This window comes from Doryrhamphus excisus, chromosome 19 (assembly GCF_030265055.1).
Source record: "Doryrhamphus excisus isolate RoL2022-K1 chromosome 19, RoL_Dexc_1.0, whole genome shotgun sequence".
NCBI classification, from domain to species: domain Eukaryota; kingdom Metazoa; phylum Chordata; class Actinopteri; order Syngnathiformes; family Syngnathidae; genus Doryrhamphus; species Doryrhamphus excisus.
This window is the reverse complement of record NC_080484.1, coordinates 15,005,278-15,577,038: the sequence shown is the minus strand read 5'-3', so window position 1 is coordinate 15,577,038 and position 571,761 is coordinate 15,005,278. Positions and strand designations below refer to the sequence as shown.

The following is a 571,761-nucleotide window of genomic DNA, read 5'->3' as shown; positions in this document are numbered from 1 at the left end:
TTTCGACTACTCTTGCTAACGTAGAAGATAAATGTACACAAATATCTTTCGACTACTCTTGCTAGTAACAGATCTTGCTAACATAGAAGATAAACGTACATAAATATCTTTCGACTACTCTTGCTAGTAACAGATCTCGCTAACATAGAAGATAAACGTACATAAATATCTTTCGACTACTCTTGCTAGTAACACATCTTGCTAACGTAGAAGATAAATGTACATAAATATCTTTCGACTACTCTTGCTAGTAACAGATCTTGCTAACGTAGACGATAAATGTACATAAATATCTTTCGACTACTCTTGCTAGTAACAAATCTTGCTAACATAGAAGATAAATGTACATAAATATCTTTCGACTACTCTTGCTAGTAACAGATCTTGCTAACGTAGAAGATAAACGTACATAAATATCTTTCGTCTACTCTTGCTAGCAACAGATCTTGCTAACGTAGAAGATAAACGTACATAAATATCTTTCGACTACTCTTGCTAGTAACAGATCTTGCTAACATAGAAGATAAACGTACATAAATATCTTTCGACTACTCTTGCTAGTAACACATCTTGCTAACGTAGAAGATAAATGTACATAAATATCTTTCGACTACTCTTGCTAGTAACAGATCTTGCTAACATAGAAGATAAATGTACATAAATATCTTTCGGCTACTCTTGCTTGTAACACATCTTGCTAACATAGAAGATAAATGTACATAAATATCTTTCGAATACTCTTGCTAGTAACAGATCTTGCTAACATAGAAGATAAACGTACATAAATATCTTTCGAATACTCTTGCTAGTAACACATCTTGCTAACATAGAAGATAAACATACATAAATATCTTTCGACTACTCTTGCTAGTAACACATCTTGCTAACGTAGAAGATAAATGTACATAAATATCTTTCGACTACTCTTGCTAGTAACAGATCTCGCTAACATAGAAAATAAACATACATAAATATCTTTCGACTACTCTTGCTAGTAACACATCTTGCTAACGTAGAAGATAAATGTACATAAATATCTTTCGACTACTCTTGCTAGTAACAGATCTTGCTAACATAGAAGATAAACGTACATAAATATCTTTCGACTACTCTTGCTAGTAACAGGTCTTGCTAACATAGAAGATAAATGTACATAAATATCTTTCGACTACTCTTGCTAGTAACAGATCTCGCTAACATAGAAGATAAATGTACATAAATATCTGTGTAAATTTAAATGCAAACTCTGTTTACATTTGTTGTTTATTCTGGTCCCCTCTGGAGCCATGGGTTGCTGACCCCTGAACTAACCTTTCATCTCTCTCGCTTGTTTGCTTTACTGTTCCGTGAAAACGTACACAATTCCGGCCTTTTCAAGTCCTTCCTCATGGACTTGATACCACCTCTGACCCACCCCTACTAGATGAACCCGCCCCAAAACATCCTCCCCCACTTTGTAAAGAAGCAGGCTTCGCAACACATCTTAAAATCCCCCCCAACTCTGAAGATGCGACATTCTGAAGAGCATCTGTACGTACTTGGCAGCGGTGCACTGGACCCATCGGAGCAGGGCCTTCTTGGCATTACCCTGAAACTTGACCACTTTTCTCTTCATGGGAGGACTTCCTGTTTCGGAGCTCTCCACCGAAGAGTTGCTGTTGGACAAGGCTTGGAGGGCTGGAAGGTTGCTGGTCAGCTCCTCAATCTGAGTGGAGAAGACACCGTCCACAGATGGTTCAATGCAAAGGCGAGTCCACTAACATTACCTGGAAATAGAGGATGATGGTCCATATCAGCCCGAGAACGATAGACGGTCGGCCATCTGCAATGTCGGTGGCATGAATGTTCACCAGTTTGATCTGAAACAAAAGCAGACATATTATAGACGCCATATTTGATGAATATTTGCCCAAACGAACGATTGTCACATGGTTGAAAACAACCTCGGTTTCGGTATTTACTGCCAAGTTCGGTGACAACAACAAGATGCTAATGGGCGGCACAAATTAGCCGCCCTTATGGGGGTGTCATATAAACTTAATGTCTCAAAATCGGAACTAACCCTTTAACGGCAGGCGTGCTTTATTCCCATCACAAATTAATTTGTGTAACATTATAATAAACACATAATATACACTTTTTCCGAAACCTAATAATACAAAAATGGCCGGGTAAACCGGACTTTACGGCAATTAAAATATTTTTCTCATAAGATCACAATCTTGTCTCAATATTTTGACTTTAGTCTTGTAGAATTACTATTATTTATGACTATTATTTCTTCAATGTTTACCGTTTATATATATATTAAATATCGAGGGTCAGGCAAAATGATCTGTCACATTCATTCATTTTCTACCGCTTTATCCTCACGAGGGTCGCGGGGGGTGCTGGAGCCTATCCCAGCTGTCTTGGGGCGAGAGGCGGGGTACACCCTGGACTGGTGGCCAGCCAATCACAGGGCACATATAGACAAACAACCATTCACACTCACATTCATACCTATGGACAATTTGGAGTGGCTAATTAACCTAGCATGTTTTTGGAATGTGGGAGGAAACCGGAGTACCCGGAGAAAAAAACATACATAAGTCGCACTGGAGTATAAATCGCACAAGGCCAAAAATGCATAATTAGGTAGAAAAAAACATACATAAGTCGCACTGGAATATAAGTCGCACAAGGCCAAAAATGTATAATTAGGTAGAAAAAAACATACATAAGTCGCACTGGAGTACAAGTCGCATTTTTTACGAGTTTATTTACCGTATTTTCTGGACTATAAGTCGCTCCCAAGTATAAGTTGCACAAGGCCAAAAATGCATAATTAGGTATAAAAAAACATACATAAGTCGCACTGGAATATAAGTCGCACAAGGCCAAAAATGTATAATTAGGTAGAAAAAAACATACATAAGTCACACTGGAGTATAAGTCGCATTTTTTGTGGGTTTATTTACCGTATTTTCTGGACTATAAGTCGCTCCGGAGTATAAGTCGCACAAGGCCAAAAATGCACTATTAGGTAGAAAAAAACATACATAAGTCGCACTGGAGTATAAGTCGCATTTTTTGCGGGTCTATTTACCGTATTTTCTGGACTATAAGTCGCTCCAGAGTATAAGTTGCACAAGGCCAAAAATGCATAATTAGGTATAAAAAAAACATACATAAGTCGCACTGGAATATAAGTCGCACAAGGCCAAAAATGTATAATTAGGTAGAAAAAAACATACATAAGTCACACTGGAGTATAAGTCGCATTTTTTGTGGGTTTATTTACCGTATTTTCTGGACTATAAGTCGCTCCGGAGTATAAGTCGCACAAGGCCAAAAATGCACTATTAGGTAGAAAAAAACATACATAAGTCGCACTGGAGTATAAGTCGCATTTTTTGCGGGTCTATTTACCGTATTTTCTGGACTATAAGTCGCTCCAGAGTATAAGTTGCACAAGGCCAAAAATGCATAATTAGGTATAAAAAAAACATACATAAGTCGCACTGGAATATAAGTCGCACAAGGCCAAAAATGTATAATTAGGTAGAAAAAAAACATACATAAGTCGCACTGGAGTATAAGTCGCATTTTTTGCGGGTTTATTTACTGTATTTTCTGGACTATAAGTTGCTCCGGAGTACAAGTCACACAAGGCAAAAATGCATAATTAGGTAGAAAAAAACATACATAAGTCGCACTGGAGTGTAAGTGGCATTTTTTGCGGGTAATTTATTTTCCAAACTACTTGACCAAAACAGACATTACGCCATCTTGGAAGGCAAGTTGTAACAATAATAAAAGAATAGAGAACAGGCTGAATAGGTGTAAGATATGCTAACACAATGCTTATTCAGCTACACAAAAAATAAACATGAACACAAAAGGTGTCCACTTTTTTCATGTATAAGTCGCTCTGGAGTATAAGTCACAGGAACAGCCAACCTATGAAAAAAAGGTGGCACTTATAGTCCGGAAAATACGGTACGTGTCTCTTTTTTGCCGCTTCTCAAATAGTTTCATCTTTCAGCAAAACTATTTCTGGATCAATAGAATGCTTACCTTCCTGCCCTCGAGGAATTTGAGCGCAGTGCCGATGTTGGAGACCCAGTGGATCCTCTTGATCTGGCGGCCTTGCTCTGAAGGCTATGCACAGGACACTGTTCATTAAACCACTGTGTTACTCTGCAAAAGGGCCTTTTGAACAATGTGTTTCTGTAACATGAGCACCTAACCCAGGGGTCGGCAACCTTTCCTATCAAAAGAGACATTTTACCCGCTTGCTGACTAAAGGATAAATAAATAAAGGATAATAAAGGATAATACTCTTGCTAGTAACAGATCTTGCTAACGTAGAAGATAAATGTACATAAATATCTTTCGACTACTCTTGCTAGCAACAGATCTTGCTAACGTGGAAGATAAACGTACATAAATATCTTTCGACTACTCTTGCTAGTAACAGATCTTGCTAACATAGAAGATAAACGTACATAAATATCTTTCGGGTACTCTTGCTAGTAACAGATCTCGCTAACGTAGAAGATAAACGTACATGAATATCTTTCGACTACTCTTGCTAGTAACAGATCTTGCTAACATAGAAGATAAATGTACATAAATATCTTTCGACTACTCTTGCTAGTAACAGATCTCGCTAACGTAGAAGATAAATGTACATAAATATCTTTCGACTACTCTTGCTAGTAACAGATCTTGCTAACGTAGAAGATAAATGTACATAAATATCTTTCGACTACTCTTGCTAGTAACAGAGCTCGCTAACGTAGACGATAAATGTACATAAATATCTTTCGACTACTCTTGCTAGTAACAGATCTTGCTAACGTAGAAGATAAATGTACACAAATATCTTTCGACTACTCTTGCTAGTAACATATCTTGCTAACGTAGAGGATAAATGTACATAAATATCTATTGACTACTCTTGCTAGCAACAGATCTTGCTAACGTAGAAGATAAATGTACATAAATATCTATCGACTACTCTTGCTAGTAACAGATCTTGCTAACATAGACGATAAATGTACATAAATATCTTTCGACTACTCTTGCTAGCAACAGATCTCGCTAACGTAGAAGATAAATGTACATAAATATCTTTCGACTACTCTTGCTAGCAACAGATCTTGCTAACGTAGAACATAAACGTACATAAATATCTTTCGACTACTCTTGCTAGTAACAGATCTTGCTAACGTAGAAGATAAACGTACATAAATATCTTTCGACTACTCTTGCTAGTAACATATCTTGCTAACATAGAAGATAAACGTACATAAATATCTTTCGACTACTCTTGCTAGCAACAGATCTTGCTAACATAGAAGATAAATGTACATAAATATCTGTGTAAATTCAAATGCAAACTCTGTTTACATTTGTTGTTTATTCCGACCCCCTCTGGAGCCGTGGGTTGCTGACCCCCTGACCTAACCTTTCATCTCTCTCGCTTGTTTGCTTTACTGTTCCGTGAAAACGTACACAATTCCGGCTTTTTCAAGTCCTTCCTCATGGACGTGATACCACCTCTGACCCACCCCTACTAGATGAACCCGCCCCAACACATCCTCCCCCACTTTGTAAAGAAGCAGGCTTCGCAACACATCTTAAAATGCCCAAAACCCGTTTTAGCGAATAGGATAATAGCATGATATTGATGTTCAAATGCGAGTGTAATGTTGGCACTTTAGCTATGCTAGTGTTGCTAACGTTTGCGTATGATACAGTATGATATAGCACCTTGAAAGTGTAAAAGAAAGCAGAGAGTCGACTTACGAGCCTTTGACCCGACAACACTTCCAACAGCGCCAGGAGCTTCACCCCATCTTTAATGTCCTCAAAAAGGTCGTTGACCTCAAGCGGTGGTTTATGCTGCAACACAAGACAACAAAGATGAGCGACGGCGGCGAGCAGACTTCCTTTTACGTCCTTTTTTCCCGAATGTTGGACTGGAGCGGGGAATTGATGTGTGAAAGGACATTGGTATGCTAAGCTGTCGCCGGCCTGCGGGCCCCAAACCAAATGGTGCTCGGGATAAACAGCCTCGTTAGCAACCAGCGCCCTGGCTTCCCTACAGCTGAAAAGATGGTGTCCTTTTCTCGATGATGGCCCGGCGCCCAGGTCCTGAGGTGACTTGGCTATGGTTCTCTTTTCTCCTTCACATACTGTCATCGTTCACAGCACAGACCAGACTCCTTAGAACCACACAGGCTGCTTATAATTATTCAGTCGTGCTGAGTTTTAAAGCGTCGGTTTTACTTGACGTGTACAGTGAAGCGTTTGTCCCCTTCGTTATTTCTTATTTTGATTGTTGTAAATATTTCATATCATCAAACAAATGTAAATATTCTCCTTCAGCAGAATTCAGTCCTTCATTTATCACAGCAGCCAAACAGCCCCAGACCGTCACACTACCACCACCATATTTTACTGTTGCTATGATCTTCTTTTTCTGAAAATGCCATATGTAATGGGACACAAACATTTCCCAAAAGGTCTTGGGCAGGGGTCTCAAACTCAATTTACTTGGGGGCCACTGGAGCTCGGGTCTGGGTGAGACTGGGCCGCATCAGGTTTTTAAAAAAAAATACAAAAAAACCGCATTTATTAAAAACAAAAAAATTAAAAAAAACTTCGCTTTGGTTCCAATTTTCTATACGAAAAGCTCTGATAAAACGTTCCACTTTTCTCAAATATCTTAATTTTTATTTTTCTACACAAAATAAGATGAAAAATAAATAAACAAATCAATAATAAAGAAAATCAATCAGTAATAAATAAATATAATAATAATAATAAAACGGCAAATAATAAAAACTTAAGAAACCACATATAGTTGGCGGGTAGACAAATTATTTTTTCCAGATTAAAATGAACAAAGCATTATTAGAGCCCTGTAGACATGACAAAACACGACTATAGTCACATTTATACTCTTTTTATTTACAACATATTGCGCAACTGCAGGCTCTTGAGACACATGCTAACTCGCAAACTAGAGAGCTAGCGACCTAAACGGTAGCCTTCAAGTTATTTCCTTTCAACTTAAATAGCCCAAAACTTACCACTTCCACACGGATAGGGAGGATAACTATTAACGGTTATTTAACCTTTAACATGAACATTAATCAAACGTAATAATTTTTTCTGGGTACATGCACTAACATTAAACTTTCATATCAAGGCGGGGGCCTCAAACTAGTGTCCTGCGGGCCACATTTGGCCCGCGGGCCGCGTGTTTGAGACCCCTGTTCTAAGTGAAGTATTTCTATAATGCCTCATATTGACTCACTAGCAAGATCTCATAGACTGGTCATATATTTTTTATCTCATTTCATATTATCTGAAAACTGTATTTGTATATAACTCTGGGTAAAATTGTTGATTTGTTCATACTTGGGTTGTTTATATTGTTTATTTTTTTTAAATTTTGTGTATTTTGTACTACTTAACTGATTCTGTACTCTTGCTGCTGTGCAATGCAAATTTACCCAACTGAGGGACGAATAAAGGCATATTTTATTTTATCTTATAAACAAAATAAAGTTGTGATTTCTGGGAAACGAGGTTAGAGAAAAGTTGGAATTTTTATGGGAAAAAGGCAAAATATTACAGGCATAAAGTTATACTATTACAAGAAGAAAACTTTTATAATGGGAAAAACCTTTGGACAGCCCCTGGTTCAGGTTTCTATAGAATTCTATAGAATTTAACATTGTGTTTTGATGCAGATGAGTTGGACATATTTGTAATATTGCTTATTTGTTATTGCTGCATGGATATTGTGCCGTTTGCTATGACAAAACACATCACCCTTCATCTGCAGTGCTGCAAATATAAAGCTCTTCTCGCACCGTGCAGCGTACTTCCAGTACTGCTATTGGTATGCACACGGCGTCGGAGCGGAGCCTGGCGATGAATAACAATGCGGTGACATTCTTCTTTTTTTTTTTTTTTTTAAATTATGTTTAGAAAGTCCTTTAATCTTCGAGATTAGCTTGAATAAACATACATTTCATTCCATAAAATGGGACATGCTTGTTTATTTTTCAAAGACTTACTCTGTCTTTAAAAACTCTAAACTTGAGGTTTATTGTTGATGTTCTTGTTAAAAAAGTGGAAGGACCTTCTCCTTTGTTTTGAAATTTCCATCACCAGTGACTGTGAAGTACGCAGCCAGAACCTTCTTCCTGAGTTTCTTCACTGTGAAGGTATTTGCTCAATTTTGTTAGCTAAAGATAAAAGCAAAAACACATAGTCTCACAAATACAAAGGATATAGAGGACTAACGTGACAACTGACAGTTAAGGTGGAAAAGTGTATAAAAGACCGGGCAGGGAAAGGAAGGGTGCTTTTTTTTTGCAGCTGCGCTGTAATAAGACCCGCTTACTTGTAGGCATACAGGGACTCCAGATAAGCCCGGACGTCTGTATTAGGTATTGTTGTCAGGAATAAATAAATAATCTGGTTCTCATTCTGTGATTTGGTTCTTTGAGATTCCCTTATCCCAGGGGTGGGCAAACTACGGCCCGGGGGCCACATCCGGCCCGCCAAGTGTTTGAATATGGCCCGCCTGTTGTTTCCAAAATATTTCATTGAAACTCAACGTACAACCTGGCATCATGGCTTGAGCCAACCTTTTGATGGTCGAAGTAGCTGTTTGATCAATTTCATTATTTGATGTGGTCTGATGTTTACAAAATGCTCCTGAAAAAAGGGACACAAGCACATAATAATAATAATTAAAATAATAATAATAATAATAATAATTTCATTCATTCATTTTCATGCTTTTCCTCGCGAGGGTCGCTGGGGTGCTGAGACTATCCCAGCTTCTTGGGGCGAGAGGCGGGGTACACCTGGACTGGTCGTAATAATAATAATAATAATAATAAAAATAAATTTATAACGCACTTTACATCAAATAAATGATCTCAAAGTGCACATATAGCAGACTACATGACACTTTTACGTGTAAAATATGTGTAAAAATATTCGTGTACAAATGGACTGTCACGTGTAAATTAGTATATAGTCTGCCCCCACCCCCCCCATCAATTTTATTAAATCAATGCGTAAATCAAAAAGTTTGCCCACCCCTGCCTTATCCTCACATTTATACTCTTTTTTATTTACAACATATTGCGCAACTGCAGGCTCTTGAGACACATGCTAACTCGCAAACTAGAGAGCTAGCGACCTAAACGGTAGCCTTCAAGTTATTTCCTTTCAACTTAAATAGCCAAAAACGTACCACTTCCACACGGATAGGGAGGATAACTATTAACAGTTATTTAACCTTTAACATGAATATTAATCAAAGGTAATACTTTTTTCTGGGTACATGATACCATACAGCATCCATATCAAACTTGCGCGGGCCGCACTAACATTAAACTTTCATATCAAGGCGGGGGGCCTCAAACTAGTGTCCTGCGGGCCGCGTGTTTGAGACCCCTGTTCTATTACAAGAAGAAAACTTTTATAATGGGAAAACGTCATGCATGCTGCACTCGTGCACCGTTTTTCTACGCTTAAAAAAGCAAACATACGGCATACAGCAGCCTGTGGGGAAATGTTCTCTCCCCGGTGTTGTCCATCTGCATCACCATACACACACACACACACACACACACACACACACACACACACACACACGTGTTCTGTGATGTCAGCACTGTGCTGTAACACACTCCTCCAACTAACTCGGGGATGCTACAACGTTCGGTCACGCCACGACCTTTACTCCACTGCATGATGTGGTTATTTACAGCTAGCGCTTCGGCGTTATTAGCAGCAATGATAGCGTGACAAAGCTCGGGGATGCGGAGGCCGTAAAAAAAAACGTTTCCCAGTAGCCTTTGCAGCCAACAAGTAGGAGGCCCTGCCGTGTGTAGCTTCTTAACGGTGATGCTTACCTTTGCTAAGTGAGAATTGATCCATTTGGTGAATGTTCTCTTCTGCACCGCCTCTTGCTCATCTGTAAAAAAAAAAAGAACGGATGGCGTGAATACACTCATGCCGGGCAAAGGCAAAGGCAAAGGCGCTGGGAAAATACAGTACAATGTGCTCAGTATCCATGGCCAATTCAAATGTGGTATACCTCAGGGGTCCATGCTGTGACCAAAACTGTTCTAATTAATGACATCGGTGAAGAGACACAAGATATACAGCTAATATTATTTGCAGATATTGAGATAGTACAGCTTTTTGTTCTGCAGAAAACGGTTTAAATAGATTATTCTTAAACTTAAGTAAAACTAAAATAATGTCATTTGCTAACAGCAGAAAGGATACCAAAGCAAAAATACAAGTCAATACATTGAAAGCATTCATGAAAATACATTTTGGGGCATAGATGAAAAAATGAGCCATCTATTTTCTATGCCGCTTATCCTACGAGGGTCTCGCGGGTGCTGGGGTCTATCCCAGCTGTCTTGGGGCGAGAGGCGAGGTACACCCTGGACTGGTGGCCAGCCAATCACAGGGCACATATAGACAAACAACCATTCACACTCACATTCATACCTATGGACAATTTGAAGTCACTAATTAACCTAGCATGTTTTTGGAATGTGGGAGGAAACCGGAGTACCCGGAGAAAACCCACACATGCACGGGGAGAACATGCAAACTCCACACAGAGATGGGTGGAATTGAACCCTGGTCTCCTAGCTGTGAGGTCTGCGCGCTAACCACTCAACCACTCAACCACCGTGCCGCCCTAGGAAGAAGCAAAGCTTATTAAATCCTACCCCTCCATCTGGTACTTTTACAATCAGTAACTGTTACATTTGTTCACTTCCTGCTTTCATAATATATATTTTTTTTGTTTTTGTTTTTATCACGTACCGAAGTAGGAGGTGATATGAGCATCCAATGACATAATGGGTACCATAGTAAGTGTCAAGGTGCTGGAGCCTATCCCAGCTGTCTTTGGGCAACACCACGCCAGCCAATCACAGGGCACATATAGACAAACAACCATTCACACTCACATTCATACCTATGGACAATTTGGAGTCGCTAATTAACCTAGCATGTTTTTGGAATGGGAGAGGCATTGACATGCAAACTCAATGGTGGGGATTGAACTCGGGGTCTCCTAGCTGCGAGGTCTGTGTGCTAACCACTCGTACACCGTGCAGCCCGGTGTATATTATTTTAATGAATAAAGGTTCTAAAAGGTTAGTGCGCAGACCTCACAGCTAGGAGACCAGGGTTCAATTCCACCCTCGGCCATCTCTGTGTGGAGTTTGCATGTTCTCCCCGTGCATGCGTGGGTTTTCTCCGGGTACTCCGGTTTCCTCCCACATTCCAAAAACATGCTAGGTTAATTAGCGACTCCAAATTGTCCATAGGTATGAATGTGAGTGTGAATGGTTGTTTGTCTATATGTGCCTTGTGATTGGCTGGCCACCAGTCCAGGGTGTACCCCGCCTCTCGCCCCCAAGACAGCTGGGATAGGCTCCAGCACCCCCGCGACCCTCATGAGGAAAAAGCAGTACAAAAATGAATGAATGAATGAATGAAGGTTCTGAGTGAAAAAATACAGGAAGCACATTTATTTTGGTGCACAGTCGTAAACAGACATTCCCGACACACGCGGAACACAGGAACAAAATTCCGTTGGAATTAAGTCTTATCGTTTCTCTTCTGTATCTAATCGTTTTTTTGTTTTTTTTTTTATCATACCTTAATATCCGTGTACGGTATCTCGTGTTACGACAAAGACATTTGAATCCCTAACGGACACGTCAATCACCTGGAATTTCACCATATCAGGAATACTGTACGTGCTCCGTGATGGTATTTCCATTTCCCTTTTTACGTGACCGTAAGCGTAGCATGACGCAGCTTTACAGCATTTCCACACTGGAGGACAAACTCCTCATCCATCCATGCATCCATCCATCCTACATACACAATGTAAGCGTTGCAGCACCCCCCCCCTGCAGCGGACAGCAGTCTGTGTGCTTTTTATGATGACTGAAAAAAAGAAAAAAAAAAAAAGGTCATGCAAGGGGATTAGTAGAAAGGATGCATCCCACGTTTTTTTTTTTTTGGGGTCCAGCCTCCTTTGTGGTCTATTAATATATCCAGGCATCATGCATTATGCAGCATCTATGACAAAACCACTGAATCCTCCACCAGTGTGCATGCATCCATCCATCCATCCATCCATCCATCCAAACACATGATACAGATACAGCAGTCACGTGTCCACACCAGTAACAACATACAGCCAAGGGCTCCACTGCTGATGCCCGCTGGAGCGTACAAGCACAGGGACAGATGCGGCGTCCTTATTACACGTCTAATTATAACGGCGCTCGCCCTACTTACCTCGCAGATACTGGAAAAAGCCCGTGACCAGATTCAGCGAGGTCTTCCTGGCAGAGACGTCCTTGTACTGAGCCATCCTACGCGCCGCTCTCCGGCTCGCTCATGACAGGCGGCGGTGTTCATGTGTCAGAGTGACATCCGCGGTGACACCGAAGCTTGATTCCGAGCAGGAAAAGAGTCGCCAGAGGCTGGGATGTAAAGGTCCCGCACACACACACACACACACACTCGCACTCGAGTGCTAAGAGCTAGCCGAGCATCTGATTTACAAGCTCATCCTTCCCTCTTCTCTCCCTCTTCCCGTGGCGTTCTCATGCAGAGGAGCCATGGATGCGGATGCAACTCAGCCTCCGCTGCACAGCCTGGCCTGGCCGAGTGGTGAGCATCAACACCGGCTAAGGCGGGGCTTACGGGGGCCAATCGACGGGCAACATGTATGTCACGTGACGCGGTTCACCCACAGGCTTCCTAAGATTTTCATTTAATCCTCCATGAGACTGACACATGAAACACATGAATGTAGCCAAAAAAAAAAGCCTTTATATATTTATATATTTCATTTGTTTATGAATGGAACTATTCATTTCTCAGAAAATGTGAATAGAAATACTATTATATTATCAATTATTTAGTAATTGAATTGAAAAATTTGTATATTTACTTTCATTGATAGTTTTCCAGAGGCCTTTTAAAACATACAGTATGTATATGTGTACGGTAAATATGAATTTGATGATGGAAAAAGGCCGTTATGAATGACAACATATTTAATTTAAATATGTGTATAAATTAAATATGTTGTCATTCATAATGGCCTTTCATTAAAAATATATGAATATGGATATAAATTCAGATACATTTATAAAATAGGTGTTTACGTGAAATATTATACATATATATAATATATTCATAATTTCTTTTTTTCGTTTTTTCATTTTGAACATGGCATCTAAAGACTTAAATTTCTGTCTCTAATAATATTATATATATATCAATATCAATCATACCCTAACCCTATATATATGTATATATATATATATAAATATTATACATATGTATAATATATTCATAATTTTTGTTTTTATTTTTTCATTTTTAACATGGCATCTAAAGACTTAAATTTCTGTCTCTAATAATATTTTTAATATATATATATATATCAATCATACCCTAACCCTATATATATATATAAATATTATACATATATATAATATATTCATAATTTTTTTTCAATTTTTTCATTTTTAACATGGCATCTAAAGACTTAAATTTCTGTTTCTAATAATATTTTATATATATGTATATATATATATATATATATATATAATACCCTAACCCTATATATATATATAAATATAAAAAAATATATAATATATAAAAAATATTGAAAAATGAAAAAAAATTATGAATATATTATATATATGTATAATATTTCACGTAAACGCATATTTTATAAATGTATCTGAATTTCCATATTCATATATTTTTCATGAATTCTGTTAAAAAATAAGTATTTAAGTATTTTGATTGTGACATTGACTCTACATATTGTTGATCATTTTTCATTTCTACACAAATGTATTGACTGAATGAACTGAAATTGACCACAAATGAAAAGAGCTCATCTTAATGTAACAAAGTGTTGAATAATTCATTCACACCCAGGCTGGTCCACCACCTGCTCCACTCTAAACGTAAAACCCACTGAGACGCCGACTTAGACACGCCCCCCCCCCCATCAGTCCACTGCAGGACAAGACACACAATCGCGACAGGGTACATCATAGCACTTTTTTCTCTTCTTTCAAGGCCTTTCAAAGCTTTTCTACTATAAATAGATCACAGCTGCTGGTGATTCTATTATTACTATTATTACAGCTCTATACACACAAAGCTGGGGCAACTGGCCCAGAAAAAAATATATAAATCTCATTAGATTGGTCGAAAATGCAATTTTATAGCCATGATGATGCAAGGAAAAAATGCCAGAATTTACCACTAAAATTCAAAAAATATTGCAATGTTACTGATATTATGAGAATAAAGAGAAAATACTTCAAGAAAGTCACAATAATAAAATAATAGTAATATTTATTTTGATTTTTCCTTTCAACTTAAATAGCCAAAAACTTACCACTTCCACACGGATAGGGAGGATAACTATTAACAGTTATTTAACCTTTAACATGAACATGAATCAAACGTAATAATTTTTTCCGGGTACATGATACCATACAGCATCCATATCAAACTTGCGCGGGCCGCACTAACGTTAAACTTTCATATCAAGGCGGGGGGACTCAAACTAGTGTCCTGCGGGCCACATTTGACCCCTGATGTATATAATATGTGTTAATTACGCTAAAAAAAATTAACGTAATTAATGTAATAAATTACTGCCATTAAAACGCTATTTTTGACAGCCCTACTAAATACTGATGTCAGTTTTTTGTCGGGGTGCCCAAATGTATGCACCTATTATGTATTTAACAGGAAGTTAATGTTTATGTTGTCCAAGCCCTTTTAAATTGAATTCTATATTTAAAAAATTAATAATAAAATTAAAAAAATTATAATAAAATTAATAATGAAAAAATTATTAAATAAATTAATAATAAAAATTTCTATATTTAAAAATATTTTGACTACCTTGACTTGTGACTTCAAGTAAGTCAATAGATAATACCAGTAAATAACCACAAGTGTCAGAACATAATATGGCAATGATATATTTATGTAGCCACTTTGACACCCCTGCACAAATAATGTCACCCATACTGTATGTTAAAACGCCGAGTAAGACTCACACTACAAAGCACAATAATAAAAATTTTGTGAGGTGAACATCACAAGTGATGGAAAACGGGAGCCGTCCATACTTTGCATCGATGGCTCCCGTCTTGATTGATTGATTGATTGATGGAAGGCGATTGATGGAATCAACCAAGACCTAAGTGGCAATTAAAAGACAACACGGCGCTTAAAGTGAGAGTAAATGGACTACTTAAGGTGATCTCAGTACACATGATACCTTCGGACACTCACCGCTCCATTACGTCGTTAAGTCAAGAGCGTCGTCCACTTTGGGTTCGATGGCCCAGCAACCAATCAGGCATTACAACATCTCAAAGACGAAGGGATCAAATCCAGCACGTGTTGCTGACACCACCGTGCAGTGGGATACATGGTGCTGGTCCACAGCATCCAACGTATATATTTATATGTTTCAATACTAATATATTATGATTTATTTAGTAACTGAATTGAAATATTTGTATATTTACTTTCATCAATACTCTCCAGAGGCCTTTAAAAACATACAGTATGTATATATGTACTCTATATATGAATTTGATGATGCAAAAAGGTTATTATGATTGACATTACTCATCTATAATTACAATAAATAAACGCTGCAATACAAAATACTATGACGTATTTAATTTATACACTAGCAAAATAACTATTAAAAATATATACATGTTATATAATTGGAGAGAGAAATTTTATTCTTTAGATGCCATGTTAAAAATTCATATATATATATAATATTTCACTGTAAATGCATATTTTATAAATGTAAACAAAAGACAAGAAATGTTTGTACTGATTGAAAATGTTTCAGTATCAGAAAAAAGAACATGTGTTTCTACTTCCTCCAACAGGAAGTGACATTGCACTTTCACTTTCTGGATGGTCGGCTTCATGACAGGAAATTGCCGAGGTTGCTGGAGCCTATCCCAGCTGTCTATAGCTTGTATGCTATGTTATGTAAGTATCATATGAAATGTGACACATTTGGAAAGACACATTCATTCATTTTCTACTGCTTATCCTCACAAGGGTTGTGAGGGGTGCTGGAGCCTATCCCAGCTGTCTATAGCTTTTATGCTATGCTATGCTATGTAAGTATCATATGAAATCTGACACATTTGGAAAGATATATTTATTAATTTTCCACCGCTTATCCTCACGAGGGTCGTGGGATTGCTGGAGCCTATCCCAGTTGTCTATAGCTTTTATCCTATGTTATGCAAGTATCATATGAAATCTGACACACATTTGGAAAGACACATTCATTCATTTTCTACCGCTTATCCTCATAAGGGTCATGGGGGGTGCTGGAGCCTATCCCAGCTGTCTATAGCTTTTATGCTATGTTATGTAAGTATCATATGAAATGTGACACACATTTGGAAAGACACATTCATTCATTTTCTACCACTTATCCTCACGAGGGTCGCGGGATTGCTGGAGCCTATCCCAGCTGTCTATAGCTTTTATGCTATGTTATGTAAGTATCATATGAAATCTGACACATTTGGAAAGACACATTCATTCATTTTCCATCGCTTATCCTCACGAGGGTTGTGAGGGATGCTGGAGCCTATCCCAGCTGTCTATAGCTTTTATGCTATGTTATGTAAGTATCATATGAAATGTGACACACATTTGGAAAGACACATTCATTCATTTTCCACCGCTTATCCTCACGAGGGTCGCGGGGGGTGCTGGAGCCTATCCCAGCTGTCTTTAGGCAAGAGGCGGGGTACACCCTGGACTGGTGGCCAGCCAATCACATATAGACAAACAACCATTCACACTCACATTCATACCTATGGACAATTTGGAGTGGCATGCACAGGAAATGCAGTAAAGCAGGAACCCGGGCAGTGACCGCATCACAACAACCACAAGCAAGTGTTTCAGAACGGTCACTATGGTGACAAGCTGTCACATGCAAAGGCCCATAAGCACATTTCCAATGAGTCGCTAGCTGTGAAATGAAATGAAACGATCGTTCGGCGACTTTCCCCGAACGAATGATGAGTCATTTTGTGCCATGATTATATACTTTAAACACATCATCCTTGAGCTCATATATCAATAACTTTACAATAACTTTATGTTGGGAGAGTTTTTTTCTAGAGGGCTTCGCAGTCGAAATAGCCGTGTCCCAATGACGTGCATTGTTAGCCAGCTTATATTAACTATTTTTCTGCCGTTTTAATGCACAAAGAAGTGAAAGAATGAGTTCTTGTTTCACATAAAGACTGGAAATTATGGGCTAAATTTTGGGGGTAGTATAACACATTTTTTTTTAAGTTGTACAACCGTGTGAAATTACAGTACATTTTCTCAGTTTTTTAGGAATAAAGAAAAATGTATAAAATTACAAAAAATTTTAATTGAAAAAAAAGCAACATTTTTAAGAGAATTTAATGTACCAGTGCATCATTTTCATTGGCCGGCTATTTTATTATAGTATTATTTGAGCCCAGGATTTTTGCAGTTTTTTTATGAATACAGAAAAACGTACAAAATTACTACAAAGCAACATTTTTAAGAGAATTTAATGTACCAGTGCATCATTTTCATTGGAGTACTATTTTATTATAGTATTATTTGAGCCCAGGATTTTTGCAGTTTTTTTATGAATACAGAAAAACGTACAAAATTACTATAAGGCAACATTTTTAAGATAATTTAATGTACCAGTGCATCATTTTCATTGGAGTACTACTTTATTATAGTATTATTTGAGCCGAGGATTTTTGCAGTTTTTTTATGAATACAGAAAAACTTACAAAATTACTATAAGACAACATTTTTAAGAGAATTTAATGTACCAGTGCATAATTTTCATTGGAGTACTATTTTATTATAGTATTATTTGAGACCAGGATTTTAGGGGTTAAGGTTAGGGTTAGGGTAAGCAAATATGATACTTAGTTTTGTAAGATATTGTGGAATTTTATGAACTTTCTGTCCAAAATAAGCATTATGAAGAATTTAAGCACCCATAGGAACCTGCTAACATATCATATTCTGCTGCAGGGGCATTACATCCTGTGTGTGTTTTAGCTTCCTGTCCTCCAACTTGCAACTGGCTCACAGCCCAGTCACTGAATCAGCACCGCAACCCGACGCAGCAGCAGCAGCAGCACAAAGAATACACACCACACAAACTGATATAAATCAACAATAACAATAAAAATAACAAGATGGCCACTCACCTTGCAGTTTTTGCATCACATTAGCGATGTCTCTGCATCCCAGACCGGGTCGCCTTGGCGACGCCATGTCACTCAGGTGTGGAAGTGGACGTGTGTGACAAGTGAGAAGAGTGGGACATCCCCCTCTGTGTCTCCTCCGGGTGTTGCTGTAAAGTCGCGACGGCGGCAGTGGCGGCGGGTGATGCTCAAGTTACATCAGCAGTCTCAGCGTCCAATAGCATCGCCTGCAGCACATTAGTATAATTAATATTCCGAGCCAGCATGGACATCGTAATCACTTCTCTATTCGTTGTGGAGTCACAAAACTTTGAATTGTTATGTTTTGCTTAAGGCGGCCATGTTTTCCAACCAATCTTGGAATATTACACGGAAAAAAAAAACACCATTTCAATAGTAGAGTTGAAAGCTTCAAGAAAAAATACTTTTTTTTAAAAAAAGCTGTAATTTATGATATTACAAGTGCTAAATGTATTACTTTATTCTCGATTATTTTGAAACTCTGTCATTGCCTGAGACAGCTATTAAAATGGGGGACTTATGTGACCTTTAGCCTTGGGAAAAGGTAATATTATAACTTTTTTCTCGTAAATTTAAGACTCAAAATGGGCAATTTTTTTTGTCCAATGTGGTGCAAATACCAGAAAACAAACAAAACAACAACAAAAATTGTACATTTTGGAAAATTAGATTAGGGAAAGAGTTAGATTGTCCAAAGAATAAACTTTTAAAAAATTGGGGAGTTGTATTATGATAAAAATATTTACAATAAGAAAGTTTAAATAGTTGGAAAAACAAAACAACAACAGCAGCAGCAGGAATTGAGGGAAAAAGAGCTGTAATTCAGAGTAAAAATAGTCCAAATATAGAGAAAAAATATTAAATTTTACTGGAATAAATTTAAAATAATGTCATTTTAGTAGTTGGGGAGTTGTATTATGAGAAAAATATTTACAAGAAGAAAGTTTAAATAGTTGGAAAAACAAAACAACAGCAACAACAGCAGGAATTGGGGGGAAAAGAGCTGTAATTCAGAATAAAAATAGTCCAAATATAGAGAAAAAAGATTCAATTTTACTGGAATAAATTTAAAATAATGTCATTTTAGTAGCATAGATTATAAATATTGGATATTTCAATAATAATAATAAAGTTAAACTATGTTCCACAACATGACTGTACATTTATTAGTGAGGAAGCACTGCTAGCTTAAACCTCATTAGCATTCATTCAAAAAAGGAAGTTGAAAAGTAAGTTGTTGTACTTTGTAGTTGAGTGACACAAACGACAACTAAGCACAAGTCGACAACGATTAGACTCACCCAAAAAAAAAAAACGCTCCAAAGGGAAGCGATAATAAATGTTTTCACGTCTTCTTTTGCTGACCGATGAGAAGAGCAGAGCAGAGCGTGGCGACGTCACTCCGGAAGTAAAGTGTGTTGTCCGGTTGCCATCGCAACGGGGCTAAAAAAATGGCGGCCGTGGACCGCGGAGGCGGAAGAGGAGGAGGTGTAAAGAATGAGTAATGATGTGGTTCTCGTGCTCTTCGTTTACGCTTCAACAAAAAGAGTATTCATTGTTGGGAAATCACTAAGGAATTCGACGTGTTTTTAATTCTGTTGGAGCGATAAAGTAAGAAATGCTGCCCTCTTGTGGCAAAAGCAACATTAAGAGAATTTAATGTACCAGTGCATCATTTTCATTGGTCTACTATTGTATTATTATAGTATCATTTGAGCCCAGGATTTTTGCAGTTTTTTTTATGAATACAGAAAAACGTACAAAATTACTATAAGGCAACATTTTTAAGATAATTTAATGTACCAGTGCATCATTTTCATTGGACTACTATTTATTATTATAGTATTATTTGAGCCCAGGATTTTTGCAGTTTTTTTATGAATACAGAAAAACTTACAAAATTAATATAAAGCAACATTTTTAAGATAATTTAATGTACCAGTGCATCATTTTCATTGGTCTACTATTGTATTATTATAGTATCATTTGAGCCCAGGATTTTTGCAGTTTTTTTTATGAATACAGAAAAACGTACAAAATTACTATAAGGCAACATTTTTAAGATAATTTAATGTACCAGTGCATCATTTTCATTGGACTACTATTTATTATTATAGTATTATTTGAGCCCAGGATTTTTGCAGTTTTTTTATGAATACAGAAAAACTTACAAAATTAATATAAAGCAACATTTTTAAGATAATTTAATGTACCAGTGCATCATTTTCATTGGAGTACTATTTTATTATAGTATTATTTGAGTCCAGGATTTTTGCAGTTTTTTATGAATACAGAAAAACGTGCAAAATTACTATAAGGCAACATTTTTAAGAGAATTTAATGTACCAGTGCATCATTTTCATTGGAGTACTATTTTATTATAGTATTATTTGAGACCAGGATTTTTGCAGTTTTTTTATGAATACAGAAAAATTTACAAAATTACTATAAAGCAACATTTTTAAGAGAATTTAATGTACCAGTGCATCATTTTCATTGGACTACTATTTTATTAAATATCTGTAAATTTATAAATCATCATATTATGACTTTTAATGACTATTATTCATGACTCCTTGTTGCCTTCTAGTAATTTTGTACGTTTTTCTGTATTCATAAAAAAACTGCAAAAATCCTGGACTCAAATAATACTATAATAAAATAGTAGTCCAATGAAAATGATGCACTGGTACATTAAATTCTCTTAAAAATGTTGCCTTATAGTAATTTTGTACGTTTTTCTCTATTCATAAAAAAACTGCAAAAATCCTGGGCTCAAATAATACTATATTATATAATAATATAATATAATAATAATACAATACATAAAAAAACTGCAAAAATCCTGGGCTCAAATAATACTATATTATAGAATAATATAATATAATAATAATACAGTATTATTTGAGCCCAGGATTTTTGCAGTTTTTTATGAATACAGAAAAACTTACAAAATTAATATAAGGCAACATTTTTAAGGGAATTTAATGTACCAGTGCATCATTTTTATTGGAGTACTATTTTATTATAGTATTATTTGAGCCCAGGATTTTTGCAGTTTTTTTATGAATACAGAAAAACGTACAAAATTACTATAAGGCAACAAGGAGTTATAATAGTCATTAAAAGTCATAATATGATGATTTATAAATTTACAGAGACTATCTAAGAAGAAAGTGACAGCCAAAAGTACATAGAGAGTACATGAGACGCAGTTTTTTTTTTCTTGAAATACATATAACTTCTTAAAAGATGTACTTTACTAACCCTAAGTAGCAAAGTTCCTTCCTTACATTTTTCAATATGCGGCCCTCGCTTGAAAACAACAGATTTGCTGCCCTCTTGTGGCAAAGGTGGGAAACGTGTTTGTACTTTGTCGCCATCTGCTGGACGTTCACTTCAAAACCATTGCAGGAGTTGATGAAAAGATGGATATGATCATTAAAATCTTTATTTGCGTAAAGTGACACCGCGAGAGTGTCCGAAAAGGGACGTGAAATGGTGATTTAAATCAAATACACGTTGAGTGTGTGCTCACACTTGCTGCTGTGAGTGGAAATATCAACAAATATTGCGCCAAAAGTAGTATCGATGTGGAGGAAATGATGGCCCCTGGGGGGACAAAATGGCTGTTATGTGCCACACAGATAATCTATGTACTTGCTAATTTTAAAGCCATAGAGTATTGTTATATCGAAACCATATAACAGGAAGCAGGAAGCCATTTTTTTTTTTGTAATTGCTTGCTTATTTTCATCTACCAACGAATAAAAGCCAGCACGTTTTCATGTCGTTTATTAAAAGAAATGTCCAAACAAGTGTGAATGCTACAAGCCATAAAGAGCAATCGGGTTCTCTGTCATATAAAAACTACATTTAAACGCAAAAAAAAAAAAAAAATCCTTTCACTCACCACCCGAATGAATGAAGAGTGAATTGTATATCTTTAAAATAAAACATAAGCAAAAAGAACGATTGAAATGTGTTCTAAGTACTAATCCACGATTTATGGGATTTATGGGATTTATGAATCTGGTGAGGATAAGCGGGTACAGAAAATGACTCAGAATTAACAAGTTACTCCACTTTTTTTTTTTTTTTTTTTTAATTCCTGAATCAAGGGTGTGAAAAGTGCAGGCGTGCAAACGTTTTGCACAAGACGACGCGCTGACGGAATGAGGCCAGCTCGTACTGGTGTGGAGACTTCAGTGGAGAAGATCCCATGGAGGACGTTCTCTCCTGGCTCTTTGTGTTTCTCTTAGCAAAGCTTTTGTCCACACACAAAATTATTTTGTTCTTTCATTTTTTTTTTTTTTTTTTACATCAAATTATGCTGAAAATGTCAATTGTGTGGAAAAAAAGTGTTTTGAAATTTGGCTTATTAAAAAGCAATGTTTAAAAATTGACTTGTTTTAAAATTCAGCATATAAAAATTCAGTGCAAAAAAAATGAATCACGTAGTCACATGACACCGTTCTCGCAAGAACTGGAAGTATGTTTTGAAGCACCAAATCTTACACGGAATATTTGTATTACTGAATTACTCAATACATTCATTTTTAGTGACTGCTTTTATTAGTAACTCTAACTTTAGTTTGCTTCAAAATTGTTCTTACAAATAATTTGTTTGTGCTGAACTTATTTTACACTGAATTTTCAGAAAGTAAATTTTAATGAACTGATTTTTTAATGAATGAAATGTATGAAAATGTTTTCATTTTAACAAGCTGAATTTGAAAACAAAGAAAATTTCCCCACAATAAATATGCGCAATAATTATTTTACGCTGAATTTATATGCTTTTAAATAACATTTTTATAATTTTTAAAAAAAAACTTAATTCTGTTATGGAGTTTTTTTCCAGTGAATATTTCTGCACTGAATTTGTTTTACACTAATTTTTTAATGAACTGAATTTCTTATAAAAAGCAAAAACAAAATCTTACACTGAATTTATTTTTTCAATGTATTTGCATTTTTTTTTTACACTGAATGTTTATGAAGTGAATTAGATATACATGTCAAAAAATATGTTTTTTTTTCCCTGAACCAAATCTTAAAACACTGGATTTTAGCACACATTTTGTTTGATGTAAAAAAAAATAAAAATGGAGTTGTTAGTTAAAAAAAGAAGCAAATGACGTAATAGTCGTAGTGCTTTCATTTTTTTTATTAGTAACTGTAACTTTAATTTTTTTAAAGCTGAATTTTGCTTAGAAATTGTTCTTACAAATAATTTGCTTGTGCTGAACTTATTTTACACTGAATTTTCAGAAAGTAAATTTTAATGAACTGATTTTTTTAATGAATGAAATGTATGAAAATGTTTTCATTTTAACAAGCTGAATTTGAAAAAAAATTCCCCTTATTTTATGCTGAATTTATATGACTTTAAATAACATTTTTATACATTAAAAAAGAAAAAACTTAATTCTGTTATGGATTTTTTTTCCAGTGAATATTTCTGCACTGAATTTGTTTTACACTAAATTTTTAATTAACTGAATTTCTTATAAAGGGCATTGTTTACAAACAAAATTGTATACTGAATTTATTTTTTCAATTTATTTGCTTTTTTTTTTTTACACTGAATGTTTATGAAGTGAATTAGATATACATGTCTATATAAATATGTTATTTTTTCCTGAACCAAATCTTAAAACACTGGATTTTAGCAGACATTTTGTTTGATGTAAAAAAAAAGAAATAGAAATGGAATTGTTTGTTAAAAAAAAAAAAGCAAATGACGTAACATAGTCGTAGTGCTTTTATTTTTTTTATTAGTAACTCTAACTTTAATTTTTTTGAAGCTGAATTTTGCTTCAAAATTGTTCTTACAAATAATTTGTTTGTGCTGAACTTATTTTACACTGAATTTTCAGAAAGTACATTTTAATGAACTGATTTTTTTAATGAATGAAATTTATGAAAATGTTTTCATCTCGACAAGCTGAATTTGAAAAAAAAATATTCCCCACAATAAATGTGCGCAACAATTATTTTACGCTGAATTTTTCTTTAAATTACATTTTTATAAAAACTTAATTCTGTTATGATTTTTTTTCCAGTGAATATTTCTGCACTGAATTTGTTTTACACTAAATTTTTAATGAACTGAATTTCTTATAAAGGGCATTGTTTATAAACAAAATCTTACACTGAATTTATTTTTTCAATTTATTTGCATTTCTTTTACACTGAATGTTTATGAAGTGAATTAGATATACATGTCTATATAAATATGTTATTTTTTCCTGAATCAAATCTTAAAACTTATTAGTAACTCTAACTTTAATTTTTTTTCAAGCTGAATTTTGCTTAGAAATTGTTCTTACAAATAATTTGTTTGTGCTGAACTTATTTTACACTGAATTTTCATAAGTACATTTTAATGAACTGATTTTTTTAATGAATGAAATTTATCAAAATGTTTTCATTTTAAAAAGCTGAATTTGAAAAAAAAAATCCCCACATTTGCGCAATAATTATTTTACGCTGAATTTATATGACTTTAAATAACATTTTTATAAAAAAAATGTAAACTTAATTGTTATGATTTTTTTTTCCAGTGAATATTTCTGCACTGAATTTGTTTATAAACAAAATCTGAATTTATTTGCATTTTTTTTACACTGAATGTTTATGAAGTGAATTAGATATACATATCGATATAAATATGTTATTTTTTTCCTGAACCAAATCTTAAAACACTGGATTTTAGTACGCATTTTGTTTGATGTAAAAAAAAAAAAAGAAATAGAAATGGAGTTGTTAAAAAAAGAAGCAAATGACATAACAGAGTCATAGTGCTCCGTCAATAAACAAGCTTTGATGATTCAACACAAAAAAAAAAGGAAGAAAAAAAAAAAAGGCATTCCAAGATTCCGAGCTCCATGAGCGGGTTGGTTCATTTGGAGTGAATACGGTTCCAAAGCGGAGTCGTCTTTATGCGTTTAAATGAACCCGGTGTTGGGTTTTCGGGGGCCATAATGATATATTTATGAAGTCCAGCATGAACGTGTTCCGGTACCAAAGCCTCGTTATTCCAGTGTTTGTGGAGATGGACTTCAAGATAGATTCTAGAAAGAAAAGATGCATAGCAAACAAAACACTGCAAACTCCACCAGTCCAGTTTGTTTCCACCATTTTGGTGTTTTTTTTTTTTCCTGGTGCTGCCAGAGCGCCGCCAGTGTGTGGAGCGAGGGAGGACGAAGGAGGAAGAGGAGGAGCATGGTGGTCTACCTTGGAGGAGGGGGGCCGGAAAGGCAAAAAACCAAAAGCCTCGCTTAGTAAACAATTCCCCCCACCGGTCGAGGAGCACGGGGTCATGTGACGGCGCCACCCTTATGTGTCGTCCTCCTCCTCGTCGTCGTCGTCGTCCTCCTTGTCCTGGCGGCTGAGCGCCACCCTCTTCCTGAGGGCGTCGCCCGACGCCAAGTGCCCTTGGGGCTCCGGGTTTCCCTCGGGGGAGCCCCTATGCCGCCGTCGTTGCGTCCTCCATACGTCGTCGTCGTATTCTTCCTCCTCCTCTTCATCGTCGTCGTCGTCATCCTCCTCCTCGCCATCGGCTTCGTGCTCCTCCTCCTCCTCCTGCTGCTGCTGCTGGATCAGCCTGGCTTGCTCCAGCGTTTGCTTCTCTGCAGATTGCGGGACAAGAATGAGGGGCTAACGGGGGCGACGTCGGGCTGCCGAGTCATGCGTCTTTCGACGGATGTCCGTCCAATGGTCCACCGGGGGTGTCCAAAGTGCAGCCGGGGGTCTTTTGCAACACGCGGCTGTTTTTTTTTTTTTTATTGGTCCGCAGCGTATTATAGAAACATAATTTCACAAGAAAATTGAAGCAGTAAAAATGGAAAAATCGGCAATAATTTTACTAGAATAAAGTCAAATTATTAAAGGAAAAATTTTGAATTTTTGGAAAATTAAGTTGGGGGAAATGTTATACTACTATGGCAATAAAGTATAGAATATTCATGAGAAAAAAGTTGTAATATTTGTTTATATATTTTAAATAGAAATAGACAAAAATGCAGAAGTTAAAATAATAATACAAAAATTGTAAATAAAAAAAATATAGTAAATAATAAATAAAATAGCAGAACATTTTACAACAATAAAGTCAAACTATTAAGAGGGGAAAAAAAGCTGTATTCCAACAAAGAATACACGGGGAGAACATGCAAACTCCACACAGAGATGGCTTGGGTGGAATTGAACCCTGGTCTCCTAGCTGTGAGGTCTGCACGCTAACCACTCGACCGCAGTGCAGCCCGCAATAATAAATGATTTAATAAATTATCAAATAATAAATGAGAAGGAAAAGTGAATTTGTTGTAATTTCATTTAGCAAAAAGCAGCTTTAGGTTTACATGAATAAAGTCAAAATATTAAGAGGAAAAAGTCATAATCGAATGAAATAATAAACTCAAAATATTACACGGTGGATATAACAAAAATAATAGGATGGAGAATATAATGGAAATATTCAGAAAAAATATAGATTTCTATTTTACAAAAACAAAATCGTTGGAAAGTCAAAATAGTAAGAGGAAAAAAAACTGGAAAAAATTTTACAAGAATACATTTTTTATATTATGAGAAAAAAAGGTCATAGATGAAGCCTATAGATGAAATATTAATTTTTTTAAGGACATAATACTATGAGAAACAAAAGCAATAAAAATTGCAATTGGAGGAAAACGTGAATAATAATGAGATAATATTATGAGAAGGGCTGCACGGTGGTCAAGTGGTTTGTGCGCAGACCTCACAGCTAGGAGACCAGGGTTCAATTCCACCCTCGGAATCATCTCTGTGTGGAGTTCCACATGTTCTCCCCGTGCATGCGTGGGTTTTCTCCGGGTACTCCGGTTTCCTCCCACATTCCAAAAACATGCTAGGTTAATTAGCCACTCCAAATTGTCCATAGGTATGAATGTGAGTGTGAATGGTTGTTTGTCTATATGTGCCCTGTGATTGGCTTTGGACACCCCCGTACTGACACACACAGAGCTGGAATTTTGGGGGGGCTCATCATGTTTCTTCCTTCCATTGTACTTTTTCTGTTTTACTGATCCTTTACTTCCAGGCTGTAAAACTTTGATGAAAAAAAATCAAACTCACTCTGGTAGTAGTCAGGAGAGGAGAATCGTCTCGAGGGGAAGACAAAGTCGGCGATGAACACCAGCAGCTGAAAAAGACAAGGATGATAACTATTTTTTTCCATAGGTTGCTTGGTCCATGTGACTCTGTGTCTGTAAGTAATGTGCCATTTCAGACAGCAGTGCTGTTTCATTCAGACTCTAACCATAGCCAGCTTCTCCCTTACCAGTCCGAGAGCGAGGCCGGAAAACAGCGTAGCCAGGCCGAAGATGACGTACGAGCCCCACACGGGAATCCCCAAGTGTTCCGTCATGTAGTTATGGCAACGCTGGAAAACAAACATTAGCAGCAGCCGCAATATAAGTGCGATGATGACTTGATTCTGCTAATATCGTATCGTTTTCCCCAACTTCTTTTTCCAAAATGAGCAAATTTAGTCTTTGTTTTGTCGAAATGACATGTTTCTTTACCTAGTATGGTCATATCACCTCGTACTTTGGTATGTGACAAAAAAATATTTTAATTTAAAATAAAATAAAAAACTTGAACTATATTAGGAAAGCAGGAAGTGAACAAATGTAAGTTACTGATTGTAAAAGTACCAGATGGAGGGGTAGGATTTAATAAGCTTTGCTTCTTCCTACTCCTTTTGGACATGTGGAACTGGGAACTGATTATGGGATGCATTCAATTGTAATCTGATGCATGTTCAAATGAAATTAAACCATTATACCATAATAATATTATGACTTTATTCTGGTAAGATGAATATTCCTTCGCCAATATCCTCCCAAACCTACTTCGTTTGGTTGAATTTTTTTTTTTAATTTCTGAAATATTTCAACTGTTCTAAAAATGACTTTTTTTCATTTAATATTTTGACTTTATACGCCAAATATTCAAATTCCCCCAAACCAATTCTGAAATACGCGCAACTTTATTCTTTTTATTTGTTTCTCATAATACTACGACTTTTGAATTTTTTTTCCCGTAATATTTAAACTTTGTGCTTCTTTTCCTCTTTTCGTATTCTCTTAAAATAATTAATTTTACCCAAGCAAAATGATCAACTTCATTTTTTTTTGGTTTAGTTTCTCATATTACGACTTTAGAAAATAACAATTTTTTAACATTTCAACTTTATGCTTCCTCAGAAAATTCTAACTTAAATCCATAAAAAAGACAATTTTTTTCTCGTAAAATTCTGACTTTATTCTCCTAATATAACTTTTTCCCAACCTAATTTTCCAAAGGGTTTTTTTTCTCTCATCATAATACCACTTTAGGATATAACATCTTTTTACTTAGTAATATTTAGACTTTATTCTAACAAAATTCTGCCTTTTTTCCACAAAGATTATGATTTTTTTTTCTGGTAATATTATGACTTTATTCTCCCAATACTTTGACTCAATTCTCAAAATTACTGCTGTTTTTTTCCCCCATTTCGTCTGTGGTTTACTTGTTTAAATTGTGATGGAAGCGTGAATAAAGTCTCCTCTTTTCTGACCTACTGCACGGGAGTACAGTACAGGAGGGAGTGGAAATAAAAGTATCGTTTACCTCTTGTAAGTTGATCTTTCTGTCATTATAAGGTATTATTGTAGTATTTTCTTCAAGTACTGTGGCTTTGTGCAAGTGAGAGTACCACAAGAAGGTCTTACTTACCCTTATGAACATGGAGAGCTTGAAGAGAGCGGACATTGAGTTCATTCTGCAGAAAAAAAACAAACAAATAAACAATCAGAAACTAATTTAAGAAGTTTTCTTCACCGGCGACATCAAACACGACAAAGGCGGTCTGAAGTTATTTTTGCGCTGTGATAACGGTCGCTTCCTGTCGTCACGGCAACTCACAGAAAAGACGACGGCCCGAACCAGGAGGAGACCGGCTCCACCGCTTTCCATTTTTGAGCGTCGATGTAGCTGAGGAAGTCGTCTTTGGTGCGAGCGCCCTGGTACTTGCGGAAGATGCCGTCTTTGCAGCTGGAACACACAAAAAAAAAAATGGGATAATTTATCCAAAATGACGGAACAACGAAAGAACTAAGACACAGAGAAGCAATATTATTTCTGAACATGATTCAGCATTTCCCGCAGGACTGCGATCTATTTGTGGAGGCTTCATCATCATGTCCCACTGGTTATGCAAATGAGACGATGACATCACCCCAAATACCAAACACCTCAAATACCTCAAAGTCCTGTGGGAAACTCTGTGCTGTAGTCAATATTTACAATGGCAGTGCAGATAATGAAAACCAAACAGGAAGTGGAAACAACTTACTGGTAAATTGTCGGAAGTGACGTAATGATGAATCTCCCGCTAAGACCTTTGAGAGAGAAACAGTTATTATATTTTTTTAAATAGTACTTGAAGCCAATGTAGTACTTTTAAGTGCGCTAAATGCAATATATTAAGTTCTAAGTGACGTATTTCTATAACGCTTCATATTAACTCACTAGCAAGATCTCATAGTGTATATGATGGATCTGCGCGATCGATCGAGATGGATCCATCGTTAGCGCACAAATCGATCGATTTCTGCGCTCACGATCGATGGTATATTACTGCGCTAGGAATGGATGTGTGTAGTTTGTTTAGATGCCAACAGATGGCAGCGTTGAGCGTTGTTACTTACAAGAATCAACAAGAAGTCGATGCATGCAAATTTCAAATCTTTGATTAATAACCGTAATTTCCGGACTATAGAGCGCACCTGATTATAAGCCTCACCCGCTACATTTTTAGAGGAAAACCGATTTTGTACACATGTATATAAGACGCATGTGCCCACATTAAAACATGTAAACATATTTACAAAGAAAGACGGTACACAGAGAGAGTTTTTAAAGTTTTAATAATATAACTTAACAATAATAATAATAATATGGGCGGCACGGTGGTCTAGGGGTTAGCGCACAGACCTCACAGCTAGGAGACCAGGGTTCAATTCCACCCTCGGGCATCTCTGTGTGGAGTTTGCATGTTCTCCCCGTGCATGCGTGGGTTTTCTCCGGGTACTCCGGTTTCCTCCCACATTCCAAAAACATGCTAGGTTAATTAGCCACTCCAAATTGTCCATATAGGTATGAATGTGAGTGTGAATGGTTGTTTGTCTATATGTGCCCTGTGATTGGCTGGCGACCAGTCTAGGGTGTACCCCGCCTTACGCCCCAAGACAGCTGGGATAGGCTCCAGCACCCCCCGCGACTCTCGTGAGGAAAAAGCGGTAGAAAATGAATGAATGAATAATAATAATAATAATAATATATGCTTTTATTACCTCTGGAAGCTTTTTTTCCGTCTTTTTACATTGCTCCAGTTCTTCCCGCTGCCGTTTCCAGCGTCTCACCATCGATATGTTTATGCCAAGTTTACGTGCAGCAGCTTTATTCCTTCTTTATCGGACAGCTCGATTGCTTTCAGCTAGAAAAGCTGCGTCATATGCCTTTCTTTTTGCATTTTCCATGATGAGGGGTATGTTCACGTTAATTTAATTTACGCACAAGACAAGAAGTTGCGGTCTTCCTCGACGCATATATATTCCACCGGTCTTAATCTTAACCTTTTCTACTCGAGAGCCCCTGGCGACCATTAGAAAAATTACAAAAGTCCGGAATTTACGGTATATGCATCGTGAGCGCACGATGTGAGTGCGTTAATGATGGATCCATCTCGGGCGCAGCGCTATCGATCGATCGTGCAGATCCATTGTTTCATTTCATATTGTCTGCAAACTGTATTTGTATATAACTCTGGGTAAAATTGTTGATTTGCTTATATTGTTTATTTTTTTTATACTGTGTATTTTGTACTGCTTAACTGTTTCTTGTAATACTACAAATTTCCCCACTGAGGGACGAATAAAGGCATAACTTATATTAAAACCGAGTGTAGTGACCAATACCTGGTTGCTCCGTCACGTCCACCTTGGCTATGTTGACCCCCATGTCCTCCCCCCAGTCCGCAAACTCCTTCCAGACGGGCTGTAGCTGTTGGCAGGCAGGACACCAGGGTGCGTAGCTGCGGGGTGCAAAGTGTGACCGGGTGAATACACCAACGCGTATTTTAAACAAGTGCTAAACTCAACTAAACAAAGTTGAAATGACAACTACTGTGCTAGGATAGTTAGCTAGTGTTAGCTAGCTACCTAGCTAGCTAGTACACAACTCTGGCTATAGCCCAAATGTCGCTTTCATGCCATGACGAGTGTTTTAATGTTATGGTACCAAAACGAGTAAATAAAATGGTTAACAAGCGTGTTTTAATTTAAGAATTGAGAACATTCGAGTTCCATGTTAGACGATATAAATATTAGCCATGTGGCTCGCGGCTTAGCTAGCTAGCTAGCAAAAGGCTACATTACAATTCAATCATCCATTCTCCGGTCAGGATATCCTCCCAGTTGCCGTCGGTTACTTCCCGGAGGCTGTCCCGCTTGGCCGACACCGGCACCGCTGTGAGGCACACGGCCAAAAGTAAACAACACAGCAACGGGCGATGTTTTGGTCGCTGACAGGAGTGGAACATGGTGGCGCCCTGCTCTGTTTGCTAGCTAGCGAGAGAGCAAACCGCGACATGTACTACAGTCATGCTGCGTTCGGGGAAATCCGTCATCTTACTAAAAACGCTCAGTCGCCGGTCAAGGCGAGGTGAGATCACAACAACAAAATACGTTATTAGTCTCGAAGGACACATTGCTAGTTTGATAAATCCGTAAGTACTATCGAACAAATTTGTTGTCCAGCAACCTTATCGTCAAACAATTGTCCTGTTGTCCTTGAACGCACCGTTGCCGTACAGTACAATAGAGTACAGTACTCATTCTTAATACGTCTTTTTTCAAGCAAATATGTTTTACACATTCCCTCAAATTTCACAATACATTTAAATCATCTAAAAGGCATCTAAAAGGAGAAAAAACGTTTTCCAAACAGCTCGTTTATTTTTATATTTATGTTGTTTATCTCACCAGCAGGTGGTGACATTGATTTTAAATACATTTAAAATTTCTATATAGCTAATACAAATAATAAAAATAGGACTCACTTATTATTATTAAGTCGTATTTATTGAGCTTTTCTTATATATATTATATTTAATATTATTATATTATAATTATGAAGTATAATTTATGAATTATATTTATATTATTCTATTATAAATTATAATTATTTTTAAATAAATACTAAATAACTTATATTATTATCTATTAATTGCATTTTTTTATTTAGTTTTTTTAAATTAATCGTTTATTTTTATATTTCTGTTGTGTATCTTACCAGCAGGTGGTGACATTGAGCTTAATATTTGTTGCAATAAGATTTTTCTAATTAATCATTTTTATTTTTCCATGGTAGAATTGTGTAACACCATGAAAAAAAAACATTATGTGCACATTATTGCAGCTTACTGTACTGCGTATGTACTATATATATATATATATATATATATATATATATAGTAAGCATACTTTTTTCCCCATCTGATTTTTGGTTGGATGCAGACGCAAGGTCACCTTAAAGACATCCAACGTTTGTGCATCCTGGTGTGAACCCATTGTGTTTATGTATTCTGCTCCATCTGTACCCTTCCAGGTGACCCCAACAATGCATTTTAATGTTTGTCAGCGACACAGCCTTGAAGTAAGACCCACAACAGAGTACCTTTTGTGGTGGTTGACACTTCTAAACGCACAATCTGCTCCCAAACTCATGAAAATAACAATAGTGAGAAGAAGTGTCTACATTTCACATTCAGAGGCCCTGATTAGTTCATTATTTTTAAATAAATACCAATATTTTGTATGATTTTAAATACATTTTATTTTCTATATAGCTAATACAAATAATAAAATATTAAGTCATATTTATTGAGCTTTTCTTATATATATTATAATATATATTATATATTATAATATTATTATTATCTTATATTTTATTATTATTATTGTACTATTATAATTTATGAATTACATTTATATAAATACCAATATTTTGTATGATTTATCATTGTTTGTTTGATTTTAAATACATGTTATTTTCTATATAGCTAATACAAATAATAAAAATAGGACTTATTTTTATTATTATTAAGTCATATTTATTGAGCTTTTCTTATATATATATATTATATTATAATATTTTTTTTATAAATATTATATATTATATATTATTTTATTATTATTTTATTATTATATATTATGAATTATATTTATATAATTATTTTTAAATAAATAATAAATTAAATTTCATTTTTATATAGTTTTTTAAATTAATAATTAATAAAAATGTATAAATAAATACAAATGTGTTATTAGTAATATGTTTCCAAATAAAGCTTTAAAAATTATTATTCACATGAATTTCATTTATTAACACTTTAGTATGAAAGTACTATATTTGTCATATGTATACAAGCCACATATATAATTGTATTGTATGTAATATTGCTGATTAGTGTACTATGTAAAAGGATACACTATAAGCACGTATTATATAATGATTATATACAGTATGTAGTTTAAATCCTTTTACTTGGACACATTTGAATAATAAGCGTTGTGTTAAAAATGAGTCTAGTTTTCTATTATTAACTATGTTTTGCTGCTGTATTGAAAAAGTATATGTGGAGTTAGTGGGTGTGTGTACCAAGCGGGTGCAGATAGAAGAGGAAGTGTTTTTTTTTTTTTTCGGATGCTGTGCTAGTAAATCGCCTCATGTTTTCCTCCCTGTTGATTTGGACCTGGCAGCATTGTAAGCATAAAAGCGGCTGAAACGAGAAGCAAAATAACATTGAAGCCTTTGGGAGTATTATTCTAATGGTGTTGGTGCAAAGGAGGCAGAATGCTGGCTGAAGAGCACTCTTTGCCAATGTGTGGGCAGCATGGAGGGAGAGAGAGAGAGAGAGAGAGAGAGAGAGAGAGAGAGAGAGAGAGAGAGAGAGAGAGAGAGAGAGAGAGAGAGAGAGAGACATGTGATCAGGGAAAGGATTCCACGTGCACGAGAAAACCATCCAGCTCTGCTCTGCAGGGAATGTGTGCTGCAATTAATAGCGTAATGATTTTTTTTTTATTATCCCAACCGGGCTACGGTGCTGTGGCGTTGCTCCTGATGCTGATGCACAGGGCCTCGCTTGACGAGCCACCTGAGGAATGAAGCGCACAATTCAAATGTCCATAAGCTGAAATGAACATTTCCTCAAGATGATGGCCATCAGCTTTTATCTGCTCAGCTGAAGAGGGTACTAGGCTTTAATTGGGACCTATTGTTATGGTGGTATGTTGTCAAAGATCCTCTACAGGACGGGAGCGCAATTGTGGTCTGATGGGAAAATGTGAATCAAAGATCCTCTATGCGATAGGTCCGCTCTGCTGTTTTTAATGACCTACTGCCAAAATGCTAGCAATGCCTAGCATACTAATACAGGGGAATGCTAGCATAGCGAATGCTAGCAATGCCTAGCATGCTAATACAGGAGAATGCTAGCATATGCTAGCAATGCTTCTGTTTTTAAGCAGCTACTGCAAAAATACCAATCAAAGATCCTCTATGTGACAGGAGCACTCTGTGGTTTTTAAAGGTTCTACTGCAAAAATACCAATCAAAGATCCTTTATGTGACAGGAGCGCTTTGCTGTTTTTAAGGACCTACAACAAAACTACTAGTCAAAGATCCTTTATATAACAGGAGTGCTCTGCTGTTTTTAAGCTACTACTGCCAAAATGCGAGTCAAAGATCCTCTATGTGATGTGAGCGCTCTGCTCTTCTTCATAACCTACTACAAAGATGCTAGTCAGAGATCCTCTATATGACGAGAACACTGTTTTTAAGGTTTAAAGGTGTACTGCCAAAACGTGAGTCAAAGATCCTCTATATGACAGGAGCGTTCTGCTGTTTTTAAGGACCGAAAACAAAATCGCTACTCAAAGATCCTCTATATGACAGGAGTGCTCTGCTGTTTTCAAGGACCTTGAACAAAATCGCTACTCAAAGATCCTCTATATGACAGGAGTGCTCTGCTGTTTTTAAGCTACTACTGCCAAAATGTGAGTCAAAGATCCTCTATATGACAGGAGTGCTCTGCTGTTTTTAAGGACCTTGAACAAAATCGCTACACAAAGATCCTCTATATGACAGGAGTGCTCTGCTGTTTTTAAGCTACTACTGCCAAAATGTGAGTCAAAGATCCTCTATATGACAGGAGTGCTCTGCTGTTTTTAAGGACCTAGAACAAAATCGCTACTCAAAGATCCTCTATATGACAGGAGTGCGCTGCTGTTTTCAAGGACCTTGAACAAAATCGCTACTCAAAGATCCTCTATATGACAGGAGTGCTCTGCTGTTTTTAAAGACCGAGAACAAAATCACTACTCAAAGATCCTCTATATGACAGGAGTGCTTTGCTGTTTTTAAGCTACTTCTTCCAAAATGCAAGTCAAAGATCCTCTATGTGACAGGAGCACTCTGTGGTTTTTAAGGTTCTACTGCAAAAATACCAATCAAAGATCCTCTATGTGACAGGAGCGCTCTGCTGTTTTTAAGGATCTAGAACCAAATCGCTACTCAAAGATCCTCAATATGACAGGAGTGCTCTGCTGTTTTTAAGCTCCTACTGCCAAAATGCGAATCAAAGATCCTCTATGTGATGTGAGCGCTCTGCTCTTCTTCATAACCTACTACAAAGATGCTAGTCAGAGATCCTCTATATGACGAGAACACTGTTTTTAAGGTTTAAAGGTGTACTGCCAAAACGTGAGTCAAAGATCCTCTATATGACAGGAGCGCTCTGCTGTTTTTAAGGACCGAGAACAAAATCGCTACTCAAAGATCCTCAATATGACAGGAGTGCTCTGCTGTTCTTAAGCTACTACTGCCAAAATGCGAATCAAAGATCCTCTATGTGATGTGAGCGCTCTGCTCTTCTTCATAACCTACTGCAAAGATGCTAGTCAGAGATCCTTTATATGATGCGAACACTTCTGTTGTTAAGGTTTAATGGTGTACTGCCAAAATGTGAGTCAAAGATCCTCTATATGACAGGAGTACTCTGCTGTTTTTAAGGACCTTGAACAAAATCACTACTCAAAGATCCTCAATATGACAGGAGTGCTCTGCTGTTTTTAAGGACCTAGAACAAAATCACTACTCAAAGATCCTCTATATGACAGGAGTGCTCTGCTGTTTTTAAGGACCTAGAACAAAATCACTACTCAAAGATCCTCTATATGACAGGAGTGCTCTGCTGTTTTTAAGGACCGAGAACAAAATCACTACTCAAAGATCCTCTATATGACAGGAGTGCTTTGCTGTTTTTAAGCTACTTCTTCCAAAATGCGAGTCAAAGATCCTCTATGTGACAGGAGCACTCTGTGGTTTTTAAGGTTCTACTGCAAAAATACCAATCAAAGATCCTCTATGTGACAGGAGCGCTCTGCTGTTTTTAAGGATCTAGTACAAAATCGCTACTCAAAGATCCTCTATATGACAGGAGTGCTCTGCTGTTTTTAAGGACCGAGAACAAAATCACTACTCAAAGATCCTCTATATGACAGGAGTGCTTTGCTGTTTTTAAGCTACTTCTGCCAAAATGCGAGTCAAAGATCCTCTATGTGACAGGAGCACTCTGTGGTTTTTAAGGTTTTACTGCAAAAATACCAATCAAAGATCCTCTATGTGACAGGAGCACTCTGCTGTTTTTAAGGATCTAGAACCAAATCGCTACTCAAAGATCCTCAATATGACAGGAGTGCTCTGCTGTTTTTAAGCTCCTACTGCCAAAATGCGAATCAAAGATCCTCTATGTGATGTGAGCGCTCTGCTCTTCTTCATAACCTACAACAAAGATGCTAGTCAGAGATCCTCTATATGACGAGAACACTGTTTTTAAGGTTTAAAGGTGTACTGCCAAAACGTGAGTCAAAGATCCTCTATACAACAGGAAAGCCCTGCTGTTTGGAAGCTGCTCCTGCTAAAACACGCCCCGAGCCCCCAGTGAGCATCCAGCAGGGACCTTCCATGGTGGAGTCAGCTCTTATTACTGCAGGCTTTGTGAGAGGAGAGAAGGAGCACAATGAAAGATTGTCTTACAGTCAGCATTGCTGCAGAGTATTCCCCGGAGGAGCAGGGAAAGGGAAGGGTTTTTTTCCCAAGTGAAAGTTTGTATAGTGAATTGGATATATATATATATATACGTATATATTCCCTAGAAATCTCCTCCTCGTGTAACAGTGACAAGCAACCCCCAGCCCTCCCCGCAGGCGTACACGGGAGGACAATGAGGTCGGCTAGGTGACAAGCGACTGCTGATTGGTTGGCGCCCCACCCCACCTTAAACAGCATCTCGGGCCTTCAATTGTCAATCTGAATCTTTGTACTGCAGTGGACAAATGTTGACAAACATTGCTAGCATTCGCTATGCTAGCATTCCCCTGTATTATTATGCAAGGCATTGCTAGCATTCACTATGCTAGCATTCCACTGTATTAGTATGCTAAGCATTGCGAGCATTCACTATGCTAGCATTCCCCTGTATTCGTATGCTAGGCATTGCTAGTATTCACTATGCTAGCATCCCCCTGTATTAGTATGCTTGGTATTGGTAGTATTCACTATGCTAGCATTCCCCACTATTCTAGCATTCCCCTGTATTAGTATGCTAGGCATTGCTAGTATTCACTATGCTAGCATTCCCCTGTATTAGTATGCTAGGCATTGCTAGTATTCACTATGCTAGCATTCCCACTATGCTAGCATTCCCCTGTATTAGTATGCTAGGCATTGCTAGCATTCGCTATGCTAGCATCCCCTGTATTAATATGCTAGGCATTGCTAGCATTCGCTATGCTAGCATTCCCCTGTATTAGTATGCTAGGCATTGCTAGTATTCACTATGCTAGCATTCCCCTGTATTCGTATGCTAGGCATTGCTAGTATTCACTATGCTAGCATTCCCCACTATGCTAGCATTCGCCTGTATTAGTATGCTAGGCATTGCTAGTATTCACTATGCTAGCATTCCCCTGTATTCATATGCTAGGCATTGCTAGTATTCACTATGCTAGCATTCCCCACTATGCTAGCATTCGCCTGTATTAGTATGCTAGGCATTGCTAGTATTCACTATGCTAGCATTCCCCACGATGCTAGCATTCCCCTGTATTAGTATGCTAGGCATTGCTAGTATTCACTATGCTAGCATTCCCCTGTATTAGTATGCTAGGCACTGCTAGCATTCACTATGCTAGCATTCCCTTGTATTAGTATGCTAGGCATTGCTAGTATTCACTATGCTAGCATTCCCCTGTATTAGTATGCCAGGCATTGCTAGCATTCACTATGCTAGCATTCCCCTGTATTGGTATGCTAGAGTGGCTGTACTATGCTAGCATTCCCCTTTATTAGTATGCTAGGCATTGTTAGCATTCGCTATGCTAGCATTCCCCTGTATTAGTATGCTAGGCATTGCTAACATTCGCTATGCTAGCATTCCCCTGTATTAGTATGCTAGGCATTGCTACTATTCGCTATGCTAGCATTCCCCTGTATTCGTATGCTAGGCATTGCTAGCATTCACTATGCTAGCATTCACTATGCTAGCCTTTTCTGGTGTTATGATATCAGAAGAAACATTATCTACAGCTTGCTAACATCAACAACAACCAAAAACGAGCTGTTAACGTTTGGGAGTCGTCGAGTCATCTATCATCTGATAGCAGCTATCAGCTAGCGGGCGCTAAAGACGCGATGTTGTCCTGGCAAGTGTCAGCAGATAGCGTGCAGTGTGTATGTGTATATGTGTGTGTCATCCGCACAGGCTGTACTTTAGCACAGCAGTAACCATGGCGACAGTCACCCTGGTCAGTCTCATCAACAGCAAATAAGCTAAATGAGAAAAAAAATAGGAATTGGAGCCGCTTAGCGTTGGCTGGGTGACTCAAGACGGACAAGACGGCCTGCATGCTCCTTGTTTCCTTGTTTCCTTGTGTCCTCCTTGGCCTACCCTACCATGGTTCCTTGTTACCTTGGTTCATCACTCATTTCCTCATTTCCTCACCTCACAGGCGCTGCCACCATCTTGTTCTTTTTTTTAGTGCTACGTTTGTGCTGGTTTGTGCAGTTTAAATGAACGTTTGTGCTACTTTTTCAAACAAAGGTCACCCAGCCCCCCCAACATGCTGGAAATTGAATCAAAGTAGTCAAATTGTTTAGTGCTACGTTTGTGCTGTTTTGTGCAGTTAAAATAAATGTTTGTGCTGCTTTCATTTTTGAGTTATTGCAGTTTATTACATAGGTCAAACAAAGGTCACCCAGCCCCCCCCCCCAACATGCTCGGAATGAAACCAAAATAGTCTCATTTTTTTTAGTGCTATGTTTGTGCTGTTTTTTTGCGGTTAAAATGAACGTTTGTGCTACTTTTGATTTTGAGTTATTATAGAGTTATTACGTAGGTCAAACTAAGGTCACCCAGCCCCCAACATGCTGGGAATTGAACCAAAATAGCCTAATTTTTTAGTGTTTCATTTGTGTTGTTTTTTGCCGTTTAAATGAACGTTTGTGCTGCTTTCATTTTTGAGTTATTAAAGTTTATTGCATAGGTCAAACAAAGGTCACCCAGCCCCCCAACATGCTGGGAATTGAATCAAAGTAGTCAATTTTTTTAGTGCTATGTTTGTGCTGTTTAGTGCAGTTTAAATGAACGTTTGTACTACTTTTGTTTTTGAGTTATTACAGAGTTATTACATAGGTCAAACAAAGGTCACCCAGCCCCCCAACATGCTGGGAATTGAACCAAAATAATCACATTTTTTGTGCTATGTTTGTGCTGTTTTGTGCAGTTAAAATAAATGTTTGTGCTGCTTTCATTTTTGAGTTATTGCAGTTTATTACATAGGTCAAACAAAGGTCACCCAGCCCCCCCAACATGCTGGAAATTGAACCAAAATAGTCAAATTTTTTTGTGCTATGTTTGTGCTGTATTGTGCAGTTTAAATGAACGTTTGTGCTACTTTTGTTTTTGAGTTATTATAGACTTATTACATAGGTCGAACAAAGGTCACCCAGCCCCCCAACATGCTGGGAATTGAATCAAAGTAGTCCATTTTTTTAGTGCTATGTTTGTGCTGTTTTGTGCAGTTTAAATTAACGTTTGTGCTACTTTTGTTTTTGAGTTATTACATAGGTCAAACAAAGGTCACCCAGCCCCCCCAACATGCTGGAAATTGAATCAAAGTAGTCAATTTTTTTAGTGCTATGTTTGTGCTGTTTTGTCAAATTAAAATGAACGTTTGTGCTGCTTTAATTTTTGAGTTATTGCAGTTTATTACATAGGTCAAACAAAGGTCACCCAGCCCCCAACATGCTGGGAATTGAACCAAAATAGTCAAATTTTTTTGTGCTACGTTTGTACTGGTTTGTGCACTTTAAATGAACGTTTGTGCTACTTTCGTTTTTGAGTTATTAAAGTTTATTACATAGGTCAAACAAAGGTCACCCAGCCCCCAACATGCTGGGAATTGAACCAAAATAGTCAAATTTTTTTGTGCTACGTTTGTGCAGTTTAAATGAACGTTTGTGCTACTTTTGTTTTTGAGTTATTATAGAGTTATTACAGAGCTTATCCAGTTTTGAGTGAGGTGGGGGGCCAACTTCACGCCACCATTGGTCCATCACTCATTTCCTTGTTTCCTCACCTCACAGGTGCTGTCATCACCTTGTTCTGTCGCACAATTCCTCCCTTCCTTGTTTCCTTGTGTCCTGGTTGCCCTGACCTGCCGCTTGTCTCCACGTTTCCTCCCCACCCTAGTCCATGGCTCTAGTCCACTCCCGGTTCCCTTCTGCTGGTTGAAGTGGGAGCTGTAAAGTGGAGCAGCGCTAATGGGGGGAAGCTCGGGACCCAAAACGGGGGTATTTTTAGTTTGAGGTGCGCTGATAACTGGCAACCATTACAATTTATCACCCAATAAAATGGCAATATTTGGATGTTTTTTGTGGGGTATAAACAAAATGCATGACAGATGGGGGCGGGCGGACGGGGGAGGGTTTGGGAATCAGCGTGGTCCTCACTCGGATTACAGCGGAGAACAATGTCATCATGCTGCAGGCGTCAGCAAGCAAGCTCGGGTCCAAAAATAGAGTGCGGCCCTCTTTGGAACATTTGGTGTGAAGCGTCGCTGATCCAGTGGAGTGTTTTTTTTGGACCATCAAACCGCCGGTCCTTGTTTGTTTGACGCAAATATTTGACAGCTCAGAGCGCAGGTTTGAGTCCCCAGGCTTTGGAAATATCCAGTAAAGCCATGCTCATGGGAATAGGAAGTGGATTTCAGTGGTTTTTCGTGGTCATCATTGATTCCGATATTCCCGATTTTATTCCGATATAATAATATTATGACTTTATTCCAATAATATTATGACTTTATTTCAATAATGTTATGACTTTATTCCAATAATGTTATGACTTTATTCCAATAATATTATGACTTTGTTCCTTTAATATGATGACTTTATTCTCATAATATTATGACTTTATTCACTAAATATTATGATGTTATTTCCATAATATTATGACTTTATTCACTAAATATTATGACTTTATTCATTTGAAATTACGACTTTAATTCCATAATATTATGACTTTATTCCCTTAATATTTATTAAGACATTATTCCAATAATATTATGACTTTATTTCAATAATATTATGACTTTATTCCTTTAATATTATGACTTTATTTTCATAATATTATGACTCTATTCACTAAATATTATGACTTTATTCTCATAATATTATGACTTTATTCCTTTAATATTATGACATTATTCCAATAATATTATGACTTTATTTCAATAATATTATGACTTTATTCCTTTAATATTATGACTTTTTTTCCTTTAATATTATTACTTTATTCTCATAATATTATGACTTTATTCACAAAATATTATGACTTTATTTCCATAATATTATGACTTTATTCCTTTAATATTATGACTTTATTCATTTGAAATTACGACTTTAATTCCATAACATTATGACTTCATTCATTTCATATGATGACTTTATTCCTTTAATATTATGACATTATTCCAATAATATTATGACTTTATTCCTTTAATATTATGACTTTATTCATTTAAAATTACGACTTTAATTCCATAATATTATGACTCTTTTCATTTAATATTACGACTTTATTCCTTTAATATTATGACATTATTCCAATAATATTATGACTTTATTCCAATAATATTATGACTTTATTCCAATTTTGCTCCAAGAAGATGGATGGAAGTCTTGTTGAAAATGGGGTGACTAAATGTCCTGTTTTCCCAGGACATTAGAAAGTGATGTATAATGTAATGAGTTGTCATTTTTTTTATTAGACTGCAGAAAATGTTATAATGTTATGAGGAAAAATATTACAAGAAGAAAGTTGAAATATTTCGAAAATTACATTAAAAAACACCATAAATTAAAAAAACATATTTAATTTTACAAGAATAAAGTCAAATTGTTAAGAGAAAAGTGTTGTATTGTAACCAAAAAAACAAAATTTTATGAGAAAAAATCTAATGTTATGATAAAAATAATGTCATTTTAGTTGAGGAAATGTATTTAAATTTTTTTTTTAAATTATTATAATTTAATTTTATTAATATTATATATATTTTTTTAATTATGAGGAACAAACAAAACGTCATTTCTCGGCACTATTGAAGGAAACATGAAGATTGTGTTTGTTGTCATTTCTACAGCCGAAGCTCATTAAAGAAGACACACTTTCCATCCCTCCAATCCTCGACGAGAATCCCCCGCTGGTCCAATAGCAGCCCGGCCAGAGCCCCTCCTGCTCTCCTATTGGTGGAGACTCAGCCCGGGCTGTCTCGGTCCGCCTCGTCCTCCTCCACCGCCTGGTTGAGATTAAGCTGCTGTGTTTGCAGACGGACGTGTCAGTGTTAGCGCTAACGCTCGGCACCTGCTGCGGGTCCGAGGTTCTGTTGCCGGTTCTGCTCTTCGCCACCCCCCCTTAGGAAATCATGGACGAGATGGAGGAAGAGCTGAAGTGTCCGGTGTGTGGCTCCTTCTACCGGGAGCCCATTATCCTGCCCTGCTCGCACAACATTTGCCTGGCTTGCGCTCGGAACATCCTGGTCCAAACCCCCGACGCCGAATCCCCTCAGAGCAGCCGAGCCTCCGGGTCGGGCATATCCGATTACGACTATTTGGATTTGGATAAAATGAGCTTGTACAGCGAGGCGGACAGCGGATACGGCTCCTACGGGGGCTTCGTCAGCGCCCCCACCACACCGTGCCAGAAGTCTCCCAACGGGGTGCGGGTGTTCCCCCCGGCAGTCCCCCAGCCCGCTTCCCAGCACCACTTACTCCCGCAGCCCGCCTGCCTGGCCCCCATCCCCCGCAACGCGTGCCTCACATGCCCGCAGTGCCACCGCAGCCTCATCCTGGACGAGCGAGGGCTCCGCGGCTTCCCCAAGAACCGCGTCCTGGAAGGGGTGGTGGACCGCTACCAGCAGAGCAAAGCGGCCGCCTTGAAGTGTCAGCTGTGCGAGAAGAGCCCCAGGGAGGCCACCGCCATGTGCGAGCAGTGCGACGTCTTCTACTGCGAGCCCTGCCGCCTGCGTTGCCACCCGCCCCGGGGACCCCTGGCCAAGCATCGGCTGGTTCCCCCGGCGCAGGGCCGCATCAGCCGCCGCGCCAGCCCGAGGAAGATCTCTACGTGCACGGAGCATGAGCTGGAGAACCTGAGCATGTACTGCGTGCAGTGCAAGACGCCGGTGTGCTACCAGTGCCTGGAGGAGGGCAAGCACGGCACGCATGAGGTCAAGGCTCTGGGGGCTATGTGGAAACTACACAAGGTGGGTGAACCCCCCGACACACAGCACGAGCGCACGAGTGCTTCGATAAAATAGCGGTACATCTGCGACATTCTGACCCTGTCACGTCAAAAATATTTCGTAAAACCATCATTTTTATACTATCACTTGTTTCAGTGTCTCAGTAGATGGTGCATGTGTGCTTAATGTTGTGACCAATGAGCGCATGAGTGCTGCATCTGCAACATTCTGACCCTATCATGTCAAAAATATTTCGTAAAACCATCATTTTTATGCTATCACTTGTTTCAGTGTCTCAGTAGATGGTGCATGTGTGCTTAATGTTGTGACCAATGAGCGCATGAGTGCTGCATCTGCAACATTCTGACCCAGTCACGTCAGAAATATTTAGTAAAACCATCATTTTTATACTATCACTTGTTTCAGTGTCTCAGTAGATGGTGTATGTGTGCTTAATGTTGTGACCAATGAGCGCACGAGTGCTGCATCTGCAACTTTCTGGCCCTATTGTGTCGTTTCATGACCACAAAATGTGTTGTAAAAGCAGAAGTTTTCATGCTAGCACTTGTTTTGGTGTCACAATAGATGGTGCATGTGTACCTAGTGTTGTGACCGCTAAGCGCACGAGTGCCTCAGTCCTGTAGTGGCATAAAACTGTGGTACATCTGCGACATTCTGACCCTGTCACGTCAGAAATATTTAGTAAAACCATCATTTTTATACTATCACTTGTTTCAGTGTCTCAGTAGATGGTGCATGTGTGCTTAATGTTGTGACCAATGAGCGCACGAGTGCTGCATCTGCAACTTTCTTTCCCTATCGTGTCGTTTCATGACCACAAAATGTGTTGTAAAAGCAAAAGTTTTCATGCTAGCAGTTGTTTTGGTGTCACAATAGATGGTGCATGTGTGCCTAGTGTTGTGACCGCTAAGCGTACGAGTGCTTCAGTCCTGTAGTGGCATAAAACTGTGTTGCATCTGCAACATTCTGACCCAGTCACGTCAAAAGTATTTAGTAAAACCATCATTTTATACTATCACTTGTTTCAGTGTCTCAGTAGATGGTGCATGTGTGCTTAATGTTGTGACCAATGAGCGCACGAGTGCTGCATCTGCAACTTTCTTTCCCTATCGTGTCGTTTCATGACCACAAAATGTGTTGTAAAAGCAAAAGTTTTCATGCTAGCAGTTGTTTTGGTGTCACAATAGATGGTGCATGTGTACAATTAGTGTTGTGACCGCTAAGCGTACGAGTGCTTCAGTCCTGTAGTGGCATAAAACTGTGTTGCATCTGCAACATTCTGACCCTGTCACGTCAAAAATATTTAGTAAAACCATCATTTTTTTATACTATCACTTGTTTCAGTGTCTCAGTAGATGGTGCATGTGTGCTTAATGTTGTGACCAATGAGCACACGAGTGCTGCATCTGCAACTTTCTGGCCCTATTGTGTCGTTTCATGACCAGAAAATGTGTTGTAAAAGCAAAAGTTTTCATGCTAGCAGTTGTTTTGGTGTCGCAGTAGATGGTGCATGTGTACCCAGTGTTGTGACCGCTAAGCGCACGAGTGCCTAAGTCCTATAGTGGTGTAAAACAGTGTTGCATCTGCAATATTCTGGCCCTCTTATGTCATATCATGGCCAAAATCAAATTTTTCATACTAGCATTTGTTTTGGAGTCTCAGTAGATGGTCCATGAGTACCTAATGTTGTGACCGGTGAGCGCACGAGTGCTTTGTCGTGCAGTGGCATAAAATAGTGCTCCATCTACAATATTCTAGCCCTGTCATGTTGTTCCATGACTAAAATAATGTTGGAAAAGTAAACATTTTTATACTAACACATATTTTGGTGTCTTAATAGATGGTCCATGAGTACCTAATGATGTGACCGGTGAGCGCACGAGTGCTTTGTCGTGCAGTGGCATAAAATAGTACTCCATTTACAACATTCTAGCCCTGTCACGTTGTTCCATGACCAAAATAATGTTGGAAAAGCAGAAATTTTTATACTAGTACATATTTTGGTATCTTAATAGATGGTCCATGAGTACCTAATGATGTGACCGGTGAGCGCACGAGTGCTTTGACGTGCAGTGGCATAAAATAGTGCGTTGTTCCATGACCAAAATAATGTTGGAAAAGCAGAAATTTGGATACTAGCACATATTTTGGTGTCTTGATAGACGGTCCGTGAGTATCTAATGTTGTGACCGGTGAGCGCACGAGTGCTTTGTCGTGCAGTGGCATAAAATAGTGCGTTGTTCCATGACCAAAATAATGTTGGAAAAGTAAACATTTTTATACTAACATATATTTTGGTGTCTTAATAGATGGTCCATGAGTACGTAATGTTGTGACCGGTGAGCGCACGAGTGCTTTGACGTGCAGTGGCATAAAATAGTGCGTTGTTCCATGACCAAAATAATGTTGGAAAAGTAAACATTTTGATACTAGGACATATTTTGGTGTCTTAATAGATGGTCCGTGAGTACCTAATGGTGTGGCTGGTGAGCGCACGAGTGCTTTGTCGTGCAGTGGCATCAAATAGTGCTCCATCTACAACATTCTAGCCCTGTTACATTGTTCTATGACTAAAATAATGTTGTTAAAGCAGACATTTTTATACTGGCACATATTTTGGTGTCTTAATAGATGGTCCATGAGTACCTAATGTTGTGACTGGTGAGCGCACGAGTGCTTTGACGTGCAGTGGCATAAAATAGTGCGTTGTTCCATGACCAAAATAATGTTGGAAAAGTAAACATTTTGATACTAGGACATATTTTGGTGTCTTAATAGATGGTCGATGAGTACGTAATGGTGTGGCTGGTGAGCGCACGAGTGCTTTGTCGTGCAGTGGCATAAAATAGTGCTCCATCTACAACATTCTAGCCCTGTTACATTGTTCTATGACTAAAATAATGTTGTAAAAGCAGACATTTTTATACTAGTACATATTTTGGTATCTTAATAGATGGTCCGTGAGCGCGCACGAGTGCCTGCAGTTTAACACAGCACATAAACGCTTGAGTAGACCAAGATGCTATTTGTAGGTAGTGGTGGGCAGCCTCCTCCTTCACACTCCAGCTTGACTTTAGAGGGACGTACATCTACATCATCGTGCACAAGGCTGCACGAGCGTTCCAATTTGCCGTCACGTCAGCGTACATGAAAGCCAGGTCGTTCCCAGCAGCCTCAGGAGGCGGCACCTGCTGGTCGGTGAAGCCGAGGCTCTGCGGATGGCCGACGGTTAGGAGCTGACGCCGTTGGGCATCGGGCTTCAGATCTCGTGGTGCTGGATCGCGCCGCTGATTTTTTTTTCTCAAGGCTCCTCTGTCTCTTTAAAGTGTGATGGCGACTGAAGCCATGTCCAGGCAAAGACGGGTACATTATGTTTTTTTTTTTTACTTCCTATGTTTCTTTGTATTTTGGCCTGTCTGTGTGTAAACTGCTTGAGTATTTCATGCTACAGTATATATGTGTGTATTTATATGGTGCCATGTATTTATCACCCACCTTTTATTGTTCATTTTAGTATTATATTTTGGAGAATAGTATACACTAGTAGTTTTTACTATAGGAAGTACTGTAGATGTGGATATACTTTGGAAAGTATACAGCTTGTACAGGAGTATACATTTCTTGTCAACACACAACCAATATCTGGTAACACAAGTATGGCGCTGCTCGCGTGCATGCATGAATGCTGCCAGGAGCTGAGGTTCCTGCGGGGCAACATGAATTCCAACACAAGTGAGTCACAAGACCATTGTGTCGTGCTAGCAGCCAACATGGCGGTTGTAGTGTGCATGAGTGCTTCCTGGAGTGGCGGTTCATTTAGTGGCAAAATGAATTCCAACACAAGTGAGTCGCAAGATTATTATGTCTTGCCCACAGTAAAGCATGACGGTGCAAGCGTGCATGAGTGCTGCTGGGAGTGGCGGTTTAATGAGGGGAAACATGAATTCCAACGCAAGTGAGTCACAAGACCATTGTGTCTTGCTAGCAGCCAACATGGCGGTTGTAGTGTGCATGAGTGCGCCCTGCAGTGGCGGTTCATTTAGTGGCAAAATGAATTCCAACACTGTCAAGTATGGGCGTGGTAGCGTGCATGAGTGCTGTCGGGAGTTGTCGGTCAAACATGAATTCCAACACAAGTGAGTTGCAAGATTGTTGTGTTTTGCCGACTGTCAAGTATGGGGGTGGTAGCGTGCATGAGTGCTGCCGGGAGTTGTGGTTCAAACCTGAATTCCAACACAAGTGAGTTGCAAGATCGTTGTGTTCTGCCGACTGTCAAGTATGGGAGTGGTAGCGTGCATGAGTGCTGTCGGGAGTTGTCGGTCAAACATGAATTCCAACACAAGTGAGTTGCAAGATTGTTGTGTTTTGCCGACTGTCAAGTATGGGGGTGGTAGCGTGCATGAGTGCTGCCGGGAGTTGTGGTTCAAACTTGAATTCCAACACAAGTGAGTTGCAAGATCGTTGTGTTCTGCCGACTGTCAAGTATGGGGGTGGTAGCGTGCATGAGTGCTGCCAGGAGTCGTGAGTCATTAAGGGGAAACAAGAATTCCAACACAAGTGAGTTGCAAGATTGTTGTGTTCTGCTGACTGTCAAGTATGGGGGTGGTAGCGTGCATGAGTGCTGCCGGGAGTTGTGAGTCAAACATGAATTCCAGCACAAGTGAGTTACAAGATTGTTGTGTTCTGCCGACCGTCAAGTATGGGAGTGGTAGTGTGCATGAGTGCTGCCAGGAGTTGTGGTTCAAACTTGAATTCCAACACAAGTGAGTTGCACTGATGCATCATTGGACTCCCCAAGATCCTTTATAAGAACCACGACTATCCATCAAATAGTCCGGGGTGTACCCCACTTCTTGCCCAGTGACCGCTGGGATAGGCTCCAGCATCCCCTCGACTCTAGTGAGGATAAGCGGCATAGAAAATGCATGGATGGATGTTTATCCATCTTGCGATTTTCATCCCGGCTTTGTTCAACTTCTTCTCTCTGCAACATCAGCGTCCAAATGAACGGGGGTTGCATGGTCGCCATGGCAACAGCAGCAACCCTCAATGTTTGGCAGACACGTTGGACACTTATTTTCATTAGGAACACTGGCGCATCAGACGCTGTCAGTTTCATTTCACACCCGTGCCACCGTCATCCAGGACATCCAGGACATCCAGGATAATAAACACCTTGTTCCATCCATGCCTCCAAAGTGGGAAAAAATCTTAGCGTTCGATTCTTTGCCCATCTGGTGTTTGTCATCTTTACTGTCCAACTTTGCAAACACTTTTTTTTTTTTTTGGGTGAAGAAGTGTCAGTGCTGCTGGTCTCCACGGCAACCACAATAATCCCGTTCCTCGTCGCACTCCTTCCCTTTTTAGTATTCCCCTCGACTCGCTCGGGTCTGTTGAAAAACCAGCTCGTATCTTTTTTCTGCACGGCGCCATGTAAACGCCGGTAACGGTTGGACCCGCACTGTTTGACAAGTGCAACACAACAGCAGCTCATTTTAAAGCGCATCCAGAGCTGACCAATCGTGATACCGCAAATGCAGATGCTGCCATCTTGTGGAGTTCATAAAATAGTCTTTGTCGAGCCTTATGGGTCAGTGAAACTTGGGTCAGTGTTTGTTCAGTACCCGTAAGTCTTTTTAACTTGAGTCTTTGTCAAGTAACCGTGGCGATCACCCATGAGTCAGTGAAATTTGATTCTTTGTGGATCATTCGTGAGTCAGTGAAACTCGATTCTTTGTGAATCACCTGTGAGTCAGTGAAACTCGATTCTTTGTGAATCACCTGTGAGTCAGTGAAACTCGATTCCTTGTCGATGATCCGTGAGTCAGTGAATCTCGATTCCTTGGCAATCACCCGTGAGTCAGTGAAACTCGATTCCTTGGCAATCACCCGTGAGTCAGTGAAACTCGATTCCTTGGCAATCACCCGTGAGTCAGTGAAACTCGATTCCTTGGCAATCACCCGTGAGTCAGTGAAACTCGATTCCTTGTCGATCACCCGTGAGTCAGTGAAACTACATTTTTTTTATCGAGTCTTGAAACTCAAATCTTTTTTGAGCACCCGTGAATCAGTGAAGCTTACGAAGTGAACAAGTGAATCAGTTTGTTCTGTGATGCAACTGGGGTCTTTGTCGAGTACCCGTGAGTCTGTTAAACTGGAGGCTTTGTCGAGTAACCATGACTCAGTGAAACTCAAGTTTTTGTTGATGCACCCGTGAGTCAGTGAAACTCGATTCCTTGTCGATCACTCATGAGTCAGTGAATCTCGATTCCTTGGTGATCACCCGTGAGTCAGTGAAACTCGATTCCTTGTCGATCACCCGTGAGTCAGTGAAACTCGATTTCTTGTCGATCACCCGTGAGTCAGTGAAACTCGATTCCTTGTCGATCACCCATAAGTCAGTGAAACTCGATTCTTTGTCGATCACCTGTGAGTCAGTGAATCTCGATTCCTTGTCGATCACCCGTGAGTCAGTGAATGTCGATTCCTTGGCAATCACCCATGAGTCGGTGAAACTCGATTTCTTGTCGATGACCCGTGAGTCAGTGAATCTCGATTCCTTGGCAATCACCCATGAGTCGGTGAAACTCGATTTCTTGTCGATGACCCGTGAGTCAGTGAATCTCGTTTCCTTGACAATGACCCGTGAGTCAGTGAATCTCGTTTCCTTGACAATGACCCATGAGTCAGTGAATCTCGATTCCTTGTCGATGACCCATGAGTCAGTGAATCTCCATTCCTTGGCAATCACCCATGAGTCAGTGAAACTCGATTCCTTGTCGATCACCCGTGAGTCAGTGAAACTCGATTCCTTGTCGATCACCCGTGAGTCAGTGAAACCCGATTCCTTGTCGATCACCCGTGAGTCAGTGAAACTCGATTCCTTGTCGATCACCCGTGAGTCAGTGAATCTCGATTCCCTGTTGATTACCCGTGAGTCAGTGAAACTTGGAGTCTATGTTGAGCCCACGTGAATCGGTGAAACTCGATGCTTTGTCAAGCATCTACAAGTTGTGAAACTCAAGTTTTTGTCAAGCACCCATGAATCTGCAAAGCTTATGGGCTGAGCAAGAGAATCGTTTGTTTTGTCGAGTCGTTGATGGTACCCGTTACCCGATGGTACCCGAAAATGATTTGTTTTGTCAAGCCTGTGAAGCAGCTCGGGCCGGAAGGGGAAAGGAGAGTTTTTTGGATCTTCTGCTTTTTCCCAAGTAACATTTGCATAATTACTCAAACGTTCCACATCCCCCGCAGTGATTTGCTGTTGTAAATGTTGTAAACCACGCACCCGCCGACTATAGGAGACATTGCTGTTAATGGAACCGAGGCGCTAATAGGAACTCGTATGTTCTTGTTCCGCCCACAAAAACATGGAAGACTGTCTCATGAAAAATGTACACAAGATGCCCTGAAATCCAGTCCCTCCGGCCCCCAGTTTTAAACCCAAAGCAGAGCCGTTATTTATCCCCCCCAATTAGTCGACGCCCTCGCCTGATAAATCGGACAGCGCTGAGAATAGATCACGTGTGTCCCATTTCCTTTGGTGCTGTCCCGTGTGGACGGCAAATAAGGACAGCTCATTATGATGATGATGATGATGATGATTATTATGATTATTTGGATGATGATGATGATGATTATTATTATTATGATTATTTTATGATGATTATTATTTTTATTAGGATTATTTTATGATGATGATTATTATTATTATGATTAGGATGCTGATTATTATGATGATGATGATGCTTATTATGATTTATTATGATGATTATTATTTTATGATGATTATTATTATGATTCTGATGATGATTATTTCATGATGATGATGATTATTATTATTATGATTATTTTATGATGATGATTATTGTTATTATTATTTTATGATGATGATTATTATTATTATGATTATTTTATGATGATTATTGTTATTATTTTATGATGATGATGATTATTATGATTATTTTATGATTATTGTTGTTATTATTATTTTATGATGATGATTATTATTATGATTATTTTATGATTATGATGATTCTGATTCTGATTATTATTTTATGATGATGATTATTATGATTATTTTATGATTATGATGATTATGATTCTGATTATTATTATGATTATTTTATGATGATTATTATTATTATGGTTATTTTATGATGATGATGATTATGATTATTTTATAATGCTGATTATTATGATTATTTTATGATGATTATTATTATGATTATTTTATGATGATGATGATGATGATGATTATGGTTATTTTATGATGATGATGATGATGATTATGATTATTTTATGATGATTATGATTATGATTATTTTATGATGATGATGATGATTATGATTATTTTATGATGATAATTATTATTATTATGGTTATTTTATGATGATGATGAATATTATAATTATTATGATGATTATGATTATTATTAAGATTATGATAATTTTATGATGATGATGATGATTATTATTATGATTATGATGATGATGATGATGATGATTAAGATTATGATAATTTTATGATGATGATGATGATGATGATTATTATGATTATGATTATGATGATGATGATGATGATGATTAAGATTATGATAATTTTATGATGATGATGATTATTATTATGTCCATAATCAGAATTTCACTGCTTTTTGGTGTCAATAAGAGCGTCCTGTGCATTATTGATGATGCAAGTGATGAATAATGTATCATCAAACTGTTAGACACAAGCTTTTAGAAAAGCTGTGTTTCTAATATGGACAAATGAGAGCTTTATGGTCGTGTGTGTGTGTGAGTGTGTGTGTGTGTGTGTGTGTGTGTGTGAGAGTGTGTGTGAGTGTGTGTGTGTGTGTGCAAGCCAATCATGACTGCCCGGAATGGAGGCGACGATGCAGTAAAAGTCACTTTACTTTGGCCTTTCTTTGAAAGAGCTTAGCCACGTCATTCCGTGTCCTGTGTGGGATTTCCACCTTCCTCGCTAGTGGTTTCATCCAAAATGTGTTCTGTTGACGCTGAATAGCGTGGGGAGAATTATTCATGCGCTACGTGTTTTTCCGACTGGGCTTCATTACTCCGATGATTAGTGCTTCCAAAATGAAATGCCGCACGCTCCACATATTATTAACAAAATAGTTTCTTTAGTTATGGACTTAAACATACGTTTTATGAGTTGAGTATGAGCAATACGTTAGCTAGCGTTGTTATCATACACAAGACAAGAATAACTACGAATCAGGTAGTTGAGTACTCAAAAAGAGTCGTTCATCCCTGTGAGTCTGGAAAACTCGAGTCTTTGTTAAACTTCCGGACTGATCAAGTCAATTGTTTGTTTTGTTAAACGAGTCTGTGAAAGTTGAGTCACAATCCTGTGTCGAGCACCCGTGAGTCGGTGAAACTCCATCCTGTGTCGAGCACCCGTGAGTCGGTAAAACTCCATCCTGTGTCGAACACCCGTGAGTCAGTGAAACTCCATCTTGTGTCGAGCACCCGTGAGTCGGTGACACTCCATCCTGTGTCGAACACCCGTGAGTCAGTGAAACTCCATCCTGTGTCGAACACCCGTGAGTCAGTGAAAATCCATCCAGTGTCGAGCACCTGTGAGTCGGTAAAACTCCATCCTGTGTCGAGCACCCATGAGTCAGTGAAACTCCATCCTGTGTTGAGTACCCGTGAGTCGGTGAAACTCCATCTTTTGTTGAACACCCGTGAGTCAGTGAAACTCCATCCTGTGTCGAGCACCCGTGAGTCGGTGAAACTCCATCCTGTGTCGAGCACCCGTGAGTCGGTGAAACTCTATCCTTTGTCGAGTACCCGTGAGTCAGTGAAACTCCATCCTGTGTCGAGCACCCGTGAGCCGGTGAAACTCTATCCTTTGTTGAGTACCCGTGAGTCAGTGAAACTCCATCCTGTGTCGAGCACCCGTGAGTCGGTGAAACTCCATCTTTTGTCGAATACCCGTGAGTCGGGGAAACTCCATCCTGTGTCCAACACCCGTGAGTCAGTAAAACTCCATCCTGTGTCGAGCACCCGTGAGTCGGTGAAACTCCATCTTTTGTCGAACACCCGTGAGTCGGTGAAACTCCATCTTTTGTCGAACACCCGTGTGTTGGTGAAACTCCATCCTGTGTCGAACACCCGTGAGTCGGTGAAACTCCATCTTTTGTCGAATATCCGTGAGTCGGTGAAACTCCATCCTGTGTCGAGCACCCGTGAGTCGGTAAAACTCCATCCTGTGTCGAACACCCGTGAGTCAGTGAAACTCCATCTTGTGTCGAGCACCCGTGAGTCGGTGACACTCCATCCTTTGTCGAGTACCCGTGAGTCGGTGAAACTCCATCTTGTGTCGAGCACCCGTGAGTCAGTGAAACTTGTAGGCGGAGCAAGTGAATTGTTTGTTTTGTTGAGTCTGTCAGCAATGCTAGCATAGCCATGTGATGCTACGGTGCTAGGATCACGGTTTGAAATCATGCTAGGTTAGCCTCTTGGCTAACAAAAATACAACGCGTACAAAGTCGACTGAGTCTTTGCTCAGCTGTCGCCCTCGACGCCACGGCCTGTGGAATGCTGGCGGCAGCTGCCGCGCGGTTCCCAAACATCGGGTGTCGAAGGTGAATCCCTCGCGGACGCAATGTAGTCGAGGCTGACATGGCCTTGGTGGGGGGGGGGGGGTTCCGCTGTATCCTCTCATAGTGGAGATGCACACAGAAAGCAACAATACGATACAATGTGGTGCTTGCCGTGTTCAGTGAAGCATGGGAGGTTCCCACGGGGTCGTGGACCCCGCCCCCGAAACCCCCACTACCCTTTTCCCCTACAAACGATCCAAACAGGAACTTTTGCGTGGGATTTCCTGTCCCATGCTGATTTCTTGTCCTTTGACAATCAAATAAAACAGCTCTACTTCTTAAGAACATAATTTAGTTTCCATGGGAGAGAAGGACACTTCAAGGACTTTTAAAAAATAAAGCGTGTGTAATAAAAAATTAAATATGTACATTAAATGTACATGAATATTTGATAATTATTTTTTTTTATTTTGTATGAAATAAGAAGTCAAAGTGCCAAGCAGAAATTTGAGTGTCCAACTATTGTAAAATTAATTTTAAATGGGGTTTGTTAGCAAACAAAAATGAAGTGCAAATATTCTGTCCGAAATTGACAGAAAAGATTGACTATTTTATATATTTTCATTATTTTTTTACTTAATATAATGTAATAATTTTCAAGAATAATAAACTACACGAAATAAATGTAATAATTATTTAATGAAAACAAATTAAAACTTTTTTTAGAATTATTTGTACTTAATATTAACATAATAAATGTAATAATTTAATAAAATTTAATTTAATAATATGTATTGAATTTAATTTAATAAAAATCAATATTAAATTCTATTTATTTTTTATTAATTCTTAATTAATATAATGTAATAATTATCAAGAATAATAAAATACAAGAAATAAATGTAATAATTATTTAATGAAAACAAATTAAAACTTTTTTTAGAATTATTTGTACTTCATATTAAAATATAATAAATGTAATAATTTAATAAAATTGAATTTAATAATATGTATTTAATTTAATTTAATAATGATGCATTTTAAAGAATAAAAAAGACATTATTTAATAATAATAATAATAATAATAATAATAATAATAATGACAAATATATTTTAAAATCATGTAAAAAAAAATTAAATATGGCTTTTTAAAAATTATACAATGCATAAAAAATGCATTGTTTCCAGGCTTTCAGGCCACATGAAGTGATACGGCGGGCCACATCCGGCCCCCAGGCCTTGGGTTTGCTCCCAGCGCTGTAGGAAATCATGATCATTGGATTGATCTGTTCCAGGGTCAAACTGTCCTGTGAAGCCCTGCACAAAAATATCTAGTCAACTCATTCTTAACTTGGTTGAAAGGACTTAGCGCTCTGCTCAACGAGCAGCGGGTCCCACACCCCAAAAGAGTGGAAGCATTGCATCAGCTCTATGGTTGTCATCACACTTGCACATGAGACATGGTACGTGAGACCATTTTGTCGGCCCAACTTGTGTGCGTTCCATGATGTTTAGCTGCAATGCTAATGCTAATGCTAATGCTAACCCTTCCCGTTTCCTTCAGGGTCAGCTGTCTCAGGCGCTCAACGGACTCTCGGACCGAGCCACCGAGGCCAAAGAGTTCCTGGTCCAGCTCCGAAACACGGTGCAGCACATCCAGGTAGGAGTTCTCGGCCCCCGCCGCCGCCGCTACAGGTCAACATAACGGTACTGACATTAGCCTGGGTTGGGCAGGAGAACGGCGTGGAGTTCGAGGCGTGTCTGGTGGCGCAGTGCGACGCCCTCATCGACGCCCTGAACCGCCGCAAGGCTCAGCTGCTGGCTCGCGTCAACAAGGAGCACGAACACAAGCTCAAGGTGAGTAGGAACGGGATGCTAGCGTTCGATGCCAGCTCGTCAAGGGCACGAGTGGTGCCGACACTGTGGGGGGGGGGGGCTGCGGTTCGGTTGTGAAGAAGTACGCAAAGTTTTGTTTTTTTTTAAACTGCATTTCCGCTTTGTGACATCGGTGAAATGCTACTAAAAAAATTTTCCCCAAAAATACAAATATATACTAAAATGAGTCAAACGCTTTTTTAAAGATGTATAATTTTCCTAATATTTAAATCTTCTCTGTTTACATTTTTTTTCTTTGTAATATTACGACTTTATTCTCGTAATATTAGAACTTAGAACCCAGCCTAATTTTCTAAAAAATACTACTGCATTTTCATAATATTGGGACTTTAAAAGAATATTATTTTCTGTAATATTTCCACATTATGCTAATAAAATTAAGAAAAAATTTGGTGTTTATTACAACTTTTATTTTATTTTGACTTTATTCAAGTAAAATTACGAAAAATTCCCATTTCAGCTGCTTTTAATAATATTGTCTTATTTTCTAACAATTTCAATATCATTTTCCTCATGTCAATTTTTTTGTCATAATTATGACTTCATCCCCAGAATATTTTTACTTTAATCTCCGGAGATTATGATTTTTTTCTCTTAATATTTTGACTTTATTTTTGTAAATTTTTTGCTGTTTTTTTGTATTTCTGCTGTTGTTTTTTAAAAAAATATTTTAAAAATAAAAATCTTTCTTGTAATTTTTTTCTCGTAATATTTTACCTTTATTACCATAATTTAAAATCAGTTTCCCCAACCTAATTTTTCAAACATTCCAACTTTATTTGTTGTTTTGTTTTTCAAACTCTAAGCTAGTAAAAAAATGTTTTTATTCACAATATTTTTTTTTCTTGTTGGAATATAAGATTTTTCTTGTGAAATTATTTTCAAAATATTTTTTCAATATTTTGTATTATACATTTTTTCTAACATATTTTTTTCTTTTTGTTATATTAAAATTAAAAATTAATTTATAATAAATTAACATATTTATTTGTTTACTTATTTAGTTTAATATTTCAAATTCAGGCTAATAAAATTACGGTATTTTTCCTAATTTCTTTGTTCTTTTATACTTTTAGAATATGCCGCACATTAATAAACTTTGGAATGAGTGCTGCCAGCACTGGGGAGCTGCGGCTCATTTAGAGGAAACATGGTTTTTATGACAATCAACTGTAATGTCGCCAGTGGATAGCGTGCATGGCAGTATAGAATATAGATGTAGCATTGTGGTGGCAGTGTCATGGTCTGGGGGCGCACGAGTGCTGCTAACACTGGGGAGGGTGCCGTGGTTCACTTAGGGGAAAGGTAAGTTTCAACACTTAACTTGACATTGTGAAGCAGAAACCTCCGCAGGTCCAGCCAACAGGTGAACCGTAGCTCCCCATAGCACTCGTGCGTAGTCAGTCTTCACAAGTCGTACGCTGACTACTCTTTCATTTCGACAGCGTGGTCCCCTCACCAGATAGAATAAGATCCGCCGGTGATGGATTTTTGCGGCGATTTCACACACATGCGCGCGAGTGACGTTTGTCAGATGATGGAGCGAGCGACACGTTGGAGGGACGGATGCTGCGTGGCGGCCAATTTCACGCTCCGGCGCTGGCTGGAATGGATGTTTCACACATGGAGGAGATCTGTGTGGCAACATGTGAGCACGCTCACACAGTCACACAAATCAATAGACAGTAAAGCCTGCTGCGATACTAAATACTACATTACCAATACTACATTACCAGTACTACATTACCAATACTACATTACCAATACTACATTACCAATACTACATTACCATGGAAAGGAAATGAAATAAGCATTTGAAAACATATCAACTATAATAAAATAAGATACGGGTACATACATACACACGGGTACATACAAACAAGTACATACATACGGGTTCATACATATGGGTACATACATACATACAGGTACATACATACGGTTACATACAAGTACATACATACGGGTACATACATACAGGTACATACATACGGTTACATACGGGTACATACAAGTACATACATACGGGTACATACCTACGGGCACATACAGGTACATACATACAGTTACATACATACGGGTACATCCAGGTACATACATACGGGCACATACAGGTACATACATACGGGTGCATACATACCAGTACATACACACGGGTACATACAAACAAGTACATACACACGGGTACAAACAAACAAGTACATACACACGGGTACATACATACAGGTACATACATACGGGTACATACGGGTACATACATACAGGTACATACATACGGGTACATACAGGTACATACATACAGGTACATACATACGGGTACATACAGGTACATACATACAGGTACATACATACGGGTACATACAGGTACATACATACAAGTACATACATACAGGTACATACATACGGGTACATACATACAAGTACATACATACGGGTACATACATACAAGTACATACATACGGGTACATACATACGGGTACATATGTACATACGGGTACATACAGGCAGATGTCTGAAGAGTTTTGGGTGCTATCCGGGTGTAAAGCTGCAAGGTATTGGTCACGCAGGGCTGCAGGGCTGCAGGGTATTGGTCCTGCAGGGCTGCAGGGCTGCAGGGCTGCAGGTCAGGTGACTGCGGCTCCACAAGCTGGCTGGGCTAAAAGTGTCGCAGTGTCCTGATAGCGTCGACACCACAAGACACTCATTTGTCTTCTTACACTGTTGCCAAAGGGCCTTCCTGAAATATGACATATTCTTTATTACATAAGAACAATAACCTTCAATGATGATATGAAATATTAGCATTTATGGAGGCTCCGGCATAGAAAATGCATGGATGGCTTTCAGGATCATTGGAATGCTGAGTCAGTTATATGAAATCGTATTCTCCTTCCATAATAATAATAATAATTATTATAAGATATAGTTATGAAATGTAACTATGTAAAGCACAAGACGTACGTAGCTTTCCTGTGGGCGGTTGGGGCCATCCTGGCGGCGCCCGTGGGGACAATGCATTCCATCACCGTGACAACGGCACTGGCCACGGCCAGATGACGGACTTTCTTTCTGCCTCAGAAACGGCAGCTCTCGTCGGCGTCAGCAGCTCTAAACGCTCGCCTGGGGGGTTGGGGGGAGGGGGCTCTGGGGGGGTTGATAACATCGGCACACGGTAGATTGTAAGGTTAACTGTGCGTCTTTTTTTTACAGAGGAACACTGCACTCATCCTCCATCTGCCGTCAACGTACGGGAGACAAGGCATCCATGGGGTGGGGTGGGGGGGGGTATTTGAGGCCACATTTGAGATACCCCCCCCCCCTCCCCCGCCTGGAGGAATTTGTTGATTTTGCAGCCTCAAAAAGACAATCCAGGGTTTGTTATTGGTTTCTGTTAGTAACATGTGAAAAATACATTTATTGAATAAATAATAAATAAATACAGGTACATACATACGGACACATACATACGGGTACATACATACGGGTACATACATACGGGTACATACATACGGGTACATACATACGGGTACATACATACGGGTACATACATACAAGTACATACATACGGGTACATACATACGGGCACATACATACAGGTACATACATACAGGTACATACATACATACGGGTATATACATACAGGTACATACTTACGGGTACATACAGCTACATACATACAGCTACATACATACGGGTACATACAGGTACATACACACGGGTACATACAGGTACATATGGGTACATACATACAGGTACATACATACGGGTACATACATACGGGTACATACAGGTACATACATAGAAGTACATACATACAGGTACATACAAGTACATACATACAGCTACATACATACGGGTACATACAGGTACATACACACGGGTACATACAAGTACATAGATATGGGTACATACATACGGGTACATACAAGTACATAGATATGGGTACATACATACAGGTACATACGTACATATGGGTACATACTTACAGGTACATACAAGTACATACATACGGGTACATACATACGGGTACATACAGGTACATACATAGATATGGGTACATACATACAGGTACATACGTACATATGGGTACATACAGGTACATACATACGGGTACATACATACGGGTACATACAAGTACATACATGTGGGTACATACATACGGGTACATACAGGTACATACATACGGGTACATACATACGGGTACATACATACATACGGGTACATACAGGTACATACTTACGGGTACATACAGGTACATACATACATACGGGTACATACATATGTGTACATACAGGTACATACATATGGGTACATACATACAGGTACATACATACATACGGGTACATACATACATACGGGTACATACGGGTACATACATACGTGTACGTACATACATACAGGTACATATGTATTTTATTTAATAAATAATAATAATAAATAAATGAATTGAAATACTGTCATTACTTTAGCCTTCCTGTTCCTGCCAACTCTCCCTCTCCTTTCCATGCGTAGTGTGGCAGTGCCTATTGAGCATGATTGGTGCATGCTTGTGTTTTAGTGAGTGGGTGTCACGCTACGCCGCCTGCGTTCATTCTTTCTCTGCGGAGAGGATTTTCCTTCCACCTCTCGGCCTGCTGGCGCAGCAGCGGCGAGGTTACTGTTACCTAGCAACCCTCTCTGCTCCGTTTCTGCTCTTTCTTATTTGCAAGCTGGGAGGACGTCGTCGTTGATGGGCAGGCGGGTGGGCGGGATTGGCGGGCGGGTTGGATGTGGCTGTGAGGACATGTCAAGTATCTAAGCTAAAAATATTCCAAATCCACCTTCCGTCCTGTAAATTGTTCGATGCCACGGGACCGACGGCCCTGCTCGTCCCGCGTCTGTCACTTGCATCCCACGCGTTCAATAAAAACACTTCAGGTCTCATCTTCCTGTCGCCGCAGGTGGTCCGGGATCAGATCTCCCACTGCACGGTGAAGCTGCGTCAGACCACGGGCCTCATGGAGTACTGCTTGGAGGTCATCAAGGAGAACGACCCCAGCGGGTTCCTCCAGGTCAGACACGCTTTCTCAACCTTTCAGGTCTCATCCCTTACTACTGAGGACCAGTATGGACGGACCACACCTGTCCAGTCACATACACGATATGAGAGCTGAAGTTCTTCCCCGGGACCTGCAGTCCTCCAAAACTGCTTACATCACATCAACAATGTTGTCAGTGTCTCATAAGACCAGAAAAAGACACCACTAGATTTGAAAAACTAAATCTTGAGGGATCAAAATACTTTTGTTGGGTCTCTGGTTCCAGTTGGCCATGTAGACTTAGAGGTGAAAACAACATCAAAACCTGCTTTTCTTGGTTGGGGTGCATTTAGAGGTGAAAACAAAATGAAAACGAGAGCTGGTTTTCTCTCTCTCTCTCTCTCTCTCTCTCTCTCTCTCTCTCTCTCTCTCTCTCTCTCTATATATATATATATAAATAAACTCTCATTTTCATGTTGTGTTCACCTCTAAATGCAGTCTACCTTGCATTTAGAGGTGAAAACAAAATGAAAACGAGAGCTGGTTTTCTCTCTCTCTCTTGCTCTCTCTCTCTCTCTCTCTCTGTCTATATATATATATATATATATATATATATATATATATATATATATATATATATATAAAACGCTCTCTCATTTTCATGTTGTGTTCACCTCTAAATGCAGTCTGCCTTGCATTTAGAGGTGAAAACAACATGAAAACTAGAGTTGGTTTCCTCTCTCTCTCCCTCTCTCACTCTCTCTCTCTCTATATATATAGCCTTCTCCTTTTCATGTTGTTTTCACCTCTAAATGCAAGGTAGACTGCATTTAGAGGTGAAAACAAAATGAAAACTAGAGTTGGTTTCCTCTCTCTCTTATATAGCGCTCTCCTTTTCATGTTGTGTTCACCTCTAAAAAAGCATTGAGCGGGCTGCATTTAGAGGTGAAAACAACATAAAAATAAGAGCGCTTATTATCTCTGCTTGGCCCATGGTTTTCTTGAGTGGACTTGTCTGCATTTAGAGGTGAAAATAATATAAAAAGCATTGAGTGGGCTGCATTTAGAGGTGAAAACAACATAAAAATGAGAGTGCCCATTTTCTCTGCTTGGCGCATGATTTCCTTGAATGGACTTCTCTGCATTTAGAGGTGAAAACAACACAAAAACATTGAGTGGGCTGCATTTAGAGGTGAAAACAACATGAAAATGAGAGTGCCCGTTTTCTCTGCTTGGCCCATGATTTCCTTGAGTGGACTTCTCTGCATTTAGAGGTGAAAACAACACAAAAAGCATTGAGTGGGCTGTATTTAGAGGTGAAAACAACATAAAAACGAGAGTGATCGTTTTCTCTGCTTGGCGCTTGATTTTCTTTGAGTAGACTTCTGTGCATTTAGAGGTGAAAACAACATGAAAAACAGAGAAAACCATCCCTCTTGTCGTGCAGGCGTATCTAATGAAGCATCGGGTATGTTTGATTGCACTCATCAGATCTCGGACGCTCTGATTCGGAGAGTTCTGATGACAGAGAGCCAATGGGGAAAAGGGACGCTGACCCCCAGGATGACTAGCGACTTTGACCTGACGCTGGACAGCGCCCCCCTGCTGCAGACCATCCACCAGCTGGACTTTGTGCAAATGAAAGGTACCGGCGTTCCTAATGAAGTGTGCGGACGTGCGTTGAAAAGTAACTCCTCCTCCTCAGTGCCGGCCGCCCCCATGCTCCAGCTGGAAGAATGCTGCACTGAGAACAACAGCGCCACGTTGTCATGGAAACAGCCGCCGCTCTCCACCATCGCCGTGGACGGATACATCCTGGAGCTGGACGATGGAGACGGGGGACCGTTCAGGGTAGGTCATGTGCTGCACTTCCTGTGGGAAGATGGCGTCTGGGATGATCTGGGATCATCGTGTCTTCGTGTAATGCGTCCACTTAAGCCCCTCCCTCTTGTCGTCCCCGCCGAGACGCGTCTTTGTGAATACGTGCTGAACAAGGATGACCTTCACACAAGGATGTAGTATTCATTCATTGCTGGAGCCTATCCCAGCTGTCTTGGGGCGAGAGGCGGGGTACACCCTGGACTGGTGGCCAGCCAATCACAGGGCACATATAGACAAACAACCATTCACACTCACATTCATACCTATGGACAATTTGGAGTCGCTAATTAGCCTAGCATGTTTTTTTGGAATGTGGGAGGAAATCGGAATACCCGGAGAAAACCCATGCATGCACGGGGAGAACATACAAACCCCACATGGCCGAGTGTGGAATCAAACTCAGGTCTTCTAGCTGTGTGGCCTACGCGCTAACCACTTAACCTCCGTGCAGCCCTGACATAAATAAATCAATTCATTCATTTTCTACCGCTTATCCTCACGAGGGTCGCGGTGGGTGCTGGAGCCTATCCCAGGCGGGGTACACCCTGGACTGGTGGCCAGCCAATCACAGGGCACATATACACAAACAACCATTCACACTCACATTCATACCTATGGACAATTTGGAGTCGCTAATTAGCCTAGCATGTTTTTTTGGAATGTGGGAGGAAATCGGAGTACCCGGAGAAAACCCACGCATGCATGGGGAGAACATGCAAACTCCACACAAAGATGGCCGACGGTGGAATTGAACCCTGGTCTCCTAGCTGTGAGGTCTGCGTGCTAACCACATGACCACCATGCATAAATAGTGTGTAATATAATAATTGTCATAGTTTGGCTGGTCCTCTACTTGCATGTCCAAGCATATGTATCATTTAACAGCCTTTGGCGACATCTAGTGGCCGTAGTAATTAATTGCGTTGAGAATGATACATAACAGTATCCAATGATGCTGCCTTGGAGACTGCGTGTCTGTAAGTAATGTGCAACTTTACACATGGCGTTGTTACACGTTTCCTTTCCCTCGTCCGCACGCTGACTCACCGGGGACTCGCCAACGCTACGCCGCGGCCGGTCGAATCCGTATTTATACTCCAGCGTGGGCCGACTCGCCCACGCTTCCTGTTTTATCCCCTTTTATCCATCACCGAATCTCCAAACGGGACTCTAATTTTGGGATGAGAAAAAAAAAACAAAAAAACGTCACACTTACTTACGCACTATGTGTGTGTGTGTGTGTTTCCCACACAGGAAGTGTACGTGGGTGCGGAGACCATCTGCACAGTGGACGGCCTCCACTACAACAGCACGTACAAGTCCAGAGTGAAGGCCTTCAACGGGAGCGGGGTGGGCCAGTACAGCAAGACTCTGATCATGCAGACGTCTGAGGGTGCGTTCAATGACCGCTTGCAATTTTAAAGGTCCCCCCGTATGTGAGCTGACCTAAATCATGTTATTGGACATATATATAGTATATATATACCGGGATTTGGACTTTTAGTAAGTTGTACTGACATAAAAGTATTTAGCATTGTAGCATTTGTGTTTGTTTTTATTTTTACGCATACAGATTTACGATATTTTTGCATAATAGGGGACCTTTAATTTTAATTTTTTAACGTAATAGTGCACAGGCTCCATGCGCTTGCTTGCCTATGTAGATGAATGTTGACGGGGAAGCTCACCAGTGGATCAGCCTGAAAACAACAACAACAACAACAACAACAACAACAACAAAAAAGCTCCAAATTGTCCCTTGACCTTTTCCAAGTGTCTCCCGTAGGTTTTGTTTTCTTCTGCCACTGAGTTATAAAGCAGCTCCCTCCTCTCCCTATCACCGCTTCCTCCTCTTCCACCCCCCCCCCCCTCTGCTTCATTTCACCTTCCAGCTGGACTCCCCCCCTGCGATATGCAATCTATAGGCTCAGGTAGGGATTGCTTTCATTGCTGACTTGCGTTGCCTTTTTTGTTTCCTACTTCCTTCCTGTCATGGCTTTGACGCTGTGTGGGCTGCACTGGACTTCATGTGATATGAATTAGTTCCTTATTAGGAAGAATTGTTCACGTTTGTTAAGAAAGGCCATAAAAGCAAAAGTCCAGTGGAGCCCATTTGGAGAGCTGAGTACTTTGTAACAAATTAATATTTGTTTTTATTCTGCTTATATATGACATATTGTATTTATTTTACTATTAATGATAGCTGGTGAATGATGAATGTGAGTGTGAATGGTTGTTTGTCTATATGCGCCCTGTGATTGGCTGGCCACCAGTCCAGGGTGTACCCCGCCTCTCGCCCCAAGACAGCTGGGATAGGCTCCAGCACCCCCGCAACCCTCGTGAGGATAAGCGGTAGAAAACAAATGAATGATTATGAGCTAGTATTAGCCTGCTTATTGGCTTGCTTATTAGCCTGATTTTGCTCTATTATATAAAATTTGTCAGATTTTTTGTGTGTAAAAAAAATAAAAAATCAATAAAAAATATAAAATTATTTAGGGGCTTAAGAACATTTTAAAATAGGCCTAATGACGCCACTAGCTCTTAGAAGTAAAAAAAACAAAAAAAACATGCTAGGTTAATTAGCCACTCCAAATTGTCCATAGGTATGAATGAATGAGTGTGAATGGTTGTTTGTCTATATGTGCCCTGTGATTGGCTGGCCACCAGTCCAGCGTGTACCCCACCTCTCGCTCGAAGACAGCTGGGATAGGCTCCAGCACCCACCGCGACAACCCGTGAGGATAGGCGGTAGAAAATGAATGAATGATTATTAGCTAGTATTAGCCTGCTTTTGACCTATTATATAAAAAAAATTTGGGGAAAAAAATAATAATAATAAAAAAATTAAAAATCTATAAAAAAATATCAAATTATTTAGGGGGCTTAAGAACATTTTAAAATAGGCCTAATGACGCCACTGGCTCTTAGAAGTCAAAAAAAAAAAAACATGCTAGATTAATTGGTGACTCCAAATTGTCCATAGGTATGAATGTGAGTGTGAATGGTTGTTTGTCTATATCTGCCCTGTGATTGGCTGGCCACCAGTTCAGGGTGTACCCCGCCTCTTGCCTGAAGACAGCTGGGATAGGCTCCAGCACCCCTGCGACCCTGAATGAATGAATATTTGTTAGTATTTTATTCCTACATTAACTATGGTCCATCCCCCCCCCAGTAGCGTGGTTCACCTTTGACCCCGCCTCGGCCCACCCGGACATCATCTTCTCCAACGACAACCTGACCGTGACGTGCAACAGCTACGACGACCGCGTGGCCATGGGCAACACGGCCTTTTCCCGCGGCGTGCACTACTGGGAAATGACGCTGGACCGCTACGACAACCACCCAGACCCCGCCTTCGGGGTGGCGCGGGCCGACGTGCTGAAGGACGTGATGCTGGGCAAGGACGACAAGGCCTGGGCCATGTACGTGGACAACAACCGATCCTGGTTCATGCACAACAACTCGCACACCAACAGGTAATTCCTACACATCCATATTTATTTAGTGGAACATTTGTACATACATCCTTACATAGAGGCTGTACATACATACATTTTACTGATGTAAATTCCTACATAGATACTGCATTCTCACATATGTACAATCATGCATACATACATGCATACTTTCCTACATACATAATACGCATACATTCTTACATGCATTCTTATGTCAACCTTAGTCAACCTTACTTACATTCATACATTCTTACATAAATTCATACATTGTTATATTACTTACATTCATACATATAGTATACATTGCCTACATACAGTATATTCTTACATGCATTCTTATTAGTCAACATTACTTACATTCATACATTCTTACATAAATTCATACATTGTTATATTACTTACATTCATACATACATACATTGCCTACATACAGTATATTCTTACATACATAGATTATTATATACATACATTAGTACCTGCATACAGTACATTTTGACATACGTGCATTCTTACATATATTTATAAGTATATATATATATATATATATATATATATATATATGTATATATGTAATTCTTACATATATACATTGCCTACATGCATACTGTACATACATACATGCATTCTTTTGTTGCATTCTATTGTTGCATACATACATTCTTACATATACTTATACTGTAGATACAGAACATTCTTACTTACATACATAGTACATCCATGCACACATGCATTCTTACATACATACATTGCCTACATACAGTATATTCTTACATACATACATTATTACTTATATACACACATTAGTACCTGCATACAGTACATTTACATACATGCATTCTTACATATATTTATAAGTAAATTCTTACATATATACATTGCCTACATGCATACTGTACATACATACATACATACATACATTCTTTTGTTACATTCTATTGTTGCATACATACATTCTTACATATACTTATACTGTAGATACAGAGCATTCTTACTTACATACATAGTACATCCATGCACACATGCATTCTTACATACATACATACATTGTTATGTTACATACATACATACATTGCCTACATACAGTATATTCTTACATACATACATATTTACTTATATACATACATTAGTACCTACATACAGTACATTTTGACATACGTGCATTCTTACATATATTTATAAGTAAATTCTTAGATATACGTATACATTGCCTACATGCATACTGCACATACATACGTACATGCATTCTTTTGTTGCATTCTATTGTTGCATACATACATTCTTACCTATACTGTAAATACAGAACATTCACTTACATACATAGTACATCCATGCACACATGCATTCTTACATACATACTTACATATGGTGTTTTGTATAACTGGAAGTATTTTCCCACTTTTTTGTTTTTAGTTTTTTGGCCAATTAAGATTGAGCTATCTGAATTCTGCCTAGCAACACGTGTTTGTCGGGTGTGTGACATCGGCAAATATTTCAGCTCCTTGGTCGGTTTTGTGATCGGTACAGAACGGACGGCGGCATCAGCAAAGGCTCGACCATCGGCGTGCTGCTCGACTTCACGCGTGGGATCATCATCTTCCTCATCAACGACGAGCAGCAAGGTCCCGTGGCCTTTGAAGGCTTGGAGGGCCTCTACTACCCCGCCATCAGCCTCAACCGAAATGTCCAGGTAGGCGGACATTAAATCACAAAGCTATGATGTAATATGTGCATTTCTCTAAATGCTCCCATTTCGAGCTTCCTACTTCGTTTTGATACATGAAATATGAAATATGTATATGACGTTTTCCCTCTGGGCTGCTTTCACAAGCTCTGGCACTGAGGATTAAATATTTTAAGAAAACACCCCCAAGACTTTTACATTTTCAATCGGGGGGGGGTTCACCTCCAAGAGATTTGAAGGCTTTGAAATCATTTGTACTTTCAAGTACTTTATTTATTATTATTTTTATTATATTTCAAAGTGTTCTAAATTTGAGAAAAAGTTGGGAGTAATGTTGAATAAAGTGAATTATTTCTAAATTATTAATAATATTATAAATCTTGACCTTATGAAAGACTCAAATGATGACATTATGAAAATAAATTACCAATATTATTTTTTTTTAAATACGGTTATAATCCTACAAGGAAAATGTTATGTTACCAAAATAAAGTTATAAAATTATATGAAGATAATTTTTTTCTGAGTTCACGTAACTGATTAGATTAAATTGTTCTGAAAATTTCAACAAATTTCAACAAAAACAATCCCAAGCAAAATTCAAAATTCTGTTAGTCAGAAATTCAGTTCATAAAAAATCACTTTCAAAAAGTTCAGTGTAAAAAAAAAAAATTAATGAAAAATAAATAAATTATTCTGAAATTCAGTTTAGAAAAAAATCACTTTATAAAAAAAATCAGTGTAAAAAAAATTCAGTGAAAAAAAAATAATTTATAGAAAATTCCCAAGCAAAATTGGTGTATTTTAAAATACTGTGATTTAATATTCATAGTTATTTTTAATTCTATTAACCAGAAATTAACAGTGTAAAAAAAATTTCAGTGCAAAAAAAATTAATTGAAAGATAATTTCCAAGTAAAATAAGTGTGTTTTAAAATTCATTAAATGTGCTTTAAAATAAATCCATTATCCTGAAATTCAGTTTAGAAAAATTCACTTTATAAAAAAATTCTGTGTAAAAAAAATTTCAGTGTAAAAAAAATTCCAGTGAAAAAAAAAATAATTTATAGAAAATTCCCAAGCAAAATTGGTGTATTTTAAAATACTGTGATTTAATATTCATAGTTTTTTTTTAATTCTATTAACCAGAAATTAACAGTCTAAAAAAAATTTCAGTGCAAAAAAAAAAAATTAATTTCCAAGTAAAATAAGTGTATTTTAAAATTCATTAAATGTGCTTTAAAATAAATCCATTATCCTGAAATTCAGTTTAGAAAAATTCACTTTATTAAAAAAAATCAGTGTAAAAAAAAATTTCAGTGGAAAAAAAATTCCAGTGGAAAAAAAATTCCAGTGGAAAAAAAAATAATTTATAGAAAATTCCCAAACAAAATGTGTGTGTTTTAAAAATGGAGTTTGTTAATATCCAATGCTTTAGAATGGGCTTCAAAACGTGCCGGGCGGTATGGCAGCCATGTTTGGTAGCCAACCTCCTCAGTCCTCACCCGTGTATTATGTGTATTATATTCCTCACCCTTGTGTTTTATTGTATCTGTGCAGGTCACACTGCACACCGGCCTCCCCATCCCAGACTTCTACACCCCTGGGGAGGTGGAGCCAAACGGTGCCATGTGCTAGAAGGCGCATACGACGCAGCTAGCCTCCTCTTAGCGCCACCTTATGGACGCCCGCCTTTCCTTCGCCTGCCTTGGACGCATGAAGCATCAACACAGGGCTCCAAGCAACACAACATACAAGACGTAGGGAGGTCATTACTATTGATATACATCATAAGATTGTTATTATTATGATCAATATTGATGTTGAAATTATTCAGAATAGGTATTATTATTATTATTATTATTATTATGTGGTGCAGTGTGTGAAGAGGCAAGCACAACAAGGTACTGTATGAGATGAAATAGCGTATATTTCTATAGGTGTATATTTCTACTTGATCATACTTGCGTCGCTGCTGTGAGCTTTTTGTGGTTTTGCGGGGGGGGGGGGGTAAAGCACATGTAATGGAAGCATTTACATTTTACTGTTTGTACATTTTTGTAATCTTGAAAAGGGCGTATTCTAGCTGCATATTGTCTAACGTACGGTTACAGCTATACTGCAGATGCGTTACGACGCGGGTTGCGTGGGACACCATCTCATGGCAGGCGTGCCGATTGGCGTACATGCATTCTTACATACATTTGACATACTTACACAGATACTGTACACATACATTCTTATGTACATTTTGCATACATACATCTAACCATATTCTTTCTTACATACATTCTTTCTTACATGCATGCATCCTTATATGGATGCTGTACATATACATACATTTTACATACATACATACATTCATAAGTTGGGCTCACACTGATGCTTCCGGCGGCCGCAACGGATTCAGTGTGAACTTACATACATTCTTACGTATGTACAATCATACATACATGCATACATTCTTACACACGCCTATTGGTGTACATGCATTCTTACATACATTTTACATACATGCATACTTACACAGATACTGTACACATAAATTCTTATGTACATTTTGCATACATACATAACCATATACTTTCTTACATACATTCTTTCTTACATGCATGCATCCTTACATGGATGTTGAACTTACATACATTCTTACGTATGTACAATCATACATACATGCTTACATTCCTACACACATACACCATATGCATACATTCTTACATATACTTTACACACATTCTTACTTAAATGCTGTACATACATGCATTTTACATACTTACACAGATACTGTACACATACATTCTTATGTACATTTTGCATACATACATAACCATATTCTTTCTTACATACATTCTTTCTTACATGCATGCATCCTTACATGGATGCTGTACATATACATACATTTTACATACATACATACATTCATAGGTTGGGCTCACACTTGCTTACGGCGGCCGCAACAGATTCAGTGTGAACTTACATACATTCTTACACATGTACAATCACACCTACATGCTTACATTCTTACATACATACACCATATGCATACATTCTTACATATACTTTACATACATTCTTACTTACATGCTGTACATACATACATTTTACATACTTACACAGATACTGTACACATACATTCTTATGTACATTTTGCATACATACATAACCATATTCTTTCTTACATACATTCTTTCTTACATGCATGTATCCTTACATGGATGCTGTACATATACATACATTTTACATACATACATACATACATTCATAGGTTGGGCTCACACTTGTTTACGGCGGCCGCAACAGATTCAGTGTGAACTTACATACATTCTTACGTATGTACAATCATACATACATGCTTACATTCTTACACACATACACCATATGCATACATTCTTACATATACTTCACATACATTCTTACTTAGATGCTGTACATACATACATTTTACATATGTACATTCTTATATGTACAATAATACGTGCTGTACATGCATTCATTTTTACATACGCATGCATACATTCTTACATGCATTTTTATTAGTACATCTTACTTACATTCACACATGCATTTATTCTTTATACATCTTTCACACATTCATAAAAACATTCCTACATGCATACAGTCTTACATACATTTTACGTACATACATCCTTACATAAGGCTGTACATACATACGTACATTTCACATATGTAAATTCCTACATAGATACTGCATTCTTACATATGTACAATCATACATACATACATACATGCATACTTTCCTACATACACAATACGCATACATTCTTACATGCATTCTTATTGGTCAACCTTACTTACATTCATACATGAATTCATACATTGTTATATTACTTACATTCATACATACATACATTACCTACATACAGTATATTCTTACATACATACATTATTACTTATATACATACATTAGTACCTGCATACAGTACATTTTTACATACATGCATTCTTACATATATACATTGCCTACATGCATACTGTACATACATACATACATTCTTTTGTTGCATACATACATTCTTACATACACTTACACTGTAGATACAGAACATTCTTACTTACATACATAGTACATCCATGCACACGTGCATTCTTACATACATACTTACATATGGTGCTAGCCTGTGTTTCTCCAGCCATGGTTCCTCACGCCGCCGCTGTTCGAAACCCACCTGGTAGACGCCACAAGAGTCCACTGAGCCATCCGTGACGCGTGACGTCACCTGCTGCTACTTCTGTGTATCATGTGGACATATGACAGTAAGTAAATGACACCAATGAGTCATCAAGGGTAGAAGGTGTGTTGTCAAGACAACAGCATCACTCTGACGCGAGCAGAATGGCTTTCAGTGATTGTCGTCCATTTTACTCTTGGACGTTTGAATTTTGTGGACAGAAATCAGCTCATCGGTCTGAACGTGAACATAATGGACGAGTAGATGATGGCGATCATTTGTTAGTCGCAGCTTCTATCAATTATTGTTTTAGTGCGCAGTCGCTGGGCGACATTGGCTCTTATATATATCTACTGTAAATGTACATAATCATATTATACACAGTGTGCGTGTGTGTGTGTGTGGAATAGTATCTGTTGATATTATTCCCAATGAAATAGAACATGATTTATCTTCTAAGTTAAGTAAACACGATGATTATATGTCTCCTCTACTGCCAGGTGACTGCCAGATTATTATTGTTTATCATTATTATTATTATTATTATGATCCTTTGAGACTAATATGAGCCTGTGTTTTCTTGTAAATGTGAAAATTCAATAAACAAGTGTCCACCAACGACTTCCAATACCTCAGACTTCAATTAAAAAAAAAGGTTGAAATATGTGCATTATATTCATAATAATTGATAACTTAATAATAAGTGGCAACTTGGAACACTCGGAAATTAACATTTGTGGCCTTGGAGTACATTTCAAACATTGTGTATTTCAAAATCAGTATTACAACATTAAAATATACATATTAATATGCTATATAAAGTTTGTTTAAAAAAGTATAATAATAATAATACTCACAATAATTGTATAGGAAATCATTTATCACGTTTCCATTTGTGTTAGCATTAGCTGTCCACAAACATAAACAGTTGCTTGTGGGGAGGAAGCGTAAAAGACTACATGTGGGAGGGCTGTAAGCTGATTGGCTGCGCGTTGATTTGCTGAAAGCTGATTGGCTGAACGATGCACAGGACCACAAGTGACATTACTGTAATAACAATAGAACTTGTCGATTGTAGTCATGCGTTGGCGCCATTCCAGTGATACAATCATTGATCACGTGACTTTATCGACAGCCGGATGTAGAGTTATTCCTTAAAGAGACAGTGACAGCAGCGGAGGAGGAGCCTAAATCGCTCGAAAGAAAAGCACCTCCTCACTTCTGAAGCGCCACTAAAAGTTTCCAGTGGCATCACCGACCCAGTCCCTTGGCCCCGGACCTGACCCAGACTTTCATCAGCATGGCCACCCCGCTGAGCGACCAGGAGAAGCGCAAGCAGATCAGCATCAGGGGCATCGTGGGTGTGGAGAACGTGGCCGAGCTGAAGAAAGGTTTCAACCGTCACCTGCACTTCACCTTGGTCAAAGACCGGAACATCGCCACCCCCAGGGACTACTACTTCGCCCTGGCCCACACCGTCAGGGACCACCTGGTGGGGAGGTGGATCAGAACCCAGCAGTTCTACTACGAAGCAGACCCCAAGGTAACACTCTTTATCTAAAAATAAACAAGAAATTGACATTGGTGTTTATGTTTTTGGAATCTACAAGAAACACGAACTGGAAACTTTGTTCCGTGTACATGCTAATAAAAAAAACATAATTAAAAACATAATTTAAGAATGTTATTAGCAGCTTAAAGTTGGTGTAGCAACACTGAAAACTACAATCATAATAATAAACAATTATTTTACTGTCCCGCCTGTGAATGTTGTGGTTTTCAGTGTGTTTTCCACCTTTGCAGAGAGTCTACTACTTGTCTCTGGAGTTCTACATGGGCCGCACCCTTCAGAACACCATGATCAACCTGGGCCTGCAGAACGCCTGCGATGAAGCCATCTACCAGGTCAGCCTGGGAGCCATCATGAAGGGGGGGCTTTCCTCCATCTTTCCTCCATATCATGTCTTGTGTTTCCTCAGCTGGGTTTGGACATGGAGGAGCTGGAGGAGATGGAGGAGGACGCGGGCCTGGGCAATGGAGGCCTGGGCAGACTTGCAGGTAGAGGACTTGATGAAATACTTGACTTTGTGCCCGACCTGTGAGGTTTTTTTTTTAGGGCGGGAGACGAGCTGCAAGAGCGCATGTTGCAACATTTGCTCAACCTCCTCAACCCTACACTTGCACAACCCCTACTTACTAGCTAGTAGCTACTTATACACACACGCATGACCCCTACTTACTAGCTAGTACCTACTTATACACGCACAACCCCTACTTACGAGCTAGTAGCTACTTATACACACACGCATGACCCCTACTTACTAGCTAGTAGCTACTTATACACGCATGACCCCTACTTACTAGCTAGTACCTACTTGTACACGCATGACCCCTACTTACTAGCTAGTACCTACTTGTACATGCATGACCCCTACTTACTAGCTAGTACCTACTTGTACACGCGCAACACTTACTTACTAGCTAGTACGTACTTATACACGCGCAACCCTTACTTACTAGCTAGTAGCTACTTATACACACATGACCCCTACTTACTAGTTAGTACCTACTTATACACGCACAACCCCTACTTACTAGCTAGTAGCTACTTGTACACACGCAACACTTACTTACTAGCTAGTACCTACTTATACATGCGCAGCACTTACTTACTAGCTAGTACCTACTTGTACACGCGCAACACTTACTTACTAGCTAGTATCTACTTGTACACGTGCAACACTTACTTACTAGCTAGTACCTACTTATACACGCACAACACTTACTTACTAGCTAGTAGCTACTTATACACGCGCAACACTTACTTACTAGCTAGTTTCTACTTGTACACGCGCAACACTTACTTACTAGCTAGTAGCTACTTATACACGCACAACACTTACTAGCTAGTACCTACTTATACACGTACAACACTTACTAGCTAGTACCGACTTATACACGCACAACACTTACTTACTAGCTAGTAGCTACTTATACACGCGCAACACTTACTTACTAGCCAGTACTTACTTATACACGCGCAACCCTTACTTACTAGCTAGTACCTACTTATACACGCACAGCACTTACTTACTAGCTAGTACCTACTTATACACGCACAACATTTACTTACTAGCTAGTACCTACTTATACACGCACAACACTTACTTACTAGCTAGTACCTACTTATACACGCGCAACACTTACTTACTAGCTAGTAGCTACTTATACACGTGCAACACTTACTTACTAGCTAGTAGCTACTTACACACACGCAACACTTACTTACTAGCTAGTATCTACTTACACACGCAACACTTACTTACTAGCTAGTAAGTCTGCGACCCTGAATGAGGCTACCGGGAAATTAGCCAGGTGACTGGAAAGTTTGCAAGGCAGACATTAGCATGTTAGCCTGGTTATCATGACGTTAGCCAGGCTAACGGGAAATAAGCCAGACAACTGGGAAGTTTGGCAGGCAGACTACCACGAAGGTTGCAAAGTTAGCCACGGTACCAGGAAGTTATCATGGCTACCTGGAAGTTTGACTGTGCAACAGGAAGTGTTAGCCAGACTGCCAGGAAGTTAGCAAGTTACACCGTTTAACAAGTTGTTTACCAGGAAGATTGGAAGTTAGCCTGGCAACCAGGAAGTTTGACAAATGTCCAGAAAGTTAATTCGACGACCAAGACGTTTTCCAGGCAGACGACCAGGAAGTTAGTCAGAATTACTAGGAAGTTAGCCGCTTCCAGGAAGTTTGCCAAGGTGAAAGAAAGTCAACGAGTTAGACAAGTTACCAGGAAGTTTGCCAGGCTGACAAGCAGCAAGTGTGTGACATTTAAGGACGTTAACTTGTGACTTAAAACATTAAAGCTGTCAATGACGGCCACAGTTTGACCCTGGAACAGACCATATGCATGTTTTGTGATGGGAAAGTCTTTGATATGTGTATAAAGTGAGTTCTTCTGCACACAGCATGTTTCCTGGACTCCATGGCTACTTTGGGACTGGCGGCGTACGGTTACGGCATCCGCTACGAGTACGGCATCTTCAACCAGAAAATTAGGGACGGCTGGCAGGTAGAGCGCCTGCGGACTTGCAACACTTTGCGGAGTTCACAGTGCCGCTCTTATCTTCATTCATGGTGGCTTTGAGGATCCTCGGCAGCCGGTCAATGTAGACTGGGTGAACATTAACGTCAACACAGCTAGCATAGCGCGGCAACACAAAAACACACACAGTCATGCTAGCACTGATAACAGAGCACAAAGTCGAGGCTTTTGCACTTTGGAAAATCTTTGAACTTTCACCCTCCCTCGCAAACATGCCCCTCTCTCACACACACACACACACACACACACTGGACACTACATTAGGTACACCTGACGCTGCATCACCGTCCTCGTTCTCTTGGCGGCAGGTAGAGGAGGCAGATGATTGGCTGCGCCATGGTAACCCCTGGGAGAAGGCCCGCCCCGAGTACATGCTGCCCGTTCACTTCTATGGACGAGTGGAGCAGACCGCACACGGGAGCAAGTGGGTGGACACGCAGGTATTCACGCCACAAAGTCCCACGAAGCATTCACTCCTGGCAAATACAGGATCTTTGACTGGCACTTTTGCAGGAGGGCTTTTAAAAAGAGCAGCAAACTCCTGTCGTATAGATGATCTTTCAATATTGGGTTTGTAGTAGGTTCTTTAAAAATAGCATAGCACTCTTGTCATATAGAGGATCTTTGACTGGTGTTACTGCAGTAGGGCTTTAGAGCTCTCTCGTCACATATAGGATCTTTGACTGGCAATTTTGCAGTAGGGCTTTAAAAACAGCAGAGCGCTCCTGTCATATAGAAGATCTTTGACTAGTGTTTTGGCTTAAGGGCTATAAAAACAGCAGTGTGCTCCTGTCATATAGACAATCTTTGACTGATGCATTTGTAGTACGTTCTCCAAAAAAATGGAGCATTCCGTTATAGAGACAATCTTTGGCTGGTGCACTTGTAGGTTCTTATAAACAGCAGAGCACCCCTGTCATATAGAGGATCTTTGACTAGTGTTTCGGCTTTAAGGCTGTTAAAACAGCAGAGTGTTCCTGTCATATAAACAATCTTTGACTGGTGCATTTGCAATAGGTTCTCCAAAAAATGGAGCATTTCATTATAGAGACAATCTTTGGCTGGTGCACTTGTAGGTTCTCACAAACAGCAGAGCGATCCTGTTATTATAGAGGATCTTTGACGGGCGCCGTTGTCGTAGGTTCTTAAAAACAGCAGAGCGCTCCTGTTATTATAGACGATCTTTGACTGTCGCAGTTGTATTAGGTTCTTATAAACAGCAGAGCGCTCCTGTGATATAGAGGATCTCTGACTAGTGTTTTGGCTTTAGGGCTATAAAAACAGCAGTGTGCTCCTGTTATAGACAATCTTTGACTGGTGCACTTGTAGTAGGTTCTCAAAAACAGCAGAGCGCTCCTGTTATTATAGAGGATCTTTGACTGTCGCAGTTGTATTAGGTTCTTAAAAACAGCAGAGCGCTCTTGTCATATAGAGGATCTTTGACTAGTGTTTTGGCTTTAGGGCTATAAAAACAGCAGTGCGCTCCTGTCATATAGAAGATCTTTGACTGGTGTTTTGGCTTTAGGGCTATAAAAGCAGCAGAGTGCTCCTGTTATTATAGAGGATCTTTGACTGTCACAGTTGTATTAGGTTGTTAAAAACAGCAGAGCGCTCCTGTCATATAGAAGATCTTTGACTGGTGTTTTGGCTTTAGGGCTATAAAAACAGCAGTGTGCTCCTGTTATATAGACAATCTTTGACTGGTGCACTTGTAGTAGGTTCTCAAAAACAGCAGAGCGCTCCTGTTATTATAGAGGATCTTTGACTGGTGCATTTGCCGTAAGTTCTCCACATAAATGGAGCATTCCAGTTGTAGAGACAATCTTTAAAAACAGCAGAACCTTTCTGTCATATAATAGATCTTTGAGTGGCGTTGTTAGAGTAAAACAGCATATAGAGGATCTTTGAGTTTGAGAGGTGCTGTAGAAGTAGTGTATTGGCATGAGCGCTGTACCTGTGCAGGTGGTCCTAGCGATGCCCTACGACACGCCCATTCCGGGCTACATGAACAACACGGTGAACACCATGAGGCTGTGGTCCGCCCGCGCCCCCAACGACTTCAACTTGAGAGACTGTGAGTGCCCCCCCCCCCCCACCCCCCTGTGTCCGTTCTGTTTCTCTGTGTAGAAAGTTTCTGTAATACACGCATTCACGCAGTTAACGTAGGAGATTACATCCAGGCCGTGCTGGACCGAAATCTGGCTGAGAACATTTCCCGCGTTCTCTACCCCAACGACAACGTAAGCCACACAGCAACACGACTCCTCCTCCTCCTTTTCACAGTTTTTTCGACATCTTCTCTCTATCCGCCGTTCAGTTCTTCGAGGGCAAAGAGCTGCGTTTGAAGCAGGAGTATTTTGTGGTAGCGGCCACGCTGCAGGACATCATCCGCCGCTTCAAGACCACCAAGAAGGGGAGCCCGGCTCGCGTGTCCTTTGAGAGCTTCCCTGAGAAAGTCAGATCTTGTTTTGGAAAACCCAAAAAAAAAGACAAGTCCACGAGGAAGCGTCCTCAGGCTGTCATGTGCCGCAGGTTGCCATCCAGTTGAACGACACCCATCCCGCCATGGCCATCCCGGAACTCATGAGGATCTTTGTGGACATCGAGAAGCTGGACTGGGATGTGGTGAGCGCAATATTTTTTAAGCTAAAACACAAAGAGCAGCTTTTCACCTTTATTCATAATCAGGTGTGCATGAGAAAGTGGAAAGCGAAGCATAGTTGCAGTACATGTTCATCACAGCAACACTTTCCTCAACATTTTCAAGCGCATGCAGAGCTACTTTGATAGTACTTCAAATCCATGTAGAGTTACATCAGGAGGTTGCCTACAGCCACAGCTGTCAATGACAGTGGAAGGTTTGTAAAGTGATAGTGAGGTATTGATTCATGTCTGTGTGCATGGTTCATTTCAGGCCTGGGACTTGACCAAGCGCACCTTCGCCTACACCAACCATACAGTTCTCCCGGAGGCGCTGGAGCGCTGGCCCGTGGAGCTGATGGAGACGCTGCTGCCCAGACACCTGCAGATCATCTACCAGATCAACCAGATCCACCTGGACGTCAGTACTTCCGCTCACAGCAAAACCACTTCAAACAGGACTCAAGAACTTTGCACAGGACCCGTACCCGGGGAACGGGTCATTTTCATGAATCTTTGTGTACTTTTGCACCGCAGAGGATCGCGTCCCTGTTCCCCAAAGACATGGACAAGCTGAGGAAGATGTCCCTGATCGAAGAGGAAGGAGGGAAGAGGGTGAATATGGCGCACCTGTGCATCGTGGGCTCCCACGCCGTCAACGGAGTCGCTGAGATACACTCCAACATCATCAAGACTGAAGTGTAAGTGGTCAATACGTCACAGCCGCCGCGCAAATGTGCCCTCTAGTGGCCGTCAACACAATGGCGTCTGCATTCCAAGCGACCCGGATAGACAACAATCTGGAACATGATTGACTTTTCATTTCATTTCATTAAATAAGCATTTAATATCCGTCCGTTTTCTATAACGCTTATCCTCACTAGGGTGGGGGTATGCTGGAGCCTATCCCAGCTGTCTTCGGGTGACACCCTGGACTGTTTTTTTTGTTGTTGTTAAATTAATTAATTAAATTTTGTTAAATTAAAATTTTTAAAAATCATTAAAATTAAGAAGAATATTAAAATGTGGGGGTGGGTGCGGGGATCGGACAATTTAAAGATGTTTTTAAAATTAAAAATTAAACCTATTTTTAATTTTGTGATTTACCTTCAAACATTGAAATATTAAAAAAATACATTTTATGATCATTTCATATTTTTTTACCAAAAATTGTTTTAAAAATCAATTTTTAAACAAAAATTCAAATGTAAAAAAATTACATATGTCAAATGATTAAAAATTGAAATTCCGTAGTAATTTCATGTTTTTGCATAATAATTTTTTTTATTAAAATCAATTAGAAAATGTACAGCATTTTAAAATAGAATTTTAAAAAGTATTAAGACAATAAGACAATTACTACCTTCAAACATTGAAAGATTCAAAAATACATTATATGATCATTTCATATTTTTTTCCATGGTTTAGTAAAAACTGGTTTTAAAATCAATTTTTAAATAAAAATTCAAATGTAATTCTAATGTTTTTGCCTAATTTTGTATTAAAATCAATTAGAAAATGTACAGCATTTTAAAATATAATTTTAATAAAAATTCTATTCATAATTCTAATATAAAATAATTATATAAAATATTTCTAATGGGACAAATAATTTAAATTATTACTTTAAAATGACATGCTAATTTAATCCTTTTAAATCCTTTTAAAATGTTTTAAAATTAATTTTTAAACAAAAATTAAAATTTCAAAAAATAAAATATTTAAAATGATTAAAAATTCAAATTCCGTAGTAATTTAATGTTTTTGCCTAATTAATTTTTGTATTAAAATCAGTTACAAAATGTACAGCATTTTAAAATAGAATTTAAAAAAGTATTAATAAAATAATGTCAACCTTAAAAATGACATGCTAATTTAATCATTTTACTGAATTAAAGGTGAGTTAAAATTTGTTGTAAAATCAATTAATTTTAATGAAAGGTATTTTATTTAATTGAGAAAAGTATGACATTCAACAGTTGGATTTTGCTAAATAAATGAAATGTTTGACTCGGAGCGTTTACACAACCGCCGTTGGTTCCTAAAAACACGCTTAGTGCAACAAAAGGAGAGAAGTGTTTCTTCACGCCAGCCCGCAGCATTTAAACATCTCCTGTTACACTCAACTGTAACTCAACTGTTCAACTGTAACATGGCCGGAAAGCTACCGTACTTCCTGTCTGGCTGCTGCTTCTTCCTGGTTGCTGGGCAGAATCGGTGCCACGTGTCGGCCAATCAAAAATTTTTATCCGTCCGTTTTCTATACCGCTTATCCTCACTAGGGTGGGGGTATGCTGGAGCCTATCCCAGCTGTCTTTGGGCGAGAGGCGGGGTACACCCTGGACTGGTGGCCAGCCAATGGCAGCAATTTTTGTTCTTAAATTAATTCATTAAATTTTGTTAAATATTAAAATGTGGGGGGGGGGGGGGGGTCGGACAATTTAAAGATGTTTTGAAAAACTATTTTAATTTTGTGATTTACCTTCAAACATTGAAAGATTAAAAAAATACATTATATGATCATTTCATATTTTTACCAAATTTTAGTAAAAATTTGTTTTAAAATAATTTTTTAAACAAAATTAAAATGTAAAAAAAATATTTTAAATTTTAGTAAAAATTTGTTTTAAAATTTAAAATTAAAGTGTAAAAAAATTAAATATTTCAAATGATTAAAAGTTCAAATTCCGTCACAATTTCATGTTTTTGCATAATAATTTTTTGTATTAAAATCAATTAGAAAATTTTAAAATAGAATTTTAAAAAGTATTAAGACAATAAGACATATATTGATACCGATTTTGTGCTCTGTATGAAATATGAATTATGGTGGTTGCTATGCAGCTTCCGTGACTTCAGTGAGCTGGAGCCGGACAAGTTCCAGAACAAGACCAACGGCATCACTCCCAGACGCTGGCTGCTGCTGTGCAACCCCGGATTGGCTGAACTCATCGCTGAGGTGGCGGCAGATGACCGGCGTGGGTCCTTCGTGGGCGGGACTGCATGACTTCCTGTCTTGTACTGTCCGCAGGTGATCGGGGAGGACTACGTCAAGGACCTCGGCCAACTGAAGCAGTTGAGCGCCTTTGTGGACGACGCCGCCTTCATCCGAGACGTCTCCAAAGTCAAACAGGTGGAGCGCCGTTGCTGCGTCTAATGATTGACATGCAGACTGACCAATGACTGGTTTACCGTTGACTGATACTACAGTTGACATGTATGCTGACCAATGACTAATGCTACGTGTATTTGGCATGTAGAGTGACCAATGACTGGTGCTGCTTGTAATTGGTGTGTAGACTGACCAATGACTGATGTGTAATCGACATGTAGACTGACCAGTGACTGGTGCTGTCTGTAATTGACATGTAGACTGACCAATGACTGGTGCTGCTTGTAATTGTTGTGTAGACTGACCAATGACTGATGTGTAATCGACATGTAGACTGACCAATGACTGGTGCTGCTTGTAATTGGTGTGTAGACTGACCAATGACTGATGTGTAATCGACATGTAGACTGACCAGTGACTGGTGCTGTCTGTAATTGACATGTAGACTGACCAATGACTGGTGCTGCTTGTAATTGTTGTGTAAACTGACCTATGACTGATGTGTAATCGACATGTAGACTGACCAATGACTGGTGCTGTCTGTAATTGACACGTAGACTGACCAATGACTGATGTGTAATCGACATGTAGACTGACCAATGACTGGTGCTGTCTGTAATTGACATGTAGACTGACCAATAACTGATGTGTAATCAACATGTAGACTGACCAATGACTGGTGCCGTCTGTAATTGACATGTAGACTGACCAATGACTGATGTGTAATCGACATGACCAATGACTGGTGCTGTATGTAATTGACATGTAGACTGACCAATGACTGATGTGTAATCGACATGTAGACTGACCGATAACTGATGTGTAATCGACATGTAGACTGACCAATGACTGGTGCTGTCTGTAATCAACATGTAGACTGACCAATGACTGTCACTTTGCGTCATACTGGACATGTAGACTAACCAATGATTGGAACTGGATGTAATTGATATGTAGACTGACCAATGACTGGTGATGCACATGATTGGCATGTAGACTGACAAATGACTGGTGTGTAGTGTACATGGACAGACTGACTGTGCTGCATATAATTGGAATGTAGACCGACCAATGACTGGTTCTGCTTGTAATTGACATGTGGGCCGACCCATGACAGGTTCTGCTTGTAATTAGCATGTGGACCGACCAATGACCGGTTCTGCTTGTAATTGGCATGTGGACCGACCAATGACTGGTTCTGCTTGTAATTGGCATGTGGACCGACCAATGACCGGTTCTGCTTGTAATTGACACGTGGACCGACCAATGACCGGTTCTGCTTGTAATTGGCATGTAGACCGACCAATGACTGGTTCTGCTTGTAATTGGCATGTGGACCGACCAATGTCAGAGAACGTCAGAGAAAAATGCTTGTTTGTGTCTGACCCCCCCTCCCCCCTCGCCCAGGACAACAAAGTGAAGTTCGCCCAGTACCTGGAGCAAGAGTACAGGGTGAAAATCAACCCGGCGTCCATGTTTGACGTCCACGTGAAGAGGATCCACGAGTACAAGCGGCAGCTGCTCAACTGCCTGCACATCATCACCATGTACAACCGTGAGCGCTAAACGCCTCTTTTCACCTTCGCGGTCTTCTCAGTGTCACCGCACCGTACACGTGACCCAAGGTCATGTCTATATTAAATATATGCATAGTCATTATTATTATTATACTTTTATAATACAAATAAATACAAGAAAAACACATAGACTTTAATGCCATAATATCAGTCAGTTTTTCAAATGACAGATACAAATAGTGCTACACTATAGACAAAATATATAACATGATCTCAATGCGTATATTTATAATAGTAGTAATATCAATTTTAAAAATAAGATAAAATTAGTTTGTGTTTGTTATTATTACTCAGTATAGTAAGTAAAAGTACCGCACCGATTCCATTGCCGTCCAATTTTAAAATACTACAGTAAAACAATATGTAGTCATTATTGTTATTATTATACTCTGTATAATAATAAATAATATAATAATAATATATAATAAAAATACCGCACCGATTCCATTGCTGTTCAATTTTAAAATACAGTAAAACAATATGTAGTCATTATTATTATTATACTCTGTATAATAATGAATAATATAATAATAATATATAATAATAAAAGTCCATTGCTGTCCAATCTTAAAATACTACAGTAAAACAATAATTATTATTATCATACTCTGCATAATACAAATAATTACAAGAAAAATGCAGACTTTAATGCCATAATGTCAATTTTTCAAATGACAGATACAAATAGTGCTACACTAAATAGTAATATCAATTTTAAAAATAAGATAAAAATTAGTTTGTGTTTATTATTACTCAGTGTAATATGAAGATAATATGCAATAAATTAAAAAAAAATACATATATAGTACATATTTTTTAATATCAATGTAATATAAAACCAAAATAACACAAGCTGTGGAAAACATTATTATTACATGGTATCATATGAAGATAATAATGGCTATAATAAATACAAAATATATAATAATATAAATACAATTTTAAATATTATTTTTAAAAATAAAAAAAAATAAAATATTTAAAAAAAAAATTTTTTTACTCAGTAACTCAAAATTAAGATCTTCATGAAAATGCACTCCGTCTTTCTCTCCAGGCATCAAAAAGAACCCGTCGGCGCCTTTCGTACCTCGAACGGTGATCATCGGAGGAAAGGTGGGCAGAGATGAGCAAGTATTATATATAAATATATATATATGTATGTATATGGTATTATATCTCTACTCTGGCCTCTGTCTCCCCCTGCAGGCCGCTCCCGGCTACCACATGGCCAAGATGATCATCAAGCTGATCACATCCGTGGCTGCTGTGGTCAACAACGACCCCGTGGTGGGAAGCAAGCTGAAGGTCATCTTCTTGGAGAACTACAGAGTCTCCCTGGCAGAGAAAGGTCTGCGGCTAACTCCACACATTTTATTTATTAATTTTTTTTATTTCAGTCGCGAGTGTTTTCTCAAAATGTCCACCCCCTCCCCCCTTCAGTGATCCCAGCCACAGATTTGTCGGAGCAGATCTCCACAGCCGGCACAGAGGCCTCGGGGACGGGTAACATGAAGTTCATGCTGAACGGCGCTCTCACCATCGGCACCATGGACGGCGCCAACGTGGAGATGGCGGAGGAGGCGGGCGAGAAGAACCTCTTCATCTTTGGCATGAGGGTGGAAGACGTGGCGGAAGTCGACAAGAAGGGGTAAGCAAGCACTTTTTGGACTGCTTGCACTTTAATGAGGTTCCATCAACAGCGCCTCTGCTGGTTGCACACCAGCGCTGCACTTGTTTTATTTTGTTTTTTTTTTCATTTTTGTGGCATAAAAAATTTAAAAATCTATAGTCATTTGACAAGAATAAAGTCAAAATAATTTTCCAAGAATAACACAAAAATAAATAATATTATTGGAATAAAGAACATTAAGAAGAAGAAAGTTTAAATTGTTTAAATAAAAAAAAAACGGCTGTAATTTTACTAGAATAAAGCCAAAATATTATGAAGAAAATATATAAATATAATAAAATAAATATTTTTTAAGTCGTATTAAATTGTGTGTGTGGGGGGGGGGGGGTAGGTTGGTGAAAAAGTTATAATATTACGCGAATAAAGCCAAAATATTTTAGGAATAAATTAGTAATTACAAGAAGCCGATTAACAAAAAGAACAACAAATAGTTGGAAAATAATTTTAACAAAGAAAAAAAACAGCTGTGATATTATGAGAAAAGTTGAAATATTATGGGAATAAATTTATTTTATTATGAGAAATAGAAAGGCACAAAAATAGCGGTAATTTCTGATCATAAAGTCAAAATATTAAGATAAAAAATGGTTTCTAACAAGAAAGAATAAACTCATTAAACAATATTGTCATTTCAGTAGCATAGGGATGAAATATGAAAGAAAAAAATGCAGAATTATTATGAAAAACAAAAGAATGTGTGTGTCATGTGTGGGTGAAAAAAACGTATATAATTACAAGAATAAAGTCAAAATATTATGGGAGTACATTCATGAAAAAAATGTAGAAGAAGAAAGATTAAATGGAAATATCAGGAAATGAATAATAATAATAAAAATAAAATAATAATAAAAAAATTAAATTAAAAAATAAAAAAGAATAGAATAAAATAAATTAAAAAAAAATACATTAAAAATATATTTAAAAAAATAATTATAATAATAGTTTGTTTATATGTGCCCTGTGATTGGCTGGCCACCTGTCCAGGGTGTACCCCGCCTCTCGCCCCAAGACAGCTGGGATAGGCTCCAGCACCCCCACCGCCCTCGTGAGGATAACTGCAACTGCGGTATTTGATTGTATATATTTTTATATTTATTTGAATATAGATATGATGCCATGGCTTACTACAAGAAGATCCCCGAGTTGAAACAAGTGATGGACCAGATCACCAGTGGTTTCTTCAGCCCCAAGAATCCCGATTTATTCAAAGACTTGACCGAGATGCTCTTCAAACACGACCGGTGGGCAAAAACACAGCAAATAAAATAAATAATAACACGAATCCTAAATTAAAACGACGTGTTGCTCTGCAGGTTCAAAGTGTTTGCAGACTTTGAAGCCTACCTGAAATGCCAGGAGAAAGTCAGCAAACTCTACCAGGTACCTCAAGTATATTTTGCCTCCGGTATATGACAATTGAATACCTTGTTTTGTTTTGTTTATTTTTTATTTTACTTTATTTTTATTTTTTTTATTTTATTTTTGCATCCGGTATATGACAATTGAATACCTTGTTTTGTTTTGTTTTGTTTATTTTTTTTTATTTTGTTTTTTATTTTATTTTATTTTACTTTATTTTACTTTACTTTATTTTTATTTTTTTTATTTTATTTTTGCATCCGGTATATGACAATTGAATACCTTGTTTTGTTTTGTTTTGTTTATTTTTTATTTTTATTTTGTTTATTTTATTTTATTTTAATTTTTTTATTTTATTTTTATTTTATTATTTTATTTTTTATTATTATTATTCATTTCCTGATATTTCCATTTAATCTTTCTTCTTCGAAATTTTCTTCTCATAATCATGAATTTATTTATTATTCTCATAATTCTCATTTTTTTTTTTTTGCAATAATACTATGAGTTTATTCTTGTTCGAAACCATCTTAATATTTAATATTAATATTTAATATTATATGTAGAGGAGCAGATACCAGCACACAAGCCTATAACGCCCCCTTGTGGCTGATTCATGATTCCGTCCCCCCCCCAGAAACCCAAAGAGTGGACCAAGATGGTAGTGAAGAACATCGCCGCCACCGGAAAGTTCTCCAGCGACAGAACCATCGCAGAGTACGCCACCGAGGTGTGGGGGGTGGAGCCCACCGACCTCAAGATCCCCCCGCCCAGCGAGCCCAGAGAGGCCATTGAGGAGACCGCCCGGGCGCTGAAGAAGATGTGATGTTGTTCCGTGTGCCCCCCCCTTCATGCTGTCGACCTCACAGCCCCGCCCATCGCAAACCAGGAAGTAACACACGTTATGTTTACGTTTTTTTTAATCAACAAAGCACGTCTACTTTTGCCTGTTACATTTTCCTTGTGCATTCCCTAAACATTCGCTCACACGGGACTCATAGGAGTCCACAAAAACAACACAATACTCAAGTACTACAGTACTACAGTAGTACTGTAGTTCTGCTTCATTTGCTTCCTGCCAGTGGTAACATTAAAGTTTCAGTGTAGCATGTTTTTTTTGTATGCATGTTTCTGTGACATACAATACAATATTATGTACACAAAGTGCAGGTCATTGTGGTGACATACGGTAAAATGTTCCATGACGATGAGGCGTGGACGTACTGTATGATCGGCACGCTAGCCAGGAAGGTTTGTCAGAAAGTCCCTGGAAGAAGAAGCAGACGTGATTCGGGTTGGCTGTGATTGGCGTGTAATGACTAGGGGTGCAACAATACGAGTATTTGTATGGAACCGTTAGATGGGGGTGGGGGGGATCACGGTTCGTGGGTGGCGTGCTCAGACTGTTGGCCGACGCTATAGCGACTCAAAGTACCTCGTCGATTCCATTGCTGTTTGTGCTAGTATATTTACAAGAAGGACGTAGTAGTTAGACTTGGTTAGAAATGGGAAAAAATTTCTGTAATATTACTAGAATAAAATTAAAATAAAATAAAAATAATAAAATAAATAAATACACATTTATAAAAATATTATGGGAATAAATTTGGCAGAAAATTTACAAGAAGAACTATGAAATAGTTGGAAAATAATAATAAAAAAACTGCACAAAATGTTACAGGAATAAAGTTGAAAAAAAGTTGAAATAGTTGAGAAACAAAGAATGGCAGAAATGGAGAAAAAAAACATTTTTTTTAACGTCAGAAATGGGAAAAACTGCTGTATTATTACTAGAATAAAAGGAATAAATTTGGAAGAAAATTTACCAGAACGTCAGAAATTGAGGAAAAAAAACGTTTTTTTTTGTTTATTTTTTAAATGTCAGAAATGGGAAAAATAGCTGTAATAGTACTAGAATAAAATCAAAATATTATAGAATAAATTTGGCAGAAAATTTACAAGAAGAACAATGAAATAGTTGGAAAATAATAATTTTAAAAAAACCAAACGGCACAAATTGGAGCAGGGGTGCAGCTGTAGTATTACGAGAATAAAGTTAAAATGTTACGGGAATAAAGTTGACAAAAAAAAGTTGAAATAGTTGAGAAACAAGGAACGGCAGAAATGGAGAAAAAAAATAGATTTTTTTTTTAATATCAGAAATGGGAAAAACTGCTGTAATATTACTAGAATAAAAGGAATAAATTTGGCAGAAAATTTTGCAGAACGGCAGAAATTGAGTTTTTTTTAAATGTCAGAAATGGGGAAAAATCGCTGTAATATTACGAGAATAAAATCAAAATATTATAGAATAAATTTGGCAGAAAATTTACAAGAAGAACAATGAAATAGTTGGAAAATAATAATTAAAAAAAACAAACAAACGGCACAAATTGGAGCAGGGGTGCAGCTGTAATATTACAAGAATAAAGTTAAAATGTTAGGGGAATAAAGTTGAAAAAAAAAAGTTGAAATAGTTGAGAAAAAGAACGGCAGAAATGGAGAAAAAAAACTGTTATTTTGTTTTTTTTTAAATGTCAGAAATGGAAAAAATATCTGTAATATTACTAGAATAAAATCTAAATATTATGGGAATAAATTTGGCAGAAAATTTACAAGAAGAACTATGAAATAGTTGGAAAATAATAAACAGTTAGTGAGAATAAGTCGAAAAAAACAATCACAATTTCCCGCGAATAAACCATGTAATACTATGAGGAAAAATAATCTTATTTTAACAGACATTTTTTTGTTTGTGTTAGCAAACCTCCACTGAGTGGTGAGTCAAAGTTTTGCTTAAAAAAAAAAAAAAAGTATATTGTCACGACTGGTGCCATTCAAAAGCCTATTAAGCAAACTGCTAATTTAACACAGCTACAAACACGGTCGGTGTGGCCGATTTAATGCCTGCATTTTTAAAAGTGTCCTAGCATATAAGTTGATATTCCAGCCCAACATGTTCCTAAAAGACATAGAGTTAAAATAACCTTTTGTTTGGTCATTTTTCCTATTTTTAGCTGATTTTATGTTACTTTTTTAATATCCACCCAAATGGCAATGTAGTTCTGAATTGGGTTTGTAACCCCATTGAGTTCAATCAAATTGTGGTGTAACAAGATTGCCAATTTCAGATGAAAAAAAAACGATCGGACCGAACTGTGAATTTTGTGTATCGTTGCGCTTCTAGCAATAACGTGTCAGACTCGTCAGACTCACCCCACGGATTTGGCCAGGTTGGGGTCCAAGTAGATGTCACAGTGGGAGAATCCACGACTCGCTTCGTAGGAGATGAATTTAGTGCGGGCGTCGTCCCGGCGGCGCGCCCTCAGGGACACCTGGTACAACTGAATGCAATGCAAGGTCACGAGGTCGCCGACGTTACGTTTGCCGGGAATAGTCCCAAAAGTTCCGCCTGTACCTTCTGACCCATGTGATACGGGACCACGTCGTCATCCTCGGAGTGCAGAATGAGCAGTGGGCAGGTGAGCGCCTTCACGCTGCGGAGAAACAGCAGTAGAACAGGAAGTGTGGGCGGTGTGGATGACTTCGACGTGTGACGTGTGTACTACGTACTTGTCATCGTTAGCAAAAAGCAGGTTATTTGCCTCCAAAGTGTCCCACAGGAAGTCCTCAAAGCCTGGAATGAAGGTGTAGAGCTGCGGGACAGGAAGACGTGAAATGAAAATTTCAATCTGAATCGAGAACATCCCTCAAATCCCAATTCAATTCCATGAAAATGAACTAGGTCCCAAACAGGAAGTAGAATTACAATTCAAATTCCAGTATAAGGAAGTACAAAGGTAGCCCAAATAGACCCCTACGGGACCCAGTCCAAAGTCTTCCCCGTGTCCACAAAGCATGTAGACTAGTGGACCCTGCCGAGGGTACGGAACTGCTCCACAATTCCCACAACCAGGAATCCTCCTGAATTTTCCTCTTTTGATCCACTCTTGGTCCGGTCCCCACCCGAGGACCCGTTTGTCATGGGTGACCCGACCCTACTGGGGACCTGAAAGCCCGCAACAACTTAGCTTCCACCAAGGAAGGAGCCATTCCGATTCAACATCCCGCTAGGTGGAGCCACATTCAATTCCCATTCCGGTTCCGGTTCACCTTACCTTACTCAGCGGATAAACGGCAACAACTTCTCCTATTCTCGTGAACGGAGCCTCGAGGATCAAGGCGTCCACACCGGACCCTGGTGTAAAACAAAAAAAACACACCAGGATATCAGAAAGTTCTTACATCCTGGGAATCCGCATCGTGAAAAATGAAAGGATGCAACTTTGCCACTCCAGGTAAACTGCGACTCAAATGACATCATGTTAGCAGTTAGCATCCATCATTTTCTATGCCGCTAATTTGGAGTGGGCAATGAAGCTAATGTGTTTTTGGAATGGGGGGAGGAAAGCGGAGTACCCGGAGAAAAAGATTAGGATAGTCTGCTTCAATATTTCAAGTCCATGCTATAGGAATGGCATTATTTTTCCTCATAACTTTTGCTCTCTTATAATATTCATATTTATCTGCTGTCTTTTTGACATATTTCATTTTCCACACATTTCAACGTTTATATTTTTTAGATTATATATATATATATTTTTTTAATTATTTTCCAACTTTTTACCTAAATTTAGTTTTTTTGTTTCTCATAATTTTATATGACTAACATTATTTTACAAGTTATATAAGTTCCTTCTCATAAAATTGCATTTCTTCATTCATTCATTCATTTTCTACCGCTTTTTCCTCACGAGGGTTTTATATTTTTTATATTATATTTTAAATTTATATTTAACTTTTTACCAACCTAAATTTCCCAAAACTTTATTTAGTTTTTGTTTCTCATAATTTTTTCAAATTATAATTTTTTATACCACTATTTATATGACTAACATTATATTACAAGTTCTATAAGTTCCTTCTCGTAAAAATTATTATTTTTTTCCTCTTAATATTTTGACCTGGTAACATTTCTGCTGTCGTTTTGTATTCAAAACATTTCAACTTTCTTGTCACCAAATTTTATTCTTGTATATTTGCTTTTATTAACATAATATTTTGATGTTATTCCCCCCCAAAATAACAATTAATTCTTTGTTTGGTTTGTTTCTCATAAGAAATAATTATTTATTTATATAATTATAATAATTATTATACATTTATTATTATTATTATTATAAATAATTACAAATAATTATTATAATAATTATTTATGTAATTATTTTTATTTATATTTTTAAAATGACTATGATTCCTCATAATATTGTGAAATAAATTTTTTTCTTTTAATATTTTAACTTTTCCGCACTGCAAATGGTCCCCGAGGCCGCACTTTGGACACCCCCCCGATCTCAACAAGAGAGCCCACCTCGTTCTTGCACCTTCACCGCGGCGTTGGTGGCAACCCTTGAAGAGAGAGAGAGAGGAGATTGGACACGTCCCAAACGTCATCTCTTACTTCATTTTGTCAAATGACTTCAAGTAGTCCGGAGGAGAAACTGACCCGGATCCCAGGGAGTGCCCCCACACGTACACCAGGGACCCCCCGCTGTGCCGCTTCACCCACTCGTACAGGTAGACGGCGTCCGTGGTCAGGCCGCTTTCGCTGGGTTCACCCGTGGAGTCCCCAAATCCTGAGGTGGAGGAAATGGCCATCTTTTTAACATTCTTAACTGGAATAGGAGCCTAAAAAGAAGCTAACCACTGCTATTGCTAAGTACGCTGACCAATACCAATAACTGTTACATTTGTTCACTTCCTGCTTTCATAATATAATATAATATGATACGATACAATATGATGATATGATATATGACATCATAACATAACATCATAACATAACATAATATGCATCAGATTACAATGAATCAGATGATATATGATATGATATATGGTATGATATATGACATCATATCATAACATAACATAATATGCATCAGATTACAATGCATCAGATGATATGATATGACATCATAACAACATCATATCATAACATAACATAACATAATAATATTATATATTATTATTATATTATTATAACAATATATATTATTATTATTACATTACTACATTACATACATTATATTATAATATATTATAATAATAAATTATATTATTATTATAATATAATGTGTTATGTTATGTTATATTATATTACATTATTATTATTATATATAATAATATATTATTATATTAATTATATATTATATATTATATTGTTTGAGGTCCTTACTCAATCCATTCCATAGTTTGATTCCACATACTATATGTATATATATATTATTTATTATTATATTACATTATTATTACTATATATAATAATATATTATTATATTAATTATATATTATATATTATACTCAATCCTTACTCAATCCATTCCATAGTTTGATTCCACATACTATATGTATATATATATTATTTATTATTATATTACATTATTATTACTATATATAATAATATATTATTATATTAATTATATATTATATATTATACTCAATCCTTACTCAATCCATTCCATAGTTTGATTCCACATACTATATGTATATATATATTATTATATTACATTATTATTACTATATATAATAATATATCCATCCATCCATTTTCCTCCGCTTATCCGGGTCCGGGTCGCGGGGGCAGCAGTCTTAGAAGGGAAGCCCAGACTTCCCGGTCCCCGGCCACCTCCTCCAGCTCCACCGGGAGGACACCAAGGCGTTCCCAGGCCAGCTGTGAGACATAGTCCCTCCAGCGTGTCCTAGGTCTGCCCCGGGGCCTTTTCCCGGCTGGGCATGCCCGGAACACCTCCCCAGGGAGGCGTCCGGGAGGCATCCGGACTAGATGCCCGAGCCACCTCAACTGACTCCTCTCGATGTGAAGGAGAAGCGGCTCTACTCTGAGCCCCTCCCGGATGGCTGAGCTCCTCACCCTATCTCTTAGGGTGAGTCCAGCTACCCTACGGAGGAAACTCATTTCAGCCGCCTGTATCCGCGATCTCATTCTTTCGGTCATGACCCAAAGCTCATGACCATAGGTGAGGGTGGGAACAAAGATCGACCGGAAAATTGAGAGCTTTGCCCTCCGGCTCAGCTCTCTTTTCACCACGACGGTCCGGTACAGCGACCGCATTACTGCCGAGGCTGCACCGATCCGTCTGTCGACCTCACGCTCCCACTTTCCCTCACTCGTGAACAAGACCCCGAGATACTTAAACTCCTCCACCTGGGGAAGGACCTCATTCCCAACCCGGAGAGAGCACTCCACCCTTTCCCGACTGAGAACCATGGCCTCTGATTTGGAGGTACTGAGTCTCATCCCAGCCGCTTCACACTCAGATGCAAACCGTCCCAGTAAACGCTGAAGGTCGCAGCCCGAAGAAGCCATAAGAACCACATCATCTGCAAATAGCAGAGATGAGATTCTAAGGCCCCCGAACTGGACTCCCTCAACACCTTGGCTGCGCCTAGAAATTCTGTCCATGAAAATTGTGAACAGAATCGGTGACAAAGGGCAGCCTTGGCGGAGACCAACGTTTACCGGAAACAGGCTCGACTTACTACTGGCAATGCGAACCAGACTCCTGCCCCGTTTGTACAAGGACCGGATAGCACGTAGTAGCGCGCCACCAATCCCGTACTCCCGGAGCACCCCCCAAAGGACGCTACGAGGGACACGGTCGAATGCCTTTTCCAGGTCTACAAAGCACATGTAGACTGGTTGGGCAAACTCCCATGCACCCTCAAGCACCCTCGTGAGGGTGTAGAGCTGGTCCAGTGTTCCACGACCAGGACGAAAACCGCATTGGACCTCTTGTATCAGAGGTTCGGCCAACGGTCGTACCCTTCTCTCCAGCACCCTGGAATAGACTTTCCCAGGGAGGCTGAGGAGTGTGATCCCCCTGTAGTTGGAACACACCCTCTGGTCACCCTTCTTGAAAAGGGGGACCACCACCCCGGTCTGCCAATCCAAAGGTACTGTTCCCGACTTCCATGCAATGTTGAAGAGACGTGTCAGCCAAGACAGTCCCTCAACATCCAGAGCCTTGAGGAATTCTGGGCGGAACTCGTCCACCCCCGGAGCTTTGCCACTGAGGAGCGTCTTAACGACCCCAGATACCTCAGCCACAGTGATGGTACTGTCCACGTATGTGTCCTCAGACTCTGCTTCCTCTATGGAAGGTATGTCAGTGGGATTGAGAAGGGCCTCAAAGTATTCCTTCCACCGTCCGACTACATCCCCAGTCGAGGTCAGCAGGCCCCCGTCTCCACTGTAAACAGTGTGGACTGGGCACTGCTTCCCTTTTCTGAGGCGCCGGATGGTTTGCCAGAACCTCTTCGAGGCCGACCGAAAGTCGTGCTCCATGGCCTCACCGAATTCCTCCCACACCCGAGTTTTTGCCTCGACCACCGCCGAAGCCGCAAACCGTTTGGCCTGACGGTACCTGTCAGCTGCTTCCGGAGTCCCACAAGCCATCAAGGCTCGATAGGACTCCTTCTTCAGCTTGACGGCAGCCCTGACCTCTGGTGTCCACCATCGGGTTCGGGGCCTGCCACCGCGACTGGCACCGACCGCCTTGCGGCCGCAGCTCCGGTCAGCTGCCTCAGCAATGGAGGCACGGAATATGGCCCATTCGGACTCAATATCCCGGTCCTCCCCCGGGATGCAGGTGAAGCTCTGCCGGAGGTGAGAGTTGAAGACTCGACGAACGGGAGACTCTGCCAGACGTTCCCAGCACACCCTCACTACTCGTTTGGGTCTACCAGGTCTGTCCAGCATTCTCCCCCGCCATCTAATCCAACTCATCACCAGGTGGTGATCAGTTGACAGCTCAGCCCCTCTCTTCACCCGTGTGTCCAGAACATGCGGACGCAGGTCTGATGATACGACTACAAAGTCGATCATAGACCTGCGGCCTAGGGTGTCCTGGTGCCAAGTGCACTTATGGACATCCCTATGTTCGAACATGGTGTTAGTTATGGACAAACTGTGGTTCGCACAGAAGTCCAATAACATCACACCGCACGGGTTCAGATCAGGGAGGCCGTTCCTCCCAATCACGCCCCTCCAGGTCACACTGTCATTGCCCACATGGGCGTTGAAGTCTCCCAGTAGAACGACGGAGTCACCAGCTGGGGTGCTCTCCAGCACCCCTCTGACGGACTCCAGGAAGGCCGGGTACTCCGAACTGCCATTTGGTGCGTACGCACAAATGACAGTCAGGACCCTTTCCCCAGCCCGAAGGCGTAGGGAAATGACCCTCTCGTTCACCGGGGCTGACTCCAACACAGAGGCACCAAGCCGGGGGGCTATTAATAAGCCCACACCAGCTCGCCGCCTCTCCCCTGCAGCAACTCCAGAGTAGAACAAGGTCCAGCCCCTCTCGAGGAGTTTGGTTCCGGAACCCAAACTGTGGGTCGAGGTGAGTCCGACTATGTCTAGTCGGAATGTCTCAACCTCTCGCACAAGTTCAGGTTCCTTCCCCACCAGCGAAGTGACATTCCATGTCCCAAGAACCAGATTTGGCCGCCGAAGACCAGGTCGCCTACGCACCCGCCCTTGACCGCCTCCCAACACACATTGCACCGGACCCTTATGCTTGCCCCCGTAGATGGTGGGTCTACGAGGGGGAGATCCCGTGTGGCTTCTTCGGGCTGGGCCCGGCCGGGCTCCACGGGTGAAGGCCCGACCACCAGGCGCTCGCCTGCGAGCCCCTCCCCCGGGCCTGGCTCCAGGGTGAGGCCCCGGTATCCCACATCCGGGCGAGGTACGCTTTCTCCTCTCGTTCTTGCTCATATGGGTCTTCTGAATCACTCTTGGTCTGACCCGTCACCTCGGACCTGTTTGCCTTGGGAGACCCTACCAGGGGCATATAGCCCCAGACAACATAGCTCCTCGGATCACTCGGGCACTCAAACCCCTCCACCACGATAAGGTGGTGATTCACGGAGAGGTAATAATATATTATTATATTAATTATATATTATATATTATACTCAATCCTTACTCAATCCATTCCATAGTTTGATTCCACATACTATATGTATATATATATTATTTATTATTATTATATTACATTATTATTATTATTATATATAATAATATATTATTATATTATATTATATATTATACTCAATCCTTACTCAATCCATTCCATAGTTTGATTCCACATACTGAAATGCTATGGCTAGCATAACGTAGTCCTAGCATAGAAGTGTTTCAAATTTACTTCTCCATTTTTAGGTAATTGGTTATCTTTAAAATTTGAATTATTATGTATTTTTATGAGTATGTGTGTCCAGTGTCTTTTTTTTAATTCCCCCTTGGGGATAAATGAAGTGTAGTAAGTGTAATTGAATTGGACGTTGAGTTGAGCGTACCTCTGTAGTCCAAAGACAGGATGTGGAAGCCTGCTCGGCTTAGAATCTGCAAATACAAACGGGGACAGTTCACCCCCACCTTCCGACAACGTGTGCGCGGCGAGCCTCAAAACAAACCTTCACCAGCTGCACACGGTGATCTTTGGCCCTGGAGACGTGACGTGAAAGACAAAAACACATAAAAGCAAGGCTCAACAGCACTCAAGCGCCCCCCCCCATCACCTAGGCTGTGCCTGTGCATACATACACCCCCCGCCCCTCGAGCCTCCATTAGGATCCATTCAAGTGCTCCATTATTCTGCCCCGCTCACCTGTTCCCCACGTTACCATGGAGATAAATCATCACAGGGCTTCCGTCTCCAAGAGCTTCCCGGTACCACTCCAGGCTTCTACCAGCGGCCTCGCCCCATTGGCTGGCAGGTAGCGTATGCCTGGCAGATGCAAATAAACTTTTTTTTTTTTTGTCGTGTTCTTGAAGTGAACAGCATAGACTGAGATGTCCTACCAAACGCCCACGGTGATGCCGTCCTCAGGATTGAGGTAGAAGTTGCATGTGTGGTTCAGTGTTTTTTCCGGGTGGCTAAAATCCACAAACAATGGAATTCTCACTGCAGATGAGAGCAACCGTGGGTTTAAACAGGTCAAAGTGCAATTAGGCATGACATTAGCATCATAGGAAATATAGCATGCAGATTAACGCCGATATTTGTCCGCTATAGTTGCCGGGTGCGTAGTTGACAGTTACACTTCTGGTCACAAATGAGAATGTGGTTAAAGAAAGCTATGCTTTGCTTTCCACTTTCTCATGCAGGCCCAATCATTATTGAAATCCACTTGTTATATACTGTGCCTGCTGCTTTTCTTTATTGTCTGAAAAACACTGCTGGAATTTTATGAGAATATAGTCAAAATATTTAAAGAAAAAAGCTGCAATTTAATAACCTTGTAATATTATTAACAATAATAACACAGATGGGGCTGCACGTAGGTCGAGTGGTAAGCGCGCAGACCTCACAGCTAGGAAATCAGGGTTCAATTCCACCCTTTGCATGTTCTCCCCGGGTTTTCTCCGGGTACGCCGGTTTCCTCCCACATTCCAAAAACATGCTAGGTTAATTAGCCACTCCAAATTATCCATAGGTATGAATGTGAGTGTGAATGGTTGTTTGTCTATATGTGCCCTGTGATTGGCTGGCCACCAGTCCAGGGTGTATCCCGCCTCTCGCCCGAAGACAGCTGGGATAGGCTCCAGCACCCCCCGTGACCCTCGTAAGGATAAGCGGTAGAAAATTTATGAATAATAATACAGATTATTATGATTACTGCAACCAGTCCAGGGTGTACCTTGCCTCTCACCCACAAAAGACAGCTGGGATAGGCTCCAGCATACCCGCGACCCTTGTGAGGATACATTGCAAATGGATGGATGGATCATTATAATTATTATTTATTGTATTTATTAATCTTGAAATATTAAAGAGCTCTTAAAAACTAGTTAGTATGAGCTAGCTAACAACGGACGTCAAGGGAAATACCTATTTTGACACTAAATCCCTCACAAAAAGACCCCTCAAAAAACACCACAGTGTTCCGTTGACATAACGGACTTGTATATTAAGCAAGCTACAGCTATATTGTTATTGTAACGGCTAACATGATATACTATATTTATCCAGCGGACTAACATGACGCCTCGCTAACCGCTAATTATGTGTCAACATAATTTCCATTTCGCTACAAAGACTCAACAAGATGCTGGTTTGCTTTTTTTATGCGGAATGTGAAATCAATGCGTCAAGGAAAGAAGTTGTGAAAAAATTACAAATAATATACAACTTTTTTTTTAAACAGCAAATATTTGACAAAATTTGCATGAAATAAACACCCGACAAATATGAGGATGTGGCATGTTTGCAGGTACTTACGCAGGTGAGCAAATATGGCGTATCCCAAAGTCCAAGGGAGCATGTAGAGCACGAGCGGTGCTGACACGTAAACAGCAATCAGAAAGAACACAGCTCCCTTCATTAGCTCCATGCTTGATTACTTTCCTTCCTGTTCCGAAATATATCCAAAGTCTGCAGCTCTGTCTTCCTGGTTCCTACCAAAAACAGCCAATAATAATAATAATAATAACAATAATAATAACAATAAATGTCAGAAAGACACCAGGGCAAACAGTTAGCAATACAAATGATATAGCAGTCAAGGGGTCATGACCTTTGCAAGGCAACAGCAAATGAAGCAACAAGAGGCTAAATTTCACAATTCTGTCTGATTGTAGTACAATAACCCCTGTATATATTGACGATAGGTGGAATTCATGTAAAAATATTTCTTTACAAAGTGACCTTTTAAAGTAAATGTGCTTCATTTTTTCGTCTGATGAAATGAAACTGAAAAATGACTTCTTTCATTGTGTCAGTGTGTGACGTCAAAATGCCCATTCGACTTGGTGAAAAGTGAATTAACATTAAAGAAAAAGCAGACAATAACATCACGATACAAAAAATAATCATTAAATGTTCAGAATACCTTCAATCTGTCCTTAATTCCACTTCATGTCCCCTCCATAGCATGGCTGCTCATTGGTGTCAAACCAAGTTTTTCCGGCATTTCCTGTATCCACGCGAGGCTGAGAGAGTATTGGGTGAAAGGTTTTGATTGACAACTGCCGTATCCAATAGCGTCAATGAACGGAGATAAAAGGGGTGGATTTTGACAACAGTTTGCGCATGACTTGGCAAGTCGCGTTCAACGTTTTATATTGTGCGCATTTTAAAACAGATAATTGTTCAATAAAGTTGTTGTTTAGAATGTCAGATTCGTCAGAATTCCGCGTTATTGTAAAATAAAGCGTTTTCTCTCAAATCAGCATTCACAACCTAAAGTCTTGGTGTTTCAATCAGATTGTAATGTAAATACGCCGATGGTCTGGTTGGCGTTTTAAGCTAACACGCTAGATAATACGATAGCCCACTGAGCCGCAAATGCACCAGTAAACGCAGCATAATCTATTATTTGTTGTTCAGTTGTTGCAAAGTTCTCAACAGCCAACGTGTGATGGGAGATTTTGTCAATTTTTGTGTCTCTCCTACGAGATTATGCTTTTTCCTACGATATTTTATAGCATCATATGCAAATGATATGCAAACTAGACCATGACCATAGGCCATCCAATAGCTACTTTTCTTACTGAAAGGTTAGCAAGAGTGGCAGCCCTTAGGTTACTTCCGTGTTTCCGTGTTTTTTTAACGCCAGCTATACAATACATCGACCCACGTGGTGCTCAAAGCACCTCCCATTTTGCCCTGCTCTGCCTCCAGCCATTCATGACCTCTCTTCCTGTCTTGTGCCCGCCTCTTCCGCCTGCAACCGCCTTTCAAACTCCGTTAGCAGGCGCGGAAGACGACGACTAAGCAGGAGGAGAGGAGGATGACACACAAAAGCAATCCGACCTGCCAACAAACACATCTTTCCTACCTAGTCGGCCCCAGAGAAACACTTTTAAAAGAAGAGTCGTCTCGACTTGGAGGACTTTAAAGGGCTTTATTTTTTCGTGACGCCGAGTGGGAGTGAAATGCGCATAAAAAGTTTGCTACATTTTTGAGTTTTTTTCATTCCAGAGTTAGCAAATTCAGGTAAGTGTTTTAGCTCATAATGTTGCTTTATTTCTTAATGCTAGCACAACAATGTCAGAATGTGAGGAGCTAGCCACGCTTTCGAATTCCTCCTCTTTTAACCACTTTTAACAAACATTTAGTATAATTTGTTTGTAACGTATTTCGAGCAAAACAATGTCACAAAATATGCAATAAAATATATACAAAATAGCACAATCAAGTCCACAATAGTCTTTGAACGAGAAGAAAAAATATAGATCTGCTTTCTTCGTCTTGTCGCTGCAAGCACTGTTCTACTAATCCATCTTCACTATCGATTGGTTTGGCCTGACAATATTTACGTTCATAAATGACTATTAAAAAGACACAAGCGAAAATAAATGCATAATTAGGGTCTATTTAGAGCGACCACAGGTAACCAAACATGTAAATTATTATTTTTAAAATTATTTTATTACAAACTTCAATTGTACAAAACAGTATAAGCAGAATTACAGGAACATAACAGTGCAATTCTACAGAACAATATCAACATAAATAATAAAAAAAGTAAATAACAAAGAAAGGAATGTGCAAGGGATATTGTTTGAAAATAATTACAACAAAATAAAAACAATAGAAAACATGTCACTTAATTGTGTCAGTTAGTCAGTTTTCCTGCTAATTGCTAATTTTATCCTGCAAACGATATGGCTCCACTGACTTCCATTATAACCATTATTTTTTTTATTTATAAAAATGTTCCCACTCACAAAAATCAGGGGTTGATTTTTTTTTATCCTTAATTGTCAGTCAGGTCAATATCTAAATCATTTTTTGTGCTGAAATATTGAATTGTTATGGATATCTACTTTGACATTATTCTAATATTTCAGGTAAATTTAAAAATATTTCCATTTGGAGATGTTACGGACTTGGAGTGAGCACAAAACTGAGGATTAACCTTCCACTTTTGACCTGCAGCAGCTGTCAGCCTCCTTAAGAGGGAGACTTGATTATCTTCCTGCATCCTCAAAATACCGATTTGGGCTTTGTGTTTGCCTCATTGTCTGATGAATGGGAAGGACTACAATAAGCCGTTGTCATGCGCCCACTAGGATGTGTTCGAGTTGTCATATGTGGCTTTGTCTGAAACGCTCCAAAGGTCTACTTTTAGGAACATTAAATCGAAAAGTGAGGGAAAAAATGCAACAAAATGCCTCATGCAACATATTGCTGAAAATATTCTTCTAAACTGCTAACAAGCCTCATGGGAGTCCAAGGGTAGGAATTCCACTACATTTATATCACATATTAATACAAGAAAAATATAGGAAATAATGAAAATGTAGTGTAAATCCAATTAATCAGTTCCAAACATCCCAAAATATTCCGATTTATTTATTTTTGGATGCTTTGTACAGGTTTTTTTAATTAAAATTTTAAGTTTGGATGTTTTTGTTGTTGCCTGGTTGTTGAACAGCGCCCCTGCTGGCTGCAGTCATGTAGTGCACATTGTTCAAGTTATTGTTTTTACATTTATTTATTTTTTACAATTTTGTCTTGAGTGACAGCTGCAAAAATAAAAGGCACATGAGTGCCTTTAATCCGTTCCAAATGACAAACCTCTAAATTTACTAAGTAGCACCCTTGTAAAATTAATAATAATAATAATACGCCTCTGTATGTTTCATGGATTGTCATGAAATGTCTGTCAAAAAGTCTCAAGAACTGTTTTTGAAAACAAACAGGAAGTCGATCGTTTCCGTTTGGATCGGCCATTGTGGGTGAAAACCAGGGCTTTTACTTTGATGGACTCTCCCTTGTGACTTTGACCAAATGAGCCCAAATTCAGATCACAGATACTAGTCACATGGGCGATGAAAAATAATGGAATATTTTAGACTTTCCCATATCATGTGGGGGGGGGAGTTTAAAAACACAATAACGTCAAATGATTAAGATGATGAGATCCATATGTTTATTATTATTTAAATTATTTGTACAAATTACTGTTTACGCAGTACATTGTTGTTCATATTTGATGTCATCTATTTATTCTCCACATTATTATTATTATTATTATTGATTATTATGCGGGAGCCAGGCAACGACATTTCATTGGCAATTTCACTACTGTGATATTGTGCAATGACAATTAAGAAAGTCTAGCTATCTAGCTATCTAGCGATCTAGCTAGCTATTTTTCTTTCTTTCTAGCTAGCTATCTAGCTATTTTTCTTTCTAGCTAGTTATCTAGCTATTTTCCTTTCTTTCTAGCTAGCTATCTAGCTATTTTTCTTTCTATCTAGCTAGCTATCTAGCTATTTTTCTTTCTATCTAGCTAGCTAGCTAGCTATCTAGCTATTTTTCTTTCTATCTATCTATCTATCTAGCTAGCTAGCTATTTTTCTTTCTTTCTATCTATCTACCTAGCTATCTATCTATCTAGCTATTTTTCTTTCTATCTATCTATCTAGCTAGCTAGCTATTTTTCTTTCTATCTATCTAGCTATCTAGCTATCTAGCTAGCTAGCTATTTTTCTTTCTATCTAGATATTTAGCTTGCTAGCTATTTTTCTTTCTATCTAGCTATTTTTCTTTCTATCTATCTAGCTATCTAGCTATCTATCTGTGTTAAGTACAACATTTCTAGTTTTTGTTTTATTTATTTCTTTTTAAAATGTCAATTGAAACATTGCCTCTTAAGGACAGCATAAGGCCACTGTTGGGAATGGAATATTTTCCCTCTGCCTTGAAATATTCCATTCTTAACGTCACGGTTAAAGGGCACCTATTATGCTCATTTTCGTCCCTTATGTATTAAGTTGTGTACTCCTATAGAGCAGCTACACTTTCTAGATCTTCCAGAATCTGCACCGACTCTTTGGATTTTGTGTATTCCAGCCACGGCACGCCCACTCCGCTGTGATTTGTCCCACTCAGCTTGTACAGCAAACAGCTTGTACCAGGAAACACCCATATAAGGACGTTCGGCTCATTGTGACATCACAGTGAACTAGTGTTAGAAAAAAAATCAACATTGTAACTACATTTATAGCTCAGGAAAGTGGAAAAAGCATCAGAGGTTTCATGATGGCCACAGTTTGACCCTGGAACAGACCTACTTCTTAGTTCCAAAAGGCCCCAGCATCCCAAATTGGGTGGCGTTTGACCTTAGGGGTTCCACTGTGCCTGTTTAAAAAGCCGTCTAAATACTTCTATTATGATAGCGGCCCTGAAATGATATTTATCTTCATCAGGGTCGCTTTCGAGGGTAAAATAGCGATAAAAAAGTCAATGTCGGTGCCATTCTTGGCTTAGTCTCCCCGTTAGCCCGACTGGCTAATCAGCAGTAATTAGATTAGCCCAAGCCTGCGCAGCAAACGAGGCTGAAAGTGGTGTGCTTGTGCATGGTTCTGTGTCTGTGTGTAGTCAAATCCGGATGTTTCCAGCCAGTCTAGTGAGTATCTTTTCACCATCCTGCCAAATCCACACGTACATTCACTCTGCGACGCTGCGTCTTTTCAGTGCCGGGTGCTCTCCTGTGGGATGGATGACGTCCAAGAGCAGGACCATTACGAGGAGCGCTTAAAGGAACTTTTCAGCAGCTTCGACGCCAGCGGTTGTGGCTCCCTGCGGCCGGAGGAGCTCGCCGACCTATGTCTGTCGCTTCACCTGGACGACGTCACACCGGCCCTGCTGGACTCGCTGCTGCACGACCGGGACCGTCTCACCGCCAGGGTACGTTAAGTCTAAGACATGACATGGCCAATGTTTACACCAATGAGGAGACGACAAAAAGCTACACAGGCTGCAATAATTTTAAGTACCGCACACTATAAGTCGCTCCGGAGTAATAGTCGCACAAGGCTAAAAATGCTTTATTAGGTAGAAAAAAACATACATAAGTCGCACTGGAGTATAAGTCGCATTTTTTGCGGGTTTATTTACCGTATTTTCTGGACTATAAGTCGCTCTGGAGTATAAGTCGAACAAGGCTAAAAATGTTTAATTAGGTAGAAAAAAAACATACATAAGTCGCATTTTTTGTGGGTTTATTTACCGTATTTTCTGGACTATAAGTCGCTCCGGAGTATAAGTCGCACAAGGCCAAAAATGCATCATTAGGTAGAAAAAAACATACATAAGTCGCACTGGAGTATAAGTCGCATTTTTTGCGGGTTTATTTACCGTATTTTCTGGACTATAAGTCGCTCTGGAGTATAAGTCGAACAAGGCTAAAAATGTTTAATTAGGTAGAAAAAAAACATACATAAGTCGCATTTTTTGTGGGTTTATTTACCGTATTTTCTGGACTATAAGTCGCTCCGGAGTATAAGTCGCACAAGGCCAAAAATGCATCATTAGGTAGAAAAAAACATACATAAGTCGCACTGGAGTATAAGTCGCATTTTTTGCGGGTTTACTTACCGTATTTTCTGGACTATAAGTCGCTCCGGAGTATAAGTCGCACAAGGCTAAAAATGCATCATTAGGTAGAAAAAAAACATACATAAGTCGCTCCGGAGTATAAGTCGCACAAGGCTAAAAATGCTTTATTAGGTAGAAAAAAACATACATAAGTCGCACTGGAGTATAAGTCGCATTTTTGCGGGTTTATTTACCGTATTTTCTGGACTATAAGTCGCTCTGGAGTAGAAGTCGCACAAAGCCAAAAATGCATCATTAGGTAGAAAAAAACATACATAAGTAGCACCGGAGTATGTTGCATTTTTTGCTGGTTTGTTTACCGTATTTTCTGGACTATAAGTCGCTCCGGAGTATAAGTCGCACAAGGCCAAAAATGAATAATTAGGTAGAAAAAAAACATACATAAGTCGCATTTTTTGCAGGTTTATTTACCGTATTTTCTGGACTATAAGTCGCTCCGGAGTATAAGTCGCACAAGGCCAAAAATGCATCATTAGGTAGAAAAAAACATACATAAGTCGCACTGGAGTATAAGTCGCATTTTTTGCGGGTTTACTTACCGTATTTTCTGGACTGTAAGTCGCTCCGGAGTATAAGTCGCACAAGGCTAAAAATGCATCATTAGGTAGAAAAAAAAACATACATAAGTCGCTCCGGAGTATAAGTCGCACAAGGCTAAAAATGCTTTATTAGGTAGAAAAAAACATACATAAGTCGCACTGGAGTATAAGTCGCATTTTTGCGGGTTTATTTACCGTATTTTCTGGACTATAAGTCGCTCTGGAGTAGAAGTCGCACAAAGCCAAAAATGCATCATTAGGTAGAAAAAAAACATACATAAGTAGCACCGGAGTATGTTGCATTTTTTGCTGGTTTGTTTACCGTATTTTCTGGACTATAAGTCGCTCCGGAGTATAAGTCGCACAAGGCCAAAAATGAATAATTAGGTAGAAAAAAAACATACATAAGTCGCATTTTTTGCAGGTTTATTTACCGTATTTTCTGGACTATAAGTCGCTCTGGAGTATAAATCGCACAAAGCCAAAAATGCATAATTAGGTAGAAAAAAAACATACATAAGTCGCACTGGAGTATAAGTCGCATTTTTGCGGGTTTATTTACCGTATTTTCTGGACTATAATTTGCACCGGAGTATAAGTTGCACAAGGCCGAAAATGCATAATTAGGTAGAAAAAAACATACATAAGTCGCACTGGAGTATAAGTCGCATTTTGGCGTGTTTTACTACGGTATGTACTCCGGTTTCCTCCCACATTCCAAAAACATGCTAGGTTAATTAGCCACTCCAAATTGTCCATAGGTATGAATGTGAGTGTGAATGGTTGTTTGTCTATATGTGCCCTGTGATTGGCTGGCAACCAGTCCAGTGTGTACTCCGCCTCTCGCCCCAAGACAGCTGGGATAGGCTCCAGCAACCTCGCGACCCTCGTGAGGATAAGCGGTAGAAAATGAATGAATTAATGTATTATTCAATTATATAAAACTTTATTTATCCCAGTTAAAACAAAACGAAAACCAGCATGCTAAAGTTGGTTTTCCATATACGCAGGTGTACAGACGTATTGACTATTGTCTAGTAGTGGGTTGCTGGAGGGGCAGTGACCCGATTGCCCACTCATGGCATCCAACAATGAAGTCAAAAAGACCCCCCCCCCCCCCCCCCCCATTTAACCAAAGCGGCAGACGCCAGCCGGACGCACAAAGAAAATCACCCCATTCACATTTAGCAGCTGTTGATTCATCAAGTGTGCCCCCCGCCCTCCGCCCTCCCCCCTTCAACATCGACCCCCCCCAGCCCCAAACAAACCCCAGACACCCAGGGAAGAATTCCTGATTGTTCTTATGGTTCAAGAGACGAGTCACATCTCCAGCTTCACCCACAGGTCGACTTTCACCAGTTCAAGGATGCTCTCATTCTGGTTTTGTCATCGGGCATGGAGGCGCCCCAAGCGGAGCAGGACCCCCCCGAACCCAGACCAGGTAACAGCTCGTTGAGACCCCCATGTTGAGACCATGACCGTTTATTTATATCTCGTTGTCCTCAGAGTCTCCCGAGATCCAGCCCAAGTTTGTGAAGGGTGGCAAACGATACGGCCGCCGCTCCACGCCCGAATTCATCCACGCCATATCAGACTCCTGCGAGGACGACACGCATGCCGACCACCGTTCACGGGGCGGGGACGCCAAGGACAGCTGTGACTCAGCCATTCCCAGGAAGCGTGAGGTGAAAGCAGCACACACACACACACACACACACACGGATGCCACCCTTATCGCCCGCCGTCCTTGCGTCTCCTGACTCGCCACTTAGCTAATCAGTTTAGCGGTGTGTCGGTATGTTTCACAGAGACTTGCATCTCCCCCGTGACTAAATGTCACTGTGGTTAAAAAATTAAAAAATTTAAAAAAGACCAGAAGATAGCTTTAGCTAGCTATTGCTATACACTGAATTTTTATGCAGTACGTATATACGGTAAGTGGTCATCAAACAGATGTAATTTGCACAAGGCCAAAAATTCATAATTAGGTAGAAAAAAAACATACATAAGTCGCATTTTTTGCGGGTTTATTTACCGTATTTTCTGGACTATAAGTAGCTCCGGAGTATAAGTCACACAAGGCCAAAAATGCATAATTAGGTAGAAAAAAAAACATACATAAGTCGCACTGGAGTATAAGTCGCATTTTTTGCAGTTTTATTTACCGTATTTTCTGGACTATAAGTCGCTCCGGAGTATAAGTCGCACAAGGCCAAAAATGCATAATTAGGTAGAAAAAAAAACATACATAAGTCGCACTGGAGTATAAGTCGCATTTTTTGCTGGTTTATTTCCCGTATTTTCTGGACTATAAGTCGCTCCGAAGTATAAGTCGCACAAGGCCAAAAACGCATAATTAGGTAGAAAAAAAACATACATAAGTCGCACTGGAGTATAAGTCGCATTTTTTGCGGGTTTATTTACCGTATTTTCTGGACTGTAAGTCGCTCCGGAGTAAAAGTCGCACAAGGCTAAAAATACATCATTAGGTAGAAAAAAACATACATAAGTCACACTGAAGTATAAGTCGCATTTTTTGCGGGTTTATTTATCGTATTTTCTGGACTATAAGTCGCTCTGGAGTATAAGTCGTACAAGGCCAAAAATACATCATTAGGTACGTGGAAAAAAACATACATAAGTAGCACTGGAGCATAAGTCGCATTTTTTGCGGGTTTTTTTTACCGTATTTTCTGGACTATAAGTCGCTCTGGAGTATAAGTCGCACAAGGCCAAAAATACATCATTAGGTAGAAAAAAACATACATAAGTCGAACTGGAGTATAAGTCGCATTTTTTGCTGGTTTATTTACCGTATTTTCTGGACTATAAGTCGCTCCAGAGTATTTTCCCGCGGTGACAAATGTGACCACAAACGGCAAACAGGTTGTTGGGAGTTTCCGGGTGTCGCTCCCGTCCTGCTGATCTTCTTGATCCTCTGGTGGATAATCCCGCTGTCGCATGAACATTTGACCCGCTGACACCTCGACAACATGGGCTTATGTCATTGGCTCAATGTCGAAGACGCCCGTCTTGGGTCTCAGTCTTCCGGCGTGCGTCAGAACTATTCTGTGACGATGCTCATATTTCATATGCACCCCCACTTTGTATTATCGATGAAAAAGCCCTTTTTCTTTGACATTTTCCAAATATTTAGACTTTCTTCTTCCATAATCTTGTGGTAATATTATGACTTTATTCCCACAATGTTGGGACCTTATTCCCATAATATTACAATATTTTCCATAAATCACAACTTCTTCTTCCATAATCTTGTGTTAATATTAGGACTTTATTCCCATAGTAATGGGACCTTATTCCCATAATATTACAATATTTTCCATAAATCACAACTTATTTTGTTTCTTCTAAAATTCTGATGTAATATTTGGACTTTATTCTTGTAAAATTATCAAATTTGAGTTATTATAAAATAAATGATGACCTCTATATTATTAATAAATTGACTTTTTTTCTCTAATATATTGATTTTTTACCAGTAAAATAACTTTTTCTAGATGCTCATTTTCCTTTAATATCAACTATTAATCTTTTATTTTTCATTTAAGCTTTTTTTGGGTAAAATTACTGCTGTCTTTTCCATTTTTGCTGATGTTTACACTCATGAAATTGCTTTTAATGTTTTTCTCTTTTTGTTTTTCCACTGTGTAATTTTCTAAAAAAATATTTTTTAATTATTATTTTTAAATATTTTTAAATAAATAACTTTATTTATTTTAAAATCCAAATTATAATTATTTTATAATTATGTTGTCGATAAATTATTATGACTGTATCATGAATATATTGACTTTATTCTTTATAACATATTGATTTTATGCTCGTTTTCTGTAAGCTAATTTTCCAAAAATGACAACTTTGTTTGTTTGTCATTATATAATATAATATAATATAATTTTTTTGGTTTTCTTAAATGATATTTTTAGAGTTTGTTGCAGGTCAATAACCCCAAAAGTCCTGCCGCTCCTCCCTTAAAAGATTAAGGAGTTGTTTTGCCAGCAGGTAGGCAATGGAGGACGATAGATTTTTTCTCCTCTTCTGGTGGGTCTGCAGCCTGGTCCCCATCATGGCTGCTTACGTATTGTATGATCCCAGCTCAGATGCCCACCACCACCACCAGCAGCACTCTTTTGGGACAATAAGCCCAAAAGGCATCTCATGGTATGGGTTGGGACTGATGTGGGGGTAACAATGATGCCTGGGCGACCAGCAGATGGGTCGTGTTTGGGAGGAGGAGGAGGAGGAGGAGGAGGAGGAGGAGGAGGATTGCTGGGCCATGACCCCTGGAACAATGAAACTAGTCCCGGATGCCTCCACACCCCGTTCGTGCTCCACATTCCCCATCTGGTCTTCATTCCTCCATCTCACAAACTACAGAAACCCTACCAGAAGAAGCCATTTTTTTTAGTCGAGCACTGCAAGTGACGTAGCATATGAATGATTAGTTCCTAAGGATGCATCTCATCAAGTGGTTCAACCGCAGGTTATTGGACCAGTGACCTCGCCGGGGGCCCATGCCATCACAAAAGACCCCCGCCCCTCCCCATCCCTTCTTGAACCCTAAGCTCATTTAAAAAATCCTTTATAAGCAGCAGCTGCAGGACGACAATTAGCCAGCTGAGTGTGGCGTATTTATTACCCCCAACTTCTCGCCTCCATCCCCGTCACATTGACGCTGCTCTTTGTATTGACGCTCACAAGATGGACGCAGGTGGGTCTAACGTTGGGGGTTCCGGTGAGGGCCATGTAGCCAAAAATGAAAGGATAGTAAAGATATGCTAAGATGTTATTCATTTTCTACTGCCTTTGGGTGGTGCTGGAGCCTATCCCAGCTGTCTTCGGGCGAGAAGTGGGGTACACCCTGGACTGGTCGGCAGCCAATCACAGGGCACATATAGACAAACAACTATTCACACTCACATTCATACCTATGGACAATTTGGAGTCGCTAATTAACCTAGCATGTTTTTTGGAATGTGGGAGGAAACCGGAGTACCCGGAGAAAAAAAACACGCATGCACGGGAACATGGAAACTCCACACAGAGATAGCCGAGGGTGGGATTGAACCCCATTTTCCTAGCTGTGAGGTCTTCGCGCTAACCGCCCTGCTAAGATGTTATATTTTAAGAAAAAAGTGCATCTTAGGGTCGCACGGTGGACCAGTGGTTAGCATGTAACCAGGAGATTACCTGCTCCGTATCGCTGTGTGGAGTTAGCATGTTGCATGTTTCCGACCACATTCCAAAAACATGCATGTTTGCTGACTTTCTCGTTTTTTTTGTGTTTATCTTTGCTAGCGTTGGAACGCTGATGAAAGAAACACAGAAGAGTATGAAGCAGAAGGTTCGTACCTTTTTTTTTTTTGTCTTCGCTACCACAACGTTTATCCCAAACTCAGCCTTTTTGTGTGTGACACAGGCCAGATGCACCTGTGGAACCCCGACGAGACCAACACCCCTCGAGCGTCCGCGCCGGCGCCCCATTCCGAGCATCTCGAAGCCAGGCTTGAAGAGGCATGCCAGGACCTGGCCATAGCGTGGGACGGATGCGCCGGTCGCGCTGATCTGCTCGCTCTGTGTGACTATCTGGGCGTGGAGGTAAAGACTGGAGGGTGGAGGGTGGATGGAGCCTTCCCAGCGCTGTTGGCAAGTAGAATTTTCATCAATGAGCTGCGTGTCTCCGCCAGATGAGTGCCGACGTGGTCCAGAGTCTCAACGGTGACAGCTGGATGAACGTTCAGGAGTTTGTCTCCACGGTTTTAATCCACAGTAAACCTGCCACCCCGTCTGCCTCCACTCCTTACAGGCAGCTTAAACGCCACCACTCCACCCAGGTGAATGGGCCATAACGTGTCTTTCTGGTTTCCATAAAAAAATTATTTTTTAAACTTGGTATAATAAAAATGTCATTATTTTTAAAGTTAAAAAATTCGATAATTTAAAAACTAAAAAGACATGTCTTGGATTAAAAAAAAAAGTTTACATTTTTACATTAAAAAAAATGAAATGCACGCAACATATTTTAAAATAAGCATTTAAAAAAATAAAATTTTACTTAGTATAATAGAAATATATATATTTTTAAGTAATATATTTAAATAAAAAATACAAATAATGTTTTTTTCTTTTTTTAAACTAAAAAATATGCATAACAATATTTAATATTACATGTCTTTGATGAGATTTTCTTTTTAGTGTTTTATAAAGAGATTTATTCAAAGTAAACAAATTTAAATATACTTACAAAATATTTTTTAAATAAGTTGACTTATATTTTAATTTTAAAGTGTTTTATTTTACTTTGTATATCATGAACACATTTTTAAAAGTAAAATTACAAATTTAAAATGCACAAAAATATTTTTTAAATAAGATTACATGTCTTTGATTTATTCAAAGTACACTAATTTAAATATACAAAAAATATTTAAAAAATAAGTTGACTTATTTTTTTGATTTTTAAAGTGGTTTTTTTCTTTGTATTTTATGAAGAAATTTTTTTTAAGTAAAATTACAAATTTAAAATGCACAAAAACATTTTTTTTAATAAGATTACATGTCTTTGATTTTTAAACATTGGTATTTTACAAATTGTTTACTTCATATAATAGAAATATATATATGTATATATATTATATGTGTGGTTGTGTGTGTTTTTATGTCAAAGTAATTAAAATATACTTAAATTTTTTAAATATAATTTATTTTTAAAAATTATTTTTAAAATTACAATATTGTAAAAAAATAATTTAAACTGTATTAAAAAACCGTAAAACAAGATGAATGATCATATGAACATTAAAATGCACTTCAGAACAACAGGAGGGCTTTTAAGCACAGCAACTTTTATTTCCCGTCAGCCCTTCGATGAGGTGGGCCGCAGGATTGCCACCCCCTCCGCCCTGATGAGCACCATCGGCACTCGACTCTTCTCCAGCCTGGACGACGGCACCGGCTTCATTCCGGTGGAGTCCGTCATGGACGCGTGGACGGAGGAGGGCGTGGAAAACGGCACAGAGATCCTGCAGGTGACCAACAAAAACCCTTCCTGTGCCGACTCATCCTGCGATACCGGAACGCTCTCTGAGACTTCCACTTTTTCAGGCCTTGAATTTCAGCCTGGACGGCAAGCTGAGCCTGTGTGATCTCGCTGCGGCGCTGGAAAATGAACTCCTGGCCACCAAGAACGGCGTCCACCACGCCGCGTTGGCCAGCTTCAAAGCGGAGATCAGGCATCTTCTGTGAGTAGTCTAAAAGAATTTAGCGGCGCTGGGACTGAATTATTGTTTGATTCTATTTTTTTTTTGTTGTCATTAGAGAGCGTGTTGACGGAGAACTGAGGGAGAAAGAGAAACTCCGATCGGATCTGGAAAAGGCAGAGAGACTTAAAAACCAACTGGCCACTGAGGTGGATGAGCATCACTCGTCAATCGAAGACACTAATAACCTCAATCTCAGGTCACATCCGGCACCCGCAGAATTCCGGCTTTCCGACATGATATGGCCGACGTTCAATAAAAAGAAAATACTCTCTGTGCTTCAGGAAGTTGGAACAGGACCACCGAGAGAAGCTGGCCGCCGTCCGCTCGGAGATGATGGAGGAGATGGACCAGATTCGCCAGCAGGCGGCCCAGCAGCGCGAGGAGCTGGAGGCCAAGATGGAGAAGATCAAGGACGACGAATCCTTCCTCAGGGACCATCTCTCCATCTCGGTGAAGGTGAGGAAAAACCTTCTTGAACTATTAAGTTGATAAGTTGAACTTATTACTTAAGTAAAACTAAAATCATGCTGAAGAAATGGTCACACTAAAAAGATGGCTTGATGATAATAGATTGTCCTTGAACTTAAGTAAAACTAAAATCATGCTGAAGAAATGGTCACACTAAAAAGATGGCTTGATGATAATAGATTGTCCTTGAACTTAAGTAAAACTAAAATCATGATGAAGAAATGGTCACACTAAAAAGATGGTTCAATGATAAGATTGTCCTTGAACTTAAGTAAAACTAAAATCATGCTGAAGAAATGGTCACACTAAAAAGATGCTTTGACAATAATAGATTGTCCTTGAACTTAAGTAAAACTAAAATCATGCTGAAGAAATGGTCACACTAAAAAGATGGTTTGATGATAATAGATTGTCCTTGAACTTAAGTAAAACTAAAATAATGATGATGAAACGGTCACACTAAAAAGATGGTTCGATGATAATAGATTGTCCTTGAGCTTAAGTAAAACTAAAATCATGCTGAAGAAAAGGTCACACTAAAAAGATGGTTTGATGATAATAGATTGTCCTTGAACTTAAGTAAAACTAAAATCATGCTGAAGAAAAGGTCACACTAAAAAGATGGTTTGATGATAATAGATTGTCCTTGAACTTAAGTAAAACTAAAATCATGCTGAAGAAATGGTCACACTAAAAAGATGGTTTGATGATAATAGATTGTCCTTGAACTTAAGTAAAACTAAAATCATGCTGAAGAAATGGTCACACTAAAAAGATGGCTTGATGATAATAGATTGTCCTTGAACTTAAGTAAAACTAAAATCATGCTGAAGAAATGGTTACACTAAAAAGATGGCTTGATGATAATAGATTGTCCTTGAACTTAAATAAAACTAAAATCATGCTGAAGAAATGGTCACACTAAAAAGATGGTTCGATGATAATAGATTGTCCTTGAACTTAAGTAAAACTAAAATCATGCTGATGAACTTAAGTAAAACTAAAATCATGCTGAAGAAATGGTCACACTAAAAAGATGGCTTGATGATAATAGATTGCCCTTGAACTTAAATAAAACTAAAATCATGCTGAAGAAATGGTCACACTAAAAAGATGGTTTGATGATAATAGATTGTCCTTGAACTTAAGTAAAACTAATGATGAAACGGTCACACTAAAAAGATGGCTTGATGATAACAGATTGTCCTTGAACTTAAGTAAAACTAAAATCATGCTGAAGAAATGGTCACACTAAAAAGATGGTTCGATGATAATAGATTGTTCTTGAACTTAAGTAAAACTAAAATCATGCTGTTTGGTAACAGCAGAAAGGACACTTACCAACAAATACAAATAGACAGTGTAGACATTGAAAGAGTGAATGAAAAAAATAATACAATAAATACAATTTTTTAAAAAATTAAATAAAATTAAAATAAATAAATAAAGAAATAATAAAAATAAAAACGTAAACTATATAATAATATATATAATAATCTATAATATATATATATATTATACAAAATACAAACTTAAACTATATTAGGAAAGCAGGAAGTGAACAAACGTAACAGTTAGTGATTGTAAAAGTACCAGATGGAGGGGTAGGATTTAATAAGCTTTGCTTCTTCCTACTCCTTTTGGACATGTGGAACTGTGAACTGATTATGGGATGCATTCAATTGTAATCTGATGCATGTTCAAATGAAATAAAACCATTACCATTACCATAAAACGAGCCGTCTTCCACTATTGTTGAATTATCTTTATTGCCATATTGAATAATGGTGACTATAGGGGTGTTATGTCATGTCTAGAGGGCTCTACTAATGTTAAAAAGCATATTTAGAAACGGTCAGGTTGAGTCTGGTACCAATTAAACGCCTTTCGGTCTTTGTGTTGCCTTTGTGTTGTCATGTGACAGGAAAACAGACGTCTGGAAGTGGAGTTGCTGGACTGCAGTGAAAAACTCCTAGAGACCGAAGGCCAGGTGGCAAAGCTGCGGGCCAGTTTGGACAGCATCATGAAGGAAAAAGTAAAAAAAACGATCCGCCATGTCTTCTGCGAGTTTTCACTCGGCAAGTTCAGGATACTGAAGATGTGTGTGTTTCCTTTTTTAGTTTGGCGATGTGGAATCGGGCAGCGGCGACTTCTTTCTCCAGGAGGAGCGCATGAAGCAGCTACGACTGAGTTACGAAGCACAGTGCAGGGTAAATGCTGCTCAATGGCATGGACACATGAGGATTACAGCTTGCTTGATGCCGCATTGGTACAGATAATTATACGACATCCATAGAAATCATTATTTTTAGCATATACAGATATCAGTGTTCACAATGCCTGTTTCAAGCGCGGCGCAAACACTCACTCGTCGCGTGTCACACGTCATCCGGAGTCCGACACAGCCCCGCCCACAAAGCATTCTTCCAAAGGCGCTACTTAGATGATCACATGGCCAGCCTGAAATCAGAATCAGAATGGTAATGGTTTAATTTCATTTGAACATGCATCAGATTACAATTGAATGCATCCCATAATCAGTTCCCAGTTCCACATGTCCAAAAGGAGTAGGAAGAAGCAAAGCTTATTAAATCCTACCCCTCCATCTGGTACTTTTACAATCACTAACTGTTACATTTGTTCACTTCCTGCTTTCCTAATATAGTTTTATTTTTTATAATTTTTTAATAAATAAAATTTTGTAAAAAATATTTTTTAAATGTATTATTATAAATTATAAAAAAATATTATTAAAAAGTATTAATTTTTTAAAAATAAACAAATGTAAAAAAATATTTTTTTAATTTTTTTGTATTTTTTGTCCCGTACCAAAGTACTCGGTGATATGAGCATCCAATGCCATAATGGGTACCATAGTAAGTGTCAATATAGTGATATATATAGCACATCATGACTGGTTCAAAACTCTTCATCCTTGTATTTAGCTAATTTATTTTATTTTTTTCATTAATTTATTTTATTTTTGCCAGGAATTGCAGGATCGTGTGGACGAGCTGCAGTCGGAGGTGCGAGACTTCAACAGCCTGGGCCCCCATGGACCCCACCAGCCCTGCCACAAGCCTCTCTCTGAGGAGCTGGAGAGCAAAAGTCCCGCCATGGAGTCTGACCCAGGTAGGACTCCTGAACGCACCTTGCAGACCCACAGCGGAAGGGGGTAGGGCGATGAGTCTGAAAACATCGAAACCATGTCAAGAAACTTTAGACTCTGTTCTTTCATCAGAAAAAAAGAGTTTGTTTTTATCCTTTTGGGGTCTTTATAAATGGGCAGTAGAACATAGGGTGGTTTTAGCGAACTCTAGTTTCCAAACAGTTTCACGGGCCTGAGTTTGACACATGTGGGGTCAGCGATTAGTGATGTCTGACTTGTGATGGGTGGCGTGTTCAGGCCTCGGCTCCGAGGAGGTTCATCCTTTCAGCGTGAGTCTGGAGGCGGAGATGATGCTGGAGCAGCAAAAGGAGCAGCATCTTCAGCAAATGGAACGGCTGAGGACGCAGCTGGAAGGCCAAGTGAGTCCTTTTCCGTCCGTTCTTGGAAATACTTGGATGATCATGATGCCCTTTGGACATGTGACATGTGACATGTTACATGTTACATGTTGGCTTGCGACCGGAACCCAAGCTTGGCTGGGCGGCTTATTGCCCCACCAACTACTGGTGATAAACATTATTATGCTGCTAAAATGGCATTATTTTACTTAATACACATAATATTTTATTATATCATTATATACTAATATGTATTATGTTATATTATACTAATATATATATACTAATATGCTATACTAATATACTAGTATTATATATTATTATTACATTATATAATATTAATAATATTATACATTTGTCATAAAAATACGCCTTTTTTTTCGCTGAATATTTTCACTTTATTCTTGTAAAATTACTGCAATTTTTTCAATTTTTGCAGCTTAGTCTTTGTGTAAAGTTATACTTTATATGTTACATGTTGGCTTGTGACCGGAACACAAGCTTGGCTGGGCGGCGTATTGCCCCACCAACTACTGGTGATAAACATTATTATGCTCCTAAAATGGCATTATTTTACTTAATACACATAATATTATATTATATCATAATATACTATATACTAATATATATTATATTATATTAAACTAATATATATATATACTAATATACTATTATTATATTACATTATATAATATTATGTCATAAAAATAAATTTTTTTTTCGCTGAATATTTTCACTTTATTTGTGTAAAATTACTGCAATTTTTTCAATTTTTGCAGCTTAGTTTTTGTGTAAAGTTATATTTTTAGAATGTCCCAATTAACTCGTTGACCGCCAGCCATTTTCAGAGAAGAAAATACTCCGTACTCCGTACTGAGTTTGGGAGGGGGGCATTTTTGCTAAACTTTCAAGACCCACAAAATATTGAGTTTGAGGACTACATAAACATCAAAACCATGTCAAGAAACTTTAGACTCTCTTCTTTCATCAGAAAGAAGAGTTTGTTTTTATCCTTTTTGGGTCTTTATAAATGGGCAGTAGAACATAGGGTGGTTTTAGCGAAAACACCTGTTTAGAACATTCATTCATTTTCGAGGGTGGCAGGGGGTGCTGGAGCCTATCCCAGCTGTCTTGGGACGAGAGGCGGGGTACACCCTGGACTGGTGGCCAGCCAATCACAGGGCACATATAGACAAACAACCATTCACACTCACATTCATACCTATGGACAATTTGGAGTTGCTAATTAACCTAGCATGTTTTTGGAATGTGGGAGGAAACCCACGCATGCACAGGGAGAACATGCAAACTCCACAAAGAGATGGCCGAGGGTGGAATTGAACGCGGGTCTCCTAGCTGTGAGGCCTGCACGCTAACCACTAACCACACCCACCACACTGACACTTCCTCCTCTTGTTCGTCCTGCAGATCAGCGAATTCAAAGCAACGCTTGAGGAACAGAGGGCAGCCCACCAGGACCAGAAGGACGTGCTGGCCCTCAAGTACCAGCAGGAGGTGCGGGCCTTGAGGGAGGAGCTGGACGGCACGCGGGAGCTCCAGAGCCAGCTCGAACAGGCGGAGCTGGAGCGGACCCGTTCAGAGCAGCAGCAGGCAGGGGAGGTGAACGCCCTGAGGCGGCAGCTGCTGGAGGCCCAGACCCACGCTGGAGAACTGGAGGAGCAGCTGAGCAACCTGCAAGGGCAACCCCTTCTTCCTGAGATGGAGGAGCTTAGAAAGCAACACGGCGGTGAGATGAAGACGCTAGAGAAGAAGAACATGGAGGTGTTGGAAAGCAGACTGAAAGAGGAGAGGAATAAACACCAGGAAGAGAAAGATGCGCTGAAGAAAAGCTGGTTAGATGGTTTTGAGAAGGAGAAGCAACTCTTGAGAGAAAGCCACGAGGTAGCGCTGAGGACCAGGCTGGAGGAGGAGCGGTCCATCTTCGAGGAGGAGCAAAGCAGAACCGTGCAGAAGCTGACGGAGGAGTGGCAAAAGGAGCGAGCTCAGCTGGACGAGCAGAACAACGAGGCCCTGCAGACGCTGCTCGAGGAGGAGATGCTGAGACTGCTCAGAGAGCAGGAGGAGAAGGAGAGCCAGTGGGAGAGCGAGCGTGCTCACCTGGTGCGGCAACAGGAGGAGGCGCTAATTAAACGTGTGGAGGAGCACGAGCGGAAACTGAAGCGGGAGCAGGAGGAGGAGCGACTGCAGTTGGAGGACGACTACGAGGGGATGCTCCAGGAGAGGCTGGACGAGGAGCGGGAGAAGCACCGGGCGGAGAAGGAGGAGATGGAGGAGAGGCTGAGAGCCTTGATGGACGTGGAGAAGGAGCGGCAGGAGGACATCCACCGCAACGCCCTGCAGGAGCTGACGCTCAAACACGCCGAGGAGAGGAGCACGCTCGGCGGCCTGCTGGACAAACTACGTGACGACATCGCTCAGGAGAGGTGAGACGGTCCCGTGGGTGTTCCTAATATTATGGCCAAATGAAAACAAATGTATGGATGCTCCTGCTACTGCTCCTTATGTTCCTCATTTTCTTGTATTATTATAAGAAACAATACAAAATACTGTACAACATTCATTTTCTACCGCTTATCGTCACGAGGGTCGCGGGCGTGCTGGAGCCTATCCCAGCTGCCTTTGGGCGAGAGGCCAGCCAATCACAGGGCACACAAGAACAAACAACTAATTGGAATAACAAGTTAGAAGAACAAAGTCAAATTACTATAGCAATAAAGTTGGAATTACAAGAAAAGTGTCAAGATATTTTAAACAAAAAACAGCAGAAAAATGAAAAATTAAGCTGTCGTTTTTAAGTAAAAATATTCAGAGTAAAAGGTCTCATTGTAACATGAATAAAATTTGCAATTTTATGAGATTAAACTCATAATATTGTGAGGGAAAAATGACATTTTGATAGAGTAGAGTTGAAATATTAAAGTTTATTTTTGCTTTTTTTTTCCATAATAAACAAAACAAATTAAGTTGCAGTTATTAATAAGGTCAAAATATGATGGGTATGATGGCATAATTACCAGAAGAAATAAAAATGCTATTGCATTTTTTTATTGAAAATTAAAATATATATATATATATTAATACAGACAAAAAAGGAAAGAATACATTTATTTTAAAATTATTTTTAATTTATTTAAAAAAAATTCAAAAATAAAGTCAAAATATGATGGGTATAATGGCATAATTACCAGAAGAAATAGTTTGAAAATTAAAGTATATATATATTAATACAGCCAAAATGGGAAGAATAAATTTATTTTTAATTTATTAAAAAAAATTCAAATTTATTATAAATGTACAAGAATAAAGTCAAAATATGATGGGTATATTGGCATAATTACCAGAAGAAATAGTTTGAAAATTAAAATATATATATATTATTACAGCCAAAAAGGGGAAGAATACATTTCTTTGTAATTTATTTTTAAATTATTTTTAATTTATTAAAAAAAATCAAATTTATTATAAATGTACAAGAATAAAGTCAAAATATGATGGGTATAATGGCATAATTACAGAAGAAATTGTTTGAAAATTAAAATATATATATATATACAGCCAAAAAGGGGAGGAGTAAATTTATTTTTTATTTATTTTAAAATTATTTTTTATTTATTTTAAAAAAATCAAATTTATTATAAATGTACAAGAATAAAGTCAAAATATTAAAATAAAAACAAAGTGGAAATAAATTATATTAAGAGGGGGAAAAAAATACTTTTAGTAGCATAGAGTTGAATTTTTTTTTGTTGTAATATTATGAAACAAAAACAATATAATTTTGGGGAAAAGTTCTAATATCGTGGGATTAATGTCCTAACAAATAAAGCAAAGGAAGTCTGGTGCTGACTGGTGGGGTTTTTGGCAGAATTCCATGTTCAGACGTGTAGTGAAGCCTGCTTTTTAAAGGAAATCTATATAATGTAATGGTGGGCGTATACAAGAGGCGGGTCTTCCAGCTGGGGGGGCGAATGAGAAGTAAACAAATGAGATCGAAGGTATATTTTCCATCCCCGGTGTCCCATTCCCGTAAGAGACTTTTAATGCGCGGTGGTCGAGTGGAGTTGAAAGTGTTTTCTGTGGCGCAGGCAGCACATGGAGGTGAGCTTCTCCCAGAAAATCAAGGAAATTGAGCGCCGTTTCTCAGGTGACCAAGAGTCCGTCGCCGAGCGCTTTCGGGCGGACGTAGAGACGCTGGAGCGGCACTACCAAATACAGCTGCAGCAGCTCTCGGAGAGCCACGCCCAGCAGAAGCTCCACTGGGAGGCGCAGATGCAGAGAGCGCTCGGGGGCGCCGAGGAGCAAAGGCTTGAGCTGGAGAGGGTACATGAGGAATTCTTGGAAGCAATGGCCAAGAAGAACCAAGCGTTGCAGCATGACATGGAGAACATCAGGAGAACGTCCCAGACCAAAGAAATGGAGATGAGTTGCCAGTTGAAAGACCTACACAACCAACTTCAGGAGAGCTTGCAGGCCAACCGTCAGCTCCTCGCTCAGTCCGACGAGGAAGCAGCCGAGGTCAAACTCTTGCTCAGCCAGACAGTGGAAGACTTCCAGCAGGAGAGGGAGGACCTTCTGAACAGCCGTTCGCAGCTGGAGACCAAATACAAGGAGATGCTTTCCATTTCTGAAAGACAGACAGCCGAGAGGATTCAACTGCTCACTGAGCGTGACGACTTGAAGCTGAGGATGGAGGAGATGGAAAAGCTCCTCAGACAGGCAGCAGATGATTTTGATGTGGACAGGAAGGAGCTACAAGAACATGTGCTCATTCTCGAGGAGAAGCTGAAAGGAATCCATGCCCAGGATGTGGAGAACAACGATATGAGAAAGGTATGGTTTGTCAGTTGTCCACGTCAAGCGATTAGAGAAGACACGGTGATGGAGATGGATGCACTGGGGGAACCTTCTGTAGTCGTCCTGGATATTGCACAGGAACCGTGTGAAGAACGAGACCCCGTGATGCTTGAAGCAAGCCAGAACCAAGTCCAGATATCTGATCTCAGCCACTCATGGACTGAGAAGGACTTGATGTGCAATGATCCGGAAGCATCTGCGATTGAGGAACCCGAAGATGGCCCTGAAGGTTGTTTAGTTACCAGAGAAGAAGACTCTGAGATGACCACCTGCAAAGCTGAGGACCCTGGGACCGATGAAGACAAGAAGAAAGCTTCCTCCTACCGAGAGTTCCAATGTGAAGACTCTGACAGAAGACTCTGTGAAGACTCTGAGGAACATGAACCCTCTCCTAGCTCGGCAAAGCCTTCACATGAAGATAAGCGGGATTCCTGGGATGACACCGAGGAACCTGTGGGCCAAGATGTCGTCTATGAACTACAAGCTTCGTATCACCAAGCCAGGGATGAGAACGTTCTCCTCCAGGAGAAGATCTCGCTACTCCAGCAGAAGACAGAACTCCTCCAGAGTCTCTTGGAGCACAACAACAAGAAGATCCTAACGGGTCACGAGTACCTGGAGGAGAACTACAGCCTCAAAGTGAAAATGTTTTTGCTGCTGGAGCACATCAAAGTGCTGGAGATGAAGGCCTTAAAAGTGAAAGAACTTCAGGCTCTCCGTGACGATTGCCTGCGTGAGAACGTCCAACTGAAGGAACAAAATGGTGAACTGAAAAAGAGGATTCAGAGCCTGGAAAGGAACACGTCTCCTGGTTTCCACGACGGACAGATGTCCCTTTTGGACGAGATCAACATGATGCGAGAGGAGAACTGTAAGCTCGCTGGGTTGTTCAGGGAGTTTGACATGAGTCCAGGTTCTCCTGGCGGATCTTGGGAGTCCTGTTCCTCAGAGGACGACATCTGTGATCTGGAGGTGAACACCACACCACCACATCTCCAAGATATCTCTGAGCTCCAAGGGAAGGACGCAGCAAATAGGTAATGTGGAGATCACCTAGGACCCGCCTCCCGTGGTTGCTGTCCTCCTTCCCTTATGTTCCTCCAGGACGGTGAAGTAGAACCGTTGTGAGTAGAACCCTTTTGCTCCCAAACCCGAACCTGTAGCTTTTTCTACTCCGAGATGGAATGTTGTCTGGGACTGTGGCAACTTGTCGTCGATGCTCGATGTCGATGTTAGCTTCGACAAAGTCGAGCAACGCGATGGTGACCTCCTACGAACTCCTACGGGTACTCGATTCACTCGGGTAACCAGTCACAGAATTGAGAATCGATGTGAATCAAGCACTCGAATCACTCGTCACAAAGACTCAGAAACTGGCACATGTTCAACAAGTTGGGAATCGGGTACTTGAGTCATATAGTACATGTGTAGAACTGTCACATGTGCAACAATCGGGCACTTGAGTCACCCGTTATGGAGCAAAGGCGCAGAAACTCCAACGAACCGGGTACTCGATTCACTCGGGTAACCAGTCACAGAGTTGAGAATCAATGATTAGAAACTCTGTGAATCGAGCACTCGAGTTACTCGTACTTGTCACAAAGACTCAGATACTAGCACATGTTCAACAAGTTGGGAATCGGGTACTTGAGTCATATAGTACATGTGTAGAACTGTCACATGTGCAACAATCGGGCACTCGAGTCACCCGTTACGGAGTAAAGGCACAGAAACTCCTACGAACCGGGTACTTGATTCACTCGGGTAACCAGTCACAGAGTTGAGAATCGATGCGTAAAAACTCTGAATCGAGCACTCGAGTTACTTGTACTTGTCACAAAGACTCAGAAACTAGCACATGCTCAACATGTTGGGAATCGGGTACTTGCGCCATATGGAGCATGTGGCGAACCGGCACATGCAACAATCGGGCACTCGAGTCACCCGTTACGGAGCAAAGGCGCAGAAACTCCTACGAACCGGGTACTTGATTCATTCGGGTAACCAGTCACAGAGTTGAGAATCGATGACTAGAAACTCTGTGAATCGAGCACTCGAATCATTCGTCACAAAGACTCAAAACTTGCACATGCTCAACAAGTTGGGAATCGGGTACTTGAGTCACATAGTACATGTGTAGAACTGTCACATGCGCAACAATCGGGCACTCGAGTCACCCGTTATGGAGCAAAGGCACAGAAACTCCTACGAACCGGGTACTCGATTCACTCGGGTAACCAGTCACAGAATTGAGAATCGATGCGTAAAAACTCTGTGAATCGAGCACTTGAATCACTTGTCACAAAGACTCAGAAACTAGCACATGTTCAACAAGTTGGGAATCGGGTACTTGAGTCACATGGAGCATGTGGCGAACCGGCACATGCAACAATCGGGCACTCGAGTCACCCGTTACGGAGCAAAGGTACAGAAACTCCTACGAACCGGGTACTCGATTCGCTCGGGTAACCAGTCACAGAGTTGAGAATCGAAGCGTAGAAACTATGTGAATCGAGCACTCGAATCACTCGTCACAAAGACTCGGAAACTTGCACATGCTCAAGTTGGGAATCGGGTACTTGCGTCACATGGAGCATGTGGCGAACCGTCACATGCAACAATCGGGCACTCGAGTCACCCGTTACGGAGCAAAGGCGCAGAAACTCCTATGAACCGGGTACTCGATTCACTCGGGTAACCGGTCACAGAATTGAGAATCGATGTGTAGAAACTCTGTGAATCGAGCACTTGAATCACTTGTCACAAAGACTCAGAAACTAGCACATGCTCAACAAGTTGGGAATCGGGTACTTGAGTCACATAGTACATGTGTAGAACTGTCACATGCGCAACAATCGGGCACTCGAGTCACCCGTTACGGAGCAAAGGCGCAGAAACTCCTACGAACCGGGTACTCGATTCACTTGGGTAACCAGTCACAGAGTTGAGAATCGATGCGTAAAAACTCTGAATCGAGCACTCGAGTTACTCGTACTTGTCACAAAGACTCAGAAACTAGCACATGCTCAACAAGTTGGGAATCGGGTACTTGAGTCACATGGAGCATGTGGCGAACCGGCACGTGCAACAATCGGGCACTCGAGTCACCCGTTACGGAGCAAAGGCGCAGAAACTCCAACAAACCGAGTACTCGATTCACTCGGGTAACCAGTCACAGAATTGAGAATCGATGCATAGAAACTCTGTGAATCGAGCACTCGAATCATTTGTCACAAAGACTCGGAAACTTGCACATGCTCAACAAGTTGGGAACCGGGTACTTGAGTCATATAGTACATGTGTAGAACTGTCACATGTGCAACAATCGGGCACTCGAGTCACCCGTTATGGAGCAAAGGCACAGAAACTCCTACGAACCGGGTACTCGATTCACTTGGGTAACCAGTCACAGAATTGAGAATCGATGCGTAGAAACTCTGTGAATCGAGCACTCGAGTTACTCGTACTCGTCACAAAGACTCAGAAACTTGCACATGTTCAACAAGTTGGGAATCGGGTACTTGAGTCACATAGTATATGTGTAGAACTGTCACATGCGCAACAATCGGGCACTCGAGTCACCCGTTACGGAGCAAAGGTGCAGAAACTCCTACGAACCGGGTACTTGATTCACTCGGGTAACCAGTCAAAGAATTGAGAATCGATGCGTAGAAACTCTGTGAATCGAGCACTCGAATCATTTGTCACAAAGACTCAGAAACTAGCACATGCTCAACAAGTTGGGAATCGGGTACTTGAGTCACTAAAGCCTCAAACGGTACATGCAAGCCAGCTGGTGGCACCAAACGACTCCTCGGCATTACAGTTGTCTTATTCGGGTCAATACAGCATCATAAAACATAAAACAACTTCCCATGAATGTGTCCCATGACTTTTGCCCATATGGTGTGTGTTTATTATGAATATTATATTTATATATTAATATTATATTTGACATGCTAATAATGTATTTCCTTTCTCCTCTTCAGAGCCACGGCCGCCAGCCTCGCTGATGAAAACGTCAGCCTCAAGCACAGGATTTCTTCGCTGGAAGAAGATGACCTGAAACAAGCTCGGGAAGATCTGACGTTAGCATCGCCCCACTTTTTTTGAATAATATCTATATTTGGGGAAAGTGATTTAGTTTTTATTAAAATGATATTTCAGGCACACGCTGGGGCAGCTCAATCGGGAGAAGGTGTCAGCTGGGCAGGCAGCGGAGGAGTTCAACAAACAGGCTAGTTTTTTAGCTGTAAAACAATACATGCACAAAACAGGAAGTTGGTGTTCCTCAAATCTTTTTGACTTCGGAAACAGATCTCCGATCTTCGCTCGCAAAGCCGGCACTTGCAGAGCGAGAACGAGACGCTAGCGGACAAGAACACCCGCAGCCTGGCGGACGTGGAGATGCTGAAGATGCAGCTGGCGCAGATGATGAAGGACAGCGAGAGGAAGGAGGTGTTGGCCGTTGAGGAGAAGAAAGAGGTACGCGGTAGTCTCGATGGCGGTGCGGTGGTCCTAGCGGCGTAGTTAACCCGTAGCGTGTCTTTGTGCTAGCTGGCATCGTGTGTGCGCTCTCTGGAGGCCGAGTTGACCAAAGCTCTGAAGGACACGGCCAGGCTGGAGGATAGGAACTCCCAGCTGGCCAAGCAGGCCTCTGAGCTCCAGGAGAAGGTGATGGCTCTTCAACACGGACTTCCTTATATGGGCGTGCCCTTATATGTCTCTGCTTAGCTCTGTTCACCGTGAAAGGAAAGATCATTTTGTTTAGTGTTCATAAAGAGGCAAGCATCAGGCAGAAGTGGTTGGAGTTACTGATTCCTGGCCATCATCTGTCTGTTTATTAAAATTGCGTCTTCAGCCAATCAGAGAACTTGAGTGGGCGGGTCTTTAGAGCGTTGGCCAAATGGAAGTACAGACACTACTTTAACCTCGTTGATGTCAAAGGTAAAATGTACATTATAATACATTGCAATAGTTACTTTTACGGGCGGCACGGCGGTCTAGTGGTTAGCGCGCAGACCTCACAGCTAGGAGACCAGGGTTCAATTCCACCCTCGGGCATCTCTGTGTGGAGTTTGCATGTTCTCCCCGTGCATGCGTGGGTTTTCTCCGGGTACTGCGGTTTCCTCCCACATTCCAAAAACATGCTAGGTTAATTAGCGACTCCAAATTGTCCATAGGTATGAATGTGAGTGTGAATGGTTGTTTGTCTATATGTGCCCTGTGATTGGCTGGCCACCAGTCCAGGGTGTACCCCGCCTGGGATAGGCTCCAGCACCCACTGCGACCCTCGTGAGGATAAGCGGTAGAAAATTGAATGAATTAATTTATTAATGTCAGGGCTGCACGGAGATTGAGTGGTTAGCTTGCAGGCCACACCGCTAGAAGACCCGGGTTTGATTCCACACTCGGCCATGTGGGGTTTGCATGTTGTCCCCGTGCATGCGTGGATTTTCTCCGGGTACTCCGATTTCCTCCCACATTCCAAAAAAACATGCTAGGCTAATTAGCGACTCCAAATTGTCCATAGGTATGAATGTGAGTGTGAATGGTTGTTTGTCTATATGTGCCCTGTGATTGGCTGACCACCAGTCCAGGGTGTACCCCGCCTCACGCCCGAAGACAGCTGGGATAGGCTCCAGCACCCCCGCGACCCTCGTGAGGAAAAGCGGTAGAAAATGAATGAATGAATGAGTTACTTTTACTGGTAACTAGTTACTTTTGTAGTGGAGTAACTCAGTTACTTTTTTTCAAGAAGTAACTAATTATCCATAGGTATGAGTGTGATTGGCTGGTCACCAGTACCCCGCCTCTCGCCCCAAGACAGCTGGGATAGGCTCCAGCATCCCCGTGACCCTCGTTAGGATAAGCGGTAGAAAATGAATGAACTATAACTAATTACTTTTTTTAAAGTAACGTGCCCATCACTGGTCCTCACTGGGTTAGATTAGGTTAATTTGCTCTGACTGTCCGGAAGTCCTCGGGAGGTCTTGGAAGTGTGATAAATCACTCCGGCCGGGGGTGTAGTAAATGCAAAAGACCGTTTAGGCAGGGCAGCAGGAAATCCATATCTAGAAGATCTAGAAAGCTTTGTGTGCTGGTTATTGCGTGTAGCTGCTCTACAGGAGTCCACATCTCAATACAATAAGTGTGGCTGATGATGTCATAGTCCAGTTGGCACGTTGGGCCAATGATGTCATCTATCGCCACTTTGTGCCTCCCCGTTTTGTGGCTTCACTTACCTTTTTTTTTACCGAAGGATATTAATGACTCATATTTACTGATATTAATGACTAAATCATGCTGTTTCTTGTTTGATACGGTCTTGTAATTGTCAAAAATGTGCATATGTCATCAGATTTTGCATATTTGTTTGCGGAAGTGAAGCATAAAAATGCCTAGATGAAGTACAATACAGATGTATTTGACTTGATGAAGAAATTGCACCATTTTAAAATGGTCATGTGACAACACGGGCCTCCAGTTTGACGTCTGTCTCGTGCCCTGCCGCCACGTAACGTTCCACGGGACCGACCTTCTTCCTCGTCTTGTTGGCAGGTAGCGGAGGCGGACTCCATCGGGAGTCATCTCGACCACCTGACGGAGGAGAGAAAGGACGCCGACAAGGAGAGGCGGATTCTTCGTAAGCAGCTGGCCAAAGCGCAGGAGAAGGTAAATCATGTTTTCCCGCTGCATCGGGGGTGTCCAAAGTGCAGCCTGGCGCCCATTAGCGACCCGTTGCACATTCTTAAAGTGAGGTTTGACACATTCATTCATTTATTCATTTTCTACCGCTTATCCTCAATTTTTAACATGATTAGAGCCCTTTAGACATGAAATAACACCCCTATAGTCACCTTTACACTCATATTAACCAATGTAGTAGACATCGTAAGAGAAAATAAGACATAGAAAACCTGTTTATCACCTTCTAAATACACTTTTTAACATGATTAGAGCCCTCTAGACATGAAATAACACCCCTATAGTCACATGTACACTCATATTAACCAATGTAGTAGACATCATAAGAGAAAATAAGACTTAGAAAACCTGTTTACCACCTTCTAAATACACTTTTTAACATGATTAGAGCCCTCTAGACATGAAATAACACCCCTATAGTCACATGTACACTCATATTAACCAATGTAGTAGACATCATAAGAGAAAATAAGACTTAGAAAACCTGTTTACCACCTTCTAAATACACTTTTTAACATGATTAGAGCCCTCTAGACATTAAATAACACCCCTATAGTCACCTTTACACTCATATTAACCAATATAGTAGACATCATAACGGAAAATAAGACATAGAAAACCTGTTTACCACCTTCTAAATACACTTTTTAACATGATTAGAGCCCTTTAGATGTGAAATAACACCCCTATAGTCACCTTTACACTCTTATTAGCCAATATAGTAGACATCGTAAGAGAAAATAAGACATAGAAAACCTGTTTACCACCTTCTAAATACTCTTTTTAACATGATTAGAGCCCTCTAGACATGAAATAACACCCCTATAGTCACCTTTGCACTCTTATTAGCCAATATAGTAGACATCGTAAGAGAAAATAAGACATAGAAAACCTGTTTACCACCTTCTAAATACACTTTTTAACATGATTAGAGCCCTCTAGACATGAAATAACACCCCTATAGTCACCTCATCACATCGACAGCCCAAAACTCAAATTTTAGCTGGTAGTGCAATACTGGGAGAACATGCTAACTCCACACAGAGGTTTGATAGAAAAAACCAAAAAAAACAGCAAAAATAGGCAAAAAGTTTATTTTGAAAATCTAAAAAGAAAAGAAATACAGTCCAAATATTAGGGCAAGAATTCAAAATGAAAAAAAAACAGCTGTAATCGCACAAGATTGAAGTCAAAATATGAAGATTTCACAGAAATCAATTAATTCGGAGCATCCCGTCTATCCCGGTCGGGGTCACAGGGCCGGCAGCCCAAGCAGGGAGGCCCAGACTGAACTAGGAGAGCTTCTACTCCCAGTTTCTCCTGTATGACGGTGCTTTTTTTTTTTTTTTTTTTTAAGAGGTGAGTCACAAACGTTAGCGACGCTAGCATAGCGTGCGAGCTAAAGCGCTAACATTACGCTCCCATTTTAATGACCACCTCATGCTCGGTTAAGCTAGTCACTGGGGAAAAGCACAACGTTTATATGTGACTGACGGGCAGCTGCCTGAGCACACGGCTGCTTTTTAAGATGTGTAGCGAAGCCTGTATTTTTTTTTTATTTTTATTTTTAATGGTGGCCATTTTCACGGAGTGGTCTCAAATGGAGGGGGGTTATGAATTGAAGTTTTGGTTTTCCTCCCCAGGTGAAGACCACAGATGAGACCCTCCAGACCCTGGGCCATGAAAGAGCTTGCTTAAAGTCGGAGCTCCGCATGGTGCAGCAGGACCGGGACGCCCTCCTCCAGGAAGTTGCGGCGTTGCACAAGAAGCTACAGAATGCCAACAATAAGGTAAAGACTTTTCCTCACTTTGGGACCCCCGCCCCAAACAGAACCGTGTTCTAGAACAGACCTTGCATGTTGTCTTTGCGCACAGGTCCGAACGGACTCTGGCGGCATCCTGTCTCACAGACAGCAGCGACACCTGTCTGTCATCAAAGCCTTGGAGCAGGAGAACGCCTCCTTGAGGCAGGAAGTGGACACCCAGAAGTTAGTGATCAAGGTAATACGGCGGTCTTTTTCTTCAAATTGTCTTCCTGTGATCTCATCGGCCCGCCGCGTTGTTCTTGTCAGGACCTCGCTGCCAGAGAGGGACTGGCACAGGTGGAGAAGCTTCGGGAGGAAAACCAGGTCCTCAAGGACCAAGTAGAGCGATTGACTGCTCAGCTGTTAGAGGTTGGTTCTGGAAAGCGGCGCCGCCATCTCGGCTTTATGATATCGTTAACTCATTCAACCTCTTCAGTAGCGGCCATTTTAGATGGTCTTGGCTCATCTTTCAAGGAACCTAGCAAAACAAGGATTAGAATCCCGTCTTTGTTTGTTTTTACCTTTTTCCGTGTTTTATTAATCAGCAGTAGAACATAGGAAAGGAAATCAGGAAATTATCAGGTCCCGACTAAAAGGGAGAAATACCATACCTACATTATAAGCATAACTTTTTTTATTTTATTTTATTTTTTGCTTTTGTATTTTCCCAAAGTATTTATTTTAGTTATTTTGACTTTATTCCATAAATATTTTGACTTTATTATAGCAGTTTTTTTGTTTTATTATGGTGTTTTTTCCCCCAATATTTTTTCTCATAATTTTGACTTTGTTCCATAAATATTTGGACTTTATTCTCAAGACTTTTTTCCTCAACCTACTTTTCCAAAAAGTTTTTTTTTCTCATATTACAACTTAAAAAAAACAAAAAAACAAGCCAATTGTCATAATATGAATTATATTAATATTAATTGTCTAATATTTGAACTTTATGCTACTAAAATGAATAATGTTTTCTTTTTTTTCAATTTTCAAAAAAAGTATTTCTTTTTGATATTTTGACTTTATTCCATAAATATTTTGGCATTATTACAGCAGTTTTTTATAATCATGTTTTTTCCCCCCAATATTTCTTATCATAATTTTGATTTTATTCCATAAATATTTTGACTTTATTCTATTTTCCATTTGGTTTTGGTGAACATTATGTAAATAATATAAATAGATAAATAAATAAATATATTATTTATATCATATTATAAATATATAATATTTCAACTCTATGCTATTACAATAAGACTTTTTTCTTTTAATATTTTGACTTTATTAAAATTACATGTTTAATTTTAATTTTTTACAGTTTTTTTCCTCCTATATATTTCTTCTCGTAATTAAAGAATAAATAAATTCCCAAAATATTTGGACTTTATTCTCAAGACTTTTTTCCTAATCCTAATTTTCCAAAAAAAAATTCCCATATTACAACCAAAAAAATAATATTAAATTGTCTTTAATATTTGAACTTTATGCTACTAAAATGAAGAATATTTCCTTTTTTTTCTCCCAAGTAAAAGGGAGAAAACCATACATTTATTTTTCATTACATTTTTTTTTGGACACATATATCAACATATATAACCCAAACAAGGGTTGTTTTACATGAAAATAATGGATATAATATCCATATAATATCTTCCTCAGAGGAGCAGTTCCAGTGGCAGATTACTATCACTGCATTACTGCCCTACATGAGAATAAATGTTATAATATTACAAGGAACGAATAGTATTTTAATAGCACAGACTTGAAATATTCAAGAAAAATGTTATTTTTAAAAAAGTTGTGTATTCTGAGAAACGACCCCCATCTCACTCTCTTCTCTTACTTCCTGTTTTGTCGTCCCCGTCAGTCGTTCCAGGCTCATTTTGCGGGACTTCTGCCCTCGTCGCCTTGCAGGATGGCGAGAAGACACGGCCCTGAGAGCGATGCGGACGACGGGCAGGTAAGATGGAGCGTTCCGCCGCATGCGTGTCCTTGCATGTTTGTCTGTTTTTCCTTCACCTGCTGTTCACTTTCACTCACTTTCACTCATTCTCACGCCGTGATGTCATACACGAGTCAGTAGCGTCCTTTCCCGGAAGGTCTGCAATGTATGTGTGGCATTGGGGTGCGGGAGGGCGGGGCTACGTGTGTCTCATTTGCATCATTGGAAAGGGATGCTTCCTCTGGGTTTCCTGTTTGTCATCCAACAAAGAACTTTCCAGCACGGGAGCCTCGCCGGAACACCGGACGACGATAGCCGGCTCTGCGGTGTCGTGTGTGTCGTGTCCATTTCACGTTCATTGTGCGTCTTTGGGTGTGTTGTCTTTTCATCCAGCGTTCTTCAGTTGGCTCAAAGGAAGCCCCCCCCCCATCTGCCATGCTCGCTCACTTGTGCACGTGTTATCCCCTGGACTCGCTTTTGTTATTGTATATGTCATCGTAGCGCAGGGGTGTCCTAACCTTTTCCCCAACAATGGCCGCTAAGTGGAAAAACTTTTAATTTTTTTCTCTTAACAGTGGCTTTATCCTCGGAAAGTTGTGTTTTTCCATTTAACCCCCCCCCCAAGAATCCCAATATTTTTTTTTAGTTATTTTGACTTTATTCCATAAATATTTACACTTTATTACAGCATTTTTTCTGTTTATTATTGTTTTTTCCCTCAATATTTCTTCTCATAATTTTGACTTTATTTCATAAATATTTGGACTTTATTTACAGCAATTTTTCCGGTTTTTTTTGTTTATTATCGTGTTTTTTTCCCCCAATATTTCTTCTCATAATTGTGACTTTATTCCATAAGTATGAAGACTTTATTACAGCAGTTTTTTTAATTGATGATTGTGTTTTTTCCAACAATATTTCTTCTCATAATTTTGACTTTATTCCATAAGTATGAAGACTTTATTACAGCAGTTTTTTTAATTGATGATTGTGTTTTTTCCAAAAATATTTCTTCCCATAAATTTGACTTTATTCCATAAATATTTAGACTTTATTACAGCAGTTTTTCCATTTTTTTCTGTTTATTATTGTGTTTTTCCCCAATATTTCTTTTCATAATTTTGACTTTATTCCATAAATATTTAGACTTTAATACAGCAGTTTTTCCATTTTTTCTGTTTATCATATTTTTTTGACAGTATTTCTTCTCATAATTGACTTTATTCCAAGACTTTATTACAGCAGTTTTTTCCTTGTTTTACTATTGTTGATCGTGTTTTTTCCCCAATATTCCTTCTCAGAATTTTGACTTTATTCCATAAATATTAAGACTTTAATACAGCAGTTTTTCCATTTTTTCTGTTTTTTCCCCCCAATATTTCTTCTCATAAATTTGACTTTATTCCATAAATATTAAGACTTTATTACAGCAGTTTTTCCATTTTTTTCTGTTTATTATCGTGTTTTTCCCCCAATATTTTTACTCAGAATTTTGACTTAATTCCATAAATATTTGGACTTTATTCTCAATACTTTTTTGCTAAACTAATTTTCCAAAAGGTTTTGGAAAACTTTATTTAATTCTCATATTACATCTTTGAATAAATAAATAACTGTCTTTTAATATTAATAATATTAATTCCGGATTTTGCTTAATATTCCCAATTTTTTCATTGTAAAATTACAGATTTTATACAGATTTTTTTTTATTTTTAATTAATTTTTTTTTTATTTTAGCTTATCCTTATCATTTGATTAACGCTTCGGACACCCTGGATGTACTAGTTGGGTAGTCAGTGCACGTGTCCAGGTCGGAAGTGGGCGTGTCGAGGCTGGGGGGGGGGTGCGGCTTAGCGCTGTGGTGAAGTGTACGCCTGCCTTCTCTCTCCAGGGGGCGCCGGCGGAGCAGCGGACCGCCAACGCAGACGGCTACCGGCGGACGGGCGGCCTTTAACGCCATCCTCGCTCACGGACAAGGACACGCGGGGCTGAAGGTGTCATTGCACGGCACCGCCGCTAGGTGGCGGCAAAACCGCGCTTGTGTTTCTTCCCAATGGGATCATCAAGGACAAGATGGCTCTTTTTTTTTAATTGAGCGTTGTTGCCGTTTTGAGGGCGGGGAATGTCGGCGTCGTGATTGTTTCGATTTAGAAGGAAAGAAGAGCACTCACTCTGAGCCTTTTCTAACCATCACTATGTCAACACTTGTTGTTTGTCTTTTTCTTTGTTGTTTAACACCGCACATTCTCCACTTGAATGCTTTTTCTCTTTATTTTTTTCAAGCTGCTGCACAACCAAAGTGGATCCCAGTGCTTACGGGGGCTGGGGGGGGGGTATTTTGCTGGCCTGGAGTGGCCATATGTCTCTCACACTTCCTGTTTATTTCAAACCTTATTTATTATTTGTTTGTTACAACCACAACTTATTATTTATCATTATTATTATTATTATTATTTATCAGTTATTATTTTTCTGTGGATTTTTATGATTTTTATACCTATTTATATATATTTTTTATTTGATAGCATTTTTTATAGAAATGTAGCTAACTTTTGTAAATGAGAAATGACTACAAAGCAAATAAAGTGTTTGTTTTGAATTTTTATTGTTTGTTTTATAGTGATTCATGTTGGGGGGAGCGGGGGGGGGCATACTCCAATGAAATAGCTTCAGTGTAACATGAACATTATTGCCAGGAAATCTTCCAGTATTCCCGCTCGTGTTTCATCCTCAGACGGAAAATTCTGTGTGCGTCTCCTGTGCAGGACGCTCGCCAACGCAGGATGGAGCGCATGGAGGAGAGGATGAAGGAGATCGAGGTGTCGCTGCGTAATGTCAAGCTTCTTCTCCGGGAGAAGGTGGCTCAGCTCAAAGAGCAGGTCAGAACAGACAAAGACGTCAAAGTGACAAAAAGGGAAAAGTCCATTTTTTGTAATTTTTTATTTTTATTTTTTACTTTCTCTTTGGACCAGGTCCACAAGAACAGCATCGCCGACGTGCTGATCCGAGACCTGTACTCTGAAAACGGCCAGTTGCTCAAAGCCCTGGAGATGTCCAAGCAGAGACGACGGAAAATGGAGGGGACCGCCCGCCTGGCCCCCAGCGACGTCAATAAAGTCTGTGTATGAGACAAAAGTTGTGATATTACGAGCAAAAAAAGGCGTACATTTTCAACCAAAGGTAATATTCCAACAATAAACTCCAATTTATGAGGGGAAAAAAGTTGCAATATTACAAAAAGTTGGAAAGTTATGAGAAAAAAAGTTGTAAATGTGGGGGGGGGAATCATTACAAGAATAAAATTGTACATTTACAAAGAAAAAATCTCCAAATTACGAGAAAAAATCATACATTTCTAAGGAGAAATTGAAAATTTCCATGAAAAATGTTGGAAAATTACAACAAATAAAAAGTTATTCTAAAAGTTATTTATGAGAAAATGTAATATTACAAAAAAATTAATTAGAAAAAGGTTACATTACGAGATGTCGTAAATTTAGGAGAACAAAGTTGTGAATTCATGAGGAAAAAATTATAAATTTTGAAGAAGTCGTAAATATCCAAGAAAAAGTTTGGTAAATTATGAGGAAAAAAATCCCCAAAAAAAGTAATATTACAAAAAAAATTCATGAGAAAAAAAATTACATTACGAGATGTCGTAAATTTAGAACAAAGTTGTGAATTTATGAGGAAAAAATTACAATATGAGAATATCGTACATTTACGGGAAGAGTTCTAATATTAGGAAAGAGCTTGTAATATAAAGTTATATTATATTTATGAGAAAAAAGTCACCAAATTACATAAAAAGTTATGAAGGAAGAAGTATGCCAGAAATTTTTTATCTCGTGAGAAAAAAAGCCATGTTATGAGAAAAGTTCTTTTTTTTTTTGAAAATCGTACATTATGAGAGAAGTCATAAATTTATGAGAAAAAGTTGTGATATTACGAGAAAAAAAGGTTGTAATATTCTGAGAAAAAACTCATAAATTTATGAGGGGAAAAAGTTGCAATATTACAAAAAAGTTGGAGAGTTATGAGTCCTAATGTGATGAGAAAAGTTGTAAATGTAGGGGGGAAATCATTCCAAAAATAAAACTCTACATTTACAAACAAATAGTCTCAATACTATGAGAAAAAAAATTATAAATTTGTAAGAAGTCGTCAATTTCCAAGAATTTTTCATAAAAAATTATGAGAGAAAAAGTTATACATTTATGAGAAAAACTTTAATATTACAAAAAAGCAAATTCACGAGAAAAAGTTACATTATGAGAGGTCGTAAATTTAGGAGAATAAAGTTGTAAATTTATGAGGGAAAAAATGATAATATGAGAATATCGCATATTTACCGGAAGTGTTGTAATACCACGAAAGAGTTTGTAATATAAAGTTGTATATTTTTATGTGAAAAAAGTCCTAAAATTACACCAAAAGTTACGGGGGAAGAAGTATGAAAAAAGAAAAAAGTCATGTTATGAGAAAAGTTGTATATTATGAGAAAAGTCATTCATTTATGAGAAAAAGTTGTAATATTACGAGAATAAAGTTGTCACATTATGAGATTATGAGGAAGTAAATATTATTTTGACACTTGTGTGACTGTTCCCGGTTTTTTTTTTTAAGTTTGTCCTTTTTGTGCGGTTAGTTCCATGCTTTTCCAACATGAAAGACCTTTTCATAACTTTATTCCAACAGCCAGAATGTTATGCGTGTGCGCGTTCCCGACGTTTGCTGCGTCGTGCCCGGGCACACGCACGTGCGCAGATCCCAGCCTCAAGTCAGTCAGTCAGTCAGTCATCGGCTCTCCTGTTTAGCGTCAGCGGGCTAGCGGGGCTAAACGCTCCTTCCTAAGCCGAACAAATGTTGTCTCTCGGCGCTGTGCGAGAAGGAGGAGAGCGGGGCGGCATGGCGGCGACGTGTTGTTGATATTGACCGCCGACACACAGCAGAGTTATGCTCTCACGAAAGAAAAGTAAAAGCGAGTCGTCGAAGCCAGCAGAGGTACACGGCAAGTACGTCAAGAAGGAGACGTCGCCGCTACTCAGAAGTAAGCAACAGGCTGCTAGCACTTAGGCTAGTTAGCATCCTAGCCTAGCCTAGCCAGCTACTCTCCATGTTGTCTTTCTCGCTTTAATACAGCTGTTTTTTCACTTTTAACAACTTAGAAACATGCTTTGCGTCGCGTTGTGTTTCACTTTCTAAAGTTTTAAGCACAGTTTATATAGTTTCGCCGCTAGCAACAAGTGGCTAGCCCTCAGCGCTAGCTTTAAAGTTGCCCCATGTTATTATTACCCTGTGATGCTAAAACCAAACAGTGAGGTCACGTGACTACTAATGCCAATACTGTAAACGACTATTTTATTATTTACCGAAATAAATAACGTCCAATATTCTGCCAGTTGTATGAGTACATAGAATGTGTTGTTATTTGGACTTAAATGCCATCATGTTTTACAATTGCATAATAATATTCTAATAATATATTTGTTGATGCAGACGGTGGACATGACCCCATCTCTAACATTTCACCTCATGTTTTTGTATAATATTGTTTTTCATGTTTTATTATTTTTTAAAGGCCATATTATATAAGAAAAATAATACTTTTAATAATAGTTTTAAAAGAAAAATGTATTTAAGATGGCCACTTAGCACTTGTAATGAATTTAATGGCTTCACTCGATCACCTTTTTCAAAAATATGTTTGTTTATGTTTACTAGAAAACTGTCAAAATCATTATGAAAAGAAAATTGAAATAGTTGGAAAATAAAAAAAACAGTGAATGGAAAATGGAAAAAGTACTGGAATTTTAAAAGAATAAAGTGAAAATATTACCAGAAAAAATCACATTTTAATGAGAAAAATTAGACTCTTTTTAAGAAAAAAAATCTTAATATTATGAGGAAAAATAATGTCATTTAGGAACATAGAGTTGAAATATTAAATAATTGTTTTTGTAATAGGAGGAGAAAAAGTAAAATGAGGATATGGACCAAAAAAAAGCACAAATGAGGGGGGAAAAAAGGCTGGAATTTTATTACGATAAAGTAAAAGTATTAAGAGACAAAATTTGTATTTTAACGAGAAAAAAGTATTAATGTTGTTTTAGGAAAATGCATGAGTCTTATTTGTGTCTTCATTCATTTTCTTTTTTTTTTTTTCTACCCTGGACTGGTGGCCAACCAATCACAGGGCACATATAGACAAACAACCATTCACACTCACATTCATACCTATGGACAATTTGGAGTGGCTAATTAACCTAGCATGTTTTTGGAATGTGGGAGGAAACCGGAGTACCCGGAGAAAACCCACACATGCACGGGGAGAACTCCACACAGAGATGGCCGAGGGTGGAATTGAACCCTGGTCTCCTAGCTGTGAGGTCTGCGAGCTAACCACTCGACCACCGTGTGTTTTTTATTTTTATTTGTATTTTTTAATTATTTTAATTTTATTTGTGTGTTTTTTATCTCTTAATATGTCAGCTTTACTTTGTAATAGGAGTGTAAGGGTGACTATAGGGGTGTTATCTCATGTCTCGAGGGCTCTAATAATATTAGCTGCCTTTAGAAGGTCAAAAACGGGTTTTTGATGATCTAACTACCAAAATATATTACATTTTTAAATAAGGATCTTTCTCTGTGGAATTGTAATAAACCAGAGATTATTATTTTTTTAAAATTTTTATTTATTTTTATTATTATATTATTTATATATTATGTATTTTTTATTTATTTTTTAAAACTGTGTTTTGGGATCTAACTTTTTGCAATGAAAATGTATTTTCTTCCAGATCTTATGCCCTCATTCATCCGCCATGGACCCACCATTCCCAGGCGCTCTGACGTCCCCCTACCGGACATGGGACCCTCTGCATACCCCACACCCCCCAGCCGTGAGCCTGTGGCGTCCCGCAACAAGAGCTTCCTCCGGCCACCCGTGCAGAGACCCCCTCACGAGGTAGCCCGCCGCGAGAGCCACCGCTTGTCGGCGCCCCCTTACCTGCCCCGCAGTTTAGGCGAGCTTCCCCACGAGTACGCCGGCTCGTTGCAATCCTTCCTGACGGATGCGAGCCCCGTGTCGGAGAACGGAGACGCCGGGCGCTATTATTACCCCTCGGAGGCGTCATACTACGACGGCCAGCAGCAGCAGCCGAGGAGACTCCCGGAGCGTTTCCCTGACGACTATCGCTACTACGAGCTCAGTGAACACAACTTCCAAAGACTCCCGCGGCAACACACCCCCCCTGCTCCGAGCAGACCCCCCTCAGGTAAACCCCATCACATCCTGATATGCATGCTAGATGCGGAAATACGATGTAAAAAGTAAAAAAAAAAAAAAAGATGTAAAATGACATTCTACACATACGCCTTCCTTCAAAATAAGAGCGCCGTTTGCCTCATGTCTGCCTAAACAAAATAAGAGTATCATAAGCCTTTGGCCGCTAATGGCCCCTGAGCCACACTTGGAACATCCCTGTATTGTTTCTTTGGGATGAAAACAAAACCTTTAAAATATTATTTTGTTTTACATCTATTTTGTTATTTTCCATTTTTTATTTTAAAAATTTAATTGTATTTTTTAATGTAATTGATACACAGCATGTAATTATTTTCTTGGTGCCGTACAACAGTAAATGACAACAGCATTAGATTGCAATATTGCAGTACTATAACAACATAATATTGTTATTGTTATGTTTATTGAGGTAATGCGGTATATCATGGCAATGCACACACGGTCCCTGGTGGTTGTGTGCTGAAATGTGACAACATTGTTCACGCAACCTCGCTTGAAGCGCATTTTTCCGACACGTACGGGCATATCAGATAATAATAATAATAATAATAATAGTAAGCTTTATGTCACGCACGTGATGTTGAGATGTTTTGCGGCCCTGTCTAAAGATAGACCCCAAGCACATAAACAAGTCTTTTCACATCCGTTCCGGATGCTCCTTAGGCGCGTCACACATAAGTCGGTGTGAAAGGAATGCAGCGCCGCTACGCAGTGTTCGACAACAACTCCAGAACATCTTCTACTCGCGTTCGCGGCTTCAATGTGCTCTTTATGCGACTCGACATGACAAACAGCTGACTGTGCAGCCTCATGCTCATGTCTTTCTAGTCTTAACGGACGTACAGTGTCCTACAAACGTTACTGTCATGGTTTCCTCAAGCATTTTTTTATTGGTAGAAAAATTCCAATATATGGTTCGCCACAGCAAACCAATCTCCTCCATCCAACCCTGTCTTCCGCATCTGTCTCTCTCACACCAACTATGTCCAACTATGTCTCACACCAACCTCATGTCCTCCTTCACTACATCCATAAAACTCCTCTTTGGTCTTCTTCTACGCCTCCTACCTGGCAGCATCCTTCTACCAATATATTCACTATCTCTCCTCTAGACATGTCACAACCATCTCAGTCGGGCCTAAAGGACTTTATCTATAACATGAAACTATAACATGTACTCCTTCCTGATCCTATCCATCCTGGTCACTCCCAATGAGAACCTCAGCATCCTCATCTCTGCTATTTCCAGTTCGGCTTCGTGTCTTTTTCTCAGTGGCACTGTCTGTAGACCAAACAACATGGCTGGTCTCAGCACAGTTTTGTATTACATTTTTATATTTTTCAACAACAAAAAAATACCTGCTTTTCTCTGAATTATGCCTTTTACAATAACTTATATATTATTACCACTTTTTCTTTACTATTTCAACTCCGTTTCTAAAATGAAATTATTTTTTCTCATGATTTTAATATTTCCTCTGTGTTTTTTTTATTTTCCATCTTTATTCTTGGGAATTTTCTTCTCATAATTCTAACTTTATTCCCATAATATTTTGACTTGATTTTTGTACCATTATAACTTTTCCCATAACTTTGTGTTTATCATCATATTAGGACTGATTAAAAAATTGTTTAATATTTTAACTCTTATGTTCCTAAAACAACATTAATACTTTTTTAAAAATAAAATAAAAATTTTGTCTCTTAATATTTTTACTTTATCGTAATAAAATTCCAGCCTTTTTTCCCCATTTGTACTCTATTTTATTTATTATTACTATTTTACTTTTTCTCCTAATATTACAGAAAAAATATTTAATATTTCAACTCTATGTTCCTAATTGACATTATTTTTCCTCATAATATTAAGATTTTTTTCTTGAAAGAGTACTTTTTCTCATTACTATGTGATATTTCCATAATATTTCCACTTTATTCTTTTGAAATTCCAGTAGTTTTTCAATTTTCTGTCCACTGTTTTTTTTTTAATTTTCCAAGTATTTCAATTTTCTTTTCATAATTATTTTGACAGTATTCTAGTAAAGTAACTTTTTCTGGGGGGCGCCATCGTTTATGACCATGAGCGTTCACGCTGGACACATTTTTCCCCCAGCAAAGGGTAGACATGATGAGGATGATGAGTAGGTTGCGGAGGAGGCGGTGCACATTTCTGTGGCGTCTGCACACATTCCACTACTCCACTCTGCCGCTGCCAGCGGCCTCTTGCTCTTGTTGCCACTTTGTCAAACGTATCAGATTTATCTGGTGTCTTGTTTCTTTCAGTCTTTTGTCTCTTTCTCTTTCTCTTTCTCCGTGTAAACGTGATGAATTTGTACTCGCACAGCAGGAGGCTTCAGATCATTCATTGTGTGAACTTATGTGATTTTGTGGACCATCACTCTTGTCTTCTAAGATGTGGCAAATGATGCTACCAGGCAAGAAAACCTCTTTCTAAATCATTTCAATGTGTAATAATAACCTATGGTAATTAATAAGCCTTAATAAGCCATACCACACTGTGATGCAGTAGGTTAGTATGCTCTCAATGGATGAGCGATAGAAGGTGGGGGTCAGGTAGATGCCGCAGGAGATGAGGACGCCAAGGAACCCTCTCAACACACTCGCCGTTGATGTATGAGATGAGTCCGACCACTGTGGTGTCGTCGGTGAACCTGACGATGAGGTTGTTGATGTTGGGCCGGACGGCAGTCGTGGGTGTAGAGACAGTACAGGATGGGGGCTCGGCACCGGTGCTCGTGGCAAAGTCCTGGCACATGTGAGTGTGAGAGGGGGTAGTGCAAGGGTGACCAATATGGTGATAATTTGATTTGCTGCCGCTAATAAAATACTTGTTTAGGAGGCACTGGTTCATCACTTTTTGGTGTTTTTTTCTTCACAAGTTGTTGAAGAATTAGACCATGTTGGCAGGGACGCCATGATAGATGTTTTCCTAGTCAAACCATCGCTGATTGGTTGATCGTGAACAAGAACGGGTTGTGGGTAAAACGCGGACTGTTGACTATGGACCGCGGTCTAAATAAGCGATTCTGATTGGTCCATTTCAAGATTTGCAAGGATTGGTTTGCAAATTACCACCGGAATTACGCAGTCCGTGTTTTACCAACACCCAACAAGAACCGCTTTTTAAAAAAAAATGGCATGCCAAAGTGCACTTGCCCGACGGGAATATCACTGATTGGATTTACTTGCCCCAATTTTGTTTTAACTTGCCCCGGGTCATCGGTACATCGTTATTGTCGAGCCCTGGAGGAGTGTGCGGGCCTGGCTAGTGAACCAGGGTTTCTGGTTTGGTAGAACCCGGATCTACAGTCACACTACTCTACTACAGTAAACCTCGGATATATCGGACTCGGATATATCGGAAATTCGCTCACAACGGACAGATAAAAAAGAACCAATTTTTCTGTAATGCATTTCCAATAAAAATTCATTGCATATATTGTATTTTTTATAACGGATTTCGCCTATTTCGGACAAAATCTCCAGTCCCGTTCCAATGCATTTCCATTAAATTTCCCTCGCATATATCGGATGGCCGCATCGTGGCGCTCCGATTCACCGAATCGTGACAGGCCGCTATACGACGTCATTTGCAGCGTTTGCAGCGTTGCCTGCGCGTCCAGGTACATTGGAAACATAGTCAAGGAAGTGCCTTTTTATAACGGATAAAATCCGATTTACGCATATACCGGATATAAATCCGATATATGCGTAAAACGGACATTTTCCGATATACGCATATAACGGATTTCGCTTATATCGGACAAAACCAGTGGGAACAATTGAATCCGATATATCCGAGGTTTACTGTTGTATCAAAAGTAAGTTTGGAGTATCATAACCCTAAATTGATTGGACTGACAAGAGCACCAAGAGAGTTCTCTTTTTGGGAGTGGAGTGGGTTTCAGTCCATCTACAGTCCAAATATAGTTACAGTTTACCATCTTTGTATCGGTCACACTTTTATAGCAAAGCCTCCATTCCTCTCCCATCCTGCCGATCACATAATGCCTCACATTCCTCATCATTCCCAACGCGATGTTTTTCAATTCTCCCAAAACCATCAGTTCTCCCCACTGGCCTCTCGCTGGCTCCCTCGAGGTCTCCTACAAAATAAAAGAGAAATGTTTTCTCTCCTCCCCAGGCATAGGTCGAATACAGGCCAAGTCCCTGGGGAACCTCTCTAGTCTCACAGCGGAGGACATGCCCCTCCCCGCCGGCTGGACCGTGGACTGGACCATCCGTGGCAGGAAGTACTACATCGACCACAACACTAACACCACGCACTGGAGCCACCCTCTGGAAAGGGAGGGGCTCCCTCCGGGCTGGGAGAAAGTGGAGTCGGCCGAGTTTGGGGTGTACTACGTGGATCACATCAACAAGCGGGCGCAGTACCGACACCCCTGCGCTCCCAGGTATTACATTTATTTATATTATTTCATTGCTTATGGGGAAGCGGATTATGGGCGGCTGTGCGGCATTGAGCCATTATGGCCACCTACGGGACTGAAGTGGAACTGCACGTTTTGTTCTAGCGTTCCTCGCTATGACCAGCCGCCGCCTCTACCGCCTCCGGTCACCTACCAGCCGCGGCCTGCTGAGAGGAACCAGCCGGTGCTGGTCCCAGCCAACCCTTACCACACTGCCGAGATCCCAGATTGGCTGCAGGTCTACGCCCGTGCCCCCCTCAAGTGAGTACCCGGAGCTGAGTATGTAGTATTCTGTAGTATTGTCCAAGGTGTGCACCACTGGATTTTGGTAGTGCATAGCAGCGTGGGAGACATGGCTTCCTCTCGCAATCATTTCCTTCGCATTGTTTGTGTGACATTACCGCCACCCACAGGACCGGAGGGGGATGGACGCCAGTTTTTGTTGTTTTTATTCACAGCAAGCAGGTTGACGCTAAGAAGCTAAAAGGGCAGCCATCACTTACTACCAGGCACTGTTGCTCGACCTTGCCATGGTTTATAAACGCAAAGATGTCCTCCGCCGCGGTCACGAATCGTCCCGTCCAAACCAGTGACAGCGCTTCTCCACCCATCCCCCCTTCATCAGGTACGACCACATCCTGAAGTGGGAGCTCTTCCAACTAGCCGACCTGGACACGTACCAGGGCATGCTGAAGTTGCTCTTCATGAAGGAGCTGGAGCACATCGTCAAGTCGTACGAGGCGTACCGCCAGGCGCTGCTCTCCGAGGCGGAGGCTCGCAAGCAGCGGCAGCAGTGGTACGCTCAGCAGCCCAACAAGAACTTCATGGGGAACATGTGACGACTCCGCCCACCACGCTGAGTTTCCCGCAGTTTTTTTGGGGGGGGGTCGCGGTCAGGCGGGATTGCCTCTTTTACCAAATCCATCTGTGTCTTGGCTCGATCCAAATATAGCAGACAGGAAGACGCATGCTGGCTTGAGGAACCCAAAACAAAGCGGAGAACATGCCACGTGCGCTTGTGGTGCTCTTATGTATGGACTTGGACTTTTCAGTCGCGAGAGACTAGGGTGGGAAAAAAAATGTGCCTTTTTACAGTCAACCAAAAGCAACATTGTTATTTAAAAAAAAAAAAAAAATCAGCTGATATTTCCTTATTTCAGACGCGTCCTTCTTCTCCTGTGAGAGAGAACATGGCGGCTTCTTCTCCTTTTGTGGCCTTTTTTTTTTTTTAAACCCATCCCCCGCTTTCAGCTTTTGCTATTCCTCTTGTAGCCTTTCTAAGACAATCTAAGACAAATATGGACCATATTTAATTGTCAACAAGGAACGCGTCTTTATTTAATTAAAGATAAGCATCGGCCCGGCGTGCCGCCAGGCTAGCTGATGATAAGCTACCGGAACCAACCTCTTTGGAAACACCTCGGAAAAAAATTCACAAACGTCTCAAAAGCCATAAGAGAATGCTGGTTGTTGCTACCAGCAGGAAGAATTAGAAATATTTTAATATATAACTATAATATCTAAACATGCATGCAGGTTCTGCTTGTGCTCGGTGGAATTTAGTAGGATTTCATACCCAAAGTTGGATGATTGGCATTGAATTGGAAATATGCATCGTCTTCCACATATGGAGGACCAAAACTGCCAAAATAGTAAATAAATAAATAAATAAAAGTGAAAATAAAAACACAAATGAAAAAAAAAATCAAAAAATTAAATACAAAAAAAGAAATATAAATGGAAATAAAAACAAAAATAAAAAAATATATACATAAATAAATAAATAAAAGCAAAAATAAATACAAAAATAAAAAACAAGATTCAAAAATAAAAAATAAATAAAAAATAAATATATAAATAGAATTACATATCAATAAATAAATAAAAGCACTCTGCTGTCATATGTATTTATTTCATGCTGCAGACAATGTCAGCTTGAAATGCAGAAGGAAAAACTATTCAAATGAGGGGGCGGTCCTAAGTGTGTCTTGGGTTGAACTGTTCGCCTATTGGTTGATCGACATGTGAGTGCGAAAATCGACTAGGTATGCCCTGCAAACAGCCACAGCAAGAGGAAGTCACCACACCACTCTCAATGGCGGTAAATATGGCTGCAATCTCCAGGGATCTCCGTTTGCTAGCAGATATTTCGCCATTATTGTCCCGGTAAATGTATACTTTTCTCCCTGTATACTTCCTCTTGGTGTGGCCGTTTGCAGGGCATACCTAGTCGATTTTCGCACTCACATGTCGATCAACCAATAGGCGAACAGTTCAACCCAAGACACACTTAGGACCGCCCCCTCATTTGAATAGTTTTTCCTTCTGCATTTCAAGCTGACATTGTCTGCAGCATGAAATAAATACATATGAGAGCAGAGTGCTTTTATTTATTTATTGATATGTAATTCTATTTATATATTTATTTTTGTATTTATTTTTGTATTTTATTTTTAATTTTTGAATCTTGTTTTTATTTTTGTATTTATTTTAGCTTTGATTTATTTATTTATGTATATATTTTTTCATTTTTGTTTTTATTTCCACTTTTATTTATTTATTTATTATTGTGGCAGTTTTGGTCCTCCATATCCACACGGAGAGCCTGTAAACACGAACATAAACAAAACAGGAAGTGAAGGGGAGGGACCAAAGGGCTCATGACACCAAAAAAACTACCCACTTCAACATTTTTTTATACTGCTCTCACATAAACAACAATGAAATGGTGATTTCGGCACGAACCCGTACTGAGAATTTTCTGAACCACCATCAACTCGGTTATGACGTCACGACCAGAAACGCTCCAAATTTTAGTGACAGTTCATGTTTAGTCATTTTAGTCACGTCTAACATTGGCACTTACACTACAATCAGCTACAGCAGATTAAACATTAGCCGCCTAGCATGTCGGAACCAACCTGGTTACGAACGGCTCCTCCAGGGAATATTAGATACGTGATTGACTCACTGCCAACTTGGCACGCTTTTCCACTTTTTCCACCGTCTTGGGCCGTATTTCGACCGGCATTGGACAAATGTCGAAGCACCTGGAGGCGAAATGTAAACAAGCTTACTCCATCTTGTGGAGTCTTCCTGCTGTAGCTGTCATCACAATGAGCAGGCCTATGGAAAATATATACCAAAGTACACAAATTGACCCCAATGGGGACCATGACAGCTGAACCGGCGTTTCTGGGCGGGAGCTTCTGGGGTATACGGCACTGCCCCTCATTTTCAATAAACAGGAAATAAGCCTTTCAAATAAATTTTCCACAGCAAATATAATAATTTTGGTGTCCTGAGCCCTTTAAAGAAATGTTTGCTTCCTCGTCATTTCGATGGCAAATCCTACTAAAGTGTCCCAGAATGGTGTTTTGAGTAGCACACGCTGCACTCCTAAGGCTTTGTGCTTTTATTTTGTGGGGGGCCGGCGCTAAGTACGCTACAAGGGTCCCATTGGAGACGGCTTCTTTACACGCTGAAGGTTGTTTGGTAATAATAAACCTCAAGTCTGCTTTCTACTCTTAAGACATTGTTCTTCTTCATGGCTTTCGGGGGCGCTGAATGGACGGTTGGCGACTGGACGGTTTGGGTTGCCTCAACTGGCAGGCTTCACCGGGTCATGCTGAAAGACTAGATAGGACAGCTAGACTAGGGCTGTCCTATCTAGTCGTAAGTATGGAATCAATTACAACTGGACTCTTCGGGGTCTTAGTTGTTTTGCCTCTCATTTAAACAGGGTTCACCAGTTCATGCTGAAAGACCAGATAGGACAGCTAGGCTAGAGCTGTCCTATCTAGTCGTAAGTATGGAATCAATTACAACTGGACTCTTCAGGTTCTTTTAGTTGTTTTTCCTCACATTTAGACTAGATAGGAAAGCTATCTAGTTGTAAGTATAGAATCAATTACAACTGGACTCTTCAGGTTCTTTTAGTTGTTTTGCCTCTCATTTAGACTAGATAGGACAGCTCTAGCCTAGCTGTCCTATCTAGTCATAAGTATAGAATCAATTAGTTGTTTTTTAATTTTAGTTGTTTTGCCTCTCATTTAAACAGGGTTCACCAGTTCATGCTGAAAGACTAGATAGGACAGCTAGAAGAGCTAGACTATAGCTGTCCTATCTAGTTGTGAATATAGAATCGATTACAACTTTCGATTACAGCTGAAAGACGAGATAGGACAGCTCTGGGTGAGCTGTCCTACCTAGTTGTACATATGGAATCAATTACAACTGGACTCTTCAGGGTCTTTTTGTTGTTTCTGTCCTCATCTAAACAGAGTTCACCAGTTTATGCGGAAAGACTAGATAGGACAGCTCTAGTCGAGCTGTCCTACCTAGTCGTAAGCATAGAATCAATTACAACTGGACTCTTCACGGTCTTTTAGTTGTTTTACCTCTCATCTAAACAGCGTTTACCAGTTCATGCTGAAAGACTAGATAGGACAGCTCTAGTTGAGCTGTCCTATCTAGTCGTAAGTATGGAATCAATTACAACTTACACTTCAGGGTCTTTTAGTTGTTTTGCCTCTCAACTAAACAGGGTTCACCAGTTCATGCTGAAAGACTAGATAGGACAGCTCTAGTCTAGCTGTCCTATCTAGACGTAAGTATAGAATCAATTACAACTGGACTCTTCGGGGTCTTTTAGTTGTTTTGCCTCTCATTTAAACAGGGTTCACCAACTCATGCTGAAAGACTAGATAGGACCGCTAGACTATAGCTGTCCTATTTAGTTGTAAGCATAGAATCAATTACAACTAGACTCTTCAGGTTATTTTAGTTGTTTTGCCTCTCATTTAAACAGGGTTCACCAGTTCATGCTGAAAGACTAGATAGGACAGCTCGGACAGCTACACTATAGCTGTCCTATCTAGTCGTAAGTATAGAATCAATTACAACTGGAGTCTTCGGGGTCTTAGTTGTTTTGCCTCCCATTTAAACAGGGTCCACCAGTTCATGCTGAAAGACTAGATAGGACAGCTCAACTAGAGCTGTCCTATCTAGTCGTAAGTATAGAATCAATTACAACTGGACTCTTCAGGGTCTTTTAGTTGTTTCTACCCTCATCTAAACAGGGTACACCAGTTCATGCTGAAAGACTAGATAGGACAGCTACACTATAGCTGTTCTACCTAGTCGTAAGTATAGAATCGATTATAACTGGACTCTTGAGGGTCTTTTAGAAGATGTTTTGCCTCGCATCAGTTCTTGGTCATAGACTAGATGAGAAAGATTTGTCTCCCATCTGAACAGGCTTAATCAATTTTTGCTCAAAGACTAGATAGGACAGCTCACTGAAAGTGGAGCTCCTGCAATTTCATTGTACTTTATGTAAAATGACAAAAGAGATTCTGATTCTCAACCAGAGCTGTCCTATCTAGTTGTATTGAATCAATGAAAGTTCAGACTCTCGTCTGAGCAGGTGTAATGAGGTGTTTCTCAAATACTAGATAGGACAGCACTGGTCCTAGGGGATGGTGCAGGATCCAAAGTCTTCTTCCCCAACTCTTCCAGTGGTAGGAAACGTCAGTCGGCATCTGCCAGCCAACGGTAGTGGTGTGAAAGGTATGAAACATGTGCCATTGGTCCTCTGGAGGATCCCATCCCCTCAGACTAGAGCTGTCCTATCTAGTCTGAAACTGATCAGGGATGAACACGGACAACAAGCCACTCGCTCGCTAGTTTATTTACATTTTCATATCGCAAACGATGGAACACAAGCCAAGATGAACCCATGAATGCTACGTCGGAACACATCAGCAGCGGCGTGGAAGCCTCTGTGGCGTCGTGATGTGGATGATGCTAAACAGCGTGGAAGACTGCAGAGCCTTTTAAATGCTTCAAACCCCCCCGGAGGTGTGATGTCGGTCATGAATGTGCAAAAAAAACGTGACGTCAACGACGAGGGACAATAACAGTCGGCTAATGAATGTGCAAAAAGTGGAGCTGGGATGTTGACAGAAATCAGGAAGGAGCATTCTTTCCCCGCCCGATTCACGTCAAGCACCGACTCCCGAGTGGCAGGGATTCCCCACAGGGGGGCAGAAGGACACAGCAATGCTTTGGAAGGGGGTGGGGGTGACAAACATGTCTGGCCTATGAAGCATGTGGCGTGGAATCACAGGAACTTATTTCTCTCCTCTCTTGAAAACATGATTTGAGATGTTAAAAGATGACACAAAAGATTCTAAACCATGGACACCATGCGGACAATGCGTCATTAAGTATATTATTTATAGCTTGGGAATCCACTCACAGACCACATTAGGTGCACATGCACATTTGAAGCCTTTACAAAGATTTTCATTGACACCGTTTAAAAGGGCTCTTACCGCGTTGCTTCATCTCTATGTTCGTCACATTTGCCCCCATTGAGTAAGATAAAGCCCCATTTCATAACAAACAAAACCACAATTATTTCCCAAACTCTGTATTGTATATAAAATGTCATATATAACCTGTGAAGTCCCTCATTCATCACGGTTAATTGGTTCCAGACCCGACTGTGATAAATGAATTACAATACAATTATCGATAAATGGAATGTTTACAGTGCATATGCATTATAACCATATTAGAGTCCTCTAGACATGGAATAACACCCCTAGAGTCACCTTTACACTTCCGTTATCCAGTATAGTAGATGTAACAGAAAATAAGATGTAAAAAAATCTGTTTGCCATCTACTAAATAGGCTGTTTAACATGACTAGAGCACTCTAGACATGAAATAACACCCCTATAGTCACCTTTAGCCTACCGTTACTCAGTATTGTAGACATAACAGAAAATAAGATGTAAAAAATCTGTTTACCATCGACTAAATAGGCTGTTTAACATGACTAGAGCCCTCTAGACATAGAATAACACCCCTATAGTCACCTTTACACTGCCGTTATCCAGTATAGTAGACATAACAGAAAATAAGACATAGAAAACCTGTTTACCATCTACTAAATAGGCTATTTAACATGACTAGAGCCCTCTTGACATGAAATAACACCCCTATAGTCACATTTACTCTCCTGTTATCCATTATAGTAGACATAACAACAGAAAACGAGACATAGAAAACCTGTTTACCGTCTACTAAATAGGCTGTTTAACATGACTAGAGACCTCTAGACATGGAATAACACCCCTATAGTCACCTTTACTCTCCTGTTACATGTTTATCATGAGAATAAAGTCCAAATATGATGACAATGAAGTCCCGGTTACCAGATGAAAGTGGAATTAGACAGGTGTGATTTTCCGAGAATTCCGAATATGTAAAAAAAAAAAAAAAAAGGTGTCATCTAGCGGGAAAGTAGCTGGAATTTTACGACAGTGACGCCAAAATTGTAGGGAGGACAAAACGTAATTTTTGTAGCATAATGTTGAAATATTTTTAATGTCGTAATATGAACAATAAAACAGACAAAAAGTTGGGGAATGAGGTTGCGGAATTTTTTTTCCGGAATTGTCATGTTCCGAGAATACTGGCCAAATAGAAGTATTGAAAAACACCCAGTGGCAATGATCTTTGCAAAGGCATCATTAAGTAACGCTACGGTGCAGGTGAACCCAACGACGGTTGACGGTTGAGCGGTGACTGTGGTTGTTTTCGTTCCGATAGACGATAAACGACGTACTTCCTCCGGAAGAAGAAGAAGAAGAAAAACGCCAATGAGGAATCGGGATCTTTTTCTCTACGCGTGTTGCTTCCAGTTCCCGCGGCGGCCCGTTCCAGGTGCCGACCGACGGCTGACGTGTGAAGATGCTCGGACGTGGCGTACGTGTACGATCCCGTCGTTTTTTTTTCGAGATGAACGAGAACGACCACGCCCGCCGCTGCGCTTGCTCAGTCCTTCTTCTTGTCGCGCTCCTCGCCGGCTTCGGCGGCCTCGGCGGTCTGATGCCTGGGGAAGGCGTGCTGGTACAGGTGCCTGTGATTGGCGGCTACGTTGTACAGCTTGTGGAGCGCCTGTAAGGGGGGGGGGGGTTCCAGGTCAGAGGTCAGAGGTCAACGATAGGATGCATTCTATGTGAGGCACGTGGCTTACCTCATTGGTGTTCCCCTGCAGATGCACAAAAGACAAACACATGGTGAGTAAACACATGCAATAAGAACTCAATAGTAAGCACTAATTTCAAGCAGACGCCTGCCATCTGGTGGCCGTCTTGTGTAACTGCATCATGCCTCTTGTTTGTCTTTAGGAGTTACATGAACCTATAAGCTGCAAAGAAGAGCCTTGGTCAGGGAGGTCTGGGAAGTACTGGAGCAGATCAGGAGTCAAGGTTCGAGAGCAGGTGCAGGTAGGACAATAATAATAATAATAATAATAATAATAATAATAATAATAATAATAATAATAATAATAATAACCTTGTTTTTAAACCTTTTAACCTAAAAAGCTACTTGTTGGGTTGCATTACATGACCTAGACTGGGCCTCGGGTGTCCAAAGTGCTGCCTGGGGGCCATTTTATTGGCCCACTGCACATACTACAATATTTATAATAATTTATAATATTTCGTTATAATATATTTATAATAATCAAAAAAAATTTTTTGCAATTTTGTAAGAATAAAGTCAAAATATTTCAACGAAAAAGTTGTCATCGAACCAGAAAAAGTCCTGTTTTTAGCAGAATGTAACATGGAAAAATCATGCAAGTTGCAATATTAAAGACAAAGACGCTATTTTTGTAAGTTGTAGTATGATGGAAAAACAAACTAAACAAAAAATTTAGCCATTTTTGTAGAATTAAAAAGGTATGTTATGAGAATAAAATGTACATGAGGAATGTTGCAAAAATTTGTGAGGAAAAAAAACAAACCCAGTAGTAATCTTACGAGAATATTGGCAAAATATGATTGCAATAAAGTCATCATGAAGAAAAACTACAAGGACAAATGTTAAAAAAAATTAAATAAAAAAATACTATGAGAAATTAAAAGCAGAAAGTTTGAATTTTGGGTAGATTAGCTTGCCGAAAAAGTAATATTATATAATTATAAAAGTATATTAATTACAATAAGTATATTATAATATAGAAGTATATAATATTATGAGAATAAAGTCCAAATATTTTGGAAATAAAGTCAGCAAGGATGGCTCAAAACGCTTGGTTTGAAAAGGCGTGGTAAAAACTGTTCCTTTGTGATGTCACAGAGGTGTGCTTCCTTATATGGGCATAGGTGTATAAGCTGTATAAACTCCATGCCTTCCCCCCAAGCTTTACTTCTGTGTTTACTCGCTAGCAATAGAGCGTAACGGAAAGCCCCATTTGTTTTCCAATTCCTAAAGACGCCCACCATCGGGCGTGAGTTTCGGTTGGTTGACATGCAGCAGGGTTAGCGCTGTTAGCGCTACCATCTCACGTTGCCCATGACGACAGACGGTAAACATTGTTGATAGCGTCTGGCAAAGGAAGACATGATGACATCCGGTGACGGATGGGATGGCGGACGGGACGAAAGCGGGACTGACCTGGTCCCACAGGGCTCCGGCCACCTGGTCGATGACGGCCCCCAGCTCCCTGTACTCGCCCGAGTAGCGGATGTAGGCCCAGGTGCAGAGCGTGATGAGCGCCAGGCCCAAGACCATGTTGCACAGGCTGGCGATGATGTCCACGCCCACAAAGCCCGTAATGCCCGCCGCCACGTACATGACAAATATGACCACGAAGAGCGTGGCCGGCGTGCGGGCGGCATGGAAAATGTTTTTGGAGTCATTGTGCTTGATGTACTGAACGAACACCTCGTCCACCTCGCCCTCCAGCTGCTGCAGGTAACGGCGGCTGAACTCCTCGCCGCCCATCTTCTTGACGCCGCGGAACACCTGCAGCGCCTCCTCGCGGATCACGGCGTGGCGGGCCTGCAGCTCGCTGGGCGCCAGGAAGGGGCGGTCGCCTCCGCACACCTGCCAGGAACGAACCCACTCTTAATAATAAAAACGCGTACAACGCGCTCCCCGGACTCGGACCCACCTCCTCCATTTTCTTGTTGTACAGATCCTTGGCGGCCGCCACGGCTGCCAGATTGTTGGCCTCGGCCGTCGCCTGATGAGAAACACCACAGCTGGTCTCGTTGTCATGACGTCACACCGTACGGATGCGGGCGTTATGTTACCTGGAGCATGGATTTGGGATGCGGGAGCTCTTCGCCCTGGTAAATCTTGATGTAGGCCTACACACAGAAGCATAAAAAACCTTTTAGTGCAGCCACTTGAGGATGGGATCAGGACAAGGATTCGGTGGTTCGGCACCTTGAAGTACTCCAGCAGGCCTCGGCAGGTGATTTTGCTCCCGTTGATCTCCTTCACGTCGATGTTGTCAGGACTGAGGAGCCACGGGACCAGAAGCTCTAAGTTGCTGGTGAACTCGGCGTCGATCTCTGCAGGAAGAACTCGTTCCGGCATTCCAGAATTCCAACAGGAAGGAAGTGGTTGAAAATGTACCTTTAATCCGTCCGTCAAAGTGCGGGTTGGTGGCCACCTTGAGACCCGGGTGAGGCATCAGGAAGCAGGAGATGTTGGTGAAGCACGAGTGGATGTGCTTGCGGACATTCTGCAGCTCCTCGTGCTGGTTCTCCGAGATCTAAAAGGAAAAAAGACACTTTTAAAGTTTCCCACGCTCCGCTTCCCACCTGAAACCGACACTATATGACCCCCGACTGACCTTCAGTCTCTTTTCCAGGAATTTCATGCCTCCTTCCTGCCCGTATGGAAACTCGTAGGGGAAACTCCAGTCTCGGATGAGGAATATCATGGACTGGGAAAGAAACGCAACCATGTCACTGTGCCCCCCCGTCCCTTTTTTTTTAACTCATCACTTAAGACAACAATGCAAAGTACCTGAAAAGGTTTGAGAAACGTCTCCTCCATCGCCAGTCGGCCGTATTCCGTGAACAGCTGAGGCAAAGTCACGTGACAAATATCTCATGGTTACATCTCTAACGTAAAGCATGTTATTCCTGCGCCACATGCCTGCATTGGACTTGCAAAGCGGCAGGGGGCAGCATACTTCCACTAGGACAAAACCGAGCTGATCGCGTGAGCCTCACTGCTGCCCTCTCAGGCTCAAAGTGGTATTACAGAAGGTGGGAAATGTCTTGGCTGTTTGTTTGTTTACATCAGCCGTGTCCAAGCAAAAGGAATGTCTATTTTTTCACGTTTTTTCTCACCAATATATTTCATCTTCTTAAATTATAACTTTTTTTTCATAACATTTTTTTCTCAGAAATATGTGATTTTTTTCCCTCTTAATATAAAATTACAGCTGTTTTCCCCCATTTTCTTTTCCAACTTTCTTTAATTTTTTCTATAACATTATGACTATTCCCATAGTCACCCCCCCAAAATGACAACTGTATTTTACTTTATTTTTATATTTCATTTTCTTAAATTATGACTATTTTTTCTGTTAATATTTTTTATATATTGTATAAAATTACAGCTGTTTTTCCCCATTTTCTATTCCAACGTTCCTTCATTTTTTTCCCATAATATTATGACTATTCCATAATGTTATCATTCCCCCCAAAAAAAATTCAACTGTATTTTACTTTATTTTTATATTTCATTTTCTTAAATTATGACTATTTTTTTCTATTAATATTTTTTATTTATTGTATAAAATTACAGCTGTTTTCCCCCATTTTCTTTTCCAACTTTCCATAACTTTTTTCCATAATATTATGACTATTCCCAAAATATTATCATCCCCCCCCCCCGAAAATTACAACTGTAGTTTATCTTTGTATTTTATCTTCTTAAATTATGACTTTTTTCTCATGAAACTGTGAATTATTTCACTTAATATTTAGATTTATTCTATAAAATTACAGCCGTTTTCCCCCATTTTTGCATTTTTTTTAATTTTCCAACTTTTCTTCCATTTTTTTCCCATAATGTAATTTTCCCCCAATAATTACAACTGTAATTTGCTTTATATTTTCCCATAATATTACAACTTTTAAAAACATCTGTGCTACTTACATTATTTTGATTATTTTGACATTATTTTTTTATTATAAAATGCTATTTTGGATATTTGTTTTTTTTTTTGTAAAACAATTCCTGTTTTCCTCTCAGAATTTTTTTCATGATATTATGACTTTATTTCCATAATATTAAATGTTTTTCCCAATCAAATTTTCCAAAAATTACACGATGTATTCACTCTGCGGATGAATCCATCAAATGAATTTTGAAAGATGTTTTGAAATTACCTGCAGGTGCTGAAGGTCATCCTCTTGGACGTTCTGTGAGATGTTGTAAACCTAAACAGGAGTAGTCGTCGTCAGCATGTGGAGAAAAGGCCCTTCGACGTACGCTACCTTTATGCTAGCTTCTGTGCACAACCTGCATGGAGCTGATCATGGTGCTGAGGGCAAAGACGGTGGCCGAGTCCCTCAGTGTGGACTGGCTGTCAAAGGTGCCTTGTGTGTCCATGAGCAACACCGCCACCTGTGTGGGTATTGAACACAAAGGTCAATGTTGTCCAAAATTTCTGGAGTCGTTTAAAATCCCAACAATAACACAGATTTGACCTTTGTTCCATCAGGTCGGTCCACCAGAAAGACCTCACTCCAGATCTGGATCCCGGTGGTCTCCCTCTCTGAGCCCCCCCTCCAGGAGAAGCCGGTCAGGGGCTCGTCCGCCAGACCGAGCCAGTCTTGGCGCGCCTGCGGGAGGTGAGATACAGTTACCGTGTTGTTTGCGTTCTCCTGACAGCAAAGTACAAGAAGATATAGTACTCACATGGTTGTACATGTAACGCAGCATGAAGTCCATCAGGAAGGACTTCCCCTTACGGAACGCTCCGGCCACGGAGATGGCCACCACCTCACGGTCCCGGACCTCCTCGGCCAGCAGGATGCGACTCAGCGCCGCCTCGTCCAGTTCGAAGGTGTGGTCGTCTTTCACTAGCAGAACCTGGATGGGCCGCGCCCGCCCGTCCGACTCCTCCTCTTCGGAACTCCAGTCGTAGACATTCTTGTCACCGAGGGACCCTGCCGTTATAGGGGGGAAACGTGTCTATTATTAGGTAGAACGCAAATATAGGACCAAAGACGGCAATCAGCAGGGTGTACAATGTATTATTCATTTATAAAGTACTACAATGTACTATTTACATTGTAGATTTATTTTATACATATATTTTCACTTAATCATGTATGTGGAATTATATCATTTATATAAATTATGATCGAGAAGACCTGGGTTCGATTCACCCCTCGGCCAATTTCCTCCCATATTCCAAAAACATGTTGGCTTCATTGGCCACAAGAAATGGTCCATATATACTATATAAATATACTATATACTATATAAATAACTAGAATTATTTATAATTAAAATAATTGTCATACGACTCAGAAATCATGATCACTCAAACAGCAAAACAAACAAACAAACAAAAACGTTCTACCAAATTGTTGTTTTGGTTTCTGCTAGTGAAGTGGACGAGCCGGCTACTTCCTGGTTCATGGAAAACGCCTGTCATTCATTAGCCAAACGGCAAAAAAAGAAAAACTCTATCAAATTGGCGTTTTTTTTAAGGTTAAACATTTTATTACAAACTTAAATTGTACAAAACAATATAAGCAGAATTACAGGAATATATAATGTTTCTGTGTTGGTGAGCTCGCTAGCTCGCTGGCTACTTCCGGTTTGTGCGACGGGACGAATCGGACTCTACCATGTGTATTCTGACCTGGGGGAAGCCTTTCCGTTTAGACCTGGGGGTAGCCTTTCCGTTTATCAGTCAAACTGGAAAAACACCCCCTTTATCATTGTTTTTGTTGTCTGTGCGAGTTTATGATACCCAGCTACTTCCTGGTTTGTGGAAGCCAACATAGGATGCTAGCATGGGACAAATACGACTCTACCATGTACATTCTGACATGGGGGAACTTTCATTTTGACAAAAGCAGAATGACAGGAACATAAAATATTTCTGTGTTGGTGAGCTCGCCAGCTACTTCCGGTTTGTGAGACGGGACGAATCGGACTCTACCGTGTGCATTCTGACTTGGGGGAAACCTTTCCGTTTATCAGTCGAACCGGAAAAACACCCCCTTATCATTGTTTTTGTTGTATGTGCTAGTTTGTGATAACCAGCTACTTCCTGGTTTGTGGAAGCCAACATAAGATGCTAGTATGGGACAAATACGACTCTACCATGTATATTCTGACATGGGGGGGACTTTCATTTATTAGTAAAGTTGCAAAAAAACACCCTTAATCAAATTTATTTTGTTGTCCGTTGTAGTTTTGTGAGATAATCGGGTACGTCCTGGTTTGAAAAAAAAACAACGTAAGACACTAGGATGGGACTAACCAGATTCCACCGTGTACATTCTGATGAGGGGGTGTTTTATTTATCTAATTGTTGTTTTTTCTTTGTGTTGGCCTGTTTCCATTCCATTTTGTGGAATGACGAGGGTAAATGACTCATTTATCGTGGTTTTTGTTTGCCTGTGCTAGTCTGGTTAGCTATAATGCTACTTCCTGGTTCCAACAGGACACTACCATTTGTATTCTGATGTGGGGGAACATCTTTATGTCACTTAAAACAACAAAAAAGAAGCAAATTAAGTCCTGTGGTCGCATTTTTAACCCAGATTTGCATCAAATGTGTGAATGTACTGTGATGTTTTGAAGCGTTTTTATCGTGCGCGCCATGATGATGGAGGTGTGCTCCGGTGGTGACCATGGAAACAAGCTCTCACACAAATCAGTCGCTTATTATTAACATAACGGAATGTTTGATTCTAGATGTTCCCCGCCATGATAATAATAATGATTTTGCAGTTTTGCAAGGCGAGCCCATCCATGACAGATGGAGGAGGAGGAGGAGGAGGGATGCAGAGGCTTCTCTCGCAAAAAAAAAGGCCTCACCCGGGCGCTGGCTGCCTTTAAGTGGGTCATACCCCCCCCCCCCCCACCCATTTTATCACTATTATTCATGAGCCAATCCTGCTTTCATAATACAATTCCACTATCACAGGTTATTATTTTCACACATGTGGATGCGGATAATGAGCTATTTATTGTGAGCTATTTACTGCTGCAAAATTACATAATTGCACGTGATCAAAAGCACATTTATCACGGACGCCTCAATGGGGGGCGATGGGGGCCTTTAACGTCGTAATTTTTTTGTCTTTAAATAAACGTCATCTGGTGATGCAGCACAAACAGTGATGGTTGAAGCTCATATCAAAGTCAATGAACCCCCCCCCCCCCCCCCCGACACCCATTATCATCATCATCAACAACAACGACACGCACACACCTTAAAATGACGTATATTGAATTAAAGATGCCGTACGTACACTCACCCCAGCTGTCCCTGTCTTTGCGGTGTTTCGCCATAACGCCCTTGCAACAACAACAACAAAAAACACCCAACAAGAATCCCTCTCTGTTTGTCCGCTAAGTGCACCACCCTAGTCGGCAGTCATGGGTGGCTGTGGGAGGGAGGATGCGCCTTCTGGGTGAAGCCTTCTTCAGCGATGCTCGCATTGCAGGAGGAGGAGGAGGAGGAGGATGATGAGGATGGTGGTGGAGGTAGAAGTGGCCACCAGGGGGCGCCGGTGTTTGCTTAGTAGATACCGAGAAAGAGTTGTTCGCTGTATATGATAGGGAAAACATACTTAAATATAAATATAAAATATAAGAAATACATATTAGAGTCTGTTTTATTGCGTTAATGCAGCCATTGCATTTATACATTCCAACCATAGGGGGCAGTGTCGACAAGGGAACGTGGAATGCATGGTAGCATTATGGACCGTCGTAAATGTAATAACATGAATAAACCAGCCACAAAATTTGAACTCCAAAAATACAAATGTCCCCTAATGTACTAGATTATAATCAGAAACTTTCTATTGATTCTAAAATTGTCTTAATATTTTTTTTCCCAGGAGTGTATTCTAATGTTTTTTACTCGTATACATTTTGACGTGGCTCCCCTGAATGCACCACCTGGATCCTGTCTGAAAGTCTGCGGAGATTACCAGCAACAGTCTGTTTGCTTTTCTTCGCTTTTTTAGCTCTTTTTAACCAACGCATGGAGTCTTTTCTAATCTCTAGTTTTTGGATCACGACGACTCTTCTCTGAATCTACCCCCTAATGAGGATGACATGTCGTAAAAAATAAGCCAGAACGCGGCTGCTTCCCCCCCGAAGAGGAGAGCCGCCTCAACTTTCCTAACGCACACTTTCATCGATAACAAAAGAGGACGCTTTTTTAACTCTCTTTTTCATATCATTCGACGCCATTGCACACTTAAACACCCGCTGGAGTGTTTAAAATGCCCGGTTTTGACGCCCAGGCTGCTTGTGTCGCAAACGGTAAGAATATCAGCCCTTGTTTGGACTACTAGCTAAGTTTGCTAGCTAGCATTAGCTCTTATGCTAACTCCCCCTCCGTTCAAAGTAATGCTTGACTTGGATGCGGCTATTTCCTGGAGGGTGCCAAGCAAGTGTTGCTAAACTCAAGCTACTTTTTAGCATATTTCCGTTAGTTAACTCAATGGGGAACGAGAACAACTTTAGCAGTTGGAGTTATCATGAAACTAATCTTATCCATCACCAGGTCATGGAGCACCTCCAGCAAGAACCTTCTGAATAAAGTCAGCATCTTCGGTCCTCGGAACCACCGAGATCTAAATGTAATAAAGGCTGATCCGGATTTACTATGGACATGTTTGCCCGGCCAAGTGGTGAGATCCAGAGGAGGAACCCTCAGCATGACTTTGAGCTCATTCAGAGGGTGGGAAGCGGAACCTATGGAGATGTTTACAAGGTACAGTAGAAGAACCAGCACCTCACATCACATCACATCACATGACCAACAAAATGTCATCTCAATACGGATTATAAATCAACTTACAGAATTCTGCTTGACCACTGACGCAATGTAAATAGAAATTATCTGTTCCAGTGTCAAACTGTGGCTAGGCCTCGGATCTCCAAAGTGCGGTTGCAGTGCATTTGTTGCCTGTGACACATTCTTAAAATGGCATTTAACAAGAAAACCAACAAAGGAAAAAAATCTGAAGTAATTTTTAGACATGCACAATATATATATTTTTTTCAAATTGATAACTTCCTGCTCCTCAAGACCAATAAGATACCGTGGCCCAGCAAGGTGCGCTGTATTTGGGCACATGCGCCGAGCAGCCACTGTCACCCCACAGAGGTTTCTGGCGGTGCTGCCATTTCAGGTTGCTGATAAGGTTTTTTTTGTGCGCTGTAGATTTTTTTTTGCCCCCCCCTCCCCCACTCATCCCGGACCAATAGGTACAAATCGCATACAGTATCGTGGATTGAAGCATCGCGATATATATCGCCAAAACGATATTTTCTTACACTCCTAATTATCAGCCACTTCTCGTAATTCCGTAGTAATTTAGCAAAAAATAAAACATGAAGAGAAAAAAGTTGCAATTTTATCGAGAATAATGTAAAATTGTTCGGAAAAATAAAGTAATTTTAGTAGCATAAAGTGGCAATATTAGACATTTTAAGTCTTAATAGAAAAAAAAACCACAAATAAAGTTGTACTTTCCCACTAGGCACCCCTCGTAATTCCGTAGTAATTTAGCAAAAATAAAAATTTTATCAAGAATAACGTAAAATTGTTCGGAAAATAACATAATTTTAGTAGCATAAAGTGTCAATATTAGAAAGACATTTTAAGTCTTTAAGTGAAAATTAGGTTGCGAGGTAAGTTACCAGAAACATTTGTATCAGCCATGTTTGTTACCACACTAGGCCCCCCTCATAATTCCGTAGTAATTTAGCAAAAATAAATATTTTATCGAGAATAACGTAAAATTTTTGGAAAAATAACGTAATTTTAGTAGCATAAATAGATAGATAGATAGACTCCCTTTATTGTCAGGCAATATTAGACATTTTAAGTCTTAATAGAAAAAAAAAAACACAAAGTTGTACTTTCCCACTAGGCACCCCTCGTAATTCTGTAGTAATTTAGCAAAAATAAAAATTTTATCAAGAATAACGTGAAATTGTTAGGAAAAAAACATAATTTTAGTAGCAAAAAGTGTCAATATTAGAAAGACATTTTAAGTCTTTAAGTGAAAATTAGGTTGCGAGGTAAGTTAGCAGAAACATTTGTATCAGCCATGTTTGTTACCACACTATGCCCACCTCGTAATTCCGTAGTAATTTAGCAAAAATAAAAATTTTATCGAGAATAACGTAAAATTTTTGGAAAAATAATGTAATTTTAGTAGCATAAAGTGGCAATATTAGACATTTTAAGTCTTAATAGAAAAAAAAAACACAAATAAAGTTATACTTTCCCACTAGGCACCCCTCGTAATTCCGTAGTAATTTAGCAAAAATAAAAATTTTATCAAGAATAACGTAAAATTGTTCGGAAAATAACATAATTTTAGTAGCAAAAAGTGTCAATATTAGAAAGACATTTTAAGTCTTTAAGTGAAAATTAGGTTGCGAGGTAAGTTACCAGAAACATTTGTATCAGCCATGTTTGTTACCACACTAGGCCCCCCTCATAATTCCGTAGTAATTTAGCAAAAATAAAAATTTTATCGAGAATAACGTAAAATTTTTGGAAAAATAATGTAATTTTAGTAGCATAAAGTGGCAATATTAGACATTTTAAGTCTTAATAGAAAAAAAAAACACAAAGTTGTACTTTCCCACTAGGCACCCCTCGTAATTCTGTAGTAATTTAGCAAAAATAAAAATTTTATCAAGAATAACGTAAAATTGTTCGGAAAATAACATAATTTTAGTAGCAAAAAGTGTCAATATTAGAAAGACATTTTAAGTCTTGAAGTGAAAATTAGGTTGCGAGGTAAGTTACCAGAAACATTTGTATCAGCCATGTTTGTTACCACACTAGGCCCCCCTCGTAATTCCGTAGTAATTTAGCAAAAATAAAAATTTTATCGAGAATAACGTAAAATTTTTAGTAGCATAAAGTGTCAATATTAGAAAGACATTTTAAGTCTTTAAGTGAAAATCAGGTTGCGAGGTAAGTTACCAGAAATTGAGGATTTGCAGTCATTTGTATATATCAGGACAAAAGCAGTGGGGAGAGGACACACCCCTGGGGGATGCCAATGCTGATAGATATGATGGATATGCTGCTCCCCAGTGACAGGTGGACCTTCTGCAAAACGTGATAACCGAAGTACTACTGTATCTATCGTATTTTTTAGATTGCCCCCCCCCCCCCCCCCACACACACACACACAACAGTTTTGCTGTCGGGAGATCGTCCTTGTTTATCCATCTGCTGCAATTTTCATTGTCGCCGCACCATTTGGCCCCCTTGTCGCTTGGCTTCGGCGGGCCCCCGTGGATTAGCGAGCATCCCGTCTTGGCCTGAATCTGGAAAACCGGCCTACTTAAACATGGATTGATCCACTCTTTGTGGCGACACGGATATACTGTACACAATGTTGATTGGCCGTCATCTGGCACAAGTGTTTCCCACGGGGGCCGCCATTATGTCATGCTTTTTAACCTTATTTAACCCTCACAGGTCTCTTTTTGCTTATGCGTCTTTTCAGCAGACAGGTGTAATCGATCACAGAGCCTCACATGTTTTGTGTTTTACAGGCTCGCAACATACAAACCGGCGAGATGACGGCGGTCAAGATCATCAAGCTGGAAGCAGGTAAGACATTTAGCCCCGTCCTGTCTCGCCCCGTCCCGTGGGCCCATGTCGGCCTTCTGTCGGAATCATCGTCGCGGCGATGCAGATTAGTGGGATTTAACAGGCTTAACGGCACCAGCGAACCGCTGGAGCTCAGCCGCATGTCGAGGGAGTCAAGTAAGAGATTTAGCTCCACACGCACGCTTTCTCTTTCATTCATACGCGCCCATGTAACAGGGGGAGGCCCCGATCCCTCCCTTTTTGTCTCTTCCATTGCCGTTGTTCACTTGTTCACAATGCATTTATTTGGTATTTTTGGCTGTTTTTTTTTTCCAAATAGTTGAACTTCCTGTTTGTAAATTTTCTTCTCATGATGACGTTATTGTCATAATATTTGGACTTTATTCTTTCAAAATTATCTAAGATTTTCTATTTCACAATCCATTTATTTGGTCTTTTTGCCTGTTTTTTAATTTTCCAAAAAGTTGAACTTCATTCATTCATTTTCTACCGCTTTTCCTCATCTTCAGGCGAGAGGCGTGGTACACCCTGGACTGGCGGCCAGCCAATCACAGGGCACATATAGACAAACAACCATTCACACTCACATTCATACCTACGGACAATTTGGAGTGGCTAATTAACCTAGCATGTTTTTGGAATGTGGGAGGAAACCGGAGTACCCGGAGAAAACCCACGCATGCACGGGGAGAACATGCAAACCGAGGGTGGAATTGAACCCTTGTCTCCTAGCTGTGAGGTCTGTGCGCTCGTCCGCCGTGCCGCCCATAGTTGAACTTCCTTTTTGTAAATTTTCTTCTCATGATGAATATTTTCATAATATTTGGACTTTATTCTTTCAAAATTATCTAAGATTTTCTATTTCACAATCCATTTATTTGGTCTTTTTGCCTGTTTTTTAATTTTCCAAATAGTTGAACTTCATTCATTCATTCATTTTCTACCGCTTTTCCTCATGAGGGTTGCGGGGGGTGCTGGAGCCTATCCCAGCTGTCTTCGGGCGAGAGGCGGGGTACACCCTGGACTGGTGGCCAGCCAATCACAGGGCACATATAGACAAACAACCATTCACACTCACATTCATACCTATGGACAATTTGGAGTGGCTAATTAACCTAGCATGTTTTTGGAATGTGGGAGGAAACCGAGGGTGGAATTGAACCCTGGTCTCTTAGCTGTGAGGTCCACGCGATAACCTCTCCAAATTGGATGAGACACATGAGCATCACACATGAGTATGAGTATTACTTCTGTCCGCTAATGCTAATGGTTTAATTTCATTTGAACATGCATCAGATTCCAATTGAATGCATCCCATAATCAGTTCCCAGTTCCACATGTCCAAAAGGAGTAGGAAGAAGCAAAGCTTATTAAATCCTACCCCTCCATCTGGTAGTTTTACAATCTGTAACTGTTACATTTGTTCACTTCCTGCTTTCCTAATAGTTTTACAATCTGTAACTGTTACATTTGTTCACTTCCTGCTTTCCTAATATAGTTTAAGTTTTTTTTTTTTTAATTTTTATTTAATTTTTTAAATTTTTATTTAATTTTTTTAATTTTTATTAAAACATTTTTAATTTTTATGTAATTTTTTTAATTTTTATTTTTTATTTTTTTTATTTTTATTTTTGTCACGTACCGAAGCACGAGGTGATATGACCTTATTAAATCCTACCCCTCCATCTGGTACTTTTACAATCAGTAACAGTTACATTTGTTCACTTCCTGCTTTCCATAATACAGTTTAAGGATTTTTTTTTGTTTTTGTTTTTTTAATAATGCACCTCGTACCGAAGTACAAGGTGATACTAATAGGAGTGTAAAGGTGATATAGGGGTGTTATTTCATGTCTCGAGGGCTCTAATATTTTTCTCATTAGACTATAACATGCACTAAAACTGTGCTCCCAATTCCACCACCCCAGCAGCTCCGCCCCGCGCCTCCTTGTTCACGCTGTCATCGAGCCCCAAGCAAAGGAGTCTTGTCAGCTGACCCGTGTTGTAGAGTCGCACCTTTTGCATCAACAGCTCCGCGCTGCGCCGCAATATCAAACTGGTTTGACCGGCAGACGCGATGTTGGCATGAGGTAAAAGACGACAAGCAGCAGGAAGGAGTGGCCGAGCCCTCCGGCTAACAAACAGCAGCAGCAGCTCTTGTGCTGATCATCTGGAGCCCGAAGCTGTCATTTTTTTTTTGTAAAACTCCGGAAACAATCAAACAAAAGCCTTTAAAAAAAAAAAAAAACCCAAAAAACATTGTTCTCGTATTAGAGGTTTTGAGACAAGAAGTGAAGCAGTCGCAGAGGAAGTGGCTTCACAAGTTTGGCGCCTCGAGAAGCGACCGCTGTGGGCAATGGGAGATGTGTTTTTTTTTGTTTTTTTTTTCGAGTCAAGTCACTTGAATTAGCTTCCCAAATGTTTGTGGCCTGCTCGGCTTGCTGTCAGCATGGACTCCAGGCCAAAAAACATGGAATTTTGCTAAGCACTGCAAGTTTGTGTGTGTGTGTGTTTTACATCTGAATAGTGACCCAATGTGCTCCACTTGTCTCGTGCAGGGGTGTCAAAAGTGTGGCCCGGTGGCCAATTTCGGCCTCCAGCACATTCTAAGAAATATAAAGTATAAAAATTCACCGATACTGATAATTCATAAGTGAAATCGGTTGATACCAAGTTTGTTCTTGCGAAATACTTTCACAAAATGAAAATGTTCAAGAGCTACTTGTGTGTAAAATTAATTTTCCTAGCTTATATCAAGGCAAACAATGCTTGTTTTACTACAACATGTACAATGCATTTATTTCTAGTCTTCCTACGTGATACGATACACTGAAAAACTCAAGGAAAAGCAGGTTTAGCCTCCTCTGCTGGGTCCCTACATCCGCATCCGCTGCCTTCTTCTGTGCCCGGAGAGGGGATCAAATATCAGTGTGCACAACGCCTGTCCGACACAACCAACATTCGCTCTGCACTGAACGTGTCTGCATGCTCCAACAAACCCCCCCCCCCGCCCTCTACAGGTCCGTGTGTAGTTGGACTTGCATGGCTTAATCTTTGAGACAAGCATATAATACTAGCAGGATCACAAAAGGGCGTGGTGCGCGGCCCAACCCGGGATGGGACCGGGCTCGCCATGGAGAGGGAGGGGGGCTCCCAGGCCATCAGGGCGTTCCCTTCATCCTGGCCCGACATCACGACCCGATGGATGATGCTCGGATGCGAGTCCTGGGGCGGCGTTCCGCAAAACGGTGCCCTCACCGGCGTGTCCCGCCTCTTGCCCGGAGTCAGCCGGGATAGGCTCCAATCGGCATAGAAGATGGATGAATTTGTTGATACTGTTTTACACCAGAAAGATGGCGGCCATGACTTTCATGGGAGCAACACTTGGGTGTGTTTCTATGCAAAGTTAAGGAGTTTAGCTAGCTTGAAGTGTAAATGACGACAATGATGATAGTTGTGTTGGCGTGAGAGACGAGGAAGAGTATGACAAGTGACATTTTGATGAGCCTGTTGGTTATTGGGTATGGTGAAGTTATGATTATTATTATTGAGCCTGATGATGTCATGATATGCAAATGAGATGAGTGAAGTCACTCAACAGGGTTGAGAGAACAAAGTCAAGTCAAAGCCTCCCTTTGCAACACTCAAATGTATTCCAAAGTAAGGAAATTGAACATTTCTGAAAAGACTTAAAAATATCCCACTTGTGTAAGACCCAGTGAGGGGAATAACGGCGTTTAAAATATTAGTTTTTTTATTATTTGACGTTATTTTACACTGTTCCGGTGTAAAGGAAAGATCATTTTGTTTAGTGTTCTTAAAGAGGCAAGCATCAGGCAGAAGTGGTTGGAGTTACTGATTCCTGGCCATCATCTCTCGACGTTACTAACGCAGTTATTTTTTTCAGTAATGGGTAATCTAACTAATTACTTTTACCGTCAGCGTAATGCCGTTACTATTTTTGACAAAATAGTCAAAATAAAAATATATCACCGACTTCCTTTGTAGCTAATCTGCAGCGCAGTGAGAGTGTTGCACAGTGGGGGTGATATAACCACATAATCAATGAGGATTGGCTAGAATTTGTAGTGGAGTAACTCAGTTACTTTTTTTGAGAAGTAACTAGTAACTGTAACTAATTACTTTTTTCAAAGTAACGTACCCAACGCTGGTAAGACCGTGAATGCATCACGGCTGAGTTCACAGGGTGAGGGAAGCCGCTGTTTGCCTTCCTGCGTTGGCTAACATGTAACTAGCGCTACACGAGGTTTTTGTCTTGCTTCTCCGAGGGGAAAAAAGGAGTACAAGCGCTGACGTGGATTTTGTTGCATTCTAACCTCGCACTAATCAATGGCAGGAGCACCTTCCTGCACAATTGGAAGCAGCTGGCTGGCTTCCTTTGCTTTTCTTTTTTGGCTGTTTTGGTATGTTGGAGAGGTGGAGACCAGGTCACACTCGCCACTCTGATGGTTCACGTTCTGGGTGATTGTCTGGAGGTTTGAGCCGGAGAGGAAATGTTCAACGTAGGCGTGTTCAAATCTTTGTCCAGCGAGGGCCGCATACTTTAAAAAAAAAAAAAAAAAAAAAAAAAAAGGTAATGTAGATATTTTGTAAATATCTCATCTTTAACAAGCCTACTACAGTAAACCTCGGATATATCGGACTCGGATATATCGGAAATTCGCTCACATCGGACAGATAAAAAAGAACCGATTTTTCTGTAATGCATTTCCAATAAAAATTCATTGCATATATCGGATTTTTTATAACGGATTTTGCCTATTTCGGACAAAATCTCCAGTCCCGTTCCAATGCATTTCCATTAAATTTCCCTCGCATATATCGGATGGCCGCATCGTGGCGCTCCGATTCGCCGAATGGTGACAGGCCGCTATACGACGTCATTTGCAGCGTTTGCAGCGTTGCCTGCGCGTCCAGGTACATTGGAAACATAGTCAAGGAAGTGCCTTTTTATAACGGATAAAATCCGATTTACGCATATACCGGATATAAATCCGATATATATAAAACGGACATTTTCCGGTATACGCATATAACGGATTTCGCTTATATCGGACAAAACCAATGGGAACAATTGAATCCGATATATCCCAGGTTTACTGTATTACTCTCAACTGTGCTGTTTTTTTTTTCGTTTTTTTTTTTTCGATTTCAAATTTTTCATAATATTTTGACTTTATAATATGTACGCTGTGATTGGAAAAACTATATATATTTTATTTTAAATCAAGAAAAAATATGAAATTATTTAGGGGGGGCTTAAGAACATTTTAAAATAGGCCTAATGACACCAAAACATGCTAGGTTAATTAGCAACTCCAAATTGTCCATAGGTATGAATGTGAGTGTGAATGGTTGTTTGTCTATATGTGCCCTGTGATTGGCTGGCGACCAGTCCAGGGTGTACCCCGCCTCTCGCCCCAAGACAGCTGGGATAGGCTCCAGCACCCCCGCGACCCTCGTGAGGAAAAAGCGGTAGAAAATGAATGAATGAATTTTTTTAATGTAAATTGAGGGACAAAAGCAGTATCAGCCACAAATATCGGGCCAAGCAAAATCAGCGATCGGGTAAAGGGTGATGGGAAAAAATCGGTATCGGCATCGACCCGAAAAAAACCCTAATCCATACACGTCTTTGGCAGTCAACGTTACTTTTTGAAAAGACTATGAACTGCGACTATGAACTGCGACTATGAACTGCGACTATGAACTGCGACTATGAACTGCGACGTGTCGAGGGACAACTGGAAGAAAAATGGCTAAAAAAATGGCGCTCTACTTTGTTTTCCGTGTGCCTCTTCTCTAACCCCAACTCTCTTTCCAGGCGATGACTTTTCCATCATCCAGCAGGAAATCTTCATGGTGAAGGAATGCATGCACCACAACATCGTGGCCTACTTTGGGAGCTACCTCTGGTAAGACTGCTGGATTCCCACTTTGCTTTTACAAGAGCCAGTGGCAGATAGTCACATGACACCTGTTATTGCGAACACCCCCCCCCCCCCCACCCACCCCACACACAGCGTCTAAAGTATGACTCGCACTCAACCACGAGGCTCCTCGCTTGGCTTGTGTTTTGTGGCGGAGAGGAAGTGGCGAGGCTGCCTCCCAACATCCAGCCGGTTTAACCTGTATTGTCTTGATGCGGTAGACACGCCGCATGACAGACTCATTGTCGCCACCGCTGCCGCCAAGCACGGCGTGACACCAGCTGTAGAAATCCTCCCCCTAAGGACTCTAAGTGGGAAAAATTATAAAATGAGAATCAGATTGTTTATTCCTGACAACAATACTTATGCAGTCCCTGTATGCCTACAAGTAAACGGGTCTTATTACAGCGCAGCTGCAAAAAAGCACCCTGTATATGTGTGTGTATAAGTATCCTTTGTATTTGTGAGACTATGTTTGTTTTTATCTTTAGCTAGCAAAATTGAGCAAATACCTACACAGCACGCGCTTCTGACCGCAGTCAGTCAACTCGACTCGTTCTAACACAGTCTTACGTGAATCCGCCCCCTTCCGTCCCCATCTGGGACACCGGGGTCTCATTGTACTTGGTAATAATTCAACTAAACGCATGAACTTCTCTGCTCTTTCCAGCCGAGAGAAGCTTTGGATATGTATGGAGTACTGCGGCGGCGGATCCCTGCAGGACATTTATCACGGTGAACATCTCATCACATTGAACTGTAAACTGTAACCCCCCCATATCCCTGCACTTGCACAATAACGTGCTTGGTGTTGCAGTGACGGGTCCCCTGTCAGAGATGCAGATCGCGTACGTCTGCCGGGAGACCCTACAGGTGAGCCAGCGTTTAGAATGGTTTAATCAACAGTTAATCACACGGTTAATCACAGTTAGTTGGTATGCTTTGCAGGGGTTGGGATACCTGCACATCAAAGGCAAGATGCACCGAGACATCAAGGTACGTCACGGGACAGATTGAGTCGGGGGGGGGGGGCACATTGTAAGAAAAGATAAGATCCTCCTAAATTTTAACACCAGCAGTACAGTCTCTTTACGCTGGTCAAAGATCCTTTATGTCACATGACCTCTGCTGGTCAAAGACCCGCTATGTATGACGGAAGCATTTAGTTATATTTAAGGACCTACTGCCAAAAACGCCAGTCAAAGATCCTCTATATGACAGAAGTCCATGCATCCATTGTCTATGCACCTTATCCTCACTAGGGTGGTGCTGGAGCCTATCCCAGCTGTCATTGGGCGAGAGGCCGGGTACACCCCGCTTATTTTTGTGCTTATTTTTCGACCCTTTGTGGACTCCTATAGAGCAGCTACACACAACAATCCCCACATAAAGCTTTCCAGATCTTCCAGAATCTGCACCTATTCCAGCTGTATTTCCTTGGATTTGTGCTTCCCGCCAAAACGATCTGTTTTAACTTATTCCACGTACGGGCCGTCTCCGGGCGCGCCCACTCTGCTGTGATCGGTCACACACACAAATCAGAGCAGAGCTTGGGGGAGGGCAGAGAGCTTCCAGCCATGCCCATATAAGGAAGTCAGCCCCTCTGTGACATCACAAAGGGCCAGTTTTAACACGCCTTTTGAGCCATCCCAAACTTTCTTTAGGACTCACTTCCCAATGCCCAAACCTCTTGATCTGAAACTTTGGCATGGTTTAACACCAGAATACGACATTCTAAAGTGCTCCTGTCATGAATAGAGGATCTTTGACACACATTTTTTCACATAAATATATATAGTTAAGAAAAGTGGAAAAAGCATCATAGGTCCCCTTTAAGGACCAATGGGCATGGATCTGCTGCAAAAATGTGTTTCAAAGATCCTCTATTCATGACAAGAGCACTTTACTATATTTATTGACCGACTGCAAAAAAAACACATGAGTCAAAGATCCTCTAAATGACAGGAGTGATTTTAGGCATCAAACTTGTCAAAGATCCAATAAATTAGACCGGATCACATTGTGGATTTTAAGGATCTACTGCTAAAATGCTGGTCAAAGATCCTCTCTATGACAGGAGCACGCTGCTGTTTTTGGGAATCTGCTTCAAAAATGTTAATGAATTGGTCCTCGGGGGCCCTTCGGAGCTGAATGCGCACCGTGGCAACGTGAAAAAAGGTCAAACATTTGCTGGCCATGACCGCTCCCCTAAGGTTCGAGCTAACCCCCTTCCACGTGAGAGGGTCAGAGATGCTCTTACGTGCAAAGCACTTCCTGTTTCCTCTCGCGTTGGCGGCAGAGCAGCGCCAGATCACCTACGTGATGAGGCTTTGACCGTGCCGGATGGTTCTAAGAACGTGTTGCGATGAAACAGGTGTTTTATTTTGAAATAACCACATGCGTGTTTGTTTGCAGGGAGCCAACATACTTCTGACAAACGACGGCGACGTGAAGTTAGGTAAGCGGCTCTCGCTCTTCCTGAAGGTTCTATTTCGTCATCACGTGACTCTTCCCCTTTTGGTGTCCTCGCTGCAGCGGACTTTGGCGTGGCGGCAAAAATAACAGCCACCATTGCCAAAAGAAAATCCTTCATCGGGACGCCTTACTGGTGAGTACGTCGCTGTCTGCCACGTTCAGCGGACCTAACATGACGTCATTCCCGGCGGTGCAGGATGGCTCCGGAAGTGGCGGCGGTGGAGAAGAACGGCGGCTACAACCAGCTGTGTGACATCTGGGCCGTGGGCATCACGTCCATCGAGTTGGCCGAGTTGCAGCCCCCCATGTTTGACCTGCACCCCATGAGGTAGGGGGCACTCACACTGCGCTACACAACCATGCCCAAGTGTGTACATAAGTGTTTACAACATGCATATATTATTATTATTTTCATAACAAACAGTCATTTCTCAAAAGCGAATATCTACAGCATCCATATACTATTGTTAAAAAAAAAAGGTCCCTTTCTTTCACCGTGATGCCCTTAATGTGATGTCATCAAGCAGTTTTGCACTTTGTTCAGTGGTCCTTGAATGCACCATAGTTGCAAAACAAAGAATAACAATATAAATATAAAAGTAACAGGTGCTCTTCAAAATAAGTGTAAATATATTCATTCATTCATTTTCTACCGCTTTTCCTCACGGGGGTCGCAGGGGGTGCTGGAGCCTATCCCAGCTGTCTTTGGGCGAGAGTGGTGGCCAGCCAATCACAGGGCACATATAGACAAACAACCATTCACACTCAAATTCATACCTATGGACAATTTGGAGTGGCTAATTAACCTAGCATGTTTTTGGAATGTGGGAGGAAACCGGAGTACCCGGAGAAAACCCACGCATACACAAGGAGAACATGCAAACTCCACACAGAGATGGCCAAGGGTGGAATCGAACTCGGGTCTCATAGCTATGAGGCCTGATGTCAAAATCAGTCCATTCAAAAATTATTAGTAAGTAAACACAAATGAGTGAATAGGTCAATTACAAAAATTAATCATCATAAAACTTGGCAGATTTTTGGTCAAAAATAGAATTTAGAATTTTTTTCATAGCTAAGTTATGAAGTCAATTTCAAAAAATGAGTAAAAGGTAAATTATAGAAGTACATTTTAAAAAGTAAGTAAATATGAGTGAATATAATAGATTAGTGAATAAAATAAATTATAAAGATATCATAATATAAGATTACTCATTAATAATAAGTAAAAAAAAATAATTAATATATATTAATAATTTAATAATAAGTAAAAAATTTTTAAATTAATTAAAAATTCAGAAATAAAAACAGCACATTTTTGGGGAAAAAATATATATGTATATATATTTTAAGAGTAAATAATGAAGTAAATAAATAAAAAAAAAGTAAATAGATCAGTGATATAAAAACAAAATGTAAATTAATAATATAAATAGTGAAAGTGTTGATTTTTCTTCAACAAATATATATTCTTCAGCTGCTCCATAATGACCGAGGAAACACAGAGCCGGAGCCTACCCCAGCTGATGTAATGTACTCGCTATTGTTTGGCATACCTGCTTAGGAAAGAATTGCCGGTGAATCGTCATTACTTAGTGTTGTATCATTTATCATCCATCATTTTCTATACCACTTATCGCGGGGGGTGCTGGAGCCTATCCCATCTGTCTTCGGGCTAGAGGCGGGGTACACCCTGGACTGGTCGCCAGCCAATCACAGGGCACATATACATTGACAAACAACTGTGTAAATATATGTACAAAAAACAATAACCTATACAGTAACAGAATGTGGAATTTCAGTAAACAAAATGTAGTATTGCACTTGTATTACACATATGTAGTATTACACATTGTAGTATTATGTTCTGTGTGTTTTTTAGGGCTTTGTTTTTGATGTCAAAAAGCAGCTTCCAGCCTCCCAAGCTAAAAGACAAAAACAAATGGTGAGTGCCGGCAAACATCAGCGTAGTCCATCTCCTGGCAACAATCCTAAGAGAGTGAAGATTCTAACCCGACACCCGCAGGTCTGCCGCCTTCCATAACTTCGTCAAAGTGTCTCTGACCAAGAACCCCAAGAAGAGACCCACAGCGGAAAAGCTCCTCTCGGTAAGTCCTTTTGTCCTGCTATAAAAGTTGGCACCCCTCCGAATATAACATGCGGTCGTCCCCGCAGCACGTGTTTGTGGCGCAGGTTGGTTTGACGAGGAGGCTCGCCGTCGACCTCCTGGACAAGATGAACAACCCAGACAACCACCAGCATTTCAGCGAGGCGGACGACGACGACCTTGAGGTAAACCTGCAATTTCCGTACAGACTCTGAAGTAGGGCCGGGTTAAACGATTATTTCTGTAATCAATTAATCTAGAAAATAGTTTTTTGATACATTGATTAATCCCTGAAAGTCCCTGATTAATCCCTGAAAACAAACCACAAACACATGCACAGGTTAATAAAAATATATATTTCTAAATGATCTGCCCATATCGATAAAGTATAATAACATTAATAATACTATTATTAATTATGCTGATGCGTCGCAGTAGTGCTTTTGTGATATGCCATGTCAATTTTGCATAGGTCACAAAGCACCGCATCATTACCTTTTGGCGGGAAGTATTCCCATACTTTGGATACTCTTGCGATCTTTTCTTCTGGCCGGATTCACTGAAACTTTCGTAAACCTTTGTGAACAAACGGGTCAAAAGAACTAGTTCGAACAAACTGACTCGACACGACTGAACGGGTCTATGCACAGGGGGAGATCCCAGGCTAGGTATGGTGTTTGTGAACGAACGGGTCAAAAGAACTAGTTCTTTTTTGCGAACGCCCATAATATACCCGTTCAGTCCGCCGGCCGTTTTGTTCATGACCGAGAGTCGGAACGAACGTGAACATGAGTGAACGGACTGACTCCCATAAAATACCCGTTCAACGGACTGACTCGACATGACTGACCGGGTCTATGCACAGGGGGAGATCACAGGCTCGGTATGGTGTTTGTGAACGAACGGGTCAAAAGAACTAGTTCTTTTTTGCGAATGCCATAAAATACCCGTTCAGTCTGACGGCTGTTTTGTTCATGACCGAGAGTCGGAACGAACGTGACCATGAGTGAACGAACTGACTCCCATAAAATGCCCGTAAAATACCCGTTCAACGAACTGACTCGACACGACTGAATGGGTCTATGCACAGGGGGAGATCACAGGCTAGGTATGGCATTCGTGAATGAACGGGTCAAAAGAAGTAGTTCTTTTTTGCGAACGCCCATAAAATACCCGTTCAGTCCGACGGCCGTTTTGTTCATGACCGACACAGCACTAGTTGGTGAGCTGTTGAGTTGGAACAAGCGTGAACGGACTGACTCGACACGACTGACCGGGTCTATGCACAGGGGGAGATCACAGGCTAGGTATGGCGTTCGTGAACAAAAGAACTAGTTATTTTTTGCGAACGCCCATAAAATACCCGTTCAGTCCGACGGCCGTTTTGTTCATGACCAACACAGCACTAGTTGGTGAGCTGTTGAGTCGGAACAAACATGAACATTAGTGAACGAACTGACTCGACACGACTGACCGGGTCTATGCACAGGTGGAGATCACAGGCTAGGTATGGCGTTCGTGAACGAACGGGTTAAAAGAACCAGTTCGCCCAAACTTTTACTAGCATAGAGTTTTACAAGTGCCTTTTCTCTGCCTTTCAGCCCGCAATCGGGGTCAGACACACCATCCGCTCCACCAACAAGCACGCCCGAGCCGAGAGGACGCGCTCCGAGATGGATTGTAAGTAGCCCAAAGCCGTCACCGAATCCTACCCCCTCCAAGTAATCCTCATCGGTGCTCTCATTGGTTGGTGTGGCCGTCGTCCCGGCTCGTTAAGTCAATCCGTCTAGGGTCACCCCGCTAATTGTACAACACAATCTGTAGTAGTTCCGTAGTCACACGCACGTCCTCTTCAACGTCTTATTTTCCACTTTGCCTCCTACCCGAAGCAAACAATGGGACAGACCGAGGAGGGCCGCGCTCCCCTCCGTGCCTCAGCGAGGCACACGGGGGCCAAGCAGGTTAGTGGCGGACTAGTGAGTGTTTTCTGTGTGTACACGACCCCCAACCCCACCCGCATCCCGTCATGCGGCGTGTTGCCGTAACGCGTAAAACCCACCTCAAAAAGTGACTGAAATGGAATGGATGACTAATCAAGTCCTATTTATCTTCTAGCTGAGACTTTTGTATCCTAAACCATAACACAACGAGGCTCATGATGTCCTGCTCTTATCCTGAGTGGTTGAGTGGTTAGACCCGAGTTCAATTCCACCCTCGGCTATCTCTGTGTGGAGTTTGCATGTTCTCCCCGTGCATGAGTGGGTTTTCTCCCACATTCCAAAAAACATGCTCGGTTAATTAGCCACTCCAAATTCTCCATAGGTATGAATGTGAGTGTGAATGGTTGTTTGTCTATATGTGCCCTGTGATTGGCTGGCCACCGGGTCGAGTGTGTACCCCGAGACAGCTGGGATAGTCTCCAGCACCCTCCAGTGACCCTCGCGATTGATTAGCGGTAGATAAATGAACGAATAAGCGCTGATGTTCTCGAGTGCCGTGTCGTTCAAACGTCGCCCATTCAGCTTTTCCTGTTGTTTTGACAGTTGACAAGTTGCAGTTTGAACCGCCGCTAAGGAAGGAAACGGAGGCCCGTTCGGAAATAGTGAGTATGGAAATTTTTTTTAAAAAATGCACAAGAGAGCGAGCGTGCAGGTGCATCACGGCACTGCTATTTTTTTTTACTCACGTGCAGGACGTGAGTAAGGACGACTTCCCGTCTCCATGGAGTCCCTTTGCAGAGGGAGGAATAACAGCCAGGTAAGCCATCAGAATGTTGTCATGTTGTCACGCCACCTGCTCTTCTTTTGTTTGGAACAAAACCACCTTGCACGTCCACAATAGTTGATGGAGGAATGGACCAAAAAAAAAATGGAGCAAAAAAAAAAAAAAGTTCTAATCACACCTCGACTCACCAATTCCAAGCATGACCTCCCTTCGCTTTTGCCGCTTGTTTGAATTGTTTTGACTTGTCCACTCGTAAGTAAGCTCCGTCTCACGTCTCCCTTTGCTTTGCTTGTCTTTTCTTTCTCCGTCCACCCTCCTCTTGTCCCCTTTTCGGCCGCCGGCCTGTCTCTCACCCTGTTCCCCCTGAAGGAGCCTCCTCAAAAGCGTTGAGGACGAATTGTTCCAACGGTAACGCTTAACACTGTTTGTTTGCACTCGTCTGCATCTCGGCTCACAAATCACAACCCCACAAATCACCCGTTAGCATGTGTGGGCCCCCCCACCCCCATTGGAAACCACTTAGTCTTTGCATGTTTAAATACCACAAATTGACACAAACACAACATCAGTAGCCCCCCCCAAGACGCTCAGGAGTGTAACCTTCCTTTCTTCCTCACTTGTTTGCTGGCTGCAGGGGACACGTCGCTCATCTCGAAGACTTGGAAGACGTCGAAATGTGCGTAAAGATCACTCGCCTGCACAAAGATGTGTGGAAAATCCTGTTTTGTTTAATGTTCACATACTGTAGAGGTGTTTTTTTAAACTATATGTCATGTACTGTAATACATCGTTATTATTGGTATTTTTAGATTTATATGTATATGTCATGTGGTTATTATTTTTGTTCTTTTGTTGTATTATGTAAGTCAAAGAGACACAACTGGTGTCAGTCCAAAAATGTGTCATTTATTTGTATTTATTTTCATATTGATTATTTGGACATCTCATTTATTTAGTCATATTTATTTATGTCATTGTTTGAAATCTTCTCATATTCCTTTGTTTTCCATTTTCTATTTCAGCTCTACACTCAAGCCAGGGTATCCTCCTCCTCGGCCCCCGAAGGTAAGAAGCACAATCACGTTGATGTTACCAGAGGTGTTCCCCAGGTTACGAACAAAGACATTAGGGTTGCAGGGCACATATAGACAAACAACCATTCACACTCACATTCATACCTATGGATGGAATTTGGAGTGGCCAATTAACCTAGCATGTTTTTGGAATGTGGGAGGAAATCGGAGTACCCGGAGAAATTTTATAATTTATTTTATTTTTTATTTTATTTTATTTTTTATTTCATGTTTTTTATTTTATTTTTTTATTAAATTAATTTTTTTTATTAAATTTCTAATGTAATTTTTAATTTAATTTTATTTTTAATTTAATTTCATTTTTAATTTAATTTTTACTTTTATTTAATTTTATTTAATTTTTAATTTTATAAAATTTTTCATTTTTTTTAATTTTTTAATTTTATTTAATTTCTTGCCTGTGTTTGAAAACACTTGGGTAGACCCACCAATTGTGATGAAACAGGCTATTAGCCACTCCAGCCATGGGTGAGCTTGTAATTTGCATGCATACAGACACTCCCTGTATGCACACTCTATAATGCTACACACACAGCCGCTTACTTACACTAAATAAACACAGTGCTAATGCGGTGAATCAGAGACGCAATGAAGCGGAAAGGGTGAACCAAGTAGGCGTCAATCTGCAAGCGTGTGCAGAAGCTCATCTCGTTAACTGATCTAAATTCCGGTTTTAACGAACTTCCGAGGGGGGGCATTCCGACACAAGTTCTACTTAAAAGATGTATGGAGCTTTCATTTGACTGTACTCCTCAGCCCCGGGTGCACAGCCCCTCCGAGGAGATGGGCCTCAACGACGAGCGCTCCCTGACGGTGCGGCGCTTCCCCAACTCGGAGAACGGCCCCAGCCAGGTGGCGGCGCGCAGGCGCAGCACGCCGGAGCACGGCCACAAGGCGGAGAGCTCGTCTCCGGATTTCCTCTCCGTCAGCGTCAGCAGCCCCGGGCTCCTCTCCCACGCCTCAGACCAGGGTAGGAGTCTAAGCTTCCTCTTTCATCCTTTCATTTTCTACGCTAATACCACATTGGCGTTGCTATTCATACTTTTACAATACTTTTTTTTGTTTATTCTTATTGTTTATTAGTTATTTGTTTATTCATGTAAAATTGCACTTTTTTTTCCTCCTTAGCCCACTTGTTTTTTCAATATTTTGACTTTTTTCTCACAAAACGACAGCTGTTTTTTTTCCATTTTTGCATTTTTTTATTTTCAAACTATTTCAACTTTGTTCTTGGATTTTTTATTCTTTCGTCTTGTAATCATGACTTTATTTTTATACCTTTAACTTTTTTCCGAACTCATTTTTCCAATGTGCCTTTTTTGTTTTTCTCGAAATATCATGACTTTTTTTTATCATGATATTTTTTCTGTTTGGTTTCATTATGATTTTTTTTCTTCTATTTATTTAGTTTATTCTTGTAATATCACATATGATGATATTTCTCATATTTAAAAAAGTTTATTCTTGGAAAATCACATAAAATGATGTATTTTCTCATATTTAAAAAAGTTTATTATTGAAAAATTACATAAAATTATATATTTTCTCATATTTAAAAAAAGTTTATTCTTGTAAAATCTCATAAAATTGTATATTTTCTCATATTTATTCTTGTAAAATTGTGCCTTTTCTTTTCTTCTTGTTAGAAATTGACTCTTTTCTCTTTCATATTCCTAAAATGACAGCTGTTTTTTTTTCAATTTTTTTCTATTTTCCCCTGCAGCCTAATTTTCCAAAAATGTATCAACTTTGTTTGGATTATTTTTCGACTTTAAGTAAGAAAAAAAATTATTCAATCTTAAATTTGTGGTGATTTTTTCCTCATAATGTGTTTTTTTCCGGAAAATTATGATGATGTTGTTACATTACAGCTTTTTTCTTTTAATATTTTGACTTCATTCTTGGAAAATTACCGCTGATTGTTCAATGATATTTGTTTGAACACCGGGAAAGTACTGTAGTGTGTTCATCTTCCTTTTCTTTTTCCGTTTTCTCGCTTTTTTTCTTGCCAAGCTCTCAGTCAGTGTGAATGCAAAGGTGAGTGATAGTTAGCGATGACTAAATATTCCCCGTATGAGGATCCACTGACGTTGATGTGTTTTGTGACGGCAGATGACGACTCCGACGGCAGCCTCAACGGCGGCAGTCCCAAGCCGGCACCCAACCGTGCGCAACGGAGGGTGAAGAAGGAATTTCCTGTACGTCGTCTCCTTTAATTTCATCCTCTTGAAATCTCAAATGAGATGTTTTGGACGTTGAAGGTGTGGAAATGCGGGTCCATTAGGCAATGTTGCCACCAGGGGGCAGCAACAAATCAGGAATTAGCAAAACGTACAAACATTAAAGCCAACTAGTGTATCTTATTTGGTATGTTTCATGTAAAACAGGGGTCTCAAACTCAATTTACTTGGGGGCCACTGGAGCTAGGGTCTGGGTTAGACTGGGCCGCATCAGGTTTTCCAAAAAAAAAAAACGCATTTATTAAAAACAAAAAAATTGAAAAACTGCTTTGTTTCCAATTTTCTACAAGAAAAGCTTTGATAAAACATTCCACTGTTCTCAAATATCTTAATTTTTATTTTTCTACACAAAATAAGATGAAAAATAAATAAACAAATCAAGAATAAAGAAAATCAATCAATCAGTAATAAATAAATAAATATAATAATAATAATAAAACGGCAAATAATAAAAACTTAAACCACATATAGTTGGTGGGTAGACAAATTATTTTTTTTCAGATTAAAATGAACAAAGCATTATTAGAGCCCTGTAGACATGAAAAACACGACTATAGTCACATTTATACTTTTTTTTATTTACAACATATTGCGCAACTGCAGGGTCTTGAGACACATGCTAACTCGCAAACTAGAGAGCTAGCGACCTAAACGGTAGCCTCCAAGTTATTTCCTTTCAACTTAAATAGCCAAAAACTTACCACTTCCACACGGATAGGGAGGATAACTATTAACAGTTATTTAACCTTTAACATGAACATTAATCAAACGTAATAATTTTTTTCTGGGTACATGATACCATACAGCATTCATATCAAACTTGCCGCGGGCCGCACTAACATTAAACTTTCATATCAAGGGGGGGCCTCAAATTGGTGTCCTGTGGGCCACATTTGGCCCGCGGGCCGCGTGTTTGAGACCCCTGATGTAAAACTTCCTTCTAATGACAAGATCATTGTTGCATCATCACGCTGTTTTTGTTTCCTTGTTAGAAGCCCGCTATCAACGGCTTGCCGCCCACACCCAAAGTGCTGGTGAGTAACGCACGATGCCTTCAGGTCTCTTCCGCCGCGCTTTGAATGCGACCCCTGAATGCCACACTGACTTGGCTTCCCTCTGTCAGATGGGGGCCTGTTTCTCCAAAGTTTTCGACGGATGCCCGCTGAAGATCAACTGCGCCACGTCCTGGATCCACCCGGACACCAAAGGTAGATTTGTTCAAAACCGCCGCTAGCCGTGCAACGTTTTGATGTTTTTTTTAAACATCTGTGATCTCCTCCTACCCAGACCAGTACCTGATCTTTGGGACAGAGGATGGCATCTATACGCTGAATCTGAACGAGCTGCATGAAGCCACAATGGAGCAGGTAAGGCTGACCTCCACCAAGGCCAACCTGTCCTCATCGCACACTCTTAGTGTATACACAAAATGACGCAAATTTGAAAGGGATTTTTCACCCATTTTGTATTGAGTAGTGGACCCCTGTAGAGCGGCTACAGCTTTCTAGATCTTCCAGAATATGCACCTATTCCAACTGGATTTCCAGTTGTGCACATCTCATATTATGAGAGAAAATGTCATTGTAGTAACAAAAGATATTATATATTAATTTTTTTTAAATATTAAAATATATTTTATATTTATATTTATATTTTTTTATATATATTTATATTATATATATATATTTTTTTTATTAAAAAAATAATAAAAAAATTATATATAAATTTATATATATATATATATATATATATTAAGTTGTAGTATTATGAAAAAATAAGAATAAAGTTGGAATTTTTGGAAAACTGAGTTGCGGAAAAAATTATATTATGAAAACATCGTCATAATATTTTGAGAATAAAATTTACAAGAAGTATGAAGTGGAAAAATTTGTAAAATAAACACAAAAGCAAAAAATGGCTGAAATCTTATGTGAACAAAGTATTACAGAAAAAATGGCATCTAACAAGAAAACAACTCCACAATAACAAATAAAGTTGGGCAAGTTATAATACAATAATTTATAAATTAATAAATAATAATAAAAAGTAAAAAAAAATAAAAAAAATTATGAGAGGAAAGCTGAAATATTTGGAAATGTAAACAGCAAAAAAATGGGGGGAAAACCTGTAGTCTTATGAGAACAAAGTAATAAAAAATATAGGAAAAAGTAGTAGGAAAAATGCTATTTTAGTTGCATAAAGTTTCAACAAAGGAAAAAAACAACATTACAACAAAGTTGTAATTTTTGGGTAAGTCTGTTGGGGGGGAAAACAAGTGATAATGTGAGAATAAATGGAAATTATTATGGGTATAAAGTCGTAATTACGAGAGGAAGGCTGAAATATTTGGTAAATTAAAGCAGCAAAAAATGGGGATAAAAAGGGCAAATCTTTCTGCAGCGGTCCAAATGTGTTTGTGGCGGGCCGCCATGACTGTAGGCAAACTGGCAAAGTAGAGCCGGTGAAGGGATGCAATGTCCGTGTAGCATGTGTAGCATGGCTGTGTTTGTTCATTTCCTGTTTCCCCTTCCAGCTGTTTCCTAGGAAGTGCACGTGGCTGTACGTTATCAACAACAACCTGATGTCTTTATCGGGTAAGTGACCGCCGCAGCCGTTGCCGCTTTGCCCGTCACCGGCCACCGTCATCACCTCCCGCTGCCGCTTTTGTCCCCGCGTTATCTGGCCTGGCGACGCCTCCGCTGAAACCCAACCCTGAAAATAGACCAGCGCTGCTTTTCTTTATTTGCTGCTCACGCCGTGACAGATTTATACGTCCTCTCCTTTGGTTAAAAAAACTAAAATCTGAATAAGGAGTGATTCTTTTAGGGCATTGGTGCCTTTTGCTCCGCGGCTTTCCCAAAGGGTGACCATAAACTTTATTTTATACATTTTTTAATTTTTACTTTTTATTATTTTATTTTATTTTAATTAAAAAATATATATATTTTACCGAAGTACAATGACATAATTGGTACCATAGTAACATAGTAATTCAGTTTAATTTTTACTTCAAAGTATATTTGTTTACCAAAGCAGTAACTGTTACATTTGTTCACTTCCTGCTTTCCTAATATAGTTTGGAAGTTTTTATTTTGTATTATATATATATATATATATATATATATATATATATATATATAAAGAAAAATAATAAAAAAAAGTTAAATTATATTAGAAAGTAATATATATATATATTACTTTCTAATATAATTTAACATTTTTTATTTTTATTATTTTTCTTTATATATATATATATATATATTATATTGTTTCCCCTTATTTAAATTAAATTAAAATAAATAAAAAAGAAAAATAATAAAAATAAAAAATGTTAAATTATATTTATTAAAATTATATATATATATATAACTTTCTAATATAATTTAACATTTTTTATTTTTATTATTTTTCTTTTTTATTTATTTTAATTTAATTTAAATAAGGGGAATTAATAAATATAATTTAACATTTTTTATTTTTATTATTTTTCTTTTTTATTTATTTTAATTTAATTTTAATTTTTTTTTGTCACGTACCGAAGTACGAGGTTGGATGACATTTTTTAGCTAATTGGTTATTGTTAGCCTTATGCATTATTTTAGCTGTTTGAAGATGAATATCAGCAAGTTGAAGTATTTGTGATTGTAGAAATAAGGAGTTAGTATGTTCTCTGGAGGCAGCATTATGAATTATCCTTACTACTGAATTAGCGTAATTAGCGTTAAAGGCATTCAAATCAATAAAACAACCAGGGTGCTCAAATGTATGCACCTGCCTACTTTAGTTCCCATAATGATTACAAGGTAACCTTCATGGGAACTAATGTAGAGCACGTAGCACAGGGGTCTCAAACTCAATTTACTTGGGGGCCACTGGAGCTAGGGTCTGGGTGAGACTGGGCCGCATCAGGTCACCCCCCCCCCCCTCCCAAAAAAAACGCATTTATTAAAAACAAAAAAAATTTAAAAACTTCGCTTTGGTTCCAATTTTCTACAAGAAAAGCTCTGATAAAACATTCCACTGTTCTCAAATATATTACTTTTTATTTTTCTGCACAAAATAAGATGAAAAATAAATAAACAAATCAAGAATAAAGAAAATCAATCAGTAATAAATAAATAAATGTAATAATAATAATAATAATAATAAAATGGCAAATAATAAAAACTTAAGAAACCACATATAGTTGGTGGGTAGACAAATGATTTTTTTCAGATTAAAATGAACAAAGCATTATTAGAGCCCTGTAGACATGACAAAACACGACTATAGTCACATTTATACTCTTTTTATTTACAACATATTGCGCAACTGCGGGGTCTTGAGACACATGCTAACTCGCAAACTAGAGAGCTAGCGACCTAAACGGTAGCCTCCAAGTTATTTCCTTTCAACTTAAATAGCCAAAAACTTACCACTTCCACACGGATAGGGAGGATAACTATTAACAGTTATTTAACCTTTAACATGAACATTAATCAAAGGTAATAATTTTTTCTGGGTACATGATACCATACAGCATCCATATCAAACTTCCACATTAAACTTTCATATCAAGGTGGGGGCCTCAAACTAGTGTCCTGCGGGCCACATTTGTAGCATTCACATGATTGTTGTTATTTGACCATGTGACCACTATTTGTCCTGTGTTTTGTCATCAAGTACGGTCTACTTACTGTTCTCTCCTCCCTCGTAAACATTCCTCTCGCCTGGCTTCGCCTGACATTCTACTAACCGGCTTCATCAGAAGGTAATCACACTTTTTACCATTCACACACACACACACACACACACACACACCGTTTGTACCACCGTGTACTTCTAACCCCACTAAGTGTCACAGCCGCCTCACGGTGGGAACCGCCTCCACTCAACCTTTGTTTTGTGTGTTTGGCAAACGGTCAGGCAAAAAATGTCCCGTCTTTTCCCCGCCGACCGATGATGTTGACGGCCGATTGTCCCGTTGTGCCGCAGGGAAAAACTTCCAGCTGTATTCCCACAACCTCATCGGGCTGTTTGAGCAGCTGAAGAAGCCCGGCCTGGCCGCCCAGTTCCAGACGCACCGCTTCCCTGACAAGATCCTTCCCAGGTGACACCAGCTCTGTGGTCACTTTGTCATGGTTTGATATTTTCCCCATACAAAAAAATGTTTTTTTAAATAACTTTATTGACAATACCAACATTCATTCAACATTTCTGCCAATTAGGATTGCTTTTTTATAAATGGAATATTTGAGTAGTTTCACCATAGAAAACCATCTTCTAAACCAGGGGTGGGCAAACTACAGCCCGGGGGCCACATCCGGCCCGCCAAGTGTTTCAATATGGCCCGCCTGTTTTTTCCAAATATTTCATTTAAACTCAACATACAACCTGGCATCGTGGCTTGATCCAACTTTTTGATGGTTGAGGTAGCTGCTTTATCAATTTCGTTATTTGATGTGGCCTGTTACAAAATGCTCCTGTAAAAAGGGACACAAGCACATAATAATAATAATAATAATGTTGTCAATAATGATAATAATACTACTATTATATTAATATTGTTGTTAATAATATTAATATAATAATGGTAGTAATATTACAAAATACTCCTGGAAAAAGGAGCACAAGCACAATAATAGTAATACAAATAATGATAATAATACTACTATTATATTAATATTGTTGTTAATAATATTAATATAATAATGGTAGTAATATTATTATTATAACAAAATAATAATAATATAATAACATTACTATAACTAATAATAATTATAATAAAAATAACAATAATAATAATAATAATAATAATACATTGAGAAACACACTTTACATCAAATAAATGATTTCAAAGTGCACATATAGCAGATTGCATGACACTTTTACATGTAAAATATGTGTAAAAATATAGGTGTAAAAATGGACTGTTACCTGTAAAATACTACATAATCCCCCCCCCCCCCCCCCCCCCCCCGTCAATTTTGTTAAATTAATGCGGCCCGCGAGTCAAAAAGTTTGCCCACCCCTGTTCTAAACATTTTTAGCGCCCTCTAGGCATGAAATAACACCCCAGGGGGTCACCTTTACAGGTCTATTATGGGCGTCAAAAGGTGTTGGCCCCCTTCCTGATTTCTTATTTGTTGCATGTTTGTTACACTTAAATGTTTCAGATCATTAAACAAACGTAAACATTAGTCGCTGACGACACAACTGAACACTAAATGCAGTTTTTAAACTTTTTATTAATTTACTGAATTTCCTGCTTGCATATACTATATATGATGAAAATAGGCAAAAATCTAAAGAACAAGAATAATATATGTGGCAAGAAAATTTCAACCTATTAATGACATTTAGTGAGCAACGTGTACTGTATAAGCAGAAGATTTTTAATATTCATGTTTTTCCCATTCAATTAGATTCAAATTTGCTTTATTGGTGTAAATATCACAACAATATTTACAAAGCACCAAGAATCGCTCCGTTTGTGGGCGTACTTGTGCGTTTTAGTTACAGATTTTATGTGTATATGGGGAAGAAATAATCAAAAGTAATAAAATTTAAAATTAAATAAAATTTAACAACAATAATAGTAATAATTATTTGATTAAAACAATTGCAATTATCACAATTATATATTGTGATTAAATATATATAATTATATATAATTTATATATATAATTATAATTATAAAATTCTAAAATAATAATAAATAATTAATAATAATTAAATAATTAAATAATAATTATAATAATTATAAAATTAAATATATAATATAAAATATTATTAAATATAATATAAATATAAAAAAATATTATAAAATTAAATAATTAAAGATTCCTTCAATGTATTCAAATGATACTCTTTGAATAATATTTTTTCCACAAAAAAAAGAAAAAAAAGAATTATCTTCTTAAAATCCTCAAAATGACATCTACACCGTCTCCCTCATTAAAAATTAATTAGAAAAGAACAAACAACAACCACAAAGATCATTATTTTGCCTCATATTACATTTGTGGGAAGTTATTACATTTACATATTTTCACTTTCCCACATATGTAATAAAATTCAATATTACGTTTGCAGGACGTTTTTGCGGGATTATTACATTAAAAGCTGCAGATTTGTATTACGTTTGCGGGTGTAACAGTTCCTTTGCCACGGTTAGGGGGGAAAGGGGGGCGGGGGTGCTTTGTCAGTTTGCCCCATTCAAGGCGTCAGCAGCTCCTTTTAGCGCAGTCTGACAGCCCGTTTTTTTTTTTTGTGTCCTCAGGAGGTTTGCCTTGACAACCAAGATCCCCGACACAAAGGGCTGCCACAAATGCTGCATCGGTGAGGCCGCCCACGCACCCCACCCAGCACACTTGGATTTATTTGCTGTCTTGTTGTGAGCGTCCCATGCAAATTGCACCATACTCATCATCATCATCATCATGATCTCTCGATAGTGAGGAACCCGTACACGGGCCACAAGTACCTATGTGGAGCGCTGCAGTCTGGCATTGTGCTCCTGCAGTGGTATGAGCCCATGCAGAGGTTCATGCTCATCAAGGTTAGTGACATCACAAACACCACCCAACAATCTTATAAAATGATATTTAAATGTTACACTTAGGGGGGAAAAAGTGGGCTAATAAATTGACAATAAAAGCATAAATACTGCGGATTTCAGAAAACAACAGATGGAATGATACAGCACTCTACAAGAAGCAATGAAGTCTGTAAAATTAAATAATAAAAAAAAATCCAAAAATTGTTACAACTATAATGATTAAAATGGTATAATAATGGTGATAATAATAACAATAATAATGATAAAGATTATCTATCTATAGATACATTAGCATCACTGGGGTCTACATGTTTGGTGACATGGTGTGTAATAGGGATAGATCGATATGGATTTTTTTTTTTTTTTTTTTTTGACGATACCGATTTTTTTCCCATCACCTTTTAGCCGATTATGGACTGCTGATTTAGCTTGGGCCGATACTGCTTTTGCTCCCTCAATTTACATGAAAAAATGACAATGATAACAAATATTTATTGAAATATAAACACTGAACACAGTAGCATTCAGCTTTCTTAAACACACTTTCAAGTAAAAAAAAGTGTTTGATTATTCAATTATTGTCTATGAAATAAAATTAAAAAAATATTTTAAATAAACATAAACAAACATATAATTAAACATTAATTAATTCATTAATTAAACATAAACAAATATACTTTTAAGTAAAAATTAAACTGAATTAAAGTTACTATGATACCCATTATGTCATTGTATGGTCATATCACCTTGTACTTGGGTACGTGATTAAAAAAAAACAAAAAACCTTAAAACTATATTAGGAAATCGTTGTTAGGAAATTAGGACATTTCTAAAATCACAAATACTTCAACTTGCTGATATAGTTCATCTTCAAACAGCTAAAATAATGCATAAGGCTAAAAATAACCAATTCCCTAAAAATGTCATCCAACCTCGTACTTCGGTATGTGACAAAAAAAATTAAAATAAAAGAAAATTAAATTAAATAAAAATAAATATAAATAAATAAATAATAAAAAACAAATAAAAATGAAAAATAATAAAAATAAAAAAACTTGAATTATACTAGAAAGTAATATAAGTAAGTAATATATATATATATATATATATATATATATATATATATATATATATATATAATACAAAATAAAAACTTCCAAACTATATTAGGAAAGCAGGAAGTGAACAAACGTAAGTTAAAAAAAAAAGTGTTTAATTATTCAAGTTATTAGTCTATGAAATAAAATAAAAATATATATTTTAATTAAACATAAACAGAACAGCACCTATTATGCAGAGTAGGACTTAGCTTTGGTAAACAAATATACTTTCAAGTAAAAATGAAACTGAATTAAAGTTACTATGGTACCCATTATGTCATTGTATGGTCATGTGACAAAATAAAAAAAAAAACTTATTAGGAAAGCAGGAAGTGAACAAATGTAACAGTGATTGTAAAAGTACCAGATGGAGGGGTAGGATTTAATAAGCTTTGCTTCTTCCTACTCCTTTTGGACATGTGGAACTGTGAACTGATTATGGGATGCATTCAATTGTAATCTGATGCATGTTCAAATGAAATTAAACCATTAGCATTACTATAAATAACTCGTGTACGTTTAATTCCGCAACGATTCGCTGATTTCAGCTTTCCTCCCACAGCACTTTGACTTCCCGCTCCCCAGCCCCCTGAAGGTGTTTGAGATGCTGGTGGTCCCCGAGCAGGAGTACCCGCTGCTATGTGTGGCCATCAGCCAGGGCGCCGAGCCCGGCCAGGTGGTCCGCTTCGAGACCATCAACCTCAACTCCTGCTCTTCCTGGTTCACCGAGATGGGAACGAGTAAGCCGGCGTGGTGGCGGGATGCGTGCGGTTTGTGGTGACTTTGAGGGTTATTTTTTTTTAATCCCACTCGATTGTGCTCGCAGGTCATCAGCAGGTAGATGCCATCCATGTCACGCAGCTGGAGAGAGACACTGTCTTGGTGTGCCTGGACCGTAAGTCACGTCCGTAAGTCTATTATGAGGTCATGTCAGACAAACTTAATTTGCTTTTTTTTTTTTTTTTCCCCGACAGAAAACTTAAAGATCGTAAACCTTCAGGGCAAATTGAAGTCCAACAAGAAGCTGGCATCTGAGCTGAGCTTTGACTTCTGCATCGGATCTGTTGGTATGATTCCACTTTGGGAAACCCAAACTGATACTTTTTATATATATTATTATTTAGGGATGCATATTTTTTTTTCCCAAACAGTATCCTATAATTTTGTCCTTCTCAAGACAGATATCGATATTTATTTCTAGCCATCCATCCATTTTCTATGCCATACCCCTGACTAGCTGTGCTACCGCTTTATCCTCACGAGGGTCACGGGAGGTGCTGGAGCCTATTCCAGCTGTCTTGGGGCGAGAGGCGGGGTACACATTTACAAATTTCCCCACTGAGGGACGAATAAAGGCATATCTTAATCTTACACCCTGGACTGGTGGCCAGCCAATCACAGGGCACATATAGACAAACAACCATTCACACTCACATTCATACCTATGGACAATTTGGAGTGGCTAATTAACCTAGCATGTTTTTTTTTGTTTGTTTTTTTTACTTCTAAGGGCCAGTTGCGTCATTAGGCCTATTTTAAAATGTTCTAATTTGATATTTTTTATTAATTTTTTTCATTGATTTTTTTTTTTACAAAAAAATGTCTAACAAATTTTATATAATAGGGCAAAAGCATACTAATAAGCCAGCCAATAAGCAGGCTAATACTAGCCTACTACTATAGTAGTAGTACTAATAATCATTCTCGACAAACAACCATTCACACTCACATTCATACCTATGGACAATTTGGAGTCGCTAATTAACCTAGCATGTTTTTTTTTTTTTTTTTTACTTCTAAGGGCCAGCTGCGTCCTTAGGCCTATTTTAAAATGTTCTAATTTGATATTTTTTATTAATTTTTTTCATTGATTTTTTTTTACTTTTTTTTTTTTTTTTACAAAAAAATGTCTAACAAATTTTATATAATAGGGCAAAAGCAGACTAATAAGCCAGCCAATAAGCAGGCTAATACTAGCCTACTACTAGTAGTAGTACTAATAATCATTCTAGACAAACAACCATTCACACTCACGTTCATACCTATGGACAATTTGGAGTCGCCAATTAACCTAGTATGTTTTTTTTTGTTTTTTTTTTACTTCTAAGGGCCAGCTGCGTCCTTAGGCCTATTTTAAAATGTTCTAATTTGATATTTTTTATAAATTTTTTTCATTGATTTTTTTTTTTACAAAAAAATGTCTAACAAATTTTATATAATAGGGCAAAAGCATACTAATAAGCCAGCCAATAAGCAGGCTAATACTAGCCTACTACTATAGTAGTAGTACTAATAATCATTCTAGACAAACAACCATTCACACTCAAATTCATACCTATGGACAATTTGGAGTCGCTAATTAACCTAGCATGTTTTTTTTTTTTTTTTTTTACTTCTAAGGGCCAGCTGCGTCCTTAGGCCTATTTTAAAATGTTCTAATTTGATATTTTTTATTAATTTTTTTCATTGATTTTTTTTTACTTTTTTTTTTTTTTTTTACAAAAAAATGTCTAACAAATTTTATATAATAGGGCAAAAGCATACTAATAAGCCAGCCAATAAGCAGGCTAATACTAGCCTACTACTATAGTAGTAGTACTAATAATCATTCTAGACAAACAACCATTCACACTCAAATTCATACCTATGGACAATTTGGAGTTGCCAATTAACCTAGCATGTTTTTTTTTTTTTTTTTTTTTTACTTCTAAGGGCCAGTTGCGTCATTAGGCCTATTCTAAAATGTTCTTGGTCAAGATGGGCCAACAAATGTCCTCTTTGTGTCCAACAGTGTGCCTGCAGGACAGCGTGCTGGCCTTCTGGAAGCACGGAATGCAGGGGAAGAGCTTCAAGTCCAACGAGGTACAAAAAAAACAAAAAAAAAAAACGAAAAACACAGACTAAGAAACCACGGATGCAACCGTATGCGCTAATACCGGACTATTCGGTCCGCAAGTCCGCCTATATCGACCACGTTTTACTTTTCTTGCTTGCACTAAAGAAACGTACTGGGAAATATTTAGCACCCTCCTAAAGAGAGATTGTTAACCAAGGGTGTCCAACATGCAGCTCAGTGGCCCTTTGTGACCCGCAGCTTCATTTTCATTGGCCCTGTTTTAAAAATAAAACTTATTTATGAGCTATTTTTTTATATATTGTTTTGGTTTTTTGGACACTTCTGCCTTACTGTACCCAAAATGAACACAACGTGGACTAAAGTGGACCAGCCTGGACCATGCTTCAGGGTCTGATCGTGTCTTTTTATTTGTCTCTACGTCACCATCGTGGAACTTGTGCTTTGAAATCACCCCTTTGAATGTTTGATCTGAAGCTATACAGTAAAATACCACGAAAAAGGTGTCCCTGAATGCATCACGCACGCGAATGCACACGGCGGTTTTGTGTTAGTGGCGTTGACATGCCGTGCGCACCAGCTGCGATGAGTGACTTAATGGAGGTAATGAACTCGTCGGTGTGAACCCGATCACTGCTTGGACGCGCTCGCACAATAAGAGTTGGAGATCACAGGGAGGTGACGCGTGCCGTTGTGATGAAAAGCGATACGGCGTTCAAGAGGCCGCCATCTGTCTCCCATAGGCTCCACTTGTGGAGTCCCGCTTGGAAGCTCTCCTGTGGATTTTTTTTTTTTTTTTTTTTTGTAAATGTCAGCCTCCATGCAAAATTGATGCTCCGTCATAAAACGCGAGCGAAGCGACGTTTTAATAATTCAACCTTAATCTCCGTATGATTCCTTGCAAAAAAAAAAAAAAAAAGCACAGGCGTACACGGGCGAGCGGTTCGTCGATGGTTTGTTCCGCTGGTCGCCTCCGTCAACACCCGAGACCTGGATCAGATCTCCCCGCCCTTTCCTCTGAAGCCAAGCGCTAACACCTTAGCAGGTGTCCCCCGCCGATCCGTCTCATATCAGTCAGCTACGCATCTAAAGACCGTGGACAGGAATCTTCCACAAGTCACCAACGCCCACTTACACTTGGACTTGTCGAGAAATTCTGTCCATAAAAGTTCTGAACAGAATCAGGGACAAAGCAACATAGACCGGGACTTAAGTGTCAATCCCTTACTACCCTTCCAAGTCCACAAAGCAGTCCCATACAAAATGGCCATATACTGTACCCTGTTGTACCCCAGTAAGGGTGTAGAGCTGGTCCCGGACCAAAACTACCATATGGTACCATACTACCATATCTTACTTATTGTGTGGAAATATGGGCTGATAACTATAAAAGCAATCTTCACTTGCTAAATGTACTGCAAAAAAAAGGTCAGTAAGGATAATTCATAATGCCGCCTACAGAGAACATACTAAACTCCTTTATTTCTAAAATCATAAATACTTCAACTTGCTGATATAGTTCATCTTCAAACAGCTAAAATAATGCATAAGGCTAAAAATAACCAATTCGCTAAAAATGTCATCCAACCTCGTACTTCGGTATGTGACAAAAAAAAATGTAAATTAAATTAAAATAAATAAAAAAACAAATAAAAATGAAAAATAATAAAAATAAAAAATGTTAAATTATATTAGAAAGTAACCACCACGGCGGTCGGCCGGTCCCGTTTCCTGTTTCCGACATCCACGCAATGTTGACAAGACGTCTCAGTCAAGGTAGTCCCACAACATCCAGTGAGTTCAGGACCAAACCCATCCAACCCCGTAGCTTGATCACCCCAGTTACCTCAGCCATTTCTGAGGCATCTAATGGTTTGCCAGAACCTCTTAAGCTAACCGTAAATTTGGTGACGCTCCCTGGCCTTACCCAACTCCTCCTAGAACTTGAGTTTTTCCCGAATGCTCATGGAGCTGAGCCTGGTATAAACAGTATGGCATCATGGGTCGACATAAACAGGTAGACTGCGTCTAGTCGGAATGTCTCCTTCCTCACCAAAGAAGCCGACATTCCACATCCCGAGAAACGGATGTAGCCGCCATGCGTGTTACTCTTGTACTGTCCTCGACAATCAACGCCGATAATGGTGAATTTTGTGTACTTTTCAAAATAAAAGCTTGTTTTGCCATTCATAGGTGACGCAGGAGATCTGTGATCCAAGCAGAGTCTTTCGCCTCCTCGGATCCGACAGGTCGGTACCGGCTTCAAGCTTTGCAGGCATATTGTTGTGTATTTGGCTGCCATGCATGCATACATGCAGCACATGTGTTGTGGATAACTTGATAGCGTAGCGAGTGAGACTAGCATCCATGTGAAAGGCGTGGCATGAACTCCCTAACCTCAAGTCAACCACGACATGAACCGCCGAGCTGTGATAGACGGCTTTTTGTTGGCATGGGCGTAACTATAGGGGTGTTATTTCATGTCTCGGGAGCTCTAATAATGATACACACCATTTATGACTTTAACCTTAGCTTTCTGGTATCATGTCTTATGTTAACGGGTGGGTTTTGACCCATGTATTAAATCAGCTATAATATACACTAAAAATAATAAGTTACCATCAAATTTGCTTCTCATGTCTTGGTTACCTTCTTAGGCTTCCTCATCCATGAAAATGTTGCTTTTAATACTTTTGGTGTGGGCATGGAGGCCTTTTTTGTCACTATACCCCTCCATTTCTATTTACAAAAATGGTCAAATGAATCTCAAAAGAATCATATTCATAAATTGAAGGTAAATTTGTTACCTGGCTATTACTGAGGGATATAGAACATATCTCTTAAATCAATTAGTTTTATTTATTTTCTCATTTTAGTATTAATCACTAAAGAAACATCTATGGTGGTGGGGTGAATTTTGACCCATATACGTATATTCATGTCAAGAAAAAGTAGAAAAACTTATTGTTTTCAGAAACTGAAATAAAAAAGCAGAACAGGTCCAGATCTTGGTTCACTCTACTTCGTGTTATTCTTTCCATGATCCAAACTGATCTTCCCATGATCCAAATTGATCTTTCCATGATCCAAATTGTTCTTTCCATGATCCAAATTGATCTTTCCATCTTTCCATGATCCAAATTGATCTTTCCATGATCCAAATTGATCTTTCCATCTTTCCATGATCCAAATTGATCTTTCCATGATCCAAATTGATCTTTCCATGATCCAAATTGATCTTTCCATGATCCAAATTGATCTTTCCGTGATCCAAATCGATCTTTCCATGATCCAAATCGATCTTTCCACGATCCAAATTGTTCTTTCCACGATCCAAATTGTTCTTTCCACGATCCAAATTGTTCTTTCCACGATCCAAATTGTAAATGTGAAATCAGCCAATCAAATGAGTGAATTCCCCTCACATGTCTGGACCTTGTTTTTCTGCTATTATACTGGAAAATGGTGAAAATGAGAATCCCCGGAAGCTTCCATGATGAGAAGAGGAGCTGGTTGTCATTGTGTTGGCTAATTGGACACTTATGATTTCAGTTTTGGCTCAAAATATTGCTTTATAGTCATATTATTATAACCGGGTCCAAACCGACCCTAACAATACAGTGGTCATAATTTCAACCGGACCATTTTAAAATGTAGTAAAAATTATTTTTTTGGTTTATTTTTTTTTTATTAGAGTTTCAGCTAAAATGAAAGGAAAGGTATACAAAACGGTGGTGAGAGCAGCCATGTTGTTGGTCTGGGGACAGTGTCAAATGTCACTGAGGAAATGACAGGAAGCAGAATTGGAGGTGCTGAGGTTCTCATTGGGAGTGACCAGGATGGATAGGATCAGGAAGGAGTACATCAGAGGGACATTACATGTTAGAGACCTTGAGACTGAGATGGTTGGGACATATCCAGAGGGAAGATAGTGAATATATTGGTAGGAGGCGTAGAAGAAGACCAAAGAGGAGGTTTACGGATGTCGTGAAGGAGGACATGAGGGTAGTTGGTGTGAGAGAGACAGAAGTAATTCTTTGAAAATGTTGACTTTATTTTGAATACTTTATTTCTGTAATATTTTGACACAATTCTTGCAATAAGCGAGTTCTTGTGTTCTGCCGTCCCCGTCCTCTCCTGCAGGGTGGTGGTCCTGGAGAGCCGTCCCACGGACAACCCCACGGCGCTGAGCAACCTCTACATCTTAGCGGGTCACGAGAACAGTTACTGATGTACAAACGTGGGCGAGAAGTCCCGCTTTGGACATTTTTTTTTTTGTTTTAACGGGAAGAACTTCCCCATCCCGGGGCCTCGAGCGAGGGTCTCGGCAGTGTTACTACGGTTGAGCCGGCCCCGCTGGTCAGAGACCGCCTTCTTATCCCAGTAGCACCCGAGAGGAGGTCAGAGCAAAGGTATTCTCGACTCACGTGCCATCGGAGCTGGTGAGTAGCTGTGATTGCTTTCTGCAAATTTTGGGAGATTTCCGCCGATGCTTGAAGCACAACAGGACCCCCCCCCCCAAATCCCTCTTCTGAGCCACGCGGGTTATTTAAAAAATATTTATGATCATGAGGTCTTCAGTATTCGGGGCTCAACTAGCTAGCGAGCAGCTTTTGGAATCTTTGTAACATAGTAGCATTCATCCTTTTTACATATTGAATATAATGTACAAATGTTTTTTCTTTCTTTCTTTCTATCTTTTACCCTCCTTTTATAGACATTTTATCATGATTTGCACCATGTAAGCACTTTTGTACATGTTTTTTTTTTTTAATTTAAAATGACAAAATGAGGGACAATGCTCGCTTCTGTTGACATCTTTTGCATTCCCTTTTGCAAAATGTTTTAAGGTTTGAATAAAAAAAAAAAAAAGAGCTGTTATTAACGAGACGCCTGACGTGTGGCTTTGATGAGCGGCGAAGCGGACGTGTGAGGATTAGTTTCCGTTAATTCCCCATTTAGATGCCACTCTAATTGGTCTCAGTGTGACAAGGTGGGGGTGGGGGGGGTTGTGAATATTCACGCGGCGTCGGGAGGTAAGTCCCGCTTTGCTACGCTTCTTCCAGACGTGGACTTTTATTACAACAATACTACTCATTTCTCGGCTGTTTCTATAGCGACCGGAACAGTGAAGCGGAGGACAGGAAGTCGGCTTTTTCTTGCCTTCACATTAAAAGATGAGTAGTGGAACGCAAGCTAAAATTATGCAAATTATGTTGGTGTTATTCATGGTCAGACATTTTCATCATAAACATGTGTCGAAATGAACTTGAATGTGTATTCAGGTTGTCTTTTATTTTGAAGGTGTAGGCGGATGTAGCAGGTTGGCCTTGTGAAGCGTGCATGTGTGTGTGTGTGTGTGTGTTAGATGTAAGAACGGGAGAGCCGAGTCTTCACATCGCATTGGAGACCGAAAGGAGGAGGAAGCCTGTGGAGTTTCACCTCAGGAGACTTCTCTTCATCGGGAATTCTCAAGTAAGCCAAAAAACCTCGAAAAAACTCTCGTCTTTTTTTTTTTTTTAAGTTTACCGCTCTGCCTGCTTGTAAATCTCTTGCAACTTGGTTCCCAGCCTGCGGCTCCCAGGACACTTGTTGAGCTTGTTGTTTTCTTGTTTTGTCTCCGTGCCCCCCCACCCCTCACCCCCAACCCCCTCTGGGGAGGCGACTTACTCTGCTTGATGTTGCCTGACTGATAGGTAGCTCCAACGATGCTTGTTTTTCTTTAACCCTTACATGCATGACTGACTGGACCCTACACTCTTCCATAAGCTAGAATCAATGCTTTTCTATGCCAATTTTGCTATTTTTGGTTAGGAATAATCACTTGTATGATACTTAGTATTATATTTAGGACCACACAAGAATTATTTCATGTTAGAAACATCTTAATTTTTCACTTTTTTTCCATCTTTGAAAAACAAAGTGACCCCGTACAACAATAGAAAATGTGAGGATCCATTGTGTGTTGCATAAAGGTAAGTTAAAAATGTGAATGGCATGATTTTTTGAGGAATACTTGGAATATGAAATGATAATTTTTTTCATTATGAAGATATTTCAAGAAAACAACCTGACCGGGTCATTTTTGACCCACTTAATGGAAGGTTGGGGTAGTAACAAAAACACAAAAAATTCTTAAAATGTATAAAAGGTCATTTAAAAATGTGAATGGCATGATATTAAAAACATGTTTTTTGAGGAATACCTGGAATATGAAATGATAAAAAAAATGTCAATTACGAAGATATTTCAAGAAAACAACCTGACCGGGTCATTTTTGACCCACTTATGGAAGGTTGGGGTAGTAACACAAAAACTAAAATTTCTTAAAATGCATAAAAGGTAAGTTAAAAATTTTGAACGCCGTGATATCAAAAATATGTTTTTTGAGGAATACCTGGAATATGAAATGATACATTTTTTCATTACGAAGATATTTCAAGAAAACAACCTGACCGGGTCATTTTTGACCCACTTATGGAAGGTTGGGGTAGTAACACAAAAACTAAAATTTCTTAAAAATTATAAAAGGTAAGTTAAAAATGTGAATGGCATGATATCAAAAGTATGTTTTTTTGAGGAATACCTGGAATAAATACTTTTATTCTTTATCTTGTCCATTTCTGATGGGGTTTTTTTGCAATTATTTCAACCTTGCTAATGTAGATTTTCTTGTTGTAAGGATTACGTTTTTTTTTTTTACTTTTTAAAAAAAAAATTACTTTAATTTTTTTTAACTTTTTTATTTTATTTTATTTTTTACTTTTCCTGAACCTAATTTTCTTTGTTGTTTCTCACGTCTCCTTTTGGACATTTGGAAATGTGGCTTGTTGTAATTTTTCCAAACATTTTTGCTTTCCTCTTGGAAATATTGTCCTTATAATTATGACTTTATATAATTTTTTTTCTCTATTCGGACTTAAAAATAACAGCATTATAAATAAGCTTATTTCTGTTATTGTGTTAGTTTGACGTTACGATTGTAAGATTTTTTTTCATTTTTGTTGCCGTTTTTTTGTATTTTAGGTTTCTTTAATTTTTTATTATTTTTTTTATGAAAAAAATGATACATTTTAGAATGTGCTTTGGGCCAAAATGTAGCGTAACACAAAGCTGCTAAGTCTATTTAATGACGGCCGTCCAATTCAGTCACTTGTCACACAGACTGCTGTTCTTAATATTTTGGCTATGATATGACGAACACCTCTGTGTCGGAACCGAGCATCGCTGTCTCTGTAATGGTTCATTTTATGGTGCAAGTCTTATTCCGGATTGAATTCCTATCGACTACAACCACGTCTCCCTTTGAGTCCTACAGACTTCCACCCCCCACCCAACCTGTCTTCGGATGCATGCGGGTCCGGTTGCAGGATGGAGAAGTATGAGAAGATCGGCAAGCTCGGCGAAGGTTCGTACGGCGTGGTCTTCAAGTGCCGGAACAGAGACACGGGCCAGATTGTGGCCATCAAGAAGTTTGTGGAGTCCGAGGACGATCCCGTGATCAGGAAGATCGCACTGAGGGAGATCAGGATGCTCAAGGTGGGGACACAACATTTTCTAGTCATGCTTTCGCATCAACATTGACGGTTCTGATCAGTGGACACAACATTAGGTACACTGCACCCAACGCAGAAAGCAAGACCTTGCTGAGGGCAGCATGCTTGTAGTTTGCGGTTCTTGGAGTGGATTTGTGTATTTGTGTGGATCTTCACAAGTCAGACATTGGCTCTGAGAAAATAGCCCCAGGCAGTCCTAGTCCAGGCGGTCCCGGGCGGTCCCAGTCCATTCAGTCCTAGACCCAGGAAGTCCCAGGCAGTCCCAGTCCCAGGCAGTCCCAGTCAGTCTCAGGCGGTCCCAGTCCCAGGCAGTCCTAGTCCATTCAGTCCTAGACCCAGGAAGTCCCAGGCAGTCCCAGTCCCAGGCAGTCCCAGTCTCAGGCAGTCCCAGTCAGTCTCAGGCGGTCCTAGTCCCAGGCGGTCCCAGTCCATTCAGTCCTAGACCCAGGCAGTCCCAGGCAGTCCCAGTCCCAGGCAGTCCCAGTCTCAGGCAGTCCCAGTCAGTCTCAGGCGGTCCCAGTCCCAGGCAGTCCTAGTCTAGGCGGTCCCAGTCCCAGACAGTCCTAGTCCATTCAGTCCCAGTCCCGGGCGGTCCCAGTCCATTCAGTCTTAGTCCCGGGCGGTCCCAGTCCATTCATTCTTAGTCCCGGGAAGTCCCAGTCTCAGGCGGTCCTAGTCCCAGGCGGTCCTAGTCCCAGGCGGTCCCAGTTCCGGGCGGTCCCAGTCCATTCAGTCCTAGACCCAGGCAGTCCCAGTCCCAGGCAGTCCCAGTCAGTCTCAGGCGGTCCCAGTCCCGGGCGGTCCCAGTCCCGGGCGGTCCCAGTCCCGGGAAGTCCCAGTCCCGGGGAAGTCCGAATCCAGGCAGTCCTAGTCTAGGCAGCCCCAGTCCCAGGCAGTCCCAGTCCCCTTTCTACGGCACCCCCAGCCAATAGAACACTTTATAAATACATTGCTGTTGTTTGTGTTGACATCAAGAAGATGAATCCACTCCCAATATTTTCAAAGTAAAGCGCATTTTCTCCATGTCAGACTTTTATTTTGAAAGCCGACCTGAGTCTTTATTTGGTGAAAGCATCAGCGATGCGCTGGTGTGCTTGTTGAACGTTTAATTAGTCATGCGGCGGCGGGAGGGAGTGGCCGCTGCCTCCCAAACGCCAGGAGCTCATAAATAGAAGAGGATGGGGGCCGGTTGCCGGGGGCGACGGCATCTTTATTGCCACCCATTAACGGCGGGATTGAGGAGCGCAAAGGCGTGGTTTGAACGTCTGGCTGTTGTGAGCTCATGTTTGCGTCTTTTGTGTTCACGCAGCAACTCAAACACGCCAACCTGGTCAATCTCATCGAGGTGTTCCGACGCAAGAGGAAGCTGCACCTCGTCTTCGAGTACTGCGACCACACGCTTCTCCACGAGCTGGACCGACACCCCCGAGGGTGGGTGGCTGGCTCGCCCCGTCACCGTAAACCTTGACCACCCAAATACGCCCCACATCAATTTCATGCTTTTTACCACACACACACAGTTCATTCATTCCTGATTTCCTGGTAAAGGGTCTTTCTTGTTGTTAGTGTTCCTGATTTCCTGGTAAAGTGTTGCACATGTTGTTAGTGTTCCTGATTTCCTGGTAAAGTGTTGCACATGTTGTTAGTGTTCCTGATTTCCTGGTAAAGTGTTGCACATGTTGTTAGTGTTCCTGATTTCCTGGTAAAGTGTTGCACATGTTGTTAGTGTTCCCGATTTCCTGGTAAAGTGTCGCTCTTGTTGTTAGTGTTCCCGATTTCCTGGTGAAAAGTGTCACTCTTGTTGTTAGTGGTCCCGATTTCCTGGTGAAAAGTGTCACTCTTGTTAGCGTTCTTGATTTCCTGGTGAAAAGTGTCTTTCTTGTTGTTAGAGTTCCTGAATTCCTGGTGAAAAGTGTCTTTCTTGTTGTCAGTGTTCCCGATTTCCTGGTGAAAAGTGTTGCTCTTGTTGTTAGTGTTCCTGATTTCCTGGTAAAGGGTCACTCTTGTTGTTGGTGTTCCAGATTTCCTGGTAAAGTGTCGCTCATGTTGTTAGTGTTCCCGATTTCCTGGTAAAGTGTCGCTCTTGTTGTTAGTTTTTCTGAATTCCTAGTGATAAGCGTCTTTCTTGTTGTTGGTGTTGCTGATTTCCTGGTGAAAAGTGATCCTCTTGTTGTTAGTGTTCCGGATTTCCTGGTGAAAAGCGTCTTTCTTGTTGTTAGTGTTCCTGATTTCCTGGTAAAAAGTGTCTTTCTTGTTAGTGTTCCTGATTTCCTGGTGAAAAGTGTCTGTCTTTTTCTTAGCGTTCCTGATTTCCTGGTAAAGTGTCGCTCTTGTTGTTAGTGTTCCCAATTTCCTGGTGAAAGGTGTCTTTCTTGTTGTTAGTGTTCCCGATTTCCTGGTGAAAGGTGTCTTTCTTGTTGTTAGTGTTCCCGATTTCCTGGTGAAAAGTGTCTTTTTTGTTGTTAGTGTTCCTTATTTTCTGGTGAAAAGTGTCTTTCTTGTTGTTAGTGTTCCCAATTTCCTGGTGAAAAGTGTCGCTCTTGTTGTTAGTGTTCCGGATTTCCTGATGAAAAGTGTCTGTCTTTCTTGTTAGCGTTCTTGATTTCCTGGTGAAAAGTGTCTTTCTTGTTGTTAGTGTTCCTGATTTCCTGGTGAAAACCGTCTTTCTTGTTGTTGGTGTTCTTGATTTCCTGGTGAAGTGTCTTTCTTGTTGTTAGTGTTCCTGATTTCCTGGTGAAAACCGTCTTGTTGTTAGTGTTCCCAATTTCCTGGTGAAAGGTGTCTTTCTTGTTGTTAGTGTTCCTGATTTCCTGGTAAAGTGTCGCTCTTGTTGTTAGTGTTCCTGATTTCCTGGTGAAAAGTGTCTTTCTTGTTAGTGTTGCTGATTTCCTGGTGAAAAGTGATGCTCTTGTTGTTAGTGTTCCGGATTTCATGGTGAAAAGTGTCGCTCTTGTTCGTGTTCCCGATTTCCTGGTAAAGTGTCGCTCTTGTTGTTAGTGTTCCTGATTTCCTGGTGAAAAGCGTCTTTCTTGTTGTTAGTGTTCCTGTATTCCTGGTGAAAAGCGTCTTTCTTGTTGTTAGTGTTCCCAATTTCCTGGTGAAAAGTGTCGCTCTTGTTAGTGTTCCTGAATTCCTGGTGAAAAGCGTCTTCCTTGACTTCCCCTGGACTGGTGGCCAGCCAATCACAGGGCACATATAGACAAACCATTCACACTCACACAGAGATGGCCGAGGGTGGGATTGAACTCGGGTCTCCTAGCTGTGAGGTCTGTGCGCTACCACCACTCGACCACCGTGCAGCCACACACACAGTCATGTAGTGTATTCAATTCATTATTTATAACATTTGCCTAAATTTTGGCTTTTCAACCAAATTATTTTACAATCTAGGCGGTGACACTGTCTGTGAGCACGCAACAATTTACTGTTTTGTTTATATTTACTTTGCTGACCAAACAGCTCAGTTAGCGTTGACTAAAATGTCCTAACATAATTTTCCTAAAATGGTGTTCATGATGATGGTATCGGTGTGTAACATTGTTCGATCCTCTCGTGACATGCAGTATGTATCGGATCGCCTCGCTCCCTTTGTCCGCCCACCCGCCCCCCTCCCTAAGGTTCTGGTCTCCCGGGAAGCTGACCCGCGCTCCGCCGGGAATGTTTACAGTGACGCTCTCCCAGCGGGCTCAGCTGGCGGGGGCGCTGTCACCGTTTCATACGCTTGCACCCGCCGCCGGTGGACAAAACCTTGTTATGAATCGCAGGTCACGTGACGGCCTGTTTCCACGGCAACCGTGAAAGATGGCCGACCCCTGAGCCAACACAGCTGCGTGTCGAGCATCGGCGATCTCCAGAGGCCGGATGAGGTCACAGGAACTCAACAAGAGCGACTTTATGCCACAGGAAACTAAAGTTGCAATATCACAGCATATCATAGCAATCTGCAGATATGATGCTAGTTGGTTCCAGTCATGAGAAAACAGGAAATGTGTTTGTTGTTCTCATTGCAAGCGTGAAAAGTGGCGCTCTTGTTCATGTTAAGTCTTGTTGCCAGTGTTCCGGATTTCCTGGTAAAAAGTCTTTCTTGTTGTTAGTGTTCCGGATTTCCTGGTGAAAAGTCTTTCTTGTTGTTAGTGTTCCCGATTTTTTGGTGAAAAGTGTCTTTCTTGTTAGTGTTCCTGATTTCCTGGTGAAAAGTGTCACTCTTGTTGTTGGTGGTCCTAATTTCCTGGTGAAAAGTGTCTTTCTTGTTGTTGGTGTTCCTGGTTTCCTGGTGAAAACCGTCTTTCTTGTTGGTGTTCCTGATTTCCTGGTGAAAATTGTCTTTATTATTGTTGATGTTCCTGATTTCCTGGTGAAAAGTGGCTTCCTTGTTGTCAGTGTTCCTGATTTCCTCGTGAAAAGTGCCTTCCTTGTTGTCAGTGTTCCTGATTTCCTGGTGAAAATTGTCACTCTTGTTGTTAGTGTTCCTGATTTCCTGGTAAAAAGTGTCGCTCTTGTTGTTAGTGTTCCTGTATTCCTGGTGAAAAGTGTCTTTCTTGTTTTTGGTGTTGTTGATTTCCTGGTGAAAAGTGTCTTTCTTGTTGTTGGAGTTGCTGATTTCCTGGTAAAGTGTCTTTCTTGTTGTTAGTGTTCCTGATTTCCTGGTGAAAAGTGTCTTTCTTGTTGTTAATGTTCCTGATTTCCTGGTGAAAAGTGTCTTTCTTTTTAGTGTTTCTGATTTCCTGGTGAAAAGTGTCTTTCTTGTTGTTAGTGTTTCTCGTTTCCTGGTGAAAAGTGTCTTTCTTGTTGTTGGAGTTGCTGATTTCCTGGTAAAGTGTCTTTCTTGTTGTTAGTGTTCCTGATTTCCTGGTGAAAAGTGTCTTTCTTGTTGTTAATGTTCCCGATTTCCTGGTGAAAAGTGTCTTTCTTTTTAGTGTTTCTGATTTCCTGGTGAAAAGTGTCTTTCTTGTTGTTAGTGTTTCTCATTTCCTGGTGAAAAGTGTCTTTCTTGTTGTTAGTGTTCCCGATTTCCTGGTGAAAAGTGTCTTTCTTGTTGTTGGTGTTCCTGGTTTCCTGGTGAAAACCGTCTTTCTTGTTGGTGTTCCTGATTTCCTGGTGAAAAGTGTCTTTCTTGTTGTTACTGTTCCTGATTTCCTAGTGAAAAGTGTCGCTGTTCATTCCCGAATATCTGGTGAAAAGCATTCCTAAGTACATGGTGGAAAGTCTCATGAAAAGTGTCATTGACATCCCTAGCGTTCCCAATTACCTGGTGAAGAATGTCGTTGTCATTGTTAGCGTTCCCGATCACATGGTTAAAATTGTAGCTGTTAGCATTTGCTATCAGATGGCGATGTGTCGTCGTTAGCATTCCTCATCACATGATGAAAAGTTTCATGCTCGTTCACGTTCTCCCCCCCCCCCGGTAAAGTGTGCCCCCATTGTTAGCATTTCCAATCACCTGGTGAAAATTGTCATTGTTAGCGTTCCCGAGCACCTGGTGAAGAGCATCACCTGGCAGACGCTCCAAGCCGTCAACTTTTGCCACAAACAAAAGGTAAGTCATGTGACTTTCTCCCTGCAGCTTTTTAACGAGCATTCCTTTTCCCCCGCGGTGCGGCAGTTAAGCGCTAGCAAACATGGCGCTGACCCCCGTTAACAGTCTGCCCTTTGCCCCCCCACCTACCCCCCCCCTTTTGGTAGTGTATCCACAGAGACGTGAAGCCAGAGAACATTCTCATCACCAAACAGCAGGTCATCAAGCTGTGCGACTTCGGCTTCGCCAGGATTCTCAGTGAGTGCGGCGACGCCACCCGCTGGATGCCGCCGTCATTACACCCGCTTCCTGTCATTGTTTGTGTCCTCAGCCGGGCCGTGCGACTGCTACACCGACTACGTGGCCACCCGCTGGTACCGGGCCCCCGAGCTGCTGGTGGGAGACACGCAGTACGGCCCCCCCGTGGACGTGTGGGCCATCGGCTGCGTCTTCGCCGAGCTCTTATCGGGAGCCCCCGTGTGGCCCGGGAAGTCTGACATGGACCAGTTGTACCTGATCCGCAAGACCCTGGGTGAGGTCACCTAGCATCGACGTGGAACGCTGTCTCTGAAAATAAGATGGCCGCCGTCCGTGTCCTCTACAGGAGACCTGATCTCTCGACACCAGCAGGTTTTCAGCAACAATCACTTCTTCCACGGCCTCTCCATCCCTGAACCTGCGGAGATGGTGCGTCACATGACAGCAACGCTTGTGGACGCAGGTGTACCTAATGTTGTGGCCACCGACTCTTCAACCCTTTTTGTTGGTCCGCCTTTAGGAACCGTTTGAGCTGAAATATCCGAATCTGTCACATCAAACCTTGAGTCTAATGAAGGTAATGATTATATTATAATATTTTTTGTATTGCTTTTTTATTTGAACCTCCTATTACCTCCTACTTCGGTACGTGATCAAAAATAAAAAATAAAAATTAAATAAAATTAAAATAAATAAAAAAAATTAAAAAATAATAAATAAATAATAAAAATACAAAACTTAAACTATATTAAAAAGTAATATATATATAATACAAAAAAAACTTAAACTATATTATGAAAGCAGGAAGTGAACAAATGTAACAGTTAGTGATTGTAAAAGTACCAGATGGAGGGGTAGGATTTAATAAGCTTTGCTTCTTCCTACTCCTTTTGGACATGTGGAACTGTGAACTGATTATGGGATGCATTCAATTGTAATCTGATGCATGTTCAAATGAAATTAAACCATATTATTACAATATACATGCATATATACTGTGTAGATATAATTATAAATATGTAAATACATATATATATATATATATACAAACATCACAATATTTATGTAGAAATTTCAATGTAAAGTCAAGATTATATATATATATATATATATATATATATATATATATATATATATGTGTGTGTGTGTGTGTGTGTGTGTGTGTGTGTGTGTGTGTGTGTGTATATATATGTGTGTGTGTGTGTGTGTGTGTGTGTGTGTGTGTATATGTGTGTGTGTGTGTATATATATATGTATATGTGTATATATATATGTATATGTGTGTGTATATGTGTATATGTATATGTATATATATGTTAGAAAATATACAAAAATCACAATATTTATGTAGATATTTCAATGTAGTCAAGATTATATCCACTCAAAATTTGCAGAATATTATTAATATATTAATAATATATTAAATATATTTTTTTAGTCTGTGCTCACATAGAAATATTTTAGTATATAAATATAAAAATAAATATATAATATATTACAGTTAATATATTAAATATTATATATTTTATATATATAACTATTTTAAATAATATATAAATATAAAAAATAAATATATACTATTTAATATAATTAATATATTAAATATATATATATATATATTAATTTTTATATTTATATAATAAAATATTTTTAATTTAATATTTATTTTAAAAATATATTATTAATATATTAATTATATATTAAGTATTATATATATTTATTTTTTATATTCATAAAAATATTTCTATATGTGAGCACAGATTATACAGTATGTGGATGGTACTGTAGTCATTCTAAAGGCCATCTGCTAACGTTCTGAATGTATGACAAATATGACCGACCCGCTGGCTTCAGGCGTGTCTGCGGATGAACCCGTCGGAGCGTCTGACGTGCGAGCAGCTGCTGCAGCATCCTTACTTCGACAGCCTGCGAGGGAAAAGCCAGGGCGGCGGCCGGGAGCAGGAGCGCCATGGCAACAGGAGGACACGCCTGCCACGCAAACACCTCCCGGCCGGGGTGAGTGGGTTACCCCATCTTCTAGTACCGTCACATACACTAAATGTACATTCCACTCGTATTCTCTGCAGTGTTTGCCTCAGCTGACTGGCAGCAGCATCTTCCCAGTGCTAGACACCAAGAAGTACTACCACAACCTGCGCAAGTTCAACTACCACCTCCCTAACATTTAGACGTGGGACTTCCATCCACACGCAGGCCAAAACACTCAGGAAAAGAAGCTGAGCTGCATGAGGGAATTATGACATCACACCGATGAATACAATAACCCATCTTTTTTTTTTTAAACGCTGCAATGAGGCGAGAATACCCATACCCCGCCATTTTGAATGCTAGTTGTACCCAATGCTCCACAATAAGTAAGGAGGGGGGAGGGCACACCGGCTGCTCGGAGCGTGTGCCCGAATACAGTACACCATCTTGGGCAACGCCAGGTGGCTCCCGCCACTCGTTACTCTGGTCCTCCCGACATCCGTAGCGGCGCACCAGCTGCTCTGAGCATGTGCCCGAATACAGTCCACCTTCTTGGGCCACGGTAGGTGGCTCCCTCCGCTCTTTATTCCGCTTCTCCTGACCTCCATAGCGGCACACCGGATGCTCGAGCTTGTGCCCGAATACAGTGCACCTTGCTGGGCCACGTTAGGTGGCTCCCTCTTTACTCTGGTTCTCCCGACCGCCATAGCGGCACACCGGCTGCTCGGAGCGTGTGCCCGACTACAGTGTACCTTGCTGGGCCACACCAGGTGGCTCCATCCGCTCTTTACTCCGCTTCTCCCGACCTCCGTAGCAGCACATCGGCTACTTGGAGCGTGTGCCCGAATACAGGGCACCTTACTGGGTCACACCAGGTGGTTCCCACCGCTTCTCCCGACCTCCGTAGCGGCACACCAGCTGCTCGGAGCATGTGCCCGAATACAGTGCACCTTGCTGGGTCACACCAGGTGGCTCCCTCCGCTCTTTATTCCGCTTCTCCCGACCTCCGTAGCGGCACACCAGCTGCTCGGAGCGTGTGCCCGAATACAGCGTACCTTACTGGGTCACACCAGGTGGCTCCCTCCGCTTCTCCCGACCTCCGTAGCAGCACACCGGCTCTTCTGAGCATGTGCCCGAATACAGTGCACCTTCTTGGGACACGTTAGGTGGCTCCCTCCGCTCTTTATTCCGCTTCTCCCAACCTCCGTAGCGGCACACTGGCTACTCGGAGCATGTGCCCGAATACAGTGCACCTTGCTGGGCCACTTTAGGTTGCTCCCTCTGCGATTTACTCCGCTTCTCCCGACCTCCGTAGCGGCACACCGGCTGCTCGGAGCGTGTGCCCGAATACAGTGCACCTTGCTGGGTCACACCAGGTGGCTCCCTCCGCTCTTTATTCCGCTTCTCCCGACCTCCGTAGCGGCACACCAGCTGCTCGGAGTGTGTGCCCGAATACAGCGTACCTTACTGGGTCACACCAGGTGGCTCCCTCCGCTTCTCCCGACCTCCGTAGCAGCACACCGGCTCCTCTGAGCATGTGCCCGAATACAGTGCACCTTCTTGGGCCACAGTAGGTGGCTCCCTCCGCTCTTTATTCCGCTTCTCCCGACCTCCGTAGCGGCACACCGGCTGCTCGGAACGTGTGCCCAAATACAGTGCACCTTGCTGGGCCACTTTAGGTTGCTCCCTCTGCGATTTACTCCGCTTCACCCGACCTCCGTAGCGGCACACCGACTGCTCGGAGCATGTGCCCGAATACAGTGCACCTTGCTGGGTCACACACCAGGTGGCGCTCTCCGTTCTTCACGTAGTTATGTTCTAATTCTAAATATTCTAAGTCAACAAATCCAAATGTGTTCCAGTCCTTATTACCTCCAGGCATGCAAAAACGATATTTCAATCTAATCGGTAAAAAGGTAGATAAATGTTATCGGTATCATATTGGTCTTGAGTAGGGGAAAGTGATATCGTACATCTCTAGTCTAGATGAGTACACACAAGGAGCGATGCCATGCTCTGCTTGTTAAAAAAAAAAATATATATATATGGAAGGGTTTTTTTTGCCAAAATTCTCCTTCTGTACCACGACGAACTCCATAGGAGTGAAAAACAGCTTGAAATATTTATTGACATGAAAGAGTAATATTGATATTCCCACATGATGGCGTTGGTGCTATGGATGTTCACAGCCATTCGTCTTACAAATGCCAAATTCATCTTTTCAAAAAATGACAAAGCCCAAATATGGAGCAAACATGATGATTGTTGATGACAAATAAAATGGCGTCAACAATATAAAGTGCAGTTTGAGTTGATAGTTTCCTTTGAAGCACTTCTTCTCAGTCCAGGTCCAGGTGTAAATCCAGACGTGGAAGCGCCGTCCTGAGCCGGTCTACTGTGGTCTCTTTGTCTTTGACACCGGGCAGGTCGCTGAGGAACAGATACTCCAGATTCCTGCGCACACAAACGCAGCACACACTACAGACAGTGCAGAGCGATGTGGAAAAATACCAAAACAGCCGAGTCGGACCTGAGTTTGTGCAGAGCGACGAGACCCTTGTCGGTGATGTTGCCGCACGACACCACCTCCATCATGAACAAGCTCTCCTGAAGGTTCTCCAGCGAGCTCATCCTCTCCAGACACGCGTCTTCCATGTACATGCACTTGTTGAATTTCATCTCCTCCACGTGTTTCAAACCGTCTGCACATCAAAGCACGTCAAGGCCCAAATATTCCGACTTACAGACTTAACGATGGCACACACCGAGATAGTCGAAGCCTCTGTACATGATGCACGACTCGGTTGCGTCGATGGACTCGATCTTGTATCTGCCCAGGGGTCCGGTGGGCAGCGCGTTGTAGTCTTGATGAAAGCGCTCAAAGCCTTGGAAGCGCACTTTGGCGCCGCATCGCAGCAACCACTCGGCCGCCGCTCGGTCCGGCCCGACGGCTTTGATTCGCTCGTAGTCCACCCTGAACACGGTGAAAACTTTTATTTCAAGTTTAGCCAGGAAAGAAATCAAACAGCAGTCTGACATATTTCCTATATTATTATTGTAAATAAATTTGTGTATGTAACTGCACATGATTTATTAATAACAAATGAAATTCCTATAACTACAAAACCCTAGTACATCGCAATTTGACAATACTAAATAATACCACAAAGCTTACACTGCCAAAGAGTGATGGAGTATTGACCGAGTTGTTCAAAACTGGTGAGTTAAAAACTGGTCTGTTTGTTCGCTAACGCCGCATGAGGTTGCCCACAAGTGAATCTGAAGCTGGCGTGGGCTCATGGGTTTTTAATTGGACTTCTCAGGTGTTGAAAACGAGCATTGAATCCTACGTCGCCGCCATATTGGATGTGGCAAGAGAGAACGGTGAAGATGCTTATGGAATTGCACCAACCGGCTTCCAGTTTGATTGTATTGTGGCTATAATAACATTATTTTACTTTGAGGGCATAATGGCGTGGCGTAATACTGTGGATTCCTGCAGTGAAACCAGCCTCCAAATGTAGAAAGGGGCTTTAGAAGCTTAGGAGCCGAACATCTCAATGAGGTCTGACTCATGAAAACCGAGTCAATAAAAAGAATCGAGTTTCCCATCACGTGCACCACACGTGCAAAGGTAAGTTCTTTACTCTTTGGCAATGCGATGTTATATCACGTTAATTACTATTGCAGTGGTGTGAAACTGCCCTCTGCCTGTCACGCAGTGTTAACTGATTCTAGTAATCAAATATGTTCGCATAAATGTCCAGTATATGTATAAAGAGAATAATGTACTTGTTAAAGACAGCGTTGAGCCATGACCAGAAGTGTCTTCGGTTCCTCTCGCTCTGCTTCAACGCAGACTGCACCGCGTTCGCAAACAGCTTCATCCTTGAAGTAAACTTTATATATTATTTCACATATTTTAAAACTTTATTATGAGTTGCACGTTTGGTAACAATTAACAAAATATGAGTGACTGTGGTTTGACCTACCCTTTTTTTAGCGAGTAGATTGTTTATCTTCCGGGAGCGGCCATTTTGACAGCGTATAACGTATGACGTCACAGAGATACGTGCTTGCCTATTGGATGCGTTAAATCTCGCGAGAGCGGAGGCAAGCGCTCGGGTTTCAGTCCGTTAGCAATGACAGAACGACGACGTCGACGACGAGGAGGAGGAGGAGTAAGAGGAGGAAACTCAACTCAGAAGGCGGAACACTGCTGCAAAAACATATTTTGTATGTTTTTTTCTTTCCACAATGATAACTCTGCTCTGAAGAGCCCTGGTAGCTATCGCCATGTTTCGGATACTGGCCAGCGCCTCTTTTAAGGCTGCTAGCTGCCAGCCCAAAGTGCTACATGACGTCGCTAGCATACATTTCCACAGGTAAGATAAGAGTTTGAGAAAGTTAACAAACTTTTACTACATTTTGTTATCAATATTTACATTTTGCACGGAAAGCAGCAGACAAGGGGCTCAACTTTTAAAACCACTCCTTGGGACCGCCAAGGACATTTAGCCCCTACAATGATTGCGTAACTTGACAGCGTTGCTTTGGTTCTGCAGGGAAAAAAGTGTCATGTGTCCCGAAAAGAGGAAAAACAGAAGATAAGAAAGAAGGAATGCATGCATGTGTTTCCCATTAGATCCTCTTGGGAATTACATGGTTATATAATTTCCAACGTGCACGTGCTTCAACTTAAACAGGAGTTTCTAAATGTACCTTTATTTTTGACGGAATATTGTCATGAGCTTATTTTCAGCTGTGATAATGTTTTTCATTGTATTATTCAAGTCAGTTAATTAAATTAATTTATTGGTGGGTTTTTTCTAATGTTGTTTTTGTATTTTGTATAATTTTTTAATTTTTTTGTATTTTGTATTAATTCTAGTTTTCCAGACTTTTCTCTGGAGGTCTCATGACAGAAGCTGATATTTCAGGCATGAACATTTGCTACTTGTTTTGATTGTGGGACTTCCTGTGGTGAACTCTGGGGCACCAGTTGTGGGCGGGCGGGGGGCACATCAGCACCACAATGGGGACACAAAAGGAAAGTTTGATTTATTCTTCATTGAAATAGGAATGAGGCGTTGTTGGAATGCTGGCGTCCCTTTTCAAAGGTCAGAGTCGCGTCCAGCAGGACGTTGAACCGCCGACCCGAACGTGTCGTCATCTGTCAACACGGCGTGTACAGTAAACCAATAAATATTGACCTCTTTCTGTCAGCGCTTCGTACGACGTGGCCGTGGTGGGCGCCGGCATCGTGGGATTGGCCACGGCCAGAGAGCTCATCCTGCGACATCCTACGCTCAGCTTCATCCTGCTGGAGAAGGAGAAAGACCTTGGTGAGGGCTGCCATTTCAGGAATTGTGTTCATTTTATGTTCGGCTTGTTGTCATTAGTTTTATTTACAGCGAGATTTGAAGCATTTTGTTGCAGCGATGGTGTAATACCACCTTGTACCTGTGGAGGTGCTCACGAGCCTCACTCCTTTGAATCTGCGACCTGTTAGCTGTGCTCCAGTGGTCGCCAGTTTAGGACCATAAGTGACCAGTTAGTATTCAGGCTAACCATTAGCTTTGCGTCATGGTATCATACCACAGTGACATTGTGGTATCATACCATTGTGGTATCATACCATTGTGGTATCTTGCCACAGTGGCATCATGTTATCATACCATCATGGTCTCATGCCACAGTGGCGTCGTGGTCTCATGTCACAGTGACGTCATGGTATCATGCCACAGTGGCGTCATGGTATCATGCCATCATGGTATCATTCCCCAGTCATCATGGTATCATACCATCATGGTATCATTCCCCAGTCATCATGGTATCATGCCATCATGGTATCATGCCCCAGTCATCATGGTATCATACCATCATGGTATGATGCCACAGTGGCATCATGGTATCATGCCATCATGGCATCATGCCACAGTGGCATCATGGTATCATGCCATCATGGTATCATTCCACAGTGACATCATGCCCCAGTGACATGATATCATACCATCATGGCATCATGCCACAGTGACATCATGATATCATAACATCATGGTATCATTCCACAGTGACATCATGCCCCAGTGACATGATATCATACCATCATGGCATCATGGCATCATGCCCCAGTGACATGATATCATACCATCATGGCATCATGCCCCAGTGACATCATGGTACCATACCATCATGGCATCATGCCACGGTGACATCATGGTATCATACCATCATGGCATCATGCCACGGTGACATCATGGTATCATACCATCATGGCATCATACCACAGTGACATCATGGTATCATACCATCATGGCATCATGCCACGGTGACATCATGGTATCATACCATCATGGCATCATGCCACGGTGACATCATGGTATCATACCGTCATGGTATCATGCCACAGTGACATTATGGTATCATACCATAGTGACATCATGTAATGACTTTATTATGGTATCATAGTTCTATGCCAACATAGCATTATGGCAAAATTGACCAGTTAGTATTGAGGCTAACCATTAGCTTTGTTACTTAAGTACTCTTTTTATGCTTTTTTTTTTTACCTTAGCCGCCCACCAGAGCGGCCACAACAGCGGCGTCATCCACAGCGGCATCTACTACACCCCGGGCTCGCTCAAGGCTCGCCTGTGCGTGCGAGGAGCGACGCTGGCCTACGAGTACTGCGACAAGAAGGGACTGCCTTACAAGAAATGTGGCAAGGTGCGTCTGAGTCGTTCGCTTCAACGACTCACTGGCTGTTGTGTGTGTGACACTGTGTGTGTACGTGAGCGCAGCTTATCGTGGCCGTGGAGCAGGAGGAAATCCCTCGCCTCCAAGCGTTATATGAGCGTGGGCAGAAAAACAACGTGCGTGACCTCAGCATCGTGGACGCCAAAGGGATTCGAGAGCGAGAGCCGTACTGCAAGGTAAGAAACTTTTTTCTTTTTCATTTTTGACCTAAGAATGATGGAATTAGCAACATCATGCCAGCATGATGATGGATGATGGACATCATGCCAGCATGATATCATCCATGGTATCATGCCAGCATGATGATGGATGATGGACATCATGCCAGCATGATATCATCCATGGTATCATGCCAGCATGATGATGGATGATGGACATCATGCCAGCATGATGATGGATGATGGACATCATGCCAGCATGATATCATCCATGGTATCATGCCAGCATGATGATGGATGATGGACATCATGCCAGCATGATGATGGATGATGGACATCATGCCAGCATGATGATGGATGATGGACATCATGCCAGCATGATATCATCCATGGTATCATGCCGTCGTACAGCATACCAGCATGGCATCATAATGGCATCATAATGGCATCATGGTATCTTGGTATGAAGGCATTATACCATCATGGCATTGTGGTATGAAGGTATCATACCATCATGGCATTGTGGTTTGAAGGCATCATATCATAATGGCATCATGGTATCATACCATTGTGGTATGAAGGCATCGTACCATAGTGGCATCATGGTATCGTGGTATGAAGGCATCGTACCATAGTGGCATCATGGTATCATACCATTGTGGCATCATGCCATAGTGGGAACGTGGCATCATGGTATCATACCATAGTGGTATCATACTATAGTGGTTTCATACCATAGTGGCATCATGGTATCATACCATAGTGGTATCATACCATAGTGGCTTAGTGGCATCATGGTATCATACCATAGTGGCATCGTGGTATCATACCACAGTGGCATCGTGGCATCATGGTATCATACCATTGTGACATTGTGGTATCATGGTATCATACCATAGTGGAATCGTGGCATCATGGTATCATACCATAGTGGTATCATACCATAGTGGAATCGTGGCATCATGGTATCATACCATAGTGGCATTGTGGTATCATGGTATCATACCATAGTGGAATCGTGGCATCATGGTATCATACCATAGTGGTATCATACCATAGTGGCATTGTGGTATCATGGTATCATACCATAGTGGAATCGTGGCATCATGGTATCATACCATAGTGGTATCATACCATAGTGGCATCATGGTATCATGCTACAGTCACATCATGTAATTGCTTTATTATAGTATCATAGTTCTATGCCAACATACCATCATGGCAAAATGGTTTCATGGTATCATACATGGTGTCATGCCATCCTCCCATTATGCCTTTATGGTATCATGACGTCATGATATGATGGTATCCTACCAGGGCATCATGGCGTTGGACTCGCCCCACACGGGCATCGTGGACTGGAGGCAGGTGGCGCTGCAGTACGGCAAAGACTTTGAGGAGGCAGGAGGCAAAGTGCTGACTGAGTATGAAGTCAACGACATCTCCATGGTGAAGGAGAGCCCAGCAGGGGGCGCAGCTGAAGGTCAGCCTCTTGGAATATTTATGGATTATTTATGGATTTATTATTCATGAACAGAACAAAAGCCTGTTTACGTTTCACTCTTGATTTTCAGGACTAAAATATCCCATCGGGATCAAAGACAAAAAGGTATATGTAAAAAGTGTATAATCATCTTCCACATCCTCGGTCTCATATCATTTGCTTTGTCGTCAGGGCAACCAGGTGCGATGCCGCTACGTCCTGACCTGCGGGGGTCTCTACTCGGACCGCCTGTCGCAGATATCCGGGTGCAGCCGGGAGCCCCGGATTGTCCCCTTCAGAGGCGACTATCTGGTCCTGAAACCTGAGAAACACTACCTGGTTAAAGGCAACATCTACCCTGTAACTTCTTCTTCTTCTTCTTCTTCTTCTGTGGTAGAAAATGAATGAATGATGTTGCTTAATTTCTCCTTTTCTGCAAAAAGTCTCTATTTGTTCTTACCCCCCCCCCCAAATGTCTTATATGTATTTCCACTTATTTGGCCTTTCCACACACAAACATGCTAGAAACCAGTGGAATGTTTATGGAAAATGTTCCTGAAATAATTTAATGGAAAATGTCCCTTGTGGAAATGTTTTCTCATATTTTCATGTTGTTTTTATTTTTATCTTATTTTATTTCTATTTTTATTTCCTCATTTTCTTTTATTTTATGAAAATTTATTTTTTGGACATTTTATCTTATTTTTGTCTTATTTCCCCCCAAAATTGGAAAACACCGGAACATTGCTGGGAAATTTAAATTGAATAAAATAGTTAATATGATAATTTTTTTTAAATTAATTTGTAATTTAAATTTTTAAATTAAATTAAAAATTAATTAATTAATTAAATATTTTTGGGGGGAAAAGGCCCTGAATATTTATTTTGTCTTATTTTCCATAAAGTTTTTTTCTTGATTTTTTTTTTTTTTTATATTCCAGAAATTTTTTGATTTTCTGGAAAGCTTTTCCTGATATATTCTATTGGGAATTTTTAGTTTCCTGGAAAATTAAGGGACATTTTCCATAAATATTACAAAATAATACAATGTAAAAAGTAAACAATATTTAAATGTTAAAATAAGATTCAATGAATGAATATTGAATACATTGATATAAATAGTGCTACACACACACACAATGATGTCTTGGTGTGTGTTTGAGGTGCCGGACCCCCGCTTCCCCTTCCTGGGCGTCCACTTCACGCCACGTATGGACGGCAGCATTTGGCTGGGCCCCAACGCCGTGCTGGCCTTCAAGCGGGAAGGCTACAAAGTCTACGACATCAACGTGCGGGACCTGGCCGACGCGCTGTCCTTCAGGTGAACCACATTCGGTACACAAGAACTGCCAACAGCTGGCTGTAATGACCAACTTCCCCCGCTAGGTGGAGCCAGTACCCGTAAATATACTCTACATTATTATTATGCATTAACTGTAGTTTTCCTTGTTGTGACGTGTCAGAGGCCTTCAGAAACTGGTGCTGAGGAACATCACGTACGGCGTTGGCGAGATGTACCGAGGCATCTTCATCGGCGCACAGGTCAAAATCCTCCAGAAGTATATTCCCGAACTATCCCGCGGCGACGTTCTCAGGTAACAAATCCATCAGACTCGTACCAGCGATCCATGTCGCTTTTAACGGCACGTCCGTTCTTGTAGGGGTCCCGCCGGCGTCCGCGCTCAGGCTCTGGACCGCGACGGTAACCTGGTGGACGACTTTGTGTTCGACGGCGGCGTGGGCGACGTGGGGAGCCGGGTGCTGCACGTGCGCAACGCTCCCTCGCCAGCCGCGACCTCCTCGCTCGCCATCGCCGAGATGATCGCCGATGAGGTGGAGAGCCGTTTCGCGCTCTGAGACTGCGAGGGCCCGGTCGCCATGGAGACGGCGTGGCAGCAACGAGCCTTCATTTGCTGATTCGGGAGGACGTCGGAGGGAATGAAGTCAAAGTTTCTCAGTATTTTTCGGGATTTCGTGGATGCGCCACAAGGGCTGCCCGAGCGGATGCCCGCTCGTCTCTATCGTTTTTAATTTTAAACGCAAGGTGACTCACTGGCAAAGTCATAAATCTACAGTAAATCTCCCGGCCTTGTTTCCACATAAGTGTTACGCAAGCGTGAAGTAGAGTCATGAAGACGGGTGTCATCTTTCAGTCACGTGACTCCAAACATATTCCGACTTTTTAAAGGAAAACTGCACTGTTTGCGGACTTTTGCCCATCATCCACAATCCGCTAATCATACATAAAACCACTAGACTGCACACTGTGAATCCCATGATGTGCGTTGGTAGCCATTTTTCAAAAGACAACCCCTTTGGTAGCGGCCATTTTAGACGACTTTGACAAAACTAACCCACAGCGTATTGTGTTGTATGGCTACGTAAACATGGCACCTAGCGAAACAAAGATTAGACTCTTCTCGTTCATCACGGTGAAAAAAAAGTCTTTCTACCTTTTTCCGTCCTTTGGTAATCAGCAATAGAACATAGGTAAGTTTCAGGAAAATATCAGTTCCCGACTAAAAAAAAAAAAAAACGACTACATACATTTCAAGCATAACACACACTTGACATGTCAGATATCTAAACAACTATAACAACATAAACAACACACAAAATGCTTGTTTTATATCCAAACTGTGTATTAACAAATAACGTTAGCTTGGGTTAATATGTACGTACCATGTTTTTTCAGAAGGCTTTGTAGGCAGAATGGGTGCGTCCCATTACGTGCATTCTTAGCCGCCTCTTTTGGACTGTTTTTATATCTTGAAGACGTGTGTTCATGTCTCACATAAGGACGGTGGATGATGGGCAAAATTGCCCCCCGAAAGTGCAGTATTCATTCAACCAATGTGACTGACAGGTGAATGTTAGTGTTTTTATACAATAAATACACTTTTTCAACTACAAGAAAGATTTTTGCTGTCTTATTTTTTTTCTTTCGGCTTTTTCCTGATTTCTGTATTAAATAATTTTACTAAATGAGCGTTTTTCTTGTGAACATGCATGTCCACAAGAGGGCGCGCGTACACTAAGTTTGGCTAACGGCTATCTTGTTAGCTAACGGGTTGTATAAGTAGACGCTGAGCCGTACGTAATGGATGCGGCAAGGATGTGCTGTAAATGAATACAAGCAAATGGAAAGAGCCTTTATGAATAAAAAATAACGAATCATTCTCAATTATACATTCCCACAGGCACTAATATGCTTAGGAAACAGTTTGGCACCAAAACTACTGTATTTAATCTTCTCAGATGGCTACGGTTATTGACACGGAAGTAAATCACATGACACAAACAACTATAAATGTCGCCACATCCAATATGGCGGTGACGTTCACGTATCACAGCAATGGGCAAACCCACTCGATGCGGCGTCTGTATTCAGTTGGCCATTTAGTTGCATGAAAAGACAGAGCACTCACACCATATCGCCAATTCCACACTTCTTCTTCTTCTTTTGGTTTAATGGCGGGTTGCAACCACGACTTAAAAAAGGTCAATACCGCCACCTACTGTACCAAAGTATACATCAATGGGAATGTGACTTATTTTATGTCTTCTTATTTTACGCAATTGTCCCCAAATGATTGCTCTAAACCAGCACGCTTGCACATGACTGCCCTCTATAGCCCACTCACAGAATAGCAGCTTCGTATAAACACAATATACCAATCGTTACATTATAATATTTTAAAAGTAATAAATGAAAGTCAAGTACAATATAGTAAATACAGGAAAACTATGAAAATTATATGGTTGATACATTGTATATTATAAGCTACAGGAAACGTGCATAAAGTTTTAATATGGACAAAATAGGCACTGGGGGAATGGGAAATTAGCTAAATTAGCTAAACTAAGAAAGGACAATGTATGTTGACGCAATGGTCGCTATGAATTTCGTGTTATATTTGTTGCTGTTTTTTTTTTCTTGTCCAATTCACTGCGACAGAGAGACAGACAGACGGAAAGACAGACAGACAGACAGACAGACAGACAGACAGCGAGAGAGCGGAGTTGGTTGGAACATCTCGGACTTCCCAAAGCAAACCAAAAACAATCCCGGGTGCGCCCCCTTCGTCTTCTCCGCTAGCAGACGTACCCCCCTCCTGTTATCTTCGCTCGCCTGTGGACTTATTGTCGTCGTGAGGGGGGGACTTTGTTGACTGGATTTAAATCACCCACCGGGAGAAGATGTCCGGGTGTGAAGTGCTCCCCGGAGAAAGTGTGCCTTGCTCGGAGCTCACAGAGGCCAGCAGCGGCTTGTAGCAAGCAGTTAGCTCCGCCAGCTAGCGTTAGCATGCTAGCGCACAGGTGTCTTCTTAACGCAGCAAATAAGCAAACGTGTAGCTCCACCTGCTAAGTAGCGGGTTTCTGTTCTCAATGAAAAGACTTTATATCGACTAAATGTGCCTGGAATAATTGTGTTCCGTAGCTAATTAGCCACTTTGTTATTAGCCATTAGCTTTCTAGTGTTTACACCTAGCCTCGTTAGCCGCCAAGCTAGCGAGCTGAGTAGTAGCTCCATGTGCTGTTCATTCCTAATGTAGCTCATTTTGCCCTCTTTATTGTACAACTCTGGGCTAGCATAGTAAAGCACCGCAGTAGCCAGCCCGGAGCTCCCCCTGCCGCGTCTGCCCTGGACTGAACCTCCCACAAAACGGAGCTAACAATCCGCCGGGGCCGATGCTGACAGTTCAGGCCGGAGCACGGCAACGCCAGGAGCCGCCACCCCCGCCGCGATGCAACCCCAGCAGATCTACGACTTTTCCAGTGACGACAACAGTCACAAGTGGAGAGGCCTTTTCGTGCAAGCTTTACGAAAGGTAAGATTTAAAAAAAAAACATCCCGTCAGACATTTTAAACTTTTTCTGCGAAATGATTTGCGTTGATGCTGGATTTAAAGAAGCGGATCATCACAACAACAACAACACAGATTTCTAGTTGTGTGAAAGCCATCGTGGTGATGGAGATCAGGGGTCCCCAACCGCCGTGACCCGGTGCCGGTGTGGTCAGTGGGTTGGGCAGAACGGAGCCACAGAACCCCCATTTTAGACCCATCCATTCATCCATTTACTGTAACAATTGTCCTTGCTAGGATAGTGAAGGAGCTGACACACATTCACACCTAGCACACTTTTTTGGGGGGACGGAGTTGACACCTGGCAACCCTCCCACTTCTTTTCCTACACCCGTATTTTCCCCATATTTCAACTTTCATAAGCAAAAAAGAACCTTCCTGGTACTGCTGGACCAATACGGCTTCCTCTCCGCTCAACAATAATAGCTAGGAAAGCTTCAAAATAAAAGCATGACAGGAAATTAACATTGCCCCGTAATAGGCAGTCAATAGTAAAATGTTTTGATAGTATATATTCTCTTTCCTGGGCTGCATGGTGGTTGAGTGGTTAGCGCGCAGACCTCACAGCTAGGAGACCCGATTCAATCCCACCCTCTATGTGTGGAGTTTGCATGTTCTCCCCGTGCATGCGTGGGTTTTCTCCGGGTACTCCGGTTTCCTCCCACATTCCAAAAACATGCTAGGTTAATTAGCCACTCCAAATTGTCCATAGGTATGAATGTGAGTGTGAATGTTTGTCTATATGTGCCCTGTGATTGGCTGGCCACCAGTCCAGGGTGTACCCCGCCTCTCGCCTGAAGACAGCTGGGATAGGCTCCAGCACCCCTCCACGACCCTCGTGAGGACAAGCAGTGGAAAATGAATGAATGAATATTTTCTTTCCTGAGCTGCACGGCGGTCGAGTGGTTAGCGCGTAGACCTCACAGCTTGGAGACCCGAGTTCAATCCCACGTTCGGACATCTCTGTGTGGAGTTTGCATGTTCTCCCCGTGCATGCGTGGGTTTTCTCCGGGTACTTCGGTTTCCTCCCACATTCCAAAAAAAACATGCTAGGTTAATTAGCGACTCCAAATTGTCCATAGGTATGAATGTGAGTGGGAATGGTTGTTTGTCTATATGTGCCCTGTGATTGGCTGGCTCGCCCGAAGACTGCTGGGATAGGCTCCAGCGCCCCCGTGACTCTTGAGGATAAGCGGTTGAAAATGAATAAATATTCTCTCTTTCTCTTTTTATTTTCCAGAACATTTTCAATTATTTTCTTTATTTTTCTCTATTTTACTTTTATTTTATTTTTACTTTATTTATTTATTAATTTTTATTTTATATTGCTTTTTTTCCCTCATTCATCCCCCCCCCCACAGCGTTTGATTGGTACCAGCGCATTTTTGGTATTCTTTTAAATTCATCATTAAGTGTATCGTCCCACGGGATACCCCGAGTTGGGACGTGGAGTGTGTGAGGTCACCGTTGTTGACCTGCCATCTCCTTGCTGCACGTTCTAGTTGCAACCCCTGATCCATGACATGTCCCAATACTTTTGCTTACCCGAATGGGTTTCTCCAGGTAACAGTTTGCACCCCCCCTTTGCTTCTCTCATTGCTCCGTGCTTGTTAGTGTGTTGTTGTGTGTGTGTGTGTGTGTGTGTGTGTGTGTGTGTGTGTGATGTAATTCTGTGTGTGTGTGTTGGTCTTTTGTCTCTGAGTTGATCTCTGCTTCCCCAGACGGTCTGCTTGTAATGGCAGATGATGTCATGACGGCATGAATCACAAACAGTGACACATGCTCGGGTATAATAACAACCCCCACCCCCCCCCTCCTCACCTCTTCTACACACACACACACACACACACACACATTACCTGTAACATGAGCCTGATACCCAGAAGAGAATAATCAATTGAATTAGAAATGTAAAGCCCGTATGAACGCTGTCCTGAATCCATGCACAACCTTGCAGTATAATATTGACCTACTTTCTCCTTCTCTTGTTTGCATCATGACCCGTTGCATGATGTCACTCTTTCTGGGGGGGTGAAACGTGTGCACTGTACATATTTAATGATATATATATCTATGCTGTAAATCACAATATGAAGGGAACTGAGCCTCAGGACTGCAGAGACTGTTGATATTTAAAAAAAAAAAATAAAGACACAGGGGCGGCACGGTAGATGAGTGTTTAGCACGCAGACCTCACAGCTAGGAGACTAGGGTTCAATTCCACCCTGGGCCATCTCTGTGTGGAGTTTGCATGCATGGGTTTTCTCCGGTTTCCTCCCACATTCCAAAAACATGCTAGGTTAATTAGCGACTCCAAATTGTCCATAGGTATGAATGTGAGTGTGAATGGTTGTTTGTCTATATGTGCCCTGTGATTGGCTGGCCACCAGTCCAGGGTGTACCCCGTCTCTCTCGCCTGAAGACAGCTGGGATAGGCTCCAGCACGCCTGCTGGATAAGGATAAGGATGAGGATAAGCGATATAGAAAATGAATGAATTGTATTGTATAATTAATATTATAAAAAATATAAAGTGTGTCCAAAAAGGGCCAGAAAAGTCGCTATGCTAGCTTGGTCGATGTATGAAGAAGAGTATGGAGAGTCTAGGGTCTGAATACTGGCCAAATAAGTTGGAAACACTGACTCCCTCCTGCTACATTTTCTTATTCTTCTGTCAGACCAGATGTGTATGAGGTGTGTTCTGGCCACCAGTCCAGGGTGTACCCCGCCTCTCGCCCGAAGACAGCTGGGATAGGCTCCAGCACGCCTGCGACCCTCGTGAGGATAAGCGATATAGAAAATGAATGAATTGTATTGTATAATTAATATTATAAAAAATATAAAGTGTGTCCAAAAAGGGCCAGAAAAGTCGCTATGCTAGCTTTGTCGTTGTATGAAGAAGAGTATGGAGGGTCTAGGCTCTGAATACTGGCCAAATTAGTCGGAAACACTGACTCCCTCCTGCTACATTTTCTTATTCTTCTGTCAGACCAGATGTATATGAGGTGTGTGCTGGCCACCAGTCCAGGGTGTACCCCGTCTCTCTCGCCTGAAGACAGCTGGGATAGGCTCCAGCACCCCCCGCGACCCTCGTGAGGAAAAAGCGGTAGAAAATGAATGAATGAATGAATTTAATCAGGCTTTTAAATCATATTTTTAAACTTTTTTTAAATCGTTTTTAGCTTTTTAGTCCTATTTTCTGGTATTAGTGTTTAGCTTTTAACTCCAGTGTTTTCTCAGGGGTCCTCGACACTGGGGGCTGTGTCGGGTCTGCTGAGGGGGTCTGTCGGAGTCAGGGGGCCAGGGGGCTGGTCCCCCCGATGGCACTCCCAGTGTGGACGGCCCCAAAGGTGGCGTTTCCTTGATCCTCAGTGCCATGCCATGTCTCCCTACTGTGTGTGATTGTGTGTGTGTGTGTGTGGGGGGGGGTGTCTAGTATGGAGGGTGGGAAGGAGGGGCTTTCTTAGTAATTGTTTTTCCTTTTAATTGTGGTAATTGTTTTTAATTCTGTAAAGCACTTTGTGTTTGTTGCATGTCTTTGCAGGAAAAGTGCGATACAAATAAAGTTGATTTGATTTGATATGGCGCTTGATGGAGGTTTTCAAGTGTGAGGGAGCCATGTTTGAACCACGATGTGTTCTGAGAAATTCATAGTACTGTGTATAAAAGTAGCACACCGTGAAACATTCATTCATTTATTCAAGTGAGTAGTTTTGAGCGCGTTTTCAGCCGCCACGCTGTCGGTCGGCGGCGTTGTTGCGCTGACACGTGTTGCACGTGGGCCTCCGTTTAAGCGAGGCCAACTATTTGCTGAACGGAGTCCAAGGGAAACCCCCGTGGTTTTGTGCCGCCATGACTCACGACTCTCGGCGTCCTGTGGAATTTGGTCAAGTGCACGCGTGCAGTCCCCGCAATCCTGATCTCACAGACTCACTCCTGCTTAGAAATATTTCAATATTGAGTATATATAAGTAAAATTTGTTCTCAATCAGAAATCACTCCACACTCTTTATTGCTCTTTATTGTTCTACCATATCTTACTTATTGTGTGGAAATATGGGATAATATAACTATAAAAGCAATCTTCACTAGTTAAATGTACTGCAAAAAAGGGCAGTAAGGATAATTCATAATGCCGCCTACAGAGAACATACTAACTCCTTATTTCTAAAATCACAAATACTTCAACTTGCTGATATAGTTCATCTTCAAACAGCTAAAATAACCTACTACTTTGGTACGTGACAAAAAATAAAATAAAACTAAAATAAATAAATAAAAATTAAAAACAAAAAAGAAATAATAAAAATAAAATTAGAAAATTATTACAAAGTAAAATATATATAAATAATATATATATAATAATATATAATACAAAATAAAAAAATACAATTAAAAAAATTTAAATAAATAAAAAATAAAAATAAATAAATAAAAATTTAAAAAAAACTTAAACTATATTAGAAAGTAATATATATATATATATATATATATATTATATTATATATAATACAAAATAAAAACTTAAACTATATTAGGAAAGCAGGAAGTGAACAAATGTAACAGTTAGTGATTTTAAAAGTTCCAGATGGAGGGGTAGGATTTAATAAGCTTTGCTTCTTCCTACTCCTTTTGGACATGTGGAACTGTGAACTGATTATGGGATGCATTCAATTGTCATCTGATGCATGTTCAAATGAAATAAAACCATTACCATTACCGTAAATGTACAGTGTGTGTATGTATACTGTACGTCTGTGTAAATATATAATCTATAATTTATCTGAGCCAAGTCGACTTGAAGCGGAGGGGACTTCCTGCACTGCGCTGGCGTCTCCACTCAGTCAGAGAGCAAGAATGCTCCACGCTAATGACGCCGGCGTTGACCTTTTTAACTCTTTGCTTGCATTCCTTCCTGCCCCCTTTTTTTTGGCTCTACTTTGCATGACTATGATGTTTTCACTTCCGAACCGATACCTTGAATGTTGGCCAATACCGATCAGGCATGGACCGGGATGAGGTTCTGACTTTATGATAAACTTTTTGAAATAGGGTGGGGTGATACGGACCTCAGGATATACACTACCGCTCAAAAGTTTGGGATCACTTGGGTATTTTTTTGGCCAGTCTGAGATCTGTTTTTTTCTTGGCGATCCGGTCATGAAGTCCAGGATCCTGAAGTCGCCGCTTTACTGTTTGATACCGACACTGGTGTTTGATGGGTGCTATTTAGTGCAGTTACCAGGTGACGACCTGTGAGGCGTCTTTAACTCCACACTGTCAGATATTTGTCTTCTTGCACAGTTGTGCAGCGTTTTTGTGTCCTTGTTAGACCCAGTTTGTTTAACAGCATGGTAAGAGATTTTAGTTTTAGTTTAGATTTTTTTTTAGATGGGTTTTCTGTTGATAGATTCACGTTTGGTGCTCATGAGCAGACATGACTGTTAGAGGCAAGTCGTCATAATTGAGGAACTTTATTTAAAAAATGTTGCATATTAAACATCAGCTGTCTGCTAACAAGTTTCTATCACAATGACGTCCGTGGCGGTGAGCGACTGTTATTAAAACCTGTCTCGTCTTGTTGCTCTGACGTCTTTGGAACGTGACCCGATCCCCGCGGGGGGAGCATCGCACCAGATGTTGATGATGACATCTGACAGATGCCCACATGACATCATCTTTGTGGTTTCCAGAAGAAGTTGCAAGTGGCACCATCAAACCTAGAATAACGTAAATTTTTCTACCGCTTTTTCCTCACGAGGGTCGTGGGGGGGTGCTGGAGCCTATTCCAGCTGTCTTGGGGCGAGAGGCGGCGTACACCCTGGACTGGTCGCCAGCCAATCACAGGGGACATATAGACAAACAACCATTCACACTCACATTCATACCTATGGACAATTTGGAGTGGCTAATTAACCTAGCATGTTTTTTATGGAATGTGGGAGGAAACCGGAGTACCCGGAGAAAACCGGGTACCACCAGGTCTCCACACAGAGATGGCCGAGGGTGGAATTGAACCCTGGTCTCCTAGCTGTGACATCTGCGCACTAACCACTTGTCCGCCGTGCCGCCCTAGAATGAATATAGTGTTAGTTATCACCCTTATATCCATTTGCTTAGACAATAGAAAGTGTTTGAATGTGGAAGGTTCCCATGACCCTGATCAAAACCCCCCCCCCCCCCCCCCCCCAGCGACCCCCAGGTGCACCCTGGAGGTGCCTGGATGCGCCAACAGCAACCCTGCAGATGCTCATCATGTTAATCCTGCAAGAATGTGTCAAGATAAGAACTCGTAAAATAATAAAAGTAATTACTCTCACATATACACACACACACATAGACAAACAATTACAGCTCATGCAACTGCCCCCCCCCTTAGAGTTGCACGACCATGTAGTAGGGACCCCCGAAAAGAGAATAAAATTTAAAAAAGTTACTCCTCGCTGCGAGTAACTTTGAATATTGTTTTCTGTCTCTTCTGTATTTCTGTATTTTAGTGTTTTTGCAAGTGTCACAGGAGTTTGAACCTGGCACAAAGTAACACTTTTATCTGTTCAGGTGCAGAAGCAGGTCCACCCGAACCTCCTGGCGAAGGAGGACGCCCTCCAGCACATCGAGGAGCTGATCCTGCAGCTGCTCAACATGCTGTGTGTGGCGCAGCCTCGCTCGGTGCAGGACGTGGAGGTAAGTAACTCGTCCGTCCGTCATCGACAAATTCACGCTCGGTGACGTGGCTAAATAACATCCTGTCTTCTCTTTGCCCCCAGGAGCGAGTCCAGAAGACCTTCCCCCACCCGATAGACAAGTGGGCCATCGCCGACGCTCAGTCGGCCATTGAGAAACGAAAGCGGAGGAATCCGTTACTTCTCCCCGTGGACAAGATACACCCGCTGCTTAAGGTTCGGAATACGCCACTCCATCGTAATCAAGCTAATCATCCTTAGCTTGTCATCTTTTGGTTTTCCCTCAGGAGGTTCTGGGCTACAGAGTGGACTACCATGTGTCTTTGTACATCGTGGCAGTTCTGGAGTACATATCGGCGGACATTTTGAAGCTGGCAGGCAACTACGTGGGCAATATTCGGCACTACGAGATCAGCCAGCAGGACATTAAAGTGTCCATGTGTGCAGACAAGGTAACACAAAAGAAACATGTTCAAACCTTGTGGACTAGTCTGGTTCAGGTCTGGAAAGGGTATACCCCGATGTGACTTGCGTGTAAGGGGGTACGGGACTCAAAACCGAATAGAAAATAGATTCAAAACCGATATATTTAGAAAACTTAACAGTTCGTTCAATGCTGCAATACTTTATTGGGACTGTCAGACCGGTGCAAAGGCTTGACGTCTTCCGATGCTGCTGTGGTCTTCCCAGGTGTTGATGGACATGTTCGACCAGGAGGAGGACATCGGTCTGATGTCGCAGTGCACCGACGAGCCCTCGTCGTCAGGCGAGCTAACGTACGACGACCTGGTGAGGCTGGAGATTGCAGAGGAGCGTCAGTACCTGCGGGAACTGGACCTCATCATCAAGGTGTTCCGCCACCACTTCCTGTCTAACTCCAAGATCTTCACGCCTCAGGTAAGAGACGCTATGCTAGCGTTAAACAGCTTAGATGGCGCTTTAAAAGGAAAACTGCAAAACTTTAAAATATTGCCAACCAACCACAATCCTTATGTGAGACATCAACGTCTTTCTTTTTTCTCTGCACACTACATATAGAATAAACTGGGCTGTATTGTAATATATATTATATATTATTATTATATATTATTATTATATTATATATTATATATATTACTTTCTAATATAGTTTAAGTTTTTATTGTAATTATTTTTTTTAATTTGTTTTTAAATTTTTATTTATTTTAATTTGTCTTAATTTAATTTTTATTTTTTTTAATTATTTTTTCTTTTGTCCCGTACCGAAAAATACTCCAGTGCGACTTATGTATGTTTTTTTCTACCTAATTATGCATTTTTGGCCTTGTGCGACTTATACTCCGGAGCGACTTATAGTCCAGAAAATACGGTAAATAAACCCGCAAAAAATGCGACTTATACTCCAGTGCGACTTATGTATGTTTTTTTCTACCTAAAGATGCATTTTTGGCCTTGTGCGACTTATACTCTGGAGCGACTTATAGTCCAGAAAATACGGTAAATAAACCCGCAAAAAATGCGACTTATACTCCAGTGCGACTTATGTATGTTTTTTCTTACTTAATTATGCATTTTTGGCCTTGTGCGACTTATACTCTGGAGCGACTTATAGTCCAGAAAATATGGTAAATAAACCCGCAAAAATTGCGACTTATGTATGTTTTTTTTTCTACCTAATTATGCATTTTTGGCCTTGTGCGACTTATACTCCGGAACGACGTAAAGTCCGGAAAATACGATAAATAAACCCGCAAAAAATGCGACTTATACTCCAGTGTGACTTATGTATGTTTTTTTCTACCTAATTATGCATTTTTGGCCTTGTGCGACTTATACTCCGGAACGTCTTATAGTCCAGAAAATACGGTAAATAAACCCGCAAGGAATGCGACTTATACTCCGGAGCGACTTATAGTCCAGAAAATACGGTAAATAAACCCGCAAAAAATGCGACTTATACTCATACATACTCATACAACTTATACATACTTATGTGTGTTTTTTTCTACCTAATTATGCATTTTTGGCCTTGTGCGACTTATACTCCGGAACGACTTAAAGTCCGGAAAATAAGATAAATAAACCCGCAAAAAATGCGACTTATACTCCAGTGTGACTTATGTATGTTTTTTTCTACCTAATTATGCATTTTGGCTTTGTGCGACTAATACTCCGGAACGACTTATAGTCCAGAAAATACAGTAAATAAACCCGCAAAAAATGCGACTTATACTCATACATACTCATACAACTTATACTTATACATACTTATGTGTGTTTTTTTCTACCTAATTATGCATTTTTGGCCTTGTGCGACTTATACTCGTAAATGTGCAAAATTCCCCCAAAATAGCCTTTTTACAAACAATCATCCACACCAGGCAGGCAATGTAGAGTCGCTAATTAACCTAACGTGCATATTTATTGGAATGTGGGTTAGGAAACCGGAGTACACCATGATGTGCAAAATTACAAAAAGGTGCTCTTTAGGGCTCAAATAACCGTCAAATTACGAAAACGTTTACGCCAAATCTGGGCTCAGCACATTAAAGGATTACGCGTGTAATCTGCTGACTGCTCGACCCTCCAGACTTCTTTCATGGTGGAAAAAAAAACAGGAGAAAATGGAAAATTGGACTCCTCTTCCAATGCGGTTGTGCATATTTAGGCTTATTGGGTCATTTGTGGCATCACTTGGGTGAAGAGGCCCTCTTGGAATGCGGCACGTGTTATGTTGAGATGGGAAACTGCGCCCGCTAAAATAACACCCATTATGTCTGCATAACTATAGATACAGTAGTCACCCGCCCCCACCCTCGCCCCCCCCCTTTTTTGCAGGGGTTACATTCCAGCATCAACAGCAAATGGGGAAAAAACACGATTAATAAAACTACGGCAGCACGGCGGACGAGTGGTTAGCGCGCAGACCTCACAGCTATGAGACTAGGGTTCAATTCCACAGGGCGGGGTACACCCTGGACTGGTCACCAGCCAATCACAGGGCACATATAGACAAACAACCATTCACACTCACATTCATACCTATGGACAATTTGGAGTGGCCAATCTAAGCTAGTTTGGGGTTGCACGGCGGATGAGTGGTTAGCACATAGTCCCCACAGCTAGGAGACCCGAGTTTAATTCCACTCTCTGTGTGGAGTTTGCATGTTCTCCCCGTGCATGCGTGGGTTTTCTCCGGGTACTCCGGTTTCCTCCCACATTCCAAAAACATGCTAGGTTAATTAGCCACTCCAAATTGTCCATAGGTATGAATGTGAGTGTGAATGGTTGTTTGTCTATATGTGCCCTGTGATTGGCTGGCCACCAGTCCAGGGTGTACCCCGCCTCTCGCCCGAAGACAGCTGGGATAGGCTCCAGCACTCCCCGTGACCCTCGTGAGGAAAAGCGGTAGAAAATGAATTTCCCCGCTCCAAAAGCTCCTGCCATCTTGACGTTAACATTCTGTTTTGGATCATCATTTGCAATAAATAAATGTCTTTGTTGTAATTAGAGATACCGTGGCCTAGCAAAGTGCACTATAGGTATTCGGACACATGCTCCGAGCAGCCGGTGTGCCGCTATGGAGGTCAGGAGAAGCAGAGCATAGAGCAGGAGATGGAACCACCTAGTGCAGGGGTGGGCAAACTTTTTGACTCGCGGGCCGCATTGATATGACAAAATTTATGGGGGGGGGGCAGACTGTTGTCATTGTATCTGTAAAATTGTCATGCAATCTGCTATTATTATTTGTTATTTTATATTTATATTTAAATATTTTAAAAATAATAAAATATTATAATAATTACAATAAAATTAAAATGATAATTATTATATTATTATGTAAAATATGCAAATATAACAATAATATTATATATAAATAATATAATAATTAGCATTAATATAATGATTATAATAATCATAATAGTTCTAATAATAATTATAATAATCTAATAATAATAATTATTATTATTATTATTATTATGTGCTTGTGTCCCTTTTTTCAGGAGCACTTTGTAAACAACAGACCATGTCAAACAACGAAATTGATAAAACCATCAAAAGGTTGGCTCAGGCCATGATGCCAGGTTGTATGTTGAGTTTAAATGAAATACTTTGGAAAGATTGGGCGGGCCGTATTCAAACACTTGGCGGGCCGGATGTGGCCCCCGGGCCGTAGTTTGCCCACCCCTGACCTAGTGTGACCCAGCAAAGTGCGCTGTATTCAGGCACACGCGCCGAGCGGCCGATGTGACAAACCATGTCAAATTGTGGGCTTGTTTGAAACAATGGGACTTTATCTTTATCATCGTTATTAAATTATGGTTATCGTATTTAAAAATGATAAATATCACTTTTTTCGAAAAAAATTGCACATTTTGTGAATGTGCTTGAATCTACTGTGAATCTTATATGACATATTGCTAGCCACAACAGTAGCTACACCAGCAAGATCCAAGATTCGATTGACCCCGTGTTGCTGTGCAGGATGTGGAAGTGATCTTCAGCAACATCCTGGACATCCACGAGCTGACTGTGAAGCTGCTGGGCCTGATCGAGGACGCCGTGGAGATGACGGCCGACGGCAGCCCGCATCCGCTGGTGGGCAGCTGCTTCGAGGACCTCGCCGAGGTGCGGCGCGTCAAATGCGCTTGTTTTTGTTTTGATTTGTTTTGATTTGTTGCGTTTGACCAATTGACTAAACCCCTCCCGTTTCGGCAAGCGTTTGAACGCTAACTTGGATATGCTTCGGAGTAGTCCGTGTACATCTTGTGAAGCAGCATTGTCTTTTGTAAGAGAAAATTAAGCTAACAGTATCACTCGTATACTATGAACATCCAGCAGCAACACAACATTTCGGCATGATGGTCTTATCATCTTTGGAAGTGTGTTTGGACTTTTTGTCATGTTGGAAAAAACTGCCATGCGACTCAGTTTCTGCTCCACAGTTCACGGTACATGTTAGACTTCATGTTACTCAACAAACCACAGCTCCCCGGTGCCGACAGCACTCGTGCACACTACCGCCACCATGCTTGACTGCTGCGATTTACACAACAATGGCCGAATGTAGACTCATTTTGAGTGGATAGTAAACCGACACTGCTGTACAAGCTCTACACTGACTACTCTAAAGTACTGTGTGTCCGTGAAAATGAATGGTGAGGTTTGTAGTACTTGTACTTGTACTTGTACTTGTGAGATACATGCGTGCTCCTGGGAATGCCATGTTGTTCAGCGCTTGTGCATGTCCGTGCGAGTGCAGGAGCAGGCGTTCGACCCCTACGAGACGCTGTCCCAGGACATCCTCAGCAGGGACTTCCACGAGCACTTCAACAACCTGATGGCCCGACCCACCGCGGGCCTCTACTTCCAGGTAAGACCGCCGCCACCGGCATTCCCATCAAAGTCCAGCAAGTAATATCTTAAAGCATGGAAAATTTCCAAGCTACAAATGGCATTAACTTTGGTAATATTATCATAACGAGATGATAGTAGCGTTGTAAATGTCTTTGTGTTGTTAACGGTTGAGTGTTAAGTTGCTGTGTGATGACTTTGTCAATTACACATCGAGATACATGGGGGAAAGATGCAATTGGGAACAATTTGATACAACCCTATACAGCGCATACGATACGATTCAATGCAGTACGGATACGGTTACATTTGTTGATCTCACAAGGGTCACGGGGGGGTGCCGGAGCCCCCTTCCCACCCCCCAAAAAAAGACAACCGAAATAGTTTAGCACGGAGGTTGAAGTCGGGTCACTTGTGTGTTTCCACAATGTTGTCTATTTGTTCCTGTCCTGCTTTGAAGCATCGTGGAATTCCTCCCGTGCACCCCCCCTTCCCCGCCCCCTCCCCCGGCATGTCCCGACTCATTCTGCGTCCTGTGTAGCGTTTATTCACCGTGGCCGCATTGTTTTATTTGGACATTCCTCACTCAGGAATAGTGTTGATGCACGGCGGGAGAGGGTGCGGCCCTTTTTGTCACACGGCACATTTTCTCAGGGCGGCCGACGGTGGACGCATGATTGACAGCATCGCTTGCTTGCTCACGTTTAACACGATTTTTTATCAACCAGGTGACTATTAACCTGTTGCATAGGTAATGGATGAGCCTTCAAGGAAAAGTCCATTTTTAGGGGGAATTTTGCCCATGATCCACAATCTTTATATGAGACACGAACACACATCCTTCTGTTTTCTGTGCATACGAAAGATAGAAAAATAGTTGAAAAAAAGACAGCAAAGAATGCACTTTTTCATTTTCATTTGCTGTTTGTTTTGTTTTTGTTTTTCTTTTGTTTTGTTTTTGTTTTTCTTTTGTTTTGTTTTTGTTTTGTTTTTGTTTTTTGTCTTTGTTTTTTGTTTTGCATTCATTAATTCATTCATGGAGCTTGTTATACAGAACACACCTCATACACATCTGGTCTGACAGAAGAATAAGAAAATGTAGCAGGAGGGAGTCAGTGTTTCCAACTTATTTGGCCAGTATTCAGACCCTAGACCCTCCATACTCTTCTTCACACAGCGACAAAGCTAGCATAGCGACTTTTCTGGCTCTTTTTGGACACACTTTATATTTTTTATAATATTAATTATACAATACAATTCATTCATTTTCTATATCGCTTATCCTCACAGGGGTCGCGGGCATGCTGGAGCCTATCCCAGCTGTCTTCGAGCGAGAGGTGGTGTACACCCTAGACTGGTGGCCAGCCAATCACAGGGCACATATAGACAAACAACCATTCACACTCACATTCATACCTATGGACAATTTGGAGTCGCTAATTAACCTAGCATGTTTATGGAATGTGGGAGGAACCCGGAGAAAACCCACGCATGCACGGGGAGAACATGCAAACTCCACACAGAGATGGCTGAGGGTGGGATTGAACTCCGTTCTCCTAGCTGTGAGGTCTGCGCGCTAACCACTCGACCGCCGTGCAGCCCGTTTTGTTTTTAAAGGGGGACCTATTATGCTCATTTTGGGCCCTTTGTATCGAGTTGTGGACTCCTATAGAGCAGCTACACATCATAACCAGCACAGAAAGCGTTCTAGCGCTTCCAGAATCTGCACCTATTCAGCTGTATTTTTTTGGATTTGATGGTTCCTGCAAAAAAACGGTCTGTTTTAATGTATTCCACCCACGGCCTGCCTCCTGGCACATTCACTCTGCTGTGATTGGTCACACTTCCGAGGGCATAGAAATACTTCCGGTTTGTGACGCTAACTATTTAGGATCTTTTAGGATCTATTTTTTGGATCCCCAATCCCATCCGGAAGTAGAGACTGGACAGTCCCAAGTTTCTCAAGAAAAGTGTTTACTTGAAGTCTCTCAATGCTAACTAGCTTTAGCATTTTAGCCTTAGCTTTTCTACAGCATCGGTAACGTCTAATGTGTTTTGCGGGACCAGTGTCTAAAAAAAGTTGGGTAGCGCTATTAGCAACCCTGCTTCCTCTATGCTATATAATGCTACCGCTATAATGCTAACCCACCAAGTAAGGCGTAGGGCTTCTGCAAGTTTGTGGGCTAGTCCAGCTGCATAGAGCACTTGGCAAGGGGTGAGTTCGAGGCCGGCGATGTGATCATGTGTCAGGCAGCGGTCCCAAGTGTGGACAACATTCGGGGATGAGAGCATAAGACGCTCCATACATCCATCCATTTTCCTCTGCTTATCTGGGTCTGGGTCGCAGTCGAGAAGCCCAGACTTCCCGGTCCCCGGCCACCTCCTCCAGTTACACTGGGAGGACACCAAGGCGTTCCCAGGCCAGCTGTGAGACATAATCCCTCCAGCGTGTCCTAGGTTTGCCCCGGGGCCTTTTCACGACTGGGCATGCCCGGAACACTGCACCAGGGAGGCGTCCGGAAGGCCACCTCAACTGACTCCTCTCGATGTGAAGGAGAAGTGGCTCTACTCTGAGCTCCTCACCCTACATGAGTACACTATGTAGCCCCTTTAGCGGAGGAGGAACTTTTGTTGTGGGCCGAGCCGCATTGGACTCCGGATGACGTTTGCCGAGTGAGCATTTGCGCCGCGATTGAAACGATGGCGTTGTGCACACTGCTATCGTATGTCCTCTCCGGGTACAAAAATGGAGTAGTCTGCATCGGCGCGTGAGCGTATTGATCCCCTGAAGCGTGTCGCATCAGGGGAAGGAGAGATTTTAAATGGATGCCATGATGGCCGCTTCTCCGGTTACTCGCTCCCTTCCTCCGTTTTTGCTTCTTGGCAGCTGTTAGAAACAGGAAAGAACATCGGAGCTGCTTTTTGATTGATTTAGTTGGGAATGACACAATCGGAATCAAACAGTCCCGCATCTTGTGAATAAACTAAGTCCATACGTGTGTAGCCAAATGAGGTTATTTAGATGTTGTACATTTTTTATAGGTTTATGTCAGGATGAAGAACTGAACGTTCGACGGCCTCTTGTGTTCTAGCTAGTAGGGTCATGTTTTTCTGTTGTTCTTTCTTTGCAGTCCGTAGCAGAAGGCTTCAAAGAAGCCGTCCAGTACATCCTTCCGCAGCTTATGATGGTGCCCGTGTACCACTGCATGCACTACTTTGAGCTCCTGCAGGTAGGAGACGTTTTCTCTGTAAACACACAAATGCTGCGACGGAGCTCAACTTTTTACCCGCCACGTCATGGTGCAGCAACTCCAGGAGCGCAGTGAAGACCAGGACGACAGGGAATGTCTCAAACAGGCCATCACGGCGCTGCTCAACCTGCAGTGCAGCGTGGAGCGTATCTATGCCAAACAGCAGCCCAGGCGAAAACCCGGGTAAGGGTTCACAAAAACTGGTAGTAGCCGCGACATGACAAAAAAAAATTGATACAGAAATATTTTGTGGCGATGGTGCACGCATCAAGGAAGACGCCAGTACATCTCGACAATCTGGATCTAAATGTGTAGGTTCATCTGACTCCCCCACAATTATAATCACAGTAATGGTAACACACTGCTGCCCCCCCACTTTTGATGACATTCCAGTCACTCGGTGACATTCCAGTAGTTCATATGGTTTTCCAAGTTATATACAGTATATTTAAAAATGCATCAGATTACAATTGAATGCATCCTATAATCAGTTCACAGTCAGTCATAATCAGTTCAAGTTTTTATTTTTTTATTTTTTAAATCCACTCAACATTTGTAGAATTCTAGTCCCGATTGGCAGAATTAGATGTATAAATATTTTTATAAATACTATAAATTATATCTACACAGTATATATGCATGTATATTGTAATAATATGGTTTAATTTCATTTGAACATGCATCAGATTACAATTGAATGCATCCCATAATCAGTTCACAGTTCCACATGTCCAAAAGGAGTAGGAAGAAGCAAAGCTTATTAAATCCTACCCCTCCATCTGGTACTTTTACAATCAGTAACTGTTATTTTGTTCACTTCCTGCTTTCCTAATATAGTTTGAGTTTTTATTTTGTATCATATTATATATATATATATATATATATATATATATATATATATATTACTTTCTAATATAGTTTAAGTTTTTATTTTTATTTTTTTATTTGTTTTTTAATGTATTTATTTATTTTTATTTTTTATTTATTAAAATTTTATTTAATTGTATTTTTTTGTGTGTGTTTCAACTGTACTTCTTCCCTGAGATCATATTTCTCCTCTCTTGTAGAGAAGTATTGGATGACATTTTTAGCTAATTGGTTGTTTTTAGCCTTATGCATTATTTTAGCTGTTTGAAGAGTTGAAGTATTTGTGATTTTAGAAATAAGGAGTTAGTATGTTCTCTTGTATTTCCATGTTTTGACTTGAAGGGCCATTAAAATGGAAAGGCATGTAATTCGTCGTTAACGGTTGAGTGTTAAGTTGCTGTGTGATGACTTGAATGTTGTTTGTGAGATGAGTTTGTGAGTGAGTCAGACTGTTGAGTAATGACCTCCTGTAATTCCCAATGGGTTGACAAGATTGTGAGTTTATTCACAGCTCTTGATTGGTTCCTGGCAAAACGCTGCCTGGCGCACGCAATAATAGTGTTGAAGAAATTACAAAAAATGACATGTTTGTGTCCCTCCTCTTCCCCGCAGGGAGCCCATGTACCGCCTGTACAGCCGGCAGGTTCGTAGCAAACAGCTCGCCATCAAGCGCATGAACGAGATCCAGAAGAGCATTGACGGCTGGGAAGGCAAGGACATCGGCCAGTGCTGCAGCGAGTTCATCCTGGAGGGCCCGCTGCTGCGAGCCGGCGCCAAGCACGAGCGGCACAACTTCCTCTTTGACGGCCTCATGATCAGCTGCAAAGCCAACCAGAGCTCCCGGCTGCCGGGCTCGGGCAGCGGCGCCGAGTACCGCCTAAAAGAGAAGTTTGTGCTCCGGAAGGTTCGCATTGTGGACCGCGAGGACTCGCCCGAGCTCCGGCACACTTTCGAACTGATCGGGAAGGACGAGAACTGCGCCGTGTTCTGCGCGCGCACCGCCGAGGAGAAGGCGGCCTGGATGGCGGCGCTGGTGACCCTCCAGTACCGTTCCACGCTGGACCGCATGTTGGATACCATGCTGCAGCACGAGGAGCGGGCGCACCCGCTGAGGCTGCCCTCGCCCGAGGTGTACCGCTTCGCCGTGCAGGACTCGGAGGAGAATATCGTGTTTGAGGACAAAGTGCAGAGCAAAACGGGGATCCCCATCATCAAGGCGGGCACGGTGGGCAAACTCATCGAGAGACTCACCTACCACATGTATGCTGGTAAGACATCATATAGCCATTCATTTTCTATGATACATATTCTCAGTGGGGTGGGGGGTATGCTGGAGCCTATCCCAGCTGACTTGGGCGAGAGGCGGGGCACACCCTGTCATGATGGTGATGACTGAGGAAGAGTAGATGTTGGGTATCATGGAGACGGGGATCTGACCATTTCTGGGCCTGGTGATGCCATAATAGATAATAATCATAATAATAATAATAATAATAATAATAATAATAATTAGACAAGTATATTTAATCCCATTCTGATTATTCTCATTTACAATATGCATTTATCTTCAACTATTAAGCTACACCCTTTTGAAATAGTCCATATATCCATATATATCGCGGGTCGCGGGGGTGCTGGAGCCTATCCCAGCTGTCTTCAGGCGAGAGGCGGGGTACACCCTGGACTGGTGGCCAGCCAATCACAGGGCACATATAGACAAACAACCATTCACACTCACATTCATACCTATGGACAATTTGGAGTGTCCAATATGAAGCTAGTTTGGGGTTGCTCGGCAGATGAGTGGTTAGCACGCAGGCCCCACAGCTTGGAGACACGAGTTCAATTCCACCATCTGCAAAAGATGATGATGATGGCCCATAATATGCAAATTAGACAAACATATTTAATCCCATTCTGATGATTATTCTCATTTACAATATGCATTTATCTTCAACTATTTTCAAGCTACACCCGTTTGAAATAGTCCATATATCCATATATATCGCTGGTGTGCTGGAGCCTATCCCAGCTGTCTTCAGGCGAGAGGCGGGGTACACCCTGGACTGGTCCCCAGCCAATCACAGGGCACATATAGACAAACAACCATTCACACTCACATTCATACCTATGGACAATTTGGAGTGGCTAATTAACCTAGCATGGAGCGACTTATGTATGTTTTTTCTACCTAATTATGCATTTTTGGCCTTGTGCGACTTATACTCCGGAGCGACTTATAGTCCGGAAAATATGGTAAATCAACCAGCAATAAATGCCACTTATACTCCAGTACGACTTATGTATGTTTTTTTTCTACCTAATTATGCATTTTTGGCCTTGTGCAACTTATAATTCAGTACGACTTATGTATTTTTTTTTTTCTACCTAATGATGTATTTTTGGCCTTGTGCGGCTTATACTCCGGAGCGACTTATAATCCAGAAAATACGGTAAATAAACCCGCAAAAAATGCGACTTATACTCCAGTGCGACTTATGTATGTTTTTTTCTACCTAATTATGCATGGACAATTTGGAGTGTCCAACGAAGCTAGTTTGGGGTTGCACGGCGGATGAGTGGTTAGCACATAGGCCCCACAGCTAGGAGACCCGAGTTCAATTCCACCCTCTGCGTGGAGTTTGCATGTTCTCCCCGTGCATGCGTGGGTTCTCGCCGGGGACTCCGGCTTCCTCCCACATTCCAAAAACATGCTAGGTTAATTGGTGACTCCAAATTGTCCATAGGTATGAATGTGAGTGTGAATGGTTGTTTGTCTATATGTGCCCTGTGATTGGCTGGCCACCAAATCCAGGGTGTACCCCGCCTCTCGCCCGAAGATAGCTGGGATAGGCTCCAGCATGCCTGCGACCCTCGTGAGGATAAACGGTATAGAAAATGAATTAATAGTAATGTATAATTAATATTATACAAATATAAAGTGTGTCCAAAAAGGGCCAGAAAAGTCGCTATGCTAGCTTTGTCGCTGTGTGAAGAAGAGTATAGAGAGTCGAGGGTCGGAATATTGGCCAAATAAGTTGGAAACACTGACTCCCTCCTGCTACATTTTCTTATTCTTCTGAGAGACCAGATGTATATGAGGTGTGTTCTGTATAACAGACATCCAATTTAAATAATTTTACAGACTTCATTGCTTCTTGTAGAGTGCTGTATCATTCCATCTGTTGTTTTCTGAAATCCGCAGTATTTGTGCTTTTTATTGTCAATTTATTAGCCCATTTATTTATTTTTATTTGACGATGAGCAGACTAGAATAGAAAGAGAACTTTTATTTTTTTTGTCTTTTCAGATCCAAACTTTGTGCGCACCTTTCTGACCACGTATCGATCCTTCTGCAAACCGCAGGAGCTACTCACGCTGCTGATTGACAGGTAGGCTCCTCCCCTCCCACAGCGGCACTATCGTAGCTACAATGTCTTACTGTTGTTGTTGTTGTTGCTTAGGATCGAGATCCCCGAGCCTGAGCCCACCGAGGAAGACCGGCAGGCCCTCTGGAACGGCGACCAGCCCATGGCGGCCGAGCTCCAGAGGTTCCGGAAGGAATACGTGCAGCCGGTGCAGCTCAGGTGGGACGGACAAAAATACAGACAATTGTAGACAGCAACAGGAAGTAAAAGGAAAATGAAAACAAAGTAATGTTTGGGGTTCAGAGTTGCGTTTTAATTTGCGTGGGTTATTTTTGTAGTTAGCAAAAATATAAATATAGTTTAGTTTTTACATGATTTGAGTCCTCCAGACATTAAATAATCACCTTTATGCTCGTTTTAAATTATACGTGTAATTAAGACATTTAATTGCCATAAGTAGGATTCAATATTAATAAATAGAATATTTTAGTAGTTGTGTAGACCTATTATTATTACTATTATTCTTTGTTGACAACACATGCTCATAAATAAGGCACAGGCTACGGGACACACAAGAGATGGCCACACCTAGCATAGCAATCCAATCCTGGGAGCTAACTAGATAGCCTCTAAATTTTCTTACTAAATAATTTTTCAAACGTAGTGGAGAAGAGGGACGGAGAAAAAAAAAAGCCACAACCTTACCACTTCCACACGGAATGGGAGGAGGAACTATGTTGTGTCGGACATGTCATGGCTGTACACATGCAGTATGAAGGTAATGGAATCTAATGTTGTGTACTAACGCCTAGTGGCCAGAATACTACATATACATACGTTGTTTTTCAATATTTTTTTTACTAATAGTCTATAGTCAACCACGAGAAGGCGGCCATTTTCAAAAAGCCATGATAGCATGAGGGAGCAATGTTGGAACGCCGTTGTCTCCTTCCCTTGAAATGTTTTTTCTATATTAATTTTTGCTGTTTTTTTAATTTTTATATATATTTCAACTATTTTCTTGTACATTTTTAATTAATATAATATTATATTAATATTATATTAATATTGTGTTATATGTCCCATATTTTTTAATTGTAAAATTTAAACTTTTACTTAAACTAAATTTCCTGTGATTGTAACTTTGGTCTTTGTTTTGTATGTTTCTCATCATTTTATGACTGTTAAAAGGAATTACATTTTTAGTCTTTAATGTTTCGTCTTCATGCTATTTTTCTCATATTTTGACTCCTTCACATCGAGAGGAGTCAGTTGAGGTGGCTCGGGCATCTAGTCCGGATGCCTGACTCCCGGACGCCTCCCTGGTGAGGTGTTCCGGGCATGCCCAGCCGGGCCGGGAAAAGGCCCCGGGGGCAGACCTAGGACACGCTGGAGGGATTATGTCTCACAGCTGGCCTGGGAACGCCTTGGTGTCCTCACGGTGGAGCTGGAGGAGGTGGCTGGGGACCGGGAAGTCTGGGTTTCCCTACTAAGACTGCTGCCCCCGCGACCCGGACCCGGATAAGCGGAGAAGGATGGATGGATATTTTGACTTAGTTATTGTCCTTTTTTCCAGTTTTTGTGGTTGTTGGTCTGCAAAGGGCCAATAAAAACAATAACTGCGTGCCGTAAATGGCCCCCGGGTCACACTTTTGGCCAGAATCAGACGAAGAAGACAGTGGAGCAGGACTTGATATGTTGGTCAACATAAAAAAATCTTCTCTTTGCCCTGCAGGGTTCTCAACGTTTTCCGCCAATGGGTGGAGCATCATTTCTACGACTTTGAAAACGACCCCGAGTTGAGAAGTCGACTGGAGGAATACATCACGAGCAAGATCCAGCTGCGAGGTCGGTCGGGTCGAACCTGAACGCCCACCTCCGACATCCCCTCAAAAGTTCACAGCCAATTTTTGGTCTCCTCGCCCCCCTTGCAGGGAAGTCCATGAGAAAATGGGTGGAGTCCATCAACAAGATCATCAAACGCAAGCTGCAGACACAGTCCAACGGCGTCAGTCACAACATCACCTTCGAGAGCCCGCCTCCGCCCATCGAGTGGCACATCTGCCGGGCCGGCCAAGTGGACTCCTTCGACCTCATGACGCTCCATCCCATTGAGATCGCACGTCAGCTGACTCTGCTGGAGTCGGAGCTCTACAGGTAGGAATTGTGTACGGAATCCTTTGGAATCCCGTGACGCCTCGTCTGCTCACCTGCAGAGCTGTGCGCCCGTCGGAGCTGGTTGGCAGCGTCTGGACCAAAGAAGACAAAGAGAAGAACTCGCCTAACTTGCTCCGAATGATCCGACACACCACCAACCTCACGTTGTGGTTTGAGAAGTCAGTGTCTTCCCATGTGGTGTGTTACACCAAACCACAACGTTTAACTGTTGTGGTGTGTGTGTGTGTGTGTGTGTGTGTTTCAGGTGTATCGTGGAGACCATGAACCTGGAGGAGCGAGTGGCGGTGTTGACACGCGTCATCGAGATTTTACAAGTTTTTCAGGAGCTCAACAACTTCAACGGCGTGCTGGAGGTGGTCAGTGCCATCAACTCTGTCCCCGTCTACAGACTGGACCACACCTTCGAGGTAAGCGGCTCACTTAACCATCTCGTATTCTAGTGGAAGTGGTTTAGTGGAAGTGTGACAGATCTTAGTAAGCCCGACTCTGTGTAGCTTTAATGCTAAGGAGCTGTGTTTGTCTCCTAGAAGCGCTATTGTAATGCTAATGGTAATGGTTTAATTTCATTTGAACATGCATCAGATTACAATTGAATGCATCCCATAATCAGTTCACAGTTCCACATGTCCAAAAGGAGTAGGAAGAAGCAAAGCTTATTAAATCCTACCCCTCCATCTGGTACTTTTACAATCACTAACTGTTACATTTGTTCACTTCCTGCTTTCTTAATATAGTTTAAGTTTTTATTTTGTATTATTTATTATATATATTATTATAAATTATATATATATTACTTTCTATTATAGTTTAAGTTTTTATTTTTATTATTTTTTGTTTTTATTTTATTTTTATTAAATAATTTTAATTAAATTTATTATTTATTATTCGGAGCGACTTATAGTCCAGAAAATACGGTAAATAAACCCGCAAAAAATCCGACTTATACTCCAGTGCGACTTATGTATGTTTTTTTCTACCTAATGATGCATTTTGGCCTTGTGCGACTTATACTCCGGAGTGACTTATAGTCCAGAAAATATGGTAAATAAACCCGCAAAAAATGCGACTTATACTCCAGTGCGACTTATGTATGTTTTTTTTCTACCTAATTATGCATTTTTGGCCTTGTGCGACTTATACTTCGGAGCGACTTATGTATGTTTTTTTCTACCTGATTATGCATTTTTGGGTTAGGGTTATACTACTTATACTCCAGTGCGACTTATGTATGCTAACCCTTCAATAAGCTAGCGTTTGAGCGCCTCTTCATTCAACAGTGGCGGAAACCGGAGAGGGAGATGAACGAGGTTCATCACATTTTAGCTAATAAACACGTTACTGTTAGCACATCATTAAAACCCACTTTTGTATAGTAGGGGACCTTTGGGTGGACTTGATTTGACAAACAATGATCGAATTTGTTTTTGTTGTTGCAGGCGATACCGGAGAGGAAGAAGAAAATCCTGGAGGACGCAGTAGAACTGAGTCAAGACCATTTCAAGAAGTACTTAGCCAAGCTAAAGTCCATAAACCCGCCCTGCGTGCCTTTCTTTGGTGCGTCTGTTACCGCGTGCTAAGCGGGCCGAAACAGCCTTCCCGTTCCGCTTCAATGGCCTCATCGTCCCCTCTTCCACAGGTATCTACCTGACCAACATCCTGAAGACGGAGGAAGGCAACCCGGACTTCCTGAAGCGCCACGGAAAAGAGCTGATCAACTTCAGCAAGAGGAGGAAAGTGGCCGAAATCACAGGCGAGATCCAGCAGTACCAGAACCAGCCCTACTGCCTTAAAGTGGAGCACGACATACGGGTGGGTACATTTTCATTCCACCGCCACATCTGGTTCGATCCCCGTGTGAGCCAAGGTCCGCGGTCGAAAGTACGAGCCGTCGAGCTAAAATCCCTGACTGTCAACTTGACGTAAACTTTTCTGGTTCAAGGTGTAAGATGTACTAAAGTACCGTATTTTCTGGACTATAAGTCGCTCCGGAGTTTAAGTCGCACAAGGCCAAAAATGCATCATTAGGTAGAAAAAAAACATACATAAGTCGCACTGGAGTATAAGTCACATTGTTTGCGGGTTTATTTACCATATTTTCTGGACTATACGTAAGTTGCTCCAGAGTATAAGTCGCACAAGGCCAAAAATGCATAATTAGGTAGAAAAAAACATACATAAGTCAGACTGGAGTATAAGTCGCACAAGGCCAAAAATGCATAATTAGGTAGAAAAAAATATACATAAGTCGCACTGGAGTATAAGTCGCATTTATTGCTGGTTTATTTACCATATTTTCTGGACTATAAGTCCCTCCGGAGTATAAGTCGCACAATGCAAAAAAAAGCATAATTAAGTAGAAAAAAAACATACATAAGTCACTCCAGGGTATAAGTCGCACAAGGCCAAAAATGCATAATTGGGTAGAAAAAAACATACATAAGTCGCTCTGGAGTATAAGTCGCAGGAACAGCCAACCTATGAAAAAAAAAAGTGACTTATAGTCCGGAAAATACGGTACATTAGCACAGCCGGACTGGGATGTCAAAATAAACGTGTTAGTGTGGATTAATCCGTAACCATGATTAATCTCATTAAAACTGTTAACACATGTGATCAATTGTATATTCCCTTCTTGAGTCTCTTTGCTCATTTTTAAAATGTAGCAGGATTCATACTGATTAAAAAGCAATGGAATTTAATTGTGATTAATCTGAATTAATACATACATGCTTACCAATGCTGTAAGATCCACACCAGTAGCATAATTGGTTCTGCATCTGTGAGACCTACATCACTTCTTTTACATTATGACGTGGTGTGGTCGAGTGGTTAGCGCGCAGACCTCACAGCTAGGAGACCAGGGTTCAATTCCACCCTAAGACAGAATGAATGAGTTTCAGCAGGAAGAGGTTCAGACGATGCGGCACCCCCTGATGGCCGATATCAACATGTACTCAACGCCCCCTTTCCTTTTTTGGGGGGGGACATCACAGAGGTTCTTCGAGAATTTGAACCCGATGGGAAGCAGGAGTGAGAAGGAGTTTGCCGACTACTTATTCAACATGTCCATGGACATCGAACCCAGGAACTGCAGACAACCGCCCCGCTTTGTACGTCTCCAAGCCGTCACCACTCTTCAACCCTTCGTGGCTCAACAAAGTTCCGCTTCTAACTTCTGATCTTCCACTCGCAGCCCAGGAAGACCGCCTACACGCTGAAATCGCCCGGCATCCGCCCCTTGCGAACGTCTACCTCCGGCACCCTGAGGGGGCACCCGGTGCCCCTGGAGAGGGAGCCGCCCCACAAGATCACCTTCCGGAGTATCGCTGAGACCGAGCCGCCCGAGACGCCGGCGTCCGCCTCCGTGCCCACCTCCCCGAACACACCCACCCCGCCGCAGTCGGCGTCATCCGACCTCAGCTCGGTCTTCACGGAGCACGACCTCAGCAGCTCCTATGGCGGTGCGTTCAGGGCCGCGTGGAATGTTTACAAAAATGACGCAAGACAAACTGACCGCTTTTGCTTTCAACTTTTGTAGGTTCCAACTCAATTTTTGCTCCGGTTCTCCTGCCGCCTTCAAGTGAGTTTGGACCCCAGCCTTATGGGACCCCCCCTGGACTGTACCATCTTAGATTTTGTTGTTCCTCTCTCAGAGTTCCAGTCTGTGTCCTGCGGAAGCCTGCACCAGCTCGGAGAGGAGCTGCTGAAGCCGCCGCCCCTACCGCCACGAAGGAAAGACACCATGTCTGAAGCCAAAGTAAGCCCACCCCCTACCGGGGGCCGTATTGGACTTTTTGACCGGGTCTAACATCAGGTTCCGGAACTGGTGACCCACCGGTGTCATTGTTGTAACATTTCTACCTCTCTCAGCTCAGTCCCAGGTCCGACAGCCCCCCAGCCATCCCTCCCCGGCTGCCCCCGCCGCTTCCCAGGAACCAACCGCGGACACCGGCTTACAACGGCCCCCTGGACGGGCCCCTGCCCAGCCCTCCGCCGCCGCCACCACGCGACCCTCTTCCCGATACGCCGCCGCCCGTTCCCCAGCGGCCTCCGGAGAGCTTCATCAACTACCCCCTCAATCTCCAGCCCTCCCCCATGGGGCGCTACCACTGGGACTTCGGCAGCTCTCCCAGCTCGCCCAACACACCGCCCAGCACGCCGTCGCCCCGTTTCCCTCGGCGGGTTTGTGCGCTCAGCGCTAGCCAGAACAGCCTGTGTCCGCTGCCGGCCCCCATCGCCGCCGCCGCCGCCGCCCCGCCCGTGCCCCCGCGCCACAACTCCAGCCCGCAGCTTCCAAAGCTGCCGCCAAAGACGTACAAGCGGGAGCTGCTGCCGCCGCCCCTGCAGGGCCTCTCGTTGGTGGAGAACAGCGACAGCAGCCAATGAGGTGAGCCGCCAGCGCTACTGATCACATTTAACTCCGCCTCTGCAGCCACGCCCCCCCCGTCCCCCTACTCGCCGTGCATCTCAGGGGTAGCTCCGCCTTCTTCACAAACCCTGTGTGCCAATGAGACGCCGGCGTGCCCGCTCATGAGGAGCGCCAAAACCTTTTTTGTTTGTTCGGTGGTTTATTTGGGCCGGGACCAAAAAAAAAAAAAAAAAAAGTTCTCACTCTAGCCCCGCCTTACTTCACGTGTAGGGGGGGGCGGGGCCTCTGACTTTGTAGCTTCAACTGTTACTCTCCGCCACGCCATCCGCTCCACTGGGAGCGGCGGCTGGAGCAGACTTCCTTTTCACTGAACGGTTGCCAAAGTCTTATTTTATGCGGAGGGGGGGTTGAAAAGGGATTCCGTTTTTTTTTTTTTTTTTTTTAACGTGACATTGAGACCCCGCCCACCTTCTACACCTTTTATCCAACTCTACACTGTGACTGTTCACAAAGCGAGCTGCTTTCACGTTGCCTTTACAAATCCAACGGGGATCCGCCAGTCCGCCATTTGCACACGGAGCTGGGGGGGGTCGGGGGGGATACGATCCCTTGAAGGGCGTCGGCTATGATGTCAAACGGCGGCGCCACGTCTTAAAGAGAAGGGGTGTCGAGAGGGGGGGTGTCGGTTAGAGTCAGCAAAGCGGGCACTAGCGCCAAAATACCTACCTTGTTTGTTTGTTTGTTTCTTAGTAACCTTTTTTTGTTTTTGCTTTTGGAAAAGACTGAAAGAGAAAAAGCCACCAATCGCGCTCGGATGTGCCTTTTTTTTTATTTTATTTTATTTTCTACTTTACGGTAAAAGCAAAAAGTGTCTAATATGCTAAGTGAAAAACAAGTTGCCTATGTAACGTTTAGACGAAAGCTATATACCATGAAAGTGTACATGTTTGTGGATACAGTGTATGTATATATATGATATATATTATATATACATATAGCATGTATACACTTACTCAATCATTTGTATAAAGTGACTTCTGTATTCAACCCACATCGGCATCTGTTCAGTCCCAACGACGCCCAGCAGTCGGATAAAAACAAAGAAAAAAAAACACACAAAAAGCCATTTTTGGTTTTTTTCCTCCTCGTTAGCCAAGCGACGGCGGGCACTTAAAGGGACGTGTGCTTCACCTTCGTCACTCATTCCGGATTCCTGACTTTATTTTTGGGGAGAAACACACTCGTGCACTTTAGGGCCGTCCCGTCGAGGAGCTGCCGCTGCTGTTGTGGAGTTTTTACTTTCGCTCGTCTTCTCCCGCTCGCCACAACAGCACGCTGCTTCTTGCATTTATTTTAATGCTGGGTTGTTTTTTTTTTTGTTTGTTTTTTTTTTTGGGGGGGGGGGGGGTGTCTTTGCCAGGAGACCAGTCAGTATTTGCAAGGTGGCCATCTTTTGTTTTCTTGGCTCTCTTTGACGCTAATGTGGCCTTTTAACTGCTTTGTACTCATTCGTGGTCTCATGACTAATAAATCACACAAGTCTTATTTTCTACTTGGAACGCTCGCTGCTCTTGTTTCCGGAAGCTAGTGAGACATTTTCACAAATACGGCAGGTTCCCTTCGCTATTCCGAAAAATCCACTCATAACAATGCTTACTTTTCATACTTTAAAACCATCAAAATAGGAATTAAAAAAAAAAGGGTAAGCTAAAAGTCTTCATTTAACAAGAATAACATCAGAATATGAGGAAAATAAGTTTACTCACAACGTTACATTTTAAAATAGATATTTTTTATGTTATATGAGAAACAAAACAAAATAAAGATTTTTTTTTTTGGACAATTTAATTGGCTTTTCTACCTGTATGACAAAATAGCCCTCGCAGGAAAAACCTTAGGACACCCCTGCACTATAACATTCCGGTCTTACACGTCAGCTCTTGTCCGAGCATCTTCCTGCTGGAAAATGTTGAGGGCTTTTCGAGACAGCGCCATCAGCAGAATTCATAGCGGTAGCATTGTTTTTTTCCCCCTGCAGATGGCGCCATCCAACTTCTTTACCAATAGAAATACTGGACTATAGCCTTTTTCCTCATAGTGGCCTGGGGTGTCTGCTTACTCAACTGCAGAGAGGACAAGGCATAAGTTGGATATGATTTGAAAAGCCATATAATAATAATAAAATATATAATGTATTTTGTATATTTCTCACCATAAATATTAAGTAAAACATACGGCTTTACCATGCGTTTTGGGTGGGGGGGGGGTTGCCTAAATGAAGCATGTTCAAGCATAAAAAAGGCTAACTGAAGTAAAACATAAGGAAGACGTTGGGACGATATGCTGTATTCTACACTGGCCACTAGGTGTCAGTAATGTCCCATTGATGAAACAATAACCACCGTACAATAACACAATGCTAACAAGGGTGAGCCTGCATTATGTCTTATTATTATTATTATTATTATGGCTACATAGGATTGTAAAAGTGACTATAAAAAGAAAACTTATGTAGAAGGCCATAAACACGAACTACCAAAATATTCTATTTAGAAATAAAGATTCCTATTTGGTGGAAATTGACATAAATTTGCAACCGATTAACAGTGATAAACGAGGGATGACGTATTATATTTATTACAACATTGTAACATACAGTAAGTTGGTCCATGTGTAGCAGCTTTACAGATGCCATGTGTGATTGACGTGCAAGCGTTGATCGGTGTTTCGAGTGGAGGTGTTTCGGCTATTTCTTGTATTTTCTCTCCCCAAACTTCAGCTTTACAGATGCCACCTGTTACTATGGAGTGTCTATGGAGGTGCGGCATCCATTACAGAGGAGGCTCGTATTGGAGGAAATGCAGTATTTTTAACTCATGTGGTTGGTTTCTGTCCTATATCCAGTTTAAAGGTCAACTTAAACTTCAGCTTTACAGATGCCATCTGTTTAGGAACTCTATTATGACTAATTGAGGTGCGGCGTCTATAGGAGTGGAGGCTCCCATTGCAGGAAATGCTGTATTTTTAACTGCAGTGTATTGTTTTTGTCCCAAGTCCAGGTTAAGGATCATATTCAACTTCAGCTTTACAGATGCCATCTGTTAACAAAGTCTATGGTGACTACTGGAGGTGCGGCGTCTATTAGAGCAGAGGCTGCCAATGGAGAAAATACGGTATTTTTAACTCCAGTGATTTGCTTTTGTCCCAAGTCCAGTTCAAAGGTCATCTTAAACTTCAGCTTTACAGATGCCATCTGTTTATGATTACTATGGTGATTAACTAAGGTATGGTGTCTATTACAGTCGAGGAAATGCAGTAATTTTAACTCCAGTGGTTTGTTTTTGTCCAAAGTGCAATTTAAAGGTCAACTGAAACTTCAGCTTTACAGATGCCATCTGTTTAGGAAGTCCATGGTGACTAATTGAGGTGCGGCGTCTATAGGAGCGGAGGCTCCCATTGCAGGAAATGCAGTATTTTTAACTGCAGTGTATTGTTTTCGTCCCAAGTACAGGTTAAGGATCATATTCAACTTCAGCTTTACAGATGCCATCCGTTTATGATGACTATGGTGATTAACTAAGGTATGGTGTCTATTAGAGTCGAGGAAATGCAGTAATTTTAATTTTCAGTGGTTTGTTTTTGTCCCAAGTGCAATTTAAAGGTCAACTGAAACTTCAGCTTTACAGATGCCATCTGTTAACGAAGTCTACGGTGACTAATTGAGGTGCGGCGTCTATTAGAGCGGAGGCTGCCAATGGAGAAAATACAGTATTTTTAACTCCAGTGATTTGCTTTTGTCCCAAGTCCGGTTTAAAGGTCATCTTAAACTTCAGCTTTACAGATGCCATCCATTAATAATGTCTATGTTTATTAATTGAGGTGCGGCGTCTATTAGAGCGGAGGCTCCCACTGGACGAAGTGCGGCGGTCCTTTCTAAAGGAAGTTTAAGGTCAGATAAAATGTCAGCTTTACAGATGCCACGTGTTAAGGTTCAATGGCAGTTTATTGGGGCACGGTGTCTACTTGAGTGGAGTGGAGTAAAGAGTCAAACGGTGCTGCATGGTCCCTCGCTGTCCTCGCTATCGTCCCACAGAGTTCCACTAGGCGGCGCCACCGAGAAGTTGGGTTGAGCCAGCAGGCCCGGTCCTGGTCTGAAGAAGACAACAGATGAAGGGGAAGTCCAACAGTCAGGTAAGATGGGTCCATCTCACCTCAGGTTGTCCCTCACGGCCACCAAGTTCTGCCTGGAGGACGTCTGGACCGGGATGAAGCCTTGCCTGTGGTCCTTCTCTGGAGCCGGGTTGGCCTGCAACACAAACAGTCAGCGTGTTTGCGGACGCGATTAGCTTAGCACGATGCTAAGCTAAGCTAAACGATGCTGACCTGCTTAGACGGGTCGTCCCAGATGGGCCTGAAGGCGCTGTTGGCGCGGAGCGGAGGAGAGCCAGTCCTGACGCTGACCAGCCTCTTGCTGGCCAAGCAGGAGGTGAAAAGGCTGGGCCCGTCTGTGAACGTCCTGGTGGACTTCCTTACCGGGGGGTGAGGGGTCAATCTGGGAATCTGCCACCTGAGACAAACGCTCCTCTCGGAATGCTGCCGAGGCTTCAGGAGCACCGGGACCTGGTTGTCCTCCTCGTCCTCCGGCGCCTCCCTGCACAGGGCGCCGTCAGGGCTGCAGGACGTCACGGAGGAGTCGTCCAAGGCTGAGGTGTCCCCGTCCGTCGTGTGCTCCTCCAGGTCCTGGTTTCCGTGGTGGGTGTCCAGCTCCGACGCTCCTTTCCCATTTTGCCGGCTGAAGGCGCCCCGGCCTGAGCCGCTGGTCTCGCCCCATCCCGGGGTGTCCTGAGTGAGGAGTGGGGGGAGCCCGGATGGGCGGAGACGCTCCAGGCATTTCTTCCTCCTCACCGGGCTGCAGGACCAGCACTCCAGACGCAAAGGGTGGCCAACGCCGGACCCGTTGGTGAGCCCCAAAGACTCTCTGGCGAGTCGGAAGACAAGCGAAGGTGTACGGTTGTCTCGCTTGTCGTGCTCGTTATGACCAGCGGATGGCGGCGACACTCACCCCTGTGCTGCAGTTTCTCCTTTTGCCCTCTGAGGAGCGCCGCTGGAGATGTTGGCAGATGATCCACCAGCCGTGACGTCACAGCAACTGATGCAAACGCACACACTCAGGTACACAATGCTGTCATTTTACCAGGCATAGCAGGAGATTGGATGGGAGATTATATGGTAGATTGTATAGGAGATTATATGGTAGAGTGTATGGTAGATTGGTTAGGAGATTATATGGTAGAGTATATGGTAGATTGTATAGGAGATTATATGGTAGATTATATGGTAGAGTGTATGGTAGATTGGTTAGGAGATTATATGGTAGAGTATATGGTAGATTGTATAGGAGATTATATGGTAGATTATATGGTAGAGTGTATGGTAGATTGGTTAGGAGATTATATGGTAGAGTATATGGTAGATTGTATAGGAGATTATATGGTAGAGTGTATGGTAGATTGTATAGGAGATTATATGGTAGAGTGTATGGTAGCTTGTATAGGAGATTATATGGTAGAGTGTATGGTAGATTATATGGTAGATTGTATAGACGATTATATGGTAGAGTGTATGGTAGATTGTATAGGAGATTATATGGTAGAGTGTATGGTAGCTTGTATAGGAGATTATATGGTAGAGTGTATGGTAGCTTGTATAGGAGATTATGTGGTAGAGTGTATGGTAGATTGTATAGGAGATTATATGGTAGAGAGTATGGTAGAGTATGGTAGATTGTATAGGAGATTATATGGTAGATTGTATGGTAGATGATATGGTAGAGTGTATGGTAGATTACATGGTAGATTGTATGGTAGATTATATGGTAGATTGTATAGGAGATTATATGGTAGAGTGTATGGGAGATTATATGGTAGATTGTATAGGAGATTATTTGGTAGAGTGTATGGTAGATGATATGGTAGATTATATGGTAGATTGTATAGGAGATTATATGGTAGAGTGTATGGGAGATTATATGGTAGATTGTATAGGAGATTATTTGGTAGAGTGTATGGTAGATGATATGGTAGATTATATGGTAGAGTGTATGGTAGATTATATGATAGAGTGTATAGGAGATTATATGGTAGATTGTATAGGAGATTATATGGTAGATTGTATAGGAGATTATATGGTAGAGTGTATGGTAGATGATATGGTAGATTATATGGTAGAGTGTATGGTAGCTTGTATAGGAGATTATATGGTAGAGTGTATGGTAGCTTGTATAGGAGATTATATGGTAGAGTGTATGGTAGATTGTATAGGAGATTATATGGTAGAGTGTATGGTAGATTGTATAGGAGATTATATGGTAGAGTGTATGGTAGATTGTATAGGAGATTATATGGTAGAGTGTATGTTAGCTTGTATAGGAGATTATATGGTAGAGTGTATGGTAGATTATATGGTAGATTGTATAGGAGATTATATGGTAGAGTGTATGGTAGATTGTATAGGAGATTATATGGTAGAGTGTATGGTAGCTTGTATAGGAGATTATATGGTAGAGTGTATGGTAGATTATATGGTAGATTGTATAGGAGATTATATGGTAGAGTGTATGGTAGATTGTATAGGAGATTATATGGTAGAGTGTATGGTAGCTTGTATAGGAGATTATATGGTAGAGTGTATGGTAGCTTGTATAGGAGATTATATGGTAGAGTGTATGGTAGATTATATGGTAGATTGTATAGAAGATTATATGGTAGAGTGTATGGTAGATTGTATAGGAGATTATATGGTAGAGTGTATGGTAGCTTGTATAGGAGATTATGTGGTAGAGTGAATGGTAGATTGTATAGGAGATTATATGGTAGAGAGTATGGTAGAGTATGGTAGATTGTATAGGAGATTATATGGTAGATTGTATAGGAGATTATATGGTAGATGATATGGTAGATTATATGGTAGATTATATGGTAGATTGTATAGAAGATGATATGGTAGAGTGTATGGTAGATGATATGGTAGATGATATGGTAGATGATATGGTAGATTATATGGTAGATTGTATAGAAGATGATATGGTAGAGTGTATGGTAGATTATATGGTAGATTATATGGTAGATTATATGGTAGATTGTATAGGAGATGATATGGTAGAGTGTATGGTAGATGATATGGTAGAGTGTTGCACGCCACGTGTGACTGACCGTTGTCCCTCCTGGTCGTCCCACCGCACGTCTTCCTCCAGGATGACGTGACAACGACACAAAACGTCCCTGAGCGCTCGCTCGGTGCCCAGCAGGAGGCGGCAGTCAGGATGTTCCTTACTGGTCCACTGCAGCAGGTTCTCACAACGGGAAGGACAAAAAGAAACCTTGGATATTTTCCATGGTAACTCCTGTGTGTGTATGTGTGTGTATGAGGTATTTTTACCAGACGTGAAGTATAGCTACGGTGTTGACCGCCATTTTACTTTTCTAGCGGCTCACCTGGATGTGACTCAGGTAGCAGTGGACACGGGACACGGGCGACAGAAGAAGCGAAAGGACTTGGATTTGCTCCTTTTCCGCTCGGCCACTCTGTCGGCACACAGTGCAGGTCATCAGAGCGCCACAGAGTACACACGTACGCAGTACTACAAGTACCCCGTTGATACCACAGTGAAATCCTCCCACCTGCTTCTCCTCAGCAGGAGGATTGGGTCCGCTGATCTCCAGCGAGAGGAAGGACGCCAGCGTGCTGGTGTAGGCCACGTACATGTCCGAGAAAGATGTCTGCATGGTGAATATGCAGGGTTAGTGACCTCCCCCAAGGCTTAAACAAGTATCAACTACCAACAAGTATCCAAGATAAATAGCAATGTATTAACAGAAATACCTTTTTTAGAATGAAAACAAATTTGAAGTAATTCATTTTTACAATTTAAATATAGTATGTCAACCTAATGTCATTTTTTAAAAATATATTATAAATTAATAAATTTTGGATCATTTAAAAATAATATAAAACATAAATATCAACATAATGTAAATATTTTGGAAATGTTTTTAAATGTATTATTTTGGTAATTTAAATGTGTCATAATTTTTAAAAAATATTTATTTAAATTTATTATTTTATTGGATCATTTAAAAACATTTTTTTTAGAATTTAAGAATAGTACAAATATTGAAAAGATATTTTAAATTAAAAAATAATGATATTATTGTATTTAAATACTGTATAAATAAAAATAAATACCAGTTTAATGTAAAGATTTTTCAATGTTTTTAAATGAATAGTTTTTTTTTTAGAATTTAAATATTGTTGAAATATTTAACATAAATATCAACATATTTGTAAATATTGTTTTTAAATGATTTATAAATTTTGATTATGTAAACATTGAACATATGTCAGTGATTGCGTCAATATTATTATTAATATATTATTAATAATATTAATTATTTAAATGAAAATATATTGGCTTAAGTTATTAAAGACGTTTTTTTAGTTATTGTCAGTCTTTTTACCAATATATTCTTTAAATGAATTATGATTGTTTATAGTAATTTATCCAGCCACTAGCAAAAATTATTTGTGTTAAAAAAAATCATGAAATGGTTTAATGAAACAGCAATTTGCCTATTTCACCACCAGATGGCGCCAATACACCGAGTGCTATTATCCACCGGTGTATTACAATGATTTGTACCTTTTTAGTCATATACTCGTACTAACTATTGACTATGACAATTTTAAAACTCTTCTTTTCCTGTTCCTAAAGTTGCGTACGTCGTTTTGTCCGACGAGCTGCACCAGGATGTCTCCCACCAGAGACTTCCAATGTTCTCCAGACAGTCGCTCCTGCAGGGTGTTCCTGAACAGCAGGTGGCGCTGCAGCAGCTGCTCCACAAGCTTGACAAACGTCTCACTTCATGACAAGAAGAAGAAGAAGAAACGTTTTTTTTAACGTCAAAGTCAAGAGTGTTTGTTTATCGTTGAAACAACACGTACCGAGTTTCAGACGTTGTCGGCTTGTATTCGTCGTACAGCGCGTTCAACGTGGACACGTATTCCCATTCGGAGTGGAGGAGCTGCAGCGCCACCTGGTGTCGAGCATCTGTTTAACAACAACAACAACACGTTTTTGTTCACTTCGTTTTGGACTGATGCACAATTGTTTTGATTTGACTAATAATTGTTTTGATTTGATCATTTCAATGTAGCATCATTACAAAACATATTTAAATAAGTATTCAAATACTTTAAAATGTAATTTAAATATTTCTTTCAAGGTAACGTCGTTGTTGTAAATCATTTCATGAGTCGCTTTGAAATCTGCTTTTTCATACCGGGGGAAAAAGCTGCAAAAAATATTAAGTATAGATAAAGACATTTATATTTTATTATTTATTATTTATTTTAATTATTATTTATTTTATTTATTTTATTTATTTTATTTATTTTATTTATTTTATTTATTTTATTTATTATATATAGTATTTTTTTTATTTATATAGAATTATACAGACTTTTTTAAAATAATTACTGATTACTTAGTAGTTTCTAAATAATAATAATAATTATTATTATTATTATACCTTCATATAATATGGCCTTGTGGATAAAGACAATAACAGTGAAATGGCTCTACCTAGTGGTGAAATTGGTGAATTACAGTTGGACAAAACCTTAATAATGCAAAAAAAAATGTAGTACTTTAGATTTAAGATTAGGAACTATATGGATTTTTTTTAAAGATAATTATTACTGCTGATATAGTATGTATATTTTTCAATAAAAAATAATTACTAGCTTAATTAATAATGCATCTTTAGGCATGTCAATTGTTGTACTTCCTGGAAAGTAGTACGTGTCCATATTTGTGTTCTTTCCAACCTGTTCCTTCGGTGAGACCAGCTTTGAGGCCTTGCAGGAAGCAATGGAGGAGGGCTTTTCCTCTGCATGGAGCCTCCGAGGACCACGCCCCTCCCGCAGACGAGCGGTCACACTGGCCCCGCCCATCAGCTGGATGGCTGTGTCAGGTAAAGAGTTGAGATGGTATGATGCAGAAAACACACCTGCCTGTCCATTTTGAGTTCACGGTGGCCACAGTTTGACCCCGGAACAGATGAATTTTACAACCGTGGTTCTTACACGTCTTGGTCTGCAGAGCCGTCTTCGTCCTGCGGAGGTCGCCGTCCGTCGGCGCACAGCTGCAACACCTGACAACGCATCACGGCCAGCTCTTCCTGTGGGGCGGCGACAGGACATCTCATCAGCAGGCCAGGGCGAGTACTACTCCGAGTACTTCTCCGAGTACTCACGGCTGGCTCACCTTCAGCGACTCCACCAGAGCCTCCAGGCGCACGGCTTTCTTCTGACAACGCCGCCTGTTCTCCTCCAGCTCCTCACGCAGGAAGGAGTCTCCGTGCTGGATGTGGGCCAGGTCCAGGACGGCCCCCGTCAAGCCCGTCCGAAGCTCAGAGACCATGCTTTGGAGCTGACGAGAGGGATGCGAAATGTCTCTGAAAACGTCACGTTGGTGAGCGGCATTGACACTTCCCAACAGGTAGTGGAACATATATGCTATTTTATCAACTATTATTGCTAACAGTATAATTATTCAAATTATTTATAAATGTATACTATTATTAACATGTAATGTAATATATCATTCATTTTATACTTTATTGTAATTATTATTTTTGTTATGTTGTTATAGTATATAAATATATAATAATATGTATTGGAGTTATAGTTAATATAATATATTTAATATAATATAAATAATTATAATTAATTATAATTAAATAATATTTAATCATATTAAATAGGTATATTTAATGGGACTTTTTTATTTTATTTTATTATACATAATTAAGTTTTATTCATAATATATTATTGTCTATATTACTTTTATTTTATGTTTAATTTACCTTATTTTTGTATTCTAAATTTCATATTAAATATAACATTAATATTTATTAAATCTAGCTTTTATTGTTGATAAACAATAAAATATGCACCTGCTAACAAGCAATCAACTGTAGTGTACTATAATTTGTACTAATGAAGAGTTATTTTTATTATATTATAAATATAGTGTCTGACAAACAAACTGTTTTGACGGAAGGAAATACAGCAGGAATAGGTGCAGATTGTGGAAGATCTAGAAAGCTTTCTCTGTTGGTTATTGTGTGTAGCTGCTCTATAGGAGTCCACAACTCAATACAAAGGGTTGAAAAATGAGCATAATAGGTCCCCTTTAATTCCACCCATGGCCCGCCTACAGGCACGGCCATTGGTTGGTCACCCCCCCCCCCCCCCCCCCCACTGCATAGAAACACTTCTGGTTTGCGCCACTAACTTTATGAAGTGATAAATGATGAGCTTAGGGGAGGGTGGAGCGCTTATCCGGCTTACACACACGCCCATATAAGGAAGCCCACCCCTCTGTGACATCACAAAGGGTAAGTTTTACCACGCCCTTTTGAAACCCAACGTTTTGAACCATCCCAAACTCACTTCCTAATGTCCAAACCTCCATGTTGTGAAACGTTGGCATGGTCTAACACCAGAATACAACATTCTAACTACATTTATTATTATTAATATAATAATAATAATAATTCAAATGTATGCCTTGAAAGTCAAACAAAAAATGGCAGCTGGCATCAATTACTAAATTGTTTACATATAGTACATGCTTTTCTACATTTGTGTTTATTACCTTGGAGATTTCAGTGACGAGCTCCGCCTCCTGAGGCTTCATGACCTGCCTTTTTGAAAAAAAATAAAATAAAATAATAATAATGTTCTTTTATGGATACATCAGACGTTCTGCAAGCTGAATGTTCTTTCATAGTTTTGCACGGAGAAAACTGCGTCCGATTGAGCATCAGACCTTAGCAGACCCGCAATGGCGTGCCAATGTTCAATGCAGATAGAAATAATGATTAACAATAATAATAATAATAATAAGGAAATCTCTTATTTCACACACAAAACAACACACGTGATGTCTGGTTGTTGGTTCAATATGCAGAAAAAAAACATGTAATACTGAGGCAAATGTCCAAATGTCCTATTTTTTTGCTACATTTGTGTTTGATTCTCTGTTTGCAATGCGTGCTACCTGCTCAAGCACGGCCCTGCCAACAGCCCCCTCCGCTAAGGAAGGAAGCAACCCGCCAAAGAGCTGTGCATGCCCTGCAGGAGGTCAGCCTGCTGCTGCTGCCGCTGCTGCTACTACTTCTGCCGCAGCCAAAACCATTGCGCTAGCACAAGGACCATGCATCTACAAACTGCATAAAACATAAAAATCATGATTTTCTTAAAAAATCATCTATGTGGAATTTTTAGACAACTTATTTCACCTGCAAACTAAATGTTTTGGAGTCTCAATGGCAAAATACAATGATAAAATATGCTGGAAAATGATAGAAATATCATCTTTTTCAACTTACCTCAGCAGGAAGGATCAGTAGGTTTTTTAAAAGAGGCAAAATGCTTCAAATGTCCCTTTTCTCTGCCCGTCTAAAAAGATACAACTTGTTTGGAGCGTGGCGGTTTGTGTTTGTGCTGCAGCTCCTGGTGGACAGCAGATGTCCTGCGTGACGTGATCACCGGGAGCACAAACCACGCAGCAACACTTCAAATACTACATGAACACAGTTATATATATATTTATATAATATATATATATAATATATATATATATATATAAGAGGTGTTTACTTAGTACAAATCTAATTGGGTGTATTTTTAATAACCAGCATTGATTTTAATCTGTTTTTTGTGATTCTAAAACATGCAACAGTCTACTTAAACATGTTTTTTCATTAAAATAATATCTTCATTGAGATAAAAATTCAAATACATGGCAATTTTCTTTAAGTGGAAGAAGACTTGTGCCCCACCCGTACAATCTAACCTGTATACTAAAATCAAGCCACCCCCGTATGGCTTTCTTTTTCCGGGAAAGGCGTGGCCACAACATCGTCCGTCGCTCTGATAGGCTAATACTCTCCTGCAGTTTTCAAATCGCTGTAGCAGCTGACTGACTGCGCTGTCAAAACATTCGACAACAAAGCCTCGTAAGGAAATGAAGACAAACCTTCACCGATATTTAATTAAGCTGTTTACAGATATATGTGTATTGTATCTATACTGTTTTTCCACCTTGAGTTTTTATACGCGTAGCTTCGATTTCATAGCCTAGCTACACGGCTAATGCTAGCAACTCCCGCAGTAGTTCTTAGTTGTCGCTAGCGTCAAACACGTTAACTGTTTTTGTTCGGTTTTGAATACGTTTTGCGCACACAAATGACGTCATTGTATGTCAGCTACCACTGCAACAATTATAAAGATGCTGCTGTCAAAATGTTTCATATGAATAACTACTTCCTGTGCCAATGTGTCAGAAGCCATGAGGAACGATGAGTTTGACTCTTCATCCGAAGAAGACGACTCGGGACAAGAAGAATTGACTCCTTTTGACATCTCTTGGTGGGTTCTGTCTGTCTTAAAGCGTCTTCTTCTTATTATTGTCAAATGTCTAAATAACGGACATACTGTCGGTACTTTCAGGTTGCCTTTGGCTGAAGTGGAATCCTCCCAGTTCCTTGGCATATGTGCACTTCCGGGTAGCGTAACGTGATCTGAAATGTTTTGTCCTGCACGTGTGAGCAATTGATAATTCAAAAATGATTCTATCTTTTCATATCCTGTTCAGGTTGCAGATACAAAGATATCCGCAGGAGCCTGCAGAAAGACGTCGGTGAGCCAAGACTCCTTCAAATGTTTGGAAAATGTCCGTCAAATCGAGCGCACACTTTGTAAAGTACCGTTTATTGCCTTGCAATGAGCAGCAATCCTTACATTTCCGGTTATTGAAATCCCTCACGGCGTAATACATAAAATGCATCAGCACACTAAGAAATTACTGTTACGGGGTAAAAACACGACATTAAAAGAAAATACAATAAATAATGTCGAACTTGGGAGAAAACTTTATTCTTCTCACAAGCATTAACTCACATTCCTTGCTACGTGAGACATAACCGCACACCTTGTAACCATAACAGGAAGAGAAACCCCCTTTCCCTCGCGCCCACCCCTCCGGTTGGCAACCACTCCCCTATCGATCGTTCCGGGGTGAATTATGTACCGGTAACCTAACACTACAATAGTTTAAAAATATATATAACAGTTATAATAATAACACAATAAGAATACATTTCATTTGTAAAGTTTAGATATGAAATAAATCTCAAGTTAAATAAACCTGATATTCTACTTAGTAGAAATTTCCACCAACACAAATACTAATATGCAAATTACCCCCCCACTCGGCATCCCTGCGTACAACTATATACTGTTATCCTTCACAGAGGAGCTCCACAAGCAGGGCGTGCGGGATGTGTACGTGCTGTGCACCAGAGGCGAGCTGGCCAAGTACCGCGTGCCGTCCCTGCTGGAGGTCTACCGGCAGAGGGGCTTCACCGTGCACCACGAGCCCTTCCCGGACGGGGACACCCCTGAGCTCGAGCAGTGTTGCCGGATCCTGGACCAGCTGCAGGACAGCCTGGAGAGTCAACACAGGACCATCATACAGTGAGTGGAGCTTTGCCGGTGTGTCCCCATTGCATTGATGAGGTGTCCAGTGATGTTGTGACGTTTGTCTTCCTTTTCAGCTGTTATGGAGGTTTGGGGCGCTCTGCGTTAAGTAAGACATTTTTCCCCGCCTCGTATGTTAGATTTCTGACGTCACTTTGACTCTTTTTTTTATCTTTTATGTGTCCAGTCGCCGCCTGCCTGCTCATTCAGCTGTCCGTAACCATGACGGCCAACAAAGCCATCGACATTCTTCGGGCGCTCCGAGGGGGTGGAGCCATACAGACCATCAAAGTGAGTATTGAAAGTTCTAGCCAATCAGAGAACGATCTGACTAACTCGAAAGTAAAGCAAGAAAGCAAATATTGACAAAGTAAAAAAAACAAAAAAGACTGACTTATGAAATGAAATTGTGTCAAATATTAGTCTTTACTGAAGATAAAGCCTCACTGAAGATAATTGATAAGAAATGATCAAAATTATTAACACTAGTAAGGCTAACAGTTAGCCTCGCCTTTTCGTGTTTGCGGACGTCAAATCACCGGACTCCATGATTGTCACGTGAAAGGAATAGCCAATCAGAGAACGATAGGACTGACTAACGCGGAAACAAAGCAAGAGACCAGAATAGTAACCGATAGTTAAAGAGAACGATAGCGCTAACTACCTCGGAAACAAAGCATGAATAGTAACCTAAAGTTAAAAAAGACTGACTTCTGAAATGAAATTGTGTCAAATATTAGTCTTTATGTAACGTGGCCTGCAAGCCTCACTGAAGATGATATAATTAACACTAGTAAGGCTAACAGTTAGCCTCGCCTTTTCGTGTTTGTGGACGTCAAATCACCGGACTCCATGATTGTCACGTGAAAGTAATAGCCAATCAGAGAACGATAGGACTGGCTAACGCGGAAACAAAACAAGAGACCAGAATAGTAACCGGTAGTTAAAGAGAACGATAGCACTGACTAACTCGGAAACAAAGCATGAATAGTAACCTAAAGTTAAAAAAAGACGGCCTTCCAAAATGGTGGAATTGTGTTAATATAGCAAGTGTTTATATATTAGGTCCTTCAAGCCTCAACAAAAATAATTGTCAGGCTAACAGGCTAACCTCTCACAGGTCAGTGTCGCTACACCACGTAAAACCTAATCCACATAAACATACTGTAGATACTGATTTTTTCCCCCCAAGTCATTCCTTCTCCTTTTTCTTTTTTTTTCAAAGCAATACAACTTCCTGCATGACTTCCGGGAGCGATACAACGCCTACCAAGAAAGCAGGGATGTTCCTACAGAGCGCTCCGTTTCTCGATGAGCTGCATTCCCCTTCGCTGTGACGTCATCGATGAGTGCACTTTAAAAAAATAATCATAATATATATATTTTTTTCCCAGTTACGGTAATCAAATTAGCTTCTTGATGGTCTGTTTTTGGATCTTAGGAAATGGAAGTCTGGGGCTTTTGGTACAATAGGCTGTAATACGTCCTTATATCATGTGGTATAAGTACATCCGTAGCATTGCCTGACCTTTTTTTGCTATTTACATTTGAAAGTTAAAAAAAAAAAATTCAAGTCTAAAACAGAGTTGGATGGTTTTATTTTGTCAAACTCGTCAAAATGTTTTTCGAGGTGACATTTTGGGATGTGATAGATGAAGAGTGTTCACCCTGCACACAAAAATGTACACATTTGAACACTTTTCGTTCCTGTCTGATGGCCTTAAGTGTCTGAACAAGACATTGAAATAGTGAGGAGTGCTGCAAGAAGATACAAATATGACACGCAAAAATAAAAAACGTAACACTGGAGTTCTAAGTTGGCGATGGACAATAAACAATAAAAGTGCATTCAACAAAAACAGTGGTGCAGTCCATACAGGAAGTATGAATGTGTCACTTTTTATTGTTGAGTGTACTTTTTCAATTGGTCATGAGTTTTACACGCAGCTTCTATAAGACAGGTGATGTGTTCGAGTGATGCGACGGTGTACAAGCGGTCCCTGTGCGAGTGTCTTATAGTGGAGTTGACGGAACCAACTAGGAAATGTCTAGCTAGCTAGTAAACACTCTTGTCGTTGTAGCACAACCCCACCATTAACACCATCATTGGCTCCATGACAAGAAGAAAAGGGGAACGGGGGAGGGGGTTCAATAGTCCTATGCAGGGTTCTGTCCATAAAATGTTGGACGGCGGCGGTGCTGTGAGCTGACGCTGCGGCCCACAGATTCAAGATGGCGTCTTAGTAGTGTTGCCGATGGGCGATGGTCTGCGGTCGCTGCCGTGTCCAGCACTGACATCCGAGTGTCCACATGTCTCTCGGCACCTGCTTGGCCTTTAGGAGCTAACCAGGACGTAGATCATGCTGTTCCAGACAAGAAGGGCATCAAGAAACGTTCGTATTTGGTGAGTTTACCTTTCTTTGTTTCTTTTCAAATATCTGGTAATGCCAAGTAAATATAAACGACACGTACCCGTAGAGATAGTAGAAGAAGGACAGGAGGTAGAAGGCGAGCTTGCACCAGCCTTCCTTCTGACAGAAGCCCAGGATGTCGGCGTTCATGATGGTCGTCGGGTCGTAGAGCCCCGGACCGCTCATCACGGGTCTGCTTGTGTACCTGCAAAGGGACACCATCGTGTTACTAGCGAGACTGGATGCAATTTTTTTTTGGGGGGGTGCACACCTACCTCCAGACATGATAGGCCAGCAGGGGCAGGTTGAGGCAGAGCGTGAGCCACTCGGCCGCACAGAAGAACATGACGCAGAAGAAGAAATGGATGAGATACTCCGGGAGCACCAGCTAAAAAGCGGGAAATAAGTCGTTAGTTAGGCGTTGACCTTTTGACCCAAAAAAAAACGCGGTCGATAAAAGAGTCGGAAAAAAACCATCAAAGTGAGGCATCATGCTGGAGATGAAGCGCGCTGATGGGACATACAACCATCGGCTACACTGTCACTTTAAATAAGAACCTCCGCCAAGGCCAAACTGTTAAGTGATATAGTAGTGTGTGTGTGGTTAAAGAAACCGATACTGTCAACACTTTCATCACTATAACTGTCAACTATTTATCTTTTATTGGTGACATTTCACAACATTTCAATTGTACACAACTTTATTTACCAAGCACAGCCCGCTCCCGACAGTTGTGGCCATGGTCTTTTAAGATCTAGAAAGCTTTCTTTTCTGTGCTGGTTATGGTGTGGAGCTGCTATGTCGAGGTCCACAACTCAATGAGCATCATAGTAGGTCCCGCCTATATATGGCTGTGTGGAAGTATGTGACCCTTTTCTGTTAAGGATTTTTGGGGCATGTATGCATATACTTGTATCTTATACTTACCTGAAGAAAATACTTTATCACAGGCCTCATGTCAAATTAACAATAATTATAATATTGCAGCAAACAGAGCTCTGGTGTATATTTAAATGTAGGGATCCAAAGTGCAAAAATGCTAATGGTTACATCTCTCATCTCACACAGCGTACACCGTTTAAATCCAGGACTGCAATATATCCGTGCAACGTTATCATAGTATTTATACCTAAAAATGTCATCCAATACTTCTCTACAAAAGAAGGAGAAATATGATCTCAGGGAAGAAGTACATTTGAAACACTTCTATGCTAGCCATAGCATTTCAGTCTGTGGAATCAAACTATGGAATGGATTGAGTAAGGACCTCAAACAATGCACAACGATGAGCCAATTCAAGAAACAATACAAGCAGTTGATGTTTGCTAAATCCAAGGATGAAGAGTCTTGAACCAGTCATGATGTGCTATACATATCACTATATTGACACTTACTATGGTACCCATTATGGCATTGGATGCTCATATCACCTTGTACTTCAGTAAAAAAAAAATATATTTTTTTTTAATTTTTTAAAATTTAAAATAAATTAAAAAAAATAATTTAATAATATTTTTTAAATAATTTAAAAAAATTTGTAATTAAAAAAAACTTAAACTATATCAGGAAAGCAGGAAGTGAACAAATGTAACAGTTACTGATTGTAAAAGTACCAGATGGAGCGGTAGGACTTAATAAGCTTTGCTTCTTCCTACTCCTTTTGGACATGTGGAACTGTGAACTGATTATGGGATGCATTCAATTGGAATCTGATGCACGTTCAAATTAAATTAAACCATATTATTACAATATACATGCATATATACTGTGTAGATAGAATTTATAGTATTTATAAAAATATTTATACATCTAATTCTGCCAATCGGGACTAGAATTCTGCAAATGTTGAGTCGATTTAAAAAACCCCAAAACAAAACTTAAACTATATTAAGAAAGCAGGAAGTGAACAAATGTAACAGTTACAGGTTGTAAAAGTGCCAGATGGAGGGGTAGGATTCAATAAGCTTTGCTTCTTCCTACTCCTTTTGGACATGTGGAACTGTGAACTGATTATGGGATGCATTCAATTGTAATCTGATGCATGTTCAAATGAAATTAAACTATTACGTGGACTTACGAGCGTCTGTTTCATGACAACACGGCGTTGGGAGCCATAAGCTAACACGGACAGTCCCGTTGTCACGTCATTGTGAGTGCGTGCCAACAGGGAGCGCCAACGCTCAAATGGAATAAAAGGCTAATTATGGCAGCAAAGCGGCAACCATTTCTTTGCACTTGGCGGAGGTGATATTAATAAAGAATAGTTGACATTGTGGTCAATTATTAACATATATAGTATTTCACGGCGCTTCCTGACAAAAAACAGATGGGGCCGACACACTGGGCGGGAGGCATGCGGCAAGCGAGTGTCTGTGTTGGTGGGCGGGGCAGATGCAGGCGCAACATGTAAGCCATGCATTCATGGTGTGTGTGTGTGTGTGTTTGTATGGAAAGGCTGCACTGTCAGTACAAAATGTAAGCATGTTGGAATCTGCTGGTAGCTCCGCCCTTTAGTAAGCTCACTGGCCAATCAGCAGCACTAATAAAAAACAGAAGCGCTGAGTTGGACGGGAGCACGGTGCTCGACCATCTGCTCCACGAGTCACGAGCCAAGAACCAGAATCATGAGGTTCTGGACCATGGCGTCACAAACAACAACGGAATATTCACATATGTGTTACAATGTAGTCAACTGCAGAGGGTGGCAGGCATCTATTAGAGTATTAGAGCCAAGACATTTTAAATATTTATATTTGTATATTTTATCATTTTCTCCTAACTTTTTTTTTTTTCCAGCGATTTCTCAACGTGAGCTTCAGCTTTACAGATGCCATGGCTGCACTGAAGGGAAAAAAAGACCTACCAGATAAAAGGTAACTACTAGGGATGGAATTATGACATTCATTCATTTTCTACCGCTTTTTCCTCACGAGGGTCGCGGGGGGTGCTGGAGCCTATCCCAGCTGTCCTTGGGCAAGAGGCGGGGTACACCCTGGATTGGTGGCCAGCCAATCACAGGGCACATATAGACAAACAACCATTCACACTCACATTCATACCTATGGACAATTTGGAGTGGCTAATTAACCTAGCATGTTTTTTTGGAATGTGGGAGGAAACCGGAGTACCCGGAGAAAACCCACACAACATGCCAATACAGAGATGGCCGAGGGTGGAATTGAACCCTGGGCTCCTAGCTGTGAGGTCTGCGCGCTAACAACTAGACCGCCATGTCGCCCGCAATTATGACATAATATTAATAAATCGAATTCAAAACTTGCTCCAATAACCGAAGATTTAAAAAAACAACAACACGGAATTGAGGAAAGAATGAAATCAAGCGCTCCTTTTTTTTTTTTTTACTGCCTGTCGTCTTATCCCTGAGCTGACATTTTCTGTGGTAGTTGCACCAAATGGGGAAAAGCCACAAAGCTGATCACATGACCTGATCTCCCTGGGAAGTCACCTGATATGCAAACACAAGGGAAGGGTTCTAATAATAATAATAATAATAATAATAATAATAGTAGTAGTACCCATAATCATATCATGCATGTTATGAGCCTTTGCAAGTCTTTTCAGTTAACATGATTGATGTGAGCAGTCCAGTATGTTAGCATATTTTGCTAAGGACTACTTATTTTCTCATCTTATCTACAAAGACAGAAACTTAAGCCCCGGTCACAACCCACTGTGCGCTTTTTAGGGACACCACGGCCACCATGTTTTTATGAAAACGTGGGCAGGGAGTGTCAAAAACACGGTTGCACACGTGGTAAGCCGGCTGTACGTGCCGAGAACGTACCACCGTTGTGCGATTGCCATGTTATCGTACGGCGGCCATACTGGTATCCTTACTCACTCGCTTGTTGCGATGAATGCGAGTTGAGTTCAACAGGCCAAGTGGCCGTGCACCATATGACTCTTCCACGCTTCACCTCTGCTGGGCCCCTACGGATGCATCCGCTGCTCTCTGAGCTGCAGATGCAACCGACCCGACTTCTGTGTTCTCGGCATCCTGGAGACTAAATGCCGGCACTCAGTGTGGAAATCATGCGCTCACTCGGAACGCTTATTGTACAGCCAAACTGGGGAAGTCCCGAAACGGACGGCGTGCCCACCACGTGCATGCTAACAGAGTCAGAGCGCATTGGCTACAAAGTGAACGTGTCGTCTCTGTGTGCGCCCAAATTTCGGCCACATTTTTGCCAGTAAACAACACACACTTGCAAGTACGGCAGGTTAGTACCGGGGCTTTACTACCAACTTCTCAAAGATGACGACAAATGCATAAAGTACACACGTTATAAATAACTATAATAAACTAACAGCAGTGTTTCCCACAGGACTGTTATCTATTTGCGGTGGGTTAGCGTGTGGGCACAATCAACTCATTTGCATAAATTTGCCATGAGGCATTTGGAAAAAGGTGAAAAAAGACAGATTATGACATCTTACTGATGAATTTGATAAAATATAACTTTAAAAAAAAATAATAATTGGGGGGAAAAAAATCTCCAGTGAGGCATTTCTAGTGATTACATGTTATCTTATTTACGTGTAATAGGTCTTATTTTGTCTTATTCAAATGTAAAGGTGACTATATGGGTGTTATTACATGTCTTGATGTCTAGAGCAGGGGTCTCAAACACGCGGCCCGCGGGCCAAATGTGGCCCGCAGGACACTAGTTTGAGACCCCTGCCTTGATATGAAAGTTTAATGTTAGTGCGGCCCGCGCAAGTTTGATATGGATGCTGTATGGTATCATGTACCCAGAAAAAATTATTACGTTTGATTCATGTTCATGTTAAAGGTTAAATAACTGTTAATAGTTATCCTCCCTATCCGTGTGGAAGTGGTAAGTTTTTGGCTATTTAAGTTGAAAGGAAATAACTTGAAGGCTACCGTTTAGGTCGCTAGCTCTCTAGTTTGCGAGTTAGCATGTGTCTCAAGACCCTGCAGTTGCGCAATATGTTGTAAATAAAAAGAGTATAAATGTGACTATAGTCGTGTTTTGTCATGTCTACAGGGCTCTAATAATGCTTTGTTCATTTTAATCTGAAAAAAATCATTTGTCTACCCACCAACTATATGTGGTTTCTTAATTTTTTATTATTTGCCGTTTTATTATTATTATTATATTTATTTATTTATTACTGATTGATTTTCTTTATTCTTGATTTGTTTATTTATTTTTCATCTTATTTTGTGTAGAAAAATAAAAAGTAAGATATTTGAGAACAGTGGAATGTTTTATCAGAGCTTTTCTTGTAGAAAAAAATCGGAACCAAAGCAAAGTTTATTCATTTTTCTGTTTTTAATAAATGTGTTTTATTTTTGGGAAAACCTGATGCGGCCCAGTCTCACCCAGACCCTAGCTCCAGTGGCCCCCAAGTAAATTGAGTTTGAGACCCCTGGTCTAGAGGGCTAAAGTAATGTTACAATGTAATATTATAAACAGGTGTTCTATGTCATAACCACCAAAATATTCAATTTATTAATACTGAATCCTACTGTAATTAATTTAACCGCTACAGACGAGGGCCAACTGTACGGGGAAGGGTCGTATTACTGGCATAATATTTATATTTTTATCTGTACCAAGGTGAGCATGTCATACTAAATCCATTTATGGCAGTCCGCCACAAATGTATGGGAAACACTGCATCCAAAATGCAACCAACTGGTCCACTAAAGGTGCTAACATCTAATCCCCCAAACTCAAGCTGGTTTAGTTAAGTGAAAAGACGTTTGCAAACGCTTCTTCGTGCACAATGACAAAGACTGAAGACTTGAAGTCATTTAAAACTTGGTAAAATTGGTACAAACCTTCAATGCAATTTTCATTCTCCTAATCTTTTTGACCTTTTCAATTGTCTTTTTTTTTTGTTGTTGTTGCCGTTAGCCATGTGTAAACAAAGCGGATTGGGGCGGGGGTGGGGTGGTGGGAGGGACAAAAGAATTAGAGCATTAGAGTTTAGACAGCGGAAACAAGTTGAATCCATAATAAGACAGCCAGGTTATTTTGCATAACAGTGCAGGGGAAATGACTGGATAAAGGCACACAGAAAAAGATCTTCTCTCGTCGGTCAATCAGAGCAATTTCGGCATGCGCTCATCGAGGCAAGAATGGCGAGACAGAGGCGTTGGCGAGGGAACTTACCGGATTTAAGGTGTTACACTGATCTATGGGATTCTTGTAGTCCGTCTTCAGCTCGTCAAACGCAATTATCTGCAGAGCACAATGCAAACGGAAGTATTCATAATCCACAATTCAAGGGAAACGTGAATTGACAGCTGGGATAGGCTCCAGCACACCCGCGACCCTTGTGAGGATAAGCGGTAGAAAATGAATGAATGTATTTTAAACACGCACGGTGGACGAGTGGTTACTATGTAGGCCACACAGCCTACATACTTGAGGGTTGCGCCCATCCATTTTTTCTGCTGCTTATCCTCACTAGGGTCACGGGTATGCTGGAGCCTATCCCAGCTGTCTTGGGGCGAGAGGCGGGGTACACCCTGGACTGGTCGCTAGCCAATCACAGGGCACATATAGGCAAACAACCATTCACACTCACATTCATACCTATGGACAATTTGAAGTGGCCAATGAAGCTAACATGTTTTTGGAATGGGGGAGGAAACCGGAGTACCCGGAGAAAACCCATGCAAACTCCACACAGAGATTCTCCAAGCAGAGAATCGAACAGGGGTGCACCCGTCCCATCCAATATAATGGCTGGTAAAACCATGTTATTATTACTGTAAATATTTTTGTTCCTTTATTACATCTAAATGATACAATAATTAAAAATAATCACCATATTAACTCTGCACTTTAGTGTTTGGGTTAATATAGTACTGCGTGTGTTTACACCCGCAGTCTGTTCACCTCGCTGTTCTCGCGAGACTTCACGTACTCCAAAAAGCAGGTGACAGCGCGATGTGGTTCTTGCTAAGCCTGCTAGCTTATTAGCCAAGTAAGCTAGCAAATCGCCTTAGCGTTTGACAAGCACAATATTGACTTGGCAGCGACCCAAACGGACAAATGTCGTTAAATAACGCAACAAGGGAGCGAAGATATAACCGAGAGTGAACAAGTTGGCGTTTAAGCGGGTCAACGTCAAGTGTTTAGCCGACTTAATTCATTGCAGAACGCTAAACAGGCGCATGGCAACGTTGTAAGCGGACGTCACTCGAATATTCCACGCATGTTTCAGTCTATTTAAGTTACCGCAGGTGTGTTGCCGTCAAACATAGCCTGGCTATCCCTCTCTCTCTCTCTCTCCGACTTTGGAGCTTTGGAGGCCGATGCTAACTGCCTACATTTAACTTCCTGATTATGTCCACAGTGATGGCCACTTACATGCCAGATGGCGAAGAAGATGAGCGCCGCCGTGAGCAGTAACGCCAGCATGTAACAAAAGGCCGCGAACGTGAACGCCATTTTTTGTCGTCGTCTTCTTCCTCCTCCTCCACTGGGTCAGCTCTTCTGGTGGTGATGATGACGGATTTGAGGTTAGCCCCAGAAATCTGTCTTCTTCTCCGGCGTATTCCGTTAGCCATATATAACACTCCCTCGTGCGTCGCCTTACCGCCATCTTGTGGACTCCACTACACGGTTTGTGTTGTTCCCTCAAGCACTCTGGACTTTTTTTTGTTTGGAGCGAACATTCTGTCGTGAAATACAAACAAACTCTTGTTAAGCAGTAAGAGTAAGTAACAGCAACTATTAGGGCTACAGTGTTTACATTAAATGTCCTTTATTGTCTGACATTTATGTTCTGCGCAATATAATGCGACTCATGTCATGTAATGTTTCCCACAGGACTCCATTTTGTGACTGTGCTGGATGATGTAATGACATTTTTGACAAAAATTGGCTTTGGTGCATCAGCAAAAAGTAAGTATTTTTTTTCTTGTACCTTTTGTGAGTGAAACAAAGCAACTGACTGCTTGAGTTTCCTCCATGAATATATCTGTTAGTGTACTTGCCACCTGTCCAATGCACAGAACTGACTCACATTGAATTAACGTCTTGGACGCTTTTATTTGGACAACAAGAGACAATCATTTTTATAATAGAAAGTACGGAAAGTACAAATACAGTATCTCAAGTTTCACAGTCGCCGTGTGGCCTTATGATACAGGTTTCAAATGTTGTTGTTGCGGTCATTGAAAAGGAAAAGAAAACAGTAGGACAGTGACTATTACAGCATTACTACATTATGATCATTACAAAAGCGTAACACGGGGGGGAAACAATAAGAAGGGGACCATTACCTTTTATGATTATTCATGAATACTCATTAAAAAGGAGGGCAAGTGTGGTTTACTTTACAGTTTACTGATAAAGGGAAATCAATCATTTTTGGTTGACGATTCTGCTTGGGAAGGAAAACAGCAGCGAGAAAAACCTTTTGACCCATACTTATAATAATAATAATGTTTCAGTCAATGTGGGCATCACCCTGTTCAGACATGCAAGATTGCGCAAAAAAAAAAAATCAGACTTTGCAGCATTGTTGACTTTGGTCTTTTCATGATTACAATCAGTCATTGCAGTAGCGTGGGAGAAGAAAAAAAGAGTAGGATGAAAATCAGCTCTGATTCTTCCTACTCCTTTTCAGAACTGTCAAGTTGTGCAAATGTGTTCTTGGATGTAACCTTGCATGTTCCATATCAACTAAAGCATCGCCACTACGCTAACATTGTAAGAATTTAGAAAGGATGTGACAACCCAGTCATATGCATTTTATCCACTTCCTGCTGTAAATCCAACACTTTTTTTTTTAGATTTTAAATTGCATTTAGCAATAATGAGAGTGTGTTTACAGCAACTGTGTTCCTGTTAGTTGGTGTGGAGGATGCAAAAATTGGGTTTTCACAAAGAATCCACATTCATCATGCATCTTAAGACGATTCCATATAAATGGTATATAGGAGCTACCTTCGTTTCCGGTCTGCAAGTCGACCGTTTTGTCATAGTTTGGCTGATCCTGCAGCTCCTAGCTAATCGTGACTAACAGTAGTCGCTGTTAATTGGTCCCAGATCTGAGTGTGATAAGTGAATTTCCACAAAGTAGGACATTGAAAACCCGTTTACTACCTTCTAAGTATGCTTTTAAACATTTAGAGCCCTCTCATCTTAAGTGATTTAATAAATGTAAACTTAATCCATGTGATCGGTATCGGCCCATTTCATTTATGGATGTTTGGTATCGGAATCGCAGCATATAACCCTGATCAGAGCATCCCAAGTTAATGTCTACTAAATTTGGTAATAGAAGTATAAAGGTGATTATATGAGATTGGGAGCTCGGTGAAGTTGTGTTATGTTAACATAGAGGGCATTTATTCAGCCTGTTCTTTTGTGCTATTGTATAGTTGTGAAATAAATGCGACTTGCAGTCAGGAAAATACGGTAGTCATCTGAACGTTACAGAGGGTGCATGCCTGTTAAAAATGTGGCATCTTGACCTCAAGTGGACGTTTGGTTTCCACCCGGAGACCCAACAGAGTTGCAATTTAGCATTTAATTTTTTTAATGATACTGGCACAAAAGCACAATGGACAGCGCAGACGTCTGTCACGGGTTTGCATCGTCATGGAAACAGGAGATGGGGCGTAAAAGACATTAGTAGGCGGCAACCAGCAGTGGCGCTGTCCACTCCCACACCAAGTCAACCCCTCCAGGCAGCATTACGCTTGACACGGGCGTCGAAAAAGGAGTTCAGAACATTCAGAAACATTCCTGTGACAATCCGACACCACTCCTTACAGGAACGTTCCATTTTCTCATCTTTCCCGCCGGAACATCACAACCTCAAAGCAGTTTGATGCCAGAATCTGTCATCACATTCATCAACACGACTACTAATAGTATTACGAACGCACAGTAGAAGCTATGGAGTGGATTCACTGGTCACATGGTCCCTTTTGGAATGTATCAGTGTTGTGGACGGTGACATCGGAAGAACCGCGGAAAGAACACGGGATGAATACGTGACACCCCGACAACACTTAAAACTAACAAAAAAAAACCACTTGCACGACCAGCTGGGATGCCAATATTGAATTTGTATATAACGCCTTATAGATTTGGGCCCGCCGTGGTGTAGTGGTTCGCGTTCTGGACTTTGGGGCGGACGCCCCGGGTTCGAATCTCCACTAGTAAGCACCATCGGTATCCGGAATATAAAGGCCTCAAGCCAAAAATTAGTATGTGGAAACTCTGTAGGGAAAAAAACTATAGATTTCCGCCCTCAAATTAACAGCCTTTGCAGACTATTGTGTATAAATGTAAATCCAAACAAAAAAACCAAGAAAGTATTTCAAAGAATGTCCCACAACCCAAACGCACCAAATGTAATACTACTAAAAGGCAAAAGGAATAAACTAGTAAACCACTTCCTGTACGGGCACAAAGCCTCTCCCAGAATGAGCGTTAGGAAGCGACGTATGAGCTTGGTCCCCTCTTGAGCGTTGCGGGAGTGTTAATTCAACACACTTGGCACATGGAGGCCACAAAAAAATGGATTTGGGGGTGGGGGGGTCAGCGGTGGGAATCAGACCTGTGTCAAACGGTGTTTTCCATTTTAGATTCAGCCAGCGAGAAGCCTAAAACGAGACAGGAAGGAGTCGACGGCGTCTAAATCAGGTCTGCTTCAGGAGAAGGGCAACAGCGGCAGGGCAACAGTGGCAGGGTGTCCCCCCCACCCCACCCCACCCCACCCCCGCAGGAACATCTGCGTTGCACAATCCGGGCTTCCTTTTAGCGGAAGAAGGCCAGTTTCTCTCGGAGCCACTCCTCCGTCAGGTCCTCCGTGTTTCGGATCTCAAACACCTGCAGGGGCAACATTTAGCGGTGGCGGGTTAATAACACGATTTTAAAAATACGACGATTAAATGCGATTATTTCTGAGTGTGATTGACTGTGGCGATCAAATATCGAATATACATATCTCATTAGGTTTTGGTTGCTAGCAATGTAAAAATTAAAATATATAATCTAAATAATATAGATAAAAATGTATTTACATCTGCGATTAAATGCGATTATTTCTAAGTGTGACTGACTGTGGCAAAAATGTAATTAATCGTGATCAAATATGGTAATCGATTTTACATATCATTAGGTTTTGGTTGCTAGCAGTGTAAAAATTAATATATTTATAATTAACAATAATAGATAAAAATTTATTTCCATCTGCGATTAAATGCGATTATTTCTGAGTGTGACTGATTGTGGCAAAAATTAATTTAATTTGATTAATCGCGATCAAATATTGTAATCGATTTTACACATCTCATTAGGTTAATGTTTAGTTGACAACCTTCATTTTTTAAGCTCCATTATTGATTAATTATTGGTGACTGGCCCACATCTTGGTGAATTTTGGGTTATTATAGATAAAAACGTATTTCTATCTGCGATTAAATGCGATTATTTCTGAGTGTGATTGACTGTGGCAAAAGTGATCAATCGTGATCAAATATTGTAATCGATTTTACATATCTCATTAGGTTTTGGTTGCTAGCAGTGTAAAAATGAAAATATATCATCTGTATTAAGATGTTGAATGTTTAGTTGACGACCCACCAAAGATGGGGAACACAAACCTTTGTCATTTCGGCCGTTTGCACCAATTTGTTCTTACTTCCTGCATACATCATCTGCTGCTCAGGCCTGCAACCTGTACAGACACCACATGAGGCATAACTGTACTGGATTTGACTCCATTCTACTGTACGCTACGGTACCGACCTACTGGGCTGGAGAAGATGAAGCATAGCGGGTAGGACACTCGTCCGTCGTCGTGATGGTATTTATAACTGTAGACCACAAATGTTTCTGCTGCTAAGGTGCATTTCCTTTTCATTTGTTATCAGAAATCAAAAAAAGAAAGGAATGCTTGTAGTCGTTTTGGCCAAAGGATATCTGGGCTGTCTCTCCGGGAGTTCGTCCTTCAGGTCATCAGGGGAAATATCCTGAAAGCAAACATCAACAAAAGTGAAAAAGCACAACCTCATCAAAGGCTTTTATTCTACTCAGGAGTATCGCTCTCGCCCCTTACCTCGTGCTCTTCGTCAAGAACCACAAGGTGTTTGTCCTTATCAATTTTCACTGGGAAAAACAACAAAGAAAAACATTTATTGTATTCATGACATAAGAAGTGACTTATTTTTTTGGATGTTTGTCATGCAGAAATGTTTCAGATCATCAAACAAGCGTAAATATCAGTCAACAACAACACAACATGCAGTTTTTCAATCAAACTTTATTATTAAGGGAGAAAACAAATCCAAAGCTACATGTCCCTGTGTGAGAAAGTGATTGCCCCCTAAAGCTAATAAGTGGTTGGACCACCCTTAGCAGCAACAACTGCAATCAAATCTTTGTGATAACTTGCAATGAGTCTCTTCCAGCTGTGGAGGAATTGTCGTCATTCAGCCACATTGGAGGCTTTTCCAGCAAGAAGCCTTTTAAAAGGTCACGTCACAGCATCTCAGTAGGATTCAGGTCAGGACTTTGACTAGGCCACTCCAAAGTCTTCATTTTATTTGGTGGACTTCCTGGTGGGTTTTGGATCATCGTCCTGCTGCAGAACCCAAGTTGCTTTCAGCTTGAGGTCACCAACAGGCCAGAAATTCTCCTTCAGCAGAAGTCATGCTTGCATTTATTACAGAAAAACAGCCTCAGACCATCACACTACCACCACTATATTTTACTGTTCCGATGATGTTCTCTTTCTGAAATGCCAGATGTAATGGTACACACCTTCAAAAAGTTAAACTTCTGTCTGGTCAGACCACAGATTATTTTCCCAAAGGTCTGAGGGATCATCAAGATGTTTTCTGGAGACAGTCCATCACACTACCACCACCATATTTTACCGTTGCTTTAATGTTCTTTTTCTGAAATGTAATGGGACTCACATGTTCCAAAAAGTTCAACTTTTGTCTGGTCAGACCACAGAGTCTTAATGTTCTTTTTCTTCAGCAGTGGTTTTGGTCATGGAACTCTGCCATGCAGTCCGTTTTTGCCTGGTGTCTTTCTTATGGTGGAGTCATGAACACTGACCTTAACCGAGGCAAGTGAGACCTGGACTTCTTTAGATGTTGATGTGGGGTCTTTTGTGACCTCTCGGATGAGATGTGGCTGCACTCTTGGGGTCATTTTGGTTGGCCGGCCTCTCCTGGGAGGGTTCACCACTGTTCCATTTTGGGCATTTGTGGATAATGGCTCTCACTGTAGTTGGCTGGAGTCCCAAAGCTTTAGAAATGACTTTAACCTTTACCACACTAATAAATGCATCTCAATTAATTTAAGTTATGGTGGGGGGCAGGCAATCACTTTTTCATACAGGACCATATAGGTTTGATTTTTTTTCTCCCTTAATAGTAAAAGGTTTCATTAAAAAAAAAAAAACTTTCATATATTTTGTGTGCAGTTGTGTTGTCATTGATTATATAAAACCAAAAATCGTTGTTGAAGGTTTTCTGGAGGGCTTTGTAGTCAAAATAGGTGTGTCCCATTATGTGCATTGTTAGCTCCCTCATGGTGACTGTTTTTTTCTTTTTCTTTTTTTTTTAGATGACAACAAAGGAAAACATGAGTGATCATGTTCCACATAAGGATTGCGATGCCATCTACTGTATGGAGTTAGAACAACAAGCTACATTCACTGACACACAGGTACTTCCAAATCAAGGTGAGGCAGTCTAAACTTATTGGTGGTGGGCTGCAACCGATGGCCGAATGTAGGCGGGGCTACCAGGTGGCCTTGAGTCTTCACGTGCATGGCTTCAAAACGACATTCTATGTGTTGTTTTGTTTTTGTGTTTTAAATCAAAGCCTTTTTTCCAAATTTGTGTCAGCCTATTTGGCTTGCCGATTTAAAGCGTCATCCCGTCAAACGCAGCAGGACACAGCATCCAATCTTCCTAGCGCGGGGGTGTTAATAGACAAGTGTTGGCTTACGGCTTAACGCTGCGCACAGCTGACCCAATTCTGAAGTGTCAAGGATTCTGAACGATGAAGCCGAATCTTTCACGGACTTGGTACTTCAGCACAGGCGCCGGGTCCCGCTAATGCTAGGAGCAGAGTTGCCGATACTTACTGACGATGGCGGCGTTGTTGGTCTCCTTGCGCATACGAAACTTTTGCAGCATTTTGACCAGGTCTTCGTCCACTTCGCACACCGTCAGTGACTCACTCTGACAACAAAACAGCATCAACATTCATAACTAGGGATGTACCACCAATATTATCAGCCAGATATTAGCATTAAACTGTAATATGGGTTTATATACCCCCCCCAAATAATAGCCCTTTAAGTGCCAAAGTCACAAACAAGAATTCGTCCATTTTCCTCCACTTACACCAGTTACTGCAGCCTTCCCTACAAGCAAACTTGCTGAATTTGATGTCAGACATACATACGTATGTAACTTCAATGGGGCCCAACAGAATTTTCTATGCAAAGACTTAGAAGCAGCACAGACTTGAGCCGATGCTTTGCTTAGCAGTGTACTGGGTGGTAGTTGTGTAGTAGATTGAGAAACACGGGTCGCAACATCACCACGGATAACTTTTTCCACCATGCAGTGTGCCTCTTGCACAGCATCTCCGGTAGAAGGATCTCACTATTGTGGGGACTCTACGTCAGAACAAGCCAGACATCAGATATAATACAAGTGATTAATACTAACCAAAATGGCTTAAAAGCACATTGATTCTAATATGGGTCATTTTCGACCCACTTATGGAAGAGTGTAGGGTCCAGTCACTCGTGCATCTAAGGGTTAAGCAATGGGGTGCACAGTCGCCTACACCAAGTGGGGTTGTGAAATTTATATTCTGGTGTATTTTCCCCCCTTAGTAGTGCCCTTTTTAGTGCCTTTCAAAAAATGTATCACAATAAAAATATTGTCTAAAATTGCCAGTCCTGAAAAATCAATGAAAAACAGAAGTCATAAATTCGGGTCACTTTACAGGCGTACCTTTTTTGTGGAATTCCCATTTCTGACCTGAATGGGGAGGTTTGGCTTTAAAAGGTTCCATTATATTGCATGGTGTCAGAAACCATAATATGCATGTTCTATTTGACTTGGCTTTACTAGTTTTAAGGAACCTTGTGGCGCTTTAAATTGTGTGTGTGTGTTTTCCTTCCTGCTTTGTAAGCAGCTCAGAACTTTATAGCATGGTGCACGGCTTGACTCGATGTGAAGGATTCCCAATCCTGACCCACATCCAATACTCCGAAAAATAATACAACACGGATTTTTATCTTATGGACTCCAGTGTCACGCCCACATTACATAACTGCTGCTACACGCAAGATATGAGCTTCTTGGAAAGACTTTTGCGTGTCTCTGTCAATTCTATAATTACACCTTCCTCAACAGATGGCTGGTGGGAGGCAGGATTTCTTTTGGGCTTTCAGAGAAGATCCTTAGAGATTAAAGGAGGTACGAGGGGGGGGGGGCGTCTAGTGCAAGTGACACAGGAAGCGCACAGACAATGAGGAACAATGACAACACTTTAAGGCGAGAGGTTGCAGACGACATGGAAGTCTCATTTTTTTTTTCCACACCAGGAAATGCTAGCCGCTAGTAGCAGTAGGCTAACTTGCGCCGAGCTAGCCAAACCGGAAACGGTCTTATATTAACAACGTTGCTCGGCACCAAAGAGAAGCCCCTTTCGAGAGACTCAGTCCCAAAGAACACCAACAAGTAAAACCGTCACGACATAGCGGACTTGCACTAAACACACCGGAAACTCGCTGGATTCGACTTCAACATAAGATTTCCAACAACATTTCTCGCTTGACAAAAGTAACACGAATAAAGAAATATAATTGAGTATATGACAGTTAAACATTTTAACACAGTTTAACTGTCTTACTGTCAAGGTTGGTAAGGTCAAAGTTAGTATGCATTGCATTGTCTTTTACGTTGAAGTGCACAACCGGAGTACGACTGACATTTTGCGTCACAACTTGACACTGGAGGGTGGAACTCATGCTAGAGACTACCGAGCTAACGCTAGCCAATTTTAAAGTCTATTTTTTTCTCCCTCTATCGTCCCGAAAACGAAAATGTGTAAAAGAGCACCCTCGATGGAAACACACAAGCGAACACGACACAAACTCTCACCGACAGCATCGACACACTTACCATTGTTGTTGTGAAGAGTTGGAAGCTCGAAGCGGCAGGAAGCTGAAGCTCTGAATGGCAGAGGTGGGCGGAGCGACATAAATATCATCGTATCGATATCAACAATTGTATCAGTGTTGAATCGGTACGAATGAATCACTACTAAAGAATAATGTAATAATAACATTGGAAATTATTGAGTAAATTATAACTATGGAATTACTGAATATTTTATATATTGAAATCATTTCATCATCGTATCAATATCAACAATTGTATCAGTGTTGAATCGGTACGAACCAATCACTACTAAAGAATAATGTAATAATAACATTGGGAATTATTAAGTAAATTATAATTATGGAATTGTTGAATATTTTATGTATTGAAATCCTTTCATTCGTTTTCTACCGCTTATCCTCACAAGGGTCGAGGGGGCGCTGGAGACTATCCCAGCTGTCTTTGGGCTAGAGGCGGGATACACCCTGGACTGGTAGCCAGCCAATCACAGGGCACATATAGACAAACAACCATTCACACTCACATTCATACCTATGGACAATTTGGAGTGGCTAATTAACCTAGCATGTTTTTGGAATGGCCCACGTGCAAAGATGCAAACATGCAAGGATGGATTTGAACTCGGGTGTCCTAGTTGTGTGGCCTGAGCACTAACCACTCGTCACCGTGCAGCCCATTATTGAAATATTAGATATATTTATTTCAAATGTTTGAATATTCCTTTTATATAATACCTGTATTTTTGATGGTGTAAATATTGCAAATGAAAATATTAGTCAATGACAACACAACTGAACATAAAATGAAAAATCCAAGGCTACATGTCCCTGTGGGAAACAGTGATCGCCCCCTAAAGCTAAAAAGTGCTTGGGCCACCAGCAAGAACTGCATTCCAGAGTTTGTTATAACTTGCAATGAGTCTCTTCCAGTGCTGTGGAGGAATTTTGGCCCACTCATCTTTGCAGAATTGTTGTCATTCAGCCATATTGGAGGCTTTTCTAGCACAAGGCTCCTTTTTAAGCTCACGCCACAGCATCTCAATAGGATTCAGTTCAGGACTTTGACTAGGCCGCTCCACTTCAGTTCTGCTATACAGCAGAACTCATGCTTCCATTTATCACAGCAAGTCTTCCCGGTCTTGAAGCAGCTAAACAGCTCAGACCATCACACTACCACCACCATATTTTACCGTTGCTTTAATGTTCTTTTTCTGAAATGCCAAATGTAATGGGACTTAATGTTCTTTTTGTTCAGCAGTGCTTTTGGTCTTGGAACTCTGCCATGCAGGCCGTATTTGCCCAGTGTCTTTCTTATGGTGGAGTCATGAACACTGACCTTAACTGAGTCAAATAAGGCCTAGAGTTCTTTAGTTGTTGTTGTGGGGTCATTTGTGACCTCTTGGATAAGTCGTGGCTGTGCTCTTGGGGTCATTTTGGCTGGCCGGCCACTCCTGGGAAGGTTTGTCTGGAACTGGTGCTTGTTGTTTTGGGAGTGGAACAGCGCTGTTTAAACCGAGTGCTAAACAACTGGACCTGATTATCTCCAGACTCCTCCCAGCCGAGATCTGCCAGATGAAGGAGAAGATGGGGAAGCTGTGCACAGCAAGAAAACGGACCTGCAGAACATTACGGTACAGTGATGATATAAAATGATATTTCGTTATCATGGGATAATATTTTGAAAAAAACTGCTACATTACCAACACCTCTTTGTCAACGCAAATGTGCCCTCTAGGGGTTGAGAGCAGCATTGCAATTGGCTATGGCCTACTGTTGTATTAATCTATTGTATCACGTGTTTTTGTTTGTTTTTTTTTAGGCTTGGCTCTTCCTGTGGAAATAGTCCAACATTTTACAGCTTGAGACTGAAAAAAAAAAAGTTAATTCTGGACGACCGCTGTCCCTTTTTTGGTCCAGAGGAGGACTTCTTTACCGGAGCGACAGAAACAGAAACAAGAAGCGCCGTCAGCACGAGATCCGCACCGGAAGCGCTTGCAGTTCCGCACATGCGCAAGTCGACATCTCTGCCTCAGTTCGCAAAATTTTGCGACGGCCCACTTGTCCACGTAGAGAGAAGACTATTGCTATTTTGTTTTGACCTGTCATGCGATGACATTTGTCTGCTTGTATCCAAACATTCCACTTTCACCTTCACTACTTCAACCTCGGAGATAGCGTGGTGTTCGGGGACGTTTTGACATTCGGACTTGGTTTAAAGACGGTAAGATGGAGGAAGTAGTGTAGCTTTACCTGAGCACTGTTAGCTTTAGCATACAGGAAGTAATATACAAGCGTAGTTACCACATCTTTATTATGCCTGTATTTAAGCCACCGAGATGTCACAAAACTGCGTTTTAGGATTTAATTGGCAAGAAAGAGTTCGTAAATCACAGAGTGATCCCGGACGTGTATTTTTAATGTAGCATGCTAACTTAGTAGCCATTGCCCTGCCTCAAATCCAACTTTATTGATACACTGGGGATCTTACAGTCGCTCTGTGCATAAGATAAAATAGAATAAAAAGAATACATGATGAACAAGATTTTTATATTTGCATATAGAATGTAGAAATATAAGTAAATACAAGTAAATGTACACTTTGTGCAAGTGAGGGCATATAAGATTGGGAATTATTTTTACAGGCAGGTGAGGTATTGAAGAGCTGGATGGTGTGGAATGAAGGAAGTCCTGTAGCGTTCACTGCCGGTACGGAACTGGAGGACTCTTATTTGTATTATTATTTATTAATTATTATAATTTTATCATTTGTATTTTGCTATAGTCAGCCGGTATAGGTGCCAGCTTATCCGTGACCCTAATGAGGACAAGCGGTACAGAAAATGGGTGGAATTTTTGCAGCATATTTTAACCCGAATGCAATGTGAAGTCAACACACGCATCATGCAAACTAGCACTAGCACTATTCTTCCATGTCAATTAGTGGGCCGCAATTGGCCCCCTGGTCTAAAGCATCCTCACATTGTGCTGTTTTCTCTTGTTCTTTTTTGTAGAGTCCAAAATGTCTTGGTTTGCCGAGTTTGCTGGCAAAGCCGAAGACTTCCTGAATAAAGTGGACCAGGGAGCTGCCACTGCCTTGAGCAAAAATCAGGATAAAACACCCCCCCTCACTTCATTCTACGAAGGAGACGCATCAGGCCATCCTGAATACAAACCAGAGGCTTTTAATATGAGCAGCGGCGCTTCTCACCAGGCGTCAAGCTACATCTCTGCAGCAGCAGGCAACATTAAGAAGTCCGCTTCTGCTCCGATGGCTGCTTCGGTCAGCATGTCCAGCGCCCCCTCTGGTAAGCAGGCATCAAGCGGCACGTCCAAGGGCTCCTCCTCCGGCTTTGTCAAGCGCAAAAAGAGCGAGCGTGATGTGGACGACGATATGCTCTTTGACTTCTTGAACAGCTCCGAGCCGCCGGTCCCCGCCAGGCGCGACTCGAACTGGGAGTCCGTCAAAGCGCCAGCGCCGAGCCAGCTCGCCGAAGCTAAAAACCAAACTCCTCCTCCCACCACCATCCCCTCGCTCCCATCCACGCCCCCCTCCACACGAGGAGTGTCTCGGGCCTCCAGCCTCAGCTCGCTGTCGTCTCACAGCATGAAAGCATCTGAGGAGAGCTCTGCTAAACAGCAAAGTCAAGGTAAGAAATTTGCACCCTCAGTGTTGTAGTATTGTGTATGATCACCTTCCATACCATTGGGTGACATTCTTTAATGCACATGCGATCAACAAAATCTGCATAAATTAGTCATGCTAGATTGGGTATTAACAATAACTTGTCTCCTTATGGTTGTAGTGTACAATGACAGGCGTTTCTGATCATTTGTCAATTCATTTAGCTATGAAATTAGCTATGAAATATCATCATCATCATAGTAGGGAGGCACGGCGATCGAGTGGTTAGCGCGCAGACCTCACAGCTAGGAGACCAGGGTTCAATTCCAATTTCAATGTCTGTAGTCAGTAGTCAGTGTCTTTACCGTTAAGTCTTTTCTTATTTACAGTGTCTTTACCGTTAAGTCTTTTCTTATTTACAGTGACTTTACCATTTGTTTTTTCTTATTTATAGTTTTTCATTTCTTCTTTATAGTGTCTTTACTGTTTGTCCTTTTCTTATTTTTTTATTTAGTTATTTACCTATAGTGTCTTTACCGTTTTTCATTTATTTTTTATAATGTCTTTACTTATAGTGTCTTTACCGTTTGTCCTTTTCTTATTTACAGATCTTTACCGTTTGTTTTTTCTTATTTATAGTGTCTTTACCGTTTTTCATTTCTTCTTTATAGTGTCTTTACTGTTTGTCCTTTTCTTATTTTTTTATTTAGTTATTTACCTATAGTGTCTTTACCGTTTTTCATTTCTTTTTTATAATATCTTTACTTATAGTGTCTTTACCTTTTGTCCTTTTCTTATTTATTTACTTACTTATTTACTTATAGTGTCTTTACCGTTTTTCATTTCTTTTTTATAATGTCTTTACTTATAGTGTCTTTACCGTTTGTCCTTTTCTTATTTTTTTACTTATAGTGTCTTTAACGTTTGTCCTTTTCTTATTTATTTATTTACTTATAGTGTCTTTACCGTTTGTCCTTTTTCTTATAGTGTCTTTGCCGTTTGCATTTTCTAATTTATCAGTGTGTTTACAGTCCTTACACTGACAGTGTTAATAATAAATAATAACGTCCAGATTTTAATTTGTCTTCTGCTTCTTTGTATTATTATTTCATATTTTGGGTATTATACGTATTGATGTTCATGTGCAGTATTTTATCCTGTGTATATTAATGGTCTTATTTCATATATTGGCCCATCAGATGATATAGTTTTTTCCTCTGTCCCAAATATGGGTATCTGCATCGGCCCCATAAATCCCATATGGGTCGGGCTCTAGTTGGGAGGGTGTGTCCTATGTGACTGAATGCCGTATGTGAGTCAATTCATATGTGTGGTTGCACATCCATCCGCATCGCAGTCAGCCCGGACTCATCTGAGGCCTGCACCTCGGCCGTGGCTGCCCCTCAGGAGTCAAGTCGGCAGGAGTCCGGTCCGCCAGAGGAGCCTCATGGCCCGGTTCTGTCCAGCCTGCGTCTGGAGAACCAACTCCTGCGCAGTGAGGTGGCCTCACTCAACCAGGAAATGGCCTCGGTCATCCAGAGATCAAAAGACTTTCAAGAAGGTAAGAGATTTATTTGAAATAAGGGAGTACTGGTCGCCCCCGATAGCCGCATTTGTGAATGTCCTCTCCTGCAGAACTCAACCACGCCCGTCTGCGTGCCGACAAGTGGAACGCCGAGCAGGCTCAGGGCGACCGTGCGCTGCGAGGACTTCGCTCGCAAGTGGACGACCTGAACGAAGCGCTCGCCGCCAAAGACGGTCAACTCGCTGTCCTCAAAGTCCGACTGGACGAGGCCGACCAGCTGCTGAGGAGCCGCAGCGCCGCTCTGGAGGAAGCGCAGAAGGAAAAGTCCAGGTACCATCTCTACCAGCGTGTTCGGGGCTTTGGGTCAGGTACAGGGGCCAGTTCACGTCCAATCTTTGGATTTAGACAGCAGATTCCTAAAAACAGTAGAGCCCTCTTGACAGAAAGGATCTTTTGACCAGCTGAGAACTCCTGTCATATACAGGATCTTTGACAAGGGGTTTTTATTTTTTATTTTTGCAAGGTGTCTTTAAAAGCAGCAGGCCTGTCATATACAGGATCTTTGACAAGGGTTTTTTGCAATGTGTCTTTTAAAAACAGCAGAGAACTCTTGTGATATAGAGGATCTTTGACAAGGTTTTCTTTTTATTTTTGCAGGGTGTCTTTAAAAGCAGCAGACCTGTCATATACAGGATCCTTGACAAGGGTTTTTTGCAATGTGTCTTTTAAAGGATCTTTGACAAGGGTTTTATGCAATGTGTCTTTTAAAAACAGCAGAGAACTCTTGTGATATAGAGGATCTTTGACAAGGATTTTTTTATATTTTTGCAAGGTGTCTTTAAAAGCAGCAGACCTGTCATATACAGGATCTTTGACAAGGTTTTTTGCAATGTGTCTTTTAAAAACAGCAGAGAACTCTTGTGATATAGAGGATCTTTGACAAGGGTTTTTTTTTTTACAGTGTGTCTTTAAAAGCAGCAGACCTGTCATATACAGGATCTTTGACAAGGTTTTTTGCAATGTGTTTTTTAAAAACAGCAGAGCACTCTTGTGATATAGAGGATCTTTGACAAGGGTTTTTTGTAATGTGTCTTTTAAAAACAGCAGAGCACTCTTGTGATATAGAGGATCTTTGACAAGGGTTTTTTGCAACGTGTCTTTTAAAAACAGCAGAGAACTCTTGTGATATAGAGGTTCTTTGACAAAGGTTTTTTTTTATTTTTGCAGGGTGTCTTTAAAAGCAGCAGACCTGTCATATACAGGATCTTTGACAAGGGTTTTTTTTTTGCAACGTGTCTTTTATAAACAGCAGAGAACTCTTGTGATATAGAGGATCTTTGACCAGGGTTTTTGCAGGAGTTTCTCTTTTTAAAACAGTTGGACACGCCTGTCATTTACAGAGCTGTGCTGCTTTTTCCAGGATTTTGGAGGACCACACCGAAGGGAGCAGCATGCAGTCTCTAGCGCTCCAGAGCCTGCAGGAGAGGCTGCGTGAGGCTGAGCAGGCCCACAGGAGGGAAGAGGACGGCTTTCGGCAGATGCAGGTGCCTTTTTAAATCCTCTCTTTTTCCATTTTCTAACTGCCTTTCTTGCTGTTAGTTCACTCTGTTAGCATTCACTCTGTTCACACTGCTAGCTACTTTTGAAAAAGTTGTCTGCTTATAGTAGATTGTTGTCATGCAAGCACAGCCATCGTTTACAGTCCAATCCTCTTTGTGGGAAAAAAAAAAACGATCAGTCGGATTCACTGTGTGCTCCAGAGCGACTTTTCCAGCCGCCTGTCCCGCCTGGAGTCCGAGAGGCAAACGCTGGCAGAGGCGGTGACGGCAGCAGAGAAGAGATTGGCAGAGGAGAAGCTGCGCGCAGACAGCCTTCATCAGCAACTGAGGAGCGCCAAAGCGGCAGCGGACACCGCCAAGCAGGACCTCCACGATTACAAGCACAAAGCCTCACGCATCTTGCAAGTAAGCCTCCACTCACCCGCGTCCACCAAACTCGGCACGCACGTAGGACGCTGACGCTGTGGTGTCATCAAGTCTAAAGAGAAGCTCATCAGCAGCCTGAAGGAGGGCTCGGGCCTGGACGCTCTGGACGGCAGCGGGGCGGCAGCTCTGGAAGTGGAGGAGCTGCGTCACGAGAAGGAGCTGCAAAGGGAGGAGATCCACAAACTCCAGGGTCAAGTGCACTCGCTGCGCGCAGACTTACAGGTGAGTGGAGCGATAGACGTGGGAAGCACAGACGCACGCCATCGCTGACTTGATCATCAAAGTCTCGCTGACCGTTAGGATCTGGAAAGTCAGTCGCTGGCCGAGGCAGAAACGTGGCGAGAGCAGGCGCTGCAGTTGGAGGAGCAGCAGACTTCGCTCAGCAGCATCAAGCAGGAGCTGGAAGCGGAAGTGGAGCGCCTCAAACAGGTCAACAGGATCTCTCAGTAGAACTTATGGAGTTCATCCATTCCACATATGGAAGATGTTCACATATGTTCACAGAAAACACATTGCACACTTCCTTCCTTCCTTCCTCCCTTCCTTCCTTGCTTGCTTCCTCCCTTGCTTGCTTCCTACCTTGCTTGCTTGCCCGCTTGCTTGCTTCCTCGCTTGCTTGCTTGCTTGATTGCTTCCATGCTTGCTTGATTGCTTCCTTCCTTCCTTCCTTCCTTCCTTCCTTGCTTGCTTCCTTGCTTGCTTGCTTGCTTGCTTGCTTGCTTCCTTGCTTGCTTCCTTCCTTGCTTCCTTGCTTGCTTGCTTCCTTCCTTCCCTCCCTCCCTCCCTCCCTGCTTGCTTGCTTGCTTCCTTCCTTCCTTGCTTCCTTCCTTGCTTCCCTCCCTCCCTCCCTCCCTGCTTGCTTGCTTGCTTGCTTCCTTCCTTGCTTCCTTCCCTCCCTCCATCCCTCCTTGCTTGCTTGCTTCCTTGCTTGCTTCCTTGCTTGCTTCCTTGCTTGCTTCCTTGCTTCCTTGTTTGCTTGCTTGCTTGCTTCCTTGCTTCCTTGCTTGCTTCCTTGCTTGCTTGCTTCCTTCCTTCCTTCCTTCCTTCCTTGCTTCCCTCCCTCCCTCCCTCCCTGCTTGCTTGCTTCCTTGCTTGCTTCCTTCCTTGCTTGCTTGCTTGCTTCCTTCCTTGCTTGCTTCCTTTCCTCCCTCCCTCCCTCGTTGCTTGCTTGCTTCCTAGCTTGCTTGCTTCCTTCCTTGCTTGCTTCCTTGCTTCCTTGTTTGCTTGCTTGCTTGCTTCCTTGCTTCCTTGCTTGCTTCCTTGCTTGCTTCCTTCCTTCCTTCCTTCCTTCCTTCCTTGCTTCCCTCCCTCCCTCCCTCCCTGCTTGCTTGCTTCCTTCCTTCCTTGCTTCCCTCCCTCCCTCCCTGCTTGCTTGCTTGCTTGCTTCCTTCCTTGCTTCCTTCCCTCCCTCCATCCCTCCTTGCTTGCTTGCTTGCTTCCTTGCTTGCTTCCTTGCTTCCTTGCTTGCTTCCTTCCTTGCTTGCTTGCTTGCTTCCTTCCTTGCTTGCTTCCTTTCCTCCCTCCCTCCCTCGTTGCTTGCTTGCTTCCTAGCTTGCTTGCTTCCTTCCTTGCTTGCTTCCTTGCTTCCTTGCTTCCTTGCTTCCTTCCTTGCTTCCTTCCCTCCCTCCCTCCCTCCCTCCTTGCTTGCTTGCTTTCTTGCTTCCTTCCTTCCTTTCTTCCTTTCTTCCTACCTACCTACCTACCTACCTATCTACCTATACTGCAACTATGACATGTTATCATCAGTGTACATGTTACTGCATGATCACAGCATGGATGTGCATTGTTAGCTAGCTCATATTATGTCATCACATCATTTTTTCATGTTATAATGCCCAGGAAAGGGAATGAAATATGTGTTCATGTTTCACAACGATTGGGAATGATGCAAGAATTGGGCAAAATACCCCCCCCCCCCAAAAAAAAGTACAGTTCCTTTTTGAGCTGTAAAATTCAGAGGTCTTGCACACTTGTCTTTTGTGTTTTGTTACATTGTGTATTTCTCTGCAATGCTGATATAAACAAACTCTTGTTTTCCTAAAATGGCGTTTTTGATTTTCCTAAAATCATCGTTAAACAGTATTTCTCCAAATAAGGATACCTTTAGTCGCGGCAGGCATTAAAATCAAGAAACTGAAGAAACAAGACTGGTCTGGTCATTGTTTTTCCATGACTGTATAATATTTGTGTCTTCACAGGAGCTGCAGTATGTGGAGGAAGAGCAGCATCGCGTTAAAAGTACCCTGCAGAGCCGGGTTCAAGACAGAGAAGATGAAATACAGAAACTCAGGAACCAGGTTACTTCTTTCTTGTCCATCCAAGGGGAAGCGGGAACCTATCCCAGCAGACGAGTTCAATTCTTGGTTTCTGTGTTTTTGTCTTTTCTCCAGTTGACCAACAAGACCTTGAGCAGCAGTAGCCAAACGGAGCTGGAGAAGCGTCTGCACCAGCTGACCGAGACCTTGATCCAGAAACAGACCATGCTGGAAGCTCTGGGCACCGAGAAAAGCTCACTGGTCTTCCAACTGGAGCGTCTGGAGCAGCAGATGAAGAACAGCCAAGGGGGTCCGACCGGGGGAGGAGCAGCCATCAACATGAGTGCCGTGGAGGGAGCAGGTGAGAATCCATGCGGTCATTCCGGGTCCTGAAGCAGCCAAACAGCCCCAGACCATCACACTACCACCACCATATTTTACTGATGTTCTTTTTCGGAAATGCCAGATACACACCTTCCAAAAAGTTCAACTTTTGAGTATTTTCCCAAAGATCTTGGGGATCATCAAGATGTTTTCTGGCAAAATGGAGACAAGCCTTAATGTCCTTTTTGGTCTTGGAACTCTACCATGCAGGCCCTTTTTGCCCCCCCCCCTGTCTTTCTTATGGTGGAGTCATGAACACTAACCTTAACTGAAGCAAGTGATGCCTGCACTTCTTTGTATGTTGTTGTGGGGCCTTTTGTGACCTTGGATGAGTTGCGGTCGCGCTCTTGGGGTCATTTTGGTTGGCCGGTCACTCCTGGGAAGGTTCACCACTGTTCCATGTTTTCACCATTTGTGTGTAATAGCTCTCACTGTAGTTGGTTAGAGTCCCAGAGCTTTAGAAATGTTATAGCCTTTTCCACACTGATAGATCTCAATTCATCTCAGTTATGTTTTAACAGGGGATGCGAGCACCTTTTCAGCACCTTTTAATGATGAAAAGTTTCACTTGAAAACTGCATTTTGTGTTGTGTTGTCATTGACTAATATTTACATTTGAGGGATGATCTAAAACAAACATGCAAAACATAAGGAAAACACTTTTTCACACCGCTGTTTCTATATTTGTCATTTTCAGGAACAAGACCAAGAAACATTCCGGTCCTTTTCAGCAACCAAGAGAGTCGGGGAATGTACGGCAAAGTGCAGAAGGCAGCCAGTACCATTGACCGTTTCAGGTAAGTTGCATGAACCTAAAGAGTCCCTGACATAATTGGTCAACTTTGCTTAAATATGTTATACGTCGTTTGGAATGATATTGGTTTGTTTTTTGAAAGTAAAAGGTAAATTGGCAAATATTACATTTGTATTTCATGATGGCAGCGACGAGTAAACAAACGAGGTAGCGTTTCAACTTGGTTCAGTACATTTTTCATCAAAATAGTAGTCATGCCAAAATGTTGTGTTGCTGCTGGATGTTCATAGTAAGACTAAAAGACGGAAGACTTTGTAAACAACTGTAGAAATGACAGAAATGCTTTCATTGCATTTATTCATTCATTTTCTACCGCTTATCCTCACGAGGGTCGCGGGGGGTGCAGGAGCCTATCCCAGCTGTCTTCGATCGAGAGGCGGAGTACACCCTGGACTGGTGGCCAGCCAATCACAGGGCACATATAGACAAACAACCATTCACACTCACATTCATATCTATGGACAATTTGGAGTGGCTAATTAACCTAGCATGTTTTTGGAATGTGGGAGGAAACCGGAGTACCCGGAGAAAACCCACGCATGCACGGGAAGAACATGCAAACTCCACGCAGAGATGGCTGACGGTGGAATTGAACCCGGGTCTCCTAGCTGTGAGGTCTATATGCTAACCACTCGACCGACATGCAGCCCTTTTTTGCATTTATTTCCCGGGAATTGTTAGTTTCAATTATTTAGACAAATAATTGGGAATGTCAAGGATTATTATTGCCAAATAATGCTCGTGTTTTTTTTTGTCCTCCAAGCATCAGACTGGGGATCTTCTTGAGGCGCTACCCCATGGCCCGAGTGTTTGTCATCTTGTACATGGTGAGAACTTCCTGAAAACAATTGGCTGATCAAAGAGACAAAGAACGTTTGTGTTTGTTTGTTTGTTTACACAGGCCGTGCTGCACGTGTGGGTGATGATTGTGCTTCTCACCTACTCGCCAGAAATGCATCACGCACACCCCGACGGAAGCTAGCTGCAAATGTTTTGCACATATATCAGCGTAAGACACTATTTTTCTCCCCAAAATACCAAGAAAATACAACCGACAGAGACATGAAAGGACGATTATGTCATGACCCGGGTGTTACAATAAACAACTAGTCTGCTTCATCTTCAGAGATTGTATTTAACTATGTAAAGCTGTTATTTTAATAAATGACTTGGAAAAAAAAACATAAATTCATGCCTTCTTTTCTCTTAGCCACCCCCCACCACCCCTCACGTTGGCTGCTCTTGTTGACCTCTCCCAGGCCAAGGGTCGGGAACCTAACATAAGCATGTATTGACAAAACCAGTATTTCCACTGTATGAACCTTTGCTCTTTTTTGATGGCAATGATTCTTATGGGAACTTTTCACCTCTTTACATTCCGCCTGAGCAATCATGGTTCCATAATAGTTATTTGTGCATCACTGCTGCTTCCAAATCTTTTGTCTATTTTCTTATTGAAAATTTGAGTCACCACGGAACAAAGGGCAGAAGTGTCCAGGAGTGCAAGGAAAAAGGACACAAACAGGCAAATATAATCAGTGTGGGAAGTTACAGCATATAAATATATATATATAAATATAAATTAAAAAAATATTTTTAATTAGTTTTGTTTCTCATAATATTATGACTTTTTTTTTAAAGGAAGGTATTTTTCTTCAGTATTTCAACTCCATGCTATTAAAATGAGATTTTTCCTCCTAATATGTCAAGTTTGTTTATTTTTTTAAATTATTTTTTTGTTTTAATAATTTGACTTTATCTCCTAAAATTACAACTGTTTTTTTTTCAATTTCTGCTGTTTTTTAAAAAAATTTTCAAACTATTGACTTTATTCTCGTAACCTAATTTTCCAAAAAAATTTAAACTTTATTTTGTTTTGTTGATTTTTCATAATATTACAACTTTTTAAAATAATATTATAATTATAGTATATATATATATGTATATATGTATATATATATAATATGTATATTATATTTCTATTTCATGCTAATAAAATGTTATTTTTACGTTACTTTTAAAAAATTGCAAATTTTCCCTCGAGATTAAAACTTTTTGCTTATTTATTTTTCTTATTTTATTCTTATCTTATTCTTATTTCTTATTTTTTTTTTGTTATTTATTTTATTTAATTTTTTAGAATATGCCAATTGAAAAGAAATCCTGTTGTCCTTTCATTTAGTAAGCGGTAAGCAAGGGTGACGAAGTGAACGAGTCAGCGCAGACGAGTGTACCCGTGAGTCCCGATTCAATAAACAAAAAAAAAACCCTAACTAAAAATCGGGTACAATTTGAACGACTCAATCAAGACTCGCGCATGCTAAGTTGGTATCCCACAATGCACTACAATTGTCCACGTCAAAGCTGACAGCCATCGCTGCAGCCGGACCGATCATGGCTTCGCCCGAGAAAGCATTCTCCTGACGGCTGTGTCGTTTGAATTGAGTGAGAAAAACAACAAAAAAAACTCAGTTGTTCTCGCTGTATGCTAACTTTACAGTGGTCTTCCAAACAAGGCCGCTACTTCCGGTATGAGCCGTTTTGGCTAGCTTGTTGTCTGTGGTCGAGCTAGCTTGTTTTGACTCAAGAGTAGCTCGCTACATTCTTCAACTAATTGACTCAAACTGATACCACCTGTCAAGGTGATTGATTGGCGGCTAACGTCGCTTCTTTCTTTATTTTTTTTGTTCAACAGCCGAGCTCAATGACCTAGGCCAGGCTAACCCCGGTCGCCGTCCTCTTCCGAGTGTTGTTTGTTTTGGTTGGATTCTTGCCGGAGATGTCATCGTGGCTCGGTGGGCTCGGCTCCGGCCTCGGCCAGTCGCTGGGTCAGGTCGGCGGAAGTCTGTCGTCCTTCACCGGGCAGATATCAAACTTTACCAAAGACATGTTACTGGAAGGAGTGGAAGAAGTAGGAGGTAAGTTTGTCCCCATTAAATCCATCCAAGTCTTAACATCATGTATTTATTTTTTTTTACATTTGAGCTAATTAATCATTACTGACTAAATGGATCAAGTATCTGATTCAAATGACCTATTTGCTGAATAAAAACAAATAATCAAGCTTCCACCTCAACTGTAAGATATATAGCATAGCCTCTTTATTTATATTATATTATATGTATTAGTACAAGATACATTTATACGAACCAGCAACATAAGTGACACTACAGTCATCCCTCGTTTATTGTGGTTAATCGGTTGAAAAGTGAATTTTCCTTATTTGTGGTAGACCAATGCAGGTGTTTTTATGTCATAATTATAATCTTTTTTATTCCCTATGTGAATGCAGATGCTGCCACGGAGCTGCAGGTGTCCAATTCCAAGCTGGCCGATGTGCAGACTGCGTTTGCCTCCCAGAAGCTTGAGGTTGGATTTCTTGTTTCCGTCCACAACGAAGAATTCCATCTCTTACCTAAATTCAGAAATTAATTACCCGCCATCATCATCATGGATGAGGGTAGGGGTCAGATTAAAACATGTCAAGATTTCTAGGCACTCGGATTGGGGCAGATAATAAATAAATGGATTACACAGGCCGCACAGTGGACAAGTGGTTACACAGCTAGGAGATCCGAGTTCGATTCTCCGCTTAGGCATCTCTGTGTGGAGTTTGCATGTTCTACTCTTGCGTGCGTGGGTTTTCTCCGGGTACTCCGGTTTCCTCCCACATTCCAAAAACATGCTAGGTTAATTGACGACTCCAAATTGTCCATAGATATGAATGTGAGTGTGAATGGTTGTTTGTCTATATGTGCCCTGTGATTGGCTGGCCACCAGTCCAGGGTGTACCCCGCCTCTTGTGCCCGAAGACAGCTGGGATAGGCTCCAGCACCCCCGTGACCCTCGTGAGGAAAAGCGGTAAAAAATTAATGAATGGGTCACACAGGCTGCACAGTGGACAAGTGGTTACACAGCTAGTAGATCCGAGTTCAATTCTCCATTTGGGCATCTCTGTGTGGAGTTTGCATGTTTTCTCTGTGCGTGCGTGGGTTTTCTCCTGGTACTCCGGTTTCCTCCCACATTCCAAAAACATACATGTTAGTTTCAGCTACGATGACGCAAAAAATACGCGGCAGCAGTTGGGTGAGAAGAAAAGATCTCTCAATAGGATGTCAAAAGTATGGGAGTACTTTACCCCTAAAGGTAACAATTGGGTGGTGTGTGACCTGTGCATAATGGAGATAGCGTACCATAAAAGCACTACCGTGATGCACAAGCACCCGGGAGTTTTTTCAACTTTTTTCCTTTCCTTGTTTGCAATGGTTCCTGCTGCTTTTATTTTTTATTTATTTTATCTTTATATTTGGATTCAGATTCTGTTTTTTGCACAATAGTTTTATTTATTGAAAAAAACTTTATTGTTATATTCTTGCTAATAAAAATATATTGGTTTTATTCATGGAGATAAATTAGCATTAATTAATTAAAAATATGCAGAGATAATCCAATGGAAATCGAATCAAAATTTAAATTTAAAAATGAATCTTTAGATTAATCAATGCTTTGAAATGCTTTGAAAAACTTCTAGATTAATCGATGACAAAAATAATCGTTTAGCCTAGCCCTAGTTAGCTTCATTGGCCACTCCAAATTGTCCATAGGTATGAATGTGAGTGTGAATGGTTGTTTGTCTATATGTGCCCTGTGATCGGCTGGCCACCAGTCCAGGGTGGACCCCGCCTCTCGCCCGAAGTGATCGCTTCCAGAAATGAGGCTGAACTACGAGAGCTGGCTGTCACTGCCAAGCCACACGTGTCTATTTGAGGTCTGTTAACCCAACGGATGAATGGAGGCCTGGCGTCTCGGACAGCAGAGGCCACCGTTTGAGGAAACGCAGTCACTGTGTGATGTTCTACTGCTAGCAGGTCCACGTGGCGTTTGCATAGCAGGAATTGTCTGATTGCTTATCACTTGACTAAAAGTCACACGGCTGATGACGCTCATCCTGTTCTCAGCACAGTTGGTAAACATGTTTTGTGTGTGTTTATTTCTTTTGTCCACAGTGTGAAAGGCTGAAAAAGCTCCAGGTTGAGCTTGAGGAGAAGCTGGAGGCCTCGGAGATCCAAATCAAGAGACAGTCAGCCGAGTACAGAAGCCTTCTGCAACAGAAAGATGTATGTGAGCTATTTATTTCATCTGAGGCCATCACATGAGGAAACGAACAATACAATAATTTCTGTGCTGATTATCCTTACTCGGGTGTCGGGCTTTTGGGGCGGAAGGCAGGACACCCATGGCAACACTGCAGGAAGAGGCACAGACTCTGGATGATCTAGAAAGCCGGGTTATTATGTGTAGCTGCTCTACAGGAGTCCACAACTCAATACAAAAATGTTCCAACATTTGCATCTATAAGCACATGCCTCTCAGGCAGGGGTCTCAAACACGCGGCCCGAGGGCCAAATGTGGCCCGCAGAACACTAGTTTGAGGCCCCCGCCTTGATATGAAAGTTTAATGTTAGTGCGGCCCGCGCAAGTTTGATATGGATTGCGTTTTTTAAATGATTACGTTTGATTAATGTTCATGTTAAAGGTTAAATAACTGTTAATAGTTATCCTCCCTATCCGTGTGGAAGTGGTAAGTTTTTGGCTATTTAAGTTTAAAGGAAATAACTTGAAGGCTACCGTTTAGGTCGCTAGCTCTCTAGTTTGCGAGTTAGCATGTGTCTCAAGACCCTGCAGTTGCGCAATATGTTGTAAATAAAAAATATAAGAGTATATATATAAAATAAGAGTATAAATGTGACTATAGTCGTGTTTTGTCATGTCTACAGGGCTCTAATAATGCTTTGTTTATTTTAATCTGAAAAAAAATATTTTGTCTACCCACCAACTATATGTGGTTTCTTAAGTTTTTATTATTTGACGTTTTATTATTATTATTATATTTATTTATTACTGATTTTTTTTCTTTTTCTTGATTTGTTTATTTATTTTTCATCTTATTTTTTCGTTTTTAATAAATGCGTTTTTTTTTGTTTTTTTGGGGGAAAACCTGATGCGGCCCAGTCTCACCCAGACCCGAGCTCCAGTGGCCCCCAGGTAAATTGAGTTTGAGACCCCTGCTCTAAGGTCTCACCGTCTCTTCCCAGGTGGAGATCAGTCACCTCAAGGCTCGGCAAAGTGGCCTCCACGAAGAAGTCCAGAAGCTGCAGCGGTCCGCCCAGTCCGCGTCCTCCGGCCCCGCCATGTTGCCCGTCACCACCGCTTCCTCCTCTGTCACCACGTCGTCCTCCTCCATGTCTCACCACCAGGGCTTCCACGGCGACGACATGGACCTCGGTGACGTCATCTGGTCCCAGCAGGAGATCAACCGGCTCTCCTCGGAGGTCACACGTTTGGAGGCGGAGGTGGCGCACTGGAAGCGGATGTCTCAGGTGATGATGACGATGATAATGATGCTAATGAAGGCACCGCTTATAATAATTAGCATTATTTCCGTTGCTCTTAAAGGCATCAGCCGCAGCAGCAGGGGCAGGTAACTCGGATCAGGGTGACATTATCAAACTTCAAAGAACCGTAAAGGTAATGTTTTTTTTTTTTTGAGGGGGGGTGCCTCCAAATACATGCAGAACTTGTTCGACCGTTTTGTTTACACGGGTTCCCCAAGGAACTGAGAGATGAGATGAGCCACGAGGTGGACGAGCACCAGCACGAGCTGGCCGCCCTGCAGGACGCCCAGCGCCAGAAGATGTCGGACCTGAGCCGACGCCACAGGGAGGAGCTGGCCGAGTATGAGGAGAGGATAGAGGAGCTGGAGGAGCAGCTGCAGAGCGGTCAGTTGGACTCAACACCCAAACTTGATGCTTCATGCGCACACAGACACCAACAACTTTATACATCTATTTACATCTATTTCATTTTTAGAATTCAGTTTTTGTTTTAATTTTCACTTATTTTTACCAGCATAGTGCGCGTTTTTGTATTAGTGAATAAAATATATATTAATTCAATGCAAACATCCTTCTACAGTAAACCTCGGATATATCGGACACGGATATATCGGGAATTCGCTCACAACGGACAGATAAAAAAGAACCGATTTTTCTGTAATGCATTCATTCATTCATTTTCTACCGCTTTTCCTCACGAGGGTCGCGGGGGGTGCTGGAGCCTATCCCAGCTGTCTTCGGGCGAGAGGCGGGGTACACCCTGGACTGGTGGCCAGCCAATCACAGGGCACATATAGACAAACAACCATTCACACTCATACCTATGGACAATTTGGAGTGGCTAATTAACCTAGCATGTTTTTGGAATGTGGGAGGAAACCGGAGTACCCGGAGAAAACCCACGCATGCACGGGGAGAACATGCAAACTCCACACAGAGATGGCCGAGGGTGGGAATTGAACCCTAGTCTCCTAGCTGTGAGGTCTACGCGCTAACCACTAGACCGCCGTGCCGCCTCTCTAATGCATTTCCAATAAAATTCATTGCATATATCAGATTTTTTATAACAGATTTCGCCTATTTCGGACAAAATCTCCAGTCCCGTTCCAATGCATTTCCATTAAATTTCCCTCGCATATATCGGATGGCCGCATCGTGGCGCTCCGATTCGCCGAATCGTGACAGGCCGCTATACAACGTCATTTGCAGCGTTTGCAGCGTTGCCTGCGCGTCCAGGTACATTGGAAACATAGTCAAGGAAGTGCCTTTTTATAACGGATAAAATCCGATTTACGCATATACCGGATATAAATCCGATATATGCGTAAAACGGACATTTTCCGGTAACGGATTTCGCTTATATCGGAATAAAACCAGTGGGAACAATTGAATCCGATATATCCGAGGTTTACTGTACAATACACCAACGGGGGGCAGCACGGCGGTCGAGTGGTTAGCTCGCAGACCTCACAGCTAGGAGGACCCGAGTTCAATCCCATCCTCGGCCATCTCTGTGTGGAGTTTGCATGTTTTCTCCGGGTAGTCCAAAAAAATTGGTTAATTGGCGACTCCAAATTGTCCATAGGTATGAATGCGAGTGTGAATGGTTGTTTGTCTATATGTGCCCTGTGAAGGGGACGTGCATTCTCTAAAAAGAATGTGAAATACCCGACTCATTGCAAGTCCCTGAATGCATCCAGTCTTCTGACCGCTGACTGGATTGATAAACGAGGGCTTACTGTATTCCCAAAAGTCAGAAATTAGTCAGAAAACATTGTGATCAATGTCGATGTCGATACATAATATTATAATAATAACAATAACAATAATTATTAATAACAATAATAATAATATAATATTTTCTGTATTATTTATAACATAATATTTGAACAGACAACAGGTAACCCAAATGAAACCTCGGTGGAGGTCTGATGGCTTGTGTCGTTCCCACGGGAATCCTCCTCCTATTCTCCTGCAGGCGCCGCTCCTCCAGCCAGCCCCCCGTCAGACTCCTCCAAAGTGCCGGAGCTGCAGGCCACCATCGATGCCCTGCAGCGGGCCGCGGAGCAGAGGGAGTCACATCTCTCCCAGCTGACGTCCAACCTGGAGGAGGCTCAAAAGAAACTAGCCTCTTTGGAGTCGGAGAAAGATGACGCCCAAGTGGAGAACGCCGGGCTGCTGGAGAACTACGCCCGCTTGCAGGCCTCCGTGGAGGAGCTCCAAACGCGGGTGCAGGATCAGGAAGGGAAGGCTCTGCATAAAGTCCACCTGGACCACGAGATCAAAGTGCTGCGGAAAGACCTCGCAGGTCTGTCTTGAGTTTCAGCTCCATTTACTCTTTCATATTAATCTTTATTCTTTTTTTGTATTTTTAGCCGCAGAAAAAGAAAATGAGAGACTAAAGAGCCTACTAGAGGTAAGGCGGTCCTGGAAAATGGAACACATTCAGTATTAAATCACCATTGCTTTTCTGCAATGATTCAGGCAGGAGCAAAGGAGGAAGTTGAGCATGCGGATATCTTGGAACTGAACACCATCATCGGCACGCTGAGAGAAGAGAAGGAGGCCCTTCAGCGGGACACGGTGTGTTTTATCTGTCAGGAACAATGTTGTTTTAGACCAGGAGGGTCCAAAAGTCTGGCCCGAGGGCCGTTTGCAGCCGGCGTAACATTTGAAAAATATCAGAAAGGAAAACATCAGTTGTAATATTACAAGAATAAAGTGAAAATACGAAGAGGAAAATACTTTTTTTTTCATACTTTTACCAGTAGAAGAACATTGTAATATGATGATGGGAAAATAACAGCATTTTTGGAAGTCGAAATGGGGGAAAAGCTTTCTTTTTTACATGTTCTTTTATGAGGAAAAAGTGGTAGGAAGAAGTTTTACAACAATAATGCCAAAATATTTTTGGGACAAAATTCAGAATTACATGTAAACAAGGTAATAAAAGATATAAGGAATAATTTAAAAACAAATATTACTTGTCTTGTGAGAATAATAATAAGTAATATAAAGAAAAATAATAATTTTTAATTTTATATTTATAATTTTATTTCATTTTTGTGTCCTTTGTATTGAGTTGGGGGCGGCACGGTGGTCTAGGGGTTAGCGCACAGACCTCACAGCTAGGAGACCAGGGTTCAATTCCACCCTCGGGCATCTCTGTGTGGAGTTTGCATGTTCTCCCCGTGCATGCGTGGGTTTTCTCCGGGTACTCCGGTTTCCTCCCACATTCCAAAAACATGCTAGGTTAATTGGCTACTCCAAATTGTCCATAGGTATGAATGTGAGTGTGAATGGTTGTTTCTATATGTGCCCTGTGATTGGCGACCAGTCCAGGGTGTACCCCGCCTTACGCCCGAAGACAGCTGGGATAGGCTCCAGCACCCCCGCGACCCTCGTGAGGAAAAAGCGGTAGAAAATGAATGAATGAATGAATGAATGTATTGAGTTGTGGACTCCTATAGAGCAGCTACACACTATAACCAGCACAGAAAGCGTTTTAGCTCTTCCAGAATCTGCACCTATTCCTTTGAATTTGATGGTTCACGCAAAAACGTAATTTTTGGTGAAAACACTTTGCGATAATGAGGACAAATAATACCATTTTAGGAAGAGAGTTGAAGTATAAAGTTGTACATTTTGGAAAATTTGGTTGGGGAGTAATATGGGCATTAATTCAAAGTAATTTTTAATTATACAATTATTAATATTATTACAAAGAAGATTGTTTAAAAAGAAAGTTGAAAAATGTAGGGAAAAAATGGGGAGGGAAAGGTAAGTTGGTACTAATAATTTTAATATATATATTAAAAATAAAAATAATATATTTAAAATAATTTTAATATATTAAAATTATATATAATTTAATGTATATAAATAATTTTAATTTTAATAATTTATAATATATAATTTTAATAATTTTGGTAAAAAAATGTTTGTCTTTTCTGTCTCACAAAGCTGACATTGCAGCCCCCCCAAGCCCCCAAGTTGCACCCTTTCATGTTTCCCTCTGTGGCCCTCACTGGTGAAAGCTTTTTAGGCGTAGAGGAAGAAGGACTTGGATTCATCATCTTTCTGTCCTAGGTCAATCTACAGCAGCGGCTGAACCAACAAACTGAAAAAGGAGGCCCGCCCGCCGAATCGGAGACACTTGAAGCCCTCAAGGAGGCGCTGGAGGAACGAGAAGAGACCTTGAAGGCCACACAGGAGGAACGCAACACCCTGATGACTGAACTGGAGGAACTGGACCGGCAAAACCAGGAAGCGACACAGGTCAGTCTGGGCTCAGCTGCCTTGAAGAAAGGCGAACGATGAGTAAACGTGCTTTTGTTGTTCTCCAGCATATGATTTCGATGAAGGAGCAACTCTCACGGCAGCTAAAGGAGGCTCAGGCCGAGCTCTCGAGACTGAGCTCCGAGCACGACGCTGCACGAGACCAGAAGACGGCGCTGGAACAGGAAGTGGAGACCCAGAAGGAGAAAATGAGGCAAAGCGCGTTCACGCTCAACGACCTGCACATGAGCAAGCAGCAACTGGAGGCCACCGTCTGGGAGTTGAAAGACAAACTGGCACAAGTTCAGGAGACGACTAAGGAGGCGCGCAGAGACACGGCGGAGCTGAAGAAGAGCTTGCAAGAGAGGGAGGAGCAGCTGCTCGCTGCGAAAGAAGAACTGAGTCGCGTGGAGAAGACTGGAACCGAGCCCAGGCGAGCTGCCGATGAACTAGCGAGGAAGGAGCGAGAACTTTCAGACCTCCACAGAGAAGTGAGCGACATGAGGAGCTCTCAGGAGAAAGCGATGTCTGACGACTACCAGTTGAAGATGGAGAACAGGAAATTAAAGGAGGAACACCAGGAGGCTGTGAGTAAAGCAGATGATTTGAGCCTGCAGCTGAAGGAAAGTCAGGCCGCCGTGAGCAGGACGCTGCGCGAGAAGGACACCCGCATCCAAGCCCTCAAACTGGAGAAAGATCAGCTTGAGAGCGAACTGCAGCAGGCCGAGCGCTCGCTCTCGGAACAGGGCCGGCAGTACCAGCAGACCATCGAGGAGCTGACCCGGGCCCGCTCCATGGACGCCTCGGCTTTACAGAAGGAGCACGAGCGCGCCGTCAGACTCAACCAGGAGAAGGACATGGAGATAGCTCAGCTGCGGCGCGATGCGGAGCAGCTAGCGTCCGACCACAGAGACACCAACGAGATGCTCGCCATCACTGTCGCCGGGCAGAAGCAGTTGACGGATTTGCTCCAGGAGAAGGACGCGTACACCGAGACCGTGAAGCAAAACGCCGCGGACTTACAAGCGGAGCTTCAGAGGAACATTTCATCCACGAGGAAGGAGGCCGAGACGCTCCAGCTTGCGCTGGAGGAAAAGGACAAACATCTCTCGGGGATGAAGGAGGAGAACAGCCATCTGAAAGAGGAGATAGACCGGGTCCGCGATCAGCAGAGCAGACCCCCAGCGCCTGCCGAGCCCCGCACGCTGGACATCATCACCGAGCTGGAGGCCGAGATCGCCCAGCTCAAGTCCTCAAGGGGTTGCATGGAGGAGGAGGCGCAGGCTCTTAGGCGATGCCTGGAGGAGACACAAGCCTCTCTCCTGGGGTCTCAGAGCGAGCTGGAGCAGGCTCACGCTCGCCACCAGCAGACCACCCTCAACTACGACAGACTCGTCCGGGCCAGAGACGAAGAACTGGCTCGACTCCAGGAGACCGTGGACAGACTCGGCGAGAGTCCAGATCCCGCCGTGACCACCACGGAGCCGGGAGACGTCATACTCCAGGAGGACAAGACCCAGTCTCTAAACCAGGAGAACGGCACAGAGAAGCACGACCTCTCCAAGGTGGACCTCGAAAGACTAGTAAGGGGCATGAAGGAGAAGGAGACAGAGATTTGCCAGCTGAACGAGAAGAACCTGTCTCTGACCAGGCAGCTGGACCAGCTGGTGGTGTCCCGGGACGAAGTGGGTAAACTGTCTCAGATGATCCTGCAGAAGGATCTCGAGATCCAGGCACTCCATGCGCGAGTCTCCATGAGCGGCGGAGGCGGGCACAGTCAGGACGTACTCTTCCTCCAGCAGCAGCTGCAGGCGTACGCCGTGGAGAGGGAGCAAGTTCTCGCCGTGCTCAACGAGAAGACCCGGGAGAACAGCCAGCTGCGCTCGGACTATCACCGTCTCATGGACATCATGGCAGGGAAGGAGGCGGCGCTCCTGAAGCTGCAGCAGGAGAACCAGCGATTGTCCAACATGAGCGATCCATCAGGAAGCCAAGAGATGTTCAAGGAGACCATCCAGAACCTCTCGCGCATCATCCGGGAGAAGGACATTGAGATCGACGCGCTGACTCAGAAGTGTCAAACGTTGGTGACCGTGCTGCAGTCCACAGGGGGCGATTCCGGTTCTGGCGGGGTCAGCAGCAACCAGTTTGAGGAACTGCTGAAGGAGCGCGACACCCTCAAGCAGCAGGTGAAGAAAATGGAGGAGTGGAAGCAGCAGGTGATCACCACGGTCAAGAACATGCAGCACGAGTCGGCGCAGCTGCAGGAGGAGCTGATCAAGCTCCAGGCTCAGGTGTCGGCTGACGGGGACTCCAGCTCTAAGCTCTCGGTGGACTACACCAGACTGGTCCAGAGCTACGAGCACAAGGAGCAGCGACTTGGCAGCCTGAGTCTAGAACTAGCTCAGGTCCAGCAGGCCCTCAGCCAGCTCAGCGGCACCAAGGACCTCCTGTTGGCACGTCTAGACCTTGTGGCACCATCCCCGGACGCCGGAGCTGCTCCGTCGAGCGAGGAAGTTCCTCCAGGCCACCAGGCCACGACACCGCCGGAAGAGCTGGCATCTCTTCAAGCTCAGCTGGCCGAAAGGGAGAGCCTGATCAGAACTCTTCAGGAGAACAATCACCGCCTCTCCTGCTCGGCGTCCTCCTCCCAGAGTGAGCAGAGGAGCCATGCCGCCGAGGTGCAGCAGATCCGAGCCACCCTGGAGGCCCTGCAGAGGTCCGTCAGGGACAAGGACCTACTCATCAAGAGCAGAGGAGACCAGCTGGCTCAAGTCAGCGAAGTCCTCCGCAACCGCGAGAACGACAACGAGGTGCTGAAGCAGGCCGTCACAAATCTAAAAGAGCGCTCCCTCATCCTGGAGATGGACGCGAAGAAACTGAAGGAGGAGAACGAGCTGGTGGCGGCGCGCTCCCGGGAGAAGGAGTCCGAGTTCAGGGCGCTGCAGGAGACCAACATGCAGGTGTCGCTGCTGCTGCGGGAGCGGGAGTTTGAGCTGAGCGCCGTGAGGGACAAAGCTGCCACTCTGGAGAAGATGCTGAAAGACAAAGAGCAGGTCAGCTCTCTTCTTATGACCATTGTGTCATTTACCTTACCTCATTTACCTTACCTCATTTACCTTACCGCATTTACCTTACCGCATTTCCCTTGCCTCATTTACCTTGCCTCATTTACCTTGCCTCATTTACCTTGCCTCATTTACCTTGCCTCATTTACCTTGCCTCATTTACCTTGCCTCATTTACCTTGCCTCATTTACCTTGCCTCATGTACCTTGCCTCATGTACCTTGCCTCATGTACCTTGCCTCATGTACCTTGCCTCATGTACCTTGCCTCATTTACCTCGCCTCATTTACCTCGCCTCATGTACCTCGCCTCATGTACCTCGCCTCATGTACCTCGCCTCATGTACCTCGCCTCATGTACCTCGCCTCATGTACCTCGCCTCATGTACCTCGCCTCATGTACCTCGCCTCATTTACCTCGCCTCACGTACCTCGCCTCACGTACCTCGCCTCACGTACCTCGCCTCACGTACCTCGCCTCACGTACCTCGCCTCACGTACCTCGCCTCACGTACCTCGCCTCACGTACCTCGCCTCACGTACCTCGCCTCACGTACCTCGCCTCACGTCCTCGCCTCACGTACCTCGCCTCACGTACCTCGCCTCACGTACCTCGCCTCACGTACCTCGCCTCACGTACCTCGCCTCACGTACCTCGCCTCACGTACCTCGCCTCGGGCTGACCAGTGAGACATTGTGACAGACCCAATCTGTTTCTCTCTTTCCTCAGGGGAAATCCGGCGAGCTCAATCAGCTCCTGAATGAAATCAAGTCCATGCAGGAGAAAGCTGTGGCCTTCCAGCAGGAGAGGGATCAGGTGATGATGGCGCTCAAGCAGAAGCAAATGGAGACCACCGCTTTACAGGCCGAGGTGTGACTTCTCAAAACAACCACCATTTTTTTTATGTAGCTACACATGCACCATAACATGGACTCCAAGAAATTTTGGATTTGTTGTCCTCATCCAGGGGTGGGCAAACTACGGCCCGGGGGCCACATCCGGCCCGCCAAGTGTTTGAATACGGCCCGCCCAATCTTTCTAAAGTATTTAATTTAAACTCAACATACAACCTGGCATCATGGCCTGAGCCAACCTTTTGATGGTTGTATCAATTTCGTTGTTTGACATGGTCTGTTGTTTACAAAGTGCTCCTGGAAAAAGAGACACAAGCACATAATAATAATAAAAATTAAAATAAGAATTATTAAATTACTATTATAACTATTATGATTATTATATTTATTATATTAATGCTAATTATTATATTAATTATATATAATAATATTGTTATATTTGCATATTTTACATAATAATAATATAATAATTATTATTTTAATTTTATTTTAATTATTATAATATTTTATTATTTTTAAAATATTTAAATATAAATATAAAATAATAAATAATAGCAGATTGCATGACAATTTTACAGATACAATAATACCAGGTGGACTGTTATGTGTAAAATATATAGTCTGCATATAGTCTTTATTATGCATTATCTGAGATATTTTGCAGATTTATGTCATATTTTCCACCTATATCGTGAAGATAATTATCATGCACCCGTAATGGTTGTCCAGCCTAGATGCTAACGGCGTCTGCGCTTCCATACAGCTACAGCACACGAGAGATAAAGAACAGCGCCTCAACCTGGAGCTGGAGAGGTTGCGCAATCACCTCCTGGAGATTGAGGACTCGTACACGAGAGAAGCCCTGGCCGCAGAAGACCGCGAGACGGAGCTGCGGAGGCGAGTGGCCCTGCTGGAGGAGCGACTGGCCACATCCTCCAGTGCGGTGGAGAGCGCCAGGTAAGCGCTTCAAAAACATCAAGTGGCGTGCGTCTCCGCCTTCTCCAACGCCCGCTCTGCAGCCAGCAGGCCAGCATGCAAGTGGAGTCCCTGCAGGAGCAGCTAAGCGGCGTGCTCAAGCAAAGGGACGACGCACTCATCCAGCTCCGGACCTCCCAGGAGCAGGTGGCGCAGTATGCAATGTCACTGTCCAACCTGCAGATGGTGCTAGAGCAGTTCCAGCAAGGCGAGCCACGATTAAAGCGAACACGCCGCCGCCATCCACCGCCATGGCTAACAAATTTTGACTGCGCTGCCTTTCAGAGGAGAAAGCCATGTACTCGGCAGAGCTGGACAAGCTCAGCAGAGAAAGGGAGGAGTGGAAAAAGAAAGCAGACAAGCTTGAAGACCGAGCGTCTGCTCTTCAGGTACTTCGGCGTCAAGTGTTTTTCCCACCTGAACATAAGACGCCATTTATCTCGTATTAAAGATTCTCGCTCCCCTGTCAGCTGAACCTGGACGAGGCCAACGCCGCTCTAGACTCGGCGTCTCGCCTCACGGATCAGCTGGATCTGAAGGAGGAGCAAGTCGAAGACTTGAACAAGCAGGGTGAGGTTCTCCCTGACCTTTCTCTTCTCCTTCTCCTCTCGCATGTCATGGGAGGTCCTAACAAAAAAACTTAAAGTGCCAACAGCGTTCCATTCACATTAATCACTTGTATATTAACCAAACTAAAGTGATATTTTTTGTTCCTATTCGATTCCATAGAAAATGCATGCGGGTCATTTTTGACCCACTTATGGAAGGTTGGGGTAGTAACACAAAAACTACAATTTCTTAAAATGTATAAAAGGTAAGTTAAAAATTTGAATGGCATGATATCAAAAACATGTTTTTTTTAGGAATACCTGGAATATGAAATGATAACAATTTTTAATTATGAAGATATTTCAAGAAAACAACCTGACCGGGTCATTTTTGACCCACTTATGGAAGGTTGGGGTAGTAACACAAAAAAATCTTAAAATTTATCAAATGTAAGTTAAAAATTTGAATGGTATGATATTAAAAACATGTTTTTTGAGGAATACCTGGAATATGAAATGATTAAATTTTTTAATTATGAAGATATTTCAAGAAAACAACCTGACCGGGTCATTTTTGGCCCACTTATGGAAGGTTGGGGTAGTAACACAAAAACTAAAAAATCTTAAAATTTATCAAATGTAAGTTAAAAATGTGAATGGTATGATATTAAAAACATGTTTTTTGAGGAATACCTGGAATATGAAATGATAAAAATGTTTAATTATGATGATATTTCAAGAAAACAACTTGACCGCGTCATTTTTGACCCACTTATGGAAGGTTGGGGTAGTAACACAAAAACAAAAAATTCTTAAAATGTATAAACGATAAGTTAAAAATTTGAATGACTTGATATTAAAAACATGTTTTTTTTAGGAATACCTGGAATATGAAATGATAACAATTTTTAATTACGAAAATATTTCAAGAAAACAACCTGACCGGGTCATTTTTGACCCACTTATGGAAGGTTGGGGTAGTAACACAAAAACAAAAAAATCTTAAAATGTATAAAAGGTAAGTTAAAAATGTGAATGGCATGATATCAAAAACATGTTTTTTGAGGAATACCTGGAATATGAAATGATTTAATTACGAAGATATTTCAAGAAAACAACCTGACCGGGTCATTTTTGACCCACTTATGGAAGGTTGGGGTAGTAACACAAAAACAAAAAATTCTTAAAATATATAAAAGGTAAGTTAAAAATTTGAATGACATGATATCAAAAACATGTTTTTTGAGGAATACCATGGAATATGAAATAACAATTTTTAATTACGAAAATATTTCAAGAAAACAACCTGACCGGGTCATTTTTGACCCACTTATGGAAGGTTGGGGTAGTAACACAAAAACAAAAATTTCTTAAAATTTATAAAAGGTAAGTTAAAAATTTGAATGACATGATATCAAAAACATGTTTTTTGAGGAATACCATGGAATATGAAATGATAACAATTTTTAATTACGAAGATATTTCAAGAAAACAACCTGACCGGGTCATTTTTGACCCACTTATGGAAGGTTGGGGTAGTAACACAAAAACTAAAATTTTTTAAAATGTATAAAAGGTAAGTTAAAAATTTGAATGGCATGATATCAAAAACATGTTTTTTGAGGAATACTTGGAATATGAAATGATAAAAAAATGTAATTACGAAGATATTTCAAGAAAACAACCTGACCGGGTCATTTTTGACCCACTTATGGAAGGTTGGGGTAGTAACACAAAAACTAAAAAATCTTAAAATTTATCAAATGTAAGTTAAAAATTTGAATGGCATCATATTAAAAACATGTTTTTTGAGGAATACCATGGAATATGAAATGATACAATTTTTTAATTACGAAGATATTTCAAGAAAACAACCTGACCGGGTCATTTTTGACCCACTTATGGAAGGTTGGGGTAGTAACACAAAACCAAAAAATTCTTAAAATGTATAAAAGGTAAGTTAAAAATTTGAATGGCATGATATCAAAAACATGTTTTTTGAGGAATACATGGAATATGAAATGATTTACAATATATATATATTGAGCCCAGGAATTATTTATCGTGCAGTTTAATTGTTTTATTACTGCTTTCTGATGTCTGCAAACATAAGTTCTGAAGGCTTCCTGATGTCGGGGGCGAGACATTCTCACACGCTCGAATGCAAACCGCTGGTCTCAATGTCCCTCGCTTATCACCTCGCCGCTCGTATGAGGTCATGTGCTTATCTGCCGCCTATGGATTATGTCTGCTCACGTCTGCTTGTGTTTTTGTAGTGGCTGTTCGGCAAGAGATGTTGGAGGAGGCCCAGAAGAAGCTGATGCATCTCCTCAACAGCACAGAGGGAAAGATTGACAAGTAGGTTACTGTGTTCACCTTTTAGGACAAAGTGTATCAGTGCGCTTTATTTTGGAGTGTCGCCCATTTTCCACAATCGTCATGTGAAACATGAGCACTCATTTTTCTTCTGTTTTCTAAAGATATGAAACAGGTCAAAAGAAGCAGCTTAAGTACGTGTCATTCATTTAGTAGGGTTGGGAATGATAACCCAGCGCGACCCGATAGCCTAGCGATAGCAGCTTCCTGTATCGATACAAATCAGCATGCACTCCTCAGCCTTCCTGGTGATATGAGTTGTGGTCCACATCGCCCCTTTTTCATAACCGTACACACCATAACCAGTAAAAGAAAACTTTTTAGATTGTCCAGAATCTGCACCTATTCAACTTCCTGCCAAAACCCTGTTTTAATTTATTCCACCCACAGCCCACCTTTGTGATTGGTCACACGACCAAAGTGCTTCCTAACTATGACGCATATAAGGAAGTCCGCCCCTCTGTAACATCACAAAGGGGCAGTTTTACCACGCCTTTTTGAAACCGAGCGTTTTGAGCCATGACAAACTTTTTTCAGGGCTCACTTGCATATGTGCAAACCTCATGATCATAGGAAAATCATAGGTCTCTTTTAAGAAAAACTTAAAAAAAAAAATATATATATATATACAGTAAACCTTGGATATATCGGATTCAATTGTTCCCACTGGTTTTGTCCGATATAAGCGAAATCCGTTATATGCGTATACCGGAAAATGCCCGATATATGCGAGGGAAATTTAATGGAAATGCATTGGAACGGGACTGGAGATTTTGTCCGAAATAGGCGAAATCCGTTATAAAAAATCCGATATATGCAATGAATTTTTATTGGAAATGCATTACAGAAAAATTGGTTCTTTTTTATCTGTCCGTTGTGAGCGAATTTCCGATATATCCGAGGTTTACTGTGTGTATATATATATATATATATATATATATGTATATATATATATATATATATATATATATATATATATATATAAACATTTATTTGTCTTTATTGAATAATAAAAATAAACAAAGAAACTTTTTTTCTCAAAATATTTAATTAATTTTGTTTTCATTTTTCTTATCTTGCAAGAAATTATAATTTATGACTTTTTTTGCTGAAAAATATACAGCTTTTTCATAGTTTTATGACTTTGTTCTTATGAATATAAACTTCCTGTCCTCATTGGCTGGCCACCAGTCTAGGGTGTACCCAACCTCTCACCCAGAGACAGCTGCTGGAATAGGCTCCAGCGTATCCCCACCCTAGTGAGGATAAGCGGCATAGAAAACGAATGGATGGACGTACTTAATTTTTTGTACTTTTTGCTACTTCTTTGACATCCGCATATATAAATAAATACATGCACTCCTGCCTGGGGATGTTGGGGGCAGAACCACTTTATTTTTGGAGAGCGACTCATATCGACTTCCGCCACAAGATTTAATATTTGCTCCCGCATTCGACACTGCGTCTCCGATTCGTATTCTTCGGCGCTTCGCCTTACAGTGCCATAAATGCAGTAGTCTCACTTTTTACACTATGGACCGTTAAAACATTTTCCAATGCGTCGAGGAGAATGTACACAAAATGAAAAGTGACTTTTTTTATTGTTATTGCAGGGTCCTGATGCGTAACCTCTTCTTGGGCTACTTCCACACGCCGAAAACCAAGCGCATGGACGTGCTGAGGCTGATGGGCAGCGTTCTCGGGCTGAGCAGAGAGGACGTGGAGAAGGTCAGTGGTTTTTAGTCGTAATGAACAAGTCAAATGTATGACATCGTTGTGTGTTTTTTTTTTTATAAAGCCCCTCCCTTGCCCACTTTGCTCAAACAAACGCCGCTTTTCTTGCTAATAAGTGTCGCTAATAAACGCGGAAACACGGCATCAGTGCTCCATCAAGTGGCCCTTTCACTCGTGTTCCATAATTAACACCACATATATGACCATATATGTGGAGATTTATATATATATATACACATTTTTATATATATATATATATATATATATTTATACACACAAACAAGTGGCACTGTCGTGTTTTGTTTTTTGAGAGCTTTGTGTGCGCTCTGGCTTCCACAAATCACACGTTCCCAAACCCCTTTATTTGCTCCCAATCGGCCTTTTATCACCCTGAACGTTTGCCAGGAGCCCCGCGGCTCAAGTCCAGCTCTCCTAAAGGGAAACGGACGACGCAGAGCAAGGCAGCAAATTGGATTCCTACGCCTCCCGACGCCAAGGACGTTTTTATTGCGCTGCACTTTTGTCATTGTCTGTCCCTCACTTCCTGATTTAGCATCCCTTAACGGCCCATACGGGCGGGGGGGGGGGGCGCTCTCTAAGTGCGTCCAGCTGTGAGCGAGTGAGCGATGCTGGCGATTAGCGAGTATGGGCGGCGCAGTAAGGCCACTTCCTGCGAGAACGCGTCATCACATCACATCAGCAAAGTGGCCCTCAGCTTCCGCCCAACTCTAATTATGTCTGCATTTTTTTTTTTTGGCGGGGGGGGGGGGTCCATCAAGGACGTTTTGTACTGGACTTTATTCCGCTTGTATCATAACATTTTCCCAACCTCATTTTTTGTTTTCCATACATTATTAGGTTGTTACTCAAAATAACATGCTTTTTCTTTGCTGTAATGAAATGACGTTATGTTTTCCTCATATTATGGCTTTACTCTCGTAATATTTGTTCTCGTTAGAACTTTTTCTCTAATATTTTGACCAGATTCTCTGAAAATTACAAATGTTTGTGTCCATTTCTGCCTTTTTTTATATTTTTTTATTTTAGATTTTTTTTTACAGCTTTTTTCTTAATATTTTGGTTTTATTATTGTAAAATTACAAATGTTTTTTTTTTTTTGCATTTCTGCTTTTGTTTTGTTTTATCCAGCTATTTTAACTTTGATTTTTAATTGTTAATATTATGACTTTATTCTCATTTTACTTGGACTTTATTCCTATGGTATTATAACTTTTCCCCAACCTCATTTCCCAAAACTTTATTTTGTTTAGTTTTTCCTGAAAATATCCTATCCTACTTATTTTTCCTTGTAATATTGTGTATTCTCGTAAAATTGCCTTTTTTCCTCTTTAGACTGTCTTTTTTTCCTTCATATTTTGCTTTTTGTTTTTTTTTTTCACTTCAAATTTTTCTTCTCAAAATATTATGACATAATTCCCAAATATTATAACTTTTTCTCTCAAACTACTTTTATGAAAATTTTTGTTTTGTGTTTTTTTTCAATCCTATTTTTACTTGACTCATTAAAAAACATCATGCAGGCCACAAATGGCCCTCGGACCGCACTTTGGACCCCCAACTGTATTATCATCATTTGTAAAGTGAGAGTCAAATCTTCCCTTTCCGTCTTTGCTGGCTCAGATGCTGGAGGAGGACGCAGCTCGCAGTGTCAGCGGCTGGGTGTCCAGCTGGTTGGGAGGCCGAGGAGCTCAGAGCGTCCCCAACACCCCCCAGAGGCCCACCAGCGGCCACAGCTTCAACTCGGTAAGAAAGGCTAATGACATCAGTCTTTTCACCCCCTCCGGCACGTCTGATAGCGGCCAACAAAGCTCCATGTTGGAAAACACATGACTCAGGCCTGTTATGAAACACTAGTTTCAAATTTCATAAAGCTGTACCTGTACTATAGATGTATGATTGTTGATGCATGAAATAACACCCCTATATCACCTCCACGCTCCTATTATATCCAATATAGTAGACATAAGTGAAAGTAAAACTTGTTTACAACCTTGTAAATATGCTTGATTAGAAATAACACCTCTATAGTACCCTTTGCAATCCTATTACCCAATATCGTATACATAGTAAGAAACAATAAGACATCAAAAGCTGGTTTATCACCTTCTAAATACACTTTAACATGATTAGAGCCCTCTAGACATGAAATAACACCCCTATAGTCACATTTACACTTTTATTAGCCAATATAGTAGACATAATTAGAGAAAGTAAGACATAGAAAACCTGTTTACCACGTCATAAATACACTTAACATGATTAGAGCCCTCTAGACATTAAAATAACACCCCTATAGTCACCTTTACACTTTTATTAGCCAATATAGTAGACATAATAAGAAACAATAAGACATCAAAAGCCTGTTTATCACCTTTGAAATACACTTTACCATGATTAGAGCCCTCTAGACATGAAATAACACCCCTATAGTCACCTTTACACTTTTATTAGCCAATATAGTAGCCATAATTAGAGAAAGTAAGACTTAGAAAATCTGTTTACCACCTTCTAAATATACTTTAACATGATTAGAGCCCGCTAGACACAAAATAACACCCCTATGGTTGTCTTTACACTTCTATTAGCCAATATAGTAGACATTAAAGAAAATAAGACATAAATATGACTTTTGTGTGTTGGTGTGGTGCGATGGAAGCTCGTTCATTCATTCAAACCTGCAAAGTTACGTCTTTTTTCTTTAATATTTTGCTTTTATGCTGCAAAAAAGACATATTTTTTTATAATATTACGCCTTTATTCTCCTAAAATTGCCACTTTTCTTGTCATTGGAACATGACTGTTTTCTCTTCATAATTTGACTTATTATTATTTAAAAATGTTAATTTATTAAATTAAAAAATAATAAAAAAATTAAATTTTTAATTTATTAAAATTAATTGGAAAAATATATTTTTTTTTTACGAGAATAAAGTTAAATTTTTAAGAGCATCATATTCCAATGTAATACTATGAGGAAAATAATGCTATTTTAGGAAATATGTTGTTTGTAATAAAAAATATTTAATAATCATAAAATATAGCAAAAAAAAATCACATTACAAGAAAAAAAATTACAGGATTATTTAAGACAGTTTAATTTTTTTTTTTTTTTTTTAAAGTCGTCGTAATTTGAGAGAAAATAAAGTCATAATATTTTAGTCATAATTACAAGAGTAAAATGTACAATAACAACGTCTTTTAGGAGGCTAAAGTCAAAGGGTTAAGAGAAAAATGTCTTGAAATAGTTGGAAAAAAAGGTGTAATTTTAGGAGAATATCATCAAAATAGCATGAAGGTGAAATACTAATGAAATAATATATATGAAATAATATATAAATAAAATAAAATGTTTGAAGTTATGAGAAAGGGGGAAAAAAAGTGGCGATGTATTCTTATCACTATTTTTGCAAAGGCAGAATGTTTGCTAGAACTCCCTGGTTAGGTCGGTGGTGTCAAAAGTGCGTCCCGGGGGCCACCTCCGCCCGCTAGCGGCTGCTCATAGTTTGTTGGCTGAGGCAAATACTTCCAGCATGACTTGGCCTTTCTCTTTGTTCCTTCCAGTCCTTCTCTGAGATGTTTGTCAGGTTCCTGGAGACGGAGTCCACGCCCTCGCTACCCGCACCAAAGCTTCCTCTCCATGACATCAAACCCTTAGGCCCCCCGCCTGGTGGGAGAACCAGCAGCAGCGCCTCAGGTGAACCCCCCCCTTTGAACTTTTCCCTTCTCGGTGACCTTATCGCTTTCTCTTCTCGTAGCACCAAGCAAGCGGGCTACGGACTCCAACCCTTTCCTGGCTCCACGCTCCGCCGCCGTACCCCTTCTGGGTGGCCCCGGCGGCCCGGGAGGTCACCTGCTGATGAAGCCGATCTCGGACGCATTGCCCACATTCACGCCCGTGCCCGTGGCGGCCGAGGCCAGCGGCGGCGCCGTGCTTAAGGACCTACTGAAGCAGTGAAGACGAAGAAGACGTAAAGCTCCATTTTAGTTCACACCTCAAAGCACACGCTCCGTTCTTCACCGATTTAAGCCCCTCCCTTCCTTTGTCAACCAAAGTGACCTTGTGAGCGCTTGCTTCAAGGAAAAGTACACTTTTGGAGGGAATTTGCCCATCATCCACAATCCTTATGTGAGACTTGAACATACATGTCTCTTTTTCCGTGCCTTCCAAAGATATAAAAAGGGGCAGCTAATCCATTATTCCACTATCAAAACACCCCCAACACGGATTGGTGGTTGTCTATGTGTGCTGTGTGCATTATGTAATATGTACATTCATTCATTTTCTACCGCTTTTCCTCACAAGGGTCGCGGGGGGTGCTGGAGCCTATCCCAGCTGTCTTCGGGCGTAAGGCGCCAGCCAATCACAGGGCACATATAGACAAACAACCATTCACACTCACATTCATACCTATGGACAATTTGGAGTGGCTAATTAACCTAGCATGTTTTTGGAATGTGGGAGGAAACCGGAGTACCCGGAGAAAACCCACGCATGCACGGGGAGAACATGCAAACTCCACACAGAGATGCCCGAGGGTGGGATTGAACCCTGGTCTCCTAGCTGTGAGGTCTGCGCGCTAACCCCTAGACCACTGTGCCGCCGTAACATGTACAGTACATTCATAATAACATGTAATCCATTTAGACAACAAATATTGTCAACAGCAATATGGCACGGTGGTCTAGTGGTTAGCGTGCAGACCTGCAGACCTCCTTCTCCGGTTCCAAAAACATGCTAGGTTAATTGGCGACTCCAAATTGTCCATAGGTATGAATGTGAGTGTGAATGGTTGTTTGTCTATATGTGCCCTGTGATTGGCCGGCGACCAGTCCAGGGTGTACCCCGCCTCTCGCCCGAAGACAGCTGGGATAGGCTCCAGCACCCCCCGCGACCCTCGTGAGGAAAAGCGGTAGAAAATGAATGAATGAATGAATATGTAGCGTTACATTGGGCCAGTGGCCTTCAGCCATTTTGGAGCCGCTCTCCGCTAGCCTCTGTGGCAAGGTGTCACTACGCCGATAAAATAGTTCTTCGTCTGGTTGGCATTCTTCGCTTTTATAAGCGAAAAATAGCTGCGTCCCCAATACATACATTCTTAGCTGCCTCTTTTTTACCTGCTTTTATATCTTTAGAACGCATTGTGGATGATGATAGAGCGGCACGGCGGTCGAGTGGTTAGCGCGCAGACCTCACAAAGCTAGGAGACGAGGGTTCAATTCCACCCTCTGTGTGGAGTTTGCATGCCGGTTTCCTCCCCCATTCCAAAAACATGCTAGGTTAATTGGCGACTCCAAATTGTCCATAGGTATGAATGTGAGTGTGAATGGTTGTTTGTCTATATGTGCCCTGTGATTGGCCGGCGACCAGTCCAGGGTGTACCCCGCCTCTCTCCCGAAGACAGCTGGGATAGGCTCCAGCACCCCCCTCCGCGACCCTCGTGAGGAAAAGCGGTAGAAAATGAATGAATGAATATGTAGCGTTACATTGGGCCAGTGGCCTTCAGCCATTTTGGAGCTAGCCATTTTGGAGCTAGCCGCTAGCCTGTGTGGCAAGGTGTCACTACGCCGGTAACGTAGTTCTTCGTCTGGTTGACGCTTTTATAGGCCAAAAATAGCTGCGTCCCCAATACATACATTCTTAGCTGTCTCTTTTTTTACCTGCTTTTATATCTTTAGAACGCATTGTGGATGATGATAGAGCGGCGCGCAGACTTCACAAAGCTAGGAGACCAGGGTTCAATTCCACCCTCGGGGCATCTCTGTGTGGAGTTTGCATGCCGGTTTCCTCCCCCATTCCAAAAAAAACATGCTAGGTTAATTGGCGACTCCAAATTGTCCATAGGTATGAATGTGAGTGTGAATGGTTGTTTGTCTATATGTGCCCTGTGATTGGCCGGCGACCAGTCCAGGGTGTACCCCGCCTCTCGCCCGAAGACAGCTGGGATAGGCTCCAGCACCCCCCTCCGCGACCCTCGTGAGGAAAAGCGGTAGAAAATGAATGAATGAATATGTAGCGTTACATTGGGCCAGTGGCCTTCAGCCATTTTGGAGCTAGCCGCTAGCCTGTGTGGCAAGGTGTCACTACGCCGGTAACGTAGTTCTTCGTCTGGTTGACGCTTTTATAGGCCAAAAATAGCTGCGTCCCCAATACATACATTCTTAGCTGCCTCTTTTTTTTACCTGCTTTTATATCTTTAGAACGCATTGTGGATGATGATAGAGCGGCGCGCAGACTTCACAAAGCTAGAAGACCAGGGTTCAATTCCACCCTCGGGGCATCTCTGTGTGGAGTTTGCATGCCGGTTTCCTCCCCCATTCCAAAAAAAACATGCTAGGTTAATTAGCCACTCCAAATTGTCCATAGGTATGAATGTGAGTGTGAATGGTTGTTTGTCTATATGTGCCCTGTGATTGGCTGTACCCCGCCTCTCGCCCCAAGACATGGATGATGATAAAAAAAAAAAGTGCACTTTTCCAGGAAGTCGTCACCTCAGCTGTACTTAATTTTTAAGGCTAATATTTAATGCGGAGGAGCCAACCATTGTGATTGGCTCCTTGGAACATCTGCTAAAGTCCTAAAGACCTTCCATTGGGGTTTCTCCTTATTTACGGGTGCCGCTTACACAGTGCCTGTGTTATTTTTGCTAATAAGGTGTGGAATCAGGATTGTTAATATGATTAATAGGAATATTTATATTTACAGAACATAAGAAGCGACTCTTTGTACATTTATGTTTCGAGGCCGGAAAGGAACATTTGTAAAATTTTTCCAATGAAATAAATGTACTTCCGCCCCCTGTTGGAGGCCGCTTCTTCCATTCCACGGTGTAGGAATCCGTTCCTGGGGGGGGGCTTTTTTCGGTTTTCCACAAATGTTTCAGCTTTTTCCCCCCTCGAAGCCGTGCTTTTGCTACACTTGGATCAGGCAGTAGAAACAGGGGGGGCGTTACTTTCTGCTTGATGGGATCCAGCTGTTGGCGGCGGGGGGGGGGTGCTAGATCCGTTAGAGGGGGTGTGAGCTTGTATTGCTAAATCATCTTAAAGAGGCGACACCAGCGCTCCTGGTTCATTTTGGAGAAAAAAGGGTCTTTCCTGTGAGGCGACCTGGACCGGGGGACTGACATCCTGGTCTGGTGGTCTTAGCCGACCGAGGTGGGGGGTGGGAGTTCCACTACAGGACTCGAGGCAGCACTTTTAAAGGGGGCGTCGAAGGAGCTGTAAAGGAAAAGCGGAGACATGTTTTGTGTCAAACGTTCCTCCGAGCTGTGCTGCTCTGCAAGGTCAGTATTCATCTGTGTTCCCTGCCAAGGAGAGCATTTTCTCTTCTTTTTTTTTTTGACTTTTAGTCCTTAACAGGAAGTTCACACCGCGGCCTAAACGATGAAATATGTATCTGCTTGCAGGATGTTGGCAGCTGTGCTATGCATTCTGATTGGGATCCACTCAGCACACGGACAGGTAGGCACTTTGTTTCATTCATTATGGTCTCCTCAACCCTCATGTTGTGTTGGACCTTCTTCAATGATACCTTCACACTCTGCTGCTACCTGGTCTCCTCCTCTCACATCTCAACCCATTCAAACCAATTCAAAGTCAAAATGTCCAACTCGGGACACGTTGGCTTGCTAGCAGGACTTTTTTGGTTTTGCTTTTTTTTTTTTTTAGTAATGGTTTAATTTCATTTGAACATGCATCAGATTACAATTGAATGCATCCCATAATCAGTTCCCAGTTCCACATGTCCAAAAGGAGTAGGAAGAAGCAAAGCTTATTAAATCCTACCCCTCCATCTGGTACTTTTACAATCACTAACTGTTACATTTGTTCACTTCCTGCTTTCCTAATATAGTTTTTATTTTGTATTATATATTATTATATATTATATATATATATTACTTTCTAATATAGTTTAAGTTTTTATTTGTATTATTTTTTATTTTTATTTGTTTTTTTAATTTTTATTAAAAGTCCCAATTTGCAGAATTAGATGTATAAATATTTTTATAAATACTATAAATTATATCTACACAGTATATATGCATGTATATTGTAATAATATGGTTTAATTTCATTTGAACATGCATCAGATTACAATTGAATGCATCCCATAATCAGTTCACAGTTCCACATGTCCAAAAGGAGTAGGAAGAAGCAAAGCTTATTAAATCCTACCCCTCCATCTGGTACTTTTACAATCAGTAACTGTTACATTTGTTCACTTCCTGCTTTCCTAATATAGTTTTTATTTTGTATTATATATATATATATATATATATATATATATATATATATATATATATATATATATATATATATATATATATATATATATATATATATATATATATATATTACTTTCTAATATAGTTTAAGTTTTTATTTGTATTATTTTTTTATTTTTATTTGTTTTTTTAATTTTTATTAAAAGTCCCGATTGGCAGAATTAGATGTATAAATATTTTTATAAAGACTATAAATTCTATCTACACAGTATATATGCATGTATATTGTAATAATATGGTTTAATTTCATTTGAACATGCATCAGATTACAATTGAATGCATCCCATAATCAGTTCACAGTTCCACATGTCCAAAAGGAGTAGGAAGAAGCAAAGCTTATTAAATCCTACCCCTCCATCTGGTACTTTTACAATCACTAACTGTTACATTTGTTCACTTCCTGCTTTCCTAATATAGTTTAAAATTAATAAAAAAAATATTATTTATATATTATTATAAATATTATAAATGATTATAAAAATAATGTTATAATTTTAAGAATTAAAAATAAGTTTTTTTATTATTATATATTATTGTGACTTTCTAGTATATTTTAAGTTTTTATTATTTTTTATTTTTATTTGTTTTTTAATTTTGATTTGTTTTTATTTTTTTACATTTTATTTAATTCTTTCTCACATGTCACATGGCTGTTCCTGCTGTTGCTGCTGCCACCGGATGGTGTCGCTGTTCCAGCAGACGTGCACAGACGGCTTCACGTATGAGCGCAGGACAAGACAGTGCATAGGTGAGCATCTCTCTCGTGCCGCACATACGCCCGCAACGCACACACATGACCTTTGCTCCGCCTCCCAGATGTGGACGAGTGTCGTACGCTACCCGACGCCTGCAGGGGGGACATGCGCTGCGTCAACCAGAACGGGGGCTACCTCTGCCTCCCTCGGGGGCTCTACAACCAGCCCTTCAGACCAGAGCCCCCACAGGTGCCGCAGCTGCCCGCGTCGGCCGCTCAGAGCGAGACTTTCCAGCCCGCCCCCCCGCAGAGGGCGGCGGAGCCCAGTTACCCCCAGGTGAGCTATCCGGTGCCGTGCATCTTGGGGTACACGCTGGCGGACGACGGCACCTGCAACGGTGAGTGACTTGTAGTCCTCTTGGTCTCGTAGTCCTCTTTGCCTTGTAGTCCTCTTTGTTTTGTAGTCCTCTTTGCCTTGTAGTCCTCTTTGTCTTGTAGTCCTCTTTGCCTTGTAGTCCTCTTGGTCTTGTAGTCCTCTTGGTCTTGTAGTCCTCTTTGTCTTGTAGTCCTCTTTGTCTTGTAGTCCTCTTTGCCTTGTAGTCCTCTTTGCCTTGTAGTCCTCTTTGCCTTGTAGTCCTCTTGGTCTTGTAGTCCTCTTGGTCTTGTAGTCCTCTTTGTCTTGTAGTCCTCTTTGTCTTGTAGTCCTCTTTGTCTTGTAGTCCTCTTTGCCTTGTAGTCCTCTTTGCCTTGTAGTCCTCTTTGCCTTGTAGTCCTCTTGGTCTTGTAGTCCTCTTGGTCTTTTAGTCCTCTCTGCCTTGTAGTCCTCTCTGCCTTGTAGTCCTCTTTGTCTTGTAGTCCTCTTTGCCTTGTAGTCCTCTTTGCCTTGTAGTCCTCTTTGCCTTGTAGTCCTCTTTGCCTTGTAGTCCTCTTTGCCTTGTAGTCCTCTTGGTCTTGTAGTCCTCTTTGCCTTGTAGTCCTCTTTGCCTTGTAGTCCTCTTTGCCTTGTAGTCCTCTTTGCCTTGTAGTCCTCTTTGCCTTGTAGTCCTCTTGGTCTCGTAGTCCTCTTTGCCTTGTAGTCCTCTTTGTTTTGTAGTCCTCTTTGCCTTGTAGTCCTCTTTGTCTTGTAGTCCTCTTTGCCTTGTAGTCCTCTTGGTCTTGTAGTCCTCTTGGTCTTGTAGTCCTCTTTGTCTTGTAGTCCTCTTTGTCTTGTAGTCCTCTTTGCCTTGTAGTCCTCTTTGCCTTGTAGTCCTCTTGGTCTTGTAGTCCTCTTGGTCTTTTAGTCCTCTCTGCCTTGTAGTCCTCTCTGCCTTGTAGTCCTCTCTGCCTTGTAGTCCTCTCTGCCTTGTAGTCCTCTCTGCCTTGTAGTCCTCTTTGCCTTGTAGTCCTCTTTGCCTTGTAGTCCTCTTTGCCTTGTAGTCCTCTTTGCCTTGTAGTCCTCTTTGCCTTGTAGTCCTCTTTGCCTTGTAGTCCTCTTTGCCTTGTAGTCCTCTTTGCCTTGTAGTCCTCTTTGCCTTGTAGTCCTCTTGGTCTTGTAGTCCTCTTGGTCTTTTAGTCCTCTCTGCCTTGTAGTCCTCTCTGCCTTGTAGTCCTCTTTGCCTTGTAGTCCTCTTTGCCTTGTAGTCCTCTTTGCCTTGTAGTCCTCTTGGTCTTGTAGTCCTCTTTGCCTTGTAGTCCTCTTTGCCTTGTAGTCCTCTTTGCCTTGTAGTCCTCTTTGCCTTGTAGTCCTCTTTGCCTTGTAGTCCTCTTTGCCTTGTAGTCCTCTTTGCCTTGTAGTCCTCTTGGTCTTGTAGTCCTCTTGGTCTTGTAGTCCTCTTTGCCTTGTAGTCCTCTTTGCCTTGTAGTCCTCTTTGCCTTGTAGTCCTCTTTGCCTTGTAGTCCTCTTTGCCTTGTAGTCCTCTTGGTCTTTTAGTCCTCTTTGCCTTGTAGTCCTCTTTGCCTTGTAGTCCTCTTCTTCGCCTTCTCATTTGTGGAATGATGGAATCATCCAATCAGCAGTCAGAACTCGGCCAGCCAACAAAGAGGCTGAAGGGCCACATGCGGGTTGCCGACCCCCGGGGTTAGGATGGCCGGCTGTGGTTCCAGGTGTACCTAATGACGGGGGCATACAAACACACTCTTTGTGGGTACCCCCGGCTGCCAAACATGAGCTCATGTGAGGGGGTGGGGGGCACAGGGACACAGGCCCGCCTGTGTGGGTGGCCGGCCCACGGCGTAAACCAATGATGTCATGAACGCCCGTCTGGACGCGGAACAAACACGGCTTTGTCTTCAGCGGGACCGCCGCTCTCTTCACCGATAATGGCGGTGCCGTTTAGGCGCCCTGCCGGAATTTGGCCGTATGGAAAAGTGGAAAAGTGGGTCCCGGCCGGGACCTCCGTGAGACGTTGGCGTCTGGCGTGTGGTTCCGTACTTCCCCGCCGCCCACCTCAGCCTTTGAGTGCCGGAAAGAACACAGGCCGCTTGTTCACCAGCGAGTGAACCTGTGGCGCCCTCCTGGTCCCGCCCCCTTTTTGCGAGCCCCCACTCTCACTTTTATTGACTTGTCAACTTCTACCTCTAAATTCTACTACCACTACTAAGAAGTACTGCTTGTATTAGTGGTAACAGCAGGTCAAAATTATTGTAGTATTAGTAGTAGTAATGGATCCAACTTGTAGTAGTATTAGCAGTAGTAATATTAGTACTAGAGCTTCTTGTGAGATGACGTTTAGAAAGATGTGGTGTCAGACCAGACGTCCTGTGGACCAGTCAGAGGGGACCAGACCCACAAACAAGTCCCAAGGTGCCCCCCCTCCGAAAGGTCAGCAGTCTGGTTGCCGGACGTTATCACCCCCCCCCCCCCCCCCCAAAAAAAAAGCAAACAAAGGAATATTGGATGTCTTTCCCTGGCGAGGAAGTGTGCAAGGAATTTGCAGCGTAATCGGAGAGATCTTTCGTGCGGCGCACAAACAAATGGAAAGGCAGACCCGGAATGTCGAAACAAAGACCGGAGGCTGAAGGCCACCGCCAGGGAGGGAAGGGAGATTGCTGCTCCGCTGCTTCTTGGGATGGAAGTCTCAGGCCGCCGCCAACTTTATCGCGGAACAATCAGTCTCCCGCGACGGAACAATAACAGCTTCGGATCACATTCCTTGGCATTCATTATGGCTATCTGACACCTCGACTTGATATAACGTAGACGCCGTACACCATGGCATCATAGTGTATACGCATAGACGCCATGACATCATAGTAATCATATATAGACATCATATCTAAAGCTCCAGAAGCTGAAGCTTCAAGAAGTCTGCTTTTTCAGTATGTGATACTGCGGCCGGCCACTAGATGTCGCCAAACCGCCATCTTACCATAATCACATTTGTCTGACATGTGCTGCTTTTGTTTTTCTCAGACATCGACGAGTGCGAGACCAACTCCCATCACTGTAACCCCACCCAGGTGTGCATCAACACTGCGGGGGGCTACACCTGTTCTTGCACTGAAGGCTTCTGGCTGATCGGGGGTCAGTGTCAAGGTAAGACGCCATCACTCCTCCTAGACGCCCCCTTAAAACCACAAAGCCAGATGCAGCAATTGTGTACCATGGCATTATTTATATAATTGCAAGAAGGAAAGCTACAAAAAGACAATAAAATGAAATAATCAGTAGAATTGGAAGAAGAAAAAAAAACACCTTTCATTTTATGAGAATAAATTCCAAATATTGAGTTGAATTCTAACGAGAAGAAGACTTGCAGTTTGATAATAAACTGCAAATATTACAAAGGAAAAATGATGCCCTTTTAGTTGCATGGAGTTGAAATATTCCAGAAAATGTTGTGTGTTTAAGTTGTAATATTATGAGGAAAAAATATTGTAATTTTTGGAAATTGGAAATTAAAAAAAACACAAGAAATTGAAAAAACAGCTGGAAATTTATAAGAATAATACCCAAATATAAAGTTGTATTCTTATGAGTAAAAAAAAATCAATATTGTGAAGGTAAATGTCATTGTAGTAGCATAGAATTGAAATATTTTTCTAAAAAAAACTGTATTTATCGTATAGTATAGCAAAAACTCGAAATAGTCACGAAAGGTAATATTATGAGGAATAAAGAACATGAATTTTGGGGGAAAGTTTAAACATTAGGGGAACATTGGAAGCGGTACAGAAAATGAATGGATGGGATATGTGGTAAAACGGCGCCCCCTTGCGGTAGGCTGAAAAAGTCCAATGACTGCATCTCCTTTCCTTTGCAGATATTGACGAGTGTCGCTATGGTTACTGCGAGCAGCTTTGCGCTAACGTGCCCGGCTCGTATTCCTGCTCGTGCAACCCGGGATTCACGCTCAACCCTGACAACAGGAGCTGTCAAGGTGCGTTCAGTGACCTCGATGTTAACATTACAGCTAAATGTGTGCAACAGGGACAACACATCACAATAGTCATGTGACCAGTAGTTGAAGAAGAAATAGTAGCTGTATATGTTGTAATAACAAATCAAATTTTCATTGTTATGATGATAATTTTTTCAATTTGATCTTAATACTCCATCATAAAAAATAATGGAAATTTAAGACTTCTTATTATTGAAGAATTATTATTATTGTTATTATTTTATTTTATTATTATTATTTTATTTTATTAGTAGTATTTTATTTTTTTATTTTATTATTATTATATTTACAAAATTTACGAGAATTTAGTGACATAAAAAGAAGTGCTAATGTGGAAGCTTTTTTCAATTTGATCTTAATACTCCATCATAAAAAATAATGGAAATTGAAGAGTTATTATTATTGAAGAATTATTATTATTGTTATTATTATTTTATTATTTTTTATATTATTATGTTTTTATTATTATTATATTTACAAAATTTACGAGAATTTAGTGACATAAAAAGAAGTGCTAATGTGGAAGCTTTTTTCAATTTGATCTTAATTTTCCATCATAAAAAATAATGGAAATTGAAGACTTATTATTGAAGAATTATTATTATTGTTATTATTGTTATTATTATTTTATTTTTTATATTATTATTATTTATTTTTTTTTAATTATTATTATTATATTTAAAAAAATTGAGAATTTAGTGACATAAAAAGAAGTGCTAATGTGGAAGCTTTTTTCAATTTGATCTTAATACTCCATCATAAAAAAATAATGGAAATTGAAGACTTATTATTATTGAAGAATTATTATTATTGTTATTATTTTATTATTTTTATTATTATTTTTTATTATTATTATATTTACAAAATTTCCGAGAATTTAGTGACATAAAAAGAGGTGCTAATGTGGAAGCTAAGTGACTGTCGTGCAATGATGGCCGCATGCCCCTCGCCATCACACGTTTATATAGAGAGCGAGCTAGCTAGCTAGCAATGTCAGCGTGTTTGCGTTGTGCTTGTCAGACGTGAACGAGTGCGAGGACGAGCCGTGCAGTCACACCTGCTTCAACAACCACGGCTCCTTCATGTGCAACTGTGACGAGGGTTTCGAGCTGGCGGCGGACGGAACCTCCTGCATCGGTAAGCGGACACGTCGCCGTATTAGCTCCCGTGACGCTGAAGCCGTTCCGTGTTTGTCCGCAGACGTGGACGAGTGCAGCTTCTCGGAGTTCCTGTGTCAGCACCGATGCGTCAACGCGCCGGGGTCCTTCTCCTGCATCTGTCCACCCGGCTACTACGTGTACGAGGACGGCAGGAGCTGCGAAGGTGCCCGCGCTTTTCTTCGGGGACGCCGCCGTTTTGCTCTCCTTGTGACGTTTGAACTGACGTCCGTTGTTGTCGTGTGCTTGCTTTTGAAGACGTCAATGAATGTGAGACTGGTAACAACACCTGCACCACAGAACGAGTCTGTTTCAATTTCCAGGGAGGCCACACGTGCCTGGCTCCGCTACAATGTCCGCCTCCTTACGTTGAAGTGGGAGACAAGTGAGTGCGTCCCGCGCGTCACCGTTTTGTCCACAAAGCCGCCGCCGCCGCGTCTGTCTCACCGCGTGTCTGTCCTCGTGCAGCCAGTGCATGTGCACCACTGACAACCCCTCCTGCCAGGACCAGCCCTTCACCATCCTCTACCGACACATGGACTTGTCGTCCGGACGCAGCGTTCCCGCCGACATCTTCCAGATGCAGGCCACCACGCGCTACCCGGGCGCCTTCTACATCTTCCAGATCAAGTCTGGCAACGAGGGACAAGAGTTTTACATGAGGGTAAGGACCCGTTTGGTCAGTCCACATGGCGGTCATTACACACAGCAGCAGTCATTGGGCGATCATAAAACTAAACAGCAGTCATTGGTCAGTCCACATGTTGTCATTACACACGAGAGCAGTCATTGGGCAATCATAAAACTAAAGAGCAGTCATTGGTCAGCCCACATATCGGTCATTGGGCGATCATAAAACTAAACAGCAGTCATTGGTCAGTCCACATGTTAGTCATTTAACACAGCGGTAGTCATTGGTCGATCATAAAACTAAACAGCAGTCATTGGTCAGTCCACATGTTGGTCATTACACACAACAGCAGTCATTGGGCGCTCATAAAAGGAAACAGCAGTCATTGGTTGGCCCACATGTTGGTCATTACACATAACAGCAGTCATTGGGCGCTCATAAAATGAAACAGCAATCATTGGTCAGTCTACATGTTAATCATTTAACACAACAGCAGTCATTGGGCGATCATAAAACTAAACAGCAGTCATTGGTCAGTCCACATGTCAGTCACTTAAAACAGCAGCATTCATTGAGCGATCATAAAACTAAGCAGCAGTCATTGGTCAGTCCACATGTCAGTCATTACACACAGCAGCAGTCATTGGGCGATCATAAAACTAAAGAGCAGTCATTGGTCAGTCCACATGTTGTCATTACACACAAGAGCAGTCATTGGAGAGTCATTAAACCAAACTGTAGTCATTGGTCATTCTACATGGCAAGTCATTATAAGTCATTAATCAGTCACAAAGGGGCAGTCATGGGTCGGTCTATACATCAAGTCCTGGCACACAGCACTAGTCAGTCTTTTGACATCAGCAGCCACTGGTTAGTACACGTGTCAATCATTTCATACCGCAGCAGTCATTGGTGAGTCTACATGTCAGTCATTGCTTACGCTAGCAGTTATTGGTCAGTCCGGTATAAAACATGTGGTACAGCACTATGTATTCATTTACTAGTAGTAACTGGTCAGCTGTAAAGGTTTAGGTCTGTCCTGCAGTACGCTCAACCACCAGCAGATGGCGCCATATGTTGGTGTTCCAAGAATACTAGCTGGTGGAGTTTACTCGAACTCGTCTATGTGACCAACCTGCCTTCCTTCCCTCTAGCAAACCAGCAACATGAGCGCCACGCTGGTCCTGTCGCGGCCCATCAAGGGTCCCAGAGAGGTGGTCCTGGACCTGGAGATGGTCACGGTCAACAACGTCATCAACTTCCGCGGCAGCTCCATCATTCGCCTGACCGTATACGTGTCGGAACATCCCTTCTGACGCGTCCACGGACCTTCACGGCCATTTTGCACATCATTACATCTGAATGGAAGTCACCCCGCCCTGCTTTAATGGACTCTGGGCTTTTAAGGCCCGTAATATGGACGCTTTGGCGGGATGCGCGTGGTGTACAATTTCTGGCATCCTCTTAGAATGACCGCACGCCGTCGTATTCTCAACACCGCCTCAGATGAGCTGTGAGTGTGACTTTTATTGTATCGTCATCCGTCACAATAAACGTCCGTATGAGCAGCAGGCCGCTGAAACCGCTGGAACGCCTTTTTCTTTGCTTCCCTTCTGGGAAGGAAGCAGAAACACGCTCAGTCCAGGAATTAGACACGTCCACGGCGACCACGACAGGATCTTTTTACAACACAAAATAGATAATAGTCCTCATCAGTTAAGATATGTCAATCACTACACGCAATAGCAGGCATGTCAGCTGTCAATCACTACACATGGCAACAGTCGCTGGTCAGTCTGGCCGTCATTAAGACATAACAGCAGCAGTCATGGGGCAGTCGACCTGTCCATTACACATGACAGCAGTCAATGGTCAGTCTACTTGTCACTCATTACATGCAGCAACAGTCGTTGGTCAGTCTACGTGTCAGCCATAATGCAAAGAAGCAGTCATTGGTCGGTCTGTGTCAGCCATAACACAGAGAAGCAGTCGTTGGTCAGTCCGTCAGTCATAGCACAAAGAAGCAGTCGTTGGTCAGTCTACGTGTCAGCCATAGCACAAAGAAGCAGTCGTTGGTTGGTCTACGCCTCAGTCATAGCACAAAGAAGCAGTCATTGGTCAGTCCACATGTCGTCATTACACACAGCAGCAGTCATTGGAGCGTCATTAAACCAAACCGTAGTCATTGGTCAGTCTACGTGTCAGCCATAACACAAAAAAGCAGTTGTTGGTTAGTCTATGTGTCAGCCATAGCACAAAGAAGCAGTCGTTGGTCGATCTACATGTCAGCCATAATGCAAAGAAGCAGTCATTGGTCAGTCTACATGTCAGCCAGAACACAAATAAGCAGTCGTTGGTCGGTCTGTGTCAGCCATAACGCAAAGAAGCAGTCATTGGTCGGTCTACATGTCAGCCATAATGCAAAGAAGCAGTCATTGGTCGGTCTACATGTCAGCCAGAACACAAAGGAGCAGTCATTGGTCGGTCTACATGTCAGCCATAACGCAAAGAAGCAGTCATTGGTCGGTCTACATGTCAGCCATAATGCAAAGAAGCAGTCATTGGTCGGTCTACATGTCAGCCATAACACAAAGAAGCCGTCGTTGGTCGGTTTACATGTCAGCCATAACACAAAGAAGCAGTCATTGGTCGGTCTGTGTCAATCATTACAGTGATTTGACTTGGCCTTGAAGTCATTGTTCAGTCTACATGTCCATGTACGTATTAAGCAGCAGTCGCTGGTATACAGTACATACAGTACATACAGTACAGACTGTATATCAGCACTTTTTAGGTGACTTGTATAGTATATGAAATACCAGGTTGTACTGCCTATTGTTCTATACTTTAGCATACATTACCTTCAAGTACTTCCACGTTTCCCGTATGCACCATCAGCGTGTTTGTTTGGGAGGGAGGGAGGCGGAGGAGAGCAAAGGGGGAGGAGCTTAAGTGTGAGGTTGTGTGAGGTTGTGTGATGTTTGAGTGTGCGGTGGACTTACTTGACTGCCTCGCGAGGAAGGAAGGAAGGAAGGAAAGAAAGAAGATCTTTCTCCCATCAACACACATCATGGGTGACTTTTCCTTCATTTCTTCTTCTACATTCCTTTGGAAAAAAGCAACTTGACTCTGCCGGGATTCTTTTTTCTTTCACTTTCATTCTTCTCAGCCTGCGTGTACTTGATCAGCACGTATCGTAAACGGGTACCCTCTTCTTTCTACATATTATACATATGATATTTAGTGATGGAGATATGCTAACTAGTGATATACTGTATGCAGTATTTATATCTTTATATATATCTTATATATCTTATATATATATATATCTTTATATATTTTATCTTTTTCACCCATGTTTCCACTAAAAGGATTTTATCATTCACTTTCTTTTGCTTGTTTTTCATAATATGATGACTAAAAGACTTTTTTTTCTTTCACTAAAATTTGTCCTCGTAATCGTCTCATAATATTGCACATCTTTTAATATTTTCGACTTTATTATTTTGACTTTATTCTTTTAAAATCGTAACCTTTTCCCCAACTTGTTCCAAAAAAAAGACCGCTTTATTATTATTTTTTAGTTTGTTTCTCCTAACATTAAGACTTTAAAAAATATCATATTTTTTTATATTTAATATTATTATTATTATTATTTTATTTAATATTTATTAAATATTCACCCCCCAAATCGTGTTGCAATGTTTTTGTCATTATTACACAACTTCATATTTTGACATAATTCTCAGAAAAGGACACCTTTTTTAATATATATTAATTTATATATTTTAATATATAATTAATATAATTATAAAAAATATATTTTTAAAAATTCTATAATAATATAATTATATAATATTTTATATTATATATAATATAATATTAATATATATATTTAATATTTCCGATTGATTTCACTCTAGTAACACTGAAGCTTTTTCTGCAACCTCATTTTCCAAAAATGATAACTTTCTCATATTGTGACTTTAAAAAAATGTATTTTTGAACAAAATGCTACTAAAATGATATTATTGGTCTTCGTCATGTTTGTTCACTTTGTTCAACTTTTTGAGCAAACTTTACTTTTTTTTCTGAATATTTTGACCTGGATTTTGTCAAATGGTGATTTTTACCATTTGGTTTATTTGAATTATTAATTCAAATAAACATAATAATAAATTAACTAACCCCATAACGATGTGTGTGTGTGTGTGTGTGTGTGTGTCAGCCATGGAGTGCATCAAAAACTGCTGCCATTCCCTCCTGACGAGGCATCGGAAGGACGACGAGGCCGCTCCTCCAGGTAAGCAAACGCCACGTCGTCACGCCGGCATGACGCTGGAATGATGTGATTTCCTTTTCCCTTCGAAGGCCTCACCGTCAAACCCGGGGCCCCCGAAGACTACCTCCTGTCTAAGCTGCCCCCTGACGGCAAGGAGGTCCCCTTTGTCCTCCCCACCCTCAAAGCCTCCTATGTGCAACCCGGAGTTTCCTCCCACCTCTGGCGTGGGATGCCAGGTATGTGCGGCGCCTGGGGAGTGTTTGATTCTGTGCTTGTCATACTTGATCGCACACGGTGCAAATTAGCGCAGCCTCCTTTGTTGTGGTTTCCTCGCCCTTTGGCTCTTGGAGGCCAGCATGTTTTGGGAAGGGACGTTTCATTTGTTTACTTTTACATTCACTATCGTTTTCTTGCACTTTTGGAAGGATCAGCTTGGGACGCCATGTGCACTATTTATAAAAAGGTGCCGCAAGGCATGCCGGAGTGCTTCCTGCTTCCCAGCATATATTCTGTATGAGTACGCGTACATCATTAGATGACCAACACGTAGAAGAAGCCATTCTTCAGGCCAAACAATCAAATTAAAGACTAATGTGAAACACTTCTATGCTAGGACTACGTTATGCTAGCCATAGCATTTCAGTATGTGGAATCAAACTATGGAACGGATTGAGTAAGGAAGTCAAACAATGCACAACGATGAGCCAATTCAAGAAACAAGACAAGCAGTTGTCGGTATGTGACAAAAAATAAAATAAATTAAAAACAAAAAATTAACTTAAATAAAATTTAAATAAATAAAAATTAAATAAATAAAATAAAAAAAACAAATACAAACTGAAACTATATGAGAAAGTTAAATATATATATTGTATATATAATAATATATAATACAAAATAAAACCTTAAACTATATTAGGAAAGCAGGAAGTGAACAAATGTAACAGTTACTGATTGTAAAAGTACCAACCAAAGTACTACTTTGGTACATGACTAAAAAAAAAATTAATTGTTTTTTAATTTTACTTTTTTCTATTTTTAATTCTTAAAAAAATTATAACCATATTTTTTATAATCATTTATAATATTTATAATAATATATTTTTTAATTAATTTTAAACTATATTAGGAAAGCAGGAAGTGAACAAATGTAACAGTTACTGATTGTAAAAGTACCAACCAAAGTACTACTGCGGTACGTGACTAAAAAAAAAAATTAATTGTCTTTTAATTTTTTTTTTAATTTTCATTCTTAAAATAATTATAACAATATTTTTTATAATCATTTATAATATTTATAATAATTTTTTTTTATTAATTTTAAACTATATTATGAAATCAGGAAGTGAACAAATGTAACAGTTACTGATTGTAAAAGTACCAGATGGAGGGGTAGGATTTAATAAGCTTTGCTTCTTCCTACTCCTTTTGGACATGTGGAACTGTGAACTGATTATGGGATGCATTCAATTGTAATCTGATGCATCTTCAAATGAAATTAAACCATTACCATAATTTAAAAATTGAATAGTTTTGGGGTAAAAAAAATAATAAATTCCGTGAAAAAAAAATAAAATTTTATTTACAGGAATGTGTCATGAATCGGGTGACTGAGGTCAGGTTTTGTGTGTTTGGGTGGTCTCGGCCGCCCTTTCATTGAAATCAGCTCAATGAGGCGTGATGACGCAAGACCAGGATGTCCTGTTGGGACTAGAATGGACCTTTTCACCTCTGGTCTCTCCTGTCTAAGGTCCAGTGAGCTGCGCGTACGCTCACAGGAAGGCCGAGTTGCTGGACGCCGCCGCCGCGTCGTCAGCCTACACCTCCGAGTCCAACCTACTGGGCGGGGACAGCGGGAGGAGGAGCAGCAGGACACGCCCCCCAGGTAGAGTAGCATGACTTAGCAACGACGGCGAGTGTTTTCAATGAAAGGCAAAGACGATTTTCAGGAAACTTGCAGTGAAGCCGACTAACCGCTTTTCTTCTTCCTGGTCTCTGATGTCAACTGTTGCTAGGCAGATTCTATCTTCAATCCCAAAGCCATTTTTTTGCTATTCAAGCTTTTCAGTAGCGGCCATTTTTCATTGTTTTGATTGATCTTTCTAGGGTACGTTTCAGGAAAATATCAGCTCCCAACTAGAAAAGGGAGAAAAATAGCCTAACTTTCACTTTGCACTGAACATTTTGCTGAATTTGCCCAAAAATTGAACTAATTGGCTGCTTGTTGCTAGGCAGAATTTGCTCTAGTGACCCATAAACAGTCAATATAATTGATAGCATAACAGCTAAAAACTGAACTAAAATTGTAGCTAGCTAGCAGCTGCTACACATTTTCTCCTGTTTACTGTCCTGGCTGCTTGTTGCTAGGCAGAATTTGTACTTATGGCCCATAAACAGTTGATGTAATTGATAGCATAAAAACTAAAAAATATACTACGATTGTAGCTAGCTAACAGATGCTACACGTTTCCTGTCCTGGCTGCTTGTTGCTAGGTAGAATTTGCTCTAGTTGCCCATAAACAGTCGATATAATTGATAGCATAACAGCTAAGAACTGAACTACGATTGTAGCTAGCTAACACCTGCTACAGATTTCGTCCTATTTACTGTCCTGGCTGCTTGTTGCTAGGCAGAATTTGTACTTATGGCCCATAAACAGTTGATGTAATTGATAGCATAACGGCTAAAAAAATTAACTACAATTGTAACTAGCTAACAGATGCTACACGTTTACTGTCCTGGCTGCTTGTTGCTAGGCAGAATTTGCTCTAGTGGCCCATAAACAGTCGATATAATTGATAGCATAACAGCTAAAAAACAGCTTTTTTTGAGGTACATTAAACATAATTTTTGATGAGGACAAAATGTACCATGTTTTTTTTATCACCCCCCCCCCCCCCCCCTCCACCCCCACCCCCACAGATGATCCCGGACGCTTGACCATGTCCATGTTTGAGCTGAGCAGCCACGACAGTCACTACCTACAGGTCGGACTCTTTCCTTATGGCTTGAAGGCATGAGCTAGCATGAGCTAGCGTGAGCTAGCGGGGGTGATAACCTGCCTTGGTTTCGCTTTGTCGTCCCCGGCAGGGCTTTGAGTCGATGTCCAGCGTGGCCAGCACGCCGTCCTCCTCCGTCATGGACTCCTTTCAGCGCGGCGCAGGTACCACCGCACACCATCTTCTGGCTTCCTTTTCTCTGCTCCAATCACGCCCTGTTGCTAGGCAGACTTCATATGCTATTTCCTTAACAGAGGACAGGGAGAGTCGGCAGGAACAGGCAATATTTCTTTATTTCACATAAATGCTGAGCTAAATGCTAAAGTTGTTGTTACGGCGTTAGGCTCCACCCCTTCTTTCTCACCCCATCACGTCCACCAATCAGCTTCTTGCGTTCTTCTGAACTGTTCTTATTTGTGGACTTCCTTTCCAACTTCCTGTTAGCACGCCCGTTAGCATGCCTGAGTGGATCCCAAATGTTGCGGCATTCCCACAAAGCGTCTGTTGTTGTGTTGTCCCTCAGAGTGCGTCCCCCATCGGGGGTGGCTGTGTGTGCGTCTGAGCTACCGGCAGCAAATGGAGCAGGTGTGGATCACCTTGGTGCAGGTAAGCTTACACCCCAAATGGCCGCCCAATGGACCCCATTGTCTCAGCCCCCCCTGGACACTCTCAATGGACCCTCTGTGTGCGCACAGGAAGTGCTGATCAAAGCTCTTGAAGGTCAGGGGTCGACGTGAGAGAGGGAAAGTCCATTATGGCACAGATTTGGGGGGCGGGGCCAATGTTTTCAGTGACATTGTGGTGTCAAAAATTATCTCAATTTTATTCAAAAAGCCATTTAAACCACACTTGTTGCTAGGCAGAATTCATGCTAGTGGCCCATAAAGAGTTGCTATAATTCATAGCAAAACAGCTAAAAACTGAACTAAAATTGTAGCTAGCTAGCAGCCGCTACACATTTTCTCCTATTTACTGTCCTGGCTGCTTGTTGCTAGGCAGAATTTGTACTTATGGCCCATAAATAGTCGATATAATTGATAGCATAACAGCTAAAAACTGAACTACTATTGTAGCTAGCTAACAACCGCTACACATTTCCTCCTATTTACTGTCCTGGCTGTTTGTTGCTAGGCAGAATATGTACGTATGGCCCATAAACAGTCGATATAATTGATAGCATAACAGCTAAAAACTGAACTAAAATTGTAGCGAGCTAACAGCCGCTACACATTGCCTCCTATTTATTGTCCTGGCTGCTGGTTGCTAGGCAGAATTTGCTCTAGTTGCCCATAAACAGTTGATGTAATTGATAGCATAAAAGCTAAAAAATTAACTACGATTGTAGCTAGCTAACAGCCGCTACACATTTCCTCCTATTTACTGTCCTGGCTGTTTGTTGCTAGGCAGAATTTGTACATATTGCCCATAAACAGTTGATGTAATTGATAGCATAACAGCTAAAAAATTAACTACGATTGTAGCTAGCTAACCGATACTACACGTTTACTGTCCTGGCTGCTTGTTGCTAGGCAGAATTTGCACTAGTTGCCCATAAACAGTTGATGTAATTGATAGCATAAAAGCTAAAAAATGAACTACGATTGTAGGTAGCTAATAGATGCTACATGTTTACTGTCCTGGCTGCTTGTTGCTAGGCAGAATTTGTTGTAGTGGCCCATAAACAGTTGCTATAATTCATAGCAAAACACCTAAAAACTGAACTAAAATTGTAGCTAGCTAGTAGCCGCTACACATTTTCTCCTGTTTACTGTCCTGGCTGCTTGTTGCTAGGCAAAATTTGCTCTAGTTGCCCATAAACAGTTGATGTAATTGATAGCATAAAAGCTAAGAAATTAACTACGATTGTAGCTAGCTAACAGCCGCTACACATTTCCTCCTATTTACTGTCCTGGCTGCTTGTTGCTAGGCAGAATTTGTACATATTGCCCATAAACAGTTGATGTAATTGATAGCATAACAGCTAAAAAATTAACTACGATTGTAGCTAGCTAACAGATGCTACACGTTTACTGTCCTGGCTGCTTGTTGCTAGGCAGAATTTGCACTAGTGGCCCCCATAAACAGTCGATATAATTGATAGCATAACACCCAAAAATTTAACTAAAATTGTAGCTAGCTAGCAGCCGCTACACATTTTCTACTATATACTGTCCTGGCTGCTTGTTGCTAGGCAGAATTTGTACTTATAGCCCATAAACAGTTGATGTAATTGATAGCATAACAGCTAAAAAAAAGCTTTTTATGAGGTACATTAAACATAATGTACCATGTTTTTTTCCATCACAGCGCCCTCTGGCGGCTGTAGATGGATACTGACATCATAGCTGAACCTTCTATTTGTGTCACTTATGTGTTTTTGCTTCAGTGTTCCGAAGTCAAGCTTCCCAAGGACGGCCTTGTGAGGCCACAGATCCGAATCCACGGAACCATCAGCATTCCCAAAGCCGTGCACTTCAAGAGCTCCGTCAAGGAGTATAGCCAGGTACGCACGGCGCAGCCTGGCTAATGGACGTGGCTAAAATGCTAACATGCTAACATACCGTGTAGGTACTCAGGGAAGAGTCCTTTTCCCCGAGTGACTTTCTTCATGCTTGTGATTGGCTCGCTTGGCCTGCCGGTCCCAGGAAGTGTTTTTATTTTTGGCGGGTGTGGTGTTTGTTTGCTAAGCTAACCTGCAGCATCCACGCAGGTGTTACCTCGCCGTCCTTCATGAGACATCCTGACCTTTGGGTCCTTTGGGTCCTTTCTTTCCTGCAGCACACCTCCTTCATGGAGACCTTCGTGTTCGCTCTGAGCCTCCAGGCCTTGCGACGGAGCGCCCTGATCCTCCGGCTGCGGACGCACGGCCCCAGAAAAGCCACGCTGGCCGAGGGCATCCTCTCGCTGCGGCAGCTGGGCCCCGAGGAGACGGAACACTGGCTGCCCCTCGCCGCTCCATCCTCGGTGAGTACTCCACGTTGCATCTCATTCCCCCGGCAAACAAAGTCAAGATCCGAAGTTCAGAAACATTCCTGGTGGCCTACGTAGGCGTTCCTGGTCTTCCTGGTTTGTTCAAAATGCCGTCCAACCCGCCGTGCAGCTGCCACCGCTAAGATTGCAGTAAAGCCATGTTCCGGATTTACTGCTTGTTATCTGTGTCGTCTGTACACACACACGTCACCATGGCAACAAGCTTCCTAGACACACGCCACACAAAATACTGGATGATTTCTTCTCAGAATATTTGACATTTTTACAGAAAAAAAATATCAATATGTATTTTTTTCTTCCAAACATTTATTTCTTCGATAAATATCCAAATAAAAAATACAACTTTACTGTATTTACATAGGAGCAGGACTTCATGAAGTACCATTTTCATGTTTTTTCTTCCAGAATACACTTTTTTACAAAATATACAACTTTTAAAAAATCTTACTTTTTTATATGATATTGGACTTTTCTAGAAAAAATGCTACTTTTTATTGATTTTTTATTTTTTCAAATTGTGGTATTTTGGGTGGGAAAACGTGCAATTTAGTTTCAACAATATCTGACTCTTTTTCTTTCATCTTTTTTTCTTTATTCCTTCCACATTATTTTTTAATATACAACAAAGATATTTTTCTTCAAAAAATACAACCTATTTTTCTTGGGAATTTTTTTTTTTATAATTTTTGTATCAAAAATATATGAATTTTTTCTTAAAATAAATAATGAAATATCCAACTGTATTGTCATAGAGGTATGACTCCATACTTTTTTCCTGCAAAATACACTTTTTTTAAATATGCAAATTTTGAATCACAATGATATGATATTTTCCTTAGAAATATATACCTTTTAAAATAAAAACAATATGATGTATTTTTGTAATATTTTTTTTTTTTAATTCAACTCATTTTCTTTTTTTTCAAGCAAAACTTTTCTCCCCAAAAATACCAAAATGTCGCTGGACAACAGGCACATTTTTAAAATATATTTTATATAAGACCGTTTTTCTAAAAAAAAAAATCATCTTTTTTTCTCAGATATCAGACTTGGCTAGAAAAAAAAATCCAACTGTTTTTGAAATATTATTATTTATTTTTTAAAATCAGAAATATATGATTATTTTCCTTAGAAATACACATATTTTAAAATAAAAATTTATAATTAAAAATTTGAAATTTGAAATTTTGTATTTTTCTAATAAATATAAATGGTTTCCTCAGATATTGGACATTTCCTAAGAAAACGATACTGCTGTTTTTGTTTCTTCCTTGCAAAACCCTTTTCCACAAAAAAATCCCAAATTTTGCTGGAAAAACATGCACATTTTTTTATTGAAAAACATTGAACGCTGTATCAATTTTTTTCAACTTTTTCATCATAAATAAATGATTTTCTTGTCTTTAAAAATATACAACCTTTTAGTAATAAATCTGTGATTAAAAGTGCTTTGAGGTAGTGTACTTTTGTAGAAAAAAAACGCAAGTGTTATTTTCTTTCAATATTGAATGTTTTATCATAAAATGCCAAGAAAATATGAAAATGTCCCAAGGTTGTCGTCCAGTAAAAAGGTGGGCTGGTCTAGCGAGCCGCTTGTGGACGTTTTGTTGCCAGACGCAGCGAGGTCTGTCATTTGGGCCAAAGAGGTGACCAGACGTTGCTGTGTTGCAGGCGAGCGGCTGTGAGCTCCACGTGGTCATCTGCTTCCAGCCCGCCTGCAGACGCGTTCAAGTCCAAGGCCTCTCCGCCCGACACCTGCCGCCGTGCTCGGCGCCCCTCCCTCCAGGTAAGGACGTGGACGGAAGGGCGGAGCTTGTCAAGGCGCACACCAACTGTCTTCTTTGCAGCCTACATGGTCACGCTGGAGCTTCACCGGGTGGACCATCAGGGGACCAAGACCAAGACGGCAGCCCTCAAGGCCGTCGGGGGGCAGTGTCAGTGGGCGGAGACTTTCCACTTCCCTGTGGCCGCCTTAGACCCCGCCTGCTGGCTGTCAATCAATCTCTACAGCTACAACTCGGTCAAGAGGAAGCGATGTCTGGGACAGGTGAGACGGGTTAACTAAAATGATGATTTATTTTTCTATTTATTTATCTATTATTATGATTTCCATGATCATATGTTATGATTTATTTATATATCAAAATGATGATTTATTTTTCTATTTATTTATCTATTATTATGATTTCCATGATCATATGTTATGATTTATTTATATATCAAAATGATTATTTATTTTTCCATATTTTTATGCCACATTTCACCAGGCAAATTCTAAATCATTATTAATTATTGATTAGTTTTTTATTTGTATTAAATCTCTGCATTATTTATCTATTATTATGATTTCAATTATCATGATATGTTATAATTTACTTATATCAAAATTATGATTTATTTTTCCATATTTTTATGCCATGTTTCACCAGGCAAATTCTAAATAATTATTAATTATTGATTAGTTTTTTATTTCTTTTAAATCTCTGCATTATTTAGCTATTATTATGATTTCCATTATCATGATATGTTATCATTTACTTATATCAAAATTATTATTTATTTTTCCATATTTTTATGCCATGTTTCACCAGGAAAATTCTAAATAATTATTAATTATTGATTAGTTTTTCATTTGTATTAAATCTCTGCATTATTTATCTATTATTATGATTTCCATTATCATGATATGTTATGATTTACTAATATCAAAATTATGATTTATTTTTCCATATTTTTATGCCATGTTTCACCAGGCAAATTCTAAATAATTATTAATTATTAATTAGTTTTTTATTTCTTTTAAATCTCTGCATTATTTATCTATTATTATGATTTCCATTATCATGATATGTTATAATTTACTTATATCAAAATTATGATTTATGTTTCCATATTTTTATGCCATGTTTCACCAGGCAAATTCTAAATCATTATTAATTATTGATTAGTTTTTTATTTGTATTAAATCTCTGCATTATTTATCTATTATTATGATTTCCATTATCATGATATGTTATAATTTACTTATATCAAAATTATGATTTATTTTTCCATATTTTTATGCCATGTTTCACCAGGCAAATTCTAAATAATTATTAATTATTGATTAGTTTTTTATTTCTTTTAAATCTCTGCATTATTTAGCTATTATTATGATTTCCATTATCATGATATGTTATGATTTACTTATATTAAAATGATTAATTTTTCCATATTTTTATGCCACATTTCACCAGGCAAATTCTAAATCATTATTAATTATTCATTAGTTTTTTATTTGTATGATATCTCCGCATTATTTATGTGTTATTATGATTTCAATTATCATGATATGTTATGATTTACTTATATCAAAATTATGATGTATTTTTCCATATTTTTATGCCATGTTTCACCAGGCAAATTCTAAATAATTATTAATTATTGATTAGTTTTTTATTTGTATTAAATCTCTGCATTATTTATCTTTTATTATGATTTCCATTATCATGATATGTTATGATTTACTTATATCAAAATGATAATTTCTTTCTTTCATTTTTTCAAGGCCTTGTTCATTATTGCGTCTTTTCCAGAAATGACTTTCTTCAGGGTTCCGAAAAAATGGCCCCCGGGGGGGGGGCTTGACAGGATTTCATGTTGTTGCAGGTCCAGCTTGGACTACAGAGTGCGAGTCCTGACGCCGTGTCTCAGTGGAAGGACGCCATGGCTCACCCCGAGAAGGTGGTTTCGGCGTGGCACCGTGTCACCTGACGGGACCTGGCGGGACCTGACATTTGGGTGGCTTGGATTGAAGGATTGCTTTTTTTTTTTAAGTGAACAAACATTTCAACGACACGGCAAGAGTGCTGTTGTTTATTCAATTCCAAGAAGACACTTTGTAGCACTTTTATTTTTGATAGCGTCCTAGCAATAAAAGTAGGCGGGGTTAGCTTTGTCCTGACGGGAAGCGTTAGTCACGCGGCCATAAAGGGACCGGCTGGGGAAATAGGTCAGCACGTGGGAACACGGCTCTGTGGCGAAAGAGGTCATTGATTGAGAAAGTGCAGAACCGCCCCCCCCCTTACTGACCCCCCCACCCCCCTGTGGAGAACATCTTGTGTTGGATTCAGTAAAAGCCACAATTTCACTGCCAATTTCAGCCTCATTTCAACCCCCAAAGCCCCTAAATCGTTTTTGGGAAATGGCCAACAATCATTTCCAAGATGGGGGGGTCAAGCGGCGGTGGGACGACGACATCACGTTTTTTTTACCTCCATCAGCAGAGATATAGAGGAGCTGTCAATGAGTTGACTATTTTTTTTGCTCATTTAATCCTTAGTCGGGCGACACGGCGGTCTAGTGGTTAACGCGCAGACCTCGCAGCTAGGAGACCAGGGTTCAATTCCACCCTCGGCCATCTCTGTGTGGAGTTTGCATGTTCTCCCCGTGCATGCGTGGGTTTTCTCCGGGTACTCCGGTTTCCTCCCACATTCCAAAAACATGCTAGGTTAATTAGCCACTCCAAATTGTCCATAGGTATGAATGGAATGTGAGTGTGAATGGTTGTTTGTCTATATGTGCCCTGTGATTGGCTGGCCACCAGTCCAGGGTGTACCCCGCCTCTCGCCCGAAGACAGCTGGGATAGGCTCCAGCACCCCCGCGACCCTCGTGAGGAAAAAGCGGTAGAATTTGAATGAATGAATGAATAATCCTTCGGTGTCGGCCATTTTGGATCATTTTGACTGATCTTTCACGACACACGGAATATTGTTTTCCATGGATATATAAACACCTAGATTAGACTCCCATCTTTTATCAACAAAAATACTTTGTTTATACCTTTTTTTTTTGTTCTTTAGTAGGTACGTTTCAGGAAAATATCAGTTCCCAACTAAAACCTGCTGCTTCACTTTTCACTTTGTCATAAATATTTGTTGCTTTTTGTGACCGCTCCAGTATCTAAACCAAAAAAAGTCATCAGAAGAGAAGCAGGGAACACGAATGAAGTGTCAATAATGCGTGTAGCGCCCCCTATGGGTTGTGATGAAAATGTTTGTATATTATTTTACAAGAATAACATTGTCATATTATAAGGAGAAAACAAAACCCTATTTTGGCAGCATTAAGTGGAAATATTAAAGAAAAAATATGATATTTATTGAAATGGGTTCATGAGGACAACATTAAACAAATATAAAATGTAATTTTTTAAAGAAAAAAGTTCTAATGTTCTGGAAATTATGACGTCAATATTACAAGAAGCACACTTACAAAGATTATTTAAGAATAAAGTCGAAATATCCGACGCAATATCGCTCCCTCGCTATATCACGATCGTCCCCAAATGACTTCTTAATTAATGATGACTAATAATAGACTAATAATAGACTATGGTCTATTATTATGGTCTATTATTAGTCAACACTAGGAAATACCAGTCATACACAATGTCGTATTCTGGTCGCTAGGTGGCAGCAGTGAGTAACAGTTGAGAATGGCTGTTCTGTTTGACAAATTCATTTCTAACTGTGATTCAAAAGCCCGCAAAATTCAAGATCCAGGTCCGTTAAAACAAAAGTATGCTAATCACACACACACACCGACATTTATCTTAGCGACGAGTCACTCCATCATTCTTGTTTACTTTGCTGCTATGAATGGTTTTGCAATCCGCCCTCGCTAATGACGTTTTTTTTTTTTAGATTGGAAATTCCAGACACACCTCGACCTTAATTAGGCTCTTCTCAAGTAAAGGTGACGGCATACGGCAGGAATTTTGTTTCTTTTCTGACATGACGTCATAAAGTCCCGTTTGGAGGAAGATTTTCCAGCATGGAAAATATCTGAATGATTTTCAATCATTAGACGGTGTTTAGTTACGTTAAAAGAAAAACGTTAAGCACTAGGACCATGGTGGAAACGGCCGCTCAAGTTTGCGGAAGCTTGTTTCCTTTGAGCCCGCCTACAAGCTCATTGATTGGCTCTTCGGGTTTTTCTTTTTTTTTTATTGGCTGTCACTTCCCGGGTCCCTTTATATGTACCTGTGTTTGGCTAGTTTGGCTAGTTGGCTAGCAGTCCGTGTTCATTTGCAGTCTAAGTTGCTAAAATGTTTGTTTGAGCGTTTGTCGCGTTACTTATTATTATATTTTGTATGTAGATATTTCATTTATAATAACATTTCTGTGCCTGTGTGTGTGTTTACGTATGCTTCGTTTCAGTGACTTCATAGGGGACGCTCATAGAACAGTGGCGCCGCTGTGTGGTTATAGTTGAAATTGCAGCCTAGGCACACCCACTCTGAATCACAAAGTGTGCTTGGAGGTGTGTTTAAGTGTTGTGCACATGTGTAGCTGTAGTGTGTGTGTGTGTGTGTGTGAGACATGTTGATTCAGGAGTGGAGCAGGTAGCAGCAAGTATTTCTAACAATGGATACACAGAATGTAACAATTCTAAGGGAAGGATTCCTGGTAAAAAGGGTGAGTATATACACGTATAAAAATGTGCGTCCTATCAGGGTCATTTTGGTGTTGTTGTGTAAAAGCGCGTGTCCTATCAGGGTCACCTGGTGCACAACTGGAAGGCCCGCTGGTTCGTGCTGACGCCAGACAAGCTGATCTACTACAAGTACGAGGGCGGCAAAAGGGACTCGTGCCAGCGAGGAAAGATCATGATGAAGGATTGTGTCGTCACGTGTCCCTTCCTCGAGTACGACAATCGACCGGTGAGGCTTGGTGACGTCATACTTTCGTATATATAATAGAAAAATCTTACACAAACGGAAATAATGACCCATAAAAAGTTAGGACAAATAAGATTTTTGGGTTATAATGTGCTAATTTGCTAGTTATTCAATATTATTAATAAAATAAATAAATAAATACATTCAATAAATAAATTCAATAAATACATAAATATTATTCAATAAAAATGAATGTGAGTGTGAATGGTTGTTTGTCTATATGTGCCCTGTGATTGGCTGGCCACCAGTCCAGGGTGGACCCCGCCTCTCGCCCAAAGACAGCTGGGATAGGCTCCAGCACCCCCCGCGACCCTCGTGAAGAAAAAGCGGTAGAAAATGAATGAATGAATGAATTTTAATAAATGTAAATTCAATAAATAATATTCAATAAATATGAATGTGAGTGTGAATGGTTGTTTGTCTATATGTGCCCTGTGATTGGCTGGCTACCAGTCCAGGGTGTACCCCGCCTCTTGCCCCAAAGTAGCTGGGATAGACTCCAGCACCCCCGAAAATAATTAGAAATGGACATTTTGAACACCATAAAAATATGAATCACCTGTAAAAACTGATATGAATAATATTTGCCATGATTTTGTGTGACAGATTGAATGAATAATAACAGCATAGCATGTGACTCGCTGCTGAGTCATGCGGAGAGAGACGTGAATTAATCTATTAATTTATAATAATAATAAAAAGATTAATTAATAATAATAACATTATTATTATTAGTCACCAAGCACTCTGAGCCTAGCGTGTAATAAGGGCATACCCCGCTGTTGTTACCTCTCCGTCCTAGCTGGTGTTCAGGCTCCAGACAAGGAACGGCGTGGATCACTTCCTGGAGGCGTGTTCCCGGGAGAAGCGCGACGAGTGGGCGGCCGACATCACGGCGGCCGTGGACAAGCTGGGTGGGGAAGAAGGAAGCGGGCGGCGGACGCCCGACGTCTCTCAGCCGCACAACATCAACCTGAGGTGGACTCTTTGTGGCTCATTTGGCGTATGGGCGTGCCTTCTCATATGGCCTTCTTCTTCTTCTTCTTCTTCTAGCAAAGTCCTGGAGTCCATGTATGACCTTCACAGCGGGATTAACATGACCAACCACGTGGAGCAAGGACGCACCTACAGCAACTGTTTCTCAGGTCCGTCCCACGACCGTCCTCCCCCATTCCAAAAACATGCTAGGTTAATTAGCCACTCCAAATTATCCATAGGTATGAATGTGAGTGTGAATGGTTGTTTGTCTATATGTGCCCTGTGATTGGCTGGCCACCAGTCCAGGGTGTACCCCGCCTGTCGCCCGAAGACAGCTGGGATAGGCTCCAGCACCCCCCCCACGACCCTCGTGAGGATAAGCAGTAGAAAATGAATGATTATTATTAAATTATTTTAATTTTTAATTTTTAATTTTTTATTTTTTATTTTTTATTTTTTATTTTTTATTTTTTATTTTTTATTTTTTATTTTTTATTTTTTATTTTTTATTTTTTATTTTTTATTTTATTTTTATTATTATTTTTTTATTATTTATTATTATTTTTTTTATTTTTTTTTATTTTATTTAACAACGTTTATTTAGATTTTTTCATAAGCAATTTTTTGTGTTAAATCTAATGTACAATTACTATTTTTTTATTAATGAAAAGTGAATATAACAATTAGTGATAATTATTAGCAAGAGTATTATCATAAAAACTATTAATTAGTAGTAAGCTTATTTAAAAAAATGAGTTTTTATTTTTATTAATACTAGCAATATTTCTTTTTAATCTTTTATTGGTCAACTTTATAGTTTTTCTGTTTCTAAATAGAATAAGTTGGCTCCAGATATGAGGAGATATTTGATATGGATGTCACTGAGGGGGTGTGGGGGGCTGACGCTGTGGGTGGTTGATGTTCAGGCTCGGCGGTGGTGGACTGGCTGGTGTTCATGCAGCTGGTTGTCACCCGAGCCGAGGCGGTGACGCTGGCGTCCGCCCTGCTGGAGGAGGGCTTCCTGAGGACCGTCGGCCTGAGGAGCGTGGAGGCCCTCCGCACCGCCGGCCCGGGCGAGCAGTTCACGGACGACTCCACGGCGCTCTACAGCTTCGTGAGTGGCGGCACACGTCTACTACTTGTCTTAGACTTGTCTTTGACTTGTCTACGACTTGTCTTCTAGTCGTCTACTTCTCGTCTTTGACCTGTCTTCTGCTTGTCTACAACTTGTCTATGACTTGTCTACTACTTGTCTACTACTTGTCTTCTACCTGTCTTCTACCTGTCTTCTACCTGTCTTCTACCTGTCTTCTACCTGTCTACGACTTGTCTTTGACTTGTATTCTACTTGTCTACTTCTTGTCTATGACTTGTCTACGACTTGTCTTTTTCTTGTCTACTTCTTGTCTACTTCTTGTCTTTGACTTGTCTTTGACTTGTCTTCTACTTGTCTACGACTTGTCTTCTACTTGTCTACAACTTGTCTACTTCTTGTCTTTGACTTGTCTTTGACTTGTCTTTGACTTGTCTTCTACTTGTCTACGACTTGTCTTCTACTTGTCTTTGACTTGTCTTTGACTTGTCTTCTACTTGTCTACGACTTGTCTTCTACTTGTCTACAACTTGTCTACTTCTTGTCTTTGACTTGTCTTTGACTTGTCTTCTACTTGTCTACGACTTGTCTTCTACTTGTCTACAACTTGTCTACTTCTTGTCTACTTCTTGTCTTTGACTTGTCTTTTACTTGTCTACGACTTGTCTACGACTTGTCTTCGACTTGTCTACGACTGTTCTACTTGTCTTCTACGCACTTGTCTTTGACTTGTATTCTACTTGTCTACTACCTGTCTTTGACTTGTCTACGACTTGTCTTCTACTTGTCTATGACTTGTCTACGACTTGTCTACTTCTGTTCTACAACTTGTCTTCTACTTGTCCACGACTTGTCCACGACTTGTCTTCTACTTGTCTACGACTTGTCTACGACTTGTCTATGACTTGTCTACCACTTGTCTTCTACTTGTCTATGACTTGTCTACGACTTGTCTACAACTTGTCTACTTCTGTTCTACGACTTGTCTTCTACTTGTCCACGACTTGTCTATGACTTGTCTTCTACTTGTCTACGACTTGTCTACGACTTGTCTTCGACTTGTCTACGACTTGTCTATGACTTGTCTATGACTTGTCTACGACTGTTCTATTTGTCTTCTACGTACTTGTCTTCGACTTGTATTCTACTTGTCTACTACCTGTCTTTGACTTGTCTAAGACTTGTCTAAGACTTGTCTACTTCTTGTCTATGACTTGTCTACGACTTGTCTTCTACTTGTCTAGGACTTGTGTATGACTTGTCTACGACTTGTCTTCGACATGCCTACGACTGTTCTATTTGTCTTCTACTACTTGTCTTCGACTTGTCGACTACTTGTCTATTACTTGTCCACTTCTTGTCTACTACTTGTCTTCGACTTGTCTTTGACTTGTCGACTACTTGTCTTGGACTTGCTTTCAACTTGTCTACGACTTGTAGTCTACTACTATCATGTCAAACTCAAGCATATCATGCCTGTAAATAATGCCTTTTTTCTATTGCTTTATATTTCAATATTATCACTATTAATATTCATTTAGTTTCACTTTTTTGACTAGTTATTCATTCATTCATTTTCCATCGCTTATCCTCACGAAGTCTCGGTATACAAGAATACGTGACATTTGTTCATCGTGTTTCCTCGCCATCCCAGTCAGACACTTTGAAGAAGAGAGGCAGCGTGAAGGCCCAGACGTCGTTGTCCGCCGTGGAGCTGAGCGGTGACGTCATCAAGAGAGGTTACCTGCTCAAGCAGGTAAGACCATCCTCTTTTTTTTTTTTTTTTACCCGTCTCAGCGTCTCGGCGTCACGTGTCCACCATCAGGGACACAGGAGGAAAAACTGGAAGATTCGACTCTTTGTGCTGCGATCACCACCGTCTTTCCTTCACTACTACGACCCCGCCAAGGTCAGGAACACGCAGGTCTTTCTTCCGGTAGTCCCGTCACACGTCAAGCCGGTCCTACTGTCTCCTTCCAGGATGACGTCAGCCCCGTCGGAGGATTCGCACTCCGAGGCTCCCTGGTCTCCTCGCTGGATGACAACGGCGTTCCCTCGGGTGGGTCTTTCCTCAATACTTCTGGTGTTCCTAATGTTGTGGCTGTTTCATGTGTGTCGTGCAGGAGTGAAAGGCAACGTTCAAGGTAACCTGTTCAAGGTCATCACGCAGTCAGACAGGCACTACTTCATCCAGGCTCCCAGCCACCAGGACAAGATGGAGTGGATCGACGCCATCCGGGAGAACACATAGGGGGGCCCGCTCCGGTAGCTACATGTTCCACTCGCTTCCGTGTCCTTCTTTTTTCTGGGATTTTCACATGAAACGTAACATTCCCTTGGCGTTGCGCTCTCGACTTGACGAGTCAGAACATTGGCGATCCTTCGTCAGACTTTTTCTTGCTTCACAGCCACAAGAACAAGCCAAGACACATTTAGCTGCGATAAACAAGTCATAAAAAGCTTGTCATTTTGTGAGGAAAACATGGAAAATTGTTTAGGAATTTAGGAAAGCTAATAAAATCCTGCTTTTATGTGAATAAATACATGAGATCATGAGCTTCATTTTAGGAGATGGATCATTTTATGGCAATTAGGTCAGAATATTATTACAAAAACACGTCATGAGATGAGAATAAAGTCCAAATATTATTACGCTTTATGGGGAATATTATGAAGGAAAAAAGTTATTATACAAGAAGAAAGTGGGAATTAATGTTGGATGAGAATTTGGTGGGAATGTTACAAGAAAAAATTTTATGAGACAGGATTTTTGAGGAAGGGTATTATGTGGTGATAAAATCCTGCTTTTATGTGAATAATAATATAGAATATATGATAATTATGAGTATTTAGGAGAAAAACAAATCTTCCTTTTTAGGAGATAGATCATTTTATGCCAATCGTGGGGATATTGCTAGAAAAAGAAGTCATTTGATGAGAAAAAAATCAAAATATTATGAGGAAAAAAATGTCATTGTATGAGAATAAAATGGGAATATTTCAGGATTCATGTTGTAATGTTAGGGGAAAAAAAGTCCCAATTTTAGGGGGATAAAATAAAAATATGATGAGAATGTAGTTGGAATATTCCCAGAAAAATATTGAATATACTTAAATAAAGTGCAAATATTATGACGCTTTATGGGGAATATTATGCGAAAAAAAAGTTGTCATTGTTTGAGAATAAAATGGGAATATTTTAGGATTCATGTTGTAATGTTAGTAGAAAAAAAGTCCCAATTTTAGGGGGATAAAATAAAAATATGAGAATGTAGTTGGAATATTTCCAGAAAAAAAATATTGAAAATACTTTGATGAGAATAAAGTCCAAATATTATGACGCTTTATGGGGAATATTATGAACAAAAAAAGTTATTATACGAGAATAAAGTGGGAATTAATGTTGGATGAGAATTTGGTGGGAATGTTACAAGAAAAAAATAATAAAAGTTTTAATTTTATGAGACAAAATTTTTTAGGAAGGGTATTATGTGGTGATAAAATCCTGCATTTATGTGAATAATAATATAGAATATATGATAATTATGAGTATTTATGAGAAAAAACAAATCTTCATTTTAGGAGATGTATCATTTTATGCCAATCGTGGGGATATTGCTAGAAAAAGAAGTCATTTGATGAGAAAAAAATCAAAATATTATGACGCTTTATGGGGAATATTATGAGGGAAAAAAATGTCATCGTATGAGAATAAAATGGGAATATTTTAGGATTCATGTTGTAATGTTAGTAGAAAAAAAGTCCCAATTTTAGGGGGGTAAAATAAAAATATGAGAATGTGGTTGAAATATTTCCAGAAAAAAGACATTGAAAATACTATATAATAATAATATATAATAATAGAATAAAGTCCAAATATTATGACGCTTTATGGGGAATATTATGAACAAAAAAAGTTATTATACGAGAATAAAGTGGGAATTAATGTTGGATGAGAATTTGTTGGGAATGTTACAAGAAAAAATAATAAAAGTTTTAATTTTATGAGACAAGATTTTTTAGGAAGGGTATTATGTGGTGATAAAATCCTGCATTTATGTGAATAATAATATAGAATATATGATAATTATGAGTATTTATGAGAAAATAAATAAAATAAAAAAAATAAAAAAATAAAAATATGATAAGAATGTAGTTGGAATATTCCCAAAAAATATTGAATTTACTTAAATAAAGTGCAAATATTATGACGCTTTATGGGGAATATTATGCAAAAAAAAAGTTTGAGAATAAAATGGGAATATTTCAGGATTCATGTTGTCATGTTAGGAGGAAAAAAAGTCCCAATTTTATTGGAATAAAGTAAAAATATGATGAGAATGTAGTTGGAATATTCCCAGAAAAATATTGAATATACTTAAATAAAGTGCAAATATTATGACGCTTTTTGGGGAATATTATGGGAAAAAAAGGTTGTCATTGTATGAGAATAAAATGGGAATATTTCAGGATTCATGTTGTAATGTTAGGGAAAAAAAGTCCCAATTTTAGGGGGATAAAATAAAAATATGATGAGAATGTAGTTGGAATATTCCCAGAAAAATATTGAAAATACTTAAATAAAGTCCAAATATTATGACGCTTTATGGGGAATATTATGCGAAAAAAAATTGTCATTGTATGAGAATAAAATGGGAATATTTTAGGATTCATGTTGTAATGTTAGGAGAAAAAAAGTCCCAATTTTAGGGGAGTAAAATAAAAATATGAGAATGGAGTTGGAATATTCCTACTTTGATGAGAATACAGTCAAAATATTATGACGCTTTATGAGGTAAAAAAGGTCATTATATGAGAATAAAAGGAATATTTTAGGATTTATGTGGTAATGTTAGGAGAAAAAAAGTCCCAATTTTAGGAGTGTAAAATAAAAATATGATGAGAACATAGTTGAAATATGAGAATGTAGTTGGAATATTCCCAGAAAAAATATTGAAAATACTTAAATAAAGTGCAAATATTATGACGCTTTACAGGGAACATATACAGAGTTAAATCACATTTTATTCTCATGAGAACTGAGCATGAATATGAATATGAATGTGACATCAATGTGAATAATGTCCTTCTACTTTAGTGGTGGCTGAGGAAGGAGAATAAAAGCAGGAGGAGATGCTCGTATGATTTCAAAATAAGACTGCAGTATGAAATGTATGGAAGAATATAGAATATTGACGAGTCAGCACGTTGAAGGCACTTTGCGTGATTCCAAACACGACAAAGCTCATGAATCCCCCACACCTCCAGCCCATCACGCCACCTTGGTGAGGTGCACGTCCCCAAAGACCCGCAAGGCGGTGAGGCTGTCCAGCTGAGGAAGACGATGGCTGAAGCCGCACAGAGGCTGGCCGTCCACCAGGATGCGAAACTGCTGGTGCTCGCAAACGATCTCCATCTAAGGACAAGGTGAGATTCATCTTATGATGACGGACTAATGTTCCAAGAAGACACGAGGAAGCGGAAAATACCTTAAAGGGCTCTCCGGGTGCAAACGGGAAGAAGGAGAGGATGTTTTCAGCACGACCCCACTTCCCAGCCAATCGGGCGTTACGCTGCACGGCCTTGTCCGGGAAGCTGACCTTCAACTGGAGACCCACGTCGCCCTCTCGCTCCTCCGACTCCGACTCCTCCTCATCTTCGTCTCTCTGCGGCTTACTGGACACCACCACTTCCATGCTGCACCAAAAAAAAACAAAACAACGGTACCTAGACACTGCTATGCTTTGCTGTGATGCGTCATATGTCATTTCTTGAACATGCAAACTCCACACAGAGATGGAGTTTCCAAGACATTCCAAGAAGAAGAGTAAGATCAAAATAGTTGAAAAATGTAAAAAAAACAACTGCAGAAATAGGGAAATAAAAACTTAATTTAATAATATTTAATAATAATTTAATAATAGCACTTTTACAAGAATAAAATCAAAATATTGCAGTAAAAAATGTGTATTCTAAGCAGAAAGAAAGTAGCCATTTTACCAGAATAGACTTGTAACATTATGAGGAAAAATAATATCATTTTAGGAGCATAGACTTCAAGTATTGCAGAAAAAATATATTCTTCTTTTTAAAGGCAGAATTAATGAAAAACAAAAAAAAGAACATACATTTGTTTATGGAAAATTAGGTCGGGGAAAAGTTACAAAATTACAAAAGTCAAAATTATGAATTAAGAAAAAAAAGTCCAAATATTGTGGGAAAAAAAATTGTATTCTAACGAGAAAAAAATAGCAGTTTTACCAAAATAACTTTGTCTAAAGTTAAAGTCAAAATAGTTGAAAAATGTAAACAAACAACAGTAGAAATAGGGAAATAAAAACAGCTGCAATAATAAAATCATCAAGAATAAAATCAAAATATTGCAGTAAAAAAATGTGTATTCTAAGCAGAAAGAAAGTAGCCGTTTTACCAGAATAGGCTTGTAACATTATGAGGAAAAATAATATCATTTTAGCAGCATATACTTCAAGTATTGCAGAAAAAATATATTCATTTTTTTAAGGCAGAATTAATGAAAACAAACAAAAGAACATACATTTGTTTATGGAAAATTAGATCGGGGAAAAGTTATAATATTATGAGACTTAAGTCAAAATTAAGAAAAAAGTCCAAATATTGTGGGAAAATATTGTATTCTAACAATAAAACAATAGCAGTTTTACCAGAATAACTTTGTCTAAAGTTAAAGTCAAAATAGAAAGTCAAAATAGTTAAAAAAATACATTTGTTTATGGAAAATTAGGTCGGGGAAAATTATATTATTATGAGACTTAAGTCAAAATTATGAATTAAGAAAAAAAGTCAAAATATTGTGGGAAAAAAATTGTATTCTAATGAGAAAAAAATAGCAGTTTTATCAGAATAACTTTGTAATATTGTGAGGAAAAAAATTTGTATAATATAATGATATGAGATACGATATGAGATACGATATACGTATGATATATGATACGATATGAGCTGATCCGATTTCTTCCCACATTCCAAAACATGCGGAGTTCCACAAGAATCAATGTTTTGCCCTCTTCTGTTTAACATTTACATGCTGCCGCTTGGCGACACCATTGGCTAACATGAGATTAGCTTTCACTGTTACGCTCAGTGATGATATATGATATATGATATGAGATAGGATATGATATATGATGATATAATATAATAAAAATATGTCATTTTTAAAGTCAGAATATTCTGAAAAACAAAACGTAAATTTTTCAATGGAAAATTAGATTGGGGAAAAATTATAATATTACGGTAATAAGTCAGAATTATGAGAAGAAAGTTGAAAATATTGAAAAATTCAAACCGCACCAACATCATTTTACCAGAATAAAGTCCACAAAAGGAGTATTACCAGGAAAGGCTACCAGGACTAGCAAACATTCATGCTGAAACAACAATACCACGGTCGAGCCGTGCCGTGTGTGATGCCCTGCGTCAATCAACCCACCTCTTGGGTTTCTTATCCACGATTCCCATCACCACCAGCTTCATGGAAGGCCGCAGACCGCCCTTTATCTCTCCGATGTACTCCCCCTGTCAGACAATGCGTGCAGAATAAAGAAATAAAATGCTTTTTTTTTTGTGAAACAAAGAAAAGGAAGCTTCATACATTGGCTTTTTTGTCCGTGCAGTCCTCCATTCCACTCAGGGTGTGACGCAGTGTGGCGGCTTTGAGAGGGGATGCCAAGGAGGACTGGTTCTGCCTCCAGCCTGTTGCCATAGAAACAACCTCCCTATGAGGCACTGACAGTGCAGAGACAGGTATCTTGTACAAAACAAAATGTGGGCATGTTTTCCCTGCATCTTTTTTATTAATTTTGTTGTTTTTTCTACACTAACCCATACCTGGTATGGCTTGCTTTACAAAATAAGGGACACTTTCCGGAAAAATAAGGGGAAATTTGTGTAAATAAGAGACATTTTGATCGTCCCCTGGTCCGCGTCTCTCTTATTTTGAAGGCCTGACTTTCCCTGCACCGATGTTGCACGAGTGTTACCCGAGTGTTGCCGAGCGCACCGGAAGCTGTCCTGCTCTTGGAGAATAGGCGCCCTTTTTTGTTAAAAAATAATGTGTCTGTTTTTTAACCGTCTTTTTTTTTTCCTCCATGTCCCATCGGGGGTTCCGTATATTTTAACTTTCACTTCGCCTTTTACCGACCAGCTGCCGTCCAGTCAGGTCAGGTGATTAAGTCACATGACAGCTCCACTGACTGCCTGGCTGGCTGGCTGACATGCAGCTAAACCTAGCAATGTAAGATTGCTATAGCTAGCAGTGTAAACAAGCCGCACGAATATGGCGGGCGGAGGACGCAACGACACGACATGAGTAAGTCGTTTAATTGATTTTAAGAAGACTTAAGTTTCCAACCGGGCCGGCACGACTGTTATCGATGTTAAGAAAAGTTAGCGCGGACTTTCGGCAACGCTGACGCTAATGCTAATGCTAATGCTAACTTGAAAGGTAGCCACTTGTCATTTCCGTGAAAGGACAATTACTTTAAGTAAACACAACTGGATTTTTAACAGTTTATAAATAGAAATGAAAACTGTTTGTTGGACTTTATCACACATGAGTTGTTGTTGTGCGAACCTCCATTTGGAAGCAATTTAAACCAGGGGTGTCCAAAGTGCAGCCCAGGGGCCATATGAAGCCCATGTCTGTGTTTGTATATGAAGGTTAATTTGTTTATAATTTATGTAGCTGAATTTTTTAATTTTAATTAGGTGAATTTTAAATGTTGACATCATTTTATTCAGAAATTTTCATTGAATAAAATATTGTAAGCAAAGAAAAAAAAGTTGAAATAGTTGGACATAAGAAACACAAAAAAACAGCTGTCATTTTACGGGAATAAAGTCAATAAATTAGGAGAAAAACATGGTTTTCTAAAATTTTACAAGCATAACTTCTGTAATATTTGAAATCGTTTTTAGAATCGCAATTTAATGAGAGGCAAAAGAAATAATTTTGACATTTTGGAATATTAGGGCTGGAAAAATCATTTTTAGGAGCATGACGTGGAAATATATATATTTTTATTTTTTATATTTTTATAAATAAATATATATTTTTAAGTAAATATAGTAAGTCATATTATGGCAAACAAAACAAAAAATGTTTTTGGGAAAGTTAGGTTGGGGAAAAAAATTCTGATGGGAATAAAGTGGTAATATTATGAGAAGAAAGTGGAACTATTTGGGAAGAGCAAAGTTAATATTATTTGTAGGCTTTTTCAGCTACAGTATAATACTGTAAACATACAGTATATGTATGCTATATCTTCTTAGCACATCTAGTATCATCTAGTATCCGGCCATTGCCGGAGGAAAACGTTTGATGAAACCCCCGATGTAAACAGACATTCCAATGATTGCTACTGTGCTTCCAGGTCAAGAAGTCTCCATCCCCTGGAACACCTGAACACACCTTCCCTGAGCCAGAGCAGTGTAACGATGGAGCCGGCCTTGCATCCTTTTGGCTGCGAGGCCGAGACCTCACTGCAGGACCTCTTTGAGTACTTCAAGAGATGCCTGAGGTGTGGAGAGTGGGAACTGGCCGGCGCCTGTGTGCCACAACTGGTCAAGTCCACAGGAGGACACTCGGGGAAGCTTCAGGAGATACTCAAGGCCGCTGTCGGCCATCCTTACAAGTTGAAGTGAGTCCATGTTCTACTGTGTTCCCATGCTTTTCCTGCCTTGTTTCCATTCTTTTTTTGTGACTTTTTCCAAATAAATGTGTGTTGTAGATGGGAGTCTGTGGGCAGTCCGCACAAGCTGGCTTGGTTTTGGCTTCAGGTCTTGGAGAAATGGACAGAAGAGCGGGTAAAGTGGAACTAACACACAGATGTCCAACTTAAAGACCTGGGGGGCGGATTTGTTTCTTGCACATCAAAGATTCTTCTCTTTTTATGTATTATTTTTGTCATATATATATATATATATATACACACACACACAAAATATATAAAAATAATATATATATATATTATTTTTGTCATATATATATATATATATATATGACAAAAATAATACATAAAAAGAGAAGAATCTTTGACACATATACGTGTGTGTGTGTGTGTGTGTGTGTATGTGTATACATATACACACACGTATATGGGTGTATATATACACACACTATATACACACATACATATATATATATACACTATACACACTATATATATATATATATACACTATACACACTATATATATATGTATATATATATATGTATATATATATATGTATATATATGTATGTATATATATGTATGTGTGTATATATATATATATATATATATATATATATATATATATATATATATAGTCATCCTACAGAGGTACTACCCCTCCCTTAACAACCCATGTAGCCCAAATATTTTTGTAGTTTGTGACCTTCTAAATGAGTTTCAACATGATTAGAGCCCTCTAGAAATAAAATAGCACCCCTATAGTCAGCTGTACATGTGTATTAGCCGGTATCATAGATTTGTATCCAAGAAAAGAAGACCGTATACCGTATAGAAGAAGACCGTATAGAAATTGCCTTCCTTTTGGTCACATAGTTTGTAAAATTAATTACCCACAAAAAATGTGACTTGTACTACAGTACAGTGCAGTTTTTTCTAATTATGCATTTTTGGCCTTGTGCGACTTATGCTCCGGAGCGTCTTTTCATCCAGAAAATACGGTAAATAAGATAACATCGACTCACATGTCAGTAGTTGCTTCTTTTTTTCTGGACATTATACTTCCTGCGGTGGCTATTGTCTCATCCATGTATTGTTATGGCAGCTTTAAATGGCTTTAGACTGGTATCACCCCATTTAGTAGACATAATGAGAATTCATATGAAATTTAAGATGTAATAAAACTCCTGTTCTCGTGTGTGTCACAGTAAAAATGTTCCCTCTGGGAACTTAGTGGAGGACAGGAAGTGACGTTGGAGGTTTAGCTTGTCATGGGTTATGTCGCCAACTGCATCCCATGTTATTATGATTATTGTGCCCGTTGTGAGATCATTGAAACCTATTCTGGCGATCACATCAAACAGCAACAACAGATAACGTCATCCACTTCTCCATGGCAGGTTTCTCCCAGCGTCAAAAGAGAGTTGGAGTTCCTCCTCCTGTTGGAGCATCTGCGGTCAGAGGGCCTCCAGGAGCCTCTTCTTCAGGTTGCGCTCTCTCACCTCATTCGTCACCTACCACACGGAGCGCCTTATGAATATGCCGCCGCTGACTATGACATCACCTGTGTTCCCATCAGCAGGTGCAGCAGGCGTTTGGCGCCACAGAAGCGCTAGCATCCACGCACGCCGCCGTGGAGTGTTGTCTGCAGACGTTGCTGGAGAAGAAAAGGCCTCGACTCGCTCAGTCGCTCGCTCATTTCTTACAGGTACAGTACCATCAAATTGCAGTACTTACAGCCCTTGTTGATAAGTAAGTAAATAAGTAAGTAGGATTCCTTATTGTGTGAGACCAGCGAGGTATATCAAACTGTGGTGAGAGCAGCCATGTTGTTTGTTCTTGAGAAAAAGACAGGAAGCAGAACTGAAGGTAGCAGAGAGGTTCTCATTGGGAGTGACCAGGATGGATAGGATCAGGAAGGATTACATCAGAGGGACATTACATGTTAGAGGCCTTGGAGATAAAGTCAGAGAGGCCACACTGAGATGGTTGGGACATGTCCACAGGGGAGAGCTAGATCTCATTTACAAGGGTGGCCTGGCCAAGAGGTCATATAGCACCCCTATAGTCACCTTACACACTCATATTACTCAATATAGCAGACATAAGCAAACATAAGACATAGAAAACCTCTTTACCATCTTCTAAACTTGCTTTTTTAACATAATTAGAGCCCTCTACACATGAAATAACACCCCTATAGCTATAGGATAAGATACATAGAATATTGATGAATGGAAATTGAAATATTTGGAAAATAAAAAAACAAACAAACAATTGGGGGGTAAAAAGAGGGAAGTTGATATTAATCGGGGGTCTCAAACACGTGGCCCGTGGGCCAAATGTGGCCCGCAGAACACTAGTATGAGGCCCCCGCCTTGATATGAAAGTTTAATGTTAGTGCGGCCCGCGCAAGTTTGATATGGATGCTGTATGGTATCATGTACCCAGAAAAAATTATTACGTTTGATTCATGTTCATGTTAAAGGTTAAATAACTGTTAATAGTTATCCTCCCTATCCGTGTGGAAGTGGTAAGTTTTTGGCTATTTAAGTTTAAAAGGAAATAACTTGAAGGCTACCGTTTAGGTCGCTAGCGCTCTAGTTTGCGAGTTAGCATGTGTCTCAAGATGGTTTCCGTACCTGTCAGTCAAGAAATGCTAACAGATGTTGCATCTCGTTCAGGATGAGTCCGGCATCAGCAGCTCCGCCATGCAGAACGTCTTCATCCGCCACCTGCTGGATAAACTAACAAAGCCCGATACCGGAGCAGGGAAGTCGGACGAGTGGGTGGAGGAGATCTACGCCGTGTTGGCCGTGATGCCATGGAGCGCTAGCGGCGGTGGCCAGTTGGAGGCGCTGTGCGAAGCGCTGTGGGCGGCCAGAGACGGGCCGCTGACGGAGGAGAGGGTGCTGAGCTCGCTGCTTCGGCCGCATTGCGACGCGCTTGTGTCGGCGTACGGCTCGGCAGCACTGAGGCTGCGGAGGGACCGTCTGCTGAGGAGCGCGCCTGACCCTCCAGGTGTGTGCCGCCGCCATATTGGTCTCACGCTCACCTGTATGTTGAGTAACAGCGCAATATTTGTTTTTTCCAGCGCACCTGCCCGAAGCGGGGAAACTGGCCCTCAGTCTGTGCTGCCACAAGGATCGTCCATCTGTGTGGAAGATCATCTACTTTGAGTGCCTGAGTAGCGGGAAGCACTTCCTTGAGCAGGTCTTGGTAGGTGGACTCACCCCGCATCCTGTTTGGAGATCACTTCTAAGGAAAAAATGAAGGACAGACGATACCATAAACATCTGGACTGTTATCATTCATGACATGACACAAAGCTCCCACCTTATTATTATTATCTTATCCTATCTTTATCTCATAATTAGGACTTCTGATAGCATAATTATGACTTTGTGTCATAATTTTTGTGACATAATTTGACTTTTTACCTCATTATGACTTTCTTGTCTGATCATTTTCACTACGACTTATCTCATATTGTTGACTTTTTATATTCTAATTATGACTTTTTATTCATTATTATGTCTTATAATTAGGATTTTTGGTAATGGTAATAATTTAATTTCATTTGAAGATGCATCAGATTACAATTGAATGCATCGCATAATCAGTTCCCAGTTCCACATGTCCAAAAGGAGTAGGAAGAAGCAAAGCTTATTAAATCCTACCCCTCCATCTCGTACTTTTACAATCACTAACTGTTACATTTGTTCACTTCCTGCTTTCATAATATAGTTTTTTTTAATCCACTCAACATTTTTTTAATCCACTCAACATTTGCAGAATTCTAGTCCCGATTGGCAGAATTAGATGTATAAATATTTTTTATAATATTATTTTTTTTAATAAATACTATAAATTATATCTACACAGTACATATGCATGTATATTGCAATAATATGGTTTAATTTCATTTGAACATGCATCAGATTACAATTGAATGCATCCCATAATCAGTTCACAGTTCCACATGTCCAAAAGGAGTAGGAAGAAGCAAAGCTTATTAAATCCTACCCCTCCATCTGGTACTTTTACAATCACTAACTGTTACATTTGTTCACTTCCTGCTTTCCTAATATAGTTTATATAGTTTTTTTTTTATCCACTCAACATTTGCAGAATTCTAGTCCCGATTGGCAGAATTAGATGTATAAATATTTTTTATAATATTATTTTTTTAAATAAATACTATAAATTATATCTACACAGTACATATGCATGTATATTGTAATAATATGGTAATGGTTTAATTTCATTTGAACATGCATCAGATTACAATTGAATGCATCCCATAATCAGTTCCCAGTTCCACATGTCCAAAAGGAGTAGGAAGAAGCAAAGCTTATTAAATCCTACCCCTCCATCTGGTACTTTTACAATGACTAACTGTTACATTTGTTCACTTCCTGCTTTCTTAATATAGTTTCAGGTTTCATCAGGTTCAATCAAGTATAATTGAAGCGGATAAATACAGTTTTTATCATCTTCAAATGTCCGTTTTTCTTCAATGCAACTTCAAATGAAACTTCCTGCGAGACATGCCGAATTTTTGATTTAATTTATGATTTAAGTTTAAAAAAAAAAATAATAATGAAAATGTGATTTCCTCACCCCGAATGCAGATTACTGCACTTGACCTGATCAAACACGAGGAGTTCAGCCAGCTGAGAGACATGCTGCGCTCCGAGTTCCAGCCTCTGTGTCGCCTGCTGCTGCTGCTGGGATGGACGCACTGTCGCAGTCTGACCTCGGCTCAGACGCTGCTCGCCGTTCTTCACCATCAGCAGGTCTGCACCTTGATTGGCTTATCATTGCGGGCACCATATTACACACCGGGGCGTGCAGCTGCCTTCATTTTATCAACATAAAGTGGGGATATTATGAGGAAAGGTAGCATTTTAGTAGCAGAGATTTGTTGTTATAAGTAGATTTTTAATAATATCATGGGATTAAAGCCGAAATATTCTGGGAATGAATGAAGTCAGAACATTAATTGAAGAAAATATATGACGAGTATGTAAGAATAAAGTTAGCAAAATGGGAAAAAGAGCAATCACCAAAGCTGATATTAACCCAAAGACAACCCCTTCAGTGGCAGCCATTTTAGACCATTTTGACTGATTTTTCAAGGCACACAGAATATTCTGTTCTATGGATATATATACATTATTGAGACCCACCAAAAGAGATGAGACTCTTGTCTTTCATCAGGAAAAAAAGTTTGTTTCTACTGTTTTCCGTTCTTTGGTAATCAGCAGTAGAATGTAAGTTTCAGGAAAATATCAGTTCCTGACTAAAACAGGGAGAAAAACAGCTTTTTGTGAAAAGCATCATTGCAAATATCTAAACAACTATACATAAAATATAACATAAAAGGGTTGTTTTACATACTATACATAAAAAATATAACATAAAAGGGTTGTTTTACATCAAACTAACAATTTATTGACGAATATAACGCCATTAACTATTTACAATTTTCATTCATTCATTCTCTACCACTTTTTCGTCACGGGGGGTGCTGGAGCCTATCCCAGCTGTCTTCGGGGTACACCCTGGACTGGTGGCCAGCCAATCACAGGGCACATATAGACAAACAACCATTCACACTCACATTCATACCTATGGACAATTTGGAGTGGCTAATTAACCTAGCATGTTTTTGGAATGTGGGAGGAAACCGGAGTACCCGGAGAAAACCCACGCATGCACGGGGAGAACATGCAAACTCCACACAGAGATGGCCGAGGGTGGAATTGAACCCTGGTCTCCTAGCTGTGAGGTCTGTGCGCTAACCACTAGACCGCCGTGCCGCGTGTTAGGACTAATATTTTTCATTTCATTCATTCATTTTCTACCGCTTTTTCCTCAGGGTCACGGGGGGTGCTGGAGCCTATCCCAGCTGTCTTCGGGGTGCACCCTGGACTGGTGGCCAACCAATCACAGGGCACATATAGACAAACAACCATTCACACTCACATTCATACCTATGGACAATTTGGAGTGGCTAATTAACCTAGCATGTTTTTGGAATGTGGGAGGAAACCGGAGTACCCGGAGAAAACCCATGCATGCACGGGGAGAACATGCCTGGGTGGAATTGAACCCTGGTCTCCTAGCTGTGAGGTCTGCGCGCTAACCACTAGACCACCATGCTGCGTGTTAGGACTAATATTTTTAATTTATTCTGGTAAATTTACTGCTATTTTTTTCCCATTTTTCTTGTTGTTTTTGTATTTTTAAATGTGTCAGGACTGAAAACCTGTTGAGTTTTTTGTTTTGTTTTTTTTTAGTTCCTGGAGTGATCATGTGACTTTTTGGGTTGTTTACAGGCATCAGCCAATGATTCTGTCCTGCAAGACTTTGCCAACATTTTGTCCTCCCAGCTTGGAATTCTTGAATGGTGTAAAAACAACAACGGGTGAGCGCTTGCAAGTGATGTGATAGGTTGTTGATTTGAGGATCCGTGCCGCTAACGACGGCGTGTCGCTTACAGAGGCGTCTCCGTGGAGGCTTTACTGGCACAGCTCCACACGCTGGACAACCACTCGGCTTTGTACGTGCTGCATTCCTTGACTCCGCTGGCTCAGTTTGAAGAGCGCCGCATCCTGGATCTTCTCCAGCCACCGGGAATTGGTTGGCGCTTGTTTCACCTGCTTTTCCCGCCGTCGGGTGAACATCCAGGACAATAACGCACATTGTCTTCTCTTATGTCTTGCAGGGGACACTGAGGACATTCGTCCTCACAGTCCTGCTACACAAAGAAACACTATTTTGTTTCAGGGCTTCTGCACCATGAAGTATGCTATCTACGCCTTGTGTGTAAATGCCCATAAGTACTCAGGATGCAGCGAGTGTCAACCCAAGCGGCAGCAAGCAGCCGGGGATGAAGGGGACCCCAGCCTTGCCACAAGTTCCACAGAAGGTTCGGACACTCTTTCTTTTGGCGGTTTGTTGTACCGTCACTAAACGCATCATTCTTTCCCCCTCAGATTGCCATTGGCTCTTCCAGCACTACCTGTCAGAGTGCCAACTGTATCTGGAGGCCGTGCCCGCCATGTTCCGCCTGGAGCTGCTGGAAAACATCTTCTCACTTCTCTTCCTCTCAAGCGCTGACTTTACCCCACCGAGTCCCAAAGATGTGACTATAGACGCAAGGGAAGCCAAATCGAGAAAGACACAGGCGGAGGAGGACCACAAGCGCCATCGCTCTCACCTGGACCTGGGCCACTACGTGCATGGCTGCAGGGGCTTCCTGGCGGATGTGGAGGCCATGGAGGGTTTTCTGAAGCTTCTCAAAGAAGGACTGGAGGGCATGTGTTTCTTGGGCCAAGGGCACGGACAGGAGACGGGGAGGGCGCTCCCCAGAGAAGCGGAGGTGGCGGAGAGCGTGGGGTGCTCTGTGGCGGCTGGGACGTTTGGCGCCCGACTGCAGAGGTTATCCAAACGCACCGCCGAGGCTCAGTGGAGGCTGCAGATCATCAGCAGCAATCAGGCCAGCAGAGACGGTGAGATCTGCACGGTATATGTTAGTATATGTTGGAATTCATTTTTTTATAATAATAATATTTTTGGCGGGCTGCCCGGCGGACGAGTGGTTAGCGCGCAGACCTCACAGCTAGGAGACCAGGGGTCAATTCCACCCTCGGCCATCTCTGTGTGGAGTTTGCATGTTCTTCCCGGTTTCCTCCCACATTCCAAAAACATGCTAGGTTAATTAGCCACTCCAAATTGTCCATAGGTATGAATGTGAGTGTGAATGGTTGTTTGTCTATATGTGCCCTGTGATTGGCTGGCCACCAGTCCAGGGTCTACCCCGCCTCTCACCCGAAGACAGCTGGGATAGGCTCCAGCACCCCCCGCGACCCTTGTGAGGATAAGCGGTAGAAAATGAATGAATAATAATAATAACATTTTTGATGGGCTGCACGGTGGTCGAGTGGTTAGCGCGCAGACCTCACAGGGTTCAATTCCACCCTCGGCCATCTCTGTGTGGAGTTTGCATGTTCTTCCCGGTTTCCTCCCACATTCCAAAAACATGCTAGGTTAATTAGCCACTCCAAATTGTCCATAGGTATGAATGTGAGTGTGAATGGTTGTTTGTCTATATGTGCCCTGTGATTGGCTGGCCACCAGTCCAGGGTCTACCCCGCCTCTCACCCGAAGATAGCTGGGATAGGCTCCAGCACCCCCGCGACCCTTGTGAGGATAAGCGGTTGAAAATGAATGAATGAATATTTTGCGGGCTGCACGGCGGCCGAGTGGTTAGCGCGCAGACTTCACCGCAAGGAGACCAGGGTTCAATTCCACCCTCGGCCATCTATGTGTGGAGTTTGCATGTTCTCCCTGTGCATGCGTGGGTTTTCTCCGGGTACTCCGGTTTCCTCCCACATTCCAAAAACATGCTAGGTTAATTAGCCACTCCAAATTGTCCATAGGTATGAATGTGAGTGTGAATGGTTGTTTGTCTATATGTGCCCTGTGATTGGCGGGCCACCAGTCCAGGGTCTACCCCGCCTCTCGCCCCAAGACAGCTGGGATAGGCTCCAGCACCCCCGCGACCCTCGGGAAGATAAGCGGTAGAAAATTAATGAATTAATGAATAATATTTTGCTATTCAAATAAATGAATACATTAAGTAAATTATTCCATTATCCTCCGCTTATTCGGGGGGTCCGGGTTGTGGGGGCGGCAGTCTCAATAGTGAAGCCCTACTCTACTCGGAGCCCATCCCGGGTGACTGAGCTTCTCACCCTACCTAACGTTACCCTAATATTTTTGACTTAACAACTATTAAATCATTCATTAATTAGATATTATTTTATTATGAATTAATATAGTATATAAACGTGCCACATTGTCATGTTTTTAAGCCTTAACATAAAGTTACTGCAATGGTGTTCGTGTTACGTGTTTATTTTTCCAATTGTGCCGTGAGTAAGACTTGTGTATGTGTAATCGACTTGCAGGTTCAGAAGATCCTCCGCGGATGTCAGGCGTCAGTAGCCGCGCCTCTTCTTCGGGACGCGGCAAGAGCTCCAGTTTAAGGCGAGGCAAGAAAGCCGTGAGACACGGCACAAAGAGACACGGCTCTGTGGAGAAACACGACAGTGAAGCTAGCACGAGTACTTCAGGTGCAGCGTTGGTTAATGACTTTTGCTGTAAATTCAGACTTTGTCATAACGGGTGCTTTGTTTGCAGAGGAGGGACGAGCCCACGGCGGGGGCGCTGTCCATGCGCCTCACAGCTGGTTGATCCCCGCCATGTTGTCCACTCCGGAATCTCTGCTCATGTCCTGTATCCGCCGCGGCAACTTCATGGAGGCCCATCAGGTTACCACGGCAACAGACTTGATGATTTATTGGTCACAAAGTCATTTTCTGTTTGTGTCCTGCACTACAGGTATCTCTGGTGTTCGACCTGGCGGCGTCTGCCCCCTGCGGCGAGCTGGCATTCATGGAGCGCTACGCAGAAATCCTGGTGGAGCTGGGCCGGGTGGAGGAGAAGATGGAGAGCCAGTCCGTGTCGTCGTCGTCGTCATCCTCCGAGGGCTTGGGGGTCGCCTCTGGGACGGGGCGAACTCGGCTGGGCAGCAGCGGACGCTCGACGCTGCAGGCTATCGGAAGCGCGGCGGCGGCAGGTACGGCATTTTAGATTGGGCAGGTGTACCTAATGTATTGGTTAGTAAGTGTGTGTGTGTGTGTGTTGGGAGGTGGGGGGCAAACATATGAAGGTCCAAACTCAACTCCGAACCCCTGACATCACTTTCTTTATCTCCATGCCACCAGAGTATATTCTCAGTAACAAACACGAGTACAGGTCTAATTTATTATGTCTCTTATATTGGGAAAAGGGTGACTATGGGGGTGTTATTTCATGTCCAGAGAGCTCTAATATTGTAAAAAGGTTTATTTTGAAGGTCATAAACAGGTGTTCTATGTCTTATTGTCTCTTATTATGTCTACTGTATTGGATAATAGGAGTGTAAAGGTGACTATAGGGGTGTTATTTCATGTCCAGAGAGCTCTAATATTGTAAAAAGGTTTATTTTGAAGGTCATAAACAGGTGTTCTATGTCTTATTGTCTCTTATTATGTCTACTGTATTGGATAATAGGAGTGTAAAGGTGACTATAGGGGTGTTATTTCATGTCCAGAGAGCTCTAATATTGTAAAAAGGTTTATTTTGAAGGTCATAAACAGGTGTTCTATGTCTTATTGTGTCTTATTATGTCTACTATATTGGATAATAGGAGTGTAAAGGTGACTATAGGGGTGTTATTTCATGTCTAGAGGGCTCTAATCATGGTAAAATGTGTGTTTAAAAGGTTGTAAACAGGTGTTCTATGTCTTATTTGTGTTATTTTCTGTTATTATGTCTACTGTATTGGATGACAGGAGTGTAAAGGTGACTATAGGGGTGTTATTTCGTGTCTAGAGGGCTCTAGTGTTAAAAAGTATATTTAGAAGGCGGTAAACAGATTTTCTATGTCTTTATTGTCTCTTATTATGTCTACTGTATTGGATAATAGGAGTTTAAAGGTGACTATAGGGGTGTTATTTCATGTCTAGAGGGCTCTAGTGTTAAAAAGTATATTTAGAAGGTGGTAAACAGATTTTATATGTCTTATTGCCTCTTATTATGTCTACAGTATTGGATAATAGGAGTGTAAAGGTGACTATAGGGGTGTTATGTCATGTCCAGAGGGCTCTAATATTGTTAAAAAGTTTATTTTGAAGGTGTTCTATGTCTTATGTCTTATTTTCTCTTATGATGTCTGCTATATTGGGTAGTAGGAGTGTAAAAATGACTATAGGGGTGTTATTCCATATCTAGAGAGCTCTAATCGTGAAAAAAGTGTATTTAGAAGATTGTAAACAGGTTTGTTTATGCTCTATGAAAATATTTGGCTTATAAATAAAATTCACTTATTACGGTTGGGTCTGCCATAAACAAGAGATTACTTTAGTCCTGGATGGCCAAAACTTTTGATTTATTTATTAACTGAGAGTTTAAGAGCACCGTATTTTGACAAACTGAATTTTAAAACATCATATTTCAATAAACTGTATAAACAAAAAAACATTTTGGTAATAAAGAAACAAATGGCGCTCATAACAACACATGTACTGTATGGCTGTGTCTGCAGGTGTGGCGTTCTACTCCATCTCCGACATAGCCGACCGCCTCCTCAGCACGCCGGCTCACCCGCTGCCGTCCCTGGAGGAAGGCTACTGGCTGAGCAGGTGCTCCCCTCAGCCAACCGGGATGACGGGCAAGCTGCTGGAAGAGCTCAGCCCCCCGGCCATGGCGGCCTTTGACCTGGCGTGCTGTCACTGCCAGCTTTGGAAGACGTCCCGGCAGCTTCTGGACACCGCAGAGCGTCGCCTCAGTTACAGCCTGGAAGCTCGAGGTATTTGCCCAAAAGTTGTAGGATGCCTTGTGGGATACGTGGTGGTTGGGGTTCATGTTCATGTTGGACCGTGTGCTCCCCCAGGAGTAAAAGTGGACCCCAAAGTGCCTGTTTCGGAGAACATTTGTGGATTTCCTGCGGTTTTAGAGCAGATCAGCAAAATACTTAACCATTCTACCACCAATAAGAGCGTGATCAAGACGTCAGGTGATTGGACTCCGTTGTAAGTTCGCCGCTTCCTGCACACGTTGTGCTTGAAGCTGTGTTCTTGTGTTCTTAGAAGGCGGCGGGGAGGAGCCGACCTACGCCTGCCCGTTTGGCCGCTGCATCCAGGAAGTGCTGCTCTGCTGCCACCCGACGCTGAGTGAAGAGTGCATCGCTGCCCGACTCGCTCTGAACCAACGTTTGGAGAACACCTTGCAGATCCTGAGCTCTTCCAGCGATGGAGCAGGTGAGCCAAGTCGCCGGGCAGCCTCGCTTGTGTTTAGTGTGACGTGAAACGGTCGTTTTGTAACAGAAAGCAGCACGGCGGCTTCAAGTTCTCTTATGACGCTGCTGGTGGATCAGGCCAACTTGAAGCCATCGGAGCTGGACGCTCACCCGGTGCGCTCCGGCACGCAGCAGCTGCTCCACGCTCTGGACCAGCTGTGCCCCTTCGAGCCCAATGGAGAGCTGGCCCGGCCTGACTTTGTGCGCACTTTTCTCAACTACGTCAACACGCTGGCAGGGGTGCTGGTGTGCAGCCTCGGTTCTGAAGGTTTGTGGACTGAGTGGAGAAGATGGTCCAAGGGGGAGGAATGTGACGGACTTGTTGGTTCTTTCAGACCACAGCAGTGAGGTCAAGCTGGGGAATCCGTTGTTGGTGTTACTTCAAGCTCCAGCGCAGCTTCTCTCCAACCTGCTGTTTGAGCGACAGGTGTCTCCTGACAGGTAAGATGACTCTCGGCCATTTGCCAACTTCAAATGGAATATTTTGGGAGTTAGAGGTTAGAAAGCCTGTTTACCACCTTCTAAATACACTTTTCCAACATTGTTTGAGCCCTCCAGACATGAAATAACACCCCTATAGTCGCCGTTAAACTCCTACTACCCAATTTAGTAGACATAATAACAGAAAATAAGACATAGAACACTTGTTTGCAACCTTTTAAACACACCCTTTACCATGATTAGAGCCCTCTAGACATGACATAACACCCCTATAATCACCTTTACACTCCTATTATCCAATACAGTAGACATAATAAGAGACAATATGACATAGAAAACCTGTTTGCTGCCTTCTAAACACACTTTTTAACACTACAGCCCTCTAGACATGAAATAACACCCGCTTTTCAGAGTACTCAAAGACGCTTACAGTAGAGAAAAAAAATAAAAATAGAGTTGAGTAAACGATGCATTAAAATACAATATCCAAACATTCACTCAGAGCTAAAACAAGGCTAAAAGCGGGGCGGGGCACAGCAGTCAGGTATAAAAAGTTATGATGTCACATAGCAGCATGGAAACGAATGCCTACACCTAGCGTTAAATAACTAAGCTAGCTGATGTGGTATGGCTAAAACTAACTAAGCTAGCTTATGTGGTATGGCTAAAACTAACTAAGCTAGCTTATGTGGTATGGTTAAAACTAACTAAGCTAGCTTATGTGGTATGGCTAAAACTAACTAAGCTAGCTTATGTGGTATGGCTAAAACTAACTAAGATAGCTTATGTGATATGGCTAAAACTAACTAAGCTAGCTTATGTGGTATGGCTAAACCTAACTAAGCCAGCTTATGTGGTATGGCTAAAACTAACTAAGCTAGCTAACATTAAAAACGGATTAAAATAGGTGGGTTTAGGATTTTTTGTACAATTTTGGCAATTTTCTTTTAAGATAAGAAATACGAAGAGTACAAAAAGATCCAAGAAATATCATTGAACTGGGTCAAGGTGTTCTCCCGCTTGATCCTCACAACAGTGAGGAAAAACAACGACAGAGTAAAAAAGATAACGTTCAGTGTGGATTTACCTTCTCTCGCGAGACCTGGCTCTCAACTCTCACCCGGAACTAATTCTTTCCCCAGCACCGTCGCCCATTTGTGACGTAATCGCTACTTGATTATGTAGTTCTCTGTTGACTATTTCCGCCGTAAGTCTCAGCTTTTTTTTTTTTTTTGCTAAATAAACCAACATGGAGCCAAACAAAGTTCCTGGCACTAGAACGTTAACAAAGAGGGTGAGGAACACAATTGAATTCAAGAAAGAAGTCGTAGCAAAGTATGAAAGTGGCATCCGCGTGGGCGATCTCGCCAGGATGTACGGGAAGACCAAATCGACAATAAGTACAATCCTGGCGAAGAAAGAAAAAATCAAGGAAGCTGATTTTGCCAAAGGAGTACACCTGATAACGAAACAGCGATCGCAAACGATGGAATACGTGGAGAAGTTGCTCTTGGTGTGGATCAATGACAAACAGTTAGCTGGAGACTGTGTTTCGGCCGCCATCATTTGTGACAAGGCGCGAAGGTTGTACGCGGATCTTGCTGAGAAAATGCCCGTCACTAGCGACGCCGTGGATGAATTTAAAGCCAGCAGAGGCTGGTTTGAGAATTTTAAGAAAAGGACCGGAATTCACAGCAGCGTCGCCAGTCAACGCGAGGCTGCGAGGGCGGACCACCGAGCCACGCAAGACTTCGTCAAGGAATTCAATGACTACATCATCGCCGAAGGATTTCTCCCACAACAAGTTTTTAATTGCGACGAAACGGGCCTTTTTTGGAAGAAAATGCCAAAGAGCACCCACATCACGCAGGAGGAAATGGCGCTCACAGGACCCAAGCCTATGAATGACAGACTGACGCTCTTATTTGCCGCAAACGCCAGCGGAGATTTTAAAATCAAGCCTTTACTCGTTTATCACGCAGAAAATCCCAGAGCCTTCAAAAGAAACAATGTTATCAAGAGCCAATTATGTGTCATGTGGAGGGCGAACAGTAAAGCGTGGATCACAAGGCGACTTTTCCTTCAGTGGATTAAGGAAGTTTTTGGCCCCAGTGTGGAAAAATACCTCCTGGAAAATCATTTACCCCTCAAGTGTCTCCTGGTGATCGACAACGCTCCTGCTCATCCTCCAGACTTGGAAGACCAGTTATTGGAGTTCAGCTTCATCAAAGTGATTTTTTTACCCCCGAACATCACTCCTCTAATTCAGCCCATGGAGCAGCAGGTCATCTCGACCTTCAAGAAGCTCTACACCAAAGCACAGCTTCAGCGGTGCCTGGAGGTGACCTCGGACACGGAGTTAACTTTAGTGGAGTTCTGGAGGAATCACTTCAGTATCCTTCACGGTATAAGTCTTATAGACCAGGCTTGGCAGGAACTGACTTCTTGTAGGATGAACTCAGCTTGGAGAAAACTGTGGCCTGATTGTGTTCTTCAAGACAATTTGGAAAGGTTTGAAACCGACCCCGTTGTGGAGTGTATTGTATCTTTGGGGAAGGTCTTAGGCTTGGATATTAGCCACCAGGATGTGGAAGAGTTAGCAAACGATCACAGGGAGGAGCTAACCACAGAGGAGCTGCAAGAACTTGAAGTGGAACACCACCAGGCTGCAGCCGAGGCTTCGGATGAGGAGGACAGCGGCAGAGAGGAGGAATGTGTGCCTTCTTGGCGGATTAAGGACGCGTGTGCAAAGTGGAGCGAGTTGCAAAGTTTTGTGGAGAAACATCACCCTAACAAAGGTGTTGCAAGCCGGGCCTGCAGCATGTTCAGCGATGAAGCCTTGTCGCATTTTCGGCAAATCTTAAAGAGACGGCAGACATCAGTGGACGCTTTGTTTGTGCCGCAGGGGTCGAACGATATTAAAAGAGAAATAAAGGAAGAAACCCTGTCTAGCTGATACCAATTACCTCTTGGCTTTTGTTCCGTCAATAGCTATTACTTAGAATGTTTTTTATCAATAAATTAAACAAATTATAGTAATGGTTTAATTTCATTTGAACATGCATCAGATTACAATTGAATGCATCCCATAATCAGTTCACAGTTCCACATGTCCAAAAAGAAGTAGGAAGAAGCAAAGCTTATTAAATCCTACCCCTCCATCTGGTACTTTTACAATCACTAACTCTTACATTTGTTCACTTCCTGCTTTCCTAATATAGTTTTTTTTTTTTTTTATCACGTACCCAAGTACGAGGTGATATGACCATACAATGACATAATGTGTACCATAGTAACTTTAATTCAGTTTATTTTTTTGTTTAGAAATGGAATATGGTAATGGTTTAATTTCATTTGAACATGCATCAGATTACAATTGAATGCATCACATAATCAGTTCACAGTTCCACATGTCCAAAAAGAAGTAGGAAGAAGCAAAGCTTATTAAATCCTACCCCTCCATCTGGTACTTTTACAATCACTAACTGTTACATTTGTTCACTTCCTGCTTTCTATAATACAGTTTAAGTTTTTTTTATATATAATTTAACAATGCTAATGTGTATTTTTCAGTAAATGACATTTTTCTATCTATTCACAAATGTTTGTTTGCACAAAACAACACAAACGTAGCAGAAAAAAATGAGACTATTTGACCATAGTGAGGTGGGGGGCCAACTTCTGCTGCGGGCCGCACTTTTGACACTCCTGGTTTATGGTAATAACTGAGCGATGAATAAAGCATCTCCATTCATTCATTCATTCATTTTCTACCGCTTTTTCCTCACGAGGGTCGCGGGGGTGCTGGAGCCTATCCCAGCTGTCTTGGGGCGAGAGGCGGGGGTACACCCTGGACTGATTGCCAGCCAATCACAGGGCACATATAGACAAACAACCATTCACACTCACATTCATACCTATGGACAATTTGGAGTGGCTAATTAACCTAGCATGTTTTTGGAATGTGGGAGGAAACCGGAGTACCCGGAGAAAACCCACGCATGCACGGGGAGAACATGCAAACTCCACACAGAGATGGCCGAGGGTGGAATCGAACCCTGGTCCTCCTAGCTGTGAGGTCTGCGCGCTAACCACTCGACCGCCGTGCATCTCCAGTATCTATTTAATAGAATTACATTGAAGTTGAGTGCCTTTAGCACGTGATAGGCTAGCTGGCTCTGGCAATGAAGCAAATCCATTGTTATTCTTTTCTATAGTTTTTTAATTGACAGGTCAAGTCAATTGTTTGGTGGCTTTTGTCGGTCCAGGCTGCTGTCGCTGCTGGGAGAGGCGGGGCTTCACATCAGCGTCCAGCAGGTCATCGTCCAACGCTGCTGTGATGTACTTCCCGTGTGGACCGCTTGTCCAGACCCAGACCGAGACTCAAGTCAAGCAAGAAAAGGGGACACGGTCTTCAGCGTGGACGCTTTGTCCTCGCTGCTCCAGCGGCACGCTAAGGAGCACGCGTCCACGCTCATGATGGCCGACCTTCAGTCCGACGCCGGCTCTGAGTCGTCATCGTCGTCACTGGGGGAGAACTCCACGTCAACCGTCAACCCTTCCGCCTCTCCTTCCTCCTCGGCACCGTCTTTTCTACTCACGCCTTCCGCTCTGGCCTTCCTGAAGTCTCGCAGCCCTCTGGTGGCCACGCTGGCGTGCTTGAGCGCTTGCAGAGGTGAGAACGCTCGCTCCCAGCCTTCTGGATGGTCAGGTTATTTCCGCAGCGGCCGCAAGGAGGCCGGCATGGATGGAGATCAGATTTCCAAGGAAGTCGACAACCTCCTTAAGGCGTTCCCCACCCTACGGGCGTATCTGCACTCCATGGCAGAACCGCTTCTGGGGTCCGCATTCTCTGACAGCGATGAGGGTTCTGCAGGACTCGGAGCGTCCGTGTGCGGGAAGCCTCTCGTCAGTCTCCTGCTGGGCGGTCCTCAGGAGGAAGTCGCCCGGGCTGCGGCGGCTGAGGCCTTCCAGCAGGCTCTGTGCTCCAAGGACCTGGGCCGAGCACTCAAGCTGCTGGAGCTGTACGGACCTGGCTGCAGCCAGCAGGGGGCGCTGAGGGACCGACTGCTTGCCTGGGCGGCCTTAGAGGGTGAGGGTGCAAATCTGGCACAACATATTGATTGATTGATGCAATGCTAGTCAGTCAGTGTCTATTGTGACTTCTTCTTCATCCACGGAAGGTGGCGAGGACGGCGTGGGACACTTGTTTCGGGTACAGGATGCCAACCTGCGTGCCGCCGTGGCCCTGCAGGCCCTGGATTGTTGGCCCCTGTCGGCATGTTTGGAGCTGCTGGACTTCTGCTTGGATGACGGCGACACGGAATCGTCACTGAGAGCCGACCTTCAGCAGAGGAGGAAAGAGTTGGACATTTATCGCTGGGTAACATGGGAATATTTATTTTCATTATTTATTGGAACATGTTTTCAAGGCTCCGCCTCTCGTTGGCAGATGTTGGTTTTACAACCGCCGTTGCCGTGGGCGACTTGGCAGGAGCTCAGTGCCGAGTCCAAAGCCAACTCCGAGTCCATGTTGGCCAGGATGCTGGAGGCCAAGGTGTGACGCCGGGCCGCACAACCTTATTCCACAATGTCGTGTCATTTCTTTTTTTTTTTTTTTCCGCAGGAATTTCTGCTTTGCGCACAGTGGGCGGAGCTTTATCCCGTTAGCGAGCAGTCCCGACTGCAGCTGCAGACGGAGCATTTGCTTCATCTTCTGGAGAAGGAACAAACAGATGAAGCTTTCCAGGTACACAGCATCCCCCGCATCCACGCACATTTGTTCACTTCCTGCTTTCCATAATACAGTATAAGTTTTTTTTTTTGTTTTATTTTAAATAATGCACCTCGTACCGAAGTACGAGGTGACAACAAACCAACCAAAATAAATACAAATAAAAATACTTATGTATATATAAACGTACACATGTTCGAAAGGGAGTGAGAAGAAGTCAAGACTTATCTAGTCGCACCCCCCCTAACCACCCAGATTCCAACCTCATCCCAACCAAACATATATTATTCCTTGTCTACCAGAATGAAAACCCCACATCCAACCACCCTCACCCGGGCTTGAGGCACCCAACTACGTGCCAAGAGCAACCAGTCCATTACTAGTCATCGTATCGTACATAGTCCAGTATAAAAGAAAGAAAAAAAAACAGATATAGAAAAAAAGATATAAAAAAAACATCAATGTTATGGTATCGTTTCAGTGAGATTGAAAAATAAAAGTAAGTGAGAGAAAAAAGAAAAATATTCTTTAAAATACCTCAAATTAAATAATCAGACTTGAGGAAGAGGAGGAAGAAGAAGTGGAAGAAGAGGAAGAGGTGGAAGAAGAAGTGGAAGAAGAGGAAGAGGCGGAAGAAGTGGAAGAAGAGGAAGAGGCGGAAGAGGAGGAAGAAGAAGAGGAAGAAAAGGAAGAGGAAGAAGCGGAAGAAAAGGAAGAGGAAGAAGCGGAAGAAAAGGAAGAGGAAGAAGCGGAAGAAAAGGAAGCGGAAGAAGAAGAGGAAGAAGAAGAGGAATAGGAAGAAGAAGAGGAATAGGAAGAGGAAGAAAAAGTGGAAGAAGAGGAAGAGGAGGAAGAAGAAGTGGAAGAGGAGGAAGAAAAGGAAGAGGAAGAAGAAGAGGGAGAAAAGGAAGAGGAAGAAGCAGAAGAAAAGGAAGAGGAAGAAGAAAAGGAAGAGGAAGAAGAAGAAGCGGAAGAAGAAGCGGAAGAAGAAGCGGAAGAAGAAGAGGCATAGGAAGAAGCGGAAGAAGAAGCGGAAGAAGAAGAGGCATAGGAAGAAGAAGTGGAAGAAGAGGAAGAAGAAGTGGAAGAAGAGGAATAGGAAGAAGAAGCAGAAGAAGAAGAGGAATAGGAAGACGAAGAGGAGGAAGAGGAAGAAAAAGTGGAAGAAGAGGAATAGGAAGAAGAAGAGGCATATGCATTGAAGATGTTAAAATTCTATGATGTAAATATTGTGTTTTGCGGACCCTCAGTGATATTCTGAGTAAAGGTATTGTATACTGTATACTGTATACTGTATACTGTGACACATAGTTGTACAGTATGTAGTAGTACAAACACACACGCTACACTTCCCTTGATGTGTTGTTTTAGCTTCTGGAGGGTCTGCCGTGCGGCCTGGACGTTTGCGAGCGAGCACTGGACCGCCGGCCCGGCTTGGCCGCGTGTCACTTCCTGGCCGACTATCTCACGCTGCACTTCCAGAGGCAGGTGTCTCCGGCACGGCGACGGCACATCCACACCCTCCATCTTGGGTCAAAGGTCGGTGAGAGGTCACCTTGCTTTATTTCTTTACATGGTCCCTTTTTTAAAAAAAAAATCCAACATTCAACTTCTTTTTGAAATATGATGTTATGATACTGACTTCATTCAAATAGTGTTTCTCTAATTATTTACAATTATTCTTTAGCATATTTAGCATGCATTTTATTCCATTCATTTTTTAAAATTCATTTAATTAAAACGAATTTTGAAAATTGAGTTTATTAAACGACAATGGTTTTAAAATTGTCAAAAAATAGTCTTCCGCTTCTTCTACCTCCTCTTCCTCTTCTTCATCCTATTCCTCTTCTTCTTCCGATTTCTCTTCTTCCACTTTTTCTTCCTCTTCCTCCTCTTCTTTTTCCTATTCCTCTTCTTCTTCCTGTTGCTCTTCTTCTTCCTCTTCTTCTTCCTGTTGCTCTTCTTCTTCCTCTTCTTCCACTTCCCCTTCCTCCTTTTTTTTCTTCTTCTTCTTCTTCCTATTCCTCTTCTTCTTCTTCTTCTTCTTTTTCTTCCTCTTCTTCCTCCTCTTCTTCCTCTACTTCTTCCTATGCCTCCTCTTCTTCCACTTTTTCTTCCTCCTCCTCCTCTTCCTCTTCTTCTTCCTATTCCTCTTCTTCTTGCTGTTGCTCTTCTTCTTCCTCTTCTTCTTCTTCCTCTTCTTCCACTTCCCCTTCCTCCTTTTTTTTCTTCTTCTTCTTCCTCTTCCTCTTGTTCCTCTTCCTCTTGTTCCTCTTCTTCCTCCTCTTCCACTTCTTCCTCTTCCTCTTCTTCCGCTTTTTCTTCCTCTTCTTCCGCTTCTTCTTCCTCTTCTTCTGCTTCTTCTGCTTCTTCTTCCTCTTCTTCCGCTTCCTCGGAAAATGACCTTATTAATTTATGATGAGATGTCATGATTGTTATTTAATATTGTGACTTTATTCTTGTCAAATTACTGCTGATTTTCTAATTTAACAGTATGTTGTTGTTTTTTTGTGAAATGATATTTTTATTCTTCCCTCAGGTGATGCTGACCCTGCCGTCCGCCGCCAGGCAGGACTACTTCCCGCTGCTGTCGGAGCCGCTGCTGATGCTGGAGCAGCTCTTGATGAACCTGAAGGTGGACTGGGCAGACGTGGCGGTGCGGACCCTCAGGAGCCTCCTGGCCGGTCAGGAGGCCGGCTTCGGGGCGGACGACATCGATGAGCTTCTGGCCGACTACGCCGGCAAGGCCCTCGACTTCACGTGCGCTCCCAGAGAGAGGTCCCGCTCCGGTCAGTCCCCGGGGAAGCGTGAAGCAGAATATGCGGCAGTACCTAATGAAGCGTCCTCTTGTGTGTTAGACTCTGTCATCAGCCTGCAGGATGCGCTCTCCCAGTGTTCGGCTCAGGACGGCAGCGGCGTCTTGTCGTCCGCTCGGCTGGAATCGCCGGCACCCTCTGCGAGTGAGTAGGCACTTCCTGTCAGAGGGGATCATGTGACGCACCAACAAATGCTAGGAGCATCCAGAAGGAAACAGGGGTGTCAAAGGGAAAATGAATGGATAGACAGATGCAACTTTGCCACTTTCATATTTTCTAAGAAGTTTGATATATTTCAAGATAAAACGTAAATCTCAGCTTTGTCATGCAGGTGAAAACGCTTATTATTAACTGGTTCCATCCCAGCCATGTTTCAGAAGACATTAGCGCTCGTTTTGGTGGATTTGGACTGATTTTCAAGGCACGCAGCCTATTGTGTTCTATATAGGCTTTTTGTTATTATTACAGTAAACCTCGGATATATCGGACTCGGATATATCGGAAATTCGCTCACAACGGACAGATAAAAAAGAACCGATTTTTCTGTAATGCATTTCCAATAAAAATTCATTGCATATATCGGATTTTTTATAACGGATTTCGCCTATTTCGGACAAAATCTCCAGTCCCGTTCCAATGCATTTCCATTAAATTTCCCTCACATATATCGGATGGCCGCATCGTGGCGCTCCGATTCGCCGAATGGTGACAGGCCGCTATACGACGTCATTTGCAGCGTTTGCAGCGTTGCCTGCGCGTCCAGGTACATTGGAAACATAGTCAAGGAAGTGCCTTTTTATAACGGATAAAATCCGATTTACACATATACCGGATATAAATCCCATATATGCGTAAAACGGACATTTTCCGGTATACGCATATAACGGATTTCGCTTATATCGGACAAAACCAGTGGGAACGATTGAATCCGATATATCCGAGGTTTACTGTATTATTTTATTCATTCATTCATTTTCTACAGCTTATCCTCACGAGGGTCGCGGGGGGTGCTGGAGCCTATCCCAGCTGTCTTCGGGCGAGAGGCGGGGTACACCCTGGACTGGTGGCCAGCCAATCACAGGGCACATATAGACAAACAACCATTCACACTCACATTCATACCTATGGACAATTTGGAGTGGCTAATTAACCTAGCATGTTTTTGGAATGTGGGAGGAAACCGGAGTACCCGGAGAAAACCCACGCATGCACGGGGAGAACATGCAAACTCCACACAGAGATGCCCGAGGGTGGAATTGAACCCTGGTTTTATTATTTTATTATTAGAATATTTTATTTATTCCCAGAATATTCTGCAACACTTTAGCAAAATTTCGGGGGGGGGGGGCAGACAATATATTTTACACGTAACAGTCCACCTGGTATTATTGTATCTGTAAAATTGTCATGCAATCTGCTATTATTATTTATTATTTTATATTTATATTAAAATATTTTAAAAATAATAAAATATTATAATAATTAAAATAAAATTAAAATAATAATAATAATTATATTATTATTATGTAAAATATGCAAATATAACAATATTATTATATATAATTAATATAATAATTAACATTAATACAATAAATATAATAATCATAATAGTTATAATAATAATATAATAATTTTTATTTTAATTTTTAAATTTAAATTTAGAGCAGGCCTAAAGCTTGTAACCGGGGCATGCCCATAGAAGGAAGTCCGGCTCAAAGCGACGTCACAAAAAGTCGGCGTTAAGATGGCTTTGCACACTCTTGCACACTTAGACTTTCGTTCATTAATTAATAAATCCTCCCAGTCCAGGGTGTACCCCGCCTCTCGCCCAAGTCAGCTGGGATAGGCTCCAGCATTAGGGTTGAGTGTGTGTGCTGGAGCCTATCCCAGCTGACCCCTGGCCAAGATGCGGGCCAATCGCACTCTGGAGACCCCTGTTGTAAGCACTTGGTTGTCAGGTTGACATTTTCTCCGTCCGACGTCTCCCAACAGGTGCCACGCCCACGCACACGCCCTCGTCAAACAGCGCTGACAGAGATCGTGAACGAAAACGCTCATCGCCCGCCAAGTTCCAGCCTCCGGAGCAACCCCCGGCCCAGAAGGACTGGGTGCCCGACACCCAGCAGCATGTTTGCATGGTGTGTCGGCGCGAGAGGTTCACCATGGTGAGTCACGACAGGCAGAAGGAGTTGGCGGAGATAACTAACGCCGTTCCCACCCTTGTACTCCTTCTCAGTTCAACCGCCGCCATCACTGCCGGAGGTGCGGCCGCTTGGTTTGTCACGCCTGTTCCGAGCGCAAGATGGCCGTGGAGGGGTGTCCCGGCGAGGAGGTCAGGGTCTGTGACCAGTGTTATTCCTACTTTCACCCACAGTAAGTCCCACCCTGCTCACCCTGGGTGCCATTTTCCTCTTTCACTCACCAAATATACGTACAGTATGCAGTACACTGTATACACTATACTTTATACTGTATACACACAGCAGTAAATACATCCACACAAGGTGTCCCCAAAAGGATTGTACTTTTATATTCACATGAAATTACATTCACATGCATATTTCTTAACATATACAGTATATATTATATCAATAAAATAAAAATAAAGAAAATTAATAAAAAAATAAAATAAATATCTATCAAAGGTATCTTCTAAAAGGAGTAAAATATAAAATTAAAAATATATATATAGAAAATATAAAATATAAAATGTGTATTCATCCATCCTCGTTAAAGCACATATATTTGAAATGTATATATAATGTCAACATATAAATACCTGAAAATATAAAAGCATTTTTTATTGTATTTTTATATTCACACCCCTTTATGACATAACACATTTACATTCAAATACATATTTGGAATATGTATTCATGATATCAATAAAATGAGTACCTTTTTTAATACAATAAATGCATATTTCTAACATATACAATATATATTATATCAATAAAATAAAAATAAAGAAATTTTAAATAATTAAAAATAAATAAAATAAATATCTATCAGAGGTATCTTCTAAAAGGAGTAAAAATATATAATATAAATAATATAATAATATAAAATCCAAAATATATATATAAAAAATAAAAGATATAAAATGCGTATTCATCCATCCTCATTAAAGCACATATATTTGAAATGTATAAAAAATATCAACATATAAATACCTGAAAATATAAAAGCATCCAAGTTATCCTCTTAAAGGAGTTACATTTTAAATTGGACCTGAATTGTATTTTTATATTCACATCCCATTATGACATAACACATTTACTTTCAAGTTCATATTTGGAAAATGTATACATGATATCAATAAAATCAGTACCTTTTTTTAATACAATAAAATATATTGCATAAATATGGAAAAATCTAGAATTGTACCTGTACTGTATTGATTCAAATTCAATCATTTCTTACATTAAATGACGTGAAAACGTTCAAACACACATTTTGTAAAACTGCAATCATACGATTGAATATTTGATTTTGTTTTTTTGTTGTTTTTTCTTCCTATGTGCAGTAGCGATGACGAGCTGGAAGCAAGTGAAGGTAAGCAAAGTCAAAGCCACTTTTCCAGTTTCTAGCGAGCACGTGGAGATGCTAAATACGTAGATGTACCTGGAACACTTGTCACCTGATGAATACGCCCCTCCGTGCAGTGGCGGCGAGCCCCGCCTCCACGGAAGACGTCCTCAACGGCATTCTGCACCTGCCTGAGGTGGCCCCAAGGCAGTTTCGGCTGTCCACGGACCCCGTGGAGAACCAGCTGCGGCGAAGCGAGTTCTACTACGAGCAGGTCTGGGAACGTAAACTTAAAAAAAAAATTTTTTTTAAGGTTTTGAGTGTTTGGTTGATGTCTTTCTAAAACTCCCAAGGCGCCCAGTGCACATCTCTGCGTGGCCATCTTGTCCCTGCACAGCGACCAGACGGCGTGCGGCCACCAGCTCATCGCCCACTGCCGCTCGCTCTCCCGGAAGCTGACCAACCCGGAGGTGGACGCATGCCTGCTGACGGACATCATGCGCCGGCTGCTCTTCAGCGCCAAGCTGATGTTCGTCAAAGTCGGACGCAGCCACGACCTGGCGCTGTGTGACAGGTGAGCGAGCTGGGTTACGGGCGTGTGCCAACATGCCCTCTCGTGCACCCATGGCTTTAATGCTAATAACCCCCGGGGGCGCTACAAACCTTTTCCCATGCTGAATGCTGAATGATATTAAATCAATACAAAAACAGCCCCCGGGCCGCACTTTGGACACCTTACGTTTATCATCACGCTATGTTTAGAGCTACATGCTAATATTACATTTCAGTGTTATGGTAGGTTGTGAGTGACATGCTAACATTACATTTCAGCATCATGCTAGGTTGTGAGTGACATGCTAACATAACATTTTAGCATCATGCTAGGTTGTGAGTGACATGCTAACATAACATTTTAGCATCATGCTAGGTTGTGAGTGACATGCTAACATTACAGTTCAGCATCATGCTTGGTTGTGAGTGACATGCTAACATAACATTTTAGAGTCATGCTAACATTAAATCTTAGCATTATGCTAGGTTGTGAGCTACATGCTAACGTAACATTTTAGCATCATGCTAGGTTGTGAGTGACATGCTAACATTACATTTCAGCATCATGCTAGGTTGTGAGTGACATGCTAACATAACATTTCAGCATCATGCTAGGTTGTGAGTGACATGCTAACATTAAATCTTAGCATTATGCTAGTTTGTGAACTACATGCTAACATAACATTTTAGCATCATGCTAGGTTGTGAGTGACATGCTTAACATTACATTTTAGCATCATGCTAGGTTTTGAGCGACATTAACATTACATTGCAGCATCATGTTAAGCTGTGAGCTACATGCTAACATAACATTTTAGCATCATGCTAGGATGTGAGCTACATGATAATATTACATTTTAGCATCATGCTAGGTTGTGACCTCCATGCTAATGCTAGGCTAGGTTGTGAGCCACATGCTAACATTACATTTTAACATCATGCTGGGTTGTGAGCTACATGCTATCATTATGCTAGGATTGCCATGTATTCAAAGTAAATGATCAGCCCCCACATCTGGTTGGTAGTTGTTTTAAGATGTGTAGTGAAGCCTGCATTCTTTTAAGCGCTGCTACTGTCTTCTTCATTCCACAGTTACATCAGCAAAGTTGACGTGCTGAAGATTTTAGTGGCGGCTAATTACAAACATGTTCCTTCCCTGGACGACATCCTGGAGACATCAGCTGTGACGCGACTGCGCAACCAGCTCTTGGAGGCGGAGCATTACCAGCTAGCAGTGGAGGTGAGGAGAAAAATCATCATGGATGTTCTGACCATCTTCTCCTACTGATCCAGTCAAACAAGTTCTAAACGGTGGCATTCTTCTGGAAGGTGTCCACCAAGAGCGGTCTGGACCCTGGCGCTGTGTGGCAAGTCTGGGCCATGGCCTCGTTGAAGGCGGGCAACCTCACGGGGGCCCGGGAGAAGTTTGCACGCTGCCTGAAGGCCCCCGTGGACCGGAACCAGCTCAACCCGGGCCCCACGCTTCTCCAGGAGATTGTGAAGCACCTCGAGACCACCGTGAGACCCGCTCTGTCCACGGTAGGGCATTCAAGCCACAGAGTCCAAAAAAAATGAAAATTGTGAAAATTGAACTTAAAATGTTGTATTTTCATGAGAAAGTTTGAATTTTGTGAGAATAAACACGTAATATTGGGAGGAAAAAATATGTCAATTTAGTAACACATAGAGTTGAAATATTAAAGACAAAACAGCGAACAGCGCAGGCCTCTGTCAAGCACTGTACATACTAACGTTAGCATGCTAACTCCTAGCATGATAGTGTTTGCATATCAATAATAGTCTACCTATGAAAGCGGCTAAAAAATGATACTATGCTAAGCATGCTAACACCTAGCGTGATATTGCTAAATGTTTATATAGTAGTTTACCTATGAAAATTGATAAAAAATGATACTATGCTAAGCATGCTAACACATAGCGTGATAGTGCTAAATAGTTATATAATAGTCTATCTATGAAAATTTATTTAAAAAATGATACTATGCTAAGCATGCTAACACCTAGCGTGATAGTGCTGAGTGTTTATATAATAGTCTACCTATGAAAACGGCAAAAAAATGATACTATGCTAAGCATGCTAATACCTAGTATGATAGTGCTAAACATTTATATAATAGTCTACCTATGAAAATTGATTAAAAAATGATACTATGCTAAGCATGCTAACACATAGCGTGATAGTGCTAAATGTTTATATAATAGTCTACCTATGAAAACGGCTAAAAAAATTATACTATGCTAATAATGCTAACACCAAGGGTGATAGTGCTAAATGTTTATATAATAGTCTACCTATGAAAATTTAGAAAAAATGATACTATGCTAAGCATGCTAACACATAACGTGGTAGTGCTAAGTGTTTATATAATAGTCTACCTATGAAAAAGGCTAAAAATGATACTATGCTAAGCATGCTAACACACAGCGTGATAGTGCTAAATGTTTATATAATAGTCTACCTATGAAAACGGCTAAAAAATGATACTATGCTAAGCATGCTAACACCAAGGGTGATAGTGCTAAATGTTTATATAATAGTCTACCTATGAAAAAGGCTAAAAATGATACTATGCTAAGCATGCTAACACACAGCGTGATAGTGCTAAATGTTTATATAATAGTCTACCTATGAAAACGGCTAAAAAATGATACTATGCTAAGCATGCTAACACCAAGGGTGATAGTGCTAAATGTTTATATAATAGTCTCCCTATGAAAATTGATTAAAAAAATGATACTATGCTAAGCATGCTAACACCAAGGGTGATAGTACTAAATGTTATGTAATAGTCTACCTATGAAAATGGATTAAAAAAATGATACTATGCTAAGCATGCTAACACATAGCATGATGGTGCTAAATGTTTATATCATAGTCTTCCTATGAAAACGGCGAAAAAATGATACTATGCTAAGCATGCTAACACATAGCATGATAGTGCTAAGTGTTTATATAATTGTCGACCTATGAAAACGGCTAGAAATGATACTATGCTAAGCATGCTAACACCTAGTGTGATAAAGCTGAGTGTTTATATTATAGGCCCTGCGTGGCCCTCGCTGAGGGGGAAGGTTTGGACACCCCCGCTGTAGAGCTAAGAAAGGGCGTCTCTTTGTCCTCCGCAGTCTTTCAGCGAGGACATCTTGGCCTCCCTGCACGAGCTGGAGGAGGCTCTCAATGACAACGGCCCAGCGGAGAAAGCGGACTCCCGGAGCCAGCGGAGCGTCCTCCATGAGGAGTGCCTGTACTACCTGAACACCTACGGCACTCTCTTGGCACTCGTCAGCTTCTACATGCGTCATGACAGCATGACCGAGGCGCTCTCGCTCCTCCTCAACAAGGCCAGCCTCCATTTTTTCCCCACTGATATGAGCAGTGACGATCCGCTCCATCCATATTCACGTCACGCCGTCTTCTCCCCGTCAGGACTCCCCGGAGGATGTCTTCCTCGAGGGCGTGCTGCAGCCCGCTCTGGAGAGAGGGCGTTTGGGGACGTTGCAGGACATCCTGGAAAAGCTGGACCCCAGTCTGGAAGCGTGCAGCCGCTACCTCATCGCCTCCTGCCAGTTCCTGCAGCGGCGAGGCTACTTCCACACGCTCTATCAGCTCCAGCAGTTCATGATGGTTAGACTTCCTTTGGTTTTCACCTGCCCCGCTTTTGCACCGTGGTCATTGGATATGTCTGCATGCATAGGATCACGTGCGTGCGGCCATGACATGCATCCGCTTCTTCACACATGGAGCCACTTCATACCAGCAGCTGGGGGACCAACAGGTACACACACACACACACACACACACACAGGCCCACAAGTTCAAATACTGCACCGTAGTACATAATACTACAGTAGTATTAATACATAATACACATTCAAGAATAATAGTCACATTCATTCATTTTCTACCGCTTTTCCTCGCGGGGGTGCTGGAGCCTATCCCAGCTGTCTTTGGGCGAGAGGCGGGGTACACCCTGGACTGGTGGCCAGCCAATCACAGGGCACATATAGACAACCATTCCCACCCACATTCATGTATATATGTGTGTGTATATGTGTATGTATATATATATATGTGTGTGTGTGTGTGTGTGTGTGTATATATGTGTATATGTGTATATATATATATATATATATATATATATATATATATGTATTTATATATATATATGTGTGTGTGTGTATATATGTGTATATGTGTATATATATATATATATATATATATATATATATATATATATATGTATTTATATATATATATATATATATATATATATATATATATATGTATTTATATATATATATGTGTGTGTGTGTATATTAAAAAGTATTTTTTTTAAATTATTTACATGTGGATACAGGTCAAATGTACGATTAATTATTATATAAATATTATGTATATATAGAAAATAAAATCAAAACATCTCATTTGTCAGTAATCATTTAAAATAACTAAAAATGTAGACAAAATAGGTTCTTTTTGCTAAATAACATCAAATATAATTATTCAAGAAATAATTATTTCATATCTACAATGAAAAAAAACATCTCATTCATCAGTAATAATGAATACATAATACATATCAAATGTATGCATATACCACTGTAAAAATAAATCCTATATTTATTATATTATATATTTTCATCCATCCATCCATCCGTTCATTTTCTACACCGCTTATCCTCTCTTGGGTGGGGGTATGCTGGAGCCTATCCCAGCTGATTTCAGGCGAGAGGCGGGGTACACCCTGACACCCTGTGTGGCCTTCATGCTAACCACTCGTCCACCATGCAGCCGATTCAATACATAATGTATGTCAGCAAATAGTGATTGCATATACATAAATGTGTAATGCATTTTAAAAATTCAATGAAAACACGTCATTGGTCATAAATATTTAATAAATGCGTACTACTACAGGACAAATGTACAGCCTACTAAGATGTATCACTAAGATACAACTAAAAAGCATGTGACATGTTGATGTCTTTGATCAGGTTTTTTTGGTCTAGTGTTGATAAAACTTTGCACGGCGGTCCTTGAACGCACCGTAGTTGTGGTACTCCATTTCTACTGCTTTTTCCACACGAGGGTGGAGGGGGGTGCTGGAGCCTATCCCAGCTGTCTTCGGGCGAGAGGCGGGGTACACCCTGGACTGGTGGCCAGCCAATCACAGGGCACATATAGACAAACAACCATTCACACTCACATTCTTTGTGGTACTCCAGTAGTGTAATATTTACATTAAGCTAGCAGGAGGATTTGGAGGGGGGGGGGTAACCCAGACATAAACATTTGAATGTGTGCAGCGCTGGTTGGTGCGAGCCAAAGAGCACCTGAGGACGTACTTGCAGGAGCAGCAATGTCGAGGCGGCAGCAGGAGGAAGTCCCAAACGGGCTCGTTCAGGAAGATGATGTCATCAAGCGACGTCTCCAGGTAGCATCCTGTTTGTGTCCTGTTTGCCGCTCGTGTTTTTTTTTTTTATACGTCCCTCCTTGTGTGTCGCCGTCAGGCACATGAACACCATCGAGCTGCAGCTGGAGGTGACCCGCTTCCTGCACCGATGCGAGACGGCGGCTTCCGCTGGATCGGGTCCCCTTCCCACCTTGTTTGGAGGAAGCCCCATGAAGGCGGAGGTGGCCTGCAAGGTGAGACGCCAGACATTTCACATTTCATTCATGCTGGAAAGTAGTGTTTCCACTCAATGATCCGCAGCTCACCCGGTTCTGGCAGCACTCGTGCAGATCTCCAGAATGATGGAAAATAATGTTTGTGTGATTGTAGGTGATGCTAGGAGGTAAAAACATCGAGGAAGGCTTTGGTATCGCCTACAGAGTCATCCAGGTAAATACGATGACATCACCGATGCGTACTATGGAGACATGTTGTCCCCAAATGTCCACCATTTTGTCCTCGGTGCAGGACTTCCAGCTGGAGGCCCAGGCCGTGTACGTGCGGGCCGGCCAGCGTCTCATGCGTCAAAGGAAATTCGGCGCCGCGCGGCAGCTGCTCAAGTGCGTCATCGAGTCCGGCACGGCCACCAGGAACGACGGCGACGCGCTCATTCTCAGCTGCGTAGCCGTGGCGGACAAAGGAGCGGCCGATGTGAGTGACGGAGATTGATGGCGCCGCCATCTTTGCATCATGACGCATCTTTGCTGTTTCACTGTTTAGGCCAAAGAGTTGGAGAGCCTCGTTCTGGAAACAAAGAGCACAGAAAACAAGGTAACGCTTTGGTCACATGACCCTGGCTTCATCTACGCTATTCTTGCTTGAGAGCATTTCTGTCATCTTCATATTCAAAGGAGACAATCTAACTTTATTGCTACTCTGTCGTGTGTTAGTTAAAAGTAGACAAAATGGGAACGTTTTAATAGTGTTTGCAGATTGGTTTCTTCATTTCAAATCAATTCATCGTGTTTTGCATCCTAGCGCGCAAGCCACACAGCTAGGAGACCCGAGTTCGATTCCACCCGCGGCCATCTCTGTGTGGAGTTTGCAAGTTTGCGCGTTCTCCCCGTGCATGCGTGGGTTTTCTCCGGGTACTCCGGTTTTCTCCCACATTCCAAAAACATGCTAGGTAATAATAATAATAATAATAATAGGCGGCACGGCGGTCGAGTGGTTAGCACACAGACCTCACAGCTAGGAGACCAGGGTTCAATTCCACCCTCGGCCATCTCTGTGTGGAGTTTGCATGTTCTCCCCGTGCATGCCTGGGTTTTCTCCGGGTACTCCGGTTTCCTCCCACATTCCAAAAACATGCTAGGTTAATTAGCCACTCCAAATTGTCCATAGGTATGAATGTGAGTGTGAATGGTTGTTTGTCTATATGTGCCCTGTGATTGGATTGGCTGGCCACCAGTCCAGGGTGTACCCCGCCTACTGTCCCGAAGACAGCTGGGATAGGCTCCAGCATACCCCGTGACCCTCATGAGGATAAGCAGTAGAAAAATGAATGAATTAATTAATTAAATTTCAAATCCACTATTTGAAAATTTTCCATTAAATTTTGGGAAATTTCCAAAAATTTACAAAATTTGTAGTTTTTTTTTTACTTTTTATTAAAATGTACTTTTTTTGTTTTGCTATCTTGTTTCGAAGCAAAATTTCAGGAAAGAAAATTCATAGGTTCATATTCAAAACATATTCATAAACATTCATATTAATTTCAAATCCATTATTTTTGTTTGCAAATGTTTGTTTTATTCAAATCCATTATTTTTGTTTGCAAGCAAAATGTCAGGCAACAAAACTCATCATTTCATCAGGACATTTTGGGGATTTTTAAAACAAAACAAAACAAAAAAGTATGGTGAAAATACTTCTTAATAATTTTCAAAAATATTTTTAATCTATTTTTTCACATCCATTATTTTTGTTTGCTCCCCAAATGACAGGAAACAAAATGTATGATTCGTATTATTTTTGATTTGTAAGCACTTTTTCAGATTTTGGCAATAGTTTTTCAACATTTTTGTTGTTCCATATACAGAATATCTCATTTGAAATCCATTCTTTTCTCCACATGCTTGCCCAATCCAGCATGTCCATTTAATGGGACCCCTTCTCCATATCTCCATATATAATGCTAATGCTATAAATAGTCTATAAAACGTCACATGACCTTAGTTTGTGGGACTTTCTTCCCGCTTATGATATATCAAATATTAAATGTGCATACGTTTGGTTGCTCTGCGGACGTCTAACACTTCCCCTGCTACGTCCGTGTCCCAGGTCAAAGCCTACCTGCTGTGCAACAAGCTGCGGCCCGCCTACCTGCTGGCGGTCAAGCTGGAGGCTGGCCGGGCCGGTCCGCTGGTGCAGGACGTCCTGCGGGCGGCCGAGGGAGCGCAGGACTCCGTGATGCAGAACATCTGCCGCCAGTGGCTCCTGGAGCACCACGGCAAGCCCGGCCAGCAGCGACCGGGACGGGCCAACAACGGCAGGTAACCGCACCGTCCGCTCACCTGGAAGGCCCGCCATGTTTCACCGACTGAAGGAAACCACAACCCGTCTCTACCTCACCTTAAAAGGAACCGTGGTATTGCTTTTTGTACTTCTTCCACACCACACTCTTCCAGGGGGGCCTTTTGGGGCCGGCTTGGATCACCCTGTGAAGATTGACACTCAGCGTTTAAGGGTGGGGGTGGGGTGGTCGCTAAGTGAACAATGAAATATGATAAGTGCATCACAGCTTTGTCATATGGGGGGTGCGGGTGGGGGAATTGAACCCACCGCCACCCTCCACCCCCCACCCCCCAAGCGACAGCTATATTCTTTGTCTTTCAAGTCGTTCTTGAATATTTCAACTTTTTTTTCCCTAGTAAAAATATTCTATTTTTCTTCATAATATTACTACATTATTCTTGTAAACTTACTTTTTTTTTTTCTTGGAATATTTTCACTTGCGTAAATTTACAGCTGAGACGCGTCCCGATACTTTTGTGGGCGTAGGGTGTGGCCGAGGACTCCCCGTGAGGGACTCCCCGTGAGGGACCCCCCGTGAGGGACCCCCCGAAAGGGACCCCCCGTGAGGGACTCCCCGTGAGGGACTCCCCGTGAGGGACTCCCCGTGAGGGACCCCCCCGTGAGGGACCCCCCGTGAGGGACCCCCCGTGAGGGACCCCCCGTGAGGGACCCCCCGTGAGGGACTCCCCAAGGAATCACGCTGGAAATATTTTGCCTGGATTTTAAAGGAATAATGACAGTTTGATATCATGATGTGTGATTGATGGACGGATGGTCTCTGCCGGGGGCTTTTTACGCCTCATGTTGGGGCTTGGGGACTTTTTAACTCCTCATCACTCAGGACAAAAGGGATGATGATGATGATGATGAATTTAGAACACCGCTGCTTGCTGCCGCTGCCTGTTCACGGCGGCTCACACTTTAACACTTTGGACACGCATTCCTCAGTAGGGATGTCCGACCCCGTATCAGCACAAAAATTTGATATCGGTATCAGATTCTGAAAAGCGATATTAAAAAACATGTCATGTTACACATTTGTGTCTATCCACTATATATGTCATGTTATGTGCCCATCCACTATATAGGGGACATGTCATGTTACACATAAGTATGTGTTCATCCACAATTCATGTCATGTGACACACATGTGCATATACACTATACATGTCATGTGACACCTATGTGTCCATCCACTATACATGTCATGTTACACATATGTGTCCATCCACTATAGGAGACATGTCATGTTACACATGTGTCTATCCACTATACATGTCATGTTACACATGTGTCCATCCACTATACATGTCATGTTACATGTGTGTCCATCCACTATTGGAGACATGTCATGTTACACATATGTGTCCATCCACTATAGAAGACATGTCATGTTACACATATGTGTCCATCCACTATAGAAGACATGTCATGTTACACATATGTGTCCATCCACTATAGAAGACATGTCATGTTACACATATGTGTCCATCCACTATAGAAGACATGTCATGTTACACATATGTGTCCATCCACTATTGGAGACATGTCATGTTACACATATGTGTCCATCCACTATAGGAGACATGTCATGTGACACATATGTGTCCATCCACTATAGGGGACATGTCATGTTACACATATGTGTCCTTACACATATGTGTCCATCCACTATATATGTAATGTTACACATATGTGTCCATCCACTATATATGTAATGTTACACATATGTGTCCATCCACTATATATGTAATGTTACACATATGTGTCCATCCACTATATATGTCATGTTACACATATGTGTCCATCCACTATATATGTCATGTTACACATATGTGCCCATCCACTATAGGAGACAAAAAGAGTTGGACAATATGGCTCTTGGTCCAAAAAGCCAATATTGTTATGTCCCCTCCCCTGAGACTATCCTGTCCTCACTGCCAGGCTTTATACGCTGGGAATTGTTGTTTTTTTAAGCCACGTTTTGGATGATTTGTTGTGAAATTGTTTTATAAAAATCTATATTTCTCACAGCTTAATAATAAAAAGGATGACACACACAGCTCGTATTTGCTAATTGAAATCCACAGACACAGGTCTGCTTGGGTCTCTTTATGGTTGGTAGCGATGGCGCCTAGAAATCTTTCTCGGGGCAAGCTCAGGCAGAAGTGGTTGGAGTTGGTGGTTCCCAGCAAGCCAGGAACTGTTTTTGTGAATATGAATGTGAAATAGCCGCCAAACTGTTTCGCTCTCGCCAGGGGAAAGGTGCATTCACGCCGGACACACCTAGGTTACCACTCTAATTTAGGAGCGCTTGGGATTGTGACCAATCACAGTGGAGTGGGTGTGGTCAGAGGCAGGCATGAAACTGTTGTGTTTTGGAAATCCAGCTGGAATAGGTGCAGATTGTGGAAGATCTAGACGGCTTTGTGTATGGGTTATGGTGTGTATCTGCTCTACAGGAGTCCACCCCCCCACCCCACCCCTCGGCCCCCCTGTTGATGACAAGAAGCGGGCGTGTCATCCTGTCCTTTTATTGACATGAAATGTAAACATTCAACTCTGCAACATGAAGGTTGAGCATCGGTAGAAAGGCAAAAGTCACACTCGTGGAAAAAAACCGAGTGAGTGACCGACCGCAGGAACGCTGACAAATTTTTTTCTACAAACCCCCCCCCCTTGACCCCCACCCCCCCCAGGAATATACTGTACTTTATACGAGAAAATAGCATTAAAAAGCTGGGGGTCTTCTTCCTTCTATGGCATCAATGTAACACTGAAAGAGAAAGGCCTGCAACATCAAGAAGATGAAATACCCCGTACCCCCCCCCCAACCCTGTTTGGACCCCGCAGCACTGCAGCACGCCACGCATCCTACACCAGGGGTGTCCTAATCTCGTCCCTCCAGCCAGGGGCCACAAACTGCACTGACAGGTAAAAACGCAACTCAAACACTTTTGTATTAATATATATATAATATATATATATATTCTGTATATATCATATATACTGTATACTTGGCTTGGTCATATAGCTGGAAGAAAATTCTCCCACAATCTTGATAAACTCATTCTTTTCCTTTCTTCTTTCTCACAATACGAGACTATCTGAAGTCTATGCAACTAAAATGATGTTTTTCTTCAGAATATTCCACCTTTTGTATCGGAAAATTGCAATTTTTGGAAACATTTTCCAACATTTTTTTTCTTGTAAATATTGGAAAGTTATAATTTTATGGGAATAAAGTCATTCGATTACAAGAAGAAAGTAGAAATTGTTGGAAAAGTAAAAAAAAAAAAAAATATTTTCATCAGAAATGGGAACTAGTTCTCCAAGAGGTTGTAATATTGTGGGAACTTTCTTGTGCTGAATGTATGTTTGCTTGTTGTTAGACCACTTTTGCTACTAAAATTAGCTCATCAAATTCCAAATTAATTTCTCCTTAGAATACGGAATAAGAATAAGAATATTTTTGTCTTAATATTTTGACTTTACTTTATTCAAATTATTCAGTTTCTGTCTTTTTTTCCCCAACTTTCCTCCTGTCAATTTTCTTCTCGTAATTATGACATAATTCCTATGATATTTTGACTTTATTCTCATAACATTTCCAACTATTTGAACTTTTTTTTAAAAATAATAATATAATATAAATACTATTAAATTATAAATAATATTTCACCTCTATGCTAGAAAATTGTGTTATTTTTCCTCCAAACATTCCAAAGTTATTCTCATAAAAGTACAACTTTACTACAATATTTGAACTTTATTTTGAAACTTTATTTTCCTCCTAATAATACGGCGTTATTCTTTTAAAATGTTGACTTTGTCTTCATATTTTCACCTCTTTCTCGTACAGCGACTGCAGGTGTTGCTGTTTGTTACTTCATGGTCCAAATATTCTTATTTAAGTAATATTTAGACTTTATTCCCATCATTTTCTCAACCGAACCCGATTTTCTTTTGGTAAAATCACAGCAGATTTTTACATTTTTGCTGTTTTTTTTGTGTGTGTACTTTTCCTACAAATAGCCCCTGAGCCGCACTTTGGACACCCCTGTCCAACAGCATGACTTCCTGCTGCTTGTTTTCACATTGTCACTAAAATATATAGAGAGGTTTTTTTTTGCTTCAGCTTAGTACCAAAATACTCTTAGACTGCACGTTATTGTAGAAGACATGAGCAGCAAATAGCTCACCTATAATACCCCCCCCCCCCCCCCAAATCCCCCCACCCCAGTGACGAAACAAAAGCGTGTATATAGCTTCCCATCAATAGCAGTCCCGGATGGGCGGAGCTTAAAGCCCTCCTTCTAATCAATCCCACTGGATCCCGAGGAGCTCGCAGCTGGCGTCCCACAGCCTCCTGGCCGTCTCCTCGCTCCTGCCCTGGGGGGCCACGAAGGCGGGGGCGCAGTCACTGCAAAACCAAAAGCCAGAGTCACGTTAATAGGAGGGGGCGGGGCCAAAGTCTTGTTATGCTGTTGCAGGGGTGTCCAAACTGTGTTTATTTGCCCTAAGCACATTCAAAAGAACGGCATTTTCATAATTAAATGTCAAAAATAACGCGGAAAATAAATTAGAAAAAGAGCAGTCATTTGGTGGCCCCCGGTGTTTTTTTTTTTTTTTTTTTAACGACCTCAGTACATTCTAAAATTTAAAAACAACAGCAAAAAAAAAAAAAAACGCAGTAATTAACTAGCTTTTGACTCCACTAACAGTCAAAAGTTTGGAGACACTTTCTCATGTTATGGAATGAGAAAGTGTCTCCAAACTTTTGACTGCTGAACTGGCTTATTGACTTTTTATCCAGCGGTTATGTGGAGTATTTTTTTCACGTTCTTGTATTTTTTTTCATGTTTTTCTTTTCTTGTTCAACCGCGCTTGCGTCTACCTGAAGTGTTTTCCAGAGATGGAGTGCAGCTCCTCCGCCACGGCGCAGTAGACGCTGGTCTGGGCGCCCTCGCGAGGGGTCTTCAGGAAGATGGAGAAGCAGCTGAAGAGGATCATCATGAGGGTGGAGTGCCTGGTCAGGTCAGAGTTCACCGTGCCGGGATGGACCGAGTTCACCGTCACGTTGCACCCTGCGAGGTAAAAAAATAAACTATTTATAGTATGTGTGTGTATAATATAATCATTTAGTTCACTAAAAAAAAGCATTGAATCAAAAATTAAGAAGATATTTAATACATGTAATAAAAATACACTCAAATCAATTCATCAAAAATATTTATTTCATAGAGAGAAAAATTTTCTCTATGAAAAACTTTTTCTCTCTATGAAATAAAAAAAACATCAAATATTTTTTAATATTTTTAGAATGTACTGAGGTCATTAAAAATATTTGATGTTTTTTTATTTCATAGAGAGAAAATTTTTCTCTCTATGAAATTTTTTTTCTCTATGAAATAAAAAAACATCAAATATTTTTGATTAATTGATTTGAGTGTTACAGTCTGCTTGTATTGGGGCCATCAGATCCAGCAGGTAATAAGAGAAGCTGTTTGTTTATTTGCTACATGATGGCTTCATGGGTTTCTGTCAATAATAATAATAATAATAGGCGGCACGGCGGTCGAGTGGTTAGCGTGCAGACCTCACAGCTAGGAGACCAGGGTTCAATTCCACCCTCGGCTATCTCTGTGTGGAGTTTGCATGTTCTCCCCGTGCATGTGTGGGTTTTCTCCAGGTACTCCGGTTTCCTCCCACATTCCAAAAAAAACATGCTAAGTTAATTAGCCACTCCAAATTGTCCATAGTTGTATGAATGTGAGTGTGAATGGTTGTTTGCCAAATTGTCCATAGGTATGAATGTGAGTGTGAATGGTCTATATGTGCCCTGTGATTGGCTGGCTACCAGTCCAGGGTGTACCCCGCCTCTGGGATAGGCTCCAGCACCCCCCGCGACCCTCGTGAGGAAAAGCGGTAGAAAATGAATGAATAATAATAATAATAATAATAATAATAATAATAATAATAATAATAATAATAATAAATAGTGAATTTTCATGCAGATCTGGGCCAATGTCGCTGGAGGTGTCTTCCACTTTAACCCCGTCTACGTGAGTGTCATGTCTGCCAGAGCGTCCATCGGAATGCCGCGTCGTACCTTTAAGGCGGCGAGCCAGCTCGCGAGCAAACAGCACGTTAGCGAGCTTGCTCTGGCAGTACGCTAGTCCGCTGTTGTAGCTGCCCTGGCTGTGAAGGTCGTGGAAGCGGATCCATCCAAAGTTGTGCGCCAGGGACGACACCACCACGATCCTCGCCGGGGCGCTGCGCTTTAACAGGCCGATGAGGAGGGAGGTCAACAGGAAGTGGCCTTACAGAGAGGAACGGCGGCATGTTACTTCCGGTGTAGCGAGAAGAAACTGCGAACGGGGTCTTACCTAAGTGATTGACTCCGATGTGCATCTCGAAGCCGTCGTTGGTTTTGGTGTAGGGGCACATCATGACCCCGGCGTTGTTGATGAGGACGTGGAGATGAGTGAAGTCTGAACAAGAGGAAGAACATCAACAACGAAGAAGACTCACAAACGTCCTTCAGCTATTCTTCACCTCTTAGGAATTGCTGTGCAAAGGATCGTATCGAGCACGTGTCGGCCAAGTCCAGCGCCCGAACCTCCACTTGTGCTTTTGGACAAGAGAACCGGATGCTAGCGGCCGCCTCCTCGCCTTTATCAACATCCCGGCACGCCATAATCACCTGAGCTCCTGCGGCATAAAACACGGTCCTCGTTGATCCGAAGGCTGAACGTGTACGGAACAGTATTTCTAAATTCACCTCGTGTTGCCAGATCCAGGACCGTCTCCTTCCCGATGCCGGTGTTGGCCCCGGTAATGAGGACCGTCTTCCCATCCAGACGAGCCGAAGACGTGCAAACGCCTCCTGCTGCATATCTTCTGTTGGAAAAAAGCAACCATTAAGATGCATGACAGCAAGGTAAGGAAAATGTTATGTTTATATATTTCATATCAGCTATTTAATATATATTTCATATGCAACAAACACCACCTGGACAATCAATAACATTGGCTTAATTATTGACACACACACGTAAAAAGCAAGTCAAGTCAAGTCGTACGAGCGTCCCATCCAGCACGTCGGCCACGGAACCAATAAGACCCCTGACCACGCCCATTACAACCACATGCTGCCTCCTGATAGGCTCAAATCTCAACCGCTCCATCCGTACCAAAAAACGCCCCCCTCCTACACAGCCGTTATTCTGCCCCATTGATTTATCCATCGGGAAATCGTGTGGAATCAAACCCATTAAAGCACCCGATGTACGTTTTTGTCTAACGCAGATATCCCTCGCCATACCAAAGTACGTCCATGAGATGAGAATAAATAAAAATGTGCTGTCAAACGGACCCCCCCAATCCGTCAAAAGGTGCCATCTTACCGTATGTGAGTCGCAAATAAAAGCACCAATAACGTCGCCACGCCGAAGACGGCGACGAATAATAAAAACCACATTTTTAGCACAAGAGCTGCAGGATGCTGTTGCCTGCTTGCTAGCACAACAGCTGATGAGGCGAGCGAGCGATTGAGCGCGAATGGAATTGTGGGGTGTGTAGTTTTTCCCGCCCTTACAGCCGCTCCCACAAAACGCCAACCGAATCATGGGATTTGTAGTTTCTTTCGCTTGTTATCCTGGTTGCTAGTCAATATACTTGACAATTTTACGTTATATTTCATTTAACGACGACAGAAATCCATTGACAAGGACGCTTTAACTAACCACTCTGGTTAACTCCGGTAACTGATTCACTATTACCCGGAAGGTGCCAGTGAAAGCTGCCCGAGAAGCGCCTGATCATAATACTTTTGTGGTTTATTTAAAGTTTTAAATAAACATATTATGGAAGTATTATTTTTTTACACTGCGCACACGTCATGAAGATAACATTCTACATGTTTTGTTTGACTTTAAAAACAATTTACTTGACCCGTGTTGAATTTTGTTCCGGAGTTATGACCACTTGATCACGAGGACCATCATGCGGAAGGAATTCGATGATCGTCGTTATTATTATTCACGGCTCGACTCAACAATTTTAGTGGCGTCCCAAATAAACAAAAAGTCACGGGGCAACGAAAATGTCATCGGAGGAATTTGAGAAGTTACACGAAATCTACAGGTCACTGTATGAGGAGCTAAAGCTAATGCCGGAGAGTCTGCTGAGGAGCCATGCAGGTAAACAAATGGGCTCTTAGCTAGTATCGCCTTTAACAACGGTTGACATTTTTTAACTTAAACGTGTGTTTTGTTCGCCTACAGAGGAGAAGAAGAGACTGTTGAGGGTCTTCGATGAGAGGAAGGGGGAGGCTGAGGAAATTGTGAGCCGCTTTGCTTGATTGTTTTTGCAATGACAACCGGAAGTTAGCTTGATGGCTAGCCACCGTGTTTTTTATTTTTTATTTTTATTTTATTTGGGCAAATATATGAAACATTACAGTGCATTTCTTATTATTATCATGATAATATCTTATTATTATCAATCGAAATATAACTTATAACAATAACATGCCACAGTCTTGTTTTCCCCTGTTATTAACATTGTAATATTATTGTTATCATTATTATCATTATTGTTATAATCTTTATCATTATCACCATTATTATAATCATCATTAACATTACCATTTTCATCATTATAGTTGTAACAATTTTTTTTATTATTATTATTTAATTTTACAGACTTCATTGCTTCTTGTAGCTACACACTTAGCTGTTAGCTGTCTAATAGAAGTGAGGCAAATGCAATCACGTACACACAAAGGTCATAACATGAATAATAACAAAAATATAATGTTAGGTAATTCTGGTTGCAGGTTTCTACAAATGATCCCTGCTCTAATTAGAGTTTTATAAAATGGTCAAATACATTTTAATTGTATATTATTATATTGACTGTAGAACCTTGACATACCTACAAATACTGTTATTGGACGCCACTAATATTTAATGCAACAAGACCCTTTCGTCCCGTCATCTCAGTTGCAAGGAATGGAGGAAGAGCTGCATGACGCACCAGCCTCGTACAGAAATCCGATGAGGACGAAGCTGCGTCTGTACCAGCGAGACCTTGGCAAGCTGCAGAGGGACATGAAGAACTCGGCGGCTTCGCAGATGTCAGACGGAAGTCACGGCGGCATCTATTCATCGCAGAACCAACAAAGTGTGAGTGTGGACATGGCATGGCAAGGCAACCATCTTTGGCAATTCTAAATGGCCGATGATTCCTTCCTTGTAGACGCGCGTGCAGTCGCAGAGAGCGTTGCTCCTACAGGGCACCGAGTCGCTGCACAACGCCAGCCAAAGCATCGAGCGAAGTCAGCGCCTCGCTGCCGAGACGGAGCACATTGGCTCGGATATCATTGAGGAGCTGGGAGAACAGCGGGAACAACTGGACCGCACCAGGAACAGAGTGGGTTAAGACGCTCTTAAAGAACAAGAATCTGAGGCACAGTGTCACTCCTGAAGGGTTTATCGATTGGCGGAGCTTGTCCTAAGATCTTCTCGTCTTTGCAGTTGGAGAATACAGGAGAGAACCTCAGTCGGTCGCGAAAGATCCTTCGGTCTATGTCTCGGCGGTAAGTGAAAGCCCTGATCTCTTTGTATATAACTGGTCAGATCACTTGTTCGGGACATTTAGCCCAGTAAATTACACTATCATGCTAGGTGTTAGCATGCTAACATTGCTAGCATGCTAATGTTAGCACACAAGCATGCTGACATTAGCATTTCATAGGTAGGCACTACTATGCTTGGTGTTGGGATGGGATGTTGTATAAGGTAGACGCTTATACAAACACCTCGCTATTATGCTAGGTGTTAGCATGCTAACATTGCTAGCATGCTAATGTTATCACACAAGCATTTTTAGGTGTTTTCATGGGTAGATGTTTAAATTAAAACTTAGCATGATCATGCTAGGTGTTAGCATGCTGACATTAGCATTTCATAGGTAGGCACTACTATGTTGGGATGGAATGTTGGCATGCGAGCATGCTAATATGAGCATACTAGCATTTCTTGTGATGTTTATGAATATAAACTTAAGCAGGGACTTAGGCTAACGTTAACGTGCTAACATTTTCAGAGGTAGCCGCTTATACAAACACTTAGCGCTATTATTAGTGCTATTATGCTAGGTGTTAGCATTTTTAGGTGTTTTCATGGGTAGATGTTTAAATTAAAACTTAGCACGATCATGCTAGGTGTTAGCATGCTGACATTAGCATTTCATAGGTAGGCACTACTATGCTTGGTGTTGGGATGGAATGTTGGCATGCGAGCGTGCTAATATGCTATGCTAATGCTATGCTAATATGCTAATACTAGTATTTCTTGTCATTTTTATGAATATGAACTTAAGCAGGGACTTAACAAGCTAACGTTAGCTTGCTAACATTTTCAGAGGTAGGCGCTTATACAAACACTTAGCGCTATTATGCTAGGTTTTAGCTGGTCAAGGAATGTAAATAATATTTATGGTGTAAATCACAAAGGTCTGGGCTCTCTGGGTGCTTTTTTAGTTACTGTTGGTTGCACCGTGAGCAAGGTGTGTATTTGTTTATTTCCCCACAAGTAAAAGAAAGTATGCGGAGTGGACTGTAACGTGTTTTTCCGGCCTCTCCATTAGACTGGTGACAAACAAGCTGCTGCTCGGTGTCATCATCCTCATGGAGATGGCCATCCTGGGCGCCGTGGTTTACCTCAAGTTCTTCCGACGGTGAGGACAACCATAGCGGTCGTCTTGGACCGGGATTCTGGGTTCTACAGGGTCTAAAATCTTCCACCTGCCCTCCCAACGTCTCGGCGAGATGAGGACGACGCTCCAGTGTCACACCAGAGGCTCCGTGGAGTCCAGTGAAAAGCGTCCTATGGGATGAAGGCATGATGAACTGTGTGCTTTCTCCATGAGGTATTCACCCACTTGCTGATTGACGCTATTTAAGATTACTCACTTGTATGATGACCTTTAAGCAGCAGTAAATAGAAGACATGACTTTTCTATTATACATAATGGCAGATTTCAATATCATTTAATATCGTCCAACAAATCCCCACCAAACGAGAGTCAAGTTGAGCCGACAAGTTAAAAGTCGACCGCGGTCATGCTGTCCGGCGTCGAAATGCGGTCTGCTAGCATCCTCTCTGCAAAGTAACGCAGTTTCTTTTGCGGGGAGCGCCCGAGGGGGCAAGGCCCTCGTCGGCCAGGAGCCCGCATTAACCCTCCGATGTACACGGTGCAGCCCGCCGTGCCGCCCGTAAACCTCCGCACCCCCTGTAGCTTTTTTTCGAACGCTGTCTGGATGAGTCATAACGGGACGCGTCTTTTTCCTGACGTTAAACAAGATCATCATTCAGATGATCATGGACCCGCCTTGTTCGATCCTAACTCAACGGAAATATTCGGCTATATTTTTTTGACGCGTGGTTAACGTATGCGCGTCACGTTTGACCCTCGACCCACACTCTAGTTTGGGGACTATGGACAATGAAAAGGGTCAAACCGAGCCTCAAAGACCCGGCAGATGGCTCGACTGACCAGGTCGACAAAAGCCGAACCCAAATGCCGCCCGCTGGACCCAGCTGGAAAAACCGCCGGAGAACCTCGGCATCAGTTTTAGATACGAGCCGTCTCTCGGCTGATTTTATTTCTTTCAAGCTAAAGTTTGGGTTACACGCTACTAGTTACCGGCAGGCAAAGCCCAAGACAGCTATTGGAGGGCTTGTCACCTCAGTATTTTGGGTGTGCCCTGGTCAGTACACCCAACACCCGTTATTGATTAGTGATCAGGTGGAGTGTGTCCTTGAACTGCTGTGTTTGTCAAAGAGGACAAAATAAAGGTTGCATTTTCAAAATACTACTTAGACCGTGTGTGTCTAAGAGTCCAAAGTTTTATTTGTGATATTATTGCCGATTATATTTTGTGAGCTGATTTGCTTATCTGAGGGATGAATGGACAGTTTACCTCACCAATGGCAACCAATTGGCATCGATTTGGTTTAAAAAAAGATATTATCCACTTTCATGTTTACAAGTGTATTCAAAAATCTAATATAGATAAAACATTTCTAAGTTAACTGTGGACAAAGTGCGATTAATCAGATTGAAATGTTTGAATCAACTTTGTCTTTCTCTTTGGGCTTTTCACGCACATTTTCATTACATTTAATAATAATCAATAATTGAATTTCTGAATATTGAGCTCCACTTTGTGGAAATTCACTTATCACACCCGTGATAAATGAAGATGACTGTATTATCTTTTCCCCCAACTTGTTTTTTTATTGCAGAATATTACAATTTCAAAATGATGAGAAACTAAGAAAATCAAGTTGGGGGTGGGGGGGAGGACAATATTATTATTAATACATTGAAACAGTTGCAATATTACAGTAATAAACTGCCAATATATGTCCAAATATTAAGGAAAAAAAGTTTACATTGACAAGAATAAAGTCCGAATATTGCGAAGTGGGAAAAAATTATTAATTATAAAAAATTATTTTAAAAGTGAAAAATATGTTGTTTTCATCATATGAGAAACAAAGAAAAAAAGTTGAAGAAAAAGATGACAAAATGGGAATAAACTACCAATCTTATGGGAATGAAGTCGCCATTATGAGGAATTTGTATTTGTGAATTGGTGTTAGTGATGTTTTGCTATGATGTGAAGGCCCTCGTGCTCCATCTTCTTCTTCCCTGGCAGACCAGGTGCCCACGAGGTGTGTGGATTACAGGAATAAACATCCAATATATGTTCAAATATTAAGGAAAAAAAGTTTCCATTGACAAGAATAAAGTCAGAATATTGTGAGGTGGGAAAAAAATTATTAATTATAAAAAATATATATAAAAATGTTGTTTTTGTCATATTATGAGAAACAGAAAAAAGTTGAAGAAAAAGATGACAAAATGGGAATAAACTACCAATCTTATGGGAATCAAGTCGTCGTTATGAGGAATTTGTATTTGTGAATTAGTGTTAGTGATGTTTTGCTATGATGTGAAGGCCCCTCGTGCTCCATCTTCTTCTTCCCTGGCAGACCAGGTGCCCACGAGGTGTGTGGCGACGCAGACCTTAGCATCATCTATTTGGAGGCAAAAGGCAAAATGACACCCGGACACAAGAGGCCCATCCTATGGAAGACCAGACAGTGATCTTTTAATAGCGGAACATCCTGAACAACTTCGGGTCCGTGAACATCGACATTAATCAGGACAATACGGGAACCGCAGCTGGTCCAAAAGTGCAAACATGACTGCTGGCCTCGACTAAAAAGCACAGCTCCAAAAGAAAACGACACACACAAGCGCGGACATGTTTGAGGCAGGCGCTTTCTCCTGCCAAACAGCTCATCAACGTCATCATCATCATCATAAATACCATTCTTACTCTAAATAGTCCAATAAGTTAGTAGCTTGCGATCTAGTTTCTGTCTAAATCGGGGGTCTCAAACTCAGTTGACCCGGGGGGGCCCGCGTCCACAGAAGCCTAACCGGCAATGTGGTCATGAATTTGTCTTATCATTCTTTGGTAATTTTCCAACTATTTCAACTTCTTGCTAATTTCCATCCCTATCATTATGACTTTATTCCCTTAATATTTTGACTTTATTTTTGTAGCATATCAAGGTATATTTTTATAAAATATTCATTTTCTACCGCTTTTCCTCACGGGGTGCTGGAGCCTATCCCAGCTGTCTTCAGGTGAGAGGCGGGGTACACCCTGGACTGGTGGCCAGCCAATCACAGGGCACATATAGATATATAGACAAACAACCATTCACACTCACATTCATACCTATGGACAATTTGGAGTCGCTAATTAACCTAGCATGTTTTTTTGGAATGTGGGAGGAAACCGGAGTACCCGGAGAAAACCCACGCATGCACGGGGAGAACATGCAAACTCCACACAGAGATGGCCCAGGGTGGAATTGAACCCTGGTCTCCTAGTTGTGAGGTCTGCGAGCTAACCACTCGACCGCCGTGCCGCCCTAAAATAACATAATTTTTATTACTACTTTTTTTAACCTTGTTGTTGTAAAATGAATTTTCAATTTTTGCTGTAGAGTTTTCTTGCTAAAGGCTAATATTCGCTACTATAAGGTGTCTTGGGCCACACCTTGGACACCCCTGCGGCGGTGGTGTTTACTTCCTGTTTGGTGTTGGTAGCATGACCGTACTGTTTTTTTTAACCTTGTTGTTGTAAAATGAATTTTTAATTTTTGCTGTAGAGTTTTCTTGCTAAAGGCTAATTTTCGCTAATATAAGGGGTCTTGGGCCACACCTTGGACACCCCTGCGGCGGTATGTGTTTACTTCCTGTTTGGTGTTGGTACCATGACCGTACCGTTTTTTTTAACCTTGTTGTGAAATGAATTTTACATTTTTGCTGTAGAGATTTTTTTTGCTAAAGGCTAATTTTCGCTAATATAACGTGTCTTGGGCCACACCTTGGACACCCCTGCGGCGGTATGTGTTTTTACTTCCTGTTTGGTGTTGGTACCATGACCGTACCCTTTTTTTTAACCTTGTTGTTGTGAAATGAATTTTACATTTTTGCTGTAGAGTTTTCTTGCTAAAGGCTAATTTTCGCTAATATAAGGGGTCTTGGGCCACACCTTGGACACCGCTATGTGTTTACTTCCTGTTTGGTGTTGGTACCATGACCGTACCGTTTTTTTTTTAACCTTTCATGTTGTGAAATGAATTTTCAATTTTTGCTGTAGATTTTTCCTGCTAAAGGCTAATTTTCGCTAATATAAGGGGTCTTGGGCCACACCTTGGACACCCCTGCGGCGGTATGTGTTTACTTCCTGTTTGGTGTTGGTACCATGACCGTACCGTTTTTTTTAACCTTGTTGTGAAATGAATTTTACATTTTTGCTGTAGAGATTTTTTTTGCTAAAGGCTAATTTTCGCTAATATAACGTGTCTTGGGCCACACCTTGGACACCCCTGCGGCGGTATGTGTTTTTACTTCCTGTTTGGTGTTGGTACCATGACCGTACCCTTTTTTTTAACCTTGTTGTTGTGAAATGAATTTTACATTTTTGCTGTAGAGTTTTCTTGCTAAAGGCTAATTTTCGCTAATATAAGGGGTCTTGGGCCACACCTTGGACACCGCTATGTGTTTACTTCCTGTTTGGTGTTGGTACCATGACCGTACCGTTTTTTTTTTAACCTTTCATGTTGTGAAATGAATTTTCAATTTTTGCTGTAGATTTTTCCTGCTAAAGGCTAATTTTCGCTAATATAAGGGGTCTTGGGCCACACCTTGGACACCGCTATGTGTTTACTTCCTGTTTGGTGTTGGTACCATGACCGTACTGTTGTCCAATGAGTCCTTTAAGGAAGCTAAAGGAAGCTAAATCCCGCACTTAACGTTAAACTTGACGTCTGATTTGAGTAGGGTGCAGGGAACGGGCCTGCAGACCGTGAGTTTGAGACCCCGGATGTTTCACGGCAAACCATTGGGAAATACCTTCAGGGTTAAATACTTGGTGATGCGATGAAGATGGTGGACCAACTAAAAAAAAAAAAAAAAACACCTCCAGCTACTTGGACTGTGCAGTCTTGGATGCAACACCTGGAATGCTCAAGTTTGTGTCCCGGTGCCCCCCCGCCCCTCAGAGGCAAAGCTGCTCCGTGTCGTCCTCCTTCACGGAGGGGATCTCGTCCAGGACCACGTGAGCGCCTTCTCTCGTCTGTCCCAGAGACGACGCGATGACGTCCACGGCCAGGGATGCGGTGGCCTCCACGGCCTCCCGGTTGGGCCCCAAGACCGGGTTCACTTCCACCAGATCCATGACGGACAGCAGACCTGCCGTTGGGACCACAACGCAGTTAGCACCACAGCTAGCACCACAGCTAGCACCACAGCTAGCATCTGCTCATGTCTGAAACCAGTTCACCGCCTCAGGTATGTTCTTCATGTTCTTCATGCTGAACAGAACAGTTTGTGGTGACCTGTTTTTCTTCTTTCTTACATGTTTGTCACACTTCAATATTTGGGCTCATCATATGTAAATATTAGCCATATTAGCAATATTATGCTAACATTCATCATAAATATTAGAACATTAATTAATTAATTAACATTTTAGGATGAAAGAAGAAAACAAATCCAAAGCTACATGTCCCTGTGTGAGAAAGTGATTGACCCCTAAAGCTAACAACCTTAGCAGCAACAACTGCAATCAAGCCTTTGTGATAACTTGCAATGAGTTGTTGTTGTGGGGTCTTTTGTGACCTCTCAGATGAGTCGTGGTTGCGATCTTAGGGTCATTTTGGTTGGACGGTGACTCCTGGGAACGTTCACTACTGTTCCATGTTTTAGCCATTTGTGGATAATGGCTCTCACTATGGTTGGCTGGAGACCCACAGCTTTAGAAATGGCTTTAAAACCTTTTTTCACACTGATAAATCTAAGTTTTGTGTTCATTTGTGTTGTCCAGCATGAAGGCAACATTCTCCTTGAGCAGAAGTCATGCAGACCATCACACTACCACCACCATATTTGACCCTTCTTTTTCTCAAATGGACTGGGACACACACCTTCCAAAAGTTCAGACCACAGAGACCAGCAAAATGGAGGCAGTCTTAATGTTCTTTTTCTTCAGAAGTGGTCTTGGTCTTGGAACCATTTTTGCCCACCTTAACTGAGGCAAGTAAGGCCTGGGGTCTTTTGTGACCTCTCTGATGAGTCGTGGTTGCACTCTTGGGAGTCATTTTGGTTGGACGGTCACTCCTGGGAACGTTCACTACCGTTCCAATGTTTTCACTATTTGTGGATAATGGCTCTCACTATGGTTGGCTGGAGACCCACAGCTTTAGAAATGGCTGTAAAACCTTTTTTCCACACTGATGGATCTAAGTTTTGTGTTGTCCAGCATGAAGGCATTCAGGTCAGGACTTTGACTCGGCCACTCCAAAGTCTTCATTTGCTTTGGTGGACTTCCTGGTGGGTTTTGGATCATCGTCCAGCTTCAAGAACCCAAGCTTGAGATCACCAACTTGAGCAGAAGTCATTTATCAGAGCAAAACAGCCCCAGACCATCACACTACCACCACCATATTTGACCCTTCTTGTTCTCAAATGGACTGGGACACGCACCTTCCGAAAGTTCAGACCTACGCAAGTTCAGACCACAGAGACCAGAGTCATGGTTGTGCTCTTGGGGGTCATTTTGGTTGGACGGTCACTCCTGGGAACTTTAACTACCGTTCCAATGTTTTCGCTATTTGTGGATAATGGCTCTCACTATGGTTGGCTGGAGACCCAGAGCTTTAGAAATGGCTGTATAACCTTTTCCACACTGATAGATCTAAGTTTGCTTGATGAAAAGTTTGTATTGTTCATGCTTCATATGGTTGTTGCAACTAGACTACCCAGCATACCTTGCGGGCATTGGGAAATAATTATTTTGTGCTATGTTTAGTTCTTAGGTGTCAATTTATGTGGTGAGTTAACTTGCTGCGGATGTCTTGAGTTTTTTTTTTTTTGTTGCACTGTGAGCAAGTACACGCGAGTCATAAAGTTTGCCCACCCCAACATTTTCATTTTGATCAGGAATGTATGCCGCCCCCACTTCTACTCCCTTCCAGCCCACAAAGGCATGCTAGGTGCCTTCCTGTTGGGGAGGTGTGCGTGTAAGAGGCTTCCCAGCATGCCTTGCGGGCTATAAATGAGTATGAAATAGAACAGTTATGCCAATACTTTCTTCGGAGTACCTGTATTGTGAATTTCCTCGGTGATGTAGATGCCCTCCCTGTAGGTCAGCCCCCCGTTCACACGCGTTCCTGTGGCGGGCGCCAAAGACGGGTCGAAGGCGTCGATGTCGAAGCTCAGGTGGATGGGTCTTTGTTTCCTGTGGTCACAACGTGACGGGTTCGTTTCGTTGTTTTTTTTTTATAGTCGTTATTGTTGTACTGTTAGCGTACCTGGCCAGGACGTGGTCCAGAGCCACCTCCGTCACCCTCTGGATGCCCAGTCTGTCGATGTCCCTCATGGTGAAGTACTGGATGCCCAAATTCTTCATAATGTGGCTGGAAAAATGGCCGCAGATATATCTCATATGACAACTTTTTTTTACATCTTTTAACTATTTGGATATCTTTTTAATGTGTTAGTATAAAATGAACTGGGGCTGCACGGTGGTCGAGTGGTTAGTGCGCAGACCTCACAGCTAGGAAACCCGAGTTCAATCCCACACTCGGATATCTCTGTGTGGAGTTTGCATGTTCTCCCTGTGCATGAGTGGGTTTTTCTCCGGTTTCTTCCCACATTCCAAAAACATGCTAGGTTAATTAGCCACACCAAATTGTCCATAATGTCAGGGCAGTTGAGTGGTTAGCGCGCAGGCCACACAGCTAGAAGACCTGAGTTTGATTCCACACTCGGCCATGTGGAGTTTGCATGTTCTTCCCGTGCATGAGTGGGTTTTCTCCGGGTATTCCGGTTTCCTCCCACATTCCAAAAACATGCTAGGTTAATTAGCCACTCCAAATTGTCCATAGGTATGAATGTGAGTGTGAATGGTTGTTTGTCTATATGTGCCCTGTGATTGGCTGGCCACCAGTCCAGGGTCTACCAGCCCAAAGACAGCTGGGATAGGCTCCAGCACCCACGCGACCCTTGTGAGGATAAGCAGTACAAAATGAATGAATGAATTTATTAATGTCAGGGCTTCGCGGTGGTTGAGTGGTTAGCGCGCAGGCCACACAGCTAGAAGACCTGAGTTTGATTCCACACTCGGCCATGTGGAGTTTGCATGTTCTCCGTGGGTTTTCTCCGGGTACTCCGGTTTCCTCCCACATTCCAAAAACATGCTAGGTTAATTAGCCACTCCAAATTGTCCATAGGTATGAATGTGAGTGTGAATGGTTGTTTGTCTATATGTGCCCTGTGATTGGCTGGCCACCAGTCCAGGGTCTACCAGCCCGAAGACAGCTGGGATAGGCTCCAGCACCCCACTCGACCCTCGTGAGGATAAGCGGAAGAAAATGAATGCATGAATTTATTAATGCCAGGGCTGCACGGCGGGTAAGTGGTTAGTGCGCAGGCCACACAGATAGAAGACCTGAGTTTGATTCCACACTCGCCCATGTGGAGTTTGCATGTTCTCCGTGGGTTTTCTCCGGGTACTCCGGTTTCCCCCCACATTCCAAAAACATGCTAAGTTAATTAGCGACTCCAAATTGTCCATAGGTATGAATGTGAGTGTGAATGGTTGTTTGTCTATATGTCTTTATTCTTATTATTTCCATTTTTCTGGGTTAAATGATATTAGTCCAATGCGGTGCGTGTTACCTTCAGGCTGGCAATGCTAATGCTGTATAATGCTAATCCTGCTACGCCCACCACTTGGCAGAGGGCTTCTCTACACATCCTAAAACGCGGCTCTGCCAGCTAGCTTAGCTTAGCCATCATATACCCAAGACATGGGTGGCTGACTGAATGAATGTGCTGATCCTACTTACTACTCTCCAGGGTCCACATCCCTCAGCCCGATGTAGACCAGGTCCCTGCAGGAGAGGAACGGCTTCACCCAGGAGAATCCGGGAATGTCAGGGATCTGCGAGGGGCGCACAAAGAGGCGGGGCCAATTACAAACGGCTGCAGACGACCCCGCAACTTAACGCGTCTTACCCACCTTGTCTCGCAGCTCCTTCAGCATGAAGGCCACTGGCTGTCCGTGGAGGTTCCCCGACGGCGACGTCACGGGCGTGTTGATGTCGGCGTGAGCGTCGATCCAGATGAGACACAGGTCGGGACACTGCTGGGCGTGGCCTGCCACGGAGCCCACGGCGAGGCTGCGAGAAGCAAAATCGTATCAGCAGGTGCGTACGAGGGCTCTAAAAACGCCGCTTCTGTCGCGCGGTACCTGTGGTCGCCTCCCAGCACGACGAGGGTGTGGCCGCTGCCCACCGCTCGGCTCACGGCGCCAGACAGCTTCTTATTGGCGGCGCCCACCGTGCGAGGGAACTTGACGTTCATGTAGGGTTCGTCTGTCTGCGGGTGATGGAAGGCGAGGTCGCCAAAGTCGTGCACGGCGTAATCTGGAAAAGGAAGTACGGCACCTTTGGGTTGTAGCTCTTGGACGCCATGTGCGTTGTGCCAATGGAATGAGACCGTCTTTGGGGGGGCAGATGTCCCGGACATGGTTACAAGCACACCAAAGGTCATGCGGCAAACCTTGGGGACAAACGCCATCACCGGTCGCCCTAACGTCTCTCCCCCCAAAGATGGTCTCATTCCACTGGAAGAGTGGCCACTCATGAGCTGAATGGAGGCCATTGAACTCCTGGTGACCACACAGCTTATTAGTCACCATTCTTCCTGTGGAATGAGACCATCCTTGGGGGAGACGATGAGCAATCCTCCTTCGTCCATCGTCTTGACATCTCTCCCCCAAAGATGGTCTCATTCCACTGGAAAAGTGGCCACTCATGAGCTGATTGATTTTTGTTTTTTTCTTTCGGCTTTTTTCTGATATTTTTTTTTATATTTTTGTCTTACATTTTGGATAAAACAGAAACATTTTGAAAATATGTACAGTTTCTTTTATGTCTTTATACATTTTTCGTAAAAATATTGAATGGAGGGCATTGAACTCCTGGTGACCACACAGCTTATTAGTCGCCATTCTTCCTGTGAATCATTCCAAAGATGGAATGAGACCATCTTTGGGGGAGACGATGAGCCATCGTCCTGACATATCTTCCCCCAAAGACTGTCTCATTCCAAAGATGAGCACATCACAGCATATCATAGCAACACAAGTAGGCAGCGTAGCCGCGACACCACAAGGATGTGATTGGACGCCATTTGAAGCGGCTCATTGGTGGAATGAGACAGTCTTTGGGGGAAGAGATGTGAAGATGATAGCACATCGTCTCCCCCAAAGATGGTCTCATTCCATCTTTGGAATGATTCCAGACCATCTTTGGTGGAATGAGACAGTCTTTGGGGGAAGAGATGTGAAGATGATGGCACATCGTCTCCCCCAAAGATGGTCTCATTCCATCTTTGGAACGATTCCAGACCATCTTTGGGGGAGACGATGTGCCATCATCTTCACATCTCTTCCCCCAAAGACTGTCTCATTCCACCAAAGATGGTCTGGAATCATTCCAAAGATGGAATGAGACCATCTTTGGGGGACACGATGAGCCATCGTCTTAACATCTCTTCCCCCAAAGACTGTCTCATTCCACCAATGAGCCGCTTCAAATGGCGTCCAATCACATCCTTGTGGTGTCGCGGCTACGCTGCCTACTTGTGTTGCTATGATATGCTGTGATGTGCCCAAAGATGGTCTGGAATCATTCCAAAGATGGAAGGAGACCATCTTTGGGGGAGACGATGGTCTCATTCCATCTTTGGAATGATTCCAGACCATCTTTGGGGGAGACGATGTGCCATCATCTTCACATCTCTTCCCCCAAAGACTGTCTCATTCCACCAATGATGGAATGAGATGTGATTGGACGCCATTTGAAGCAGCTCATTGGTGGAATGAGACAGTCTTTGGGGGAAGAGATGTGAAGATGATGGCACATCGTCTCCCCCAAAGATGGTCTCATTCCATCTTTGGAATGATTCCAGACCATCTTTGGTGGAATGAGACGGTCTTTGGGGGAAGAGATGTGAAGATGATGGCACATCGTCTCCCCCAAAGATGGTCTGGAATCATTCCAAAGATGGACGCATCATTCCAAAGATGGACGCCCCCAAAGATGGTCTGGAATCATTCCAAAGATGGAATGAGAACATCTTGGGGGGAGACGATGTGCCATCATCCTCACATCTCTTCCCCCAAAGACTGTCTCATTCCACCAAAGATGGTCTGGAATCATTCCAAAGATGGAATGAGACCATCTTTGGGGGAGACAATGGTCTCATTCCATCTTTGGAATGATTTGGGGGCGTCCATCTTTGGAATGATTGCAGACCATCTTGGGGGGAGACGATGTGCCATCATCTTCACATCTCTTCCCCCAAAGACTGTCTCATTCCACCAATGAGCCGCTTCAAATGGCGTCCAATCACATCCTTGTGGTGTCGCGGCTACGCTGCCTACTTGTGTTGCTATGATATGTTGTGATGTGCTCATCTTTTTCCATAACATAATATTCCAAAAACGACAAAAAATGTTGTTTTGTTTGTTTATTTTCATCGCAAAATATGAATTTTCTCCGATTAGACTCTTTAAATTTGGACTTTATTCTCGTCTGCTGTTGTTTTTTTATTTCCTTTCCTAATCATGAATTTTGACTGTATTCTAATAACATATTTTCTTCTCATAATGTTACAAAAATGACCTTTCTTGTTTGGTTTGTGCTTTGTGCTAAAAATAGCTCTTCTTTTTCCTGGTGGATTACAACTTCTTTCTGGTCGTATTTGGACTTTCTTCTTGTAAACTTCCTGCTGCGGCCTACCTTAAATGGAACATGACTTGACTTGACTTCCTGCCTGCCTGATGGATGACTGGCACCTCGCATGTGTGTGTGTGTGTGTGTGTGTGTGTCTATATTGGTCTCCATCACCTTTAGGAGGCATCTCAAGTATCACACAGGAGTAGTGGGGTGAACTTTGAGGACATGTATATTATATAAGAGTATCAGTAATATCAGTAATACACATGACTCAGTGACCCCCCCCCCCCCCCCACACACACACACAGTCCTTGGTGCTATTTTCCACGCCCCCCCCCTCCAATGAGGCTATCTTTATAGGTGTCTGCATGTCCCCTCCCACCCCCCCTTGACCTATTGTGTCGGTTCAACTTTTAAAAAGGCAAAGCACGCGGTGTCCCATTGGGTGCAAGGGGGGCGGGGGGGGGGGGGCGCGGGGGGGTATCCATTCATTGTCCTGCCTTCATTTCGCGCCATGTGCACGGGCACGTTGAAGATACAGGAAGTAATGCTAGCCACGTCATAAAGTATAAATACAGTGCCGGTGACGTAACGGTTAAATCCGCCCGGCCCGATTACGTAACCCCCGGTCGGCGCCGGTCCGAGAGACTCACCTAAACCGGACAGCCTCTCGATGAGTCCCGCATCCCGGATGACTTTGGGCCCGTGTTCCACTCCCCTTCGTTTCTGTCCAAAACGGCGACAAAAAAACGACCGTTAAAAAGGTGCAAAGACGAAGATGGTGCCCATAAAAAAGTACCGGTACCTGTCCTCGGGAGAACGGAGCCCCCAGCACCGCCACCGAATGGGCTCGGCTCGACTGCCCGCCGCCGCCGCCGCAGAGCGCCCGGGTCCGGATAAGGCGGCCCACTTGTCCCCTGAGAGCCATGGTGGTTCCGAAGCCGCGCACGCTTCAAGTCTGACGAAAGAGCGGCGAGATGTTGCTTCTTCTTTGGATGCTGAATGGGACCAACCCCCTTTCTTCGCACTTCCGGTTTTATGGCTGCCCCAGCTAATTAATATTCATGAGCTGGCGCCCTTGTTTAACTCTGCCTCTCTCTCTCTCTGACACACACACACACACACCAAAAATGGGTCCCTACACACGCGCAGCGCGCCTTTTTAATGCCCAGTGCGTGACGTCATCCAGTGACACACCTTCATGTTGGCCAATAGGAGCTTGCGAAAAAAGTGGGTTCGTTTTTGTAGGCACGGCTCTTGTTCTTTTCTTCTTTTTTTTCAAAGTGTCACCCTGTCAAGCTCCGCTCTTTTACGGTGGAAATTTCCACGCAGGCGGCCGAGCGGAAGTGATATCTTGTTTACATTGGAGCATCTGCTGCCCCGAAGCCGAAAACACAGACGGATAGGTCACATATCACGAAACACACACCAGCGTGGAAAGATCACACTTTATTTGTTATATTGTATGGCCTTCATACAAACCTTTATTAGCAGAAAAATAGCTATTATTATTGTTATTATTATTAGTGGGATTTCCGGGAACGTCGACTATTACCACATCCACGGTGTCTGATATCGTCCCAAAAACACGGGAACCTATATAAGCATGACAGGGAATATGAGAGTACCTTCTCATATGACATTCACGAGGAACAAGAATGTGATATGACTTATCCGGAATACTCTCATTTGGGATTCTTCTACTAAAAGATCTTATCAACGTTTGATGGCCCTGAGCCCCAAAATGGACCTAATCTCACATTTATGGCCACGCACAACTTAAACAATGGAAGAAAGGTCGCTGTGGAACTGTAGTACTTCTAGTACAGTGGAATACATCAGCCAAAACAACAATGTAGTACTAGTAGTACAGTAAAATAGATCAGCCACAACAACACTGTAGTACTACTACTAGTAGTACAGTAGAATAGATAAGCCAAAACAACACTGTAGTACTACTACTAGTACAGTAGAATAGATGAGCCAAAACAACACTGTAGTACTACTGGTTGTACAGTAGAATAGATGAGCCAAAACAACACGGAAGTACTACTAGTACAGTAGAATACATCAGCCATACCACACTGTAGTACTAGTAGTACAGTAGAATAGATCAGCCAAAACAACACTGCAGTACTACTAGTACAGTGGAATACATCAGCCAAACCACACTGTAGTACTATTAGTACAGTAGAATACATCAGCCAAAACAACACTGCAGTACTAGTAGTACAGTAGAATAAATCAGCCAAAACAACAATGTAGTACTACTAGTACAGTAGAATAGATCAGCCACAACAACACTGTAGTACTACTACTAGTACGGTGGAATAGATAAGCCAAAACAACTGTATACAGTTCTACTGTATTAGTAGTATTACGGTGTTGGTGTGGCTGATCTATTCTACGATACTAGTAGTAGTACTACAGTGTTGTTTTGGCAGATCTAGTTTACTGTACTAGTAGTACTACTACAATGTTGTTTTGGCAGATCTAGTTTACTGTACTAGTAGTACTACTACAATGTTGTTTTGGCTGAACTATTCAGTTCTACTGTACTAGTACTACAAGTACTATAGTACTACTAGTACAGTAGAATAGTTCAGCCAAAACAACACTGTAGTACTGTAGTACTACTACTAGTACAGTAAAATAGATCAGTCACAACAACACTGTAGTACTAGTAGTACAGTAGAATACATCAGCCAAACCACACTGAAGTACTAGTAGTATAGTTGAATAGACCAGCCAAAACAACACTATGGTACTACCAGTAGTACAGTAGAGCAGATCAGTCAAAACAACACTGTAGTATTACTAGTACAGTAGACTAGATCAGCCAAAACAACACTGTAGTACTACTACTAGTACAGTAGAATAGATAAGCCAAAACAAAACTGTAGTACTACTAGTACAGTAGAATAGATCAGCCAAAACAACACTGTAGTACTACTAGTACAGTAGAAGAGATCAGCCACAACAACACTGTAGTACTACTAGTACAATAAAATAGATCAGCCACAACAACGCTGTAGTACTAGTAGTACAGTAGAATACATCAGCCAAACCACACTGTAGTACTACTAGTACAGTAGAATAGATTGTCCACAACACTGTAGTACTACTAGTACAGTAGAAGAGATCAGCCACAACAACACTGTAGTACTACTAGTACAGTAGAATACATCAGCCAAAACAACACTGCAGTACTGGTAGTACAGTAGAATAAATCAGCCAAAACAACAATGTAGTACTAGTAGTACAGTCGAATAGATCAGCCACAACAACACTGTCGTACTACTAGTACAGTAGAATACATCAGCCAAACCACACTGTAGTACTAGTAGTACAGTAGAATAGATCAGCCAAAACAACACTGCAGTACTGGTAGTACAGTACAATAAATGAGTCACAGCAACACTGTAGTACTAGTAGTAGAGTAGAATACATCAGCCAAAACATCACTGTCGTACTACTAGTAGTACAATAGAATAGATGAGCCAAAACAACACTGTAGTACTTCTACTAGTACAGTAGAATAGATCAGCCAAACCACACTGTAGTACTACTAGTACAGTAGAATACATCAGCCAAATCACACTAGTACTAGTAGTACAGTAGAATAGATCAGCCAAAACAACACTATAGTACTAGTAGTACAGTAGAATACATCAGCCAAACCACACTGTAGTACTAGTAGTACAGTAGAATACATCAGCCAAACCACACTGTAGTACTAGTAGTACAGTAGAATAGATCAACCAAAACAACCCTGTAGTACTACTGGTTGTACAGTAGATTAGATGAGCCAAAACAAGACTGTAGTAGTACTAGTAGTACAGTAGAATAGATAAGCCCCAATAACAGCAGCCATGAACTAATGTGCCCTTGAAGGTGTGTATAATACGTGTCGCATACCAAGCATGCATGTCATATTTTATTCCACAACCTTGATCTTGAGACCTGAAATAACCCGACAAAAAAACCTCTGGTGCCACCCAGCGTCCAAAGAGGGAAAGACAACACAACACATCTCTATAATATCACTGTAAGAAAGTAACTGTTTACATTTGTTGTGGTGGACACTTGCATAAATCATCACTGTACAGATGCTGTACAAGCATGACCCCTAGTGGCGGACATTTGCATAGATCATTACTCTACAGATGATGTACAATTATGACCCCTAGTGGTGGACACTTGCATAGATCATCATTCTACAGATGCAGTACAAACATGACCCCTAGTGGCGGACACTTGCATTAATCGTCACTGTCCAGATGCTGTACAAACATGCCCCCTAGTGGTGGACACTTGCAGTATCATTGCACATTTTTACTGTTAGTTTTTTTTTAATTGTCCAAATATTTCACCTTTCTTCTTAAATAACCTCAATAATTTTTTAACTTAATATTAAAATTACGTAATATTTTCACTTTATTGCCATAACGTTTCCTCCAACACAATTTTGCTACTGAAATGACAATTTGGAATGGAATATTTTGGCAGTTAGAGCACAGAAAGCCTGTTTACAGCCTTTTAAATACACTTTGTTATATTATCAGAACCCTCTAGACATGAAATAACACCCTGGTAGTCACCTTTATACCCCTATTACCCAATATTGTAGACCTACTAAGAGAAAATAAGTTTCCGATATGTTTACTTTTTATATTAGAGCCCTGTTGACATGAAATAACACCCTACAGTCACGTCATATTACACATACTGCATTATTGGACAGGCATATAATGGAAGGCTGAAAAAAAATTGACAAATAATGTTTTTACTTTGGATCCGATAAATGATAGAGATTCCGTGTCACGCACAGTAATAAAAACACAATATTTGAAGCGCTAATGTTACTTCTCTTGTGAGAAGTTTGTATTAATCAGTGAGGCGTTGTGGTGCTTTGCCTGGAAGACCTGACTGAGGGAAGCACTGCTCCCGGATTATCTTATTTCCCACCATCCTCCGCGAGAAGAATAGGGTGATATTTTCTGTGTTCCTGTTGAGTACCGGTGTCGTTACAACGAGAATCAGTAGAGTTGCCATTTTTTTTCTGTTCCTCGTCTTTCATGGGCCTGTGTTCGGGTTAACGTCCACTTTTCCCGGCTGCGTCTTGTAAATCCCAACTCCCCTTTGTAGGTGAGTAACTCCGGCGCTAGCTTCCTGGCTAACGTTAGCCAGCTAGGCCACGGAGCTAACACGAGCTAAGTGCTAACTAGCACACTGGTAAGACGTCCTCATTTGAAGACAGAGGAGTCTTTGTTGCTTCCTATTTTTACTCTTTACTCGACTGGGGTGGCTAAATGCACCCGTAAAGATGGCGACTGGAGTGTATTTATGATTAAGTTGTCGTCACAGGTTCCTGTGGTACCTTCACTATGTCGTTCCCACCTCCACTCAACCGCCAGCCGCTGAGCATCCCACAGCTGCCCCCCGGCCTCCCGCCGCCCCAGTTTGCAACCTTCGGCCCGACTGTCCCACCAGGTAAGCGGGAGGAGTGCGGCCGTGTTTGTATTTCCGTGTGTAAACAAGCACACACACACACACATACTGGCCGGCCTCAAGTGCAATGTACTGCTATGAACCGGAGAAGAAGATAACGTTCTTTGTACGCTATTGACAATATTGGAATATAGCGGTACAAAGTGAGAGTGGAACCCTAGGGTGCTCAAAGTGCGGCCTGCAGCTTCTTCTTTTTCTTTAAAGATGTTAATTTGGCCCCTGGCACAGTCTAAAAAATTAATTACACAAGAAAAGTAAAACAAGGCCAACAACTGCAAACATGAAAAATCAACAGTTCTACAAGAATATTCAATATTAGTATGATATAGTAAAAAAAAATCCAAAAAGAAAAAAAATATCTTTTAATCCATTCATTTTCTATGCCGCATATCTTCACAAGGGTGGGGGTATGCTGGAGCCTATCCCAGCTGTCTTGGGGCGAGAGGCGGGGTCTACCCTGGACTGGTGGCCAGCCAATCACAGGGCACATATAGACAAACAACCATTCACACTCACATTCATACCTATGGACAATTTGGAGTGGCTAATGAAGCTAACATGTTTTTGGAATGGGGGAGGAAAACTGGAGTTTGCATGGAGACTTGCATGGAGTCTTCCAAGAAGACCAGGCTGCAATGGATGACAGGTGGACCACCTCAGATCTAATCCCATTCTGTCGGGGCGAATTCCAAACAGCCACAACCTCTGCTTTGATCATCATTAGCTGCCCCCCCCCTCTCCATAGGGGAGAGAGGGAGCTGGGGAAAAAGGTATAATGTGGGAATAAACTACAGCCCGGCCGATACGGATATTTGGGACCGAGAAATGATATCCGGTATATCGACTGGTATATGAAATAAGATATACACAGGATATAATACTATACATGAACATCAATCCGTACAATACCCATAATATGAAATAATAATAAAGAAGCAGAAGACAAATTAAAATCTGGAAGTTATTGGTAACACTGTCAATGTAAGGACTGTAAATACACTGATAAATAAGAAAGGACAAACTGTAAAGACACTATAAATAAGAAAGGACAAACTGTAAAGACACTATAAATAAGAAAAGACAAGCTGCAAAGACACTATAAATAAGAAAAGGCAAACTGTAAAGACACTATAAATAAGAAAAGACAAACTGTAAAGACACTATAAATACGAAAAGACAAATCGTCAAGACACTATAAATAAGAAAGGACAAACTGTAGAGAACCTATAAATAAGAAAAGAAAAACTGTAAAGACACTATAAATAAGAAAAGACAAACTAAGACACTATAAATAAACGACAAGCTGTAAAGACACTATAAATAAGAAAAGACAAACTAAGACACTATAAATAAACGACAAGCTGTAAAGACACTATAAATAAGAAAAGACAAACTGTAAAGACACTACAAATACAAAAAGACAAATTGTCAAGACACTATAAATAAGAAAAGACAAACTGTCATGGGACTATAAATAAGAAAACACCAACTGTAAAGACACTATAAATAAGAAAATATGAACAGTAAAGACACTATAAATAAGAAAAGACGAACGGTAAAGACACTATAAGAAAACACTAACTGTAAGACACTATAAATAAGAAAACACTAACTGTAAGACACTATAAATAAGAAAACACTAACTGCAAGACACGATAAATAAGAAAACACTAAGTGTAAGACACTATAAATAAGAAAAGACAAACTCTAAAGACACTATAAATAAGAAAAGACAAACTGTAAAGACACTATAAATAAGAAAAGACGAACGGTAAAGACACTATAAGAAAAGACGAACGGTAAAGACACTATAAATAAGAAAACACTAAGTGTAAGACATTATAAATAAGAAAACACTAACTGCAAGACACGATAAATAAGAAAAGACAAACTGTAAAGACACTATAAATAAGAAAATACGAACGGTAAAGACACTATAAATAAGAAAAGACAAACGGTAAAGACACTATAAATAAGAAAAGACAAACGGTAAAGACACTATAAATAAGAAAAGACGAACGGTAAAGACACTATAAATAAGAAAACACTAAGTGTAAGACACTATAAATAAGAAAACAGTAACTGCAAGACACGATAAATAAGAAAAGACAAACTGTAAAGACACTATAAGTAAGAAAATACAAACGGTAAAAATAATATAAATAAGAAAAGACAAACGGTAAAGACACTAACACTTGAACATGTTCACCTTGAAACTCTATAACAGTATGAGATAATGGTGGACATGGTAGTTAACACTTGCATCCATCTTTGTCTATTTCATCTGACGTGGCCCAGGAAGGCGCCTTGTGGTCGGACATGCTCTATATGAGCGCCCCGTGTGCTGCCCTGTACAAAATGTAGCAGCTTGTACCGATTCAGATACAGATACGGAGTACGGACATGGCGGTAGTCTATGTGGCTTGAAAGAAAGAGTCGTCGTTATTTCCTCAAATAATTGTGATGTCATTTTGGTCTTTTTTCAGGTACTCCCATGATACCAGTTCACATGGGTGTCGTGACCCCCACTCCCACAGTGAGTCACCGCAGAGCCTAAGCATTAGATTCCATTCATATCTGGGTTAAGAGTTAAATATCCGCTCACACAGACTAGTTGGCAGTGATTAGTACTGTACACAGTACTGTACACAGTACTGTACACTACTGTACACAGCATGTACCCACTCACTCACACCTTGTTGTTCTTTCTTTGCGGCAGGTTCTTGTCCCAACCACAGTTTCTGTTGCACAGAAAGCCATGACCCCAAAGAGGGAGCCCGCCGGCATCCGAGCCCGGGAGGCCGAGGACGGCCCCACCACCACCGTGTTTGTGGGCAACATCTCGGAGAAGGCGTCCGACATGCTGGTCAGGCAGCTGCTAGCCGTGAGTTTCACCTTCTTAACCTCGTGTCCTTCGTCTTTATGTCATGCTGCGTTGGTTTTGCGTCACAAACTCAATTTACCAAAAAAAACATCAATTTTCTGCAATATTTGAACTATTTAAAACTAAGTTCCTTATTAAATTGGAGCTTCTTTTCATTAAAATAAAGATTTTTTTCCCTTAATATATTATAATATATTATATTATGCAAGGTAACGTGAAAGGATCAAATCCTCCCTGTCCTTATTCTTTCCAGAAGTGTGGCATTGTTCTAAGCTGGAAGAGAGTCCAAGGTGCCTCTGGGAAACTTCAAGGTAAAAAAAAACAATTTAATTTTAATTTTCAAATTAATAGTATCTAAGATGTTGCCCTTTTTAGCAGTAAAACAAGAATGTACTGCTTCAACTGCTGATTGTTGTGCTTTTGCTTCTTCTTCTGCAAGCATTTGGCTTCTGCGAGTACAAGGAGCCGGAATCCACACTGCGCGCCCTGCGACTGCTGCACGAATTGCTCTTAGGTGATAAGAAACTGCTGGTCAAAGTCGACGCAAAGACGGAGGCCCAGCTAGAAGAGTGGAAGGCCAAGAAGAAGAGCGCCAATGGCGTACGTGAGATTGCTGTCAATTGTACTCCATGTCCGCAGTCCCAAAAAAAACCAACACTTTTTTTCTCTGTCGGCTGCACCAGGGAGCCAGCGGCGACTCCAAGGACGAAGACGAGGTTCTGGATGAGGAGACGGTGCATCGGGATCAGGCCGCAAAGGGGGCGATTGAAGTCCTCATAAGAGAATACTCCAGCGAGCTCAGCTCGTCCTCGCAGGACTCTGATGCTCAGTCCCGCAAGAAGAGGAGAGACAAGAAAGAAGAGGTATTAGCATGCTAACGTATCTCCTCCCTTTTAGTAATCCAGCACAGCGTCACAAGTCATCTTTTTGTCAGAAGAAAATGTACAAGAAGAAAGTTAGGACAATTTTAAACAGCAGAATTGGAAAAATATATATCCAAACCAAAAAATATCATATTGTAATAAGGTAAAAAAGTCACAGTTTTATGAGAATAAACATGTAATATCTGACAAAATAACCTAATATTTAAATGGAAAAAGATGTAATATTATGAGAAACAAAACACCAAATATGAGATGGCAGAAAGAGATACAATACAAAGTAAAATATTGGGGTCATCCTTTTATGACATCAATGTTTTCAAGAAGAAGGTGGGAATATTTGGACATTTTAAAAAAGTAACATCAGAAATGAAAAAAACTGCCAAACTTTAACGAGAATAAAGTCAATATATTGAGTGAAATGTTGTATTCTAATGAGGAAAAAAGGTCACAATTAAAAAAAAAAGAAAAGAAAAGATAAACCTGTAATAATTGGTAAAATGCATCCAGTTTCTATGCCGCTTATCCTCACGGGGGTCGCAAGGCTGTGCTGGAGCCTATCCCAGCTGTCTTCAGGCGAGAGGCGGGGTACACCCTGGACTGGTATTTTTAAAATCACTAAATACTAATGAAAGAAATCATCAGAAACAAAACAAATAAAGTTGCACTGTTTGGAAAATTAGGTTGCAGAAAAAGTTCTATTACAGGAATGAAGTAATTTTATAATTTTTTTAATTTTATGAGAACAATGTTTACAAGAAGAAAGTTGGAGAATTCCCAAAAAGTAAGAGCAGAAACTTTAACGAAAATAAAATCAACATATTAAGCTAAAAATTGTAATCTGTGGAGAAAAAAGGTAGCAATTTTACATCTTTTGAGTTGAAATGTTGAAGAAAAATTATTATTTGTTGCCAGGACGACATCGCCGACATGGAGCTGGAGGATGACAAGAGAGACTTGATTTCCAGAGAGATCAGTAAATTCCGGGACACACACAAGGTGATGTATGAAAATGGCATTGGTTCAAATATTCCTCCCGTTGGTCAAGTCTTCAAGCACTGGGATATCGAGCCTGAAAAGTTGCATACGCCGTTTTCCACGGAAAGTACGGTACCGATGGAAACAAATTTGACATGTGAATGTGCGCACCGCACAGAATAGCAGAATTCCATTCACATTAGAAGTGGTGAAGTGAAATCATATGTTAGAAATCAACATGCAATGGAAGCCAATAAGGATTTAACCGTCATTGCATGAAAACATCATGCTATTATTGACTTTAAACATTTGTGAAAAGTCTTATTTATTTGACGTGACACTGACCATTACGCACGGATCCAGACTAAAAAAAAGAAACATGAAAATCACAACACAGCACTTGAATACTCCATTTAATAAGAGAAAATACCATATATAACATATTTTATATAAATTTTTATCATGCTAACGTTAGCATTGCTAGGATGTTGACATAAGCATAGTAGTAATTTTAGCCATTTTCTTAGGTAGTCACTTATATAAAAACACTATCATGCTAGGTGTTAGCATGCCAGCGGTAGCGCATTAGGTAGCATACTAACGTTAGCATATTGGCATGGCTTGCATGCTAACATTGGCATAGTACCGTTTTTATCATTTGCATATGTAGACACAAATATAAACACTATCATGCTAGGTGTTAGCATGCCAGCGGTAACGCGTTAGGTAGCATACTAACGTTAGCATGTTGGCATGGCTTGCATGCTAACATTGGCATAGTACCGTGTCTACCTAGCATTTGCATAGGTAGACATAAATATAAACACTATTATGCTAGGTGTTAGCATGCTAACATTAGCAATCAATATGTAGGACAAATATTTATGGTGTCAATCACAATAAAACTAACTCGTACACCAGCAAGTGTCTGCATCCTGTGAGATGACATTTCCTCATTCACACACACAGAAATTGGAGGAGGAGAAAGGCAAGAAGGAGAAGGAGCGCCAGGATCTGGAGAAGGACCGCAAGGACAAGGACCGAGAGCGCGAGCGTGAGAGGGAACGCGAGAGGGAGCGACGCGACCGCGAGAAGGAGAAGGAACGCGAGCGGGACAAAGAGCGGGAGCGGGACAGAGACCGGGAACGGGACCGAGACAGGGACAGAGAGAGGGAGAGGGAAAGGGAAAGGGAAAGAGAGCGGGAGCGAGAACGCGAACGGGAGAGGACGAGGGAGCGAGAGCGGGAGAAGAGCCGAGACATCAGCCAAGGGCGAAGTCACTCCAGGTCAGTGGACAGGCTTTGCTACACGTTGGAAAGCTTTGTATTGAGTTGTGGGAGAAATGATAGGACAGTTGTAATTTCATGAGAATAAAGTCCAAATATTGACAGAAAAAGTTGTATTCTAACGAGGAAAAAATAATGTAGCATAAAGGTGATACATTCATGAAAAAAATGCTTTTTTATGCGGTCTGAATATTATGAGAAACAAAGAAAATGTAAGTTGTTGGGAATAAAGTTAAAATAATACGGTAAGAAAAAGATAATATTACCAACAGAAAATGTAGGAAGATTATTTAGGTCAAAAGTTGAAAGATTTGGAAAAATGAAAAAGAATGCAAAGTTGATATTAAGCTTTTTCATACATGCCGTATCATAGGGCCGAGATGCATTTTCTTCATGAAATATGTATCTTATATATCTTATTTGTGGCCTTCTGAAAACAAGAAAACTAACAAATATCGGCAAAAATGGAAAATTTATAATAATATTATAATTTAACAAGAGTAAAGTCAAAATATTAATATTATTATTATTAATATTATTTGTAATAAAACCAGAAAAAATCAGGATTTTACTCGAGTAATGGTGTAATATATCATGGAAATTTTAGGACCATAAATATTAAATAGGATAAAAAAAATTTAACTCGTAATATTATGAGAAACAAAACAAAGTTGCAAGTTTTTTTTTTTGTTTTGTATCTGTGTGTATATATTAAGGATCGGCCGATATTTGCGTTTTTTTCCCTTGTATCGGTATCGGCCGATACGCGCGTGGGTTCGCCGATGTATTTTTCCACCGCATGATTTCCAGTCAGGTAATATTTGTTATCATGGTAATTTTTTTCATGTAAATTGAGGGATCAAAGGCAATATCGGCCCAAGCCATCGGCTGAGGGTGATGGAAAAAAAATCGGTATCGGCCCCAAAATAACCTTATTGGTCGATCACTAGTGTATAGTGTGTATATTAAAAAAAAAAAAAAAAAAGATAGTAATAAAAATTTAATTAATTTCCCGCCAAATGTATTTTTTCACAGCCTAATTTTCTAATATTTTTTACTATTTAAAAAAATATTTTTGTAATATTTTTAAATGTTTAGAAAAAGATGTAATCTAAATGTTTCAATTTTACATACATTTATATATACACACACACACACACACACATATATATATATATATATATATATATACACACACATATATATATATATATATATATATATATATATATATATATATATATATATATATATATATACACACACATATATATATATATATATATATATACACACATATATATATATATATATATATAACTGCATGGATACCAAACACTACAATATTTTATTCCTTTTTGGTTCAGCCATTCATGAGGTTATGGCTGTTATTATTATAATTTTGTCCTTACAGGTTGATTGGTGGATTTAATAATGGTAAAAACTGGTAAAAAAAAAAACGTTGCTGCGGAGCGACTGGAGTAGCTGCCGTCACCTACAGCCATCATTTAGTTCCATTTAAGAAAATCAAACATCGGTCAATTTATTCCTAATTATTAATATTGTAATTATTATTATTTGTATGGGGAGGGTTTAAATTTTACTCGAATACAAATAAATACTTTTAGGGCTGCATTGCACCCCTAATATGTATATATATGTGTATATATGTGTATAACATGAGGCTTTTTAAACATGTGCAGAGAAAGGCCCAGGGAGGACAAAAAGCGAGAACGCGACGAGGATGACGAGGACGTGTACGAGCGCCGGAGACTGGAGAGGAGACTCCGAGACAAGGAGGCCGCCTACCAGGAGGTTCTTGTTGTTACAGATGGGAAAGAAAAAGAAAATGTCTTCTTGAAACGATGACATGTTTGGCTGAAGTTTCTTCTTTCTCCCGTGTCCCGGTCAAGCGTCTGAAGAACTGGGAGATGCGAGAGAGGAAGAAGTTGCGGGACTACAGCAAGGACACGGAGCGGGAAGAGGAGCGCTGTCGTGAAACGGTAAATATGGAAGTGGAGTGAATCCATGAAGCGTGCAAAAAAACTTAGAATACACCTGCTTTTTCAAAAAAAAGATAGTAATAAAAATGTAATAAATTTCCCGTCAAATGTATTTTTTCACAGCCTAATTTTCTAATCTTTTTTTAAATATTTTTTAACATTTTTAAATATTGTTAATATTTTTAATATGTTTTAATATGTTTTAATATTTTTAAAAATATTTTTAATATTTTTTAATATTTTTAAAAATATTTTAAATATTTTTTAATATTTTTAAAAATGTTTTTAATATTTTTAAAATTATTTTAAATATTTTTTAATATTTTTAAAAATGTTTTTATAATCTAAATATTTCAAATTTAGGAACAATATAGTGCATTTTATGTAACATTTCATTATTGTATTTCCTTACATTATGCATGTGAAATAAATTTTTCCATGTTTTTTTCTCTCAATATTTTGGCTTTATTCTTAAATTAAAATCAATTATGATTTTCAAATTTCTGCTGGTTTTGGTTGAATTATATTTAACAAATTAAAAAATGAAGTCTTTCTCCATCTCAGATGAAAGAAGCCAAAAGACTCAAAGAGTTCCTGGAGGACTATGACGACGAGCGAGATGATCCTAAATACTACAGGTGACCACCTCGGTGCCTTTTTGTGACCTTTGACCTTCTGGCCGTTTCCTCCCCTTTTGTCATCTTCGGTGCCATGTTCTCCCAACAGGGGCAGCGCCCTGCAGAAGCGACTCCGCGACCGAGAAAAGGAATCGGAAATGGACGACCGAGACCGGAAGAGGGAAAAGGAGGAGCTGGAGGAGATCCGACAGAGGCTTCTGGCCGAGGGTCACCCGGACCCCGATGCTGAGCTGCAGAGGGTGAGTCCGACAAGAGGCGGGCTGTGTTCTTCTTAAAGCGATAGCCACGCTAAGCTCCTCCCTTTCCGGTGTGGCCTGCAGCTGGAGGAGGAGGCAGAGCGCAGACGGAAGCCTCCTCTGAAGCTGGAGCCTGAGGTGAAAGTCAAGCCGGAGAAGTCCCACCGGGATCGGGAGAAAAGAGCATCGGCAAAGCCCGCAGAGCCGGCGCCGGCGCCTCGAGAGCGGCGGCACCACTCGGACGAGGAGGTAGCGGAGCGGCGGCGGCCAGAGGAGGAGGAGGAGGAGGAAAAGGTGGAGGAGGAACAGCATGCCGCCCACAATGGTGGGGATTCGCCAGAGGCTAAGCTGCTCCTCAAACCCCTCATGCGACCAATCAATACCGCTCCCTCTGTGTCCTCTGCCAGCGGGAATGCCACCCCAAACACACCTGGCAACGACTCCCCCCGCGGCATCATCATTCCAGGCGAGAACACGCCTGAGGTGCAACCTCTCGAGGAGCACCGGCCCAAGATCGGCCTTAGTCTGAAACTGAGTGGGTACCCGCATCGCAGCACTCATCCACACCAGCATCAAACATGTCAACACCTTCTTCTTCTTCTTCTTCTTCAGATTCCACCAACAGCCCCAGCCAGCTCAACGCTGTCAAGCGAAAGAAACTAGCCGCGGTGGAGAGCGTTTTCAATAAGTTTGACGAAGAGGAGGCCGACGAGCAGCCTCGCAAGAGGAAGCTCGTCCCCCTCGACTACGGCGACGACGACAAGAACCTCGGCCTGGACGGAGCGGAGATCTCGGCGGCAAAAGGCGGCGCCAACACCGAGGAGAAGCGCAAGAACATCAGGAGCCTTATCGAGAAGATCCCCACCGCCAGGCCGGAGCTCTTCTCCTACCCCCTGGACTGGTCCATGGTGGACTCGGTAAAGAGACGCACGGCAGAGACGCTTCGGTAACGAGTCAACACTGACGTCTTTACTGTGTCTTGTCATGGCCGCAGACGCTGATGGATCGCCGCATTAAACCGTGGATCAATAAGAAGATCATTGAATACATCGGGGAAGAGGAAGCCACGCTGGTGGAGTTTGTTTGTTCAAAGGTTTGATTCCATGTCCTTTTCCTGAAGGCCAGTCAGTAGGGCTGCACACTAATTAATTATTTAAGTTTATTATTTAAGTATTTGAGGGGCGGCACGGTGGTCTAGGGGTTAGCGCACAGACCTCACAGCTAGGAGACCAGGGTTCAATTCCACCCTCGGGCATCTCTGTGTGGAGTTTGCATGTTCTCCCCGTGCATGCGTGCTCCGGTTTCCTCCCACATTCCAAAAACATGCTAGGTTAATTGGCGACTCCAAATTGTCCATAGGTATGAATGTGAGTGTGAATGGTTGTTTGTCTATATGTGCCCTGTGATTGGCTGGCGACCAGTCTAGGGTGTACCCCGCCTTACGCCCGAAGACAGCTGCGATAGGCTCCAGCACCCCCCGCGACCCTCGTGTGGAAAAGCGGTAGAAAATGAATGAATTTAAGTATTTGAGTTTTTCCTCTTTCCAAATGGGAAAAATGAATATTCCAATCTCTGGTTTACATGCGGCGCTATAATCAAACAGTATAGTCAATGGGGCATACGCCGTAAAACGTAAACATCACGCGATATACCGGCTTCCCCGACTTTTTCTATCACTTGTAGGAATAACTCCCTATTTTTTCGTAGTTTTTTTGCCCGTCCAGTCTTGCTGACCTCCATTTTTAAAACTGAGGAACGTCCCTCGCTGCGTGTTACGTCATACCTGATACCGGCTGATGTATCATAATGGCAACGGCGCTAATATAAGCGGACCCAAACACTAAACACTGTATATTCCTGACTATAAGGCCCTGGCCACATAGAAATATTCCTGGAAGTTTTTTTTTGGTTATTTTCTCTTATTATGCCTACTATATTGGGTAGTAGGTAGTGTTAATGTGACTATAGGGGTGTTATTTCATGTCTAGAGGGCTCTAATGTTAAAAACCGTGTCGAGGTTGTAAACAGGTTTTGTATGTCTCTTATACTGGGTAATGGTGACTGTAGGGGTGTTATTTTATGTCTAGAGGTCTCTAATATTAAGGTCAAACAGGTTTTGTATGTCCTACTTTCTATTAACGCCGACTATGCATTATTACTGGTCGTTAGCTGTCTTGGGGCGAGAGGCGGGGTACACCCTGGACTGGCGGCCAGCCAATCACAGGGCACATATAGACAACATTCACACTCACATTCATACCCATGGACAATTTGGAGTCGCCAATTAACCGCTCGACCGCCGTGCAGCCAATATAGTAGGCATGTTAAGAGAAAATAAGACATAGAAAACCTGTCTACCACCTTCTAAATATACTTTTTTAAACATGATTAGAGCCCTCTAGACATGAAATAACACCCCTATAGTCACCTTTACACTCCTATTAGCCTATATAGTAGACATGTTAAGAGAAAATAAGACATAGAAAACCTGTTTATCACCTTCTAAATATACTTTTTAAACATGATTAGAGCCCTCTAGACATGAAATAACACCCCTATAGTCACCTTTGCACTCATTTTACTCAATATAGTAGGCATAATTAGAGGAAATAATACATGGAAAAGCTGTTTATCACCTAAATACATTTTTAAATATGATAGAGCCCTCTAGACATGAACTAACACCCCTATAGTCACCTTTGCATGCCTATTACAAAATAATACATAATAGGAGAAAAAAAGACATCGACCCCTGCCTAACTATAGACTAGTATTTTTTTTTTTTTTTACTCTGCGTCATTGTAGAGTTCCTCTAAGCGAGTGTCTTTGTCCGTCCCCAGGTGATGGCACGCAGCACTCCTCAGGGTATTCTTGACGACGTGGCCATGGTAAGTTGGACTTTTGACTTCTTCACGACTCCTTGTTTTGCCAAAGCGTAAGCGAGCAACCTCCTTTTGGTGCGTTCAGGTCCTGGACGAAGAAGCGGAAGTCTTCATAGTGAAAATGTGGCGACTGTTGATATACGAAACGGAAGCCAAGAAGATCGGACTGGCAAAGTAAGCGCCGAGCTTCCCTCCGACCCGCTTCAGCTCGCAGTCGTGCGGCTTGCAAACCCGAAGACTCCTTGCGTCGCGAAGGGAGCGTCGGCGTGAGCTGTGAACACTTTTTTGGCGGCGGCGTATTGCATGGGAAAAAGTTCAGTTGTATTTTTGTTGAGGCTATATATAAGAAGAAATTGTATTTTACCATCTGTTCTCCAGTAATTCAGCCATGTTGAAACACTGCTCACTTGTGTGACCTAATAAATCTTTTTTTTTTTTTAAAGAAAACGTCTCCATTGTATTACAATTCAAACGTGGCTGAGTGAAAGCTGATTGATTGATTGATTGACATTTGCTTCCCTCTTCAATAATCTTTGTAAATGTTCTTCTCTTAACGTTATGACTTTATTTCCAGAAATTACAACTTTATTTAGTTTTTTTTTATTATATTTATTAATATTTATTATAACTCTACGCCACCAAAAGGACATTTTTTCTCATGACTTTATTATATATTATTATATTTGTTTATTCTTGTAAAATTGGCCTTAATAGTTTTGAGTATCCTCATGAAAAGATGTTTTTTTACAGCTTTTTTTTTTTTACTATTTAACTATTTTCATTTTTGGGGGTCATAATTACAGCCACTGTAATAGAAAATATTCCCAACTTCATTTGACATGAATTACAATTTTATTTTGGTTTGTCTGTTTCTTATATTATGATTTAAAAAAAACTTTATGCTACTAAAATGACAAACTTTTTTCTCGTAATATTATTATATTGCTATGTTATTATATATAATATAATAATATATATATAAAAATATAAAAAACAAAATCATAATATAATCAAAATAACATTGTTCTTGTAAAAAGATTGCAAACTCTTCCACTTTTGTTGACATAGTCCTGACATTGTACACAGTACCCCCTGTAAAAAAAATTACTAAAATAAAATAATAATACTCTACAAGTCACGTGGTCTGATATTCCAATTATGTTGAGGGTGGGCAGAAATCCGAAATAATTTTTCAAAATGTTTATTTTTCACATCAAATATTTGTTTGAATCACAATAAATGTGCATAGTGGCAACATTCTATAGTTCAGTTGCTATTGCGTTAAGATTTACAGTTGTAAAAAAAGTCCTAAATTTAACTTTATTTAAATTGAGTTACACAGCAAAGCAAATGGCACCGGCTCGCCACCTGCTGGACTCATTAGGAACATCATCTGGCCAGCAGATGGTGCACTTGGTGGAATATTGTCCGGTTTAATCTTTCGTGGGTTAAAAAAGAATTGAATCGAACCCTTAATATAATTGATGTAATATTTTTTCACAATAAATAATAAATACATGACGTTAATGGTAAGTACACATGTTCCTTACCGAGTGCCACACAATGACGTGGCAGGACGCCACGTGACCCGGAAGTCTTCTCCACTGCTTTAGTTTGGAGGCAGCGCTATTAGCATCAGATACTCCGATTAGCCCCGGTGAAGGTTTTCTCTCTTATACTTAAACAAATATTACCGAGGACATGAAGCGCGGTTTCGCCTGTTTGGACGCCTTTTATCTCCTTTCGTGTGCAAAGCCACTGGCGGGACAATAACACAGCTCTAGCTAGCTAGCGAAATTAGCCTGTTTAGCTAGCGGGGCCAAGTGCCTGAGAAGCCTCAATTAATGAAATTAGAAGGCGGTGACTTGGCTCCTGTAGAGCTGACGTCTGCTTAACTTGCACTGTTTATTTTTTTTCATTCGTCTTGACGACACAAGAAAATTAGCTTTAAGCACGAATAAAAGTGCAGCCATGGAGGACTTCAGCTCCATCAGCCTGCTGTCCCTTGCCATGCTGGTGGGCTGCTATGTGGCCGGAACCATTCCTTTGGCAGTCAACTTCTCCGAGGTAGGAATCGAACGTGACTCCAGTAGAAATATCTGTACACTTATGCCATATTGTTGAGCAGCTATCTTTATCGAGACACCGAGCTCAAAATTGTGTCCAGGGGTTAACCACTGCATCGGCTACGACATTGACCACCACCAGGGGGCGTATTATGTGGCTAATGTACAACAAACAAAATACAGAATAAGTCGGCCACTATTTGCAATGGTTAGCCACTGGTGAAGCGCCCCCTGGTGGTAATAAAAGTCCTGGCCAATGCAGCGGTTAAATTAATAAAATAAAGATAATAACGTGGTGTGAGGAAAGAAAAATAAAAGCAGCGTCGAATTACAGAACCGGTTAGGTAAGACAAGAAAGTAAATGTCAATACCAGTGAAAAGAAGATGGCTGGTCATTGTTTTCAGCTCTTTCTTAATGGCGGCCAATGCCACCGACTTTGGCGCTGTCTGAGATGTTTTTGTTTTTACCCCCCCCCCCCCCCCCCCCCAGGAGAAGCTGAAGCTGGTCACAGTGTTGGGAGCAGGACTACTGTGTGGGACTGCGCTCGCCGTCATCATTCCCGAAGGTGTCCACGCTCTTTATGAGGAGATCCTGGAAGGTACATAACACAAAATACACTTATGCGCAGTCAGATATTAAGAAAGCCGTGTTGGGACTCAAACAAAGGCACAGAGCAAACGTGACAGGCAGCAGGTTGTCTAGTAACTGCCATAGGCAACATTCTCGCCCACGTTCTTCTTAACACGGAATCATTTGGTTGAGAAAATATTGACTCCTAGGGGTGTAAGAAAATATCGCGATACTGTATCAATATTAAAAAGTATGATATGGATATTTGTAGGCATTTATCATAGACTGTATATGGCAGGGGTCTCAAACTCAATTTACTTGGGGGGCCACTGGAGCTAGGGTCTGGGCGAGACTGGGCCGGAATACCGGAGTAGTTGTGGATGATTGATGAAATATTGCAGCCCCCCCGTGTGTATGTAGCGAGTGTTTGCTGAGCTCTGAGCCTCTCCCATGGGCAGGCGGGCATCACAGTCCCAGCCAGGTGGGGGTGTTGGAGGTGTCCCAGCCAAAGGCGGAGGAAGTGGAAGCGGCGGCGCTGGGCGTAGGCGGCCACCCCCACCAGGAGCACGGTCATGAGCAGCTGCATGCCTGCATCGGCGTATCTCTGGTGCTGGGCTTTGTCTTCATGCTGCTGGTGGACCAGATAGGCTCCTCCCACATGCACAGCACAGAAGGTAAGCAAAAACAAACCAGGACGTCGAGACGAGCATCGAGCATTCCACATTTCCACATTTTTTTGTCTGTGTTTGCAGATCCAGAGGCAGCGAGAGTGGCCTCGTCCAAGATTACCACCACTCTGGGTCTGGTGGTGCACGCCGCAGGTACGTCGACATCATGACGCTCATAAGAAGGAATTTAACAACACCTTTTATTTTGTTGTGTCTCATCGCCAGCTGACGGCGTGGCGCTCGGAGCCGCCGCCTCCACCTCTCAAACCAGCGTCCAGCTCATCGTTTTTGTCGCCATCATGCTGCACAAGGTAAACCGCTCATCTCCAATCCATGCCGCCATCTGGTACGGTAATGGGGGGGGGGAAAAAACTCCAAAAGTTGTGATTTTTATGAGTGAGAATTGAGAATCGTGATATCATGACAATAAATGTCATTTGAGTAACAGAGTTGAAATCTCAAATATCGTGAGAAACAAACTAAAGTCTCCTAATTGAACAAAAACACGTGATTGTGGGAATAAAATCCAAATATTAGAGAAAAATGTTTTCATCTAACAAATGTCCTAATCTTGGGCGGCACGGCGGTCAAGTGGTTAGCGCGCAGACCACGAGACCAGGGTTCAATTCCACCCTCGGCCATCTCTGTGTGGAGTTTGCATGTTCTCCCCGTGCATGCGTGGGTTTTCTCCGGGTACTCCGGTTTCCTCCCACATTCCAAAAACATGCTAGGTTAAAATAAATAGCGACTCCAAATTGTCCATAGGTATGAATGTGAGTGTGAATGGTTGTTTGTCTATATGTGCCCTGTGATTGGCTGGCGACCAGTCCAGGGTGTACCCCGCATCTTGCCCCAAGACAGCTGGGATAGGCTCCAGCACCCCCGCGACCTTCGTGAAGAAAAAAGCGGTAGAAAATGAATGAATGAAATGTAGTAATAGTGTAAGGGAAAATTATTATTTTATTATAATTTTATTATTATTTTATAAGCATGAAGCTGAAATATAAAAAAAAACATTTTATTGCAGTCATCATTTGCAATAATATAATTTAATGACATGAATAACAACGCAACAAACCATGCGGAAAAAGTTAGCTTACAAGAATAAAATATTATTTCAATATTATTAAAGTCCAAGAAAGGGTGACAACACTGTTGTCATTTTGCAAGAATAAAGTCCAAATATTAAGAGAGTGGTTCTATTCTAATGAGAAATAAATGAGATTTATTATATTACGCATATTATGAGGAGAAATTGAAAAAGTAGGTTGTTTTGGTACTCTGGGAATAAAGTCAAAATATTCAGAGAAAAAGCTGCGGTTTTACAAGAAAAATGGAATATGAGGAGAAGTAGGCGTTTCAGGAGCATAATGTCATGATTTGAGATATTATTTCTTCATAATATGTATAATAATATGTATAATATGAGGAAACTAATGTCATTTTAGGAGCATTAAAGGGGATCTATTGTATGATGCTAATTGTTAGCCCTTTGTATTGACTTATGGACTCCTATAGAGCAGCTACACACCATAACCCGCACACAAAGCTTTCCATATCTTCCACAATCTGCACCTATTCAGCTGAATTTCTTTGGATTTTATGGCGTATTTTAATGTATTCCCCCCACTGACTTAACTTTATGAGAATTGATAATAAACGGTGATGTATCTTGGACTGGTCTGCAGGCCCCCGCCGCGTTCGGCTTGGTGTCCTTCCTGATGCACGCCGGGCTGGAAAGGAACCGCATCCGCAAGCACCTGCTGGTGTTCGCTCTCGCCGCGCCCCTCCTGGCCATGCTCACCTTTGTCGGCCTCAGCCAGGTAGGTTTGTTTTAATTGGTAGGTGCGGTAGTTTAGTAGTATGGAGTCTTCCTGGTGGAAACAAAGTATTCATATTTCATATCTATGTGCTCACAACTATAGCGTATAGCAAGCACGTGTGTGTCAGGTTTCAGCTACATTGGTTGCTCAACATGGTCAACATCCATGTTGGATGTCCATGTCTTTGCAGGGCGGGTGAGGTGGGTGGGGCTTGGCGGGCACCATAACGTACAGTGCTTCCAGTTTCCTGGTTAAAATAGGCATTTTTTTTGGGGGGGGGGGCTACATTTTCAAGCAGAGAAGTGGCTAAATGAAGTACAAATACAAGGCATTCAAAGAGGTTGTAATGATGTGTAGTACTGTACACTGATCACTAGATGTCAGTATTGTTAGCATCATGTCGGGAGAGCCACAACAGCTTTGACTGAGCTCACACAATAAGCCCAAAACATCACTTCCTGTTAAACTATATGAACTATACTACTATATCTGATAACCAGACTGTAAAGTTGACTATAGGGCTGTTATTTCATGTCTAGAGGGCTCTAATGTTAACAAAAGTATATTTAGGTGGTAAACAGGCTTATATGTCCTCTAAATACTTTTATCTCCAAGAGGAATTCACAATGTAAAGTAAGTCACTGTCTACTATATGGGATAATCTGACAACAAAGCTGACTATAGGGCTGTTATTTCATGTCTAGAGGGCTCTAATGTTAAGAAACGTATATTTAGGTGGTAAACAGGCTTATATGTCCTCTAAATACTTTTATCTCCAAGAGGAATTCACAATGTAAAGTAAGTCACTGTCTACTATATGGGATAATCGGACAACAAAGTTGACTATAGGGCTGTTATTTCATGTCTAGAGGGCTCTTAATGTTAAGAAAAGTATATTTCGGTGGCAAACAAGCTTATATGTCCTCTAAATACTTTTATCTCCAAGAGGAATTCACAATGTAGAGTAAGTCACTGTCTACTATATGGGATAATCGGACAACAAAGCTGACTATAGGGCTGTTATTTCATGTCTAGAGGGCTCTAATGTTAAGAAAAGTGTATTTAGAAGGTGGTAAACAGGTTTATATGTCCTCTAGATACTTTATCTCCAAGAGAAATTCACAATGTAAAGTAAGTCACTGTCTACTATATGGGATAATCGGACAACAAAGCTGACTATAGGGCTGTTATTTCATGTCTAGAGGGCTCTAATGTTAAGAAACGTATATTTAGGTGGTAAACAGGCTTATATGTCCTAAATACTTTTATCTCCAAGAGGAATTCACAATGTAAAGTAAGTCACTGTCTACTATATGGGATAATCGGACAACAAAGCTGACTATAGGGCTGTTATTTCATGTCTAGAGGGCTCTAATGTTAAGAAACGTATATTTAGGTGGTAAACAGGCTTATATGTCCTCTAAATACTTTTATCTCCAAGAGAAATTCACAATGTAAAGTAAGTCACTGTCTACTATATGGGATAATCGGACAACAAAGCTGACTATAGGGCTGTTATTTCATGTCTGGAGGCCTCTAATGATTGGATATTTAAAAGGTTGCGAACAGATTTTCTATGATCTGATTCCAAAACTATTCAATTTATTAATAAGGAATTTTTAGAATGGTTTGAGCTTTTGACTTTGATGGTTGATCGTGGATTGATTGACATTTAATGGCGGCGTGACAGCGGTTCTCCTCTTTCGCCTTTCCACAGAGCAGCAAAGAGGCGCTCTCCGACATCAACGCCACCGGCGTGGCCATGCTCTTCTCTGCCGGCACCTTCCTGTACGTGGCCACCGTCCACGTCCTCCCCGAGGTGGGCGGCACGGGCCACAGCCACGCGGCGGCGGGCGGGAACGCCGGCAAGGGACTCAGCAAAGTGGAAGTGGGGGCTCTGGTGCTGGGCTGCCTCATCCCCCTGCTGCTGTCGGTGGGTCACCATCATTAGACACGGGACAGGAAGCGCCGGGAACGACTCCAGAGGCAGCCAGATAAGGACGCCATCCTGTCATTTTTTAAAAAAAGCTAATGTACAGTTGTAAATTTAAGGCGACTTGAAGTGCCATACTAGATCGCCGACAGTCACTTGTAAAGGTGAGGACGCCGCCGTCATCGGTCGGAATCGCTTAGACTTGATAGATCCACTTCCTCTTTCTTTTGGGAAGGCCGCACAGACTTATTATTATTATTATTATTATTTTTTTTAAAGATGATCATTGAGGACTACTGTGCACGTGCAAGTGTACTTTTTGGTTTGAGGGGATTTTCATCTTTTGACACACCTGCGTTCTTTGTTTACATGGACCCTTCCGCGCCCCCCCCTCCCCCCTTCCAATTCAAAGGAACTTTGGTGTGTGGCTGAAAAAAAGGATGACTTCCTGTTGCCATCGGACCACCAGTAAATGTGACTCTTGCTTAATTTGACATCCACACTGTTCCCCTCATCAGATCCATTCTCACTGGTGACCTTCACAGGTGAACATCTTCGAGGTGGGCTTTGTGTGTATTGAATGGCCTTATTTCCACACGTCTGATTGTGCAAAGTTTTTAAGACAAAATTAAATGTCTTTTTTAAAAAAAAAAAGAAACTGTCAAAAGGTGTCTTAAGTCGGAGGTCGGCCATTATGTGGTGGGAAAAGCTGCTTTACTTTGTAATGTGGAGCCAGGATTTCTTCTTCTCCCGCGCTCGCAATTAAACGTGTCGCTGTTGCTTTAAGTCACGTGATATTTCCTCTGGCAACACATGGTGGAAACAAGCGGCGCTGAGGGGGGGAAGGGAGGGGGGGGAGCTGTTAATGTCTGTAAAGCTGAGCTGTCAGCAGCTTTATAATCTCAGCACTCATCTCACACACGCTCTCAGCCATCTTCTCACTCAGGTTCTCACATGGACTGTCTTTGGAACGCACGCAAAGCTTTTCCTGATCCATGTTTTCATACACGCGTATGTTCCCGACATCCATTCTGTCACATTTTCATTCATGCTTTTCTTCATATGTTGGAACCACGTTTTTATAGCTTCTCACTTTTCATACAATACGTTCCAACACTTTTTCATATCTTCTTGCTGTTTTTCATCCAGCTTTTGGTCCAACACCTGTTTGGTCCATACGCGTTTTCATATGTTCTGACAACCGTTTTAATTCACATTTTCATTCACGGTTTGACATGTGACACCTTTTTGATCCATGTTTGGATATCTTCTGACACCTCTTTCATCCATCTTTTTGTAGGTTCTTGTATTTGTGAATCATGTCTTCTTATGTTCATTCATTCATTTTCTACTGCTTTTTCCCCACGAGGGTCGCGGGGGTGCTGGAGCCTATCCTAGCTGTCTTTGGGCGAGAGGCGGTGTACACCCTGGACTGGGCGCCAGCCAATCACAGGGCACAAATAGACAAACAACCATTCACACTCACTTCACTTCATACCTATGGACAATTTGGAGTCACCAATTAACCTAGCATGTTTTTGGAATGTGGGAGGAAACCGGAGTACCGGGAGAAAATCCACGCATGCACGGGGAGAACATGCAAACTCCACACAGAGATGGCCGAGGGTGGAATTGAACCCTGGTCTCCTACCTGTGAGGTCTGCGCGCTAACCACTAGACCGCCATGCCGCCCGTCTTCATATGTTCTAACACCTTTTTTGATGCGCTATGACACCTTTTTGATCCATATTTTCATATGTTGTGATGCATTTTAACACATTTTGATCCATGTTTTGATGTCTTCCATATTTTTTAAATGTCCTAATACCTTTTTGATCCACAATTTGACATGTTCCATATTTTTTAAATGTCCTAATATCTTTTTGATCCACGTTTTGACATGTTCCATATTTTTGGTCCACGTTTTGATATGTCCTAACACCTTTTTGATCCATGTTTTGTCATGTTGTATACCTTTTTGATATCCTCATTCTTGTTTTTGATCCATGTTTTGATATGCTATATCTTTTTGATCCATGTTTTGACATGTTCCATATTTTTGAAATGTCCTATTACCTTTTTTTTATCCATGTTTTGACATGTTACATAATTTTTTAAATGTCCTAATACTTTTTTTTTATCCACGTTTTGACATGTTACATATTTTTGATCCATGTTTTGTTATGTTTTATACCTTTTTGATATCCTCATCCTTGTTTTTGATCCATGTTTTGATATTTTATATCTTTTTGATCCATGTTTTGATAGGTTTTCACATCTTGTATTCTTACATCTTGTGTATTATAACTTATAATACGTTTTTGATCCACATTTTGACATGTTCCATATTTTTTAAATGTCCTAATAACTTTTTTAATCCATGTTTTGACATGTTACATATTTTTGAAATGTCATATTACCTTTTTTAATCCATGTTTTGATATGTTACATATTTTTCAAATGTCCTAATACTTTTTTTATCCACGTTTTGACATGTTCTATATTTTTGATCCATGTTTTATGTTGTATACCTTTTTGATATCCTCATCCTTGTTCCTTGTTTTTGATCCATGTTTTGATAGGTTCTCACATCTTCTATTCTGACATCTTGTGTATGATAACTTATAACACCTTTTTTTTCCCATATTTTTGAAATGTCCTCATACCTTTTTGATCCACGTTTTGACATGTTCCATATTTTTGGTCCACGTTTTGATACGTCCTAACACCTTTTTGATCCATGTTTTGTTATGTTGTATACCTTTTTGATATCCTCATCCTTGTTTTTGATCCATGTTTTGATATGCTATATCTTTTTGATCCATGTTTTGATATGATATATCTTTTTGATCCATGTTTTGATATGATACATCTTTTTGATCCATGTTTTGCTGCTTCTTGTTACCTGATTTTTTTCTTTTTCTGCTTTTACCAAAGTCTTTGTGCGTTCTGAGACTGGTTCCCAGCCGTGTTCTAACATCCAGTGTGTTCCAGCCCAACCTTTTTAACCAGGGTTGTGCAATAACGTGATGGATGACCCACGTAGCGATGAGTGTTGTTACACTTCAGCATCCAGTGAGAACGAATGTGAGCGTGTGCAGGCGTCCTAATGCTGCTTCCAGTAATCTGAAGTGGAGCTTTTACTGACTGGACCACGTGGACCTCCCAGCATCCGTCCCTCCCTCCGCTTTCCTCAGCCTCCAGCTGATGAGCGTATTGGCATATGCATGGTTGCTCCCTGCTGAGTTATTGAGGATTTGTTTGCACGCTGGTGAGCCGCCGCCGCTGCTGCTGCTGCTGCTTGATTGTTATTGACTGTTTTTAAAAATCCATTCCTCATAGCGTTCATTCTTCTTTCCACGCCTCCCCCTCTGCACTCCTCCCTCCCTTTTCTCGTTGGAGCGTTGGGGAGGATGTTAACGTCCTGGTCCAGAAGCTCTGTGTCGTCGCCCTGGTCGTCCATGGAGCAGTCAGACTCGGAGGCGTTGGACATCAGCACCAAGGTGCAGCTGCATGGCGTCCTGTGGAAGAGACCCTTTGGACGACCCTCGGCCAAGTGGTCCCGCAGGTCAGTCCCTCTTAATTCGGTCTCGGAAGACATCCAATGCAAGATGACAACCACGATCACCTTTGATAGCTTTTATTTCATAATAGCTTAGCACCAAAAGTTCATGATGAGGGCCGTTCCCAATATTTCACTGACTTTTTTTTTTATAGTTATTTTTTTATTTTTATTTTTTTAAATTGTGTGTGTGACCGCAACCGAAAAGTGGTATTCTTTTAACAAGCTGGACATGGAATGATTGACTCCATAACGGTAAAAAGGCTCAGTACGGAGTTACGGACTTATGTAAAGCAAGAGCATCACGGTGACATAACACAGACGCTCAATTTGCTGCGCTCATGGTGACCTTGGGAGAATCGTTTGTGCCATGAAGGTCACATCACAGATAAGCGGGCCAATCGTTTGTCGTGTTTGTGAAGGTGCAAAAGTTCATATGGTTCTTTTTTTTTTTTTTACATCAAATTCAGCAGAAAATGTCATTGAATAAAGATTTAGGTTTATTAAAATATAATTTAAATCATTCTATAGTAGCAAAATGCTTTTCAAAACATTGTACTTTCACCATATTTTAAAACATGGTTTTTAATCAACTACATAAAACCGCTTTTTATCTGTTTTAAGAGTATCTGTGAGTCAAACACTAAATTTTACTCAAATTAATTTTTTAATAAACAGCTTTAAAACACAGTAATTTTTAATATTGCATTTGAATAAACGTTTGTCAAATCACTGTTTCATAAGTGTATGAAACATCAAATTCATATGTGCATTTTTTTCCATTTATTTTTTTTTTTTCAACTGGACTTTTAACACTGTATTTTAATCAACTGAATTTCAAAACACTTATTTTGCTTCCATTGCAGTCCATTTTCAGCATAATTGGATGTAAGAAAAAAATGCGTTCACAAAATTCAAAAAATGAACCTTTGTATGCGTTAGTTTAAAAATGCTTTCTGTTGTTTTTAACATGATTAGAGCCCTCTAGACATGAAATAACACCCCTATAGTCACCTTTACACTCCTATGATCCAATATACTAGTCATCAGAAGAGAAAACAAGACATAGAAAACCTGTTTACCACCTTCTAAATACCCTTTTTAACATGATTAGAGCCCTCTAGACATGACATAACACCCCTATAGTCACCTTTACACTCCTATTAGCCAATATAATAGACATCATATGAGAAACTAAGACATAGAAACCCTGTTTACCACCTTCTAAATACGATTTTTAACATGATTAGAGCCTTCTAGACATGAAATAACACCCCTATAGTCACCTTTACACTCCTATTAGCCAATATAGTAGACATCATATGAGAAACTAAGACATAGAAAAACTGTTTACCACCTTCTAAATACACTTTTTAGCATGATTAGAGCCCTCTAGACATGAAATAACACCCCTATAGTCACCTTTACACTCCTATTACCCAATATAATAGACATCATAACTAAGACATAGAAAAACTTTTTCCTAACTTCTAAATAGGCTTTTTAACATGATTAGAGCCCTCTAGACATGAAATAACACCCCTATAGTCTCCTTTACACCCCTATTAGCCAATATAGTAGACATAATAAGAGAAACTAAGACATAGAAAACCTGTTTACCACTTTCTAAATACGATTTCTAACATGATTAGAGCCTTCTAGACATGAAATAACACCCCTATAGTCACCTTTACACTCCTATTAGCCGATATAGTAGACATCATAAGAGAAAACAAGACATAGAAAACCCGTTTACCACCTTCTAAATCTGATTTTTAACATGGATAGAGCCCTCTAGACATGACATAACACCCCTATAGTCATACTTACACTCCTATTAGCATGTGTGCATTTTTTCCCTAAGTCTTTATTGTCAAGCCCCTCGGTGCGTGACGTTGTGTGTCTTGCGGCCAAGGTTCTTCATCATCAAGGACAGCTTTCTGCTCTACTACGCCGAGAACGAGAAGAGGAGCTTTGACAGCAGCAGGATCTTCAACATCCACCCCAAGGTCCTCTTTTACCTCCACCAATCCTGTCATGGGACTTCAGGATGTACTCACTCATAGAGTGTGTGTGTGTGTGTGTGTGTGTGTATCAGGGAGTGATTCCCCTGGGAGGATGCGTGGTGTCCGCCACAGAGGATATGGGCATGCCCTTTGGCCTGGTCATCAGCCTGGAAGACTTCTCTGTGAGTCCTACCATAGTAGCTCCATTTCTTATTGTTATTGCTAAACCTCAGACTGTAGCCAATAGCAGAACAGCACAGCCCAAGCCCCGCCCACAGCTCTGACGTGGGGCATCCCTTCAATCAGGGATGCAGCAGCATCAAAGTCCTGGGTGGCTTTGCAGCTCCACTGCACTCAACCGTGGTCTAGTCCGGGACGGGCGTAAGCTTTGGCCCACAAAAGGTTCCCAAAGATGGTCCGTTCCATCCAGACCACTGGCGGCTCGGCCCCGTTCTGGGCCAGTAGAATCGAAACTGACAAATCAGGCAGGTCAGAATCATAAGTGGGTCCACCAGTCCCCCCAGCACCAGGATGCCGTGTGGCAAAAACTGGACTGTGGGAGGAGTTTAGGGAAGCCATTAATAACGACTTCAACAGGGCTTTTGGAGAGATTCTGGACTACCATCTGCTGTCTCAGGAGGAGGAAGCTTGAGATGATGTGGACCGGCGGAAGAACCACTTAGAAGACCTTTGTAGTCCCACCAACATGGTGGGATCTCCAATCTCTGGAACTGAGGTTGCCATAGTGGTGAACAAGTTCCTCAGTGGCAGTCAACCCCAAGGGGTTGAGGAGATCCGCCTGGAGTTCCTGTGGAGGTGTCGTTGACACAACTCTGGAACTTTATTGATGGTGGTGGTTCTCCTCCTAGAAGTGGGTGGAGTGCCATCTCCGGGTCGGGGGATGAGCTCCCGCCCCAAGGGGAGGACTCTTCTCCATAAGGTGGCGGCCATAACAACACAACAGGTTCACTAGATGTTCATGAGAAGAAATGATGGATGCTTTGTAGTAAGTCAGATGATGTTGGCACCAGCAGGGCACCATCGTGGTGGCGGCGGAGTCGGAGGAGGAGCAGCTGCACTGGATGGAGATGCTGCAGGAGTCAGGCAAAGTGTAAGAAGCGTTCTTTCTTCTCGTCGTCACGATATACATGACGATGATGATGATGTGTTGTCTTCTACTGCTGATGTTGTTTCCTCCAGCACGTGGAAGAACGCCCAGCTCGGGGAGGCCATGATTGAGAGTCTGGAGGCTCAGGGTCTGCAGCTAGCCAAGGAGAAGCAGGAGTATCTGGGTAACCTTTATCTTGCCTGTAGGAGGCGTTGCTGGCCTGCTGTGCTGAGCATCTTTACGTTCCTCCTGCAGATAAGCTGATGGAGGAGACGGAGGAGCTGAGTCACCAGCGAGCGCAGAGAGAAGTAAAGTTCTCCTCGTCCTTCGTTTGAGTTTGCTTTGTTTTCTCATCCTTTTTTGTGTCTTTGCACGCAGGAGCTGGAGCGTCTCAATCAAGTTCTGGAGGAGGAGAAGATGAAGTTTGAGGAGGTGGTGCTGGAACTGAAGGCTGAGCAGGAGCAGATTAAACTGTAAGGACCTTCTTTTATATCTATCTTCTATCTGAGGGGCTTTCTGAATGAAGTAGATGTGTAATGGCCACAGTTTGACCCCGGAACAGACCATTGCTGTTTTCATGGTGTTGTCAGAGATCTGGACGGCACATCTCAGTCGCTGCGAGGCGTGGAGAACGAGAAGGAGGAGCTGAGCAGTTTGACCGTCATGCTGCAGAAGTCCATCGAGGTCGTTAGCAACTTCCTGGATCGACCTCAGCTTTTTTTTTTTTGAACTGTGGCATGTCTGCGTCCTGCAGCAACTCTCCGAGGAGAAGCAGAGAACTTTGGAGCTGCTGGAGGAAGACAAGGACGTGGAGGAAGAGGTGGAGGAGGAGAATAGGAAGAGCCAGGATGCCAAGGACCTCCTGCAGGACCTGCACCACATTGAGGAGCAGATGAAGCTGCTGATGAAGGAGAAGGAGCAGGCCGATGAAAAGTAAGATCTCACTCTCTGACCTCCTGCTGTAGAGAAATTAATATAATTTAACATTTAATATTATTTTGTTGATATTAGATCGGATATGTGAAAATGACTTTTTACAAAAGAAAAAAGATTCAAATTATGAGAATAAAATTAGTTTTATTTGTTTAGACGTGCTTTTTTTACAAATAGATTTTTAGAGGGAAAAAAATTCAATATTTCAGAAAAAAATTCTTTTTAGAAGAAATATTTCATCTTATAAGAATACATTTTATTTTTTGAATTGGAAATTATAATTATTTTTTAGAAAAAATGTCTTATTAGACAAAAGAACAAAAGGTGATCATACTTTTTTTTCTTCAGAAAAATACTTTTTATATATATATTTTTAAAAATGATATAGTTAAGACTGATTTAAAACAAATGGTTGTTAAATTTATTTTAGAAAAACTTGAGATTTTAAATGAAAAAATAGATCATAACTTTTTTTAGAAGAAACATTTTGTACAGTAAAAGTTAAATTGAGGAAATAAAATGTTTATTTAGTTATTAAGTATAATTTCAAGAGGTGATTATACATGTAAATGTGGAAAAAAAGATATGTTTATACGTTTATTGACTATACCTTTTAAGCAAAGATATTAATAGTTGGGGGAAATGAATTTTACAAAATACTTTTTCATAATATATAAAGTAATTACTCAAAAATGATATAAAATATTTTGCAAAATATTTTTATGACAATAAAGCAATTATTTTAGAAACGATTTTAATAATATAAAACAATTAGAATAATTACATAAAAAGATTATAAATATGTAAATTAATTATTTTAGAACATTTGTTAGTTAGAACGTTTGAAATATTTTAGTGTATTTTGTTTATGATAAAATAATTATTTTAGAATGTTTGTTAGAACGCTTGAAATATTTTAGTGTATTTTGTTTATGATAAAATAATTATTTTAGAATGTTTGTTAGAACGTTTGAAATATTTTAGTGTATTTTGTTTATGATAAAATAATTATTTTAGAATGTTTGTTAGAACGTTTTAAATATTTTAGTGTATTTTGTTTATGATAAAATAATTATTTTAGAATGTTTGTTAGAACGTTTTAAATATTTTAGTGTATTTTGTTTATGATAAAATAATTATTTTAGAATGTTTGTTAGAACATTTTAAATATTTTAGTGTATTTTGTTTATGCTAAAATAATTATTTTAGAATGTTTGTTAGAACATTTTAAATATTTTAGTGTATTTTGTCTATGATGAAATAATTATTTTAGAATGTTTGTTAGAACATTTTAAATATTTTATTGTATTTTGTTTATGATAAAATAATTATTTTAGAATGTTTTGTTCGAACATTTTAAATATTTTTGTGTATTTTGTTTATGATAAAATAATTATTTTAGAATGTTTGTTAGAACATTTTAAATATTTTAGTGTATTTTGTTTATGATAAAATAATTATTTTAGAATTTGTTTAATAATAAAATAATAAAAAATATATACTTTTGGGAAAAAAAATATGTAATTGCACATTTTTCTTTTGAGAATAGAATAGTCATATTTGAGAAAAAGTAAATAAAAGAGTTATGAAGACATGAAGAAAATGTTTGAGCTCATGATGATGATGATGATGATGATGATGATGATGATGATGATGTGTTGCAGGCTGAGGGAGAACCAGCAGCGAGCGGAGCTTCTCCAGCAGGAAAGAGAGTTCTACTCGTCACAGGCCAGGACGCTTCAGCAGTCGCTCTCTCAGCTCACCGTGGACAAGCAGCAGACGGAGGCGGAGCTTCAGGTACAGGTAACCATGTCGGCTGACCCCACTCCTTCACCTCCTTCCTCCTTCCCTCCAAGGTGGAGATGGAGTCCCGCGTGGAGCTGGAGAAGAGGCTGAAGCGTGCCGAGGAGGCCCTGCAGGGCCTGGAGAAAGGCCTGGACTCTCTGGACCGAACCAAGGAGCGAGACGAGAGAATGAGGGGGGATGTCACTCAGCTGAGGCGTGAGTCCGCCGTCGACCGGAGGCGTTGAAGGTGTTTTTTTTGCGGCTCTAAAAGTCCCGTGGTGGCGTCCGCAGGCTTCTTTGAGGAGTGCATCTGCGCGGCCGAGATCGAAGCCAAGCTGCCGGCGATCATGAAGAACGCCGTGTACCTCCACAAGGCGGCCGCGCGCCGGATCAAGAGCTGCCGCATCCAGAGGAGGGCCTCTCGACGCCACTGGCGTGAGTCCGTTACACGGGAAACATTGCATCCACAATCCGGCCTGCCACAGTTACAGATGGGCCGCCACAGAAACATTTAGCGCTTTCTGTTATGATTTTTCATTTCATTTGCTATTCTGCTGACATTTTCATAAAGAAGAGCGGTTGTTACCATTCCGTCCTCTAGATGGCGTCCTCACTCTATTTCTCTCTCAGACTGGCACCAAAATTCCAGCAAAGTGAAAATGCTAATATGAACGTAGTATATATATATATACATAGATATGAAATGAAAATGAAAGTTGTTTTTGTTATTCTGCTACAGTCAAACATTCAAAGTCGCTGGCGGCGGCGGACGAGGAGGGCGGTGTTGTTGGTGGTGGCGGCAGCGGCGGCAGCATGGAGGACCTGAGGGAGACGGCCCGCAGACTCACCTGCGACAGCACCTTCAGGGAGACCGTCTACAAGATCATGGCACGCAAAGATGGCGCCAGCTTCCACCAACAGTGAACACGTAGGGTCATGTACGCCGCTCCCTTCCCCAATACAGCGACCATTACTGCAAACACGTGGACTGGTGTACTCCTTTCTAATATTTACACTCTTTACACTCTTCCGTGTGTATGTACCCTTTGTATGTGTCTGGAGCAGTGGCGTCATTAGGCCGAATTTAGGGGGGATAAATAGTTTGATAGTTTTTATTGATTTTTTTTTACAAAAGAATCTCTGACACTAAATAATTAATTTTTTATAGATTTTTTTTTTCACAAAAAATCTCTAAACACTAAATAATTAGATATTTTTTATGATTTTTTGTTTGTTTTTTACAAAGAAATCTCTGACACTAAATAATTATATATATATTTATTGATTTTTGTTTTTTTACAAAGAAATCTCTGACACTAAATAATTAGATAAATTTTTATTGATTTTTTTGTTTTTTTTTACAAAAAATCTCTGACACTAAATAAGATATTTTTTTATGATTTTTTTGTTTGTTTTTTACAAAGAAATCTCTGACACTAATTAGATATATTTTTATTGATTTTTTTGTTTTTTTTACAAAAAATCTCTGACACTAAATAAGATATTTTTTATGATTTTTTTTTACAAAAAAAATCTGACACTAAATAATTAGATATTTTTTAAAGATTTTTTTTGTTTGTTTTTTACAAAAAATCTCTGACACTAAATAATTTGATGTTTTTTATTGATTTTTTGTTTTTACAAAAAATCTCTGACACTAAATAATTTTATATTTTTTTATTGATTTTTTGTTTTTTTTGTTTTTACAAAAAAATCTCTGACACTAAATAATTTTATATTTTTTAATGATTTTTTTTTACAAAAAAACTCTGACATTAAATAATAATTAGATATTTTTAATTATTTTTTTGTTTTTCACAAAACAATTTCTGACACTAAATTGATATTTTTTATATATCAACACTAAATAATTTGATATTTCTTAATAAATTTTTTTACAAAAAAATCTCTTACACTAAATAATTTGATATTTTTAAATGATTTTTTTTTACAAAAAAATCTGACACTACATAATTACATATTTTTTAATGATTTTTAAATGTTTTTATTTATTTTTTTACAAAAGAAATCTCTGACAAATGTCATATAATAGGGCAAAAGCAGTCTAATAAGCAAGCCAATAAGCAGGCTAATACTAGCCTAGTAGTAGTACTAGTAATAATCAGAAGAAGAATAATGATGATAGTAATAATAATAGGCTAAATAATAATATAATAACGATTATTACATAATTGGTTGCAGAGCTTGAGCAGTGTAGATTGTGTGTACATTTAATGGTGGCCTAAAACAATTGAGAACATTTTAGGGGGGCTTCATGACCCCCTAAAATGTTGTTAAGCCCCCCTAAATAATTCAATATTTTTTATTGATTTTTTTTTTTTTTACAAAAATATAATAGGGCAATAATAAGCAAGCCAATATTTATTTATTTTTTTATTTTTGGGGGGGATTTTTTTTTAATTGTTTTGAATGTCTACTACATTCATTCATATCCTGTGCATCTCCACGGGGGCTAAGTCCCCCCCTGTCCTCAGAACCTAGTGACGCCCCTGGTCTGGAGCATGAAAAGGGATGTGGGATGCTGTCCCCCGTGAGGACAGCAGGGGGCGTCACCCGCGATACCATGGTGGCGTATGGGAGTACTGCACCAGAGTTTTGTATTTCAGCCACCGACCTTCCTATCCTGTCAACTTTTTCAGACGTATTTGTCATCAATGGCGACCACGTCACATTTGATTAGACGCCATTTTCCTCCAGCCGTTGATGGTTTACAGCACTGCCACGGCGCGGCTGGAAGGGTATTATCAGGAGGATACTTTAGCGTATATTACAGGGTTAGGTGCAAAGCAATCTACTTTATCTAAACACGCAAATGTAAACACAGAGACTGATGAGTACCACGCTCAAGCGGACCCCCTACCTCCAGGCCGCCCCCCCCCCTCCCGACTCCCCTTTTCCAGCAGCCTATCATCATCAAGCGTGAGCCCTGATTGGCTGTGATTGCTCGCATCATACAAAGTGATTTTTATTGCATGCCGTCATGCATGGACTCCTGCCCTGACTGCCACAAATCAGCGCGAGATCACGACAAGGACACGCGTATTGGGGGGTGGGGAGGGGGGCAAAAAGAAAAGTTAGGCAAAAAGAAACAATACATATGCGTGGTATATATTTATATATTTATATATGTGAATGACACGAAATTCATTAAAGACTAACTCGAGGGCTAGCTAGCATGCCGCGGAAGAATCCGGTCAAACTTTCCTGATATGCTAACTCTGGCGCTAATCTTATCACTATATTCCCAATGTGGAAATGTCAAATAGCATAATAGCGTAGTAGCATCCTGTCTGCTTATTGGTCGGTCAATGACCCCCCCCCCACCCCCCGCTCATTGGTAACAGCCATATTATGAGATAAAAAGTTACGTGATTACAAGACTCATAATTATGACATAAAAAATTTTTTTTTACAATTATGAGATACAATTTTTTATGATTAATAAAAAAAAACTTACAGATTAAAATGCATTTTTTTGATGGTAGGGACTCAGGAACTTCAACCACTTGTGTCCGATGGTGGCTACAAATGTAGCTTTGCTAGCAAGTAAACAGAGGATCAGACCTTGGAGGAGAGCAGAGCTTATCTGGCTTACAGCCACACCCATATAAGGACATTGTCACTCTGTGACATCACAAAGGGTCAGTTTTACCACGCCCTCTGAAAGCCAGTGTTATGAGCCATGCCAAATTTCTTTCCCATGTGAAACGTTGGCGTGGTTAGAATAAAAAAAAGTTTTTTTTAAAAAAGCATCATGGCTCCGCCCCCCCACAATGCTCAGGAAGCGTTGTACGCTGCACCGTACGTGGTGCTTTTCTTTGCTAACCCTCGGTGAGTTTTCGGTTAGCGTGCAGAAAGAAGTCCATGTGTTTTGCGGGTGACACACGGCTTCGGTCACACGCTCCAGAAATAGAAAAGCCAAATGAAATCAGCAAGGGTTGTCGGGTCAAGCACCTCGACCCCCCGTTGACCCCGAGGCGCCTGGCTGATATTCCCCAAACCTCCTTCCCAAAGCCAAGCAAAATGGATCAAATCTGTTAATGCCTGACAAGGCCTGTAAACGCGCTGTCCGTCAAGTCTTGTTTTCTCAACGGGGTGAAGGACGTTATGTGGAGACCCCCCCCCCCCCCCCCCCACCCACACCACCACCACCCCACACCCCCCCCCACGACCTCAGCGCTGATTGCTGCCTGCTGCACATGTACACAGACGCAGAGGAACCGCAGAGCCGGCAGATATTGTTTCACGGGAAAGCCAGAACGCCATCTGCAGCGCTCAAATGCGGCGGAGGAATTCTCCCCGCTTTCCAACATGGCCGCCGTGCTAGCTTAAGCTGGGCTCTATATTCCTTCTTCTTCTTCTTTAAGCGCTAGTTGTGCCCGAGCAGGAAGGGGAGAACACACCCACCCACCCACCTCCTGCCACTCACGTGTCGTAATTACTCTTACGCTATCTCTCAGTTAGCTCGTCAGCTAGCTTGTCGCTACCTTGCTAGCATGGGGTGCCACAGGGATTGGTAGTCTTTACCTGTTTCATTATATGATTAGAATTATTAATACAATAATAACATTCATCCTTCATTTATTTTTAAACAGAAATAGAAAACACCAAGTGAATATAATAAGCAATATACATTTACTTTATTAAAAAAAAAATGTTATTTGATGTTTTGAAAAAAAAATCTGTGTTTTTATGATCTTATTTTTGAAATCAAAAAGATTAAATTGTATTTCTTTTGGTAAAAAAAACAATATAATTTGATGTAATAAGCAATATACATTTTCTATTTTACTTTATTAAAAAATATGTTATTTGATGTTTTGAAAAATAAAATCTTTGTTTTTATGATTTTATTTTTGAAATCAAAAAGATTAAATTGTATTTATTTTGGTAAAAAAATAAAAAACAATATAATTTGATGTATTTTTTATTTATTTACTTGTAACATAAAAATGGAAAATAAAACAGAATTATTTTAGTTTTATTTAAAAAATGAATTATTTTAGTTTTATTTTATGTAAAATAATAAAAACACTTTATTTTTACAGAACACAATTAAAACGATTGCTATTTTAACCTTAAATATAAAATAAAGTAACACAATAATTTAAATAAAATAATAAAAAGAAAACAATTGTACATTATGAAATGTCACCTAAAAATAAAATTAAAAAATTAATAAAATATTTATTTTTTCTTTTGATGGAAGAAAATAATAAAACCAAATCAGCACCAATTGTGAAAATAAAGCAAAAATAACAAAGATTCATTCTTTTATGTAAAAAAAAAAAAAATGGATCTTCTAGAAGATATTGAAGGGGAACAAAGACAAAGTTTGGAGTGCTCAGTTCCTGGCCTGCGTGGCCCCCATACGTGTTGACGTGGGGGCGGCAGGGGGGCTATGGCGAGAGCTTGTCGTGTCCCGACCCGACTTGTCGAAATCAAACCCACCTGACTCCCATCTTGCTTCTACTGCGTGAAGAAGCTTGTTGGTGCCTCTCGCTGCTCCAGCGACACCAGAAGGGAGAGAGTGTGTGTGTGTGTGCATGTGCGTGTGTGTGTGTGTGTGTGTGTGTGCGTGCAGCAGACGCACACATGTTTTGAAGAAGGAGTTGACATTCAGACAAGCGAAGGCAAAAAGCTTCTACCTGCTGTATGTCAGCCGTAAGCAGACGCAGCTGTACCCGATGAGGACTCTCTAGCTGAGGGGAGAGCTACTGAGAGGAACACTACCCCCCCGTCGGTGCCCCCCCCCCTGGACAATAACACAATAATCATAACCACGCTCCCCAATTCGTAGCATGAAGCCAGTTTAGCATGTACGGCAGGTACAAGGTAGGACCAAATGCTAGGTTTTAGGGAATGTTTCACATTCCAGGAGTCAAATGTAGTTTCAATATATTGGATACATCATTGCAAGAGTCATTATTCAATAAATATATTATATTTCATAACTTCAAAGGAAATTCATATCAAATGTTTCAGGTTTCATTTTTTTTAATTGCATAATAAAAAAAATTACGTCTGTCCTTCCGTCCGTCTTTCTGTCCGTCCGTCCTTCCATCCGTCCTCCCGTCTGTCATTCCATCTGTACGTCCGTCTATCCGTCTGTCTGTCCTTCTGTCCGTCCATCCTTCCATTTGTCCTTCCGTCCGTCCGTCTATCCGTCCATCAGTCTATCTGTCCGTCCTTCTGTCTGTCCTTCCGCCCTTCTTTCTGTCCGTCCGTCCTTCCATCTGTCCTTCCGTCTTTCCATCAGTCCTTCTGTCCGTCCTCCCATCTGTCATTCCATCCGTCCGTCCGTCTATCCGTCCGTCCTCCTGTCTGTCCTTCCGTCCTTCTTTCTGTCCGTCCGTCCTTCCGTCTGTCCTTCTGTCAGTCTGTCCTACCGTCCGTCTGGCCTACCGTCCATCCTTCTGTCTGTCCTTTCGTCCTTCCTTGCGTCTGTCTGTCCATCCTCCTGTCTGTTCTTCTGTCCTTCTTTCTGTCCGTCCTTCCATCTGTACTTCTGTCCGTCTGTCTGTCCTACTGTCCATCTGTTCTTCCGTCCGTCTGTCTGTCTATCGTCCGTCCTTCCGTCTGTCCTTCTGTCAAACTGTCCTACCGTCCATCTGTCCTTCTGTCTGTCCTTTCGTCCTTCCTTGCGTCTGTCCATCCTCCCATCTGTCCTTCCGTCCGTCTGTCTGTCTATCGTCCGTCCTTCCGTCTGACCTTTCGTCCATCCTTCCATCTGTCCGTCCTTCCATCCTACCTTCCGTCCGTCCTACCTTTCGTCCATCTGTCCGTCCACCACAAAAAAAGTGAAATGTGCTAATGATATAGGAGGACGTGTACGCTGGTGAAAATATGCCTCGTTTGTCTCAGCTTTCTCACCACTTTGCTGGGAGGAGGAATGGAAGGGAAGGGACGGGAAGGGAAGGGAAAGGAAGGGAAGGGAACCACAGAGAGGACAACACCCTCGTCTATCTTTAGAGCGGGAAACACACACGCACCAGCTGCCTGTATGCACTCAACATATTCATATCCATAACCATATCCATAACAATATCCATAATCATGTCCATAACCATATCCATAATCATAACCATATCCATCAATGAGAAAAGACAACATGGAGGTCTGTAGCATGTGCTAGCTGTGTTTCTGTCATTGACTCCAACATGCAAACAGAAATCAGATGAGACGGACAACAAAGTAAATCCAACAAATATTTCACTGATATTTCATTTTTTTCATTTTAGTTTTTTTTTTTTTACAAAAATTTTTTTTTTTACATTCTTGACGAGAGAATAGTTGAACACAAACATGAATAATAAAGCTGTCACATGGATGGCGTCTACATCAACAACTTAAATTAATATAAATAATCATGTGCAACACTGCCACACACACATATATATATACTGTACACACATACATAGAGTACATACACAGTACATAGAGTACATATACAGTATGCAGTATATTTATCCCATAAGCCATTGATGGTCAATATTGAAATAGTTTCCCGTACATTTTACCATATTATCAACATTGCACATTTTTTTCCCTTATTTTTATTACACTTCCTTATTTTACAGGAAATACATATTTTACAAAAATCTCACTTATTTTATAGATTTTTTAACCCCCCCCCACCCCAGATACTAGTGTACATGAAACCTACAGTTACCTTAGGGATACTAGTGTACATGAAGTATACTGTATACAGTACACGGTGGGAGACAAGACAGGAAGTGGGGACGGTTGGGGGCGGGGTGTGTTTGTGATCAGCTGTCCGACTCCTCTTGGCTTTTGGTGTGTTGGTTTTTTCCCGCCGAGGTTTTGCCGCTTTTGTCCCACGTGGTGTCCGAAGGCTCCTCGGACGACGAGCGTTTCTGCCGCCTCCATTTGGCGCGTCTGTTTTTAAACCAAACCTGTGGAAGACACCGCAGGAGACGTCACGAGCTGGTTCGTTGTCGTCGTGGTGCGTTCATGGATCCCACCGTCTTCCGTTTCTTCTATACATACACGCGATACTATGGCGTTATAATAATAATAACATACTTTTTGTTGACTCGCTGAGACAAATATGAAATACATAAATACATATCCACACCGGATGTATTCATATTCCTATTCACGTTATCCCATTCTTAAAAATGACTATTATTTATGAATGAATTATTGACGAAAGGGCTCTTCATGAGTTATGATTATTTATGGCAAGAATGCACGTGCCCGTCAAAGTACGTCATTAAAATGTTTCCGTGTTGGTTTTAAAAGTGACATTAAAAAAATAATAATGACGTAAATGATCATGTTTGAATTGATAAACGGATAAATTATATTTTACTGTTTCACGTATAAATATATATATATGTGAATTTATGTTTAAATGACACGTTATTATTATTATTATTTATGGATAATATATGATACGAAAGCAAACATTCTCTGTGTAGCATCGATTTTTAAATGATAAAACGTTTGGAATATCATCATATTTGTATTCGTATTGTATCTACGATGACAACAAGTGCACGTGCCCATAACATCCTGTATGGGTGATGCACGTGCGTCCCTTACAGCAAATACGGGATGTGACTGTAAAGATGGCGGCAGCAATAATAATAATAATAATAATAATATTAATAATAATAATAATAATGACGGAATTGTGTATGTCAAAATGAGCAAACGTGCGGCGCTTCTGACCTCGACCTTCTCCTCCCGGAGGTGGACCTTGCGAGCTAGCTGCTCCCGTGTGCCGACATCCGGGTACTTGGTCTCCTGGAAGAGGCCTTCCAGGGCCTCCAGCTGCTCGTCCGTGAAGATGGTCCGGTGCCGCCGCTTCCTGCGGCAGTGGAGCTGGTTGAGAAGCTGCAGTTCGCTCCGCGACAAGCCGCCCATGTTGACGTACGACATCAGCTGCCGGGGCACCGGGGACACCAGCACCGGACTCTCGTAGCCTGCGTGGCAAAGCGGCGCAAGGGCGTCACCGGGGAAGAAAGGGAAAAGTAACCCGAGAGAACGTCCACCCCGACGGTTTGTCTTTACGGCCTACAGTGATGGCAGCCATCCGTCACTACAAGGCACGTGCACCTTTTCTATGTCGTGTGCGCGTGACAAACAATCATTTAGTCCCCGCACGTGCCAAGCTCAGGGCCTTGTACGCTAAAATAATTTGCCCTCTTTTTGGTTTTCCAGACCTTAAAAAACAACACGCACGTTTCTCACCCGCTTTATTTTATGGCCTGGGGCGAGCACACACAAATACTATGTAACGTCATAGCATTTTTGCTTTATTTTAGCCGTTTTTAACAATCCAAACATTTAACCTTTAACCTTTGCTTTAACGGGAGCCAGTCAAGAACATCCCACAGGAGGCTTTTTGGATTCTTTGGCTATTTCTTGTTTTCATTCTTTTTGTTGTTATTGTTGGTGGCATGTGGAAAATTCTTACAAATATACACGCACACGCAATAAAAAAATGGGGGGTGGACGAAAAAAAAGGTTAACACGGCAGACAAGATATAGCTATATAGTGTATATCTATAGCTAACACCATAGCCTCTATATTTATATAGTGTATATCTATGGCTAACACCATCGCCTCGATGTTTACGTAGTGTATATCTACAGCTAACACCATAGCTTCTATATCTATATAGTGTATATCTATGGCTAACACCATAGCCTCTATATCTATATAGTGTATATCTATGGCTAACACCGTAGCCTCTATATTTATATAGTGTATATTTATGGCTAACACCATAGCCTCTATATCTATATAGTGTATATCTATCTATAGCTAACACCGTAGCCTCTATATCTATATAGTGTATATTTATGGCTAACACCATAGCCTCTATATTTGTATAGTGTACATCTATAGCTAACAACATAGCCTCTATATTTATATATTGTATATCTATGGCTAACTTACCTATATATCTATATAGTGCATATCTATAGCTAACACCATAGCCTCTATATCTATATAGTGTATATCTATAGCTAACAACATAGCCTCTATATTTATATATTGTATATATATGGCTAACTTACCTATATATCTATATAGTGCATATCTATAGCTAACACCATAGCATTTGGGATGATCTTACAAAATTTGTTAAAAAGTTATTTTTTTTAATATTATTTTAGTATTTTTATTGTTATTTTTTGTTCTGGCCTGTATAATTTAAATAAAACCCAACATAAATATAATATTTTATATTTTTATATAGCATTTTTAAAGAAAATTATGATGAAAATGTTTAATTGTTGTACTTTAAACCCCCCTAAAAAAGCCCCCATAATGCAACGAGGTAAAAAAAAAAAAGACAAATGAGGAAAAAGCATTGCTAACAACATCAAGTGAATACTTTTTAAATAAAGTTTTTCTGTTTAAATTGTCACTCATTGTGTTTATTCATATTTTTTCTATTTTTTTATTTGTTGGCAGCGCGGGGGGCCACTTGTGACCACCTCTTCCTTCATCCGCTAAACCCCCCCAAGTGAAGACAGTGCTGGTGGGGGGGGGGGGGGGGTCAGCCTGGTCATCCTGCTGTCATATTCCAAAGGAACCTTTTGTCCTGACACGAGTTACGAGTTACACAAAATGTTTCCCCACCTTTTGTTGTTTTTTGTATTTTATTTAACGCTTACGAGAGCGCCGCAGGTCACAAGTCGCCCCCGTGCCGCCCTTTGGACAGCGGTGGTTGCCGGGCGCAGCATCCGAGGAAGAAGGAAGATGATCTCAGATAGCGGAAGGAAATATTCCTTTTTGTGCTGATATGCTTTGTTATGATATGTTTCATGTCCACGCTGGACGTGAGTGAAATGTTGCTTATGAATGATTCCATGCATGCCCGGGGGTCGTATATTAGTATATATGTTTAATATATATGTATATATGGTATTATATGATATACATATATACCAGAGTAAAGAAGGAAGACGCTATTGCTTTTTGTTATGAATCCTTTCTGCCTTTTTGCTGTACTTTTTCTATTTTTCTGCTTGTTTTTGTGTGTGTGCTTCATGTAACCTGTGGTGTGGCACAAACGGCCCCCAGGCTGCACTTTGGACACGCTTGCATTAGCGTGTGCTATCATTCGATTTCATTTCCTTGTTGGAATGTTTTTGTATGTTCTATTTAGGAATGATTGAACTCATCTTAGTGATGCCCTGGAGAGGAAGCCACATTGGAAATATATTCATCATATATCATCTAATATTATATATGATCATATTATATCATATCCGATATTTAGACACATGCTTGAAGAGTCTCGAGCTACTATGATGCAACAGGTTATGTACAAAATACATATTTCATTCATTCGTCCTTTATTTAACCATATTGAACCACATATATAACCACATATTTTACCATATTTAACAACATATTTAACCATATATTTTACCATATTTTACCACATATTTAACCATATATTTTACCATATTTTACCACATATTTAACCATATATTTAACTATATTTAACCACATATTTTACCATATTTAACCATATATTTAACCATATTTAACCACGTATTTTACCATATTTAACCACATAGTTAACCATATTTAACCACATATTTAACCATTTATTTAACCACATATTTAACCACATATGTAACCATATATGTAACCATATATTTAACCACATATTTAACCATATTTAATCATATATTTAACCACATAGTTAACCATATTTAACCATATGTTTAACCACATATTTAACCATATATTTAACCATATTTAACCATATATTTAACCACATATTTAACCATATATTTAACCATATATTTAACCACATATTTAAACACATATTTAACCATATTTAATCATATATTTAACCATGTATTTAACCACATATTTAAACACATATTTAACCATATTTAATCATATATTTAACCACATTGTTAACCATATTTAACCATATATTTAACCACATATTTAATCACATATTTAACCACATTATTAACCATATTTAACTATATATTTAATCACATATTTAACCGCATTTAACCATATAATTAACCATATATTTAATCACATATTTAACCATATTTAACCATATTTAACCATATACTTAACCACATATTCAACACATATTTAATCACATATTTAACCACATTATTAACCATATTTAACTATATATTTAATCACATATTTAATCATATTTAACCATATAATTAACCATATATTTAATCACATATTTAACCATATAATTAACCACATATTTAACACATATTTAACCATATATTTAAGCATATTTAAGCATATTTCAAGAAGAACAGCCCCGTGTGGTTTTATTCTTATTCAAAAAGCCTTTTTGATGTTGCTTTTCTCATCGGATTACATTTTCCGCACCAGAAGATGAGAAGATGATTGTTTGTTTTTGAATTTTGGTTGTGGAAATGATCCACCTAAAAAGACGATAAGGACGATAACAAAGTCGACTTATTAAAGGAAAGATATCATTTTTGGAACGAGTAACGTTTCCACGCCGAACCGTGGCAGTCGGAGGGAAGAAAAAGAGAAAAAGAGAAAAAGAGAAAAAGAGAAAAAGAGAAAAAGAGAAAAAGAGAAAAAGAGAAAAAGAGAAAAAGAGAAAAAGAGAAAAAGAGAAAAAGAGGAAAAGAGGAAAAGAGGAAAAGAGAAAATAGAGAGCTTTGCTGAGCAAGTAAAGTGTGTTTACCTGGCGGCATGCAGGGGCACTGCCGCGGGCCGAGGCCGTGCACGGCCCCGCAGCACGGCAGTCCGGCGGCGCCCTGGACGTGCATCTGTCCGGCGTAGTAAAAGCCGTTATAGCCGACCCTGCTCCCGTTCACGGACGGGACTCCGGCCACGGAGGGCCCGCCGCACGGGGCCGCGTACAGTCCGTTGTAGTCGGCGTAAAGCGAGTCGTGGCCCGGCAGAAGCACCGGGCCGCTCCGGTGCACCAGCAGCGGCTCCTTGCAGCTGCTGGGCCGGCCGGACAGGATTCTGTCGATGCTGAACATCCCGGCGGGCATCGCGCTCGGGGCCGGGGAAGGCGGGACGTCGAAACGCGACTTGAAAAAGACCTAAAAGTGAAAGTGAGAAGCTACAAGGTCGCCATGGTGACGAGGAGGACAACTTGCTGGCTCGCTGGCGTGGAAGCGGACTCTTGGATCCGAAGTGGACCAGCCCGGAGGAGGGAAGGTTTTATAGTCTACTGACGTCACTACGAGCACCGCACACAGACACGAGCACACGCGCACGCTGTGTGTGTATTCCCAATTAAGTCAATTAAGATAATCTTATTGTTTGCAGACGATGCCGGTCGCACCTTTGTCCACGTCAGGGTGTCCAAAGTGCTGACAACTTTATTCAGACAACTTTTTTTTTTTTTTTTAGCCTTTTTAGAAAAATATAAAAATGTAGAAAACCTGAATCCTTCTTTTTTGTTTTTGTTTTGAATGAGTTTGGACAAGACAAGAGTTTATCCTTATCAAATACTTCCTCCATTGAATACACGTTGTTGTTGTTTTCTTTCTTTTTCATTTGTTTCATTCATTTGTTGATAAAAACACTCATTTAGTAATCAGCTTTAGTCTAACAATTCCACTCAGATAGAAAAAAATACAGAGGCACCATATCTTTGTTTTCAAACTGATACAGGTAACTTCTGGAAACACAGAAAAACTATTTGCAACCGTCTACATACACTTTAACATGTTTAGAGCCCCCTAGACATGAAATAACACCCCTATAGTCACCTTTACACTCCTATTAGCCAATATAGTAGACATCATAAGAGAAAATAAGACATAGAAAACCTGTTTACCACCTTCTAAATACACTTTTTAACATGATTAGAGCCCTCTAGACATGAAATAACACCCCTATAGTCACCTTTACACTCTTATTAGCTAATATAGTAGACATCATAAGAAAAAAATAAGACATAGGAAACCTGTTTACCACCTTCTAAATACACTTTTAACATGATTAGAGCCCTCTAGACATGAAATAACACCCATAAAGTCACCTTTACACTCCTATTAGCCAATATAGTAGACATCATATGAGAAACTAAGACATAGAAAACCTGTTTACCACCTTCTAAATGCACTTTAACATGATTAGAGCCCTCTAGACATGGAATAACACCCCTATAGTCACATTTACACTCCTATTAGCCTATATAGTAGACATAATAAGAGAAAATAAGACATAGAAAACCAGTTTACCACCTTCTAAATACACTTTTAACATGATTAGAGCCCTCTAGACATGAAATAACACCCATAAAGTCACCTTTACACTCCTATTAGCCAATATAGTAGACATCATATGAGAAACTAAGACATAGAAAACCTGTTTACCACCTTCTAAATGCACTTTAACATGATTAGAGCCCTCTAGACATGGAATAACACCCCTATAGTCACATTTACACTCCTATTAGCCTATATAGTAGACATAATAAGAGAAAATAAGACATAGAAAACCAGTTTACCACCTTCTAAATACACTTTTAACATGATTAGAGCCCTCTAGACATGAAATAACAACCCTATAGTCACCTTTACACTCCTATTAGCCAATATAGTAGGCATCATAAGAAAAAATAAGATATAGAAAACCTGTTTACCACCTTCTAAATACACTTTTAACATGATTAGAGCCCTCTAGACATGAAATAACACCCCTATAGTCACCTTCACACTCCTATTAGCCAATATAGTAGACATAATAAGACATAGAAAACCTGTTTACCACCTTCTAAATACACCTTTTAACATGATTAGAGCCCTCTAGACATGAAATAACACCCCTATAGTCACCTGTACACTCCTATTAGCCAATATAGTAGACATTATAAGAAGAAGGAGTGTTGTTCTATAGCGTTGTGCTGTTTTAAATTTGAATGGCTATGATGGCCACGTTTCATCCTTCATCCAGGGATAGAACTTAGTGACTATGAGAATGTGAAGAAAGAAGCAGTCAGAGGCAAGTCCAGGTTGAATTGAAATAGGAACTGAAGTGTAAACACGTTCCACCAGGAGTGTTCTGTAACTTCATTGCTCCATTATTTCCTCCGTGCCACCTCCACACCATGTTTCTGTGTGCGTTATTAGAGGTAAAGTTCACGTGATGAAGGTTCCTCCACGGCGTCTCCGCAGGGAGCAGATCATCACATCTCCTCCCCACGCGGATAACATCTGACTGAGATAAGAAAAGCAGCCATTATCGCCGCTATTCAGCTGCAACCCGGGGGTCTTATTGCATATTTACTCCACTCATCAACACAGATTGACTGATGCGTGTGTCCTCGTGTTGTGTGTTGCGTGAGTGGAGCGGCTCGGGTCATTTAAAAACAAATTGTGTTCTCAAAATAAAATGAAGATTAAAATGAAGTACATTAGCAGACGTGCATAAATACTTCAACAATCATGTACAAATATGCTCAGTCTTTGACCGTACAAATACACAGAAATACTGTAATACATGTACATGTTTGATAAGCAAACATCTAAAATACAACAATCCCTCCTTTCTGAATTTATGCCATATAGGATTCCTTATTTATAAATTGAATATTTTGGCAGTTAAAAAAAAAACATTTACCACCTTCTAAATACACTTTTTAACATGATTAGAGCCCTCTAGACATGAAATAACACCCCTATAGTCACCTTTACACTCCTATTAGCCAATATAGTAGACATCATAAGAGAAAATAAGACATAGAAAACCTGTTTATCACCTTCTAAATACACTTTTTAACATGATTAGAGCCCTCTAGACATGAAATAACACCCCTATAGTCACCTTTACACTCCTATTAGCCAATATAGTAGACATCATAAGAGAAAATAAGACATAGAAAACCTGTTTATCACCTTCTAAATACACTTTTTAACATGATTAGAGCTCTCTAGACATGAAATAACACCCCTATAGTCACCTTTACACTCCTATTAGCCAATATAGTAGACATCATAAGAGAAAATAAGACATAGAAAACCTGTTTACCACCTTCTAAATACACTTTTAACATGATTAGAGCCCTCTAGACATGAAATAACACCCCTATAGTCACCTTTACACTCCTATTAGCCAATATAGTAGACATCATAAGAGGAAATAAGATGTAGAAAACCTCCCAGGTAACTACTCTACTCATCATTTCCTAGGTAACTACTCTACTCATCATTTCCTAAGTAACAACTCTACTCATCTTTTCCTAGGTAACTACTATACTCATTATTTGATCAGCTCCCAGGTAACTACTCTACTCATAATTTCTGAGGTAACTACTCTACTCATCATTTCCTAGGTAACTACTATACTCATTATTTGATCAGCTCCCAGGTAACTACTCTACTCATAATTTCTGAGGTAACTACTCTACTCATCATTTCCTAGATAACTACTATACTCATTATTTGATCAGCTCCCAGGTGACTAACTACTCTACTCATCATTTCCGAAGTAACTACTCTACTCATCATTTCCTAAGTAACTACTCTACTCTTCATTTCCTAAGTAACTACTCTACTCATTATTTGCTCAGCTCCTAGGTAACTACTCTACTCATCATTTCCTAGGTAACTATTCTACTCATTATTTCCTAGGTAACTACTCTACTCATCATTTCCCAAGTAACTACTCTACTCATCATTTCGTAGGTAACTACTCTACTCATCATTTCCTAGGCAACTACTCTACTCATCATTTCCCAAGTAACGACTCTACTCATCATTTCCTAGGTAACTACTCTACTCATCATTTCCTAGGTAACTACTCTACTCATTATTTGCTCAGTTCCTAGGTAACTACTCTCCTCATCATTTCCTAGGTAATTACTCTACTCATCATTTCCTAGGTAACTACTCTACTCATCATTTCCTAAGTAACAACTCTACTCATCATTTCCTAGGTAACTACTCTACTCATTATTTGCTCAGTTCCTAGGTCACTACTCTACTCATTATTTCCTAGGTAACTACTCTACTCATCATTTCCGAAGTAACTACTCTACTCATCATTTCCTAAGTAACAACTCTACTCATTATTTCCTAGGTAACTACTCTACTCATCATTTCCTAGGTAACTACTCTACTCATTATTTGCTCAGTTCCTAGGTCACTACTCTACTCATTATTTCCTAGGTAACTACTCTACTCATCATTTCCGAAGTAACTACTCTACATGATACCATACAGCATCCATATCAAATTTGCGCGGGCCGCACTAACATTAAACTTTCATATGAAGGCCTCAAACTAGTGTCCTGTGGGCCACATTTGGCCCGCGGGCCGCGTGTTTGAGACCCCTGCTGTAAACGGTATACGGTATGCTGTATACTGTATACAGTATATTTGTAGCTATGTGTCCAGGGACGGGCGGCACGGCGTCTAGTGGTTAGCGCGCAGACCTCACAGCTAGGAGACCAGGGTTCAATTCCACCCTCGGCCATCTCTGTGTGGAGTTTGCATGTTCTCCTCGTGCATGCGTGGGTTTTCTCCGGGTACTCCGGTTTCCTCCCACATTCCAAAAACATGCTAGGTTAATTAGCCACTCCAAATTGTCCATAGGTATGAATGTGAGTGTGAATGGTTGTTTGTCTATATTGTTTGTATTGAGGAATACGCGTTGGAGAGCCAGGAGGAGAAGAGGATCAATGGAAGAGCGTTCATCCAGACGAAGCGAACCCAGCCATGCTTGTTTGGCATAATTGCAGGTTGTGTTATTGACGTGAGTACGGCCTGTGGAGCTCATTTGAATTTCCCCCGGAAACGTGAAAGGTGCAAAGTATGACTTGTGTGCAAGGGTTGGGGGGGGGGGGGGGGGTCATGGTGGGCATGTTCCCGGCCTCTAATGTGTAAATGTGTTTCTGATTCCTGACACGGTGAACGTAGCTACGGGACGGGCGGCCTGTAATCAGTCATTACCAGGATTGGCTGATGGATGCGGTGTAAAAATGAATGATTGATGAGCGCTAATAGAAAGCAGCTGGAGCGTTTCAGCAGCCTGACAGCATGGCATTAACGCTCAATGGAAATATCTTAAGTAGACCCCGGGAAAGGGGTGCCGCTGATGGTGGTGGTGGTGGTGGGCAGGTACCGCATTACCATCTCGAAATAGAAAAATAGCTTCACGCTCGCCTCGGAATTGTCTCTCCTCAAGACCTTCCTGCCATCGGGGGAGTCGTCGTCTACATGCTTAATAGACTAAACGCCACACAAGCTAAAGTGCATTTCTAACATGCAAAAGTATTGGGACAGACGCCATGTTTTCTACGCTTTGTAGTCATATAAATACATTCCATTTTATTATGTTGTACACTCATTGCAAAAAATATAAGAAATATGATGTACACTACATTATTACTGGTATGCTACTAGTGTACCTTTCTATGAATGGTATGTTCATAAAGGAACATGATATTCATTCATTCATTCATTTTCTACCGCTTATCCTCATGAGAGTCGGGGGGGAGGGGGGGGGTGCATACATACATATATATATATATATATATATGTATGAAAAAGTTAAGTAAGTTTTTTTCTTATATTGTGACTTTCATAAAGGACCTGAACTAAGCTAAAATCTAAGCTAAGCTATTCTATTCTATATTTAGTATATATAATATATTTATTATATTATATTTTTTAGTATTTATTCAGTTATTGTATTGTATTGTATTGTATTATATTACATTATATTTAGACTTTATATTATATTTAGACATTATTCTATTTTTATTATAATATATTATATATAACATATTTAGTCATTTGGTCATTTAGATAAAAACATTGTTTTTATATAATATTTATTATATAAAAATATTATATAATACATATTATATTATATTATATTATATTATATTATATTATATTATATTATATTATATTATATTATATTATATTATATTATATTATATTATATTATATTATATTATATTATATTATATTATATTATATTATATTATATTATATTATATTATATTATATTATATTATATTATATTATATTATATTGTGACTTTCATAAAGGACCTGAACTAAGCTAAAATCTAAGCTAAGCTAAAAATAGTCAGATAAAAACATAGTTTTTTAATATAATATTTATTATATAAAAATATTATTATGTTATGTTATGTTATATTATATTATATTATATTATATTATATTATATTATATTATATTATATTATGTTATGTTATGTTATGTTATGTTATGTTATGTTATGTTATGTTATGTTATGTTATGTTATGTTATATTATATTATATTATATTATATTATATTATATTATATTATATTATATTATATTATATTATATTATATTATATTATATTATATTATATTATATTATATTATATTATATTATATTATATTATATTATTCATTCATTCATTCATTCATTTTCTACCGCTTTTTCCTCACGAGGGTCGCGGGGGGTGCTGGAGCCTATCCCAGCTGTCTTCGGGCACGAGAGGCGGGGTACACCCTGGACTGGTGGCCAGCCAATCACAGGGCACATATAGACAAACAACCATTCACACTCACATTCATACCTATGGACAATTTGGAGTGGCTAATTAACCTAGCATGTTTTTGGAATGTGGGAGGAAACCGGAGTACCCGGAGAAAACCCACGCATGCACGGGGAGAACATGCAAACTCCACACAGAGATGATGACATACATATATTGTACATACATATACCTGGGTTCAATTCCACCCTCGGCCATCTCTGTGTACTCTGGTTTCCTCCCACATTCATGATGTGGGACACGGGGGTCTGACCCTGGAGCCAGGTCGGGGTGGTGCTGACCAAAATCTGAACGTTCATGTTCAATTTTCCCTAGGTGGCCCTCGCTGGACCCCCCCACCATATCTACCATAGAGTACATGTATATCGTAGATCTAGAGCCAATAGAATGGGGCCTTGTGGATTTCACGGGGTTGGCTTGTAACGAGGCGTTTAGTGTTTTTGCGTTCCTCCATCATCCGATTGGCGTATGAGAAACGCCGTCGGTGGAGAGGAAGGCGGACCCGTGGAAGTGGGCCTCGTCAGAACTTGACAGTTTCCAACTGCAGGCAAAAGGCTGACATGCATGTGCGGCGTTATTGAGTTATGCAGATGCCGTGCGGAGGAATGCGGCGTTGATCAGATGGCTCAGTTAAGCCGTAACGGCGGTTTGATTCCGGGAACCCCGATTAGCGCCGCAGGCCCGGTGAGGCCCGGGAGAGAGAGAACATTTTGATAGGAAATATGCGGGTGGCGCGGCGTCAAGGTGTGCGTCCGTGTTGCTGATGTTAGCCGTAACGAGATGGGATTAAAGCCGCTTACACAAAAAGGAGGCGGGACCTCTCGGACGCTCATTCCACTCTGTCATCGGTGGATATTAAAGATTTGGGGATCCTTTGGTGAAATATGCCCCATGCACAATGGGGCCACTGTTGGGCTAAGGGGGGGGACGTGGGCCACATGCTTGAATAGTCGCATGTCAGCTTGCTAATGCTAATGGCGTACACTTCGACAAACTCATTTGCTCAAACATGGCTCCACTTTCCTCACACGTACTTTTTTTTCGGGGGTATGTTACCGTCCAAAAGCAGCGACCCATCTGTTTAACACCTCTTCTTACCACCATCTACTTTCTTCTTGCGCTGCCTTGCTTTGCTATTTTTGCACCTGCACTGGATTAAAGGGGGACCCCTGCCAGTAGCTTAACAGAGTTAAATTTTTAGATTGAGTTTCACAGAAGGGTGGGGACCTATACGGGCCAGGTGCTGGCCGGCCGGCCGGCCGGCTCGGGTAAAATACCTCCCAGCGCTCAACAATCTGGTTCTGTTTCAGAGCTGCTCTCTGCTCCGCTTCCTGTGTGCCCTACGGGTCTTGGTGGTGTGCCACCGCACTTGGTATTCATCACGGCGCTCCGGTAAGATGACAATGGTTGTACCGTCGTACCTCCTTTATCACCCTTAATTGCTCTCACCGCCACGGGTCCACTCAAGCCAAGTAGCATTCAATATTAACATGGAGACAAACACACTTTTTTACCATTAGTAGAGCCCTCAAGGCATGAAATAACACCCCTATAGTCACCTTTACACTCCTATTACCCAATATAGTAGACATCGTAACAGACAATAACACATAGAAAACCTGTTTAACACCTTCTAAATATGCTTTTTATCATGATTAGAGTCCTCTAGACATGAAATAACACCCCTATAGTCACCTTTACACTCCTATTACCCAATATAGTAGACATCATAACAGGCAATAACACATAGAAAAGCTATTTAACACCTTCGAAATACGCTTTTTACCATGATTAGAGTCCTCTAGACATGAAATAACATCCCTATAGTCACCTTTACACTCCCATTACCCAATATAGTAGACATCATAACAGGCAATAACAGATAGAAAAGCTGTTTAACACCTTCGAAATACGCTCTTTACCATGATTAGAGCCCTCTAGACATGAAATAACACCCCTATAGTCACCTTTACACTCCTATTACCCAATATTGTAGACATCATAACAGGCATTAACACATGGAAAAGCTGTTTAACACCTTCTAAGTATGCTCTTTACCATGATTAGAGCCCTCGAGACACAAAATAACACCCCCATAGTCACCTTTACACTTCTATTACCCAATATAGAAAGACATCATAACAGGCAATAACACATAGAAAAGCTATTTAACACCTTCGAAATACACTTTTTTTGCCATGATTAGAGCCCTCAAGACACAAAATAACACCCCTATAGTCACATTTACACTCCTATTAGCCAATATTGTAGACATCATAACAGGCAATAACACATAGAAAAGCTGTTTAACACCTTCTAAATATGCTTTTTACCATGATTAGAGCCCTCTAGACATGAAATAACACCCCTATAGTCACCTTTACACCTTTAGCCAATATAGTAGACATAATTAGAGAAAGTAAGACATATAAGACATAGAAAACGTGTTTAGTACCTTCTGAATACACTTTTTACGAGTTACTAGTTACCATGCGCAAATGTATCCATGTGCTAACGTATCCATATGCTAACATATCCATGCGCCAAAGTATCCATGCGGCAATGTATCAATGTGCTAACATATCCATATGCTAACGTATCCATGCACCAATGTATCCATATGCTAACGTATCCATGCGCTAATGTATCAATGCGCTAACATATCCATGCGCCAATGTATCCATGTGCTAACGTATCCATGCGTCAATGTATCCATGTGCTAATGTATCCATGCGCCAATGTATCCATGCGCTAACGTATCCATGCGCCAATGTATCCATGTGCTAACGTATCCATGCGCTAACGTATCTATGTGCCAACGTATCCATGTGCTAACGTATCCATGCGTCAATGTATCCATGTGCTAACATATCCATATGCTAATGTATCCATATGCTAACATATCCATGTGCTAACATATCCATGCGTCAATGTACCCATGCGGCAATGTATCCATGCGCCAATGTATCCATGTGCTAACGTATCCATGCGTCAATGTATCCATGTGCTAATGTATCCATGCGCCAATGTATCCATGCGCTAACGTATCCATGCGCCAATGTATCCATGTGCTAACGTATCCATGCGCTAACGTATCTATGTGCCAACGTATCCATGTGCTAACGTATCCATGCGTCAATGTATCCATGTGCTAACATATCCATATGCTAATGTATCCATATGCTAACATATCCATGTGCTAACGTATCCATGCGCCAATGTATCCATGCGCCAACGTATCCATGCGCTAACGTATCCATGTGCTAACGTATCCATGCGCTAGCGTATCAATGCGCTAACATATCCATGCGTCAATGTATCCATGTGCTAACGTATCCATGCGTCAATGTATCCATGTGCTAACGTATCCATGCACCACTGTATCCATGTGCTAACATATCCATGCGCTAACGTATCCATGTGCTAACGTATCCATGCGCTAATGTATCCATGTGCTAACGTATCCATGTGCTAACGTATCCATGCGGCAATGTATCCATGCGGCAATGTATCCATGCGCCAACGTATCCATATGCTAACGTATCCATATGCTAATGTATCCATGCGCCATCTTTTAGAGTTGGGACACCATGGAAAGATTCCAGTTAGATCATGGACACTTCATACTCAACAAGCAGGATCAAAACCAGGAAATGGTGCATTCAGGTGCATCGCATAAAAGGCAAGTTGCTGCTGCATTCAGGGACAGGGACAACTCAAAGTAGGTGATATTTCCAAAAGCAAGAACAAGACAATGTTAGAAAATGTTCAAGGTCAGGTGACGTCAAGGTCAAATGGAAAGGGAAGGATGTGGAATAAATGATATGTAGGATGATGACTCATCTGTTTATCACTTTATCCTCCACGAATGGGGGCGGGGGGCAGGGGGGGTGGTACATGGTACATGGCTTTAGGTCAAAAGGGGTTTTGGGAAGCACCGCTCTAGTTGATTGTGACTTTCTTTTGTTGAGTCATGTGGGGGCCGTCCCATAGTCTAGTGGTCCCAGCTCCAGTCTGATCCCGTTGGGATGTGTATTCTGCTGAGTCAGCTTGTGGAAGAATGACGAATGACACTGATTTGTTTTTAAATATTTCTACTTCAAGCTAGTAAGAAAACATCAGCGTTCCTCTGATGGAGTCATCTTCTTCGTAAACAATCTTTGGACACGGTTCTTTTTGTCATGTTATGACTTTATTCCCATAATATTAGAACTCCCATGTTATTTTGTTGCCTTTGTTTCTCATTATAGGATTACTGTTTTTTTATCATTACAGTAGTTTGTTGTTGTTGGTGCTGAGTGGGGCGGGGGCAGGGCTTGGGGGGGTATTTTGCGTATCCAGTGTGTCAATAGAAATGCAAACTCTCCTCCGGTCCAGCAGTCAATAGCCACGAGACGAAGCAATTGACTTAAAGTCCATGGAGGGACTTGATCCCGTCTCAGCGGCCAATGGAAGAACAAACAGGCCTTGGTTAGTCTGACAATAGCCAACTAACGTCTGCAAGCGTCAAAGCCCTTCCTTCCCGCGTGGGAACTGCTGGGGCGTCCATTGTTCATGTGTCCATTTCGGTCACCTCTCACCCCCTGCCAATCACCATGCAGATAATTATTATTGTTATTATTTCATTATTATTTATTATAAGTAATTGTTATTTATTATACGTACACACAGTTGTATGAAAAAGTTAAGTACGTTTCTTTCTTATATTGTGACTTTCAAAAAGGACATGAACTAAGCTAAAATCTAAGTTAAGCTAAAAATAGTCTGATAAAAAACATTGTTTTTTATATAATATTTATTATATAAAAATATTCTATTATATTCTATTATATTATATTGCATTATATTTAGACTTTATACTACATTTAGACTTTATATTATATTTAGACTTTATTCTATTTTATTATAATATATTATATATAACATATTTAGTGTATATAATATATTTAATATATTATATTATATTATATTATATTATATTATATTATATTATATTATATTATATTATATTATATTATATTATATTATATTATATTATATTATATTATATTATATTATATTATATTATATTATATTATATTATATTTATTATATTTATTATATTTATTATATTATATTATATTATTTGGACTTTATTATAATTCAATTACAGCTATTTTTCCCCATTTTTCCTATAATATATTTAATATATTATATTTTTATTATTTATTCAATTATTGTATTATATTATATTATATTATATTATATTATATTATATTATATTATATTATATTATATTATATTATATTATATTATATTATATTATATTATATTATATTATATTATATTTATTATATTATATTATATTATATTATATTATATTATATTATATTATATTATATTATATTATATTATATTATATTATATTATATTATATTATATTATATTATATTATATTTATTATATTATATTATATTTATTATATTATATTATATTATTTTGACTTTATTATAATTCAATTACAGCTATTTTTCCCCATTTTTTCTCCATAATATTTTGACTTTATTGTCATAACATTCTTTCTTTTTCTGCAAGCTCATTTCCCAAAAATTACAAGTTTTTTTTTTGTTTTTCATAACATTATGACTTTAAAATAAGTAATTTTTCTTGAATATTTCAACATTTTCTCTCATAAGATTACCAGTTTATTGTTATTCAACACACGTAAAAAAATAGATTTTATCCTCTTTACAAAAGGCATGGATAAAAATCGCTTTACCAAATAAAAAATAGGACCAATCCAGGGTGAACCCCACCTTTTGTAGCCTTTTTACTAAATATAAAGAAATAACCTAAATGTATTAAACATTACGTATATATAAATATTTATATACATAGCGTGTTTTTCCCCGACTGTTCTTCCGACGGCCCGATCGACAGCGGCCAAGTTTCATGATGTTTGCCTCTGCCGAGCGGGATAAAACTCCCAAACTGGGCTCTACTTCTCCGTTCTCTACTCTGCAGTCTGTCACGGGAAGGATAATAAACAAACGGCAGAATAGCGCTGAAAGGTATCACAAGGCAACAGTGTGGTTCCGTGGCCGGAGAAATGGAAGAAGGCAGCACTTCAATGTCAGGGTAATTCCAAATGCCACTGTGATCCACACCAGGCTTGCCACATACACTTAAAGTCTTCCTGGCGGGTGGTCCCACCAGCTACACAAGCACAAAGCCCAAACTTCACTCAACTTATCCTCGCCCTTGCCTGGTTTCTGTGCAAGTGCCACGGGGCCAGCAGTTCTCATCTCATGGGTATGGTACCCAATCTAGAAATCGGCTAAATCCTCTATCGGCAACATTTCGGTCATCGCAAGTTGACTCAAAAACTCACAATCATTTTAATACATTTTTACCAGGGGGGGGAGGGTCATAGTGCAATCTTAACATTAGCATGCTAACACCTAAAATGATGAAAATAGCCAAAATGCTAATATGTTAATGTTAGCATTCTAGGAAGGCTAAATGTCCCAAACTATTTTTTACCCTTTTCTTTTATGCTAATAATAGCGTGCTAGCAAAGCTAACATGCCAACATTAGCATGCTAACACCTAAAATGATAGTGGTGTGAAGGTACTGTATGTGTCTACCCATGAAAATAGCCAAAATGCTAATATGCTAATGTTAGCATGCTACGAAGGCTAAATGTGCCAAACTAGTTTTTTGACCATTTTCTGTAGTGTTATGGAGTTACCTATGAAAATGGTTCAAAATGCTACTATGCTAATGTTCGTAGCATTAGCATGCTAGCAATGCTAACATGCCAACATTAGCATGCCAATGATAGCGGTGTTCATATATGTGTCTACTCTTGAAAATGGTTCAAAATGCTACTATGCTAATGTTCGTAACATTAGCATGCTAGCAATGCTAACATGCCAACATTAGCATTCTAATGATAGTGGTGTTCATATATGTGTCTACTCTTGAAAATGGTTCAAAATGCTACTATGCTAATGTTTGTAGCATTAGCATGCTAGCAATGCTAACATGCCAACATTAGCATGCTAATGATAGCGGTGTTCATATATGTGTCTACTCTTGAAAATGGTTCAAAATGCTACTATGCTACTGAAACGGCTAAAATGACACTATGCTAATAATAGCATGCTAGCAAAGCTAACATGCCAACATTAGCATGATGGCAATGCTAACATGCCAACATTAGCATGCTAATGATAGCGGTGTTCATATATGTGTCTACTCTTGAATAACTCTTAAATAAAATGCTAGCATGCTAACATTAGCATGCTAGCATTTTATGTTTTTTATGTACCGGGCAGGCTAAATGTCCCGAACGAGTACTCTGTTTATTTTTATATGCACAAATGGCGAAAGAACATTCCTCTATCCGGACGGTGATCCAAATCCCTCCCAAAATGTTCCTACAATTCCTGAAAATGTCAAGCAAATTCATTGAGAACTTTTCAAGTTATTGTGAAGACAAAGAAAGAAAGAAAGAAAGTAAGAACGAAAGAAAGAAAGGGATCAAGTGAGGGGCAGAGGTAATGACTGTACATTCTTCTGTCAAAGTGTGTCAGTGGGAGAGCAAAAAGTGGGTATAAAAACAGGATGTGGATGCTTATTCATGTAATATTTGCCAGTGTGCATGTCAGCATGAGCTTCTAAGTCCATTACTGCGCATGAAGTCGAGTGGCGCTGGTGAATAATGCCAAGCACACTCGCTTTAAATGCCCACCTAAATGAAAACATCTGGGCACGCCTGCTTTTTAACAGCCCCGACATCGGCTCGCTCCGCTGCGAGAGAAAATGCATCCATCTTCCACGCCAACGCGCCGACTGCTTTTGACACTTTGCAAGTTGCAGACGAAGCCACGGAGGGTCGACGTCGCTCTGCAGCCATCGAGCCGCAGCACAGATGCCGGAAAAGAATGACACAGCATGCGATGGCGGGGAGCTAATACGTTACATCATTTACACCTTCCATTCAAAAGTGCTGATGGTCTTCCTCTATGTATACAGTACAGTCTTGTACATGTGTACAGTACGCATAAAGTTATTGAAAGCCACATGCTGAATTTCCCCTCGTTATCTCCAATAGGTCAACTCTAGCTTGATGGAATGACATGATGTTCCTCAAGTTTACAGTTACGGCTGGCACTACAAAAAATATGTCGACGCAAGAACTACACGTCGATGCGTTGACACTCAGAATAAAATAAAAATGGCGTCGGCCGCCGCGGCATCAAGTAGCACGGGAGAAGAAAAGATCTGTCAATAGGATGACAAAATTATGGGAGTCCTTTACCCCTAAAGGTAACGATTGGGTGACCTGTGCAAAATGGAGATAGCGTATCATAAAGCACTACCGTGATGCACAAGCACCCGGGAGCAGAATATTCTGACTTATTTCCAGAATATTATAATTTTAGTTCCAGAATATTATGACTTTATTTCCAGAATATTCTGACTTATTTTCAGAATATTCTGACTTATTTCCAGAATATTATAACTTTATTCCCATAATATTATGACGTTATTCTCATTAAATTATGACTTTATATCCAGAATATTCTGACTTATTTCCAGAATATTATGACTTTATTCTCATAATATTATGACTTTAAATCCAGAATATTCTGACTTATTTCCATAATATTATAACTTTATTTCCATAATAATGTGACTTTATTCTCATAATATTATGACTTTATTCTCATAATATTATAACCTTATTTCCAGAATATTATGAATTATTTCTAGAATATTATGACTTTATTTTCAGAATATTATAACTTTATTTCCATAATATTATGACTTTATTCTCATAATATTATGACTTTATTTCCAGAATATTCTGACTTATTTCCAGAATATTCTGACTTTATTTCCAGAATATTATGATTTATTTCCAGAATATTATGACTTTATTTCCATAATATTACGACTTTATTCTCATAATATTATGACTTTATTTCCAGAATATTCTGACTTATTTCCAGAATATTATGACTTTATTTCCAGAATATTATGACTTATTTCCAGAATATTATAACTTTATTCCCATAATATTATGATGTTATTCTCATTATATTATGCCTTTATATCCAGAATATTCTGACTTATTTCCAGAATATTATGACTTTATCCTCATAATATTATGACTTCAAATCCAGAATATTCTGACTTATTTCCAGAATATTATAACTTTATTTCCATAATATTATGATTTATTTCCAGAATATTCTGACTTATTTGCATAATATTTTCACTTTATTTCCATAATATTATGACTTATATTAAAAAATATTAAAAAGTTTTTCCCCCAACCCAATAAAAAAAGTATTGTTTATCATAATGTTATGATATTTGATATTTTGTTATGATATACTGATATTTGTTTTGTTGTGAATATTTCAACCTTAATGCTACTAAAATGATATTTTCCCTTATAATTACTTTTTCCCTTTTGATTCTTAACATTTGGATTTGGTTCATTTTTTGTTGTCCTCTTTTCGACCAAACACAAACGGTTTTAGCTGTGACCTCAGCAGGGTTAATTGCAGATTCTGCCGGGACACATTTACTAAAATGATATTTTCCCTCATAATTATTTTTTCCCTTTTGATTCTTAATATTTGGATTTTTCTTCATTTTTTCTTTTCTTTTTTCATTTTTTGTTGTCCTCTTTTTGACTTACGTTTGCCGTAGCCTTGCGTATTTTGTGCGCGTTGTTGCTAAATTGATACAAAGCCGAAATCATCATTCAGCGTGACTGAGCACATCCGACGGCAACGACGACGGCTACGATACGCGGCGATAATACGAGCTAATCTGGCCAAAGACTCCAAACACAAACGGTTTTAAACCGTGACCTCAGCAAGGTTAATTGCAGATTCTGCCGGGACACATTTACTAAAATGATATTTTCCCCCATAATTACTTTTTCCCTTTTGATTCTTAACATTTGGATTTTTCTTGCAAACGTGCTTCATTTTTTGTTGTCCTCTTTTTCACTTACGTTTGCCGTAGCCTTGCGTATTTTGTGCGCGTTGTTGCTAAATTGATACAAAGCCGAAATCATCATTCAGCGTGACTGAGCACATCCGACGGCAACGACGGCTACGATACGCGGCGATAATACGAGCTAATCCGGCCAAAGACTCCAAACACAAACGGTTTTAAACCGTGACCTCAGCAGGGTTAATTGCAGATTCTGCCGGGACACATTTACTAAAATGATATTTTCCCTCATAATTACTTTTTCCCTTTTGATTCTTTTTTTTTTTTTTTTTTTTTTTTTTTTTTTTTGTCCCGTCCAGCCATTGGGGCAGATAGTATTGTTGATCTAAATGCCCTTACATGCTAGACAGATTTGCTCTGTGTCAGGAAAGGTGTTGGCTACAACTTCCCTGTACCATGAAATTTTATTTGCCGTTATTTGATGTCTTTGTTATGCCATTTGGGACGACCGGACCGGAGCAAGAAGAAGAACAGAAAAGAAGAAGAGAGAAGAGAAAGGTGGGGTCGGGGAGGGGGGGGGGGGGGCAGTAGAGGGAGAGACAAAAACAGCAGCAACAAGAATTCCCAAAACAACAACAGTGACAAACAGAACAGTTAAATGTCAATGATGGCTAAGGGTCACACTGGAGATGATATCAGTGAAATGAAACAGTCCAACTTACCAGTAGCAATAGTAACAATGAGGACATGACCCATGATAGTAAACACAATTGCAACCATACAGTTACAGTAATTAAAATCTCATTGCTTGACATCATTATTACTGTAATAATAGCATACCAATACTATATAAACATCAGGGATAAGAGAGTAGATTGTATAAAGAAGCACCCATGTGCTGTGAGTGCCCATATGGAGGTGTGTTGTGTATGTGAATGCGAGTGTGTGAATGTGTAATTGTCACTGAGAATGACAAAAGGAGAGAGACTGCCTTCTACCACCCAGCAAACCCCGCCCCGCGCAGCCAGGTCAAGCCCCCACCGCCAGAGATCCTCCGGCCCCGTGGGTGTGGGCAAAGCCAGGGCCGACTCCCCAAGACCCGCCCCCGAAGCAACTCCCCGAAGAGACCAGCAAGAGGGCATGGAGGAGCAATCCCAACCGGCAACAGGGCGCCAGCAGGCCGGAGGAGAGCCGCACCCCCGAGACCAGCGGGAGACCATACCCTACTAGGGCAGAAGGGCATCGAAGGCCACACACCCGTGGGCACAGGGGCGCCCCTGCCGGCCGGAAGGGAGCCCGTCCACGGCCGGAGGCACCGCCTCCCGCCCCCCACACACCCCCAGGAAGCAGAACCCGGCCCGCCCCAGGTAACCCCAGGCCCGACCACCGACATAGGACCGCCCCGGCCAGGACAGAAGAGGCCCGGGCACACTGCCCCATGGAGGACCGGGCGGTTGAGATGGAACACCCTACACCAGACCCCCGCAGAGCCCCCCCCCCCCGTATATCTACATGGCCATATACCCACATACACATCCACACATATACATATATATATACATATATATATAATTATAATAAAACTAATCATTAATTATCTAAGTATTTAAAACAATAAATACATAAAATAAACTCAGACACATGCACACCCCATCCACTCAATACACACACATGCTGTGGACGTCCCCGGGTGGGGCGTCCGGGGCATCACAGGGTGGGGGACCCAGGGGTCCCAGACCCACAACCAGGCCCCGAGCCCAGGGAGGTACGGACCGCCAAGGCATAGCACCCCCAGACTCCCCTCGACCACGGCATCAGGGCTACTGCAGTGTGGCAGACAAAGGAGCGGGCGAGGGGAGGAGGCCCGCACATGAGCAAGCGGAGGGGGCGAGCAGGCGAGTGGTGAGGCGCTCCACTGCGCCGGCCGACATCCACCGGGCAGCTCACCCCCGTGAGGGAGAGCCATAGCTCCAAGTCACGGGGAGGCCACGCACCAGAGCCGAGGAGTTAAGACCAGCGCAAGGCCCCCGAAGGACCCCACCATCCACCGGGAGGGCCAGCCCCCCCCGCCCCCAGAACCAGCAGCGCTCCGCCCACGTACCGGAGAACCATCCCCGACGAGCCCTAAGGCAAGACTGGGGATGGGCAAAGACAGGGACAGCGATGCGGCAGAGCATAGGACCAGTGGCAGCAGACACCCAAACGCCCGAAAGAGCACCGCCCCCCCAGCAGGCCCCACCCCGAGGAGCATGCTCCCCATCCCCACACGCCACCCCGGCCCCCGTACCCACGAGCAGGATCAGGTCCCCTCCCAACACACAGCCCGGTCCCCGCAGCAGCCACCACAGCGCAACAACCCCAAGCCACCACCGTAGACTTCAGGCCACCAGCAGCGCGGACCCCACTGCCTGGAGGCCGGTGAACGCCCCCCCAAGGGCACGTTGGCGCCCGCGACCCAGGACAGATCCAGGGAGGTAGCGCCAACCATGACACCAGGGCAAGCCCCGGCGTCAGCTGGTTCCAGCGGGACCCCCAGGAAGGCCAGGCAGACCAGACCAAAATATCCTGCAGCCCAGGGCACCCCGAGCGAGCCGCCAAGCCCCAGCAGCCAGCGGGCCAATCGCGGGGGTAGGCAGTAGGCTCTCCGGTCCAGCCCGCTACACCTGTGTGTGTGAAGATGGTATTGTGTAGATAGTGCAATTAAAAATAGGCCTGTCCCATAGGGCTGACCTATGTGTGTGGTGTATGTGTATGTGTGTGTGTGTGTGTGGAAGGAAGCTGAGCAATGGTGGGTCCCCTGCCTGCCCAGACCCCCCCCAGAACTGAGTGTCTAAGGTGCGGTTAAAATTGAAGGGTGACCAGCCAGAGGAATGCCGAGGACAAAAGGGCATCCGCAAGGAAACCCTTCGCCCCCGGCAAAACCAGTTGCAGGCCACCCCCCAAAGTCCTACATGTATGTGAGGTGGTGCAGTGCAGCAGGGAGGATCGGGGCCCCACACACGCCCACCCCGCACTACCGGCCAACCGAGCCGGGCAAGCCAGCCGCCCGGAGCAAGCCCTTTTGATTCTTAACATTTGGATTTTTCTTCATTTTTTCTTTTCTTTTTTCATTTTTTGTTGTCCTCTTTTTGACTTACGTTTGCCGTAGCCTTGCGTATTTTGTGCGCGTTGTTGCTAAATTGAAACAGAGCCGAAATCATCATTCAGCGTGACTGAGCACATCCGGCGGCAACGACGACGGCTACGATACACGGCGATAATACGAGCTAATCCGGCCAAAGACTCCAAACACAAACGGTTTTAAACCGTGACCTCAGCAGGGTTAATTGCAGATTCTGCCGGGACACATTTACTAAAATGATATTTTCCCTCATAATTACTTTTCCCCTTTTGATTCTTAACATTTGGATTTTTCTTGCAAACGTGCTTCATTTTTTGTTGTCCTCTTTTTCACTTACGTTTGCCGTAGCCTTGCGTATTTTGTGCGCGTTGTTGCTAAATTGATACAAAGCCGAAATCATCATTCAGCGTGACTGAGCACATCCGGCGGCAACGACGACGGCTACGATACCCGGCGATAATACGAGCTAATCTGGCCAAAGACTCCAAACACAAACGGTTTTAAACCGTGACCTCAGCAGGGTTAATTGCAGATTCTGCCGGGACACATTTTGAGTTGACGGCATCACATCATGCTACAAATTCCGCCAGTCACACAGCAGTGCGGGGTTGCCGTGTGAGTTCAGCGGGAGTGCAGGCGAAAACGGAGGCCTTCTGGCTTCCATCTGAGTCCATGTGAGTCGCAGTAAAAAACCAAACGAGCGCACCGCAAGTCATTTCCCATGTCTTCTGGATTGGAAATAGGATTAATGCGCTAAAGCGTGATGGGGACGCTTACGGATACAAATGGGAGCGGGATGGGGATGGCCGGGAGGAGCGGTCAAGTGTCGGTGTGGGGGTGTCGGGGTGTTTCTGGACACGTTCCAGCTGAAAGCCGGTCAACAAAAAGCACTAACTGTCCAGGATTTTCCATGTCTCTCCTCCCGTGTGTGTGTGTGTGTGTGTGTGTATTATGTGTGTGTGTATTATGTGTGTGTGTGTACAAGTGCTTCTCCTCGTTGCCGTTTCTCATAGCCAGCTTGTCTCAGAGCAGATTGAACACAGCTGGGAATGTCGGTCTGGGTCTGCAGCGCTCCGTCCCCCGGGGGAAAAGGCAGGAACCGCAAGGCCGGAGTTGGCTCGCCCCCCTTTGACTGAAAAGTGCCATGCACCCAGGGCAGGGGTCCAGGTGGATCGACTTGGGAGAGGGGAATGATTTCAGAGTCATTTTAGATGATCTACTAAACCGCCCCGCAACTTGAACACACACACACACACACACACACACACACACACATGCTTTCAACACAAATGAGAGCAACAAGCGGTCCTGCAAGATGATCTTCCAGCCACAAGGCCACCATAAAAGCATCCGAGGAGCATCCAAGGAGCATCCAAGGAGCTTTCATACGTTGTGGAGATATGCTACCATGCATCAACTTATGGTTGAAATATTATACATTTTAAATCATATCAATTTCACTCTTGGACTTTTTTTTTTTACATTTCTATATTTGCTCTACATTTCCTTATTTCCCAAATATGTCATAAATAATCTTGGTCAATTTTCATGCATTCCCATAATGCATAATGTTATGACTGTGAAAAATAATGTAATAATAATAATAATAATAAAAAATGTAATAATAAAAATATAAAATATAAAATATAAAATATAAAATATAAAATATAAAATATAAAATATAAATGTGTATATATATATAATATAAAAATAATAAATTATAAATTGAATTTTTATGGAATATTTAAACTCTGTGCTACTAAAATAATATTATTTTTTCCTCATAATATTATTCTCATAAAATTACTAAAAACTTTTCTATTGATATTGAATTTTTCTCTTGTATTAATACTATGTTAGTCTCACAAAATTACAACTTATTTTAATATTTTTCTTTCAATATTTCTTTACTGCAAATCTTTCAATTTTTGGCAGATTCTGTTTTTACAATGTACCTCAGGGCCACAACTGGCCCCAAGACCACACAAGGACACCTCTGCTGTATTATGTCTATTTGTGTGACTATAGGGGTGTTATTTCATGTCTAGAGGGCTCTAATCATGTTAAAAAGTGTATTTAGAAGGTGGTAAACAGGTTTTCTATGTCTTATTTTCTCTTATTTTGTCTACTATATTGGGTAACAGGAGTGTAAAGGTGACTATAGGGGTGTTATTTAATGTCTAGAGGGCTCTAATCATGTTAAAATGTGTATTTATAAGGTGGTAAACAGGTTTTCTATGTCTTATTTTCTCTTATTATGGCTACTATATTGGGTAACAGGAGTGTAAAGGTGACTATAGGGGTGCTATGGCATGTCTAGAGGGCTCTAGTCATGTTAAAAAGTGTATTTAGAAGGTGGTAAACAGGTTTTCTATGTCTTATTTTCTCTTATTATGCCTACTATATTGGGTAACAGGAGTGTAAAGGTGACTATAGGGGTGCTATGGCATGTCTAGAGGGCTCTAGTCATGTTACAAAGTGTATTTAGAAGGTGATAAACAGGTTTTCTATGTCTTATGATGTCTACTATATTGGGTAATATGAGTGTAAAGGTGACTATAGGGGTGCTATTTGATGTCTTGAGGGCTCTAATCATGTTAAAAAGTGTATTTAGAAGGTGGTAAGCAGGTTTTCTATGTCTTATTTTCTCTTATTATGTCTACTATATTGGGTAACAGGAGTGTAAAGGTGACTATAGGGGTGCTATGCCATGTCTAGAGGGCTCTAGTCATGTTAAAAAGTGTATTTAGAAAGTGATAAACAGGTTTTCTATGTCTTATGATGTCTACTATATTGGGTAATATGAGTGTAAAGGTGACTATAGGGGTGCTATGTGATGTCTAGAGGGCTCTAGTCATGTTAAAAAGTGTATTTATAAGGTGGTAAACTGCTTTTGTATGTCTATTTTCTCTTATGATGTCTACTATATTGGCTAATAGGAGTGTAAAGGTGACTATAGGGGTGCTATATAATGTCTAGAGGGCTCTAGTCATGTTACAAAGTGTATTTACAAGGTGGTAAACATGTTTTCTATGTCTTATGATGTCTACTATATTGTGTAATAGGAGTGTAAAGGTGACTATAGGGGTGCTATGTGATGTCTAGAGGGCTCTAGTCATGTAACAAAGTGTATTTAGAAGATGGTTTTCGATGCTGTATCTGCCAAAATGTTCAATTTGTAAATAACTTGATGTAAATTCATCACCTTCACCACAGTCGGGTCTGGGAGCGCTGAAGCACCATAAAGGAGTGTTTATGATACTGGTTCTTATTATGATTATCATAACACACCAATGACAAATAATGAGACTGAATAATGAGACGCTGCTTGCTGAATGTTTGAATAGACAAGGACATTGCTTTGGAATTTAGAAGATTTTTCCAGCTTTTGGGACTTTGGTTGGCAACTTTGTCAGAAATCGTGGCGCTCCCACAGGGAGCAGACTGACGTGTTTGAGTTTGGGATAAATAAAAGCCCCTCTGGCAGACAAGCAAAGTCAAACTGGTTTATCGGGGGCCACGCCGCTCCTGCTCAGAGAGCAGAAGCGAGTGCTGACGGGGGTATTACCGCCGCCTTGCCTGTCAAAGCCCAGCAGCGTGATGTCATTTACAAATAAACATCGACCATAACCCCCCCACCCCACTGAAATACACTTGTCATGTGACCATCCCACTTCACTCCCAACAGTTTCTGTGACACCAGGACAACCTTTTGGTCCTGGTAATGCTCTCATTTGATTTGAACACGCATCGGGTTACAATGTGTTCAATTCCATTGTCACATCATTCCATCATTCCATTCATGGTTCCACATGTGCAAAATATCCAAAAGGAGGAGCAGGAAGCAAAGCTGATTAACCCCCCCCCCCCCCCCCCCCTTACCGTTACATTTATTCACTTCTTATATTCCATTTTACCTTTTTCATTGAAAGGACCTTTTATTTTTCACTATTTTCATTGAACATTCATCTTATTTTCTGGGAAAATCCCTGTACTTCCTAAAATGTCCCATATTTTCTGCATTCCTTATTTGCGTTATTTTTCAGAAAATGTCCAATTTTCTTCTGTTGCTTTTTTTCATATGGAAAAATCTCTGGAGCTATTTTCTGGAAATGTTCCCTTATTTTCCAGAAAATGTCTCCAGAGTATCCCCTTGGTGTCGGGAAATTTTCATTTTATTTGCCCACAAATGTCCCTTGATTCCCTTATTTTTGGGAAATTTCTCCTACTTTCCGGGAAATTACCTTTATTTTCCAGAAAATGTCTCCGGAATATCCCTATGGTGTCTGAAATTTTTCTCTTAATTTGCCCACAAATTTCCCTTGATTCCCTTATTTTTGGGAAATTTCTCCTATTTTCCGGGAAATGCCCTTTATTTCCCATGATTCTTTTATTTTTGGGAAAATTCTCCTATTTTCCTGGAAATACCCCTTATTTTCCAGAAAATGTCTCCAGAATATCCCTTTGGTGTCTGGAAATTTTGATTTAATTTGCCCACAAATGTCCCTTGATTCCCTTATTTTTGGGAAATGATCCTTATTTTCCAGAAAATGTCTCCAGAATATCCCTTTGGTGTCTGGAAATTTTCATTTAATTTGCCCACAAATGTCCCTTGATTCCCTTATTTTTGGGAAATTTCTCCTATTTTCCAGGAAATGATCCTTATTTTCCAGAAAATGTCTCCAGAATATCCCTTTAGTGTCTGGAAATTTTCATTTAATTTGCCCACAAACGTCCCTTGATTCCCTTATTTTTGGGAAGTTTCTCCTATTTTAAGGGAAATGCCCCTTATTTTGTTAAAAATGTATCTTTTGTTCTCCTATTTTCACCTACTTTATGGAGAATCCCCCCCTTTTTTCCGTTTTGTGTGGAATTAGGCTTTGAACAATACGTCTACAGCCCTGGAGTTGTCCGGCCGGCCCTTTATAGCTGCTTCCCCTCGTTTGGATGTGTTGTTCTGGTTAAGAACCGGGGATGGTTTCCTCGTCTCAATAGCGTCAGAAGGTCCAACTGAATGAAGTTCATTGAAAGTATGAGCCACAACAACCCAGAAGAATTCTTTTTTTTTTTGTATTAAATACGAGATTTGTCTGTAGTTTCTGAGGACAAAGGATTTCATAGGATGAAGATCTAAGCCGTAATCATTCATGAAGGTATAAACTAAACTCAGAGACGTGAGTATATTTGGATAAGAGGAAAAAGGCCCTACAGTATTTAGTATTTAGTATTTAGTACTCTGATGACCTGTAGTCTACCTAGCAGCATTCATTGCTCATTCAATAATAATAACGAGCATGATGATGATGATAATAATAATACTAATAATGCTTTGAAGCAGCTGGACTTGATTTTGGGAGGTAATATTTGTGATGTTGAGCAGCGGCGTGGAATGAAAGATGAGCAGGTTGAAGGCTTCCTGGCCGCCACAAAGGGCTGCTCTGGCAGGAGAGTAATGGCCACGGTCACCGCGGGACTCGAGTGGCTTTCACCATGCTTGCGTGTAATTGCCGCAGGTCATGGCCGACGCTTAACTGCAGACGACCCCCGTCGGGCTTTAACTTATTACAAGATGACGAGGACTTCAGTGCGCTCACGGAGGACAATTTACACAAAGTTGGAGGCTTGTACTTTGGACAAAAATAACAAAAAAATTATAATAAATTAAAAAAAAATAATAGTAATAATAATTAGCAACAAATAATGGAACATAACATTTCAAAACAGACATTTTCTCAAAAACACAATTCAAAAGTTGCAACTTTTGAAGGAAAAACTCTATAATTTTTCACGAGACATTTTCTCAAAAATATGATTCAAAAGTTGCACAGAATAAGGAAAAACTCTATAATTTTCCATGAAATAAGGGACAAATTTTTTTTTAATCCAAAATAGAAGAAAAACTTCCTGAACATGAGGGACTCAGGGACATTTTGGGGCCACATAACATTGTTTCAGACAAAAATGGAATGCACCCCAGGGTGTACCCTGCCTCTCGCCCAAAGACAGCTGGGATAGGCTCCAGCACCCCCGCGACCCTTGTCTGGAAAAAAGTGGTAGAAAATCAATGAATAAATAAAGCGGATTGGATTGGAAAATGTGCATAATTTTGCGGAAAAATATCATATGATTTCCCCAAAATGGCGTTTGAGTCCTGTTACTTCCTAGGAAATATATTTTATTTTCCAGTAAATGTGACTTAATTTCTCGGAAATTTCCCAGAGAATAGAGAGGAAAAATGGGGAAAAGCTCCAGCTCCAGTAAAACGGGAAGAAGTGAGGTCGCTATACTAATAATCTGCTTTTTCATCCGTACTGTATGCCTTCTACAATCATGTAGCACTTCTTTGCATATCTTGGGAAAATGTCAAAGTTGGATCCTTTCATTCCTCACTATGTGCCCCCCCCCCCAAAAGATAACCAGTTGCGTTTTCTAATGCATTCATTCCCCTTGTGAGGGCCGCGTGGCTGTAAGACCCTTATCATCTTCTCTAAAGCATCCTGCAGGTAATCACATGTGTGTCACCTCTCAACACCTCCCATGCTTGACAGGCGGCTTCAAACATGAAAAACATCCTTTTAAAGCGCCCCCCCCCCCCCATTCCCTCACTGCTTTTTCCATTCACGGGCGAGCGGTGATGGACGCGTGGGGGGGCGGCGTGACACTGATGGCGGTGTGAGGGCATCATTTCCATGAGTAAAATATCAAACCCTGTCAGGCCTGTCAAGTCTTTACACACACAAATCCACGCTCCGGCCCCCGTCCGGGTGACACGCGCCCCACGCCGATGGGTGTTCTCGGGGCTTTCAGCGCCAAATGGATGGCTTTGGGATCAGGAGACAAAGACCACGTTCCGTGTCCGTGCCACTCTAGAGGTTTTTGGGATGTTTAATGTCTGACACCGGAAGACACGCATGGAATTGAAATGAGATTTTGTTTAATTTGTGGAATGTTTCACACAGGAAGTACGTTCCCGTTCTTGGGCTTGGAACTCAAACGCAGCTGAGCTCCAGGCGGAGACTGAAACTGAAAACTAAAATACGGGACAAGCAATTAAAACGGGAGGATGACGGGGAAAACCGGGCCAAATATGGGAGATTACGGAAAAAGGCGACTAAAGTACGCTACTTATTCTTAACGACTCAAAAGGTGGATCTTCTGTGTCCATGTTGACTTCAGCAGACAATTCCTAGCATTGGAAGAACATGCTGGACCAACCACCAGTCCAGGGTGGACACCGCCTCTCACCCAAAGACAGCTGGGATAGGCTCCAGCATACCCCCACACTAGTCAGGATAAGTGGTATAGAAAATGGATGGATGGATGGGTAGATGATGGATGGATGGATGGATGGGTAGATAATGGATCATGGGTAGATGGATGGATGGGTAGATGATGGATGGATGGATGGATGGATGGGTAGATGATGGATGGATGGGTAGATGATGGATAGATGGATGGATGGATGGGTAGATAATGGATCATGGGTAGATGGATGGATGGGTAGATGATGGATAGATGGATGGATGGATGGGTAGATAATGGATCATGGGTAGATGGATGGATGGTAGATGATGGCTGGGTAGATGGATGGATGGATGGATGGGTAGATGATGGATGGTAGATGGATGGATGGATGGGTAGATGATGGATGGATGGGTAGATGATGGATGGATGGTAGATGGATGGATGGATAGGTAGATGATGGATGGATGGGTAGATGATGGATGGATGGGTAGATGATGGATGGATGCATAGATGGATGGCTGGATGGGTAGATGATGGTTGGATGGATGGATGGGTAGATGATGGATGGATGGATGCATAGATGGATGGATGGATGGATGGTAGATGATGGATGAATGGGTAGATGATGGATGGATGGATGGGTAGATGATGGATGATGGGTAGATGGATGGATGGGTAGATGATGGCTGGGTAGATGGATGGATGGATGGATGGATGGGTAGATGATGGATGGTAGATGGATGGATGGGTAAATGATGGATGGATGGATGGATGGGTAGATAATGGATGGATGGGTAGATGATGGATGGATGGATGGATGGATGGATGGATGCATAGATGGATGGCTGGATGGGTAGATGATGGATGGATGGGTAGATGGATGGATGGATGGATGATGGATAGATGGGTAGATGGATGGATGGGTAGATGGATGGATGGATGGATGGATGAGTAGATGGATGGATGGGTAGATGGATGGATGGATGGATGGTAGATGGATGGATGGATGGATGGATGGATGGATAAAACAAAACAGCCCCAGACCATCACACTACCACCACCATATTTGACCCTTCTTTTTCTCATTTTTTTAAAAATGTAAACAAATGTATTGAAAAAAGCATATATACATATGTATTATCCTTAAATATTAATATACTAATAATGTAGTTTTTATTTATAATAATAATAAATAATAAAGAGCTATGCAGTAGTTCTATTTCTTCATGGCTGACATCCAATCATTGCTGACTTAGTGCTGACTTAAAGGGATAGTTGGCATTCTTTAACATGAGGGTGTATGACACTCACCCCAGACTTGGGGTCCTGACCCCAGTTCTGGTGGATTTTGGGTGCTGAGGAAAGTAGTTCCGGCGAGTTGCTTTGGACAGTGAAGCAAAGACAATATACTTCCAAAATATGCTAATATGCTTCATAAAAACGACTACTATTAAAACCAGACCTCACTAATCGATCTGTTTTTCTCTGCCGTTGTGTTGGCACTTGGAAAAGTACGGACAATATTTCTCTACTGCATTAATAAGGAATATTGTGTGCATGGAAACGGCGCTAACATTTGTGAATATTTCATTTACCCGCATCCAGTGAGTCTGACCCGCATATGAATCGGCCAATCAGCTGTCTAATTGGTAGCCCCCGCACGGCCCATCGGCACCCTGCCGTGTGTTGTTTCCCCAGCATCGGGGGGACTAATAGGAAAGGAGAGCGATGATGCAAGGCTGGGGATGGAACGTTCCTCCTGCCGCCAGCCGACAGCTCAGCCTTTCCACCCGCTTGGACACCTTGGGAATAGACGGCCAGACAACACAGCGGAAGCTGGCTTTTCCGACAAAAAACACCACGGACAGAAACCGAGGCTATAGGAGGAAAATAATGTCACCAACTAACCAAAACAACCAAATGGAAATGCTTACCGGGATAAAGTATTTGAATAAATATGAAGATAAAAAAATAAATAAAAATAAAGAAATTAAAATAAAGAAATTAAAATAAATAAAAAATAAATAAAAAATAAATTAAAAATAAATAAAAAATAAATAAAAAATAAATAAAAAATAAATTAAAATTAATTAAAATTAATTAAAATAAAAATAAAAAATAAATGAAAATAAAATAAAAAATAAAAAATAAAAAATAAAAAATAAAAAATAAAAAATAAAAAATAAAAAATAAAAAATAAAAAATAAAAAATAAAAAATAAAAAATAAAAAATAAAAAATAAAAAATAAAAAATAAAAAATAAAAAATAAAAAATAAAAAATAAAAAATAAAAAATAAATAAAAATTAAAAAAAAATAAATGAAAATAAAAAAATAAATGAAAATAAAGTACTGCAAATAAGTCCAAATATTATGGGAATAAAATCAAATCATTATGAGTCAGTTCCTAAGTATTACAACAATAAAAAATTTCATCAGCATCATATCCTCATACTGTGCAAAGAAAAATTGCATTTTTATTTTACCATCTATTATGGTAATAATTTAATTTTATTTGAACATGCATCAGATTACAATTGAATGCATCACATAATCTGTTCACTGTTCCACATGTCCAAAAAGGAGTAGGAAGAAGCAAAGCTTATTAAATCCTACCCCTCCATCTGGTACTTTTACAATCACTAACTGTTACATTTGCTCACTTCCTGCTTTCCTAATATAGTTGTTTTTTGTTTGTTTTTAATTAAATAATTTTAAAATTATTATAAAAATGTATTATAAATTATTATAAAAAAATTAAAATAATGAAAAAAAAATTAAAAAACATTTTTTTAATTTTTACTTAATTTTTTTTAGCACATCATAACTAGCATAACCTAGCATAGAAGTGTTTCAAATGTACTTCTTCCCTGAGATCATATTTCTCCTCTTTTGTAGAGAAGTATTGGATGACATTTTTAGCTAATTGCTTATTTTTAGATTAACTATAGATGAACTATATCAGCAAGTTGAAGTATTTGTGATTTTAGAAATAAGGAGTTAGTATGTTATCTGTAGGCGGCATTATGAATTACCCTTACTGACCTTTTTTGCAGTACATTTAGCAAGTGAAAATTGCTTTTATAGCTATTACTTCATATTTCCACACAATAAGTAAGATATGGTAGAACCAGAGAGCAATTATATTTATAATATTAGTCACTAAGCAATGACGGAATGAAAGAATCAGTGGTGGGTTAGCAATTGAAAATGAAACACCATGAGGTACTCGCCGCAACGGTGATTCACTGATTCGGACCCCACTCTGATAAATAAATGACCGTTCAGTAGAATTCCTAATTTAGAAAATGGAATAATTTGCAACATTGGACAAGTGTTTACCATCTTAGAAAATTCATCTTTTAACATTACTAGAGGCCTCTAGGCATGGCATAACACCCCTATAGTCACCTTTGCACTCCTATGACCCAGTTTGGCAGACATAATAAGAGAAGATTAGACATAATACAGCAGGGGTGCCCAAAGTGTGGCCTTGGGGACAATTGTGGTGCGCGGCACATTTAATATAGAAACCTTTTTTAACATATACAAAAATGGAAAAAAAAACTTGCAATCATTTGACAAGAATAAGGAAAAAATATGAAAAGAAAAATGTAGTAGTAATTTTAGGAGAAGTAGTATTATTTTTATTAGATTTAGTATTTGATTATACTTATATTATTATTCAAGAATAAGGAAAAAATATGAAAATAAAAATGTAGTAGTCATTTTAGGAGAACAATGTGGTAATATTATAAGGGAAAATGTCATTTTAGTAGCAAAAATGGAAATATTGAACAAATATCTTATTTTTAAAGTTGTAATATTTGGAGAAGTAGTGTTATTTTTAATAGATTTTTAAATATTTGTATTATTACTAGTATTTGATTATACTTATATTATTATTCAAGAATAAGGAAAAAATATGAAAAGAAAAATGTAGTAGTCATTTTAGGAGAAGTAGTGTTATTTTTAACAGATTTTTAAATATTTGTATTATTACTAGTATTTGATTAGACTTATATTATTATTCAAGAATAAGGAAAAATATGAAAAGAAAAATGTAGTCATTTTAGGAGAACAAGGTGGTAATATTATGAGGGGAAATGTCATTTTAGTAGCAAAAGTGGAAATATTGAACAAATATTATTATTTTTAAAGTTGTAAAATTTGGAGAAGTAGTGTTTTTTTTAATAGATTTTTAAATATTTGTATTATTACTAGTATTTGATTATACTTATATTATTATTCAAGAATAAGGAAAAATATGAAAAGAAAAATGTAGTAGTCATTTTAGGAGAAGTAGTGTTATTTTTATTAGATTTTTAAATATTTGTATTATTACAAGTATTTGATTATACTTATATTATTATTCAAGAATAAGGAAAAAATATGAAAATAAAAATGTAGTAGTCATTTTAGGAGAACAAGTTGGTAATATTATGAGGGAAAATGTCATTTTAGTAGCAAAAGTGGAAATATTGAACAAATATTATTATTTTTAAAGTTGTAATATTTGGAGAAGTAGTGTTATTTTTAATAGATTTTTAAATATTTGTATTATTACTAGTATTTGATTATACTTAGATTATTATTCATAATAATCCAACAAATGTTTTTCTCTTTATATTTTGACTTTATTATTGTCAAATTACCACCGATCATACATCATCTTCCACTTTTCTTTGTGTAAAATACTATTTGAAAATACTATGTGCCGTGGACCAATAAAGGAAACAGACGGCCCCCGGGCCGCCCTTTGGAGAGCCCTGGACCATATCGACATGGGAGACGAGGTTATTAATATAATAAGAATGATCGCATTCACCGGGAAGGGAAGGTTTGTTCCTCAGACGGGACAGGGGGGGGGCAACAGCCAAAGCGGGAATAGCAAATGAGTTTTTGGAGGCTTTTGGGGCTCATCATCATCTTGACCGGACTTATGGGATAGAAAGGGCCAGCCGGAGAGCCGGCACTTGAACTGCGGGCCCTGCGCCCTAATTAACGGCTGCGGCAAATGAAAAGCAGCTGGCAATAATTACATAATTAAAGTGCCTTTGGGGGGAAGAAAAGCATAATTTCTGCAGCTATCATCATAAATCTTGTGCTGTCCAAGCTCATACGTTTAACATGAACTTTTCCTCAGTAGGTTAATGCATTACTCATATAAAACACACACACACACACACACACACACACACACACAGTAGGCCTTTGTGTCCAATGCAGACCTGCTTCCTAACAAAGCTTGCACCACCGACACATACATATATATATACATATATATATATATATATATATATATATATATATATACTTGAGTATAGAAAGTATGACATTTTCTTTGTAAGCAAATTCAATATAACACTTGTAGTACATTTCTGTCATTATTTGTAGTTACTACCTTATGGATGTCAAAAGTACTCATAAAAAAATATATAAAAAGTCAGTGTAAAAAGTGATTTTGGTGATTTTGGTGACTGTTGAATGGCTGGAAGGGTGGATGGATGGATGGATGTATGTATGGAGAGATGGATGGATGGATGCATGTTTGTATGGAGGGATGGATGGATGAATGGATGCATGTATGGAGGGATGGATGGTTGGCTGGATGCATGTATGTATGGAGGGATGGATGGATGGATGCATGTATGGATGGATGGATGAATGGATGCATGTATGTATGGAGGGATGGATGGTTGGCTGGATGCATGTATGTATGGAGGGATGGATGGATGGATGCATGTATGGATGGATGGATGAATGGATGCATGTATGTATGGAGGGATAGATGGATGGATGCATGTATGTATGGAGGGATAGATGGATGGATGCATGTATGTATGGAGGGATGGATGGATGCATGTATGTATGGAGGGATAGATGGATGGATGCATGTATGTATGGAGGGATGAATGGATGCATGTATGTATGGAGGGATGGATGGATGCATGTATATATGTATATATGGAGGGATGGATGGATGGATGGATGGATGCATGTATGTATGTATGGATGGATGCATGTATGTATGAAGGGATGGATGATCAATGGATGCATGAATGAAGGGATGGATGGTTGGATGGATGCATGTACGTATGTATCGAGGGATGGATGGATGCATGAATAGAGGGATGGATGGATGGTTGGATGGATGCATGAATGGAGGGATAGATGCATGTATGTATGGAGGGATGGATGGATGGATGGATGGATGCATGAATGGAGGGATGGATGGTTGGATGGATGCATGTATGTATGGAGGGATGGATGGATGGATGCATGTATCTATGGAGGGATGGATGGATGGATGGATGCATGAATGGAGGGCTGGATGGTTGGATGGATGCATGTATGTATGGAGGGATGGATGGATGGATGGATGGATGCATGTGTGTATGGAGGGATGGACGAATGGATGGATGGATGCATGTATGTATGGAGGGATGGATGGATGGATGCATGTAGTATCTATGGAGGGATGGATGGATGGATGCATGAATGGAGGGATGGATGGTTGGATGGATGCATGTATGTATGGAGGGATGGATGGATGGATGGATGGATGCATGTATGTATGGAGGGATGGATGGGTGGATGGATGGATGGATGCATGTACATATGTATGGAGGGATGGATGGATGGATGCATGTACATATGTATGGAGGGATGGATGGATGGATGGATGCATGTACATATGTATGGATGTATGGATGGATGGATGCATGTATATATGGAGGGATGGATGGATGGATGCATGCATATAAAGTTGACAAACTTCCCAGCAATATGATATGAAGTGGAGATACCATAGTCAGTAAAGTCCAATTCTTTGGGAATACATACCATAATATTACAGGAAGAAAATGTACAAAAATTATGTCAGAAGAAAAATGAAATATTTGGGGGGAAAAAAACAGGAAAATGTACTAGAGAAATATATGGAGTACATAAGTTCTTATATACAGTTTATACAGTATAGCTTAGAAAAACAGGAAGTAGCAAAGATGCATCCTTTCAATTTTCACTCCAATATGTGGCAATATGTGGAGGGAAAGGTTTGGCCCCTGTGTCCGATACGATGTAGGATATAGGATGTAGGATATAGGATGTAGGATATAGGATGTAGGACATAAGGCCCAGCGTCGCCTGCAAGGAGCAAAGAAAGGTAGAAAGAGAGCACGTGTTTGTTTTTCAAAGGAGCAATTAAGTAGTTAAGCTTATTTGACAAAGTAGGCCATAACACCGCTAAGTGTGTCGCGTTGCGACCCGCTCCGCTCATCCACCGGATGATTAATAGTTCAATGTTTGGACATTATTTGGACGGGTGCATAATGAGATTGAACAAGGGGGCTATTAGCACATCCCGTCACAGACGCCTCGCAGTGATGAAAGGCCGGCCTTGTTTGCCGAGCACTTACCGGGGTTACAAAAGCCACTTGGCCCCCCCTCCCCCCCCTCCCCGTCATCAATCATGTGTCACTTAGCGCAAGCGTTACATTCACGCCAATATGGCCGACAGCTAGCTTTTCACGCCGCTTTCAATATCTGCTTACTGTTTTCATCGGCGGGACAATTGCGGGGAGAAGATTTGTCCCGTGTGAATGACGGCGGCTTTTTACACGCCTGCAAACAATTACACGCACACACACACACACACACACACACACACACACACACACACACACACACACACACACACGACATGTGAGCATGCAAGCCAATATGCCTTTGATAGAATACTCCTGGTACATGATTGTGTAGGATTAGCATTGGAGATGAAGAAGGTACTGGATCTATGGAAAGATCTTATACACTACACCCCCCCGACCCCCACCCCCCTTTCCTGGGGGTCCAGACCAATGGACACAGTACACACACACACAAGTAGAAAACTTATACTTGAGGAAAAGTACACTACAAGTACACTAAGCTTCACATCCCAACACTTCTTCTTCTTCTGCTATTGGCTAACAATTCCTGGCTGACTTGACGCTCAATAAAAGATCATAACCAGAATTAGAATACATGACAAGTACCTAATGATACAGTATTACAGTAAATAATATAAGGTACCCAAAGATCATAATTAGAATTAGAATATATGACAAGTATATATTTTTCTTTGTTTTTTAACATGTAACATTTGACTAAATTATCCAAATATTGTATAAATATTAGATATATATCTAATGAGAATAGATGATCCAAACGTGATTACAGTAAATATGATAGAGGTGATGTAAGATGAGGATAGATGATCCAAATATGATAGAGATGATGTAAGATGAGAATAGATGATCCAAACCTTGATTACAGTAAATATGATAGAATTGATGTAAAATGAGAATAGATGATAAAAACATGATTACAGTAAATATGATAGAGATGATGTAAGATGAGAATAAATGATCCAAATATGACAGAGGTGATGTAAGATGAGAATAGATGATAAAAACATGATTACAGTAAATATGATAGAGGTTATGTATGATGAGAATAAATGATCCAAATATGATAGAGATGATGTAAGATGAGAAAAGATGATCCAAATATGATAGAGGTAATGTAAGATGAGAATAGATGATAAAAACATGATTACAAAAAATATGATAGAGATTATGTAATATGAGAATAGATGATCCAAATATGATAGAATTGATGTAAGATGAGAATAGATGATCCAAATATGATATTGATGTAATATGAGAATTGACGATCCAAATATGATAGAATTGATGTAAGATGAGAATAGATGATAAAAACATGATTACAGTAAATATGATAGAGATGATGTAAGATGAGAATAAATGATCCAAATATGACAGAGGTGATGTAAGATGAGAATAGATGATAAAAACATGATTACAAAAATATGATAGAGATGATGTAATATGAGAATAGATGATCCAAATATGATAGAGGTGATGTAAGATGAGAATAGATGATCAAATCTGATAGAATTGATGTAAGATGAGAATAGATGATCCAAATATGATATTGATGTAATATGAGAATTGACGATCCAAATATGATAGAATTGATATAAGATGAGAATAGATGATCCAAACATGATTACAGTAAATATGATAGAGGTGATGTAAGATGATAATAAATTATCCAAATATGATAGAATTGATGTGAGATGAGAAAAGATGATTCAAATATGATAGAGGTGATGTAAGATGAGAATAGATGATCCAAATATGACAGAGATGATGTAAGATGAGAATAAATGATCCAAATATGATAGAATTGATGTAAGATGAGAATAGATGATCTAAACATGATTACAGTAAATATGATAGAGGTGATGTAAGATGAGAATAAATGATCCAAATATGATAGAGGTGATGTAAGATGAGAATAGATGATCAAAATATGATAGAACTGATGTAAGATGAGGATAGATGATCCAAACGTGATTACAGTAAATATGATAGAGGTGATTTAAGATGAGAATAAATTATCCAAATATGACAGAGATGATGTAAGATGAGAATAGATGATCAAAATATGATTACAGTAAATATGATAGAGATGATTTAAGATGAGAATAAATGATCCAAATATGATAGAGGTGATGTAAGATGAGAATAGATGATAAAAACATGATTACAGTAAATATGACAGAGATGACTTAAGATGAGAATAAATGATCCAAATATGATAGAGGTGATGATGTAAGATGAGAATAGATCGTACGGGTACGTCCTTTGAGGGTTGAGGTGTTTCAGCGTTCCCAAAGGAGGCAAGATGCTTTTCAAGCTGCAGCTTCCCCTTGGCACGGCGGCTAAGCTAAGCTAAGCTAATCTAGCTTGGACGATGTTGTAACGCTATCCAGTCCACATGAGTACCCTAAAAAGTACACCACGGTATCCTGAGTACCTAAGCACCTACTGTGGTTCCAGACCATGGTTTTTTTTCACGTAGGGTGAAAAAGGAGCGATGGGATTTGCGTTGATGTGTATTTTTGCGGACACATGGGCGGCACGCTGCCACACAAACGTGCGTGATGGCGAGCATGCGCGCCTTTAAGGCGGCTTGACAGACTTGCGGGTTAAGATGTTGGGAATCAGATTGGAATTACGAGCGCTAAATGCTCCTGTCACACTCCATCAGCGCTGACGTTGGCCAGACGTCTTTCCGTGCGGCCGGGCCTCACTCATACACACACACACACACACACACACACACACACACACACACACACACACACACACACACACACACACACTAGTACATTGGCCACTAAGGTGTCATGGAGAGAACAACTTATACAGACATTTTTACTCTAGGTACTACATACTACATACCCTGCTATACTACATATTGACTGGTTTATACTATACTATACTGTCAGATACTACACTACTGTATAAATGAACACTTACACACACTGTATGTATATTCATATAGGATACTATACTACACATCAAATAGGGACATGCTATAGCATTTTCTTGCAAATGTATGACTCCATTAGCCGAAATATTTGCTTGTAAATCTTTTGTAAATTCATGACATTTTTTCTCTTAATGCACAATTTTTTTTCTTGAAAATTGACCTTTTTTTTCTTGAAAATTGACAATTTTTTTCTTGTAAATGTACAGTTTTTTCTTGTAAATGTCATTTTTTTTCTTGCAAATGTATGACTCTATTAGCCTAAATATTTTCTTATAAATTTCTTGTAAATTCATGACATTTTTTTCTCTTAATGCACTGTTTTTTTTCTTGAAAATTGATTTTTTTTTCTCTCATAAATGGACAACTTTTTTTTTAGCAGATTTATAGCTTTATTAGCCTAAAGGTACAACATTTTTCTTGTAAATGTCCACCTTTTTTGAGCAAATTTATGACTTTATTAGCATAAATGTACAACTTTTTTTCTTGTGAATTCATGACATTTTTTCTCATAATGCACAATTTTTTTTCTTGTAAACGTAAATTATTTTCTTGTAAATGTACAACTTTTTTCTTTTAAATGTAAATTTCTTTTTCTCATAAATGTACAACTTTTTTCTAGCAAATTTATGACTTTATTAGCCTAAACATACAACTTTTTTCTAGCAAATTTGTGACTTTATTAGCCCAAATGTACAACTTTTTTCTTGTAAATTCATGACATTTTTCTCTTAATGCACAATTTTTTTCTTGAAAATTGACAACTTTTTTCTTTTAAATGTAATTTTCTTTTCTCATAAATGTACAATTTTTTCTTGTAAATGTACAACTTTTTTCTAGCAAATTTATGACTTTATTAGCCTAAATGTACAACTTTTTTCTTGTAAATTCATGACATTTTTCTCTTAATGCACAATTTTTTTCTTGAAAATTGACAACTTTTTTTCTTGTAAATGTAAATTTATTTTTCTCATAAATGTACAACTTTTTTCTTGTAAATGTACAACTTTTTTCTAGCAAATTTGTGACTTTATTAGCCTAAATGTACAACTTTTTTCTTGAAAATTCATGATTTTTTTTCTCTTAATGCACAATTTTTTTCTTGAAAATTTACAACTTTTTTCTTGTAAATGTATTTTTTTTTTTCTCATAAATGTACAACTTTTTTCTTGTAAATGTACAACTTTTTTTCTAGCTAATTTATGACTTTATTAGCCTAAATGTACAACTTTTTTCTCGTAAATGTACAACTTTTTTCTTGTAATTTTATGACATTTTTCTAATAAACGCACACTATTTACGACCTTTTCCCGGTAAAAGTATGCGTGAGCATAACTGTGTGTGTAGTAAAAGTGAGGTTGAGGCTGGTAAAGTAATGTATTTGTCCATGTAATATCGGGTGATATACATACGTATATTACATATATATAATATTATATAATATTACATTATAATATATATAATATTATATATATATATATATATATATATATATATATATATATATATATATATATATATATATATATATATATATATATATATATATATATATATAATATTATATATATAATATATATAATATTAGTCCGTAGCCACCTGTCTCCTACTCATGATACGATATTCCGCAGCAGCTTGTGCGTGAACTTTGGCGACGGCGCGAGTCCCCCCTACGGTACGTCACACGCGCACACAAGCGGCCGATTGTGTAGCGGGGCCAGGCCGCCGCGCTTCCTTCGTGTTTGTGAGGTCTCTCCTGAGCTCTGATGTCATGTGACTCTTAAAAAACAGCTCCAGCGACACCTCGTTACTCGCTGGCCCCGCGTTTGCCTTCGCCCCCGCCACCCACCCCACGAATCCCTGAAGGTGGCCGGGGCTGTAATGTAAACAGGACCCCCTTTTCTGCACAACAGTGACCGGCGTGGCCCCCTCCCCACCCCGCTTGACACGGGTGTGCATTACATACATCAAGTGCAAATTAGGTTACGTGGAATATCCACCGAGCCGAGGGCCGCGGGTCTCCAGCCGCTGCTCCGGGGGGACGTTTAAAGAAAACAGTTACCCCCGCCATTATTATTATCGGGGTGGGGGGTGGTGGTGGGGGGGTTTGAGCAGGATTTGGCTGGCCGTAAATACATCACAGCTTCATGAAAGACGGCGGGACAAAGCAAGGGGACATGGATTTGCTAAAAAGCCTCTCCATCTGACAGCACTTCATTAAGCGGGCCGCGTGCTCCAGGAAGGCATTAAACAGCTGAGGTCCAAAAGTCCAAAAGTGGAGTCTTGATTGAGTCCATTCCCGCCTCCTCATCAGCCGCCTCATCAGCCGCCCCAGCTCTCATGTTACCTTGCTGCTGGAGTGGCTCAAATCTGCCTCGCTGTCCTTTAGGACTTTTTTTTTTTTACCTCCCAACCTTTTCCCCGCTCAGGGACACGTACTGGGAAGTATGGAAGGATGACGCCACCGTCAGACACGAGTGGTTGGCGTTCCTGATTCCCTACCGGAAAAAGAAATCCATTTCCCAACATGGGCCACTATGCAGCTGGACTAGCCCACAAATGAGTAGCTCTACCCCAGTTTTTTGACACACTGGTAGTCCCGTAAAACACCCATGATAGTTACCCATCTGTAGGAAATGCTAAAGCTACTTAGCATTGAGGGACGTCTTGAAGTAGCCTTTTTCTTGAGAAACTTGGGACTGTCCAGTCTCTACTTCCGGATGGGATTGGGATGGGATCCAACACATATGGCTGGATGTTAAAAGCAGACATTTTAAAAAGCATCATACATGTCCCTATAGGTCCTCTGTATGCCCCCCCTAAGTCCCCTATACTGTAGGTCCCCTATATGTCCCCCATAGGTCCCCTACACTGTAGGTCCCCTATATGTCCCCCACACTGTAGGTCCCCTATATGTCCCCTATACAGTAGCTCCTCTATATGTCCCCCGTAGGTGCCCCATAGGTCCCCTCTACTGTAGGTCCCCTATATGTCCTCTATACTGTAGGTCCCCTATATGTCCCCTATACTGTAGGTCCCCTATATGTCCCCTATACTGTAGGTTCCCTATACGTCCCCTATACTGTAGGTCCCCTATATGTCCCCTATACTGTGGGTCTCCTATTCTGTATGTCCCCTATATGTCCCCTATACTGTAGGTCCACTATATGTCCCCTATACTGTAGGTCCCCTATACTGTAGGTGCCCTATATGTCCCCTATACTGTCGGTTCCCTATATGTCCCCTATACTGTAGGTCCCCTATATGTCCCCTATACTGTCGGTTCCCTATATGTCCCCTATACTGTAGGTCCCCTATATGCCCCCTATACTGTAGGTCTCCTATACTGTATGTCCCCTATATGTCCCCTATACTGTATGTCCCCTATATGTCCCCTATACTGTAGGTCCCCTATACTGTAGGTCCCCTATATGTCCCCTATACTGTAGGTATCCTATACTGTAGGTTTCCTATACTGTAGGTCCCCTATATGTCCCCTATACTGTCGGTTCCCTATATGTCCCCTATACTGTAGGACCCTATAGTGTAGGTCCCCTATGTGTCCCCTATACTGTAGGTCCCCTATACTGTAGGTCCCTTATATGTCCCCTCTACTGTAGGTCCCCTATACTGTAAGTCCCCTATATGTCCCCTATACTGTAGGTCCCCTATACTGTAGGTCCCCTATATGTCCCCTATACTGTAGGTCTCCTATACTGTAGGTCCCCTATACTGTCGGCCCCCTATATGTCCCCTATACTGTCGGCCCCCTATGTGTCCCCTATACTGTAGGTCTCCTATACTGTAGGTCCCCTATACTGTCGGTCCCCTATACTGTAGGTCCCTTATATGTCCCCTATACTGTAGGTCCCCTACAGAGTGAAAAGTGAAAGGATGCGACTTTCCCACGTTGACATTTAGTAAAGCCAAGACGTTAACGTGATGTACGATGAATTTAAAAGCGTCTCAGCTTTTCTCAAATGGAGGAAAATATTTTGGTTTTGTTCCAAATATTTGAACTTTTTTTTCAATAATCTTTGTCAATTTTCTTCTGGTCATATTTTGACTTTATTCTCTTCTTTATATTTAGAACTTTTTTCCTTTTCCAAAATGCCAACTTGATTTTGTTTGCTTCGTTCTTATACGACAATGTATACTTTTGTTAAGAATAAAATAAGTGTAGTTTTTAGATTATTATACCTTTATTCTCAAAAAATTGCATCCTTTTTCTCTTAATATCATTTATTATTATTATAATGATTATTTCATTGTTCATGTCATTGACCCGCTGTCTGAGACCCACCCGGATGGATCCTCAAACCGCCATCGGTTCCGGACCCGGTAGTGGAGAAGCGTGGCGATATTGCGTTATCGCCGGGATGATGGACCTCCGGCGAGACAAACGCTGGACGCAAATGAGCAGTCGAGTTTGTAAAAAGCCGAGAGCTTACGTCCACTCTTGTTTGGTGTCATCCAAGCCTCCATCACAAAAACATCAATCCACCGCCGCGCCGCAACCTTTTTGGAATGGATCAGGTCCAAATGGAATCCAGGTCTCATCTGGGCTCGAAACGTCTCGCTTCTTCCCAAGGAAAATGCCAGAGACGAGAGACACGGCTATCGGATGATCATCAAGTAGCAGCAGATCCGCTGCTATTTCGCCAAAGATTTTGGTATTAAGGCTCCGCTTCAAAGTGGCTAATTAAGCTAAGTCCTGATTTCATGGTCACAGATGGCTTTCATTAGCATCCCCGCCGCTGCTGGCTGGCCTGCTGCAACGCCGAGCTATGCTGCTAGCAACGCACAAAGACCCTCACTCAAAACACACAAACCGTTACTCAAAACAAACACAAACCGTTACTCAAAACACACAAAGACCGTTACTCAAAAGGTCTTTGCTAGCAACACACAAAGCCGTTACAAAAGGTCTTTGCTAGCAAGACACCAATACTGTTACTAAAAAGGTCTTTGTTAGCAACACACAAAGACTGTTACTCAAAAGATCTTTGCTAGCAAGACACCAAGACTGTTACTAAAAAGATCTTTGTTAGCAACACACAAAGACGGTTACTCAAAAGGTCTTTGCTAGCAACACACAAAGACCGTTACTCAAAAGGTCTTTGCTAGCAACACACAAAGACCGTTACTCAAAAGGTCTTTGCTAGCAAGACACAAAGACCGTTACTCAAAAGGTCTTTGCTAGCAAGACACCAAGACTGTTACTCTAAAAGTCTTTGTTAGCAACACACACAAAACACACACAGACCGTTACTCAAAACACACAAAGACCGTTACTCAAAAGATCTTTGCTAGCAAGACACCAAGACTGTTACTAAAAAGATCTTTGTTAGCAACACACAAAGACGGTTACTCAAAAGGTCTCTGCTAGCAAGACAAAGACCGTTACTCAAAACACATAAAGACTGTCACTGAAAAGGTCTTTGCTAGCAACACACAAAGACCGTTACTCAAAAGGTCTTTGCTAGCAACACACAAAGACCGTTACTCAAAAGGTCTTTGCTAGCAAGACACAAAGACCGTTACTCAAAAGGTCTTTGCTAGCAAGACACCAAGACTGTTACTCTAAAAGTCTTTGTTAGCAACACACACAAAACACACACAGACCGTTACTCAAAACACACAAAGACCGTTACTCAAAAGATCTTTGCTAGCAAGACACCAAGACTGTTACTAAAAAGATCTTTCTTAGCAACACACAAAGATGGTTACTCAAAAGGTCTCTGCTAGCAAGACAAAGACCGTTACTCAAAACACATAAAGACTGTCACTGAAAAGGTCTTTGCTAGCAACACACAAAGACCGTTACTCAAAAGGTCTTTGCTAGCAAGACACCAAGACTGTTACTCTAAAAGTCTTTGTTAGCAACACACACAAAACACACACAGACCGTTACTCAAAACACACAAAGACCGTTACTCAAAACACACAAAAACCGTTACTCAAAACACATAAAGACCGTTACTCAAAAGGTCTTTGCTAGCAAGACAAAGACCGTTACTCAAAAGATCTTTGCTAGCAAGACACCAAGACTGTTACTAAAAAGTTGTTAGCAACACACAAAGACCGTTACTCAAAAGGTCTTTGTTAGCAACACACAAAGACCGTTACTCAAAAGGTCTTTGCTAGCAAGACACCAAGACTGTTACTCAAAAAGTCTTTGTTAGCAACACACAAAGACGGTTACTCAAAACACACAGACCGTTACTCAAAACACACAAAGACGATTACTCAAAACACATAAAGACCATTACTCAAAACACGTAAAGACAGTTATGCAAAACACACAAAGACCGTTACTCAAAACACACAAAGATGGTTACTCAAAACAGGTAGACAGTTACGCAAAACACACAAAGACCGTGACTCAAAACACATAAAGACTGTTACACAAAACACACAAAGGCCGTTACTCAAAACACATAAAGACCGTTACTCAAAACACATAAAGACCGTTACACAAAACACACAAAGGCCGTTACTCAAAACACAAAGACCGTTACTCAAAACACATAAAGACCGTTACACAAAACACACAAAGGCCGTTACTCAAAACACATAAAGACTGTTACACAAAACACACAAAGGCCGTTACTCAAAACACATAAAGACCGTTACTCAAAACACATAAAGACTGTTACTCTAAAGGTCTTTGCTAGCAAACACCAAGACCGTTACTCAAAAGGTCTTTGCTAGCAACACACAAAGACGGTTACTCAAAAGGCCTTAGCTAGCAACACACAGACCGTTACTCAAAAGGTCTTTGCTAGCAAGACAACAAAGACCGTTACTCAAAACACATAAAGACCGTTATTTAAAAAGGTCTTTGCTAGCAAGACAACAAAGACCATTACTCAGAACACATAAAGACCGTTATTCTAAAGGTCTTTGCTAGCAACACACAAAGACTGTTACTCAACATGCCTTTGCTAGCAAGACAAGTACGTAGCAGTACAGTCATCCCTCATCACTTTCGTGGTTAACTACCTAACAAAGTCAAGCAGCATTGAATATTATTTAATATTTTTGTAGTTATGGTATAGAAAAGCTATTTCCTGTCTTCTAAATACTCGTTTTAACATTATTTGAGGCCTCTAGACTTAGCACCTTTAGCCTCCTATTAGCCAATATAGTAGACATCATCAGAGAAAACAGGGCATATAAGAACGTTTACCTTGTAGGGGAGCAGAATGGGTGGCGGACAGGAAGTGATATTATGTTTTTTAGAAAATAAGCATTTCCAATAATTATTTGTGACGATGCATTCAAAGACGTGAAGAAACGGTATGTATGATGCCGCACTGATCATGTGTGAGATAAGTGGGTTCTGGGTTCAAAGACTAAATGCTGGAATAAATATATGAGCTTCTGCACGTGGCTTGCAGGCCCATAAGAAATAGATTTGTGTCGTTGGGATGTCATCAACAAAACAACCGAAAGAAGATGAAAGATGAAATACGGCGAAAATCAAGCCGCACCCCCACCTTCTCAATTTGCTCACACCCAAGCGTCTCTTATGACCCTCATCGCAGGAACGCCAGCGGCAATTTAGCGGCACGGCGGAAAGGAAATAGCCAAACCGATTGCTTTATTAATCACGCCGCACCTCTTCTCATCATTCCCTCGCCACCAACGCCCAAACCTCAGGCCTGATGTCTTTCATCAGGCCCGTGGAGGACGTCGACTTGAACTAGGAAACATATGTACCTGCCTCTGCTGACCGTTTCATCCGCAAAAACCAGGACACTCGGCCCGGCAAAGAAATACTCAAAATGTACACAAAGCAGGAGTGTCCCGACCTTTTCCCTCCAGTGAAGGCCACACATTGAAGAAGGTGGTAAACAGGTTTTTTATGATTTATGATGTATACTGTATTGTATTGGGTAAAGGTGACTATAGGGGTGTTATTCCATGTCTATAGGGCTCTAATCATGTTGAAAAAGTATATTTAGAAGGTGGTAAACAGGTTTTCTATGTATTACATGTCTACTATATTGGGTAAAAGGAGTGTAACGGTGACTATAGGGGTGTTATTTCATGTCTAGAGGGCTCTAGTCATGTTAAAAAGTGTATTTAGAAGGTGGTAAACAGGTTTTCTATGTCTTATTTTCTCTTATGATGTCTACTATATTGGCTAATAGGAGTGTAAAGGTGACTATAGGGGTGTTATTCCATGTCTAGAGGTCTCTAATCATATTAAACAGTGCATTTAGAAGGTGGTAAACAGGTTTTCCATGTCTTATTATGTCTAAAATATGGGTAAGAGCAGTGTAAAGGTGACTATAGGGGTGTTATTCTATGTCTATAGGGCTCTAATCATGTTGAAAATTATATTTAGAAGGTGGTAAACAGGTTTTCTATGTATTACATGTCTACTATATTGGGTAAAAGGAGTGTAACGTGACTATAGGGGTGTTATTTCATGTTTAGAGGGCTCTATTCATGTTAAAACATGTATTTAGAAGGTGGTAAACAGGTTTTCTATGTCTTATTTCCTCTTATGATGTCTACTATATTGGGTAATAGGAGTGTAAAGGTGACTATAGGGGTGTTATTTCATGTCTAGAGGGCTCTTATCATGTTAAAAAGTATATTTAGAGGGTGGTAAACAGGTTTTCTATGTCTTATTATGTCTACTATATTGGTAAGAGCAGTGTAAAGGTGACTATAGGGGTGTTATTCTATGTCTATAGGGCTCTAATCATGTTATCATTTTCTACCACTTATCCTCACGAGGGTCGCGGGGGTGCTGGAGCCTATCCCAGCTGTCTACGGGCGAGAGGCGGGGTACACCCTGGACTGGTGGCCAGCCAATCACAGGGCACATATAGACAAACAACCATTCACACTCACATTCATACCTATGGACAATTTGGAGTGGCCCACACAGAGTTACACAATGCTCGTCCGCCGTGGAGCCAGACTTGCAATTTTATGAGTTGAAATAAATATAATAAAGAATAATGATTGTGATGACTTTCTAGCACCATCCTGATAGGAACACCGATGTCCACCGTATCCACCTTCCCACCTTCTACAGGATGTAGTCTTTGACGTGCGTGGAGCCTGCCCTCTAGTGGCCGGACATGATCATTACACATACCAAATCTACACACCACAAGAATCTACAAGACGTCGCAGTTTCGTCACAGAGGTGGAAAATACTGTTATTTCAAATATTTATACTTTCCATATTTTATTCTCATCACTTTTTTCTCCTAATATTAGTGTTTTTCCCCCAAATGACAATTTTTTATTGTCTGATAAAAATAATAATTTTATGCTCCCAAAATGTTAATTTTCAACATGATTTGATGAAGTTATCATAAAATGATTTTTCCTGTTGGTATTTGGACTTTTTTGGACTGTGATTGGTTGTTTTTTATTTCCAATGCAGTCAATTGATGATTTTATTCCCAAAACATTAGGAATTTATTTATTTATTTACTATGAAGAACCTGTAACATTACCACTTTTTCCTCATTGGATTCCTACTTTTTTCTCGGAATATTTGGATTTTATTCTGGCAACATTTCTGATGATTTTTTGATTTATGCTTTGTGTTGATTTTTATGCTAACTCATTTCCCAAATATTACTTTTATTTATTGGTTCTCATATTACAAAAAACACTTTCATATTTAATAATTTCATGTTAATAAAATGTCTTTTTTTGTCCTAATATTATGAAGATATGAGTTTTTTCCCCTTAGGGATCATCAAGATGTTTTACCAGCCTTCAATGTTCTTTTTCTTCTGCAGTGCTTTTGGTCTTGGAACGTTTTTGCCCACGGTGGCATCATGAACGCTGACCTTAACGGAGGCCAGTAAAGCCCACACTTCTTTGGATGTTGTTGTGGGGTCTATTGTGACCTCTGGGATGAGTCGTGGCTGCACTCTTAGGGTCACTTTGGTTGACCGGCCTCTCCTGGGAAGGTTGACCACCGTTTGTGTTTTCACCATTTGGGGATAATGGCTCTCACTGTGGTTGGCTGGAGCCCCAAAGTTTTAAAAATGGCTTTAGAACCATTTCCACACTGATTCATTCATTCATTCATTTTCTACCGCTTTTTTTCCTCACGAGGGTTGCGGGGGGTGCTGGAGCCTATCCCAGCTCTCTTCGGGCGAGAGGCGGGGTACACCCTGGACTGGTGGCCAGCCAATCACAGGGCACATATAGACAAACAACCATTCACACTCACATTCATACCTATGGACAATTTGGAGTGGCTAATTAACCTAGCATGTTTTTTTGGAATGTGGGAGGAAACCGGAGTACCCGGAGAAAACCCACGCATGCACGGGGAGAACATGCAAAATCCACACAGAGATGGCCGAGAGTGGAATTGAACCCTGGTCTCCTAGCTGTGAGGTCTGCGCGCTAACCACTAGATTACCGTGCCGCCCGCTTTGGATTTGTTTTCTTCCTTAAATATAAAAAGTTGCATGCAAAAGTTTTGTGTTGAGTCGTGTTGTCATGGACTAATATTTCTATTTCTAATATTTCTGAAACATTAAAGTGACAAACATAAAAAAACAACATTTTCACACCTGTATTCTCATAAAATTCTCAGATATGATATGAATAAAATGACATAATACGATTTTTTCCCCCAATCAAATTTTCAAAAAATGACAATTTTAGTGTCTAACATCATCATGCCAAGTTTATTTTGGTAAAATGCCTGGTTTTAATCTTTTTTTTTTTTTTTTTTACATTAACTTTCTTCTGGTAAATTCTCTTCTACTAATATAATAACTTTATTCCCATAAGCAAAATAAGCGATTTTGTCCATGACGGACTCACGGTGGACGAGTTCTTTCCATTATGCAGAGTTTGTCGAAGTTTAACTGGAATACGCCAAATAAGGAATATGGGGAGAAGTCGTCCATCTGAAGAGAAGTGGAAAACGAGGTGGGAATAGAACCATTTCTTCTGTGACAAAAACATGAACGTCTGTTTTGTTTTTTTTTAGCCAAGATTTATTTATTTATTGGGACAGAAGGACAGAATGTGGAACAAAAACAACATTCAACATTAAATAAAAGGTTATAAACTCATTTCTATTGGATTTTGTCAAATCGGTATTTGATCCCCTAACAACCAGCAAGCATTGTGACCCCCCCTCACCCCCCATTCAATGAGTCCTGTCCCTTTAAAGAAAGTACAGTAAAAATGTCTTCTGTCACACACGGCTCACCCGTAAAAAAAATGTTTGGCTGCTCACCACGGACTAATCGTCATCATGGCAGCTGCGGTGCCTTCAAGGACCTTTGAGCAAAATGGGAAATGTGAGTGCTTGGGGACTGAAGTGTAACCACATGGGTGGGGGGGGCTACTAAGATGACATCTTTCCGACAACCATATTGATGGATCATCTTTCACCATGATTGATTAGCTATACATTTTATACTGGTCTTGACAGTGCTGGCTTTTATTGCAAATGTTGATCCAAAATGGGAGCAGGAGGCGTGTGTGAAGAAGAGACATTTTACGGATATGATGTACTGTATTTCCATCGTTACAGGCGAATTTGTAGTTTTTGTTCTCACGAAAAAGCATTTACCCGCTCAACTTCCTAGCTTTAGCTTTAGCTTTAGCTGAAGCGTGGAATGGAAAAAGGAGAAGAACGCAGCTCTCCTCCACAAATGGCGGCTGACATAAAAGGCGTCGGCGTTCCGTGTAACCAACATAACCAAATAGAAACAAAGAGAGGTATTACCGTTACAGTGCAAAAAAAGATCAAGCGTACAAAACAAATAGCACCAAACCAAAAACCAAACCAAACCAACGATGAGAAACGCATGCAGTGAGCTGAGGTATTGAGGTGAAAGTGACAACATGAGAAGACAAAACCTTTCCATGCACACAAAATAGTCCCCTAAACGTCCTCATCGGCGCCCGTACAATCACTGGGGAAACGCTTGTTGTTTTGTTTACTCGCTTGCCTTCAGCTTCTACGTGCTGGTTGGAAATCTACACCTCTTTCAACATCTACACACACTGTTATTCACCCGTGGAGGCCCCCGCAATACTCAAGGACATGTGTCATTCAGCCGTCACAACATTCTAGGATATCTGTCATGGCTCCATCAGAATATTCAAGGATATCTGTCGTTCATCCATCAGAACAGTCAAGGATTGGTCATCAATCCATCTGAATTTAACTCAAGACGCCATCAGCATATTCAAGGACATCTGTTATGACGCCATCAGAATATTCAAGGATATCTGTTATGACGCCATCAGAATATCTGAGGATACCCGTCACGACGCCATCAGCATATTCAAGCACATCTGTTATGACGCCATTAGAATATTCAAAAGACATCCGTCATGGCGCCATCGGAATATTCAAGGACATCCGTCATGATGCCATCAGAATATTCAAGGACATCCGTCATGACGCCATCAAAATATTCAAGGACATCCGTCATGACGCCATCAGAATATTCAAGGACATCCGTCATGGCGCAATAGGAATATTCAAGGACATCCGTCACGACGCCATCGGATTATTCAAGCACATACGTCATGACGCCATCAAAATATTCAAGGACATCCGTCACGACGCCATCAAAATATTCAAGGACATCCGTCACGACGCCATCGGAATATCCAAGGACATCCGTCACGCCGCCATCGGAATATTCAAGGACATCCGTCATGACGCCATCAAAATATTCAAGAACATCCGTTATGACAACATCAAAATATTCAAGGATATAAGTCGTGACACCATCAGAATATTCACAGACATCCGCTGTGACGCCATCGGAATATTCAAGGACATCCATCGTGATGCCATCAGAATATTCAAGGACATCCGTCATGTCGCCATCAACATATTCAAGGCCATCTGTCATGACGCCATCAACATATTCAAGGCCATCTGTCATGGCGCCATCAGCATATTCAAGGCCATTCGTGATGACGCCATCAGAATATTCAAGGATATCCGTTGTGACGCCATCAGAATATTCAAGGATATCTATCGTGACACCATCAGCATATTCAAGGCCATCCGTCATGACGCCATCAGAATATTCAAGGCCATCCGTTGTGACGCCATCAGAATATTCAAGGACATTTGTCATTCTATGTTTGGAATGTGCCGCGGGCCGCACTTTGGACACCCTGGCATGAAAAAGAAGCGACAGAAGAAAGTTGATTTGTAGTTGAAAATGTTTGTTTTTAAATGAGAGATTTCAATGAAATATCTTTTTTCACAAACAGACACTCATGACTTCCTGTTTCTGGAGACCGATATGATACTTTTTATATAAATGTAGATTTGATGAATGATCCAAGCTTTGAATACAATAGAGGTGAAACAGGTGCATAGACGTGTCAAAGGTTTGGGCCACACCGAAACCGAATTGTGTGAAGCGGAGGATATTGTGTGCATGGAAAGGCGCCATGTTTGGAACCCCCAAAAAAGTGTCACAGTGACGCCACGTCCACACCGACACTGAATATGTTTTATACTTCTTAGTTGACCTTCAAAATATAAAAAGGTCATCGCATCCTTTCAAAAGAGTTGGGACACCCCTGGTGGATATTATCAGTCTTCAGATTTGTGTGGAAATTTGGGGGTAGGGGCCGGCCCGGCGTCGTGTGTTGACGGCACGCTACGTGCTCAACTGTGTTTGTCCACGATGTTGCCATGGTGACGTTATAATGAAAAGAACAAGTCATTGCCTGTCTGATACACGGGTAAACACCCGGTCGGGGGTGCGTGGTGGGAGGGGAGGGGGTGCCTTCGTCAAAGAATCCGTGCTGGAGTGGACTTTGGCCTCAATGCTTTGTGGTAAGACGCAGCGATGTCATCTTAGCTAGGGACATGTACTGAAAGCTAATCACCAAGGCAACGCCAACACATCCACACCTCACTTTGACGTACGTAGACAGGAGAATAAGTTGACAAGGCTTGCACACACACACACACACACACACACACACACACACACATAGGAACATGCAGCTTCAGGTGCTTGATTCAAATCCTGTCCGTTTTGCAGGACGTAAGGGCGAGCGCCCCGGCGTTTCATGTCATCCATATTGATATTTCTATTTCTATATATTTTGCAATCTGTAGGATTTTGGTTGTCAACCTGACCACACAATTCCCATAACGACACAGCCTGATAGTCTCCAAGTGCAAGAATGATTAGAAATAACACATTTCCAACAGCAACACAGCACAGTGTGTGTGTGTGTGTGTGTGTGTGTGTGTGTGCCACATCTGCTTTGTATTACATGTAATACATCTTCTAACTGAGCGGCGTTGGTGTTCAAGGTGCGGAGTTAAGCGTCCTTCCTACTCAATGATGCACACCAGGGGTGTCCTAACTTTCCCTCTCCCTGGGGGACGACATGGTGACACGGGAAAGGATGCACATATTTGACTTCCTATTCCTATGTCTACTGAGATGGATGCTTGGAGATAAAAGTGCACCACTGTGGAGGACCAAATGAAAAGTATGTATTTATGGGTCTTTGGCAAAAAAGCGCTGATGACGCCAGCACACAACACAAGAGATGGCGTTGGGTGCAGGTTGGAGGTGTTAAGAAGGTGGCAGAGGTGCCTTGGTAGGAGACGGGCATGGTATCTCTCCCGCTTAGAAGAACGCAGAACGCTCCGCGGCAACCAGGAAGTCAGAAAGCGTGGCGGAGTGGAGCGTGGAAGAGTTTAGGGGTGGAAATAAAATTGTTATTTTTCATGTTTTTGTGTTGTTTACATATTGCGGCTAAATACAGTATACATGGCTAGTACCGACTGTATGCTGTATTCAGCATACATGGCTAATACCGACTGTATGTTGTATACAGCATACATGGCTAGTACCGACTGTATGTTGTATACAGCATACATGGCTAGTACCGACTGTATGTTGTATACAGTATACAAGGCTAATACCGACTGTATGTTGTATACAGTATACAAGGCTAGTACCAACAGTATGTTGTATACAGTATAGTACATGCATAATAGCCACAGTATGTTGTATACAGTATACATGGCTAGTACAGACTGTATGTTGTATACAGTATACAAGGCTAGTACAGACTATGTTGTATACAGTATACATGGCTAGTACCGACTGTATGTTGTATACAGTATACATGGCTAGTACCAATTGTATGTTGTATACAGTATACATGGCTAGTACCAATTGTATGTTGTATACAGTATACATGGCTGGTACCAACTGTATGTTCTACTGCTCATGACTACAGAAAGTAACTCTTTTGGTAAGTTCCATGTTCATATCATATCGTAACACAACATTATGTGTGTCGTGAAAAAGGATCCAAAATGGCCGCATTTTGGAACATTTTGAGCAGATGTTTTTCCATATTTGCTGTTTTTCCCAAGTATTTCCTTGTGGTCATAAACACTTGATTGAAACGTATTCCCCAATCTAAACTTTTTCTGACAACTTTATTTGCTGTTTTGTTTCTCATAATATTGTGACTTTTTCTTGTCATGCTACCAAACTGATATTATTCTTCTTGGTAATATTGGGTTAGGTTATTCTTGTTTTTCTTGGTATGTTTACACATTTTTCCTCTCTTAATATTTCAACTTTTTTTGAAATTGCAGCTGTTTTTTTCAATTTTTTCTTCTTGGAATTCTGACTTTCTTCCCATAATATTTGGACTTTATTCTCTGGAACCTATTTTTTTTTGTTTGTCATAATATTGTAGCTTTTTTTCTTGAATATAAGATAATAATCCATGTGCATATTATATGCCTATTGTGTATAATAATATATAATACATAGGAGTGAAAATGAGGACTTTTCCTGTTCCAAATGTTCATATTTGGGCTTTATTCTTGTCAAATTACTGCAGGTGTTTCCCTTTTTAGAAGGTGGTGTGGACCGAGACTAGAGCCCTGGGGACACCCCTGATGGACAACGGTTGGTACGGCGCCGTGTGGCGGGTGTCTGTGGTCTACTGGACAGGTTACGAAATGAAATCGGGGTCCATCATTTCTGCTGGCTTTTAAACGCGCTGGTGACGACAACAAGCAGAATCCAGCTAGCGATTGGGTTTGTGCAAAAAAACAAAGAAAAGAATTGTGTTGTTTCTTTGTGGCGCTGCATTGTCACACACACACACATACAGAGACAGACACACACACACACACACACACACACAAAGAGAGAGTGCTCCTCATCTTGAGCATTGTGGCGTGTTGGGACGCAAATACTGAGTCAATGGTGTAGGTGTTCGATGCTGAGAGGAGCTCAGTTGTTTTGGACCTGAGGTTGGTTGGCTTTGAGGCTACGCAGAGCTCGTCGGGCCGCGGCGGACTTGGCGATCCGGTAGCTGCGGCCGACGCCTTTGAACTTGCCCTTCCCGACGACCTCCACCGTCACCCGGACTTTCCCGTCGTACGTCCTCTCGGCGGGGCTGCACACACGGAACGGGACACGTTAAGATTTTGGCCATCATGTATGAAGCTCCGGTATGTTCTTAAAGATCTCCCTTACCTGAATTTGGCAGTTTCTGGTTCCATTTCCAGCAGCTCCCTCACAGGAGATCGAGGAACGTTTGCGGAGAATTTCTCTGTAGGGGAGATCCAGTCGCAGTCCATCAGTGAGCGTCTCCACAAGCGCCAATAAGAGTGGCTCACCTATGAGCGGCCTCATCATGGGGTAGTAGACCTGCCACACCATCTCCAGCGACATCCCGCTGTCCATGTAAATGGCCCCGGCAAGCGACTCAAAGATATCCCCCATCGCCTTGGGGACTTCGATGTCCTCCTCCTTCTCCTCGTCTTCTTCCGAGCGTCGCAGCTTGGAGCAAAGACGAGTACATGACATGAACCAAAACAGAACACTACGCCTTAGATTGGGTTTTAGTGATGGGGAATGAGATTGGGAGCTTGGTGAACTTGAAGTGAAGTTCAAGTGAAGTTGATCTGAATATGTTTTATACTTCTTAGTTGACCTCCAAGATATGAAAGTCGCATCGTTTCAAAAGAGTTGGGACACCCCTGGTGAATATTATCAGTCTTTTCGTGGTTTTGTGATGGTGGGTTTTAGTGATGGGGAATGAGATCGGGAGCTTGGTGAACTTGCTTAGCGGTTAGTCGTTTGTTTGTAGCCTATTCAGCCTCCCAGGTATGTTCATGATTGATTGACGATCATAAATATTATGGGAATAAAGTCATAATTATGAGGAAAAAATTTGGCAAGAAAAGAGTTGGGAAAAAATAGCTGACAAAAAAACAAAAATGTCATATTCTAACCAGACAAAAGGTTTACAGAAATAAACATGTAATATGATGAGGAAAAATAATCATAATTTTAGTGGCCTAGGATGGAAATATTAGACGTTATTAGTCAAATAAAGATGTCATTTTTGGAAAATTAGGTTGGGGGTAGTTTGGAAATAGTTCATGTATATATAATAGTCCAAAAATATGGGAATAAAGTTGTAATATTAGGAGAACAACATTTACGAACATTAAATATTTGTAAAAAAAAAAAAGTGAAGTTGATCTGAATATGTTTTATACTTCTTAGTTGACCTCCAAAATATGAAAGTCGCATCCTTTCAAAAGAGTTGGGACACCCCTGGTGGATATTATCAGTCTTTTAGTGATTTTCTGATGGTTTTAGATTGGGTTTTAGTGATGGGGAAAGAGATCGGGAACTTGGTGAACTTGCTTAGCGGTTAGTCGCTTATTTGTAGCCTATTCAGCCTCCCAGGTATGTTCATGATTCAGGGCTGTTTTTCCAGTGCGGGCCACATAGTGAGAACCTCAGCTTTAGATAAAGGTGAGATGCTTAGAACTTCTATTCGGGTTTTTCAATGATTGTACATTTGTATATGATGACTTTCCCGTCATAATCTAACCTGATTTGCATAAAATGTGCTTTTCTTCCTACCCCCAACCTTATTACCATCATTTTTCTAAACTTTTTGTGTATTGTTTGTCATAAAACCACAGGTGCAAAACATACCCTCATAATAATATAATAATATTACAGGCTTTTTCTCCTTATAGTACGACTATTTTCACAAATGTTTGGACTTTATTCCTACAATTTGACAACTTTTCCTGTCAGATGATTTTCCAAAAATTTGAACCCGGTTCTTTGCCGTTTGATTCCAAATAATAAACAAGCCTTTTCATGAACATGTCACCTCTTACTTTTTCTCCTAATGTTACATTACTCATCAAATGATGACATTTTCTGGTTAGAATACAACTTTTTTCTCTTCATATTTGGTCCTTTTTTCAAATATTTCTACTTTCATATTTTTATTATTTTCTTCAGACATTATTTTGGTAAGATTACAACCTAATAAAAAACACAGCTTTAAAATGTGTATTTTAGTACTGAAACTTTATGCAACTAAGATGATATTATATGATTTATTCTCACTGGGTTATTTCCTTGCATTACTAAAATTTTCCAACCATCCAACAGACTTCTGAAAACCCCAAATCTAGTAATATTTGGACTTTCTACTCATATAACAAAATACTTTTTCTGCAATATTTCAACTTCACGCCACTAAAATGAGATGTTTTTTTCCTCATCATGAGCATGAAGGTGTGCTTACCTCCGAGTCCATGCCTTGCATCTCGTTCTTTTCAAGTTGAAACTGCACAAAGTCGTCGATGACGTGGAAAAGCTCCGGTGAGATGGCTTTGAAGTACTTGTGGTAGTCGTACTTGACGGCCAGGGAGGCAAAGATGGTGTTGTTGACGAGTGCCGAGCGCAGGTCTGTCAGTACGCCGGGGGAGTGCTGCCGAGGGTCTTCATAAAGGTGCTTGGTAATGAGGTAGTCTAGAATTGCATCTCCCAGGAACTCCAACCGTTGGTAACAATCTAAAGCCATACACACAGATCACACTGTATTCATTCTACATGCATATGTACAGTACATACTGTACTTGCCTGCATGCATACTATACATACATGCATGTATTTCATATCTACAGGGCTCTAATGTTAAGACTTTTCAGAAAGTAGTAAATACGTGGTCTATGATTATATGTTATATAATATGTCTTATTTTCTCTTGTGATTTCTTCTGTTTAAAGTTTAAAGGTGATTATAGGGGTGCTATTTCATATCTTGTGGACTCTAATGTTAAAGTATACATACGTATTTAGAAGGTGGTAAAAACATTTTCTGTGTCTTATCTTGTGTCGTGTGATGTCCACTATATTGGGTAATATGAGTGTAAATGTGACTATAGGGGTGTTATTTCATGTCTAGCGGGCTCTAATCATGTTAAAAAGCCTATTTAGAAGGTGGTAAACAGGTTTTCCATGTCTTATTTTCTCTGATGATGTCTACTATATTGGCTAATACGAGTGTAAATGTGACGATAGGGGTGTTATTTCATGTCTAGTGGGCTCTAATCATGTTAAAAAGTCTATTTAGAAGGTGGTAAACAGGTTTTCCACGTCTTACTTCCTCTTATGATGTCTACTATATTGGCTAAAAGGAGTCTAAAGGTGACTATAGGGGTGTTATTTCATGTTTAGAGGGCTCTAATCATGTTAGAAAGTATATTTAGAAGGTGGTAAACATGTTCTTTTCTCTGATGATGTCCACTATATTGGCTAATAGGAGTGTAAAGGTGACTATAGGGGTGTTATTCTTGTCTAGAGGGCTCTAATCATGTTAAGTGTATTTAGAAGGTGGTAAACATGTTTTCTTTTCTCTGATGATGTCTACTATATTGGCTAATAGGAGTGTAAAGGTGACTATAGGGGTGGTGTTATATTTGTAGAATCAATTATATTGTAGAATGTGCACCAATACAAAAAGAGCTGAGAGTCTCACTTTGGACGGCCCTGGAATAAAGGGTTAAGGTCCCATGATGATTGTGTTTTTTAAAAGGCTAATCTCACCTGTGATGGTGTTGTAATGGTAGGAAGCATGGGTGAAGGCTTGGAGGAGATAAGCCTTGTTCTGAAAAGTGTAGTTGATCTTCCCTTCAAAGTTCTCGAAGCCGGAGATCAGGTGGTTGAGCGTTCTCTCTGCGTCCGGATGTTCCAGCATGCAACGCGGTGGGATCTTCAACCAGCCGTAGCACAGGTCACCCACCGCACATGCTGGACTGAGCCGACTCTCTGCCGGCGAGATCCCTCTCTCCAGCGGTAACACCTGTGAAAGAAGTTTCTGGGGTGATCGAGCAGCAAAGGGCCGATTTTGGGAATACAGGAAGTGAATGCGAGATGAAACTGAAAGAGTTGAAGGACCTTATCTAGAACTCTAGTCTCCAACTTTGGAGAGGAGGAATTGACAATGGCAGTAAAAACTGCGGAGGACAAAGACAGTGTGACATCCTTTGAACCTGAATCTGAACCTTTGACTTGATGTTCGATGACATGGAAAGACTGGCATCAGGCCAGCCTTGCATCGCTTGAAAAGAGACTGGGGGGGGGGCCTTCAGAGGCATGGACAACCCACTGGGTCAAAAGAGGTCCCAAAGTTCCAGCTCCTTGATGACAGTTTGGATGAGAAAATCATGAGAGATCTTGGATTGACGACCTACATACAACACAGCAGACAACATCTTTGGTGTCCTGGAGAACAGGTTTGGAAGCCAAACTGCAATTGCCATTGAGATAGTTGAGGAGCTCCAGAGACTTCCAGCTGTTGGAGGTCACCAGCCCGAGAAAATTGTTGAGCTCATCCAAGCCTCTGGTGACAAAGGTCATTGAAAGTGAGCTTCCTGATGCACTGAAGAAAGAGTGGCTTATCTGTGCAGATGAGAGGATTAGTGATGCACCAGAGAAAACCTCAAGAGCCAAGAGAGCATCTATGAACAGCTGGACCAACTGAGGGATGAAGAGCTGCAAAGGAAAGAAATCCGACCCGAGCAAAGGAAAGCCGGGACCAGAACCTCAAAATCCGTGGAGCAACTATCTCTCAGGATCAAGCATAAAAGATGTACTTCTGCAAAAAGCTTCGGAAACAGAAGCCTGGTGGAGATGTAGCTGCAAAACCCGTAGTTTGACCACCACTATTATCTGTGTCCCAATGTTGAGGCATCCAACGCTAGAAACGAACCCATCAATGAAACGAGGTGAGCAGCAGAAAGAGAAGAGAAAGGCTGAGATGAGGTCATGGCTGAGCTTTCTCAGCAGGGGGTTCAAAGCATGACATGAGGATGCATACGGAGAAGAAGGCGACGCTCACCTTGAGGCCGAGCGAGCAGAGGAACATCTGTGCAGCTCTCTCTCCGCAGCTGGTGAGGTAGCAGCCCAGCAGAGCCTCCACGCAGTCGGCGATGCTCTTGTCGGCGATGCACTGCTCCGTGTGGAGGTCGTAAGAGATGGACTGCTTTCCCAGCTCCGTGCCGCAGTTCTCCTCCGACGGATTCCAAAAGCCCACCACAAAGTCATCCTCTTCACCTGCCTTGCTGGGGTCCAAGTAGCACATGGCGTCCCACGAGCTGTAGTCGAAGTCCTCGGCTGCTGACACGGCGGGGAGCGGCTCCGGGTGCTGCTGGGACGCGTGGTACGGGTTCTTTTTGGGGGCCTTCCATTCGTACGGCGTCCCCGCGGAGGGCGGCGGCCCTGAGGCGGCGGCGAGCGGCGGAGGGAAGGTGCTCAGAGAGATCTTCTTCCCGAAGGCGCCGGATCCCAGCAGCATGTTGTCGATGAATTTGATGTGCTCCTTGTAATACTCCAGGTCGTCCTCCATGTTGACCTCATCCTTTGGTTCGTCCTTCAACATCAGCTCTCCTTCATCGTCCGCCTCCTCGCTCTCCTCGTCGTAGTCGTCGGCGGAAGGCCCGTTGGACAGAAGCTCCTCTTTGGCCTGCGTCAAAAGAAACATACAGTACGGCAAATGAGCAAAACTGTTTTCATGAGCTAAATGCTATCAACTATTCTGATGAAGCAGCACCCGATCCGCTCACCTCATCCGAGTCCAGTTTGTCAGTACTGCTCTTGTCCTGGTTGACGGCGTAGCCAGGAGGTAGCCAGTTGACGGGGGGGTCAAAGATGGACACCACCATCCTGCTGGGGAGTCCTTTCTTCTTGCCCAGGCGATACAGGTTACAGTTACTCACCTAAACGGGGACAAGTCAGGGTGCTTTAGGAGACCTTCCTCTTTCTGCTGCTGCACACCCGCCGACCTTCAGGACAGGTCAGATGTTCTATACCGCTTATCATCAGTACGGCTGGGGGTATGCTGGAGCCTATCCCAGCTGGACTGGTGGCCAGCCAATCACAGGGCACATATAGACAAACAACCATTCACACTCACATTCATACCTATGGACAATTTGGAGTCGCCAATTAACCTAGCATGTTGGGTTTTTTTTTTTACTTCTAAACGACCAGTGGCATCATTAGGCCTATTTTAAAATGTTCTTAAGCCCGCCTAAATATTTTTTTTTAATTGATAAAAATTTCTTTTTTTTTTTGAATTTTTTATTTAATAATTTTATAAAACAATTTACAATACAAATTTTATATTAATTCATTCATTCATTCATTTTCTGCGCTTTTTCCTCACGAGGGTCACGGAATAGGGCAAAAGCAGGCTAATACTAGCCTACTACTAGTAGTAGTACTCATCAACATTCATTCATTTTCTACCGCTTATCCTCACAAGGGTCACAGGGGTGCTGGAGCCTATCCCAGCTGTCTTCAGACGAGAGGCGGGGTACACCCTGGACTGGTGGCCAGCCAATCACAGGGCAGATATAGACAAACAACCATTCACACTCACATTCATACCTATGGACAATTTGGAGTCGCCAATTAACCTAGCATGTTGGGTTTTTTTTTTACTTCTAAGGGCCAGTGGCATCATTAGGCCTATTTTAAAATGTTCTTAAGCCCCCCCTAAATAATTTGATTTTTTTAAATTGATTATCAATTTTTTTTCTACAATTTTTTTTTTTTTTCTACAAAAAAAAATGTCTAACAAATTTTATATTCATTCATTCATTCATTTTCTACCGCTTATCCTCACGAGGGTCACGGGCGGTGCTGGAGCCTATCCCAGCTGTCTTCGGGCGAGAGGCGGGGTACACCCTGGACTGATGGCCAGCCAATCACAGGGCACATATAGACAAACAACCATTCACACTCACATTCATACCTATGGACAATTTGGAGTGGCTAATTAACCTAGCATGGGGGAGAACATGCAAACTCCACATAGATGCAGCTCAGATCTTTCTCGTCTCCTGACTGTGTGGCCAACATGCTGACCACTCGGCCACCGTGCCCCCCCCATAGTTATTTATGAGACAGGCATGTAAGTACAGTAAGTTATGAGTACCAGATAAATAGTCAACTATATGGCGTGTCATGTGACGAAGGCTCCAGTGAAGAAGGGGGTGCATGGGCAGGTCTGTCACAATTCGGACTCTGGCAAGGCAAGGAAACGCTTGACCGAGGACTCGGTTAGCGTCTTAGGCTCACCTTCTTGCTGCGCATGTAGCTGAGCCTGCCTTCGTGGGCGTCGGGGTAGGTGCAAAACAGATACGTGGTGATGGCGTGCTTGAGGAAGGAGTCGCCGAGCATTTCCAGTCGCTCCAGGTTGAAACCATCACTGGCATTGGAAAGAGTCAAGGCCTGCAGAATGAGACCCGGGTTGGGCCCCAGGCTTTTGGGGGACTCTCGGGCCCCGTGACCGGGATGCGGCGCAGCAGCGACATGGCGCGTGGGGGATCGGTGAGCGTCGGGACACTTTTCTGCCCGGCTGGGGACTGAGGTAGCATTGCGTGCGTGGTCCGGGTTCCTTGCTTGGTGGCCATGCCGCGGAGGAGGACACGGGTCGGGATGATTCTTCGAGCTGTGAGAAGACTGCACAGGAAGTGAGGTAGAGGGTTGCATGGTTTCGGGGCTTTGCAGTCCGCAAGAGCCGCACTGGGAGGACTGGCGATCATAATGGCGGTCAAGGTGCTCTGCTTCTGGGTCACTGTTGTCGCCGCTGTCGGGAGCCGGAGTCGTGCCGTTCACAAAGTCCTTGCTGCGACGCACGCCGCCGCCGCTGCCCTCGTTGTCCTCACCGGAGGAGTCGGCTGAGGACATGAATATTTTGCAGTCTATGGATTTCTTCCATCCAAAGTCCAGGTTTGGATACCTGCCACATACAAAGACCGCATGAGACTCAGACCAGCTCGGAGCAGGACACACAATCCCGATGACGTGGAAATGGGAAGCAAGCAGGAAGTAGCATCTTGCTGTGTACTTTCAATTCTGAGTTTATGGTAAACAAACCGTCAACTTAAGCGCCTTTTAGCGTATGTGGAAAATAGAAAGTGGCAAAGTTGCACCCTTTTTTTGTCCCCTGCTGTGGACTCCACAAGCTCTCTTTGGGAGGTCAGGTACCTGAAGTCGGGAGGAAGGCTTCGAGATCCAACTCCTGCTTCGCTGGCCGTCTGAGATCGGAGCTCCTCCGCTGTCAAGAGGCTGTGCAGGCGGTAGAGGATGCTGGGCAAACACACCGCCTTCCGCCAGAGGGATGCGGGGATGGGATGGATGGCGCAGAGCTCTGGAACCAGGATCTGACAAGACAAGACTCTTAATGTGGGCCGCTCGGGCCAACATGTCTTCCATAGCCAACAAAAAAAAAAAACTATTATGGAGAACGGAGCAGAAAGAGTTGAGCTGTAGTTTCAGGATAAAAAAAAGTCATATTCCAATGAGAAAGAGAACATTTTCCAGGAATAAATGCTAAACGTAGCATAGCATTGAAATACTTTTGTTTTGTTTAAAGTTGACACATTTGGAGAAATAAACTTTGAACAAAAATAATTAGAAATATAGAAATATGAAATAGTTGGACAGATTGAAATAAACAGCAGCAATGGGGAAAACAAGAATAATTTTAATATTTTAATAATTTTAGTTGCAATATTGTAATATTTAAGAGGAAAAGATTTGGTTTAAAAACAAAAACAAAATAGTTATTTTTTTAGAAAAAATATTTAATATGGGGATAACGTCATCAATAATTAGTCAATTAAAGAAAGTTTACAACAAGAAAGATGAAAAATAATATAATTTTATTTTAGTAGCAGTAGTAGTAAAGTTGAAATATTTAAGATTTTTTTTTTATTTTTTTTAACTTTTTTTAAAGTCGTAACAAAAACCAGAATAAAGTCATAATGATGAAAAGAACCTTTACAAGAGGAATGATGAAATATTTGGTCAAAAAATGCAGAATAATGTCGAAATATGATGAGGGAAAATAATGCCATAAAGTGGCAGAAAATTTGAATATTTAAGAAGAAAAGTTTGATGTTATATCAAAAAAAATGGGAAAAACAAGAAGTTATGAGAACATAATATGAGGAAAAATAATGTCATTATAAAGAAAAAGATGGTTTTTTTTAAAGTCATAATATCAGAAAGAAAACAACAAAGTAAAGTTCTCATTTTGAGGAAAAAGTTCTACATTATGGGTCATAATTAGTCAGAATTAGGAGAATAAAATTGACTGTAGAAGAAAAGAAAAAAAAGCAGAAATGGGGAGAATAAAGTTCTAAATATGAGAAGAAAGGAAGCTGAAAGTAAGCTTGGAAAATATGAAAAAAAGAAAAAAAACAGGAGACAAGAATCGGGTAATATGATGGCATTAAGTGAAAATACCACAGATTTTTTTTTTTTTCATCATAATATGAGAACCAAACCAGGCTGTGACGTTATGGGACGCTAAAGCTGAGCTATGAGGAAAGTGGAAGAAGGAACGCGTAGCGTAGCTTAGCATAGCGTAGCATAGGAGACAAAGCTTACCTGTTTGTTCTGCAGACTCTCCCACTTGGCCTTCCTCTTCTCTGCGCTGCTGAGCGGCAGTGCTTTACCCTTTTGGTTGAGGTGCCGCGGGGTCAGCAGATTCAGCCTGAATAGCGTTTGGCGTCAGGGACGTGCGTACAGTATTGGACACCCTTTTGGTTTGTACGACAAAGGTCGATACCACTGACCTGGATGAGGTGTGGTCTACATCTAGGAGAGGCTGGTTTAGGTTGGAGAGGTCCAAGTTGTACTTGGTTTTGTAGTACTCGGCGAAGGTCTCATATTCTGGTGAAGGGAACTTGCTGAGAGGCGTGAGGTCCGTGTAGACGTCGGCAACGTAAAAGCGATGAGGCTGGTCAAAGTTCCGGTACCTAGGAGAGCATGGGGAAGATATCTTGTGGCTTAACAGCTGGCGACGCTGATGGAATATTCCAAGCGCCTCCCGTGGGACGCAGGATTGGGCACGGCCCCATCACACACACGCGTACCTGGGGATGATGACAGCATCCTGGTAGTCCTCCAGCCTGAAGGCGAAGGGGTTCTGTTTGGTGTACTGAGTGGTCGGAATGCCGGTCCGGGCCTCGGAACTCTCGATTTCCTCCATGAACTTGAAGTCCATATCCAGCGTGTCGGAATTCCCAACTAAAGAGATCATCGCGGCCGTGTTACAAACATCCGATACTTCAGCCAGGGGTCTCACCAGGCCGCCATATGAGACGCACATTTTCCACAGCCCACGAGGCCGCCACACACTTTCCTTCAAGGTCGTTTTATTTTCATTGCCACGTCTCATTTTCATTCTGATCAATTTCTAGTTTTTTTCACTTTTCACAATTTATGTCGGTCATATTCTGTCATGTTTTTATTTAAGACATTTATTTCTACTGAAGTAATTTTTATGTTTTATTTCTATTTTGTATTTTACACTTTTAAGAAATCTTACATTTGTATTATTTCTTATCTCTACTTTGAAGTCACTACTTTAATTTGAATTGCCATTTTTAATACTTTTGGCATTTTTATTTAAGTCCCTTTCATTACTTTTTACACCTTTTATTTCATTTTTTTACATTTGTATTAGTCATTCTTATTTTTAGCTGTTTTTGTTCATTGTTCTATAATTTTATTTAAGTCATTTATATGACTAATTTTAACTTTTAAGTCATTTATTTCTATTGAAGTAATTTTTATGTTTTATTTCTATTTTGTATTTTACACTTTTAAGAAATCTTACATTTGTATTTATTTCTTATCTCTACTTTGAAGTCACTAGTTTAATTTTAATTGCTATTTTCAATACTTTTGGCATTTTTATTTAAGTCCCTTTCATGACTTTTTACACCTTTTATTAAATTTTTTTTACATTTGTATTAGTCATTCTTATTTTTAGCCATTTTGTTCATTGTTCTATAATTTTATTTAAGTCATTTTTATGACTAATTTTAACTTTTAAGTCATTTATTTCTATTGAAGTAATTTTTATGTTTTATTTCTATTTTGTATTTTACACTTTTAAGAAATCTTACATTTGTATTTATTTCTTATCTCTACTTTGAAGTCACTAGTTTAATTTTAATTGCCATTTTAAATACTTTTGGCATTTTTATTTAAGTCCCTTTCATGACTTTTTACACCTTTTATTCAATTTTTTTTACATTTGTATTAGTCATTCTTATTTTTAGCCATTTTTGTTCATTGTTCTATAATTTTATTTAAGTCATTTTTATGACTAATTTTAACTTTTAAGTCATTTATTTCTATTGAAGTAATTTTTATGTTTTATTTCTATTTTGCATTTTACACTTTTAAGAAATCTTACCTTTGTATTTATTTCTTATCTCTACTTTGAAGTTACTAGTTTAATTTTAATTGCCATTTTTAAATACTTTTGGCATTTTTATTTAAGTCCCTTTCATGACTTTTTACACTTTTATTTCTTTTTTTACATTTGTGTTAGTCATTCTTATTTTTAGTCATTTTTGTTCATTGTTCTATAATTTTATTTAAGTCATTTTTATGACTAATTTTAACTTTTAAGTCATTTATTTCTATTGAAGTAATTTTTATGTTTTATTTGTATTTTGTATTTTACACTTTTAAGAAATCTTACATTTGTATTTATTTCTTATCTCTACTTTGAAGTCACTAGTTTAATTTTAATTGCCATTTTAAATACTTTTGGCATTTTTATTTAAGTCCCTTTCATGACTTTTTACACCTTTTATTTATTTTTTTTACATTTGCATTAATCATTTTTATTTTTAGCCATTTTTGTTCATTATTCTATCATTTTATTTAAGTCATTTTTATGACTAATTTTAACTTATTTATTTCTATTGAAGTAATTTTTATGTTTTATTTCTATTTTGTATTTTACACTTTTAAGAAATCTTACATTTGTATTTGTTTCTTATCTCTACTTTGAAGTCACTGTTTTAATTTTAATTGCCATTTTGAAATACTTTTGGCATTTTTATTTAAGTCCCTTTCATGACTTTTTACACCTTTTATTTATTTTTTTACATTAGCATTAATCATTTTTATTTTTAGCCATTTTTGTTCATTATTCTATCATTTTATTGAAGTCATTTTTATGACTAATTTTAACTTAAGTTATTTATTTCTATTGAAGTAATTTTTGTTTTATTTCCATTTTGTATTTTACACTTTTAAGAAATCTTACATTTGTATTTATTTCTTATCTCTACTTTGAAGTCACTGTTTTAATTTTAATTGCCATTTTTAAATACTTTTGGCATTTTTATTTAAGTCCCTTTCATGACTTTTTACACCTTTTATTCAATTTTTTACATTTGTATTAGTCATTCTTATTTTTAGCCATTTTTGTTCATTGTTCTATCATTTTATTTAAGTCATTTTGGCATTTTTATTTAAGTCTTTTACAGACAGACAGTCATTCTAAATTTTATTTTAGTCATTCTTATTTTTAGCCATTTTTGTTCATTGTTCTATAATTTTATTTAAGTCATTTTCATGACTAATTTTAACTTTTAAGTCATTTTAAGTTTTATACTACTTTTCTAGAAGTCGTGTTTGTTTGGAGGTTGTTCCTCCAGTACTCACCAACATTGAGAGGTAGAACGCAGTAAGCAGAATCAGCACACGTGGGCTTGAACTCCAGCGCGGGTTTCTCCAAGCGCAGGATATGAGAGAAGATGTACTGGTGCAGGCGCGTGATGAGGTCAAGCTGGGGGCCGGCCAGGGTGAAGCCGGACTTTTGAAGTTCGATGGAGATGGTCACCTCACCTGAGCGTGTGTACACTGGGAAGTGGGGGATCTGCGGTGGAGATGCAACACACACCTTGTTAAATAAACGGTGTCAAATGAATCAAAGCAATATTGCACAAAAAAGGCACACAAAACTTCTGTCCCCGCAGCAGTGTGATATCGCTAAGGAATAACAGGAGTGTCAAGGTGACTATAGGGCTCTAATCACATTCAAACTTGTATTGGTTTGGTATGCTTCAACTACTTTATCAGCTCATTCCGATGTGCTTCGTGTGTTTCGATGTGCAACCTCTCCTGTATGCTACACTCCATGCCATGCTTTTCCACTTCCTGCTTGCTGTGGAGGGCTTTATCACATGGCAAAGATGCACTTCTGCCACCTGGTGGACATTTTTATGTCTTAAAGCTGCACACAACATGATCTCTTCTATTGAGACTTTTTGCCTCATGCGCAAAAAAACGTAAAAATATGTCTTTGGGATTGGTTGTTCGGGCTGGGGAAAAAAACTTACAAATACATCTTTGGGATCGGCTGTTTGGGCTGGGAAAAAAAAACGTACAAGTACGTCTTTGGGATTGGTTGTTCGGGCTGGGAAGAAAAACGTACAAATGCGTCTTTGGGATCGGCTGTTTGGGCTGGGAAAAAAACGTACAAATACGTCCTTGGGATCGACTGTTCGGGCTGGGAAAAAAAACGTACAAATATGTCTTTGGGATTGGCTGTTCGGGCTGGGAAAAAACGTACAAATACGTCTTTGGGATTGGCTGTTCGGGCTGGGAAAAAAACGTACAAATATGTCTTTGGGATTGGATGTTCGGGTTGGGAAAAAAAATCGTACAAGTACGTCTTTGGGATTGGCTGTTCGGGCTGGGAAAAAAACGTACAAATACGTCTTTGGGATTGGCTGTTTGGGTTGGGGAAAAAAAACGTACAAATATGTCTTTGGGATCGGTTGTTCGGGCTGGGAAGAAAAACGTACAAATGCGTCTTTGGGATTGGCTGTTCGGGCTGGGAAAAAAAAAACGTACAAATACGTCTTTGGGATTGGCTGTTCGGGCTGGGAAAAAAACGTACAAATACGTCCTTGGGATCGACTGTTCGGGCTGGGAAAAAAAACGTACAAATATGTCTTTGGGATTGGCTGTTCGGGCTGGGAAAAAACGTACAAATACGTCTTTGGGATTGGCTGTTCGGGCTGGGAAAAAAACGTACAAATATGTCTTTGGGATTGGATGTTCGGGTTGGGAAAAAAAATCGTACAAGTACGTCTTTGGGATTGGCTGTTCGGGCTGGGAAAAAAACGTACAAATACGTCTTTGGGATTGGCTGTTTGGGTTGGGGAAAAAAAACGTACAAATATGTCTTTGGGATCGGTTGTTCGGGCTGGGAAGAAAAACGTACAAATGCGTCTTTGGGATTGGCTGTTCGGGCTGGGAAAAAAAAAACGTACAAATACGTCTTTGGGATTGGCTGTTCGGGCTGGGAAAAAAAAACGTACAAATACGTCTTTGGGATTGGTTGTTCGGGCTGGGAAAAAAACGTACAAATACGTCTTTGGGATTGGCTGTTCGGGCTGGGGAAAAAAAACGTACAAATATGTCTTTGGGATCGGCTGTTCGGGCTGGGGGGAAAAAAAACGTACAAATACGTCTTTGGGATTGGCTGTTCGGGCTGGGAAAAAAAAACGTACAAATATGTCTTTGGGATTGGATGTTCGGGCTGGGAAAAAAACGTACAAATACGTCTTTGGGATTGGCTGTTCGGGCTGGGAAAAAAACGTACAAATACGTCTTTGGGATTGGCTGTTCGGGCTGGGGAAAAAAACGTACAAATACGTCTTTGGGATTGGCTGTTTGGGTTGGGGAAAAAAACGTACAAATATGTCTTTGGGATCGGTTGTTCGGGCTGGGAAAAAAACATACAAATACGTCTTTGGGATTGGCTGTTCGGGCTGGGAAAAAAACGTAAAAATATGTCTTTGGGATTGGCTGTTTGGGCTGGGAAAAAAAACGTACAAATACGTCTTTGGGATCGGTTGTTCGGGCTGGGAAGAAAAACGTACAAATGCGTCTTTGGGATTGGCTGTTTGGGCTGGGAAAAAAACGTACAAATACGTCTTTGGGATTGGCTGTTTGGGCTGGGAAAAAAACGTAAAAATATGTCTTTGGGATTGGTTGTTCGGGCTGGGAAGAAAAACGTACAAATGCGTCTTTGGGATTGGCTGATCGGGCTGGGAAAAAAAAAACGTACAAATACGTCTTTGGGATCGGCTGTTTGGGCTGGGAAGAAAAACGTAAAAATGTCTTTGGGATTGGCTGTTCGGGCTGGGAAAAAAAACGTACAAATACGTCTCTGGGATTGGCTGTTCGGGCTGGGAAAAAAAAAAGTACAAATACGTCTTTTGGGATTGGCTGTTCGGGCTGGGAAAAAAACGTACAAATGCGTCTTTGGGATCGGCTGTTTGGGCTGGGAAAAAAATGTAAAAATGTCTTTGGGATCGGCTGTTCGGGATGGGAAAAAAACGTAAAAATATGTCTTTGGGATCGGCTGTTCGGGATGGGAAAAAAAACTTACGAATATGTCTTTGGGATTGGCTGTTCGGGCTGGGGGAAAAAAACGTACAAATACGTCTTTGGGACGTTTAGCTTCTGTAAGAGAATGTAAAGCCACCCAGAAAAAAGGGTCTGAGACTACAGGCAAACTCAGGCCGAGAGGCGTCCCATGCCAACATACCCGCGGTATGGGCTTGGCCGTCAGGATACCGAAGCATCTGGTGGTGTCCTCCGGCGGGTAAAGCTTCCTTCGCCGGAAGTTGAGCTCATCGGGTAGCGGCGTGGTGAGGACCATCCCGATCACGTACAGGTAGTAAGTATGCTCGGGTACGGCGTAACTGTCCCGCAGACACTCGGGAATCTGCAGTGGAGAAGAGAGAAGTTCATTCCAGCCTGACATGACAAAACCCTTCTCTGGTCTTACAGCTTTAGGATAGCACTGCCGCCTCTTTGTGGAGCCAGGCCGGCCGGGCACGCTGGTCTCCTCCTCGTCGTGAAGGTCCAGCTCTTCCTCGTACTTGACGGTCTCCTTGCCCACCGGCATCAAATGGTCGTCCAGCTCGCCTGGTGGCGGATGACAGTGCGGCGTGAAAGCAGCAACCGGTGTTGACAAGAAGCAGGAAGAGGCTCGGCATACCTATTCTGTGGAGTTTCTCACAGCATAATAGCGCTACAGCTTTCTCCGCCAACCGGCCACAATTCATTTTTGGACCCTGTGAGGAGACAAATATTAGTATTATATTAATAATAATATTAAATATTATGAATATAATATATTATATATAATATAATATTAATTAAATATTATAATATTAAATATAATAATAGTAAATATATATAATATGATATATATATATATATATATATATATATATATATATATTATATATATTAATATTAACATAATTATAATTCATTCATTCATTCATTTTCTACCGCTTTTCCTCACGAGGGTCGCGGGGGGTGCTGGAGCCTATCCCAGCTGTCTTCGGGCGAGAGGCGGGGTACACCCTGGACTGGTGGCCAGCCAATCACAGGGCACATCTAGACAAACAACCATTCCCACCTATGGACTACTTACCAAACATACACACATAAAAAATATTAATATATTTAATTATAATATAATACAATTAATTATAATATAATACAATTAATTATAATTATATTATTTAATTGGTTGAAAATGAATGAATGAATGAATTATATATATAATATATTATATATATATATATAATATTAATTAAATTAATTAAATATTATAATCTTAAATATAACAATAGTAAATATATCTATTATATGTTGTTATTATATATATATTTTATAAAAAATATAATATATTAATAATAAGTAATAATAGGTAAGTAAAGTAATAAGTATAATTATAATTATTAATTAATATAATTATATTTATTATAATAAATTATAATTTTATTAATTATAATTAATTATATTATATTATAATGAAATATATTACTATTTTTTAATGTGTGTATGTTTGGTAAGTAGTCCATAGGTGGGAATGGTTGTTTGTTTATATGTGCCCTGTGATTGGCTGGCCACCCGTCCAGGTGTACCCCGCCTCTTGTCAGCTGGGATAGGCTCCTGCATACCCCCGCCCTAGTGAGGCTAAGCGGCATAGAAAATGGATGGAAGTTGGTTGAGAGATGTGAGCCTTTTTTGTCCTGTAGTTACGCCAACGCTTCGTAAGGTGAAGGCATCCCACAGGGTGGAGAAGAGCGTTATATGGGCATACCTGACAGCCAACATGGAGCATGTCTAGTTTGGGATGGGTTTACCTTCACAGGAACTCTTAGTGGCGAGTTGATGGGCAAATAAAGCGTGGACTGGAATCGTCCGTCCGGCGTCTCGACGGTCTTACACTTGGGTGCCAAGTGTGTGAAGGGGTCGCTGGGCAGCCGAGCACAGTACCTGAGCACAAGGGGTCAGACGTTAGCGTAGAGCGAGTAAAAAGGCTGGAACCGACGTGGATACCTGTTGATGTGTCCGATGGCTGTGTTGATGGTCACCCGGGGACCGCCGTCCTCCGATCGAAGCACGTACGGAGGGAGGATGTTGTCGTCGTCAAACACGTGCTCTCCCTCAAACTCGCCAACCTCAGCGGATTTAGAGCACTTGTTCCTCAAGATCTGCTCAGAAGGAGGACAACGGCCACAGGAAATAAGTGCATCTCAGCTTTGTCATGTGGTTGAACGTGAAGAATATCAACTTGTTTCATCGGAGGAAATGTTATTTTTCTTTTCTCTTGCGTATTATCATGACCCTTGTGAGGAGAAGCGGTAGAAAATGAACAAACGATAACTTTTTCCTTTGGTCTTGTCAAATTTATCATCCTAATGAATGACTTAATTCCCGTTTTAAAACTTTTGTTTCGCAAAAATGACAACTTTATTTTCTTGTGTCCTTTACTTGTGTCCTTTACTCATATTACAAATGTAAAAAAATTCCATTGACTTGCATATTTTGCCTTTATTCTTGGCAATTTTCTTCTCTTAACTATGACTTTATTCTCCTAAAATGTGCAACCTCATTTATTTTTAATGACTTGATTGGCTGCTGCTTCTCATGATATTACAACTTTGACAAAAATAGTCCCTTTTTGCTTTTATATTTCAACTTGAGGCAGTACAATACATGATTCTTGTTCTTGTTCGACTCCATATTCATATATTTGGACTTTATTCTAATAAAATCATCAATTTGTTATAGAATTATGAGAATAAGAGCACACCCATTGAAGAAAAGAGTCAATTCAATCCAATCTAAAAGACAAAAAGTTGCAATTTTAGGCTCTACCAGTAGACAATAAGAACAATAAGAAAGACCAGGCTAAAAGCGGGGTAGGGGGGTGTACAATGGGGGCCGGGGGCCATCAGCAGCGGCACTTTCCTAAACTATCGTTGAACAAGAAAATAAGTAAAACTAAAGCGGAAAGTAAAAATGGCAGGAGGAAAAAGTTGTCATTATATGAGGAAGTATGTCATTGTAGTAAAGACATTTTGGAAAGTTTAAAATTAGAATTTGGCGAAAATGTTGTTATAATATGGGAATATTGTCATAATGTTGTGAGAAGAGAAATTTGAAGTTAAAAAAAAGTTGTGGAGGAAATTTTTGAAAATTCAAGGTAATAAAGAGGCGACACGGCGGTCAAGTGGTTAGCGCGCAGACCTCACAGGTAGGAGACCAGGGTTCGATTCCACCCTCGGCCATCTCTGTGTGGAGTTTGCATGTTCTTTTTCCGGGTACTCGTTTCCTCCCCCATTCCAATAACATGCTAGGTTAATTAGCCACTCCAAATTGTCCATAGGTATGAATGTGAGTGTGAATGGTTGTTTGTCTATATGTGCCCTGTGATTGGCTGGCCACCAGTCCTGGGTGTACCCCGCCTCTCGCCCGAAGAGTTACAAATATTAATTGGAGTAAAATTTGCCAATATGTGAGAAGAGAACATTGTAATATCATGAGAAGAAATAAAAAATGATGTCACTTTAGTAAAGAAGGAAGTGGAAATGTTTGGGGCAAAAGGAGATAAAATGGGGCAAGAAGTCAAGAGTGAAGTTGCTATTAATCATGTGACCTTTCACCTCCAGTGTAGGATACATCTGAGATGCACTTTTCCCTGTCATCGCTACAACGACTTAGCATATGGTGTCCATAAAGTCCATCAAAGGCGTCGTGGACATCAACTACCCTACCATCAAACTAACCTTCTCTATGGCCTTGTAGGTGGTGAGATCTTCTTCAAAGCTTTTGGTCTTGTCGCTGTCGGCCAACATAATGTAGTTGGAGACGGGGGCCCGGGCTCGGCCTTTGGACTGGACGTAGGACCTGTACTCTGTCGGCAAGTCGAAGCGGACCACCAGGTTACACTTTGGAATGTCCACGCCTTCCTCCACAATGCTGGTGGCGATCAGCAGGTTCGTTTCATGGGCCCGGAATTTGCGGAGAACCTACAAGACAAGCATGGAAAGTCTGTAAAGGCAAGTCATTTGGGGGACACGGACACCGTTTCGAGTATTCTAATAACAACAATTAGATTTATATAGACCGTTTCAAGGCACCCCACAATGAAGCAGAGCCATTATCCAGTCGCTGCTGGCGGTAATCTACATATGTACATTCATGGGTTGGGGGGGGGGGGGCAGTGGCTTCCTTCCCAGGGACACATCGACAGGGAACGAGGATGGAACCGCCAACCCTCCAGTTTCACCAGTTGACTCCGCCTCCTGAGGCACTGATGCACATTTTAATCCACCGTTGAGGTTTCTTAAGTTTTTATTATTTGACGTTTTATTATTATTATTTTATTTATTTATTTATTAATGATTGATTTTCTTTATTCTTGATTTGTTTATTTATTTTTCATTTTATTTTGTTTTATATTACAAATTTTTATATTATATATATTTTTATATTATATATATATATATATATTATATATTTTTTTTATTTTGTATATGTAGAAAAAAGTAAGATATTTGAGAACAGTGGAATGTTTTATCAGAGCTTTTAGTGTATAAAATTGGAACCAAGGTGAAGTTTTTTAAATTTTTTTGTTTTTAATAAATTTTTTTTTTGGGGGGGGGGCGGGGTTTGGAAGACCTGTCCACATACCTCCTCTTGCTTCCTGAATTCCACCTCCATCTGCTTGTTCCGTGGCTGGTTCTTGCCAATGCTGTGGCCGGTGATGAAGTTGTTGCTGATGTACGCCAGTTCCGGATCCTGCTTCCCCGCCTCTTTGATCAGCCTGACGACCAAACATAGAATGTCACACAAAACATGCATCCTATTTCACTTCCTCTTTTGTTAGTCACAGTGCTCGCTACCAAACGTGACCAGCGGTGCTCAGGATTGCTGTGACCGGGACGGAAACACTAAACTACAGGCGTCGTTCTTATGTATGCGCCGCCATCAATTTTGGCCACTAAACACGCAACTTGAGTGGAGGAATACGCTACTTTTGTGTATTATTACAATTATTTATATTAATTATACCATACTCAAATATTTGGAATTATATTATATTTAATTACTTAATATTTAATTAGGGTGGGGGTATGCTGGAGCCTATCCCAGCTGTCTTGGGGCGAGAGGCAGGGTACACCCTGGACTGGTGGCCAGCCAATCACAGGACACATATAGACAAACAACCATTCACACTCACATTCATACCTATTGACAATTTGGAGTGGCTAATTAACCTAGCATGTTTTTGGAATGTGGGAGGAAACCGGAGAAAACCCACGCATGCACGGGGAGAACATGCAAACTCCACACAAATATGGCCGAGGGTGGACTACATCTTGCCTCATTATTCAAAAATTCCAAGATACAAAAGCTATTCCGGAATAAATGAATTTGGTATCTCAAGCTAGGACTGTATATATTCTATTTTTCACCATGTGACACTTGCTAGGTATAAGGTATCAACCTCCACCCCCGTCTAGCAACGAAACCCGAGCCCCACCATGCATGACCTTACCGATTCAGGACGACTGCCGTGTACCGCCTCTCCACGAAGATAATTCCACACAGGATGTTGGTGAACGGCGACGGGAAGTTGGCCTCCGGCCTCTCTTTGGTCTCCACCTCTTCGTCCTCCTCGTCGTCCTCCGAGTCACTCCAAGACACGTAGTTGTCCTGGTTGCGGTTGTTGTACCACTCCACGCTCTCAAACTGCTGCCGTTCAAAGGGCTTGTATTCGTGCAGGATCTCCAGCAGACGGAGAACCTTTGGCGTGACAAACTTGAGGTCCAGGGAGGAAGGAGAGAAATGCTCCTCGCACAGAGCGTGCACTTTCCGAAGAATCGTGTCGGTGAAGAGCAGAAACTTGCGGTTGAGCTCCCCCACTTCGTGCTTGATGTACTTCTGGAGCTCGCGCACCATGATGCCTGCTGCTTTGTCCGCACACCAGGGCCCCAGAACCTGCAGCACCGCCCTGCAGTCGCTTAACACCTGTATAGGACACAAAAAAAATAAATAAATAGAGTTTAACCATGTCCAGTATCAGCCCCCGTAGCTGTCCACTCAGAGCGCACTGCTCTGGTATCGTGCCCGTGAAACAACCAATCAGAGAACAGCGAACTATAAATATTCCTAGTGCTTCTCCAGTCACCAAAAAACCCAAACTTGATTAATGGAACTTTAATTGTCAGACATTGATAAGATAAGACTGTTGATAAAATATTATTGTTGAAATATTTTTGCAATTATTGTGTTTACACTGTTTAGATACAGTAAACCTCGGATATATCGGACACGGATATATCGGAAATTCGCTCACAACGGACAGATAAAAAAGAACCGATTTTTCTGTAATGCATTCATTCATTCATTCATTTTCTACCGCTTTTTCCTCACGAGGGTCGCGGGGGGTGCTGGAGCCTATCCCAGCTGTCTTCGGGCGAGAGGCGGGGTACACCCTGGACTGGTGGCCAGCCAATCACAGGGCACATATAGACAAACAACCATTCACACTCACATTCATACCTATGGACAATTTGGAGTGGCTAATTAACCTAGCATGTTTTTTGGAATGTGGGAGGAAAACCGGAGTACCCGGAGAAAACCCACGCATGCACGGGGAGAACATGCAAACTCCACACAGAGATGGCCGAGGGTGGGGATTGAACCCTGGTCTCCTAGCTGTGAGGTCTGCGCGCTAACCACTAGACCGCCGTGCCTCTGTAATGCATTTCCAATAAAAATTCATTGCATATATCGGATTTTTTATAACGGATTTCGCCTATTTCGGACAAAATCTCCAGTCCCGTTCCAATGCATTTCCATTAAATTTCCCTCGCATATATCGGATGGCCGCATCGTGGCGCTCCGATTCGCCGAATCGTGACAAGCCGCTGTACGACGTCATTTGCAGCGTTGCCTGCGCGTCCAGGTACATTGGAAACATAGTCAAGGAAGTGCCTTTTTATAACGGATAAAATCCGATTTACGCATATACCGGATATAAATCGGATATATGCGTAAAACGGACATTTTCCGGTATACGCATATAACGGATTTCGCTTATATCGGACAAAACCAGTGGGAACAATTGAATCCGATATATCCAAGGTTTACTGTATAATACATGTAATAAACTGAAAATTTTCTGGAAACAAAATGGTCTTTTGATTAAATAGTACATGATAATAAGCTAATGATTAAATAGTATGTGATAATAAGATGGTTTGTCTGGTATCAGGCCCAGTATCATGCCCCCCAAGTGTCAGTATCAGCCCGATACCGAGATTTAATGATATGGTCATACCCTACTTGTACTTATCACCAACCCTGCTGGCGTTTTCCTGACCTGTCGAGAAATGGCCGTCGGATCCCTGTCTTCTCTTCCAACAGATATATTGCAGTCATTCAAGAAGAGGAGCGCTTCGTCCAGCTCGGCTTGTAGACGAGAAGCCAGCCCGGTCTTGTCCACGTAGGAGCCACAGTCGAGGACAACTTCTCTTGGCTGGGAGGCATATCTGGAGGGAGGAAGAAAAAAAAATGCATTGATAGTCAATTCAATCCCTGATCCACAAACGCTGGAGTCGTATACTCGGACCTGTCAAGAACTACAAGATCTGTGGCCGTTTCAGCGTTGCTCCTCAGGACTTGCTCCAAATTCTGGATCTTCTGCTCAAGATCTGACGGATCACACTTCCCGTTCAGAATGGCGGCCGTCAGACCCAGGATTCGAGGACTGCACGCGCTGCCGTCAAAAAGCTGCCCCAAGCCAAACGAGAGCGAGGTCATTAACAAGTCAAGTGCAATTTGACAAGATTCCCATTGTGTTGTTACAAGCTGGAAGCGGAAGGAAAGGTTAGGTCAACACGTTTACGTACACTCATCACAGTGATGGAGGGGGGGACCGGGGGGGGGGGGGGGGGCACATTTCCCAATGGTTATTAAGTCAGGACCTTTATTTATTTATGTATTTTTTTTTTAGGGACTCAAGGTTGCTGCTGTTTTTTTTTTTTTTCGTTTCTGCTGTTTCTTTTTCAAATCTTCCAACTACTTAACTTGTCATGTGACTCACTCAATTTGTACACTTTATTCTCATCATCTGCAACTTTTTCCCCAAAAATGACTACTTTATTTTTCTCAAAAGACTACTTTTTAAAAAAAAAAAAAAATCTTGAATATTTCAACTAGATGCTACTAAAATAAGATTGGTGGGATAGTTGGTGGGTAGACAAATGATTTTTTTCAGATTAAAATGAACAAAGCATTATTAGAGCCCTGTAGATATGACAAAACACGACTATAGTCACATTTATACTCTTTTTATTTACAACATATTGCGCAACTGCAGGGTCTTGAGACACATGCTAACTCGCAAACTAGAGAGCTAGCGACCTAAACGGTAGCCTTCAAGTTATTTCCTTTCAACTTAAATAGCCAAAAACTTACCACTTCCACACGGATAGGGAGGATAACTATTAACAGTTATTTAACCTTTAACATGAACATTAATCAAACGTAATAATTTTTTCTGGGTACATGATACCATACAGCATCCATATCAAACTTGCGCGGGCCGCACTAACATTAAACTTTCATATCAAGGCGGGGGCCTCAAACTAGTGTCCTGCGGGCCACGTATGGCCCGCGGGCCGCGTGTTTGCCGCTATATGTATATGCGCATAATGAAAGGGGTTTTCCCCATTTCTGCTGTTTCTTTTTAATTTCCAACTATACGCCATTATTCTTGTAAATGTACTGTGTGTATTTTGACTTTAATCTTGTAAAATGATTTTCCCTTTTTTGTTACATACCATTTTTTAACACAATTTTCAGTGAAATTGCCATCATTAGTCAACGTGAAGAACAAGACACTGACCTTCATGATCTCACAGTAGGGGTGATCGGTGATGGCAAGATGGCAGTCATCAAAAACCACCAGGTTGATTTTAGACAATGGCAGTATTCGTCTCCTTAGCACATGTAAGAATATATGGCAGGTCATCACCAGCACCTGTGGAGGTAGATCACGGGTCTGTTACTGGCACAGCTGTTGGATGTGTTGTCACATAAATAAATTACAAACGAGGACAAAAACAACAAGTTGCATGAGCCCCCCCACTCCCTCCAAGATTAAAACAGTTACGAGATGCCTGTGACGTGCTTGTGCAGGGTTTTTTTTTTTTTTTTTTGAGGGGAGGGCTCCTGTATCGGCAATCATTTGTCAGACAAGTTCCACTTTCATCTTTCATTTGATTATATTTTAACTTTATTCCCATAGTTTTTTTCATCAGAGCAGTTTTAAAAACATTCATTCATTCATTTTCTTCCGCTTATCCTCACGATAAACCAGACCCCCATGGAAGCGGAAACTTTAACCTTATTCCTGAAGATGAACCCCCCTCCACATTTAGAAGAACTGCTTCATCTGGCCCATCTCTCTCAAATGGGGGGTGTTGGAGCCTATCCCAACTGTCTTCGGGCGAGAGGCGGGGTACACCCTGGACTGGTGGCCAGCCAATCACAGGGCACATATAGACAAACAACCATTCACACTCACATTCATACCTATGGACAATTTGGAGTCGCTAATTAACCTAGCATGTTTTTGGAATGTGGGAGGAGTACCCGGAGAAAACCCACACATGCACGGGAAGAACATGCAAACTCCACACAGAGATGGCCGAGGGTGGGATTGAACTCGGGTCTCCTAGCTGTGAGGTCTGCGCGCTAACCACTTGGCCACCGTGCAGCCCGTTTTATAAACGTATTCTTGTAAAATGGTGACTTTTTCTCATTGGATTACATTACAATGAGGACGGTGAAAAAAAAGTAGTAGTTTGTTTTTGTTGTGATGGGCTCAGTGCATGTACACACACACACCTGGTTGTTGGTGATTTCTTCCCTCCACCGTTGACACGCCCATGCTGAGGTCTCCTGTAAATCTGTGTACTCTCCCACCTGGAGGTCAGAGTGAGTCCGGACAGCAGCCGCTTGCTGAACGACACACAAGGCTGCATGGGGGACAAATAAGGACACACTTAAATGTACAGGGTCTTTTTATGAGCATCAAACACGATTAGAGCACCGCTGCACATGTCCCAAACAGCACTAGAACTCTGAGAAGTACCTGAGTTGACGAGAAATACAGTTCTTTTCGCATTTCCTTGGTACTGTCCACGGATTTGGTGGGAGAGCTCCTTTGTTAGGAGAACTGCAATGAAGGTCTTCCCTGAGCCCGTGTTCAAGCAGACGATAGTATTATGCTCAAGAGCTGCTTCCAGAAGTTCGACCTGCACAGGAAGGTTCAGCATAGCAATTAGCCATCACAGGAAAAAAATAAAAATAAAAATAAAAATAAAAATAAAAATAAAAATAAAAATAAAAATAAAAATAAAAATAAAAATAAAAATAAAAATAAAAATAAAAATAAAAATAAAAATAAAAATAAAAATAAAAATAAAAATAAAAATAAAAATAAAAATAAAAATAAAAATAAAAATAAAAATAAAAATAACGTAGCCTCGCGTCACCACAACACATTTTACTGCTCCATAAATGATGTCTATCCATCTATTATTATGACGTGTAATGCACGTTTAAACCACTAGATGGTCCTCAAGTATCATGTAAATGTGTGCACTTCAGTCACATTAGCTTGACACATTTCATTATTAATACGGCACAATAATGCCAGTACATCCTATCAAATGTAACAAACTTTAATTACACGGGTTTTACATGCGTAACCCCGCCTACACAAACCCGCCTGTCGGTGCACAAACAAGCACGGCTACATGTACATATTTATTCAGGGCTCATAATTATAATCTTTTTTTAATCGTTTGATTCATGGATATATACCTTATCATGACCGGCCGACATGCAGCACATGCAGAAAAAAGCAGATGGGTGAGGTTTTCTCATACCCACCGAGGCTGACTATTGATCTCTGTGTGAGTAATATCACTTCCAGTCTTTCCTTCCATTTCCCACTCCAAAATAACCCCTAAAAGTATGTATTATTCCCGCTGATATCAGATCCATATCTCTATCGTACTGCAAGTACTTGCCTGATATTTTCTAGGTGTATAAATGTCATCGTGGATGGCCTCCTGTTGCCAAGGAAGTCCAAAAAAGGGCCCCATGGGAGACGTGGCCGGGGTGACCAGCTGCAGTCCTGCCATGCTTTGAAAGAGGTGGAGATGAGTGGGCAGAGCTCCTCCCGTCGTCCACTTTCTTTCCCTTCAAACCATGGTGTCCTTCACCAGGTCCCTGTGAAGGGGATGAGGACACAGCGTGACTCCACACACCAGGACGTGATAGACGCCACCAGATAACATGGTATCATCCAGCTAAATGGACTCACCAGTAGTAATTGTGCAGCTGTGGAGAAACTTCATGATGAAATCTGTCAATAGAACGCCGCAGGCTTCCCTGCAAAAGAACTGTTTAGAACTGGAGCACTGCAGCCTTCAGCAAGTCAAACTGAAGACCACGAGGAATATAATTTAGGCATGGGCCCGTTACCGGGTGCAAACTATGCCGCCCTATGAAAACGCCACACTTTCAGAACCTGTCATTATTGTCAACGTTATTTTCAAATAGGACTGAGCGATAATTTAGATATACAGGTAGAAATGTTCACAACAATGTAACACAGGGGTCTCAAATGCGCGGCCCGCGGGCCAAATGTGGCCCACAAGACACTAGTTTGAGGCCCCTGCCTTGTAGCCAATTTAATGACATCGTTATATTGTGATACAACCCCAAAATATCCTGAGACATGCTACGGACCATAGCTCCCAACCCAATTTTGAAACCATCACACAGCAACTTAACACTTAAAAGGTAGCTAGAATATACACATGCAAACATCTGACATAAAATAAATATATATATATATTTTTTTTTTTTTAAAGTGTATTGTATATATATATAGTGCATTGTGTATAAGCAAAGCATCCAATGGTGCCTCCCAGGGAGCTGCAATGATGTCAGCCTCCCTCTGGGCTCTTCTGGTGGAAAGAGGGAGCACTGCAGCACCTTCCATCTATTTGCCGCATGTCCTCCATTGGAATGCTTTGTTCAGAGGCAAGGCGGTTCCTAGCTTTTTTTGAGTGTGAAGTTGCTGTGTGATGAGTTTAGCATTCTTTGTAAAGTGACACAGTGCATCAGACTCTTAACTGAGTAAATTGAGTAATGAGCTCCTGCAATTTCCAATGGATTGACAAGCTCAGCGTGAGTGTTTTCTTAGCTCATGATGAATAAAAAGCTGCCTGTTCCTCACGGACTCATACGGGCCACAATTGACATGGATACACACATATATATATATATACATATATGACATATATTTGTATTTTACTTCATTTAGCCGCTTTTATGATTGAAAATGGTTCATGACCGACACACCACTACTGGATATGGCAAATGGAAGGGTGCAACACCTAGAAGAACAAAGGGGTCTAATGTGATAAGGACAGATCTTACCTCTCCACATCTTCAAGCTTGGATAAGGGTGTTCAGCTCTGCAAAAGCAAAATCCGACAATTAAATTAGGAGTGTAATGTTCCAAAGGAAGCACTTTGGACATACTGTCCACATCCTACAAAACCACCCATATCCGCGTACTCTTCAGTACTGTCAATAACAGTCACTGATTCTGTCATTGACCTCCATTTTGGGAAGAAGCTTACAGCCTGTCTGGTCCTGGGTTGTCCCAAGGTTTTCCAATGAAGGCCACATAGCGAAAAATGAAAGAATGGAAGATGTTCTATACAGCAATCAATCCAGGTTAATTGTTCCCAGATAGCCATGACAAGTACATTTCCAACGTGCAGCCTCTGAGTGACAAAATACGCCCGCCATTTTCCCAATGCCTGTGTCAACACAATAAGAGTGTCATAACAAGTATCTTCCATATACAGTTGGAATGGCATGGGTGACTACATCTTCCTTCATGATAAGCATTCGGATTCAGATTGTGTTATATATAGTTAGTTTTATTTATTGAACAAAAGTTTAATTTATTATGTTTGTTATTATAAGAAAGGGCGGCACAGCGGACGAGTGGTTAGCGCGCAGACCTCACAGCTAGGAGACCAGGGTTCAATTCCACACTCTGCCATCTCTGTGTGGAGTTTGCATGTTCTCCCTGTGAATGCGTGGGTTTTCTGCGGGTACTCCAGTTTCCTCCCACATTCCAAAAACATGCTAGGTTAATTGGCGACTCCAAATTGTCCATAGGTATGAACGTGAGTGTGAATGGTTGTTTGTCTATATGTGCCCTGTGATTGGCTGGCGACCAGTCCAGGGTGTACACCGCCTCTCGCCCAAAGACAGTTGGGATAGGCTCCAGCACCCCCCGCGACCCTCATGAGGAAAAGCGGTAGAAAATGAATGAATAAATAAATGTTATTATAAGACTCCATTGTGCATTTTATTGTTGTATTGTTCAATATAATTCAGTTTTACACTTGTTAATAAAATATATTGGTTTTATTCATGGAGATAAATTAGCATTAAATGCTATATAGGTCAAATTAGTCGAATCGAAATTGAATTTAAAATTGAATTGTTACATTAATCGATGCCAAATGAGCAGATGTCCGTATTGTCGCACAGTGTCAACATTCTTAGTATATCTTGTTGACATGGTTGTCAAAGATAAACAACCCTTCAGCATTGTGGAGATGTATCAAAAAAAGTGGAATCGCATTCATCATTTCATATATACTGTTTATTTTGTCTTACATTTTGTAGATTAATCATTTGGTTATACAATTTTTTGGAGTACATAATTCATGGGGCCCCCACCTAATCCGTGCAAGTCATTTTTTGTAATACAGGATACAGGATGCTGATTAATCATTGATTATTATTGTAAACAACAACGTATCTACCATAAATAAACACGCTCGACGTGTGCTGATTCAACTTGGCAACATGACAAGTTATAGCTATTATGGATATTGACGTTAACGCGGTTAACGCACGTTATATATGATGTTGCAAAAACGTGATGATATCGTCCAAAATCAACCACTTGAGTAGATGACACACTGACTGACTTGACTGCCTCTCTGCCTGGACAGGCGGCAGAAAACGTACAAAAACCGTCTCAAGAGACCCCAATAACACAATTTAAAAAACGAATTAATAAAAAAATAACTGAAAACGTACAAGAAAGCAAGACATTTTGCACACTGAGGCACATCCACCACGCACAATCACCGTAACGGCTAGCTAACAGCTAGCTGGGTTCTGTTAGCTAGCAACTCTTGCTGGGTGATTTAAATGCAACCAATGAAGGCGCACCTCATCTTACCTGTTTCGTTGGTCGACGATATTTTATTTCGAGTGCTTGTCTCTCATTCACTGTGATGGCAGACTTTGCGTGGCTTCTATCCCACGGAGATAGGACTTCCTCGGACTTGGGCCTTAGCTACTGTCACTGCAGGAGCCATACCGGAAACACCATCGGTTCTGCACATGCGCAGTATGTGCGTCACTTCCGTCACTCGGAAATCTTACCACTGTGCTCCTGAGACGCCACGTGCTGTGATGTTTATATATTCATTCATATATCATTTATTAACATAAATGCACTCGTATTACCCGGTATAGTAGACATAAAAGAAAATTATCAAACCAGTTTACCACCTTCTAAATACACTTTCTAACATAAACTCTAGACATAAAACACCCCAATAGACACCTTTACACTCAAAATAGTAAACGTAGATGTGAAAGTTTAATGTTAGTGCGGCCCGCGCAAGTTTGATATGAATGCTGTATGGTATCATGTACCCAGAAAAAATTATTACCTTTGATTCATGTTCATGTTAAAGGTTAAATAACTGTTAATAGTTATCCTCCCTATCCGTGTGGAAGTGGTAAGTTTTTGGCTATTTAAGTTGAAAGGAAATAACTTGAAGGCTACCGTTTAGGTCGCTAGCTCCCTAGTTTGCGAGTTAGCATGTGTCTCAAGACCCTGCAGTTGCGCAACATGTTGTAAATAAAAAAAGTATACATGTGACTATAGTCGTGTTTTGTCATGTCTACAGGGCTCTAATAATGCTTTGTTCATTTTAATCTGAAAAAAATCATTTGTCTACCCACCAACTATATGTGGTTTCTTAAGTTTTGATTATTTGCCTTTTTATTATTATTATTATTATATTTATTTATTACTGATTGATTTTCTTTATTCTTGATTTGTTTATTCATTTTTCATTTTATTTTGTGTAGAAAAATTAAAATTAAGATATTTGAGAACAGTGGAATGTTTTATCAGAGCTTTCGGAACCAAAGTACTGAAAAAGTTTGTATATTTTTCTGTTTTTAATAAATGCGTTTTTTTGTTTTTTTTTTAAAACCTGATGCGGCCCAGCCTTGCCCAGACCCTAGCTCCAGTGGCCCCCAGGTAAATTGAGTTTGAGACCCCTGATCTAGGATTTGGGCATGGACAGATCATTTGGTATCAAACAATTCAACCTTATTCTTAATTCGCGCTGGTGGCACTTGAGTCATATAAGATGCACCATGGGCGGCATGGCGGTCGAGCTAGGAGGACCAGGGTTCGAGTCCACCCTCGGCCATCTCTGTGTGGAGTTGTTTTCACGTGCATGCGTGGGAATTCCGGTTTCCTCCCACATTCCAAAAACATGCTAGGTTAATTAGCCACTCCAAATTGTCCATAGGTATGAATGTGAGTGTGAATGGTTGTTTGTCTATATGTGCCCTGTGATTGGCTGGCCACCAGTCTATAGAGCAGAGGTAGGGAACCTATGGCTCGGGAGCCAGGTAGGGCTCTTTTGATGACTGTATCTGGCTCTCAAGCATTTCTTACCACAATAAAAACGTATTTTTGCTAACATTTTAAAGTAAACCATCACCGAAATGACTGTTGAAAATAATATTCAAAATCAACAACTTTCTTATGCATTTTAATTCGTCCATCTATATTCTGCTGCAATACGGCCAACCATATCTATCTTTCCTGATGATATTTTCCAGGTCAAACACCAAAACTTGATTATTACTGGGTAATGCTGTAAGTCTACCTCGGTCATTGAGATGTCAAAAAAACATGTAAATGTAAACCTTCCTCCTTTAGTCAAATAGCTAAAGCTGCAGAACCAAGCCTTCTGATGAAGATGGCCAAAAGAATGAAATACGTGTACTGAATACGGTTCAAAACCATGCAGCAGCAGAAGTTGTATTAATGGCAGCAAGTATTTGATTTATTATTAGACACTGCGCTGCTCACGAAAGTGTGCTGGCCACACCCCATTGGCGTGGGGTAGTGTGTCTGGTCTACATAATTAGAGCCCATTATATCTAAAACTGTTGGTCTTACATAAAAATGCACACATTTTATTGTATTCAAAATGTATATGGCTCTCACTGATACACATTTTAAAATATCTGGCCTTCATGGCTCTCATAGCCAAAAAGGTTCCCGACCCCTGCTATAGAGTGTACCCTGCCTCTCGCCCGATGACAGCTGGGATAGGCTCCAGCAGGAAAAAGCGGTAGAAAATGAATGAATGAATGAAGATGCGCCATTCATTGTTGTTTGCTTGTTTTTTTTTTACAGTAGACTCATTATTCATTTATTCAACCGAAAAATCATTTAAAGATGATTTTTGGCTACAAAGTTACTGAATCATTTCCCATGGTACTGTTGTCAATGAACAAACATCATCCTTGAATCAAATATCGTTATTAAAAGCAACGGTGACAGCCCTGCCGGGTATCGATAATATGGCGGATGGATGCCCCCCACTTTCGACTCTACATGGGATCAATGAGGAAGCCGCTGAAAACGGTATATCCGAACAGATTAGGAGTTGTCTCCATGTCATGGTCGCCGTAAGGCTTGACAAATACGCTTTCTCCCTGCTCCAGTTCTACGATCCTGCTGCTGGTGCCACTGTGGTGGTTGTTGTAGACGTAGTTTATCACCCCCATAATCCACTTGCTCTCCTGGGTGCCCATCTTCCTATACATGCCAACATCTATGTTGCCATCTTTTTTGTGGTAGGTCAAGGTGAAGAAGTAGACCCCCTTGCAGGGGGCTGTGAAGACACCTGCAAGGGGGGACAGTCGCATCTTTGTTAGCGCCCCCACCCCCAGTAGTGCTGACTCCTGAGGTGACATCCTACCTGTGCTGCTGTCGTAGGCGCCACCCGTGTTGGCGTACACGTTGCCGAAGACCAACTTGTCATCTTTTTTGATGTCACCTCGTGATGCTGAGAACGCTACCTTACGTTTTCCTGCAGAATGAACATGGCGTGTCAGGTCATAGGTCACAGGTCAACACCCCAATGACCTTACCGGCTACTTCATACAGCTGATCCACGCGTCCTTTCAGCGCCTATTAAGTACATGTATTTGTCAATACTGTAGTATTGTATTCACATGAAGTATCCAGGTGTGTTTTTACCTGATGTTTTGCTTCTGTGGCGTCCTTGTCCAGCTTGTCCACTATACGTGCTTCCAGGGCCTGCAGGAGTACATGTTGTGGGTAATACTGTAGTACACCACTAGTACCGTGCTTACTCGGGTCATTCTGTCTCCTACATCACTACTACTATACATACACTAGATCAGGGGTGGGCAAACTACGGCCCGGGGGCCACATCCGGCGCGCCAAGTGTTTGAAAAAGTGAAAAAAGGGACACAAGCACATAATAATAATAATAATAATAATAATATTAAATAATAAATGTATTCTTATTATTATAAATTTATAATGCACTTTACATCAAATAAATGATCTCAAAGTGCACATATAGCAGATTGCATAATACTTTTACAGATACAATAATTTTGTTATTTGATGCAGTCTGTTGTTTACTAAGTGCTCCTGAAAAAAGGGACACAGGCACATAATAATAATAATAATAATAACAAATAATAATAATATCAAATAATAATAACAAATAATATAAAATAATACTAAATTTATTATTCTTATTATAAATTTATAACGCACTTTACATCATCATAATAATAAAATAATATAAAATAATAACAAATAATATCAAATAATAATACATTTATTCTAATTATTATAAATTTATAATGTACTTTACATCAAATAAATTATCTTAAAGTGCACATATAGCAGATTGCATAACACTTTTACAGATACAATAATTTTGTTATTTGATGCGGTCTGTTATTTACTAAGTGCTCCTGAAAAAAGGGACACAAGCATATAATAATAATAATAATACAATTAATAATAATAAATAATAATAATATAAATAATAATACATTTATTATGATACATTTATAATGCACTTTACATCAAATAAATGATCTCAAAGTGCACATATAGCAGATTGCATAACACTATTTGATGCGGTCTGTTGTTTACTAAGTGCTCCTGAAAAAAGGGACACAGGCACATAATAATAATAATAATAATAATAATAATAATAATAATAATAATAATAATAATAATAATAATAATAATAATAATAATAATAATAATAATAATAATAATAATAATAATAATAATAATAATAATAATAATAATAATAATAATAATAATAATAATAAATAATAATATAAAATAATAATAACAAATAATATAAAATAATACTAAATGTATTCTTCTTATTATAAATTTATAACGCACTTTACATCATCATAATAATAAAAATAATATAAAATAATAACAAATAATGGGCGGCACGGTGGTCTAGGGGTTAGCGCGCAGACCTCACAGCTAGAAGACCAGGGTTCAATCCCACCCTCGGGCATCTCTGTGTGGAGTTTGCATGTTCTCCCCGTGCATGCGTGGGTTTTCTCCGGGTACTCCGGTTTCCTCCCACATTCCAAAAACATGCTAGGTTAATTAGCCACTCCAAATTGTCCATAGGTATGAATGTGAGTGTGAATGGTTGTTTGTCTATATGTGCCCTGTGATTGGCTGGCCACCAGTCCAGGGTGCCTTACGCCCGAAGACAGCTGGGATAGGCTCCAGCACCCCCCGCGACCCTCGTGAGGAAAAAGCGGTAGAAAATGAATGAATGAATAATAAATAATAATAATATAAATAATAATACATTTATTATGATACATTTATAACGCACTTTACATCAAATAAATGATCTCAAAGTGCACATATAGCAGATTGCATAACACTTTTACAGATACAATCATTCCAGCTGGACTGTTACGTGTAAAATATCGAGTCTGGCCCCCCGTCATTCATTCATTCATTTTCTACCGCTTTTCCTCACGAGGGTCACGGGGGGTGCTGGAGCCTATCCCAGCTGTCTTCGGGCGAGAGGCGGGGTACACCCTGGACTGGTGGCCAGCCAATCACAGGGCACATATAGACAAACAACCATTCACACTCACATTCATACCTATGGACAATTTGGAGTGGCTAATTAACCTAGCATGTTTTTGGAATGTGGGAGGAAGAAAACCCGGAGTACCCGGAGAAAACCCACGCATGCACGGGGTGAACATGCAAACTCCACACAGAGATGGCCGAGGGTGGGAATTGAACCCTGCTCTCCTAGCTGTGAGGTTTGTGCACTAACCACCAGACCGCCGTGCCGCCTGGCCCCCCGTCAATTTTGTTAAATCAATGTGGCCCGCCAATCAAAAAGTTTGCCCACCCCTGCACTAGATACTACTAGAGTTGGAGTTACAAGAATGACATTGTATTCTGGTAAGGGTCAAGGCCAAGCTGGAGCCTACTCCAGCAGCTCTGTGTATGCAAATGAAGTATCCGTGTTTTGTTTTTTTTTACCTTCAGTTTCGCTTCTTCCATATCCCGCTCCAGCTTGTGCAGCTTGTCCAACATGAGTACTTCCTGAGCTTGTACACGCGCTTCCAGACTCTGCAATGTTGAGGGTAATACTGCAGTACTTCCTGTCTGCGTATGCACCCCAAGTAATCAAGTGTGTTTTTACCTTCAGTTGTGATGCTACGTTGTCCAGCAGGCGTGCCTCCGTAGCCTGCGTGAGAACGTGCAGCGGGTAGTACTACTGTATATCCGTGTATACAAATAAAGTACCTTAGTGTGTTTTTACCTGGTTGGTGTTTACAGTGTCTGTGGCTGGCTGGTCCGCGAGTATCTGCAGGAGGGCCTGTTGTGGTAATACTTGTGGTAATATTGTTGTAGTATGTCCTGTACATGTATATTCAGTAAAGCATTCTAGTGTTTTTACCTGGGGGATGTTTTCTTCTGCACCGTTAGTCGGCCCCGGTACCACGGCGATGAAGATGAGTCCAAAGATGAAGGTGGAGAAGATGGTGCCCGCCGTTGGTGGCTTCTTGCCCGGCATGTTGCAAGTTCTCCTGGGAGAATGGAGATGGAGGGTTGGAGTAAATTAAAGCGATGGTTTGGATCGGAAGCAGGAAGTCGATAGAAATATTGCAGGGATAGGTGCAGAGTTTGGAAGATCTAGAAAGCTTTGTGCGGGTTATCTTGTGTAGCTGCTCTATAGGACTCCACAACTCAATACAAATTGCTGAAAACAAGCATCATAAGTCCCTTTACTAATATTTCACCCTTTATTGGTAGCTTTTATGCTGAAAATACATATTTTCACGTCTCTTCAACATTGCATTGAAGTTGGGAACAGTTCCTCTGGATTGGCAGACCAGGGTGGTGGTCTTCAAGAAGGGAGACCGTAGGGTGTGTTCCAACTATAGGGGGACTACACTCCTCACCCTCCTTTCGAAAGTCTATTCTATAAAATGGTACGACCGTGGACAAAAGGTCCAATGTGGTTTTCGTCCCAGTCGTGGAACACTGGAGCAGTTCTACACCGTCACGAGGGTGCTGGTTGGTACATGGGAGTTTGCCCAATCGGTCTACATGTGCTTTGTTGACTTTGAGGGGGGGGGGGGGGGGGGTGCTCCAGGAGTACGGGATTGGTGTCGCGCTACTACATGCCATTGGGTCCTTGTAGAACCAGAACAGAAGCCTGGTTGGCCTTGCCAGCAGGAAGTCCAGCCTGTTTCTGGTGAACGTTGGCCTCCTCCAAGGCTGCCCTTTGTTACCAATTCTGTTCATCACAAAATTTCATGGACAGAATTTCTGTCCATGGAATTTTAGACTCTCACCCCCCCACCCCCCCTCCCTCACCTCCTGGTTCACAACTGGTTCAGAACTCTGCTGCCCGGATCATCACCAGAACCCCCTCAAACTCAAAACTCATCTGTTCAAACTAGCTTACTCTCTCTAACTGCGTCACATGCCCCCCCCCTTATTTATTGTATGTTCTTATTCATTGTTTGTTCTCTTTTATCTTGTATTTTATATTTATGTTTTTATATCTTCTGTACAGCCATCTTGGGTGTCCTGAAAGGGGCTTTGAAATAAAATGCATTATTATTATTATTATTATTATTATTATTATTATTATTATTATTATTATTATTATTATTAGATATAAAAATAATTAATGTAGGACTTGGGTCCTGCTTATTTCTAGATATAGAAAATAATTTATAATAATAATAAAAAATACTACTACTACGACTAATAATAATAATAATAATAACAATAATAAAATAATAATTAAATAATAATTAAAAAAATAATAAAAATAATAATTAAAATATTTGCAGTGCACTGAGCCATGTCCTGACATCAATATTTTTTTTACCAGCACTCATAGTTCTTACTTACCAGTTAGCTCCCATATCTGCCGTGTCCCTGGTCTGGAAATGATTTCTATCAATAAAGATTGTCCACAGATATCGAGTCGTATCTTTGGTTGATTATATTGTCGAAGTTGTCCGGTCACTCTACGGAACAGAGGGCAGCCTGTCCAAGAGTTCAAGGTCCAATGGCAAAAAAAGACACAAACAAGCCAAATCGGTGTGGGAAGGAGTAGACGAGGGGTGCTCACACTTTTTCAGCATGCGAGCTACTTTTAAAATGACCGAGTCAAAATGATCTACCCACTACAAAAATGCAAAACATCTATTTATTTTCAAATGTATTGAGGATTATTTGTACGTACAATGTATGTTGATGTACCTTACATAACCAAATGAGCCAATATTGCAAAACACACATAATTAACTATTAACATTTTTTAAAAGTTTACTTTGATGACTTGCACTGAATTGAACCAGCCAGGGATGCATAGTCCGGACAGTAGCTGCTGATAGCCAGCCTCAAGCACACTTCCAAATGTTTATCAGTCATGGATAATATCCGTATCATAATATCCGTATAATATTGGAAGTGTAAGTAAGTATGGAAGTGATATGTTTTTTGCCTTTTTACTTGGTCCAGTTTTTGCCTTTTTACTTGGTCCAGCTCCTTCACTCATTTTAGTGACCATAAACTTTAGCGAGGGCTTAAAATCTGACGCAATTCGCCGACTAGCTTAGCACTTTGCATCGTTGTTTACGCATGAGCGGTGACCTAAAGGTCAAAATTCAGTTGTCATATGATTGGTTGTCCTGTATGTCAATCAAGTAACGGGGATGGATGATAGGCTGACATCGTAAGTTTTGCTGCACTTAGAGACGTTGTTTGATTTGATTGGTCGCCCGAAGGGCAACATTCAGTTGTCATCTGAATGGCTGCCCTGTATATCAATCAAGTGACGGCATTGATGCTGGGATGATATTTTTGTAATGTCACGCCGCGATCGACCAGCGATCGACCAGTACCACCTCCGCGATCGACCGGTAGCTCGCGATCGACTTAATGAGCACCCCTGGAGTAGACAGTCTGGTGAGTTAGAAAACTAATTACATTGGGACACTGGTATGCCAGTGGTATTCACCTCTAACTTTCTGAAACTTAACAGCAATAAAACTGAATTCTTACTCATTGGCACCAAATCCAACTTATCTAAAGTATACCACTGGTATACTGGTATACCAGTGGTATACTGGTATAGCATAAATGACGATTAAAGAATAGCAGCAATGCTTCAGTACCTTCTCGCTTCTCTCTGCCGAGTCGACATAATGGGTGACAGGAGAGAGTATATGATAAACTAAGTGTCAAAATTTGATTTATGACCCCCCCATGACAGGATTTATGACCCCATGTGACCTGTGGCCCCCCATGACATGATTTATGACCCCGTGTGACCTGTGACCCTATGTCATGGGGGGGTCATACATCATGTCATGGGGGTCACAGGTCACGTGGGGTCATGAATCCTGTCATGGGGGGGTCATAAATCAAATTTTGACACTTAGTTTATCATATATATCATACATGCCATGGCGGGTCACAGGTCACATAGGGTCATAAATCATGTCATGGGGGGGTCATACATGTCATGGTGGGTCACAGGTCACATAGGGTCATAAATCATGTCATGGGGTTCACGGGTCACATGGGGTCATAAATCATATCATGGGCATCACAAGTCACATGAGGTCATAAATCATATCATGGGCATCACAAGTCACATGAGGTCATAAATCATATCATGGGCATCACAGGTCACATGGGGTCATAAATCATGTCATGGGGGGTCATACATGTCATGGTGGGTCACAGGTCACATGGGGTCATAAATCATGTCATGGGGGGGTCATACATGTCATGGTGGGTCACAGGTCACATGGGGTCATAAATCACGTCATGGGGTTCACAAGTCACATGGGGTCATAAATCATGTCATGGGGGGGTCATACATGTCATGGGGTTCACAGGTCACATGGGGTCATAAATCATGTCATGGGGGTCCCAGGTCACATGGGGTCATAAATCATATTATTATTATCATGTCATGGGGTCACAGGTCACGTGGGGTCATAAATCCTGTCATGGGGGGTCATACATGCAATGGCGGGTCACAGGTCACATAGGGTCATAAATCATGTCATGGGGTTCACAGGTCACATGGGGTCATAAATCATATCATGGGCATCACAAGTCACATGGGGTCATAAATCATGTCATGGGGGGTCATACATGTCATGGTGGGTTACAAGTCACATGGGGTCATAAATCATGTCATGGGGGGGTCATACATGTCATGGTGGGTCACAGGTCACATAGGGTCATAAATCAGGTCATGGGGTTCACAGGTCACATGGGGTCATAAATCATGTCATGGGGGGGTCATACATGTCATGGCGGGTCACAGGTCACATGGGTCATAAATCATGTCATGGGGGGTCACAGGTCACACAGGGTCATAAATCATGTCATGGGGGGTCACAGGTCACATGGGGTCATAAATCATATCATGGGCATCACAGGTCACATGGGGTCATAAATCATGTCATGTGAGGGTCATAAATCAAATATTGACACTTAGTTCATCATACTCTCTCTGACAGGACAACTGTTAGCGACAGTAGATCCAAAAAACTTTGGCCAGGGCTTTGAGGCTAACTTTACCAATCTAAATACTCCTTTCGTCTCCAGTTCTGCTCAGTAATACTTTCATAATATTAGGACTTAAATATATATATATATATATTTAAACTCTACGTTAGTAAAAATTGAAATATCACAAGTTTATTCTCATAACATTGCCACTTTTCATGTATTCTACAACCTCTTTCTTCTAATATTTTGACTTTGTAAAATTACAGCTTTCTTTCCCTGTTTTTTGCTGCTTGATAAAGAAAATTCAAAACATTTAAACTTTCATCTTAAATAATCTTTGTAAATGTTGTTTTTATAATAACCTTATTAAAATAATATTCTAACTTATTCCCCAACCCAAATTTACCATTTTATTTGTCTACTTTATTTGCCCGAGCACCACCTTCTGCACTGACCAAGACCTAATGATACAATTGTGACGACCTCAATTTGGTCACAGACCGGAAGTCATGCTCTGAATCATTAACGACGATTAACGACATCATTTGACGGACTCTTTGCATTGCATATTAGCATTTAGGAGGCACAAAGCCCAAAGTGTTGTTCTGCTGTTTGCGGATGTTTTAGCTTCAAATTAAGAGCACCACATTGGATGGGTTTGTGACATGATGTAAAAGTTTACTATGAAGACAAGTACATTGGTTGGGTTTATAACATGATGTAACGTTTACTATGAAGACAAGCTGCGCCCAAGTTAAAGTCCGATGTATGGCTAGCCGATGTATTTCCTTGGGAGTTACCAGTACTCCAAGAGGTGCCTTCCAAGCAAAGCTAGCTTGGACCGGATGTTAGCATTTTGTTCTCAAAAGACGAGCCGAACAGCCATTGCGGATCTTTAAAAACGTTTTCCTGTAATTACAACATGACTTTATATCTCTCCAATGATTAGGAAGAAACTGAAATGGTACATTTCCAAGCGATTTTCTATCTGTGGAGGCGAGCTGTAACCGGAAGTGTGTCGTGTAGCTTCACAACAAGAGTCGTACAATCTTCACAAGGCATTGCTCAAAATGGAATAATGTTCGTCGTCGATAGTTTGTTTAAAAAGTGATAAAATGCGATGTAGTATAATCGATCCAGAAATAGGCTAACGTCCTCCCTGTCATCCGCTGGAGGCGGTCGGTATGACGTCATCGGGCATCCAGAAGAAGAGGCGGCGGAGCTGCAGTCTCCCAACCACAACGAACCAGCAAGCTTTGGGACCTCCTTCAAACACACGTAGGAGGCGCTGGGGTGGTGGACATGGCGGAAGGATGCTGGGTGATGACCATGAGCCGGAGATGCTGCCACGCCGGCCGAAGATGCTTCCAGTGAGGCGAGAACCTCACCGCCATCGTCACAAATCATCCATTTGGTGTACACGGCTTCACCGTGGCGTCCGTGACGTCATCAGGAGGACTTCTGCTTTGCTTTGACACACCTGTAGGCCTTCGACTACTTTAGATCTTCGCTATTTTTTTTTGGGCTTCTTCCACGACGCGTGGATATTTGACATTCTCTACATTGCATTGATATTCTTAAGGATGTATTCTTTATCCTGCGTGGATGCCATGTCGTGGACCAGCAGTTGGTGTGCGCGTGCGCGTGCATAGTCCGCTCCGAGGAGGGCGTGGGGGGAACTGACATCCAACCCAGCAGCTTTGGAACCATGGCCAACGAACCTGTGGTCCTCAACGTGTATGACATGGTGAGAACTTACACTTTACCTCGGACACTCGTTTAGTACTTTCCTACAGTTATCTAGTACTTTCCTACACTCATCTAGTACTGCCCTACACTCATGTAGTACTTTCCTGGACTTATCTAGTATTTTTCTACACTCACTCTCATACTTTCCTGACACTCATGTAGTACTTTCCGCTAGTACTTTCCTGGACTAGTACTAGTACTTCCTTACACTCATCTAGTACTTTTCTACAATCATGTAGTACTTTCCGCTAGTACTTTCCTGGACTAGTACTAGTACTTCCTTACACTCATCTAGTACTTTTCTACAATCATGTAGTACTTTCCGACACTCATCTAGTACTTTCCGACACTCATCTAGTACTTTCCTGGACTCACTCTAGTACTTCCCGACACTCATCTACCGACACTCTACTTTCCTGGACTCATCTAATACTTTCCTGGACTCACTCTACGTAGTAGTTTCCTGGACTAGTACTAGTACTTCCTTACACTCATCTAGTACTTTTCTACAATCATGTAGTACTTTCGAAACTCATCTAGTACTTTCCGACACTCATCTAGTACTTTCCGACACTTACCTAGTACTTTCTGACACTTATCTAGTACTTTCCGACACTCATCTAGTACTTTACTGGACTCACTCTAGTACTTTCCTGGACCCACTCTAGTACTTCCTTACACTCATCTAGTACTTTTCTACAATCATGTAGTACTTTCCTGGATTCATTCTAGTACTTTCCGACACTCATCTAGTACTTTCCGACACTCATCTAGTACTTTCCTACACTAATCTAGTACTTTCCTACACTCATCTAGTACTTTCCTGGACTCACTCTAGTACTTCCTTACACTCATCTAGTACTTTCCTGGTCTAGTACTTCCTTACACTCATCTAGTACTTTCCTGGTCTAGTACTTCCCTACACTCATCTAGTACTTTCCTGGGGTCTCTCTGGTACTTCCCTACACTCATGTAGTACTTTCCTACACTTATCTAGTACTTTCCTGGACTCCCTCTAGTACTTTCCTACACTCATTTAGTACTTTCCTGGACTCACTCTAGTACTTTCCTACACTTATCTAGTACTTTCCTACACTCATCTAGTACTTTCCTGGACTCACTCTAGTACTTTCCTACACTCATGTAGTACTTTCCTGGACTCACTCTAGTACTTTCCTACACTCATCTAGTACTGGACTCACTCCTACAGTACAGTTCCTGTGTGCTTTCCTTAGACTGACTGTAGTAGTTTCCTACACAACATTTCCAGTTTTCCTTGAACTGACTGTAGTACTTTCCTGCATGACACTTCCCATTTGCTTTCCTTGGACTGACTCGTGGACTGAGTGGAGTAGTTTCCTACACAACATTTGCTGTTTGTGTTCCTTGGACTCTCTGTTAAAGACAGCGAGGTTGCAGTGTCAGGCAGACTACTGTGGACTTTTGTGGTAGAAAGTGATTATCTTGCAGTAAATTGAAAGATGAGCCTGCAGGAGGATGAAGGATGTTGTTCAAGGTGAAATCAATGACACTGCAGGAAACACGCAAACACATGCTAATGGAAGACTAAGATGCTTGACATGCATGCTGCTATTCTCTGTCCTAATACTTGACTAGTATCATTATTATTATGAATTATTATGAATTCTTATTATGAATGCTTACCCATCCATCCATCCATTATCTGTTTTCTATACCTCTTATTCTCACTAGGGTGGGGGTATGCCGGAGCCTATCCCAGCTCAATTTTGGGGTCCACCCTGGACTGGTGGCCAGCCAATCACAGGGCACATATAGACAAACAACCATTCACACTCACATTCATACCTATGGACAATTTGGAGTGGCTAATTAACCTAGCATGTTTTTGGAATGTGGGAGGAAACCGGAGTACCCGGAGAAAACCCACGCATGCACGGGGAGAACATGCAAACTCCACACAGAGATGGCCGAGGGTTGGGAAAGACAAAATAAGAAGCCAAGAAGTTACCACTTCCACACAAAATAGGAGGGGAATTCATTAATTAATTCATTTTGTACCGCTTATCCTTACAAGGGTCGCAGGGGGTGCTGGAGCCTATCCCAGTTGTCTTCTTGCGAGAAACGGGGTACACCCTGGACTGGTGGCCAGCCAATCCCAGGGCACATATAGGCAAACAACCATTCACACTCACATTCATACCTATGGACAATTTGGAGTGGCTAATTAACCTAGCATGTTTTTATAATGGGGGTGGGGGGGGGGGCACAGGGAGAACATGCAAACTCCACACAGAGATGCCCGAGTGGAGATTCCAACCCATGTCTTCCCATCTCCCGATTGTGTGGCCTGCATGCTAACATGCTAACCACTATGAATGCTTCCATTATTCCCAAATCTCTTATCAATGGAATTGTTAGTAGTACTAATATTGTACTCCCGAATCGGCATTATAACACTCATGGATGAGAAACACTTGAAAGCGCATGCAGAGCTAAATAAACTCGTGACACATCAAATGCAGATACCGCCATATTGTGGCGTTCCTAAAATTACAAAAAACAACATTGGGAGGTTGCCTGCGGCCACAGCTGTTAATGACGAGAGTTTGATGCCAACCGTACACTAATGAGGGAGCGTGGAGCTTTTGCTGATTCTTGGAAAGGCTGTGGTGAATTGAGCCGTAAGATAACTGTGTTTGTGTTTGTGCGTCCCTTAGCCAGTTAGCATTAGAATAGCACATAACAAGCTGGGAGGGGCCAAAGGAGCTGATTGGTCAAGCACAAAGAGAAGTGGGGCTTACAGACTCTAAACCAGGGGTGGGCAAACTTTTTGACTCGCGGGCCGCTTTGAGTTAACAAAATTGTCTCGGGGGGGCAGAATATATATTTAATACGCACTATTTTACGCTTATAATTCTGACAGTCCGCATTGAATTATTAGTCTAATTTTATCTGTAAAAGTGTCGTACTATCAGTTGTATGTTCTCATGTCACTTTTTTCAGGAGCTTTAAACATCAGATCACAGCAAATTACGAAATTGAATTTTACAGTTTTTTTTCTGAATCATACATCCGACTTGACTTATGTTGCCAGCTGTTGTATGTTAAAATTTGAAATAATTAGAAGCAGTTGATGTTTGCGAAATAATCACTAATAAATACAATAAATCACTATATTGACAGTTACTATGGTACCCATTATGTCATTGTATGGTCATATCACCTCATACTTCGGTACATGACAAAAAAAAAAACAAAAAACAAATCTTCAACCATATTAGGAAAGCAGGAAGTGATCAAATTATTATGTCATTGTAGGGTCACATCACCTCGTACTTCGGTACGAGGTACATTATTTAAAAAAAAAACAAAAAAAAAACCTTAAACTGTATTATGGAAAGCAGGAAGTGAACAAATGTAACAGTTACTGATTGTAAACGTATTAGGTGGAGGGGTAGGATTTAATAAGCTTTGCTTCTTCCTACTCCTTTTGGACATGTGGAACTGGGAACTGATTATGGGATGCATTCAATTGTAATCTGATGCATGTTCAAATGAAATTAAACCATTACCATATTGCAGGCTAACCTGAAATTGTACAAACACATGCAAAATTTTGATGTACATTTTCAATGTTAACCCAAAAACATGCTAACCAGGGCATACGCTAACCGAGGTTCCACTTGTAGTTAGATATATCGATATTTTTGTCACACTTAAAGCCGCACTTTCTCTCATTCACCATTACCATTACCATAGAAAGCAACTGGCGGGCCGGATTCAAACGCTTAGTGGGCCGCATGTGGCCCCCGGGCCGTAGTTTGCCCACCCCTGCTCTAAACCCTCGACGATGTCCCCTTTTCACGCAGTACTGGATCAACGACTACACATCCAATCTGGGAATCGGCGTCTTCCACTCAGGCATCCAGATTTACGGCCGAGGTGAGAGCGCCATTTTTAACTTAGGAAAAATGTAAGCTTTTTATAGCTGTGTTTAGTATTTGACATCTCATATTTATACACCATGTATGTATAATGTATCTCATTCATAATTTCTTCTGATTTTTACAATATGCAAAGAGAAAATAGACACAAATATTAAATATGTATTAGTTGAACATTAACATGATATAGAACCAATATAAACAATGGTCCTTGAACTTAAGTAAAACTAAAATCATGCTGTTTAGTAACAGCAGAAACAGTTACAGACTAAACAGTCTTGACTGCATTAAAACTGCATTAAAAACAGACCGGAAGATCTAGAAAGCTTTCTGTGAGGGTTACTGTGTGATGATTCCGGGCTGTAAATGCTATCTTTATGAATAATCATCATGGTTTGTTGTAGAATTTGCATACGGCGGCCATCCTTACCCCTTCAGCGGCATCTTTCACATCAGCCCGGGAAACGCCGCCGAGCTGGGAGAGACCTTCAAATTCAAGTAGGCGCTGTGTTAGCGTTAGCGCTGAGTCATGTTCATTGATTGATTGATTGATTGTAAACAGGGAGGCCATTGTTTTGGGCACCACTGACTTCACAGAGGAGGACGTGGACAAGATCATGCAGGAGCTCGGCAAGGACTTCAAGGGCGACGCCTACCACCTCATGCACAAAAACTGCAACCACTTCTCCTCCGCGCTGTCTGAGGTTAGTGGCACAAAAAGGCCAGCATGCACCTCATCACCACAGCCACACCACAGGCGACCAGGCACCCATCTTGGGGGTGTCTCGTATAGGCGAAAAAACATTCATTCATTATTCATATCAACGCCATACATAATATTATGGTCATATTCCCATAATATTACAACTAATCTAATTTTCCAAAAAATGATTTAGTTTTGTGTGTCATATCTCTCGTTCACCTCCATGCTACTAAAATGACACGGGGGGGGGTGCATTTTTTTTTTAATCTTAATATTTTGACTCCATGCTCATTCATGCTTCATTGTTTTTGTCAATTTCTGCTGTGTTTTTTTTCCATATTTGCCCAATATTTCTTATGAAATAATCTGCAACAATTTTCTTAATATTATTTTATATATTTTATATTATATATTTTTCATAATATTAGGACTTTTTCCCCAACTTCATTTTTCAAAAATGACAATTATATTATATTATATTATATTATATTATATTATATTATATTATATTATATTATATTATATTATATTATATTATATTATATTATATTATATTATATTATATTATATTATATTATATTATATTATATTATATTATATTATATTATATTATATTATATTATATTATATTATATTATATTATATTATATTATATTATATTATATTATATTATATTATATTATATTATATTATATTATATTATATTATATTATATTATATTATATTATATTATATTATATTATATTATATTATATTATATTATATTATATTATATTATATTATATTATATTATATTATATTATATTATATTATATATATTGAACTTCATGCTGTTAAAATTACAGTATTAAGGTTAAGTATTAAGTACAGTCTTAATATTATTTTATATTATATATTTTTCATAATATTAGGACTTTTTCCCCAACTTCATTTTTCAAAAATGACAATAATATATAATAATGACTTTGAACTTCATGCTATTAAAATTGCAGTATTTTTTCTCCAAATATTACAAGTATATTCTTGTAAAATTGCATATTTTTCCTTTAATATTCAGACTTTATGCTACTAAAATAGAAATAAAATAAATAAAAAATGTTCCTGATCCTTTTTCTTGTATGATTTGTCAACCATTTCAGATTATTTTCTTCTGGTAATTATGACATATTTTAACTTTATTCCCGTAATGTCGTTATTTTTTTCTGCAACCTAATTTTCCAGAAAAGCCCATTTTGTTTTGTTAGTTTCTCATAGTATGATGACATTGTTTATTTCATACGTATTTATTATTATTATTATTATGTCTTGTCTGTACAGCTGCTGTGCGGACGTGAGATCCCTCGCTGGGTCAACAGGCTGGCCTACTTCAGCTCCTGCGTCCCCTTCCTGCAGAGCTGCCTGCCCAAGGAGTGGCTCACCCCGGCCGCCCTGCAGAGCCACATCAACCTGGGCCTCCACAAGGACCGCCACCGCCATTCCAGCGACGAAGACAGCCGTCCCTCCTCGCCGTCCGGCACCGCCTCGGGCTCCTCCCGCGGCTGTCGCCACACCCGGGTGTGAGCGAGCACGGACCCATCCGGGCGGGGTGACGGCTGGACCACAGGACCGGCGTGCGCACGTGCTGGCTACCTTGTTCCCTCAAGATGGATGCACATTTTTAGCAGCTCCTACCAGGGCTGGACCGTCCCCCCTCCAAATGACATCACTTTTTGATTGTTATTCGGGGATTCGTTATTTAGCTATCACATTTTGAATTCAATATCACATTTCATTACTTTTTTTTTACAACAAAAACACTGATTGACAAGCTTAAGAACTATCTTGTTCTCTTTTTTTGCGTTTTTTGCAACAATCTAACTTATCGATTTACAAGACATACAAACTAAGTGCATTATCCCATGTTTTATTCCAAATCTTGTTGTTGTTGTTGTTATTGTTGTGAATGTATTTGTGTCCAAGCAGTGTTGCTCCACCACATCCTGGAATATACTGGAAGATACCAACGGCACACCGGGGGTGTCCAAAATTTTATCTAAAATGGGATATCTATATGTCAAGAAACAATTTTTTTTTCTTTCTCTTAATATTCATTCATTTTCTACCGCCTATCCTCACGAGGGTCGCGGGGGTGCTGGAGCCTATCCCAGCTGTCTTCAGGCAAACAACCATTCACACTCACATTCATACCTATGGACAATTTGGAGTGACCAATTAACCTAGCATGTTTTTGGAATGTGGGAGGAAACCCACACGCATGCACGGGGAGAACATGCAAACTCCACACAGAGATGGCCGAGAATGGGATTGAACTCAGGTCTACTAGCTGTGAGGTCTAACCACTCGACCACCGTGCAGCCTCTTTTAATGTTATGACTTGAAAAAATACATACTTTTTGATTGAATATTTTAACTTAATGCTACAAAAATTACATAATTTTCCCTCATAATATTACAGTTTTGGATTTTACAAATCCAAATGTTTTGTCTCGTTGGCATACTACCTTTTTTTATTAATATTTTGACTTTATTCTCATGAAATGACAGGTGTCTTTTTCATTTCTGCCGGGGTTTTCTTCTGTATTTTTCAACGACTTCCATTTTGTTTTGGTAAATTGTCTTCTTGTGATTTTGACTTTATTTACATAATATTTTGTTATATCCTGTAACTTTTTTGCAACCTCATTTTCCAAAAGTGACAGTTTTGTTTTGTTTCTCATAATATTATTATTATAATTAATATCATAATGAATATTTGTATTAAATATTTAATTTATATGCCACTAGACTGAGATTATTTTTCCTCCTTTTTTTGTTCTTAGAATATGACTTTTTCCATTCATATTTTGACTTTATACTTGGAAAATGACAGCTGTTTGTTTTTTTTTGTTTGTTTTTTTAAATGTTTATTCAACTATTTCCGCATTTTGGGGCAAAATCTTCCTCTTAAATTTTCCACTTATCCTCACGAGGGTCGTGAGGGTGCTGGAGCCTATCCCAGCTTTCTTCGGGCAAGAGGCGGGGTACACCCTGGACTGGTGGCCAGCCAATCACAGGGCACATATAGACAAACAACCATTCACACTCACATTCATACCTATGGACAATTTGGAGTCACCAATTAACCTAGCATGTTTTTGGAATGTGGGAGGAAACCGGAGTACCCGGAGAAAACCCACGCATGCACGGGGAGAACATGCAAACTCCACACAGAGATGGCCAAGAGTAGAACTAGGATCTCCTAGCTGTGTGGCCTGCACGCTAACCACTCATCCGCCGTGCAGCCAACCAAACAATACAAACAATAACATATACTGAATGCTACTAAAATTATGTTATTTTTTCCTCATAATATTACCATGTGATTCTTGTAAAATGACAACTTGTGAGACGACAATGTTTATTTCGTAATATTTTGACTTTATTCTTGAATTATTACTCCTATTTAAAAAACGTTTACTTGATAAATGATATTTGTCGAATGTGCCGTGTGGCCGCACTTTGGACACCCCTGCTGTAGACTCACACTGAGTGACATCACAACCAATCAGTGGTGCTGCTTTCATGATTGACAGGTAAACTGACCAATGCTTGCATTTTCTCTCCCTTTCAAACCAAATCCACTTGGTTGCAGGCGTGAACAGCCAATGTTTACACACTGCTTGCTTCATTTCGCGTTTTGTTTGGCTTAGACAATCTTTTTTCAATGATTATTTGTTTAATTGTGTTTTTTTTATTTACGTTAGGTCCATCCCTGCAAGGACTCTTTCTCAGGAAGGAACTTAAAAGTTGATTTATCGTCTTTTCAGCAGAGACAGTACACTTTGTCCAGTATGTTTCACCATGGCCATTATGTCACTTTCTACAAAGTACACTGAGACAAGTATTTTTTTCTAGCGTCCTTTGTCGTCTTGTATTTCCCTTTCCTACCCAAATGATGACCTAGTACTGGAATAAAGAGACAAGTACTAATACAGTGTTCAATTGCAACTTTACGACAAGTCGTAAGTAGGCTTGTGTTCAAACAGACGTTGCCAGACTCTGGCACGTACCCGCCTGTACATGCGTATACGCTTTGAAACGTTCCTTTAGGCTCTAATCGTTTTCATACAGTAAACCACTTTTAATCTGGACAACTACAGTTATATTAAACGTTTCAAAAATAGTTTAATTGTTACAATTCCTGTAATCGAAAGGGGAGCAACGGTGACGAACATCCGATAGTTTGCGAAGACAAAGTCATCAAGAGGATATCCTATCTGGCAACCTGCTGCCAAAGCGCGTCCCCTACCGGATACTTTTAGCTCCTGGTCGCCATTTTGAATCAGTCGGTCGACGGTGAGGTTAGCAGCAGGACGCAACAATCGAATCGACTCTCGCCCCGAACTCAACTAGGGTAGACCAAGGTAAGTAGCCGACTGTTATGTGTCTTAGTACCCCGAATAACCACATATTGGTGAACTTGAATCGGAATTTTACTCAAATAGCGTAGTTTTACGTGTAGCACTGCTAGCTTACTGCGGCTAATGAAAGTCGACATCGTGGTAAGCTAGGCGCGACATGCAGTCCTAAATGAGAAAGTCGAGTTGTTTGATTTGCTATTATCTCCACATGGTTATTGTTCCGGAATTGTTAATACACATCGTGTCCGACATGTGCTTGTTTTTTACTTGAACAATCTGAAATCGCCGTCACGTCGTCGGGGTTAAGGATGAGCTAATGCTAGTAGTAGTAGTAGTAGTAGTAGGCCCCTTCGAATGCTTTCTATTGTAATCGTCCAGTCAAATGAAATCACAGCTCACTTTGATATTGAGAAGCAAGCGTGGTGAAGTGTTTAAGTTGCCATTAAACATGTGCTGCATTGGGCAGCAATAATCAAGATGAATGAAAAGTCGAACATTGTTGTGTTAAAACAGTCAAACCGGTCTATCCAGATGTGTCTTCAAATTGACTCATTTCCACTCTGAAAGCAATGTTGAGTACACCTAGTGAAACAATACCGCCGCTTGAAATGGGTATACTTTCTCCAGTTGGTTATTAACTTAAATCTAATGACTATTTAGCTCTTGTTTGCTGGTAGGTTTTTATTGTAGCTCAGTGGTCATCGTGTGTGTATGTGTGTCCCCTAATTCTGTCACATCTGGTCCCAGCAGACAATGAGCGGCAGTCGGGTTTTCATCGGCCGCCTGAGCCCCCACGCCAGAGAGAGGGATGTGGAGAAGTTTTTCAAGGGCTTCGGACGGATCCGTGAAATCAACTTGAAGAACGGATTTGGTTTTGTGGTCAGTGTGGCTCGACTATTTGTGCCTGTCTGAGGATTTTTAGCATCTCACCTCAAATATTATTTTTATCTTTCAGGAGTTTGATGACCACAGGGATGCAGATGACGCCGTGTACGAATTGAATGGCAAAGAGTTGTGTAGCGAGAGGTGAGATATACACAGACACACAAGACCGGGGGGTGCAGCAAAAATGGTAAAATCAGCGGCCAGGGTGGTGGTGTGTTCGAACTATGGTGATCACACTCTCCAGTCCTCCTGGTAAGGTCTATTCGGGGGTTCTGGAGAGGAGGACCCACCAGATCAATCTCGGATACAGGAGGAACAGCTAGGTTTTTGTCCTGGTTTTGGAACTGTGGACCAGCTCTACACTCCTCGGCAGTCCCCTTGCGAAGGTGTAGAGCTGGTCCAGTGTTCCGCCAACAGAACCAAAACCACATTACACTTCCTGTAGCCGAGGTCCGACTTAGTGGAACCGCCACCCTGGTCTGCCAATCCAGAGGTACTGTTGCCAACTTCCACACAAGAGACGTGTCAGCCGAGGCAGTCCCTCAACATCCTTGCACCCTTTCATTTTTCTGCACAAAATGTTTCTCTGTTATTGCTGTTTAATTTTATCTGGCGCTCACGTGGACTCTTGGGTGCAGAGTTACCATCGAACACGCTCGCTCCAGGAGAGGAAGGGGAGGCGGAGGAGGAGGAGGCGGCGGGGGCGGCGGCAGCTCTGGGATGGGCCGCTTTAGCGGCTATCGTCAATCTCGCAGCAGTGGTTCCAGGTAGGAAAATGCGGCTCTACTAGATGGGTCGTGAGACATCACTCTATGTCCTGATACATCTGGTAGATGACTTTGTTTTGTTTTGTGTTTTTTTTAATAGGTACGGGCCCCCTGTGCGCACGGACCACAGGCTGATTGTTGAGAACCTGTCTTCCCGCATCAGCTGGCAGGTAGGACACCTCAGCCTTTCTAGCCTGTTAAATAAAGCACTCCATTGTTAGACATGGTAAAGTGTGTAAATTGAAATAATCAGTATTTATTGATGGACCCATGTCAATATGGGTCTCATTAGCTAAATGGCCACCAACCCACATGTGTAACTGCTGTGGGTGGATCATCTTAACTTCAAGCACTGTATGCTTTCCTTGTGTCAAGAAGCGAATGCACACCCTCCATGGAGGGGTCACAAGTGTGCAGCGCCCTCTCCTGGTTGTTTTCTGAATAGTGTCCATTTGGTGCCTCTCCTTACACGCAGTTGCCGCCGGTCTAAAGTCTTGGCTGGGCCCTGGTAGCGGGCGAAAGTGGTCTAGCGCAGGATACGGTAGCCTTAGGAGGTCCGTAGCCGGTCTGGAGGTTCTGTGGGCTGGCATCCCCGACTGCTGTAACGCCCTCTCAAATCTGGCGGGCCCTCGCACTCTCCCCCCCACATCCCCTTTGGGTCTTTTTCTGTTGCTGACGGAGCTGGGGCGGGGTGTTGAGTTGGGCGCACACCCCTCCTCCTACTTGCTCTCTGGTGGTCCCTTACTTGTGGAGGCCGGATGCCGGGTCAAGGCCGAGGTCGTTTCTCGAGGGCTTCTTAACACTGCGTTGGTTCCCATTTGCTATTTGGACACGTGGCGCTATGCTAATGTCTTCCTGGTAATGGACACGGTAAGTAGCAATTACAACTCATGTGTTTTGGAGCGGGTGGGCTGCTTAAGGGGGTGCACAGGACACGTAGGGATGACACACGCAGATGCACATCACAGCCTAGGCCTGTCACTCTTCTTCAGAGCCTCAGAGGAAATTACACTTTTCTACATTTACATGCGCATTAGAGCATTTTTTTCCCCACTGCAAGGTACCATCTTGGCTCTACTCGAGTTTTAAGAGTCCCTGACAAGATTCACCGTCTTTGCTTATCGTTTGTAATTAAATAATACATTTATAGTTCATGGCACCAGCCATGACAAACTAGCTCTTGCTGGACTTAGCCAAGATTTCAGCCAATATTTGAGGAATAAATGGAGAACTTGCAGAGCATGGACTTGAACCTTAGGACACGGAGATGATTGGTCGCCTTCGAAAAACAGAATGGTAAGTGTAAATGACTACGGTGTTGCCTATCCTTCGATTCTTTTAAACCAGCAACATGTCGGCCATGTTGACTGCCACCCACAGTAGACATGTCGTTGTCAAAAGATGTTAATAGTACATGTATAATGCTTTGGAGCCTTGTTGTCGTGGAGTAGTGTTTAAAAGACAAACTCTTGGGCCATCTTGACATGGTGGTCGTTATTCTTTTAGTCTCTCTCTCACGTGTACTGGCGGAATACGTCTTACAGTGAGACTGGGATACCGTGAACATCCAGCAGCAACGCTACGTTTTGGCATTGTGAGAGCTAGTTGGTCTTCGGGTGGTGCCATCAATTATAATTTTTGCTAATTTACCCTCGGCTTTCAAAAATCTGACAACGTAGAAGAGAATATGTACAATATATATTTAAGCAAAGTTGATAAATCATGTCAGTGACCCTTTAAAATACTGCCGTGTCCGAAGCTGATTGATCTTATCAATGGAACCGTCAATCAAATGATGTGTGTGGCTGAGAGGGTACCATGCAGTGGAAAGGGGCACAGGGAATGTAGCTTGTTCATAAAACATCAAGTCTTTTAGTTTGCTACCACTTTAAAGTGCTCAAGACACCATAAACGCTAATAAAAATTAACTTCAAATGTTTTTTTTCCCGTACTGCTGTCAAAGATAAACTACGAAATACTGTATTATTCACCTGGCCCATTTTTCGCGTCGGATTGGGTCTTTTGGAAAGGTGAACGCACTGACTCTTGTCACTCAACGCTGAAGCGTAATATCTAAAAATGTATAAGTAACAGAAATTCGACAAAGCTCCAGCACAACATGGATGCATTTACAACAGCGAAGGGGACGTCCTGGGCGTGACGTGACTTGGGCGCACTGCTCCAGATCCAGAAAGACGGTTTTCAAGCGCACCTCTAACATAGGAAATACGCCTTTCTGTGCCATTTTTCCACAGAAAAAAATAAGATTGCCGTGTTTTGGTGTCATGAGCACTTTAACGCTTACTTAGTCATCAGTACACTAGCGTGCTTGCTGTCTGCTCAGTTCTCTCCTTCCAGGTGTGTGAAGTAAAAAAAAAAAAAAAGCGTCACCCTAGCGACGTGTGGCTGTGCTATTGTTCTAACTAATGCTTTCATGCAGGACCTGAAAGACCTGATGAGAAAAGCAGGTGAGGTGACCTTTGTTGATGCTCACAGACCCACCAAAAACGAAGGGTGAGCAGTCCCATCTTCCAGCTTTGGGTTTTTTTTATTGTTTTTGGGGGGCGTCTGTCTGACCTCCTCTGCCTTTTGGCGGCAGGGTTGTCGAATTTGCTTCCCGAAGCGATATGAAGAACGCCATCTCCAAGCTGGATGGAACCGAGCTAAACGGACGCAAGATCAAGATCTTTGAGGACAGCAGAGGGTGAGTCTTGGTCATCCTTGATGTTCTAGTCTTGAAGTGGACGTAGATGCCACAACTTCTCACAAGCCACTTTTCCCCCGTCTGAGGTCTCACATTTCCCACTTTTCTGAACGTACCTTTCCGTCTGCCAAGCTAACAGAGCAATCGCAACTCTTCTCCCAACAGTCGCAGCAGGAGCAGGTCTCGCTCCCGCTCCCGTTCCCGCAGCTACTCCCGCAGCCGCTCCCGGAGCCGGAACCGCTCCCGGAGCCGCAGCCGTTCCCGAACGCCCAGTCGTACCCCGGAGAAGAAGGCGTCGTCGGGCGGGGGCAAGGCAGGCGACAGGTCTCCGTCGCGCTCCAAGTCCAGGTCCAAATCCCGATCCAGGTCCAAATCCCGCTCCCGCTCTCGATCTCACTCCCGTTCGCCGGCCCCCGTGCAGAACAACCAGTCCCGCTCTCGCTCCCGTTCCCGCTCAGCCTCTGCCGAGAGCAAACACTGAGATGGAATGCCTCTTTCTCTCTCTCTCTCTCTCTCTCTCTCTCTCTCTACCTCTGTCTCTCTCTCTCTCTCTCTCTCTTGCTCCGCCACGTGGTCATCTGACACTCTTGCGGAGCTTCCTGTCACGCCCGTTCTTTTAATCTTTTTATTTTTCTAATCCTTAGTTTAAATGTTTTGCTGAATTAAAGTTCAGATGTTTTTTGTGTCCTCAAAGCTTCCAAATTCACAAGTCCATCATTATGGCATCAAGAGAGGATCGGCCGGGTCCGTACCCGTGACCCCGGTCCGGTTACTTCCCGGCTGTTTAGTGTTGGCGCCGCCCAATCGATTAGGACAGGCTCCCTCTGTGCACCTCGTGCTGCATTCACTGCCCTCACCCAACCCCCCCTCTCCATGTTAGAACAAGATTTGTCATGATTTTGTCCATTTCAGCAGCTGATTGTCATTAAACGCTCACTGCAAAACCTGTTTCTCGACGTGTATCGAAACGTGACTATCTTTTGAAATAAATGTTGATGAGATAGCTTGGTAGTAAATTCATCATTTCAAGGCTGAAAAAAGGCTTAACGTGGTAAGCATCTAAAAGCTCAACTATTTTATTAGCTACGATTATGTCACTCCTTGAAAGTCGCTGCTTTCAGCGTTCAACGATCAATGAACGTTATTGTCGAAAGGAATGTGATATTTCCACTGTCCTCCACTTGGGGGCGGTAATGTGCCACTGGTACTGCGTATGGTTTAAGAGTAGGAATAGTTTATGTAGATTAGCCATGTAGAGATGTGAAATGTCTAACTAGGATATAAAAACAAACGTTTGTAACCTGAGCCGCTCGCTTCCGCACCTGAATGGTTCAAAGGTCAACGTTCATAAGGCATTGGGACAAAAGATTATGACGTCATTGACAACAAAGCAGGTGAGGAAGCAACGTTTACGTTTGATTATCTTTTATTCATTGCTTTTGTTTGGAGAATTGCAATATAAATATGCATATACATGTCATGAAAGAAACATTTAATATACTTATATTTTAAGTGTTTTGCAGCTCCGCCCCTCAAAGGCGGGACTCTGTAGCGGCGTGGTGGGCACAAGAAGCCCGGCGGCCAGTCGCTCCTCACCGGCTGCCACTGCGCCTCCGACGGCGGGGAGGCGCCGCTCACCCTCGGCGGCCGCACTAGCGTGACCCGGGGATTAGCTGCCGGTCTCCTGACGAACACGCCCGCTTCGCTCGCCCTCGCGCTCGCCCCCCCACCGGCACCATGGCGGAGAGAAGTGGCCGGCTGAGCTTTCCCGGCAGCGGGAGTGTCAACAGACCGGTGCCGATGAACTTGTTCGCAACCTGGGAGATAGACGGATCCTCCCCGAACTGCATCCCGAGGTAAGACACTTCTATGCAGCCTTTTACATTCAAGCACCGTGGCGGCCATCCGGTAGCCTGCTGCTTTACGACGACGTCCAAGCGTGTGCGTGTGTGTGTCCTACCACCACCTATGCCGTCACCACCACCTTTGATTTGGATCAATAATATAAGATGACATGACTGAAATCATATATGCAGTACCATGTAGTGTCAGTACCATCATAGACCACCACAATGTAGCACACCTGCCATCTACTTTCATTATTAACCTTTATATGTACAGTATATGTATATATATATATATATATATATAAACAAACTCCATTAATAATTTCACCCTGAAAAACAAACGCAAATACAAATCCTTGTATCCAAATACATCTTTATATATATATTAGATACACATTTTCTACTCTAATAAACTCAAAAAGATTACAATAATAGCATATATAAATGTTTTCATCTTTGTTCAATATTTTTATATAATAGTAACTACAAATCGAAAAAAGTAAATCTTTGCTGAATTTATTTTTGGATATCAATATTATGAAATATAGTATGTCTTTTGTAAAATAGATATAGTATCGAACATATACATTTTCATAAAAGATGGTATATTTTTTGTACTGTAAATTACCTTTCTAGAATATGATATTTTAATCATAAGGTAAAATATATACAAATGTATATCAACAAAACATATTTCTATATAGTAGTATTTTGGCAAAACAGCAACACTCTTTCTACTTTAAATAAAATCAATTTGTAAAACATGTTGCAAAAATATCTTTCTCTACTGTAAATGTGTCAATATTTGTAAAATACTTCCAAAAATATTGTAAAAAAAAAGTACATGTAAAAACTTTTAAACTTTAAAGTCAATCTTTGCAAAAGATTATATATGCCGTATAATTAATATTAAATTTAAAAAACGAGTCCATATTACATAGCAATGGGGCCGTCAAGTGACAAGTGAATTACAGAATTAATCACGATTAATCACCATTTGCTCACTATCTGTGCCTGTTTCTCCTCTATGTTATGAGGACACCATGACTTATTCTAAAGGTACTATATGTGTACGATATGTGTACTGTGTGTATTAACAGCAAATGTAAAATGTATTTGTCTTAACTGTAACGGTGCCATCACGAGCCAGGAAGAGTTGCGTTCAAAGACACCACGACATTTAAGTGGGCCTGTATTTTCTGGGATTTTCGAGCATACTTAAATGCATCGCGTTGTTCTTCGACAGTAAGAGTTAGGTTCGGGAGTGACGAGAATGTCCTTAAGACATTTACGAGTGTCCGCGAATGCGTCTGGAGACGTTGGCGAATGGCGATGCTTCCTGTGACATGGTTGGCATTAAACACAGCTGTTGTTGGTGTGTTCGGCTCAGTAGCACTCTGCCGCCATCTGCCGGCATGACGGAGTAGTGTCTTGACATGCGTTAATTTCGCTGAAAATGTTAATCCGATTAATGAAATAAATTGATTAATGGGCTATTTTTGACACCCCTAATGATACATAAGTATCATGTATACTTAAATATTGTAGAAAATACTTTTCTACTGAATATTCCTTTCTAATCGTATATATAAATATTGTTGTATTTTCCCAATATAAAGTCAAACTATTCCAAATCTATATAACTAAATGTAAGCTAGCCTATTGGTAATGAAATGGATGCTCTGTATTACATATAATACCGCCGTCTCCTGGGGCACGGCTACCGCCGCCCCTGCTTTGCATGCAAACAGAGCTAGCGGCCATCGTACATATTTGGGCCTGCTGGGCCTGAGTGTGGACGTGTGAGACACTTGTCCTTTGTGCCGTCCCACCGTCCCCCCATTCACCACCATCGGACGGCCGGGATGCTCACGCCGTGAGAATGTAGAGTAGGACGGAGGAGAAGGCGGCGGCGTGAGCTTCTCTTTGTTCTGAGGCTCTTCTCCTTGAGGTCCCAAATCCCCGGAATCCTCGCTGTGGGAAATCTCCTGAATGTTAGCTACATATACTAGCATTAGCTGCACACATTAGCTACTATGCTAAAACAGACGTGTTGTGGATGTGTGGATCCAAATGATTATGTAAGACCGACTTGCTGATGCAGCAAAGTCCTGGAGGACAGAATCACACACACACACACACACACACACACACACACACAAATTGGGTATTGAATTGGGTTCAATGCCACACAATTAAAAAATCCCCTTTGTGATAAAAATGCAATTATGCTCCACAGTAGCAGCAAAGCAGAATAAAATAATAGCACTTCATCTTGAATATGTCATCATATTACGTCACAGTTGGCCTTGTATGACCCTGGAATGGGAGCTAGCGTCAAGCCTGGTTTGGTCTACTGAGCTGGCAAGAGAAACTCTGCTAAAGTGTCCTAATGAACGTAATCAGTAAAAAGATAATAGGAGATTTAGAAGAGAATAAGAAGAAATAAATGCAATTTCCGTCATAATAATACACAAGTCCTGTTCTGTGTTTTTAGCACCCCCTGTCTGTTATGTTGCAGATTGCATGGCTGCTTCTACTTACAGTGCTAGTATACATCTCTATCATTCCACTCACTTCTCACATTCAGAGCTTAGTGCACGGTGGACAAGTGGTTTGCACGCAGACCTTACAGCTTGGTGACCCGAGTTCAATCCCACTCTTGGCTATGTCTGTGTGGAGTTTGCATGTTCTCCCCACATTGCTAGGTTAATTAGCCACTCCAAATTGTCCATAGGTATGAATGTGAGTGTGAATGGTTGTTTGTCTATATGTGCCCTGTGATTGGCTGGCCACCAGTCCAGGGTGTACCCCGCCTCTCGCCCCAACACAGCTGGGATAGGCTCTAGCATACCCTTGTGAGGACAAGCGGTAGAAAATGAATGAATGAACTTCTTTCTCGTTGCATGTTGGTCGAGTGGTTAGTGCGCAGACCTCGCAGCGAGGAGACCCGAGTTCAATTCCACCCTCGGCCATCTCTGTGTGGAGTTTGCATGTTCTCCCCGTGCATGCGTGGGTTTTCTCCGGGTACTCCGGTTTCCTCCCACATTCCAAAAACATGCTAGGTTAATTAGCCACTCCAAATTGTCCATAGGTATGAATGTGAGTGTGAATGGTTGTTTGTCTATATGTGCCCTGTGATTGGCTGGCCACCAGTCCAGGGTGTACCCCGCCTCTCGTCCCAAGACAGCTGGGATAGGCTCCAGCATACCCGGCGACCCTCGTGAGGATAAACGGTAGAAAATGAATGAATGAATGAACTTCTTTCTAGGTGCACGTTAATCGAGTGCTTAGCGCGTAGACCTCACAGCTAGGACACCCGAGTTCAATTCCACCCTCGGCCATCTCTGTGTGGAGTTTGCATGTTCTCCCCATGCATGCATGGGTTTTTTTCCGGGTACTCCGGTTTCCTCCCACATTCCAAAAACATGCTAGGTTAATTAGCGTAGACAGCTGGGATAGGCTCCAGCATCCCCCCGCGACCCTCGTGAGGATAAGCAGTAGAAAATGAATGAATGGATGGTGAACTCTTGCTGCAGAGGAAACGGAGCAGTTGAGCACAGACAGATTAGCATGGGTTAGCATCGCCTCACTCCCGCCTTCCTGACCCCGCCCCCTTTACATCAAACCCCTCCCTTTTCATTACATAAAGCATTAGCGCTATCATGTTAGCATACATGGTAGGGCTGACTGAGCTACTTCAATTATTCCAGGAATCCTTTGATATACTCAATAAAAAGGATATAAGATGATATTTGTTGGGGGTTCAAATCCAAATGTGTTCTGCCTAGCAACAAGTGTCAATCATTTTCAACAATTCACAAGGTTCTGCCTAGCAACCGGTATCACATCACCTGCAAAAGAAATCACGGCAACTGTTTTGACCCAGCCAAAACTAACCACGACATATTCTACCTAGCGACCAGTACCATGTGACCAGGACCCCAAAAAGATGCTTTTGCCGCTACCCATGTTTGCTAGCAAGCTAAAAGTAGCTGGAGTCTATGACACACCGAGTCGTGCCGCCAGTCCGGCAGAAATGGGTCACCGGCGCAGATCCTCTTAGAAATGTGGCAGCGTTTTATTAAAAATAGCTTTTAGAGGAGATTAACCCAGTGGATTCCCAACAAAGAGACGATACTGAAGTCCGTACGCCTTTGCAGCCCCGTCCCACCAGCGAGCAGCACCGCAACCACAAAGACGCCCTTTGTCATGGCACCAACACAATGGCGCCTTCATGGGGCCTCCTCGCATTGTCACCTTCTGTCCTCTTCA

At 40.9% G+C, this 571,761-nt stretch overlaps 36 protein-coding genes across 98 annotated transcripts in view; 22 read left to right on the top strand and 14 right to left on the bottom strand.

Moving 5' to 3' along the window:
* syne1b (spectrin repeat containing, nuclear envelope 1b) overlaps positions 1–19,784 on the bottom strand; it is a 168,805-nt gene extending 149,021 nt beyond the window's left edge. For 3 of the 5 annotated variants that reach the window (XM_058057493.1, XM_058057495.1, XM_058057496.1), the window contains exons 1-6: positions 12,367–12,767; positions 9,939–10,000; positions 5,797–5,892; positions 4,060–4,143; positions 1,767–1,859; positions 1,539–1,705 (exon numbers count right to left, since the gene is read on the bottom strand). In XM_058057493.1, coding sequence (XP_057913476.1) covers positions 1,539–1,705; positions 1,767–1,859; positions 4,060–4,143; positions 5,797–5,892; positions 9,939–10,000; positions 12,367–12,442 — 578 coding nt within the window. In that variant the 5' untranslated portion in view covers positions 12,443–12,767. Of the gene's footprint in view, positions 1–1,538; positions 1,706–1,766; positions 1,860–4,059; positions 4,144–5,796; positions 5,893–9,938; positions 10,001–12,366; positions 12,768–18,383; positions 18,608–19,702 lie in introns of those variants that run through there. The other 2 variants (XM_058057494.1, XM_058057501.1) reach the window with 2 other exon arrangements.
* A 5,358-nt stretch (positions 19,785–25,142) lies between these two features.
* tmx1 (thioredoxin-related transmembrane protein 1) lies at positions 25,143–32,077 on the bottom strand. Its single transcript, XM_058057640.1, has 8 exons — positions 31,874–32,077; positions 31,415–31,530; positions 29,791–29,836; positions 29,361–29,489; positions 29,172–29,217; positions 27,730–27,831; positions 27,525–27,591; positions 25,143–26,038 (listed from the first exon to the last, which is right to left on the bottom strand). Exons 1-8 carry the CDS (start codon positions 32,035–32,037, stop codon positions 25,746–25,748), a joined length of 963 nt encoding a protein of 320 aa, XP_057913623.1. The 5' UTR covers positions 32,038–32,077; the 3' UTR covers positions 25,143–25,745.
* Positions 32,078–43,446: 11,369 nt separating this feature from the next.
* Positions 43,447–73,843, top strand: trim9 (tripartite motif containing 9). 5 transcript variants are annotated; one of them, XM_058057016.1, is made up of 11 exons: positions 43,447–44,377; positions 56,509–56,604; positions 56,679–56,801; positions 61,781–61,891; positions 63,350–63,503; positions 63,564–63,709; positions 64,994–65,132; positions 65,632–65,670; positions 66,915–67,218; positions 68,725–68,887; positions 70,442–73,838. In XM_058057016.1, the coding sequence occupies exons 1-11, from the start codon at positions 43,541–43,543 to the stop codon at positions 70,517–70,519; spliced, it is 2,190 nt and encodes a 729-aa protein (XP_057912999.1). In that variant the 5' UTR covers positions 43,447–43,540; the 3' UTR covers positions 70,520–73,838. The 5 variants fall into 5 exon arrangements, with proteins under 5 accessions (XP_057912999.1, XP_057912997.1, XP_057912996.1 ...); XM_058057014.1 differs by having other exon boundaries at positions 63,350–63,709; positions 66,918–67,218; positions 70,442–73,843; XM_058057013.1 differs by having other exon boundaries at positions 63,350–63,709; positions 70,442–73,842.
* A 379-nt stretch (positions 73,844–74,222) lies between these two features.
* On the top strand, positions 74,223–88,675 carry pygl (phosphorylase, glycogen, liver). The gene is made up of 20 exons (XM_058056996.1): positions 74,223–74,614; positions 74,875–74,976; positions 75,051–75,129; positions 77,047–77,150; positions 77,492–77,623; positions 79,146–79,257; positions 79,341–79,423; positions 79,501–79,638; positions 79,716–79,808; positions 80,098–80,244; positions 80,361–80,524; positions 82,668–82,782; positions 82,855–82,956; positions 84,343–84,490; positions 85,567–85,625; positions 85,719–85,860; positions 85,953–86,160; positions 87,309–87,443; positions 87,516–87,582; positions 88,199–88,675. The coding sequence occupies exons 1-20, from the start codon at positions 74,372–74,374 to the stop codon at positions 88,385–88,387; spliced, it is 2,562 nt and encodes an 853-aa protein (XP_057912979.1). The 5' UTR covers positions 74,223–74,371; the 3' UTR covers positions 88,388–88,675.
* Positions 88,453–100,726, bottom strand: LOC131107218 (lysophosphatidylserine lipase ABHD12-like). 2 transcript variants are annotated; one of them, XM_058057034.1, is made up of 13 exons: positions 100,475–100,726; positions 99,864–100,044; positions 98,444–98,546; positions 98,250–98,369; positions 98,056–98,086; positions 97,939–97,984; positions 93,068–93,197; positions 92,933–92,970; positions 91,680–91,759; positions 91,135–91,217; positions 90,980–91,058; positions 90,778–90,905; positions 88,453–88,828 (listed from the first exon to the last, which is right to left on the bottom strand). In XM_058057034.1, exons 2-13 carry the CDS (start codon positions 99,973–99,975, stop codon positions 88,801–88,803), a joined length of 978 nt encoding a protein of 325 aa, XP_057913017.1. In that variant the 5' UTR covers positions 99,976–100,044; positions 100,475–100,726; the 3' UTR covers positions 88,453–88,800. The 2 variants fall into 2 exon arrangements, with proteins under 2 accessions (XP_057913017.1, XP_057913016.1); XM_058057033.1 differs by having other exon boundaries at positions 88,454–88,828; positions 99,864–100,039; positions 100,474–100,722.
* A 555-nt stretch (positions 100,727–101,281) lies between these two features.
* On the top strand, positions 101,282–137,756 carry nin (ninein (GSK3B interacting protein)). Of its 5 annotated transcripts, none has more exons than XM_058056981.1 (28): positions 101,282–101,579; positions 105,072–105,284; positions 107,879–107,975; positions 108,041–108,219; positions 111,854–111,899; positions 111,975–112,153; positions 112,243–112,389; positions 113,416–113,583; positions 113,660–113,796; positions 113,873–114,013; positions 114,099–114,273; positions 116,210–116,320; positions 116,406–116,495; positions 117,276–117,417; positions 117,692–117,813; positions 119,221–120,236; positions 121,899–123,704; positions 126,657–126,755; positions 126,835–126,904; positions 126,985–127,152; positions 127,225–127,341; positions 129,229–129,342; positions 131,019–131,165; positions 131,251–131,376; positions 131,448–131,549; positions 133,048–133,140; positions 135,888–136,001; positions 136,095–137,756. In XM_058056981.1, exons 2-28 carry the CDS (start codon positions 105,093–105,095, stop codon positions 136,248–136,250), a joined length of 6,054 nt encoding a protein of 2,017 aa, XP_057912964.1. In that variant the 5' UTR covers positions 101,282–101,579; positions 105,072–105,092; the 3' UTR covers positions 136,251–137,756. The 5 variants fall into 5 exon arrangements, with proteins under 5 accessions (XP_057912964.1, XP_057912965.1, XP_057912963.1 ...); XM_058056980.1 differs by lacking the exon at positions 101,282–101,579 and adding an exon at positions 104,698–105,003; XM_058056982.1 differs by lacking the exons at positions 101,282–101,579; positions 127,225–127,341 and adding an exon at positions 104,697–105,003.
* Positions 137,757–137,918: 162 nt separating this feature from the next.
* Positions 137,919–148,410, top strand: sav1 (salvador family WW domain containing protein 1). Its single transcript, XM_058057028.1, has 5 exons — positions 137,919–138,172; positions 139,923–140,399; positions 144,594–144,864; positions 144,985–145,140; positions 145,505–148,410. The coding sequence occupies exons 1-5, from the start codon at positions 138,079–138,081 to the stop codon at positions 145,716–145,718; spliced, it is 1,212 nt and encodes a 403-aa protein (XP_057913011.1). The 5' UTR covers positions 137,919–138,078; the 3' UTR covers positions 145,719–148,410.
* A 2,143-nt stretch (positions 148,411–150,553) lies between these two features.
* Positions 150,554–160,432, bottom strand: atl1 (atlastin GTPase 1). Of its 5 annotated transcripts, none has more exons than XM_058057021.1 (14): positions 160,212–160,432; positions 157,633–157,883; positions 157,422–157,556; positions 157,234–157,338; positions 157,101–157,151; positions 155,725–155,781; positions 155,549–155,641; positions 155,329–155,467; positions 155,137–155,264; positions 155,001–155,057; positions 154,859–154,930; positions 154,360–154,791; positions 152,930–152,944; positions 150,554–152,850 (listed from the first exon to the last, which is right to left on the bottom strand). In XM_058057021.1, the coding sequence occupies exons 1-14, from the start codon at positions 160,249–160,251 to the stop codon at positions 152,728–152,730; spliced, it is 1,698 nt and encodes a 565-aa protein (XP_057913004.1). In that variant the 5' UTR covers positions 160,252–160,432; the 3' UTR covers positions 150,554–152,727. The 5 variants fall into 5 exon arrangements, 2 of the variants coding, with proteins under 2 accessions (XP_057913004.1, XP_057913005.1); XM_058057022.1 differs by having other exon boundaries at positions 160,218–160,432; XR_009120222.1 differs by having other exon boundaries at positions 152,930–154,791.
* A 41-nt stretch (positions 160,433–160,473) lies between these two features.
* map4k5 (mitogen-activated protein kinase kinase kinase kinase 5) lies at positions 160,474–197,619 on the top strand. Of its 8 annotated transcripts, XM_058056987.1 has the most exons (36): positions 160,474–161,235; positions 161,480–161,689; positions 164,506–164,563; positions 170,408–170,498; positions 171,184–171,248; positions 171,331–171,386; positions 171,462–171,509; positions 172,929–172,971; positions 173,049–173,121; positions 173,185–173,316; positions 174,871–174,933; positions 175,015–175,096; positions 175,164–175,280; positions 176,697–176,775; positions 176,985–177,056; positions 177,639–177,697; positions 177,788–177,852; positions 178,189–178,227; positions 178,454–178,495; positions 178,842–178,884; positions 179,670–179,883; positions 180,927–180,950; positions 181,026–181,111; positions 182,146–182,187; positions 182,277–182,361; positions 182,441–182,520; positions 183,687–183,747; positions 186,128–186,242; positions 188,415–188,473; positions 188,590–188,693; positions 190,356–190,533; positions 190,620–190,688; positions 190,768–190,860; positions 192,585–192,655; positions 194,841–194,896; positions 196,791–197,619. In XM_058056987.1, exons 2-36 carry the CDS (start codon positions 161,582–161,584, stop codon positions 196,876–196,878), a joined length of 2,760 nt encoding a protein of 919 aa, XP_057912970.1. In that variant the 5' UTR covers positions 160,474–161,235; positions 161,480–161,581; the 3' UTR covers positions 196,879–197,619. The 8 variants fall into 8 exon arrangements, with proteins under 8 accessions (XP_057912970.1, XP_057912973.1, XP_057912972.1 ...); XM_058056990.1 differs by lacking the exon at positions 178,189–178,227; XM_058056989.1 differs by lacking the exon at positions 180,927–180,950 and having other exon boundaries at positions 160,475–161,235.
* A 38-nt stretch (positions 197,620–197,657) lies between these two features.
* On the top strand, positions 197,658–211,490 carry cdkl1 (cyclin dependent kinase like 1 (CDC2 related kinase)). 2 transcript variants are annotated; one of them, XM_058057031.1, is made up of 10 exons: positions 197,658–198,122; positions 199,966–200,186; positions 201,513–201,634; positions 205,667–205,739; positions 205,886–205,976; positions 206,050–206,250; positions 206,323–206,405; positions 206,497–206,553; positions 207,831–207,992; positions 208,064–211,489. In XM_058057031.1, exons 2-10 carry the CDS (start codon positions 200,019–200,021, stop codon positions 208,163–208,165), a joined length of 1,059 nt encoding a protein of 352 aa, XP_057913014.1. In that variant the 5' UTR covers positions 197,658–198,122; positions 199,966–200,018; the 3' UTR covers positions 208,166–211,489. The 2 variants fall into 2 exon arrangements, with proteins under 2 accessions (XP_057913014.1, XP_057913015.1); XM_058057032.1 differs by having other exon boundaries at positions 197,818–200,186; positions 207,831–207,981; positions 208,035–211,490.
* dmac2l (distal membrane arm assembly component 2 like) lies at positions 210,054–212,023 on the bottom strand. Of its 3 annotated transcripts, none has more exons than XM_058057048.1 (5): positions 211,958–212,012; positions 211,758–211,864; positions 210,731–210,939; positions 210,496–210,667; positions 210,054–210,419 (listed from the first exon to the last, which is right to left on the bottom strand). In XM_058057048.1, the coding sequence occupies exons 2-5, from the start codon at positions 211,850–211,852 to the stop codon at positions 210,305–210,307; spliced, it is 591 nt and encodes a 196-aa protein (XP_057913031.1). In that variant the 5' UTR covers positions 211,853–211,864; positions 211,958–212,012; the 3' UTR covers positions 210,054–210,304. The 3 variants fall into 3 exon arrangements, with proteins under 3 accessions (XP_057913031.1, XP_057913029.1, XP_057913030.1); XM_058057046.1 differs by having other exon boundaries at positions 210,055–210,419; positions 211,758–211,853; positions 211,958–212,023; XM_058057047.1 differs by lacking the exon at positions 211,958–212,012 and having other exon boundaries at positions 210,055–210,419; positions 211,758–211,948.
* Positions 212,024–212,098: 75 nt separating this feature from the next.
* On the top strand, positions 212,099–219,279 carry l2hgdh (L-2-hydroxyglutarate dehydrogenase). The gene is made up of 10 exons (XM_058057027.1): positions 212,099–212,350; positions 213,192–213,310; positions 214,543–214,694; positions 214,769–214,900; positions 216,200–216,365; positions 216,457–216,491; positions 216,558–216,725; positions 217,529–217,686; positions 217,829–217,960; positions 218,027–219,279. The coding sequence occupies exons 1-10, from the start codon at positions 212,262–212,264 to the stop codon at positions 218,220–218,222; spliced, it is 1,347 nt and encodes a 448-aa protein (XP_057913010.1). The 5' UTR covers positions 212,099–212,261; the 3' UTR covers positions 218,223–219,279.
* A 1,035-nt stretch (positions 219,280–220,314) lies between these two features.
* Positions 220,315–247,752, top strand: sos2 (son of sevenless homolog 2 (Drosophila)). The gene is made up of 23 exons (XM_058056986.1): positions 220,315–221,197; positions 227,791–227,916; positions 228,000–228,131; positions 228,203–228,367; positions 228,606–228,812; positions 232,380–232,523; positions 233,158–233,268; positions 236,381–236,479; positions 236,556–236,683; positions 237,980–238,635; positions 240,678–240,759; positions 240,832–240,954; positions 242,471–242,583; positions 242,670–242,892; positions 242,952–243,071; positions 243,158–243,320; positions 244,350–244,467; positions 244,550–244,722; positions 245,907–246,023; positions 246,107–246,374; positions 246,452–246,493; positions 246,567–246,670; positions 246,784–247,752. The coding sequence occupies exons 1-23, from the start codon at positions 221,114–221,116 to the stop codon at positions 247,297–247,299; spliced, it is 4,014 nt and encodes a 1,337-aa protein (XP_057912969.1). The 5' UTR covers positions 220,315–221,113; the 3' UTR covers positions 247,300–247,752.
* A 146-nt stretch (positions 247,753–247,898) lies between these two features.
* On the top strand, positions 247,899–265,718 carry cdkn3 (cyclin dependent kinase inhibitor 3). Of its 7 annotated transcripts, XM_058057042.1 has the most exons (13): positions 247,899–252,454; positions 254,535–254,677; positions 254,768–254,911; positions 254,976–255,080; positions 257,189–257,313; positions 257,442–257,813; positions 260,695–260,779; positions 260,861–260,916; positions 261,006–261,050; positions 261,664–261,886; positions 261,967–261,998; positions 262,077–262,180; positions 263,115–265,716. In XM_058057042.1, exons 7-13 carry the CDS (start codon positions 260,700–260,702, stop codon positions 263,202–263,204), a joined length of 630 nt encoding a protein of 209 aa, XP_057913025.1. In that variant the 5' UTR covers positions 247,899–252,454; positions 254,535–254,677; positions 254,768–254,911; positions 254,976–255,080; positions 257,189–257,313; positions 257,442–257,813; positions 260,695–260,699; the 3' UTR covers positions 263,205–265,716. The 7 variants fall into 7 exon arrangements, with proteins under 7 accessions (XP_057913025.1, XP_057913024.1, XP_057913020.1 ...); XM_058057041.1 differs by lacking the exons at positions 247,899–252,454; positions 254,535–254,677; positions 254,768–254,911; ... (1 more) ...; positions 257,189–257,313; positions 257,442–257,813 and adding an exon at positions 260,276–260,367; XM_058057043.1 differs by lacking the exons at positions 247,899–252,454; positions 254,535–254,677; positions 254,768–254,911; ... (1 more) ...; positions 257,189–257,313; positions 257,442–257,813 and adding an exon at positions 260,306–260,367 and having other exon boundaries at positions 260,698–260,779.
* si:ch211-67f24.7 (uncharacterized) lies at positions 249,913–261,270 on the bottom strand. 2 transcript variants are annotated; one of them, XM_058057018.1, is made up of 14 exons: positions 259,407–261,270; positions 259,002–259,050; positions 257,607–257,771; positions 257,426–257,520; positions 257,168–257,304; positions 256,283–256,388; positions 256,061–256,199; positions 254,962–255,060; positions 254,776–254,865; positions 254,494–254,633; positions 252,345–252,431; positions 251,666–252,260; positions 251,494–251,588; positions 249,913–251,433 (listed from the first exon to the last, which is right to left on the bottom strand). In XM_058057018.1, the coding sequence occupies exons 2-14, from the start codon at positions 259,041–259,043 to the stop codon at positions 251,328–251,330; spliced, it is 1,896 nt and encodes a 631-aa protein (XP_057913001.1). In that variant the 5' UTR covers positions 259,044–259,050; positions 259,407–261,270; the 3' UTR covers positions 249,913–251,327. The 2 variants fall into 2 exon arrangements, with proteins under 2 accessions (XP_057913001.1, XP_057913003.1); XM_058057020.1 differs by having other exon boundaries at positions 259,738–261,270.
* cnih1 (cornichon family AMPA receptor auxiliary protein 1) lies at positions 263,471–271,867 on the bottom strand. The gene is made up of 5 exons (XM_058057050.1): positions 271,672–271,867; positions 270,466–270,534; positions 264,576–264,688; positions 264,362–264,505; positions 263,471–264,252 (listed from the first exon to the last, which is right to left on the bottom strand). The coding sequence occupies exons 1-5, from the start codon at positions 271,750–271,752 to the stop codon at positions 264,225–264,227; spliced, it is 435 nt and encodes a 144-aa protein (XP_057913033.1). The 5' UTR covers positions 271,753–271,867; the 3' UTR covers positions 263,471–264,224.
* On the top strand, positions 271,236–292,257 carry golga5 (golgin A5). 14 transcript variants are annotated; one of them, XM_058056997.1, is made up of 23 exons: positions 271,236–271,544; positions 271,658–271,823; positions 272,134–272,208; positions 274,908–274,965; positions 275,993–276,103; positions 276,198–276,278; positions 276,361–276,409; positions 277,903–278,004; positions 282,034–282,117; positions 282,306–282,707; positions 283,129–283,192; positions 283,498–284,133; positions 285,466–285,669; positions 285,744–285,963; positions 287,054–287,177; positions 287,394–287,597; positions 287,670–287,840; positions 287,919–288,047; positions 289,817–289,915; positions 290,009–290,234; positions 290,955–291,054; positions 291,835–291,898; positions 291,942–292,257. In XM_058056997.1, the coding sequence occupies exons 11-23, from the start codon at positions 283,153–283,155 to the stop codon at positions 292,179–292,181; spliced, it is 2,457 nt and encodes an 818-aa protein (XP_057912980.1). In that variant the 5' UTR covers positions 271,236–271,544; positions 271,658–271,823; positions 272,134–272,208; positions 274,908–274,965; positions 275,993–276,103; positions 276,198–276,278; positions 276,361–276,409; positions 277,903–278,004; positions 282,034–282,117; positions 282,306–282,707; positions 283,129–283,152; the 3' UTR covers positions 292,182–292,257. The 14 variants fall into 14 exon arrangements, with proteins under 14 accessions (XP_057912980.1, XP_057912986.1, XP_057912984.1 ...); XM_058057003.1 differs by lacking the exon at positions 274,908–274,965; XM_058057001.1 differs by having other exon boundaries at positions 274,908–276,103; positions 277,903–278,020.
* Positions 272,336–280,549, bottom strand: gmfb (glia maturation factor, beta). Its single transcript, XM_058057052.1, has 7 exons — positions 280,488–280,549; positions 278,429–278,525; positions 276,383–276,432; positions 276,247–276,296; positions 276,073–276,155; positions 275,928–276,001; positions 272,336–275,151 (listed from the first exon to the last, which is right to left on the bottom strand). Exons 1-7 carry the CDS (start codon positions 280,488–280,490, stop codon positions 275,080–275,082), a joined length of 429 nt encoding a protein of 142 aa, XP_057913035.1. The 5' UTR covers positions 280,491–280,549; the 3' UTR covers positions 272,336–275,079.
* A 1,177-nt stretch (positions 292,258–293,434) lies between the features above and the next one.
* trip11 (thyroid hormone receptor interactor 11) lies at positions 293,435–315,643 on the top strand. Its single transcript, XM_058056985.1, has 22 exons — positions 293,435–293,600; positions 293,767–293,989; positions 294,364–294,440; positions 296,078–296,188; positions 297,167–297,451; positions 297,528–297,599; positions 297,685–297,850; positions 299,445–299,774; positions 299,842–299,882; positions 299,951–300,049; positions 301,556–301,744; positions 301,813–304,800; positions 305,541–305,681; positions 306,429–306,622; positions 306,685–306,848; positions 306,926–307,029; positions 307,111–307,210; positions 309,465–309,546; positions 311,178–311,292; positions 312,940–313,062; positions 314,881–315,013; positions 315,075–315,643. The coding sequence occupies exons 2-22, from the start codon at positions 293,851–293,853 to the stop codon at positions 315,272–315,274; spliced, it is 5,853 nt and encodes a 1,950-aa protein (XP_057912968.1). The 5' UTR covers positions 293,435–293,600; positions 293,767–293,850; the 3' UTR covers positions 315,275–315,643.
* Positions 315,644–318,335: 2,692 nt separating this feature from the next.
* fbln5 (fibulin 5) lies at positions 318,336–329,334 on the top strand. Of its 2 annotated transcripts, none has more exons than XM_058057024.1 (11): positions 318,336–318,599; positions 318,723–318,777; positions 320,298–320,349; positions 320,418–320,693; positions 323,687–323,809; positions 324,537–324,653; positions 325,695–325,811; positions 325,875–325,997; positions 326,090–326,216; positions 326,300–326,495; positions 327,617–329,334. In XM_058057024.1, the coding sequence occupies exons 1-11, from the start codon at positions 318,556–318,558 to the stop codon at positions 327,776–327,778; spliced, it is 1,392 nt and encodes a 463-aa protein (XP_057913007.1). In that variant the 5' UTR covers positions 318,336–318,555; the 3' UTR covers positions 327,779–329,334. The 2 variants fall into 2 exon arrangements, with proteins under 2 accessions (XP_057913007.1, XP_057913008.1); XM_058057025.1 differs by having other exon boundaries at positions 318,338–318,599; positions 320,301–320,349; positions 327,617–329,333.
* A 98-nt stretch (positions 329,335–329,432) lies between these two features.
* Positions 329,433–342,918, top strand: LOC131107211 (tandem C2 domains nuclear protein). The gene is made up of 12 exons (XM_058057023.1): positions 329,433–329,536; positions 330,691–330,765; positions 330,834–330,980; positions 332,495–332,629; positions 333,667–333,731; positions 333,835–333,907; positions 334,267–334,349; positions 336,130–336,246; positions 336,522–336,707; positions 338,406–338,520; positions 338,582–338,781; positions 340,383–342,918. Exons 1-12 carry the CDS (start codon positions 329,440–329,442, stop codon positions 340,485–340,487), a joined length of 1,398 nt encoding a protein of 465 aa, XP_057913006.1. The 5' UTR covers positions 329,433–329,439; the 3' UTR covers positions 340,488–342,918.
* On the top strand, positions 340,519–348,207 carry plek2 (pleckstrin 2). The gene is made up of 9 exons (XM_058057029.1): positions 340,519–343,193; positions 343,274–343,438; positions 344,259–344,434; positions 344,510–344,601; positions 345,361–345,548; positions 347,182–347,283; positions 347,353–347,436; positions 347,508–347,586; positions 347,651–348,207. Exons 1-9 carry the CDS (start codon positions 343,143–343,145, stop codon positions 347,776–347,778), a joined length of 1,065 nt encoding a protein of 354 aa, XP_057913012.1. The 5' UTR covers positions 340,519–343,142; the 3' UTR covers positions 347,779–348,207.
* si:ch211-10a23.2 (Galectin-related protein A-like) lies at positions 348,092–353,279 on the bottom strand. Its single transcript, XM_058057049.1, has 4 exons — positions 353,161–353,279; positions 352,999–353,084; positions 351,017–351,224; positions 348,092–350,943 (listed from the first exon to the last, which is right to left on the bottom strand). Exons 1-4 carry the CDS (start codon positions 353,269–353,271, stop codon positions 350,800–350,802), a joined length of 549 nt encoding a protein of 182 aa, XP_057913032.1. The 5' UTR covers positions 353,272–353,279; the 3' UTR covers positions 348,092–350,799.
* Positions 353,280–353,584: 305 nt separating this feature from the next.
* zfyve26 (zinc finger, FYVE domain containing 26) lies at positions 353,585–390,277 on the top strand. Of its 3 annotated transcripts, none has more exons than XM_058056979.1 (43): positions 353,585–353,877; positions 354,941–355,207; positions 355,298–355,373; positions 356,640–356,726; positions 356,822–356,947; positions 357,924–358,260; positions 358,334–358,458; positions 359,874–360,038; positions 361,584–361,672; positions 361,748–361,887; positions 361,973–362,176; positions 362,244–362,759; positions 364,221–364,385; positions 364,453–364,583; positions 364,654–364,891; positions 366,401–366,664; positions 366,749–366,871; positions 366,945–367,115; positions 367,182–367,421; positions 367,489–367,594; positions 371,863–372,686; positions 372,778–372,977; positions 373,047–373,151; positions 373,221–373,343; positions 374,700–374,867; positions 375,868–376,117; positions 376,187–376,288; positions 378,137–378,309; positions 378,381–378,517; positions 379,671–379,699; positions 379,810–379,946; positions 380,026–380,246; positions 381,317–381,464; positions 381,554–381,763; positions 383,372–383,587; positions 383,673–383,870; positions 383,941–384,021; positions 385,553–385,680; positions 385,757–385,892; positions 386,029–386,088; positions 386,167–386,349; positions 386,419–386,469; positions 387,982–390,277. In XM_058056979.1, exons 2-43 carry the CDS (start codon positions 355,005–355,007, stop codon positions 388,195–388,197), a joined length of 7,602 nt encoding a protein of 2,533 aa, XP_057912962.1. In that variant the 5' UTR covers positions 353,585–353,877; positions 354,941–355,004; the 3' UTR covers positions 388,198–390,277. The 3 variants fall into 3 exon arrangements, with proteins under 3 accessions (XP_057912962.1, XP_057912961.1, XP_057912960.1); XM_058056978.1 differs by having other exon boundaries at positions 356,819–356,947; positions 366,948–367,115; XM_058056977.1 differs by having other exon boundaries at positions 356,819–356,947.
* A 2,158-nt stretch (positions 390,278–392,435) lies between these two features.
* On the bottom strand, positions 392,436–395,903 carry rdh12 (retinol dehydrogenase 12). 2 transcript variants are annotated; one of them, XM_058057036.1, is made up of 7 exons: positions 395,625–395,903; positions 395,000–395,115; positions 394,774–394,929; positions 394,605–394,709; positions 394,328–394,537; positions 393,113–393,302; positions 392,436–392,638 (listed from the first exon to the last, which is right to left on the bottom strand). In XM_058057036.1, exons 1-7 carry the CDS (start codon positions 395,696–395,698, stop codon positions 392,536–392,538), a joined length of 954 nt encoding a protein of 317 aa, XP_057913019.1. In that variant the 5' UTR covers positions 395,699–395,903; the 3' UTR covers positions 392,436–392,535. The 2 variants fall into 2 exon arrangements, with proteins under 2 accessions (XP_057913019.1, XP_057913018.1); XM_058057035.1 differs by having other exon boundaries at positions 395,000–395,118; positions 395,625–395,900.
* Positions 394,336–400,097, top strand: vti1b (vesicle transport through interaction with t-SNAREs 1B). The gene is made up of 6 exons (XM_058057045.1): positions 394,336–396,419; positions 396,504–396,562; positions 397,224–397,406; positions 397,480–397,653; positions 397,758–397,819; positions 398,872–400,097. The coding sequence occupies exons 1-6, from the start codon at positions 396,323–396,325 to the stop codon at positions 398,963–398,965; spliced, it is 669 nt and encodes a 222-aa protein (XP_057913028.1). The 5' UTR covers positions 394,336–396,322; the 3' UTR covers positions 398,966–400,097.
* Positions 400,098–401,377: 1,280 nt separating this feature from the next.
* arg2 (arginase 2) lies at positions 401,378–411,778 on the bottom strand. 3 transcript variants are annotated; one of them, XR_009120226.1, is made up of 9 exons: positions 411,430–411,778; positions 411,278–411,350; positions 408,131–408,305; positions 407,900–408,059; positions 407,727–407,821; positions 406,188–406,292; positions 405,978–406,114; positions 402,935–404,067; positions 401,378–402,607 (listed from the first exon to the last, which is right to left on the bottom strand). XR_009120226.1 is itself a non-coding variant. In XM_058057030.1 (8 exons), the coding sequence occupies exons 1-8, from the start codon at positions 411,550–411,552 to the stop codon at positions 403,874–403,876; spliced, it is 1,062 nt and encodes a 353-aa protein (XP_057913013.1). In that variant the 5' UTR covers positions 411,553–411,778; the 3' UTR covers positions 401,378–403,873. The 3 variants fall into 3 exon arrangements, 1 of the variants encoding a protein (XP_057913013.1); XR_009120225.1 differs by having other exon boundaries at positions 401,378–403,101; positions 403,429–404,067; XM_058057030.1 differs by having other exon boundaries at positions 401,378–404,067.
* A 3,779-nt stretch (positions 411,779–415,557) lies between these two features.
* Positions 415,558–428,370, top strand: rbm25a (RNA binding motif protein 25a). 2 transcript variants are annotated; one of them, XM_058057522.1, is made up of 18 exons: positions 415,559–415,772; positions 415,992–416,117; positions 418,622–418,671; positions 418,855–419,019; positions 419,273–419,330; positions 419,459–419,619; positions 419,703–419,882; positions 420,816–420,899; positions 421,848–422,164; positions 423,868–423,979; positions 424,078–424,167; positions 424,732–424,805; positions 424,894–425,044; positions 425,126–425,576; positions 425,654–425,958; positions 426,036–426,134; positions 427,882–427,929; positions 428,009–428,370. In XM_058057522.1, the coding sequence occupies exons 2-18, from the start codon at positions 416,012–416,014 to the stop codon at positions 428,099–428,101; spliced, it is 2,544 nt and encodes an 847-aa protein (XP_057913505.1). In that variant the 5' UTR covers positions 415,559–415,772; positions 415,992–416,011; the 3' UTR covers positions 428,102–428,370. The 2 variants fall into 2 exon arrangements, with proteins under 2 accessions (XP_057913506.1, XP_057913505.1); XM_058057523.1 differs by lacking the exon at positions 418,622–418,671 and having other exon boundaries at positions 415,558–415,772; positions 418,888–419,019.
* A 1,117-nt stretch (positions 428,371–429,487) lies between these two features.
* slc39a9 (solute carrier family 39 member 9) lies at positions 429,488–435,764 on the top strand. The gene is made up of 7 exons (XM_058057609.1): positions 429,488–429,990; positions 430,480–430,588; positions 431,019–431,234; positions 431,313–431,381; positions 431,454–431,539; positions 432,917–433,051; positions 434,769–435,764. The coding sequence occupies exons 1-7, from the start codon at positions 429,895–429,897 to the stop codon at positions 435,000–435,002; spliced, it is 945 nt and encodes a 314-aa protein (XP_057913592.1). The 5' UTR covers positions 429,488–429,894; the 3' UTR covers positions 435,003–435,764.
* A 1,494-nt stretch (positions 435,765–437,258) lies between these two features.
* plekhd1 (pleckstrin homology domain containing, family D (with coiled-coil domains) member 1) lies at positions 437,259–445,746 on the top strand. 5 transcript variants are annotated; one of them, XM_058057608.1, is made up of 14 exons: positions 437,259–438,255; positions 438,418–438,552; positions 440,462–440,555; positions 440,645–440,734; positions 441,584–441,663; positions 441,753–441,844; positions 441,916–441,968; positions 442,039–442,133; positions 442,251–442,347; positions 442,415–442,593; positions 444,258–444,390; positions 444,450–444,594; positions 444,670–444,813; positions 445,118–445,746. In XM_058057608.1, the coding sequence occupies exons 2-14, from the start codon at positions 438,446–438,448 to the stop codon at positions 445,300–445,302; spliced, it is 1,494 nt and encodes a 497-aa protein (XP_057913591.1). In that variant the 5' UTR covers positions 437,259–438,255; positions 438,418–438,445; the 3' UTR covers positions 445,303–445,746. The 5 variants fall into 5 exon arrangements, with proteins under 5 accessions (XP_057913591.1, XP_057913586.1, XP_057913589.1 ...); XM_058057603.1 differs by having other exon boundaries at positions 437,260–438,552; XM_058057606.1 differs by having other exon boundaries at positions 437,262–438,552; positions 441,587–441,663.
* A 5,801-nt stretch (positions 445,747–451,547) lies between these two features.
* gsc (goosecoid) lies at positions 451,548–457,614 on the bottom strand. The gene is made up of 3 exons (XM_058057058.1): positions 457,095–457,614; positions 453,097–453,350; positions 451,548–452,315 (listed from the first exon to the last, which is right to left on the bottom strand). Exons 1-3 carry the CDS (start codon positions 457,408–457,410, stop codon positions 452,169–452,171), a joined length of 717 nt encoding a protein of 238 aa, XP_057913041.1. The 5' UTR covers positions 457,411–457,614; the 3' UTR covers positions 451,548–452,168.
* Positions 457,615–510,797: 53,183 nt separating this feature from the next.
* On the bottom strand, positions 510,798–541,100 carry dicer1 (dicer 1, ribonuclease type III). Its single transcript, XM_058056468.1, has 30 exons — positions 540,537–541,100; positions 538,700–538,737; positions 537,576–537,643; positions 537,280–537,481; positions 536,337–536,499; positions 536,090–536,220; positions 535,086–535,220; positions 533,808–533,968; positions 533,559–533,727; positions 531,729–532,201; positions 530,861–530,993; positions 529,954–530,196; positions 528,221–528,375; positions 528,025–528,157; positions 526,863–526,938; positions 526,650–526,789; positions 526,407–526,586; positions 523,508–523,721; positions 520,912–521,065; positions 520,612–520,794; positions 520,424–520,529; positions 519,017–519,192; positions 518,105–518,768; positions 516,586–516,738; positions 515,862–516,485; positions 514,568–514,823; positions 513,265–513,533; positions 511,322–511,484; positions 511,179–511,254; positions 510,798–511,098 (listed from the first exon to the last, which is right to left on the bottom strand). The coding sequence occupies exons 4-30, from the start codon at positions 537,391–537,393 to the stop codon at positions 510,933–510,935; spliced, it is 5,610 nt and encodes a 1,869-aa protein (XP_057912451.1). The 5' UTR covers positions 537,394–537,481; positions 537,576–537,643; positions 538,700–538,737; positions 540,537–541,100; the 3' UTR covers positions 510,798–510,932.
* A 1,657-nt stretch (positions 541,101–542,757) lies between these two features.
* Positions 542,758–548,048, bottom strand: LOC131106922 (uncharacterized). Of its 2 annotated transcripts, none has more exons than XM_058056469.1 (9): positions 547,881–548,048; positions 546,412–546,541; positions 546,274–546,330; positions 546,154–546,198; positions 545,991–546,080; positions 543,660–543,719; positions 543,551–543,590; positions 543,379–543,489; positions 542,758–543,303 (listed from the first exon to the last, which is right to left on the bottom strand). In XM_058056469.1, the coding sequence occupies exons 1-9, from the start codon at positions 547,892–547,894 to the stop codon at positions 543,008–543,010; spliced, it is 843 nt and encodes a 280-aa protein (XP_057912452.1). In that variant the 5' UTR covers positions 547,895–548,048; the 3' UTR covers positions 542,758–543,007. The 2 variants fall into 2 exon arrangements, with proteins under 2 accessions (XP_057912452.1, XP_057912453.1); XM_058056470.1 differs by having other exon boundaries at positions 546,274–546,318.
* Positions 548,049–551,104: 3,056 nt separating this feature from the next.
* Positions 551,105–559,572, top strand: LOC131107154 (deubiquitinase DESI2). 2 transcript variants are annotated; one of them, XM_058056898.1, is made up of 5 exons: positions 551,105–552,252; positions 556,106–556,178; positions 556,585–556,678; positions 556,743–556,884; positions 558,201–559,572. In XM_058056898.1, the coding sequence occupies exons 1-5, from the start codon at positions 552,214–552,216 to the stop codon at positions 558,441–558,443; spliced, it is 591 nt and encodes a 196-aa protein (XP_057912881.1). In that variant the 5' UTR covers positions 551,105–552,213; the 3' UTR covers positions 558,444–559,572. The 2 variants fall into 2 exon arrangements, with proteins under 2 accessions (XP_057912881.1, XP_057912880.1); XM_058056897.1 differs by lacking the exon at positions 551,105–552,252 and having other exon boundaries at positions 555,842–556,178.
* Positions 559,573–560,996: 1,424 nt separating this feature from the next.
* On the top strand, positions 560,997–566,583 carry srsf5a (serine and arginine rich splicing factor 5a). Of its 2 annotated transcripts, none has more exons than XM_058057143.1 (8): positions 560,997–561,286; positions 562,031–562,162; positions 562,239–562,309; positions 562,807–562,935; positions 563,036–563,105; positions 565,376–565,449; positions 565,535–565,639; positions 565,805–566,583. In XM_058057143.1, the coding sequence occupies exons 2-8, from the start codon at positions 562,037–562,039 to the stop codon at positions 566,118–566,120; spliced, it is 891 nt and encodes a 296-aa protein (XP_057913126.1). In that variant the 5' UTR covers positions 560,997–561,286; positions 562,031–562,036; the 3' UTR covers positions 566,121–566,583. The 2 variants fall into 2 exon arrangements, with proteins under 2 accessions (XP_057913126.1, XP_057913124.1); XM_058057141.1 differs by having other exon boundaries at positions 561,009–561,286; positions 562,034–562,162.
* Positions 566,584–566,803: 220 nt separating this feature from the next.
* Positions 566,804–571,761, top strand: part of pacs2 (phosphofurin acidic cluster sorting protein 2) — a 19,731-nt gene continuing 14,773 nt past the window's right edge. For both annotated transcript variants that reach the window (XM_058057140.1, XM_058057139.1), the window contains exon 1: positions 566,804–567,495. In XM_058057140.1, the coding sequence (XP_057913123.1) occupies positions 567,377–567,495 (119 nt within the window). In that variant the 5' untranslated portion in view covers positions 566,804–567,376. The remainder of the gene's footprint in view (positions 567,496–571,761) is intronic.

Excerpts from the sequence above, each read along its gene's own strand:
- gsc (XM_058057058.1), bottom strand. The coding sequence starts at position 457,410 with ATGCCCGCCGGGATGTTCAGCATCGACAGAATCCTGTCCGGCCGGCCC. Across the intron at positions 453,351-457,094 it reads GTGCCCCTGCATGCCGCCAG|GCTACGAGAGTCCGGTGCTG; the intron begins GTAAACACACTT and ends TTTGCCACGCAG. Across the intron at positions 452,316-453,096 it reads TCCGGGAGGAGAAGGTCGAG|GTTTGGTTTAAAAACAGACG; the intron begins GTCAGAAGCGCC and ends TGTCTTCCACAG.
- LOC131107218 (XM_058057034.1), bottom strand. The coding sequence starts at position 99,975 with ATGGAGCTAATGAAGGGAGCTGTGTTCTTTCTGATTGCTGTTTACGTG. Across the intron at positions 90,906-90,979 it reads CGTATCACATGGGTCAGAAG|TTGTACCAGGTGTCCCTGAG; the intron begins GTACAGGCGGAA and ends CATTGCATTCAG. Across the intron at positions 88,829-90,777 it reads AACCTGGCCAAATCCGTGGG|GGACTTTCTGACAAACCTTC; the intron begins GTGAGTCTGACG and ends TTCTTCTTCCAG.
- rbm25a (XM_058057522.1), top strand. The coding sequence starts at position 416,012 with ATGTCGTTCCCACCTCCACTCAACCGCCAGCCGCTGAGCATCCCACAG. Across the intron at positions 419,883-420,815 it reads GGAGAGACAAGAAAGAAGAG|GACGACATCGCCGACATGGA; the intron begins GTATTAGCATGC and ends ATTTGTTGCCAG. Across the intron at positions 425,045-425,125 it reads CCGATGCTGAGCTGCAGAGG|CTGGAGGAGGAGGCAGAGCG; the intron begins GTGAGTCCGACA and ends TGTGGCCTGCAG.
- LOC131106922 (XM_058056469.1), bottom strand. Across the intron at positions 546,081-546,153 it reads ACGTAGCATCACAACTGAAG|AGTCTGGAAGCGCGTGTACA; the intron begins GTAAAAACACAC and ends TCAACATTGCAG. Across the intron at positions 543,490-543,550 it reads TCAGCTGTATGAAGTAGCCG|GAAAACGTAAGGTAGCGTTC; the intron begins GTAAGGTCATTG and ends TTCATTCTGCAG.
- srsf5a (XM_058057143.1), top strand. The coding sequence starts at position 562,037 with ATGAGCGGCAGTCGGGTTTTCATCGGCCGCCTGAGCCCCCACGCCAGA. Across the intron at positions 562,936-563,035 it reads TCTCGCAGCAGTGGTTCCAG|GTACGGGCCCCCTGTGCGCA; the intron begins GTAGGAAAATGC and ends TTTTTTTAATAG. Across the intron at positions 565,640-565,804 it reads ATCTTTGAGGACAGCAGAGG|TCGCAGCAGGAGCAGGTCTC; the intron begins GTGAGTCTTGGT and ends TTCTCCCAACAG.
- map4k5 (XM_058056987.1), top strand. The coding sequence starts at position 161,582 with ATGGACATGTTTGCCCGGCCAAGTGGTGAGATCCAGAGGAGGAACCCT. Across the intron at positions 175,097-175,163 it reads CAGCGGAAAAGCTCCTCTCG|CACGTGTTTGTGGCGCAGGT; the intron begins GTAAGTCCTTTT and ends TCGTCCCCGCAG. Across the intron at positions 186,243-188,414 it reads CCTGACAAGATCCTTCCCAG|GAGGTTTGCCTTGACAACCA; the intron begins GTGACACCAGCT and ends TTGTGTCCTCAG.
- slc39a9 (XM_058057609.1), top strand. The coding sequence starts at position 429,895 with ATGGAGGACTTCAGCTCCATCAGCCTGCTGTCCCTTGCCATGCTGGTG. Across the intron at positions 430,589-431,018 it reads TTATGAGGAGATCCTGGAAG|GCGGGCATCACAGTCCCAGC; the intron begins GTACATAACACA and ends TCCCATGGGCAG. Across the intron at positions 431,382-431,453 it reads TCTGGTGGTGCACGCCGCAG|CTGACGGCGTGGCGCTCGGA; the intron begins GTACGTCGACAT and ends TCTCATCGCCAG.
- l2hgdh (XM_058057027.1), top strand. The coding sequence starts at position 212,262 with ATGTTTCGGATACTGGCCAGCGCCTCTTTTAAGGCTGCTAGCTGCCAG. Across the intron at positions 216,492-216,557 it reads TCGGGATCAAAGACAAAAAG|GGCAACCAGGTGCGATGCCG; the intron begins GTATATGTAAAA and ends CTTTGTCGTCAG. Across the intron at positions 217,687-217,828 it reads GCCGACGCGCTGTCCTTCAG|AGGCCTTCAGAAACTGGTGC; the intron begins GTGAACCACATT and ends GTGACGTGTCAG.
- si:ch211-67f24.7 (XM_058057018.1), bottom strand. The coding sequence starts at position 259,043 with ATGAAGCCTCAGGAGGCGGAGCTCGTCACTGAAATCTCCAAG. Across the intron at positions 256,200-256,282 it reads CCGACAACGTCTGAAACTCG|TGAGACGTTTGTCAAGCTTG; the intron begins GTACGTGTTGTT and ends CTTGTCATGAAG. Across the intron at positions 251,434-251,493 it reads GCCGTGAGGGACAACCTGAG|ACCAGGACCGGGCCTGCTGG; the intron begins GTGAGATGGACC and ends TGTCTTCTTCAG.
- si:ch211-10a23.2 (XM_058057049.1), bottom strand. The coding sequence starts at position 353,271 with ATGGCAACAGGCTGGAGGCAGAACCAGTCCTCCTTGGCATCCCCTCTC. Across the intron at positions 353,085-353,160 it reads GCACGGACAAAAAAGCCAAT|GGGGAGTACATCGGAGAGAT; the intron begins GTATGAAGCTTC and ends ATTGTCTGACAG. Across the intron at positions 350,944-351,016 it reads CACCCGGAGAGCCCTTTAAG|ATGGAGATCGTTTGCGAGCA; the intron begins GTATTTTCCGCT and ends CCTTGTCCTTAG.
- LOC131107211 (XM_058057023.1), top strand. The coding sequence starts at position 329,440 with ATGTTTGAGTGTGCGGTGGACTTACTTGACTGCCTCGCGAGGAAGGAA. Across the intron at positions 333,908-334,266 it reads CTCCTTTCAGCGCGGCGCAG|AGTGCGTCCCCCATCGGGGG; the intron begins GTACCACCGCAC and ends GTTGTCCCTCAG. Across the intron at positions 336,708-338,405 it reads CCCTCGCCGCTCCATCCTCG|GCGAGCGGCTGTGAGCTCCA; the intron begins GTGAGTACTCCA and ends GCTGTGTTGCAG.
- gmfb (XM_058057052.1), bottom strand. Across the intron at positions 276,297-276,382 it reads TTCTTGACGAAGAGCACGAG|GATATTTCCCCTGATGACCT; the intron begins GTAAGGGGCGAG and ends GTTTGCTTTCAG. Across the intron at positions 275,152-275,927 it reads AAACGGCCGAAATGACAAAG|GTGTTTGAGATCCGAAACAC; the intron begins GTTTGTGTTCCC and ends TTGCCCCTGCAG.
- sav1 (XM_058057028.1), top strand. The coding sequence starts at position 138,079 with ATGCTCTCACGAAAGAAAAGTAAAAGCGAGTCGTCGAAGCCAGCAGAG. Across the intron at positions 138,173-139,922 it reads GACGTCGCCGCTACTCAGAA|ATCTTATGCCCTCATTCATC; the intron begins GTAAGCAACAGG and ends ATTTTCTTCCAG. Across the intron at positions 140,400-144,593 it reads TCCGAGCAGACCCCCCTCAG|GCATAGGTCGAATACAGGCC; the intron begins GTAAACCCCATC and ends TCTCCTCCCCAG.
- dmac2l (XM_058057046.1), bottom strand. The coding sequence starts at position 211,852 with ATGAAGCTGTTTGCGAACGCGGTGCAGTCTGCGTTGAAGCAGAGCGAG. Across the intron at positions 210,668-210,730 it reads CAGAGGCTTCGACTATCTCG|ACGGTTTGAAACACGTGGAG; the intron begins GTGTGTGCCATC and ends TTTGATGTGCAG. Across the intron at positions 210,420-210,495 it reads GTCGCTCTGCACAAACTCAG|GAATCTGGAGTATCTGTTCC; the intron begins GTCCGACTCGGC and ends TTGTGTGCGCAG.
- atl1 (XM_058057021.1), bottom strand. The coding sequence starts at position 160,251 with ATGGCGAAACACCGCAAAGACAGGGACAGCTGGGGTGAGT. Across the intron at positions 157,152-157,233 it reads CCATGATCAGCTCCATGCAG|GTTTACAACATCTCACAGAA; the intron begins GTTGTGCACAGA and ends ACTCCTGTTTAG. Across the intron at positions 155,782-157,100 it reads ATGACCTTCAGCACCTGCAG|CTGTTCACGGAATACGGCCG; the intron begins GTAATTTCAAAA and ends ACTTTGCCTCAG.
- dicer1 (XM_058056468.1), bottom strand. The coding sequence starts at position 537,393 with ATGGCAGGACTGCAGCTGGTCACCCCGGCCACGTCTCCCATGGGGCCC. Across the intron at positions 535,221-536,089 it reads AAGAAATCACCAACAACCAG|GTGCTGGTGATGACCTGCCA; the intron begins GTGTGTGTGTGT and ends CTACCTCCACAG. Across the intron at positions 533,728-533,807 it reads GATCTTGTAGTTCTTGACAG|ATATGCCTCCCAGCCAAGAG; the intron begins GTCCGAGTATAC and ends TCCTCCCTCCAG.
- cnih1 (XM_058057050.1), bottom strand. The coding sequence starts at position 271,752 with ATGGCGTTCACGTTCGCGGCCTTTTGTTACATGCTGGCGTTACTGCTC. Across the intron at positions 264,506-264,575 it reads CTGGCCTATCATGTCTGGAG|GTACACAAGCAGACCCGTGA; the intron begins GTAGGTGTGCAC and ends GTCCCTTTGCAG. Across the intron at positions 264,253-264,361 it reads TTCTTCTACTATCTCTACGG|CATGATCTACGTCCTGGTTA; the intron begins GTACGTGTCGTT and ends TGTCTGGAACAG.
- trim9 (XM_058057013.1), top strand. The coding sequence starts at position 43,541 with ATGGACGAGATGGAGGAAGAGCTGAAGTGTCCGGTGTGTGGCTCCTTC. Across the intron at positions 56,605-56,678 it reads ACACGGTGCAGCACATCCAG|GAGAACGGCGTGGAGTTCGA; the intron begins GTAGGAGTTCTC and ends TGGGTTGGGCAG. Across the intron at positions 67,219-68,724 it reads AACAACTCGCACACCAACAG|AACGGACGGCGGCATCAGCA; the intron begins GTAATTCCTACA and ends TGATCGGTACAG.
- cdkn3 (XM_058057037.1), top strand. The coding sequence starts at position 260,700 with ATGAGGAACGATGAGTTTGACTCTTCATCCGAAGAAGACGACTCGGGA. Across the intron at positions 260,917-261,005 it reads TGGCATATGTGCACTTCCGG|GTTGCAGATACAAAGATATC; the intron begins GTAGCGTAACGT and ends TATCCTGTTCAG. Across the intron at positions 262,181-263,114 it reads GAGCCATACAGACCATCAAA|CAATACAACTTCCTGCATGA; the intron begins GTGAGTATTGAA and ends TTTTTTTCAAAG.
- LOC131107154 (XM_058056897.1), top strand. The coding sequence starts at position 556,037 with ATGTGGCCCCCGGGCCGTAGTTTGCCCACCCCTGCTCTAAACCCTCGA. Across the intron at positions 556,179-556,584 it reads CATCCAGATTTACGGCCGAG|AATTTGCATACGGCGGCCAT; the intron begins GTGAGAGCGCCA and ends GGTTTGTTGTAG. Across the intron at positions 556,679-556,742 it reads GGAGAGACCTTCAAATTCAA|GGAGGCCATTGTTTTGGGCA; the intron begins GTAGGCGCTGTG and ends GATTGTAAACAG.
- plekhd1 (XM_058057603.1), top strand. The coding sequence starts at position 438,398 with ATGTTAACGTCCTGGTCCAGAAGCTCTGTGTCGTCGCCCTGGTCGTCC. Across the intron at positions 438,553-440,461 it reads TCGGCCAAGTGGTCCCGCAG|GTTCTTCATCATCAAGGACA; the intron begins GTCAGTCCCTCT and ends CTTGCGGCCAAG. Across the intron at positions 444,391-444,449 it reads AGACGGAGGCGGAGCTTCAG|GTGGAGATGGAGTCCCGCGT; the intron begins GTACAGGTAACC and ends CTTCCCTCCAAG.
- tmx1 (XM_058057640.1), bottom strand. The coding sequence starts at position 32,037 with ATGTTCCACTCCTGTCAGCGACCAAAACATCGCCCGTTGCTGTGTTGT. Across the intron at positions 27,832-29,171 it reads AGCTCTCCATGTTCATAAGG|CGTTGCCATAACTACATGAC; the intron begins GTAAGTAAGACC and ends TTTGTTTTCCAG. Across the intron at positions 26,039-27,524 it reads CTCTCCTGACTACTACCAGA|AGAAGCAAACGCTGGAGCAA; the intron begins GTGAGTTTGATT and ends CGCAATCTGCAG.
- rdh12 (XM_058057035.1), bottom strand. The coding sequence starts at position 395,698 with ATGTGGTTTTTATTATTCGTCGCCGTCTTCGGCGTGGCGACGTTATTG. Across the intron at positions 394,930-394,999 it reads CCTGGATCTGGCAACACGAG|GAGCTCAGGTGATTATGGCG; the intron begins GTGAATTTAGAA and ends TTTATGCCGCAG. Across the intron at positions 393,303-394,327 it reads GCTGGCTCGCCGCCTTAAAG|GGTGCAACGTGACGGTGAAC; the intron begins GTACGACGCGGC and ends TTTACCTCGCAG.
- trip11 (XM_058056985.1), top strand. The coding sequence starts at position 293,851 with ATGTCATCGTGGCTCGGTGGGCTCGGCTCCGGCCTCGGCCAGTCGCTG. Across the intron at positions 307,211-309,464 it reads CGAAGACTTGAACAAGCAGG|TGGCTGTTCGGCAAGAGATG; the intron begins GTGAGGTTCTCC and ends GTGTTTTTGTAG. Across the intron at positions 315,014-315,074 it reads AACCAGCAGCAGCGCCTCAG|CACCAAGCAAGCGGGCTACG; the intron begins GTGAACCCCCCC and ends CTCTTCTCGTAG.
- fbln5 (XM_058057024.1), top strand. The coding sequence starts at position 318,556 with ATGTTTTGTGTCAAACGTTCCTCCGAGCTGTGCTGCTCTGCAAG. Across the intron at positions 324,654-325,694 it reads TGACAACAGGAGCTGTCAAG|ACGTGAACGAGTGCGAGGAC; the intron begins GTGCGTTCAGTG and ends TGTGCTTGTCAG. Across the intron at positions 326,217-326,299 it reads TACGTTGAAGTGGGAGACAA|CCAGTGCATGTGCACCACTG; the intron begins GTGAGTGCGTCC and ends GTCCTCGTGCAG.
- vti1b (XM_058057045.1), top strand. The coding sequence starts at position 396,323 with ATGTCATCGGAGGAATTTGAGAAGTTACACGAAATCTACAGGTCACTG. Across the intron at positions 397,407-397,479 it reads CATCGCAGAACCAACAAAGT|ACGCGCGTGCAGTCGCAGAG; the intron begins GTGAGTGTGGAC and ends CCTTCCTTGTAG. Across the intron at positions 397,654-397,757 it reads TGGACCGCACCAGGAACAGA|TTGGAGAATACAGGAGAGAA; the intron begins GTGGGTTAAGAC and ends TCGTCTTTGCAG.
- nin (XM_058056980.1), top strand. Across the intron at positions 111,900-111,974 it reads AGAAGAGTATGAAGCAGAAG|GCCAGATGCACCTGTGGAAC; the intron begins GTTCGTACCTTT and ends TGTGTGACACAG. Across the intron at positions 126,905-126,984 it reads CGGAGGAGTTCAACAAACAG|ATCTCCGATCTTCGCTCGCA; the intron begins GCTAGTTTTTTA and ends CTTCGGAAACAG.
- cdkl1 (XM_058057032.1), top strand. The coding sequence starts at position 200,019 with ATGGAGAAGTATGAGAAGATCGGCAAGCTCGGCGAAGGTTCGTACGGC. Across the intron at positions 205,977-206,049 it reads CGGCTTCGCCAGGATTCTCA|CCGGGCCGTGCGACTGCTAC; the intron begins GTGAGTGCGGCG and ends TTGTGTCCTCAG. Across the intron at positions 206,554-207,830 it reads AAACCTTGAGTCTAATGAAG|GCGTGTCTGCGGATGAACCC; the intron begins GTAATGATTATA and ends CGCTGGCTTCAG.
- pygl (XM_058056996.1), top strand. The coding sequence starts at position 74,372 with ATGGCCACCCCGCTGAGCGACCAGGAGAAGCGCAAGCAGATCAGCATC. Across the intron at positions 82,783-82,854 it reads TGGCTGAACTCATCGCTGAG|GTGATCGGGGAGGACTACGT; the intron begins GTGGCGGCAGAT and ends TACTGTCCGCAG. Across the intron at positions 82,957-84,342 it reads ACGTCTCCAAAGTCAAACAG|GACAACAAAGTGAAGTTCGC; the intron begins GTGGAGCGCCGT and ends CCCCTCGCCCAG.
- golga5 (XM_058057005.1), top strand. The coding sequence starts at position 283,153 with ATGGTGTGGAATGAAGGAAGTCCTGTAGCGTTCACTGCCG. Across the intron at positions 283,193-283,497 it reads TCCTGTAGCGTTCACTGCCG|AGTCCAAAATGTCTTGGTTT; the intron begins GTACGGAACTGG and ends TCTTTTTTGTAG. Across the intron at positions 290,235-290,954 it reads GAGTGCCGTGGAGGGAGCAG|GAACAAGACCAAGAAACATT; the intron begins GTGAGAATCCAT and ends TGTCATTTTCAG.
- sos2 (XM_058056986.1), top strand. The coding sequence starts at position 221,114 with ATGCAACCCCAGCAGATCTACGACTTTTCCAGTGACGACAACAGTCAC. Across the intron at positions 246,494-246,566 it reads GGTTCTCCTGCCGCCTTCAA|AGTTCCAGTCTGTGTCCTGC; the intron begins GTGAGTTTGGAC and ends TTCCTCTCTCAG. Across the intron at positions 246,671-246,783 it reads ACACCATGTCTGAAGCCAAA|CTCAGTCCCAGGTCCGACAG; the intron begins GTAAGCCCACCC and ends TACCTCTCTCAG.
- plek2 (XM_058057029.1), top strand. The coding sequence starts at position 343,143 with ATGGATACACAGAATGTAACAATTCTAAGGGAAGGATTCCTGGTAAAA. Across the intron at positions 343,194-343,273 it reads AAGGATTCCTGGTAAAAAGG|GGTCACCTGGTGCACAACTG; the intron begins GTGAGTATATAC and ends GTGTCCTATCAG. Across the intron at positions 347,437-347,507 it reads ACTACTACGACCCCGCCAAG|GATGACGTCAGCCCCGTCGG; the intron begins GTCAGGAACACG and ends GTCTCCTTCCAG.
- zfyve26 (XM_058056977.1), top strand. The coding sequence starts at position 355,005 with ATGGAGCCGGCCTTGCATCCTTTTGGCTGCGAGGCCGAGACCTCACTG. Across the intron at positions 381,764-383,371 it reads TGAGACCCGCTCTGTCCACG|TCTTTCAGCGAGGACATCTT; the intron begins GTAGGGCATTCA and ends TGTCCTCCGCAG. Across the intron at positions 383,871-383,940 it reads AGCTCCAGCAGTTCATGATG|GATCACGTGCGTGCGGCCAT; the intron begins GTTAGACTTCCT and ends CTGCATGCATAG.
- arg2 (XM_058057030.1), bottom strand. The coding sequence starts at position 411,552 with ATGGCTCTCAGGGGACAAGTGGGCCGCCTTATCCGGACCCGGGCGCTC. Across the intron at positions 411,351-411,429 it reads CTCCGTTCTCCCGAGGACAG|AAACGAAGGGGAGTGGAACA; the intron begins GTACCGGTACTT and ends CGTTTTGGACAG. Across the intron at positions 408,060-408,130 it reads GTGCTGGGAGGCGACCACAG|CCTCGCCGTGGGCTCCGTGG; the intron begins GTACCGCGCGAC and ends TGCTTCTCGCAG.